Here is a 559,443-nt window from a genome sequence, read left to right on the forward strand (position 1 = left end):
GGAAAAGCAAAGGCTGATGTGGAAAATGGAAACAGGGAAATTCAGTTGTCCACTCTCCTTCCTGGTAGCTGGAGCTGTTGCACAGGCTGCAGGGTGAAAAAAGGGCAAAATACCCTCTCAAAGTGCCTGCAGAGAGGCTTGGACCATCCAGGCCATTCTAAACCTGTCTGTCCATTTTTCAGAAAGCTCTCCCTAATTCCATTACTAGGAATTCATAGGGACATTAAAAACAGATATCCCTCCCTGGGAAGGAGATTTTTCAGGTGAGATCTTTGTCTGCAGAGCCCACAGCAGGTCATTCTTAATCACCTCATTTTAAACTGAAAACAAATCAAATAATTTTAAAACACCCGCACCACACCCAGCCTGCCCGGGACAGTGCAGGCAACAATTTCAGCCCTCGGAAAACACCCCAAGGAAAAAAGGATAACGAGGTCTGAAACAAAGTGCTGGCAGCTCCCTGTTAATGGCAGCCAATTTTAGGGGCATTGTTTGGGTGATGATGCCGGGCTGTAACTCTGCCGCTGTTAACTGATGTGTCAGCCCTCCAGAGCCGCATTATTTCATTAATCACCACCAATAAACCAAACTTCTGTGGGATTTAATTACTGGAGCCGTTTGTTTTCTTTACTCGTGTTTGGGGGGCGAGGTTTTTGAGGAGGATGAGAGTCTTTTGCTGCTCATAGCATATGTTTTTCTTTAAATTCTGAATTGGGCAAATTTCATTAGAGCATTGTTGCAGTATTCATGTCAATCAAGTTTCCACTCAGGCTGAATTAAATTGTCATTGTGTGGGTCTTTGGGTTTTATAAAGAAATTGGGTAAAATTCACTAATTTGATGGAACTTTTTGAGGAGACAGTGGGGAGAGGAGCAAGAAATTCTGCATAAAATGCAAGGGAGAATCAAAACAAAGCTTGGCTATGTGTCTTTGATATGTTGACAATTCCCACAGCTCAAGGTAACCTTTCTCTGCAACACTCCAGGGTTTCCCTTTATTACTGTCTTTTTTAATACAAGACCAGTTTTATGCTTCAAGTGCCTTTTCTGGTGAGCAAAAACACAAAGAGCAGAAGAAATGAAGGGATATAATGAGCTGGGGGAAGACAAGCAGCAGAAAGCAGATCCCCCCACCACGATGGAGACCCAAGGAAGGTGACAGTGGCACTGCAGCCCTGCCTGGGTTGGTGGGTGATGGACAGGAAGGGATCTGCTCTTTCCCAGCAGTTGTATTCTCAAGGTTTCTTGTTTTTTTTGGGGCTGCCTTTTTGGTATTTTAGTCTCTGGATTCCCATTGCTTGGCCTGAAAACCAAATCTGTGTTCCACACCCAAAAATGTCTATTCTGTTTCATTCCTGATGCACCAAACAAATCAGCTGGAAGGCCTGGAGGATTTAATTTGATGGCTGCCCCTATCTCAAAATAAATACTGCTCAGCTTTAGTCAGGAAGTGTCCAAGGAGAGCTTGGTCAGGCTGGAGCACCCTGGGGCAGTGGGAGGTGTCCCTGCCCATGGCAGGGGTGGCACTGGGTGGGTTTAAGGTCCTTCCCAACCCAACCATGCCATGATTGTATAAAGAACAACCAGAAGCACTGGGAGGAGGGTGGAAACCTTGGAATGATGCCATGAGCCCTCTGTTTCCCACCTTTCTCCACTGCACAGAGTGCTGATTGTTCTGATTTTTAGCTGGTTCATTTTTACAGCCAGAGCCTCACACGTGTTTTTAGGAGGAATTTTGTAGGCAGACCAAGGAGCTGGCACATGCTCCCAGCACAATAAACTCTTCCCAGGTACTCTGGACACAGTCGACTTCTGACAAAGACAGATTGGTTTCTTGGATTTTAGGAGGCAGGGGGATTTTTGTTCCAGTGCAGAGGTCTTGAAAGGTTTGCCAGGCAGAAGTGTTGCCAGCTGAACACCTAAAGAGGTTTTGTTTCAACTGCAGTGACTTTGCAAGGCTTGGCCACACAAACACAGCTGCAGGTGATGGGCAGGTGAGCGTGGGCACGATGCCTGCCCGGCCTTCCAGTTTTGGTTTTGTCTTGTCTCTGGGTTGTTGCCTTTTAATAAGGTAAAAAAACTCCCCAAAACTAAGAGATGTTACCAATGAAAACAGCAGCAGCTGAAATATCCTCACCCAAATTTTGAGCCCTGACTTCCTCACAATCCCTGTGCCCATGCCAATCCAGGGAAGGAATTTTGGAATTGCTGTTCCCAGAGTGCTGTGGTGTGCTGGCACCCTGTGTCACAGGTGCAGATAATCCAAACTCAGCAGTCTCCCCTGCAGTGATGGCAGGGTTTGCTGGGCTCACTGACCCTCACAATTGCTTGTTTCTGGCTGATGGTGTGACAGTGGGAAATGGGTCCAGTGAGCTGAAGTGGAAGTGCTGGGAAGGCACCTACACCCTAAAAGGTGTCCTAGAAAATGTAAAATCAACAGAAAATAATTCCCAAAGGAATGCAGCCGTCCTGTTTCCCTTCTATCTCTTCCCTTTACTGCTGTAGGCTCTGCTCAAAGCAGAAAGCAGAGCAAACATATGTTGAGAGATGCTGCCTATTTATAAAGCAAACACTGACAACAAGCAGAAAACAAAAGATAAATGAAGAACACGTTTTGCACACTAATCAAGTTGTCTTAGTTGAGAAAGTGGTGAATATACAACAGCACAAAGTTTTTAAAGGTCCAGCTGAGGTGTAGGAGGGGGATTCTGTCCCTGTGCCCCTGCCAGGTGAGAGCCCACCTGCAGAGCTGCCCCAGCACAGGGAGGAGCTGGAGCTGCTGCAGGAGCCCAGGGAGGCTCCAGGATGATCCCAGGGCTGGAGCAGCTCTGCTGGGAGGAAAGGCTGGCACAGCTGGCATTGCTCACTGCACAGGAGAAACTTTGGGCTGAGCTCAGGGTGGCCTTGCAGGGCCTGGAGGAGATGGAGAGAGAGAATTTACAAGGGAGGGAGGGACAGGACACAGGGAATGGCTTCAAACTGACAGAGAGGGGGTTTAGATGGGATATTGGGAAGGAATTCCTCCCTGTGGGGGCTCTGAGACCCTGGCACAGGTGCCCAGAGCTGCTGTGGCTGCCCCTGGATCCCTGGCAGCCCAGGGCCAGGCTGGACACTGGGGCTGGAGCACCTGGGACAGTGGGAGGTGTCCCTGCCATGGCAGGGGTGGCACTGGGGGGATTTAAGGTCCTCCCAACCCAAACCATTCTGTGAGTCCATGATTCAATTGTTCTCCAGACACATCTTGGGAGGGGACCTGGCACAGTTTTTAGTGTTGCTACCAAACTGAAAAACAAGACATTGCTGGAGAAAAGAAAAGGCATTAGCACCTTTCCAGAAAATCTCGTTTAGACTTGAAATAAGTCTTTAATAAAACAGAGTGAGCAGTGTCCATGCATATTGCTGGGGACACTTTAAGCCAGCCTAGAGATTCAGAGCAGCTTGAGCAAAACACTCCTTGGTGGAGGTCACCCCAGGCTGAGCCGACGTGTCAGGAAGGTTAGAGATGAAAAGTTTTCTTCATCTGCTTTCTTCACTGCAATTACAAATATCAGCAGTGCTGGAGCTCACCTTTGGCTGCACACCTCCTGCTGCCTGGCTGGTGTGGCAGGAGGGTTCACAGGCAGTGTCAGCACGGTGGATGTGTGTCATCAGAAATGAAAGCCCCTGAAATGCAGCCCTGGCTGAGGTGCTTATTTCAGCAAGAGATCCTTCTTCAAATACAGCTCTCAATAAAAATATTACAGATAGTAGTTTAAATTCCACTGCTATTTGGAGTGTGTGCTGGGCAAAATGACAGGAGAGATCCAAGCTGTTCTGATCTGATTGCGAATATCAGGCTGTAAAAGTCGGGAGATATGAGAGAGTGACATGGTTTTCTTATTTTATTTTGCCTTCACTGAGACAGCTTCACTTTCACTTGTGGGAGGCTATTGTTGAGGCACAACAGCAGATTCCAAGTGGGGGAAATCAGACTTTCCTGAGGGTTACTCCTGCTCATGAATTCCTGGGGAATCCAAGTGGGGAGGAAGAGTGGAGACGACCCAGAGCAGCCCTGCTGACCTCCCTCTGTGAGCAGTGAGCAGAGTGTGAGCCCTGCACACCCAGGTGTGCCAGCCCAGCCCAGCCCAGCCCAGCCCAGCCCAGCCCAGCCCAGCCCAGACACCTCTGTGCGCTGCTGGTGCTGCTGGCAGGACTGGAGTAGCAGCTGTGGGGACACTGTCCCCTCTCACATTCCTTGTCCCCTCTCATTCCCTGTCCCCTTTCACATCCCTATCCCCCCTCATTCCTTGTCCCCTCTCATCCCTGTCCGCTCTCATTCCCTTTCCCCTCTCAGATCCCCTGTCCCCTCTCATTCCCTGTCCCCTCTCACATCCCCATTCCCCCTCATTCCTTTTTCCCTCTCATTCCTTTTTCCCTCTCATTCCTTGTCCCCTCTCATCCCTGTCCCCTCTCATTCCCTTTCCCCTCTCATCCCCTGTCCCCTCTCACATCCCCATCCCCCCTCATTCCTTGTCCCCTCTCATTCCCTGTCCCCTCTCACATCCCCATTCCCTTTCATTCCCTGTCCCCTCTCACATCCCCATTCCCCCTCATCCCCTGTCCCCTCTCATTCCCTGTCCCCTCTCATCCCCCGTCCCCTCTCACTCCCTGTCCCCTCTGCTGGGACAGGCTGGTCCCTCCGGGCTGTGAGCAGTGTCCCTGCTGTCCCTGCTGTCCCTGCTGTCCCTGCTGTCCCTGCCAGGTGGGTCACAGCTCCCTCTGTGCCCATTTAACCCTTCCCCAGCTCTGTCCATGCTGTCCTGCCCTGCTGGGTGCTGGGGCTGCCATCCCACCTGGCCCAGCCCTCCCTGCCCCACCTGGGCAGCAGCATCTCCCATGCAGGAGAGGGTGATCTCCCAGGGCTGGGAAATCTCTGCAGCTCGGGATGAGGGGGTGGAAGTGAGGATGTACAATATGTTGTCAGGGAGTGGTGTTATTTTTTTCTCCCAGCCCCTCCTGTCCTGCTCTGGTTTATAAACCCACAACGCTTAAAAATACCAGGGTGAGTGCCTGTGTCTGCACACTCAGAGCTGTGCTGGGTTAAGTGGAGCAGAGCTGAGCTGGGGCTGCACTGACTCACTTCAATTCCATTTAAAACATGGCTGCTTTGTGTTATTTTGTTTCATTTAATTTCATTTTTATCTGCCGTTAACCACCCATAAGTGTTCAGTTGTTCATGAGTGTTGTATTTCTACAGAATCATAAATGACAAAATAGTTTGGGCTGGAAGAGACCTTAAAGCTCACCCAAGCCACGGCAGGGACACCTCCCACTGTCCCAGGTGTCCCCAGACCCCATCCAGCCTGGCCTTGGGCACTGCCAGGGATCCAGGGGCAGCCCCAGCTGCTCTGGGCACCCTGTGCCAGGGCTGCCCACCCTGCCAGGGAGGAATTCCTTCCCAAAATCCCACCTAACCCTGCCCTTGGGCAATTTCATTGCAGCTTGGAGACATTTCACTGCTTCAGCTTCCCAGCCTAAAGCTCAGAGCAGGATGAAAATAGGATGTGGTCCTTCCCTGGCTTTTGGACTGGGAATGAGTGATTTCCATGGGATGCAGTGCATGGTTTTACTCATTTATGGTCCCTGCCTCTCTCCATGTGAAACAAAGCCTCTGTGATGTGCTTACAGCAAAGGTACATTATTAAAGCCCGTGTAAGTGGTAGTTGGGGAAGAGTGTAAACAGGTTTTGACACTGATTTCCAACAGATTAACATGCAGGAATAAAAAGGGAAGGGAGAGAGGGAGGAAGGAGAGCCGGGCTGATGTGACAGCCGTAACTGAGCCATAATTGCCTGGAAAATCAGAAGGGAGTTGAGTTTCAAGACGAATGTCATGAATATTACCAAAGCATTAAAAAAATATCCAGCTGCTGGCCTTGCCTGCAGCCTGACCTGGGCCCCATGTGGTGGGTGTCAGGTGGATGTTCCATGGGAACATCCAGAACTTGGGAGACTTGGGAAGCTCAGGAGGATGGGCTTGTTCAACGTGAGAAAATTGATCCCTGTGTCAAATAGCACTGGACTCTTATTCAGGTATAATTCTTATCTCTATGGGATTGTTTTATTTAGTGCCTGCCCCTGGATCCCTGGCAGTGCCCAAGGCCAGGCTGGATGGGGTTTGGGGACACCTGGGACAGTGGGAGGTGTCCCTGCCATGGCAGGGGTGGCACTGGGTGGGTTTTGCCCTTCCAGCCCAAACCAGTCTGTGATTCTATGGCAGCAACTGAATTATCACTGAATTTATCCACATGGATACCACAGAGCAGCAAATAATTATTAAAGAGACCCATGCCTGCAGTTGGGGCTGCAGGCAGCACAGTGCCTGTGTGTGAAAATAAAAATGAAGCCTGCTCAGGTTACCCAAACAAAGGATGGAGTACCAGATCAGGGCTGGGTTTGTGGCACAAGCCAAGCCCTGCTGGAGCTCAGCCTCCAGCAAGACAGAAAGACAACCTGAGAATGCCTGGTAAAGAACAACCCCAGTTAGGCACAGCTAATTGCTGAGCATTCCTCAGATCTAAAAATAATGCAGAGAGGAAGATGCCAGAGAGACAAACCACACTGAGCTACACAGAAGGCACAGCAAAGGAACCTGCAGCAGGCATCAAACATTCCTACACGGCTGGATCAGCTGGGTGGCTCTGCAGGAGAAGCAAGGCTGGGATCCTTTGTTCTTGCAGCCTTCTTTCCCTCTTCTTTCTCTTTATCATCTGTGATTTTAAACCACACCGAGGAGCAGGTACCCCAAGAGGAGCAAAGGAGTCACATTCCTCACCCCTTTTGCCTTCTGGCCACAGCCCAGGGATCAGCTCTCCCTGTCACACTGAGGCAGTGCCAGGACAGGGCTGGCTCAGAAGGGAAGCTCCTCTCTGATCAGGATGCCTTGGATCAGCTCTGTTGTGCCATCTTTTGTCTCCCTGCAGGGGCTCTGCTGAAGGTGCAGAGAACAGGAAACCCTGCTTTGTTCAGGCAGGATTTAACTGCTGTAAAACCCAGCCAGGACCTTTCTCCTGGGACTCTTTGAGCTCTCAGTCTCACAAGCACCAAATTTCAGAATCAGAGAGTTCCTGATCAGCCCCTTTGCAATGTCCTTTGTGTCCCCTGGGCTGAGCTGACCCGGGGTGGCACAGCCTGAGCCCCTCGGGGAATCCCTCCCAGAACACTTGTGGTGTCCCCTGTGCCCTTCCCAAGGGACTGTGAGCAGGCAGAGCAGCACTCCGAGGAGAGTTTTGGCAGATAATGACTCTGAGGGAGGAGCCCTCGGGGTGGCACCCCTTCTCCTTGGGGAAGAACAAGTGCAAATCCACCCCAGCCCCATTCCACAATTCAACAGCCAGCCTTGGAGGAGATGTTTCCCCAGAGAGCCCTGGATTATCACAGCCTTGCACAGCTCCTCTCTGAGAGGATCAGGGATGCCAGCCCTGACAGGGAAGGGATGGGAGAGGAGTTTCCAGGCTTCTTCTCACACCTCAGCAGAACTGGGCTGTTGGGATGACAGATTTCCTGCCTGCTTCAGAAGAACTGGGGTTGTGCAGAGCAATCATCAATGGAACCATTCCCCTTTGGAGTTTCCAGCCCTGTGTCCAATCCAGCAGGATGCTGCCATACCTCTGATATCACAGAATTATGGAATGGTTTGGTCAGAAGGGGCCTTAAAGTTCATCTTCTTCCAGTCCTATACATCCACATTCCCCCTGTCCCAGGCTGCTCCAAGCCCTTCCAGCCTGGCCTTGGACACTTCCAGGGATCCAGGGGCAGCCCCAGCTGCTCTGAGCAGTCCCTGTCAGCCTCCCTGTGCCCTGCAGATCAGAGGAAAGCCTGCTCTCCTCTGCCAGGAGCATCCTCCACCCCAGCAGGTTCAAGGAGCAGGGCAGGTATTTACAGGGGCAGCTCCTGCAGCTCCTCATCCTCTCAGGGAGCTTCCCCTGGCAGAGACTCCCTGCCCTGGGCCACCACTGGAATTTCAGTGCCTCCTGAGGAGCAGGTGCTCTAAATCTGTCCAGAGGCAGCACAGAAGGGCTTCACCAATGGTGCAGTTTGTCCTGGGCAGTGCTGTCTGTCCTCCCTCACCCCTGGCAATCCTTTCCACGCTCTGGAGCTCCCACTTGGGGCTTTAGAGCCTCTCCCTTGGTGCTGCTGCCTCCTCCTCAGTGGGTTTGATGCTCCATGTATCACATTTCTATGGCTGCACTGGGGCTCTCTCTCCTGGTTCAGCACCGAGGTGCTTTTCTGTTTTCCACACTCATATTGGTGTGCTTGAATTATTCACTCCATTTCTCAGAAGCAGGCATTAAGAATGTAATCTTCTGTTCATAAATCCATTGGAAGACTCTTAATAATGTAAGCCTTAGTGGAACTTCCCATCCCAGCCCTGCAAAGGGAGGAGAGAGCTTTTCCTCAGGGTTTCCAATGGTTCCCTCCCCTCCCCTGTGGCAGAAAAAAATCCCTTCCCTAGAGAGAAAACAACTCTGAGCATTTGAAGTTTTTCAAATATTCTCTTCTTGTTCTTGTTCTTGTTCTTGTTCTTGTTCTTGTTCTTGTTCTTGTTCTTCTTCTTCTTCTTCTTCTTCTTCTTCTTCTTCTTCTTCTTCTTCTTTTTCCTCCTTGTAATGAATGATCAGCCCCTCTGTCACTGCAGGAAGGTCTATGAAACTTGCAGAATGCACAAAAGCCAAATTCAGGACCATTTATGCTCATCATTTAACACTAATGCATGGCCTGGTCCCCATGCAAAGAGGTTTTCCCTCACCAGAGATATTCAAGAACTCTCTGGACAGCACAGGGCTTAATTTTGAAGAGATAAGTGATTAGAAAACTACTTTTTTTTTTGAAACAAAAAACCAATATTTCCAAACTACTAGAATTCCAGCAAATTGTTAGTTAAATAAATGGCAACATTCCAGGGGGTATCTCTCCACCATCAGGCAGCAGAAGACATCAATGCTCTGCTCTAATCTGGGCTGATAGAGCAGCTCCTCAACTCCTCCTTCACATGCAGTCCCACAGTGATGGTGACGTCCCACAAGTGAAGGAATTGCAGCGTCCTTTGCAAGTTTGGGAGGTGTAGAGATGTAGATGAGAAAAATAAACCTGAAGACCCCTGGAATGTCTCATGGACTTGGTGGTCCAGCACTTTGAGCCCTCTACAAGGTGTTTACGCTGATCTGAATTCTTCTGGCCTCATCACATCTCTAAAACCTCTCCTGTGTTTATATAAATATCATAAATACATTTGGGTTTGTTTTCTCCCCCAGGATGGATCCAATTCAGGATATTATTCTCAGATAATGACTCAAACGGAAATATTCGTGTTCCTCCACTGTAACATGACTTCCATAATAACTTGATCCCTTTTAGAAATTATGTATGCACAATCTGTGCCTTGCTGACTGCTGTGTAAAGCTAAAACTCCAAAAGTGACAGTTAATAACTTATCTGTCCAATGTACCCAACTGTCCTCAGGAAAAAAATAATTGTTTCAATTAAAAAAAAAAAAAAAAAGAGTCAGCTTTGTTTTATTCTTCTAACAGCCATGAAAGTATTTGTCTTTATCTTTATTATTGGCAGCCTACTATTCTTCAAATACAAACGTACCCTATCATTACTGCAATAAACTTTATCTGTTATTCATAAGCTGCAGAGAGATGTTTTCCCTCACTCTCTTTTTCTTTTTTTTTTTTTGCCACTCTCTGCTGTTTTTAATGGATTTCTATAGAAATCTTTCAAATAAAAATTTGTATGACTTTCTCCTTCCTCGGCACAAATATATTTCCAGTGCTGAAATTAATACAGTTCTATTTTTGGCCTTCCTTATCTGTACATTAACAATAGGCTGTGTCTTGCTCAGAATTGTCTCCGTGGCTCCCATTCTGGTGCAAATCTTAAAGCCTTTCCTGTTCTCATTACTGGGAAGAGCAGCTCCTGTTTTGAAGGGGTTTTCATCAGCTCCCAGTGACTTCCCTCCAGCCCCAGCCCCAGGGGTGGTGTGTGCAGAGATCACACCAGGCTCCAGAGCGGCAGCTCTGCTGTGGCAGGGGCAGCTCTGCGTGTGTTTGTGGCAGTGCAAGCACCAAAGTGCCACTGCAGTTCCTGAATCTGGGAGCATTCACAGAACAGACGTTGCACAAAGGTTCCTCGGGGCAGTTGTTCCCAAAAGTCCTCCCGCTCCTCGGTGCCATCGTGGTGCTGCTGGCAGCTGGATTCGTGGGCTGACACCAAGGGACCACATCTCACACTTTTGGACTTCCACCTTCCCTGTGTCCCAGAGGAAGGAGACATTTCTCACTCCTTTCCCCTGGAATAAGTCCTGACAACCATGATTTCAGGCAAGATGTTGGATAAGGCGGACCAGGGTTTGATGTGATAACTCTTGTCTCGTGACATTAACTCCTGAGTGCCTCCAGTTGATTTTCTCTGGATCCTCGGGATTTTGTCTGGCTTGGAGAGCCTGTCCCCCTCCACAGGCTTCCCTGGCAGGGAGAGCTGTCACTTTTTCCCAGATCACATCTCATGGAGGATCGGGCTGAGGTTTCTTGGAATCTGTGGGGCTGATTGAAGCGCGAGAGGCTTCATTACAAAATCACAGAACCCTGGGATGGTTTGGGTGGGAAGAGACCCTAAAGGTTGTCCCATCCCACCCCTGCCATGGCAGGGACACCTCCCACTGTCCCAGGTGCTCCAAACCCTGTCCAGCCTGGGCTGGGCACTGCCAGGGATCCAGGGGCAGCCAGGGCTGCACAATATCCCACCATTCCTGCCCAATATCCCATCCAAACCTGCTCCCACTCTTGAAGCTTAAAGCGCAGATTCCTTCCCCAAAAACCAAAGTTTTCAGTGGAATATTTACAACAGAGAACACCTGGGAGTGCTGGGCAATCCTGGGTACTTTTGGAAGAGGATTCAGCCCCACAGCTGTTGGGGCTCCTTCATCCAAAACCCATCGTGGTCTTTAGGAAGGTCCTGCCTGAACACAACCAAAATTATTGTTATAAAGTCCTTCCTAAGGGATCTGAGGGAATGCTGGAGTTATCAGCACCAGGTGCCATCTTTTGAAGGACTCCAAAAGGGAACAGAGAGGGCATTTTATTCCATGTTTATCAGGTGATGGATGATTAATAGGTCTGAGCACACAATGAATGTGTATCTCCCTTCACATGCTAATCACATGGCATTTATAAATGTCACCACCTTATCGTGGAGACACACTCAGAATTCTGGGGGCTTTCAAACTATTTATTCTTACCATTTTTAATGTGGCCATTATTAAGGTTGTGTCATTGGAAATGTCCCTTTGGCCGTGCTTGAGGAATATGGGGAGATTTTATTTGGATTTCGGAGGTAATTGAATTATTACATTTTAAAGCTATTCTCAAAAAAGAAAAAAATTCACTGCAGATAATGAAGCTTATCTTGTGTTTCTTTAACTACTAAAATGTAGCAGTGCCTGTCACCTTGGAATTTTAATAACCAAAAAAATAATTTACAATTATTAGACTGAGCAGCTTCAGGGTTCTCCCATTCGGCTTTTCCTTTGCTTTGCAACCTAAGGCCTTAATTTAGAGTTATAAATTACTGTTTTACCATTGGAGAATTGCATAATTTTCATTTAAAAAATTCCAAATTCCACAATTTGGTCATAAAAAATGTGCATTATTATCAACTGTTATTAGGAAGTTTGAGCCTTAAGGAAATTCCATAAAGGTTCAGGGAGAGTTTGGGTACAAAAAGTCCAACAAAAAACATGGAAAGATTCTGGAACTCAGTCTCTACTTAAGCTGAGCTTTTTAAACTATGAAAGACTTCCCAGCTATGATGTTTAGGTCCTTTGCTGGGCTCCTTGATTCAGACAGAGCTGCTGTTGTCTTCCAGAGACTTTATAGATCAGAAGAATTTGGCACTAAACCAAACAAATTCAGATTCCTTTAGGAATCTGTGCCCTGAAAGCTGTTTTTTGGGCTTGGACAGTGAAGTTGTTGAAGCTACACCTGAAAGCACAAAGTTTGTAGGTTTAGATCTTTGGTTGCCAGCTCTTTGTCAGTGCTAAATATCCATATTTTCAAAATATCCCATTGAAATTGGCAATAGCTGGAATCTTTGGCCAAAGATTGAGGAGCAAACATGGAATGTGGGTCTCTGAAACAGTCACTGAGTTATTGCTGGCACAGCACAGAGGGTTTGCTTCTGTTTCTTTCTTGCTCCCAAACAGGACATCAGCCTCCAGGGCCGTTTATCCACCACCTTTCCACTTCAGCCTTGTGGAAAGGATTTATTTCCCTACAAATCCCCACCTGTGGTGTCACAGAGCTGTGGACTCAGGAATATTTACAGATCCCACCCACAAATAATTCTCAACCAGCTGCTGATTACACTTTTCTTACTGCATCACATTAAAAATTATAAATTTGATGCATCGTCCTAAAAAGAAACTCTCACAATGCAAGGCTGGTGATGATAAAAAAGGAAAGTTTTCTCCAAAATTCCTTGTGAGCTGCAGAGCTGCATTGGTCCCTGAGATACACAAGCAGGACTTGGACAAAACCTCAGAGGACTTTACAAATAGCCATCCCCATGTAAAGGGAGCCTTGGTATTTTAATTAAAGGTCAGACAAAACCCCAGGGTAAACCTTGGGGATGTTTTGCAGCAGTCATTTAGAGCAGAATCACTTACCAAACTCTTACTGTATCAGTAGAACCGTGCCCAAACCTGTCCTGAGATTTACACAAACTGCAGCCTAAACACAGGAGCCTCTGCCAAGTCCAGCAGCCATAAATCACAGCCTGTGCCTGCTCCACCTCTACTCCTGGTTGTAGCAGTGCTGCAGGGCTGTGCAGGGCTGTGTTTGCTCCTCTGTGCAGGCACACACGGGGTTCAGCCTTTTTGGGGCTCCCTAAAACCAGAGGCCAGGCAGAATTAAGGCAATAAAAAGCTGTTCTATTTATTGAAGGGCTTCAGGTACATTTAGGGCAGACAAAGCCCCCCAGGGGCTGCACCCAAAAATGGATGATGGGTCAGGGTTTGCACACTTTGGTAAGTTTGGTCCATTTGCATATTGGGGTCAATCACCCAATTCCAGCTCCAGGTAATGAAGTCATTGACCCCAGGTTTGCTCCCCCCAACTCACTTTTGTTCCCATCTCAGCCCTGGGGCAGTGAGGTGTCCTTGGCTGCCAGGCCTGGAGAGGAATTGTTGTGTCTGCCCCAAGTGGGGCAGCAGCAGCTCCCACTGTGTGTGGGGTTTGGAGTTACACACTAAAGAACTGCAGGGTTACAAACAGATGGAAATGGAAAAGCTGAAATCCTGAGGCATCCTGGGGACCCTCTGTGACCCTGTCCCAGGGCAGGACTTGGGGCCAGCTCTGCCTCCTGCACGGCTCTGTGTGCACACACACGTGGCAATTCAGAGTGGTTTCTTTGTGGTTTGCTTGTAGCTAATTAACACGAGCCTGCTGATTGTCCTGGTGCTGCTCCGGCGGGGATCTCCCGCTGTCAGTCACAGCGCAGGAGTTTCTGAAGGTCGAGCTGTAAGGCTTGATTCAAAGTGTCAGCTCTGCTGCTACAACCCAGCTCAAAACCCCACCAGGCGCTTTTCCTCGCCGCATTTATGAAGTATTTGAGACTATTTGTTCAAGAGAATATGTCTGAATTTTGTACGGGAGGCGTCGATTGCCGACTCTTCCACCTCTGGCCTTATTTGTGGATTTGTTGGGGGGATAAAAAAATCAAAAAGCCGGTGACCTGGTTTGCTTGTTCATTCAAGGGTGAGTTAAAGGTGTGCAGGGAAGGTGGCACAACCAAAAGGCTTTCCAGGGAAGCCATCTGTCTGCTCCCCCCTCCTCCCTGCCTTCACCTTTCAGCTCTCATTTGCTGCTGGTTGCCACCCAGGCGAGGGTGGGAGATGTTTCTCCGAGGATGCTGCACGCTCAGCTGGGTTGTGATGATGATGATGATGATGATGCATTCAGTGCATGTTCCCTCTGAAAAATCCAGCAGTGTTTCCAGCACTGATTTCCCTCCAGAGTCATTACACCCCACACGGATTGGCAGAGCCCTGCCACGGTGCCAGGATTTATGAGGTGACCTTGGAGACACAGGCGCTCCCAAATTGAAAACACTTGGTGCTCAACTTGATTTTGGATTGCTGAGCAGGCTCCCCTCCTGTATAAATCAGGATGAGATTACACAAATAATACACAACATTTATATAACATTTCAAAACACAGGGGGATTCTTGCATGCGTGGCTCGAGTGCAGCACTCCTGCTTCCTCCAGACTCTGATTCACTCTTGGGCTCAGCCTTAAACCCCCAGTAGGGCCCAGCAAAGGCAGAGCTGGCCCCTGCTGCTCTCTCCAGGAGCAGTGAGCTCTGGGTAGGGCCATCCTCCACCAGCAAGGTTGGACCTGATGATCTTGGAGGTCCTTTCCAACCACGATTCCATGATAAAGGAGCTGAGCATCCCCAGCACACCAGAGGTACTTAAGGACAGCTCAGGATTAGGCCAACCCCAGCTGGTCCATCAGCCTGGAGGTGCTGTCACCCCTCCATGAAGAGCTCAGAGCCCCTTGGACCTGCAGAGCCCACACTCCTGAGCTGCCCAAAGAGGCTCTGGCAGGTGGGGATGAGCCACCTGAGCACAGGCAGGCTGAGGAGGAGCCTGTGAGCAGCAGGGAACGCCAGCCCAGCCTGCACTACTGGTAATTGTCATTCTGGTTCTATCGATGTGCAGTTTATTAAACCATAAAGCAAGGCAGCAAGCACAGAGAGCAACTCCAGAGATAATTAAACATAATAAGGGTTTCACTTAATCCCTCAAAACCCAGGGGAGGCACAGTTAAGACTGAATACCCTCTTTGCACTGCTAGGCTTTTTTTTTTTTTGCACAAGTAGTTAAGAGCACTTCCCAGGACAGGATTTTGGGACATGGGGAGAGGTAGATCCCACATTCACTTCTGAATACTTTCTTTTTTCCTTTTCTTTGTGCCTTTACAATATGGTGCTTATTAAACCTGAACTCCTGACTTTGAAAGCAGTTTGTGGCTCATCATTTGCATTGCAGCAGCAGGCAGAGACCCTGATGAGGGATCCTGGGGAAGGTCTGGGAGCATCCCTGTGCACAGGGACGGCCAGCAGTGCTTGGGAGCAGCCGGGCTGGCACCCAGGTGCGCTGTACTCTCGGGCTCCTCGCTCCCTGCACAACACGCGCGGTTCTCGAACGAGGAGGAAGGGGAAGGGGATGAAAGGAGACGGTGGATGCAAAGGGCTGAGCGAGAGGCTGGTGGGTGAGGAGAGGCTCGCTTTAAAGAACGAGATAATTACGGCAAATCTGGGATTAAAACTAGAGGGCAACGCACCGAGGGGGAAATAAAAAATAAAATAACATAAAAAAAAAAAAAAAAAGCCGCAGGCGGCAATTTGGGCTTCTGTGGTCTCCCCGAGTGGGACTGGGGCTGGTCGGGGATGGAGGAAAGCGGGGAGCGCGACGGGAACGGGCTCGGAACTGCCCGGGGTGCGGCTGGAGCCGCGGGTGCCGAAAGAGCCGCACCTGGGCGCCGGCAAAGCGAGCCGGGGGCAGGGCGGGGGATGCTGCCCGCGGGGCCGGGCACCGAGCGCTGCCGCACGGGCGGGCACCGGGCGGGCACCGGCGGGGCAGGAAGGGTTAAAGCGGCCGCCGCCGCTCCGCCGCCCGCCCCCCGCGCACGGCGGGGCCGGGGGTGGGGTCTGCGCGGAGCCCGCCCGGCTCCGCCGCTGCCGCTCAATGCTGCGGCCGCGGGGCTGCGGAACCGCGCGGGAGCGCCCGCACCGCGGAGCCGCGCCGGGCATGAGCCCCCCTCCCCGGCCAGGTAAGCGCGGCTCGGCTCGGCACGGCACGGCTCGGCGAGGAGAGAGGCAGATTTAAAAAGGGATTTAAGGGAAAAAAAAGAAATAGGGGGTAAATAAGGAATTTTCAAGCAGGGCTGCGGTGCGGGGGAAGAGAGCGCGGGCGCGCTGCGGAGCCGGCGGAGGGGAGGCGCGGCTGGAGGGGCGCGGGGCCCGCAGGGTGCCCCCGGTGCCCCCGGTGCCCCCGGAGCGCGGAGCTGCCGCGGGGTCATGCAGAGCCCCCGGGCGGGGGCGGCCGGTCCCCGGACAGGAGTAGGAGCATCCCCGAGTGAGAGCGGAGATGATCCCTGGGTGAGAGCGGGCGCATCCCCGGACAGGAGCATCCCCGAGTGAGAGCGGGCGCATCCTTGAGTGAGTGCGGGGATGATCCCCGAGTGAGAGCAGGAGCATCGCTGGGTGAGAGCGGGAGCATCCCCGGACAAGAGCGGGCGCATCCCCGAGTGAGTGCGGGGATCATCCCTGAGTGAGAGCAGGAGCATCCCTGGGTGAGAGCGGGGATGATGCCCGAGTGAGAGCAGGCGCATCCCGGGATGCGGACGCGGGGATGCTCCCGGCCAGGCTGCTCCAGGCGCACGCAGAACTTTTTGCCGGCTCCAGCCGCCTTCCCGGCTGGAGTTGAGGCTCCTTTTGCTTTCCCCAGGCTGCTGCTGCTCCCGTGTCGTGAGCAACATACCGCAGCGTGTTGTTTTATTTATCCCAGACTGGAGCGGCTTGCTCTCGAAACTACAAATTAAAGGATGCCGCTTGCATAACAAGTGGCAATAGTTTGTATCGTACATACTAATTACCCGTCACCTTAATTTAGACTAAGCCAAAGAAGGTTTTTTCCCCCCGAGGAGGGCTTGTTCGATAGAGCAGTCTGATGCCTTGGAGCCACGTATTGCTCTCCCCTGGCTGGATTAATGCGGGCAGAGGATTAAGGGCCAGCACGTTGATGAGGCACCCTGAGGTGCGGGGAAGCAGGGGACGTTTGGCTGGAGGCAGAAATCAGTTTGTGTGGCTGTGCTCGCCCATCCTCTGGTTTCCATGGCTCGGTTCAGGACTCGCATCCCAGCGGATAAATCACCGAGCTGGGAGCAGGGGCTGGTGGCAGCTCCTCTTGTGATGGTCGCGATAGTCCGGAGCTCCTTTCCAACATGCAGCACCCCGTGCCCCGCAGTGGGTGGGTGGGTGGCTGTGCCCCCGGGCTGGCAGGGTGCCCAGGGGATGCCGTGCCCCATCCCCGTGGCTGTGGGAGCCCCTTCCTTGCTCCCGGTGGCTCCTGCAGCAGCTCCAGCCCAGGTGTGCAGGTGGTGCTGCAGCCGGGCTCCACAGCCAGCGCCGAGCCTAGGGAGCAGCATGGTGGGGGCCTGCACTAAAGGGGGACCCCCAGAAGCTTTTTCCTTCTGCTTTCCTGGCCGAGGAACTGAATTTTTCTTCTTTTCTGGACCTGAGGGAGCTGCATTTTTACCCCGCGTTTGTAAGTCCCTGAAAACTGCTTAAATGGCTCTTGAATAATCCTTCAAAGTCACCTCCCCTCTTTAATCTAATACCAAAAGGACTTACTTTACATGGCTAATCCCTCTTTTCCGTGCTGTACAGCCTCATTTAGAGGTGTGCACACTGCTAATTTCCCCTTGGCAGCCTGCTGGAGACAATGGCTTCCACCGGCGAGCAGCAACCTCTCCCTCCCGTGCTGAACTCTGGGCACAGCTGAACCCCTCTGACAAAATTTTGGGGCGTTTCAGGAAATGTCCCTTTGCAGGAAGCCCCCCCAAACTCTGGCTGTGTTTCTAAACACCAGATCCTGGGAGGCTCTGAGGGTCTCCTGCCCCAAACACCCACAGCTGTTGGGTGCTGGGAGTGGAGGGAAGCAGGGTGTGCCTGCAGGTAGCTGGAGTTGAATGATCCTGGCAAAACTCTGCAATTGGAAGGATTTTCCCATCCTTCTGCAGTGGAGCTGAGCTCTCTCCCAGCCCGTCTGGCGCTCCTGGAATTTTAAGCTGGTTCTGCTCTCCACAATGACAAAACGTGTGTTGGGAATGTGAATGACAGCAGAGGAGCAGCTCACCTGTGCAGGCAGCCTCCCTGAGAAGGGGCTGAGGTGCTGCAGGCTCCAAAGCCCGGCTCTCCATGAGTGAGCAGGGGTGTCTGGGGCTGCCAGCCCCTCACCTGGGCTCAGCAGGCTGTGTCCTCTGCCCTGGGCCACAAGGACACCTCTGCCCGTGGGGTGGGTGTCCCTGAGACCTCAGCCATCCTCCTCCAGGGCGTCCTGCCTTGATTTTCCAGTGTTAATCCCTCCAGTGCTTGATTCCTGAGAGCTGATTTCCTGAGGAGCTTTAATTCCAGAGGGAAGGACAGCAGCAGTGACAGCTGCTGGGAGCCCACCTTGGCTCCCAAACTTGGACCTCTTCATGCATGAAAGTCTTTCTTGCTGCTATCCAGGTCTTTATTTTCTGGAATTTATGTTTCCTTGGTTTCAAACTCACTCCTATGTTACCCCATCAGGGACAGGTGGGAATCAGGGGTGAGCTCACATAAAATTCTTCCCAGAGATGCAAAACTTTGGAGTAATTTTGTAAATATTCTGGTGCCGTGTGATTTATTTACCTTGGCTTCAGGAGTTGGCTTTGTATGACAGTTCTGTGGGGTTAGCTTGATTTAAAAAAGAATATTTGAAACTCGGGGGTAAAGACGAGGCAGAGTGAAGGAAGGATAACACCCACGAGACAGATCACTGCCTTTTTATTTGCTCTTGTGGTCTTGTTTAATTCTGTTTGGTGAGCATTCTGGAGGGGCTGGTTCCCATCAGGGCAGGGCGGACAGAGCCCTGGCGCCGAGGGATGCAGACAGAGCAGGAGCTGCTGCTGCTTAAAAATCCTCTGCTGCCTTTGAAAGTTCATAAATCATCACAGCTCTATTTTTAGCCCTGTTAGAATAGAGCAAGGCTGGGGTTTCTTCCCACACCTGCCCTGTGTGGCCCGGGATGACCTGGAGCAGTCTCTGCAGGAGCAGTTCTGGCTCCGCTTTGATGCGGGGCTGGATCCAGCTCCCTTTGAAGAGCCTTGGGTGCAACAGTTGGGAATTTTCCTTCCCACTGGGAGCCCGTGCTGCTGGCTGGGTGAGTGATGTGCAGCCCCTGGCAGGGAGGCAACCCCAAACACAGCCAAGTGCCGTGGATCCCCCCAAACCCAGGGATGCCAGCCGGGGCTGAGCCCTGCTCGCATCCTGCACCGTGGTTACTCCGGTGCAGACAGGGGGATCATGACAGGAGTGATTCATTCTTTTTATTATTAGCAAAGCAAATCCATAGCGGTGACACCCTGCTGATTTACTGTTTCACGCCAGTGCACAGCTCTTCCCTGCCTCCTCCTCCTCCCAGCAGCCACCAAATCTGGGGATACTTGGAGGAAATGTGTCAGATCTGTGTCAAATCTGTGTCAAATCTGCTTCTCAGCCTCACACACATGAGCTTCACACCCCTCATGAACCAAGAGAGCAATGTTTGGTACACTAAACGGGGTTCTGAAGGTGTGGATGTTGGGAAATGACTCCCTTCTTTGCTGTTCCCTGGGTGCAGTCATTTTATCTCAATCTGCAGGGTAAAAATCTATCCCAACCCAACATCAAGGAAAAGAATGAGTTGTTGGGGTGTTTTTAATTGCTGGGTTAAATCAGTGAAGGTCAGGGCTCAGAACATCAGGGTCAGAGCGTTTTTAAACAATCTGGTGGCTGGCAGGTGCAGAGCTCAGCTTTAGGAAGGTGCAGCAGAAGGGGGAAGTTTTGCCTCTGCGACATAAATTGGGATTTTTGCTTAGGGTCATAGTCACAGCACAGATGTACCAGCATGTGGCCTCCAGTGAGGTAAGTGATGCACTTATTGCACTTCAGCAGGACTCAAAAAGAATCATCTGCAGTCATATTTTCAAAATGGCAGGGATTTATCTTAAAAATTGTGTTTAAGGTTTCAAAACCGAGGTTCTGCCACGTTTGTTTTTTTCTATTAGTTTTTCCTCAAGCCCCCAATAGTTCAGCTGCTGATGCTGCATTCCTTGAGGATTTGCTGGAGATGTCTCAGATTTGGCCAGACATCCCTATTCATGTTCTGAGCTAGCCAGTATCCCGTTCTGCTGAGAGAAGTTATAACAAAGATAAAAGCAAAGCACCAGGATGGTTCCTCCCCACCTTTTCTCCTCCTTGGGTTTTGGATTCAGTGAGACTCAACCCTCCCATGTGGACTTTCCCCAGTTCTCTCTGAGAGCAAGATGTTTTTGAAAGACCCAACAGTTAATCTTGGTTTTCTCCAGATTTCCAGCAGACCCTGAGCTGAGCAGCTCCTGGCTCCAGACTGATTTGCTTTTCCAGGAGCTCTGACAGTGCTGTATCTTTGCTGGCCTCGGGCGAAATCGGTGTTTATCATTTATTGATACAAATGTTTAGCCAGGAAGAGATGTGCTGTTTAAGGGCAATTTGCATAAGGCTTAGCAGGTCACTGCATTTGATTAGAGCCCGAGAAGGGGACAAAGGACAGCTGGGGTGACTGTGGTGGGCAAACCTCTCTGAGAGGTGATTTAAAGCAGTGACCTACCTGTGTGATTTGAACCCGTCTGTGAGTGCACTGTTTATTAAACTCCTTTCATTCAGATCACAGGGCGCTATTCGGGAACACTTCCACACAACAAAACACATTTACATCTCTCTGCTCCCAGTGAGGGGAGTGTGGAGACCCAGAAAAAGCCATCGAGGAGAGCCCCAGGGCTCAGCTTTCCCTTTTAACAGCGCCTGTTAATGATTCCCATCGCTCCTTTTTGCTCATTTTTACACCTTTCTGTAGCTGGAGCAGAGAGATCTTTGTCCAGTTGGATCCGTGGCCGTGGTTTGGGTGATCTCTGCAGAGCACAGGGTGTTCTTCACCTCACACAACCAGCACCGAGGAAATTTCATCAAATAAGATGCTTTACCTTGCTCAGTGATCAAAACTCTCTCCTCTTGTCATGAATGAATGGATGAATCTTTTTGGGCTTCTTCTCCCAGTCTTAAAAAAATTAAATAAATAAATCCCCCTCTGAACAGCACTCAACTCCCAGCTTTCTAAAAGAGTTACTTAGCATAAGAGCAGAACATTTGCCTGAGAGGGTTTCAGTCCAAGAACGACTTTTCATATTTAATTGATCTGTATTGTTCAATTAGGGAGATGTATCATGCCCTCTGTTGTGCATGTATAGCTGGAAGCAGAAATGAATGAAATATGAAGCACAGCACAGGAGTGATTCCAGGCTGAATTTCAGCGCTGCTAGTGATGCACAGAGCAGGATTCCCACCCAGGCCTGGATCTGTGTGAGTAAACAGGGATTGTGTAAATTCATCAGTTACCTCTGCCTTACAAATGAGCCTGAATTGTAACATCTGTTCTTATTCTGCTCAGAACTCAGTAACCTCTTTGTTCTAAATCCTATTTATAAACATCCCCGGCTCCTGAATTAGCTGTCAGGATTATCCCAGAGTGCTGTGCTTGTCTGGGAACAGCTGGATTGCTCTTCTGAGCCCCTGCAGCCTCCCAAACTCAGGTGTGTGCCGAGCATCCCGGCGATGCCAGGCTCACACAGGAGTGACACGGGTCCCACAGGGTGGCAGCACTCGGACCTCAGCGCTGAAAGCACGGAGCATCCCGGGGCACTGGGAACTGCTCCGTGGGCTGGGATGAGGCAGGAGCCAGGGAACACCCTGCTCCATGATCTGGGATGAGGCAGTGCCCAGGGAATGCCCTGCTCCATCCCTGGGATGAGGCAGTGCCTAGGGAATGCCCTGCTCCATCCCTGGGATGAGGCAGTGTCCAGGGAATGCCCTGCTCCATGGGCTGGGATAAGGCAGGAGCCAGGGAATGCCCTGGGATAAGGCAGTGTCCAGGGAATGCCCTGCTCCATGGGCTGGGGTAAGGCAGGAGCCAGGGAATGCCCTGCTCCATGATCTGGGATGAGGCAGTGCCCAGGGAATGCCCTGCTCCATCCCTGGGATGAGGCAGTGCCCAGGGAATGCCCTGCTCCATGATCTGGGATGAGGCAGTGTCCAGGGAATGCCCTGCTCCATCCCTGGGGTGAGGCAGTGCCCAGGGAATGCCCTGCTCCATGATCTGGGATGAGGCAGTGCCCAGGGAATGCCCTGCTCCATCCCTGGGATGAGGCAGTGCCCAGGGAATGCCCTGCTCCATCCCTGGGATGAGGCAGTGCCCAGGGAATGCCCTGCTCCATGGGCTGGGATGAGGCAGTGCCCAGGGAATGCCCTGCTCCATCCCTGGGATGAGGCAGTGCCCAGGGAATGCCCTGCTCCATGATCTGGGATGAGGCAGTGCCCAGGGAATGCCCTGCTCCATGGGCTGGGATAAGGCAGTGCCCAGGGAATGCTCTGCTCCATCCCTGGGATGAGGCAGTGCCCAGGGAATGCCCTACTCCATCCCTGGGATGAGGGAGTGCCCAGGGAATGCCCTGCTCCATCCCTGGGATGAGGCAGTGCCCAGGGAATGTCCTGCTCCATGGGCTGGGATGAGGCAGTGCCCAGGGAATGCCCTGGGATGAGGCAGTGCCCAGGGAATGCCCTACTCCATCCCTGGGATGAGGGAGTGCCCAGGGAATGCCCTGCTCCATCCCTGGGATGAGGCAGTGCCCAGGGAATGTCCTGCTCCATGGGCTGGGATGAGGCAGTGCCCAGGGAATGCCCTGGGATGAGGCAGTGCCCAGGGAATGCCCTGGGATGAGGCAGTGCCCAGGGAATGCCCTGCTCCATGATCTGGGATAATTCAGTGTCCAGGGAATGCCCTGCTCCATCCCTGGGATAAGGCAGTTTTAATGCCCCTTTCAACCCAAACACTTCCATGATTCTATGATGATCTCTGCTCCACAACAACATTTCCATGCTGTTTCCCAACCCTTCCCATGGAATATGAAATGATCAGATCCCACATTTGTCCCCCTTGGGAAAAGCAGGTGTGGAGCAGCACCAGGAGTGAGGCTGGGAGAGCACCAGGAATGTGCTGGGAGAGCCAGAGAATTCCTCGGGTGAATTCAGTGTTTAATGGGTCTCTCCTAATTGCAGATTTAGGAAAGAAACACTGGTCAAACACATCTGAGAAGGGAGAGTGCAGAGCATGGCTTGACTCAATATTTTCTCTAGTCAAGTGGAAAAAAGGAAGCCTCATATGAAAAAGCTGGAAAGGTCAAACTAATTTGTACTTGTGTGATAATGGGTAATACCTCTATTGTTTATGGAGCCTGCAGAATCCTTCCTGTGCTAAGCACTGTCATCTATCTGATGGTGATTTGGAGAAATTAAAAATGAAGTAGCAATTGTTCCACCCTCTGCGTGCCTTAATCTGCTTTGGGCGAGGATTCCTTTGAACAGCTCCGTGCTCTTTATAAATGAGTTGAGGTGAAATTTGCTCACTTCTCTTGACTGCTGTGGCTGAAGGAAGGAGATGGTTTAAAAAAAAGAACAAAAAAAAAAAGAAAAAAGATTAATACCGAGGTTGAGAAGAGCCAGACTGAAACCCAGCCCATGTCTTGCTGCTTAAGCATTCTGCCCGTGTTCCCCTGGTTCTTTATTTTGCTGCAGTCTTTTCTGTTTATTTACCAGGGTAAGTGGGAATTTTATATGCATGTCCAGCTCCTGCTATTAAAACTGGCATTGGTGAGCTCCTAATGCCCCACAGCGCTGCCTCACTGATCCAGGCGGATTTGCAGCTCCTTTTAGCAGCCACTGGAAGTTGTGTGAGTTTTCCTGGGATTCTGGTTCCTTTCCAGGGATAATTTCCTTGGCATAATTTCCCAGGGAGCGATGGGGAGCTGTGTGGGGAGTCCCTCCTGCCTCGTGTTCAACACCAAGTGTGAGCTCCAGAGGAATTCATTTGCCAGACTCATTGCTGAGACATTTAATATCTGGAATGATTTAGGAGATCAAATTCTGGAGTTCTGGGCTGGCTGTAGCTGCATCTGTCATTGTTGCAGAACCTTGACAGTGAACAAAAGGTGCTGCAGGGAACCATAACTCACCCAGCAAATTAATGGGTTCCCAGCCTTGCTTGCTCAGCTGAACGGAGCCTGTGTGTTCTCACTGGCCAAGGGTTTTCCACAAAAATTGTGTGGGTTTGGAGTGGGCATTCCCAGAGGGATGGGGAGAGCACAGCCCTCCTGCCAGCTGGCTGGGACTGCTGCTTTCCACTCCTGCTGCAAGTGGGGATAAAACCCCTGCAGCTCCCTGGGGGCTCTCCTGGGAACATCATGCAATTGTTCCAAAGGAAGTCTTTTCTAGTGGGGGTCCACAAAAAAAGGATTTGATTGAGAATGTTTCATCAGATTTGATGATGTTACACTGTGAGGGACACTCACTGGTCATGCTTGCTGCTGGAAGGAAGGTGCACTGTGAGGAGATGCTTGATCACCTTCCAGTCAGCAGGAAGTGCTGGGACATCCCTGGAGGGATTTAAAACCTGTGTGGATGTGGGACACAGCTGAGTGCTGGCCTGGGCAGTGCTGGGAAATGGTTGGATTCGGTGGTTTTAGAGGATTTTTCCAACTGGAATTCTGTGGCAGGTCATCTCCCTGGCCATGATTCTGCTCTCACTCTTGTTTCCTGATTCTGCCTCTCTTGCTGGAGGATGATCCTGAGAAGGTTCCAGTCCTCCCTGAGTTGCCAAATCCCTTGGCATGGTGATGGGCAGGGCACAGCTGAGGAATTTGGGATGAGGAGAGAGGATGCTCTGACCTCGGGGCAGTGGCAGGGTGACCTTGTTTACCAGCAGCTCCTGGAACTTGGATTTTGGGAATTACCAAGCCCTTCACGGTGTAATTAGTACATTTGGTGATTAGCTTAATCACCCTGCAGGGCTTGGAAGTTACAGGGGTGGGGCTGGAACTGAAAGGGCCCAGAAAATGAGCAGAGCTGGGGATCTGCTCAGCACCACCCCTGCAGGGTTTGGCCATGCCAGCAGCTCTGTGAGCCCTGAACTCACTTCTGGGGGTTCAGATGGCTCTGCAGCCCTTGGCAGATGCAGCCCAGGGAATTCAGGAAGTTCAGAGGTTTCTGGTGTAAATCTGTGGCCCAGCCAGTGCTCCCAGTCATCCCCAGACTGCTCCCACAGCCAGCCTGCCATCAGGCTCTCCCTATCTCAGAGCCATTTCATTATTAGGATTATTATTGTATTTTTTAACCATTACTAAAATGTGGAAGCACTGCCCCTAGAAAAGTGGATTATCCTTTCCTCGATAACTAATTTTATTTCACTCAGGAAAATTTGATTCAGATTTCTGAAACATTGCCACTAAGCAGCTTTCTAAGCAGAGTTGCAGTGCATGACCAAATTAAATCCGTGTAGGGAGAAGGGAAATGTTGTTGTTGCAAGTGTCCAAAGGGGTTGGAATGAAAATAATCTTATAGATCAAACCTAAATTGAGTTCAGATATTATGGAGGGAGCTCAGCTCTGTACCTGGAAAATCCCATCTGCCAAAAGTGAACTTTGGGGTCACATTTTGAAATGGCATTTCCAGTCCTGCACCATCCAGCTGCTCTCCCTGGGATGTCAGCCCCCTGTGTGGCACAGAGCTTGCAAAGGAGTTTAAGCTGTGTGAATCTGCTCCATCAAAACAAACAAAGCCATTTAAAAAGAAGGTGGGGGAGGCTCTTGGAGGATTTACAAAACCCTTGCCGAGCTGCAGCAGCCTGAGGTGGCAGATCCTGTCTCTGAGTGAGTTTTGAGTAAGTTTGGCCTGAACTTGGTCCAAACCCAGCACCTCCAGGAGAAAATACCTTGGGAATTCTGCAGTTTGAGGCAGCAGGAGCTGGAACCAAACTGGAGAATGGCTGGACCCTTCTTGCTGTGGGCTCTGAATGGACTTTGAGTCCCAGGTGTTTGATGACCCTTGGGGAGCTCTCCTGAGCTGATTCTGAGCTGTTCTACTGCAGATGAGGAACTGAGATGCACAGGATGCTCAGAGATACTGAGATATTGAAGTGCTGGAATTTCTAGAAAGTTCTACCCAAATTCTTTGAATTTTAAGGTACTGAGCAATTGGAAGGAATAAGTTTATATCAGAGGAGGAATTTCAGCACTGACTTCTCTCCTCCTCCCCTGTGGATTGCATCATAACTCTGATGCTTAAAGGATTTAATTATTTTTGCACCTGTGGTTCTGCTTTAGATCAGTCTTTCCCAGCTCATGGGATTCAGGATCTCACTGAATTCTTCCTTTCAAATAACAAATATCTGGGACTGAAAGTGTTGTTTGGTTTTTTTTTTAATGCAATCAAATATGATTTAGCTGAGTAAAACATTATGAATAGACCCAAGCATTCACAGAGAAATACTTGACAATATCTATATGAAGGTAATGTCATCCATTAGCACTGTGTGAAATATAAAATATCATCCAATATTTAAATCCAACTGCAGTGGATCCTCTGTAACTTTACTGACAGAACCTAAATTTAGGAACTAATTAAATTCCATGGAACAGAAGAAGGCATTTCTCCCCTTCTTGTGAGGACAAAGATTTGGAGTGTTAGCTGTACTTCTATTTTTATATCATTGAGCACACTTTTATAGAGATATAACTACATACCTGTGGTTTTATTTTAAATTTCTACATCTGGATTTCAGGATCTCTGCTGAGAAGGCCCCAAAGTCCAGCTCAGACCCCTCTGGGAGGGAGCTGCTGTTGGGGGTGGTTGAGCTCAGGGAGTGGAAGGGAAAATTTCCTGCCCAGCCAGCTCTGGATCCACCCCCACCTTCTGCTCAGAGCATCCAAAACAACTCATTTCACCCCAAAAGTCAATCCAGGCCTTTTCTTACCCAGCCTTCTCCCTGTCCCAGCCCCTAGCTGAGGAAGATTCCAGCTTTAAGGCTGTGGGGAAATTAAATGTGGAGCCAGAATCGGGGCCAGAAACTTTAAATAATTGATGGACAGCTTGATTTCTTTAGCCTTGCTCAAGTAAACTGAGTTTCAGATGAACAGGAGCTGACTGAGGTGTTTAGTTGGGGGGAAAAAAGCCCTTTGAATTCCACTGATTTCCCACAGGATTAACTCAGCACTAGGAGAAACAACTTGAGAGGCTCTCAGAGTGGTTTGTGCTGAAATGGACCTTAAAGATCATCTGATTTCAGGGATGGGGCCGTGGCAGGGACACCTCCCACTGTCCCAGGCTGCTCCCAGTCAGCCCCAGTGTCCAGCCTGGCCTTGGGCACTGCCAGGGCTCCAGGGGCAGCCCCAGCTGCTCTGGGAATTCCAGCCCAGCCCCTCCCCACCCTCACAGGGAAGGATTTCATCCCATTATCCCAATATCCCAATATCCCATTATCCCAGTATCCCAATATCCCAATATCCCAGTATCCCATTATCCCAATATCCCAGTATCCCAGTATCCCAGTATCCCAATATCCCAGTATCCCAATATCCCATTATCCTATTATCCCAATATCCCATTATCCCATTATCCCATTATCCCAGTATCCCAATATCCCATTATCCCAATATCCCATTATCCCAATATCCCAATATCCCAATATCCCAGTATCCCCCATATCCCATTATCCCATTATCCCAATATCCCAGTATCCTAATATCCCATTATCCCATTATCCCAATATCCCGTTATCCCAATATCCCGTTATCCCAATATCCCGTTATCCCATTATCCCATTATCCCAATATCCCATTATCCCGTTATCCCAATATCCCATTATCCCCATATCCCAGTATCCCAATATCCCAGTATCCCAATATCCCGTTATCCCAATATCCCAATATCCCAATATCCCATTATCCCATTATCCCAATATCCCAATATCCCATTATCCCATTATCCCATTATCCCATTATCCCAATATCCCAATATCCCATTATCCCAATATCCCATTATCCCATTATCCCAATATCCCAATATCCCGTTATCCCATTATCCCAATATCCCATCTCCTGCTGCCCTCTGGCAGTGGGAAACCATTCCCCCTTGTCTTGGCAATCCAAGCCCTTTTTATTCTGTTCAGGCTCTTGGGATTCTTTTGTAGGCCAAAAAAAAAAAAAAAAAAAAAAAAGAGGAATCCCTCTTAAATGAAATTCAGAATCTGAAAAGGAGAGAGCAGGAAAGTTGTCATTGCTCTTTGTGAGCTGGAGGTGGCCAAGCATCCCAGGGCTGGTTTGGCTTTTGCGTAATTTTCGTAAATTTTTATAAATAAACGACACAACTGGAACAGGTGCACTTCCTATAACACCTGCCAGGGTGTGTGAGACAGTGCAAGAGGAAAAGAATTCCAAGCTGCCCACCCAAATGTTGTGTAAGTTGAGAGGAAAAGAGAGCAGAGAGCAGAAGGAGAAGCAGCTAATGAGCATCCCTGGTTTGATTGCTTAATGGGGCTGTGGTCTGGGCTGGAGGAAGGATGTCCTTGGGACAGGCAGGACGTGCAGGGAAGTGGAATTAGTGCTGCAGGAGGGGCAGGAAATCAGGAAATGTGTCTGTGCTGGAGGCTCCTCATATTCCACTCTGCAAATGGCTCCATCTATTAGCTGGAAATAGCAGAGTTAGGCTGGGCTTAGCAGGGAGAGGAGAAGCAGGGATGTGCTGGGGTTCAGAGGAACCCTCTGCTTTCTGGAAACTTCCTGTGGAGCAGTTGCTTTCACTGGTGGAATATCAGTGAAACAGGACACTCCTGAGAACTCACTTAGGGGACTGTTTGTTTTCACTAATGACACAAGATACCAAATTCTTCAAAATTCTCAGAGCCACAGAAGTGGTCAGGGCAGCAAATATGCTTTGATCCCAAATGCTTTTTTTCCCTTCTCTCTATTTTTTATAATCCTTTTGCTCTTTGGGTCATATTACAAATTTAAACACTTCCTTATCCTTTTCTGAAGCTGAACTCGCTAAGAAATCATGGAACTGCCTTTGAGGTGGCCCTGATGGCTTTGGAATCCAAAATCATCCATTACAAATTCCCAGCTTCTCTATGGGGGGACGGTGCTGAGGGAGGCTCACCTGAGCAGCCTTTTTCAGGGTGGTGCTGTGCTGGTGGAAGGGCTGGGCTGGCTCCAGGGCAGCATTTCCAGCTCCAAAACCTGATGGCAAATCAGCACAGCCCCTTGGAATCCCAAAAGCCCCTCCACGTGCTCCCAAGGCTGCTAACACAAGCACAAAAGCACCGAGGGGGTTTTTTCAAGCCCAGTATTCCCGTCTGGAAATGAATTGCTGCTGTTGTCACCTCATCCATTATCCTCTCTGCGAAGGAAGAGGTGATGCAGCTCCTGCTGCAAGGTCCCCCCTGCGTTCATCTCCTTAGCCACTGTCACTCATCCCTTCATTGCTGAACCTTATCATTCTGCATTCCAGGTGCTGGGTTTGATCCATCCATCATCTGTCAGGAACTTGTCACAGACCCTGGACACTTCCAGATGCATTTTCTGTGCAGGTCCTGCCAGAGGAGAGAGGAATATTAAGCAGGGAGGGTTGGGCAAGTCACACACTTGCTGTGTTTCTGCTGTACTTCAGGTTAGCCTTTTTCAGCACTTTTCCACCCAAAGGGAAGCTGGGAATTTGCAATGGATGATTTTGCATTTGTGAGGAGTTTGTGGGTTTATTCCTATGGATTGGCAACCACTCCTGTCTCACACGTTTAAAAAAACACTTCAGGGAGAGCTCTGCCCCCATTATCCAAATAAAAGAGGGTAAAACTTTGCCCACTTTACTTCTCCAGTTAAACTTGGTGATCAAGCTCAGAGAGAGGTTTCCATGGTGCACAGTTTCCTTTTTCCAAGGAAAACTGTTTCCCTTTGTGTAATTGCTGCCGTTGTGTTTAATGGTCACTGCTGTTCAGGTTTAACAGTCACTCCCCACACCTTGCAGCTTGTGAATGAATTTGCATCTTTTAAATCAACATTAGCAGGGAAAAATCCAGTATTTGCCCAGGGCTGGTTTTGATTTTTTTCGTTTTTTAATACTGAAATGCAGGTTATGCTGCAGGATCTGGTCTATTCTAGCAGTCAGGTGTGTTATTTGATAACTTGGGTATTGATTCCTTACATCACCTGCTCCTTATTCACTGATTATATTTCATTTCTGTTCCTTCTTCTTTTGTGGAAGTACAAAATGAAAACCTGGTAGCAGCTTCTGGCTTTATTCATTTTCCTTTTCCCTGGTGGAGCCTCCTGGAGTACATTCCTTGTCTGTTTACCAAGCACTTTTTCTCTGCCTTTCTTCTCGAGCAGGAAGATTCTGACTTGGAAACTCTGAGCTTTCAGTAGGGATTATTTAATAATTTAATAATACAGGGCCATACTTGTAGCTGAGCTTGGTCCAGAGGATGCTCCATCCCTGGAAGTGTCCAAGGCCAGGCTGGGAGCACCCTGGGATAGTGGGAGGTGTTCCCTGAGAGAGCCTTTGAGGTCCCTTCCTGTAATTCCATGATCCCTAACCAGCCAGGATGCAGCTGGAGCCCAGGGATCTGCTCCCCCCTGCCCCTCCCTGCTCTCCACTCCTGCTGGAATCCCAGTTATTGCTTCTTGCATTGTTTCATTTCAGCCCCGTGCTGGAATCCTCCTCTCTTCTTCCATCTGAAGTAATTAATTAGTCCAGTTTCCATTTTTAAATTTAACTCAAGCTCGGGGAAAAAAAAAAAAAAAATTGCCAGCCCTGCCAAAGTGCTGACATGTGTTTTATCAGGGATTTGTTAGGGAAGCCTTTAAAAATAATTCCCAGATAAAAGTCAAGTGCAGAGAACGAAATGCTCAAAAAAATCTGAATATTTAGTTTGTGTCAATGAATAATGGAGAAAGCGTTCTGGAGGGAAACAGGATGCAAGATGATGATGATGATTATTATTAGTGTTGTTGTTGGGTTTTTGTTTGTTTGTTTGTTTGTTTTCCCTTTGTTTTCCCTTACACCTCTTGGGTTTGGCCTTGCTGCAGGAGATGCTTAGCATCTCTCAGAGCAGTGAGGTCTGGAGGTGAGAGATTTTGCAGCTCCTGGTGACCTCACACCTTTGCTGAGCTGGCACCTCGGGGGATGTCACCCCTGGAGAGGGCACAGGTTACTGGCCATGGGTTTATCCAGCTCCATCACCACTTGCTGCGGCTAAATAAGGAAGAAGTGTGAAAGATCAGGAAGGGAATGACATCCCCAACCTCTGTGTTTAATCTCCAGGTGGTTCCACCCCGAGTCCTTCCAGGCTGCCCTCGTTAGAGCTGTCCCTTTAAATGATTGTCACCGTGCCCTGCCAACACTTACACCATTACCTCGTTAAATATTGCCTGCTTAAAACACATCTCGGGGTGATGTGACAAATGGCTTTCCTCAGTTTAATGTGGGAGAGGAGCTAAATGAGTTAGGAAATGTTAATGTGGCCGTGTTCCTCCCAGATAACCAGCTGCCCTTGGGACAGTATCAATAAGTGGCATTTATATGATATTATGGATGTGTTAATTATGCGTAGACAAAGGAACGAGTAAGCAAAGGTCAAGGACAAACACAGCTCCCCCAGAAACACCCATCAAAGAGCTTCTAATATTTAAGTCATTTCCATTATTGAATATTCAGTGTCATTTAAATTATGTGCATCTTTTTCGCTGCTTATTTTTCAGGCCGCAAACTGAGCAACTTCAAGGGCTGTGCAAATGTTTGGTGCCAAAACTCAGCGTAAACTCCAGCAGTAGCTGGGCTGGTTTTCTCCATACCCTGGTGAACTGCCAGGTGGAATTTGGGATTGATTTCCTCTTGGAGATGTAACCTTGTGATGCTTTTTTGCTTGAAATTCAAAATGAAGGAAATGAAAACGTGGCCGTGCTGGCTGTTAAACTGCTGAACCTTGAAACTCGATGCAAATCAAAACAAAACGCTCTGGAGACTGAAAATGCCCGACTTTGCCCCAGTTCACTGCTCTGCTCCCTATCAATGTGCCTTGAGAAAGAATGGGCTGCAGAGTTCAGCCTTTGCTTTCACTCCCAGCCATGGGGATAAAGCATTTTTTGGCAGGGAATCTTCTGAAATCCAGCAGGTTTTGTGGCGTGAGGCAAGACAGAGCTTAGCTGATCAATACAGCCATTAATTACAATTAAAGGCTCGGCCATGATTTTTACTTTTGCATATTGACATCTGGCAAAACAGTTAAAAAGTCAATAAGGGTCTAAAAGTTGCTCTCAGGTTAGGAACAGCAGTGGAGCCTCCTCCATCTCCCACAGGTGTCTGGAGAAATCTCCCTCCCAAACAAGATGCTGTTCATGTATGAAATATTCATGTTATGACATCAAACCATGCAGCACATTATTTCGGTGCAGGAGGCCAAAATTAGATTCACATTTTATTTTGCTTATAAATGCCTGTCAGAGTTGCTAAATCAGTTTGTCTTTGCTGTCTTGAGATGGTGTCAGTTTGAATTTCCTTCACGCTGCATATTGTTTTGGGCAAAGGCACATTCCTTCTCCATCCGAGATGGAGAGCCTTGTGCTCTTGAAACAAAGCTGGAAAAGCCCAATAATTAAGATTATTTTTTAAAAGAATCCTTCCCTGGGGTGGCAGCTTGGTCTTTTAAGGTGATAGAGAAGCTGCCAAATGCTGATGTGTTGTGATATTTGATTTTCCCCACGTGCAAGCAGCACTTTCTGGGTAGTTTAATGGTTGTAGGGTATTTAACAGGGCATCCTGGACTCTTGCACTGCTGGAAGCAGAGAAGAGCTTTGAGCAGCAGATTCTGAGTTCCTCAATGCAGCTGAGGAAGAATCAGATGATTCAGTGGCTGTAACAGATCCAGGGGGGATCTGCATCCCTCAGGCTGGACCAGTGGGGCTGAGGAGGAATTAGAGCAGGAAGGAGGAATTAGGGGTTTGTCTGGGCTGTCTTAAGGCACAAACCCCAATGAGCAGCCCTCAGCTGGGACCTCATCCTTTAACTCAGCAGGCAGGGGAATTCATTCACTCCCAGCTTTTTTGGGGCTGTGATATCTCATTCATGCATAAATAATCTCATCTTAGTTATCCTGATGCTAAAAGAATGTTTTAAAGCTGCAGTCCCCAGTCTGTCAGATATTTACATTAGAAATGTCCCATCAGAGGAGCTGAAAACATCCATTCTTTTCCTGCCTCTCCCTGGGGTCCTGTCTCCAGCCTGTGCCTGCAGCTCCATCCCTGCAGGCATCGCTCCCAGCTGTGCCCCACGCTGCTCCAGCCCCAGGCTCTGCCACCGAGCCAGCACTGATCTCCTCACCAGCCACTGGGGTGGATATTTACACATTTTCTATTATTTAAAACCAGCTTTTGAAACTTTACCCTTCCTCCTGTTCCGCTCTACCCCAAGTGTGCTGCTGAAGGTTTTCATGCAAAGGCGCTGCTGCCTTGTGATTTTTTGATTTCCCTGCATTTCCCTTGGCCTTTTAGCATAATTATTTTGAGTTAATACCAGCAGATTTTGTGAAGCAGGAGTAATTAGTTTGTGTAAAGTAAATGTGTATTGTTTGTGTAAAGTAGGAGCACACGCTTTGCTGATGTTGATGTTTTCATATCTTGAATAACATCCCTACAATCCATAATATACCAGCATCATTAATTTCATGGAACATGATCCAAACAAATGCAGGGGTACAAATCCTTGGGGTGACCTGGGCACGTCCTGCAGGTCCAGCACGGAGCAGAGGCTGGATGAGCCCAGCCCAGAACTGCTGGGGAGCTGCAAGTCCTGCACCCCTGCTCAGCCCAGCTCTCACCCTCTGCCTCCTCCCTTGGAGATGCCTGCAGTGCCCCTGTGCCTCCTTGAGGCGCTCCCAGTTGTTTTCCAGGACCTGCTTTTAAACTAAAATCCCTTTGCAAAGCTCCCCCAGCCCTGGCCAAACCCCTGCAGCTCCTCCTGAAAAGCGAGGCCCTCGTGATGAGCTCCTGCATTTTCCATTAGGAGAAACCTTCCAAAAAAGACTTTTTTTCCAAACGATTTTTTGATAGCTGGCAATCCCCTGAATCATTTCTTACACAGAAATTGTTCTGGGAGGTGTTTTGCTCCGGTTACAGCAGGTCTGTCACCATTTCCAGCCTGAGGGCTGGTGTTGGGTTTCTTGCTCAGGTCACCTCATTTTTTGTGTGCCCCTGTATTTTCCTGCCTGCCTTTGTGGGTTTGTTTTTTTTTTTGGTCTATTCCTTTGGGGTCCGAGAGTCTTTGAGCTTGAACAATGTGACTGATCTGAGCTGTGTTTTAATCCAATGATAAATAGTTAATTTTGGAGGTTTAAGTTGACAGCAAAGCCACCTTGGAGTGTCAGGCTGCGAGACTTTGGTTTCCTTCTCCGATCAGATAAGGAGCAGATATTTCCTGTAAATCCTCCCCCAGTGTTCCAGTCCTCCCATTAGAGCATTAAGTCAGATACATGACACCCAATTTCACAGTCATTCCTGAGGAAAAAAGCACATTATATTTTTTTTGATGGGCTTCCCAGGACTTACTTTGTTTCTTCCTGATGAATATGAATTCCAGCGAGTTCATCTGAATTCTGACCTTCAGATACCCAAAGGTCTGGGGGTTCTGAAGCAAGAATAGTCCTTAAAATTATGTGTTCCTCACATGAATGCTGTCTTCTGTTCCCATGAAATCCTCGTGAAGTGCAGGAATAAATCTGCTTTCAGTGCTCCCAAATTCATCCTTGTGTTCATTACAAACCACTTGCACCTCGTAGAAATATTATTTGTGTGGATGTGACCTGTGCCAACCTTTTCCTCTCCAAATGCTTTGTTTGGATTGTGTGCTGCCTGTAGGATCATCGCTTCTCTTCATCTCCTTTTCTTCTGATTGCCAAGTAACGCCAGGCAGATCCCAGAAACTTCTCCTCATGTGCTGTTCCAGGCCTTCCCAAGCAACCTGGCTGAATAAATATCCATTGAATAACTGGAGAATGCATTCAGATTCTTTTTATTTTGATTTATGTTCTATCTTCCTACCTGTGCATCTCCCAGAGTAATTGCCAGTTTTCACCTCCTACAGAGAGATATAATAGAGCTGAAGAATGAGGAAAATGTGCTCTGTTTCTCTCTCTCTCTCCCTTTTGTAAGGGAGCCTTTATATTCTCACGCTCATAATTTGCAAACTGAAAATCAGCGCCTGGTTCCCAGCTGGCCCTGCTGGAAGGAGCTGTTTGGATGCTCCCTGTGTCCCTGTCCTTGTGCCACTGCCAGCACAGGGACAGGTGGACGTGCAGCTCACTCCCCTGTGTGCCATCAGGGTGTCCCAAATGAACAGGGAGCTGGCAGCCAGGGTGCTCCCCATCCCAGAGCTCCTGTCCCCTGTCCCAGAGCTGTCCCAGAGCTCCTGTCCCTTGTCCCAGAGCTCTCCCAGAACTCCTGTTCCCTGTCCCAAAACTGGTGTCCCCTCTCCCAGAGCTCCCGTCCCCTGTCCCAGAGCTGTCCCAGAGCTGGTGTCCCTTGTCCCAGAACTCCTGTCCCCTGTCCTGAAACTGGTGTCCCCTCTCCCAGAGCTCCTGTCCCTTTTCCCAGAGCTGTCCTAGAGCTCCTGTCCCCCATCCCAGAGCTCCTGTTCCTCATCCCAGAGCTGTCCTAGAGCTCCTGTCTCCTTTCCCAGAGCTCCTGTCCCTTGTCCCAGAGCTGTCCTAGAGCCCCTGTCCCCTATCCCAGAGCTCGTGTCCCCTATCCCAGAACTCCTGTCCCAGTGCTCCTGTCCCAGAGTTCGTGTCCCTTGTCCCAGAGCTCCTGTCCCCTGTCCCAGAGCTGGTGTCCTATATCCCAGAACTCCTGTCCCCCATCCCAGAACTCCTGTCCCCCATCCCAGATCTCCTGTCCCCCGTCCCAGAGCTGGTGTCCTATATCCCAGAACTCCTGTCCCCCATCCCAGAACTCCTGTCCCCCATCCCAGAGCTCCTGTCCCCCGTCCCAGAGCTGGTGTCCTATATCCCAGAACTCCTGCTCCCCATCCCAGAACTCCTGTCCCCCGTCCCAGAGCTCCTGTCCCCCATCCCAAAGCTCCTGTCCCCCATCCCAGAGCTGGTGTCCCCTGTCCCAGAGCTGGTGTCCCATGTCCCAGAGCTGGTGTCCCCTGTCCCAGAGGGTGTTGCCATGCTGTGCCAGCAGCCCTGGTCCGTGCCAGCCCTCAGCTCTGCCGATCACCGTGCCCCAGGGATGGGTGGCAGTGTCCCCTCTGTCACTGGCAGGGGGTGCAGGGTGGTGGCTGCTGTGTGGAGCACCTCAGCGCGTTGGGGAAGGGCTGTGTGAGATCTGAGAGCCCCCTGAAGCGCTGCTGAGCTGCTCTGCAGGGACCTCTGCCTAATCCCAGCAATAATAATGTCACCAGGGTGCAGCAGGAGCTTTCCATCAATTAGTGCAGTCATGCTTCTAACGAGCCATGGCTAATCACACGTGGTTAACCCCCAGGTGACACAGCCCAGCGAGCTGCGTGACCTGCAGGTCCCAGACACGGTCCTGTTGTATTTTGTAAGCAAAAAATGTAATATTAATAGAGATTTCCAGTTGAGTGGCCCTGTCTTCTGCACTCGGGTTCCTCCCTGGATTTAACAAACTGCACAAGGACAGCACAGGGTCTGCAGTGTCTGGGTTGGAAGGGACCTTAAAGCCACTCCAGTGCCACCCCTGCCATGAGCAGGGAACCTTCCACTGTCCCAGGCTGCTCCAAGCCCTGGCCTTCATCTTCCAGGTGATCACTCTGATGCCTCAGGTTTGGCTTTTCTGTGTTTCAGGTTCTGTGCTGCTTTAGTGTGTGGGTCTGGGCTCACATCAGGGGATGCTGAGCTCTGTGCACAGAGCAGGGAGACAAAACAATTCCTGCTCCAGCTGGGCACCAAGGACAAATGAGCCAAATCTCAGCCCAGGAGCACAAACCCCGTGGGCTGGAGAGAGAAAAACAAGCAGGGTGGGACTGCAGGGGCTGAAGCTGGGATGGGACAATGAACTGCAAGGTGCAAATGGAGCAGAACTGATCCCAGGGACAGACCCCGTGCCCGGCCGGGCATTTTGGGGCCGTTTTGGTTCATCTTGGGTGCAGCCCTGGCTGGGCTCTGGGGCTGCCCCAGGTGGGTGCATGGAGGATCCTTTGGATAAATCCCTGCTTTATTCTGGGACTCTGCCCAGCCCCTGCTCCAGGGCAGCCTGCTTCTCAAGGAAATAAAACCTTTTCTTGTGATCCTTCTCTTCCCACATGGGGCAGAACTGATGCTCCAGGTGAGCTGATGTGCTGCTCACTGAGGGGGCTCCTCCACTCCCTCCTTCCCTGTGATGAACATGAGCTGGGGACTCACTGTGGGTCTGTGACCCGTCTCTCTCTGCTGGGTTAGGTCAGGGTTAGTTTAGACTTTGAATTTAATCTCAATTTAGTTCTCTGCAGCATCAACACCCAGCCTGACCTGTGCACCTTTGATGACCCTTCCAGCTCAGGAGATTCTGTGAAGATCCCCCAGGCTGTGGCTGGGAGGAGTGTGGTGGTAAAGCACAGGGAATACACAGGGAAAAACACACAAATGGTACATAAATGGCACATGAATGACATAAATACACAGGGGGAAAAAAAAATCACATCCCAGAAAGGATTTTTAAAGCTATTGGAGCATTTGGTTTGGATTTATAAATTACTGAGAAAAAAAAATGAGTAATACGGTTATAAGTTTGAAATAACAACTTTTCTCCTGCCAAAATGGCATGTTATGTGAGCCCACGATAATCCTGCATCATTGTGGCTCCCAGCAGGAAAAAAATACTTATAAAATTACCATTCTGCTTGAAATTCACTCTCTGAACACCCTGAAAATCCTCAGGATCTCATGTAGGGATGCATTCAGTGCTGCATGAGAGAGAGATTCCTCAAGGTTGTCCAGTCTTTGAGCACTTTCCATTGGATCTATTTGTGTTTCACATCTGTGAAGCATTCCTGTGTCATTATGGGGTGTAAAAAATCCTCAGAAACAATTAAGACCTCAGTTTCTAATAACCCTTCTGGCACCATTTATACCTTTATTGAGGAAATAATAAAAAATTAGCCATTTAGGCTACCAAATTGGCCTGCTTTTGTACGGTGCAGTTGTAGTTTTAATCAGTACATGTCTTTACAACCCTAGGAGGAATTCATTATTTCTGTAGCCACAGCATGGTGTCCTTTCTCCTTCCACTTACACTACATTTCTTGCCATTTGCAGGATAAAGTTTGAAAAGTTTAATTATAGAATGAAAAAAAAAAAGGGTCATAAAGCAGAAAGAAAAAAAAAACAAACCAAAAAACTCTCAAGTCTTGCAGATTTATGTTATAAATGCTTGAGATTGGCCACGATATTCTGAGGGATTATATGAAAGGACAGGTTGCTTCTCTCTTCCTGCATTTGACTGCCACATAACTGCCTAATTTGGTATTAATTGTTAATTAATCTGCAGGAGTTTTGGCTTTTAGGTTCAGGTGCATTTAAGCCAAAAAAAGAGTGATTTATATATATATATTAAACAAAAATAAAGGAAGGGACTTTGGCAAATCCTATGCTTGTTATATTTCCTGTTCTTTTTCTCTAATTTCCTCTGAAAATAATCAGTGGTGACAGCAGGACTAAAACCGAGTGCTAAAACCAAGCCTTGAGTCAGGATCAGTGACCACAAAGCCGAGCCTAGGAACTGCTCCACGTCATCATCCCAAATCAGCCCAAGAGCCCCAGAATGAGCCACAAAACCCATCCTCAGTGCGAGAAGAAATAAACATCATTACAAGGTCAGCGCTGCTGAATTGCTGTCCTCGCTGTATGATCAGAAAGTAATGAGAAACACCTTCAGCCTCCAAGAGGAGTCAATAGGAAATCAGTGAGCAGCCACTGCAGACATCCTTTTATTCCAGGGCAGGCAGGGGTGAGCTCGGGGATAACACAAACCCCCCCGGGCACGCACAGCCCCAAAGGAAAGGACAAGCACACCCCAGCAATCAGCCAAGCCACCCACTGCTGGTATGGTATGAATAGATGGTGGATTTGCCTTCTGCGTGGTGGCAAAATAATGAAAAGATCCCAGGATTTGGAAGGTGTAAAATTGCCAATAATTTCTGTTCACAGCCGAGTTTACGCACGGCACCAGTGCTGGTAAATGGGGCGGCGGACGGAGCGCCAAGGAGAGGGGATCAGGGATGCCAGGAGACAGAAAGGTGTGGAAATTTCCTTCTCCAGAGCTAATCACAACTCCAGGTCCTATTGCCAGCATCAGGGAGAGCTGCTGGGATGGGAATTCCAGGATAATTTTGTTGGGAATCACAGCAAAGTGGTGCTGACTCAGAGCACTGTCACCTCCTGCCCGCCTCTGTCACCTGTGGTAAATCCAGCCAACCCCGACGAGGGGAGAGAGTGATGCATCTGACTCCATGTCCTCAGAAGGCTAATTTATTACTTTATGATACTATTTTATATCAAAGAATACTATACTATACTAAAGAATATAGAAAAGATACTGAATGCTAAAAAGATAATAATGAAAACTCGTGACTCTTTCCAGAGTCCCGACACAGCTTGGCCCTGATTTCAGAACAAGGGGACACAGCCTCAAGCTACGTCAGGGAAGGTAGAGGTTGGATATTAGGAAAAAAATTTTCACTGAGAGAATAATAAAGTACTGGAATGCTCTTCCCAGGGAGGTGGTGGAATCACCATCTCTGGATGTGTTTAAAAAGCCTGGACATGGCACTGGGTGCTATGGTCTGGGTGAGGTGTGAGGGCACAGGTTGGACTCGATGATCTCAGAGGTCTCTTCCAACCCCATCATTCTGTGATTCTGTGATTGGCCAATGAGTGAAAACAACTCGCACTGGAGTCCAATCAAACAGTCACCTGTGGGTGAACAATCTCCAAACACATTCCATAGGAGCACAACACAGGAGAAGCAAATGAGATAAGGATTGTTTTCCTTTTTTCTGAGGCTTCTCAGCTTCCCAGGAGAAAAACCCTGGGCGAAGAAATCATATTCAGGGAATGTGAATGCCAAGTGCCACCTGTAACACAGCGTTTTACCCATCGATGGAGGGAAACTCAGGGATTAACTCTTGGCCAATAGAGCAGTCCAAGTGTAATCACTCTAATTTGCAATTGTAAACCTCCCGTTATCAATTAATTTACGTTGTACAAAGAACTATCTGATTATCTTTGTGGCGCTGTATTTACGATGTGGTTTGATTGAGTAATTAGCACGTAATTGCAGAGGGTTATTTATAGCCAAGAAAGGGGTACATTTATGTGCAGTTAAAATAATTGCAGTCTTTTCAGAGCGAATCTTTTGACTTTTCCTCCTTTTGGATGCGTCTAACAAACACATTTTGTCTGGCCAGAATTGTTGTCTGGGCAAAGCTGGCACTGCTCAGGCTGGGTTTGCTTACCTTTCCTTTTCCATTTTAAAACATTTCCTCTGCCTCCCAGCCATACCCCACTTTAAAACAGGAATTTGTCACAGGGCTGGGTGTGTGGAGGATAAATCCCGGTGAGCCGGTGAGCTCCGTGCCAGGCATGGATGAGTGCTCCTGTGTGGCACCAAATGTGACCCCGACAGAGCAATTCCTGCCCAGGCTGTGTTTCAGGAATGCCATCAAGGGCAATGGGGGCCTTCATGCCCAGTGCTGGTGGTGATGTTTTTATTCCCCTTGCTGCCATCCTCAGCCCTTCTTCACCCTCTTGGGCTCCACTTTGCAGCCACAGCTGCTTGTCCTGGTAAAGAAATTTGGTGTTTTCTGGGCTGGCATTGCAGAGGAGCTCTGGTTTCCAGCTGAGGGTTCTGTCCTCACTGGGATGGAGTTGATGCCTCAGGATTTCAGCTTTTCTATTTTCCATCCGTTTGTAACCCTGCAGTTCTTTAGTGTGTAACTCCAAACCCCACACACAGTGGGAGCTGCTGCTTCCCCACTTGGGGCAGACACAACAATTCCTCTCCAGGCCTGGCAGCCAAGGACACCTCACTGCCCCAGGGCTGAGATGGGAACAAAAGTGAGTTGGGGGGAGCAAACCTGGGGTCAATGACTTCATTAGCTGGAGCTGTAATTGGGTGATTAACCCCCAATATGCAAATGGACCAAACTGATCAAAGTGTGCAAACCCTGACCCATCATCCATTTCTGGGTGCAGCCCCTGGGGGGTTTTGTCTGCCCTAAATGTACCTGAAGCCCTTCAATAAATAGAACAGTTTTTTATTCCCTTAATTCTGCCTGGCCTCTGTTTTTAGGTAGCCTCAGAAAAAGGCATTGGAGAAGGGAGATGTCCCACACTCTTGCTTGCTCAAGGCCACTTCACTGGCATTTGGGGCTCTCTGATGTGAAGATCTGGGAGGATATTTGGGATTCTGAGCTCTCCTGGGACAGTCCCTGTCTCCTGTTGGGCTGGGGTCTGGGTTAGGAGGGGCTTTGCTTTGCTTCAGCTGAGACCCCGAGTTTAAGAGGATTTTCTCTCTGATCTAACAAGAGGTTTTCACTGCTGATGGCTGCACTGTGTGCCCCCAGGCACAGCACTGCCAGGTTTGTGCAGGAACTGATGCCATGGGATCATCCCCTTGGAGCTGAGGGAGCAGCTCTGGGAGCTCTCCAGTCCCACCTGAACCACCAGTGGCAATCAAAGCCACATTCCCACTCATTTTCCTCCTGCTGGAGCATTTCCCTCTGCCAGCATTCCCAGCCAGGTGCTGTGGGGTGTTGATGGGGCAGGGCTGGGGGGCTGACACCCACCTGGGGCAGGGGAGGAGCTGCAGGAGCTCCTTATAGAAGGTGCTGGTGGGAAACCCCAAACTCTGCTGGGCAGAGTTTGGAGCAGAAAGAATTCCCAGGACCTGTCCCAACCTTGGTGAGTCAGGGGGAGCTCCCAGGAGGTGCTGGGGGGCTTTAGGGAGTTGAGGAAGGTGTTGGAGGGAGAATTTTGCTTGAAGGGAGCATCTTTCTGAGGATTAGGGCTGGGTAATTGATCAGAGGGTCAGGCTCTGTTTCACAGAACTTTATTTTCCCTACCCTGGAACCTCCTGTGCTTTACCTCCCTCGGTAAAACTGATGTTATTATGTAGAAAATACTTTGGTTTCTTGGAAGTGAGGCTCCTGTGGAAGATCTTTGTGTGCTGCTGCCCCCATTTTAGAGAAAGGTGTCTCTAATATCTGCTGGCTTTCACGTGGTTGGAAATAAAAAGGATTGTTTTGTATTGAGCACTGTCTTGGAGTTGGGACTGGCTAAGTGGGAACTGCTTTAGGATTTATTTGCAAACCATGAGCAGCCCATAGTGGTCAGCTGAGTTTTAAAGCTGCTCAGAACCCTGGAGGACATTTTAGAGAACTCCTCATCAAACTACAGAAGCACAATGAGGTGTTTTCCATGGCTGGGCTGTAGAAGCTGTACCTAAAGAAGATTTAACCTGTGCTATGCAGTTTTAGTGGTTTTCACTGGAGCTTTTGAGTGTTGCTCCTGTATCTCCCTTCTGTGGCATTTACTGGTTAATTCCTTCCATTCTATTCCATATATTCATGTATTTATATTTATTTGCATTTTATTAAGCCTATGAAAAGAACACTGAACAGAAAAAAGGAGCAGTTTATCTTTCTTAAATAGCAACATCTTTGAGACACTGGGGCCTTGATTTCCCTGTGCCTTGATCCATTGCTCAGAGCCCTGGGGATGATGAGCCAGGAGCTTTTCCCTAAAGAATTCCCTCACCCTCCTCCTTGGAGATGGCCCAGCCTGAACCACGTAGTAGAACTGGCTAAAAGACCCCAAAACCCTAGGGGGGAAAAAAAAAAAAAGTGTTTGCTTGCCAAATCCTCTAACTTTCTAGTGAAAAGGAAAAACCAAAGCCAACTTTTCAGGAAAAACAAAAACACTTGTAAAAATCAAAACTTTTATAAATTTCCATTATCCTGATGGCATTTCTAGAAATATATTGAGCTGCCCTGTTTTTTTTTTCTCTCTTGAACACTTTTAAGCCAGCCACGTGGCCTTCATGAAAATCTCTTGGTTTTGGTCAGTGTTTTGAAGGTATTTTAGACTCATTGTTCAGGATTTGTCTGGTTTTTTGTAAAATTGTGTGATTTAGGCATTTAATAGATGGTGCTACACCAAATAAATTGGGGTTTTTTGTCTTGATGTGCTGCTTGCACTTGTCACACGTGGATGACAGTCCCATCTTCCAGCTTTGTGGTTTATTTCAGATGGGCTGGTGGAAAGAACAGAGGGAAAAAAATCATCTTTTCTGGATTTGTTCCTCCTTGTAGGACTTGAACTCACCTTTAGTTGCTGTCTGCTGCTCCTAAATAATGAGATTTTTGGATGTATCAATGACTTCATTTATAAACCATAATTCAGAAGGAACTTACCTTGGAAAAGGTTGTATTTTATTGCCAGCTTTCCAATATTTTGGGGGGTTTTATGAATCCTCCGGAAGAAATATTTGACTGAGACACAATTTCCTAGCATGGATCGCTGATTAGCGATGGAATTGCTGTGCCCAAGAAATCCTGGATGCTTTTTGCAGGGGAGGGAGGTTTATTGTGCCCCAGTCACTATTGACATTCTCCTGCTTTGGGGAAGGTTTTCAGGAGGCTTTTGCTGATGCCATGTCAATTTTATTACACTTACTTGCTTTCCTTTGTGCTCACTGCTCAAGCAGCTGAATAAGGGGAAAATATTGATATTTTTGGTGGTTCATGTATGATTTTCCTGCTCTCAAAATCCTGGATTTTATCACCTTTTCCAGCTGGCTCTTGATGCCAAAGTGGCTTTTTTTCCAGGTTTCCTTAGTGGCATCCAGGACTTGCTAAATAATTGTCTTAAAAATTGATAATGCAGCAGTTGTTTAGTTGCAGTTCAGAATCTTTAAAAATAAGAGTTTTTCTCAAGTTGGAGCAGAGGTTTTCTTGGCTCTCTGCTGTCTTTCCTGGGACATTTCCCCTCCTGGCTGTGTCCAGGGCTCTTGGTGAGACCCCAGGGGCAGGAGCAGAGTTCATGGGGCTCTGCTGGTTTTCAGGGCTTTAATAAATAGCAATAGAGCAGTGAAACTTCAGCTCCACCCCTTTGTTCCCTGAGATGATGGGTTAAAAAAAATAAAAACTTAAATAAAGGAAAATGCTGCTGTGTTGAGGCACGGCTGGGGTGAGCAGGCTCAGCTGGCCCTGTGCCTCCCACCCCAAACACCCCCAGGTTATTCTGAGAACCTGCAGCTCTTTGGGACTTTCTCCCCAGCATTTCAAGCTTTCATTTTCATTTTTTGGTGTTTTTATTGCCACATCCCTGCTCAATGCTGAGAACCTGCAGCTCTTTGGGACTTTCTCCCCAGCATTTCGAGCTTTCATTTTCATTTTTTGGTGTTTTTATTGCCACATCCCTGCTCAATGCTGAGAACCTGCAGCTCTTTGGGACTTTCTCCCCAGCATTTCGAGCTTTGACTTTGATTTTTTGGCGTTTCCATTGTCACATCTCTGCTCATCCAGCTTTGATCCATGCTGGTGGAACAGAGCAACGTAAACTTGCATCTCTCACTCACCCTGTTGCTTTTTCCACATGAAAGAAGGGGGGTGAACACCTGGAAGTTCCTTTTTGTGGCTGATGTGGCCACATGAAACTCCAAACCCCTCTGCACTGCCTGACCTACTTGTGCAACTTCTCAAGCAATTCTTCAGAGGAAGCAGCTTGGAAGGCAGTAGACCTTGTTTTTCTGGAGAACACGGTGCTGGGGGAGGATGTGGGCGATCTGAAATGTCTTGGGCTTTGCAAGGACAAGGAACAAATTAAGAAGGAGCAAAACAAACAATTTAGTGGTGATGGAGCTGTAGCTCCAGCGAGGAGAGGCTGTGGGCGTGCATCCATCTCCTCTCCCTGCACAAGATGATTCCTCGCCACAGAAGGTCGTAAAAACCTCACAGCTGAGCGCTGGGAGATGATCCTGCTCCAAGCTGGAAATGTTGGGCTAGCAGTAAATATTTAAGGTGTTTGTTTGCAGCAGTCAGGGGGCTGTGAGTGCACACCTTACCTTGGCAAATAAGCCCTGAATTGTCACCTGAGATAAAAAAACCAATGGTCAAGCCTGAAAATGAACCCTCAGGGCTGCTGGTTATGATGTGTTGTGCTGGCATTCATTACTCAGTACCTGGTTTGGTTTTTTATCAGTGACTTTTGCTGTTTGGTGCTTTGTAATTGGTTGCAGGTGGTTAGAGAGGTTTCTGATCACTCCCAATTTTTGCTCCTGGCACTGCAATTCCAGTAAGAAAACATTTAATCCAATGGAGGGATGGGGATGAGGAATGGAGGGGCGGTGCCCTGCCTGCCCTGGCAGGTGTAGCTGGTTGAGCTGTGCTGAAGCTCTCATGCCAAGATGTGACACTGGGCTCTCCTGCTCTGGAGACAGCTTTGGCCCAGTGGAAAGCGCAGAAATCCAGAAGTTTTACAAGATCCCATCAGTTTTTGCTGAGCTGTGGTGGGATTGTCTCGGAGCATGAGCTTGGAGAGCTCCCCCAGCCTCAGCTCCTGAGGACAGGGAGTGAAGTTGGGTTTTGTACAGCTTTAGAGCTGCTCTGCTGCCACCTCATTAAAATCAAAATTATAAACCTGCAGTTTATGGTGGTGGTGACTAAAATGTGGTTGTTTCCTTAAGAGGAGCTGGAGAAAGAAATGAAGATGTTTCATGTGGGTGTAGGGAAGAGCCACAAGCCCAAACTGTGGCTGTGTCAGAATTGTCCCTTTGTGTCACCAAAGCCTGGCAGGTTCAGCTGCAATAACCTCTGGGAAGTTGATGGGCTCCATGCAAATGAGAGGAGGATCTCTTAATCAGCAGTTTGGAGAGACAGAGGCATCACTCAGACAAGGAAAACCAATTTAATTTGTGTCATTACTTTGCATTTCAAGTAGGAAGGCGATGAACACATCATCCCCTCCAAGTGCAGCTCCTGGAGTTCCCCTGGGCTCTTTCCTGATCCATGGGCTCTCCACCTGAATCCCTGTGGGAAAACAGCTTTGGGAGAGCATCCTCCAAACAGGAGCTTCTGCTCCGTGCAGTCACTGAAAGGTTTTTTGCAGTCAGTAAAAGGTTTTTTTGATAGAGCAGGAAAACCCATTTTAAGTAGTAGAGCCAATTTTAAGGGTTGTGCACCTTACAAGTTCAATTTAGGAATCAGCTGGTGAGTCCCTTTGACCTGCATGGCTGCATATTGATAATCTCTCCAAACAATCATGGTGCCTGTATTTATTATCAGAGAAATCTCAGTGTTCTGTTCATTTGTGAAGCAAATGGCAGCCAACAAATGGAATTGTAAAGCCTGAAAATCCAATATAAATTTGTAACGCTCATCCCCGCTTGATGAGACCAAACAAGAGTTTGAAATATTTGGTTTTTTGCACTTTCTTTAGTTAGAATAAATCACATGAGCTCTGTGTTCTGACAGCATTTTGCTTGGAAGTGAAAGCCCTCAGTCCCTGGGAGAGCTGTGCTGGGATTGGGCTGCTGGAGCTTTTCCTTCAGGAGATGGATGGCACTTGCAGAATGATTTTGGCTGACTCACTAAACAGTGTTTAAATGCACAGGAAATGCTTCTGCACATGGGATTTGTATTTCAGCTCCAGCAAACCCTGTCTGCTCCTTTGAGCTCCCATAATCAATCCAGTGCTGGAATGGGTGAGCAGGGGGAAGGGAATGATGCCAGTTCAGAGTTCACATCCCCTGGCTTTGTTTGGAGGAGCAGCACAGGCAGGATTAGGGCAGAGCTGGCTGGGCATGGATTTTATCCAGGGAATGTCCCCTTGGAGCAGGAATAGGGGTGGAACAGAGCAGCTTTCCTCCTGAGGGCTGCTGGAAATGAAGAGAACCAAGAGCGAGTTCAGGTGCACTTGATTATTTATCAGCATTTCTTAATGAGCTGTAGTCCACAGGATTGGGGTTCTTGTGTTCCTTTAGCCTAACTGAGGAATGTTGTGGGGAAGGTTTGGAAGTTCATGTTAGAAAACAGGAGCAGGAAAAGATATTTGCAGTCTACAAGGGGCTTGAGATAAAGACTAATCTGCAGTCTGAGGGCTCCTGGAGTGTCCAGTTTGAGACTGGAGTGAAGCAGCGATGCAAAAATCTGTTTTATTTAATCTTGGTTAAAAACAGAGTTTGGGAGATGGGACAAGTCTATGGTTTGGCAGGTGGTGCACAACAGAGCCAGAGGAGGCTGAATCCACAAACCTAAACCACAACAGAGCCAGAGACAGGAAAAAGATGAAAATAATCAGCAAAGGAGTGGCTGTGTGCTCACAGTGAGCAAGGGAGAATTTTGGGGTGAGGGATCCCAGCCTGGTGCTCAGTAATGTGCCAGTCCTGAGCCAGGCTTGATTTCCTCTCCTGGAGAAACCCCCTCACCCCTTCCTTCCCTGCAGCCTGGGCTCCAGGTGCTCTGGGGAAAGATGCTTGAGGAATGGCAGGATCTGCAAATGATGCTAAAAACCTTCCAGGTGGGAAATGCCCCTCAGGTTTCTCTGGGAGTGCTGCTTTCAGCCCCCTCTGCACGAGTTTGTGTCAATATAAACTCAGTGTGATGTATGGATTTCTGCTGGCAGCAGCTGAGAGATCAGCACTTCTCCAGGCTCTCATCAGTGCTCCCTCTTGCCAGCTCCCAAAGAACTGCCTCCACAAAAAAAAGTGGAATTTTTCTGTGCAAATACACAGTATTACTGTGAAATGAATCCTCTCTATTTTTATTTTCTCTCCTTAAGTCGTTTTTTTTTCCCCTCTTGAAGGATGTGCTGTTCTTTTACATGAAATGAGGCTTGCACAAAACTGAGTTTTTTCTTAGGTTTTTTTGGATGTTAAAGCTTCAAGAACGACTGCAGTGGTGACTGGGGAGCTGCACTAAAAGAGTGTTGTTGCCTTTTCCTTTGGAGACAACTTCCTCTCAGTGTTCTGAAGTTTTTTTCCAAAGCCTTCTGTTGACAAGGGATGCAGAAAATCCTGAACCTGCTAAATTCAGATTTTAGTGTGCTGTCCTCCACAGTGTCACCTGAGGGAGGGAGCACGGTCTGGGATGAAGGTGTGGGTTTGAATTCCTGGCCAAACCCTTCAGGCTAGGGGAGGTTTCTTTATTATTTAGCAAAATTGCTTGGGCATTGCTGATGTTTGGGGGGAATATAATTGAAAAGCTTTAGGTTTTCCAGCCTGGAAGTTCAGGTTCAGTGCTGCTGGTGAGGATAATGTACAATTCATTTAATCACCATCTCCAACACAGAATTTTAAAGGTGGAAAAGCCCTCTGAGAGGAGCCCAAATATCAACCCAGCAATGCCAGGTCACCACCTGAGCACCAAATCTGCAGGTTTTATCAGGAGCATCTGCAATTCCTGCAGGATGAAATCCTCTGCTGAAAACAGAATGTTCTGAATGTGCCTCCTCCCTGGTTTGAGTCAACATCTCTCTGCCAAGGCAGAGTGTTTCAAGAAATTGTCCATAGAAGGGTTCCTGTCGTTGGAACCTGCAGTTTCTGAAGGGTTTGAGTGGTTGTGTGCTGCTGAGCAGACAGAATGAGAATGGAGAGGTTTTCCAGCCAGTCACCTGCTCCTTCTAGCCCGAAATGATGAAGAATCCTGATTTCTGGGTGGGCAGATGGGAGCTGAGGTTTGTGCTCCACCCAACAGGAGAAAGCTGTCGTGAGCTTTGTAGTAACTGCACTTGCTGGGGGTGTGGGGGAAGAGAAAAACCAAGATTTCATCCAGACTCTCCCACGTCAGCTCCAAAAAAAGCCACCCATGCTGGGCTCTGCACACAGGCGTGCCAGGGATGGCAAAACAGAAGCCCAGAGCGTGGTGAGGTGCGGCTCTGGGGGCTGGTGTGCAGGTGTTCTGTGAGACACCTCTTGTGCCTTGGCTCTGGGCCCTGCATGCCCACGGGGCTCAGGGGTGTCTGCTGGGCTCCAAATCTCGCTGTGCTGAGCAGACCAGGCTTGGCTAAGCCAAAACTGATGGGTTTTTTGCTTTGTTTTCAGCAGCCAGGGCTTTGTAGCATCTAAAAATACGCGGCAACGTTGGTGGCGGAGCGTTGCTTAACTTGTGCGAGTTGTTCTCCCAAACTTTGCCTGAGTGAAGTGATAAGTTGAACAGTTACAGTAAACAGAGTAATATTTTGATTGGTACAAAACCTTTCGTTTCTTCTCCATGTCTAATTAGCAAAGCTCTGAATGTCAAATATTTCCCCGCTCTCCCCGGCGCTGTGCTCACTTCGGTGGGCTCCATCTGGCTCTGCCTGCCTCGAGCCTGTTCCTCATGGAAGAGCTTCCCCAGACCCAGGGCTGCTGCTGCATCCCACCTGTTCCCCTCCAGGTCTCCTGAACTGGGAGGGAGCTCTTCCCTCCAGCAAATCCAGTCTAGGGGCTTTAGCTGCTTGCAGTGACCCCCCAGATGTGTCACAAAGTCTCTTTTCCCAACCTGGTGCTCAAAGAAGGAGTCAGAGCTCTTCAGTTCTCATTCTTAAGGTTGTTTATTGTATTTTATCTATAAAATTCTTTCTCCTGTGCAGCCAGGTCTGCTCAGCAGGACAGACAGAGGCACTCTGCCTGCCCTGGGGTGGTGTTATCTTTTATACTAAAAACTGCGTGTACAATATTTACAGTAACTTCCCAATACCCATCACCTGTGTTAGACACTGAGCTTCCACTTTAAACCAACCCAAAAGTGCCACCATCACAGCAGAAGATGGAGGCCAAGAAGAAGAAGGAAGAAGGCTGCACACACCCCAATTCCTCCATCTTGCCCCCTGAACCCCCATTCTAAAAACCCCAAAAATCTATTTTTCACCCTGTGACAAACTGATTATTATTCTTCTTATACTTTCTTGGCTTGCAGATCCTTATATCAGGCAGGTAACTTTTTCCATGGGTCATAATCAGTCACAGGGGTCTTGGGCTCAGTGCCAGGGTCTCTGAGCCCCCTGGCAGGGGTCCTGGCAGTCCAGGACAGCCAGAGGGATGTCCTGAACTCTGACAGTGCAGGTGGAAAATCGAGCTGTGCCAGCTGCTGGTCCATGAGTGGAGCTCTCAGGCTGGGAGATGTCAGGCCACGTCCCTGCTGAAAGCTGCTGGTGGGTGGGAGTGGTGCATCCATGGTAAATGAAGGCAAAATATCCCTTTAGGCTCCCAGGGATGCAATTCCCCAGCACTGAATGGGGTGTAGCAGCTTTTTAGATCCATGGAAGCCCAGAAAGGTTTGGGTTGGAAGGGGTTTTAAAGCCCATCCGGTGCCACCCTGCCATGGCAGGGACACCATGGGCTTCAAGCCCCAGTGTCCAGCCTGGCCTGGGACACTTCCAGGGATCCAGGGGCAGCCACAGCTTCTCTGGGAATTCCATCCCAGCCCCACACTCACAGGGAGGAATTTCTTCTCAATATCTAATTCTCAGGAACTTCAGTAGCAACCCCATTACAGGAGCAGGGCTCTCCTCTGGCTGTGACTTCCTCATATCAAATTGGAATTTAAGCTACAGCCCAGGAAATGGGTGCTTATCTTCAGGCAAAATGTCAGCCTTCTTTTTCTGCTTCTCCTATCTGGGATGTGTTGATAGTGCAAAAAATAAAAAAAGCTTATATTTGCTTGTATCATTTTTGCTGCATTTCTGGTGCCCACTGAATTCTGGTTTCATAAACGTCATTTCCATTTGCCATATGTTCTCTGTGTGACCCGTACCTAGCTACCAAACATGTGAAGCTTTAGGTTTAAATCATGTGTTGAGTAAGTTTCCTGGTTTTTCTTATTTTTTTTCAAATTTTATTAGCATGGGGTTTGGGTGATCTAATGGGAAATGGCTCTGCTTCAGCCTTTTCTGTGGGATTTAGGGTGGTTTGTTGTCAGCTCAGTTATCAGTGGAAGAGTTTCAGCCTTTAGTGAAGTGAGAGGGGGAAAAATTAATGTTTGAATCATCCCAGGTGGAAAGGTTGAGCCCCAGGGCAGGGACTGGGGGTTTTGGAGAAGAGACCTCATGGGCTGGGGGAGCTGAACCAAGCAGTGGAAAAGCACCTGAGCAGGTTCCTGCTGTCTTGTGGCACTTGGAAAAAAGCAACTAAAAGTCATCCAAGACAGCCTCTCTGTCTGCAAAACAAATTGACAATAACATGAATTAATTTGGTGTCTTAAAATATCAGCATAACCAACATTCCATCTGAATTTCTTCTTTCAGGTATTGGAAATTTGACTGAAGGCTACATATCATGCACTGGAGAAGGTAACAATTCTTTAATCCTAATTCTGATGTGTTGGTGTTAATTTCTCTTTATTCTTATAATTGCATTGAATGTCAGGATCTCCTTTGTGTTGTTTGTGCTGTAAAGAATTTGTCCTGGAGTTTCTCTGTGCCCTGACAGGGGGTTTTGATTTCCCTTTTTAAAAGAATATATAAATCTGCATTTAAGTGTATATGTTGCATTTATGCAATTCTACGTTGGAAGGTTTATGGAGAATGTGGAACAATTTGCCTTCAGCTATTATTGTAAATGGTAAATTGTAAATTATATATATTTAGCAGGATGTATGGAAGCTATAGAGTGACTCTTTTTCAAAAGGATATTGATATCTTGTTATCAATAATGTTTCAGAGTTGATTTTTTTTTTCTGGTTAGGCTTTTATTGTTCTTGTCAAGAGGTTTTCAAAATTGGTGTTTAATTAATCATTGAATGATTGACTCTGCAATTGAATTAGTCAAAAAAACCTGTGGTGTTTCTGAAACTCAAATTTTCTTAATGGCCTCTCAGTTTGAATGTCAAAGGGAATCAATCTTGTTAGTGGAGAGGTGGGTTTTGTTCTACAGACCCTGAAATTATCTGGAGGGGGTTTTTTCCAACATGCTTTTAAGCCTGAGCGATGTTGTTTCCAAAGGAGAACGAGATGTTTTCAGAGCTCACAATCATCTGAAAAATGAATGTTGTCTTAGTTTTAGATGTTATTGCTGTATCTGTTCAGAGAGACTACAGATGGTTTCTGACAAAAACATTTAATTTCTTAATTCTTGGGAGTTTCCCCTTAGTCCTGGGAGGTGTTCACAATGAAAACTGAAGATGGAGATCAAGTAAATACTCCCATTCAGCCTGGCTCTTTTGGAATGAGCTATCTTGGTGTGAGGTTTTCAAAGACAGCATGATAAATCCTGTGATAGATCACTTTCTAGTCTTTCTAGTGGTCTGAAAGGAAAAGCTTATTTCTTAATATAAAAGATAACTTTGAATAATGGACTCCTCATCCCTTTGGACAGTACTCCTAAATTAGCCTCAGAGCTCCTTCTCAGGTGAAATCTCATTTTCAGGTTCCCCACAGTAAAAAGGAGATGCTGATCCCCATTTCATGTGGGAAGTGTTTTCAATCTGCTGATGAAAAGTACTTCTGAAGAGTTAGGCAACCTTGATTAATTGAGCCTGAATAAGAAGTGCAGGATCAAATCTCAGGATATTATTTTTAGGCTGCAGCCTTGTGTTCTGCATTCCAAATCCTTAAATGCCAGTTTGATAGGAAGTGTGGAGGACTGGAGCAGACAGTTCTGGGCACGCTGGTAATGGTTTGCAAATGCTGACACCAGCCCAGCCAGGAGGATGGAAATTGCTTTCTGTTTACAGAGCCTTTAACTCTTGGGTAAACACTCCTCATTAGTGAGGATGTGACTGGAATTTGGGTTCAATGCCTCCATTCTGGGGATGCCTCAGGATTTCAGCTTTTCCATTTCCATCCATTTGTAACCCTGCAGTTCTTTAGTGTGTAACTCCAAACTCCACACACAGTGGGAGCTGCTGCTTCCCCACTTTGGGCAGACACAACAATTCCTCTCCAGGCCTGGCAGCCAAGGACACCTCACTGCCCCAGGGCTGAGATGGGAACAAAAGTGAGTTGGGGGGAGCAAACCTGGGGTCAATGACTTCATTACCTGGAGCTGGAATTGGGTGATTGACCCCAATATGCAAATGGACCAAACTTATCAAAGTGTGCAAACCCTGACCCATCATCCATTTTTGGGTGCAGCCCCTGGGGGGCTTTGTCTGCCCAAAATTTAGCCCTTCAATAAATAGAACAGCTTTTTATTGCCTTAATTCTGCCTGGCCTCTGTTCCTGGGTAGCCCAAAAGGCATCAGTGGCATTGGCAATGAAGAGGTGTTTGAAATAAAAGCTGGTGTGGGGAAGCCCTTGGTGAATGTGAGCCATGAGAAGGTCAGCAGTGCCCTGGGGGGTGTTTAGGTCTGGGAATGGCCCCACAAGGCAGAATTTGGTTCCTGTGTGGGGAGTGGGAACAGCAGCATCACCCAAGCTGCTGAGGTATCCCAAAAAGGGAATTTTGTGTGCCCCTTGCCCCAGGGGCAGCAAGCCTTGGGACCCAGGGCTGTGCTCTCAAGGAGCAAGCAGAGTGTGGTTTTAGGGAAAAGTGGTCACACACTCTGCTGTACTTGACAAAATGACACATTTGGGGACTGCAGATTCAGCTTTTATCCATATTCCATCTCTGGGGGTGGGCAGGAGTTTCTCTCCCACGCTCCTCAGCAGCACATGAGCCTTGCTGAGTCAAAGCCAGGCCCTGAGGAAGCCAAGTTTGGGCTTTTGCTTCTGGTCTTGTGGCTCCAAGCTGCCTGTGCTTGACCAAAGTGACTCCAGGAGCAGGGATTTGAAAGGAAACATTTGTGCTTTGCAGTGGTATAATTACAAAATTCTACTTGATTACCTGTCAAGCTAATTAAAACAGTGACAGGCCAGCAGTCCTCTTTGAGTTTGTAGCATCTGTGCTTTGTGTCCCACAACCAGGCTTGGAGCGTAAATTTAATTAGAATTATTACCAGCAGACAATGCACAGTTGCACTGGAGAAATGTCCTAAAACTGAATGCTCTGAAAAAGGAGATTTTGGTGGGCAGAGTCTGCTTTTAGGGCATGGCTGGACAAGATTGGGGCTGGTTTTGTCCACGGGCAGCTTCCCCTTTGCCTGGTGTGTGACTGTGTGTGTCTGGCAGCTCTCGGCTCAGCTGGAAGGGCTGGGGTCACTGTGCAGGAGGATTACTTGGACGGGCACTGAACTGCCTCCAACACGCAGTTTTTAGATGCTGCCTTCAAAGACAAGGGTTGTTTGTGATCTCCAGGCATCCTTCTGCTTCCCAGGGTCCTGAGCTGTCCTCCTTCCCTGGCTCCTCGCTGTCAGATGTCTGCCATCCTCCTACCCTTCCTAATCCTCTGAAAATCTGCTGTGTCCTTTCTTTTCCTCTTTATTATCTCCTGCTTCCAGCCTGGTTCCCTTCTCCTGCTTTTCACCTTCTGTGCCTCCCTTTCCTTGGCTGCTTCCTTCTGCCCTTACCACTTGGGTTCCTCATGCCACCCAAAAACCCCCCAAAATTAAAACAGTCAGTTGTTCTGCAGTAATTTGATTAAACAGAATCACCAAAACTGCCCCTTCAGGGTGGTTTAAGTTGTGTTTTTTTAGAGGATGGGCTGGGAGAGAGCATCCTGACTTTGCAGCAGAGTGAGATGGCAGCTTTTTGATACAACCCTGATTGTAATCAGTTATTGCAGAGTCTGCATTTTGCTTGAGATTTGGAGTATTTGGGGTTTTTTTGTTTGTTTTTTTTTTATTTTTTATTTAATGTTGTAATATTTAGGATGGAGTCCTCATGCCTTGACTTTTCACCCTTACATCACGATAAATACTTGGACAAAACTTGGGATAAATTTGAGTTCAGTCACAGGTGCTTGGCCAGATCTTTCCCTTGCCAAGAGATTTTGGAAGCACGGGTGATTACCAGGTGATAGCTCGAGGGATGTGCCTCATTCCAGCGTTTCACAGCATTTCCTTTCAGGGTATGTGTGAGATGTGCTGTCTGTGCTCCCTGAGTGGGAATATGGGGCTGAAATGACACCGAGGAACGTCTGGGAAGGCAACAAGGCTGTTAAATCTGAAACCTGACACAAGGCATACTTTGGCACAAAGCAAGTCTGCCCTTCTGCACTTGTTTGATATTATAAAAGAGATTATTGTGGCCTTACAAGAAGGTTAAGATGTGGTGAAGTTTAATATACTGTGGAAATAGTCCTGCTAAAGCCACTGCAGCTGGTGATTGATGAGGCAGGTTATGATGGGAGCTCTCAATCTTGTGTTTGTGTGTGCAAATTGCCATTTCCCAGCCTTTTCAAGGTTGCTAACTTTATCTTGTGGTGCAGCCCATATTTAAGGATTTCATGTTGAATTAGCCTTTGATTAAGGGCAAAGGAGCTTTGATGATAAAATGCCACTACCAGTGGTTCTGTGGACTGGCTTGGAATAGCTTATCAATCACTCCATGGCTGAGAACACGTTGTGGACATGAGGGTCACCCTTTGAGGATTAATTTTTCTCAGATAAACAGCTCATGGCTGTTGGATGATTATGGTCAGAAGCAATTATGGGGGTTTTAAACTGCTCATTACTACACTAAAGAGTCACTAGGCTGAGTTTTGAGCCTCTGCCTAAATAGCTGGGTCAAGATGGGTCAGCCTGGATTCCAAGGTGTTATTGAGTGATAGGAGTTGCTGGGAGCTCTGGCACAGCTGGGTCCTGCCAGTTTGTTTTCCCTATTTCTTTTTCTCCTATTCACTGAATTTCTGGTGAGTAACTCAAACAGGCAGGTCTGTGGAGTCCCTGTAAAGAGCAAACATGTATTTTCCAGGTATTCTGAAGAACTATTTCACAGCTGGTTTAGGCTCCAGATGTCACTGCCTGTTTCTGATCCTCTGGGCTCCAAATTTCCATTTTTCTGTCCCTTTTTTTAATTCCTTCAGCGCTGTCATCAGCTCAGCTGAGAGACTGGATGAGCACAGTGTGAGGACTCATGATGCTCCTCATGGCTGGAAAAGTGGTGGAGCCTGAAAGCCAAAGCGTGTCTGAGATAAATTCCTATTTAATAGAAAAAAAAAGACCCCCAAACAGCAGTGATATGGGCAACTGCTGTCATGAGCACTGCTTGAGAGGGATGAGAAAGTGTCTTATGGAGGGATTAGTGTAGTGAGGAATAAACTGCTGAATCACTGGGAGCAAGGAGGAAATAGAGAGTGGAGAGGCTGTGTGGAAAAAAAAGAAAAAAAAAATAAAATGGCTGCTGGAATTCAATTAAAATCACAGTGGGATTTGCTGCTGGAGCTGGAGCATCCGTCATCCCCGAGCTGGTGGTGGCTGCGCCTCCAGGGCTGCTTGAGTGAGTGTAGAGCTCCTGAAGAAGGCTGGAGTGGCAGTGCTGCAGCAGGAGAGCCCCTGTTTCCTGCCAGACTGATGTTTCCCCCAGCACACCTGGCAGTCTGGATTGCTGCTCGCTCTTCAGGCTCTGACACTTCTCCATGGATTATCCCAGGCAGAGCTGGGGCTGGTCCTGCAGGCTGGGAGAGGAGCACCCATGGGAATGCTGCTCGGGCTGGGGGGCTGCAAATCAACTTGGGGGGGTTTATGGTGGTTTTTTATTTCAATTATTTGGATTGTTTAACCATTTTAGCTATTTAAGGATGTGCCTGCGAAGGGCTGAGTGGCTTGGACAGCCACCACTGGTGTCATCAGTGATGTCCACACTGCAAATCCAAAAAATACCCCAAAACCCCCCTAAAAGCAGCTCTGTCCTCAAGGGAAGGACACAAAATCAGGCTGGAGGTGGCTGGATTTTAGTCAGATGAAGCTCCCCCGTTTCACTTGGTTTTCAGTGAGTGTTTCTTGCTGCAGGTGGGACAGGAGGGATGGCTGTGGCTCTGCCCATTACTGAAATGGCTCCTTTGCCATCAAATCTTATGTTAATCGTTTGAAATGCCTTCAATGTGCCCTCAGCGATTTTAAATAGCATCAATTAGCATTTAGGAAATTAATTTCCGACTCCTGGAATATTAAACATTTACTTTACAGATGGAAATGAGGTGTACTGAATGTGCATCTCTCGTGCCCCTTTTAACCCACAGCCTCATAAGGCAAAAAAAAAAAGCTGAATTGGCAAACACAAAGGTTTGGTTTAGTGCTGGAATTGTGGTGCATGGAATTGTTGCTGCCAGGTTTGATACTCCACCAGTGGCTTTGAAGCCTTTCCTCAGATTTCAGGCCAGGCTGGACAGGGCTTGGAGCAATCTGGGATAGTGGAAGTGCCAGGGGTGGAACTGGATGAGCTTTAAGGTCCCTCCCAACCCAAACCAGTCTGGGATTCTGTGAAACTGGGAAATTAGGAAACCCCAAACTAAAGCAAAGTCTGCATGAAACATCTGATGCTGCCAACTCCTTGTGGCTCACCGTGGCACACTTTGATTTTACTCCTCCTGTTAAAAAGATCTGATACCTCAAAATAAACGATTCAAGCAGAAACAAAGGTTCTTCAGGAAATCTATAATTCAGATTAATCTTTGTGGGTTAATATATTCAGTCTAATCTTTGTTATAACTGATTTTGTCACCCTATTAGTTACAATAAAAATATTATAGAAGTGGTTCTGCATAAAATTGTTGGAGTGTGAGCCACTCAAGAAATGCTTCCCTGGTTTCTCTGTCTTTATGTTGGTCTTTGGTGAAAGTGTGCATTCCTTGTGTTTGGCAAATGGATCCCTTGTTTCAAAGGATCCATCTTCCAACTGAAGGGAGGAGAAATATTCCTTAGGGTCAATTTTGAACTTTTCTTTGAATTTGGATCTTCTCAGGTTTGCAGTTGTCCTTATTGAGAAGGAAAACAAGATGGTTTTGGTTTGTTTGATTCATTCAATTTGATCATTGTTCCTGCTTGTACCATTCTAAGAACAACATCTTTAGCTCCTTATTTGCAGATGCATATTTTGTTTGATTTCTCTCAAACCTCTGTTGAAATGATTGATCTGCCTGTACCACGTTGCAAATTCTGGTGGTTTTTTGTTGGATTTGGAGTGGCTCTGTAGAGGTGATGTAGCACAACTGCCCTGCTCAAAGTTTTCTAGTAAAAAGTTATTTTAGGATTTATTGAGTGGCAGCTGCCCTCAATGCACCATGTGGCACAAAGAAGGAGCTGGAATCTGACTCACTTTTTGTCTCCAGTCTGTAATTCCTTCTGCTCTTTTCCCATCCCTTCAGCTCCCTCACCACTTGTAAATCTTTTAGGAGTTATCACTTCAGTCTCACAGCAGCTATTTTCATTCCTCCTCACACCAAAACCTCCTGGCCATCAGTTCTGCCCTGTGTGCCTGTTCCTGCTAGAGCTGTGTTCTCCTTTGTGCTGCTGACTCACTGCCAGCTCTGAGCGTGCAGAGTTGTGCTGCTTTCCCTGCCTGTAATCTCTGCATTTCCAGGGTTTAACTGCCCACTATTGGAATTTCCAGAACGTAGAGCCGTGCAGGCAGCAAACTGCATTTCATGCACTGCTGAAGTTAATGGGAATTTGGAGCAGCTTTTTGGTGCCCTACTTCAAAGCAGTTCAAAGATCTCTTATTTCCTCATTTTCCTCTTAATCTTCGTTCCTCTCATTCCACAAGAATTATCACAACTCTACTGTATCACCTGCTTTGATACAGGAGATCTTATCCTCAGCACAGCCCTTGAAGTCTTTTTTTCTTCCATAGGAAGCAGACGGGGGGAAAAAATGTTTTCACGCTGAACAGATGTGTCCTGATTCTCTTTGTTTTTATTTAGGTTTTGCCACAGTCTGTTATCCTAGAATTAAAACACCTCATCAGAAGATGATGATTAGAGCTACCTCTGTTTTTTTCCCCCCTTTAAAATGTCACTAGAGCATCTCTTTCACTTTTTCTTGGTGATTTCTTTGGCAGCCCTGAAGCTGCAGTGGGCTGTGCTTTGTTACACCCCTGAAACTCGAGCCCCCACTATTGACAATCTCATATTGGTGATTCCTTTTGGTACAGCTGCAGGGATATTCTGTTCATAATTTCTTTTTCGTGTATCAAGACCTTAAACTGTCTGATCTTCAGCTTTCCAGCATTCCAAATGCCTTGGGTGTGCTTGGGGCTGCCTTGCTCTGGTGTCACTGGGTGGAAGATTGGTCAATTAGGGAGAAATTCTTCTCTGTGAGGATGGTGATGCCCTGGCACAGAGGAAATGTGGCTGCTCCTGGATCCCTGGCAGTGCCCAAGGCCAGCTTGGAGCACCCTGGGACAATGGGAGGTGTCCCTGCCATGGCAGGGCTGGCACTGGATGGGATTTGAGGTCCCTTCCAAGCCAGACCTTCCTGCAGGTGTTGTACAGATGCTGACGCCTGATGACATTTCACCTGCTGGTTTTCAATTAATTATTTTAGTCTGAGCTCTATTTCAAACCAAGGTGTAAGTGGTTTATTTCAGGGGGTTTCTGCCCATATTTCTGTTCTGAGTTGTGAACCTGGGCTCTCTCTGAGCTCCCAGCAGCTCAGGACCATGAGGCAGCATCACCACCAACCTCAGGCAGGAGCTGAGCTTCTCCTCTCACAGAGAGCTCCCAGCTCTGGGCTCTGCTGTGGTTTTGAGCTGAGCTCAGCCTGGGCTCAGCCTGGCTCCCTGTGCTGTGCTCTGTGCAGTCCCAGCTCATTCTGGCTCTGCTGTGGTTTTGAGCTGGGCTCAGCCTGGGCTCAGCCTGGCTCCCTGTGCCGTGCTCTGTGCAGTCCCAGCTCATTCTGGCTCTGCTGTGGTTTTGAGCTGGGCTCAGCCTGGGCTCAGCCTGGCTCCCTGTGCTGTGCTCTGTGCAGTCCCAGCTCATTCTGGCTTTGCTGTGGTTTTGAGCTGAGCTCAGCCTGGTTCCCTGTGCTGTGCTCTGGGCAGTCCCAGCTCATTGTGGCTCTCAGACCCAACGTGGGGCTCGCTGGCTTTGGGCTTTGCTCAGGGATCAGCCCAGGAGCTCCTCTCATCTCTGCTGCATTTCCATCTCTCTGTCTTCAGAGCTTCCTGCAACTTGCTGCAAATCACAAATTGTCTCTGCTGGTTATGCTGCCTCTGCCCAGGGTCCTGCACTTTGGGCTGGCTTTTGAGACCTTCCCCCCCATTTCCTCACACCCTGTTTACCATCTGCATTTTAGAGATGGTAATACATTCCAAGTATTTTTATAACCCTTTATACCGTTTTTTCAACTTGGTTAATTGCACTAAAGTTGGCTTTCTGCAATAACACAAAGTGCTTGCAGTCTTTTTTGTTCTGTTCCAGCCTGTAGCAGGAAAAATCACCACTTTCCAGATGACTTTCATTTTCCTTCCTAAGCCATTTTCGTGTAATTCCGCATTCCGATGCGCTCTCGGCACTAAAGCTCTTTATGCTGTGGTGTATTTTTAACTAATGATGTGTCACTGTACCAGCTTGGCTTTTCTTGTATCTATTCTGTAAACAACTAAAGTTCCTTTTGAGGGGGAGGAGGAGGAGAAGAAACGGTGCCAGAGAGTTACAAGTCATGCTCATCTCCGTGCGAGCAGAAGAGATCAGACTGGCCCAGCACCAAATTAATTAAATGTTCCATTTAGTGGAAGATGTCAGCGAGGAATAGATAATTCTTCCCATCTGAAGTGCTTGGCTGGAGATGAGGAACATCTCTGTGTGAGCAAGAGGCCTCTGAATGTTACACAAATGTCAAAGCAGGCGAGAAAGTTTGAAGGCTGAGCCTTTGCTGGGGAGTTTTATCTCCTGGCTGGGTTTGCAGCTCCCACTTTGCCATTTACGAGGGGCAGCAGCAGCAGGGTTGGGGAATTGCAGGAGCCAAAAGGACCAGAGCATCAAAGGATGCTCAGAGGAGTCATTCCTGTTAGAGGATTGCAGAGCCAGGTCCAGGAGGGATGGGAGAATGTGTGGATTTAAAGGATGAATGGACAGAGTTGCTGGCACATTTATATTTCATGAGCTGCTAATTTGAGGAGAGAAGGGTAAACCCTCTGAGATTGAAGGGACTTGGTCAAAGTAAAGCAATGCATTGACAAGAAGGTTTTTTATTCTTAGCAAAGTGTAGGAGGAGGCTGCAGTGCTCTCCTGTCTATAATTTTCTGTCGTAATTGAATATAGCTGTAGTTTCAGAAACTTTATATATCCATAAAATCAGTTACCTGGAATAAGTCTGTTCAATGACAGTGCTGTAATCTCTCTCCCATGCTGTGGAGCAGGTAACTTTAATAACCATTTCCTGATGTAATACTGCCCTCTGCTTAAAGAATGCCAAACTTCATTGCAGAGTTATACACTTAAACCTAAACATACCTGAGCAAAAATATGCGTGGTTTTTATCCAGGGTTTGGTGTTATGGGGGCTGGAAGGGATTTGTGGGATCCAAAATGTGAGCACTCACTGGAGCACCCCCATTGCAGGTGTATCATTTTACATCATTTCTGGAGCTATAGGTTTCTCATTAGAGCTATAAAAATAATGTGTTGTTTTTTTTTTTTGTTATTCTGCTGTAAAATGCTTATACGACTTTAACTTATCAGAATCTTGAACGGAGGTTGTTTGATAAAAGAGTTAAACTAATTTAGGAACCCATGAAAATCAAAATGGCTCATTTTGATTAATCTGCTTGAAATAAATGTCTGAAAGGTGAAAAATGGTTTGCTTGTCATGTGAAGTGACTGAGTGCACTTCATCCTGCCCCTGTACATCAGACATGGCTTGGCTCAGAGCCCCTGTAAGCATATTTCCTGTGGGACAGCAGTATCTTAAATTACTCTCCTCACAGAGGATGCAGGCAGGCAGTTCCCCATTTCACTTGATTTCTTTATCAGTTTATGGTCCACTTCACAGACTGCTTTACACTGATCTTGGCTATCTGCACAGCACTGCTTTAAGTCAATATTTTGGTTGAGATTTAGCTGTGCAAACCTCAGCACAGTTAAACCTTCCCAGGATTTGGCCACCTTGATGTGGTCCCTGGTGCTTCCTGTGATGCTCTTGGCACCTGGGGCAGCCAAAACTTGACAAAATAAATGCAAGTAGGTTACAAATGCAGGGGGAGGGCTTGCAGCAGAATCACCACAGCACAGAGATGTCTGGCAGGGTTTCTGCTTCCCAGCAGGAGTGAGAAACATCCACAGCACAAACGTCATCAGCAGTTTTGGGTTGTTTTCTCTCAGTTCACCGCGTCACTCTCAGCTCCCTTGGTGGAGCCTCAGCTTGTGAGCACTCGGGCTTGGCTCAGCCTTACCAGGCAATGAAACCAGCTGGGCTGGGAGAGATCAAAATATTAACAAGAGAATAATCAAGATATTGAGTCCCTGACAGCTGTCTGATACCAGCTTATCACCTCCTGCCCCCAGAGGGGAAGGGGCTGCTCTGGGCAGGAGGAGGGTGAGATCACAGAGCCTCATCATGTGGGGAGATTTAAATTGGATATTGGGGAGGAATTCTGCCCTGTGAGGATGGGCAGCCCTGGCACAGGTGCCCAGAGCTGCTGTTGCTGCCCCTGGATCCCTGGCAGTGCCCAAGGGCAGGCTGGACAGGGCTTGGAGCAGCCTGGAATGGTCTGGAAAAGCATCCCTGCTGATTCAGAATTCCTTTCTCAGTCTGGAGTTGGTGACACAACAGTCAGAGCTTGGCCTTCTATATAAATATTAGATGTGACCTGTTCTGCTTTATTAAGGAAATGTGTTTGGCATTCTGGTACAGGGGAACTAATTGGGTCCGTAGTGAGTGCATAAATTAGGGCTGCCTTCTGCAGCACCACTAATTTATGCACACGAAGGTTTGAAAATGCTCTAGACATCTCGAGAAGAGTGGTGTGGTTTTGGTCAGCTAAAAAATGGCAAAAATAACTAAAGAATGTACATTTATCAGAATCTTCTTCCCAGAGGATTCCATGCAATTGCTCTGCAAGTAAAATACTGAGAAATGTATGAAATATTTGAGGTCAAGAGTGCTTCAAGCTCTCATCTATCAGACCTGACCAGATAATTCACAATTTGTAATTATTGGGCTAATTTAGCATGATTTCCTTATAATGGAATGTGTGAGGATTAATATCTGGTATTTTCAAAAGAAATTGGTGAACATTTGTCTCCATAAAGATACAAAAGAAAGCAGCGAGATGTGAAAAGGTGCCAGGGCCAGGTGTGATGTCCTATCCTGTGGGATATGGAAAGGATAACATGGAATTTGAGTGTACCAAGTGTATGAGGATGACTGCTGATGGAGACTGGGACCAAAAGGTTGTTCCTTTCTTTATTTCCATTTAAGTGACATCGGTCAAATTAGATGCCAAGACTGCCAGCTTTGCATTCTGTGTGGGATTTATCTGGGGTGCCCCAGCTGCTCGTGTTTGAAGCATTTTTTCTGTCTGGAAGCAGAGTTGTAGATGGTTTTGGAGCTTCCACACCAAGTTTCAGTGACTGCCTCCAAGGCATGCTGTTCCCTGGACTGATTTGAACTGGGGAATTAATGCTTCCATCATCCACGAGCACTCTTTTTTCCCCACAAAGACAGTTTAGGCTTACAGAGGTGTTCTCAACATATAATAATAGCGTGTCTAGAATACACCCTTTAATTAAAACAAAGCAGCTTGAGAAGAATGAAATAAATCCACCTCTAAAATGAGTAAGTGCTCGCAAGGATTCCATTTAATCAATAGTGGTGTCGGCCGTGATTGCGAAAACTCGAGCGCGGCGTTTTAATCAGGGATGTTTTCCCTGGCACGGGGGTGGAAAATACACTGATTAATTAATTTCTATTCCTGGAAGGAGCCAGCCTCGCAGCAAAGCTAACCTGAGCAGCTTGGTGACAGGGCAGGACGCACTGAAAATGTAAAACTGGACGAGGTCCCTGCGCTGATTCCGTCAGAGCCGAGGCAGAACCCGCGGCCGGAGCTGATTAATGAGTCCGAAAGAACAACTGGCAAAACTTGGGTGCTGGGAGAACCTGGTGCTGCTTTTGATGTGGAGGGTTTACTGAACTTTTTTTTTTGCCTGGCTGGGAGGTATTTTACGACTTTTCTGAGGAGTAGTTTTGATGTTGGGGCTGTTTTAGACTGAGGAGTTTTGCTGTTTGATTTGTGGCTCCGCAGCCTGTCCTTGCTCAGCACAGGATCCTGGTTTGCTGTGCCCACAGGAGATGGGAAAGGTAACCAGCTTCCTTCTAGGAGCTACTGATGCACTAGTTGCATATAATTAGGGATGTTAACAAGGGCATTATTGTGCTAATTATTATGCCTAATTACAGGGAAAAAACTAGAAAATTTCATGGCCACTTTCTGCTAGACAGAACTTAGAAGCTTTCCAGAGACTAAATACATTAATTAATCTACTGTGCTTGTTTAAATAGAAGAATGTACTAAAATATTTTCTGTTTCTTGGGGGAAGAATGGAGAAATAAGAGTAAGTGACCTTTCTGGAGAAGCAACCTATTTAAATAAGTTAAACTAAATAAATGTAATCAGAGAAATGTTGTTTTTAATGATCCACTTGATGAAGCAGCCCAACAAAAGCTGCTGTGGGAGAACAGGATATAAATTGGAATATGGGGAAGAAGAATGGAGAGGGGGAGAGGAGACAAGGATTTTGTATTGGCTTTGGTGGCAACACTGGTTGATTGTGGAACTCTGGGGTGTACAAGGGTGGGCTGGGAAGGACTCAGAAACCTCCCTGTGCCACTTGGAATATCCCATGGAGAAGTTCCCCTGGCATTTTGTGTTGAGAGGTGGCCAGTTCCAGAGTGCAGGGCTGAAACCCCTCAGCAGGAATTGGGGTGAGGGGATGATGCCTACGGAGCGTCCCCCAGGGTCTGTGTGGGGTCAGAACCTGTTAGGAACCTCCCAATTTTTCCCACTGGGAGTGGGTGGACTGACACAGAGTCCCACTGCTGAAGAGCACGTGTCTGAAAACCCCTAAAATCTCCCTAAATTGGTTCAGTGCTTTGTGGAACCAACAAAAACTCTCCGACGTTCGGTGCCGTCGCTTTGCGTGCCGCGGATTTTGGGTGGCGCACGAACATCAGTGCTTCTGTTGGACAGCTGCAGTTTGCCCTTTGTCACTAAAGCCCAGGGATGGATGTTGTGATCTGCTGAGAGTGACAGGAGCTGTGAAGAGCTTCCACTGTGGGATCTGGTTATTGCAAGCTGCATCTCAGCTTCCCTTTCGTGCCGCTCCGGATGTCGCCGGGTTCGCAACTTCATCCTGCTGTGAATCAAGGCAGATTTAAGAGGACAAGAACTCCTTAATTTCTCTTTCTCCGAGTTTATTTGCACAAGAGGGTAAGAATTCCAGCCTGTCTGTATTATTTGAAGGAGTTAGAACAGTTGGATCGTTTATTTGATGGGAACTTTGAGCGGTGTCATTGAAGTAAGAACAATTTGTACTTCAGAGAGCTCCTCTGGGTAGAACTTCACCCATTTCCACCCTTTTCAGCCCTGCCACAATTGCTGTTTTCCAAGGGATCAGCGCTGTGTATTGCAGGGAAATCATCGAGTCAAGAAGATCTTGTGCTCCAACCACCTCCAAAGCCGAGCACTCCAATCAGTTCACTCAAATATTCATTAGGAGAGCAAACCCCTGCTGATTGTAATGAGAATTTTGTCTGCAGAAAGCTTTTGTGACTTGGTCTCGAGTGGTGCTTTAGACTTCTGAAGAGTCTTTCAGAATCTTGGCTTTAAGATAATCTTTCCTAAAAATAATGCAAATTGCTCTAAAAGCCTCCTTCCAAATTGGTGGTATTTTTCCAGCGGGTCAAATGGACTTTGGACCAAGACAGGAAACTTTATTTTCTAAGGGTTTTTTTTTTAGGGTAAATACATTTTTGTGTGCTTGCAGCTGCACTGCATAAATAGTCTTTGAATCATGCAGGATTAATTAGGACAGCCATGTCCTGACTAAATTAATTGGATCATCTAAAAATTTACCCCTTTTTCTTGAAAGACATTCTGAAAAAGTAGAGTTTGCAGAATATGTAATTCAGTCTGGAGGCAAAACGTTGCACAGAGAGAGGGAGGCTGCAGTGAGCACTTTCTTGTTTGACTGCCTTAGAAAAGCTGTCACTTAAAAGGCCCAGAAGCTGCCAAGAAAAGTTTGTGGAATCTCCAGTCTCACTTTTTTGTCTCAAAACGGGCTTTGAATAAACCTTAACTTTTTCTGACAGTGAAGTTTTTGTGACTGTGACATTTCCTGGGAGTTCTTCTGGAGTGCATCTCCCCTTCCCTGCTGTGTCAGCCCCAAGGGATGGGTGAGCACCCGGGGACAAGCCCAAAGGCTAATGATGCAAATCATAATTAGAGCTAATTAGAGAGTGGGACTGCAGATGGAGGAAAAAAGAGAAGCTAAAAATTTGGGGGTTGTGTGCTGCTCAAAATCCCCAAAAAGTTAAAGGTCTGGAAGGGGCAGGAGTGACCCCTGGGGCTCCCACCCCCACATCTCCATGCAGTGTGGGGAAATGTTTCTAAAAATAATAATACTAATTAAACAATTGTGCTGGTTGTGATAAAAAGTGTGGGAATGGTGGTCATTGTCCATCCCAGCAATCTCCATTTTAGCTTGGAACAAAGACATTGGGCAATGACAGAACATTTGTGTCTTGCAAGGTTTTGAAAGGAAGTGGAAATTTTCAGTGCTGAAAAGAAATAATAAGAATAATAAAATTCTTCCATGTGAGATGTGTTTTATCTACTGGGAATAGTGTTGGGCTCCCCAGGACTGGATATTTCCCCTGACTGACATTCTGGGGCTGTGCTTGTTCATGGACTGGAGCCTCGCTGAAAGAAGCAAAATTTCCAGCTGGCCTCACTGTAATATTTGGTTTGCAAGTTAAAATAGGACATTTTGAGTTTTATTTTGGCTTTGGAAAAGCTCAGCAACTGCTAAAACTCGTGGCATTAAGGGCCTGAAATGTTTCTTTGCTAATGTCTTTTAAGACTAATGCCTGGAAATGTCTGTAATTCCCTGATAAGTTTTAAGGGAAATGAAGGTATTACAAAAAAAAAAAAAAAAGGGAAAGCAGTGTCCTTTACTTGTATAATGCAGAAGTGTCAATTAAAAAATGGCAGCTTCTGGAATGAGAATGACATTGCCAAGAATTTTTATAACTTACTGTATTAGCGAGGGCTCAGAAAGCATTTGTCTAAAAACGATGAGCTGTACATGAAAGCTTTCTGGGAAACGTGAGGCTTTTCCATTCTATTAAATACCTTTTAGAAGGGATGAGTGCCTCGAAATGTTTGTCCTCTCTGAGCTTAAAAGGCTCAGCACATCCCCCAAGTTGCTGTGTTTTATGTTATTTGTGTGTGTGCATCCCTCTCTCTGCTTTTCCTGAAATTATGTCTATTTGTGTCCATAAATCTCTGCTGCACTTGTGCTCTAATGAACAAAAAACTTCATGCAGTGCTCCATGAGTTAGAAAATCCCCTTTTTAGTCAATTATCATAGCAAGGGCTTGATGTGGGTTTTTTTTTTTTGTTTCTTTATTAGTTACAGAAATGCATTTGCAATGGCTTGAAAATGAAATATTAATCCATTTTCTTTTAAACATGTAGCCCTCTAGTCTGGTGCAGCCCAACGTTCATTAGAAATAATTTGGATATAAATGGGATTGTAGCAGAATTCAGCTCAGAGCAGTAATTACAAATAAAAGCTTTGGTTACACTCAGTGTTGGAGCAGTTGTTAAAACCAGAGCCTTGCCAATCACCAGCATTAGCAGGGAGATTATTAAAGCACATTAAAGTTTATTTCAAGGAAGTTCTGGCTTGGAGTGAGACCGAGATCTGGAAACAGCAATGAAAAGGCTGAACTTGAATTATTCAGGATGAAGTGCAGGGAGAGAAAACCTAATATTTGACAGGACTTTTCCTGGAGGGTTTGTTAAAAATGGGGCAAAAAAGGACAAAATTTTATTGGGATCAGTTTGGGTTTGTAGTTCTTATTTGTTTATTTATTTATTTATTTATGTGTGTGTATTTTATATTTTAAAAATCATTTTCTTATCATTTTTACTATTATCTTATTATTTAAAATGTTCAATTTTTATAATTCTAATGTTAATTTATTATTTTTATTCATATTTATTTTAAAACAACTTTCTTATTCTAGTATTTATTATAATTTTATATTTGTATTATTTTATACATATTCTATTTTTTTTCCTGTCTATACTTAGAATTTTGCTTGGATAGCAGAGCGTGTTTGTAATCAGCATGTGAGGAAGTGAGGAAAGAAAATAATCCAGTTTTCTGTGTATGTATGTGCAACAGACCAAACACTGAACCATCCAAAGTAGTTTATTGACACAGCTGGAAAAAGCCAATAAATAGTTTAAATTTTGTGCCTATTTAGCAAAAAATCTGAATCACTCTCTGGAAATACTTCATAAAAATGTGGAAATAGAGACTGTCACTCCCATCAGTGCTTCCAGGCTTGTTCCAGCATGCTTTAATGTGTATTTTTCTTATTTAAAATTATTTCCTTGAACTCAAAACAGATCCTCCTTCCCCTCTTTATCACCATTCCAGCTCAGGCAAATCTTCATCCTGAATTTTGGTATTTATGGTCTTTGTTTTGGCAAGCAGCAGGGTTGTGTTCCCAAGAGAATCTGCAGAGGAATCTTTGGAGGGACCTTTATTCTTCCATTTTGGTGCATAAAAGTTCACAAAGGAGATAACACTGAGCCTGAACTCTGAATTCAGGGCTGTATTTTCACAGGGAAGGAAAATCTGTGTAAATAAGCACTAATTACCCCCCTGACAGGCAGCAACCCCCAAATCTGTATCCATTTAGGCTTTCTGTAAGCTGTTTTTTCTGAATAATCCATTTTACGCATTTATGAACCTATAAATACATTTTTATAAATCTCGATGACATTTGGGTATTTTATTAACCACAATAAATGCCAGGGAAAATTGAATTAAGAAAGCTTGTAATGTGCTTTACTACCAGTTTTCAAATTTTGCTGAGCTGTAAATGGTCCTGCTTTATATCCAGGATAAATCTGTTGGAGGACTGCAGGAATAATTCTTTCTCTTTGTTGCCAGAGGCCCTGACCTTTAGCTTGATGGGTGGTTTTTAACAGCTTCACCTCTGTCTTATTCTCTCTGATTCTGGAGTAATTTGATTATCTGCCTGGAGCAGATGTGAAACCCTTTAGGTGATGGTACAGAATATCTCAGAGTGTTTGGAGGGTGTTGGGTTCCTACAAACACCTTGCAGAACACAGGTTTTGCCTCGGGTTTGTCCTGTTCTTTCCATCCCAGTCTCAAAGCAGGTACTAATTGTCCCCAAAGTGTGGGGAGGAGACAATATCTGACACCAAAATTGAATTTCTTCTGGGTGAGAACCTTCCCCTTCATTTGCAGAATAAAGTTGGTAATTTGAACGATTTGCAGTGGGTGCCCAAAACCAAATTTTTCTGGGTGAATTTCTTCTGGTTTGTTCTGTGCTTGCTGAGGATGCTGCTGTTCATTCTCTCTTATTTATCCTCCTTTTTTACATCTCCTGCCCGACTCTGAGCTTGAACTCTTTGTTTGCATGACCCCCATGCTCTTGGTTGCCAGGGATGGTGTTCTCTTCCTTAAGTGCATTTTTCCCCCAAATATTTGCTTATCAGAAAGGCAAAGCTGGGCTTAGAACAGTGTGGCTTTTCTTGTGAACCCAATTAATTTTTTCTCACTTAATGAAGTACAATAACCTCATTATTTCAGAAAGCCACTTCATTTTTTGGGTAGCAAAAGCAGTGCCTGAGTTATAATTAAAATTGGTGGAGCATCTTTTTTTTGTGAAGGCCCTGATTTAACTAATTCTGGATTAACTTTTGGTTCCATGGTCACTCCTTGGGCTTAATTGCATGGCTAAAACACCTTTTTGCTCTGGGTTAGGCTGGTGGAGATGAGGAGCTGTGTGAAGCTGAGAGCAGAACTGTAATTGTGTGTTCTAAAGGTGTTCCCTGGTGGTCCAGGGAGGCTTTTCTGCTGTTCCTGCTGCTTCCAGGTGCAGCTGGAGGATGCTCAGGCTCTGGGTCCCACTCAGAGACCAGATCAGCCCTAAGCATCAGCTCAACAGGAACAGGAATAAAGAGGAATAAAGAGTGTTCAGGTGACTTCATCATGTGGGGCCCAAAATGTAGAGTGGAAAGCACTTGAAGAGTTATTAGTGAAAAATCCAGGTGTTCATTTTTTTTTTTTAAATTTTTTTGCCCAGATCCCAGGGCACACCAGGAGGCTGTGCAGTGCCTGGGGCACCACAAGCAGCAGGCTTGTGAAAATCTGGGGATTTTCAAACCAGAACAGCCCCGTTGATCCACAAGTGTTCATAAATACAGACTGCAGGCCATTAAGCAGGCAGGAGGATGGGAGAGGCAAGGGTTCAGAATAAAAATATCTGTATTCATTTATTTATGTATTTATCTTTGTCTCTGAAGCACAGAAAGGCCACACCATTTGTTTGTATTGACTTAAAGGTCTCATCTGAAGAGGCACTGGCCACCTCATTCATTTATAAACCCTTCCTTATCTGTTATTTCCCCTGGGTGGGGCAGAAATAATGCATTTAACAGCAAGATCAGTGAGCATCCTGGGAGAGGGAGCTGTTCAAGGCTCCACTGCATTCTTCTGTTGCTTAGGAATAGTGCAAATGGAGTTTATTTGCATTAAATAATTTCCCTGCTCTGGAAGGTGGGCCAAGGGTTGGAAATATTTTCTTGCTTTTTATTACAGCAGAATTTGACTCTTGCAGGGGTGGTCCTGGCAGATGGGGAAGCCAAGAATGATTTGACCCATAAAATCATCTCGTGAGACGTGTGTCTGCAGAGAAATCTGCTGGAGAGGGGGTGGGTTTGGAGATCAGCTGGGCATAAAGACCCTCCTTGGAATGCCCAGAGCTCTCAGTGTTGGTGTCTTTCTCCAGGGAATCTTCCCCCCTTATTTAGAGTGTTTGCCTGGAAAAGCAGAGAATGAAAAGCCATTTCATAATGGCAGCTCCAGGGTGGCTTTAGGACTGTTTTGCTTGTTTGAAGGACCTGGGTTATCTCCTCAAAGATCTGAACAATGAGGGATGACAGCAAACAGCCCGGGTGTGTTTGCTGTGTGTTTTATTTCTGGCTGAGGAGGAGGCTGGCTGCAGACAGACACATCTGTCATCTCGGTTCTGGTGAGCACACATGAACTTCTTAGCCTAAAACGTGGTTTATCTTGTCTTATTTTATGAGTCTTCTCAGAAGTGTTGTAGGTGTGAGGAGCTTATTTTGGTTTAAGCACTTCTGCTGCTCTGCAGAGCAGCTCAGCAAAGAAATCACCTTCGTTGTTGGCAGGACGTGGCACGTCCATCATTCAGCATTGCTGTGAGTAATGTCCTCCATGATTTAAAATGCTTTTATGGGCACATTTATCTCCAGGAAAGAGCAGCCATTGACCACTTGCATACTGCATTGCCCCAGAAACCAAACAACAGCTGAATGTTCTTGTCAGACTCTGTTTTATTGGTTTATTTTTTTTTTTAGAGAAATGACTGGCAGGACCTCCCTAACATTTCCCATTCCTTCTTTCTCTTGCCTCTGGTGCTGGTGACACTCAGCAGCCTCGTTCTGCTGAGCAGCAGCATCTCTTCAGAGCATTTTCATGTTCCAGGATTTATTCAGGAGGAGAATAGAGCAGAGGCAGTGTGAGTGAAGTTTGCTTTATGTGGATGCACGTGCTAGTCTTGAAATGAGATTGCTCTGGGGATTTTCAAAGAGTCCTTTTGGCTTTGAACCAGACACCCCTTGTGGGAGGAATCCCAGCACCTGCCTTGGATAGAGCCATGGCAGGAGGGAAATCCTCTAAATGCTGCTGCAGGCCAGTCTTCAACACCATGGTATTTTCAACAGAAGATTTAAAGGGCTTAAGGAGGAAAAAAAAAAAAAAATCAGCTCCAATTGAAGGTCAGAACAACTGAAATGGAAGTAGTTTGAGTGTGATAATCTCTGCTGGTATTTTATGAACTGTAGCTTTGTATCCCCGGGTCACTGTTTTCTAGCATTGATCACTGTAATCCAAAATCATTTCCCTTCTATTAAATGTGCTGCCTGTCTGGAGTGCTGATCCTGGCAGGGAGAGAGCACAGGGAGGGATGCAGGAGCACCCTCAGCCCTCTCTGAGGGCAGAGATCCCTCCCCTACCTGAGCCAGGTGTCCACCCTGCCCTGTCCCCCTGTGCTCACCAGCTGAGCTCGTGAAATACTTCAGCTCCCATCAGATAACTTGTAAGACTTCAAAAGAAAAACGCTTCTGGGCTAATCCAGCACACTTTGATTGGAAATAATTGCTTTCCTGGTCGTTTTTGTAACGTTCATCATGCTCTTATTCTATCTTCCTTACTCCCCCGGCCTGTAATTATGTTTTGAAACAGAAAATTTGTACCAAGACGAGTACAAGTGTACAGCTGTTCCTTTAGTCCTTAAATCTATGGAACACCATTTATTGAGCTGCACCCTCATTAGCAGAGCTGCTGGTGTGAGTGCTGGGCCCAGTGCAGACTGGTTCAGCTCCACCTCTTTGGTTTCTTTGGAGCAGTGAAAGCAGCAGGAAATGGTGACAGATTCCAGCAGCCACTTAAGGTTTGCAGAAATTATTGACTGGAGCACAGGAGATCTGTGAATGTTTGCAGCTGACTTGGCTTGGTTTCATTTCTGTGCAGTGCTTATGTCCCTCTTTGGAAATCACTTGGTGATTCCTCTTTGGAAACCACTTTGGTGGGTAAGGAGTTGCCCAGAGAAGCTGTGGCTGCTCTGGAAGTGTCCCAGGCCAGGTTGGAGCAACCTGGGATAGGGGAAGGTGTCCCTGCTCATGGCAGGGGGTGGGCTGAGATGAGCTTTAAGGTCCTTTCCAACCCAAACCATTCTGATAACAAGCTAGAAATAAGGAGGTTGCAGGTTGAGCTGAAAAGATCCACAAAAAAGTTGTGTAATTGTTATCACCACCCAAAGGGCTTCACGAAACCCATCCAGACCATGGGAGATGCTGAATTACCTCCCTGTGACCACTCCTGGCAGAGGGTTTGCACAGCAGAGATGTGGGGAGAGCTGGAAATGGGAGAAGAATTCCCAGAGTGAAACCAAGAAAAGCAGCCTTGCTTCCAAAACTAACCTCTGACTGGAATTCAGGAAAAACAGATTTCTCCTGCCTTCCCCTGTGCTGCCTCTTGCAGCTTGAAGGAGCCACAAGCAGTGCTTGAAGCCAGAGATAACTCAGGGTTTTGTTAATTATCAATTGTCTGTTTGATTTGAACCCCTCTTGCCTTTCTCATCTAAAATCAGCTGCTTAACATTACTTTGAGTATTCAGTTTGTACAGAGCAGGGTGCTCTATCTGAGGTATAATTGAAGTATTTGAACATTCTACAAGTTGCTGAGCCTTTGTGAGGTGCAAGTTCACTTCCAGATACTGCTCTGCTCCCTCACCTGGCCCTTATTTACAGCACAGAAATGAATCTTTTCTTTGCAATTTAAAAAGAACATAAGTTAGGAAAAAAATCTGAAAAATGTGAGCAAAAGAGAACCTTGAGAATCAGTTGTTGGGGTAATATTTGTGTTTCAGTTTGGAATTGGAATCACACTGAGTAGTTTGGGAGCCTCTGTGGGGAGGGCTGAGCTCAAGAGGAGTCTCAGTGCTGGCTTGGATGGATGAAGCTTGAATGGTTTCTCCTCTTTCTGCTGCTTTGTAAAAGTCAACTAAATGGCAAATCCCTGAGGGCTGTGGAGCATCTCTTCCCTCAAAAGATGCTGTGGTTTGACTCTGGCATTACTTTGCCAATGAAGGACTGGAGTCCATGCAGAAATCTGAGGCACCAGGACTTGGGCTCAGTGTGGAGCTGTAGAAATGCAGCTGGCTCATTAAAACACCCATTTTACCTCTGCTTGGAAGAGCTGTGCTGCCCAGCCAGGCTCTGGAACTCTTGTCTCACCCATCTCCAGAGGACATCAGAGCTTTCTCCACCTGCCTCTGTCAGAGCTCCCAAAAATCACTGCTTTATTCACTGCCTTTTTGTAAAGGCCTGATGAAATCACACTTATTGGCACTTTCACAGGAATGGAGCATACAAATGGATTATTACAATTTTTATCCCAATGACTAAATTATGAGTGTTAAAAAGCCCCTTTTTATGTTATCTTTAGTTTAATGCAGGCTGAAGTTGCAAATCTTGATGGAGAGAGCTGTTTACAAAGGCATGCAGAGGCAGGACAAGTGGGGATGGCTTCCCACTGCAGAGAGCAGGGTTAGATGGAGTATTGGGATGAAATTCTTCCCTGTGAGGGTGGGCAGGCCCTGGCACAGGTGCCCAGAGCAGCTGTGGCTGCCCCTGGGAGTGTCCAGGTGTCCCTGCCCATGGCAGGGGTGGCGCTGGATGATCTTTAAGGTCCTTTCCAACCCAAACCATTCTGGAATTCTGTGATACCCCATTCTGGCACTCTGGATTCTCTGTGTGGGGCGTGACAAGCATTCATTTTTTCCTAAACAAACCATAAAACCCCTTTATCTCTCCATCCCTTGCCAACCCACCCGAGCACACGTGGCCTCTGAAGCGGCGGCGGGCCGCGTTCTGCTGAGCCCGGGAGAATTCTGCAACGAGTTTAAAATGTTTGAGACATCAATTTGTCCTTTTAATGAAGGCAGAGCAAGATAAATAAGGCATGTATGCAGATGTCAGTGGCACTTAGGCATGTGCATGTCAGCGTTGATAAAGCACTGAACTTCCAGGGCTGGGGCTGGATTAGCGCCCGCCTCGTCAGCCGAGCGAGGGGCTCGTTTAGCACAGCATCATCAATTTTTGTTAGGGCCACATATGGGGGTTTTTTCCTGCCTTCTTGAAGCTGGTTGGGCTTGAGAATTCATCAAAATAGAAGTGCCCACAGCCCAGAGAAATTCAAGGTGTGTGTGGCGCTTGTACTTCGGGTATGGAGGCAGGAGGGTTGTGTGAGCTGCAGAATGCTTTTGGGCTGAGGGAAAAATTGCTTTTTTTTGCTTTTTTTTAAAGTGCCTTATAATGAAATGGACTCTTGTTGCATTTGATCACAAAAGCTCTTCTTAACATGATACTCAGGAACATCATTTTCTTCTCTTGGGCAGCCATAGTTCACAGTTGCTTTGGCAGCTACATTCTATTTAATCTGTCAATTTTTCTCACATGGTGTAGCTGCTGTGAGAGAAATTGGAGCTGTTATAGTCTGTGCTTTGATACAGTCTGGGAAATGCAAGGTGGGAGACAGCAAACCAAACACAGCACGCCAGTAATACCCTGAAAATCTCTGCTGTTCCAGCACGGCCATTCCCCATCCTGGGGAGCTGTCACTGCTCCTCCTGCAGGAGATGCCATTGTTTGGATCCTTCTTTTTAATTTGGTGTGGTGCTGCCTGTTAAATATGCTCTGCAGGGCTTGGAGCTTTTCCCCAGTTTTTTTGTTTGTAATGATTCTCTGCTCTCTGTTTGTAATGATTCTTTGTGATCTCCGTGTCCTGATTTTGAGCATCCTGGTGTGGAAGGTGTCCCTGTCCCTGGTGGGGTGGAACTGGATGGGCTTTAAGGTCTCCTCCATCCCAAACCATTCTGGTTTGGATGAAACCACAGATCAAACTCCTCTGTGTGTACAGCCTCAAATCCAGCTGCCTTCATTGATCTTGGAAATATTCCTGATGTCTGGATCGAGCCCTTAAAATATTCCTGAGCAGCAGCAAATTCTCTGTGGCAAGGAGCTGCCTCGTTCCATGATCCTGAAGGGATTTCATCCCACAGATGGGAATATCTCTTCACAGAATATTTATTTCTTGGTCTCTTTCTCCAAAAAACAACTCAGTGAACCAAAAAAGATTCCTCTATGGAAGTGTGAAGTGACTTCAGCAGAGAAGTGTGATGGCCACTCATGGCCATGGGATTTCAAGGAGAAATAGGATTTTCAGATGGTATTTTGGGGCATTTGCTTATTTTTTTAAGAAAATTCAGTGATAGAATAATAGAGGAATAGGTGTATATAATATAGATAGTGGTTTATATTTTAGGAAACACTTGGTTGCTTTTTAGAATAATTAATAAACCTGTTTTACCTTAAACACATTTAGTTTTTCTTGTGCTTCTAAATTCAAATAAAAGTGACTTTTGCAACAACTCCATAAAAATGCAGTAAAACCAAGGCAGCAGCAAGCAGTAAATCCTGTGCATTTATTCAGTGTACATTCCACAGAACTGGTGCCAAATTCAGCATCTCTGGTGGAGCCTGATGCAATTTCCCTGGAGTTAATGGAATTACTCAGGTCAGGATCTCACTCCTGCTCTCTCTCTGTGACCCCTTGCTTGTCTTTGCTCCAAAACTTCCCCCCTGCTGTTTTCAGATAACTTCACATGTCTGAAACTGGTGTGGATCCAGGGATTTTTGGGTCTTGCTGCTGACCTTCCCAGTGCACTTCTGTTCATGTCCCAAGTTTAGTGGTATCTTAATTTGATGCAAATTCTATTTTTAATTTGTAATATTATTATCTGCTAGTATCCTACTCCTCCTGTAGCACCTACTGGCATAAATCACACTGAAGCAATTAGCAGTAGGAATTCAGCTCTGCTCACACCGCAGTCTTCTCAAATTGTCAATGCAGAAATTGGCACTTCATTTGCCCTTTTTGCAGGATATTCTGGGTGTTGTTTATATTAAAAAGACATTAAGCATCCCCACTGACTAGACAAGAACATGATCTACTGACTTGTCCTGCATGAATGGGAGGTTTTCTCCCCATTAAAGGATTACATGGATGCAAAGAAGGGTCAGAATAACTTGGAAAGCTTTACAAAACTAGATAGATGAGAATTTTTACCTGTTTAAGATGCAGTATATTTGTGCCAGGTAAACCAGTCCATAATTGCGTATTTTCTATGGATTTGTCACTTTGGATATTCCTGCTGTGTTCATGTTCTGGCAAGGCTCACTCCAGCTGGGTTTGGGGTTTGGGACCTTGCATTGCTTTGTTCTGCTGCTGCCACGTTCCAGCATGTTTTATTTGTACCTGGTCTGGAGTGGGGAGAGCAGAGAGGGGGAGAAGTGCCCTGAGCTCAGAGGGAAGGGTGAGGCTGAAGGCAGGAATCAGATGCCAGTGGATCACCTGCCATCCCCTCTGAGGGTCAGGAGTGGCTGCTCCTGGGGATCCTGGGGCAGGGCAGCTGCAGTGGCTGTCAGGAGGAGCAGCCGTGTGCGGGGGAAATCAGACTTTCCGTTCTGATCTCACATCAAGCTGTGATTATTGCAGCTGAGGGTCTGGAGCTGGGGAAGGCTCTGGTGAGAGCAGCCCCAGGAGTGTTGGCTGAGCCCCAGCTCCGGGAGGAAGGGGCAGAGTGAGCACAGAAGCAAATGCAGAGTGTCTGAATGAGGCTGCTGTGATGCCTCCTTACCCTGAGGAGTGATTCAGCGTGGCTGAGGAGAGGCAAAGGGCTCTGCTGCTGTCCCCTGCTCCTTTCAGCACTCCCCTCCAAATCCATCAGGGCTTTTCCATGGGTGGTCATAGGAGGATGGCACGAGGCTGTCCCCAGGGACCACCTGGGCAGCTTCAGGTTTCCAAGGACCTCTCTGGTCCCGGGCTTTGCACAGTGTGGATTAAAGGGATTAAAAGGAATGTTGGGATATGAGCTGCAGCTGTTGAAAGGGAAGTTTAAAGGTCCCCATATGAAAATTTCGTGGTCCCAGTGTGACATGTAATCCTCCTACTCTCACACGTATTAAATTGTCGTCGGGCAGGGATTGATCCCGGCTGCTGGGGGTTTAATCTTGGCATTTACATGGAATTCTTTATGCTGTTTATGCCATAACGTCCCCAGATCCTCTATGATTCCTCCATGGAATGCTGCTCATCATCTCCTGCCACCATGGGAGCTTTTGTGCATCCTCACTTCTAACACAATATTAAGGTCTCTATGTTTGGGAAATATTGTCTGTTCTTCTCCTAAGCCCTTTTCTCTAAAGGAGAGAAGTGATAGCACGGGGCTGCGGGGTAAAGGAACTGGTCCTGATGAAATGAATTTTAATTTGTAGTTCCCTGATAATGATCTTGAGAAGAGCTACTGATACACTTCTGGTATAATATCTATAATAAAGGCTCCAAGAAAGAGCTCATTTGATGCATATCCAGGCAGCCCTGTTACAATGCTCCAAGTCCCAGGATGTTAGAAATAAAATAAATAAATAAACTCCAAGATGAATCTATTAAGTGAAATGAATTCAGCACAGAAGGAGTTGCTGCACACCCTGGGCCTGCTCACTCTGTTACAGCTGTGACATGGCTTCCCAGATGGCACAATTATCCTCCTAAAATATTGTGGAAAACTTCCATTTGTCATTTGGATTAGTGCAGTGAGCTTTCCCTAAACACAGGCAGAGAGCTCTGCCTCTCTGTGTTCTTCATGGCAGTAATTAGCAATAATTCACTTGGAATCAGAAAAACACTTTACAGGAGCAGGGAACAAGCCAACTTCTTCCATTTCCATTTCTGAAATTGCTGTCCTGCGTGGCTGTATCTCAAATCTTTGACATCAAACCAGACCTTTACATGGTTTTCTTTTCCTGAGGAGTATTTTATGTTCTCCTAATTGGGCTGTCGAGGATTTCAGATGGTGGGCATGTTTTCAACGTGCACTGGGCTGCAATATTTGCACTAATCTAGGATGATAAAAATAAGGCTGTTTATTCTTTTATCCATCAGGAAGCTGTAGTAGATGATGTACCTTCAGCACAGCCAGCATCAGGGCCCTTTTGGATGGTATTGATGAAATTATAGAAATGTCTAGTCATGCCTGAAGTATAAATGATGTTCCAATCCTAAAATATGAAGCTGTTTACATGCTTTGAAGTGCTGAAAGTAAAGGTGTAGGGTTAGAAAAAGATTCCTTTCAGGAAGAAATAAAAAAATCAAATTTTTTTTTGTTTTACCAAATCTTCTTTTTTTTACATATATATTTTTAAGACTTAATCTTTGCAAGCCTAAATTTGAGCAAAGAAAGGAAATCTATAATAAGAGAGCATTGAATGGTAATCTGGCAAATGATCCTTAGGAGAAATTTGAAGTTTCCTTAAATTTGCTTGCTACCTGTTGAAAAAAATCAAGCTGTTTTTTGTTTCATGATTATTGTTACTCGATTATCACATCCCCAATTAAAACATCTCCATAACTGTGGGAATTGATGCCTTAACCAGCAGTGACAAAAAAAAAAATGTGGGAGGAAATAGGATATCAGTTTAAGGTCTCTTATTTAGAGATGTTCTGGTTCTGCTTTCCTTCTGTATTTTTAGGAAAAGAAAAAGTTTCCCTGCAGCTACAGGAGGGGAAGTCTGGATGGTGGGTTTACTATTGGAGGGAGTAAATACAAATAAAATAAAGCACTTATGACTAAAAGCAAAGCCACTTCAGTGCCACCATTTGAGTAAAGGCAGCTCTGGGAAGGGAATGATCCCCTCCAGGAGAGAGGAGAGGGGCAGAGCTCTGCAGGGAATTCCAGAGGCAGGAGCCCAAGTGCTTTCGAGTGCTGAGGAGAGGAGATTATGAAGGAGAAGCCTCTTGTCCAGATAGACACACTTGACATTTTGCTGAGTGAAATAGAGCTGCTAGGACAAAATAGCACCCACTGTGTCGGAGTTATCCAATCCTTAAATTTGATTTTGAGTCTGGCAAGGAACTGAAGGCACTGAATTAGGTCGTTTTCTCTCTGTGGTGAGCCTGGAATCAGGAAAGGGGAGAAAAACCTGACTGAATGTTGCCTACAGGTAAAGATATTATGAAAGAAAGGTCTTATGAAATATAGTTTAAGCCCTACTACTCTAACTAAACCAGCAGCTAGCTTGGAAGTTCCCATGTGAAAAAATTACAAGAATAAAAACCAGTTAGCACAACAAATTATTCTAGTAACAGAACTGTTCACACCTAGAAAAACAAGAAAACTATTCCATGAGAATCAGTAGGAAAAAATATGCCAACAATCTAGAAATATGCAAAATGCCATTTGCCAACCAGTGAACTAAGTGTCAATATATTATTAACCAATTAGATCTAACATATTGCCTTCTAATAATCCTATAAAATATGAGCTATGTAAATAAAAAATTAGCTTTTCTGCATCAAGAATTAAAAGTTCCATCTGTTTGCATTAAGACAATTGAACACCTCAAGGTATGCTTGAATTTTGGGATGAATGTCTGGCTTGAATCTCTGGGATTGGGAGCTCTTTGGAAGTGTTTTTAATTTAGAAAATTAAATTAATCAATGCAAAATTACTCCCTCCTCTCCCTCACCACATCTTTTGGTTTTCATTGGGAAAGATATCTTTGAAGGGTATTAAAGAATGGCTGGAGCTGGTGAAGCCCCCTGAGACCTTCCAGTGCACCCTGATCAGAGCTGGGTGGCCAGGGCTGTGTCCAGCTGGGATTTGAGCCTCTCCAAGGATGGAGAGCCACAATCTCCCTGGGCAGTCTGTTCCAGAGTTGTGCCAGCCCTGGTCAGGCTCTTTGCTTGCCTTGATCCACTTTTCCACCCTCCACGCAGAGTTTTTGGGTTAGTCAAGAGCAAAAAGTGCATGAATGTGATTTGGAGCTCCTGAGGGAATGGCCATTCTGGAACAGATGACCTTCATTCCCTGGCAGAAGTTTCCTGGAGGAGAAGGTTGTGCCAAAGCAGGCTGGGTTTATTTTTGGAGCCTGGGGTGTGTTGGTAGGGGTTGGGTTCCTTTTGGAACTGAAGCATTGACAGGACAGGAAAACCATTCTGCATCTAAACTTATTTATATCCTTATTGTAGGAGGGAAATGACACCCTTGCAAAGACCTCTGAGTGCTGATAGAATTCATGAGGACTTTATTTCTCCTTAGCCACAAGGCCATCCTTTATTCCTGTCATTCTTTTGCTGGATTTTTTTCTTGTTCTTTTTGATGATCTGATACAACTTCATTCTCCCTGCAAGTGGTTCCATCTCAATCAACCAGTGGAGCTCATGGGAGGAGGAGATTAAATGCTGTGCCAGGGCAGTTTTAGCTTGGAGGGGGTCACTTCAGTGTCCAGGTGGTCACCTCAAGAACTCGTGTCACGAGCTGACCCCCTGCAGCTGCCACATGCAGTTCCCAGCTGCCAGTCCCACATTCAGGAACGACAAACACAGGTTTTTGTGCCCATAATGAGGTTCCTGCAGCAGAGTGCAAACTCCAGGGTTTCTTGTTATCAGCAGATAATCGTATTCTGGCAGTGGTTCTTATCTCACAGATAGATAAATGTCCTGAGGATGTGATTATCTCCTCATACCTCTCCAGCCTGCTCAGCTTTGTTGTTTCCTCACAGTTTGCAGTCCCTGAGGTTGATTTTTATCTGGGCACTGAAGGAATCAAAGTGACCATTTACTTGTTGGTATCAGGCAGCTGCATTAAAGCCCAAACATCTCAAACCAGGTATTGGAGAAAAGTGAGTGGATTTAAAAGCTTCTCCTCCAGCTTGTATTTCAATGGCTCCCAGGGTGCAGGTGGAGTGAGGCAAAGCCAGCAGGAATTCTGGAAGCAAAAAGGCTTTTCTGTACCCAAATAATCTCTCCTTCCCATTGAAAGCTTAGATCGGTTCTTTTAAACTTGTATGACACCACTGGATTTCCTGAAGGTGCCTGGAATTTAAGGTGACAAGAGTTTTAACAACATTAAAAGTGTGTACTTGAGTAATCAATTGCATTTCCAGATTATCTTTAAGAAAATTTGGTCTCACTAAGTTGGCTATGACTAATGACAGTGTGTTAATTACTCTATGATGAACATTTTTTTTTTTAAGAGTCAAGGATTAAGCTCAGTTTAAGGGTGGATGCACAGTGCTTGGCAAAGCACAAAAATACAGAGGTCAGCAGTATGGAAATTTGGGGATATGCTGGAGAAAGCCCAAGTCATTTTTTAGAGAAAAAGATGGGAAAAAAGTTGTGAAATTTGTGCAGCAATTGGTGGTGACAGTAAATGAAATTCAATGTATATGCAAGCATATTCATGTATATAGGAACAGAGTGGCACTGATGTGTTGGTGCAATAAAGGATTAATACTTTTGAATAGCCATAAATGTGCTCATGCTGCAGAGGAGTTCATGGAGGGTTAATATGTTCATTTTTAGTGGGATTAGAGAGGTTTCAGTGCAGGAAGTTTAGGTTTGGAACACTCATATCTCTGTTTTGTGCACTGTATCAATATAAAGTGGGTAGAGGCAATGAGAAGTTTAACCTACAGCATGTATGAGATGTATTTTAGTACAATACAAGCACTCAAGTGGTGAAATTTCAATCACTTAAAGAACTTTCTTTGAAGGAGAAAAGCGCAGCAGTCATTTTATTTTCCTCATTACACTAACAGAATTCCTATTCATTCTATAAGAAGCATTCAGTGCCTGTTTCCCTCAAAATATCACTTCTTAATTGTTTATTTTATTGTTCTCAACATGAGGTTTGATGTCCAGATCTGGGGACATAAAGGCCTAGCCAGTTTTGGAAAACAGAGGTTAAATCCTCTCTCCAATGTTTGGTTTTTTTTTTTTTTTGGCTTCTCAGACCTTTTTGCTGAGGCAGCACATTCCCTGCTGAGTTGTTGAGATCTCTGATAAACACCTGGTCCTCGGGGCTTCCTTGAAGGTCAGGCCACATGTAGAATTTGTTGTGCATGGAACCTGCTTGGTTATGGGGTTGGAAAAGTCACCTGCTCCCTCTGGGACCTTCCCCAGGGATGGGAATTGTTGCTTGGAAGCCCCTGGATCCCAAATGATGTCACTGTGCTGCAGAGGGGGAAGCAGGTTTATGGGATGGAGCAGGCAAACCATCCATGTGTTGTTTGGAAAGGAGCTCCTGTGCTGGCGTTGGGAGGGGTGGAAGTAAAGCACAGCCAGAAAAAGTGAATTTTGGCTTGAAGATCCTCCCCACTGGAAGCCCTGATGACAAAAATAGCCACTGGCCAGAAAGATCAAAGTCATCACTGGAAGAATTAGTTAATGAACCAGGATGATCAGGGGTGGACGATCTTTGCAGAGAACACCTCCCCAGGATCAGCTCAAACCCTTTTCCTTTTGACAAAAGACCCAGCTTTGAAAGTGAGATCAGACTCTGTGCACATACAAAACAGGGGGAGAGAGCTCCATTAAATCTACCCAGGTACTCAGAGTGTAAAAAAAAGTAATAAAAAAGAAATCAATAGTTGGAGATGTCTCTCCTTTGGCAGACAGGGGTTCTTATTACCAGAGATGCCGTGGATCAGACGTCAGCTGGGGCAGGGAGGGGGATGAAGAAGATGCTCTGCTGTCAGAGGACACCTTGTGCTTTTAAGCTTCAATTCTATTATTGATTACAACATCTCTGTAATAAATCAGGTACAAGTTTGCATTTAATTTTCAAAGCCTGCAGATTCCGTTTGTTCTACAGCTTCTGAGTGACAGAAATCTTTTAATGAATGTTAAAAGAATTGTTTCTTGGGTAGTAGCCACTCATTCATGATTGTCCAAGGAATTCACTTGTGTTTAGAGCATATCATGTGTTGGATTAATGGAAACTTCTCAGTTGTCAACATTTTTTTTCCCCCCGGATTTATTTATTTATTAATTTTTTAACCAAGATGTAGAAAAACTGATTCAAAGTTTTATTAAGTGCTTATTTGTCACAATGGACACCTTATCCTGGTGTTGTTTCATGGACTGGGGGGATTTACAGAACAGTCAACCTGGATTTCCAAACTGTCTGGTTGAGAAGACTTCTCTACTTGCATTTGATAGAAGAAAAAATGCCTGCTTCTCTTCCTATCTCATTGTGCATTTTGATGGATTAGGATTGTGTCCATTGGTGCATTTTGATGGGAGAAACCAAGTGATCAAAAGCAATGTGTCCCCCTGTCCTCTTCCCATAAAACTCTGGGGAGAAATCAAACTTCCTAGGTGGTAAATTCCTGCAGGACACAGCCAAGCCATGGACCGTGTGGGATGGGTGACCTGGTGTTCAGACCCAGGGGGTTCAGCTGTGTGTGCAGAGGGACCAGGGGCTGTTCCAGCAGCAGGAGACACAATTCCAGCTGTGTGGGTTGGGAAGGGAGCTCCCAGCCACCCTCACTCCTGTGCAGAGCTCATGTGTGGTGAAGTGGGAACACGTTGGGAACGAAGCTCAGTGTTTAAAATGAGATGTGCCTAAACATCCCAAGGGAGCTTTAATTGCTCTTCCAGCTATTCCTTACTCTGAGAAGGACTTGCTGCCTTTCATAACAGAAAAAAGAGATATTTTAGTTTTTCACTGCTACTTTTCTTCCTCAGTTTTATCCTCTCTTTGCTGGAGCAGGAGGTATCACAAGGGTCTTCCAAATTATCTCAAAATGGATAAACAATGGAAGTGGAGCTCTAGATTCCCTTTCCTTCTGGAGCTGCTTGGCTCATGTGAAGTTAAATGTCCATGCTCTTTAATTAATGCCATCTTTGCCCCACAGTGATTGCTTCAACTGCACCTTGTCACTGAGGGAGTCTCACGCTTGGGAAGTGCCTGATGATGTGATAGCAGAGCCTTTTTAATGAATGCCACTTAACAGGGTGAAGCAGTTTGGGCTAGGCATGATTAAGTTTGTGATCGAGAGCTTGACGAAGAATTTGATAGTTGATGTTGATTAAGAATATTGGATGGTAATTAATGCATAACTCCTGTCTTTTACGTGTCTGGAGATCAAAGCAGCTGAGAGCAGCGTGGGGAATCGGTGGCACTGCCAGCTCACATGGAGCTTTTAGCAATTTATCCCACTCCTAAATTGCCTGTGGACAGCAGCAGGAGAGGGGTCCGTTGGTTAAGTCCATCTCTGTTAATTATCACAGGGACCTGAAATCCCAGGAGGGTGAGGCGGCTCAAACGTCTCCAGGATTCAATTTATTTCTTAAATAAATATTATAATGCAACACTTCAACAACCTCTTCTCTCCGTAATTTCTAGTACTGGCAGAGCAAAAGTTTGGGATCACAGTTGTCTCTTGTCACTTCCAGCTGGCACTTGAGGTCTGCAGTGTAATTAAACTTGAGTTCCTTCAGGATCTTCATTTAATTTTAGAGAGGGAGGACCTTGCTGCATATCCTTGGTATGGGTGAAAACAGCCCTTGGAGTTCAGAGGGTTTGGATAAGCCATCTTTTGGGGTTTATTTTTACCTGATCTTTTTAATTTAAAACAAATCTCACTCTTACTTCCACCACAGAAGAAAAGGAGTAACAGGATGACATCTACAGAAATACTGAACAGACTTAAGGTGACTGTTTGCCCAAAAAGTGTAGGTTTAAAATAGTGTAAATTAGGTATTATTTGAAAAAGAAGCAGACTTCCATTGTAAGAGAAATTCTGGCAGTCCAAATTCTTGTTTTTCAGCTAAATGAAACCAAATCTGAAATTACTCTTAACAGACTTCTCCACATGGCTGCAGAACCTTCATATTTTTTTCCTCCAGATAAATTAAAAATACAAAGCCTTATTATGTGTTGCACTAAAGAGGAATGAAAACAATATTTTATGCAAATGTAAAGCTGACATAATTGAAGTGAAATAACTACAGACATTAATTTTACTCTGTTTTAATTTCACAGAAATCACACTTATCAAGACCATACATTTTGAAACAATGAACCTCTTCTATCAAATTAAAAATGAACAGCTTTTACATAGCACTAAGTCACTTGATTTGGCTCTAAGGCAAGAGTTCATAGCTGAAGAGAGGAGAAAACAATGTATTTTTAAAAGCAGAAGCTTGTAGGGATTTTGTGGAGAGGGGAATGGATCCATAGTTGGGATTTTATGGAGAAGGGAAGACATCTATAGAGATCTGTTAAGCCTGCTGGCTTAGCCCATGCCCAAGTATCAGTTTGGTGAGGTGAGCTGGGGGGCAAATGATCCCAAATCTCCTCTAAAATAACACTGGAATGATGTAATTATTGAATCATGCAATGGTTTGGGTTGGAAGGGACCTGAACGACCATCTTGTTCCACCCTCCGGGGTGAGGACACCTAAACCAGACCAGGTAATTGGGTCATCCCTGGTGTTTGTTCCACAGCCAAGGAGGATGGTGCTGGTCTGCCTGGCACGAGGGCAGCTCCATTCCCTGTGCCACACCTGCTCGTTCCCAGCTGGAAATCAGCAGGACTGGGAGATGGGTGCTCAGAGAGCTCACCCTGTCTCTGGGGAGCCCAGATCTGTCACCTGTGTCTCCAGCAGGGAAATGACAGAGAGGAGAGCAATGAGCAGTGAAAGGTGAAAATGAAGCTGTGGCCTGGCTGCTCACATGGGGCAAGGACATGGAGCTCCCAGTTTTTTTCCCCCCCAGTTTTTTCCCCTATTCTGCTCTGCCGAGGCACAGCCCGGCTCTCCTGGCACGCAGCCTCCCAGTGCCTGCCCTGGCTCTGTGCTGCTGCCTTCTCCCTGCTGCTGTTTGGGGGATGTTACAGCAGCGTGAGAATTGATGTGGCATCTTGAATGCATAAAGAGTTCTTGAGACACGTCCAAAGATAATTTTCCTGAGCCTGCTCTGGGGCTGACTTTGGCTGTTGGCACAGAAGATGTCCCCAGCGTGACTCGTGTCGTGCTGGGCTTAGCGTGACTCGTGTGGAAGGGCAGGGAGGGATGTTTGACAAGGCTTGGAGTGACAGGACACAGGGAATGGCTTCCCACTGACAGAGGGCAGGCACGGATGGGATTTTGGAAGGAATTGTCCCCTGTGAGGGTGATGAGGGTGATGGAATTCTCAGAGAAGCTGTGGCTGCCCTTAGAAGTGTCCAAGGCCAGGTTGGATGGGGCTTGAAGCACCCTGGGGTAGTGGAAGGTGTCCCTGCCATTGCAAGGGGTGAAATGGGATGGGTTTAAGGTCCTTCCAACCCAACCCAGTCTGTGAGGAATCTTTGTCTAGTCTCAGAAAGGTAAAAATCAAAAAGCCCTTGAGTTCTCTACTTGTGAGGTCCACAAGTGGACCTTTGATATTGCAGAGGAAATTTCTCTTCAATCTTTGAGTCTCTAATTCTGTAATTTGTTTTTCCCTCTGGATGGTAAGGACTGTAAAACCACCATGTAAAGTACATAAAATATCAGAGCAGTATTATCACCCCTCAAGGGCAGCCTTGATGCTGATGGACCGTATGATCCTTGCCTTGATTTTCTCATATTTGTCTACAACCAGTTTATGGAGCCTTTGAAAGGAGATGAGGACCAAAAACATTGTGAAAGTTGATTGAGTAGAAGTTCAGCTTTCTGAGGCTTTCATATATTCCTGACTACTCTGAAACATCAAGTGTTGGAAGTACAAGATTGGAGCTTTTGTGGCCTAATCAACAGCTGTGTATTCCCCCTCCCCGTATTTTCCTCTCTCCCTTTAGACTTATGAATTAGTTTTCCCCTTCAGCAGATTGTTTTTTCTTTATCTTTCCTACTTAGATACTGTAAAAAGTAATTAAGATAATCTTATCAAAGGAACATGAAACAGAAATTTAACTGATTAAATTTCAGACCAATTAGTCATACAGACGCCTTTGTGTAGACCTTCTGTGGATTTTGCATCGCTTGTACTTTCCATTTCCTATTTTACAACTGCATGAAGTTAGGAAATTGCATTCCATGGAGATGGTAATTAACTTTGGTAATTAAAATACCACCTTCGTAGCAGATAACCAGTCAGCTTCAGGTCAATGACAATTTTTGATGTGACACATTTAATCTTACGGAAGATTGAAACGTAAGAAATTACAGGAGCAATTTTTTGGGGGAAGGAGAGGGGGTTGTTGTGTCTCTTCATGACAAAGTACCCTACAACTTCACCAAGATGGTGGAACAGGAGAAAGTGGTGGGGGGGTTGAATTTCTGTCTAGAATTTAATATTAGATAGATTTAGAATATTGTATTTTAGTCTGCCAAAAGGGGAGTTGGGCTCTGCTCCCAGGGAACAGGGACAGGAGGAGAGGGAATGGCCTCAGGCTGGGCTGGGGAAGCTCAGGGTGGACCCCAGGAGGAGTTTCCCCATGGAAAGGGAGCTCAGGCACTGGAACTGCCCAGGGAGCTCTGGAGTGCCCATCCCTGGATTGTCCCAGGAAGGGCTGGAGGTGGCACTCAGTGCTCTGAGCTGGGGACAAGGTGGGGAGCAAGCACAGCTTGGACTCGATGGTCTTGGAGATCTTTCCCAACCCAAGAAGTTCTTGTTCCAACACCACAAATATTGCAGGGTGAAAGAAAAACTTGTCCCAGTATAGGGAAGTGGTAAAAAAAAACAGAGTGAAATAAAATGGCAGAAAATCTGAAAAAATCTTTCAACTCCACGATACAGAGGCTTTTTTTGTCAGCAAGCACAGAGAAATGGTGAGGAGGGGTGAAGGATCTGCTGAACATTAAAATCATCATAGATCTGGAGTTATTTGGAAGTCAGGCCTAAAACTTTTCGTATAAAAATTGCAATTAAATATTTTCACAGATGTCATTATTTTCTACAGATGTCTGCTCACTCTCTAACTTTAGAGCCTCCTTTGAAATAAAAGAGAGATTAGTAATGAGATGAAAGTTGACTTTAAAATAAAAGGAAGATTAGTAATGAGATGAAAGTTGGCTTTAACTAAAAAGAAATTAGGCCCTTAAAAGGAGATTATTAATTACAGCTGTCTTCAAATAAGACAGAAACAAGCCTTGAGGAAGCAGATTATCAGTGTTTGTAATAACTGAGCCCAAGGTATGTGCACAAAGCATTCAAAGCCCTGAAAACCAAGTGTTGGAAGAGCAGGTGGGGGGATGCAGCTGGGGAATAATCCTCTTAACCTCATCAATACTCACCCAGGGCACAAATGAGGCCTGGGGGGAGAAAAGCCAGTGTTGCCAATGGCAATGGAAGAAAAGGAGATCAGAGCCACTGGAGCTGGAAGTTGGAAGTTGGCTGTGCCCATTGTGAGCAGCTCTGCTCCCAAAATTTACTGAGGCATTCACTGGAATCTCTTGATCAGGGCAGAATAAGAAATGAGCAGATTATTCAATATTTTAAGGGACAAAATGTTTAGACTGTGGTTCAAAGCTCTTTTATCAGTGCTAAATCAGCAGGGACTGGAAGCTGAGTGTGTGATTTGTCATCCAGGAGGGGCTGAGTGGAATTCTCTCCCTGCTCAGCGCCTGGGATAGACACCAGGAAAAACGTGGCTTGGAAGGAAACTGGATTTAGTCCGTGGTGGAGCAGTGTGTCCTCATCAGCAGGACCCTTTGGGGCAGTGTGGGAAGAGCAGCTGGATGGTGCACAGCATCCTGGGGATCTGGGCTCTCATCCCAGGCCGTGTCCTGGCTGGATACACCCCTGGATCTCTGCAGGCAGCACATCCTCATCCCACTCTGGATCTGGCACTGCAGGGCCAGGCCAGTCAAACAAATCCATTTTTAAGCTGATGTCCCTAAATATAGAACACTGCTGGGTTTGTGCCAGTTTCTTCCCTCCAAGCCCAAATAATTTTTTTTTTCCTAATCTTTGCTAACAAATTACTTCACCTCCAGAAAGAAATACCATTTTCTGACTCCACTGGAGGAGAGCTGTCAATGACACTTATTCCCATCTGCTTTTCATCTCCCTTCAAACGCTTACGACCTGTTTAAGTGGGATTTATTAATCGGAGTAACTCCTCACTGGGTGTTTTTGAACCTTGGGTTCCTGCTGTGAGGAGCCCTCTCTGGAAGGGGGGTTACCTGCCCCCAGGTGTTTGGGGAAAGAAGCTTCAGTTTGAAACCCTGCCTGCTCTGGCAAAAGGAGTCAGACTTCAAAGGCAGCTGCTGCTTGATTTATGTTCAGAGCTGAGCTTTCCCTTGCTGATGCCCCAGAGGAGTTCCTGGCCATCCCTAGAAGGAGGATAAAATCCCAGACTGGGAAAACCTGGAATGACACACTCCTAGTTCACCTTTCCCACTTTTAAAGATGCTTTCTTTGAAAGAAAGGAGTGGGATTGCATGGATGGTGCTTTCATAGCGCTTCTCTGCTGAGTTTCTGCTCTGCACAAAAGTTATCTGTTATGAAAAATAGGGAAAGAAATTGCAATTAGTGACAAGATGAATGAGGGATTTGACTCATGTTTATTACCCAGCCAGGGTTCAAGGTAAATGACATAGCCCAAGACAAGGAGAAAAGTTAGGTTGAATACAAGTCATTGTGACAAAATCAAGAGGTTTTAGAAAATTATTAAACCTTTCTGCAAGTGGAGTTCGGGGCTGTCACAGTGAATATTAATGTCTCCCATAAAAGAGGTTTTTGTTCGTCAAGTCCAAGATCATACAATCAGCAGAAATTCAAAATTAATCTTTATAGTACAGTAAAGGACCAAGGGAAGATAAAAGAAGGGATGTATCAGAAGGGAAAAGTCAGCCAGGGAATAATGCTATCATATAGAAATATTCAAATATCTGTGGGCTCTCCTGAAATCTGCTCTCTGTGTAAAGCAATGTTCTACTTACCAGGACTGGGAGGGGGTTTATGATTTTTATTTGATGAATGGGAAATGCATGGAATCCTTAATGATAGTTTCCCTTTTTTTTTCTTTGCACATGGCCTTGACCCACAGTAGAGAGTTTGCAAACCTTGAAAGTCATGCAGTGATTTGGGGGTATCATACAGACAAAAATGAAGCCATTTGGGATGATTTCAGAGTGAAAATGGAAGGCCCAGAGCCCAAATAAAACACTGAGTAACATCAGGAACCTCACAATGTTGTTCCCCTGGCTTGGTGCTCTCCCAGCTATCACCAAGCCACCCTGGCAGTTTTCTGGGTGCTTTTATAGTCCGTTGTGGGGGTCTTTTCCCTTCCTTTCTAGGTCCAAACCCCCCAGCTGACTTCTGATCTTTCTGGCTTTGTGCCTAGAAATGTCCATCCTGGTGCCATTATGTGCCATCACAGCCTCCTGGCCTGATGGTCCTGTTTTGGTGTGGAAATTCCCCCATCCCAGATGATTTTCAGCATCCTCAGCAGAGAGCAGCAATGCTTTCATCTCTGAGTTTTATTTTTCCAAACCTATCCAAGCTCCTCTGATGGGAAGATGCCCAGAACAATTGGCACCAATAAATATCAGCATAGCAGGGCGATGTGGATCCTGATGATCAGCATCTCCTGCAAACAGCAAATATATTTGTTCTTAATTCTGTGTTTGAGCTCTCAAGCTGGGTAACACCACAACAGATTAATTATTTGCAGTGCTGGGTGATCAATCCCTTCCAGCCTGGCCTGACAAGGAGGGGAGGGAGTTGGAGCAGTGGAGTAGAGCTCCCAGAAACAATCCGTTCTGTACCATTTAATTTGGTAATAACCAGTAATTTACAGCTGGGCTCTATTGCCTTAATAGGAATCCTAATGAAATGGAGGCTCTTCTGGCTGAATTTAGGAAGGTCACTGCTGAGAGTTTTGCTATCAAGTGCCTACTCTGTGTTTTTGGCGGGGATAAGATGATGCTAATAAACTTAGGATGGACTTTTTATTATTCTGGTCTGAAGTTCAAACTAATGTAGGTTGTACTTCATATATTGCTTACAAAGCTTCTGGACAAACCCTCCTGTATAGATGTCGAATGTTTTGAATCACGTTGTGATGAAATGAGCCTGGATGAATCCAGATTTCATGGTAATGAAGAACTGAATCTGGCCTTGTGGGGTTTTTTTTCCTACTTGTTTGCACTGGCTGAAAATTCATCCTGAATTAATGTTTTGATGTAACTGAAGCAGAGATCAGTAGCAAGAAACCTCCTTTCACACTATAATGTTTCATATTTGAACTCCAGCAATATTTTTTTCATACTTGGCAACCTGATCATTTTTAAAACGTTAACAGTTTTGCTTCCCCAACCACTCGGTCTTAGGGCTCTCACAAAATCTAATGAGGCGCTTTGAGTTTTTCAGGAGCAAATGGAGAAACCTTAGAAACACCTACTCACCCCAACACCTGTAGAGCTGAAAACATTAAAATACTAAAAGCAAAGTATTTTTCTTGATTTGTAAAGAAGTTTTTGTGGGTAAAACATAAAAAATCAGGAAAAACTCCAATTCTGTGGTGTTGTAGTTGTGTTTCCAACCAAAAGCAACTGGATAATTTAGAATAAAATGACTCTGCCCTCCTCCACCTTACTGTAAAGCACGAGTAAGCCTCTGAGGAGTCCCATCTGACAGTGAGAGCACTCTCCATGTGCTTCCAGAAAATCACTCGTGGGAGCCTTTGGTGGCCGCGGCCTCCGGGAGAAGGCCGGGAGTGCAGCAGCTGGATTGCTTCCAGCTGCATCCATTCTGTGGCTGTGCTGGGGGAAGCCTTGGGGAGAGAGAGGCAGTTTGAGGAAGAGGGGAATGACGGCATTATCCCTGCCCAGGGGAGGGGGGAGAGCAAAGAGCTCAGAGCCGCGTGCGAGGCCTCGGGGCCGGCGAGGCTGCGGAGGACAAGGCCGCGCTTTGTTCTCCTCAGGCAATTCCCCAGACCCGGGTTTTTCGGAGCGAGCAATAGGTGCAGGAAGCATTGTTTGCTGGAGCAGTGATGATCCAGCAGGATGTGTGTTTAATGAAGGGCGTTTCTCCAATATTACTGGATGGAACGTGTCTGGGCTCCTCCGGCCCTCGCTGCTCGGCCAGAGGCAGCTGCTGTGGTTTTTCACCACAGAGATCCCTCTGGCTAGCTAGGAGTTGCAGCTAGACACTGAGAACAAGTCCAGGCCGGTAGGAACTCAGGTTTACCTCGGGTGAAAGTCCTTAGGCTAGGTGAAGAAGAAAGGAGAAGATCCTACTGCAGGGTTTGGTCCAGAGCTTTATTCCAGATCTCCGAATCTTGGTAACAGCTACAGTAGAATCCCGGCCGCATGGTCCCAGGTCCTTTTAAACCCAGGTCCATGGTCTCCAGGTCCTTTTAAGCCCAGGTCCATGGTCCCAGGTCCTTTTAAGCCGAGGGGGAGGGGGAAGGGAGAGGATAGGTGAGCCACCAACCAGGTGGGAGAGGGCGAGTCTCAGGGGACAATGACACTTAGGACAATGGCCCTGGGCAGAGAAGCATCTTTTGAACTTCTTCCAATCACACGACGCCCTTGCTGGAATGTTAAGCTTGATGGACATGTCTTAGGACGAGAAAGGAGGGGAACAGAGAAGCTATTGCTACCTGGGAAAGGACTGGGAAGTCTGAAACAGGAAATTGCAACCCACTACAACACTCCGCGTGGAGCTGGGCGCTCGCGGGTCATCCAGCTGGTGTGGCGAAGGCCGCGTGTGGCACCGGAATGAGCCGCGCGTCCCTCGGGACAGGGTGTTCAGCCAGCCTTTGCTTCTCCCTGCAAAAGTCTCTGGAGCAGACACATAACTGAGATGGGCACATCTCTAATGTAAGCAGTAAAACCACTTTTAGTGCAGCTGTCTTTGTGGACATGAAAATCCTGGCCCCTGTACGCAAATTTCCGAGCATAGATGAGACCCAAGCCTGCTGGGAAGTGAGGATATCTGCATGGCATTCCTTCTTTGGAGTTTTGTTCAGACCTCTTAAATCTAACATTACACAATCAACCTGGTTTTTGTTAAATGCCTGGTGAAAACCTGAGGTGCTGGTGTGTCTGAGTGCCAGAGCTGATCTGGTAATGTCATTGTTGGTCCTTCCTGCGACAGTCCCCACGTGAAAATGAGTGCAGAAGGGTCAATGAATCAATATGAGAATGATCATATGGGTTCCCTTGCATTTTTTTAAGACCTGGAGATCTCATGCCTCTTATATTCTGGACAGACTTCCACAAAAATTGTGCGTTGTCGGTGTAAGGAGAAAAAAAAAAGAATTTGTAGTGAAAATGCCAGGAAAATCTGGGATGTAAGAACTGAGTACCCACCATGGCAGGACTGTCGTGTTGGGCAGAGATAGGTGAAGTCCAGATGGTTTAGGATGTAACAAATCCAGCATCAATTTCATGCTGCTTTCCACAGCAAAAATAGCCCAGCTGTTTCTCTTTAGATTTTGCACAGATTTCAGCCATAAACTTGGTTGAAATCCTGAAAAATTAAACACAGGAATAGTCAGTGTGCTGGGAGTGATTGCCTCATGTCATTGTTGTTTATTAATATGAAACCAGTGCAGTAATGGTGCTAACAAGAGATATACTCAAGTTAACTGCAGGGAGGCATTGGATGAGTGACGTGGGAGAGACTTGTGCAGTGTCTGGAGACAAATGTGTAACTTCTTTTTTAGATTTTTATGAATTCTTGAGCATCTTCCTCAGTGATGAGAGCTGAGGGCTGTTGTCACCTCTCGGGACCGAGTCCTGTGTGCCCATGAGTGAGCTCTTTTCGAGCAGACCAGTGAAAGTCTTGCAGCCCTGGATACCACGGGTCAGGAGCACAGCAGATGCTGTGATGTTCAGATATGTTCCCATATAGTCACTTTTAATGACATTTGAAAGAGATAAGTGGTCTGAGGACACGATGGGGTGACATATGGCACAGCAGATAGGGTTTTACCTCCCACAGCTTGTCTTCGTCTTTGACCTGAGCAGAGGAGAAGGGAACCTGCCTGGGAGGAATATTTGAGTCTGGCTTTTTGCATTTTTATTTCATCTGGGGATAGCGTTTTCTTAGAGTGCTGATCCCTGCTGAAAATTAATCTTTTTTTTTAAATGTCATTGGAGCAACAGTGTGGGGAATAAACCCTGGGGTGTGAATAACTCAGTGTGTGAGAGGCTCAGCACCAGACCTTATCTGAAGGTTTGAATCCAAACTCTGCCCAGAACATGAGTGGATTTGAAGGCAAGAAGCACTGCCAGTGTTTCTGTTTTTATTTGTCTCTTATACGATAAAAAATGGAAGTTATGGGGAAATTTTATCTGGTATCTTTATTCGTATATAGAATCCCAGAATCCCAGAATGGCTTCAATTGGAAGAATCAGAGAATCCCAGAATGTTTTGGGTTGGAAGGGACCTTAATTCCCATCCCACCCCCCTGCCATGGGCAGGGACCCCTTCTACTGTCCCAGGCTGCTCCAATTCCTGTCCAACCTGGCCTTGAGCACTTCCAGGGATGGAACCTTTAAAGTTCAGCTAGCCCAACCTCCAGTATTAATACTATTGTCTAATTATGAACTCATTTTAATGAAGCAATGGAAATTGGAAGCTGGAGGTGGTACCTTAGAGATCCTAATTACACCTGAGTCTCAGCTGAGGAATGTGTGCTGCTCTGTGTGTGGAAGGGGAATCATGAGGGTTCTGGCTCCTGGCAAAAATATCACGGCTGAAGAATGGAATCCTGAAGAAGACATAAATTCTGGAGGCTTTTACTTTCTCAGTGATAACCTGTAAACACGTATGGAAACTGTGTCTGTGTATACATTTCCAAAATTGGCCTTTCCCCCCCACATCTTTTTCCATTATAAAAAGCAGTAAAGAGCTGATGGAAAAGCCGGATGACAGCAAATAACCAATTCTCAATATCACTTTATGTTGCTGTAACACCCAGACGCCAAAGGAGCTGTATAAACACCTCGGAAAGCACAATCTGTCTTGAACATCTTACAAGTAAAAGGGGATTTTTTTTCAAAGACATAAAAGGTAAATTGGTGTTCTGCTCTTGCTGAAAATCACTGAGCGCCTCAATTGTTGAAAATCCCACCCAAAGCCCCTCTCGCTTCGTGTGAAACAACTGAAACGTGCAGTAAAAGATCTGACAGCTCCTTTTCCCCAACTGTTTTCTTTATAAGTCACTAATCTGCCTTCTTAAAGATTATATGTGATACTGAAAACATATTAGTGGGTGGGTCACAGACCAGAGGACTCATAAAAAAAGAAGGGAAAGGGGAAAAGGCTGCGGCCGGCTGGTTTCCATCTCCTCCCTGGCTGAATGAAGAAAGATGTTTTTCTCCCCACTGCTCCTCTATCTCCCTCCTTTCCATTTTCTGCATTATGTTTCCTCCTCCAGACTGTGGCGGTGGAGCTGAATGCTGATGAGACCATCGGCAGCCTGTCCCCAGACAGAACTTTTTAAGGTCATTTCTCCTGGTTCTCAATTGCTTGACCCGCTCATTTCTCTTCCCCAACCATGGGAGGCTGCCCAATTACACACTGTTATTTTTATGATACTTGCTTGTCCTTCCCAGCCTTAATCTTCCTTTATTGCCAGGAACACTCACAGTCTCTGTAGTCCAGTTAGAGCTAAAGTTGGTAAGAGAGAGGTTTTAAATTGACAGTTTCAAATGAACAGTCAGGAGCTGGAGGAGGTGGTGAAAGCGAGTGAGGAGCTGCTCCCCATGCAAGTGAGCCCAGCTGGCACAGCTGGAGGATTCCTTGGGATGAGAGTGACCTTTGGAAGGGAAGGTTGCACATACCTGCATGTAGCTGTCAGCCTGGGCAGGGTTGTCTTGGGTTTATAATGCTGCAGCTGTGTGTACAAGGAATATTTTTAAGGCTCAGCCTCTTGTTTTCTTGTTCTTCATTGCAGAAAAGGTCTGGTGTTTGCTAGTGTGTGTTGTTCATTTTATTCCAAATTCTACAGCCCTTCTGGATGCAGTCACTTGCTGAAGTTCATCAATTATTTATTGTCTGGCTGGTCACAGGGATTGTGCATTGGTCACTTGGAAGAAGAGGTGAAGGCAGAGATGGCAGCTCTGAGCATTGAAACATGAGCTCTGTTATCCTCTGACGTGGGAGGTCCACACTCTGTGAAACAGCATCATAAACTGCTGAAATAAATTCCCTCAGATCAAATTCACTTCCTTGCTCCAGCAAGGACAAGCTCAACATCAATAAAAGGAAATTGCTCTGAGAGACAATCTGCAAGTTATCTGTGTGGATGTGTTAGTGTTCTGCAGGCTGAGATTGGACCTTAGGATGAAATTCTTCCCTGTGAGGGCAGTGAGGGCTGGGATGGAATTCCCAGAGCAGCTGAAGCTGCCCTGGATCCCTGGCAGTGTCCAAGGCCAGGCTGGACAGGGCTTGGAGCAGCCTGGGACAGTGGGAGCTGTCCCTGCCATGGCAGAGGTGGCACTGGATGAGCTTTAATGTCCCTTCATCATCTGTGAACCTCCCCTCTGCTGGTGCAGCAATGCCACTTCAGCCCCATTTCCCAGTTGCTCCTCTCCCAATTAGCCCTCGCTGCAGCACCTGCTGGATTTCACAGCCCTTCCAAAATGCAGCCAAGCTCCAAATCCCCCCAGGCCAGAAAGGATGAAATTCCTCCAAGGCCTGGCTGGCCTGGTCCCAGCAGAGCTGCAGGACCGGTGGAATTGGCCCAGCTCTGTGTTTTCGAAGCTTTCAGCAAACAGGAATGTGAATGAATCAGACTTTAAGTATTTACAATTCTCAAATGCCTGAGAAGCTTTTTAAAGGTCAAGCTAATTAAGACAAAGTTTGTTTGTACCAATATAAAGTAGATACTATTATTGGAAATTCATTCCAAGGCAATATATGGCATTTTACTTACAGTTTAATTTTTAGTTTTCCATTCTTAATTTGGAAAGAGCAGAAATGATCTTTTGGTTCCATAATGTCTTACTTAAAATGACATTTTAATCTATAATGATTTTTTTGCTACAATTAAAAAGAGATTCTTTCTTCCTGATGCAAAATAATTAATCAAAGTTTTTGCATAAGTAGGATTCTTTTGTATTGGAAATAAAATTGCCCAGACTCATAGCAGCCACATTATTTAGTGGGTCTGGTTTTGATTGCCATCTTATGGGAACAAAAGCCTTTTTTCTATAATTTAAGGATGCATTTAAATTCAGTTTGAAAGACTGAATTTCATGATGTGTTGCCCTTAAAGGCTATAAAAACTGAGATCTATTTGTGTGTCTCCATAAGAATATCAAAGTAAGAAGTAAATCAGTTTTCCTTTGAGTTTCTTTTCATATTTGAGTAGTTCTGCCCTTGTGTCTCCTTCAAACAATCCTGCTGTCCCAAACTTTGTCCAAGTGAGGGAAACTTAGACCTTCCAGTCATTAGCAGGCTAAACTTCATCATTTTTAGAAGATGTGAAATGAGGGAAGGGGCCAGGGAGGAATAATCAGTATTATTCCATGCACTGCTTCCTTTTTAGGGGTTGTCTTGTAATCCAAAGGCTCAGAGCTAAGTGTTCAAAACATGAGTGGATTTTGTGTTTTGGTTTAGTGGGCAAGGAGGAAATTGGGGCAAAGTATTTTAAAATACCTTCTCCAACCCTCTCCAGTCGAGTGTTGTTGCCAGGATTGTCACGTTTCCAGTGTGGGGAAATGCCTCACTCTGTCCTACACAGGAGGAGCTGCTGCCTCCTCATACATCATAAAAAATCATGGAATGGCCCAGGGATGGAAGGGACATCCAAGGTCCTCCAGTTCCAACCCCCAGCTGCCCATTTTTGTTACATGCTCTACTTGAAGAACTTGGATGTATGGACTATATAAGTTTATTTCTATTTGCAAGCCCATATTCAGTGATTCCATAGTTTTAAAACCGACAATAATAAAAAAAAATTCTTCTTTAAAGCACCCTAAGACTAGGAGGAGATGTCAGATATTTTCCTGTCAGTGTTTCATCCGTGTGAGCTGCGGGCAGAGCTGGAGTGACTCAAATCGCCCAAGCAGCAGCAGAACTCTCAGATTCCAGACCTGCTCTATCCCACAGCGTTACAGAGCAGATAAAGATTACACGGAGCAGATAAAGATCCCCCTGATAGCTGCGTTATCTGATAGGCACCAAATGGGGCTGCTGCCCTTATCAGAGCATCGGGGACACCAGCACAGTTGAGAGGAACACAAAGGACACTAATGGGATGCTGAGTGGCTGTTCAAAGCCGTCCTGCTGTGTTTGCAGAGGTCTGAGGTGAGGGTTTTGCTCAAAATTCCTCTCCAGGACCAGCTGAGATCCCGCGGAGCTTAGAGAAGGGGGAATTAAACCCACAGCACCTTGCTGAATGAATGAGCAGCCAGCGTAAGGAGCCGCAGGTAAATCTGGCTCCTGCGAATCATCAGATACATAAAACAGGTCCTAAATATTCATAGGGGAGCTCAGCACTATTGCCTTTGTTAGTTTCTGTAGCTTCTGAAAGAGCCTAAGTGCTGTGTGGATTGCAGTACAAGAGTAAAGGGGCTGTTGAAAGGCTCTTTGTCCTTGGTAACTTGTTTGTTGTTAATTTACTTTGTTTGGACACAGCCAGACTGAGGGAGGCTTGTGCAAGGAAATGCAATTTCTGTTTGTCTGCTGTCCTGCAGGGCTCCTGGGCAGGGATGGGAGTGGGAATAGCCCCAGTGCTGGCATTTGTAGCTCCAGTTTTTGTCCACCTGCTGCTCCCAAGCTTCCTCTTGTTTCAGAGGGGCTGATCATGGCACACAACCCAAAATCTCTTCCTGGCATCCCAAATTCTGTCTGTTGCAGTGGAGAGAAATCTGGGAGCAGAATAGTGCTCCCTGCAGTGGCTCTGGAGGGGAGGAAGAGATTTAAGAAGGCTCTGGGAAGACCTTGAGAGTATTTTCCAGTGCCTAAAGGAGCTTCAGGAGAGCTGGGGAGGGACTGGGGACAAGGGATGGAGGGACAGGACACAGGGGATGGCTCCCACTGCCAGAGGGCAGGGATGGATGGGAGATTGGGATGGAATTCCCAGAGCAGCTGGGGCTGCCCCTGGGTCCCTGGCAGTGCCCAAGGCCAGGTGTGGACTTGGAGCAGCCTAGGACACGGGAAGGTGCCCCTGCCATGGCTGGGGTGGAATGAGATGAGCTTTAAGGTCCCTTCCAACATTTTGTTCTTCTGGTTCAGATGAACCATTTCTGTCTGAAGCATTTCCACATAATGATGTTAATTACTCAAACAAGAATATTGGTTGGAAGCCCTTAATGTTCAAAAGAAGCATCAGAAGATCTGTGCGGATTTCTGTCAGCATCCTGATTTTCTGATCGAGTGCACAGAAAGGGAGGAATTGTTTTCCTCTAGCAGGGCCCTGGTTTCCAAAACACTCTGCAGCAGGAACGATGACAGGAATTGCTTTTGAGTTGTTCTGGTAATAATGACTGGAGATCAAATTATAATAAGGTCAATCTCTCAACCATTTCACTTTAAAAAAATCAAAATGAAATCCACTTTTCTCTTTGGACATACGTTTCAGCTCTGTGGCATGGCATTTATGTGGAAAACGATACAAGGTAAGACATGGAGCGCTGTTTAGAGGAAACATTGGAGATTATAAATAGATTAAAGATTCATCTGACAGAGGAAATTTTCAGTGCACATTTCAAACTGGATGTGGCTCTTTGCCAGTCTGCCTAATGCTCTCTGAGCAATAGGAATAGCAGGGTCAACTGACGGACAGCTCTACCTGGATTTTTAGAGTTTATACTCGAGATGTTACTGGGGGCTTCTTAGACTTGGAACAAAGAAAAAAACTGGAAGTTAGCAGCAACTTTGAACAATTGTTACCCATGCAAAAATATCTGGGCTTAGGAAGAAAAGTTACAGCAGTACCTCTGCCAGAGCCTGTAGCTGGAAAAGGTGTGCCCCTTATCATGTCCTTACCCTAAAAGAGCTAAATTTTATTTCAGCTGGAGATTAGAGGGAGTTTTGAGCAAGCTGGCCTCATGGAAGATGTGTTTAGATGTTAATGGGTCTTATGGGTTTCCTCCTGTCTTCTTCATTTTTCTGCACAATTCTGTTTTCTTAGGGAAAAGACAAAACCACGTTTAAATGGTTTGGGGAATGTCAGCTGTGTTTTGAAATTTACATCTTTGTTGTTTTTTGCATTCCCTCTTCTGGCTTTGCTTTCACCTTCTTACTGAAAATGAATATTATTGCCCTGGTTTGCTGTGCTGATTTATTTAGTCAATACAAATGACAATTGTGTTAGAGCGAGATTTTTATTAAGCTTAAATAATAATTCATTTGAAATGATCAGAAATTTCTGTAACAGTTGCAGAAAATACAAAACTCTATTTCCAGAAGTTTCTGATGGTATTTTAAACTGCAGTTGTAATGGTGTGATTGATGGCAGTAGCTTTAAGCTACTGAACTTGTTTTAGGGGACTGGTATCTACATGTGTTATATTTGTTATTTAGGATGTACTTTTTCATACTGAGAGCCTTGCTTGTTTTTAGTGCTGGCTTTTAGGACTTTGGGATAAATTAAAATAACTGGATGACACACACTGGATGACAGAAATGTTCAGAGGTGTTTCAGCACAGAGGGGGGGGGCTGTCAAGTGCTTTTTGGGCTGCTCAGGTGTTTCTTGGGAGCTCACTGAGAGCCCAACAGCTTTGCAAAAAGTGATTTTGTCACTGAAATATTTGTTTTGAACACCCAGACCGTGTGTCTGTCTCGGCTTGAGGAAAGGGTTCTTTTACGTGACTGGTGGATTAAGAAATCCTGCACAGTCCAAGGCACAGGGTATTTGTACAGGCTGATCAAATTGAAGGCTTAGAGAGGCTCTTACACCACACACCTGCATCTTTGCAGTGATCTCTTCTGCATCTTTCATCCCAGGCAGTGGGGCCAAGTGCAGTTGCAAAGCTCCTAATTAGGGCTGCGTGAGAAGCGAGAGCGCGGCCGGCCTCGCGTGCGCGGGGAGCCGTGGAGGAACCTGCAGGAAAAACAGGCCACAAACAAAACTGCCAGTGAAAAGAAACAGCCTTTGATACAACTCTGCATCGAGATTCACCTCGGATCAGAGTGCTGGAGGCTTGGCTGGCTGGAGCTCAGTGAGAGAGGGGGTTCTGTGATGTCTCAGCACCCCGCTGCCGTCCCTCTCTATCAGAGCTGTCTCTCAATTAAACTGTGCTTTGAGCCTTTCCAGGAGACACCAACGAGGTCTCAGATTCCTCAGGAATAAACACAAACAGGGCTGATTTTCAAGCTGCTTTGTGGCCAGTGAACAGTCAGCCAGCAGCTCTCTGGAGTGAGCAGAGCAGTCCCTCACTGGCCAAACACCATGTGGGGATTTCATTCATCAGCTTGATTTGAGCTCACTGAAGTGCCCCAGGGTGCTGGATATTTCCATGAGCTGAAAATTGTTGACTCCTCTTAGTGTCAACAAATAATTTCCATTTGAAATGTACCTTTTAGTGACAAATCAAATGATTTGCTATCAAAATAATAGCTCCAAGAGAGAACTCAAGTTCTTTGAATGAACTGCTCACAGTAAATCTCACTGGTTTGTTTTTAACACAGAACAGTGTCTGAGTATGTCCGCTTCTACTTCTGCTCATTCCCACTTCCAGACTCTAACATTCGGAGTTTTCACGCCTGCTTTGCTGTTAAAATCATAAAATAATGTTGCTGGAGGGAATCTGGATGTCATCTGCTCCATCTTCCTGTTCCAAGCAGGACAGGTTGCTCAGACACTTTTCCAATTTTGAGTTTCGAGCATCTTCAAGGACTCCACAACCTCTATGAACAACCCCCTGCAGGATTTTACCATCCACTGTGGAAAATAAAAAAACAAAAGTAAAAATATTATTCAGTCTAGTACAGGAATTAGCCTTGGAGAGGATTCAGAGATTGGGATTGTTCAGGCTGGAGAAGAGAAGCTTCAATTAAGGAGTCAACTAATGCAGCTTTCCCAGGACTTTAAGGGAGGTGACAAGAAACATGGAGAGAGACTTCACAAGGGCCTGGAGTGCCAGGATAAGGGGGAATGGCAGAGTTAGATGGGATATTGGGAAGAAATTCTTCCTGTGAGCGTGGCAAGGGGCTGGGATGGCATTACCCCTGGATCCCTGGAGGTGCCCAAGGCCAGGCTGGATGGAGCTTGGAGCACTCTGGGGTAGTGGAAGGTGTCCCTGCCATGGCACTGGGTTGGATTAAAAGACCCCAACTCATTCCATGACACTCCCAATAATGTTCTGATGATCTCATCTTCAGTGTGAAGTGGAGTAAGTGAATATCAGGGTTAACACATGGAGCAGATGCCTCTGGTAGATCCTCAGAGTTGTTTTCCAAAAGACCATTTTGGGGTATTTTGGATCATTTTGTTTTGCAGCAGAACAATCTGCTGTGGTACCTTTTAGCTGCTGTTTGCATTGAAGAAAACTTGTGGGTGTAAATATTTCTGTGTAACGTGGCCAACCACGGGCAGCTCCAAAATCCTGTATTATCTGCTTAAATAACTTCCTATCACAAGATGTTGGAGCTCAAGTAAGATGTAATTAGATAGTGGTAATGAAAAACTGCTAGATTATCATTTGTGATATGGAATGAACAATTTTCAAAGTAACTTAGGCTTTTAGGAAGCTCAACTTCAATTTAGGACCTAATTATTTCCACAGTTATGAAAATTTTGCCCTTACACATTTTCCTGAAAACCAAAGCAAATAAGTTTCTTTCTTCTTGGCACTATTTAAAAAAAATATTGTTTTATTCTTTAGAAGATTAAACAGTCTAGCTGCATTAATTAAGGTTTTCTGCAGTTTTTATTTGGGTTATGCAATAGCAAAGGAATTCCACAGCCCCTCTGAGTATGGGCATCTCCTCAGCTGCTGTCTCAGGATGAAATGTTCTAAATAAAAAGTTGATTAAAGGCCACATTGGACTAAAAACTTCTGAAAGCCCCTGGGGATTCCTGTGTCTGTAGATTACTCCTGTGTTTGGGTTTTTTTGGGCTGTGTCCTTATCCTGTAGAACATTTTTAGGCCCTTTTGAAAACGTCAGCTCAGGGTGTGCTTGGTAAATTGAGAAAGAAATCGTTTTCTGAATCATCTTTTGGTGATTTTTTTTTCCCCTGGAAGAAATAAAATAACAAAATTGGATTCCTTTACTGATCCTTGTCTTTAGGTGGATCTTGTTCTGTACATGGATCAATAAAAATGTCTTTAACAATGAGAGGATAAAGCTACAAGGGGCAGAAAAATGAGTCCATTCATCAAGGACAGCATGGAAGGAGGGCTGTTGTAAAGATGTTACAAATATTAATGTGTTGTGTTGCACTCCCAGGGCACTCAAGTCCCATTAGTGATAAATATTTCCAGTTTTAAATATCTCCAATTTTAGTAGCTTCAGAAGCTATTTTTATATCATAAAATGAATGTATGTTCAGAAATGTTCTCCATGTGCTTGTCTCCCAAGAAGCATTTTTATATCCCGCTCCATCCATCCTTTCTGAGAACAGAACAGTTTAATTTGCAACCTGAAGTGTTAAGTTTTAATTTTTTCCCTTTGCTCACTCTCCTACTTAGTCATACATAAATCAGAGGAATTTGAAAGAACTGGTAAAAATGGCTGGATCCTTCTCGAGCTGTAATTTGGCTCCATGAATTATTAATTACCAGACCAGGATAGCACCAGCTTTTTCAGAAGTCACTTTAAATGTACAAGGCTCACCTTATCAGCCAAGATCTAAGCAGTGGCAGTAATGCAATTCTTCCCATTTAGCACTTTGTGGTACGTTGAGAAGGAATTGGATATTAGATCATTTAAACTCTCTGAAATACAACACAAAGCAAGGAAGTGGATTGGTTTTTTCTCCTTTTTTCTATTTTTTTTTTCTCTTTTCCCCTGTGACAATTTCAAAGCAATGAATACACGTGGATTTCTCAGGGGCTTGGGCTGCTGGAGACGTTGAAGCTGCATCACTACGAGGGAGACCAGCAGCTCAAAGAGCTTGAAAGGGAAGGGTTTAAACTGCTCGTGGGAGAAGAACAGGAGCAATCTGTGGTGGCTTGAATTGAACTCAAATGGATGCAAGGTAGCATTGGCCAAATACAAAGGAAGCTGGGATTGTAAGTAAAATTTATTTCCTAAATAACAGAGCTCTCCAGGTAATTATTGCAGCGCCACTTCAACCAGGTTTTCATTTATTTGACAACCCTCGTCTTGTCCCCTAATTTGGCTTCTCACTCCAAATAAAAACGGGTATTTTCGTCCCTTGTCTTAAATAATTTCATGTTTGACGTAGTCCTAAAGGTTCTTTTCACAACTTTGCCCTTCTCTGATTTAATCTGCCTTTGGCAATTGCAGAGTCGAGGGCGGCAGCTGATTTAATTGAATCCCATCTTGCAGAATTTAAGGGTGTGTAATGGAAAGTTGAAATATTTCAAGACTTTGCTAATTCTGAAATTTCCCTGGAACGATTTTAGTATTTCTGCAATGCTGTTCTCCATCTCTGAAGATAAGTTATTAAAGTAAGGAGTCTCTCTTGTAATATATCATCTATTTGTAAAGGTATTTTTAGACTTCTAAACAAATGAGGAGAGGGTGTGAAGGAAGTGATTAGATCTCGTTTTGTATGGAAGATTTTAGGAACCATTACACTGCAAAATTGATGTAAAGCAATATTTCAGGGAGAAATCCTAACGAGATTCTAATGTGAGCTGTACCTGAGATTGTTTCCCAGAACCGAGATAATCTCGCTGCTGTCACTGGGCTCTGATTTACAGAAGTCATTTTGCTCCCATCTGTTGATGTGCCAGACAAGGCAGGGTTAGGAACGAGCAGTTCAGCGACTCTGCTTGCAGGAAAGTAATTAGTCTAAAAAAAAGTCAGATTAAATGTGGCAATTCCCACCCTGGTTCTTTTTTTGGTGCCCAGGGCAAAGAATTTGGTTGGTGACGCTGCAAAACAGAGTTGGAAACCTTCCCTTAATTTTCTTATTCCTTTTTGTTGTCGTTTAACCTTCATTTTTGATACAATATGAATGCCAATGACCAATTTCCAGAGAGAAATTATTAATTATCTTATCTCTGTGTGTCTGCATGAGGCCATAAATGCACTTGTTTATCGACAGATTTAACAACTTGATTTGAAGAAGTGCTTGTGAGGCCAGGGCTGGCGTGGGGAGCTGTCCCAGCTTTCCTATCCCTATTCCCCATTATTTGGGATAGTTAGTGAAGTTTTAGAGTGATTTTTTTTAAAGAAGACTCGTGGGAAGGTCTGGACTGGGGGCTGTGGTGGGAATTGTGCTGCTTGTGGTGTCCCCTCAGTGCCAGGTGTAAAACAAGAGGGAGCAGAGCAGGAGGAGAGGCTGCCCAGTTTGTTTCATTTGGAATGGGGAATAGCTTTTCCTTTGTTATTAACTGCATAATCATGCTGTGGTGATGCTTAACATGTGAAAATAATCATGGCACTTCCTTTATCTCTGCCCTGTGGAGAGAGGGAGTGCATGAATCCCCCAGCCCTTCCCAGGATCCATGCTCACACAGAGCACCTTGCCCAAGTTGGAGTCCCAAAAACCACTAAAAATTCTATTTCTGATGAACTTAAACTCATTTCTTTACTCCTGTTTTGTCTGGGCTGTGCTAAATGGGATGAGAGCTCAGGGAGATGGAGAGGGGCTGGTCCTGCACAGGTTTGGAGTGCTGGGGCTGGGCAAGAGCTGGGAGCACCTGGGACAGCCCCCCTGGCCTGGGCATCACCAGGGCTGGAGCCCCCAAAACCTGGAGAAGCCCTTGTAAGGCAAGGAGGGTAGGGAGGAGATTAAAGATGCACTTCTTTATTGGGAAGCTGTAAAAAAAATATGGTGTGGCAAAACTGGCCCAAAATGTGCCAAAATGCAGTGGGAAGCTGCTCCTTGTGCCAACTGTGTATGTCCCTGAGCCTTCTGCAGAGCAAGACCTGCCCATACATAACACCAAAGTTTAGGGGCTCTTAAAGGAGTGAAGGCAAATTTGGGGGGCTTCTTCTCATCAGTGTTTTTAGGGGTGCATTTTTCTCTCCTTGAAAAGCTGTGAGTTGAAGGGATGATGCTCCTCACATCCCGTGGGGGCTGCCTGGCTGTGGAGGAGAGGAGAAAGGGGACTGCTGAGGGCTGGGCTGGGAGGTGCTGCTGTTCCAAGGCTTTTCTGGAGTGGGCTGGACAGACTCAGCAAGGGCAAACAGCCTCAAGTTGTGCCAGGGGAGGTTGGGAAGAATTTCATCACAGAAAGAGTGGTCAGACATTGGGAGAGGCTGCCCAGGGAAGTGGTGGCATTACCATCTGTGGGAAACGAGAGGATGTGGCACTGCCCAAAGTGGTTCAGTGCATGGGGGGCTCAGAGGATGGATCTGATGATCTTGGAGGTCCTTTCCAACGTTATTGGGTCGGATTCTGCACGTGGAGCTCAGCAGTGATGGGGCCAAGCCTCCTCTGATCAGCATGGGTTGGGTGAAAGGTGGCAGCTTTTCATGGGCTTCATCACATCCAGTGTTTGGCTGAGTTTTGAAGCTCTCCTGTAAAATCTGGCATCTGAGGGGGTTTATAACCAAGTCTGGGGGCTGGGGGGGGAGCAGGGCAGCGAGGATGGAGGAATGGGTGCTCGAGGGGGTCACCAAGTGCACCTGCAAGTGAAAACATGACAAATAATTATGCTTAGATGGATGTTAAACCCCACCAATCAAACATTTCAGACAAGTCTTGCTGTAGTCTCAGGTCTGCACAGTCTTAATTCTGCATTTGGAGCAAGAAGTTCATATTTCAAGTGGCACAAAACACGACAAAACACTTATTGCTGGGAGTGGAAGTACAACAGGAAATATATGGCCATTATCCAGCTGCAAGTTTCTCCATTTAAATGCAAACAAAACAGGAAAATGAAATGCAATTTTTAGTTTAATCAACTTTCATGAGTCTTCTGGGAAGCCCCGAAGGATCTGAAAGGAGCCGCTGGGACCTGTTGGCTTTAAATATGAATTTTGAAGGCTGCTCGGTAATAGGGGGGTTATGCTGGGCTTGGCTTAAAAATTAAGCTTTGCCAGTGACAGCTGGGCCTAACTGGGGGCAAAGCCAGTCAAATTAACTTTAATTTCAAAGGGGGATTAAGTCATTATTTTGCTAAAAATGTGTCTGATGTAACAACTCTGTTCTACAAATAATAACAAATTTATCCACTGTAATTGCACTTGTTCTCTTTATTTTAGTACAGGAGAGGTGATAAAAACACACAACTGGCTCCAATACTGGAGAGTTCCCCCACAGGAGACCTTGCAAAAAGTTAAACTCCATGAAAATGCCTCTTGTTATTCTGGCCTTAAGAATCATTAAAGGTGGAAGGGATTAATAATTATTTAAGTATTTGATATCACCCCATCAAATACCTGAAAGAGCTGTTACAGCCATAAGAAAATACAAAATGTATGTGTTACAATAATTTAAAAAAATAAATGTAAGAACTGAAGGGTGCAAGAAGCTGAGTGAACTGGATTTTTTTATTTTTTCCAGTCACTGGGGCATTTCTGCATCAATGTCCTCAGTGTTAGGTTTCTCTGGAGACCAATTACAAAGGTTCACAAGGTTGTTTTTATTTTCCTTGCTCTTGATGTCTTTTTAATGAGGCCTCCTAGTAAACAGCAAGCATTATGCTTTCCTGTTGGATTCCTGTCTGCCGCCTCGAAACATTTATTACTAATACATGTGGGAAATGATGTATAAATTAAATATTAGGAAAATGTACTTTTAAAAAACAGAAGTACTTGGCGGGGGGGGGGATAGCTTGTAATTGTCATTGGAGGAGTGGGAGAGGAAGTTGTGCCAATATTTTGCTAATGGAAGCAGAGTGAAAGGGACTGTTAAAGCATCCTTGTGGGTTTGGGTAATAAATAGAGCTGATAGATGCATGGAGCTCTCAGTGCTCGTCTCGGGGCTTGTGGGTTGGTGTGAGAGAATCTGAAGGATGGAAAAAAAAATTTAAAAGGCTGCTCTGCTCTGCTCCAGCCCTGCCACATCCTGGTGCCCACAGCATCCCCTCGGATCGTTCCTGCCAGCACCAGCTCCTGCCCTGCGCCTCCCTCTGCTGCTTCACCTCTTCAGCACTGGATCTTTCAGATTCAAAATATTCTCTAATCACCAACACCAGCTAATCAAGCTTAATAACCAAATAACTGTGAGTGACAGAGCCCTGTGTGGAGTCTGCAGCATGCTGAACGCTCTGTTGGGACTCTGCCTGCTGCAATATTGCTGCCTTAGAAACACCCAAGTCAAGCACAAATTCCATAATTGCTTAAAGATGTTGTATCTCTGAATTTTAGCTGGCTGCTGGCTGCTTAGTTCCTCTATTGGCAAAGGCTGCTTGCTTTAAATCCTGCCTTTAAATCCTTGCTGGGAGACGAGGCTGTTTTCACTGGGGTTTGGAGAACCTGTCCTGCTCTTCCATGCTCTGGTGCCAGATTGGCAGCGAGGTTTGTGGTGAGCAGATGCAAATCTGGGTTTGGTTTGGGGTTTTTTGGTGTTTGGTTGGGTTTTTTGGAGGGGAGGGGTGTATTGGGGTTTTTTTTGGCAGAATCCCTGGCATTTTCTCTTCTCCAGGTGGGCTGCTGTGGGTGATGTCTGATGATAGCCAGGGGCTGTATCTCACCCATCCTCCTTTTACATCTCCGGTGGTTTTTGTGGTGGGAATAGATGAGTCCATTGGTAAAGCTCCTCTGTGTGTGTGTGGATAGGTGCATCAATCCAAAATTTGTTGTAGTAACCGACGCATTTCTGGCAGGTTTGTGTTTGGGGCAGGTCCCTCACCATTTCTCTTTGTTTGCCCCTGTTGGGGTGGAAATCTTGGAGGGGTCCTGGCCCTCTCCTGGCTCTATGGCTCAGAGCAGTGTTGGAAGGTGAGCATGGGGAGGCAGCTCTCCAAGGAGTGGTTTCAGTCCTGCCTTTGATTGCTCTGGGTCTGGGAGTTGGCTGTGGGCACTCCAAGGACAGGGGTGCAGGAAGCGCTTACTCAGCGTGTTCCTCGATGTCTCCTCAACAGATTTTTGCTTCATTTCTTGAATTTGCATCTGTGATTGCAGCCACTTCTGTGTGCTGCAAATGCAGCTCCCTCCTCCTGTTCCACCCTTGGAGTGTCTGCTGAATCCTTGTGTGGGTGTGAGCTGGCACTCACTCCCTGAGCCCTGGAACATCCCTGGAGGCACCCAGGGAATTCAGCTGTGAATTTGCTGTCTCTCAGCTACATCATCCCTCCAAAAAGCCTTTCCAGGTTTTTTCCTCCATTGGAGGAGAGGCTCTCTTGTCCTTTCCTGCTGCACTGGAAGGTGTTTACTTCCCAGGGATGTCAGGCTGGTGGCACTTCTCTAAAAGAAACGTTCTGAGAATATGAAGCAGAACTTTGATGGCTTTCATCTTTTATCTTTTAAGTAGCTGATTTCATTCTCGCATGAAGGCAGTTGGCTCGGAGAGCTAATCAGGCTGCATAATGATGAAAAGGTCAAAATGAAATGGGGAACTGCCATGATTCACAGCAAAGGCTGGGTTCAGCTCACAGAGCACAGCAGACACTTGTCAGAGCACAAACTCTTCTCTATTTTTCCCAAAGAACCTTGGTTCCTGCTTTTTCCTGTCCTTTTTCGCTGTGCAGTCATGTTCTTACCCAGGGGTGTGTCCAGAGAAAAATAAGAAGAGTTGAGTAGCTGCTATCTCTTGTGAGGAAAAATTACCCTGAGAACAGAGGTCCCTAATTAGACTGAAGTAAAGCTGCAAGGGGAATGTGCTCCAGAACAGTTTTCCATTCTCCAGGCAAGGCTGGCAACAGCCTGGCCAGAATGCACACTGTCTTCAGATCTCATCCTATGAGGAGAGTGTGGTGTCACATCCATCTGGGCTCACCACCTCAGGCAGTGAAAATAGAAAAGGAACCAAATTAATCCTTGCTGGATGGTTTATTCTCTTCATAGTGGCCCTCTTGAGCCACATTTGGAAGATTTCCTGTTGTATCTCCTCTGATGATGATGATGATGATGGTGATGGACGTGGTGCCCCTGCTTTTGAAGCAGGGGGTTGGAACTTGGTGGTCTTTATAAGTATTCTGTGATTTTCCAAACTCTTGTCCAAGGTGCTGAACTGGTGTTTGGTGAATTAAAGCAAGGACTGGGCTGGTAAAGTGGATGCCCCTGTAAAAAGTCCAGTCTGTAACGAGGAGCGCCTTGGCTGAGCTGGGATCTTCCCAAACTCTTCAGAGATGTGGGGCTGGCATCAGTCAGGTGCTCACAGCAACTCGTGGGAGAGTTTATTTGATGAGGCATTTATCTTTTACTTCTGCTGGTGGGATTTATTTTTAGTGTAACTAATCAAATGAGTGCAGAATGAACCCTTTCAGGAGCAGAAGTAGCTTGATTTATTAAGTGGAATTGTAATCCAACATGAAGCATTTGATTACTCCTCGCATGCACTAATCCTTTTTTTATGAGATCAATTTGCCCCAAATATCTGTACATGGTATTTTTTTGGCAGCCTTTTTCCTTAAGACCTCAAAATGGTATAAATGATGAGCTCCAGCTGTTTCTCATTGTGTGGTTTATTTTCTGACACACAAGGTACTGGATTTTAAGCTTCTCAGATTTTTCCCCAGTAAGTATTATTTAATAGCTATTGCTGCATGAACATTGATTTTAATTTTACCAGAATAAGTGCATTAAAATGTTTACAAGTTGTTATTTATTACCAGCTGCTTCACAAACGTTGGAGCTGGTAGTTTTATTTATTTCTGGCTACGGCATAATTAACTCCCTGTGCTTATCTGGAGACTTTCTTGTCAGTTATTCATAGCCTGACTACTTTGTCTGCAATCTTCAAACCATTTACTCAGTGATGTGAAATATTTCAGGGTGTTCTTGCTTTAAGATTTAGAATAATGCCTGGTGGTATTTATAGCAGCTGCTGCACCACCTTTTATCCTCAGCCTAGGGAAGATTGGCTTTCTCCACCTTGGGGAATCAGTTTAACTCACCCCCCTGCCATGGTGGTCTTGTAAATACAGCAAAAGTTGCATATCATGAATTATGCATCTATTGAAATGAATTAAGAATGAATTTGCCCCTATTTGTGGGTGTGTCTGTGTGTGGGTATCTCCTTGGTGTGAGTGAGATCGTGCTCTCTCTCCTTGCTGAGGTTGGGTTATGACAATCTCTTTATATTCAGCTCAAAATGAAATAAAAATTATTAAAAGTCAGCAAAAGACTTTTTTTCAACTTGGTCCTTACGTGTGCTTACAGTTTATAGTTGAGTGTGTGGTCATTCCACAGTTTAATCACTTTCTGCACAGATATCAACCACTTCAGATAGTTTGGAGTTTATCAAAATCCTTGTGTATCTGCCTTAAGGTATTTCCAACAAGGGGAAAAAGAAATACCACAGTTCACAGCTGATTATTTTTTCTTATTCCATTATTGTTGCCAGTACTTGTCATAAATCAGTCAGATGAAGATATGAAATGAAAACCGAGGAAATCGGTTTCATTAGGACTGAAGATAATCCTGTCCAGGATCCATCCTAGACCAGGTTCCTCCCCAGGTTCATCCCAGCCCTGGGCAGCACAGGCATGGACAGATGTTTTTCTGTCTCATGCATTTCCAAACATCCCCAAGGAGTTTAACTCCCAAGATTCAAGGCCAGCAGGGTTTGAGCAGCCTGACCTGAGCCCAAGCAGAGCCCTCAGGGTTTGTCCATCACCAGCCATCACCATCTGCAGCTGCTGATCAAGGTAATGAGGTGGACACCACCCAGGGCATCCCAAGCTCAGCTGGGAGGGGAGGCAAGGCCTTCAAGCCCTGCCTCGAAGGAAATATGATTAATGAAATGGACAGTCAGACTTCAGAAAGGCTGAAAAGAGCAACTCAAACCTTCTCCCTTCAGCTATTGCAGGGAGGGGGAATAATTCCCTGTGCTGTGCCCACAACACCCCATGACAAACCCCACCTGTTAAATTACAGTTGCTTTCCCTCTGCTTGAGGATTCCTTCCTGAATCCCAAAAATTGGGTCATTTCCTGTGTGTTTGTTTGGGGCTTTTTGCAATTAGAAGATGTTTTGGGATGTCACGGCAGTTTGAGTTGGTTTTTCCTGTAGGAGTAGTGAGAGGAAACTTCTTGGTTCATGTTTTGATCTGCTTTGCTTCCTCCCTAAAGTGAAACTTGGCAGTGTGATATTTGGAGCTGATGGGGAAGAAATTCCTTCTGGTTCTTCTAATCCTTTGTGCAAACTGTGAGGGATTTCCTACCAGGATTCCCTCACGCTTTTGATGTCATAACAGAGAAAAATACTCCCTGAGAAAACTTGTCACCCCAAAATCTACCTCAGTGGTAAATATAAAAATACATGAAAACTTTCAAGTGTTTTTTTTAGAGGAGTTCATGGGCAGGGATCATGCAGGGAAGGAGGCTGTGGGATAGCCTGAAATGCTTTTGGAGAAGCCCTCCAGAAGGATTTGTCTCTCTGAGACCAATCCTAAAGCTTGCACTGATCCTTCTCTCATGGGGAAGGGCACCACACCCACACATCTGTAAGAATTCAGGAAATCATGTCATAGAAAGTATATTCCATCCTGAGTGCTGAGATTTTCTGGGATTTAATGGGATTTTAGCAGGGGGTGAGCAGAACCTGGGTCCTCTCTCCTGTTCCAGAACTGGGAGCTGGGTCCAGGTGGGCTTCCCATGGGATGCTGTCCCACCAAAGCAGTGCCTGTCTCTTCATGTGCTTACTGAAGGAAGGACAAATGTGATTTTATATCCTATTTCTGATGAATCTGTGTGGCTTAGCAGTGGTTCCAGCTCACACAAGCATTCCCACTTGGAAGATTTCCTGCCTGGCATTTCTTTCATAATTCTGTTCCAATGCTTTACTGAGAAGGTTATTCTGGTAATTTTTTCTTTCTTTTTTTTTTTCTTTTTTTCTGCAAATAAAACTATTTTTGAAAAACAGCTCCTTCCTGAGGGCAGCCAAGTGTCAAAGGCAGAGTTATGGCTGGTGTCAGCTGCGTGTGGAAACCCACGCTCCATTTACTCATTCCAGCTGTGGGAGCTTGGCTGTGCAAATGCTGAGTGCTGCTCGTGTACCTGCCACTCCAGAGCTTTTAATGAACATTGATCATGTTCAGCCAGACCTTGATTTGAATCAAGTGGATGGAAAGTCATTTTTAAAAGCACACTGTGAAGTTTTTGTTTTGTAGTGGTGCAGAGTGTTTAGGATGAACCTGAAAAAAGAAAATTCATCCCAGCTTTGAAAAGTTCTTGCTGAGTGAGAGAGGATCTGCACATTCAGTTTGGTCATCTCAGAAGGTTCATTTATAATTTAAAGTAATTTTTCAGCACAGTGTGTATTTTTATTTGCTTTTACGGAGAGATTTCTTAAGGTTGGAAAAGACCTCCAAGATCAAGACCAAGACTTTTAATTAGTTTTAAAAACCCAGTAGTTTAAAATTGCCTTTAAATATTCCCTTTGGGAAAACAGCTCTGGCTGTTTATGCAGAACTGGGTTACATAATTTGGGAAATAACTTTTATCTCTCTGCTTGGCTGAGCAGCCTGGCCCACCAGACTCCTTCTGCTGTTGTAGGTGATGGAAAACGTGAAATGCTGGAGTGCTGGGCTGCCAGATTCCTGCTGAGAGGGAGGGATCTGGAGAGCTGTGCCCTGGAGCAGACAGATGGGACCCATTTAATGCCCAGCACGGTGCCACCCCCCAGGAGCTGCTCCCTCCTTTGTAGGGCACAGTTGGCTCCAGGTGTCCCGTGGGAAGGACAGAGTGACCCCTGGGTGTGACCACAGCAGAGCTTTTGGGAAAACCACCACCAACAAATGATTTTTGGGAATCCCAGGGGAAGAAATCTGTTGTGTGGTGTAAAGCTGCCCTGTTCATTTTGAGTCTCATTTCATTAAATGTCCATTTCTGCATGGGCTGTTTGGGTGAAAGTACCTGAAATAGAAGTGGTTACAGTGGTTGCTTAAAAGCCTAATTTTATTGCAGCTCTAGAGAAGAAAACCCCATAAGTAAAATCTTTCTAACCAAATTCACTGCAAGTTTCCTAATTGAAAGAAACAACTTATTGCAGGAGGAAAATATTGAGTATTTTTATTGTAATAAAAACTTCACAACATTTAGCTTAGAACAAAGACTCCAGTGAAGTCTGCAAGCAAATAAATTGATCTGCAGGCTCTGTGTTTGTGGTGAGCAGAGGAAAAAGAAAGAAATCCATAGGTCATTCCTGCAAGAATAAAGCTAATATTAGCCCAGGAGTCACTCTTAAATGTTGTTTACATAATGATCTTGGAAGGTGCTGAGCTTTACAATTTAATTGTGTATTTGAAGGTAGAATCCTTACAAAATAGATGGTTTCATTCCTTTAGGGACTAAGAATGCAATGTAAGAGAGTCTAAGCTTGGGGATTTTTCCCCCCTTATTTTCCTTTTCCAATTATTTTAACAACAACCCTTTGACTCTGGAATGTGTGGAAGACAGGGAATATCAAAGAAGAGCAATCAGGTGCTAATCCTACTTAACCAACCTTTGACTTGCAGCATCTGCTGTATTTTTAGTCTGATAGGAGCAGAATTATCATTCCCACTAATTTGATAAGTGTTGTCATTTTCCTTTGAAGAACTTATTTTAATTTTTTTTTTATCAGCACACCTGCTCCCTCGAGAGTAAACCAGCAAGTAATTTATGCAGTGAAAATCCTTGCCAGTTTTTAAGTGAGAATAAATATTTCTGAGATGCTCATGGTTATAAAACTTGATGGTTTGCCCACAGATCTTCTCCTCTTTTCACTGTTGTGCAGTGGTGTCAGTTTGAGATGTGATAGCCGGATCTTTGGGATTTTTCCAAAGAATCCTTAAAAAAAAGTTCATCAAATTGAAGTTCAGCTCTTCCTTAGCTTTGAAGTGTTGTTGTGTGGTTTTTTGGGCTTCCATTGCTGGTGGGAAGAGCAGGATAAAGCTGCCCTGGTGCTGGGCATGCCAGAGATCACTGGAGTGGGGAATCTTCCCAGTGGGGCTGGAGATGCCTTCTTTGTGGGGAGGTGTGGGAATCGTGTCCTGCCTCAGAGCCTTTGCTTTCCACCTGAGAGCTCAGCACAGCAGCTTCTTGTCCTGATTTCCCTTTGTTTCATAATAATTCCTGAATGCCTTCAGCACCACCTTACAAAAAGGGAGGGGAAAAAGTTCCCTGAAAGCCTCTTCCAGCAGTGATTGTCCACTTCTGATCCCTGAGGATGATCAACCAAATCTACAGCTCTTCAATTCTGACAAAATAACCTCCCACTTTATTTTTGTGCTTATTTTCTTTGCTGCCATGAGAACGAGCTGCCCTTCCCCTTTGGGGACAGATTTATGAAAAGATCTTTTTGGTGCTCCAGGTAGAACCGAGGTGGTGAAGGAGAATTTTATCCCCGGAATGTTTGGTGTTAGAAATCCACCTGGAGCTGTTTGTGTGGGGAAGGATGTGAAATGACCTCTGAGAAGGGAATGGTTGCCCAGGGAGGCACAGAGCTGCAGGTTATCAGTCCGTGGGCTGGTCCCACAGTGGCACAGGTGAGCACTGAGAACATCAGGCTTGTGCTGGGCTGTGTGTGGAGCAAAACCCCTGATGCAGGCAGAGGCGTTTGCTCAAAGCATCCCCCAGTGCAGGCAGAGAATGCTGCTTGCTCAGGAATATGAGGTTTTTACTGCTCTTTTCCTCTTTTATTTTCTATTCCTTATTCTCTTTGCTCCTCTCCCCTGGTCCATGAGGTCTGTTAATGCCATGGTGGATTTTTTGTGTCTTTGGGAACAAGAAGCTGTGCCCACAGCTCCCCTGAAATTCCCCACAAATCACAACCACAGCAAGCACTTCAGCCTTTCTCATCGTGGCATTTCCAAGTTGAAATGCTCTTCCAGAACTGTTATTTAACATGGAATTTGGCACTGCTGAAGGCAGGATGTCCCTGCTGGGCAGCCAGGAGAGCAGGAGGTTGGATGGGTTCTGTCTCCTGCAGTGGTGGAGCTGATTAAGGGTTTTGTCATCCCCAAAGACCCCTGGGGCTCAGGCTGGCAGGGCCTGGGTTATTCTGCTCCTCTGCACTCCTGTGTTCCTCCCCTGGTTGTATTCAGTGAGAGAGGAGAATATTAAACACCAATAAATGAGCTGGGTCACGTGTGCGGTGCTCAGCACACGCAGACTGTGAGAGAAAGCTTTGTTGTTACAGAAAATAAAAGTAAATGTTCTGTCCAGCTCTCCAGATTTCTCCAGAAGGTTGGAAGGGAGGCAGAGATCAATCATTGATAAAGATGGCCCGTGGCAGTGGGTAGATGAGACTGTCAAAGCAACTGAGAAGCAATAAAACACACAAAACTGCTAAAATATTGTCATTCTTACAGGTTTCTGCTCAAAAATCTTTGATTTCTGCACCCTCAGGCTCCCGGCTCTTCTGTAGCCCGGAGAGGTCTCAGACCCTGAGTGCATTTTTTTAATGCCTGGTAGTTTTTTGCAGAAAACAGGTTGGGAAAAGGGCCTGTGAAGAAGGAGAACCTTCCCTTTCTTCTTCCTTGACTTTCTGTGCCTGTTGCCAGAGGGGAAAGTGCTTTTAGGAAGGTCCTCTAGCAGCAGGTAAATGAAATTATCAATAAAGTGTACAGCAAAGCACACCCAAATATTTCATATTGGGTTCATGAGGATTGGAGTCACGTTTTCCTTCCAAAATTCTGCTCAGCTGTTGTGGCTGGGGTTGGCAGAGTGCAGGTGTGCTCAGCTGGCCTGAGCAGCACCACGGCCAGGGCCTTAAAAAGGAGACATTAACATTTCCTTTGCCTTGCTGGGACTTTCAGGAGTCTCAGGAAGATCTGGGGAGCAAATTGCCCAAATGCTGTGTCTGTGTGTGAGATATTCCATGTTTCATTCTTTACCTGACTCTCAGAGGGCTGAGAGAGCCCTGAAATGTAAATAAGATTTTGGGTGTCCTCCCTAGTCCCCAGATGCACATGGCTGCATCCCTGGAGTTCACAACACAATGTTTATTTTCTGTTTCATTTTCTTCCTAAATCCTAGAGGAATTAAAAGCTAGCCCTCAGTTAAGCTGAATGGAAAGTCACCAGTGCAGACACCACGTGAAATACAATTTTTATTTACATGTTTTCCTCCAACGAGCTGCTGAAGCAATTTATTTGCCTAAGTTATAAAGCAGTGGAAACAGAAATGACAAACTATTGGTACAGCACAGAGAAAATGTTATTTTGGAGTCCTCTCCACTTCCCAGAGTTGATTTATGGGCTCCTTTCTGGCTACTGGGGTGGCCCATCCTAAAGACAGGAGGAAATGGTGCAAGAAATGGTTGAATTTGTAACAGGAGCCTGAGGTTTCTGTGATCCCCTGCTCCCAACCATCCATCCTCCTCCCCCCTCCACTGAGTTTTTGAAGTAGGGGAGGAATTTGGAGAGACAAAATTCAGAGCTAAATGATGATTTTACAAACTCCCTGTGTGATGCTTAAGTGGTGCTTCCTGTACTTAAAAATGAAATAGTGCAGCGAGGAGTTGGCTTCAAGAGAAACAATAAATCAAAGTAAATAAAAAAATTAAACTTCCTTATGCCTGGCTGTCAAAAGTTTTGAGTGAATAAACCAGTTTTAACATTGCTAAATGCAGTTCATGGCATCTTTCCTGTGAAGTGCTGCTTAAAACAAACAGTTTTTCACTGACGGCATAAAAATTGTTTCCCTAACATGCCCAGAGGTGAAATGACTGCCTGGAGGAAATAAAGCTGGCAGATTTTTTCTCTCCAAGTGCAGAAAGTCTTGGGGCTGTAAAAGCTGTTGTGTGGTTTAACTAATTTCCTTTAAACTGACAGGAACAGCAAAGCAGAGGATGTATTTTCCCTGGCGAGCTGGTATTTGGGGTTGTTTATGAGCTCCTGCAAATTGTCACTTCAGGAAAGCAAAACAGGAGGAGGATATGCAGGGGAGCAGAGATGGGCTGGGGTGGAGGCTGCATTTTGTACAGGGCCTAAAAACACCTGTGAGCCAGCGTGGGAAGGGGCATTTTGCTCGGGCTGCATGAACTATCCCAGAACAAAAATGCCATCCTTGAGCTTTCTCTCTCCTGCTCTTTGCTCTGTCCCTGGAGCATTTCCCCTCCTCTCTGCAGCAGCACCAGGTGAGGTTTGAGGTTCTTGTGGTGAGCAAGTGAGGGAGGGATTTTTATTTTCTCAGGTGCCTGCAGGGATTAGAATTGGAAATCAGTGAACAATAAGAGACCAGACTCCCCTGAAGTTTATCCTGTTTCAAACCATTCTCCATCCTCTCACCAGAACCCAGTAAAAACCCAAATATCCCAAGAGCTGCCCTGTTCATCCTTGCTCTCTTTGAATGGAGAGTGGTTGATGTTGAACTTGCATCCAGGAGTGTGATCCTGATTAAAAAATAAATGGGAATTATTAATTCTTGGCTGCAGCATCTGCCTGGGTAACATCCTGCTCCCTGAGCTGGACCAGGGGAGGAAGAGCAGAGCATTCCCATCCCTCTCATCCCTTAACCCCTGTCTGAAGTCTCTTTTATCACTTCAGGGATATGATCTGGGTATTTGGAGGTCCTTGAGAGAGGTGCCACAACCTCAGAAGCCACCTTGATCTTTTTCTTGAGCTGCCTGTGAATGGTCTGGGACAGGAGAAAAAGGAATTTAAGGTCTGATGGTCTTTACAGGGATTTCACATGAGGATTGGGTATTCCCAAGGAATGTTGAGGAGGTGAAGGCTGGAGCTCTGTGAACCAAACAGAATTTGGGAGGTTGGGGTGCTGTGACAGCCCTGAAATAATCAGTGAGGAGCATGAGCAGTGTTCTGCTGAGGGAATGTTCTGGAAGAAAGTTTACTCTCAGGAATGACCACTGAATCAATTATTCACCTAGTTTACAAATATTTTTATGGAAAACACTTGAGGTTTTAATCAGGCACTCCATGAACAATTCCTGTATCTCAGTGCTGGGAAGTTTAATGGAAATCTGGGTGTTTGGGAATATTTTATTCACATTTAGGAGCTATTTCCACTCTTTGGGCACCTGCTCAGCTGTTGGAAAGGAAAGTGGGGACCCCCTCTGCCTGATCCCTCTTTATTCATGGAGAGTTTGGATTGGATATTTAAAATTTTATTTAAATCACTTTTGAGATGCTGTGTATTTGTACGTGGCACAATCTTAACGGGGTTTTTGACATTACTTTGATTCTTAAAATGCATTTCCAAATTTTAAAAGATTTTTAAAACCTTTCCAGAAGGTTTTAGAAGCAATGCAGATGATCCTGCCTGAGATTGTCCACTCTCTGCTTTTCCAACAGTTTTCAGTCTTCTCAAAGAAATCAAAGTTTCAGTGAAGTAAATCCCCAGTTTCCAAGGAACCACTCCAAAATTCTCTGTATCATTTTTTCTGCCATTCCCAACACACCTTGGTAGGTGTTATATAAATGTGCAGGAATCTTTGCAAACACAGGAAAACAAAATCCATTTATTGGAATTTGTGGAGAAAAATAATTGGATAGAAAGAAAATATTATCCTCAGATAATTTTTCTGATTTTTGTCCTTTTCCCCTTCCACAGAATCCATTATTATTTTTTCTGGTCTTCCATGCCAGAGAATAATTGGGATTTGAGATGAGTTGTTCCATTCTGGATTTTCATTTAGGTATCTCATAAAATCCCTGTAGGTTGTTGCAGTTTCTTGCCCTTTTCTATGCTAATAATAGGAGGGGAAAAAAATAAACAATTAAGACAAATGAATTAATTCCTGTCTCAATACTGTGCATTAGAAAAACAGTTCAGGGGAACAAATGGACATGGATTTGAAATTTTGAATAAATATTAATAATAGTTACAGCGACAATAAAGAAAAAACTGAGAGCAAGGGAATTAAAGTGACCTTGAATGCAGGTACATTATTACTGTATAGACACTGTTTGACTTTAATTTTTATTAATGTAGATAATGGCTTACATGGGCCTTATGGCTGCATTACCAGTGCTCTAAAATTTAATTAGATTTTTAGAGCAGCTGTTAATGTCTTCCCCAGGATTATTTCATTCAGGGGCAGTGTCAGAAAACTTCAGGCATTTCATTAGACTCAGAAGAAACTGAAATGAGGTATTTTGTCCACAAAACTCCCCTGAATTCCTGAGTCTTTCTCATAACAAGCCATTGAAATTGCATTTATTTTATCCTTGCACTGCAGGGGATGGATAACCCACTAAGCCACAGAGAGAAAAAGGCTGGCTGGGAAATATTGTACAAAGGTTTGTAGGATTTGGAGGTTTGTTTCTTGCTTTGCCAGCCCCAAGATTCAGAGTCAGTGATAATAACTTGGAAGGAGAATTTTTGGAAGGTTTGCTGCTCTTGCCTATTAACATGTATTTAATTTACATCCCACCTGTTAATGAGGAGGATGAAGAAAGTGAATTTTTCTGGCTTGGTAAAGGTTGAGTTTCAGTGTTTAGCCTATCAGTGTGGTAATGAGAGTGAGTGTTACTGTGCAGGGTGGAGATGTGAATGGATCAAAGGATGAGATGTGTGGGGTAAAGAAATTATAATGATGAATGACAGTGACCTAATTTATGAAACAATCCTCTGGTATCAGGCAATTCACTCCTTTGTAATTATATGATGGACTGGCCAAGAACAAAACCAATCCTGTCAGAATCCTCAAGAGCCAGCAGGGATTCCTGTCAGAAATCAAAAGGCACCAGGAATCGCTGCAGGTTTGAGCAGCCCCGGTGCTGTGCAGCTCCTCCCCGTGCTCCACGCAGGAATGCAGAGCTGGAAATGAGGATCCATGCCCAGTTCCACTCCTTAAAGCCAGAGTTAACCAGCAGGGAGGTGAGGGAAGAGTTTCTGGCATGTCAGGAATTCTCTGCAAACCCTGAAGGAGAAAGATCCCAGGTGTGTTTGCTGAAGGGCTCCAGTGTGGAAAGGTGCCTGTGGAGCAGGGATGGGGTTTGGAGGGAGGAGAACCTGAGAGCCCCTGGGGCAGGCAGTGGTGCTGCTCTCTGTGCCACAGACTCGCAGAAATGAAAATAAATAAGGAAAAGGGGTCGTTTTAATGTTTACAAACTTCATTCTTGGTGAAACACAGCTGTTAGGGAACTCACAAAGCCTGCAGAGAGTAACTCTGGGCTAATCTGGTGTTGCTGGGGTGCTGTGAAGCAGCTGGAGATGGGAAGGCAGATGGCTTTGATGGATTTTGGTGGGTCTGGATGGTTTTTGGTGGGTCTGGATGGTTTTTGGTGGGTCTGGATGGTTTTTGGTGGGTTTGGATGGGTTTTGTGGATCCTGAGGAGCAGTGGGAGCTCCAGCAGGGACTGCAGCAAGGCCCCTGAGGATGGGCTGGGAGCCAGGAGCAGGATCTGCAGCAGAGCCTGCCCTGGGTGCTGCAATCCCCCCAGGGTGATGGTGATCACAGGGGTCCCAGGATGAGGGAAGAGATGAGAAAGTTGACTCCATGTTCAGAATGCTGATTTATTATTTTATGATATATATTATATTAAAAACTATACTAAAAGAATAGAAGAAAGGATTTCATCAGAAGGCTGGCTGAGAATAGAAAAGGAATGAATAACAAAGGTTTGTCTGACTGAAACAGTCTGGACAGCTGGGCTGGGATTGGCCATGAATTAGAAACAACCACACGGGACCCATCCCAGCCCCACCTGCTGCATCCCACAGCAGCAGACAATCATTGTTTGCATTTTGTTCCTGAGGCCTCTCAGCTTCTCAGGAGCAAAAATCCCAAGGAAAGGATTTTTCATAAAACATGTCAGTGACATCCCAGAGCAGCAGCAGCCTTGCCTTTCACCCTGCTCAGCTCCAGGCTGGGCTGGTGGCTCAGGAAATGGCAGGGAAATAAATGTTCATGAGCCAGGAGAAATCAGCAGCCAGCCCAGCCTTTGTTCATTCAGCATTACTGATTTAAATGAAGGCCACTCAGTTCCCACATCATTCCATGTGAAGGGTGACTCTGCCCAGGAATTTATCCTTTAAAAAAAGTTGAATCAACCACCTGAGATGCCCAAGGCATTGGGAGAGGTGGGAACAGAAATGTTGTGTTTATTTCGAGGTGAGTGCAGCAATGTGAGCTGCTCCTACTCACTCAGGGTTGACAGATTCATTGAATAATTCTTAAAAACTTGGAAAATGGGGAATTTCTTGGGTACCTCTGTCTTTAGGCACTCACCTTTTTAGGATTTTGTTTTCTCTGACCACCCCCAGCTGAGCAGGAGGAGGTTTGGTGTAATTGGATTAAGGGATTTCTGTAGCTGCAGGGTGAGCCATAAATGGATCCAACACCTCTGCAAAGGATCCCTCGCCCCTGAGGGCCTTTCCTGCATTTCAAATGTAAATAAAAATCATTTTAAAATCAAAGAAGTCTTCTCTGTAGTTCGTAGAGTTTCCAAAAACATGGTTAATCCTAAAGAGCTTTTCTATTTGATGTTTAATGGAGCTGAGTTAATAATTCATAATTTAATGTATCTGATTAATTTTGCCTCTTTTTCTCAGAATGTCTTCAAAGCACATAACAATTATCTCAAATGTACTTATTCAGAATGACTTGGTGACCTCTCTTTCTAGATCACTTATTCCTGATTCAATTTCTCATAGCACTGCACAATTTCTATTGGCTATCATTCCTTATTTCCCTGCTAATTGAGTAATCACAAATCCAGTTAAAAAAATAAATAAGGAACAAACCTCTGGCAAGAAGAAATACCAAAAATGGATTAAAAATTCCTTTTGTCCAAAGCCTTGCTGCCTTGGAAAAACCTTCCTCCAGCTGAGGAAGACCCAGTGCTCATTTAGGAAAAACAACTGATGAAATCCAGGTGTCCTGGGAATTTGCAGTGCTTTTTTTATCCAAGTGATGATCTAACTCAATAAATTGTATAAAGATAATTAACCTGTGCCAGCAGATGCAAAGCTCTTAATATCAAGAAGTAGATTTGCATAATCAATTGCTAAGTGCATGTGTTTATTTCAGTAAAGTTCAGGAATTACACTGGAATTACACCAGGGCTGAGCTGCCCAGCAGTGCCTGTGGCTCATTGGGGGCAGATTTTCCCTTTTCATTTCAATGTGCTTTTTATTTTTAAAATATAAAAAAGCCCCTTAGTAGTCAAATAGAGGCCTTAATGTGCTGGATTCATTAAAATTACGGATTTTATTTGGCTGTTATCTTTCTTCCCCTCTCCCTGACAGTCTGTGGTGTCATTTGAGGTGGCCATGCCAGCCCAGCAAAGCAGTTTGTTAATGAATTTCCCACAAATTAATTTTCTCCATTACCACAGCCTCGACAAACACAAGCAATTATTTTATGTGGACCAGAAATAAAAGAGATAATAGCAACTTACTGGACTTCAGTTTGTGGAATTAAAAGTACTTGTCTCTTGGCCTTTTTTCATCAGGGGCTCTTCTAAATGATTGCAAATAAAGGAATGGGGGAAAGCAGGAAGTGCTGGATACAGGAATTTTAGGAAATAAAGGAATGGAGGAAAGCAGGAAGTGCTGGATACAGGAATTTTAGGAAATAAAGGGATGGAGGAAAGCAGGAATTGCTGGATACAGGAATTTTAGGAAATAAAGGAATGGAGGAAAGCAGGAATTGCTGGATATAGCAATTTTAGGTTTAGGCTGTTGATTTACCCTAGTTTTGTTTGCACATAACACTGAATTTTGTTGTATTAGACCTATTGATACCTTTAGGTGGCTTTTTTTTTTTTCCTGGTTATTTCTAGTCACATTTTGATATTTTTTCCCCCAAAAGAAGCTTTTTGTCTCCAAGTGAAGCGACTCAAAGGTATCAGCACCAAATCTGGTGAATGGGTAAGGAAATTACACTGGCTAAATACCTCAGGCAAGGGAGATGCAATCTCAGCAAAAGAATCCACAAGGAGCAGGAGGAAAAAAGGGATTAACATTTGAGGAAAAAAGGGATTAGCCTATTATTTGAGGAAAAAAGGGATTAACACTTTTCCTGGGGCTCTGAGGGGAGGGAATTGTCATCAGCACCTTTATGGAGGTTGAAAACCCTGAGTGAGGTGATTTGTAGTGTGCATTTCAGGAATGTTTTTTATTTATAGAAATTAATGGAGTCAAGCTTTATTAGCTCATGTAGCTTTAAGGGGAAATTTGGATCATGGAATCACAGACATGTAGATATGGAAATAATCTCCCTCCTCCATCTGTGTGATTTTGAGGAATATAAGAAATCCCATAAGGGATCATGAAGCTATTTTTACATAAAACCTGACTGCAATAACTTCAGGTGTAATTGGATCCTCTGCTGAAGGACTTCTTGGTGTTGTTTTTATTTATTTTAGGCAGCTTTCTTTAGGAAATGCTGTTCACAAAAGGCAGTGTCACGTAATGTTAAACAGCAAATAAATTTTCTGCGTTCACCTTGAGGGATTTTGGAAGTTCCAAATTATAAAAGCTGTAATAACTTCCATTTAGAAGGCTTTTGACAGGAGGGAAATGAAAAACGAGGAGAGAATGTTTCCACAGCGAGTTATTCCAGCTCATTTTTATAAACAAAACACACCAACTGTGTAAACCAGAAATAGCAACGTTTTCTTTGACTGCTTTTTCTGAATGCCTGGCTTCAAACCCTCAGTCCTGGAGCTAAGGAAGGACTTGTGGGGATGATATGCTCAAAGAAATTCCAGCAGCCCACACAGCTCCCATCTGCTTGGAACAGAAGCACAGCCTGCATCAGACATTAATAACAATGTTTAGCTGGGGGGGAGAAGGGAGGATAATTTGGGTCAGTTTAGGCTGAAACTGTGGTTTAATTTGGCACTGAGTGTGAATTTGGGTCTTTGGGAAAGCTAAAAATTCTGGCTGGTGAAAAGTGAATTTTGCTTTGCATGGGATTTTTGGGGGGGGTTGTTTTTGGGTTTTTTTGGTTGTTGCTGTTTTGTTTGGGGGCTTTTTGTTGCTTTCTGTTTGTTTGGTTTTGTTTTTTTTTTGGGGAGGGGGAGAAGTTGGGGGAGTTTTTTGGGGTGCATTATAAGAAACTATTTGTGATACTTTCCCTCGTTTCCAGAGTGAGCGGGATAGAAGGATTTAAAGCAAACAGCACAGGTTTAAGAGGCTAATTACCATAATCCTACTGTAAACGTCCTAATGCTCTTTGGAGGGAGGAGTTTTCTGCCTTTCTGTTGCCAACTCTCACCATTTGAGAGTGCCCCAGTCCGTCAGCCCCGAGACTGTTCTGGGCAAGGTCAGGAGCATCCAGTGTGCGGGTAGTTTGTAATTGGCTGTCTGCAGCAAACAGCAGGGAATTCAATCTATTCCCTCACTTGGCTGAGCTAAACCCCCTCTCCACAGAGCCACTGGAGCATGGACAGGCTGCTAATCTGCCTGCAGTAATTATTGCAGGTGTGCCCTGCTCCTGTCAGAGGGGACACTCGGCACTTGATGAACTTCAGTGATACTGATGGCTTTTTTCCCTGTTCATAAAGCACATTTTGACATTCAGAGGCTTTGCTTTACACCAGGGGAAGGATAGCTTGGGAAAAATCTCAAAGAAAGTTATTCTGATAATCAGTGATGTTCTTGGGAGCTGGGGATGATCCCAGCAAAACTGCCTGCAGTGTGTCAGGTTCTGTCCAGGGGAGTTGTGCTCTCGCCGTGTCGGTGGCAGAGGGGAATAAAGATGTGGAAAGCTGCAAATCCAGAGCTTGAAGGGGCTTAGAATTCGTGTGGTTTGAGAGGAGGAGTCACTTTCACTCTGGTAATTTCAGAGAAACGGAAATGCCAGAGAATTCAGATTTTGGTGCGTGAGGAAGACAGGGAAGCCGAGGCACAGCATTGTCTCTTCTCTTTAAGATTCATTTTTAACCTGCTAGCCAGTATTTCCTGGGTGAAATCTCTCCCCTCAAAGCATTGTTTTTATTTTTATTTTTCAGGGTACTTTGCATTTGATACTCTGGTAATGCCCCTCTTTCCTTCCTACAGATGACACTATCAATTCCATCAAGTTATATTGAATCACTGCAAATTCTCTTCATGCTAGGCATAAATTAATGGCTGCATTCTTTTATGGAGGAGGAGAAATGTGATGGACTGTTGGTTTGTCCAGTGTCATTGGAGAGGTGGCACTGTCACCCTCCAACCCAGGGTCACTTTTGGAAATCCATAAATGTTGGAGTCAGAAATTAAACCTCCCTTTCCTCACCTTGAGAGCAGCGGCGTGTGCTGGTGTTGTTTGGTGTCCTGCAGTGACATGTGGGCACCATCTCTGGGGATTGACAGCCTGGGATTCTTGGATGAAAAGCATGATAAACAACAGAAAAGGGACAAATGATTCAAATCTTCACATGTTGGGGTTTGCTGGCGTGCAGGAGCTGCTCCTGGGCGTGCAGCTTTGGCTTTGCACAGATTATTTATCCTCTGTTCTGAGATGTTTGCAGACTGACAAACTGCACTGTTTGGTTTGCTGCAGTGATGAACCAGTTCCCTCAGCAGTTCAATATTTTGTGATCATCTCAGGAATGTTTTTTTGTTGGGGATTTAATGGCAGAGAAATACAGGCAGCATTAAGAGGATGAGCTGCACTGAGCATCCCTGCTCTGCCTTTGATGACTCTGATCCATTTGGGAAGTCAACAAAGATGGAAGAGAGAATAAATCTGCCCTTCCATGGCCATCTTTATACAGTCTAAAATAACACATAGGGTAATTTTCCTTCTTTTTCTGAAGCTAAGTGCTTTTTTGTGGATCTCCAGCCTGAGTTTTTCACTCCTGCAGTACATACTTGGAGCTGATAGCTCTCATCTTTTATGGCAGAAATTGCTGAAGCTGAGTAATTAAAGTTATTCTTGACTTCTCTTATTTACTGGAAACGACTGAGCTGAATCATAAAAGACTGAGGATTGTACTTTGAATGGTTTCCTGGATACTTTGCTGCTAGCAAGTAATTCCTTAATGGCATATCCACAACAACAACAACAACAAATGTTCTGGAATGGAATCTGACACTTGTGCTCTTTATTCCCTGGGGTGATCCCTGGTGGATGGACACCAAGGAAGTGCTGCTTTGCCAGGGTCCAAACCTTTTTCCATGTATTTGGCTTTCTAAATGTTATTTAAAATGTAAAAAACATTTTTTAAATATATTTTTAAAATTTTCTAATATTATTTTAAATCTGTCAGTAAAAAAAACCAGAGTTTTGGCCTCTGTAAGCACCTCATCCTCTTTTTTTTGTGCACTCCACAGCTTCATCTTCCCATCTTTTGCAGGCTGGAGCAGGTGCAGTGTGAGAGCATCACCTAACAGGCAGCACAGTCATTCCCTGGGGTGGCATGGATGAAATGAAATTCACAAATATGGGTGACTAAATTTAAAAAAATAAATTGTCCTGCAGTAGGGTTCCTCCAAACTGTCCCCCTCATTTTGATTGAGGTGTCCAAGAAATAAAGGAGCTTGTTATTGCAAAAAAAAAAAAAAAAAAAGTTGTTTTCTCTCCAACCAATGAACTTTTGTGAAAAACCAGTTTTCTGTGAGCTCAGCCTGGAGGATGTTAAGCCATTTAAAAAAGCACAACCACAGATTGTGATGCTCTGTGTAGTTTATTAATCACAGAGGGTTTTTTATTCCTCACTTATTTTTCAGACTCTCAGAAGGGTTTGGGTTGGAAGGGACCTTAAAGATCATTCAGTGCCAACTACATGTACACCAAGTTCCAAATTGGTGTCATTTATTAATCACAGGATCAGCTTTTCCTCACCTGGATTCTTTAATTATTTTTGTTTTAATTTCCTCACTCTAAGACTCTCCAGGAGTACAGGCTCCTTCAGGCAAGGACAGAAATGTCACTGCAAAGCTGATTTGCTCCCAACAGGAAAATCTACCCTTGATCAGAGAGACAGAAACTGAAAAACAAGAATTTGGAAAACCATGGCAGTTTTAGCAAAGTTTGCTGGGTGTGAAGTTGATTTTAGGGGAGGGTTTTACTTTTAGGAATTATTTTGCTTTATACAGGAGGGGTGTGGGAGGGAGCACACCCAGGGAAAGAAGCAGCTCCTGGAGAGCTGTCCCCAATTCCGTGGTGTTTGTGGTAATAGAAATAATTCCTGTCTCCCTCTCAGCCTCCCCAGGCATTGCCACACTGCTCCAATATTGGGAACATCCATTGCTTCCCCAGCCTTACAAAATAAGGGGTTTCAAACGTCATTAGATGAGATTGCTGTGGTTTGTTCAGTGGCTTCCACGCTTCCTTTTGCATCCCTTAATGCAGTTTTTTCCTATTTTCTCCCTCCTCTCACAGTGTTCTGTATCACAGGGCCCATCAGTTCCCACTCTGGAGATGGTTCTTGTGCCTGTGGAATGCTGAATCTCTGCTCTCTGTGCAATAACACCTCCTTTGCTGCCCTCCATCCCACCTCAAAGGGATCCCTGAGACATCACACCATTTAAAGTTACAACTTTTCCTGCCTTTGATGGGCTGTGTCCAGGGGATCCATCCCACCAGGGACAGGCAGAGCTGGAAGGAATCCTGCTTGCTAATTACTGCCAGCATTTAGGAACAAATCACAGGGCACCACAGAGAGCCCAGCCCAAGGAACAATAACATCCAAATCTGTGCAATTGCTGAGCAAATGAAGACTGAATAGAACTTGAAGGCAATTAAAGCCTTTATTTCCATTTTATTATGGAATAAATACTTCAGGATATTTTCATTTGCTTCACTTTTTGTTTGCTCTGGGGTCTGCTTGTTAATGTGACTGGGATGTATGAGAACTCCTTAATTAACCTGTTTTTGTGGGCATCTCGTGGTTTCTGTGAAATGTGTGTGCTGACAGCTCTGGAACAATAATCCAAATAGAAATGACAGATTTGTAAGCATTGGCCAACTAAGAACTGCTCAAGAAATGCAGGTTTTGAATTATTGGACCAGGCTTCTCTGCAAATTGGAATTCAATTCAGTTAATTGAATTCACTGGATCCGTGGCAATTTGCATAAAGTTATAATAAGAGCGTGGTTATCTTTGTAAAAGCTGCAGTTTTGGAACCTTACATTAAAAATGGTATAATACAATTTTTATTTTGTAATAGCCAAATGCAGAAATATCTAAATGACAAGGGAACAAAACTGAAATATGTATTTTGCTCTCGATGACAAAGAAGCTCCTGTGCAGCAGCCCCTGGTGGAGGCTGTGTGGGTTGGATGGAGGTGGTTGTCGGTCTGTCTGTCCATCACAGCCACTCCTTTCTTGTAGCTTTGCTTTATTCCAGTTTATATTGCATAAAGTAAAGAGAGCTTTTGCTGAAAGCCTGGAAGCAATTCCTTCAAGTAGGAAATTTCTATTTCCTCTGTGCTGAGTCTGGGATCTGTGTCCTTGGGCATCCTCTGGGTTGGGATGGACTCTGCAGGTGTCCTGCAGGGATTTCCTGCAGCAATTCCCCTTCCAGACCTTTCCTTCCCCATTTCTCAGTCTGGTGTTTGGGCACATCCACGGGAGTAAATTCAGTCCCTGTGTCACTGCTGGGGCTGAGCAGGGGTTCCACAAGGACCCTGGGGGAAGAATTTGCTTTAAGATAGAAGTGGCAGTTACCTTTTTGTTACATTGACCTCAGGAACTGGTGCATGTGATACTTAAGTAAAATATCTGTAAAGCGATAAACCTGCAGGATGAGGGGAGGAGGAAACATCTGTGCAGCCGCCCTCACTGCAAGAAAATCCTGAGGAAATGTTTTCTGTTGGGGTCTTTGCAGACTTCAAGAGGAGTCTGCTCCCCAGAGTTTGAGCAGAGATGAAGCAGAGGGGAGCAAGGAGGTGCTTCAGCTCCATCCCTGCAGCATCCTGATTAAACCCAGGGGTTCCCCCTGCCCTGCTCTGCAGGCAGGATGGGAGGCTGTGAGCAGGGCTCACTCTGCATTTACCACTGAGGGTGCTGCTCCCTCCCTGCAGCTGGGCTCAGCTGTGCTGCTCCCCAGGGATGCAGGGCAGGGAGAGCCTCCTGCACACCCCAGGTGAGGGCAGAGCAGCAGGGATGAGGCAGGGACGTGCAGCTCCTGCATCCCTGCTCTGCCCCACAGAGCATCCCTGGACAGCCCAGCTTTCCCCCCCCGGCTGCTCCTGGGCTCCTCTCCTCTCTTTGCTGCTGAGACAGAGCCCTCTGCTCAGAGCTCAGCAGTTCTGGGCTTTTCTTGAAGAGGCTCAGCATTGATTCTTTAGGGAAATTGGCCCTGCTCAGGACCAAAGAGCTCAGAGATGTCCCCGTGCAGGATGGCACCGCGTCACCCCAGAGCCCAGCAGCACTGAAGCTCTTCAGGAGGAGCAGCAGCAGCTCAGCCAGGTACAGCAGGCACAAAAACAGGGAAAACTGTCTGGCAAAAGTGGAATTTATCTGGCTGTTGCATTCTCTGGTAGAGTATAGGAATTATTTGTGGAGAGAGCAGCTTTCGTTGGGGCCGCAGGGGTGGGACAGTGCAATGCCTGATGCCTTTCCCCTGTGCTTTCAAACTTCTCAGCTGTGTGGCTTTAATATTCATTTCTTTTCTTTAAATGCTGAGAAGTGAGTTTAGAGAAGGATGTGCCTTGCCCTGTCATTCCAGGCCCTTGTAAATAGTCTCTCTCCAGCTCTCTTCTTTTCCAGTGGAAAAGGGGAAAGGTGGGGACAGGAGCCCCCAGCAGGTGGAATGAAATAGCAGATTATCAGCTTTACTCTCACAGAGCTGTAAAAATTATTAAATGAAAGGTTTCTTTACTGATTTCATAAAGAAATCCCTGGTATTCTTAAACCCCTGAGGAACGTAGCAGAAAACAGTATTTCCTGTATCCTTTAAATGCTTTATTGCACATCATTTGAGGCCCTTTATTGCTGAGGCCAGCTCAGATTTTCCCTGCTTTAGTTTTGGTAATGTCATTTCTGATTAAACTTCGAGGCTGTCGTATATTGAACCATGAAATAGTTAAATTTTTTATGAGAGTGATGAAAATCCTACTGCTTTTGGGTTTCAGAGTATCAATAGCCTGAGCTGAACAAGTCAGACCTCATTCCCAGGAATCCCCAGTGCAGGATCTGCCACTCTCTGTGGTGTTTTCCCCACCTTGGGAATGCAGGTTCCTTTTTTAAAAAAAGCATCTTTGCATCTTTCCATCCCCCCAGGCTCTGGGGCCATGGTGGGATCTGGGATTTCTTGGAGCTGTTAATTCCTGAGCTGCAATTTTACCTCCTGGCTCCAGCCGAGCCGTGCATTTGGCTCAGAACCAGGAATAAATCAGAATTTTTGACTGTTCAGAGTCAGAATTCGGACTGTTGGGCTCAGCAGGGCTCAGCTCACAGTGCCAGTGGTGCAGCAGAAGTTCTGTGGCACGGGGGGAGCCCAGCTCTGCATCCCAGGCAAGATCTGCCTGGATTTATTGCCCTGAAAAGCTTTCTTAGAGCTCTGTTGCCACAATTAAAAGCTCCCTATTCTCCAGGAACCCATTAAGCAGCTCCCTTGCACAGCAAAGGGCTGCACCATTACCAACCTGGATCTGAGCATGGAAAAATGGGGATTTAAACTCAGAGAGAAGCATCAGGAGGAGACCAAAGGAATAAAGAGTCTCCTGGCAAGGTGTCAAATGCAGCAGTGCAGGTTTTTAAGGAGAGGGCAGTTGGCAAAGGGACTGAAGGAGGCAAATTCGGGGCTTGCCAGAAGGAAACCCTGTGCCAGGGGATGGAACTCGAGGGCTCTGCAGAGGAAATGCCAGTGAGGCAACCTGGGGGCACAGGAACAGCTTTGTGCTGAGGGTGTGGATGTGTCCTGGGAGGGGAAATATCGAGTGTGGGGCCACTGGGAGGAATCTGGGAACAGCTGCCACATGCACTGGTGAGTGACTGTGGAAAGGATTATGAAACCTCAGTGGTTTGCAGTGAGAAGAGATGTTTAAGAGGAAAATTAATTGACTTTAGCTGCTTTTTGGTGTTTAAATGTGTTTAAAAGGATCTGTATAAGCTAAGAGCTAGATTAAAAAGCAGCTCCTGGTGGGGAGTGGGACCATTCCAGGGGTTTGCCTGTGGGAAAGGCAGGATCTTGGCTGTTTTCTGGGCAACTTTGGTGGATATCAGTGAGAAAAAATGATGTACATGGTGGGTGCTATGGGATTTTGGAAGGAAATTTGAATGAGTTAGAGACGGGACTTCTGAGTTTTTAACATGATGTGATTTATTGTTCTTATCTTCTACATAGGCAGGAAGGGGGAGTTCAGCTCACATCTTCACTGCACGGTTCAGAAGGTCACAAGGCCCTTAGTTACACAACCTTTGAAGGACTGATTGAGCAATAAAACCCTGCTGACAAGGATATTTCTGGTTTTGACCCAATCCTTAAATATTTCATGCTACAGTGTGAGCTTCCTTAGCCAGTCATGTTCTGACACACAAACCCACAGCACTGCATTCTGAACTCCTTCTTTACTGTTGTAACTATTATTTTTTCTGTATCTTAAACTCTAAAACTCTAAACTTTCCTCCACTGAACTTAACATGTCTCTGCTTTAAACTATAAATCCACATTCTCACCTGAGTTTGGGAGCCTTTTCCAAGGTCTCAGACCAAATCTTGTGTTTAATTCGAAGCTTTGGCTTATGAGCCCAAAGTTCTGAGAGCTCCCTGCATTTCAGATTCCAACAGGTGCCAGGGATGTGTAAGGTCCTTTCAGGGCACAGGAGCTTGGTGGTGTGGGGGTGATGCTCTCACAGATTTTGCCCTCCCAGACTGGGGTAAATGTCCTCAGTGCCAAGCCCCTGTGCCTCAGCAGAGCCCAAATCCCCTCTGTGAGAGCTGCAGGCAGGGCAATGTGTGCAGTGCCAGGCTCCTCCTGCAGCAGGTCCTGCTCAGCTGAGGCTGCAGTGGTTCTGTGCCTGCCCTGGGGTGTTGCTGGGACAGGAGCTGGGGTGTGACAGTGGTCACAGGGGTCTCAGGATGAGGGAAGAGATGAGAATCTGACTCCATGTTCAGAAGGCTGATTGATTATTTTATGATATATATGATATTAAATACTATGCTAAAAGAATAGAAGGAAGGATTTCATCAGAAGGCTGGCTGAGAATAGAAAAGGAATGAATAACAAAGGTTTGTCTGACTGAGACAGTCTGGACAGCTGGACTGGGATTGGCCATTAATTAGAAACAACCACATGAGAACCATCCCAGCCCCACCTGCTGCATCCCACAGCAGCAGACAATCACTGTTTGCATTTTGTTCCTGAGGCCTCTCAGCTTCTCAGGAGGACAAATCCCAAGGAAAGGATTTTTCATACAGCATGTCAGTGACACTGGGATGCTCAGGGGATGCTGGGCAGGCGCCTGCTGGGCTCTGCTCCCTCAGGGAAACACAGCCTGTTGTTGTTTCAAGCTTTTTCCAAAGAAAACACCTGCTGTGCCAAGCTTGGGGAGTAGCAAAGCCCTCAAAATAAACACATACAGCAGGTGAAATCGTGCTAGAGAGGGGAAAAGCAAACTGGTATTAAAGTAATGAAAACCCACACGAGCTACATGTCGACAAACAGCTCTGAGAGCACGTGTCATGTTGCATTTGTGCTAAGAGATGTTATAAAGCTGCTCTGGCTCTCAGCAGCTTTCATCTTTATGGATTACTGTGTGAGATCTGTGACAAAAGTCAAGTCCCAGCTGAGATTTCCCTCAGGAACCTGAGTACAGATATTGCTGTCCTGGAACTTGTGACAGAGCAGAACTGGTGTCCTGCCAGATAAAATCCCTAAACTCCCTACCTGGTCAAACCAAGCAGCTGCAGTTCACAGACAGCTCTGGGCTGGGTGGCACTTGGTGCCCCTCTGAGCTGGGGTGACATTGCAGGGAGCAGGAGGGGACAGCAGCTGAGCTGGCAGGGGCAGCAGCACCTCCTGCACTGCAGCTGCACATCCTGCAGGGCTCCCTGCTCTGGGCAGCAAAAGGAAACCCGAGCCACAAACCAGGCTGTGCTGGTAAATCCTCCATGGGTCAAAAAGCTGAGTTGGGATTGCTGAGAACTGTGGGATTCAGGCAGCGTGGGAATCAAAACTGTGTCGTGTCATGTGTTTATTTAAACACAATCTCATTTATCTTCCTAACGTGACAGGTGCACTGATTTGGGCAGGGAGTTTCTATTTTTAGCTGAAAAGTCAGGGGATGTGGCTGAGGGAATTGTCGTGATGTTTGTTATTTGTTACATGCTAATTGTTACGGTGCTTCTGGATGCTGAGTTTATTTGCCATAGCCCTTCAGCTGTGAAGTTAATTTGTCCAGTCTTCCTGAAGGTTTCTAAAAGGATTATTTGACATTTTTTAAAGCTGAGCTTTGAAAAAATTAATTTATTAAAGAGCAAAGGGCTGTACAGTGCTGGGGCTTGGCACAGGTTGGGTTCAGGTTCAGTTCCTGGGCACCAGGTTGAAATACAACTTGTTTGGAATTTACTTCCCCTCTCAGGGATTTCATACATAATTCTGGAAGGATCTCTGAAGTTTTGCAAGTGGGGCATGAGAAGCTAATGAGGCGAGGTGGCTGATGAACTTCCCTGGCTATAAATTATGGATTTGAGGAGATTTGATGAAGTTGTGTGTCTGTGTGTGTGTGTGTGTGCTCACCATCTGCTCCCAGGAGAGGCAGGGTGGAGGGGCATTAAACCATAATGGGCTTTAGTGGGGTGGAAGCAGCAGAGACAGCCTGGTGACCACATCCAGATGGAAGGAACAGGAAACAATTTAAACCTCTGCAGGGCTGGGAACACCACAGCAGGCAGCTCCCAACGCAGGGATGGGCTGCAGCCAGAGGGAAGCAGCTGGGGACCCACAGAAATGAGGAATATTGGGGTGACACTGCCAAATTTATTTCTCATTTGGCTCCTTCCAGCTTCCTCTGGATGAGCAGAGAGGCAGGAGGGCCAGGGAGAAATCCCCAGCAGGTTTACAAGGGTGGGGATTGCAGCCTGTGCCATCTAACATGAAAATGCACTGTGTGCCTGGTTCCTAGTAGGTTAAAACCTCCTGATCATGCTGAAAGTCTCCTTCCAGTATCAAATGGAGGCAGCATTTTCAACTTAAAGACCGATACAAGGGGGTTAACAAGGTTTTTGCATTTTCCAGACATGCTAACACTGCCGCAGCCTTAAATGTCAATTGATTTAGAATATCTTTTAACCTTCTGTCAATACTGGGGTTTAGTGTAATTTTCCCACAAGAAATCTCCAGAGGGGTCTCTGTGCTGGCTGTTAGAGTTCCCCCTGAGCCTGTCACTGCCCTGAGTGCTGGTTTCTGCCTGGGTGTTACACGTGTGAAGCTGTGTAAGCGCCGTCGCTGTGGGTTTGCATCGCTCTCAGAGCAGCTGCCAGCACGTCAGGAAACATCTTCAAAGCCTTTTTCCTCTAGCACTACAACCAAAAACTCATGTTTCCTACCCCTTTATACCAAATTACCTGGATCTGTCCCCAGGCTGGGGCTGGTCATTCCAGCTGAGTGTTGTGACAGCTTTGGGCTGCTCTGGGGATCCCCTGGAAATGAACATTTTTGGGAAGTGTGTTGACCAGACTCTCAGGATGGTTGTGCTCAGTTCCTTGCTGTTTGCAAGGAGTGTTTGGGGTCAGCTCTGGGCTGAGCACTAGTGGCACCTCCAGCTCTGAGGCCCCAAAATATCAAAGCCATGGAGCTGCTGAAGGAGTCCAGGGGAGACCATGGAGATGCTCCAGCGCTGGAGCCAGGCTGGGAGAGCTCACCTGGAGAGGAGAAGGATCCAGGGAGAGCTCAGAGCCCCTCCAGGGCCTGAAAGGGCTCCAGGAGAGCTGGAGAGGGGCTGGGGACAAGGGATGGAGGAACAGGACACAGGGAATGGCTCCCAGTGCCAGAGGGCAGGGATGCATGGGAGATTGGGAAGGAAAGAGGTGGTGATGGACTGGAATGGAATTCCCAGAGCAGCTGTGGCTGCCCCTGGATCCCTGGCAGTGCCCAAGGCCGGGCTGGAGCACCTGGGGACAGTGGAAGGTGTCCTTGCCCACAGCTGGGGTGGCACTGGGGGGGCTTTAAGGGTCTTTTCCAACTCCCTCATCCCGAGGTGATTTCCCAGCAGCAGAGATGTGCCAGCTCCCCCAGCCTGGCACGGGCAGAGAGCAGCACAGCAGCCACCCTGCTCCTGAGCCCCAGGGCCACCCCAGGGCCACCCCAGGGCCACCCCAGGCAGCTGCACCCCCAGGCTGCTCCCAGGCAAGAGGAGACCCTCCTGAGAAAGTTCCTCCAATCCATTCCAAATGGAGGTCAGGATTCCTGGGAGCTGCCTGAGTTTTTGGCTGCATTCAGATTAACCCCCCTGCGGGTTTTTAATGGTTTCTCTGAATTTCCTGGTCAGCTGGAGGAACATTTCTCTGAAGGAAAATGTGGAAACTGCCCATGGCCACGTCTGCATCAGGATGGAATGGAATTGTTTCACATCTGGGTTTAAAGGCAGACTGGGCTCTCTGAAATTAATTGATCTTTGTATAAAGTTTAATATCTTTATAACCTCCAAGTCTGAGGGCTGCTGGGCTTGGGAACTTGTGCAGAAGGGAGCAGGCAGAAGGAACAGACAGATAAACTGAGGAACATTTAAAAACCAGCAACTTTGTAGGCTGAAATTAAACATTTTTATATTTCCTGACTCAAAACAATTCAGTTTTCAGTGCCTGCTGTGCTTTTACTGGGATGTTCTCTCTTGTGCAGTGATTTAAAAAGAAAATTAAGAGGAAGAAATAATTCTCTCAATAGAAATACTTACTTTTCCTTTTTTATCTATAACTTCTTGCTTACTTTGGGTATTTTATAGTGCTCCCCTTGATAAAGTGGCAGTCATAAAATACAGGGGTATATAATGATTGCACTTTAATTAAAATAAAATTTAAAAAGGGCTTCTGGTGAAATGCTGGCCAAGGTTTATAATGTGTGTAGTTCTTTTTCAATGGGTATCCTGTACTTAGAATTGATTTAACTGATACATTAGATGATGCAGATATTGATAACTGGTTTTTCTCTTCCATCTTGTGATATTTCTGTTGTTTCCAGTATGGTCTTATCCAAAGCCCCTTGGAACTAATAGGGGCCATAAAGTGGGTGATTTCTGCTCCCTGGTTTAGCTCCCAGTCATTGCTTTAACTGTGTGAGCAGCAGATAAATTAACCCTCTGCTGCTGTAACTTCAGTTGTACAATTGGAGTTTTACTGCCTGCAGTAAATTCTTATCCAGCCAGCAAAAATTCCCTGTAATTCTGTGGCAGGGCAGCGCTGTGACAGGGCGTGGGGCTGTTCCCCTGGCTCCCAGCTGGAATCTCAATCCATCCCCTGGTGCCTTTGGGGTCTCCTGGCAGCTGTAGGGTGCCTTTGCTCCAGTGCCTGCTCACACTCCTCCCTCCCGCCCCAAACTTCATTTGGACATTTTTTTACTCGTCCTTTTCTCAGTCTTAATGTTCTCATTCCATACTCTGTTTCCTGGTTTGCAACTTTTATTTTATCTTCAATTCAAGATGGTACAATTCTTGGGTTTTTTTTTTAAAGAAATTGTCCCAGAATCACCCAGACATCACGAATAAATTTTTCCAAATATTGGATGTATTAAATTTGAGCTGACAGCTCCATCTATGCAGATGGAAAAGTGGAAAATACCAACTGTGGCTGGAAATAAGTTGGCACATAAAGTTAAGAGGCAGATAGGGGTTGAAATGTTGGCAATTAGCATTTTAAGAGGTATTAAACTGGGGTTGAACAGGCTGGTTGGACACAGCACTGGGATGTGTGACTTTTATGGGGTCCAGCTGTAGCTGTGCCCCTCTGCAGCCTGGATGGGGATGGATTCCCAAAATCCCAGAATTTTGGGCTGGAAGGGACCTTAAAGCTCAGCTCTTTTCAGCTTGACCTGGTTGCTCCAAGCCCAGCTTGGCCTTGCACATTTCCAGGGATGGAGCATCCAAAGCTGCTCTGGGCACCCTGTGCCAGGGCCTCTGCCCCTCTGGAGTAAAGAATTCCAGCTCAGCCTTGGAGAACAGGCTGGATTTGGTGTGGACTCCCCTCTTTATTCATCCAGCCTCAACCCATGCAGGGTGGGAGAAGAACCTGCTGCTCAGGACAGGGCTTGAAGCAGGCAAGGCTTTAAAATCCGCAGGTTGCTTTGGAGCTGGTGTGCCTCCAGACCCTCAGGTCCCTCCTGGCTCCTTTCCTCTCCTCCTGAGCCTTTTGAGGAGCTCTGGGCAGGCAGAGCCCCTTCCCAGAGGCAGCAGGAGCAGGTTCTGCTCACCCCACCCCAACCAGGCTCTGCTGCTGCTCACACCTCTGGAAGCCCTTGCACACAAACCAATGCTGCCAACCTCGTTTCCTTTCATCTGCCAAGCAAACCAAGGGCTCGATGTGATCTCTCACTAAATCCTGGTGCAGCCATTCCTGAGGTGCCTGCTGGAGCTGGGCTCCTTATCAGCTGTGGAGATGATCCTTGTTTTGTCTGGCCAGGGGCTTGATTCCTTCAATAATTGATATTCCAGATTGAAAACAAAGCTGTGTGCAGCACCCCTTCCTTGGCTACCTCTGCCAGCAGCTGAGCACATTCCAGCCTGAGAGCCTCTGGCAATGAGGGAGCTCACAGGAGCCTTATGTATTTATTTATTTATTTTCCCTACACTCAGTGCAAGGATGCCTTTAAAAAACCCACGCTGGTTCTATAAAAGATGGCAGAGGCAGGAAGAGGCAGTAATTTCATGTAATCTGCATAGTCAGAGTGGGGAAATGGCAGAGTGTTTGCAGCCCTCTATTAGGGATTGTAAACAGGCAGTTTATGGTGCTCTGCTGGAGAACAGCTCCCATCAATTACACCCAGAGCCATTTCTTTGTTTTCATTCTGAAGTTTTATTTCCTTTTATGTGCAGTGATTAAATCAGAGCGGGAGGATTGTGTGGTGGGTACCAAACAGCGGCAGGGATGACAGGGAGGTGGCACCAGAGTCACTTTGCTCTGCTGTCACCCACAGAGGATGGGTCACCTCCCCTGGGACAGCCAGGAGCTCCTGCCCTGCTCCCACCTCTGGGGGTTCAGCCACATCCTTTAAATCATTCCTGAGAGATTTCCTGGCTCAGCACCTCCAGGAGCCCCCAGGTGCAATGTCCCCATGGGCAGGTGGCTCTTGGTGGCCAAAGCCTGTGGCCACAGCAGGCAGGCTCTGCTGTGCCCGTGGCATTTCTGGGGGTTTGGAGCTGCTCACAAAGGTGCTGTGTGCTGGGACACCCATTTGTTATTTGTGCCCTGAATTCCAGCCCAGAATAACCCAAACCACATCTCTGCCTGAGCAGCAGAGCTGCTTCTTTCTCCACACCAAACCCCCAAAACTCTGCTGCTCAGTCTGAGCTGCACTCAGGGGAGCAGGTGCCTCCCCTGGCATCTCTTCGCTGCTTGGCTTCATTTTGGAGGATCTGCTCTCCCAGTTGGAGGGAAAACTTTGTGTTCAGGCCACGCTGAAGCCTTGAGCAGTTCAGTGAACTGATGTCAGGGCTGAATTCATCTCTTCTGGAGGGCCATGGTCAAGGCTAGACCTCCACAGCATTGATTCCCTATCAGTTTTTGTGGGGATAAGCTCAATTTTTAATCAGAGTAACACATTTAAGTGCAAACCCGGCCCTGCTCAGCATCCCCAACCCCCTCAGTTCCAGGCAATCTTTAAAATAAACTTGGAAGGGGGAACAAAACACTAAATAATCACGTAACAGGGATATCAAAATGATTGGTGAGGTTTACGTTTTTCCCTTCCCTAGATGATTTTTGGATTTAACAAAGCAGTTAAAAACATGTGAGGGCCAAGCATCTCAATTATCTGGGCTGGGAGCCTTCTGCCAGGAATAGGTGATGAGGGAATTGGTGTTTTGATAGCCTCTGTTCCCAGGAATACACAGAGAACTGCCTTCTCACCAGCTTCTCAAAGTTAATAAACTTGCCTGTTGTTTTCCTTCTCCAAGTTCCATTTCATGCTCTAAGAAAGCTCCAATTTGTACCTCTGAAGGAAGGCAAAGCATTCCTCAGGAGTGTGAGTGTGTCCACTGGAACCTCCCCGAGGAGCTCCTGAGGAGAAAACTCTCCTTTTGTCTTTGAAATCAAAGGGATTATTCTGTAAGTGAAAAGTAAAAATGTCATTAAGATGCTGATTTTGGAGATGACACAGAAATATCTTCAATATTTTCACATCATTTTTTTGTCTGCTGGACAAGATGTCACTGTCTGATACTGTGGATTTTGGGAAGTGACCTATCCAAAAGGGAATGACAGCTTTGAATGTTGCTTATCTCAATTTGTTTGGAGAGTGAAACTGCCTTGATTCCTTATCTCAAAGCAGAGATTTAGGGATAGCAGGAGCTCCCCTGGCAGCAGAGCCCTGGGAGCCGGGTTCCCCTGGTGCAGCATTCTCCCCAGCTGAGACAGCACCCAATTAATTAACTAACCCTTCTTTCTGTAATTAACCCTTCTTTCTGTAATTAACCCTTCTTTCTGTAGGAAGTTTCTGCTCCAAAGTCAGCTGCAGTTTGGTATTCCAGTCTGACAATTCTTTTTCCATGAAGGGTTTGCTCAAAGGCTGCCTGGGGACCAGGAGGGGCTGGGCTGGCTGAGCTCTGAGCCAGGGCTCTCACTGAGAGCTTTGCTGTCAGAAAAAAGCAAAATTGGACATGGAATGGTCCTTGCAGACCACTTCTGTTGATGATGGACTGGTGATGCAGTTAGGAGAGAAGAACTGGGCTTAGGGAATACCAACTCAAATAATTTTTGCTGTTTTGAGTTATTTTACCTTCCCTAAAGCTGGCATCTTTTGAGGTTTATAATTTATTGCTTGGCTACATGGGATAGCCCCTTGCTTTAATCTCCCAAAACACAGCACTGAAAATGTCACTTGGTGAAGGTGGAAATTGGCTTTAAATTGGTGAGTTTTAAGGTAACTGATCCAGACAATCTTTAGTAAAAGTCTCTCCAAGAGAGGATAAATTCTAATTTGTAGAAAATGCCAGGCTAGGAAGTTTCACTGCTTGTAGCTTTTTATTATGATAATGTTGCTCCTTGTTGGAATTAAGCTCCTCAGAATTTGTGGCTGTTTGTGTGTGGATGTTCTCTGAGAGCTGCTGCCTCAGGTGAGCATTTCCCAATCCATCCCTTGATGGAAAAGGCAGAACAATAAACAGCGAGCCCTAATTAACACCCCCAGCCTTAATTCAGACTTGTCTCCAGCCTGCCCCTCTCCTTCCCTGGGGATGATTTATCCTTGCATTATCCAGGTTTTCCAGGGCAATTCTGAGTTTCCTGAGGGTGAGACACAGAGCGAGGGGTGTGATGGTGCACTTAGTGCTTGGTGATTAAAAACATTTAATTACTTTTTTTCTTTTTTTTTCCTGTGGAAAACTGTGCTGTGATTCAAGGAACTTGTGGCTCAGCTGGGAATATCCATGTTTGGGGTGGATTGTTGCTGCAGGTGTGCAGGGTCACCCCTGAATGGTAAAGGTATAGTCCAGTCCCTCTAAATCAGGTTTTAAGCTGTGGGTTTAGGTTCTGCATAAAGATAAACTGGGAGTGTTGCTTCCAGACCCAGTCAGAAGGGGATGGTGCTGCTGGGAGAGGTTTTAATCTGTAATTCCAGCAGCACAGAAGCCTCTCCCTGTCTGCCCCACTGCTGCAGAGCTGTCCCACAGCTGGGTGATTGGGAATATGTGGGATGAGCATCAATCAGGCAGCACTTACACCAAAAACCTCCACGGAATTAGCAGTATTTAAACTGCAGAGGATGCCATTTGTGGCAGTGGGCATTTCCTGAGTGATTTCAGCAGGGATCTCTGCTGGTGCTGCTGGAATTGTGTTTGTTGGGTGGGATGGAGGCAGCTTGTGGCAGCCAGGACGTGGCTGGGGCACAGCTCACCCAAGGCCTGACAAGTACAGATGGCTGGGCTGAGCTGGGAAATTCTGTCTGTGCAGCTGCTGGAACTTCCCTGGCCCAGGGAAATGAGATCTCTATCCAGGGAAGGGCAATGAGAGCCCAGAGGGGAGCACAGTGGGAAATCTGACATTTTTTTCTCAGACAATTCATTTTTGGGACAGCCCAGACTGGATTTTGCCTGGAATTCAGAACGGGGGGAAAAGCCCAGAGTGGATTTTGCCATTTGGAAAACGTTCTCAGGGGCAGGGTGGGATTGTTGGGGCCTGGGGGATCCTTGTGGGATATTCTGTGATTCCCATTTAGAGGCACAGTGTGGGGATTGTGTGCCAGCCCAGCTCCAGGAGGGAACATTTGAGGTCTGAGCTGGACCAGGCTCTGCCAGACGTGCTGTGAGAGCGAGGAGAGCTCAGGGGAGCTGCCACAGGCGTGTGCCCACTGCTCTTCATCTTCCCCACCCTTCTTTTCAAAACCCCCTTTGGTTCTTCTCCTTACACAAAAGGGAAAGTTATTGTTTATCTAAGAACTTACAAATGCCAAAAAAAACCAACTCCCACAGCACAAAAAAAAAAAAAAAAAAAAAAAAAAAAAAAGTCAAAAAACCAAACAAAAAGAACTCTTTTTCTTCGAGTGCTTCTCTTGTACCTTGTTTTGCTGGCTGTGCTAGTTCTAGATTTGCCCTGCAATACACACCCAGTGTTTGGCTGTTTGGCTGCATTTTCCATCTGCCCTTTTCCCTGAGCAGCTCAAGGAGTGGCTGGATGTGGCACTCAGAGCTGTGCATTGGGCATTGCTCACAGCTTGGGCTCCGTGATCTCAGAGGTCTTTTCCAACCCCAACAATTCTGTGATTTTGTGCCCAGCCCCACTCCAGGTGTAACCCAAGAGCAGTGGGCTCACCCCAAGCTCTGCTCTCCCTTCTGCAGCCCAGCCTGATGATTATTTTTATGATCCTCCCCTCCTGCTTCAAAAGCTGAGTGCACCGAGGAGCTTTTGGCAGCGGAGGGGGGCAGTGAATTCCCTGCTGCTGCCCTGGGGTCACACCTGGGGCTGCCCCAGGCTGCATCACTCCAGCCTGACAGTGCCCATGAGTGCTGAGTGCTGGGTGCTGCCCCAGCTCCTCCCGTGCAGAGGTGATTGGGGATGCCTGTTGCTGTCTGTCTGTGCAGCACGCTTCATTAGCAGTGATGGATCTGCCAGCTGAGCTGAGCTGGCACTCTGCAGCACTCCAGTGGGCAGAGCAGGACGGGAGCTGAGTGCTGAGGCTGCTCCTGCTGCTGCTCCTCGGGGTCTTGATGCCTTTTTGGGGCTACCTAAAACCAGAGGCCAGGCAGAATTAGGGGAATAAAATCTGTTCTATTCATTGAAGGGCTTCAGGTACATTTAGGGCAGCTCCAGGGGCTGCACCCAAAAATGGATGATGGGTCAGGGTTTGCACACTTTGATCAGTTTGGTCCTTTTGCATATTGGGGTTCATCACCCAATTACAGCTCCAGGTAATGAAGTCATTGACCTGTGGCAGTGGTCACAGGGGTCCCAGGATGAGGGAAGAGATGAGAAAGTTGACTCCATGTTCAGAAGGCTGATTTATTATTTTATGATATATATTATGTTAAAACTATACTAAAAGAATAGAAGGAAGGATTTCATCAGAAGGCTGGCTGAGAATAGAAAAGGAATGAATAACAAAGGTTTGTGTCTGACCAAGACAGTCTGGACAGCTGGGCTGGGACTGGCCATGAATTAGAAACAACCACATGAGACCATCCCAGACCCACCTGCTGCATCCCACAGCAGCAGACAATCATTGTTTGCATTTTGTTCCTGAGGCCTCTCAGCTTCTCAGGAGGAAAATCCTAAGGAAAGGATTTTTCAGAAAATATCATGGCTACATTGACCCCAGGTTTGCTCCCCCCAAGTCACTTTTGTTCCCATCTCAGCCCTGGGGCAGTGAGGTGTCCTTGGCTGCCAGGCCTGGAGAGGAATTGTTGTGTCTGCCCAAAGTGGGGAAGCAGCAGCTCCCACTGTGTGTGGGGTTTGGAGTGACACACTAAAGAACTGCAGGGTTACAAACAGATGGAAATGGAAAAGCTGAAATCCTGAGGCATCGACCTTAGGTGTGTCCTGCAGGTTTTCCTTCAGAATATTCACAAAACTGAGAGGTCATTTAGTACAAATTTCTCTTAAAAAGTATTTTTTCGTGTTCTGAATGCATCCATAGATATATCAGCCCCAGGATTTTAATTTCTATTCTGCTTTTACAGAAGTGCTAATCATGAAACATCCAAACAAAATCACTCACACAGCCAAGCCCAAAAATGCAGAAAAATTCACCGCAAATATTTCTACTCCACACTTTTTTTTTCCCTCTCCTACCTGCCTGCAGTCAGAGCTCTTAGAGTCAAGTTTCTTTGGCAGAATCCAATTAGGAGCAAAGGTGCCTTTCAAAAGAATTTGCAATGGCTGCATTGCCAGGAGTGAAGCTAAAAAGACATCTGCACACGTGTGGTGGCACTGGGGTTTCTAATGGGCTGCACTTCCAGACTGAAGCTCAGCAATCTCATTTTCATCTCGAAAAAATAACTTGTGTACTGCTGAAACTGCCTCTGCTTGCTTCTGGAAATGAAATATTAAACTTTGTGAGTTTTCAGGCCTTCAGCAGCAGCACAAACTCCCCTGGGATTTGGTAGTCAGGAAACATTTAGGAACGGGAAGGATCTTTTCAATTATCCACCTTTTGCTTGTGCACAAATGTTGCTTTTCCTAAAGCTGCTGCCATAAAAAGTCAATGTGTTTGAACAGCGCTTGCAGAGCTCTGAACAAAGGCCCTGCCGATGTGAACAGCAGAAATATTTACAGGGAAACATTCTGAGAATTGGACTCATTCACATGTGAAATAGGGAACTAGCACGAGGAATGGAACTGCAGCCCTGCCTTGAGAACCACCATCATTTAACCCTAGGAAAATATTTGGAGTGGTAATCATCTCATTTGCTTTTCAGGGCTGTTTGTGCCAGGACAGACATCGTTCCTCTGGGGGGAACTTTCTGTCCTGCATTGCCCTGTGCAGATATCAGGGAGTGCAAACTTCGCTTGGCAGCACGAGCACGACCCTCTGCTTGTTCCCTGAACTGCTGAAAATGATAATGGAAAACCTTCAGCTTTTAAAGACATTTTAAATACATTTTTAAATACTTTTAAAATACATTTTAAAATGTATTTACTGCCTCTGGATCCCCAAGGCCAGGCTGGACACTGGGGGGGGGATGTTCCACATCCTGGGACAGTGGGAGGTGTCCCTGCCCTGGCACTGGGTGGGATTCAAGGTCCCATTCCACAATTCTGTATTTTTTAGCATAATTTTTATTTCTGGCTGAAATTGAGATCCAGTGATTGAGTCCAAACTCGATGGGAGGAAGGACAGAGCCTGCTACTTTTAATATCTTTGCGAGTTAGAAGCTGTTTTACGTTGGTAACTTTGAAATGCTTTGTGTCAGTGTTTAAAATGCTGAAAGAAGCATTATTTCCTGAGGAGGAAAAGAAATGAAATTATTGCATTTGCAGGGAGCCCTGACGAAGGCAGAAATGATGCATTTGATTCTATGTTTTTAGGTTACTTTATTATACTATATTATATTAAAGAATACAGAAAATATATTTACTGAATGCTAAAATGATAATAACAACGAAAATTTGTGATTTTTTTTTTTAGAATCTTGATACAGCTTGGCCTTAATTGGCCAATGAGTTAAAATAACTTACACTGGAGACTAATTAAACAATTACTTTTGGGTAAACAATTTCTAAACACATTTTACAGGAGCAAAACACTGGAGAAGCAAATGAGATAAGAATTGTTTTTTTGTTTGGTTTTTTTTTTTTTTTCCCTGAAGCCTCTCAGCTTCCCAGAAGAAAAATCCTGGGCGAAGGAATTTTTTCAGAGAATGTGAATGCCCCATAAAATGAGTTTGCAAACCCTCCCAGTAGCCAAAACTCTCCCCAGATGGGTGCTGGGTCAGGGCAGCTGTGGCAGGAGCTGAAGTTACAGTGAGGAGGGGTAAGAAATTCAAGACTATCCAGGATTATTTTTTGACATTATGGAAAAATTTGGATTTTTTTAAATTTTTTTTTTTTTTTGAACCCTCCCAGTCTTTGGGTGCTTCCCAAAGCAGTAGGTTGAGTTGATAAGAGCTTATCAACCCCTTGTGTTTTTAATGAGGTATCAGATGCTGTGAGTGATTGCTGTGCTCATGACAGGGAGAGAGGAGAATTGTAAAGCATCTCTGGGGCAGGGTCAGGAAGAGAAACTTTGGAGGGGTTTATTGATGGGAATGATTCGTGGGAAAAAGAGAACAGGGAAGAATTTCAGCAGCTGCTGAAATTCAAGATTTATCTCAAATTTCGCTTAAATTGGTGTAAAACTGGTAGGAATCTCTTGTGTAGCTGCTGTTATAATCAAGAGAATTTGGTACTTGGAGGAAAATTAATATTTTTCCGCAGGTCAAGACTTGAGGATAAAAAATAAATAAATCTGGTGTTCATTATAAACAGTGTAAGTGCTTCACCATGTCAATCAATATAGACATTTTCCTTCCAAAATTAATAATTAATACTCTAATCATTGCCCTAAATAGTTCTTAGCATTCACTGACTGGCCATTCCTGCTGCCCCCATCAGTCTGTGTGAGAACAGATGAATTTCTGCAATTAATCTCTCCCTGCTTCAAAGCTGCATCTTCAGATCAGAGGCTAAAGATGCTCAACCTTCCCAGAGCATTGAACCTGACTTTATTAACAGAATTCTCCCAATTTCAGCTCACAAAAGCAGGCAGAGACCTCTCTTGTTATTACTCATGCAGTTTGTCTTGTAAGCACGAAGGGCCCTGAACTTCCAGTCTTCACTGAGATGAATAAATTATAAGAATGTGTGTCTGGCTTGATTTATTTATTTTTAATATTTAAATGCCTGCTCTGGAGTGGTTCCTTTCACAAATGAAGGCGTTTTTTTCCCCTTGGGTTGCTCAGAGGGGGATGGTGGAAGCTGGCAGTGATCAGCTGAGAAAGTCTCAAATTGCTCTCAAATTCTAATTATTTACAGATTGTAATAGGGGGTGAAGGGGAGAGCAGCTTTTACCTGGAGATGTTTTTAAGGTGGATTTTTAAACAGAATTTCAGAGCAGTGAGGATGGAGGAAATGGGAAAAATGTCCCCTTCCCTGAGCAGTGTGGGAAGCTTTCCTGCAAAGTGTTGTCTCTGTGTGCTGGATGATGTTTGCCCAGAAAAGTTACAGAGTAGAAAATTACTCTAATTTTCATTTTAATCTACAGAGTTCACTAATTACACCCCAGAGAGGCAGGGAGTGAATCTCCTGAGGGCAAGAGACAGCAGAAATTTCACAGCTCCAGGTTACAGCTCCCCATCCTCACCTGCCACCCAGACACCTGGAATGGTCACAAACCCCTGCTGGGAACGATCCAAAAGTCAACATTTACCAAAGTTTCTTTGCTGATGCTCTGCTCCATCTCTCCTGGAAAGGAAGAACAAGAGCAGCCCTGACAGTCCTTGCCCTCTGTTTTGTTTTGCAGACTGAAGCTGGCCTGAGGTTGCCCAGGATCCCCGCTCTGCCCCGTGGTCCCTGGGCTGCTCTCTGCCCCGGAGCTGAAGATGAGGTTGCTATGGGAGCTGCTGGTGCTGCACTCGCTCACGCTGTGCCTGGCAGGTGAGGTGTCCCCGTCACACCTGGCAGGTGAGGTGTCCCTGTCACACCTGGCAGGTGAGGTGTCCCTGTCTCATCTGGCAGGTGAGGTGTCCCCGTCACACCTGGCAGGTGAGGTGTCCCTGTCTCACCTGGCAGGGTGAGGTGTCCCCATCTCACCTGGCAGGTGAGGTGTCCCTGTCACACCTGGCAGGTGAGGTGTCCCCGTCACACCGGGCAGGTGAGGTGTCCCTGTCTCACCTGGCAGGTGAGGTGTCCCTGTCACACCTGGCAGGTGAGGTGTCCCCGTCTCACCTGGCAGGTGAGGTGTCCCTGTCACACCTGGCAGGTGAGGTGTCCCTGTCACACCTGGCAGGTGAGGTGTCCCTGTCACACCTGGCAGGTGAGGTGTCCCTGTCACACCTGGCAGGTGAGGTGTCCCCGTCACACCTGGCAGGTGAGGTGTCCCTGTCACACCTGGCAGGTGAGGTGTCCCTGTCTCACCTGGTGGCAGGTGAGGTGTCCCTGTCACACCTGGCAGGTGAGGTGTCCCTGTCTCACCTGGTGGCAGGTGAGGTGTCCCTGTCACACCTGGCAGGTGAGGTGTCCCTGTCTCACCTGGTGGCAGGTGAGGTGTCCCTGTCTCACCTGGTGGCAGGTGAGGTGTCCCCATCACACCTGGTGGCAGGTGAGGTGTCCCTGTCTCACCTGGTGGCAGGTGAGGTGTCCCTGTCACACCTGGCAGGTGAGGTGTCCCCGTCTCACCTGGCAGGTGAGGTGTACCCATCACACCTGGCAGGTGAGGTGTCCCCGTCACACCTGGCAGATGAGGTGTCCCTGTCACACCTGGCAGGTGAGGTGTCCCTGTCACACCTGGCAGGTGAGGTGTCCCTGTCACACCTGGCAGGGGAGGTGTCCCTGTCACACCTGGCAGCTCCCACACCCCTGCTGCTCCCTCTGAAGCCAGAGTGCCCCGGGGCTCCTGTGCCAGGGATGAAATGCCCAAATCAATCCCTGCTCCTGGCCCTTCCTACTGAGCTCATCAAGGTGAAACTCACTTTCCTCCTGGGCCGTGTCTCCCAGCCCAAGCAGCATTTCTCAGAGGTTTGATCTGCCCCTTTCCTCTTCAAAGCTGCTGCTGCTGGTGGAAGTTGTTTTCCCTCACTCTGTGTAAAGCTTTCCCTGCTCAATTAAACCTTGGTGGAGTGGAGCTTTAAATCCCATTAAAGTGGTGTTGTGTTACAGCTGAGCCCTCGCTCCATTTAACAAATAATTAGAATAACATATTCCAGCCATACCACCATCTCCTGCAAGTGCCCTTGTTTAACCTTTTCAGCCCAAGCTGCAGCGTTCAGAGCGTTCCTGGAGAAATTCCCAGAGATTTTTGAGGGATGTGCCTTTTTCCTGGAGCTGAAACAGCTCTTGAGAAGGTTTTGGGTTTGCAGGGGCTCAGCAAAGCTGGTTCCAAAGCCCTGCCCGGTCACTGGCTGTAGGATCACCTGTCCTGGAGCACTCCAGGACTGTCCTGAGTCTTCCTCTCTCTGCCATACCCCTGATTAATTCCTCCTTACAGTGCCATGATGATTCTCTCACATGTGTTTTGTTCTGAGGGAGGGTGTCAGGCTTTAATTAATGTTTGTGTCACCCTGGTGTTAGCCTGGATTGCTCTAATTTACCTGCTGCTCGCTCAGACTGTTTCACTGCTTTATTAATTAGCTTGATTTCTCCCCTTTTCTTTGTGCTCACTGTCAGGTTACTTTTCCAGCATTTTAGATAATAACAAAGTACTTAGAGCAGTGCTCATTTTTTTCTGCTTAGCTCTACTGAACACAAAGCCACTTTTCTTCCGGTACTTAGGGGTACCTATTTTTGAAATTTGGTTCCAAGTCTTTCTAAATGTGCTTTGACAGTTTCTGAGCTGGCAGAAAATTGGATGCAGAGAGGTTCTGCAATGCAGAGCCCCCACGTGCTGTGGGAATTGCAACCCCAGGGAAGCTGGGCTGGGGGAACACAGCCAGGATGAGCCTTTATTTCAAGCAAATAAACCAAAGAGTGGGAAAACAAAAGCATGGAAAATATTTTTACTGTAATTTCTCCACTTGAAATACCTATTGCAGACTGCTTAGGGTCAGCAAAATAAAGTTTCAGGGGGAAGTGTTTGGGGGGATGGCCTTGATAAAAGATCAGTGTTTAATGGAAATACATCTCCCCAGCACTGGTTTTCCCCCCATTATTCTGCAGCAGCATTTCCCCTCCTCTTTGCAGTGCACTGAATTTCCCCAGGCCTCAGATTCTCTGTCCTGCTCAGGGAGGTTTAGCAGATGTGTGGGGAGAGGAGTCCCAGAAGTTTTGTGTGAGTTTTGTGTGAGTTTTAGAACAGGTGCTGAGTGAGGAAATGTTTTTTTGGTTTTTTTTTTTTCTGCAGGACTTGCTCTGGGCTGGCTTCTTTGGGCAGGTTTTAAATCTGGAATTTTCTGTGGCTGCCTGCAGCATTGTCTGAGCTGGCTGGAGGCAGGGAAGTGCTTGTGCTGTGGGAATTCTGGTGTAGCCATGAGCAGGGCTCCCTCATTTGGGCTCTTTTTTCAGGGATGCACTTGGACTGCTTCCCAGAGCCGTGGGAGTGTTTTGTGTCGTGCTCTGGTGTTATGAACACAGGCACAGGTGGCTGTTAAATATTCTGAAGTTAAGGGGGAGATTTGTGTTTTCATGTTGAGCAAACCCTTTTCCACCCTTGTGAAAAAAATAATATTAATAACTGAGTTATAAAATAGTAGAAAAAATACTTTGCAGGAAGTTGTCTACCAACCCTCCAGAGAGCCTTGAGGACCCTTAAATGACTGGGAAAGTTAGGCTCAGTTCTTCAAGCTGAAAAGGGAATACTTGGGTTTAGTTCAGTCAGGCACAGTCCAGGTGTCATCCTGGCCATTGGTCTCAGCTGCAGGGAGCAGCAGGGCTGGTGAAGGATGAGGTTTGGGGCTGTGAAAAACACCTTCACTCTCCTGTGAAAATGTAAAAAGCTCAGTAAGGGACAATGGGAGGCAAGGACCATGGAGCAAAGGGTCAGCCAAGAGCACCCTGTTATCTTCAGGGATACCCCCTAAATACCTTTTAATTACATCAGCCTGTTGCATATTCATGAGCCCTTATGCACAGGAAATTTTCCCAAACTATTTTCCATGTTCCAAGAACTGTTTAGCAGGGCTCCTCCTTGGGTCAGCCTTTTTAGAGCATGCAGATTCCTTGGTTGTGGGTTTAGTCCTTTTTATCATCACTGTTAGTCTGGGCCCTGGCCCATGCTGCCTTCAGAGGGTGAGTGCTGATGGGTGGCACATCTGTCCAGGTGTGCTCACCCTGTGTGCAGTGGGTGTTACCCCATCCCAGCAGGCATTTCAACACAAGCACACTGATATCAGCTATTGCACTATTACGTCTAAGCTTAATTAGCAACAGAAATAAAAACTGTATCTCTATAACAAAGTGACTTTGCCACCACACATAAAATCCCTTTTAATATGTGCAAAAAGCCAGTATTATAATCTGTATCTGTAACAGGGTGCTGCCCCAAAAAAGCCCTGTGGAGTTGAGTGGTGCCAGCATCCCCAAGAGCAGCATCCCCAGAGCACCTCTGGGGCTCCAGCCACTGCCTCCAGCTCCTTGGGCCTTGGTGGATCTGTGAGAAACAAAGCTCACTCTTTAAAATGCTTCAAGGTTTATTAAGGGATAAAAGGGATAAAATCCATGCTGGGCTGTGAAAAGCTCACAGTTAACAATTTCCATGCTGGGGTTCAGTGTCCAATTCCAGCTCCAGGTGATGCAGCCCCCCCTCCCAGGGTGCTGTCCTTGGTTCTGTGGGACTGAGCAGCCAGGAGAGCTGCTGACACTCCTCTGGAGCTCAGAGTCACCCACCAGTGCAGTGCAGAGGGTGGGAAAACTGAAAGCTGGGACTGGAGGCATCGGTGGAAACAGAAGGCACTACCTGGGCGAGCCAAGGGCAGATGTGGCATCGCGTGCCTGCGATGCTCCGGACGAATCTGAAAGGGAATTTTCTGTGTTCCTGTGACTTCTGTGCCATCCTCTGCCTCATTAACCTCCTGCAGCAGCGAGTTTCTGTGCTGAAGTTGTATTTGCATGTTAATGAGCTGCACTGGCACAGACACATTAAAGTCTGAGTGTGCAGATGCATATTTTATAGTGAGATTTAACCATTCCCCTCCTGACTGTGCTGGGGCTTAAACCCAGCTTAGCCCCACCCAGCTTCCCCTCACCTCCCTCCACCCCAGTGCAGTGGGGAGGAGAATCAAAATTAAAACTTGAAGGTAGAGATAGGAACAATTTAATAATTGAAATAAAATAAAATATAGTTATAACTATATTTTATAGAGTTATAGTTATAACTATATAATATATAGTTATAACTATATATTATATATATTTATAGCTATATATAATAATATAAATAATAATATAAATTAAATAATATTATTATTTATTAATAATAATAATAGTAAATAATAATATAAAGTAAAAAACCAAGTGATGCACAGTAAAATTGTTCAACACCCACTGACTCATGGCAGATCCCACCCTGAACACTGACCAGCCCCTTCCAGCTGCAAGCACCATATGAATACAGGAGCTTCAAGAGATTAATTTGTCCTGGAGCTTTTGGTTTTGTCGTTTTGCCTTGGTTTTGTTTGGGTTTTTTGTTTTGTTTCACTTTGGGGTTTTTTTTGTTTGTTTGTTTTTTTGGTTATTTGGGGGTTTTTTTGTTCGGTTGGTTTGGTTGTTTGGGTTTTTTTTTTTTTTTTTTGTAGTTGTTGTGGGTTTTTGGATTTTTTTTTTTTTTAGTGGTAGTTTGGAGTTTTTGCCCAAAAAGTTTTTTAACAGGAAAACATTCTCAGAAATGCCTGTCCAGGTATTCTCTCTCCTTTGATCTCATGCTGATCCAGCACAGCAATACCCCAGCAATGCTTCAGAGCAGAATGTTCAGAGCACAGCTGTGCAACTCAGGGGAGGGGAAAAAATGCAATATAGAAGGGAAAAAATGCAGTATAGAGTCAAATGTTTTCCACTGTGAGGCAAAACCCCCCATAATTTATATCAATACATTCCAATGAAATTGGGCACCCAGCTCTGTTAAAAATCACACCTCAAAATTCACAGAGAGACGAGGACTTGAATTCATGCTGCTCTCCAAGCAGCTGCAGGTTTCATACCAGAGAAATTCAGCTAATTTCATGTCTGAATATAAATAATTAAAGCTGGGAGCCCTGTTGTACATATTAAATTATGGTCTCCTCTAAACGAGGCCGCAGTTCAATTTGTTCAGTGTTTTTTTTTGGTTTTTTTTCCTCGTGCACTTTGATGTGAGCAGGAAGCTGGGAAATGATTCATCTGCTGCGGCCCCATAATTAATTAATTAATATTTTGGTCAGTTCTGCAGCACTTTGCATTTCTGGAGCTAGCTGCTTAATTAATGTTTGCACAGCAGAGGAGGCAGGGAGTGACTCCTGGTGCTCCTCAAACACCACCCAGCCCTGGGCACTGCTGGAGAAGGGTTTGCAAATCAGACCTGCCTTGCTTTAATACTTTGAGTGGGGTTTTTTATTATTATTTAGGGGCTTTTCATGTTCATTTCCAACTCCTGTATTTGGAAATCCCTCAGGAAGAAGTGTGGCCCCCCAGCAGGTTTTGGGTGAGCAGGTCCTGGATCCACCTCTCCTGACTGGAGAGAGAGTGGTTAAACCTCAGCTGGACAAAAATTCCTTTAAACTGAAGCTGATGCCTCAGGTTTGGCTTTTCTGTTTTTCATGTTCTGTGCTGCTTTAGTGTCTGGGTTCACATCAGGGATGCTGAGCTCTGTGCACAGAGCAGGAGACAAAACAATTCCTGCTCCAGCTGGGCACCAAGGACAAATGAGCCAAATCTCAGCCCAGGAGCACAAACCCCGTGGGCTGGAGAGAGAAAAACAAGCAGGGTGGGACTGCAGGGGCTGAAGCTGGGATGGGACAATGAACTGCAAGGTGCAAATGGAGCAGAGCTGATCCCAGGGAGAGACCCCGTGCCCGGCCGGGCATTTTGGGGCCATTTTGGGTCATCTTGGGTGCAGCCCTGGCTGGGCTCTGGTGCTGCCCCAGGTGGGTCCATGGAGGAGATCCTTTGGATAAATCCCTGCTTTATTCTGGGACTCTGCACAGGAGAGCTGAGAAAATGTAATTTATGCTTCTTGAGGGATTGTGTGGCCAGTTTGTCTGTGATGGCAGAGGGTTTGAGTCAGCCTCACGAGAAGTCTGTGCCCATTTCCCTTCCTGATCTGCCAGCAGCAAAGCCCTTGCTGGATGTGACCTGATTGATTTAGGCCATCATTTCCCAAATTAGGAAACCAGAGGCCACATCAGTGCCATCTCCTCATTTTTATACACAGATGATTAGGTAGATGATGTTTTTCTCTGTTTAACTCTCAAGTCCATCTGGGTAAATTTAATTGCCTCTTTCTCAAAAGTTAAGAAGGTGAGATGGTGCACTTTAAATAAAGCAGGGAGCAGACAGACATTTTTCTAGGCAGATGTTCCAACTCTCTGGCTGTGTATTGATCCCCTGTGTGTTTTATGTGATGCCCCTTTTCAATTTAGCTCCTTTGCATTTGAATTAGTGTGTAGGTATTGAAATTAAGTCTCATTTAGGGACTTACAGAAATACCTACTTTACCAGGCATCTATCAAATTAGGGAGGATATGGACCCAAACTGATTATTTATTGCCAGTAAAAATGGGTTTTATGGCAAAATTGGAGGTGATTAGTGGGGTGTTTTATAGGTAAAATACTGTGTGATTCTTAGAAAATCTAAATATTATTGGAAAGGGGCTTAATTTTGTAAAGCTTGAGTGGTCATGGAGCAGAACAAGAGGTGAGGGATGTGGTGTAGGGTGAAACCTGCTGGGAGCTCGTGTTGGGTGCTGGGCAAAGCCTGGCTTAGCTAGTCCAGAACCTGTCTGGGTGGGCATTTCCTCCCTGCCTGGGAGAGAAATGAGGCTCCTCACAACCCACAGGGTAGGGTAAAATATAATTATAGGGTAAAATAATTCTAATTATAGCTATTTTGTAGGGTAAAATATAATTATAAATTATTATAATAAACAATATAGTAAATAATAATAAAAAATATAATTATTTACTTTATAATAGTATTAGTAAATAATAATATAAAGTAAAAAAACAAGTGATGCACAATAAAATTGTTCATCACCCACTGACCCATGGCAGATCCTGCCCTGGACACTGACCAGCCCCTTCCAGCACCACATAAATAAATACAGGAGCTTTAAGAGATTCATTTGTCCTGGAGCTCTTGGTTTGGTCAACACTATAGAAAGACTAAATTATTTATTATAGTATTATTATATAGAAACATAATTTATATATAAGTGTTACATATAAATATTACATATAAAGATTATATTCTATATAAACACAATATTATTTATTATAGTATTGTTATATATAAAAGTTATATAAAATTATATATAAATTGATTATATTATATATAAACACTTTATTAATTTATTATAATATCATTTTATTTTAAATTATCTTTTACCCCAACTCCCAAAAATTCCTGTCCCCTCCTTGCTTGCAGTTTTTGCAGGGTTGGGGCCATTAAGCAGAGCAAATGCTGCTGAATTTTTGCACTTCCTGCTCAAAGTCAGTCCATGGTGAATCAGTGGCTGCTCCTGCTAAGTTCCTGTAATGAACAGAGCTCAGGATGCCTTGTTTGATGCTGCTTTATTGAAGCATTTCTCAAATGCTGTGCTCTGAAATTAAGAATATGCTGCTGCCAGGCTGCACTGACTCATTGTTGGAAGTTTTAGGAAAGATTTCCTGTGTCTTGCAATGAAAAAGCAGAATTTTCCTGTTGTCCCTTCAGGCTGGTTTTCCTGGTGTGTTTGGGGTTTTTATTTCACAGTCAAATACACATATTCTGCTTCATAAATCAAGCTAAGGCACCATTGTTAAATAGTCTGTATCACATTAATTACTCTGTGAAGCAAGGCAAGCATTACAACATTTATAATCAACTACTGGAGAAGCTGCTAATGAATGAGACAGGTAACTAATTAGCCAGCCAGCAGTCAGCATCTCCCGCTGAAGCTGGTGGCTTTAAACTTCATTAAACTTTCCAGGTGTTGGGGAAAGTATGAAAAATACAGCTATCTTAATAGGTTGATGCGTCTTAATTCCAATTTTCTGAGTTGAAATGGCTGAAGATTGCATCTGTTTTAAGGGATATTGTCATTTATAAAGATTCCCGTGGCTGTCTGGCACAGCTGAAAAGAAAATTAGCAGTTTGTGTGGGAAAGTTTTGAGTTTGTCCAGTGCGTGTTGGGAACAGCATGAACTCAGGTGCGGCTGAAATTCCTCCTATCCCAATAATTTGTACCTTCTTAATTTGCACCTTTTTAATTTGCACCTTCTTAATTTGTATCTTTTAAATTTGTTTCTTCTGCCTTGCCCTTAATATTTTGGGTGGGTTTTATTTGATTATTTAGGGGGTGGTTTTTTATGTTCATTTCCATTTCCTGCATTTGGAGTCTGCAAAATAGATCCCTGACAGAATTCTGGATGTGGTCATTGTTTTTATTTGTGAAATAGGGATGATGCCATGCATGGTCAGTAAGACTAGGAAGAAAATAAATGATTTTTACCCTCCCAGCCCAGATGATGCCATGGAAAAATTGCTTCACAATTCTCTGTGGCGAGTAATTTAAATTGTCCTTTAGAACAGCCCTGCAAAGTGGGGTTCCATGTGCCCTCCCAGAGAGGCAGGACAGGCACTGGGTGCTCAGCAACCTCACAAAAGTGAGATGCCCATTCACAACAGGGGGATGGATTCCCAGCACATGTAAAGTGCATCTGCCAGGCACTGCTTTCCCTCCTTACAGCCCTGAAATAACGTGGGGAGTGCTCTAAAGCCCCTGTCCTCTTTTCCCTCGGTGACAAGCAGAGCTTCCCTGAGTGTTTTCCCACTTATGTAGAATAACACTCTCCAAACAACTCATTGCTAAATAATCTGCACAGAATTTCCCAGGATTTATTCATACTGACTTGGTTTTATTAAGTGTCACAGCTACATTAACCGACCTCTGCTGCATTCCTGAGCAAACTTGAATGCTCTCTTTTCTTTTTTTGGGAATTTGTTGGTGTATTAGGATGGAATATGGAATTTATCCCCTAATGGAAGGCGAGGGAGAGATGCCATCAGTCACTGGGAGGAGAGAGAACCCAGTGCTTTCCCATGTAAATTATGTGAGCTCTGGAAGGGAGCCAGGCATTCATTTTGTTAAAACGGGGTTTGATAATTGAAACTAATTTAACATCGACCCCATTAAGTTGCATTTTATTGCTCATTTAATCCGCCTGCCTCACGAGCTCCCAGGACTGGGAAGTGGCTTTGGGATGGGTTTGGTTCATCAGAGCTGCAGCCACTCCTGCAGTGGGTGCTGAGCTTGTCCTGTGGGGTCAGCTTTGGGGTGGGGGGTTCAGCTTTGGGGTGGGGGGTTCAGCTTTGGGCAGGTTTTGTGGGAAGATGCTTTGTCTGGAAAGCAGCTCATGGACGGTCCCTTGTCACCCCTATGGCCTGGCAGAGCCTTTCCCTGCAGGATCCTGCATCCCCTGGGCTGCCTGAGAAACCATCCCAGTCCTCCACCAGTGCAGCTCAAAAATCACTGAATGGGTTGGGTTGGAAGGGACTTTAAAAATCACCCAGTGCCACCCCTGCCATGGCAGGGACTACTCCCACTGTCCCAGGCTGCTCCAGCCCCAGTGTCCAGCCTGGCCCTGGGCACTGCCAGGGATCCAGGGCAGCCCCAGCTGCTCTGGGCACCGTGTTTTAGAACACTTTTATTGACTTCTGTCAAAAATCTCCATTTAAATCCGTTCTCCTGCCCTGCTTCTGCTTTCCTCTGTCCCACGGTTGTCTCACACGCTCTCTCTATTTCCCCACTGCTGCTCATGACTCATTAAATAATCTCATAATTGGTTCTCAGCCTCTGGGTGATGGCTGCCCACACAGAGCTGCATTTACCCCAAACCAGGGAGCAGCAGGAGGTGCAAGGACAAGGAGGAGCAGCCGTGGGGGATGTTTGTTTGCAAACACCTTCTCCTGGGGCTGCTGCTGCGGGATGGGGAATTTGCTGCTCCCCTTGGGAAGAGGCAGCAGGAGAGGAGCTGTAAGAGTGTGCCTGGCTTGCATCAGGGCCCTGGGGACAGGGAGCTGCTCCTGGGAATGCTGCAATCCCCACCAGAGGGGCTGGGCAGGTAAAAAGTGCAGCCTAAACCACGCCAGGAATTTGTCCTTGGTGCCCAGCTGGAGCAGGAATTGTTTTGTCTCCCTGCTCTGTGCACAGAGCTCAGCATCCCCTGATGTGAGCCCAGAACTGCACACAAAAGATGTCACCCTGATTTTTTAAGTTTTTCTGAGCCTTCTGATGTTTACGTTCTTGTAGCAAACTTTCTCACACACTTTCTGTAAGTAACTCATTGTTTTGCATTCCTTTATGGAGGAGGAGAAATGTGATGGACTGTTGGTTGGTCCAGTGTCACTGGAGAGGTGGCACTGTCACCCTCCAACCCACTGCCACTTTTGGAAATCTATAAATATCAGAAAATAAAATTCCCTTTTTTTCCTTCACCTTGAGAGCAGCAGTGTGCGCTTGCGTTCTCTTCTTGCGTGTCTTATAGTGACACTAAAGCATCACAGAACCTGAAAAATATAAAAGCTGAAACCTGAGACATCATTCTCACCACAATTCCCATCCTGGGCAGGCCAGGGCCACATTCCCCATGGGCAGAGGTTGTTGGGCACTTTGGGGAGGTCAGGAACTGCCCAACCAAGCTGAGTAATAGCACAGGAGATGGGAACCTGACCTGGGACTTGAGCAGGAGAAATCTCCCCCTTAACCTTGGGAATACTGGGAGTTATTCCTGGAATAAGAATGTTCCTGGAACATGCAGTAATGGTCTGAATGCTGTGTTCCTCCTTTTCTTTGGTTTTTTGTTTTGGTTATTTTTTGGAATTTTTTTTTGTGTGTGTGTTTTTTGGTTTTTTTTTTTGTTTTTGTGGTTGGTTGGTTGGTTGGTTGGTTTTTTTGAGCACTATTGACTCAAACTCTCAAAACCTTCCCCAATTCCAGCTCGTTCCCACACAAACTCAGCGTTTGCAGCTCAGGTGTGGCTGTGCTGGTTTGCAGGGCGCTGCCTGGGTAGGAAATGTGCTCATGGCTGGGTTTTTTCGGGCTGTGCGGCGAAATGTGCCTGTCAGAGCCGAGCAGGATTGATCTGTGCGAGCTGTTACCCCGTGAGCTCTGACACCTCGGAGTCAGCACTGCCACTCACGCCTCCTGCAAGGTGTTGTGTTCTTCCAAACCCTTCAAACGCCTCTTCTGTTGTGACTTTCTCTAATGTGGCACCCAATTACCGCTAAAACCTCGCCGCCCCTTCTTATTTTTAAGTGGAGGCAATCTCTGGCGCTTTACCGCTGTCTTTTGGAGGCATTTAGGGGATGTATGAAAATGCAGCAGCGAGCGAGGGGTTTGGCATTTAGGAGATGTCATCACAGCTTTTGTTTTGTTCCTTTAAAGCTCCTTTTTAAGGTGTGTCAGCTGATGAAGCGTGTCAGTCGCAATCGGTGAAGTGAGGGTTGACACAAGGATAAATTCCAGCGACAAAAACTCCTTCCCCTGCAGTGGTTTGCATCTGGGAGCTCCCCTGGCTCTAAATTTCTCAAAATTTAGAGGAAACAACACCAAATTTCCCACCAATTGCTCGGTGGTGCTGGAGGACACAAAAGACCCCGTCCCTTACTGATGTATTTGTCCCTTCCAATCATTGTTTTTTGAGCAAGCAGGAGTTTAAAAACTCTTTAAGCAGTTCCTGAAGGCTTCAGGTCTCATGTAAATTCAGGAGTTGCTGTGCAGCTGCCCACAGAGCATTTAAAATAAATAGAAAAATGGATCAGTGTGAGTGTACAAATGTATTGGTAGCCTTAAAGGAAAAGCAGCTTTGTTAAACCTTATAAATGTGTCACCAGTGACTCTGGAGAGGTGGAATTCTCATCCTGAGCTATCCTCCATTATTAATGCAATCTAAAATATACAAGAAAGGCTGCAAACAGATCCCATATATGGAGTTTAAGTGACAAAAACCCCTCCTCTGTGTGCAAAATTCTGCATTTCTTTTCAGTATCTATTTCAATGTATAAAGTGCAAGGGCAGTGCACCCCTTTCTTTATTAATATAATTTCAAGTAGACAGTAAAGGCTGCAAAACCTCTCGATATACAGAGTTTAAGTGACAAAAAAACCTCCTCTGTGTTCACCAAATTTCTGCCTCCAGTGCACATTTAATTTTCTAACAACTCTTCAATGTTTTGCAGGTTTTTCTCAAGTAAGTTGAATTTAATTTTCTATAATAACAACAACTTGTTTCCATAAGGTGACATCAATTCCTGTTTGCTGTAGAGGTGTGACCATTATATTCCTTTTCTTTGGAATATTATTTTTCATGCTTTTTGCTCTGGATTGTTTTAGATTCCAATGTGAACCCAGGAACCAGATTTAGATGACAAAATGCAACGTACAGTCAGAGAAAATGAGTGATTGGGACCCTTTATCAGGGATGGCACATGGACACTAATTATGGTCTCAGCCATTCTGTATCTTAATCAATTCCAGTGATCTTGTTTGTAATTTTTACTCCTCCTGACAAGGAGCTGCTCAAAGAAATAAATTGGCCATCAGTGTAATTTGCTTCTTGGACACAAAAGGCTCCCAGATTAACAGGCTTCTTCCCCCTGGAGAGATCTCCCTCATCCACTCTTGGCTCCTGTTAATTATTCCTTTGTCATTTTTGTTTTCTGAGGGGCTCAGGATGTGCAGGCAGCAGCTCCCAGGGTGCCCCAGCACATCCCCTGCTTCTCTGGGCTCAGGCAGGAAAACAAACCTGGCCCAGCTCAGAAAAGTCAGGATTTGTGCCCAGAATCACCTCATATTCCCAAGATCCAGCCTCGTTTGTTTGTTCCTGGCATAAAAACAAAGGCAGTGTTTGAAAACTACTAATGAAATTTGGGAAATCAGGGAACAGAGCAGGGTGCCCGTGGCAAAGGGATCTTGATGAGATCTTCAAAACACCTCGCTGGATTAGTGCTGAAAGCTGCACCTCCCAGATCCAGCCCTGCCCCTTTGTTGTGCTACAGGTGGTTTTGAAAACAATTTACAAAGAGGCTTTTTTGTCTTTTTCATGCTGTTAAAGCAAATTGGTATGTAATTAGATTTATATAGTGAATAATCTTATTTGCATATCCAATTAATTCTTCCTGTTTTAATTTGCTAGGGTTGGATTCACATTGGTAGTAAAAAAAAAATAACACAAATTATCAAGCATTCAAATTTTCTTCTGCTGTTATTTGTTCAAGGTCTTCCATTAAAGTTTGGTTCTGGGCATCGTCTTCCTTTTAAAAGCTGTTAAATAACATGGAAAAAGGCCATAAGAAACCCAACCCACATGACTTGTGCTGTAAAAGCATAAAAGGTCTCTTTAAGCTGGTCAGGGGGAATGCAGTGTGAATTTAGACTTTTCAAGCGTCTTTTAATCACAGAATAGTTTGGGTGAGAATGATGCCTCAGGTTTGGCTTTTCTGTGTTTCACATTCTGTGCTGCTTTAGTGTGTGGGGCTGGGCTCACATCAGGGGATGCTGAGCTCTGTGCACAGAGCAGGGAGACAAAACAATTCCTGCTCCAGCTGGGCACCAAGGACAAATGAGCCAAATCTCAGCCAGGAGCACAAACCCCGTGGGCTGGAGAGAGAAAAACAAGCAGGGTGGGACTGCAGGGGCTGAAGCTGGGATGGGACAATGAACTGCAAGGTGCAAATGGAGCAGAGCTGATCCCAGGGAGAGACCCCGTGCCCGGCCGGGCATTTTGGGGCCATTTTGGGTCATCTTGGGTGCAGCCCTGGCTGGGCTCTGGTGCTGCCCCAGGTGGGTGCATGGAGGAGATCCTTTGGATAAATCCCTGCTTTATTCTGGGACTCTGCCCAGCCCCTGCTCCAGGGCAGCCTGCACAGGGCATCAGGAAGGGACCTTAAAGATGCTGCAGTCCCATGGCAGGGACACCTCCCACTGCCCCAGGTGCTCCAGCCCCAGTGTCCAGCCTGGCCTTGGGCACTGCCAGGGATCCAGGGGCAGCCACAGCTGCTCTGGGAATTCCAGCCCAGCCCCTCCCCAGTCTCACAGCCAGAATTCCTTCCCAATCTCCCATCCATCCCTGATTCTGGGGATGGATTTTACAGGGCTGAATTGTTCATCCAGGAGGCTTTAGCAAAAATGGTGCCAGGGAAAGGGAGATGGACTGGAAATGGATGTTCTCATGTAGGTCCGTGGAGCTGCTTCAAAGTGAGCAGTGGACGCTGGAGAGTGAGAGGTTAAGAACTGAAAATTAAAACAGCAATGTTAATAAACGAGGAAAATGCATTGCATAATTGTGTTGCAATGATTTGAAATAGGTCCTAAGGAAAATTCCTTTGAATCCTAATTAGCAACTAATGGTTATTAGCTAAATCCGGTGCCAGGGAAGAAATAAATAGGTGAAATAAATAGGAAGCTATTGCTTCCACCTCCAACCACTGCAGCTGTTGTCCCAATTTTGGGCTATTTTTACCTAAAAGCTGAAGTGACTGCAGCAGATCCCGTGCAGGTCCCGGAGAACACCTGGGCTGTGTTGCTTCCAGCCAGGATGAAACACAAATGAGGTGACAATTGTTGGCAAAACAATTTCTGTGGCCGGGTTTTATCTCCTGAGGAACAACTGCCTTCTTCTGTTGAGTCAGAAAAATAAACTGTGCTGCGTCCTGTGCCCCGAGGAGCTCTCTGTGGTTTGAGGTGGCAATAGCTGTTCAGGTAATGCATTCCCAATCTTTTTCTCTTGGATTCACCCTCTGCCCACTTTGTAAACTGCTCTCCACCGAGCTCCAAACTGCTTTTAGCTTCCCAGGGCAGGAAAAGACACTGCACGTCCCAGCGTGTCAGAAAACTCGGGGAAAATGACCTCCAGCTCTCAGGCACTTATTGCAAACCTATTTTAAATTGAATACACAAGCCCAGATAATACAGGCTGTTTGATAAGAAACATTAGAGAAATCCATAACACCAGGCTTTTTATTATGGGTTTATTACATCAATCTCTCCAGTGGGTAATGGAACTTGTAAATATACTCTTATGTAGGAGTCTCCTTGCGGGCTTTTTATTCATGCTGAAGTAAGCACAGCAAACTTATTTGCTGTCAGGGTACATTGAATTTAAGATTAGTATTTATTTTGGTTCTAAAGAGGTTCTGCTTTTGTGAATTGGAAGCTGGAGCAGCTGTAGGAGAGGAGGTGGGAGCTGCAGGGGGGGCTTTGGGGAGAAAATGAGTTTTTCCAGGCAAACTGCTGGTCCCTGTATGGGATACAGGGAATGTGCCCATTAAGGGCTGTGGGTCGTGTGCTCAGAGCTCCTTCAGGAGGGAGAACTGGCTTTGTTTAAGCAGGAGCTTGCTGTGTGTTCGTTGACTAAGCCCAGCAAGATGAAAAATCATCCATGGGATTAGAGAAATATTTAAGGGATATATTGCCAGCGTTACTGAGCAGTGCAAACACAGGCACGGGGCTCTCTGCACTGTAAACATTTGCTCTTTACTGGGAAAATGCTTCTAATTCTCTTCTAGAGGTAAACAAAGTAATGCTGCTGCAGCAGGAACCCAGCAGGGTTTGGCTTACTTGGGAGAAGCCCAGGGGACGTTTGTGCTGAGTAAAGAGTCGAGGGAAAGTTTACAGAGAAGTTCAAAAAGGAGCTCAGATCCTGGCAGTGCTGACAAAAAAACCAAGAGCAGCTCACAAGTTTTTAAGTAGATATGTTGGAGGATGTAGTGGTTAATTGGTGGCTGTCTTGATATAGGGAAAAGAATCCTTAATTAGAGGATGTTAATTGGGCAGACAGACCAGCAGCCTGCTGAGGTGACAGCAGAGTCAGCTTTAACTCAGGATTTTAACAGGTTTGTTAGGGTTCCCCTGGATCCCTGGCAGTGCCCAGGGCCAGGCTGGACACTGGGGCTGGAGCACCTGGGACAGTGGGAGGTGTCCCTGCCATGGCAGGGGTGGCACTGGATGGGATTTAAGGTCCATTCTGGTGGGTTTAAGGTCCATCTTGTGTGGGTTTAAGGTCCATCCTGGGTGGGTTTAAGGTCCATCCTGGGTGGGTTTAAGGTCCATCCTGGGTGGGTTTAAGGTCTATTCTGGGTGGGTTTAAGGTCCATTCTGGGTGGGTTTAAGGTCCATCCTGGATGGGTTTAAGGTCCATCCTGGGTGGGTTTAAGGTCCATCCTGGGTGGGTTTAAGGTCCAATCCCACCCAAACCCCCCAGCAAAGCAGGAGGGATGTACCTTACACTGCTGCAGAATGAACACAACCAGCTTCCAGAGATGTCTGCATTTCCAGCAATGACAAGGATCTTTTTTGCTGCATGAGACAGATTTTGAGTGAAGAATGAAGGATGTGTGTGTTTAATTAAGGTCTGAGGGTAACAAATGTGCTTGAGCCCTAAAACCACATCTGTGTCAAACCCCCCTGAGAGAAACCACCCTCACCTGGCTGGGCCCTTCCTTCTGGGCCAGAGCAGCTCCTAAAGGGCATCAGCAGAAAGCTCAGCACTAATTTTGCTGTCTGTTCTCCCAGGTGTTAATTACACATTATCATCTCCATCTCTTGCATCCTTGAAAAGACAGAAGTTTTTAAGATGTTTGTTCTCGTGTCTTTATGGGGTTTTTCTATGTCTTTATGTATGTTTTCATGACTTTATGTTTGTTTTCTTCTCTTTATGCATATTTGTTTTCATGTATTTATGGTTATTTTCATGTCTTCATGTATGTTTCCATGTCTTTACGTGTTTGTTTCCATGTCTTTATGGTTATTTTCATGTCTTCATGTCTTTATGGATATTTCTTTTCATGTCTTCATGTTTTTTATATCTTTATATATGGGGGTTTTTTTGTATGACTTTGTTTCATGTCTTTATGTTTGTTTTCATGATTTTATATTTGTTTTCATCCCTTTCTGTGTGATTGTTTTCATCTCTTTCTCTATGTTTATTTTCATGTCTTCATGTTTGTTTGCATGTATTTATGTTTGTTTTCATGTCTTTATATTTGTTTTCATCTCTTTCTCTGTTTGTTTTCATCTTTTTCTGTATGTTTGTTTTCATGTCTTTATATTTGTTTTCATATCTTTCTGTATGTTTGTTTTCATGTCTTTGTTTTCATCTCTTCTCTATGATTGTTTTCACTCTTTCTCCATGTTTGTTTTCATGTTTCTATGTTTGTTTTCATCTCTTTATTTTCATGTCTTCATGTTTGTTTTCATGTCTTTATATTTGTTTTCATCTCTTTCTCCATGTTTGTTTCCATGTCTTTATTTTCATCTCTTCCTCTATGTTTGTTTTCATCTCTCTCTGTTTGTTTTCATGCTTTTATGTTTATTTTCATGTCTTAGAGCTGCTTTTGGCCCTTCCTCAGTGCTGTTACAAACCTCCCTGCAGCCACAGTGCTGAGGGTGCTGAAGCTCTCTCAGAAGTGATGCCTTGAGCAGCAAATGGCTCAGGAGGAACTTTGTGGCTTTGAATTTTTGCTGCTCACAGAACAAGGCCCTGCCCAGGCAGCAGTGATCCATAAAGAGTTATTCCCTGGTTAATTACTGTGCCTGCACTTTTCTCCTTATGGAGTGTGCTGCTGTGCTTGCTGCAGAGAAGTTAAAGCCCAAGCTCTCTGTCCCAGATAAAAGGCTGCTTACAGAAATTCTTATTTGTCTTTGAGGCTTCTGGAAAAAAAAAATAGATTTTTCATAGTGTGTTCTCAATCCAGTGTAATCCTTAATTTTCAAAACACAAAAGGCCTTTTTTATTTTTGTGTGTGCAATTGTAATGAAAAAATTGCTGAAGCAGTGCACGTTATTGCCATTACCCATTAAGCCTTCTCTGCTCTAGAATGAAATTACATGATTTTAGTTAATTTTCTTGCTTTTAACTTCTGACTTGTAATTTACCAAAAGAGAAAAGCAAGCCACTACAACTTCTCTGGTCTGCCATTACTCCCAAAACAAGTAATGCAAGTTAGTGCTTATTTTGGCATCTTTGTGATATTTTGGGCTTTTCATACTAAAACACAGACGAGAGTAAAATTTAGTTTGCACCACAGTTCTGATCTGTGACTTCCATAAGGCTCCAGCTTTATACTGGCTTGACATAAATGCACTTTGCATAGTGAGTGATTTATTTCACTTTATTTGATTTCATCCTATCAACACAGTAAACCATCATTTCTTGGTGAACAATGAAATAAAATTGGGTTTTAATTATAGGCCAGATGAAGGAAATCCATGTGATCCCCCTCAATTTAGCTCTTGCCTCGCTCTCCTCATCAATATTGAATTTGCATTTTGCATAATGTTTCATCTCAGTGTTCTCTAGGTGAGGAACCAAAGTCTTCATAAGTAAAATAAATAAATAAATAAATAAATAAATAAATAAATAAATAAATAAATAAATAAATTTATTTTACCCTTGGGAAGGGCTCTGCTGGGAAACTGAGGCTCTTGGCTGTCACAGAATCATGGAATTGCTGAGGTTGGAAAAGCCCTCAGAGAGCATCAAGCCCAGTCATTCCCCAGCACTGCCAAACCCACCTTGGCCTCTGTCCCCAAATGTCACATTCACCCTCCTGAACCCTCCAGGGATGGTGCCTCCGTGCAGAGCCCGTTCCAGTGCCTGACCACCCTTTCAGTGAAGAGGTTTTCCCAAATATCCCACCCAAACCTGCCCTGGCACCACTCAAGGCCATTCCTTGCATTGAAGACCCTGTTTCCAGGAGCAGCTCTCTCCTGGTGTTGAAGCATCACCAAAAGGAGCTTCTCTTCCCAAAGCTGAGCTGGGCAGGGCAGTTTGAACTGGGCCAGACTGTTCCCTGGGGGTGAGTTCTGTCTCTGGGGCATCCCCATGGTGCTGCTCTTTAGGGTGAGCCAGGAGACTGTGAGAGCTTCACCTGCTCGTGTGACACCAGGGGGAGGAAAGGCTCTGCTGACAAATGCCATCCCTCTGAGCAGGCTTGGGGAGTGCTAAACTGCAGTGTCAGAAGTCAAAAGTCAGGTTTTTGACAGCTATTACTGATACCTTTTCCCTGCTGTGTTGCTTGAAAGTTCATAACATTTAAAGGAATTAAAGGAATGCGTGTTGTCCGTGGGCAGACTGCACAACCTGCGCTCCTGGCTGCTCCTTTGATGCTTTGCTGATTGAACTCTGAGGACTTGGTTTAAAGCTGCCTCAGTTTGGCATTTTGATGTTAATTTTAAGGCTGGGTTTGTGTGTCTGGGTTTGCATAGAGGCTCTGGTCGCTCTGCAGGGATGACCCAGCAGAAAAATGGGGATAAATGGGGATTTTTAGGGCTGGGGAGTGCCCATGGTGCTGCTGTGTGGCAGCTTCCAGAGCCACAGCAGGAACCCTCTGTTCTCTAATTCCCACTGGGTACTGGGATTGGCTTTTGCTCCTGCTCTGCTGAGGGTTGCAGAAACGTTTTGAAAAACAACAATGAAAAAAATTGAAGGGCAACTCCTCAAATGTGCCCTGAATTGGAGCAATTCCAGCCACTCCAACGAAGTTACAGAGAGTGAGAGGAGCTGAGCTGCCAGCCCAGTGCCCAACAGCAGACTTCAAATGCCTTAAATCCATTTATGGAACAGAACCACCTGGAGATTACAGCCTTGGATCCTGTTTACAGGATTGTTAAACATTTTCTTGCTTTAGCAGCAGTGAAAAGTGAGGGAGGTTTTCCTGTCCAGGGTCAGGAGCCTGCCCAGCACTGGGGTGGGCAGTGCCTGGCAAGGAAGGGCTTGGATTCTCAATTCCTCCAGAAAATACCACACCTGAGGCCCTGGTAATTCCATCTGCTTATTCACCAATATTTGAGAGGTGAGTGCACGGCCCGAACTGCTCTGTAAATAGCTGGATAAAAAGCTGGCAGGGATCAGCTCTCCTTTGACTGATGTACTTAAAGAGGGAGGGAGAAAAGAGGCTTCACCTTGAAGGCAAGCACCAGAGAGCTCCTTTCACCTTGAAGCTTTGTGCAGGGTTTGGCTCCTCAATCAAGGGAGAGCCCGGACACACTGGCAGAGTTGTCTTTGTTTTTGCAGCAATAGATGAGACAGAGATTATAGGTTATTGCCCCAGGGACTTGTCTTTTCTAAGGCTTGGGGATTTTAAAGGAAAGAGGCTTTTTCACTGTATAACTCTGCCTGTCTGCTGCTGGGGGGGGAGGATGGCATTTGTTAACTGCTTTTACACACCTTCCTGATTACTTCAGAGATTCAAATCAATCCAAGTCCAGGGAGGTATTGTGGAAAGGAAGTATGTGGCTTTAAAATATGCACATGTAACCAACTGCTTCTGCTTCTTTAATACATCCACTTTACAGTCCCTGTCATACTCAAGACAGCTGAAAGTTTTGCAATGGAGATGTGTGTTCTTGGCAGACTGCAATTATATCAGCACCTTACATTTTACTAATAAATCAATAGATAATTAGCACAGGCCCTGCAAACATTTTTATTCATGAGTGGCTCTATGCAAGAACATCCAGCACTGGTGGTAGCACCATTAGCACTGCATCAATCTGATTTCTGCTATTGTTTTATACTCACAGCTCTGTCATGGGCTGATATTGTCCTCAACAGGGCACTGTGAGTTCCTCTGTTTATTTTCCTGCTGTTGGCTGTGGTGACTCAGGGAAGAAATTTGTGATTTTCTACAGTATTGGAGCAATGTGCTTTGTGGGACCCTGAAGGAGATCATATGTGTGATCATAATCAGGTTGTTGACATGCTAAGAGAACTCAATCTGCATCCTGGTAAATGAGGGTTTTGTTGGAGGACAGGTCACCCTTGTGCTGTGGTGGGAATGGCCTCTCCCAGCAGTCTGGAGCCAGGAGAGGAGGCTTAGGGAATATCCACATTTGTGTGTATGCTATCCACACACAAATATCCACATTTGTGTTATGATAGTCACATGTGAATGTCCACATTTGTGTCTGTGATATCCACATTTGTGTCTATGCTATCCACATTTGTGTGTAGGATATCCACATACAACTATCCATATTTGTGTGTATGATATTCACATGCAAATATCCACATTTGTGTGTAGGATATCAACATTTGTGCCTATGAGATCCCCACGTGAATATCCACATTTGTGTGGATGATGTCCACATGTGAATATCTAGATTTTTGGGCATGATATCCACATACAAATATCCCCATTTGTGTGTATGATATCCCCATTTGTGTGTATGATATCCAAATTTGTGTCTATGATATCCCCATTTGTGTGTATGATATCCAAATTTGTGTCTATGATATCCAAATTTGTGTCTATGATATCCCCATTTGTGTGTATGATATCCAAATTTGTGTCTATGCTATCCCCATGTGAATACCCACATTTGTGTGGATGCTCAGAGCTCAGGGCACACTGTTGGATTCACCCTGCCTTTCATCCAGGCTGCTCCAGGTCACTCCTCAGTGGAGCTGTCAGAGCTCTGCTGAATCCACCTCCAGTGCTGGAGCCCTTCCACAGCTGGCTTTGCCAGAGGGGAGGTTTATTCCCTCCTGGGCTCCTGTGGTCCCTGGGGAATGTCTGATCCTGCTTTGGAGCTTGGCTGGCAGACACCTCTGTGGCAGCTGTCACCTCTCAGGCAGGGCTGGGGACAGCAGAGGGGGAGAGGGGACAGCAGAAGGCTCACAAGTACCTGTTGGACACCTGTAGGTGCCTCAAAACAAGCCCAGTCTTGTGTCAAGGAGTTGTCCCCAAAGATGCAGAGCTACAAGTGGAAAACACCACTTTGTACACTTTTAAAATATCTGGGTTTTATCTTTTTTTGCTTTTCTTTTAGTGGGTCTTGTTCATGGAGAAGTCTCCAGGATTAGTCGCAGCAGGACTGCATGGTGTGAAATATTCTTTGTTTGAATTTCAAAGCCAAGTGCAGTTGCTGTTAGCAGGAGTGATAGGCAGAAAGGAAGGAGAGAGCCATCCAGTGGAGCCCTTTGCTGCTCAGAGGATGGAGTGCAGCTGCTCACCTTGAAGAGCAGGGCTGTGGCAATCAGCCGTGCCCTTGAGCTGTCCCATCCATTCCACTTCCCACTTTTCTGAAGAGCTGCTCTTCCCAAGGTGCACTTTTGTCTCAAAGAAATACCAGCTTGTAGCAGTGTGTGAAAACAGCTCAGCACGCAGAGCAGGGAGCAATTCCCTCAGCAGCAAACAAGGGAAGCATTCCTCTCATTTACCCTGGATTTACTCCAAGAATTCTCCGTTCAGTTTAGTTATTATCTTTCCCTACGGTGTGGAATATTCAATTAAACTTTCTCTCAAATTGGCCATAACTTTCAATGGAAATTAAAGCAGTTCTATTTAGGTACCAGTATCTGTCACCAGGCTTAATGTTCAGAGAGAATAGCAATGGTTCCACCTGTTTGGTGTGAATTAACCTCGGCTGGCATTCCTCACGTTTCAATTCCTCAAAAGCAGGGGAAGCTGACAGCATTCAGCATCCAACTGCACGTGCTGGCTCTCAGCTTTGGGGCACTGGAGGGACACAGCAAATGCACCCTTCATTTGGAATGTATTCCAATTAATCTGGCTTTTTTTTTTTTTAATAGGTTTTGTAATTCACCAGGGGGAAAAATATGTATTGAGCAGAATGTTCTTTGAAATGATCTCTCGCTTTCCATCCAGCACCATATGGACACACACCTCCTTCTGTGGTTGAAATGCTTCTTTTATTGTCAAAGCCACTGAAATTTCTTCCATCCTGCCTTGAACTGAAAGAAACACACTTCTGTCAGAGGAGGCAGACCCAGAGCAGGAGTACATTTGTTTTATCTGACAAGGAGGGGGAAAAATGCTTTTTTGGAAGCCAGTCTTGTTTGCAGGTTGTCTTAAGCTGAGGGTGGCTCATGTTCATTCTGGGTTAACTCATTTAAGAAATGTAACTCAGAAAATAAAATCTGCCCTGGGGAGTGTCTCACCAGTTAGTTTGGCTGGGAAAGTTATTTATTTTATGGTCCTGGGGCAGTGGGAAATGTGTTGAATGGTGTGAAAGGGAAGTGGGTTAAAATACCTGGGCACTTTCAGGTGTGTGTACACAGATATGCACTGCTGCTTGTTCTTTTTTGATGAAATGACCAAAAAGAGTCTATTAGACACAATCTGATGGGCAGGGTGAGGGAAAAAGCCTCGAAGCACAGCAAAGAGCCTCCTGCTGGCCTCGGTGCTTTCTGTGGATAGAGCTGCTCATAGTGCTCACCAGTGATAAACCAAAAACGTGTTATCACTGCTGGAGTGCGAGTCCCTGGACATTGCTGCGACAGAAAGAAAGTTACCACTTTGAATTTATTTTTAAAAGTGTAGAATTTGCATTTCAGAGTTGTCCAAACAGCAAAACTTTGCTCCCACAAAAGCAAACACTTCAGTGGAGCAAAAGCCTTTGGCTGTGCTGACAATAAACACCTGAGTAACACAACTCAGTCCAAAATGGGCTTTTTCTGGTGCAGGCACTTGTGGTTTCCTGTCTGCAAGAATCTAGATGGCAGCTTGTTTTATTTATTAGTGACTCTTTAGTGCTCTGTGAAGCAAATCCTCCTCCTGTGGCAGGTTCTGTGGCTCAGCCCTTATCACCCAGAGCTGGGATCTGGGCTGCAGTGATTTCAATCACACATTAAAGCTGCAGCAAAGCAGCTCCACAGGCTGAAGATTAAATAGTTTGGACTTGCTTATCTCGGTTATACACAGGCAGCAATAAGAGGAAGAAGAAAGGCACTCAAAATAATTTTATCTAGCCAGCGTTGCGAGGTTTTTCCTGCTCCTCTGCTCCCCTGACAGGCTGCAGCTGCTCTCAGAGCTTCTCCCTCTGCTTGAAAATCACACCAGGGTTTTTCCTCTTGCAGCCCAACAGGAAGGGCAGGCCTTTTTTTGCCAGGTAAAAGCTGAATGTTGAACGGTGTCAGCAGCAGGGGGAATATTTGGGAGTGTTTTGATTTAATCTTTCGTGAGCTTCCACTTGAGCTTGGGTGAACTGAGTTATTCAGTAGACAAATCAGTGTTTTCACCTATTTGTGATTGTTTCTACCTTTAGTTCTCTGTCTTGAGTCTGTGTTTTTGAAGTTGTTAATTGCTCAGTAATTAATGACACAGACAGGATGGTTCTTACAGGTGTGGCCAGTTTCATTAACCCTTGAAGAGCAGGATGCTGCAGGGTCACCTCTGCTCCTGCAGCCAGGGGATGTCCTGGAGGTGTGGGGACACTTTTGGACCCTCAGGTTTGTTCCTGTTTCCCACCTCAAGCAGCTGAGCTGTTCATTTTTAATGCAAGCTGTGTTTTCCTGAGATGGGAGGAGGACCAAAGTCAGACCTTTGGTGTGATGTGATATAAATTGACATTCTCTAATTGAAATAACAGCAGATGACAGCCCAGAGAGGGGTGTGAGGCAGGTGACAGAGGCAGTCACACACATCCCTGAGTCAGCAGTCCCTAACTGGATTATCTGGGATGCTCTGGCTCGTGCCACCATCAGACTCTGTGCTCCTGGGATTTGAGGCATCTCTTACACAGGACCTGAGCACTTGTGCATTTTCCAGTGAGAAAACTGGATACATTCAAATATATTTTAAATCTCTTGCTTTCAAAGCCATCCTACAGTTCTCAGAGCTGTAATCCTTATGGGCCAGGCTATAATATTCTTTCCTAGGGTGAAGGAGGCTGCTCAGGGAGTGCAGGGTCTCAGGAACAAGTTTGGATGCCATAATCCAGTCCCTCATGCTTCATGGCTATTATTATCTTTTCCCACCAGCAACATGAGTTGCACACAGGTGTAATTTAAAGCTAGAGACAATGTGAAATGTGTTTTGAATAATGGATGAGTTCCAGTCAGGTATCGTTAACATATAATTAAAAATAAAGATAAATACAAGGCCTGTGACTGTGCTTGTGGTGGGACACGGGGGAGAGGTGGTTCCTTTCTAATCTTCCTGGCAGAGTCTCTGTGAAATGCTCCTGTGGAGATGACAGAATTTGCTCTCCCTGAGTGAAGGGCTGTTGTTCTGTCCTTGGTAAATCCAGCTGATTCTCAGGGTCAGGCAATATCAGGGTTACTCCCATTCATTCTCACCTTCCTTCCATCTGGAAGATCCATCATCTACTGTTCATTCTTTTTATTCCTCTATATTTTTTGTACATCCCATCATCTCTAAATTTTATTTATTCATTTTCCCCTGACCTCCTATACCCACAAATTTCCTGTATCCACACCTGGGTGGGCTTCCAGCAGCCTGACTGAAGTGAACTCCGTGTTCACATCCCTGCAAGTCCCTGCACACTGAAAGAACAGAGTCTGCAGGGCAGCAAAAGATTGGAAAATGATTAAAAAATGTTAAATCAAGGCTCCTTCCAGTCACTTTCTGACTGTGAGCACTTCCAGCGTGTCCTCACTTGCTCTGAACAGTGTCAGTGTCTGAAGGAGCAGCCAGACATTGACACTGATGAGAGGAAAAGTCTCAGTGAAATCAAGAGAGCTGATCTTTTCAGGCAGGAAAAGTTGGTTTCTTTTGTGTTCTGAACAGCCACTGTGGAGATAAAACTGATACAAACAGGATGGAGAGCAGGGAATTCAGTCAGAGCTTTCTGTGGGTGTTTTGGGCAGCGTCAGTGAATGTCCTGAAATTCTGCAGAGCGGTGGGCAGGGAAGAGCTGCACCTCAGGAACGGACCTGTGAGCAGCTCCCAGGTCTGAGAGAGGATAAATTGAAAAGGTGAAAGCAGAAAGTGGTTGAGAAGAGAGGAAAGGAGAAAGGGAGGACTTAACAGCTCAAAAAACTGGAGTGTATTTTTAAAATGAAGGAGAAAAGTCAGCTCAGGGGAGGCTCCCGTCAGTAATCACCAGCCTCAGAGTGCTGGACTGCTGGGAAATGACTCCTGAGCTCCCTGAAGGTCGTGTCAGCTTGCTTTGCCAAAATATTTTCGCTCTCCTACCTGTATCTAGCGTGAGTTTTTACTGCTCTGAAGGGCAGGAGTGTGGGATGCCCTTGGCAGGGCTGGGAGCCCCACTGCTGGGAGGTGTGGGGTGATTTGAATTGAGCTCTGCTGTGACAGCAGTGCCTGTCCCCATGGTTTGGGTGAGGTTCCATTCTGTGCTCTGTGTAGGACACTTTCATGACTCTGGGTGAGGTCCAGTGGCTTTTGGGGGAAAAAAAAATAAATCTGCCGTTATCAACTAAATAAAGTGACACCAGCTCTTTTCCAAGGTGAATGGCACTCGGCCTCTTGCTGCTGAGACTCTGCTTTGTGTTTCAAGCCTGCAAGAGGAGGTTCCATGAGTGATTCCTGTCCCATTTCCCTGTCCCTGCAGATGACAACACCCTGCATGGGCCAGTGTTCCTCCAGGAGCCCGACAGCGTCATCTTCCCCTTGGACTCTGAGGAGAAGAAAGTGAAGCTGAGCTGTGAAGTGAAAGGAAATCCCAGACCAACCATTGGGTTTGTTCAATGCTTGGCTGTTCTTAGAGCCTTCCTGTGATCAGTGGTGTCCCTGGAGGCTGCCACAGGGCTGATCCCAAAAACGTCCCCAGGGCAGCTCTGATCTCTGCTCTGTGATCCAGGGAGGGGCTGGAGCTGGGCCAGGGGGGTTTGGGCTGGATTTTGGGAAAGGTGCTGGCACTGCCCAGGGAATGGGCACGGCCCTGAGCTCCAGGAGGGTTTGGAAAACCCGCCCAGGGATGCCCAGGGTGGGATCTGGGGTGTCCTGGCCGGGATTTGGACTTGGATGGTCCTTGTGGGTCCCTTCCAGCTCAGGATGTTCTGGGATCCTGGGGCGTTAGGAACAGAGGGAACAGGCACCAGGAAATCTCCAGGTATTGCACTCAATTGCAAACCTTGCACAGGAGTTCTAAAATGCTACAAAAGGATCATAAATAGTCCTGGCTCTCAGATTAACCATCCTTTCCCAGAAACATGGACAAAACTCCTCATTCTTTGCAGCTTTAGCGGCTGCTTTGGGATCCTTGGAGGAAGGTGCTGTCCTCCTGCAGTGCTGCTGCTGCTCTTCTCTCCCTCTGGTGCCTCTCACTCTGCTCACCAGTAAATGCCCCTCTGAAACCAGTTGGAGTCCCCAGGGCTCTGCCTCTGTGCTGTCTCCTGCCACAGCCAGCTGTTTAGTGCCATAAACCCCAGGGATCCATGGTGCACACACGCTCCAGAGCTTCCCTGTGCACTCAGGAGCTGGCAGGGGCTGGAATTCCTCAGTGCCCCACTTTGTGACAGCATCTGCCAGGAGGGAATTGTCTGAAATTTATAAACAAACAACCAGCAAGTCAGGAGAGGATGGGGGGGAAAATATCCTCAGTGGACTGGAATGGGTTAGAGATCCTGTCTCAGGCACTTCCCCTTGCCAAGTGATCAATTCCAAAGAGCAGCAGCACCAGCAGCTACAGAGACTGAAATGTATGTCAAGGATATTGCTCTTGCAGTTAAATACTGGAATATTTCCATGCCGCTCAGGAAATCTGCATTTTTGTACCTGCTTTTTTTTTAAATTTCATTTTTAATAAGTAGTCAGAGCCGTTCTAAACCTGCCTTTACTCACTTCAGGCCGTGCTCCCAAGCAGCCAGGAGCATCAGCAGAGTTTAACTTTGGCTTTGTGTGCTGCAGGTGGAAGTTAAATGGAAGCAGCATTGACGTGGGCATGGATTTCCGCTACAGCCTGCTGGGAGGAGCGCTGCTGATCAACAACCCCAGCCCAAGGCAGGATGCTGGCACCTACCAGTGTGTGGCAACAAACCCCTTCGGAACCATCCTCAGCAGAGAGGCCAAGCTGCAGTTTGCCTGTGAGTCAGAAAGCAGCCACTGCTCCTGAGCTGGAAAAACTGGGAGCTGGGGGTGTTTTTCCAAGATGGGTTATGGGGTGTTCCCTGTGGGAAATGGGTTTGTGGAGAGGTCTCAAGGGTGAGAACGTTCACACAGTGTGCATCTGTGTGCAAATTTTGAGACAAGAAATGCTGGCTCAGAAATGCCATGGAATAGGATGCACATTATTGAGAAAGGAAAAGAACTAGAAACAAGTTTCAAAGGATGGCCTTGCAAATAAGACTGGGTGCTTTGGAGAAATAGAACTGTGAAAGATGCACCCACAAGGGGCAGTTTTAGATGATTGGCTTTAAGGCATCTGCAGCGTGGTGTGGCAAAAAGCTGACCAGCCAAGAAACACTGACAGTGTGTTGTAATTAGAAATAGATTTAGGAAATAGTTTTTGATTGTGACTTACAGCACCTGTATTGTCTCACCCTTCTCATGAGACTGAAAATGGAATAAAAGTTTTTAAAATACCTCTCAGCTGCCCCAGCTCTGTGTCAGGAAAGGGCATTGCCCAACAAACTGGTGCCCTGTGCTGATCAACAACCCCAGCCCAAGGCAGGATGCTGGCACCTACCAGTGTGTGGCAACAAACCCCTTCGGAACCATCCTCAGCAGAGAGGCCAAGCTGCAGTTTGCCTGTGAGTCAGAAAGCAGCCACTGCTCCTGAGCTGGAAAAACTGGGAGCTGGGGGTGTTTTTCCAAGATGGGTTATGGGGTGTTCCCTGTGGGAAAGGGGTTTGTGGAGAGGTCTCAAGTGTGAGAACTTTCACACAGTGTGCATCTGTGTGCAGATTTTGAGATAAGAAATGCTGGCTCAGAAATGCCATGGAATAGGATGGACATTATTGAGAAAGAAAAAGAACTAGAAACAAGTTTCAAAGGATGGCCTTGCAAATAAGACTGGGTGCTTTGGAGAAGTAGAACTGTGAAAGATGCACTGTAATAGCACCCACAGGGGGCAGTTTTAGATGATTGGCTTTAAGGCATCTGCAGCGTGGTGTGGCTAAAGCTGACAGGCCAAGAAACACTGACAGTGTGTTGTAATTAGGAAATAGATTTAGGAAATAGTTTTTGATTGTGACTTAGAGCATCTGTATTGTCTCACCCTTCTCATGAGACTGAAAATGGAATAAAAGTTTTTAAAATACCTCTCAGCTACCCCATCACTGGGTCAGGAAAGGGCATTGCCCAACAAACTGGTGCCCTGTGCTGATCAATAACCCCAGCCCAAGGCAGGATGCTGGCACCTACCAGCGTGTGGCAACAAACCCCTTCGGAACCACTGCCAGCAGAGAGGCCAAGCTGCAGCTTGCCTGTAGGTCAGAAAGCAGCCACTGCTCCTGAGCTGGAAATACTGAGAGCTGGGGGTGTTCTCCCTGCTTTTCCTGGTGGGTTATGGGGTGTTCCCTGTGGGAAAGGGGTTTGTGGAGAGGTCTCAAGTGTGAGAATGTTCACACAGTGTGCATCTGTGTGCAGATTTTGAGATAAGAAATGCTGGCTCAGAAATGCCATGGAATAGGATGGACATTATTGAGAAAGAAAAAGAACTAGAAACAAGTTTCAAAGGATGGCCTTGCAAATAAGACTGGGTGCTTTGGAGAAATAGAACTGTGAAAGATGCACTGTAATAGCACCCACAAGGGGCAGTTTTAGATGATTGGCTTTAAGGCATCTGCAGCGTGGTGTGGCTAAAGCTGACAGGCCAAGAAACACTTACAGTGTGTTGTAATTAGGAAATAGATTTAGGAAATAGTTTTTGATTGTGACTTACAGCATCTGTGTTGTCTCACCCTTCTCATGAGACTGAAAATGGAATAAAAGTTTTTAAACCACCTCTCAGCTGCCCCATCACTGAGTCAGACAAGGGCATTGCCCAACAAATTGGTGCCCTGTGCTGATCAATACCCCCAGCCAAAGCCAGGATGCTGGCACCTACCAGCTGTGGCAACAAACCCCTTTGGAACCATCCTCAGCAGAGAGGCCAAGCTGCAGTTTGCCTGTGAGTCAGAAAGCAGCCACTGCTCCTGAGCTGGAAAAATTGGGAGCTGGGGGTGTTTTTCCAAGATGGGTTATGGGGTGTGGGAAAGGGGTTTGTGGAGAGGTCTCAAGTGTGAGAACGTTCACACAGTGTGCATCCGTGTGCAAATTTTGAGATAAGAAACGTTGACTCAGAAATGCCATGGAATAGGATGGACATTATTGAGAAAGAAAAAGAACTAGAAACAAGTTTCTTGCAAATAAGACTGGGTGCTTTGGAGAAATAGAACTGTGAAAGATGCACTGTAGTGGGACCCAGGAGGGGTGATTTTAGATTATTGGCTTTGAGGCATCTGCAGCGTGGTGTGGCTAAAGCTGACAGACCCAGAAACACTCAGTGTCTTCTCTAATCACAGGGATGGCAACCAGAATTAGCTGAATTAGGAAGTACAGAGGGATTTAAGTTTACTACAAAGGCTCTGCCTTTGAGAAACAATAAAATTGGCATGTGAAGCTTCACCCTTCATCTGAGCAACCCCTTATTTTCCATCCTCATCTTGTGTTGTGTGGGTTTTGTTTTATCTCACTTTTATTTCTGAGGAAATGACTGTTGGGGTTTTTTTTGAGAATGGTGGGTGAGATTTGAGGGTTCCCCCCCTTCCCTTTAAGAGTTAAATTGTGAATCTTGGGGCATCAGTAATGTGTGTTGTTCTCCACAGGCTGTGATATTCTTCTGTAGCCTTTTCAAGGAAGATTAAGCTGTGATTGAGCCATTCAGCCTCCTGTGGAGGGCAGACAGGGTCAGCAATTTCATCCTTGAAATATGTATTTAGGTTACAAACTCATTATGATAAAAGTGCTAATATTTCCCCTGAATACTTGCTTCTTGATATGGCATTTTCATTTCAGGTTTGTCCTTTTTGATTTTTTCTTCCTCTCTCTTTTTCCCTTTCTCTTCCCACTTTTATTTCTTTTCTTTTTCCACGCTAGTTGTCTTTGAAATTGAACATATTTTCACTGAGTGAGGAATCTGCTGTGCCACAGTAACAGAATATGGATTAATGATACCCCAAGCCCTGTGCTTATAGCAACACAGGCTTTCAGAAAATAAAAAAGCTTTAAACTCTTGAGTATGGATCTAATAATGGCTTTTCCACAAAGATCTACGGAAACACAGCTGAACTAGATTAAATGATGTGCTTTTTATTTTAGGGGCTGGGGCTTAGCTTGATGATTTCATTCACTGTGCTATGGTTTCTGTTGGGAAATAGCCCTGGAATAAGCAGGAGTTGTGGCTGGGGGGCAGATATGAGGCAGCATTTTGGGGCTGAGCCCACCCCTCCAGATATGGGATCAAAGTTGGTTTTGTGGCCCAGATCCTGCTCCCATTGGGGATGGAGACAAAGCTCCCATTGATTTCTGGTGGCACCAGAGCTGGCCCACAGCCCTCCCAAAGTGATGAATTTGCAGCAAGCTCTGCCTGCTCAGCTCCAGTCCCTTTGGCAGGGCAGGGAGGATGAGCTCCCAGCGTGTCCTTGCCAATTATTGAATCACAGAATCACGGATTCACAGAGCCCCCAGGTTGGGAGAGACCTTGGAGATCAGGAATCCAGCCCAGCCCCAACAGCTCAGCTCAACCCTGGCACCCAGTGCCACATCCAGGCTTTGTTAAACACACCCAGGGATGGGGACTCCACCACCTCCCTAGGCAGAACATTCCAGAATTTTATCACTCTTACCGTAAAAAACTTTTTCCCAATACCCAACCTGTATTTCCCCTGGTGCAGCTCAGGCTGTGTGCTCTGGTTCTGTCAGTTCCTGCAGACAGAGCCCAGCCCCAGCTGAGCACAGGCACCTTTCAGGGAGTTGCAAGGTGTAAGTCATGTAATAAGGGCACCCCTGAGCCTCCTTTTCTCCAGGCTGAGCATCCCCAGCTCCCTCAGGGGTTCCTCACAGGGTTTGTGTTCCCAGCCCCTCTCCAGCCCCCTCTGGATGTGCTCAAGCTGCCCATGGAATAATGTATGGGATGGAACATCTCCAGGGGCTGGAAGTTGTTCTGTCCCTCTCTAAATTAGAGATCTCCTATTAGATCCATACTCAAGAGTTTAAAGCTTTTTTCTTTTCTGAAAGCCTGTGTTGCTCCAAGCACAGGGGTGTCATTAATCCAGATTCTGTTACTGTGGCACAGCAGATTCCCCACTCAGTGAAAATATGTTCAATTGCAGGGAGAACTAGTGTGGGGAAAAAAAAAAAAAAAGGAAAAAGGGGGGAAGAGAAAGGGAAAAAGACAGAGGAAGAAAAAATTCCCTGGAAGGAGGTGGTGGCAAGGTGAGGGTTGGTCTCTTCAGTGATAGGACAAGAGGAAATGGACTCAAGCTGTGCCAGGGGGGATATCAGGAAAAGTTTCATCACTAAAATGTGGCTGAGCACTGGAAATGCTGCCCAAGGCAGTGGTGGAGTCCCCATCCCTGGAATGCTCAGACACAGAGCAGATGTGGCACTTTGTGGTGGGGTTTAGTGGCCCTTTGGTGGTGTCTGCTCAAAGGTTGGGCTTGATCTTGGGGGGGTTCCAACTTTAATGTCTGATTTATACCCACACCTCTGCAGTCATCAGATCACCATGGGAGTTCTCAAAATCTCCTGGGGAAGCTCCTGTTCCTTGCAGACCCTTCTCAGGGCTGTGTGTTTGGAGATCTCTGTGTTCAGATTTGGTTTCATTTGCTGATCCTCCAGCCTGTCCCAGCTGGGCAGCACTGCTGGAAGGGGGTTCAGAGGGAATGGCACAGCTCAGGGCTCCCCTTCTGCTTTAATTCTTTCCAAAGGGTGTCCAGGTTGTCTGTGATCACAGTGGGATGAGCAAGGCAGGACAATTCCTGCTGACTTAGGAGCTCCTGTGGGGCAGCATCTCTAATTAGAGACAACTTTGAATTTATTCTACCTTGCTGAGGCAGCAGTTTGTGTTTTACTGCCCAGGCTTTGGAAGCAGACAGTTTTGCACATCTCCTGTGCCCCCCACCCCCGGGGTCTCCAGGCTGTGTCTGCTCCCCCTCCAAACACAGGTCCAAGCCTCTGCCAAGAGATGACCCCTCTCCTCTGCCATGGAGCCATCCCCAGCGCTCACAGATGAAATATTCCCTCCCTGCTGTGATAACTTGACTCAATTTGGCCCTAAACACCTCAGCAGGATTTGCAGTTTAACCTGAAAATTCACGAAGCTGCTGCCAGCTGCAGGATGCTGCTTTGGAAATGAACCCTCTGGGAGCTGTGCAGGAGCTGCTGCCTTTCTCATCTCACTGGTGGCTGTCACATGCTGTTGATGTGGAAATGGGTATCCAAAGAGGAAAATCAAGCTGGAATCAGAGCTGCTTTTCAGCCATATCATTGTTTTGCCCCCTGTTGTTACAAAAACTGCCTGCAAGTGATGTCTGTGAAACAGGAGCTGTTAGAGAAATGGGATCTGTTGTAAGGGGGGGTTTTATTTGTGGGACTGATGTCCTTCCCCTGCTCTGTGCCCAGAGGCCTCTCTGAAATCCCTTTCCAGCCCATGGCCATTTCCCAGGAAGGAGTTTCCCTCAAATCCCTAGCCTAGCAGATCCATGCTCTTGCTGTGGACGCTCTCTGCAGTTGGCCAAAGTGCTGCTGAGATGTCCAGGGGCTGAGGGACCAATTTCAGCCCAGGAATGAGCCCCAGGGGAGGGGAGGGTAACGAGTCTGAAGGGAGGGGTCCTCTGGGGATGCTGCAGCAGGGGTGAAGCATCACTGTGCTGCCCAGGAGGTCAAAAGGAAAGGGAAGTCTGGGGGCTCCAGCTGCTCACAGTGACCCCCAGATGTGTCACAAAGTCTTGCTGGCTCTGGAGTTTTGCTGTGCAGGGGAAGATCCCTGTGGAGCACAGGGCTGGGGATTCTCAGCGTTTTTGGGGGATCTGCTCACCTGCACTCAGCGAGGGCAGTGCCTGTGCCTGCCCTCACCCCTGCATCCCTGTGCTCCAGCACTGCCTTGCACCCCAGTGCTGAAATATCCCACTCAGCTATTCCTCACCCCTTCTGTTTATTCAGAACCTGGACTTCAAATCCCCAGCTTTTCCCACTGTTTCTTTCCCTTTTTCCCTTTCTTCCCCTTTTTCCTGGCATTTTCATCAGGGCATTGCCTCCCACACAGGGCCACAATTCAGAGATAAAACTCCCAGCCAGCCACACCAAGGGCTCACAAATCTGCTTTAAATCATCACATTTTTTTAGTTTTTCTGTGTCTTCAGAAATTGATTTTCTTACCATGACCCAATTTCCCCTGCATCCCCCTCCTCACTCTTTCTCCCCCGAAGCCTCTGTGCATTTGAAGGGCTTTGTTGTGACCTGAAGCTCTGTGAATAATCTTCATTTTGGAGCTGCAGTGTCCACTCCTGCCCCTGCAGAGGTCCAGGTTTCCCCAGCCCCACTGGGATGTGCCATCAGCTGTCAGGTTGTGAGAGCAGCCTGGGGTATCCCCAGTTCTTAAATTCTGTGGTTTCCTACCAAGTGTCAAATTCCTCCTCCAGGAACTCAGAGGAAAGATTTCAAGGAAAAATGCCATTTATATCAACCCTGCTGCCTTACCCAAACCCAGCCCCTCACCTGCCTGTCCCCCCAGGACTGGGCTGCTGTGACCTTCACTCAGGAAGGAGCACATTAATTTGCATTTCTCCATGAGTTCCCACATCCCAGGGTTTCTCTGTGCAGAAATCCTGGCTGAGCTGTGCACAGGCCAGGATCAATGGGAGAGATGAGCTCCCAACCTCTGCTCCTTCCCCTTGGTCCCTGCTGGGTGGAAAACTAGGCTAAGCCTCACGTAAGCTCCTTTTTTTTCCCTTTCTTTTCCTTTTTTAATTTTTTTTTATTTTTGATGAATAGGACCAACAGGGAGTTTGCAGCAGAGGATGGATCTATAACCTACTTTACTTTCATCTGGGATAGAAGGACCCTTAAGTCAGAGCAGAAATGGAGGATTTTCACCTGCTTTGTTCCCCCCCCCAGGGTTATAAATAAACTGAATTCATTTTTACTTAAAGCAGTGGCACTTGGAAATTGTCAGTGCACGTTGTCCTAAAGCTGGGAATCTCCTAAGCCTGCAGGGGTTTTTGGGAAGTTATTTTGGTTTCTGGCTGGAAGGAGCTCTGGAGAGGGCTGGAGCCAGCTGAGCATCACAGGCCACTCACAACACCCCAGTTCCTCTTCTGCTTTAGGAACCCAGGGAAAAGCAAGGCACAGCCTGGATGTTTTCCCTCATCTCTCTTCATATTTATTCATTTTCACTTTAATATGAAAAAATATTTAAAAGGCAGATTTTTTTTTAAATATCTTGGAGCTTTATTCTTCAAAACTATATAATGATGTAGGTGTTTTGTTGTTTTTTTTTTTAATGAACCCCCAAACTTCTTGTAAAAACTGATTTTAGAGTAGTACACATCTGCAGAGCTGTTGGGTTATGCTTTCATGGCATATTCTGATCACTTTTCATGGTTTGTGTGGCTGGAGAACAGGACAAGAAATCAGGAGGGTGTGTTATTTGGAAATTGGAGGAATTTGGAGGTTGTGTTATTTCCTCTGTCAGTGGAAACTTCTTGTGGCACCTCTCCTTCTGCCTCTAAAGCTCCTGCTCTGTCAATGAAACGATGCTCTTGACCTGGATGAAGAAATGATTATGCTCCTTAGAGGATCCTTAGGGGTTCTGTACCAATGCAAATCAGCATTTCCTATAAATGTGTGGGAGTAGCAGTTCAGGACCCCAGCACGGACCTGGCAAGGGCCAGAGCTGGATTCTGCAGGAGAATTGCTGTTTCTGCAGCAGAGTTTCTGTTTCTGTTGATGGGCAGTGCAGAACAACTTTATCCCAGTGGCTGCTTCATCTTTATTTGGGTTTTTTTGGGTTTTTTTTCCCCTGGTTTCCCTCTGGAAAGCAAAGCCAGGAGCCAGCACTGGCACTGGAGGATGGAGCAGCTTGAAATGTGTTTGTGGGAGGCTGTGCCACCTTGGTCTCCCTGTCTGCAGCAAACATGACTGGCATGTCATTATTCATTAGGCCTGAGAGGGGAACAGAATGGAAAAATATCAGCTCTGCTGAGCACCAAAATGTGAATTTCCACAGGGAGGCTGAGCCAGCAGCAGCCCTGAGGATCAGGGGTTTAGGTGGGGTTTTAGCAAGTGAAGGGAAATTTCCCTTTGAATCCTCCTGCTGAAGGAGTTTGTGCCATGTTATCCAGGAAATCTGGGCTGCCCCTGATCCCTGGCAGTGCCCTGTGCCAGGCTGGAGCACTGGGACAGCAGGAGGTGTCCCTGCCCTGGCACTGGGTGGGCTTTGATGGATTCTGTGGCTCAGTGGTTGTATTTTCATTCCTTGGGGTCTGAATTTGCATTCCTGCCCCTGCCCAGAGTGGGAAGGGGAGCACGTGAGGCAGCTGCAGTGCCCAGACAGCCCTGAAAGAGGGGCACAACACCCCTGTGCCCCTGCAAGCTCTGCTCTCTGCCCACTGCAAAGCATCTCTGCTGCAAGAAAGTGCAAACAGAGCTTTTTTCCTTTTTTTTCCTTTCTTTTTTCATCTAGGAAAAGATAAAAAACTTCTGAGAGCGAAATAACCCCATTCCAGTCAACCCAAGGGGAAATGTCTGCCCAGATTTTCTAGATTAAAGTAATAAAATTTTCAGAGTCCTCAGCATTTTGTCTCAGGCAGAGGAGCTGCTTCAAAATAAATGTTTGAAATATTTCCTGTCGAAAGAAGGCAAACAGGCAGTTTTTATGAAGTGGAACATGAGGACAAGGAGGATTTTTTTTTTTCCATAATATCATAGAGAAGAGTGGTTTGATTTTTGAAAAGAAAAATGGGTGCCTTGAAGAAAATTTCTCAGGAATTTCTGTTTCCCTGTAAGAGCAGTGGGGTGAAGGAAGGAGAGAGCCCTGGGGGTGCCTTGGAGTCTGATGGGAAGCAAGGAGCAAACCCCAGGGAGGTGGAATTTCAGCCTGGCTTTAACAGAAAGACTTGGGAAAATCCAGGCACAGAACCCAGGCAGAGATGAGGGATCAGACATGGGGGTGGTAAACTCAATGCCTTGTTAATGGCCTCAGTAATAAAGTCCAAGGAAAAATCTTTTCCAACAGGGATAGGGGTGGGGGGAATGCCAAGATATTTACCTCTAAAACTTCTTTTTCCTTTCATTCCTCCTCGGCAAAGGAGAAATCCCAGTGAAATTTCTGCTCTAAAGGTCAAATTAGAAAGCTTTCATCCCCAGACTTGTAAACTATTTCTCAAATCAGTGACTCTCGAAATTATTCATTAGAACACCAGCACTTAAACTAAAATTCTATTAAGCTGTGTATCAAAGGGGTTTTATTCCAACCCACACAGCTCTCTGGGTAGTCCTGACACACCAGCAAGGACACAGCCTGAAGAACTTCATCTCTGTGAGTTGGGGAGAAGGATGGCAGAAAACCCAGCTCTGAAAAGCAGGGGCAGTTTTAGAGAGACAGTGTTTGGGGATGCTGGGGCCATAAATTCCTTTTTCCTTTTCCTTTTCCTTTTCCTTTTCCTTTTCCTTTTCCTTTTCCTTTTCCTTTTCCTTTTCCTTTTCCTTTTCCTTTTCCTTTTCCTTTTCCTTTTCCTTTTCCTTTTCCTTTTCCTTTTCCTTTTCCTTTTCCTTTTCCTTTCCCTTTCCCTTCCCTTTTCCTTTCCCTTCCCTTTCCCTTCCCTTTTTCCTTCCCTTTTTCCTTCCCTTTTTCCTTCCCTTCCCTTCCCTTCCCTTCCCTTCCCTTCCCTTCCCTTCCCTTCCCTTCCCTTCCCTTCCCTTCCCTTCCTTTCCCTTTCCCTTTCCCTTTTCCCTTTTCCCTTTTCCCTTTTCCCTTTTCCCTTTTCCCTTTTCCCTTTTCCCTTTTCCCTTTTCCCTTTTCCCTTTTCCCTTCCCTTCCCTTTCCCTTTCCCTTCCCTTTTCCCTTCCCTTTTCCCTTCCCTTTTCCCTTCCCTTCCCTTTTCCCTTCCCTTTTCCCTTCCCTCCCTCCCCCATGGATTCAGGCACACTGGATCCCTCTCCCAGACTGGTTTTATATTTTTCTGGTTTTAATTTTTTACTATCTTTTTCAATTCCCGCAGTTTGCAGCCAGTGGAGTGGGATGCTCTTGCCAACCCCTGCCCACCTGGCTGGGAGTTTTCTCCAGGACATGAGCCTGGGATCTGTTGTCCATGGAGAGTTGTGCAAACACGATGGGAATAATTTGGGAAAGGGCATCCAAATGTCCCCAAGGATATTTGGGTGGAGGTTCTTTGCTCAGTCTGAGCCAGGGGGATTTGGCCAATCCTTCCATCAGCTTTTTGTTGGAGATGTCACTGCCAGCCTAATCAGATTCCCTTGGGATGAGTCATGTGCTCTTTAATAAAAGGAATAATCTTCAATTATTCCTGGATATGACCTTAAACATCACCCTAAATTTTAGATTCCTGGGATTATTTTAAAATTATAGAAGGGGTTTGAGAAGGCAAAGCCCATTATGATCTGCAAATCTCTTTAAGTCATGCTTAAAAATTGGCTCTGGGTGTCTTGGCTGTGGCAGGGTACCCAAGGGGACTGGGCATTTCACATATAAGAAAGGCAATCACTCCTTACCTATATCATTATTTCCTGTTGTGTGGGTGCTTTAAAGTTCATTTCATATCAGTAAAGGTGGAATTTTGCCCACTCCAGAATACTCAAAATTGCCAATGAATGTGTTAGCTTCCTAATTTATCAGTTCCTAAATTATAATTCATTTTTAACCATTTTATTTTCCCATGCCCAAAGTACAACCAAGTCTTAGGATAAAATACCAACCCCCCATAAAATACAGACAGGCTGAAAGAACTCCTGAAGTGCTGATCCAAGGATTTGTTGCTCATCTAAGTGGAGTTCCCTAACCCAAGACTTTTTTTTTGTACGGTAGGAATGGCACTAAGGCATAATTCCCAGTAATTCCCAGCTGGATGCAGAGATGTGTGGGTATCATCCACCCTCCTCCCTCCCTGTGCTGCTGCTGGGCACAAACTCTGTGTTGCCCCTGTCCAGGTCCATTGGGTATCTGATTTTGTGGGAATAATGATCCCCAGGGATGCAGCTCCTGTGCTCTGGGGGCTCCTTGCTGTTCACATCAACTCAGCTGAGTGATATCCACGATGTGTTATCAAATTTGCTTTGCAAAACTCTCTAGGCCAAGACTTTGAAGTAAAACCCACTAACATTTTTATTTTTCTAAGCCTATTAGCCCTGCTTTTCTCTGGCAATTAAAACCCACTGATGTATAAAGCAGTGATTGATGTGTGTACATTTCTGTTGGAATAGAGCAAAAGCAGAAATCGTTTCATACCAGTTAAACAGGAATAGTGGGTGAAAACAGCACTGACACTGCTTTTCTAATCATTAGGAAAAAAACCCCTGAACTGTAATGACAAAGGGCTCACTAATGGTGAGTTTTTGACAGCGTGTCATTCAAGGCACTGCACAGCAGAGCTGCCTCCCACATGATACAGTCACAGAAATTGGCTTTCCAAAGGACATGCAGACACCTGCCACCACCAATTTGCATCATTGACTCTTCATCTCATTTTCTGTAATATTTTTTGGGTGGTTTTTAATAGCTCCTGCACAGAGGGGTCTCTCCTAATTGCAGCACCGGCGTAATTACGAAGCATTTTGTGTTCTAAAAATAGGCATGTGTGGAAAAAAATCAAAGCAAAGCATGGAAAGGCTCCTGGGGCAAACAAAGGCAGCAAGACAGAGCTCAGCTTTCACAAAAAATAGGGATCTCTGTCACATCCCCAGTGCCCTGAGACTGGCAGGCTCCTGAGGGAAGTCGTGGTGTTCCAGTCGGGGTCCTGGGGCATGCTGAGTTCAGGAATTCTCTTATTCCCATCATATCTGTTATTCCCATCATGTCTGTTATTCCCTTTATTTCTGGTACTCCCATTATTTCTGTTAACCCCATTATTTCTATTTCCTTTATTTCTGTTACTCCCATCATTTCTGTTATTCCCTTATTTCTATTCCCATCCTTTCTGTTATTGCCATCCTTTCTGTTATTGCCATCCTTTCTGTTATTCCCATCATTTCTGTTATTCCCTTATTTCTATTCCCATCCTTTTTGTTATTCCCATCATTTCTGTTATTCCCTTATTTCTATTCCCATCCTTTCTGTTATTCTCATCATTTCTCTTATTCCCATCATTTCTCTTATTCCCTTATTTCTATCCCCATCATTTATGTTATTCCCATCATTTCTGTTATTCCCTTATTTCTATTCCCATCCTTTTTGTTATTCCCATCATTTCTGTTATTCCCTTATTTCTATTCCCATCCTTTCTGTTATTCTCATCATTTCTCTTATTCCCATCATTTCTCTTATTCCCTTATTTCTATCCCCATCATTTATGTTATTCCCATCATTTCTGTTATTCCCATCATTTCTGTTATTCCCATCATTTCTGTTATTCCCATCATTTCTGTTATTCCCTTATTTCTATCCCCATCATTTCTGTTATCCCCATCATTTATGTTATTCCCATTGTTTCTGTTATTCCCTTATTTCTATTCCCATCATTTCTGTTATCCCCATCATTTCTGTTATTCCCATTGTTTCTGATGTTGTTGCAGCCAGTAATGGGAACTGAGGGGGGCTCTGTAGCTGCTCTGCTGGGGTGGAATTCTCACCACAGGGACAATCAGTGGAGCTGGAAATGGTGAGGGGTGTAAATTCAGAAATCTGAGGCCAAATTTTGCACTGGCCCCATCAGGAGCTGATGTGACCTTGTTTGTTTGCCCATCCTTCGATGCCATCTGGGGAATATTTCTTTAAAACTTTGCTTGCCTAGGAGTCAGAAAAAGAATGACCACATTTCATAAAGCTCAAACCCAAGTAGGTCCTAAGAAGGGAGAAAAGGCTGCAGTTCCTTTTGTTTTGCTCATAATTGAATCCTCTTTGCTGTAAGGACTGATTTTTGTAGGCAAAATTTGGGGAAATCTTTCATTACTCTGGACAACTTGGGTAATTGTTCCTGTGCAAAGCCATATGGGTTTGATTAAAGTTTCCAAATGCCATTTACTGAGACAAACTACCCAGCCTTGAGGGGCTGTGGATCATTTCAGATTGCTGAAGCTTTTATGAGACCCCACAACAGCTCATTCCACACACTAACACCCTGCCCAAAGGGAGAAGCTGGTGGGCTGACAGCTGCTTCTGGCACCTGCTGGGCTTTGGAGCATTTTTTGGGGCATCTGTGGCATCACTTCCAGGTGCCTGCCCAAGTTGTGGCACTGAAAATTAAGGCAAAGTTTTACAGAAAAACCTCATTATGCCAGCAGAGCCATTGAAGGCCCCACCAAGGGCTGGGTGTTGGTGTGTGCACTGCACTCCAGCGCATCTCAGAGGCAGATGTCAAGGCTCTGTGCAAATATTAGCTAATTAAATCTCTTCTGAGAGACACAGCTGAAGGACTTGTCCTCAGAGATGTGCAAACTTTGTCACCGGGAGCTCAGGTGACTTTCCCAAAGTCATGCAGCTGCTTTTAAATACATCCAGCTGAAATTAAATAATACATGCAGCTTTCTGCTTCTGTGGGCCTGTTCAGCTTGATTTAGAATTGATACTGTCCAGAAAGTGTTTAAAAGGCACCTGAAGTCATTCATTACATGAGGTGTGAGTAGCTGTTACTCACAATTACCTGTCTGCATTCCTCTCACACCCCCTGTTGTATTCTCCTCTTGAAATCATTGCTAATTGCTAATTACTAATCTTTCTCTAATGCTGGGGTTACTGGAGCTCACTCAATATTTTTCTGTGCTCACTGGAGCCCTTGGTTGGTATTGTGAGAATTGTTGGCAGCACACTGATCTCCTGAATTGCAAGTGTTAATATCTCAGTTTTTCATTTCAATCTGGTGGGTTTCTCTGCTGGGTTTGGGTTTTTTTTTTTTAATGGGCAAATAAAAACAGAAATCCTCCTCTGCCACCCTGGGTTTTGAGGTTTGGGGACAAAGTGAGGTGGAAGTCGATGGTGTTGTCACCATGAGGCTGAACCCTCCTCTCTGCAAAGATTGCAAGGTGGATCCTTAATGAAGCTCCTCACTAATCAAATCTTCATTATATCATTGTTCATTCCAATTTAGGTGTTGTAAAAACAAATCTGTGGTCTCCAGAAAGCACAATCAGCCTGATGGCCTTGATCAGACATTAGTCTTGGTTATAATTGTCTTAATCTTGTTATTTTGCTCAGAGGCAGATTTGAAGTGGCTCCCAAAGCCTGATGGTCTGCAGTGCAAGCAAGAGTGATGAATGCTCTGCTTTATCTGCTGATTTTGACCATCCTTGCAGCATTTCCTCCATGTTCATCCAAGCAGAGCCTGCTTTTCCTGGTAGCAATCCTTTCCTTGTCAATATTGATGTAAAAAACAGCGCATTTATTCCTGCAGGCATTCCTTGGGCTCTAGGCTGTTACTCCTCCTGTCCTCAGAGAGGATGGGATCCAGCCTTGTGCCCGTGTGCAGTCAAAATGCATAAAAATCTGTGCACTGGCAGGTGGCCAGGGGAATGTTACAGTGGCTCCATCAAATTTTTAAAAATTAAAAAAAAAACCAAAAAAAACACCTTGTAAATTTTATAGAATTTAGGAATGAAATATTATATCTCTCTAATTTATATTTTTTTCTGTTTTCCCATTTTCCTAAACCAGAAAAAAAAGAGAGAAAGGCCCCTAAAGGTTTCTTTCCTAAAAAGGGAAATGAAGCAGTGACAACTTTGGATTTTATTTATTTAAATTTTTTTTAAGTATGTGCGCAGACAACATTTTTAAGAGAGGATAAAAATCAAGGCTCACTTTCCCATCCTTGTAACCTCATAATGATGTTCCTACCAGCTCCTGCTGATAAATATTTATCACCCCTGCGTTTCCTCTGGTTCCCAACTGCACTGACAACAGGTTTGTAATTGCCAAACCAAGGCTCAGCTACACTGGAAACGAGGGGAAAAAAAAAGAAAATTGAAATGCAGGAAATTGTAAAGGATCAGAGGCTGCCAGAGTGATTCTGTGTCTCGGTGCTCCCACGAAGCAGCTGCTGGTGACAGTGCTGGTGGCACTCTGGGCTCAGAGTCACCTCCCCTGCTCACTGCAGCTCTCCTGAATTCGGGGAGCAGGGGGAGTTGTAGTTCTGCAGTGCCCTGAGGAGAGGAAACAGAGAGAGGTGGAAGGAGGAATTTAATTTCATTTAATTAAAGCACTCTGTGGCTCAACGTGCAGCTGGTGCAAGAGGGATCCTTGTGGGAGGGAAGGGTCTCCACACGTGGGATGGGAGGGCAGCAGCCTGCCTTGGGATGGAATTGCTGATTGGAGGCAGTAATTCTTCCTAAATTCATGGGACAAACCTCCCCCAGCCTTTCAGGTGCTGGGGTTTTCTCCAGCTGTGCTGTTTTTGGGGTGAGCCAGCACCTCCTGCCCTGCCAGCCTGGGGAGGGCATTTCCCGACCCTCCTGTTGGTGCTCCTCATCCTCCTGCTGCCTCACATCCCCCCCAGCCCACCCTCCACGCTGACATTTGCTTTATTTCATCATTTCCCTGTTGTGATCAGCCTCTAACCGAGCTCTTTCTCTCCTGGCAGACCTGGAGAACTTCAAGACCAGGACGAGGAGCACGGTGTCGGTCCGGCAGGGCCAGGGCATGGTGCTGCTCTGCGGGCCCCCACCCCACTCTGGAGGTAAAGAGCTTTCCTCCTCTTGATTTCAATGAACTCTGGGGTTTCCCTTCTCAGGGAGGGAATTCTCAGGGTTTTCAGGAAGTTTGGAGCAGTCACCTGCGAGGACAGGGCTGTGGCAGGGCCACCCTGCTGAGGTGCCTGGGGAAGCTCCAGTGGGGGACAGAGAAGGAGCACTTTATGGATCTGAGAGTGAACTTCAGAGATAAACTTCTGAGTATAAACTTCAGAGATGGAAACTAAAGCAATGAATGTCTTCATATCCTGAAGGTGTGACCAAGATCTTCTAGCTCAGCCGTTCTGGTTTGTGGCCTGGGTGTGTCTTCTGCTAAAAAGTTGAACTTGCTGGCAGAGCCATTTTTGTGCATCATCTTTTCATTGTTTTCTCTTTTTCAAACACTGCTGGCAGTGTTTTTTGTGTCCTGGGTACTCAGGATGTGTCCAGATCTCACAGGGTGCTGTTTGCTTCCAAGAGGGCGGTATGAATGTTTAGAAAATACCAAAGAATTCTTTCAGTTTTGCACCAACTTATTTTAATTGTGCCAGTTTGTGGCTTCCTGAGCGTGCGTGTTGCGCTGCTCTGTCTGAAATGCGTTGGGAGGGAGAGGTTTTGTGAGAATTCCTGCTGGAATTCCTGCTGTGCCTGACAAGCTCCATGTGTGTGTCCCTCCCCACCAGGACCCACACCAGCCACCGCAGCTGGCTCCCTCATCAGGGGCTGCTCGCTCTGTCAAAACAGCCCAACATCTCCCGCAGATCTGTGGCCCTTTTAAAGAAATTTGCAATCCTGCTTTGAGGTCTGTCTGGCCTCATCAGCTGGATGGAAATTGCCCCCTGGACCATGTGCTGTTAGGCTGTGGTGCAACAGGAAAAACCTCCTCAGCTTCAAAGTGAAAAATAATCCAGCTCATTGGGAGCACGAGTGGTAATAAGAGGAGAAAATGCAATTACTTATTTTCGAATCTGATTAGGGCAGCAAACCCAGGATCATCATCCTTGCAAAAAGTGCCTGATGGCATTAGTGACCACTGCTGAAACATAGGATTAATTGTGGGAAAAAATACACTTTCATTTTATGTTTTTTTTTAACTTTAGTTTCATATGTGCATTGAAAATGAAATCTGAAAAAAAAAAATTAAAAAGGAAAACTATTCAATCTGAGAACTGCCATTGCTTTGCTGATGAGGGTATTCACTGGAATAGTAGAAGCCTGAAAAAAACATCCTGGCCAGGTGCTGAGATTTGGGAAAAGAAAACCAGTAAATGGGAAGGGAATTATTTTCTGTCAGCCATTGTGTCACTGTTGTCTTGGGCTTAAAAATTGTGACTTTATTAAAAAGGCACTGATCAGCATCCAGACCATTAACCTTTCATCCGTGGGTCTAATACTTTGCCACTTGGAAATATCCATTTCTGAGGAGCTGTCAACTAAAAGTGAAGTTATGTTGGCCTACATACATTAGTTGTTGAGGCTTTCTTTTTATTTTTTCTTGTTAATGATGCCCAACAAAGAGCTTCCCACGGTTCCAACGTTACAGGAAATCCATCCCGAAAATGAGTCCAAATGATGAACAAGTCCTTTCAGCGCCAACAAATGGGCTGTGTACAGCTTGCACAGAACAATTTGGGCATTGCTGTGCACTGTCCCAATTTCTGCTTTGAAATGAGCTGGAAATTCAAGGCCGTGGATGTGAGCTCCCCCCCAGCCCCCGGATGGAGCCGGAGCGCGCGCTCCGTGCGGCGGGGAGCCGCTGTTTGTCAGGTCGCTGCCTTGTGCTGGTACATTCTGTTAAGCAGCATAATGATGTGATGGCCTCCTCTGATGAAGTGCATGCTGAGTGCTGGAGATTTGGAAAATAAATGTTCATCTGCGGCTCGGGAAGCGGCTGGGCTGGAGAGCGGAATAAATGCAAATCAAACATTTGCTTCTGCCGCGCTTTCCGCGCTTTCCGTGGCGGATTCGCACCCCCCGAGGCCAGTCCTGCTGTACTCGTGACCCCTTTGTCTGCTAGAAGTTCCAGTTCTTTTCCTCTCCTATTTTTTTGCCTTCTCCATTTGTTCCTAATGGACTGGTAGAAGCCTGCCTTCGCTGTTAGGGTTTTTCTGGGATAATTACGCTGCGTGTGAAGGGTGTTCCCTCATTATTTCTGCAGCTTGTTTAATCCAAAGCCCAACAATGGTCTTGTGTCAACCATCCTGCCCTGAAACTGCACAGAAGAAATCATAGAAAAGTAAATATTGCTCTGGGAACGTGGCACTGGGCCCTGGGTAACGGCACAATGAGCTGCTGGTGGTGTTTAAGTGGACAAGAGGAAACAGTCAAAAATCCTAAAAGTCTGTGTGGAGCTGAAATTTGGCTTTGGTTTTGGTGCAGAACACCCGGAGCCCGTGGTGGTCACAGCAGGAACTGGGCAGTGCCCAGTGATGGAGTCACAGAAATGGGTTTGGACCCTGGAGGGGCATCAAAGAGTTCCTGTGACTTTTTTGTTGAGTCTCATTTTAGGTACCTCAGCCTCTGTTAGGATGACTTCTAGAATTTGGATACCAGGAGACAAAGCTCTCCTGCTTTACATCTTCAGAGGCCTGTGAGATCAGGCACTGACTCACAGAATGGTTTGGGTGGGAATGGCCCAGCCAGTGCCAGCCCACTGTCCCAGGCTGCTCCCAGGCAACAATTCCATCCCAATATCCCACCTAACCTCACCCTTGAGCTGTCACAAGAGCAGAGCAGAGGGGAAGAATCCCCTTCCTTGACCATCTGGAGAATTTCGAGCCAAAACAGGGAAAATCTCACCAGAAATAGCTTTGTTTCTTCTTGTGTGTTTCTTTCTGTTGCATTTTTAGGGCATTTAGAAGCCATAAACCTTTTCAAAGTGTACAGCAGTGTTCAAGCTAAGCTGTTAGTGGAAATGTTTTCCTTCTGAGGAGCTCTGCAGGGGGGAACACCTTTTCTTGTTTGCCTTTTTTGGTGTTGTTAATCAAATTTGGCAAGATCTGTTATCGTTGAGATAAACTTAATTGAAACAAACAAACAAAAAGCTCCAAAATCCAAAGCAAACACTCACTTGTGTTTCTCAGGGCTCTGAATCTAAGTTCCAGAGGGGATATGCCTGGGAAGCATTTGGAGGTCACTGTCCTTTTAACTTTATCTCCAAATTTTAAGATAAAATATTCTTTTGTGCCAAATAGTTCTTTTCATTTAACTTCGTGGGAGCTGAGTCGTTTAGCTGCCACTTTTATTAGATTTATTTAATAGCCAGGGCAGGGTCAGTTAATATTTTAACAACTACAGTTTTCAAATTCCTTCCAGCATCCCTGGCATTTTGTTGTGAGTCCAGAGGCTAAAAAAATACAGCCTTGGAAAGGCTTTTCTACTTGACAGGCTGGTAGCACACCCTTCCTCACGCAGAACAAGCAGGTCTGGAGCTCCCTCCCCTCCCTTCTCTGGGAAGATAAATGAACTTGTCTTTAGGATTTCTCTCCCCCCCTTCCTGCGAGTTTCTCGTGGTTCATCTTTAGAAAGATCTATAACCACGTTCTCATGACATTTGCCTTGCAGCCCCCGTGGGAAAAGCCTGGAGATGGAGCTCTCCCAGCGCTGTGAGGAATGCTGAGTGTGAGCAGAGGAGATGATCTCTCAATCGCTCCGATATTTGAATTCCGTGTTCTCGCTGCAGTCCCTGGCGGTGTGTCCTGCTCTGGGCTCTGCTCATTCCCCCACTCACCACAGCTGGAGCACATCTGTTCTCACTCCCCGTCCAGCTCAGTAATCTGGGCAAGAAATCAACCAGCTGATGGCTTTTTTAGATAGCAAAGTGCTCAGCTGGGAACCCGCCGGTGCTCTGTGGGATGTGCCTTCTCCTGCAGACTCATCCTCACAAGTTCCCGCTGACCCTGGCACTGGATCCCCCAATAATTCCTAACTCTGAGCCTCAGTTCCTCAGACACTTCATCCCTCTGCTCCTTTCTGACCTTCCTGGGCAGCTGTGTCCCCTTGAGTGAGCAGAGGCAGGATTTCAAGGAAAATCAGATTTCTGTCTCTGCAGTGCCCGTGTTCTCAATGCACTTGGAAAATTCTATTTTCCTGAAGAGGAGGGGATTCATTAAAGCTCAGTTGTTCCCATAATCCTTTCCCATCTGATGCCATCACTCCTGATGGAAACCCAGCCATGGATGGGAACACATCCATGTCTCTGAGCTGAGCTGTTGACAGAGCATTATTCCCACATCTTTTCACAGATTGGATGCATTCAGGTTTTCTCATTCTCTCCTGCCTTTCTTTCCCTGATGGTATCCAGGAAAACTTTTAGTTCTGTTGCACAGCTTAATCAAGTAGAACTAACTAAATTTTAGCATTTGACAGAGGAGATGGCAATTCTGATCCCATCTCAATCCCAGCCTTTCATGCTGCACGGGCAGCAGTGAAGGTTGGACACCAAAGGTTTTTGCAGAAAGCATTTTACAGATTCCAGTGCTGCTAAAACCACTCCTGAGCACGGGAATCATGATTGGCTGCTCACTTTTTCTCTCCTTTTATTATTATTGTTTTAAAGGGATGATGGACACTTCACGGGCTGGGAACAGTGAGGATCTTTGGGCTCTAGTGGGATGAGTGGCTTTGGGGGGTTTGTCCTGTAAATAATCCATCCCACAAGTCACATCTCATGTTTGTACAGCCCCCACCACACACTGCAAGGGGGAAGGGCAGCAAACCTGGGAAACATCAGAAGAGTGCAGGAGGAAAAGGCAATTATCAGGCATTTTTATACCATGATCAGCAAATGGAGCATAGCAGGATCCTGGAGCACTTAATGTCCTCACTCCACTACAGCAGCCTTAACATTCAGCCTTTATTTTCCTGTTTCTTTCAGTGTGGGATGCCCAGAGCTTTTGAGAAATGTGAATTTTACAGAATCTCTATTCCCAGTTCCCCCTTGCCAGGCAGGATGTCAAAAGGCTGAGCTACCCCTGTTACTCCTTATTAAAGGATTGATAGTTTCTCCTCTTTCTCTGCTGTCTTAATGTCTTTGGAAGCCTTTGCTGCTTGGTCAGATTTGGTTCCAATTAGTGAGAAGCTAATTTAGAGAGGAGCCTCGCACACATGGGTGGGCACCGTGGCTGTAAAAGTTCCATTTCTCCAGGAAACCAAGCAAAAAATCTGCTAAGCTGGTTGGAAGTTGGTTCAGCTATTTGTCAGAAGGCTGCAGGGCTACTGAGCAGCCTGTCATGGATCACTCCCAGGGCTGGAGGGGAAATCTGAGCAGGTAAACTCTCCCTTGGGGCTGGCAAAAGCAAAGAAAAAGGGAAATATTTTCCCACTAGTGATGGATTTGATGGATTTGTCTGCGGTGTTGGGTTGGTGTTGGAGCATCAGGAGGGGCTGCAGACCTGCCTGGGTTGTGGGGCAGGTGTTAAACCTTGTTTTCCAAGGATAATTCTGCTTGGAGGATGCAGGGAGGGACAGAGGGGAGGCTCAGCTCCCAATAAACAGGAAAATGCCCCAGCAGGGTTCAGTTCCCGTGAGCTGGGGCTCATGAGCTGACTTTCCTGGAATGGGAACAGGTGAAATTCCAGCAGGAATTCCCAGGAGGGGGATGCAGGATGAGTGCTGGAGATGTGTGGGAGGTGGAGGAGACCATGAGGAGAGCAAAGGGTGCAGAAAAATACCTGAACCTGTCACCGGTTTCTCCCTTGAACAGTGACTGCCACTCCCATGTCCCCCACAGCAGGAAAATTCCCGTGTCTGAAGTGTCAGCACCCTAAAAGTGTTTTCCAGAGCAGGAACAGCTGAGCTCAAAAAGCCTCTGAGGGATTGATCTCAGGCCAAGATCCAGAAAACAACTTCCCAAAGCTTCCAACTCCTGCAGTTTGTCTCCTGCTCCTGAAAGCTGCATCTGAGCAGCCTGGCAGCATTTCTGCCCAAAAATTCCCTCAAAATTCAGCCCAAATTTCCCTCCAGGTGTCTCCTTCCATCACAGGGAGTAAGTGAGTCACACCCTGGGTTTCTGTAATTCATCTGTGTCTGGCTCCATGTGATGGAGATTATTACAGTTCAGCAAAAATGGGGTTCATTAAACTTAAAGTCAGGCATATGAAACTCTCATTTAAATAAAAAGTGATTGAGAATGGTAACTTCCATTTAAAGTGCATCTCCCATCATTTATTTTTTATGCTCTGCCACAGTCACCGTTTAAATTATTAAAAGCAAGAAGTAAAAAGCTTCTCAGGAGATAGAAATGGATTAGATTAAAATTAATCTGACATAATCCTTTCTGTAAAACTGCTGATTCAGTTTGTGCACAAGTTTATCAACATATTTGAGGATGAAGGATAAGGATGAATTCTCCTCTAATTTGGGAGTGCTTTGGCTTGATGTTTCTGACAGCACAGGGAGCACACAGAGCTCTCTTAATTGAGAGATTTATGAAATTACAAATATTTCTTACAGCACAAATGCCAAGCTCATCACAGATTTCCACTCATTTAAGCACCTGAGGTGGGCAGTGGGATCTGCCTCATTTCAGCTGGGATGAATTTTGAGGTGCAGAAAATCGAGGCTGGGTCAAGAACAGGGCCAGATTTTCAGGTGGCACGTGTCACTTGTCACCTGCAGAGTCAGCACCCCCAGAATTCCCTTTTTTGTGCCCAGGGAGGTGGCAAGGACACAGGAGGAGGGCTGGGGTGTGTGACTGGAAGGGAAGAGGCTCAGCCCTCCACCAAAGACCTTGGAAACAGGGAAATAATGAGGAACACGACGTTAATGGATTTTTTATTTATCAGTGACAGCTCGTGACATCTTTAAAAAGAAATCATCTGCGAGCCAGTGGTGTGGGTTATTCCCTGTTTGGTTGCAGTCAGCACTAAATGAAGATTGAAATGGGATTGAGAGGGGGTAGGGCTGGCAGGGTTTGGCTAAAGATGAGTGAAATCTGTCTGACAGAACCCAGTCAATAGCATTTATCGGGAGCTGTAGCATCTTGTGATGTCTTTATGAACCAAATTAGAGATCAGAGTGCTGCTCCCAGGCTCTGCTAACCCTTCCCTCCACATCCAGCTCTGCAAAGCCCACGGAGGCAGCCAGGGCTGCAGAATGTGCCCAGTGGCACAAACACAGCCCTGATGTGTCACATTTGGGGTCCCACACCCCTGGGTGCTCTTTGTTCTGCTTTGTTCAAGTCAACATGCTGGCTGTGGGAGCCCCCATTCCTGTGGGGCTGATGTTTTATTGTTGAAAAACCAGTGGCAGTATTGGTTTGGGCATTTTGTGTTACCTCATGCACGTGGTTGCACCTAAAAATGCAACCATGATGTGTTTAAGTATAACAAATGTGCAGCCATGATGATGTTTTCAGCTGGTAGATATCAAAGCACTTTGTTATGACACTAAACACTGATTACCTACCAAATAAATGAAGAGAATGGTTTTTTCCTGTGTGCTGCAGGCAGTGCCCTGCAGGCCATTCCCCCCCTCAGGCTGTTTGGGCAGATATTTCAGCCCTGGAGTGGATCATAATTTTAATTCATTGCAGTAAGAAAATTCCTCTGCAACCAACTTTTTTTTTTTTTTTTAGAGGTTTGATCTAATCACTTACAAACACAGATCAAAGGTAGTGAGAGCTGGTATTAAAGGATTAGCTAGGTCACATTGAAATATGTTTTAAAACAAGCCCAGGGACCTTTAGCTTTTCTGAAGCTAGTGCACACACAAGAAAGGATTTTTAGGCTAACTCTCTGTGACTTTAAACAGAAAACCAACTGATGGATTAAATCTGTGAGTCATTGCTTCAGGTGGTGTGGGGAGCACTTTATGTAACACAGGCCTGGAGAATATCAGCAGTGACTGAATCTCTCACAGCACAAGGTAAATTCAGTGCGGGCACCACTTGTGCCCCTGCCCAGCTTCCCGTGTTTTTATTCTCTTTTGGTGATTGTTTATAAGCAATTAGCAGCTCCTGTTCAGCCCAGGCTCCTTTTCATCCCTTTCTCTGGCTGATCTCTCCTGTCTCCATGTGGCAGGGATGCTTTCTCTGTGCCTGTCAGGTGAAATGAGTGTTTCTTTACAAAGGTGGTGATGCCACTCTCTGGACCTTATCAAGCCATTATTCCTTTTTTATTGCCAGAATTTCCTCATTGAAATGAACTTAGAGAGAGAGAATGATCCCTGCTGGGGTGAGCCTGCCTCCAGGAACTTCAGTTTCAATGAGAGGGGCTTGGGAGTGGCATCAAATCCACCCCATCAAATCCACATTCCCAGAGAGCACCCGAGCTGCCCCAGGAGGTGCCAGAGTGACAAACTCAGCTTGGCTTGGGGGCTGGCTTTTCCTTCCAGGCAAGGCTGGAAATGTCTGTAAGACAAGTTGGAAAAGCTTGTCAGACAAACCCCATCAGGTTTCTCCCCAGGCTGTGCTCGATGGGAGGATGCTGTGCCCAGCTGGTGCTGTGGGAATAGTTTTGTGTTTCAGCCCCATGGTGTTTTTTATTGAACACAGATCAAGATTTGTGTTGATTTCCCTCCCTTTGGGTTCAGGTTGGCTCGGTGCAATCATGGCTGGTGCTCACAGCCATCCCCAGCTGCCTGGGAGAGATAAGCCAGGCCAGCTGTGTGCACCCAAATATTTCACTGCCTTTGACATCCTCAGGCTGGAGATGCAGCAGATACAGGGGATATTGATTAGGCTTCAGGTAATGAAGACCTCTTACCCTTTTAATTACCCAGAGCTGGGCAGTCGAGGGGCTGGAGGCAAACACAGCACTGAAAATTGCTGTGAGAACGGCTCTAACACAGAAATTGGGTAATTTTGTGCATTTTTCATGTTCTTGTAAGCTTCTGACAGCACATTTCTCTGTTGCCTGGCTGCTGAGTAACTGTGTCCTCAGATTTGGCATAGCTGAGGCTTCGTCCAAACGTGTTTTATTAACTTTAGATTAATCTTGTTCATTATTTATCATTCTTTTTATTAAAGCCTGCATTGGAGGCCCAGCTGTGGTGTGGTGTAGCTGGGCAGCAGAGCTCAGACTCAAAGGGAGAATTACCAGGTGATACTTTTGTCCAGGCTGATTTCCTTAAATTGTTCTGCAATTATTTAAGACTGGAAGATGAAAAATTGATCCAGTGGTGCAGGCAGGGCAATGGAACTGTCTGTTACCCCACAAAAAAAAGGAAAAAAAAAAAGAGAGGCAGTGCATAATTCATGTAGCTTTAACATTAAAACGAAACTGTGGAAAAGAAAAATGGTCAAAACTCCAGGAACTGCAGAGCTGTGCCAGGGGTTTGTCTTTCCTGGAAAATTCCCTTTTTCCCTTCCCCAGGGCACTCTGCCAGGGGCTGGTGGCACCTGGAGCCTTCTCTCCTGCTCACATTTTGTGATCCAAAATTGTGATTTTGTGATGGGGCTGTGGGTGTTGATTGCTCAATCAGATCACAGTGAAATTTGCAATTATGGAATTTGAATTATGAGCATCCCCTACAAGCAGTTGGCAGATTTTAATAAGCAAATTGAGAATACAGCTCAGGTTCACAGGACACTCATCAGATAATCAGTTCAGCTTCAGCTTTGCCCAAATTTGCTGTAACCTTCACTTGTGAGCAGTTTGAACACCAAGGAATGGGAGCAATCAGAGCAAAAAAAAACCCCAGCAGGCTGCAAATTATCCACCAAAAATCAGTTTTCCATGAAGTTTGTACCACAACAGTGGGTATGGCTGGGGGTTGTACAACAAAATGAAATTATAGCATTTGGATATATTAAAAAAAAAAGCAGGTGGGAATGTTTGGCACAGGAACACACCCAGAGCCAAGGAATTTGTCAGGGCTAAATCATCTAAAAGCAAAGTGCAGAATCCTCCTGACCATCACCTGCACTGCTGAGGGAGCAGCTTCTCTCCAGGAAAAACTTCACTGCTGCTGTTGCCTCTGTCTGGGAATGGCAGGGAGCAAAACAGACAGGAAAACTTCAGCACTTCCCATCCTGCAAAAAAATAAATTAATTTTGAAAAGTAAATTTAAAACAGACATAATTTTAGGGAAGTACATTCTGCAAAAAAATAATTGAATTTTGAAAAAAAATTTTTAAACAGCCATAAATTTACAGAAGTGCATTCTGCAAAAAATAATTGAATTTGGGAAAAAAAATTAAAACAGCCATAAATTTACAGAAGTGCATTCTGCAAAAAATAATTGAATTTGGGAAAAAAAATTAAAACAGCCATAAATTTAAAGAAGTGCATTCTGAAAAAAATTGAATTTTGAAAAAAATTTTAAAACCAGCCATAATTTTGCAGAAGTGCATGATCAAGAGCAGTGCCAACCCAACACTCAGAGATGTGTTCTCTCCATCTGGATTTAAATTGTTTCTAGCAGGGGATGAGCCTCACCTTTCCTTTCAAAATGTCTCAGTATCAGTTAATGTTTCAGTCATAGTTTGGGGCAGTTGAAAGGGAGGATTTCATCATTTTCTTAATTTCATGTTTTTCTTTTGCCATGTGTAATGAAACATCATTTTTGTGTGTCATGATTTACAGAAAACTTTCTGTTTTCCACTGAAAATCAGTTCCCACCTCTCCAGCTTGAGAGTGACAGAGTGGGTGATAAGGTAGGAATTATAGCAATCATTGAGGATTGGATTAATCTCTGTAACTTTCAGCAAAGCCTATAAAAATAATAGTGTATTGTACCCACACTGCTCTTATTAAAAATGATGAGTGATCCCCATTTTTTGGCTAATGCTGATCCCAAAATTTCATCCTTCTCCTCAGCTTTATGCTGTCATAATCTTGATATTTTAATAGCTTTTCCCATAACAGTCACAGAGACCTTTTTAAGTGGCAGCCCTGACTTTATGGAAGAGACTTTAAATTAAAAAATCAAGAAGAGTTTCTTTTTCTTAAAGGCAGAGGCAAAATATGTGCACATCCCAGGAGGGGCAAGCAGAGAAATGTTATTTTGGCAAAGTTAATAATTACTCAGAACTTCTGTGCAGCTTTCACTATAGAGTAGGTAATGGAAATGAAATAAAATAAGGTTACAACAAGTCCTGGGTGTGTGCAGGGGATGACCAGGCAGCAGCTTGTGGAGTTTCTCGTCTCCTTTAAAAATACAGATACAGGTCAGAAATTGGGTAATAGTCTGTGTTTGAGAGAGCTGCTTTAAAGGGGAAATGAAAAGCGTGGCAAAATGGGCAAAAATCCGATGAAATAGGGCAAAAATCACATGGAAGGGACCCCAAATTAGACAGGAGAAGTTTTTAATGAATTCCTCAAGGAATCAGAGGCTCATGTGTGATTAGAGAACCATGGACTGCCATTGCTGCTGGTTCCCTGTGCTCCAAGGCTCCGTGCTGGGCACTTTGGGAAACCTTCCCATCAGCAGGAGCCACCCCAGGCTGTGTTTGAAGCATCTCTCTGCTCAGGAGGTACAAATTGCCTGTGGGATGTGAGCTGCCTGTCACCTCCAGAGCAATTAGAGAGGCAGACCTTATCCAAAGGAGCCCGTCAGCTTGGAGGAGCCATAAATATTGCACCGGGATCTCTCAGGAAATCAAAGGCACTGGGAGGGAGCAGTTATTTACATGTTGCTGCAGGAGCACTCAGAGATGCTCCAGGCTGTGCTGCTCCCTGGGCTCCCTGTTCCATCAGTCCCGTGGGGTTTGGCAGGGGCAGAGAGAAAGAAAAAGCCAGGGGTAAATGTTACAGAGCAATAATGGACTGCTCCTAGTTCTGTGTCATTTGGGCAGCTGGATCTCTCTGGCACTGAGGGGAAGGCAGAGCTGCACCTTCAGACCTTTACTGTGTTCCAGATTAGCAGAGTTTGAAGGTGGCTCTGGGGGGATTTCAGTGTTTTGCCCTCTAGAAATGGCTCTCCTCCAGTTCCTTCCAGCATTTTGGAGGGATCCCAGCCCATCATTTGTTCCTGTCTTTGATCAGATCTTCTCCTCTTGCCCAGCCTCCTGTGTCTGCTTACCCAGGGCTTCCAACCCCTAAATATTACATTGTAATCCATTTTAAATATCTTTACATTTTATAGAGCAATAACAAACTACTCCTAATGTCCAGTTCTGTGTCATTTGGGCAGCTGGATCTCTCTGGCACTGCTGGGAAGTCAGAGCTGCACCTTCAGACCTTTACTGTGTTCCTCACTTTTATGCAGCCAAATTAGCAGAGTTTGAAGTTGGCTTTGGGGGGATTTCAATGTTTTACCCTCTAGAAATGACTCTCCTTTAGACCCTTCTGCACTGGGTTCCTCAGTTTGGAGGGATCCCAGCCCATCATTTGTTCCTGTCTTTGATCAGATCTCCTCCTCTTGCCCAGCCTCCTGTGCCCTGCTTACCCAGGGATTCCAACCCTTCAATATTGGACAGCAATATCTTTTAAAGACCTTTAAATTTTATAGAGCAATAATGGACTGCTCCTCATGTCCAGTCCTGTCTCATTTGTGCAGCTGGCTCTCTCTGGCACTGATGGGAAGGCAGAGCTGCACCTGCAGACCTTTACTGAGTTCCTCACTTTTATGCAGCCAAATTAGCAGAGTTTGAAGGTGGCTCTGGGGGGATTTCAGTGTTTTGCCCTCCAGAAATGGGTCTCCTTCAGCTCCTTCCAGCATTTGGGAGGGATCCCAGCTCATCCATTTGTTTCTCTCTTTGCTCAGACCTGCTCCTCTTGCCCAGCCTCCTGTGCTCTGCTTGCCCAGGGCTCCCCACCTGGCCCTCAGCTCCAGTGACAGAATTATCCCAGGCTTTTTAACTGAGGCAGAGCCTGGGAAAAGCTTCTGCAATGATTATAGGGCTGGAAAGTCTTGAAAATGCCAGCACAAGGGCTCTCAGTGGCTCTCACAGCAAAGAGATGAGAACTCCATAAGCCAAAGGCATCATTAGCCCATGAGCACAGAACCATAGACCACGAGGAAAATGTTTAACCTGGAAATTAGAAGGTTTTTAACAATTCAAGAGAAAAGCAGGAGCCCTTTCTGGGGTGTAATTATACCTGTGAGACCTCCTGGGAGAGGATGGGAGGGACAGGGATTGATCCAGCAATTCCCTCCCCACTGTTTTCCTGTGCTCAGGTCACCATTTCCCCTTCCTGTGAATTGCAGAGCTCAGGGGGCTCTGGGGGAAACCTTGAGTGTGAAGAGTCACTCCAATTTCAGCACCTCTGTGCATCCCAGGGCAGGGATGCTTATTTGCCTGGTGCTGGCTGCTTCTGGAGGAGCAAGATAATTGTTCACCAAGAGTAAATTTAAAAAACAAAAAACAACAAACTTAACTGCTTGCAGAAAATAATAAGCTGGCTGGGAAGTGGCACCTTGTTTGCTCTCAGTATCCTCTTGACATCAGCATGAGGTTCCTTCTAATGAGATGCACATGTGTAAATATGATGATTAGATATTCCCTCATAAAAAGAATTATCGTGCCTTTCTAAGAGTCTAAGCAGGCGTTTTCGAGTCCTGATGTTACAAATAAATAAATAAAGGCCAAAAGGCTGCATTCAGCCTCTTCTGGCTGGGAGCAGTGGGACGTGAGGGCAGAATGTATTTTCCAAAGTACCTAATGGCAGTTGAGGTCAATTACAGCCACGACTCATTAGAGTATTAAAACAAGAATGTGATTTTTAGTATAATTAGTGTTCCCTTAGAAAACTGCAGCAGTCTTGTATCCACTCCAGGCTCTTTGAGTGTGTTTGGGCATTTGGCTCAGGCAGATACAACAGGGTTAGACTGCATTAACCTCACTCCCAGCCTCTGCAACGTCTCTCACTTCTTCTTTATGGCTCAAATAACTTCCAAAGACGCCTTATAAAACACAGAGCCCTGTCTAATTAGTCACAGAGAAGATTACAGCTGCTTAATTTAGTGTTCAGTTTTCTGCTGATTCAGAAATTCCTGAGGAATAAAGCATCCTGTGGGTGATAACACAACTCGGCAGATCCTCCTCACAACTGGCTTTAAGGGGGGAAAAAAATTAATTAGGGAGGATGAAAGCAAAGCCATGGACAGGCTGGAATGTTCACGACAAAAAGGTGAGATTCCTGTGAAATGCATTTTATTCTGGATGAAGGTGAAGGAGTAGCAGAAATATCAGATCTGTGTGTGGGATTTCACAGCTGGAAATTTGCATTTGGAGTGATGCCTTTTTCTCTGGTCCTAACAATATGAGCCAGACACAGTTAGGGTGATAAAAGGGGTACCTTGATCCTCAAGTGCACAAATTCTGCTGGTGGAAAAGGCTGAGGATGCTCATGATTTTTGTACAATTTTTATAGATTCTGCAAATTAGCATATCTGACAGGAATGCCCCAATTAGGAAACTGCCCAGTGAATTAATCTCCCCAGTTCTGGTACCTTCTAAATTCTCCCCCCTCAGATGAGATCCAGGCCCTGTTTACAAAAATTTGTCTTGAAAAGGCATTTTCAGGCTTGGTTTCTAAGGAGAGCCAGGACAGCACAGGGATCCTGGAATTTGTTTTGCCTTTCTGCCTAGGAAAACATTGAAGCTAAGCTATGATAAAAAGCTACAAATATATGTGTAGAAAATACAGAGAATATATGAAAGACAAGAAAGTAAAGACCAAAAGAGCATCAGAGAATAGAGAGAAGATAGAAAGGTAAAAACCAAAATGGCATCAGAGAATATGCGAAGGAAAAAAAGATAAAAACCATAACAGAGCATATAAAAATACCAAACCAGAAACCAAACATATATATCAGAGAATATAGAGAAGATAAAAGTGTAAAACCCAAAATGACATCAGGGAATATAAAGATAAAAAGGTAAAAACCAAAATGGCATCAGAGAATACGTGAAAGAAACAAAGGTAAAAACCAAAATGGCATCAGAGAATATAGAGAAGATAGAAAGGTAAAACCAAAGAGGTATTAGAGAATATATGAAGTAAAAAAAAGATAAAAACCCAAAACAGAGCATAAAAAAAAAACAAACCAAAACCCAAACATATATATCAGAGAATACATAAAAGAAAAAAGCTAAAAACCAAAATGGCACCAGAGAATATATGAACGAAAAAAGGTAAAACCAAAATGGCACTAGAGAATATAGAGAAGATAAAAAGGTAAAAACCGAAATGGCATTGGAGATTATAGAGAAGATAAAAAGGTAAAACCAAAAGGGTATTAGAGAATATATGAAGGAAAAAAAGGTAAAAACCAAAAGAGAGCATTAAAAAAACCAAACCAAAACCCAAACATATATATCAGAGAATACATAAAAGAAAAAAGGTAAAACCAAAATGGCATCAGGGAATACAGAGAGGATAAAAAGGTAAAAACCACCAGGGCATCAGCAGCCATGGGGCTCATTGCTCGGGCTGTGCTCCATTTTCCCCTGCTCACAGCGTGTCCCTTGTGCTTGCAGAGCTGACCTACGCCTGGATCTTCAACGAGTACCCCACCTTTGTGCACCAGGACAACCGGCGCTTCGTGTCGCAGGAGACCGGCAACCTGTACATCGCCAAGGTGGAGACCTCGGACGTGGGCAACTACACCTGCGTGGTGACCAACACCGTGACCAACAGCAAGGTCCTGGGGCCACCCACGCCCCTCGTGCTCAGGAACGACGGTAGGACCCTCCTCCCCAGCTGACCCGGGGGGCTTTGCTGTGTTTTCGTGGCTGGAGTCACCCAGAAAGTAAAAAATTGGCTGAAATGTTTCTGTTGGAGTGTCTTGGTTTGGAAATACAGGTGTCTTAGCCAGAAAGTAAAAATTGGCTGAAATGTTTCTGTTGGAGTGTCTCAGTTTGGAAAGACACATGTCTGAGCCAGAAAGTAAAAATTGGCTGAAATGTTTCTGTTGGAGTGGCTTAGTTTTTGGAAAGACAGGTGTGCGCTAAGGAAGGAAGGAGCCTCCCCTGAAATGGAAAATGCAAACCCCTCCCTCTGAATTGTTATAAATTTTAAATTAAGGGGCTCTCAGGCAAAAAATATGGGAGCAGGAATAACAGTTCTTTATTAGGGAAGAAAATGAAAAGATAAAATAAGCAATGCAGTGAACTAAACCAACCCTGCCAGAGCCAGAGCACAGCCTGACACCCTGTGGGTCAGGGTGCTGGCAGCAGGGCCACTGGAATTGTGGCTCAGCCCTCCTGCAGTGCCAGGGGTGGTTCTGCTGAAGCAGGGATCCTGGAGAAGGGGGCAGAATCCTCTGGAGATCCAGGGGCAGAGGCAGCTGCTGTTCCTCTGGGAATCCAGCAGGAAGCCGTGCTGGTGTTCCAGAATCTCCAGATTCTATCCGGGTAGGAATGCTTGGCTCCTCCCCCTGGGCTCACATCTCCCAATGGGATGCTGCAGCTCTTATCAGCCATGCAGGGACATTCCATAGCCTGTTATCAGCAGGTGTCTCCCTGAGGGAGGAGTGGGTGTGGGAGAGATAAGGAAATCTGCCCACTGAGCAGGAGCCAGCTGCCATGCAGATGGCAAACAGAACACAATTCCCTTGGCATGCAGGACATGGTGTGAAGGGTTTTTCCCTCTCTCACGGTTTTCCAGTGATGCTGGAGCTGGGGCTCAAACTCATGGACAGCTGAAGTTGCTCTCCCCACTGCTGGAGCGACTCTCAGAGTCAGGCAGTAATTACAAAAGAAAAACCCAGTGGGAGTTGGCCAAAGACAGGAAACAAAATAGATTTTAGAGCCTGGACATAGCAGTTTTTCTCATTTTATGCAGCCCCAAAGTGAACAAAGGCACTTTGTTGTTTCGGTAACTGTTAGCTCAGCCTGTGTTTCCCAGCAGAATTAGTGCTATTATTAGTGGTCTGTGGAATAATACAAAAAAGGGGAGAAGAAAGCAAAAGAGGATTTCTAAATTTATACAGACAATTGATCTGTATCATCATCATTTTGGAGCAGATAAGAAAAATACATTTGCATGCTAATTTCCAATTAAAATTAATTAAAATGTCTCTGTTTAAAGGCTAACAGTTGGGACATTTGTTCCAGGAATAGAAATGCAATGTTAGCAACTTCTCCTGGAAGAAGATCCACTGTCACCTCATGGGATTTGACAAAAATCCCTTGTTTGGAAAACGCAGGCTCCTTGCTGCAGCCTCCTGCCCATCAGGTTGACAGAGTCCCTGTGGATGGAGTGGGAAATGCTGCTGGTGATGAGGAACTGTCCCAGCTGGACTGGGAGGGGTGGAGGTGCTGCTTCTCCAGCTCTGCTCCATATCTGCCCTCCTTCCAGGGAATTCTGTGTTCCCATAAACCCAGCACAGCAAATCTGTCCCTCTGAGGGCCCAGTGAGCTGTGGCATGGATGGCAAAGAGCAATGTTTAAATTTGCCTCGTGCTGACAATTGCAGCGCTGAAATAATCTTTTTAAATACTCCAAAAATAGGATTTTTTTTGCGAACCCTACTGGAAGAGGGGCTTGGTACAAGGGTGTGCAGTGAGAGAACAGGGGGAAATGGCTTTAAACTGATGGGGCAGGGATAGATGGGGAAGGAATTGTTGCTGGGACCATCCAGGTGTTGAGAGCTGCTGCTTCCCTATTTCTCTTTAAAATGTGGGATTTGCCATACCAGGATTAAAACAGTAACAGTGGGAAAGGACCAAAATAGTCCTGGAATAAAATTGCCATCATCTGTATGGGCCAATTAAACTGCAAAGTTTCACAGGTGTTGTCAGGAAATGCATATCAAATCCTCAGACAAATTAGCCTCCTCCTGAATTCCTGGGACTTTCAGCCCCCAAAAAAATGTTTTTAAGCTTTGAAATTGGAAGAAAGACACAAAAGCCTCTGAAATGCCAACACATGGAGCATCTGATGGGCCCTGACACTGGGAGTGCTCTCCAAGCCACAAACCCAGGTTCTGCTTCAGTCCCTTATTTCCTCCTCCATCCCTGCCACCTGCACAGCTAAGTCAGATGTTCAGTCACCCAGGAACAGCAGGAAAAATGAGGATTTTCTGCATGGAAATGGTCTTGGGTTCAGGATGGAGATGTCTCAACTGCTCTGATGTTGCTCCTATAAAGAGGAGACAGCAGGACTCACTTCATAGCCTGTATAAATTTATGGAGATAGGCAGGGTGTCATTGCAGCAGGAGCCTGGTGGTTTTGCCAGGCGCAAATCCTGATTTTTCCAGGTGCACATCCTGATTTTTCAGTGGTTGCAGTTCACAGTGAGGCTGGGAGAGGCCAGAGCTGCAGGGCTGAGGGGGGGTGGTGGCTGTAGCTGGTGTCCCACAGCCCCAGGGAAACACTCCCACCCCACTGGGGTTTTATCCCCCTGGAATTTCATCTCTCCATGCCCAGCCCAAAGCAAAGAAATGGGAATAAATAAAAAAGTCAATGAAGAGAAGGGGGGAAAGATCTCCACAAGTTCTATCAGCTGCTGCTTTGGAGACCATGGGGCAGTTCTCGGCTTGATTGAAACTCACCCAGCAAATATTCAGCACAGATTTTTGAGAAATTTAGGCAAAGATTTGGCAGGTCCCAGTTGGGAAAACAGGATTTTGAGCTTTTGGAGGGTGCAGTTTTAACATGCAAAGGGCTAACAAGTGACATGCCACATAATTCTTGTTTGTATGGTTTGTAAATGCTGGAATGTCTCCAGGAAATCCCAAATTTCCTGTTTTGTGTACCAGGCAGGGCAGGAATATGGGGAGAATATCCATATTTTTAATAAATGTGTTTAATTTTGACAGCTGAGGCTGTGCAGCAGCTACTTTGTTGAACATTTCTTTGCAATTACTGTGTTGGAAGATGACATAACCTGCTCTTGCATGACAACAGGTCAGCAAGCAGAGGTGGAGTGGTGTCAGCCTCACACTCAGCATTTCCAGCTTCATCACTGGAAAACCAAAGGAAAAAAACAGGATTTTATTGCATCCAGTGTGTGAAAAGCAAGAGCAGTCAGCAATCACAGGCCAACCTCAGCAGCTCTGATGTGCCCCCGTGTCACTGCAGGCTCATTTCTGTATTTTTGGGATTCTCCAGGGCTGACCCAGCTCCTCTCCTGCCTTGGCCACCGTCCAGGAAGTGCAATCATCAATTAGCTGATAATCACTATTGGTGGAATTATATGTGCTGGGTTTAAGGCAGTGCAGTGGCTGGAAATGGAGCCATTTGTCAGGGGTATAATGGCCTTTTTATGTGCACAAATTTTTAAACACAATTTCATAAAGAGGCTGCCACGCTCCGTGATTTACTGGGGCAGTAAAAAATAAAGAAATTACCCGAGGAGTAGAAGATCTCTGTGCATTGAAGTCCTGGAAGTTAATAGAAATATCTCTGTTAACTCCAGGGATTTTAAAACTTTTTTCCTAATGGCTGCTTGTTCCATGTTCCATTTCTAGAAGATGCTGAACCTCTCTGATTATTGCTCCCCTTATTTCACAAGTTACCTGCAAAAATCCTGCATATTCAAAAACAAAAAAGTAACAGAGCCATGAAGAGATTTTAATCTTTGGCAGATGGTGTGGAGAGTTGGTTCAGCTTCTCCTCTGGCAGTAAATGGGAAAAGAGCCCACACTCCACGGCTGTTAGGAACAAGCCATGTTTAAAATGAATGGATTAATTGGGCAAGTAATGATGTATAGAACAGCTCTGTGCTAGCACGGGAACACTTGTGAATTTACTGCTGAAATTCAACCAAGCCTTAGCATCTCCTTTATGTTCCCAGGGGTGATGGGAGAGTATGAGCCCAAAATAGAAGTGCAGTTCCCAGAAACTGTTCCATCTGCGAAGGGAACCACGGTGAAACTGGAGTGCTTTGCCTTGGGCAAGTAAGTTTAGATCCATTATTATTACAAATTATTATTCCTGCAGCTTCTCACCTTTGTGGATTTGTGGGGTTTGCAGCAGTTCCTTTCTAGCGACCCACTTCCCTGAGCAGGAGTTACTTGTGGCCAGTTTTCAGAGCAGCCACAGGGCTTGGGGGCTCTTGTTCCTGGAGTAAACTCTGGCAACACTTCCAAAATTTTGGGACTGGCAGGAAAATCACCACAAAATGGATGGTTTGGGTTGGAATGGACCTTGAATCCCTTCCACTGCCACTCCTGCCATGGGCAGGGACACCTTCCATCATCCCAGGCTGCTCCAAGCTCCATCTTTTGGACACTTTTAGAGCAGCCACAGCTTCTCTGGGCAACCCCTTCCAGGGCCTCCCCACCTTAAAATGGATGTGTTTTTACAGCAGAACCCCAAATTCAGCTGGGCTAAAACAGCATTTTAATAATAAAATGTCTCCTGCTTATACACCGCGGTAAGCACATTTACATTTATGTTCCACATAACCCTCCCATAATAAAACCTGTTTATAAAATCTGTTCATATACAACAGATGAATAATTGTGAGTGACAGGAATAATGATTTAAACTATTGCACTGTGTAGCCCCACCTCCCCTTTAATGGTTCAGGGAAGAATGTATGTATCAGATTAGCATAAAATCAATTATCAAATCACATTTACACTTATGTTCCACATCACCCACCCATAATTAAACCCCTCTGGACCCTGTGCCAGGCCCCTCACTGGATCAGGAATGGGACATCACGCCATGATCAATATGATCAAGTGAAGACAACTCTATTCTCCCCAAAAGACTAGATTGATGATAAGTTTCTACCGTCCTCGTGTCTCCAGCTAATACATGACTGGTGGATCCCAGCAGTTGAAAATAGAATCTGATTTTTCACGTGCCTTGCTGTGCTCATCTGGCCCACCCATTGCTTCTCTTTTTTCTCACTTTCTCAAACTTGCTGACAAACTTGCTGAGTCCAGATGACTCTTCTTCCTGTGTCTTTCTCGAGGATACACCAACCCCATTTCTGAAGATGTCATTATCCATTGTTTGTGAACATGTCCATTATCCCAGGCAGGCTGGATCGTGCTGCAGCTGAGTGTGACCACTGTCCTGCAAAACCTCCTCAACCTGCAAAAACCCCTCAGCACCTCGCTGTGAGCGTGGCTTCCTCTGGCAGTGTCATTTTGCTTTCTCTCCCTTCCCCAGCCCCGTGCCCACCATCAGCTGGAGGAGGGCGGATGGGAAGCAGCTGCCCCGGAAGGCGCGGAGGCACCGCTCCAGCGGGCTCCTGGAGATCCCCAACTTCCAGCAGGAGGATGCTGGGCTCTACGAGTGCGTGGCTGAGAATGTGAGGGGCAGGAACGTGGCCCGAGGACAGCTGATGTTTTATGGTAAGCAGTCTGCCTGCCTTCAGGGCTGCTTTATTGTGGTCGGCGCAATCTGCAGTAAATATTTTGTGAGGACGTAATTTTGCGGGGATATTTTTTGAAATTACTTTCTTCTCAAATGGCACGTCTCGAGAAGGGTGTAATTTGAAATAAAACCTGGCTGAACGGTGCATATTAATTGAGAATCAGAGCAGCTGGAACAAAAACACATCCCCAGGAGGACATTGGCATGGAAACGTGCTGGAAATGCTTGGAAAAGTCTCTTTTTCCTTCTCGCGGCTGGGAGGGCAAGGCAGGAAATCTGGGGGAGCTTCCTTGTGTTACAGCCTGGGATTTATGATGTATGGGTTGCCCCAGCTTTTGTGGATCAATGTTAATTGCTGGTAACCAATTCAGAACAGCTTTCAAGAGGATCAGTGATTGAAGAACAGGGGGAGTTGGGATTTAACGGTGCCCTCTCCCCTCCAAGGCTTTCTGCACCTGCTCTTCCCTCCCTGCAATCACAGCCCTTCAGCCAAATTCCAGCCTCCTAGGCAAATGGGGAAATGCCAAATTCCAGCCTCCTAGGCCTGCTCTGTTAAATAGAAGATGCATTCATCCCTCTGATCCTGGCCCCTATCCCCAAATTTCTGCTGGGAACAGCCCACAAAGCAAACTGAAAGTGTGGCTTTACCTGTGTAGAGGTGAGTGAGAGCTGCAGGGAGGGGATTGAGGGGCGCAGGGGCTGGGTTTGGTACCAAGGTTTCTTGGAGATGTGTTGGAGAGGAGAAGCTGCAGGTTCCACACCCCACAGATATGCAGAGACCTCCACAGCATCCAAAAAATCCTGGTTTTGTTGCTCCCCTGTCCCATCCCATGTTGCTCTTCGGAGAAAATACGGACAAAAATTCAGAGTTTTCTCCCCCAAATGTTTCTGAAGGCTCAGGTCCTGTCAGCAGGGAAAATTGGGTTGAACTCCAGAGGTGAGGAGAATGGTTTTTGATTAATCATAATTTTGCCACAGAAAAAGTGTTTGGGAACCATCCCTTCTGGCAAAACTGAATTGAATTTGGTGGGTAGTGTATGTTTTTTTAAAAATAGGGATGTTTTCAAATTGGAAATATTTCTGAAATACATTTCCTTTAGAGATCACAACTTTGGGGGCTTCCATTTCAAATGAACATTTCTCCTTTTAAAACTGAGGGAAATATAGAATGAAAAAAACCATTAAAAATAAGTGAAAGAGCAAGAACAAAGTGAAATCTTTCATGTTAAGGGAAGAATCTGGGGTTGATTTGAGCGGGTTTTAATTTTTTTAATTAGATGATTTAAAGATCCCTTTTTCTGTGCTGTGTTTTTCCTTGTGATTTTCCCCATGTGGAGAGTAGATTAAAAGACTCATCAGTTGTACAGTTTTGCTGTACCCACAGCCAAAGCTGCCTTTCTTGGAAAGCAGTAAATGGAGCCTTTGGAACACTCCCACCATAGCATGTATGGAGTTATAATCTCATTATTGTCATGAATTTACCGCTCTGGATCCTCCACAAAAGCTGCCACTGTGGCTCCTGCTGCTTTTCACACCCATTGTGGCATTTCAGCAGAGAAGCTCGAAGATTTTGGGGAAGAGGAGTGTCCTGCTGTCAGTCTGTCACGCTGGGAAGTCTTTCCATCTCCTCCCTGGGAGAGGAGGAATTCCCCAGGAGAAGTGGCAGACTGGAAGGTTTTAAAGAGAATTCACTAAAATATCGTCCTGGTTGTCTTGAGGATGGTGATTTTCCAGGGAACTAGATGGGTTTTTTAGGGTAACTTGTGTTTTGCAGCCAGTACTGAAAATAGATCTCTTAAAAAAAAAACCCATCTTGCATTCTGTACTCTGGGCTCTGGAGTTTTGCAGCAAAATTTTTTATGGGAAGGTAACTTATTGTAAGCTTTTATACAAATAGTTGAGGAAAAGAACATAACTTAATAATTGGGTTTTTTTTTTTTTTTAAAGCAAAGAAATGATATTTCATCATTGAAATACAACTGCAAGGCTGGCAGAGCTTTCAAGCTGCTTTTGGAAGGTCAGGGCTGGTGCCTGGGGAGGGAAACGCTCTGGAGGTGCAGGAAGGTGCAGGTTTGAATGGATTTGAGGGAGAAATTTTTTATCATCAGGGTGGGCAGCCCCTGGCACAGGTGCCCAGAGCAGCTGGGGCTGCCCCTGGATCCCTGGCAGTGCCCAAGGCCAGGCTGGACAGGGCTGGGAGCACCTGGGGCAGGGGAAGGTGTCCCTGCCGTGGCAGGGCTGGGATGGGTGGGTTCAAGGTCCCTGCAGCCCCAAGCACTGGGGGCTCAGTGTGCTCTGGGTTATCAGAGGTGCTGCCCAGGTGCTCTGCAGGTCACACTGGGGCTCCCACAGCTCCACTCCTTTAAACCCAGTTAGCAGCCTCTGTGCATGGCATAAAATAAGAAAAGAGAAGAAAAAGAAATTCAAATTTGCCTGCTCACTGTCGATAACCCAGCATTGTCAGCTGCTCTGTGTGCTGCTGGAAGTTGTCAGGGAGGGCTGACTTCTTCTGTGTTTCACTCTTGTGTCAGAGTTTATTTTCTCCTCCCTTAGCACAGCAGTGACACTGAAGTTGTTTGACACCCTTGTTGCAGCAGGAAAGGTTAATTAAACGTGCAAGATCCCTTCCTGCTGCCTTTCCTGTGCTCTGAGCCCCTGCTCCAGGCTGTGTTTCACTGCTCTCCACAAACACTTCTGCCAGGGCTGAGTGCCCCTCGATGGATCGACCTTCCCATGGAAACGTGGTCCTGTTAGTGCAATCACAGAGCTCCCTTCTGTTCCCTTGGCTGATGGAACTCTGGAGGACACATTTCCCTGCTGGGTCTCTTCTTGTCCCTGCTGTCCCAGCCTCAGGTTCATTCCTGGCATGGGCTCCTGCTGGGATTCTTGGGGCTGTCCCATGCAGGGCCAACAGCTCCACTTCATCCTTTCTTCCAACTTGGAATATTCCCTGATCCTGGACTATCCAATTAGGCTGCACAGCCTCTTCTCTCCCCCCTTTTAGCAGCTCTAAGTGCTGGTGCTGCCTTCCTGGCCTGGCACCTTGTTCCCTGTGCCAGCTGCACCCTGTGGCTGAGGCAGGTGAGGTTCCCAGAGTTCTCCTCTCCCACTTTCTCCAGTTCCTCCCAGGGCCCTCCCCACCCTCATCTGTGTGTTTTGGGATGCACTCCCATTGACCTGCTTGTATTTTTAATCTGGCTGCTCATAAATTTTACATTTGCTAACCCTCCGCAGGGCTAAGATTTATATCCTGAGCAAACAGCAATGCCAACAATTATTTTTTTTTCCTGGAAGAAGTACAGTAAACAGATTACCTTAACCAGCTAATTTAAAAAGAAATTGCCTTTTTTGTTCATAAAGCCAGCATCAAGGAGATGCTTATGCATTATTGATGTTTAATTCGTGGTAAGTTTAGATGCTGTTTCAGCCTGATCTTCTTTTGTTGATATTTGTGACCCCAAGGCTGCTCATCCCTGGGTTTGAGCTCCTTAGGCTCTGCTTCCCTGTGTTGACTCTGATGAGTCAATGCAACATCTTGAAATCCCCTTTCCCAACAAAATATTTCACCTGAATGACAGAAAATATGAAAATTAGCTGCTGGTTGAGGTGATGTGAATGTGGGGCTGGGAGTGACAGCTCAGGGGAGGGCTGAGGAGCTGCACCACCACTGAGAACGTTTGTTTGCTGGGATTTGGACACAAAACAGGGGATTTGGCCCTGGCTTTCCAGTCAGATCCACACTGGGAAGCTCCAAAGCAGCTCAGCTGGAGCCAGCACAGATGGAGGTGCTGCCTCAGCATCACCTGTGTTGCTCCAGCACCTCCCATCCTCTCCTGCTCTGGCAAGGCAAGGAAAGGAGGAAAAAACTGCAGCTCAAATGTTTTCCAAAAGTGTCAGCACAGCAGCATCTGCATTAGCAGACAGACAGACTTCTCTGTCACTAATTACAGTTCTGTGCAGCATTTTCTGAGATATTCAGCAAAACCCATTCAGTTGGCTGGGCCCCTTTTCAGATTAAATCCTTCCCACTAGGAATTTGTGAGTCTCCTTAATTTTGCAGTGAAAGGAGCCCTCCTTTCATCAGTGGGCCTGTGTTTTATTTGGGCAAAAGCCACTTTGTGCCACTCTGTAAAACAGCCTCAGCTGTAAATCAGATTATGCTCTTCATTATGGTCAGAGTCTGAAAAGGAAATTTGCACAAGTGAGCATCAGGCAGTTTTATGTCTGTTCAGTTTAGGTCCCAAATCACAAATAATTTGCTGAGAATTTGAATAAAGTGAGCTTCCAGACTGATAAAAAGACAAGAAAATTCCTGTATGTAGGACAAGTGTACTATTGTATTATTACTATGTTATTATTAATTATCTTCCCCATCACTCACTAGAAAACCATGTTGTCACCTTTTACACAGGTAAAAAGTACAGGGAGGAGTAACTCTGAGTTTTGAATTCTTTGCTGCCCAAGGAAGGTCTTGCATCAAGAACACAGAACACAGTCCTGCACAGAATTGTTTCTTCTCAGCTTTTCCTTTTCCAAGGGATTGCTGGAGCCCTGCTTCCAGAGAAATCCAATTTTTGGAGATGCAGAAAAAGTCTCATGTTATTATCATTGTTGCTTGGAGAATCATCTCTCCAGCAGGAGAAGCAAAAATACAAATAGGGTGAAACACAAATAGAAATGAAATGTGAAGGCTGCTCATGGAACACCCCACACCTCCCTTCCACCCCTGAGCAGCTGCAGTTTAGTGTCAGGATGGACAATAACCAAACCTCTGAGGATGGGAACCTGTGGTTGTGCCCACAAAAACTGGGGAGAAAATCCTCTAAATGGTGCAGAACAGCTTGTGGAACAGGAGGTCAATGGCAGGAAGGGATGACTGGAGTGGTTTTATCAGTGGGGTTAACTCCTTCAGATTGTTCTCTGTTTCTTTTCCTCTGGTGTTTAATATTGAACTCCAGATTGGGTTAGTAGGGTCAGTCACAAGAGTTTCCAAAGACTCAGCCAAATGCAGATTTATTTATTCCTAGTTACAGCCTTCCAGCAGATTGGTTTGGTGCGGGATTTGCCCACCTTGGAGTTGTAGAGATTTCAAACAGTCTTTGAGGTCAAGAGGGAGGAAAGAAAGAGAGAGGAGCAGTGGTAACTTGAGGTTTCTGTGACCTTTGGGAAGGAATTAAGTCAGGATCTGAGGGGTCTGTGCACAGGAGCTGTGTTCCCAGCTGGGGCAGGACGAGCACTGATCTGCACAAGCCTTACACACTGCCTTCCCTCTTTATTCCCAGTTACTCATCTGTTTTTCCCATCTGGTTGTTTTTTTGGTTTTTTTGGTTTTTTTAACTTCCTGCACTTGGCTTTCTGGTCTTTAGACTGCTCTGATCCTGGGCTCAGTCTCAATCTCCTTAGAATAGAGATGGTAATGGACAAGTCTTTCAGCCTTTCATCTGCCATTAATGATGAATTACACAGCCTGCACCAGGTCATCAGCTGCTAGAAATTGGCTTAGGAACACTGAAATCAATACTCACCAGCTGAGAATTGGATTCTGGATATGTATTAGCACCTCATTTGCTTGAGTCCTTTTGGTTGTTTTGAACTCACGGATGATTGCAGAGTCCTGCAGGTTTTTTTCTGGTTTATTTCTCATATTTCTCCTTTACTTCTGGGGTTTGTTACTCATTTCTGAGGTGATGCATCATCACCTGCCACATAATTTCACTTTCAAATATCTTTTAGAACATGATTTCCAGTTCCTACTTTTGCCTTTTAATTTATTACAGTGAAGGACAGACTGCCCCTGGACTTTTTTGTCTTAGAGAAGTAAGAATATATTTGGGCATATTTTCCTATTCGCCTGGTTTTAACTGTCCCACTTTGTGCTGGTGAAGACTGAAAGGTGATCAAAGGTAAACAGGGTTTTTTTCTCACTATTTCCATCACTTTTCTTCAGTCCCCCTGAGTACAAACTCCAGAAATCTCCTAGGAGGGGGAGATTTTTCTTTAAAGCAATCCTTATGTAAGAGTTGTGCTTATAACTCTAAGCTTTTTCTTTCACTTTATAGATTTAGCATATGAATTTTGCTTGCAACTCAGATGAATTCTTAATCAGCTTCCAGATTTTTCCTCCAGGATGTTTCCAAGGCCAGTACTATCTTAAGTACTCCAAGCAGAACCAAAATATCTCCTGTAAAATAATTTCTCTTTGGTCAGCGCCGCTGAAACAATCCAAAGGACTCTTGTCTAGACCAGTCCCAAATTCAGCCTTGTCATTATCTCTGAGAATGTTGCTACACCAGAAAATGTTGTGGAGAGGAGCTGGTTTCATCCCCTTATCTGAATTATTTTAATTATCACGCCTGGAATCTCGTGTCCTGTTACCTTGCTCTGATCCCCAGTGGGCTCCTGTCAAATTCCATTAGGTTGTGGCCACTCTCCTTTGGTGGCTCACACATGTTTGCAGCCTGAGCCAACCCCTGAGTATTCCCCAAGATGAAGCCAAGAGCTTCTCTCTGCACTGAACTGTTGAGAGGAGAGCTTGACCTAATTAGAAAAAACTCCCAAAGAGCAGCAGAGAACGAACTCCTGCTGAACAAACGGCTCAGAGCTCTTCACTGAGATGATTTTCTGACCTGTGCTGCTCATTCTGCAGTTGTCTGCCCCATAAATGGCTTTGGAATTGGGAATTTTAGCCAGCTGAAATCACTGGAGGGGGTTAGGGTGGCGTGGCTGTGGCTCGTGGGTGCTGCACCGAAGGGTGATGTGAATTTGGGGTGGCAGCTTCCAGCACTGCACGTTTCAGTCTCAGCACTCAGGGCAGGATTTGGGATGAACCACCCCAAAAAATGCCTTTTGGAGAGAATTTCCTTTATTTAGGGAAAATGATTGTTCCCCTTATTTGGGGAAATTGATTATTTCCCTTATTTGGGGAGTCTGTATGAAATAAGGATGAATTCTGAATTTTCTCAGAGATTTTCACTGAGATGATTTTCTGACCTGTGCTGCTCATTCTGGAGTTGTCTGCCCCATAAATGGCTTTGGAATTGGGAATTTTAGCCAGTTCAAGTCACTGGAGGGGGTTAGGGTGGCGTGGCTGTGGCTCATGAGTGCTGCACCAAAGGGTGATGTGAATTTGGGGTGGTAGCTTCCAGCACTGCACGTTTCAGTCTCAGCACTCAGGGCAGGATTTGGGATGAACAAACCACAAACCGCCCAAAAAAATGGCTTTTGGAGAGAATTTCCTTTATTTGGGGAAAATTATCATTTCCCTTATTTGGGGAAAATTGTTATTTCCCTTATTTGGGGAGTCTGTATGAAATAAGGATGAAGTCTGAATTTCTGTCCTCCTCTCCACGGGAGTTATCTTTGTTTTTCCATAGCACACACTCAGGTTATAGAGCACAGCTTACCATTCATGGCTTTTCTTGATTTGCAGATTAATTCCAGTTGTTTTGTCTGGGTTTTTTTTTTTTTTTTTTTTAGTTTTGTTTTCATGTGGGAAATCTGTAAAACAGTGCAGAAAAAATAAAAAAGGGAAATGGATGTGTGTGGGTTTTATAGAGCTCCTTTCATGGGAGCATAAAATTCCCTTCAAAATGATGAGTTAGATGCTGTTAGAATAGTAAATATGTAAATTCATGAGTAATTTGCAAATGTCCTTGAGCCACTGAACCCGTTGCAATTGCTCAGCTCAATGGAATTGTTCAAGTTCTTACTCCAGATGACAGAACTGACTTTCATCTTCCTCCATTTAAAGGCTTTCCCTTTCCTATCTATTTACAGACAATAAACAAGCTTAAAATTTTACAGGGGCAGGAGGGGCAGCCAGAGAAATAAACACCACTCACTTCTCCCTTCCCTTCTGCATTGCCAGGATGCTCAGTTCACATTTGTTTTTTGGGATTCCCTTGGAGCTGAGGGGCTGTGGGAAACTCTCCACCTCATCTCTGTTTTGTAGGCACTTTCAGGGTGCCAGGAGTGGGGTGAAACACAACCTGAGTTCCCTAAATTTGGATTTCCAGCATCCCATCATCACAGGCATACCCCTCTTTTGGGTATAATCATATCCATTTGCCATTTTGATGTGATATTTTAAAATTTACCCTTTCAAGCCCATCTCTGGGTCCCTGTCCCTATCCAAAGGAGATGTGTAAAGTTGTTACCTAGCTTTGAGAAATCTTGATTTTTTTTTCTTTTATCTGATTACACAGGGAAAAGTATTAATCAGGTTCTTGGAGACCTCTGCTGGTAATACCATCCTGCTAAGTCAGATGCTCTCATGTCAAAATAGGGCAAATGCCCATTAAAAAAATCAAAACTCTAATGTTTATTGGGACTTTCTGAATAGTATTATGGTTATAATATATTAACATACTATTACTGATAAATTCTTAAATATATAGTATTGTATACTGTAGGTATATCTGGACAAAAAGGTAACTCTTAAGAAAGTCTGAGGTTTTGGGTGATCTTCGAAACCATGTGGCAATTTTAGTGGAATTTAGTGGAATCTGGATAAACTCCAACTCTATTAAAAAAAAAAGCCAACAAACTGATAAAATTATGTGAAACACAGTTAAAATACAATCTCACAAGTGGCTGAAAACTGCCAGTGCTGATTTTCACCAAATTCTACCAAAATGTGTCTCCAATATATGCTTGTGGCCTTTCTAGGTTTATTCAGAGTCATTAATACAATAACTGGGTCCAAAGATTTTTCTTTCCTGTGGCAATAGATGGAGATCTGGCCATAATCAAGAGAAGGCTGAGAGCCTGGACCTGAAGCAGTGCCTGTAACAATGCAGAGTGACTGGAATAACCTCAATTTCAATGCAGAACTAGTTCTAAATTACATGTTTTGAAGTCTGAAGCTAAATTTTAGAGCTTTGAAGCCCAAGTTATAGAGACCCTGAGGAGGAAAATGTCTCTATTTGAAAGGCCAGATGTGTAACTACTGCTTTGTTTTTGCAGGATGAGCAGGGTTTCTGAAGCTACTCTTTTTCTTTAAGGGTTTTTACTACAAATAAAATAAAAGTAGCTTCTGATCTTGGCCAGTGCCACCTTCAGAAAGCAGCACCGGACTCAAGGAAGAACAGTAATCTTTAGCAGTTCTTATGATGCTGTTTTGGGGCTACCTAAAACCAGAGGCCAGGCAGAATTAAGGCAATAAAAAGCTGTTCTATTTATTGAAGGGCTAAATTTTGGGTGGACAAAGCCCCCCAGGGTCTGCACCCAAAAATGGATGATGGGTCAGGGTTTGCACACTTTGATAAGTTTGGTCCATTTGCATATTGGGGTTAATCACCCAATTACAGCTCCAGGTAATGAAGTCATTGACCCCAGGTTTGCTCCCCCAACTCACTTTTGTTCCCATCTCAGCCCTGGGGCAGTGAGGTGTCCTTGGCTGCCAGGCCTGGAGAGGAATTGTTGTGTCTGCCCCAAGTGGGGAAGCAGCAGCTCCCACTGTGTGTGGGGTTTGGAGTTACACACAAATATATGAAAAATAGAAAAGCTGAAACCCCAACGTTTTCAATACGCTCTGCTAAGGGAAGAAAGGTTTGTTGGGCAGCACAGAGGTGCTGCTCCCAGGCTTCCCTCCCTGCTTGCCTTGCAGCCCAGCCCAGCTGGACGCAGCAGATCCGTGACGTGCGCGTGGCCATCGAGGAGCGCGTGTCCTGGGAGTGCCGCGCCAGCGGCCGCCCCAAGCCCTCCTACCGCTGGCTCAAGGACGGGGAGCCCCTGCTGCCACAGGTAGGCACAGCTGGAACCCCCCAGGAATGGAGCTGGGGGTGCTGGGGTGCTCTGCCAGCTGTCTGGTCTGTGCGTGGTTGATTTGGGGTGGGGAGGATGGGGGTGCCCTGGAATCGCAGGATGGTTTGGGTTGGATGGGACCTTCGAGATCATCTCGTTCCACCCCCTGCTCCAAGCCTTGTCCAGCCTGGCCTTGGACACTTCCAGGGATCCAGGGGCAGCCACAGCTGCTCTGGGCACCCAGGCCCTCCCCACCCTCACAGAAAATCCCCTGTTCCTTGCCATGCCTGGTGGCAGCTCCCTGCTGCTGCCAGGGACAAGCAGGACACACCACAGCTCTACATTCAGAGTTCCTCCCCAAAATGAAGGATCCACGATGCAAACCTAAGGCTGGAAAGAAGGAGGAATGGCTGAATGGGGTTTTGGAATGTGTCACCAGAGAATGATTACTCCAAAGTAATTATTTTAATTTATGATGTTTAGGTGAACTTAAGTGATAATGAAACCTCGGGGTTCCTGCTGGTGTTTAATGGTGTTCCCACTCCTCCTGCTGGGCTGTGTCCCTGTGCAGGAGCTGGGGAATTACACCCCTCCCACCAGCACAGCCTCTCCTGCAGGGTGATCACCCAGTCCATGGTCCCACCTTGTCACCACAAACTCAGCCAAGTCACCAAAGCTTTGGTTTCACGGCACTTTTTCCCCTTCACTTACCGTGAAAGAACATGGCAGCCCCGATTTGATCAAACCCTGATAAAAATTGCACAAACATTAAATTTCTGCCCTAAGGCCGAGTAGAAAACCAATAGCTCTTTATTTTAGATTTTTTTTTTTTTTTTTTTTTGGTAAATGTCAAACTCCTGGGGAGGGAGGGAACACTTTGCTGTACTTATTAGAATTGATAACTCGAGCTCCATATCCTCAGGCTGACAAATGATAGCCTGGTCTTTCACTCCACACACTAATTCTGGTTGCTTCACGCTGGTCACTGGCAGATGGTCTTGTTCTTAAATCACGTTAGTGGCTGATATGAAGTAAAGGATCATTAAATTATTAGCATTTACATTGTTTTCAGTAAACTGCAGAAGATTTTAAATGTTTCTGTCTGTGCTGGCTGAGATGGCAAAGAGTCTTAGCAGCCTGCATTGCCATATACACTCAAAATGGCCTCAAGCTGTGCCAGGGGAGGGTCAGGTTGGAAATCAGGAGGAATTTCTCCATGGAAAGGGTGAATTTCTCCATTGGAACTGCCCAGGGAGGTGTGGAGTCCCCATTCCTGGAGGTGTCCAAGAAACACCTGTATGTGCTACGGTTCAGTTGTTATGGTGGTTTTTGGTCAAAGGTTGGACACAGTAATCCTGGAGGTCTTTTCCAACCTTAAAGACTCTGTGATTCCATGGAAATACCATTGTTTAAAATGTTTCTCAGGATGGGCTTGGCTGTGATGTGCCACTGTGGAACAGAAGTGCATTTCTTGCCTCAAGCTTATCTCCTCGAAAGGGATATTAATCTAAATGCTTTGGGTATTAAATCAATGAGGGGTCAAGGGAAGGTCCTCCAATTGAAATTGCATTTACCAACTCCTATATTGGTTTCACCATTTAGTCTCTAGCCTGACATAAATTTGGCTGGCAGACAGATAAATCGCAGCATGCAAATTCCTCCCGTTCCCGCTGCTTCCTTTGGTCCACCTTGCCACAAAACACAGCAGGACAACCTCTGGGGAGGTTCTGAGGAGGCTCGCTGGCGTTCTCGTTGATTTTGGAGTTTGTTTTGCTGTCCCCAGGGCAGGGTGCAGCTGGAGCAGGGCTCTCTGACCATCGCCAACGTGAGTCTCTCGGACGCGGGCATGTACCAGTGCGTGGCGGAGAACAGGCACGGCGTCATCTTTGCCAGCGCAGAGCTCAGTGTCATAGGTGAGTCCACATCCCCCAGCACTGCCAGGGATAGTGGAGGCCTGGAAAATGTTAAAGATAGAATCTGAAAATGGGAGGCTTCGTGTTTTCCCAGATCAACTGCACCTGCGTAAGCAGTATGATAAATGATATAATTGTTAGATGCGATGATTGTTGAGTAATTAAATATAATTATTATATAACCATAAGAAGAATCATGAGAAACTATGTTGGAAATTTACAGGGGGCTTTGCTTAGCTGAAATCTATGTATACAATAGAACAATATAAGTTTAATAATTAACATGAAAGTTCTATAACGATAGAATATAAAACATGTTCATCTCGACTGTATGGTCTGAGTCAGATTAGGGTTTGTACCCCTGACACCCAGAGCTCTTCAATAAAAGCACCTGCATAGAATCATTCTCGTGATTATGTGTTCCTGAACGCTAACACCAGCCTCCCAAAGCCACAGCCAGCCCTGCCCAGGTGCAGCAGCTGAAGCAGAAGGGATCTTTCTTTGGTGGTTTGTTTCTGAAGCACAAGGGGATCTTTGGCGGTTTGCTTCTAAGGAAGGTGTGAAATGCAAGCTTGAGGCAGTGGAGAGCAGAGAACAGATGTTTTTTACTTCATCCCACATTCCTCCAGGAGCTGGCAGGTGCATTCCCTCTCCTGCTGGTTAAAGCTCTTTCTGGAGAAGCCTGAGCGTTGCCATTCAGAACATCCAGTCCTGGCTGCAGAGGTAACTCTGCTCAGGACACGGTGACAAACCTCCCGTCTGAAGAGACCTTTCAGCAAACAAAGTTCCCCCATCCCAAAGAAAAGCTTCTTCCACCCCACAGTTCTGGGCACAGCTGCCCTGCTCCTCCCAGATAAAACCAGGAGAAGCTCATGTGAATCCAAGTGGGGAAACACCTGAGGGGAGGGAGCAGAGATTACAGAGCCAGGATCTTCTCAGGACAGGAGGCAATGGCCACAAACTGAAACCCTGGAAATGCCCCTTAAACTTAGAAAAACTTTATTTTGAGGTTGGTTGGACACTAGAACAAATTGGCCAGAGATATTGTGGCATCCCTGTTCTTGGAGATGCTCAACATCCAACTGGCCACAGCCCTGGGCAACTCCCGTGGCTGCTCCTGGGTGAGCAGGGATGGGGTGGGAGCATCCCAGGGTCCCTGCCAGGCTGAAACTCAATTCCAAACCATGTCCTTGAATGAGAGGCAGCCCTGCTCAGCACAGGGATGTAGTTTCAAAGGGTTAAACACAATTCCTGATTACAAAATAACAATTTCATTGCTCTCAACCCAAAAGTTCAGTAGCAGCATTCTCTGATTTATCCTGAGGAACAAAGCATGAGGGTTTTTGCAGCTATGGGATTTTCAATTATTGGTCATTTTTTATCATCAGTGATAGATGCCTGCATAGAAAAAAAATTCATTTGAAGGATTGTGTGTGTTGCTGTTGGAGAAAGGTACGATAATGCTCAATAAATTAGACTTCACAATGCTGAGATTTATTGGACATGAAAGAAATCGAAATAAACCCACTGATGCTTTTCTTGTCTATTTAAAAACTGGTAAAAATGTACCTTGGGGAAGGAGGAAGATCTTTTCAGAGGAGAGAGATTTAATCCTTGTTGGTGGGGGCTCCCAGGGTGTCCCTGTGCCCAGCAGCTCCTCGTGTCCGCACAAAAAAACAAATTTTGGAGGGTCTGGTCTGAGAAACCTGGCAAGGAATATTTATTTGGCCAATTTCTCACTTGGGTTCTGCAGCTCTGCTTCTGTCTGTCACAGGAAAAGCACCCAAATGGTGTCCTGCAGATAAATTCCTGTGCATCTGTGATTTAACTTGGCACATTTTGAAAGGAAAGCAGCAGGTTTGCCTTTTCACTGGAGTTTCAAAGCAGGGCAACATTCTGAGCCATCCCTGGGAAATTTTAGCTTTTAACCAGATCTGAGTGTTAAAATGGTTGTTTTAAAAGGTCCTGAAGTTAAGCACTTGCTACTGGTGGTGTTTAATCACCTCAAGTGAGACTTACACCAAAATTAAGTGAAAGAGAGAAATGGAAAATTACAGACCCAGCTTTTCTCACAGTGATTCTTCTCAATTATTATTGCCAATTATCTTGCCTGGAGTCTTTAAGTAAAAGCAGAATCCAGTGGTGCTGGACATTGTAAAAGACTGAGATGCAGTCTTGTCTTACAGAATTTTCAGGCTAAATGTTTAAAAAACAAATTGGAAAAATGAAATGTGGGCCTAGAGTGGGAAAGAAAGGTCATTAAAATCCCTGCTTGACAAACAAAAGGTGTGAATAAATTAAATTCATATCTCCTGAAGTGGCACAGGGAAGTTGTGGCAGTGCTGAGAAATGAGCCCAGAGTTTCTAAATGTCAAATGACGACGTTTTGAACGTCACAGAATAAAACCACAGTGAGCAAATGACTCACAAAAAACCAGTCTAAACTGTTTATTACAGAGATGGGAGTAACAGGATTATTCAAAAAAATCTCTTTTGCTTATAAATTTGGGACAATCATCTGAGAAATTAGTTTCATAATTGATGATATATTAATAATGATATAAATAATAATGCATTTGGTTCTGAGTGCATTGGTGGGAAGTGTCCTCATGATGTCTCCTTTAATTCTGGAGTGTTTTACAAAGCCAGTGCTGGTTTCAGGGCTCTTTTATAGCATTTAATATCATACCTGTGTTTCTGAGGGCCAGAATTAAGGCCCTGCCTGTGATTAGATGTGGAAAACAAAAAACTCTGATGCAGGAACTTGGAGCACTGTTGGATCATGAAGCCCATCCCATTTTCAGCATGGGATTGTGCTTTATTCACCTTATTGACAGCAGGAATGACAGCCAAAAGAGCTGAGGCAGATGAGGTGCCCTGAGAAAAGAGAATTTGTGGGGTTTTGTCTCCCAGGTGCTGCAGGTGAGCTTTGGATCCTGCCTTGGGGCACTGAGGTGATGCAGAGCAGGGAGAACTCAACCCTGATCTCCCAGGGGCAGAAAAAGGGAGCCAAGAAGAGGGCAGAGAGCCAAGGGATGCAGGGATGGAGCAGGCAGGGGGATGCAGGGATGGAGCAGCAGGGACCCAAGGAATCAGCAGGGAGGATGGAGAGGGAAAACATTGCTGCCACGGCTCCAACAGAAAGCCAAGCTCCTGTCAGCAGGAGTTGTTCCTAAAGCCCTTCAGCTGCCTCACCTTCTGCTCTGAGCTCTCTACATTAAAAAATGAATGGTCCTGTTTGATATCAATGAAACTCCTGGTTGTCCTGGGGAATTTCAGTGCCAGAGCTGCCTCAGAGCCCAGCAAAGGGATCATTACAAAGCCTTGGGGGCAGGAATCAGAAGCCAAGGCATCTCATTGTTCTGCAGAGAGGCTGCAAGGCTTTGGGGGTCACTTCAGTGGATATCTGAGATTTTGTCTCAAAACACAGCAGTGTGCCCTGGGGGCAGGAAAAGGTGATTCTTTGTGCCCTGGAGCCAACAACTCTTGCCTTGTGTTGCTTGGTTCAGGACCTGGCTGTGTCAGTGTCTCCCACCTTTATAGAATTTAAATAAATAACCCAGTTCATGCAATAATTATGAATAGGAAGCATAAAAGTGTCAGCCTTTCTGGAAATATTAACATTTCTGATGAATTAGATGGGTTCTGTGTTTGTGAGAACTTCCCTGCCTGACAGAAGGATGATCCTGACACAGAAAAAGGAAATACATTCTACTCCTCGTGCACGAGGTTCCTAGGGGTGCTGTCCCAGTAAGATGTGCATGGTGGGGTTACTGGTTTCTCAGGTTTTTAGCTGAACACACATTTTTAAACAAATCAGGTATTTTTTGCAGTGAAAGAAGCACTCAGGTGTCTTTTTACCCCATCCAGACTTCACTAGTTCATAAAGTCCAATCATTTAGGAATTGCAAGTGAGAAACAACCCTGGAATTTTGTAAAGTTGAAATGAGTCTGCTTTTGGTTTTTCCTGAGGGAATTCTGATCTGGTTTGTGTTGATTTTGCTTTCAGCCATCGGGCCAGACTTTTCCAAAGCGCTGCTGAAGAAGTTAACTCTTGTGAAAGTGGGTGGTGAAGTCATCATTGAGTGCAAGCCCAAAGCCTCCCCCAGACCTACTTATTCTTGGAAGAAAGGAAAAGACATCCTAAGAGAAAATGAGAGGTAATGTCTTAAAGCAACCATTTCTTTCATTAACTAACCCAGGGACTTTCAGCAATCAAAGCTAAATTTGTCATTAATAGCTTTGCAAAATTGACTTGCAAATACATGAGGAGACAGCCTGTGTTCAATCCCAAGGAGCTGGAAGTGAGATTCCTACTCCCATGGTGCCCATCCCATCTCTGTCTGCTATTAAATCATCCCTGCCAAGAAGCTGATAAAAATGCACTCCAAATAAACCAAATATTTTGCCTCTGCAGTGCTCTAAATAACCATTGTTTAAAAAAAAAATAGATTCCAAGGAAATAAAAGCCTCCACTGCAAATTGCACAGCTCTGGTACATTACTCAGTGTCCTGCAAACAGGAATTATTTGGGGGCAGTAATTAATTTGACACTTCTGTTGTCTGACTTTAAGGTGGCTTTCTCAGACTGGCCAAATAATTTTTTGTTCATTTTTTAATTTTACTCAAAACCCAGCTTCTCAGATCCTCCTCTGTGGTGTTGATTGATTTATTTGTTGTTGGCTGTGTAGAGGTGTGGTTGTGCCACCTGCACAGCACCTGAGAGCAGGAAAACTGTCCTTGACACTCCTCCAAAACACGATGTGGCCCTAGGATTGATGAGGAGAGTCCTGTCCTATTAGTAAAGGTCAAAAAGCCAGAAATTGTAGGAAACTGTTATCTTTAAAAGCTTCAATCTGTTAGAGCTGTTCTTTTACCTTGGAAAGTCTCATCTTGCTCCCCCCAGCCTGTGATGTCCATCACAGAGACTGGGGTGGTGTGTCTGGGTGTGCAGAGAGCTGCAGTCCATGTAGAGCCAGATGACTCAAGTACTGAACCCCCAGTTTCTGAGAGCTTTGGCTGCTTTTCCTGCCCTTCCCAAGCTGTTTTCTGTGGGCTGTTTGCTTCACCCCTGGGCATGAAAGGAGTTGGTGATCGATGCCACAAAGCTTCCCTTAGCAGGTAGGGCACAGAGGGCTGAGGTCAGAGCTGTCATGGATCCAGGGGTATTGATTTTTAAAACTGAAATAACCTGCTCTCCTGGGGAGGGGGGCACCAAAGGTGGAGTGGTTGGGGCTGGAAGGGTGGGAGTGTTTGGGGCTGGGAGCTTTGGAGTGTTTGGGGCTGGGAGCTTTGGAATGTTTGGGGCTGGGAGCTTTGGAGTGTTTGGGGCTGGGAGCTTTGCAGTGTTTGGGGCTGGGAGCTTTGGAGTGTTTGGGGCTGGGAGCTTTGCAGTGTTTGGGGCTGGGAGCTTTGGAATGTTTGGGGCTGGGATCTTTGGAGTGTTTGGGGCTGGGAGCTTTGGGGTGTTTGGGGCTGGGAGCTTTGGAATGTTTGGGGCTGGGAGCTTTGCAGTGTTTGGGACTGGGAACTTTGGAGTGTTTGGGACTGGGAACTTTGGAATGTTTGGGGCTGGGAGCTTTGGAATGTTTGGGGCTGGGAGCTTTGGAATGTTTGGGGCTGGGAGCTTTGGAGTGTTTGGGGCTGGGAGCTTTGCAGTGTTTGGGGCTGGGAGCTTTGCAGTGTTTGGGGCTGGCTTTGCAGTGTTTGGGGCTGTGATCTTTGCAGTGTTTGGGGCTGGGAGCTTTGCAGTGTTTGGGGCTGGGAGCTTTGCCGTGTTTGGGGCTGGAGTCTTTGCAGTGTTTGGGGCTGGAATCTTTGCAGTGTCAGCCCCACAATGTCCCCTCCCTGTCCCCATGGCACAGGCTGGATGTGCTGCTTGCTCTGAGGCTGTTCCCCTCGGCACAGCACAGTTCCTGCTCCCCATTTTAATTCAGGAGTGGGACTGCCCAGCAGGGTTGGGCAGGGTGGCAGGAGGGTGGTGGGCACACCCTGGGCTCAGGGCAAACCCAGCCAGGTGTGCTGGGGGCTCTCCTGGCAGTGCCAGGCTCCTCCTGCCCCTGCTGAGCCACACCAGGAGCCTCCCACCTGGGCACCCAGCCCTGCATGGCAAACCAGGTGTGAAATGTGCCCAAGCAGGTGTGAAATCCTGAGCTCCTTCAGCCCAGGGGTTTCCCAGCCAGGGATCCTCCAGCAGGGATCACCTGGCACAGTGTGGGACACAGCACAGGGACCTGCTCTGCTCTGACACACACTGGGCTGTGTCTCCTGGGGGATGAGGCTGCTGAATCCTCCCCACTGCATTATCCACCTGCAGCCTGGACCTGGGGACTGTGTGAAATGCACAATTAGGGAATGGCACTGTCTGCTGTGGCATTGCTCATCAGCTCTGCCTACCTTCATGGGCAGGAGGGGCCAAGTGCCTGGGCCCTCCTGAATCCTGCTGTATTTCTGCCTAATCCTGCTGTATTTCTGCTTAATCCTGCTGTATCTCTGCTTCCTGTGCTTGCTGAAATGTCATCTGCCCCCCACAGTCCCAGGGCACAGCAGCAGTGCCTGGAGTTCAGTTCCAGTATCTCCCTACACCCCCAGTTGTGCAAGGTCTTCAAACAAGAGCTTTCTTGGCTGTTGGAAAAGAATCTGTTGAAATCCAGGAAGGAAGATGCCAGGAAAAGCTGCTGCTGCAATCTCTTCATCTAGGACAGGACACAGAACTTTTAGACAGGCATGGGAGAAGAAACTTCAATGAAATCTCTGCTTAAAGTGACATTAAAGGGTCCTGTGAGTGCCAGAGAGGCACCTGAACATCTGGATCCTTCCCCAGCCTGCAGGCTGATCACGTGGGGGTTAATCAATAGAGATGATCCTTCCAATTCCAGGTGGAGTTAAAGCAGCACCGTGGCAGTGCTGGATTGAATGCTGATGCTCAGCCTGGTGGCTGCCATGGCAATCCCTGCAGACTGGGGCTTTTCAGCTGCTGTGTGGTGTTCAGTTCCTTGCTGGAGACACTCTGCATGGCTTTTGCTGCTGAAACTCCAGCTCTGGAGGCTCCTGCTGTCCAGGAGGCAAAACAAAGAGTGTTCTTCAGTGTTTGCCCCCAGAGCAGAGACTACCACGATGGGAAAAAAAAAAAAATAAAAGGGCTTTATGGGTTTAGGTTTTTAGGTTTCACTTTCTTCTCTGGAGGCTGAGGTAGTGTGTGCTGCACCTCTAATGAATCCCATTGCCTCAGGGCATCTCTTACTGGTGGTTGAGAACTGTGCAATTGTGTTATTAGGAATTCTGCCCTGGGGTACAATTATATTATTGCAGTCATTAAAGGCACTTCATCTCCATAATAATGGAAATCCTGCCTTGGAGGCCCCACTGAGTCAAAATGATGTTGGGGGCTGACTCCAGAAGGTAAATTTTATATAGGAACAGCTCTAGCACAGATATGGATGCACAGGGTCTGCATCGCTTCCCCTGCCAGGCTTCCCTCTTCTCTCAGGTCTTGTTTTGGGCCTAGGCAAAGGGGTTTTTATTTTTCATGCCAAAGTGGCAATAATTCCATTTATTATTCCTCCCAGAGTGAGACATTTCCCAGAGGTGAAGCTGTAGCATTGTGTGGCTCAAGAGCAGATTCACATTTCTCTTGTTCCTCCACAGCTTCCCACTCTTCCCCTTCTCCTTGGCTCCCCAACAGCAAAAAGAGTGCAGGAAAAGCAAAAAAACTTTTACTTAAAATATGAACACAACATCCTAATGTTCTCCTGGAGCTATTGGAAGTCATACTTACCCTGCCACCAGACATGTGCTCAGGCTGGGACAGAAAAATAATTGTACTTTTAAGGCCCAAAACAAATTGCTCTTCTCTCCTTCTCCTTCATGTAAAACCCCCACATCATTAGAGCTGTTTCCTTTCCAGGGATGTACAGCACCTGCATTGTTTATACAGTTTAATTGTAAGGAAAGAAATGCATAAAAAACCAAATGATGGTCTGAGCTGGTAGCAAAAAATATGAAAGTGTCCAATTAAATAACCATTCCCTATGAGTTGTGAAGTAGCAACATCTGTTATCTTAATTAAACAAGTTTCTGTGCAGAGGGGCCCTCTTGGTGCACTTTGTTAGAGCAGGATCTGACCCAGATACTCCAGGATCCTCCTGGAAACCCTCCCAGCTGCTCCCATTGTCTGGCAGTGCTGACAAGCTCTGGGACCTGCTGTAAGCACAGCCACGGTGCTTACAGCAGGAATGTTGTTGTTTTTTGGAGCTGGAAGCCACAAAAGCACAGGAAAGCAGCACATGGTGCCGTTTCCCAGCCAGCTGAGCCATGGAAGTGTCTGGATGTGTGAGGAGTGCCTGGCACTCACACTGGGGACACAGAACTGCACCCCCTGACAGCTGCTGTGATTTGTCCCCCTGACTGGCTGCTCTGCTCCCAGATTTCAGTCATTTGAGTCCAGACTTTCCCAGGTATTTCACTGTTCTCTCCACCACAACCAGGAGTCAGGACAGTCCGGGAGGATAATTTGGTTTGCAAAGTTGTGAATCCCAGAATGGTTTGGTTTGGAAGAGACCTTAAAACTCACCCTGGTGTGGATGCCATGGGCAGGGACACCTGGGTGCTCCAAACCCCATCCAGCCTGGCCTTGGACATTTCCAGGGATGTGGGAATTGTGTCCTGAACAGAAGGTGAGGGCTAGCTGTCCAGTAAGTTTTGTCTCCCTGAAAGAGTTCAGCCATGGTTTTCTCCAGAGTTCACATCCTCCTCACCAAGGCTGTCCAGTTATGGGCCCCCTCCTACAGATATTATTTTATAACAGGAATTTTAACATATCCATAGCATATCCTCCATCATTTTGAGGAGGCAAAATGGTAAAATTGAACAAGAAAAGCTTCTCTCCCATTCTTCCAGCATGTCTTGAGTACAAAAAGTTGTATAAATTCCAGTTTTATATTTGTTGCCTCAAACTTCCTAATTAGTGCTTAATTACTTTAAACAGCCAGAAAGAAAATGGCAAGAGGACAGACAGCACATCTTTCTCAGGCTGGTGCCAGGGTACAAACCATGGTGATATTTTTATCCTGATTACTTGAGAGATGAATTGCCAGCAGTGTCTTTTGGACACACAGCCTAGTGACACTTCAGCAGAAAAGAAAACCTCAAAGGATGCTTCCCATCATTGCTTCACATTAATTGTGTTGACTCTTTGTATTTTTTTTTTTTTTTTTTACATAAAGTACCTGTGCAATTTCTTGAAGGCAGACAGGTAACCAAACCATCAATAACTTGTCGGGTTTTCATTACATCCTGCCCAGGCAAAATGAAAAATGACACCCTGCAAATGGCTTTCTGAAGTTTGTCCATCATTCATCTCACTTTGCACAGACCGTGGCAGAGATGGCTTCACTTCATTGCAACATCTGAAACAACTGACTTGTCCACTTATTTTAACCAATTTGCTGCAGAAAGAGAATAAAATGAACCAGGAAGCCACTGGGTTTGGTGGTCAGAAGTCTTGGAAAGCCATTGTCCTGCATGGCCTCCTGTTCAGCAGGAGCTGGTTTTGGCTCTGTGCTGATCTGGAAGTGTCCAAGGCCAGGCTGGATTGGGATTTGGAGCAGCCTGGTCTATGGAAGGTGCCCCTGCCTTTGGGGTCCCTCCCAGCCCAGCCCATGCCCATTCTATGATCACACCAGGTTTTAGCACTGAAAGGGCTGTCCAGCCCAGGGCAGTGGTGGAGTCCCCATCCCTGGAGGATTAAAAGGATGTGGCACTTGGGGACAGGGGCCAGTGGTGGCCTTGGCAGTGCTGGGTTAACAGTTGGACTCAGTGTTCTTAGAGGGCATTACCTAAAAATTATTTTATTATTTATAAATGTTTCCAGCTAACGCTTACCAGAGAAGGATTAGAGACTTGTGTAGAATCCAGGTTTGGTGCTGGTTTATTTTGTGTGCATCAATAATTAGGCTGATCCCTAAAATTTCCATTTCCCCCATCTGCTCTGCAGAAGCAGGAGCTGATTTCAGTTTGCAGCCACAAACTGCTGCCTGCTCTGCCGAGCGCAGCCCCAGCCTCTGCCAAGCTCCAGCTGGATCATTCCCGTCCCTCATGCCGTGCCACAGCCTCCTGCAACATCAGCAATCTGTTCCTGTCTCCCCAGCAGATCGTTTGCAGCGTGGTGTTGTTGTAGGGCTCCGTGGGACACGTGTAGGACATCGCTGCTGCCTGTGCTGCTGCTGGAGCCGCCGCAGAACCGGGCTGTGCCCGAACCCCCGGGGCTGCTGTGCCCCAAGGGCTCAAGAGAAGTCAAAGGGCTTTCACCTGGTGCTTGTGTGTTAATTTTTAAAGCTCTTAAAAATTTTAAGAGCTCTGCTTGCAGAGGGGGAGAGGGTGAAGGATCCAGAGCTCTGTCCCAGAGCATCCGAGCTCCAGAGCGCAGGAGATGTGTCCTGTTAAAAGCAGGATGAAGATATCCTCAGGAGAAATGTGTCACAGGGGGCCAAGAGAAATCTGCAGGCTTTCACCTGGTGCTTGTGTCTTCATTTTAAAAGCAGAGCTCTGCCTGCAGGGGTGGAGAGGGTGAAGGATCCAGAGCTCTGTCCCAGAGGCATCTGACCTGTGGAGTGCAGCCAGACGTGTCCCGTGCTGACATCCCTAAAAGCAGGATGAAGATATCCTTAAGAGAAACCTGCCACAAGGGGCCAAGAAAAATCATCAGGCTTTCACCTTGGTGCTTGTGGATTCATTTTAAAATCAGAGCTCTGCTTGCAGAGGGGGTGGAGGATCCAGAGCTTTGTCCTTGAGGCATCCAACCTATGGATCGCAGCCAGACGTGTCCCATGTTGACATCCTTAAAAGAAATGTGTCACTGGCTGCTGTTCCTGCTTGAGGTCTCTCATGGTTTTATGGTTATTAAATTCCTCTCTGGGTGCTGAACACATAGCTACAAGTGGTTCCTCCCTCTGTTAAAGCTGCTCCAGAAAGGAGCTGGTCCCTGCCCACAGGAGGAGGGAGCAGGACAGGTTTTGCTCTGTGGTGAGCACACCCTGCAGCCACTGCTCCCCAAAGAAATGCCTATCATCAGCCCCCTGAATGCAGCTGGGAGCTGATGTGCAGCTTCCTGCTTGTCCTCCAGCTGGGAATGATTTTAGTATGTCTGCAGCATTTTGAAGAAAAAAATTATTATCAGATGTTTCTTCTTGTGGGTGTTTTTATGTGAAGAGCAAGCAGGCAATGATTTTACAGTTAGGGCCATACTTTGAGATGCACTTTTAGAATCCAAAGAAATCATTGCATGTCTAAAGGGGAAGAAGGATTCCTAATGAACATTTCAGACTTGGTGATATTTTTGATGGCTATTCAAGCATCATTGAAGTGATGTAAATGTGTCCCTGGACCTCACAGACCTGTTAATGTCCATTACAAGCTGAGTCCGTAATTTCTCTTTGTACTTTGGGCATTTTTTTGTTGGAACCTGAGGGAAAGATGTGTTATCTTTGAAAGGCTGTGCCTTTGGGCTTGAATTCGGGTGGTATCAGCTGGAACAAATAAGCTGAGAATGCATTTGCTGCCTCTGCTCCGATCTCACAAACGCTCCCAGAAACGCTTTGTGTCAGCAGCTGATGCACTGAAAATCTTGCATGGATGTTTTTTTTCTCATAAGAGAATAATTTTTACGAGCTCCAGTGGAGTTCACTTTGGTTGTCATGCTCTACAAACCTCCACAGTGTTTGCTGTAGGCAGAGGGTGCTGGCTTGTCCTTTTCAGGAGCGCGTCGTTGGCATAGGCGGCTGGATGCTGCGCTCCAAACACAATTCCTTGGATTTCCACTGTCCCTCTCTGTGGACTAGAAGTCATTTAATTCCCATGCCTTGGGCTCTAGCCAGTGCCCTGGAAGAATGAGCACAGCAGATATTTCAGTGCACATTAGCTAGAGTGAAGGCAGGAGTGGCTTTGCAGCCCTGCTGCTGCCCAGACAGGATTTTGCTCGCTTGCGAGCGCAGCAGGACGCGTGTGGAGAGCTGTGTCTCTGCTGGCTAATTGTGCAGAAAGGGAGGGCTCAGCTTTTCATGAAGTGCTTCTCAGTGTGTTTTGCCCCTCCACTGCCACCAGAAGAGCGGGTCCAGGTGCTGAGCCTTTTGTTTGGAGAGTGGAGCGCGCCTGTCCCTCGTGGTGCCATCGCGGCGTTCATGGTTTATCAGTCAGCTTAGTCTGCAAAATGAACTGCCAGCTGGAGGGGCTGTGTCAAAAGGGCCAATTCCCTGGGGGATGGTCTTCATTCCCCACCAAAATCCATGGAAAATTGGCTCTTTGCACCATCACACCCTTCTGGACTTGCAGAATCCTCCCGTATCCAATTGTCACTGCCTCACGTCTCAGGAATGAAAGCTGTGGTAAAAACAAAGCTTTGCTTTACTCAAATCTCCTTGCTCAAATATTTACTTGGATAGCATGGGCTTTCTGACTGTATTTATTTTAATTTTGTGTGTAGTAAAAAAAAAGGAGTGCTTGGAGAGAGAAGGCAAAAAAGGTTTCTATTATTTGAAATTCTCCACAGCCCCCTCGCTCCCTTCAGGGTCCCTCACAGTTCCTGTGTTTGGTTTTCATTTGTTTCCTCCCGTTATCAGCATCCCTAAAGAAAGATATTTTCCAGAGAACTGTTCTTCTTAGATAACATAGGGATATTTTTGTATTTGAGTTATTACTCCAGGCATCTCTGAACAATCTACATGAAGTCTCTAATAGCTGTAAATGCTCCCTTCCTTTCCTCCTGCCTCCCTGCTCCATCAGGATGAGGTCCTGTCACTTCAGACTCGTCTTAAAAATGCACAGACTGAAGGGAAGGCGATGACAAAGCACAGCTTTTGTGTTTATAGATATTAATAATGGCTGGATGCAGCATTCCTGCTTTGGACTGCTCCGTCACTGCAGATAAACAATTGGTGGGAAAAGAAAATTGTGGGCAAACGTAGGATGCCAGATCCATGGCTGGTTTGAGCTGATGCTGAATTCAGTGGCAGTGTGCTGTTGGATGCTTCCAAAGGAGCCACTGCTATAGTACCCAAACTAGTTATCTGAGCAAAAGGTGTTCTCTTTTTTCTTTCTCTTTAGAATACTATTGACAGGTTTTTATGATAAGTCAGTACTAAAAGAGGGAGAGTGACTTTTTCCATGGGCAGGCAGTGCCAGGACAAAGGGGAATGGCTTCCCACATTGGGAAGTGGGAGATGCTCTACTGAACTCGATGCAACGGGATTTTGCCTCAGTTTATCTAGAGCAAATATAGCTCTTACCTGAAAATTAATTATAGGGGGTTGCTGTTAAGAGGCCTGTCAGCTGTCATGGATAAGGCAGGAGTTATCTCCTGCTGCCTTCACTGAGAGAAAGACGTGCACTAAATTAAATGGGCTGGGACAGAGGCTCTAAATTATCTCAGGCTCCTCTGTGAACCATGAAAAGACAGGTCCTGACAGCAAATAAACACTGCAGCAGCTCTGGGGGGCTGGGGGAGGCACAGCTGGCAGGGCAAGAAGGTGCAGGTGTGTGGGAGGCTGCGTGCACAGCAGGAGAGTCCACTCAGCTGGGAGTCTGGATGGAAATGGAAAACTCAAATGGGAAACTTGTGGTGCTCCAGCACAGGGGATCATCCTGCCTTCCCCTTGGATTTACCGTGGAGCAGACCCAGCGTGTCCCCTCCTTGCCCAGGTTGGTTTTGTGAGCCCCCAGGCTGGGCTGATGTCCCACCCTGGTGGTGCTGGTGCCCCTTTCTCCCCCTGCTCAGAAACATCTGGAGTGGCAGGACGAGGAGGAAGCCCAGCCTGGAAAGTCCTGCCTGCTGAGGGGGATGCTGAGGGTTTGGAATGGTGTTGGTGAAGGGTGGGGAGTCCCAGTGGCTGAAGGTGAGAAAGCAGATTGTTCTGCAGGGTGTGATTCTGAGGAGGCAAAAATGTTGCAAAAAAAGAGGTGATTTTAGGGTGGGGGAAAGGTTTTTCTGGAGTCTCTTTAGGTGATGCCTCCACAGGGCACAAGTCATTCACGATCCAGTGGGATTTACTGGACAAAATCAGGTTTTCTGTGTTCACTGACTCAGGGCAGAAAAAATAAAACCCATGACAGGAAGCAAAGCTCATTGAGAGAACAGGGGGAGCCTGAAGGGCTCCTGTGGCGTGGCAGGTGCTGGGTGGGGTTCAGGGTCAGGGCTCTCCCCATCAGAGCTGGGAGCCCCAGGAGCCTGGCTTTCACCTCGGGTGTTTTAATGGAGGTGAAGGAAGCAGAAAGCTCTGACCTGGCTGTGAGTTATTTATGCAACACAAAGGTTGGAGTCACACCTGGGGACAACAGGGCCACAGGAATTATTTATTACCTGTGGGCTAGACCCTGAACCAGCCCACTCTTCAAGAGATGAGCAGGTACTGGTGAGCTGTGTCTGTGATTTTGGGGGGGCTGTGCTCTGAGCAGTAAAACCTGAGAGGATTTATAAACTTCACTGCTTACCCAAAATAGCCTAATGGCCAGTACCACATCCATGAGAACATTTTAATAACCCCCATTGCATGGCAAGCATTCTTGTAAAGGTGATAAACAGCTACGAAGATGTCTGATAGAAATAATTTGATAAATAATGCAATTGCCCAGAGTTGTGGCACGAGGCAAAGTTGCTGTTAGGCTAAAAATTGCTCCAGATATTCCTGCCAAGGAACTCTGGGAAAAGGGGGAACAAATACACTGCTGAGATTGCAGTCAGGGCTGCCTGGTGCTTCTGCTTTCTTCTCTGCTTCCAGCCCCCCAGCCCAGGCTCGGCAGCCAGGGGAACAATGGGCCATTCATCATGTCAGCTGAAATACACTGTTTTTCACAGGTACATTTAACCTAAATCCTCTCTCAGAAGACGGATTATCTCTTAGAAGAACTCTGGCACCAGTGTCTCTTTTCAATGGCCACGTCACCACTGCCACAAAGGCTGTACATGAAGGGATCAATGGTAGTTTTATCTCAAATTGCACTCAGTGTGTGTTTCTTCCAGCTGACATTCATTTAAATGCTTGCTCTAAGACATCTTTTCTGCCTGTAATAGAAAAAGGATCGGACATCCTGAGCATTGTTTCGCGGGGGAAAAAAATATTTAAAATGTTCACTTGGCTAAGCATGAAATATTTCAGCTGCGTGTGTTTAATCAAGAGTGAAAGCAAGGGTAGTTATGCTTGTATTTCATAAATTAAAATGCTAAAATGATTAGATAAGAAAACAAAATACCTTACTCCATTGCAGCAGTGCTAATGAAACCCTTTGAGAGGGGGAAAAAAAAAAGAAAAAATTCACTTTGTAAATCTGAGCACTTTTGCTCTGAAGGAGCAGGGAGCTGTGATCTGCAGTGCTGGGTCCCTCGGGGAGGGGAGGCACAGCCTGGCTGCCACATGCACTGCATTGGTGCTCCACTCATCTTCCATCCACAGCCACATTTCCACCTGCTGAACAGAAAAATAGAGGGCAAGCTGTGAGGAAGCACTGAGGGCTCCCTGCCGTGCCCCCTGTGCCCTGCTATGGCTTTGGGATCATTCCTGCTGGGAAGGGAAGGGCCTGGCCCTGCTCCTCACCCTGCACAGGCTCCCACCTGCAGGGCCAGGTGAGCTCCAGCACCCCAGCTCTGCGGGGCTGTGCTCTGCTCCTGGAGCCACACAGGTTTTCTCAATTAAACCCCAGAGCACGATCTTCTGGGGGATGCTCTAGGTCTGGGGTTTTAAGGGACTATTCTGTCAAAGCAGGAGGCTCAGCTGAGCAGCAGGCAGGTTTTGGGAGATGCAGGTGATGCAGTGAACCCCCAGAGTGAGATTTCCATGGAGCTGCTTACTGACACTCAGGTTTGTGATGTGCTCTGGGACTTGGGCAGATTTCCTGATTTCCACTTTCCCTTCTATTCCAAGTAAGGGCTTGATCTCATTTTCACCAAGTCGGTGATAAAACTCTTCCTGAGCTCAACAGGACAATTTCTATCTCTAAATGCACATGTTGCTGCCTGAGGAATATTTATCTGCTCCTGGGAGTGCTGCAGTGGGCTCCATGAGTCACACCTGCCCTGCTCCATCCTGGGGGTGACACACAGACCTGGCAGGGCATCCTGAGCTGGGAACAAGCACCAGGGGTTCTGCACTGCTCTGCCTCCTGCCACTGCTCCAGCTCTGCCTAATTGTCAGTGTCCTTTTCTTTTTTTTTTTTTCAAATGGATATTTTTATTTTCTTTGATTTTTCTCTGATTAGCAGTGACATTAGCAGCAGAACAGTTCATTAACCTGTGCAAGAAGTGATTTATATTTTTATTTCTTGTTAGCACTGCTATTAGTAGAGTCAGAGAACCCAGAACATTTAATAGCAAGTCAGGAGCTCCTTTGTTGAGTTTGTGGTGGTTTCAAGAGGCGCACACTCAGCAGCCAGCACTTTGTTCTGATATGTCTGTTTATGGGAAATGTGGTTTGTTTCTATATCTTCCCAGGCATCTGGTTAGAAAACATTTTGAGAGTGTGTTTCAGAGGAGAGAGCACACTGAGCAGTGCTTCAGTCACTTTCAACTTTGTGTCTTGAAGAAGTTTTTCACCCAAACTGCTGGAAGCTGTGGCTGAAGGGTTGTTTGCTTTCCAGACAATTAGCAGTTTGAGAACCTCAGTGGCCTGAAATGAGCCCCTCATCTCATTCAATGCAGATAGGTCTGCAAAGAAAATTTGGGAATTAGCAATATCAGTGAGAGGCCTTCCTCCCTTCTCAACTAACTGCAACAAATTCCCAAGTGTTCAAATAATTATTTGTTAACTTTTAGCACGTTGGATTCAGATTAGAGGACAAAACCTTCGCTGTAGAAAAGCAGCTTCAGCAAAAAGAGCCACATAACCATAAGGTCTCCTAATCAATGAGTCACAGAGAGCTTTTAATGGTCTGATTTATTTGGAAAAAATCAGTTAACTTGTACAGTTATCTGTCACTTTTAATGCTGCTCGTTTCCAGGAGTGTGGAGGGAGGTGCTGAGAGACCAGATGAGAGTTAAACATTCCTGGGGCTCTCTGGGGAAGGGGTTTGCAGACCTCAGGGCAGGTCCCTCCTGAGCTCTCTGCAAGCCTGCCTGGGGTTAAAGGATGTCCCTGGGCTCAGGGTAAAGCCTGGGAGCACGGTCCCAGCTTAGGAAAGGAAGGAAATAAAGACAGCACGCCCTGAGATGTGCCAAAGCTGGATTGGTGTCCTGATCCAAAGGTGTCCCCAGGGCTTTCCAGTCCTCATCACCTAAAAACCAGTCTGGCACTGGGAATAAAGACAACTGAGAAGGAAAGCAATAGCAGGAGAAAGACAGAGACAGAAAAGGCATTAGAATTTGAAATTAAATCCGGCCTCATCAACAGACACAATTAAAATGATCCATGGAAGAGATTAGCCAGCAAATAGCTTTCAGCCATATGGCTGAAAATAAAGCGTAAATAACTAAAAATAAAACCTCAACTGTACAGAAATAATCTAAAACTCTACTTTTTCTGGGTTTCCTGGGGTGGCAGAAGTGTGGAGGGAGGGAAGGAGGGCAGAGCCTGGTGGGGCAGTGCTGGAGCACAATGCTGAGCTTGTCCTGCTTTACATTGATTGGAATTTCAATGCTTGCCAAGGGCACCTTGAGCCTTCAGAGAGGCCCTGTTGTTCCTGAAGATCTGGAATTGATGAGAGCAGCAAATCCTTCCTGGGGAGCTGCTGGTGCTGCCCAGCCCTGCTGGGGGCCAGCCCGGGTTTGGTGCAGCAGCAGCTCTGACCTGTGCCCGAGGAGGGCTGGGGAGGAGAGGAGCCTCTCTGCACTGCTCCCTTCCCATCCCTGAGCTGCAGCCACAGGAGCACTTCCCTGGCACTCAGAAAGAAAGGACAGCAGTGAGTGTTTCTGACTGCAACAATCTGGGGAGCACGAGCCAGCTGAGACGCTCCTGTGAACATCCCTGCTGCTGATGGGTGAAATATCACCTCTGTCCCTGCTCCCTGCAGCTGCCCTGGGCTCTTGGGCTGCTGCAGGGGCAGGTGAGGCAGAGGTGAGCCAGCACAGAGATGGGTGACTGTTCTCAGAGCATCCTGTGCCATCTTCCTCCTCCTCCTCCTCGCTTGGCACAGCCACTCAGACTGGGCCATCTGTGGGAGCAGGTCTGTGAGTGGGGGCTCTGTTGTGGCAGTGCTCACAGGGGTCCCAGGAGGAGGGAAGAGATGAGAATGTTGACTCCATGTTCAGAAGGCTGGTTTATTATTTTATGATATATATTATATTAAAAACTATACTAAAAGAATAGAAGGAAGGATTTCATCAGAAGGCTGGCTGAGAATAGAAAAGGAATGAATAACAAAGGTTTGTCTGTGACTGGGACAGTCTGAACAGCTGGGCTGGGATTGGCCATTAATGAGAAACAACCACATGAGACCCATCCCAGCTCCACCCATTGCATCCCACAGCAGCAGACAATCATTGTTTGCATTTTGTTCCTGAGGCCTCTCAGCTTCTCAGGAGGAAAAAACCTAAGGAAAGGATTTTTTCATAAAACATGTCAGTGACACCCCCCCATATGATACTATTATTCCCCTAAAATCTGATTATAAAGGGAACTCCAGTGAAGCAATTATTAAATAAAACAAAAATAAGTAGCTTGGAAAGAAATACTCAGGGATTGTCCTTGCTGCAGAGCATGGAGCCTGAGTGGTGCCTTTTGTCTGAGACCCACTGAGATATAAAGATCTTCACTTGCATTCTGTGCCTTTTAAACCAACCTTAGCCAAAAGAAACCCAGCCTGAAGCTTTGATTTTTGTGGAGGCTTAAAAAAAAAGGGGAAATGAAGCTCCTGTGCCTGCTGTCTTTGCAGAATCACAGTTCTGGATGACGGGAGCCTGCGCATCGTCAACGTCACCAAAGCGGACGCGGGCAGCTACACCTGCGTGGCCAGCAACCACTTTGGGACAGCCAGCAGCACGGGCAGCCTGGTGGTGAAAGGTGACTAAAACCATTCCTATTGTGGCTGGCTGGGGCACTAACTCCCGTTTGTTTTGATGATTCCTCCTCCAGGGCCGAATTTCAGCATTTCAGGAATTGCGGGTGTTTATTCGTGTTCTGTCAAATGTTGTTTGCGAAAGTAAAAGCTGTGATTTGACCGAGATGTTTAAAGGAATAATCTGACAAAGTTATTTAAAGGAATAATTTGGTGAACAATGAGAGGAACTGACAAATGTGTTGAATTAATTTTTGCCCTGCTGATGAGTAGTCCAGCGTCTGATTAATTATTATAGGCCATGAACATACAGATTATTGCCCTTACACTCACTCGCTATCTCCTTCTTTGGGGAAAAATCTATATTGGATAGCAAATCAAGAAACATTGATTACAAAGTGATAAATCAATCAAAAGCTCTAATGCTGTCAGTTTTAATTCTCCTACACATTTGCAGTGATGGATCATAGAGGCTGTCCTTGTCTGCTGTGTCTGTAGGATACAGAAAATACTTTAAATGTTTCAATCTGGGTTTCAATCCATGTTTTTTATAACTGGAACATATCAACATATCCAGAGGTCCCTTCTAACCCCAGCCAATCTGGGATTTTCTGAACCTGCAAAGGGAAACATTTGGACCCCAAGAATTCTTCAAGTTTGGGGTTGTTTTGAGTCCTTTGTGTGGCATTTGCCCACGGTGGTCCCTGAAAACAAGAACAGAGACAAGTGAGGACCAGAGTTAGGTCTCTGGAGGAGCTGAAGACTTTATCCATTATCAGAATTATGGAAGGGACCTTAAAACCCCTCCTGTCCCACCCCCTGCTATGGGCAGGGACACCTTCCACTGTCCCAGGCTGCTCCAAGCCCCAGTGTCCAACCTGGCCTTGAACACCTCCAGGGATCCAGGGGCATTCCCTGGGCATCCTGTGATCAGCCTCTGTCTGTCCCAGAGCAAAACTGGGCAGCAAAATGGCAAATCCAGCCCCAGCCCCTTCCCCAGGGACGGCAGCAGGGTGGGATTCCAGCCCCAATCCCCTCTCCAGTGCCCCAGGGATGGCAGAAGGGTGGGTTCCAGCCCCAATCCATTCCCAGGGATGGCAGCGGGGTTAGGTTCCAGCCCCAATCCCTTCCCCAGTTCTCCAGGGATGGCAGCAGGGTGGGGTTCCAGCCCCAATCCCCTCCCCAATTCCCCAGGGACACCAGCAGGGTGGGGTTCCAGCTGTCCAGCTCCAGCTTGCCCACAGCTGGGACTGTCCTGGTTTTCCACCTGCTGAAAGACCCCAGGGGGAGAACCAGGAGCTGCAGTTCAGGGATTGCTTCTCCCACACAGAAAAGCCAATTGTTGGAGGCAGGAGTGACTGGGTTCTGTTATTCCATGGTTTTGTAGCTCCTGGCTCATCCTCCCTCCCTCCCAGTGCACCAGGAATATCCTGCAGCTCCCAGGAAAACCTCGGCACTGTTGTGCCTGATCTCTGCCTTCCCGTGCTCCACAAATCACTTTTCTCCCCACTGAGGTTATAAAGGATTAGTGGGGGCTTTTTCCCCCTCAGTGCTCTGTTTTGACTCCATTCCATTTGCATTAATGGCAGTGACACATGTGCACGAAGCACAGAATAAACTCTTCAGCCTGAGACGTGGATATTAACAGCAAACTGAGAAATGCAATTTCGAAGTCTGGCCCATAAAAAGTATAAAAGAGAAGAAACTATTCTGAACTCCAAATGAACTGTGTAAAATATTGTATTAGAGAGTGAAATGCTTGAGTTTCTCTGCCCTGAGTAAAACACGTGTGAGTTTGGACAGAAATATGAGTGAGTTCCTTATTTTACCTCAGTTTTCTGGTGTACAAAAAGACTAATTTAACAGCTGATGTGGGTTTTGACCTTAAGACATGCTTGCATTCTTTTCTAACTCCTCTTATGTCATTGAGTAAAAAACCTGTGAAGGTCAGGACATTTTTTCTGTGTTCTTCCATTAATATTGCAGGCTATCCTTTTTTTTTTTTTTTTAATTTCCTTTCTCAGGGAGAGATGCCTACAGTGTCAGAGACAGTGTAGGCAAGGATGGGAGTGGGAGAGGAATATGTTACACCAGAAGCAAGGAGCTTAAAATAACTCCCTGGCAAACAACCAGAGAGGGATGAATAAATATTCATTTTATGCATGAGTAGACAGTTTAAAAAATATCAAATCCTGACAGGTGCCCATAGGGCTGGGTATTAACATTCTGTTGTCAGGCTGGGTGAACCCCAGTGGTTTTCTGAACCAGTGCACTTGTGCTTTGGGTTTGTTCTGTTGGCTGCTGCTAAATGAGAACCCCTTGGCCTCCAAGACCTGAAATCTTAAAAACTTGCTTGTACAGTTTGACCTTTAAATTAAAAAGCAGGATTGAGTTTGTAAGGCTGGAGAAGCAGCTCCTTCTCAGGCAGTGTTCAGAGCGCTGTAAAACACGGTGTGTGTTCCCATGTATTATAGAAATATTAATTTTCCATCTTGTTCCCTCAATTTTTCCCGTACTTGAGGCTAAATGTTCAATTCTTGCAGCACACAGAAAGATGAGAGGCTGTCTGAGCACCAGGGGGATTAGATGACAAACAGAGTAAACAGGCACAGCCCGTACAAGATGAGTTCATTTGTGTTTAATGCAGGGAGATCAGCAGAGGAGCTGATGGAGGAGCAATAAAAGCTGAGGATGTGGGGAGCAGCAGGAGAGGCTCCTGTGCTGCTGTCCCAGCTGCAGCAGAGGTGGGTGGGATCCCCATCCCATCCCAACCCAGCTGGGTTTTATAAAAGCCAGGGGATCAGCTGTGTGCCCCTCTCATGGGGTGAGGGGGTCCTTGGCACGCTCCCAGGCTTTTATTTCAGCAAAATAAAAAAATAAACAGCTTGCTTTGGGGACTGGAGGTGAGTGGATCATGGTCCCAGTGCTGGCACCCCTTCCCAAACATCTGCTTTTTGTGGGCTCAGCTGGAAATCCATCTCTGTATCTAAATTTAAATACATTTCAGTGGAAATTGATCTCGGAATGGGGTTGGTGCCTGCCTGCTCCCCTTGGGGAGTGCAGCAATTCCACTCAGGGAGTGCATCCCTGACAAGGGCAGCTTCCAATGGCTTCATTTGCCTCTTTAATTATGATGCACCTTTAACATTTTCCTGCTGCTGTGAGCTCCTCTCATTTGGGCTGTCACGGGAGGGCTCAAGGCAGTAAAAGCAGGAGAACTTTTGCTGGCTGGAATCTGTATCACTTCAGCAGGAAAAGAACACAAAGATAATGTCAGGAGGTTATTTTTTCCTCACGCTTGAATAGACAGATAGTCTTGATTTTGTCCAGCACAGTGATTCAAATTATTTCACATAAAATAGCACATTTTTCATTCCCAGCCTATTCCTCTGTGTGAACGCTGAAGTGCTGCATTGCAGTTAAAATTGATTAAATACTGTAAATTCTGGGCCCATTATCGAGTAACTTTTCAGAGACTTCAGATGTTGCTGCCTTTAAACCTGGAATTCTTGCTGTGTTTGTTGCAGTCCTTTAGGACACAGCATTTGCCTTCTGCAGAAAGTGGCAGTGGGATGGGATGGTCCCCTCTGGCCACCCGTGGCTGTCCCTGTTTCAACATCATTTGATCAGAATTGAAACTTCTTTCTTTGGAATTTGTGTTGTGCTTGCCTCGTGTCCGTGGGGTTTGGTTCAGGTTTTGGGGTTTTTTTAATCAGGGAATTCCAGTAAATATGAATTTTACCAGCTGTTCTCAGCTCTGCTGAGTTTGAAGTGACTTTGGAGTAACTGGGATGATATCAATTCCTTGGAGTGGGGCTTTAACTTTTCCCCCAATGAAGAATGAACCACCCATTAGGATGTTGAGGGGATTTTGTAACGTGAACCAAGGGAAAATTACAGCAGCCACTGGAATCTCTTGACCTGTTCCAGCACTGTCCCCATTCCCAGGAGCCCTCTCCAGATCTCCCTGATTTTCCCCCTTTGCTGCTGCTTGGCTCCCATGGAAAAGCTGTCCCAGGAACTGCTGCAGGGATTTTTTTATTTTCCATCCCACCCATCCATGGTCTGGGCTTAGTGCTTGGTCATTTTGCAGCACGAGTGGCTCCTCTGTCACTGAGCTCTGCTTTCTTCCTGCAGTGTTTAAGGTCATGCAAATTCTTTATTTTTCTCTCCTTATCATTCAAAATCATCTTAAATTCATGTTGGTTATGCCTCAGGCCTTAAAAAAGGGACCTGGTTAAGTGACACCTGCTGTTGAAAGCACAAAACATAATTTAAAAAAGAGAGGCAGAGATTGAAGCAATAATCCCAGACTATTGTCCATATTTTCTGGGCTTTCTGTAATTTTCCTGGATAGCACATGAGGTTTGTCTTCAGCTACTGTCAAAACCAAGGTAAAAACTCAACTCTTAAACCATCAAAAGAAGTTTCCTTATTCTTAAATTTTGTTTTAGCATTTGCTGAACACAATTTTTATATGTCGTTCAGCCATGAATGAATATTTCTTATCAGGTCTAATACGTTTTTTTTTTAAATTTCATGGAGGAAAAGTCAATTTAGAGTATGAACTTTTACTCCAGAATCTCTAAATCAGTGATTTGCAGGCAAAAAAAGCTCAGGCAGTGCCATGGAGTTATGCAGGCTCTGATTTATTCATGAGAACATGTTATGTATTCTCATGTTTAAGAAATAAAACTTTTTTCTAAGTTAAGAGAAACCTTTCTTGACTTCTGAGTCACAACCAGCAGCGAGGCTTGATTTCCACAACTGACAAGGAAAGCTGTAATCTTTGGCCGTGAAATTGCAAAGGAAAATATTCCCCTCTAATTGGACTATTTCCACTGACACCAATTATTTCTAGGACACAATTAAGGCTCTTTTGCTGGGTTTAAGTAAAATTATGACCCAGAGCAGTGCGTGAAAGGCAGGATTATAAATGAGAGAGCTGTGCCCCACCACGCCTGCCCTCCCTCAACCCTGGCAGCCCCAGTGCTGAGCTGCACTTTGCTGCATCTCCTTCACTTCTTCTTCTTCACTTCTTCTTCCCTGGCTGGGAAATCCTGCAGCAGAGGCTGGGGCTGGAATCTGAGCTGCTGGAATGCAGCAGCTACCTCAGGGTGCTGGCAGCCTGCAAGAGCTCTTCTCCATATGGAACACAAGGTTTGAGCAAGGATTTTAGACTTCCAGGCAACTTCCCTGCTCATCCCAGCTGCCAGGCAGCCGAGGTTGCTGTGTGCAGCTGACCCACATCACCTGTGCAGGTGTGAGGGGCTCAGGCTGGGTTTCAGCACTGGCAGGTGCATCCCCCCCAGCCAGGTAAGGGACAGGTTTCCCTCCCAGCCCTGTGCAGGTGAGGACCAGAGGTCATCAGAACAACCAGGGCAGCCCCAGAGCACCCCAAGGAAGATGAAATTGTTGTGAATCCTGTCAGCATCCCTGTTTTTCTGACATTTGACTGAAGCAAAAGGGCTGGGATTGTTCTGAGGTGACAGAAGTGGCAAAATGAGAAGCAGGTGCCTCCTGTGCTGTTGAGCTCTGCCCAAAGCCTCCCCTCCCTGGGCTGCTCAGAGACAAGTTTGGCCTCTGATTTTCTGAATGTGAACTTGTCAAACACAACTGATCCCTGCTCTGGGACAGGGATAGGACCCAGGGAGGGGCTGGAGCTGTGCCAGGGGGTTTAGGATGGATTTTAGAGAAAGGTTCTTCCCCCAGAGGGTGCTGGGCACTGCCCAGGGAATGGGCACAGCCCCAGAGCTCCAGGAGGGTTTGGAAAACCCTCCCAGGGATGCCAGGGTGGGATTTGGGGTGTGTGTGCAGGGCAGGGGCTGGGCTGGATGATCCCTGTGGTCCCTCCAGCTCAGGGTGTCCCAGGGCTCTGTAATTCCACACCTGCTGTGATCTGTGAGCAGGGAAGGGTTGGTGGCACACTGAGGATGAGGATGATGATTATGATGCTGCTGAGGGTCAGAGTGAGCAGCCAGGGCCCCTTTGGGGACATGTCCTATCACAGGTTTGTGGCCAAACAACGTTGGAGCATGACTTGGATCACAGAACTGTGAATGAACAGCACAGTGAGAGTGCCCAGGTTCTTCCTGGGGAAAGAAAAAAACCCACTCAGCTGCTAAGGACAAAACCAGTGAATGGCAGAGAGAGAGATGTAAATGAAATCAAATCCAGTCATAAAACCAAACACCAGTGGGCTGCTCTTAGGGCTGCCTGAACGAAGTCAGTTCAGAGTTTCTTTTTCTCTTGTAAGCACTTACTGCTCATAACAAATAAAACTTGTAAACATAGCACAAGTGTTAAGCTTCATTAAATTTGCAGCAGACAATTAATTTTTTTTTTCAGGCAATTCAGAGGTTCTTCTGTAGTCCTGATTTAGTTTAATTGAACATATTACCACAAGCAGACAATAAGAAATATATTGAAGATATCCATCTGGCTCCCCCTGCAAAGCTCGTGTGTCGTTTGCTGGGGCTGTCACAGCCCTTACTAATTGCCTCATTTTGGCTCCTTCACAATCAGTGTGATTCAGCCATTAACATGATAAAAGTCATCTCGGTGAAGAGCTTGATATTAAAAAGCATACATCTCCTGCCTTGCTCTGGTGCCAGTTTTGGACTAATCTCCAGCCTTATTGGAGTGATATTTTTCAAAGCAGAAATTCAAATGGATCAACTCCCACGGAGCAGCTCCTGCAGGTACTGAGTGCCTGGGATGGAGGGGGTGCAGCTCTTTCAAATGTTTCCCCTGGAAACATTGGGAAATGCCACAGATTGGGAAATGCCACAGATTCTCCCCTCTCACCACCTTTTCCTTTCTCCCTCCAAGCCCCAGCCAACCTTCAGGCCCATCAAGGTTCTTAAAACTGAAAATTGCTCAGGTAAATAATGGAATCAACACTACAGCAAGTGCTGATGCTTATAGGTACACCTGATTCAGCACATAAAGTGAGAAAAAATTATATTTTTAGCAAAGTTCAACCATTATGTCTGAGTAACCTATAAAGGGAAAAAAATCCCCAGTATTTTTGTTCTGTATTTTTGCCTTAAACTCACAATGTATTGCAGGGTCAGCAATATTGCAGCCTCTCCCACCACAAGGAAAAAAAAAAAAGAAAAAAAAGGTAAGAATAATGCCTTTAAAAGCTGAGCACTTTTGTTCTCGGAATTTGTCTGACCTCTCCCAAAAAAGCAGGAGGTTCAGGAGTTCTCCATGGCCAGTACAAGCCTGGGCTGTTTGGCTCATCACTGAAGAGCAGATCCATACATCAGCTGCGAGAGGAGAAGACCTGTGGGTTAAACACAGACTCCTAATGAGACAAAAGCAGGTTAATTAACAGCTTTCATCAACTCACTTCAATTTATTTGAACACGCTGTGTTTCAGAAAGGTTAAAATATTTGTCAGTTTCTGAATACAAATGAAAGCCCAGCGTGGTTTAACCAAAGCCATAGATCACATGTAAATCTGAGTAAATGCAGTGTGTGTGAGTGAGTTTGTGGGTGTGATTGCACATAAATCATAATTAACAAATTATTCTGCAGTGAGGCCCTGGCACAGGGTGCCCAGAGAAGCTGTGGATGCTCCATCCCTGGAACTGGATGGATTTTGCCAGAATTTACATTTTACAATTTTTTTTTTCCCCAGAATTTACAGTATTTAATCAATTTTAACTGCAGCACCTCAACGTTCACACAGAGGAATAGGCTGGGAACAAAAAATGTGCTCTTTTATATGAAATAATTTGAATCAGTTTGCTGGACAAAATCATGAACAAGGCCAGGCTGGACAGGGCTGGGAGCAAAGTGGGGTAGTGGAAGGTGATCCCTTCCAACTCAGGATATTCTCTCTTATGCCCAGCCCTGGTACTTGAGAGTTCAGGGGCCAAATCTCATTTTCTGCAGCTTTGTGTGCCTCTGCAGGGCACTCACCAGGAATTTCAGCTCTGTCTCCTTGAGCTTTTAGTTCCGTGGAGCTCCTCTGGCTGGCAGAAAATTGAACACGACAGTTGCACTTCACATTTCCAGCTGTGCTCAGTGTTCTCCTCCTTGCTGGAGGAGATCCTGGCTTCTGAGCCTGCACTGGGGGATGAATTTGGTTTTTATCCCAGAGGAGGGCACGGAGAGCTTGTCCTTCTTTCCAAGCATGCAGTGGGATGAATTTCCAGGCAGGAGTTCCATGGGAATTCCACAATTCCTGGGTGAGTCGGGGTGATACCCAAAGGGAAAGCAATAAAATGGAAAGCTGAGGCTGTTGTAGCACGTGGCACTGGGGAAGGTGTCCCAGAGCCACCTCTCCCCAGCTGTCAGGAATTCAGTGTGCTGGGATGGGGAGATGATGAGCTAAACACGACTGGAGATGCTCCAGGTGGGGATGAAGGAAGCAGCATGGGAGAATAAAGAAAAGGAACTTTACATCCTTGAAATCACTGACTCACAGCAGACTGGCCCCAGGGCGATGTTTTTAACATCAAAGAGACAGAGGAAGTGTTTAGAGAGCACATTTGCTGTGGTGGGAGGAGGAGGAGGTGTGAGAGCGTTGCAGGCAGGAATCTGGGACGGCGTTTGGGGAAATCCCAGCCCTGCTGAGCATTTTCTCAGGGGCACTTCTGGAAGCAGCTCAGCAGAGCCCAGCACCCGAGGGTTTGAGCTGCTGGAGTTGTTCTCCCTGAGCCTGGATTGCCAACAGGTTACCCAGGGTTATTGTCAGATGATAAAAGCCAGGTGGCACCCAGAGAAAGGATAGGACAGGTCAGGGGGTGTCTGCAGCGCTGCTGAACGAGAGGGAGGAGCTGCTTCAATATCAGGGATTCCTGCCACCTGATTTTCTTTTTTTTTAGTGCAAGATTATGAGCACTCCCATCAGAGATCACGTGGAGACAGGAGTCTCTTGTCTTTATCCCAAAATACCAATGTCCTGACTCAGGAGCAGGTGGGCTCTGAAATACATGGAATTTCATCACTGAGCTGACTTGCCATGGCTTGGGCTGGTTGTCTCTGTCAGTCACACACACACACTTGGAATTTGAATTTTGCTTTCATTTGAAGTTTTTAAGTGGGCCATGAAGAACCAATCCAATTTGTAGGGTTTAGCACTGTGTTTTCTTCCAGGTTCGTTGTGAATATACATGAATACAGAGTTTATTTAGGAAATCAGCAGTATTTCAGCAGGGAAAATTTCAGTTGCCATCCTAGGGGCACAGTCAAAAGTCTCTGTAAAAATCCATTAGTCCTGGGAGCTAAAGTGAGCAGTTGACAATGAAATCATTCCCTGCAGGAGAGAGCTGTGCTGGTGCTCACAGGGGTCCCAGGACAAGGGAAGAGATGAGAACCTTGACTCCATGTCTCAGAAGGCTGATTGATTATTTTATTATATATATTATCTTAAAGGAAAATAATATACTAAAACTACACTAAAAGAATAGAGGAAAGGATTTCACCAGAAGGATGGCAAGGAAAGGAATGGAATGATGATAAAATCTTGTGAGTGACCAGAGAGTTGAGACAGCTGGACTGGGATTGGCCATGAATTAAAAACAACCACATGAGACCAATCAAAGATGCACCCAGTGCATTCCATAGCAGCAGATAATTATTGTTTGCATTTTGTTCCTGAGGCCTCTCAGCTTCTCAGGAGGAAAAAATCCTAAAGAAAGGATTTTTCATAAAATGTGTCTGTGACAGAGAGCCACGAGCAGGAGTGTCTGGGAGAGAGCTGAGGACCAAGGCTGAGCCCAGCACTGGGACCAGGCTGAGGGGAGAGGTGGAGCTGCTGCTCCTCCACTCCCTCTGTGTGTGTCTTTGCAGGCTGGCTCTTGGAACTATTTACATAAGGAAAACTCCTGGCTAATTTGAGGCAAAATGCCACAGAAGAGCAGAAATGCCAGGGACACTTTTTAATGATGCTCTGCGGGGAAGATTTATTCAGCAGAGGAGGCGCTGAGGATTCTGAGCGGGTTCTAATGAGGGGCGGTCTGGGGGGTTGTTATTTTCATTTCACCTGTGATCCTGCCTGCACCCTGCCCCTGCCATCAGCAGCAGGCAGCAAAGCAGGAGCACAGCCCCCAGAAAGGGAGGTTTGCCTTCTCTCTGTGCCTCTAATTAGGATGAGTCACTTCCTTAGGAGGGAGCACAGGGCATCCTGAGCCAATCTCATCTTCACCAGGAGACAAATGAGACCTGCTTGGCCCAGGGAATTCTGTTCCAGTGTTTGTTTGGATGGTGCTGCTCTCCTGCCATGGGGTTTGTTCTCTAATAGGTGTTTGGGCGTCAGGCTCGCTCACGCTGCTGTGAGCAAGGAAAAGTTCATCTTAAATAAAAATATCTGCTGTGCACTGCGGTACAGGGAGACAAAACAGTTTCTAATGAAGGCCTGATCCGTTTTATAGGCTGGGCAAATAAGGCAGCAGAGACTTTTAATGACTTGCTCAAGGTCAGACAGAAAGTGAGGAGGAAAACTCATTTTATTCCCAATTACTCCAAGGCTGTGCCCACACTTCCTCTTCATTTGGCACCCTTCCTCCTCTTTTGCTTATGTAATCCTCTTTTTGATGGAATTGTTGAGCTCAATTGTTCCCATCTGGCTGTCACCCCAGGTCCCAGTGTTCAGGCTGGGTCCCTGCTGTGCCCCCTTGGGAGCTGGGACACACTCCCTGTGGGATCAGAGCTAAAATCCCCCCCTGCTTCTGCTCTCTGTGCCTCCCTGGTGCCTGGCTCAGCTCCCTGGAACACCCTGAGGTTGGCAGCTGCTGTGCCTTGCTTGACTTTAACTTGTAGGTGCTCTTGGATAATGTGCATTTGCCACCAGTTAAAAGGGAATAGTAAAAAAAGAAAAAAAGAGTAGAAAAACAGTAAAACTTGTCCAGTTCCCTTTCCACAGTGGCAGGTGGGAAGAGGAATGTCTTGGGCTTGATAAATGTCCTGGACTCCAAACCTGGCTTATCCCGGGGCAGGGATGGCACAGCCAAGCCTTGATCAGTGTGACATTAAGGATGGTTAAGCTGGGGATCATTCACTGGGGAGCTGCAAAGTCCAGCCAGGGATTTTCTGGCTGCTCCCTAAGTTTGACAGCTCAAGAGGCATCTGCTCCTAATGACTCTTAATTTGGGATTTATCCTGGCACAGCAGCTAATTCCAAACATCTCGGTGCTGATGAGGAGGGTGGGTAACAGGCACAGAATTCACCTGGGAAAGCCTAAAATACACATCTGTGCCTTAGAAATGCAAGGGCTGTGGCAGTCACTCTGTGATTTTACAGTTTGAGTGCCTGGATGTCTTTTTGCTGCTCTGCTGCCTCCTGAAATTTTTGATTTATGATCATCACTATTAAAACCCTGTAAAAAAACCATAAAAGAACCAGCTCCAGAGGGTGAAATGTTCCAAGGGACAAAAAGTTGTTGGGCACCTGGGCTCCACGGAATTCCATCTGCACAATTCCCCTGGTTTGTGGTACAGGGAGAGCAGTGACTGATCCCTGGGTGACTTGCAATTTATCTCAGATTAGCTGTGATTTCTGCTGTATCTGATTAACCTTCTCTGCCAGGTGCTCATCATTTCTGCAACGACAGTAGATTATTCCACACTTGAAAAGACAGATATCAGCTTGTCCCAATCAATAGCCCACAAAAGGTGACACCCTGAATTCCACAGAGATTGTCACCAAGGCCTGGCTCGTTTGTCAGGCACAGAGATCTCACTGGAGGCAGCTCTGGAGTGGAGTGGGTTTTATTTTAGTCTGCAGAGCTGGGGGAGGATGTTTGAGGTTCCTGGTGTAATCAGGCTCTGTTGCATCCCGCTGCAAAGAGCAAGAACAAATTTCCCTGAGTGACAGATCTGATTGTCATCTCCAGAGCCCATTGATTTGCTTTGTGACAATTGTGTGGAGAGAGCTTGATTTGCTCAGATTGCATGGCACTGGGTAAAATGGAGGTTAAAGTGGAGCACTGGGGGCTCTCCTCTCTCCCTGCACTCCCTCTGGAGTGGATGTATTTTCAGATGTTTTTGTCTTTGAATTTGCTCTGATGGCACAGCCCTCCCCAGCATCCCCCCTGCAGTTCCATTCTCGATGTGTTTTCAGATTTAAATAACTTTCATTTGTTTTCAGATTTAAATAACCTTCATTGATTACTCAGCCCCCCAGAAGTGTGGATGGGGTGTGCAGAATGCATCCCTGACTGAGTGCCCGCTCCTTTCTGGGCACTCAGTCCTGCCAGGGAGACTCTGCCATCAGCCTTGGAGAGTTTTCCATCTGTGGGAAGCTCTTCAGTGGAGCTGAGGAGGAAACTGCTGCTCTTGGAAGGGACAGATCACAGGCAGAGACAGCCAAGGTCTCCTCCTACAACAACTTTCCCACCCTCACAGAAAATTCCAGACAAAGGGGCTCAGGCTCCCAGCTAAAATAATCCCGTGTTCCCACACTGCTGGGGGGAGATTTCAGCCAGACAAGATGAGGATCCTCCTTCAGCAGAGCAATTTTAGCACATCCTCAAGGCCCAGCTCAGCCCCTGTGCTGCTGGACTGAGGCTGTGCTCTCCCAGGAAAGGTCAGATATTCCATCCCTGCCCTCCCTAATCCCTGCTGAACACAGGGCCATGGCTCACTGCAGAGATCAGGGCTGCCTGATGGCATGGAGAGCTCTAATCACTAATCACAAATATTTCTAAAATCAGAGCTAAGTGACTTCAGTCCCAGGCCTAAAGTCCCTTTTCTAAACTGATAGTGTCTGCTTTTAATAGGATTATATTTTATTAGGCTGAACTGCCATAGTACACACCAGAGGGTGGAAATGCTGCAGAATCTACTGTTAAGGATGTGTGTGATAGCTGATTGCAGGGAAAAAAGGGATAAATTGGCATAAAAGCCAAGTGCCTGTTCCTGAAAGCATCTGTGTGACTCAGCACAGCTCACAGGTGGGATATTTTAAAGGCCAAATACTGTAAATACTTGACCTTTTCCCCATTTCTTTTTCATCTCAATTTTGGCCATGCCCCACGAAGTACTCAGTCCATTCAGCTGTAATTTGCTCTGCTAATTCCTCTATGTGTTCAGTCATTCACTGGGTTTTAATCTCTCTAATTCAGAGCTGTATTTTCCTCTCTCCTGCACTCTTTTCCTCTTTCCTCTCTTTGATGACAGAGCACTCAAAACTCCCAGAAGTTTCACCAGTCAGGTCTCAGAGGCTTTTGACTTTATGGTCCTGGATAAGTATTTCATTCACAAACAGAAAGAAAAAAAAAATAGAGCAAATTTGAGTATTTTCATGTATTGGACTTTGATTCTTTGGTTGCTCATAGAAACCACGTCCCCCAGGATTGATTTTTATTATCTCCAGACATGATTTGCCTTGGAATCAATACAATAATGTAAAATGTCATTGCAAATAGAGGACATTGATCGGAGATGCATTTATTAACTCCTGCTGATAAAAGCCAAAATGGAACTGGTGAACATGCTGGTATTCAAAAAAAAAAAAAAAAAGAGGAAAATGAGTCCCAAATGCTCGAGTTAGAGTTCATCTACAAGAAAAACACATCATAAAAGCTTGTACAGGAAATGGTTTATGCAGATAAGGAGAAATATATCTGGATCTTTAACACTGTAACACTAATCTGAGAGAATTAGGTAATTAGCTGGTTAATCAAACTGAAATTCATTGCTTATCTGCACAGGTCCTCTCAAGGAATATCAGCAGTCAGGAGTATTTCCAACAGACCTTCCCTACTCAGGCAAAAGAGAATGGGAGAGGGACAGGTACTGCAGACCTCAGAGTAGGCTGAAGTTTGGACTTCATGATCTTGGAGTCTTTTACAACCTTAATTATGCCATGGTTCTGTAGATCTTGTACAACATTCAAGTGCAAACTGGAATGAGGGCAAGGCTGGAATAGGAAAGGAAGGAGTAAGTCTTTGGAAAATTTCCCTTAGAAGGAGGAGAGTCTGAAGAGAACTACTAATTTGGAGGCTGTGGAGGGGAGTTTTGACTTCTTCAGGGTTTTTATTCTGGATAAATATGTGAAAACCCAAGTATTCCCTTCTGTTCCTTCTCCTTTGACCTCCTCCTGTGTGCTGGGATAGATGTCTAAATAAGCATTTAGGTATTAGCTGCAGCCAGCCTTGGAAATGCTGACATTATCCCTTCTCTGTTTAATCTGCCTCTGAATGCTCAATTGCACCGATTTAACAACAGGAGCTGCATCTCCTGAGCATGTTCCAGTTCAGCCTTTTCTGGGAGTCTGACACTCTGTGCTCCTCCAGCAGCCAGGCTGGCACTGCAGGTCCCACTGCCTGCTGAGCACCTGGATAGCCTCACCTGCAGCTGGATAGCCTCACCTGCACCTGGATATCCTCACCTGCACCTGGATAGCCTCACCTGCAGCTGTTTCTAATGAAGACCTGATCCATTTTATAGGCTGGGCAAATAAGGCAGCAGAGACTTTTAATGACTTGCTCAAGGTCAGACAGAAAGCAAGGAGGAAAACTCATTTTATTCCCAATTACTCCAAGGCTGTGCCCACACTGGAGCAACCTTCCTCTTCATTTGGCACCCTTCCTCCTCTTTTGCTTGTCTAATCCTCACCTGCCATTGGATACCCCTACCTGCCACTGGATATCCTTATCTGCAACTGGAAATCCTTATCTGCAACTGGATATCCTCACCTGTCAGTGGAAATCCTCACCTGCACTCAGTGGATATCCTCACCTGCAACTGGAAATCCTCACCTGCAACTGGAAATCCTCACCTGCCATGGGATATTGGATATCCTTACCTGTTACAGGATGTCCTCACCTGCAGGACTGGGCTGGCTGCTTCCCCTGGAGGGGCTCACCCAGCCCCAAACTGAGCCAAACTGGGAACAGGATTCTGAGTCCACCTGGTCTGGGAAAACCCCCCTGGTCAGTGGGGATTCTGCTGTGACAGTCAGTGACACCGTGTCTGGCCTCATTCCAAAGCTGCTCTGACCTATTTTTTAAGGAAAAAAAAAAAAAAAGAAGCATTATCTGTGAGTGTCAGCCCCTGGTGGGGTTTGTGTCACTCGTGTGCTGCCCCTGCAGCCCATGTCACATCCTGCAGATCTGCAGATGGATGTGACACATGCAGCCCCGCGGCTGGGACAAGCAGAGCTGCTTTCCCTGAACAAATCCTCCCTCCCCATGGACACCTGATCCATTGGCACGGTTCCCTCACAGATTGGGACCCCCAGGCCTGGGTGGTGCAGCTGGAAATGCATCCCAACATCTCAAAATGCATCCCAGCATCTCAAAATGCATCCCAGCATCCCAAACTGCATCCCAGCATCCCAACAGCATCGGGAGATGCACTCGTGGCTGACGATGGGTGGCTGATAAAGGAGAGAAGGGAAGCAATCACAGCCTTCCCACAGATGGAAAGTGATGCTCAGCTCCCTTTCTTTTAAGGAAGGAAGAAAACACGTGTGAAATCTCTTGTAGGATAAACCAAATCCAGTTATCCAGCCAGACAGAGCCGAGTTCTGGCACTGCGCTGGGGAAGCCGAGGGAGGTGAGGCAGGAAATTCGGGATTTCAGGTGGCACTGAAGGAGGTGACACGAGCTGGGGTGACCTTGGTGCCCCCCAGCAGGGAGGGCTGGGCACTCAGAGCTGTGCTGCTGTGGCCAGCAGGGTTTGCTCCAGTCCCCAGGAGCTCTCAGGCTGCTCAGAGCTGCTGGAAAAACCACGGAAAACCGGGAAGTGCCGCCTCTGTCCCACAGAGAGCATCCTCCTGAGAGTGGAAGGCAGGCAGGGAAGGAGCTCTGCTGTTGCCGAGCCTTCAGTGACACCTACAGACTGTCCCTGCCAGTGTCACATCCAGCTGTGCTCCTGCCACCCCAGGGATGCTCCAGGCCGGGCTTGGGTCGGATGGCAGCAGGAATTCCCATGGGAAGGTTCCTCTAGCTGCCCAGAGGGATTTGACAGCTGTGTGCACGTGGCACCTGGGGACAGGGGACAGGGGAGAGAGTGGTGGTGACCATTCCATTGGGCTTGGTGGCCTTAAGAGATCTTTTCCAACCTGAATGATTCCAGGATTCCCTGAAACCTGCAGGTGTTTTTGGGAGCACCAGGCACTCACAGTTCCTACAGCTGAGCTGCCCTGGCCTCCAGCAAACACCCATTTCTTGATATCATTTATATCAATCTTAGAATTCTATTCTATTTCTACATTTCTATATTTCTATTCTATACTCTCTATTACAGGTTTATATAAACCTATAATGTTCTAACTATATAAACCTATAATTTTCTAACTATATTCTAGAATATAAATATTCCATAAAGAATATTTAATATATATCTAATATATTCTACAATGTAATTGTATAGAATTCTGGAATACAAATTACATACCAGAATTCTTTATTCTAGAGTCTATTCTGTATTCTAAAATTCTATACTATTATATCTTCTATATATTATATATTTATATATTATATATAAATTTAAAATTATATATAAATTATATATTATATATTATATATATTTATAGCCTTTATAATCTTCATTCCTTTCATGTTTATTAATCTTCATTCCTTTCATGTTTATAAACACCTGAGAAACATTTCATTCATTGATTAATTAAGTGTCATAACAGTTGTTCTAAGAGTTCCTCTTCTTGGTCAGAAGGGAACACAAAATACAGATGAATCAAACTTGTCCAAGATAACACAGCCAAGTCCCTGAGGACTTGATCTGAAATCTCTCTAGACAGCAACAGAATCTTTCTCACCACCTGCTGCAGACTTTTGATAAGGCTGAAAATCCAGGAACAGCTTTGCATCCCCTGGATTTCCTTGAGCAGTTCTGCCCAGTCCATATCTGTGCTGCTGTATCTTTATTATTTTAGCAGAGTTAAGCAGTTGGGCAATAGGCTCAGGAAGAAGTTGTTGAGATTTTGGTGTTGTGCACCAGATATTGAATAATGCTGGTATTATTTTAGCATGACAGCTGTGCAGAGTAGAGTTTTGGAATGAGCAAAAATATCTATCTCTGTATGATTTTCAGACTTTTGGTCTCATTGCTAAGCAATATTTTTTCTCCTTTTCATTTCCTCTGAGGCCCTGTAGAAAAAATTGCTGCATTTTTGTCAACAGAAATGGAAGAGAAATGTTAACTTTGGGAGCAGAGGGAATTCACGGGCACAGACGAGGAGCTGGAGTCTGCATAATGTGTCGTGGCTCATCTTTCTGTGCCACCTCTCTGCTCACATGGGGTGAGAAATAGACAATTAAAGCAGTGCCAGGGGAGCTCCAGCTGTGAGAAGGGGATCAGTCTGAACGAGGGTGGAGCTGCTCCGTGTGTGACAGGGACCCTGCTGCGTCACACATCAGGTCTGGGGCTTCCCTCTGGAGATGTCCTGGTCAGAGCCCTCCCTTCTGCTTCAGACCCTGAGATGGCCCTGTCTGACACACAGCAAAGTTTGGGGTCACTCAGCATTTCTCTTTATTCTTTGGGGGGGCTCTCCTTGCCCAAGGAAGGGATATGAGATGTGGAGCCACCCATCAGAGCTTGGCCAGCTCTCAGTAAATACAATAATAACCTCTGCCTGATCTTTGCCTTCCCAGGCATGGCCAGATTAAAAACTCCTGGTTTTAACACAACCTTTTTATTCCAGTTTTGGTGATTTTACATTTAATTTAGGAACAACAGAACAGCTTTTTGATAACCGTGGTGAGCAGTGTATGTGTGAAACGCTCTTTGAAATAAGAGAATCTCTGATAAAAAGTTTTAATTGAGACTTTCAGATCTGCTGCACTCTTTTCCAGCCTTTTCCTTCCTCCTTCTTCATCAGCATGGTGGCTGGATGGGGATTCTGGAGGGTTTATTAAGCGTTTTAATCCAACAACTAGAGAAAGGATAAACCCAAAGATGGAATCATTCACTTGTTGATTTAAGGACCTTCCTCAGGGATGACTGCTTAGGATCTCCCTCAGCCCTACAATGTCTCTGCTCCTCAGGAGAACAAGAAAAATCTTTTTTTTTCCTCCTTCTTTGTTGTTTGTAGATCCAACCCGGGTGATGGTGTCCCCTTTCAGCATGGATGTCACAGTTGGGGAAAGCATTGTCCTGCCCTGTCAGGTGTCCCACGACCACTCCCTGGACATCGTGTTCACCTGGTCCTTCAATGGGCACCTGATAGACTTTGACAAAGATGGGGACCACTTTGAAAGGGTTGGAGGGGTAAGTATTAAATCTGACAAGGTGGGTCATGCAGAAAAGGTTCCTAACAGAAGGAACTGGATGAAGGCAGCAAGAAAAAGGAGGGAAGAAATGGAAAATTTTCAGCAGAGGCAGAAAACCGGGAAGGGTTTTGCTTGTTGCTCTGAGGGAGGTTTTAGAGAGCAACAGGTCTCAGGCATGGTGAGAGCTCATGCCTGAGTGAAATTTAATGCTGAAAGGAAAGGAGGTACAATTTCCAAGCCTTGCTCTTATCCCTTAAAAAGAAAAGTCATTAAAAGGTGAACTCACAGATTGAGGCACAGGGCTCACAGCAGCAGCCGTGGTTTTTTGGAGTGACTGCTCCTGTTGTGGCCCACAGAGCTAAAATTACAAACTTTATTAATATTCCTCAGTCCAAAGGCCACAACCACGAGGTTTCCCTGAGATTTCCAATGTATCAAATGCTTTGTGTCTGGAGAGAAACCGAGAGAGGTTCTCAGCATCCACTGCATCCAGAAACCTAATTAGTTCTGTTCATAAGTTAATCAGACCTGCACTTGGCGTTTGGAAAACAAATAACTGCTGGTGTGTGATGCAAGATTTCCTCAGAGAGTGCTGCTCTCCTCATCTTCAGCACAAAAGTGCTGGGCAGTCAAATTGCTGGCTGGGACACAAAGCCATGAAACTACTGCTGCCATCTCCAAATTTGGGCTGGGCTTCCCTTGCAGGAGAGATGGAGAGACAGCCTGGGCCTCTGGATGGCAGAGAGGGTTAGAATTGGATATCCAGAGGGAAAAAGGAGCAATCAGAGTGAACCTGTCCTGCATTGTCACGTTGTTCTAATGGGGAAAGTGCTTAACAGCCCCCAGCCCTGCTCCTTGGAGCAGCCAGAATTTTAGGGATGTTCCCTCTCCTGCCTTCCAGGCAGACTCCATCCTGTCAACAGGCCATGGCTCGTACTGCTGATGTTTTCATCAGCCAGCATAAAGTAAATCCATTAGTCACAATGTCCTTCATGTGGTAATGATGTTTAGGGCTCATTAAAAAGTAATTGTAACCACTTTTCCCTACTTTATCAGCAGGATTCAGCTGGTGATTTGATGATCAGGAGCATCCAGCTGAAGCATGCAGGGAAATACGTCTGCATGGTGCAAACAAGTGTGGACAAGCTCTCAGCTGCTGCAGACCTGATTGTAAGAGGTATTTGAATTTTGCTGCCATTGTTGGTGGTGTCGTAGAATTTTTTTTTCCTGCCTTCTGCAATATCTGGGCTCAGAGAGAGTCCAGCATCTTGTAATTAATCTGAGAAAAAAGCTCTGAGTACATGCTGGAGGTCACAGCATCAGCCAGAGCATGTGAAGTGTTTCAGATGCTCTCAGAGCAGAGCCAGCCCTGGTGTCTGTCTGTCCTCTGCCTGCCCTGGAGGGCTCCAGCCCCTGCCCAGGGGGCTCAGAGACCTTGGCACAGAGCCCAGGACCCCTGTGCCTTTGATCCTGACCCATGGAAAAAATTACCACCTTTATATGAAGAATTGCAAGTGAAGAGAGTTTAAGTAGAATAATAGTTAGCTTGTCACAGGGTGAAAAATAGATTTTTGAGGTTTTTAGAATGGGGGCTCGGGGTCCCAAGATGGAGGAATTTGGCGTGTCTTGTCCTTCTTCTTTCTTCTTCCTGGCCTCCATCTTCTGGGTGATGCTGACACTTTTGGATTGGTTTAGAGTAGAAGCTCACTGTCTAACACAGGTGATAGGTATTGGGAAATTATTGTAAATAATGTACAGGTAGATTTTAGTATAAAAAGATAACACCAGTGTGCCTCACCCCAACCTGCCAGACAGACCTCGGCGGGTCAGAGAAAGAATGATATAGGTAAGAAATAATAAACAACCTTGAGAATGAGAACAGAAAATCCTGACTCCTTCTTTGGCCAGGCTGGGAAAAAAGAGACTTGTGCATATCTCAGGGTCACTGTGAGCAGCAGAGATCCTGAGACACGAGGGGAGGTGAACCCAGCGCTCTCTCCTCCAGCCGCTCGGGAAGGTGAACCCAGCGCTCTCTCCTCCAGCCCCTCAATTCTCCTGCCCCCCCAGGTCCCCCGGGCCCCCCCGAGGCCGTGACCATCGAGGAGGTGACAGACAGCACGGCCCAGCTGTCCTGGAGGCCGGGGGCAGACAACCACAGCCCCATCACCATGTTCGTGGTGCAGGCGCGCACGCCCTTCTCGGTGGGCTGGCAGGCAGTGAGCACAGGTAAGGCAGCCTGGGGAGCCCACCTGGGGGAGAACCCACCCCAGGGGCTGCAGGGCAGGGAGGGACAGCAGGCTGCTGCCTGGGGGAGCAGGACTGTCACCATGGTGCTTCCTGAAAAACCCCTTCGCCAGGATTTTTTCTCCTGAGAAGCTCAGAAGCCTCAGAAAAGAACTGTAAATAATAATTATTAATAATAGCAATAATTATAAACAATACAATAATTGATTGCTTGGGATGTGGTCTGCAGGTTGCTTACCAACAGGTGCATCTTTGGTTCCATGTGAATTGTTTTTAATTAATGACCAATCCCAGTCCGGCTGTGTCAGGACTCTGGTCAGTTACAGGTTATTCATTTATTCATTATTCATTTATTCACTATTCATTTATTCATTACTTCCAGCCTTCTGATGTCTCCTTTCTCTTTCTTTAGTATAGTTTTAGTATACCATTTCTTTTGCTATAATATAATATCATAAAATAATAAATCAGCCTTCTGAGAACTTTGAGTCAGATTCTCATCTCTCACCTCATCCTGGGGATCCTCCCAACAACACAACAGAGGATAGCTGGATTCTTATTTATTTAGTTCATATTGTGTTGTGTTTGAATCTGACTGGCTAATGATCTCTCAAAACTCAGTTTATTGGTTGGTAATGGTTAGGGTACATGCTTATCAAACTTTTCTCTCTTTAGATAGTTTATCTTTTTTTGTTTCACAGATTCTCATGGGATATACTTTTAATTTTTATAGGTGTAAATTTCATAAGAATAGATTGTTTCTATTTATATTTTTTTCTAATTTTTTGTTTCTTTCTATTCTTCCATAAGAAGAGATTGTTATGTAAACAGATTTTCATTTTTATAATTTTTTTTGTAAGTAGATTTTCAGTGTTACAGGATTCTATTCTTATGACAGCTGCCAGGTTTCTCACAGCAACTTATCAGGCTTGCTATTAGCTCAGCAGAAGTAATAAGGCCTGATTTTAGAAGGCCTTTCTTTTATAAGATTTTCACCTGTCTCTAACACCTCAGCCCCCACCCAGGGCTGCTTTGGGCCAGCTCTGGCCCCTGGTGTGAAAAGCAATTTCCCTGGCTGCACAGCACTGCTCTTATTAAGTAGTTTGAGGTTTGGCAACCCAAAGATTTAGGGTGCAGTCAGTGCCATTACTCACCCATTTTTCTCATGAATGTTTAAGGGAAAACAGAATGAATTCCTATCTCTTGTTGCCATGCTGGAGATATACAACAGTAATTGTGGTCTACAAAGACATCCCTCAGGGACAGACTGTGTCATCCAGCTTGTCTTTAAGGAGAATTATTTTCCTGATAGAGGGAAAAACCCCATGATGTGATTGCTCATTCCATCCCAGGTTAATTTTGTTCCAGTAACCATTAAACAGAGACAACAGTGTGTTTCAAAAGGAGAAAAATAAAGACCTTCCAAACCTGTTGTCTTGACACTTTGTTTCCAAATTGTGGCAATTTTGGAGAAACTCTTTAATTGCAGGAATTCTGGGCTAAAGGCACAGGAGTTTAATGCTGCTTCTTTCACTTCTTTGCAGTTGGCAAAATGCTGGAAAGATGAGAGAAAATTCACCAGTCCTTCTTGGTACTTATGTTAAGCCCTCACCTCTAAACAAATAAGATTTTTCTCCCAGCAGTATTTAAATATTGATATTTAATGTCCTTGCCCCCCAGTCCAGAGATCATTGATGGCAGGACAGTAACAGCCACGGTGGCGGGGCTGAACCCCTGGGTGGATGGAGTACGAGTTCACTTCCTTGCAGCTGGCAGAATGCTGGAAAGATGAGAGGAAATTTACCTATTTACTTTACTTCTGTCAAGCCCTCACCTGTAAGGAAATGAGATTCCCCTGTGCTTTTTCCCAGCAGTATTTTAATATTTGATTTCCTTGCTCCCCAGTTCCAGAGGTCATCGACGGGAGGACGTTCACAGCCACGGTGGTGGGGCTGAACCCCTGGGTGGAGTACGAGTTCAGGGTGGTGGCTGCCAACCTCATCGGCATCGGGGAGCCCAGCAGGCCCTCCGAGAAGAGGAGGACTGAGGAGGCTCGTGAGTGGGGCTGGGCAGAGGGGCTGAGGGGGAAATCTTTGGGGAATGAATGCCAAGAGATCCCCCCTGGCTGGTGGTGTAGGAGCATCACCCTACACGGTCGGCATGGACAGAGACGAGAGATCTCTGCAGGCAGGTTGTGGAATTTGGGGTTTATTGCAAAGGGCCTGGGTTTATTGGAATTTGGGGTTCACTGCTGGTAGCCCCAGCCACAGCTCAGAGCAGGCCCAGGAGAAGTAAAAAAGAGTGGGAAAGAGGATGAGAGAGAAAGAGGATAAGAGAGCAAGAGGGTAAGAGGTCGAGGTTCCCGTTACAATACAATAAATCATCTTCTGTGCTGAATATTCTAATTCTCACTAACCAATCTAGTACAAGATACAAATCCTACAGCATTTACATACAGCCTGTAAGAATCATTACATTGCCATGCTGTGTTACATTTTAAATCCTAAAAGCTCCTCTCTGGGCCCCTTCTGCCAAGCCAGTGGGGTCTGCTCTGCCCCTTGGAGCTGTCTGCAAGCAGAGGGTATTGTTCCATCCAAAGGAACAACAGCCAGCCACACCATTGTTTTCCTGTTGTTCAGTAACTAAGGGATCTCAAAGCTTGCTTTCATTTCAATCTCGCTTGGAGTTTCATATTCTCAAAATCTTTTGCCAGGCAATCATATTTATAAGGCTTTCCTGTTTCATTTTCCCCAACAGTGGGGAAGCCCTGGCAGGTGGCTCCTCTGTTCCACAGAAGAACCGAATATGAAACAGGAAAATAAATAAAAGACCTTTTTTAATGGAGGACAAATGTTTAAACTGAACAATTAGATACTGAATACACAAGTTAATTGACATACTTTTAATATACTCTTGTTGACATACTTTTCACGTGCTGTTTGCCATGGCAAATTAGTCATTTAGTTCCTGGCCCCAGCAGGAGAAGGCCAGCAGTGTCCTGTTGCTGCACAGCTCTCTTCCAGCTCCACATGGGTTTTGGGTTCCAAAGCTGTCACATCTCTCTTCTGCATTTGTCTTTTTGCAGTCCCTGAGGTGACCCCAGCTAATGTCAGTGGAGGTGGAGGCAGCAAGTCTGAGCTGGTCATTACCTGGGAGGTGAGTCTCACCCCAGCCCCCCAGAGCCTTCTGTGGATTTCAAAGGGCTGGCAGTAAAAAAGCCCAGATTGTGTCATAGAAACAGCCCAGCTGGTCAGAGGGAGCTAAAGGACAGGCCAACCCCAGTGCCAGGGAAGTGGGGAGCAGGGACCATGGGGAGAAGGATTTGCCACCAGCTCAGCTCCCCCTGACTCCCAGCACATCCACATGGCAAAATGTGGATGGCCAGGAGCCACCCAAGGGATAAAACAGGCTTGGAACATCCTGATGTGGAGGGGAATTTGGGGAATTGCTGTGCTGGCTCCCAGCTTCCTCCCTCCTCCTCCTCCCTGGGATATAAGGCAGCAAACAGCTCAGAGCCAGCACAAAGCATGCTGGCTTCCATTGCTGCTGATGGCAGCCAGTGAGAGGAGATGCAGAGAAGAGAAATGTTTAATATTCCTTAAGGCAGACGGGGTTAGAACTTTAGTCATTTGTCTGCTCATATTTTCGTGTTGTGATGCGATGCAGCTGGCATATTTCTCCTAATAATGAACTCCACTAGACATGCTAACGCTTCCATTTAGCAGGATTTCTGACCAAGCTGGCAGAATGAATCGCCAGAGATATTTCTGAGGTTATTAAAAACCTATAAATGGGTTTTCGTCCTCCCCACACAGCTCAATGTGCTAAATTTCCTCCTCTGTTGGACTAATTAGTTACGCCGTGTCTCCTAAAGATACTGCAACATGTTTCAAAAACACACAAGGCCAGAACATCAGCCATTGGTTCGAGATGTAATTTGCACAAAATATCATTTGTGTTTTGACAGAAGAGTGGTTTTACTCTTTTAAATGTCCAGAGGCCTTTTCCTTATGTGAGCTTTCCAACACAGAGGAGGATGCAGTCGCCAGCAGCAACCCGTGCTGAAGCTCCATGGACATCTCAGGGAGGGGGACCCATAATTATGGATTGTTTTAATACTGGAACCTCTGGGGTTAGTGCAGCTTTTTAGGGGGCTAAAAGCCTCAGAGCAGGAAGTGTCAGTGTGTCCAGGGTGTGTTCTTTGGGGCTTCATGTGTGATCCCAAATGTGTGAGAGCAGCTGCATGTGTGTTGGGACAGCAGGAACAGTGTCCTTGTGTCACTCCAGGAAACCTCAGGCTCTTCAGAAAGCCTAAAATTACATCAGCAATGGAGGCCCCTTCTAGGCAGGGAGGGAAGGGAAATTAGCTTTAGGAGAGGTGTCCTCTGGAGGTGCTGCTTCATGAAGCAGAAAGGCTGTGGTGCAGGCAGGATGGGGTGAATTCAGGTTGGATGTGACGTAGGACCTCCTGCACCTCCATCTCCAGTGCTGTGTACAGAATGCCAGAATCACAGAATCCCAGAATCACAGAATCACAGAATTACAGAATCACAGAAATACTGAATCCCAGAATTACAGAATCACAGAAATACTGAATCCCAGAATTACAGAATTACTAAGAATCCCAGAATCCCAGAATCCCAGAATTATAGAATCCCAGAATTACAGAATCCCAGAATCACACAATCCCAAAATCCCAGAATTACAGAATCCCAGAATCACACAATCCCAGAATTACAGAATCCCAGAATCACACAATCCCAGAATCACAGAATCCCAGAATCACACAATCCCAGAATTACAGAATCCCAGAATCACACAATCCCAAAGTCCCAGAATTACAGAATCCCAGAATCACACAATCCCAGAATTACAGAATCCCAGAATCACACAATCCCAGAATTACAGAATCCCAGAATCACACAATCCCAGAATCCCAGAATTACAGAATCCCAGAATCACACAATCCCAAAATCCCAGAATTACAGAATCCCAGAATCACACAATCCCAGAATTACAGAATCCCAGAATCACACAATCCCAGAATTACAGAATCCCAGAATCACACAATCTCAGAATCCCAGAATCCCAGAATTACAGAATCCCAGAATCACACAATCTCAGAATCCCAGAATCCCAGAATTACAGAATCCCAGAATCACACAATCTCAGAATCCCAGAATCCCAGAATCCCAGAATCACACAATCTCACAATCCCAGAATCACACAATCTCACAATCCCAGAATCCCAGAATCCCAGAATTACAGAATCCCAGAATCACACAATCCCAGAATCCCAGAATTAACCAGTTTGGAAAAGACCTCTGAGGTCCCCAAGTCCAACCAGGGAGCGCGGAGGGCCCGGAGGGATGGGCGGGTGCTGCCGGGGAGGTCAGTGCGCGCTGAAGGCGCCGTTTGTGCCCCAGACAGTGCCCGAGGAGCTGCAGAACGGGGGTGGCTTTGGCTACGTGGTGGCCTTCCGGCCCCTGGGCACGGTCAGCTGGATGCAGACGGTGGTGGCCTCGCCGGACGCCGCGCGCTACGTGTTCCGCAACGAGAGCCTGCCGCCCTTCTCGCCCTACGAGGTCAAGGTGGGCGTCTACAACAACAAGGGGGAAGGCTCCTTCAGCCCCGTCACCGTCGTCTACTCGGCAGAGGAAGGTAGAGATGAGCCCTCCCCACCTCCTCTTCCTCCTCTCCACGTGCTGGTTTCCTTGGTTGTTACAGAGAGGGGGAATCGGGAGGCGTTTTAAAGGATTTTATTTTATTGTCAGTCTTGATGAAGGGTGGGACATCAGAGATGTAACACTTCATGTTGCTCTGTTAGAAGCTAACCTATTTCTTGGTTACAATGCTTTGTAAATGCTTTTCAGCCTGGTGGCTTTTCCCACACTGTCACAGACATATTTTATAAAAAATCCTTTCATTAGGATTTTTTCTGCTGTGAAGCTGAAAAGCCTTAGAGGAAAAGAAAAACAATGATTATCTGTGGAATGCACCAGGTGCATCTTTGATTGGTCCATGTGGTTGTTTTTACTTGATGACCAATCCCAGTCCAGCTGTCTCAGACTCCCTGGTCAGTCACAAGATTTTATTATCATTCCTTTCCATTCCCTTCCTTTCTTTGCCAGCCTTCTGATGAAATCCTTTCTTCTATTCTTTTAGTATAGTTTTAATATATAATTTCTTTTTAATATAATATATATCATAAAATAACAAATCAGCCTTCTGAAATATGGACTCAATATTCTCATCTCTTCCCTCATCCTGGGACCCCTGTGAACACCAGCACACCACACAAGGCTGCTATTACTTCTAATACTAATCACCTATATTTTTATCCACGTGGTTTTTCTATAATGCATCTTTCACAGTTCTAATTCTCTAAAATATTTGGAGTTTTTGCAAGGCCAGATTTTGAAACCTGTTGAAGCTTGGTTTTAATTTAATCCCTCTCTCAACAATGTTACCTCTACTCTATGGTCTTCCTAAGTCAGCACACCTTACCTCAGTGTTTGCATACAGATATACAAGACTGTGTAAACTTTCTATCAAGTTTTAAAAATTCTTTACAAATCCATTTCTCACACCCATGCTGCAGGGTCTTGTTTGAGTAAAGCAGATGGGACTCAGTTTCTTCACACAGGAAAGCCAAAGCTTTATTGTATAGTTCCTATTTTTATGGGATTATCAGAAGGCACCGTTTTAGACCTAATAATTGGCTGAAAATACACTGACACTCAGGTCATTGGTCAGTAAATGGTTTTTGCATATCTATAAAATTTCTTTATTTTTGGTTAGTTTATGTATTTTTTCCACTGATTCTCATGGGACAGCTTTTTTGTCTATGTAGGTGCAAATGGTTCTCTTACTAAAATAGGTTCTGTTAACTGCTTCTCATTCCTTTAATTCTTTCTTATGGGAACTAGCAAGGTAACTGCACCTAGCTGAAGTATCAGGCCTAAACCACAATTTTTTAAGGCCTTTCTTTAATAATATCTTTACTTGTATGTAACAGGGTCTGAAAGGGTTTGGTTTCCACCTTGACACATCCTTTGATACCTCAGCCTTGCTCTGATTTATAATAAATGGCGAACCGTGATTAATTCTTTTCAATAGTCATTAAAATAACATTAATCATAATGAAATCTTTTGATATTAATGGAAAAGTAATATGTAATCTGGGAAGAATTCTATGGAGATTTAGTATGAATTAATGTCCACTGATTAGAAAATGTTCCCACTTGTCCTAATTACAGTACATGGTATCCTGGGTTGAGTTTAGTAATGACATCTTATTATTTCTGAGGGAGCACAGCCTGACAGGCCATCGGTTTGAAACGTGGACATTTGTTTGCTTCCTTCCTTGTGCAATGAGGAAAATAAATCCCCTGATGTTTGGGACTAATTGAACACAGAACTGAAAAGTCTTACTTCTATTTTTAACTGCCCAGAGCCAACGAGAGCCCCAACCACTGTCTTGGCCAGAAGCATTTCTGCCTCAGACGTCGAAGTTTCCTGGGCTCCCCCGTGGGAGAACCAGCACAAAGGAAGAATACAGGGATATGAGGTATGGGAAACAATGCAGGATCCTTCCAGCAGGCAGCCTTGAGGGGACACAGAGATGTCCTCATGCTGCTCCTCCTGCCACGGCTGTGTTCCTGAAGTGGATTTGCTTCTCTTTGCCTCTGGGGCACAGAGATTTTTCTCACAAGGTTAAAAATTCCGCCGTTCTCTGACATGGTTAAAAACTCGACGATTTTCTCGCAAGGTTCAAGGTTCCACCATTCTGTGTGGGATCTGGCTGGAAATGCAGCCCTCCCTGGAGGTGCTGCCATGGCCAGGCTCGGGGAGGCAGCGCTGGAGCCGGTCCCTGCACTCCCCAGCAGGGCCAGGGATGGTGGCAGGGAGCAGGATCTGTCCCTGGGAGCACATCTGGGGTGGTGACAGGAACAAGGGAGGTGTGCTGCCAGTCCCTCTGGGGCTGGGCACTGCCACTGCCCTGCTCTGTCACTGCCCTGCTCTGCCCCAGCCCTGCTCTGCCCCAGCCCTGCTCTGTCACTGCCCTGCACTGTCACTGCCCTGCTCTGTCACTGCCCTGCTCTGCCTCCCAGGTGCGCTGCTGGCGGCACGACGAGAAGGAGGAAAACGCCAAAAGGATCCGCACGGTGGGGAACCAGACATCCACAAAAGTCAGCAACCTGCGGGGCAATGCCCTCTACCACCTGGCAGTCAGGGCCTACAACACGGCGGGCACCGGCCCCTCCAGCGCCGCTGTCAACGTCACCACCAAAAAGCCACGTGAGTGTCGGCAGGGATGCCCTGGCGGGGTCCAGCCACTGCGCCCCTGTCTCATTTCCCAGCTCTCTTGAGTCTGAAGGAGCTGTCAGACTTCTCCTTGCCAGGCTTTTGTGCAGATTTACCAGGCTCAGCCTTTTTATTTCATTTTTTTCGTGAGGTTCTTCCTAGTGTTAGGTAAGCAGAGCATGCAAAACTGAAATCACAGCTGTGCAGGCAAATTAAATATTTATCTCAGTGTTCAAGAGGGCTTTTTCCCTCTGGTCTCGGGCATGTTGAGCAACTGACTGAATCCCTTTTTCATTTAAAGCCCTGTGTCGTGTCACACCTGCCGTGACCTTGAGGACACAGATCAGTGGAGCAGCTCGTTAGCTTTCCAGAGGGACAGGGCTCTGGGCAGGCTCAGCTGTGCTGCTGGAAGCCCCACTGGCACTGGAGGGATCCAGCTGGGAATTGATTCTCCTCAGTAACGTGGTGCTGTCTGTTTTGTGGTGCAGCACCGAGTCAGCCCCCCGGGAACATCGTGTGGAATTCTTCCGACTCCAAGATCATCCTGAACTGGGACCAGGTGAAAGCCTTGGACAACGAGTCAGAAGTGAGAGGCTACAAAGTGAGTATTTCCATGGTGCATTCGGGATTTCCCAGGTCAGATCTGGGGCATTCCTCCAAAAACAGAGCCATGCTTGTTTATGTGAGCACCTGCAGAACTGCACTCATGCCTTCTGTGGAAACTTCCCAAAGGAAGTTGAAGTTGGCTCTTTAATTGAAGATAAATAAAATGCTTTTTTAATAGCTCCCATTTCCTTCAGAAAGCCAAGCCAAGAGGAAAAGAAAGAGAATCCTCATTAGAAGCAGTTTTAATAGGACATAATTTAACCAGAGAGAAACCTTGGGAAGAATTCAGCTCCACCACCTTCCACAAGGGTTTCATTTAGCCCAAAAAGACGTTGCCCCAGGGTTGGAGCTGTGCAAACATTTCCCACCAGAGCCTGAGCCAGTGAAGGGCCTGGCCATGTTCCGTGTTTTATTCCCAGTCTGAAGTGCCAGCAGCTTGGTGAGCCTGTGCCAGCTCCCCTCAGTTCCTGCACCAACTTTTAAGTGTCTTTGGTGCTCTGTATGGGCTCATCAAAAGTAAGTAGTTCCTCAGGGTTTTTAGTCCAAACCTCAGATGAACCTCAGCAATCTGGACCAGCTTTTCACTACATATTTTAGGTTTGAAATGCAAATTAAGGAGTTGGTTGAAAGAGGGAGAGAGAGAATCATCACGCTGGAAAAGCATCTAGAGAGTTTCTAAAACATTCTCCTTTAACTTACTGTAAGGGTAGCACAACCACGTGGATTTATTTCCTAAATCATAGCAAAACATTCCCTATTTTTCTTCTTTTTGCCTAGAAATCTTGTATTTTATGACACAATTTATGATATAAATTAGTACAACTCCCACAGCTCGGAAGGTCGTTCACAAAAGTCATTTATTCTGGGAAACCATTGGTGGCACTGTATCAAATATCCCAACTCAGTTTCTAGAAGAAGCATAATAAGGAGTTTCTGACTTCTATAAAGAAGTTTCTACTTCTATAAGGGTTTATTTTAGCTTGACCAAGGCAAAGGTTTCTCTGAGGGGCTCCAGCAGGTTGTTGAGTGCTGCTGATCAGCATCATCCTCCTGCCAGTGTCACCCCCTGCCCAGGCACTGCCACCTCTGTGCTGGCATCCCCAGAAAATCCCACATGTCCCCTGTGTCACCAGAGCCCTCCTGAGCATGAGGGGCAGGAAAAGAGCAGCAGCACCTGTGGACACGCCGAGGTGGGCAGCTCTGAGCGCATCGGGCAGCTCTGCCCTTTCTGCCTCCCGTTGTCTCTCCCTTGGCCGCAGGTTTTGTACCGGTGGAACAGGGAGAGCAGCACGTCTGTCATAGAAACAAACAAAACCTCAGTGGAGCTGTCCCTGCCCTTTGATGAGGATTACATCATCGAGATCAAACCCTTCAGCGACGGCGGCGACGGCAGCAGCAGCGAGCAGATCCGAATCCCAAAGATATCCAGTAAGGATGGGGGAACGGGCTCTGTGCCACAGGGTCCCACCAGCAGATATTCCACTCCCTAATTCTGATTTCATCCTAAAAGCAAGATTCAGCCTTAAGAAACACCATCTTAAGCAGTTCTATTTGTATTTGAGGTTTCCAGATGCTTTCCCCTCTCAGTTCCGTGTGTTAAATGTATTGTTTCACTGCAAGTCACTATAACCAAATACAGCATGCAGAGCCTTCTAAATCTATAAGGCTGCTGTGCAGCCACATCCCATTGTGTGCTGGATGCATAAATATTTATTTAGGGAAATGAGATGGTGTAGAAGAACAAACACAAGCAGCATTTTATTACACAACATGGCTTTTACAAAATCTCCATGTCCCATCTTCCATTAATAATGTCCCGCTTTAAAAGCTGCATTAAATCAGGAGCCTCTGCAATGCAGGAATATGGCATTAAAATCACAGAGATGTAAAAAAAAAGCCTGGGTGAGAGCAGAGTTCTCCCCAGTGTGGCTGTGGAAGCCATGCAGAGGAATTTAATCAGCAGCACAGAAGAGGGAAGGGGAGCTGGAACACACCAGCTCCCATTTGGCTCCAGACCAGGGGTCATGGAGCAGGTACACGGCTCCTCCAGGATGGGAGGCACAAGGAACAGCTGGAATATGGTGCAATTGTGAAAAAATACCAAATAATGATAAGCAGGCAGTGTGTGAAATAACAGAACTGTGAGAGGAGCCTCAGCACAACAGGGGCAGGAATTGAAAAGAAACCAAAAATTCAGTTGGAGAGGTGACCATGAGGAGGAGGAACGGGCTGTGCATGGGGGCTGTGCTTTATCCCAGGAAAGGGAATTTAAACCTTGGGGGAGGTGGGTTAAGGAAGAGTTCAGGGATTGTTCTCTGCTCACCTCTGGCTCCTTTTTCCCCTCTCCCCTCTCAGATGCCTATGCCAGAGGCTCGGGCTCGTCGACCTCCAGCGCCTGCACCCTGTCAGCCCTCAGCACAATCATGATCTCCCTCACAGCCCGCTCCAGTTTATGACAACAATGACATCGAGGACTTCTTCTTTATAATATAAGCAACATTTAGCTAGTTGTTTTGGAGACACCCAGTACTAAGTAATATTGTGGTTTGAGTACATCTTACTACTGGAAAAAAAAAATGTTTATGCTTCTTTAGGAATGGCATTATACAGTACTTCCTCAAAGCAAATATAGCTTTGTCTGAAGTTTCCTTGGAAACTCTGCAATGCACTGAAAACATCTGTAATACGATGTTACCAAAGCAGTTTACATATGTCCTTATATGCATATTTTTTATTATATATTTAGTGTTTTATAGAATTTTTTAAAGTTAACATATGATGTAGATATTAATTTTTTTCCTCTGCTATAAAATGCTACGGACGACATTATCACGAAAATATTGTTTGGGATTTTTTCCTTTTACGACGGAGAGTTCCAAGCTGTTCTTGGCAAATTGGCTGGAGTTGACTGCACAGTTTTACAGGGCAGAACTGATCCAGACCCGGATTGTAACAGGCTGAGTTTCACTGGCAGTTCCAGCGACTCCTGTGTTGAACCCAGTGCTTCTATCACACGTTCCATCCAGAGCTCTGAGGAGGACAAACTCGAAACACTCGGAAGAGCAGAATTTTGGAAAGCCACGTGGATTTTGGTTGGTTGTGGACTACAGGACACGTAGCCAATATTCCGGCATCACACAGCGAGGAGGGGCTGTGAAATTGCTTTGTCTTGATCATAATTAACATCAAATTGGGTGGGGAAAAGAAGATCCTGCAGAGCTGTGACATCTGTGGTGACACGACGGGACGGCCACCGGCCTCGTGCTGGGTGCACGCCCAGCTCAACCCTTTGGAGATGTAATTCCAAGGAAATTCCTCATGTTTGGGGATCAATTCCAAGGAAATCACAAAGCTGCTCTGGGCTCATTCTTTGGGACACAACTGCTCATCCTTTGTAACTCCACTCTCCACACAACGTTTGGGAACTGGCCCGGAGCGGGAGCGGTGCTGCCCCGGCTCCGGGTTATCCATGGAAAAGTGGGAATCTCCTGGAGATCCCCGCTGGAAGTTTGTCTTTCCTTAGAAACTCTTCCCAGACGCCTGGAGGCAGAACAGAGTCACACCAGAAAACGACAATATCCACACTGGAATAATTCTTCTCAAGAGAAGGACTGTTTGTTACTACGGGGAATTTTGTAAGTTCAGAAGGGATAACGCTGGAAAAGGCAATGGAATTTTCTATACAATTTTCAACTTTCAATGCGCTGCAGTGGTATTTTTTTTTTTCTCCTGATAGCTTGAATTTGCCTGTAACTTGTCTCTTTTGCTTACAAAATAATACAGTTAACTTTTAGACCTTCTAAATATATTTATTCAGTAACTCATAATCAGGATTCCACTTGTGTAAAAGTCAGGGTTGTTGACCAGAGAAATATTGTCAGTATTTCAAGCTGTGTTCCTTTCTTAGTTTGATATGGTTACTTCTATGTAAAAAAAAATAAAATAAGAAAAACTTTTAAAAAAAAATCCACAAAACCAAGAAAAATGAAATAATAAAAAAAAAAAGCTTCTGTAGTTTTCTCCCCAGTGTAAATGATATTTATCAGTGATCTAGCAGATGTAATCTTTTTTTAAAGGTATTGGTAATAAATATTCTGTCATTTGTAAAGATACCTGTCTTCCAGGAGCCTTTTTCCTCCACTTTTTGTTCTGCCCAGTGAGAAATTTCCCCTCAGAGCCTGCTGAGACTGATACTAATGTGAAGATACAAGAGTTGGTTTAAATCAAAACTTTGTGAAGGCAGAAAAAAAAAAAAATTAAATCTATTTACATGCCTCTGGTTTAATTCTGCACCCAAAACTGACCAAAAAACGTGAGCAGGTGAATTTTGGGTTTGCTTTGTAGAGCTGTGAGCTGTCCAAGCTCATGGGGATGGAGCGTCTCTAACCCTGTGGCTGGAGCAAAGCACTTCCAGGCACTGCCTCTGCTCCTCCTGGGGATTCCTGAGGATTTGGGGAGCAGGGCTTGAAACAATAAATCCACCAAGCCCCATTTCCAGTCCTTTCAGGGCAGGAGCTGAAGGGTCCTCTCTGCATTCCGGAGGAGCAACGCTGCACCTGTGGGCCTGCTTGAGGATGTCAACCTCTGCCATGGACACATGACAGCTGTCAATCAACCCCAGAGCCACGCCTCCTATTGGCCCATTGGCTGTCCAAGCCCATTAACCATATATGGTCAAGGTTCTAGCAGTTTCTCTGCTCTTCGTACCCTCATTGGTCCATACCCCTGTCTGCCTTTCTGTTTCCCTATTGGTCACTGTAATCTTTTTCCCACCCACACCTTCAGGTGATTGGTTGTTGCTGTTGGCTCCACCTCTTTTTAGCACTATATAATCCTGGATCCTCCACCTCTCAGTGTCTTTGTCCCTGGACTCTTTCAGTGTTTAGGTGACATAAACTCCCCCTGGAAATCCACACAAAGCTAGATTTGAATAGCCAGCTGTCCCCAAGAGCAGCTGCTGTTGGCTGTGGTGTTTGCTGTGACAATGATGGGGCTCTCTCCTCCTGGGGATGTCTCAGGAAGGCTGCAGCTCCCTGCCACCTGCCCACACTGCAACACACCTCACAACGAAGCAGAGAAATCAACCAGCCCTGCAGCACAATTCTGTTTTTAAAAAGAAAAGTAAAATTGTCATTTCCAGAGGAAGGCAAAGAGCAGCTCATGGGGCTGCTCTCCTGGAGGTAGCAGGGCAGGAGCAATGAGGGGGTTGGGAGCTGGGTTTGAAGGGAAAAAAAATGAGAAATTAATAATTCTGTGCTGTGGGAGTTAGGGGCTGGAGATCTGATGTGGTGGTGCCAAAGCTGACACAGCCCTGGGTATGGCCTGGGTTCCTGGACAAATTCCTTTTTCCCCCATGCTGCCTGGAGGGAAGATTTTCTTCTGGGGATCGTGATCATGAGGAGGAGTTCAGCCAGGAATTGTCCTCATCCTGCACCCTGCTTCTCTAGCATGTGAGAGCACTAAAGGTGAGTGGGCTGGACCCGCAGCCTGGCTGGGAAATGCTGCTGCTCCTGCTTTACACCAGGTTGGATTTATTTACCAGCCTGAGTAGAAGTGTGGCTGCTGGCTCTCCAAGCCATCCAGCCCTGCCTGTCCCCAAAAGGACTCATCCTGGAAATACCAAGGACCTGACATGCAAAAGATATTTAAATATATTGCATTCACCTCTGCAATTGCTTGCCATTAATGAGAAAGGAGTTATGTGCAGAAACCTTATTTATTGGGCACTTGAAGGCATGACATAAAATACATTCCAATAAGCGAATTCTCTTTAGTCTCATTTTTAGGATTTTGCTAATGAAATTCTGATTTTAGAGTGTTAAATTTGGGTCCGTCAAATCCATTAAAAGCACATGCAGGAGAGACATTGGAAGCACCAACATTATATTAATGAGCTACATTAATTTTGATGGAGCAATGCTAGTTCACCCAGATGAGAACTGGCTCATTTATTATAATTATTTTTAGTTTCTAGTATCTGGAAGCTCCATTTCTTTAGGCACCTTTGAAAGAACTTACTGGCTGGGTCAAATCTTTATTTTTATTCTTTGTTAACGTGCTTGACCCAGCTCCATGGACAGGAAATTTCTTGGAATTAGAAGGAATTCTGCAAGACCAAGCGAACTTCTTGGGCCACAGCCAGGGAGGTCAGAGCCCAGGGTGGAAATTCACAGTTTCATTACAAAGCATAGCAGCAAAGGCCAGGTGAGCGTCCCTGTTCTCATGGTGGCCTTGCTGTGCAGCACTGGGGGTGACAGCACTGGGGGTGACAGCACTGGGTGCTTCACACGTTTTTTCTTCTCTTCCCAGTGTTTGACCCCTCTTGGTCACTGCCAGGACCACCTTGCTGCATCCACAGGGCTGTGCCAAACCCAGTTTGCATCTCCAGTTGTCAGAGCAAGGTAAAACAAACATCCAAAAGATTAAGGTGCCAACCAGAAAAATTATTCCATTGCCTCTTTTCCAAGGTTTTTTTTTTCCCTGCACACCCCTTGTGCTATGAACTTCGATCCTGCTTGAGCTGCAACTTTCTGTTTGGTAACAAGGCACCTGGTGGAGGCAAATTCTCATCCCCAGTGGGCACAGGGACACAGAGGTGACACAGAGCCTTCTCCAGCGTTGGTGGGTGCTGTTGTGGAGCCTTTCAGAACACAGAGTCATCAAGGCCGCTGCAGGAGAGGCTTTCAGCCAGGCTGCCCACCTCGGTCTCTGTGGAGCTGGGGCAGGTCCGTGCTCTCTGCAAAGCAAACATCCCTTGGAGCTGGGAGTGGTGGGGTGGCTGGGGCTGGGGGAGAGCTAAGAGTTCAAACTGGTGCATTCACAGAGAGATTAACCCAAAATGTTTCATGGTTGAGGAGCTCAGAAGCATTGGGTTCAACAGGAGGATTTTCACCCTCTGGCTGAAGCTCTCACAGAGCTGCTCATCCTCTGACCCTCCAGCCCTGCACCCCCAAACTCCCCACTTGTCAAATTCTACCACAATGGCCACCCTCTGTAGCCAAGAACAAGGAGCCCAGGAGGAGCTGGAGGGCACAGAATCATGAAATCATTAAGGCTGGAAAAGATCTCCCAGGATCATCAAGTTCAGCCTTCAGTCAGATCCCACCACGCCCACCAAATCCTATCCCAAAGGGCCACATCCAAAAACCAAGTGGTTTTTGAGCTCTTCTGGGGCTGGTGCCTCCACCACTGCCCTGGGGAGCCTTCCCCAGGGCCTGGCACTCTGGCAGTGAGGGATCATGGTTTGAGGCACAGGAATTGTTCTGAGTACAGGGCAGCAGAGCCATTTATGGGATCACATCCTTACAGAGCCCATTTGTGGAGCCACATCCTGGCAGAGCTGCACAAACAGGGCTGCAGGAGGAGGCAGCAGCAGTGCTGAGCTGCCGGCAAGCCCTGCAGGGTGGCAGGTGACACTGCAGGGACCAGCAGGTTCCCACGCCACCTGCAGGGCTTTCGTCACCTCAGCCCTGTTGACACCGAATTTAGGAACTGAGTGTCCCCAACAAACAACTTCCCTCTCCCTGGTGGCCTCAGCAGGGACCTGGGCCGTGTCCTCAGCCCTCCCTGGCCGTGCCACCAGCCTGTGGCCGTGGTGCCAGCAGAAGGCCTCTGGCTGGTGTCACCCACCATGGCAGCTCACCTGGAGGGAGGAGACTGAAAACAAGGCAGAGCTGCTGCTGAGAACGTGGACCTGCCTTTGCAAGCTCACATTTTCCAGCTGCAGCATTAACATTTGCTATTTCTCATGTTCTTTGGTGTGATGCCCCAAGTTGTGGTATTTTGCACCATTTAATTAAAAACAAACATTATATGATAATCTCCTAAGCCTGTTTCCTCAACCAGACCATGGAGAAAGAACAACATGCAAAAAATCCAACCCCTATTCCACGGGGACAAATGAAAATCAAGGTGCTGAGCAGCCCTTCCCCTGAGCAGACAATGAGGGGTTTGTCTTATCTGTAAGATAAATGTATTTATCAGAAGCAACAGCAAACCCAGAAAAGCTTAAGTCCAGCTTAACAGCAGGAGCAGAACACTGAATTGTGAGGCTGAACAAGAGCAGCTCTCCAGGAGCCAGCCTGCAGTCTCTGTCCAGCTGGGAGAAACTGCAACTCCTGCAGAGGGCAGAGCCGCAGGTGAGCCCGAAATTCAGAAATTCAGAAATTCAGAAATTCAGTGTAGGGAACAAAGAACGGCCCGGAGCCGGGAATGGAGCGGCAAAGGGAAACCTGGAGAGGATTTCTGCTGGAGTTGGGAATGGAGCCAGCAAAGGGAAAACCTGGAGAGAATTTCTGCTGGAGTCAGGAATGCAGCCGACAAAGGGAAAACCCGGAGAGGATTTCTGCTGGAGTCAGGAATGGAGCTGGCAAAGGGAAAGCCCGGACAATACCACTTAACCCTTCTGTTCATTTTTAACCCTTCTGTTTATTTTTAACCCTTCCCAAACCACAACATCTGCAAGCAAAGCCAGATGCAGAGCTGCAGCGGACTGGGACCTGTCCTGGGCAAAGGAAGGAGCCACACAGCAAGGTGAGAATCTCCCACAGCAGGGAGGATGGCGAAAACAGCCTCAGGAGCTGCTAAATTCAATGGGGTTAGTGCTCATGAGGTTGGACTTAATGGTCTTGGAGATGTTTTTGAGATTTAATGGTTCTGTGACCCTCATTACTCTCAGCTTTACAGGGGAAAAGCACACAAACAAATGCATTCATTTTAGTTTAAAAAAAAGGGGGAAAAAAGTTCATTTACCTCGTAGTCAACTGGGAAAGGGTCTCGGAATTTGTTGCTGGGTGTTGGGATTGGTGGGAACAGTTTACTCCAAACGTGGTTTCTGTAAGAAACAGCAGTGGAGGGATGAGAGAGAGTTGCTGCTCCTGGGGCATGAGGGGCCCAAGCAGCAGCACATGCTGAGCCCCAGCCAGCTTTGCCTGTAGCACCTCCTGTTAGAGATGATTGTTGGAACCCTAACTGTTCAGCTTAAGTTTTTAATATGTGATATTATATGCTTTTATTTAAATTATATCCTTATAATTTTAGTTTTATAATTTAATTTTGGAAGTTTTTTTCCTATGGTTTTAGGTTAAACGTAGTGGGTTTTTGGGGGTTAGTGTTTGTCAGCACAGAAAGTTTAAAATTCTTCATAGTTAAGGTTCCAACAGATAATGGTCCCCCCCTGGGGCTGGGCAGCTGTGCCACTCCCCACAGGACACCTCTGGGCCCTGGGGACAGGCTGGTGACAGGAGGAGGTGGGTGAGGCTGTGCCCATCCCCTGCCAGGGCTTTTGGGGCTGTCTGGGGAGAACTGGACTGCTCTGATCTGTCTGTTCACACTGCTCCTCCCCAGGGCTCTGCTGTCAGGTACCTCACCTGGACAGCCAGGACAAGCTGCCTCGTGCTCAGGCTTTGGTTCCTGGCCATAAACTGCCAGCGCCTCGTGGCAGGAGAGCAACCACAAATAATTGTGTGCCAAGGGAGCTGGGAGCAGGCAGGGGAAGGCACCAGGGACAGCTGACAGCAAATGGATCTGCTCAGTGCTGTGATAACTCACCCTGCTCGCACCCCAGAGCCCCCCTTCCCTGCCTGCCACTCCCTGGCCTGGCTGGGCTCACAGCACAGGGGCTTTTGTCACAGCAGAGGGAACTTTTCCTCCTGTTTGGTGCATGCCAGAGCTCAGATCTCACATTCCTGCTGCTGAAACACCCTCGCTGTGTCCAGCCCTGGACAGCACCGTGTCCAAAAGGGGCAGGTTTCGGTGGGAACTTGGCCGGAGTGAGGAGTGCTCAGCCCAGAATTGGTCTCCAGGGTCTGTTCTGGAGGAAGCAGAGATGTGTTCAGGCACCAAGGGCAGATCTGCTCCTCTGCCCCCTTTATTTTGTGACAACCCCCCAGCTGATGTCTGCTTAGTTCAGTGCTTATGTTCTTAGGACTTTTCTTTCAGAAGCTTTCTGAGTTCTGTCAAGTTTACCTTTATCCTATTACTATTCTCCTGGTGAGGAGGAATAATATTTTCTGTCTGTCATTTTGGAGCTAAACCTTCCTGGCTGAGCTGCTGCTGCCTTGAAGGTGACATTGATGCCTCACTAATTATCAGCTGAAGGGAAGGGCCACACCACCCCACAGACACAAGCTGTGGGATGTCTCCCCTCTGCTGCTGGGGCTGAGGCTTTGGGAGGGAATTGTACAGCCACAACGGGGAATATGGGCAGGAAAAATAGGGTGTGAGGTGTTCTGGGGGAAACATTTGCTTTTTTTTTTTTTTTTTTTTTTGTTGAAATGCTGGACAGAGCAGAACCAGGGCTGGGTGCAAAGGAGCAGCCAGGCTGTTTGCTGCCCACCCCTGGGGTGGGACAGGAAAGTGGCTGCTGCTGGAGCTCAGGAGTGGGGCAGGATGAGCACCAATGCTGTTATTGCAGCACCTGGCATCACCTCCATCACCTCCACTCGTCCCAGCTCTCCTCCTAAGGTCAAGCCTTTTTGCCCTTACCCAGGGCAGCTTTGCTCTTCACAGCCCCTACACCTCACCAGCTCTCACAAACTTCTCAAAAGGCCACAGCATTGCCCCTGCAGCTCATTTCAGCTCTGATTTATGCCACTGCTGGGCAAAGTACCCAACAAGAGTTGGTTCCACTTGGGATTGGTGTGTTCCTCATCGTGCTGTTTGCCAAGAAAAGATTTTGATGGAGCCATATCAAAATTATTTATTGAGGCAGCAAAAAGCATAAATTACACATCACTTCTGGAAGGGAAGCACTTAAGGAAGGTGCAAAAATGCCCACGAGAAAGGAGGCAGAAGTGTGTCCATGAGGGCTGCTTTGCCCCTCAGGTCTTTGCTGGGGTGGTGCCCTCAGAATGGTTCTGTTGTTTTTTGGAGGTTACTGAAAAGTCAGAGTTAGGTGGTTAAAGATGTCATCACAAAAAGCATCCCAGGTATCTCTGTCTACACAGGTTAAGGCACAGCCTTCTTCCATTGTCACTGCTTGGACCTTCAGGCCTTGGACACACCCCACGGGACCCTTGTACCTTAAATCAGCATTTCAGGGTCTGGGTTTTGTGCTGTGTCTGCTTTTCTGAAATTTCCACTCTTCCCACAGGCTGTGACATGGAAAGGCTGGAGATGAACATGAGAAACAAGCAGGAGAACAAGCTCTCCTTGCTCTGTGATGAGATTGAGGAAGTATTTGTTTTAACTCTGTGTCAGAGTGCCTCCCCTGAGATTCCCCGTGGAGTTTTTCCAAAGCTGGCTGGTGACTCGTGGGCTGCTGGGGGGTGCAGAAGGGGTGGGGGGGTACCTGGATGACCACACTGATTTTGGGGTGTGGAGGGCACTGAGTGCCCTCGTGTCAGTGTTACTGACTCCATCCTCCTGTGGGCTCACCTCCAGGAGAAAATGTTATTCCTAGGGAAGTACAGAGGCTGCTCACTCCTAAAGGCAGAGAGCAAACCAGGAGAACATTCAATCGTGGTTTTTATCAAGACTCTAACCCCATCAGCCTCTGCAAGTGAGTGTAGGGAAAAGCCTGCCCAAAGTGTCCCAGAGGGCTCCTTTGCCTTGCAGCACTCCTCCCAAATGGTGGGCTTTAACCCTGATGCCTGCAAGTACACAGAAAAATTTATGGAGCTCTTTGCTGTAATGAAATTCCTTATAATGGCTGAAATCACACGAAATTTGAAACGATTCCGTGGCTTGAATCACAGAGTGCGCTTCATGAATTTTCAAGAGCAGTAAAAACAGAGAGTACTAATGAAACTGTGATCTAGGAAACCTGCTCGATTTTTCTTTTTTTAATATCTGCAGGTACGACCCTGTGTTTCATCTTCTTACACTTGCCCATCCTCCCAGGGCAGGCTGGGGATTAGAGAAGGAGAAGGAGCAAGGAGCAGCAGGGAAGGGTGGAATAAGGTGAGCAGCTCCATGAAATTCAGAGTAGCAGGGAGGTAAAATTTTCATCATGTCGGCAAAGAGAGAAAGTAATGAGCCTTTGGGTGTTGGGGAATTTTATACTGGAGAGAAACTCCTGGGAGCAACCAAGGTGGCAGCAAGCAGCTGAACCTGGAAAAGCTCCCTGAAATTTGGATTAAAAGCATACAATGCATTAGTACAGCATCTCCAGGTGGAGTAGAATTGTACCCTGGATTTTTTTCTCCCCCTGTGTGTGTTCTAGGATCTCCAAAGGGGGTAAATGTAACATTCAAATGCTGTCAGAACTCCACAGGAAAACATGGAGCAAACTGCTGCTAACTGGTGTTGGTTCTGCCGTCCCAAAGAGAGAGGAGAGAGCTGGAGAAGGTGCTGGAGCAGGGGAGACCTCCAGCTCCAGCTCAATTCATAAAAGAATCATGTAAGTAAGACAAATTTGGGGATTTTCAGCAAGACAGTAAGGCTGCACAGCTGAGGACAAGTGTGTGACACAGGGATTGTCACTGACATATTTTACGAAAAATCCTTTGCCAGAATCTTTTCTCATGAGAAGCTGAGAAGCTTCAGCTTCTCCCTGTTTTGCTGCTTTGGAATATGATTTGGAGAATTGTTTACCCAGCATGTGAAATTGTTTTTAATTAATGACCAACCACAAGTCCAGCTGTGTCGAGGCTGGGAGCAGTCATAAGATTTTATTATTCATTCTTTGCTAGTCTTCTGATGTCTCCTTTCTCTTTCTTTAGTGTAGTTTTAGCATACAATTTTCTTTTAATATATCATAAAATAATAAATCAGCCTTCTGAAACATGGAGTCAAGATTCTCATCTCTTCCCTTGTCAGGGCTGCCTACAAATTCCACAGGGATAAACTCCCTGTGCTGCTCCTGAGCAGAGCCCTGCTCATTCAGCTGCCCTGAGAACAGGTCCCACAGGCAGAGTTCATCTCAGTTATCCTCTTGGAGCATCCTGTCCACAACACCTTTATTGCATAAAGGAAACACAGCAGGGACAGGAAAACAGCCAAGGATGCATCAGGATGAGCAATAAATAAAGAGGCACTAAAGAAATTAATAAGGAATTAGCACTTCCATTAAGGGGAGATGTGTTTATTGTGGACTGGTAATTGCTGCTTGCTGTGTGTTTCAGGGAGAAACTTCTCATTACATGGAGCCTTTAATCCATCACTTATGATCTGACTGTCACAGACACAAATTCAAAGTGTAGCTGGGCTTCCTCACTGTGCATTTGGGCAGTTTTGGCCTTTGCTATACAGCATCCAGAGCCAGAGTATAATTAAAAATAAATCCATTATTTCAAATACTCAAAGCAAACACCAGGGGTCTGGGTATTTTGGCCATGAAGCTCTGAGCAGCTTTCTGCAGGGATAAATGAAGATTCCTGGGGAAATCACTGACCCAGTCAGGTGCATTTAATGAAGAAATGAGATAAGGACAAACATATTTTAACAAATTTTAACAAATTCACCTCGCTCAATATATGGGTTTGTTGTACGAGACTAAATTGAATAACTCTCTTACCCCACCAAATTTGCTGAATGTTATTACTGATAATTAATGAGGCTGATTATTTTTGCTTTGTATGTTTAGGCAGACTCAGCTTTTCCTCAGAATTCAGCAGAGCTTGTGACATCCCCCCACACTTGTTGAATACCTGGTCCTTGGTTATATTGTAATTAAAAAAAAAAACACTAATACTTACATTTGGCATATTATAGCAACAAGCAGCAATGTGCAGGACATGGACACACAGAGCAGAGTGAGAATCCAGGCTGTGGAATTCTCCAGTTTATTTTGCCCTGAATTTCAAGGAAAAAAAAAAAAGAAATTAAATGTATTATTTTCGTACAGGTTATTTGAGATGTGTTTAGAATTTAAATATTGTAAATATTCATTAGCTGTTTAACGTGGTTGTATTCAGATCACAAATTAACATGCAGATTTTGAAGACTTGATACCTAGAATAAGAAATTAAATGTAGAGTTTCCATGGCACTGAATTTCTGATTTCAACAATAATTTTCTTTTCTTTTGAAATAAAGGAGAGAACAAGTGGCTGAGAAAGTGGCAGGAACCTGTATTGTGCCAATGAACTGCAACAAGCCCCTAAAACCTCCTTTTCATGAGAAAAAGTAAATTAAGGGGTCCTGACCTTGGATATTGTTGAGATTTAAATTAATTTTTAGGGAAGACCAACTTTGTTTTGCCACCAGAATGAATTTTCCCTGTTTGCTGTGTGAGCCAGGTGGGGAGGTCAAGGGGATGTGTTGGAGAAAGGAGGCAAAACACTGAAAAAGTGAATTCATGGTGCAAGAGGGGAAATGTAGTAAACAGGAGAGTGTAGCAGAGTATTTTTTAAGTGAAAACAAGGAAGTTGAGAAACTCCAGAGATAAGAGCAAGGAGGATGTCTAAGAACAAACAGTTGATAACGTGCAGTGATAAAGGAACTGTTATTTCCACAACAACCTGGTCAGCAAGCAGGAAATGCAAAACAGCATGGAGCAAACGATCAGGCTCCAAAGATGCTAAAATAATGTTCTTTTTTTCTCCCAGCATTTAAGGGGTGAGATAATTTCAGTAAATTAAATTCAAAGCCTTGCTTACTGTTTCCTATTAGAATTTTGTGATGTTGGGCACGCTCCTGATTAGGTAGCATTTGCTCCCCAGCAATGGGGATGCTAAAAGATGGTAAAAGAATGTTCTTTTTTCCCTCAGCATTGAAGGGGTGAGAGGTGAATCAGCACTGAAGGGTGAATGAATCCCTCAGCATTGAAGGGGTGAGATAATTTCAGTGAATCAATGGCTGACATGGCCTCTCATATTTATTTCCAGCATGAACATCACAACGAGGGCAGGGAAAAACCTGAAAAAACTGCAGTGATGCAAGAAAAGGCCTTCAGTTTAAAGCAATCTCTGGAAATTTCACAAAGCATTGCCTAAAACCAATCCTCTTGCAATTAGTTTATTTTTAATGGAATGGATTTAAATCCCCTTGGCATAAACAAGTCAGGTTTTTCCTTCAAATCTCTGTTCTCCTGTTAGAATTCCAGGATGTTGCTGATTAGGCAGCATTGGCTCCCCAGCAGTGGAATAATGGGAATTCTCACCAACATAAATGATGTCACTCCAGTCACTCCAGACTCCTGGGGCACGGCAGATGTGGTTGAGGTTGGCCCTGATCCTGATGGAATATCTGCTGCTGGCATCCACCCGCAGCTGGAAACTGCTGGAGGGGATCCTCAGGATCTGTCAGGAACACAATTTGTGCTGTCAGAGATTAATTAAGACTCAACCATTCAGAAAACAAATTTAAACCTTTTTATTGTTTTCATTAACTGTGAGGTAATCAGTTACACCCATTTTTATAGGGGTAACCCCTCCTAACATGCCAATATTCCAAGGAAAATTCCTGGGCAATGCCTCATTTCTCCATTCCTCCTGCAGATTCTCAATGCAGCATTTTCTAAATGGTAAAAACTGTTCTGAGCCCAGATGCATAAGCTGAATAAATCCAATTTTGTCCTGCTTTCCCAAGCTCCTTGGGGATGGTTTGTTGCAGATTGAAAAGGCATCGAGGAAAAGAGGAAGGCAAATTCCAGCTGGAGAGGACAGGAATGTTGGATAATCTTGGATGCTGGAGGAGCAATTACCTGCTTGTTACCTGACTTCAGGTTGACGAGATAAAATTCATATTCAAAACATTCCTCATGGAAAGGAGAAATTGGCTTCTCCCACATGGCCAGGAGATCGTTTTGCTCCAGGGATATGCTGATATTTCTGGGAATATTCACTTTCTCTGCAAAAAGAAAACCATACAGGTGAGTTATTTATAGAGACAAGTTTAAGTACTAAAAACCTGGAGCATTTTATAACCTGATAGTATTTCCAAGTAGGACCTATAATTATTGAATTTATTTCCCTTTTTGGACTGAAAAGATAAGGATTTAAGAGGAATAACTATATTGCCGGTGATAGTAATAGGAAAACAGTTTGGAAAATCCACTTTAAAGTTTTGGAAATTTAGATTACTGAGCAAAGAGGAATTTATTAAATTAGTTTCCACAGAATTATTAAATTAATGATAGAATAGTTAGAAAAATTTCATTTCCAGGAAGAAGAAAATGCAGATGTAAACAAGAAAGTTACTGGAAAATGGAAAAAAATTCAAAGGAATTCAGCTGCTGTTATGGGGATGATTTCTAAGAAGAAAATTTGTGATTTTTTTCTCTTAGTGAAGTCATGAAAAAGAGAACTGTTATCTGTTTAAAAAAAGAAAAAGGTATGGAGCTAATGCAGGAAAGTAAATTATTTGTGTGGATGAAAGATGATAGACAATCATGGCTGATAGTCCCTTTTATTCCAGACTCTAATGCCTTCCTTTACAGGACAGGGTTAACTTGAACACCACGTGTCTCATTCCTTTTAAAGGAAGGCTGCAAAATTAAGGGTGATAAAAGCAGTGTTTTAAAGTATAGGGATTAAATCAACTGAAAATTAATATTGGAAATAATGCTTTGGCTAACAAACAGAATAACTAATTGCCATTCTATAATTTAGAATAGATGATTAAAATCAAATTTAGCTAAAACAATCCAGTTATTCCTTCCAATTCCCTTAACACAACTATACAAAATCTACCCATCCTTTCACCTGCATCAAGAACCACTCAATCCAACAGAACTTCCTCACATTTTGATAATCCTTTTTTTTTTTTTTTAATGTATTCTTACTCACCAATGGCATTTTGGTTAAATAACTGCTGAAAAGGCTTGATTGCAGCATGTTTGCTGGAGCCATTAACGTGAATGACAACCAGGTTGTCAATCTCACCAGGTTTAATCTGAGTACTTGAAAATCTGCACTCGGTATTCCTGCTCCACTTGTCTTTGGTGTAAGTGGGACATTCCTCTGTGTGTGCCTCATACCTAAATTAAAATGCTGGTGAGACAGGGTGCTCTTAAAGAAATTCACTGCTGGCTGGAGAAGCAGCAAACACCAACCTGTAAAAGAGGAAGTATTTGGTGTCTTCTGGAGCCCCTTGGCCAGGGAGCCAAGTGCAATGGAGAGAGACATTGCCAGGGATGGTGACATGAGTGACACAGGACAGGTTGGTGACAGAGGTCTCTGCAGCACCTGGAGAGGCAAGGAATTAGAGAGCAGAAAGAAAACCTCCCTGCAAAAATCATAACAAGTTCTTGTTGCTAAAAAAAACTTTGATTCCAGTTTGGGCCATTGTAACTGTCTGTTGCATCCAATCTCCTCCTTTTTGATTCCAGTTTGGGCCATTGTAGCTGTGTCTGTTTCATCTAATTTTCTTCCTTTTTAATTCCAGTTTTGGCCATTGTAGCTGTGTCTGTTGCATCCAATTCCCCTCCTCATCACACAGCTCTGTGGCTTGGGAAGGATGCAGGTCCCAAGCAGTGAGTAAAGCTGTGCTACACAGCTCTGTGTATTTCATGTGGAACAATTTTATAGGTGTTGTTGACATTTTGCACCTCCAGATTGTACTCCAGGCTCCACTGCAGCAGGGAAAAGTCTGGACTAAATCTTTTTGTAGCAGGTAGAGCGGAAAACGCTGTATTTTTATTTTAAAGAATTAAACGTGTCACCTTTTAATGTTTAGTCCACAGATTGGGTCAAGACACAAACCCCAGGCCTTCCCTGGGTTTTCTTACCTGGCAGGGGTGGGAGGTTTCCCTCCACCCAGTCACTGCTCATCTGGAGGCCCTGCTGGAGGAGCAAGGTGCGCACGCGGGCGGAGAAGCCGTTGTGAAGCGCCGCTGTTCGCACACTGTGAGTCCTCCTGGTGTCATACTGGAAATAGAAAATATCAAATAACCACAGGGGATGGGAGGCAAAATAAGGGACCTGCAAAGACTGAGCCACACACTGGGGTGAGCTCAGTGAGCTGAGTAGGGAGCCAGTACTTAAAGCCAGGATCCATGCTCCCCCAAGTGAAAACTGCAACTCCAGAGCTGTGGCCACAAGGATGGCTGAGAGGGAATCTCTGCAGCTCCCAAAGCGTGGGTTTAGATAAAAGAGAACAGCAGGGATTTAGTCTTCTTAGGATCCTAGATTTATTTTTTTTCTCTTACCTCTTCTGGCTCAGGGCTCAGGATTTTCACATCGTATCTAATGGTGGAGTTGTTTTGTTCCTGAGCAGGGTTTGGCTCCCAGTGTAACAGCACTTGTGCTAATGCAGAGACTGTGAGGGTGAAGTTAACAGGTGGCAAAACCTGGACTGGAAAGGATAAACCAGAAATATCCATCAGTGTCCAATCCAGTCAATTGTTTAGAGCAATACCTGTTTGCAAGCAGTGAGCAATACAAGCAAATATTTTCATTTCAATATTATATTCTCTCAATAACTTGGTGTAAAATATTTCTAATATTTGACAAAAAAAAGCCACTTTAAATAACCAAAACCACATCAAATAAGAGTTTATTAAAACTTAGCTTGAAAAATGACATTTTTACAACTTTCAACTTGAAAATTACTGTCATATATTACATTTGGCTTGTTAATTAGGTTCAGAGTTTTCATCTTGGTCCTCATTGTCACAGAGACGCGTAAGAAACAGGGCTGATTGAGTGATCAACTGCATGAACAATTCTCACCCACATCAGCTTGTAGGAGAGGGCAACATGGGGGGCTTTCAAAGAGAAGGTTGACAGCCACAAGAAGTTGCATGTGAGAGTAGAACCAAAATGATGAACAGAGGAATTAAGCACTAATGGAAGAAAACACAGAAGGATGGGAAGGATAATTTAAAATGACAGGGCAAGAAGGATTCCTGGAGCTCCTTTGGAAATGAGGAGGATCTCATGCTGGGAGAAATGTTAGCATATAAATAGCAGGGCAGTGAAATAATCAATCTGCTCCCCTCCAGTTCTTCAGAGCCTGCTCTCCCTTATTTGCCAAACCCCAGGCAGCTGAGGGCCACCAGCACCCCTGGGAGTGCCCAAGGCCAGGTTGGATGTGACTCTGAGCAGCCTGGGACAGTGGAAGGTGTCCCTGCCCATGGCAGGGGGTGGAACTGGATGGGCTTTAAGGTCCCTTCCAACCCAAACCATTCTGGGATTCCATGATCAGCCCCCACTTCTCTTCTCCTGTGATTCCAACTTTGATGCCCAGGAGTTCATATTGCAGTAGGAAAACTGCCCCAAAAAGGCTCAGAAAACCCCAACACAAGTTGTGTCCTCCATGACTGGAGGTTCTTTTCTCCCAAAGCAAACCAGGCACCAGCTGGGAACAATCTGGGGCAGGGCACAGTCCCAGGAAGCAGGACAGCAATGGTGACCCCTGCTCCTGGGTCATGGCATGCCAGGGTCTGCTTTGTCCACGTGTAGAACAGTGTCCAACACATGGGCACCCACCAGGACACTGCCCTGGCAGCTGGAAACTCCTCACCTCCTGCACCTTGAGGTGTGTTTGCTGTCCAGAGGAGGAGCAGGAAACCTGGCATCCTGCTGGCCATCATCTTTGGGTGGGCACAGCCAGGCATCAGCCCACCAGCCTTGGCACCATTTCACAGGAGCTAAAAATGAGCACAAGCCAAGGGTTAAACACCCAACCCATGGATCACGATCTATCCCCGTGATCAAAGGAGTGAAGCTGCTGCCTTGCAGGGATAGACTCTTCTTTTCTTGCAGGAAAAGGCTTCTTGTGGGAGCTGAATATAGGTACACAGAGCACATTTCATCTTGCTCCCTTTGTCAGCCGTCTCTGAAAGGCTGCTGCTTTCAAACCTTCATGTGGGGATGTTCAGGGCATCCATGGATTCAAGCATTTCTCCTTGGAAGGTGAGTCAAGTTCGTGTAGACTGGCTTTGGGGAGAGTCCCATTTCCTCCAAGAACAGAAACAGCCATATTTTAGCTCCCACTCTCTATAAAAGAGCTGCTGACTGGGATTTACTGTCTAGTTACTCCTCCAATAAAGCTCTCTAAAGACACAGCCACTGCTCACCTCAAGGCTAATTCTCCATCGTTAATTACTGAGTGTAAGAGAAACTGCTTTGTTTGTTTCTAATTTCAATGAACAACAATTTTTAATGCTTAAACCCAGCATTTTCTTATGGATAGTTTTATGAATTACTGGGAGAAAAAGAAAAAAAGCTCAGTGTAATCATTCATGTATAGCCTAATATAAAAATGGGCATTCAGAACAGCAGCTTTCCAAAATGTTCTTACTGAAGAGAAATGCACCCCCCCAGCCCAATCTCACCACCTCCCTGGGGCACTACAGCAATTGCTCACATGGAAAACATAATATTTTCCAATGGTAATGAGCAGGAATAACCCAGGGACTGGAAGCACTCCCACTGATCACAGTTGGAGTAATTCTGCTGTACAGTAACTATTTTTCAAAATGCAGTCTGAGTGCTGAGTTCATTAAAATGACACATCATCTACAGTAGAGTGTGTTTTTAATGTCCAAGTCCCCTCATTATCTATATTCACATTTTGTGCCTCTCTGCTTTCCTGACAGCCCAAATGTGCACAAGGCCAGCTGAAACTCAGGAGTTTGCTAATGGACTATTCCTGGGGAGCCAGAGTTTGATTTTGTGTACGTTGGGTTATGGAGTGACATCTTGGCCGGGCATTTTGGTTCTCCCAAAATGTAGCAAATCACAGAGAATGGAACAAATATTCTTTACAGCAGACATTTATGCCTGCACAAATTACTGGCATCAGGCTTTCTTTGCTGCTTCAGGAAACATCCTTTCATTTACCTGATGAGACTAGTAAATACTCTAATATTAACTTTTCTCTCTGTTTAGAAGTAAAAATTCATTATGCTCACATCCTTGAAAATAAAAAACAAATTTGGGAAAGGAGCTTCATTAGTTTCACTGCTGAGAGCATTCACTCTTTTTTTCTTTAAAAAAAGCAATTACTTCAGTACATTATTTAAAAAAAAATCTTTTGAAAGCCTCATGTTTTGCAAGTGCTTAGCATTCACATCTACTTGAATAATGTCAGTGTGTTGGTTTCAGGCATTATTGTCACTACAACAGCTGACTCTCCCTTGGGTTTACTTAAAGTGGGTTTGGCTACCTGTGGATTTTTTTTTTTTAATTTGTCCACAAAAAGTTAAGGGTTCTGAATTTTCTTTTCCCTATACTTTCAAAGAGGTCCTAAAGATTTTTTTTTTTCTGCCTAAAAGCTTGCTTGTATTAGATCTTACATTTTCTGTGCAGCATGTTACTGAACTGAAACTGGATATAAAATGTTACTGTAATTCAGATGAGTCCTAAATTATTATCATGTTATTTACAGTTTATTATTTCTTGCTTTGTTTTCCAATATGCTGTTTGTCTTTTTCTTGCTGCCAGACTAAGATTGAAAACAAACCTTTTGGAAGCTGTATTTCTGCAGCTGTGTAAGACCACAGCCCCTGAGAACAAACTGCAGTCTGTGATACCGTGTTTCATGAGAGAAATTGCTGAAAAGAGAATCAAAATAAGTGTATGCAAGTAAAGATGGTAACTAGAAGGCTACAGGAGGTTAGTGCTCCTCACAAAAATGGATATGGTAAGTTTTCAGGACAAGGTTTCGATTATGTTTTGGTTATATAAGTAACAAGCTGAGGGTAAAGGAGATATTCCCTTTGTGCAAGGAATATATTCCTTTTAGAAAGACAATAGAAATCCAAAGCACAAAACCAGCCTCCTACAAGTAATGATTTTCTCCCTTACAGCTGATGTGTCCCAATCCCTCACAAGCAACAAAGCAGCAGCAGATTCCAGGTGCTTTCCCCGTGCAAACTGACTTGAGAAAGCAGCACCCTTGCAGTGTTCACAGCAAGCACAAGGCAGACACCCCGGGAGGTTACCTGGGCATCTCAGAGTCCTGCCAAGAGCTGGGTCTGCTTGCTCCCCGTCCCCTGGGCGCTCTCCCTGTGGGTTTCTTTCATAACTGCTGCCTTCCAAGTACCAACAGGGCTGGTACCTCAGAAGAGATGGCAGAGGACAAGTGAGATAAGCACGTCTTGAAAAAGGGAACTGTGGACTTAACCACGGGGTGGAAGGGTGCATACAGGCAGGGTCCAGCGCAGAAATGGGGTTATTTTATTTATATACAATGTCTGAGAGTTCTCTGATGACTTTTCAAGAGCAGGAATGTGATGACTGACTGCAATGAAATAACCTACAGCCACACTGCTGATATCCCAATGTGTTCTTCCCCTAGAAAATCAAACCCAGACACTGCTGGAAAACTGTGCATGTTTTGTCCAGGTTTTTTAATGCCATCTTGTCCAAAGCTCTGGCCACACAGCCATGCAGCATTTTGGGAATGCCAGAGCAAAACCAGCTTCCTAATACTGTGCTGAGAGCTTTGAGCTGAGATCTGTTGGCTGGATCACTTCTGCATGGCCCAGAGGAGCTGTGGATGCCCCGTCCCTGGAAGTGTTCAGGGTTGGATGGGGCTGGTGGAGGGTGTCCCTGCCCATGGCAGGTGGTTGGAACAAGGTGAGCTTTAAGGTTCCTTCCAGCCCAACCCATTCCATGACTCTGTGATGGTATTGCAGGCTCACAAACAGGAGAGGGAACAGAATCCAACCCAGGGAAGACCCTGCAGGAAATGGGGCTGTATGTGCTGGAGTTATAGGAAGGATGAGAAGAAGGCTAATGACTCACCCTCATTAACAACCTGGCATCCAAGTTATTAATGTGCAGGTGACACAAGCTTGGAGAGGTGAGTGCTTTGGGGCTCAGGACACAATTAAAGCTCCTGCCAAATTGGTGAAAATGGGTGTAATTCAATGTGGGCAAGATCTCAACTGCATTTAGACATTATCACGTGCACATTGATAGCTGCAAGTCATCAGTTATCACTCATATCACTGATATCTGCTTCACAGAACAGGATGGGGTTTTGGGTCAGGAGGAATCCCCATCCCTGGGGTGATTTAAAGCTGTGTGGATGTGGCACTTGGGGACAAGGTTTGGTGGCAAGTCTGGCAGTGCTGGGGAGCAGCTGGATTTGATGATCTCGGAGGGCTTTTCCAAAATGATGTCTTTGTAATTTCTATGATTCAAACATTTAAATGCTACCCAATTCCTTCTTACTGGGGGGAGAAAAAACCCATCAATTCCACCCCAGTTATTTTGGAGAGGGGCTGGGAACACAAACCCTGTGAGGAACCCCTGAGGGAGCTGGGGATGCTCAGCCTGGAGAAAAGGAGGCTCAGGGGTGCCCTTATTACATGACTTACACCTTGCAACTCCCTGAAAGGTGCCTGTGCTCAGCTGGGGCTGGGCTCTTTCTGCAGGAACTGACAGAACCAGAGCACACAGCCTCCAGCTGCACCAAGGGAAATATAGGTTGGATATTGGGAAAAAGTTTTTTACAGACAGGCTGATAAAGTTCTGGAATGGCTGCCCGGGGAGGTGGCGGAGTCCCCATCCCTGGGTGTGTTTAACAAAGCCTGGATGTGGCACTGGGTGCCAGGGTTTAGCTGAGCTGTTGGGGCTGGCTTGGACTCCATGATCTTGAAGGTTTCTTCCAACTCAGCGATTCCGTGAGGTTTTTTACGAATCTCTCCCGGCTGAGCACAGGCGGGCCGGTCCCGCTGAGGGAGCGGGGGCGGAGCGGGGCCCGGCCCGGCCCCGGGGCGGTGCCGATGCCCGAGCCCGGCCCCGGGGCGGTGCCGATGCCCGAGCAGCTCCGGGGCGGTGCCGATGCCCGAACAGCCCCGGGGCGGTGCCGATGCCCGAACAGCCCCGGGGCGGTGCCGATGCCCCAGCCCGGCCCCCATGCCCGAGCCCGGCGCCGCTCTGAGCTCATCGCCCGGCGCCGCCGATCGGGAGCTGGGCGCGGTGAGTGCGGGGGGCGGCGGGGCCGGGGCGGCGGAGCGGCCGTGCGGCGGATGTGGGCTGAGCTCTGGGTTGTGCCCCGCAGGGCCGGGCTGCGGCTGCTGCGGCTGCGGCACGGCGGGAGCGGCTCCGGCACCATGAGGCTGCAGGCGCCGCAGTTCCAGGCGCTCTTCACGCCGGGGCTGCGCAGCGTGGCCGGTGAGTGCGGGGGGAACCCCGAAAATATCCCTGAGCGCAGCCCCGGACTGGTTCGGGTTGGGAGGGACCTTAAAGCCCACCCCAGCCATGGCAGGGACGCCTCCAACTGTCCCAGGCTGCTCCCAGTCAGCCCCAGTGTCCAGCCTGGCCTTGGGCACTGCCAGGGATGCAGGGCAGCCCCAGCCGCTCTGGGAATTCCAGCCCAGCCCCTCGCCACTCTCACAGGGAAACCTCACTCCTGAACCCACCCTCCCTCACTTTATTGCCATTTCCCCTTGCCCTGTCACTCCATGCCCTGGTAAAAAGAGCGTTTTTCTGCTCCCAGAGCCTTCTCCAGGCCGAACACGCTCAGCCAGTCTCCCGGGACAGGTCAGAGCTCGTTTTCCCCTTGGTAGGCCGATTCCATGATGCCCTGTTGTTCCTGGAGAAATTTGGGCTCATGGCTCGCTGTTCTCTGCTGTAAATTATCTGAATTCTTTTCCTTTGTCAGCCCCCGACTGTTCAACATGATCCCCAGCCCAGAGTCCCCAGGACCAATTAGAGACCTGCCAATAGTTAAGTTTCCAGAAAAGCTTCAGAAAAATAAATCAGAATGACAGGGAAAATACCAGTGGGTGCTCAGCTGTGCCATGGATTAATGCATTTTGCATGAAGCTGTGAGTTATTTGCTGCTTCCTGCACATTTGAGTGTTTATTCCTACATCTATGATCTTAATTTTGTGAGAGGGCAGGTTATGGCTGATTGTGCCTTGGGTTTATTGCTGTTTGGTTTTCCTTCCCTTCCCAGAACTGTTTGAGAAGAAGAACTATGAGCTGAGAATAGCAGGAGGGGCCGTGAGGGATTTACTGAGTGGAGTGACACCACAGGACATTGATTTTGCCACCACAGCCACACCAGCAGAGATGAAGGAAATGTTCACAGCAGCTGGGGTTCGTCTGATCAATAACAAAGGAGAAAAACACGGAACCATCACTGCCAGGGTTGGTTTAGATCTTTTCTACCTGTCTGTGGATGTCCAGTAGAAAATTTGCTCCTTAATTGTTTAAGTATCACAGCAAGAATTTAAATGAGACCCTCCTTTAAAGCCTGGTGTGATTTTTTTTTTGATTATTCATTGTAGAATTCAAGTAATTTTCATATTTTAATGCATGTAACCCATTCATGATGCTGTGTCATCACAGAAAAAATAATCTTGGCTGCCCACACATGATCCAAGTATTTCCTGCTCCTGATTTCCTCCACCTTGCTCTTAGCCCATCTCCTGCAGGAAACTTTCTGCATGCTCTGTAGAAAATAAATAATGTCAGGATTATTTTCAGAAGTCTCTATTCCTCAACTCTGTATGAAAACCCTGCACACGTTGCTGTGCACGTGTCCACCCACTGTGCACAAACACAGGGCTGAAAAAACGAGCAGCTTTTTCATCTTAATTAATTTCCTGTCCTTTGATGTCGTGGTTGTGTTGAAGTAACAATGTCTGTGGGATTTGCAGCTCCATGAACAGAATTTTGAAATTACCACTCTCCGCATAGATGTCGTCACCGACGGGCGGCACGCCGAGGTGGAGTTCACCACGGACTGGCACAAGGATGCTGAGAGGAGAGACCTCACTGTCAACTCCATGTTCTTAGGTACATTTCAAAAACACTTACGTAGCTGAAGCAGTGGATTTGAGTTTTACCAGTGAGTTCTGTCTGTGTCAAGGGTCTTTAAATACACGAGATGATCTGACAGACCAGCTCGAATCACACAAGTTCTCATTTCCAAATGAGAGTGGTTCACTGTGTCAGCCACATTTGTAAATTGATATTCTGGTTTTTCTTTTTTTTCTAGGTTTGGATGGGACACTCTATGATTTCTTTAATGGCTATGAAGACTTGAAAAACAAGAAAATCAGATTTGTGGGCAAGGCAGCTGAGAGAATACAAGAAGATTATTTAAGAATCCTGAGATACTTCAGGTAAGAGGTTTTGCCTTTCCTTGATAAATAAACTGTATAAAATTTCAAAAACATGCAAAAAGATATCAGTGATGTAAAAAGAGTTGTAGTTTTTGCATTTCCTTTCCAACCAAAATGATTTTATGATTGTAAGTGGAATAAGTTGTATAATTGTAAGAATTATTTTTAATTGTTTTTTATTTGTTTTTAATTATTGTTACAATTGTAAGAATAATTGTAAGTTTTCTAATCTAACATCCAGGGGTTTTATTTGGCAGATTTTATGGAAGAATTGCAGAGAAACCTGGAGATCATGAACCAATTACACTGCAAGCGATTAAAGAAAATGCCAAAGGCTTGGCTGGAATATCAGGAGAAAGGATTTGGGTGGAACTGAAAAAAATTCTTCTTGGAAACCATGTCAATCATTTGGTCCAACTTATGTATGAGCTGGATATTGCCCAGTACATAGGTAAAGTGAAATGAAGTTTGATTTCCTACTCCTGTATCTCATACAGACAGAATTTTGTAGCAAATTGAGATCAAACCTGGGTTTACACAGAAATCAGATTTTATTTTTATGCTGTGCTAACACCCACTTTTCTTACTAACACTTCTTTGCACTTTTTGTGTGTTTTTAGGGCTACCACTTGCTGGGAGTTTAGAGGAATTTGCCAGAGTCAGTAAAAACATCCAAAATCTGTCTCCAAAACCCATGACTGTCCTGACATCCTTGTTCAAGGGGAAGGATGATGTCACAAACCTGGACCTGAGGCTGAAAATCTCCAAGGAAGAAAAAAACCTTGGCCTTTTCTTGGTGAAGCACAGGCAGGAATTAACCAAAGGCTCAGGGCCAGAACCACTCAGACCATACCAGGACTTCCTGATGGATGTAAGTGCAGTTCAGATTGCTCCATTGGGGCTTCACAGGGAGCTGAATTCATTGTAAAACATTCCTAAAAAACAAACCTGCTGTGTTTTAGCAGCTCTGAGCACCCTGTGAGCACCTCAGGTTTTGGGCTGATTTAAAAGTCAGTCAGGCTGGAAAATGTCACATTCAGTTTCTTGTGACCTTACCTGGGGCTGGCAGTTTGCTGTGCTGTCCTGCTGAAGTATGAAACAGGAGCTGCACCTCAAGGGGAATTTGGCTTTTTTCTGTGAATTTCAGCTCTGAATGGTGAATGGAAAATCAATTACTGGAGTTCTTCCCGAGGCAATTTTTAGGTGATATCTGAGGCAAATTTTTAGGTGATTTTTGGGCAATTTTTTTGCATGATTTTTGGGGTGATTTTTATGTTGATTTTTGGGAGTAATTTTGGGGATTTTTGGGAGCGATTTTGAGGCCATTTTAAGGTGATTTTCAGGCAAATTTTTATGTGATTTGGGGGATTTTTTGGCATGATTTTTGAGGTGATTTTGGGTATTTTTGGGGCAATTTTTGGGTGATTTTTGGGATTTTTATGGTGATTTTTTTGGAGTTATTTTGGGTGAAGTTCCTTAGGCAACTTGGCACGTTCTTCCACAGCACTCTGAGGTCACTTCCACCTGAATTCTGCTGATCCTGAGGGCAAGAACCAGTCCCCAGGGCCAGGCCTGTCTCCCTCAGGAAAGGTGATGGAGAGGGATCACAACTATTACCTGGCACTCAGGGAGTCTCCAAGGATCTCCCAGAGCCTGCAGGACTCAGTTTAACACCTGTGAGGCAGGAGAGAGCCTTGATTCCGCAGTCCCAGCTTGCCAAGGTCTTGCCTAGCAAGGATAATGGGAATAGCACAATGCTGAGCACACCTGGAGCTGCTTCTGCTGTTTCATGCTGAAGCCTCTCTTTTTTCCTTTTTCCTCCCAGTCTAGGGAAGCCAACACCAACTCCAAGATCTTTGAGCTGCTGAAGTACCAAGGAGAGGAGCAGCTTTTGAAGGAAATGCAGGAATGGACTGTGCCCTCCTTCCCTGTCAGTGGCCACGATCTCAGGAAGATGGGGGTGTCCTCTGGGAAGGAGATTGGGACAGCACTGCAGCAGCTGAGGGATGAGTGGAAAAAGAGTGGGTACCACATGGATAAAGAGGAACTGCTGAGCTGCCTGAAGAAGCTGTGAAGTGAATGATGACAGAACTGTTTGTGCCCTGAGCTGAATGGAACTGAGCTCCCAGGAAACAGAGCCTCTCCCAGCATTGGTCACATTTAACAATTTCATTACTGATTCCGAACTTCTGCGAGGAGAGGTTCCATTTACAATAATGTAAAACATCGTTTGCCAAATCCCACCTTCTCAACCTCTCTTTGCTGTTCTTAGTGATAAATATTTACTGTTTTATCATGACTTAAGGCATGAGAGATGATGGCAAGATTTTTCTCTTTCTGACTTTCTATATAAAAAAAAAACCATCCCAAAATGCCCCCAAAAAGGTGGTTTGCATCCTCTAGATAAAATCATGGAGGGGTTTTTATGTGCCTAGGAAAATGTGTGGAAATAATGGGCTCTATCTTAACTGTTTTTTGTACTTAAAGCTGGATAACAGATGGAAATAGTCACTCCAGCAGTTCCCAACAGCCTTGCCATGGACAACCAGGCTGCTTTCTAGGGCTTTTTTTATTTTCCAGAATTCCAGAATTAGTTTTAGGTTAACAGGATGACTTGGCTGAGTGAGTATCATGAATTTTCAGTAGTTTTTCAGTAACTTATCACTGAGTAAACTAAATCCACAGCAAGCTGGTGATGGTTCTACACTGTATCTTCAACTTCAGGTGTGAGACAAACTATTAATGTTAATTAATATGAATAAGGGGAGATCCAGCTCCTCATCTTGGGAATTTGGGGATTTGGAGCAGAGCTCTTCCTGGGCTTTATGAATGTCTTCCTGGCCCTGGGGTTTTGGGTGTGCTGTTAAAAAGTCTCTGGGAGCAGCTCTTGTGTGTTTAAATCTTGTTGTAGGTTGAAGTTTTCCTACAGAACCATGGTAATGAATAAAATCCTTTGGATTTCATTTTCCTTGGATATTATTTTGCAACACTAGATGGCAACAATGGAGCAGTGCTGGAAAAAAATCAGCATTTTGGGCTTTCACACAGCTGATTTGCCTGGGATGTCTGGTCCTTTTTTGCAGCCAAAAACTCTCATCATAAACTCAAATGTTTCCTTTTCCCACCCTGACAATCAGCAAAACCAGGTGAGTTTTGAAACAAATTGATTTTTATTCTTTGCAAATATTTGCAAGCCACAAGATTTTTCAGAAAAGTTGTCCCAAAAGGCAGAGAGAAGGAAGAGTTAAAGCAGAGACTGGGCTACCCCTGGAGCAGTTCACAGAGCAATTAAAGGTGACAAAGAGAGGAACAAATGAACTGCAGCACATCCAAAAAGAGCATTAATAAAAAACAAATGAGTATTTGAAATATTTCAGACCCAGTGTACAAGTGGTTCTAACTCTTTGTCAAAATGAACCTAAAATAAATGAAAAGTTGCAAAGTTACAGGCTCTGATTGGGGGTGTTGGTGATGCTGCAGTGATGGCTTGAAAATGAGTCTGTGCTGTAAATCCTGTCATCCCTCAGTCGTGCCCATTAGATTAATTAATTCCTGCAGGAAGTTACTCAGCCAATCAATGGGGTAAATGTAGTAAATATCACCAAATCTGGTTGCCTTTGATTAGCTCTTTGAGCAGTTGCTGTCTGTATTTTTACATAATGATGCTGCAAATTTCCCCCTAATTTCCACCAACAGTTTTCTCTTCAAAACAGAGAAAAGGATGGAAAATATGAGCCAGTGTAAGGAACCATCCCCAGCTCACACCCTGGAGTGCTGGATGCTCTGACAGCTCCCAGTAAGGACTGGATTCACCACCACAGGACTCAACCTGGAAAGTGTCATGGACTCAATACAGCAAGCACTGCACAGGTTTAGCACATGGAACAGCATCATCAACAATGATATTTAATTAGCATTGATTTACTCCTGACTTACCTTGATTATGTTAGTTTACATTTGACTATATGCACAAAACACCAAAAAAAAATGCTTATTGTGAATTCAAACATTGCCATTTTTAATTGAGAATCCAAAAGACTTGGCCAAAACCTCAAAGAACTGAACCTTTAGAAGTTCGGTGACAGCTGAGAAAATCCTTTTGAAATTCCCCTTCCCAGCCCTCAGTGAGGGCTCACACCAAGGCAGCTGAAGGTGCTGGGAGCACCCTCCAACTTCTCATCACCACCAAGGCCCACTGAAGGCCACAGGAACAGACAGGAGGGACTCTGACAGGAAAAAAATTATTCCAAATAGACAGCCCAGATGTGTTGTGCTGGGTGAGGGAAAGGCAGGCCTGGTTCCAGTGGATTCACAAACCAGAGCATCCTGTCTCCCTCTCACACCAGTGCTTGGCATTCCAAGCTTATCACGAAGTCATTATCAACATCCAGAATGTTTCCTGGATGAAGATGAGCCATCATCACCCTCTGTTTGCTCAGAGCCACATCCCAAATTCTGCTTTCCACAGTTCACTGCCAAGTCAGGGCAGGGCACACGGAACTGAGCACGGAATTAAAGGTGTCTAAGAAGAACAGAAGCAGCACAGAGGTAGAAAGTTTCAAAGAACTAAACCTGAGTTACACAATTAATCTCTACATACCTGGCATGACAAATACCCAGCAGCAAGTCCATGGTTTGGGGTGTTTTTCCAGCTGGAGGTACTGCCAGGGGAATCAGCTCCAGGTGTGCCAGGCTTGGCCTTGGCCCTCAGCTGAAGTGATCTGGCCTTGCTACACCTGCCTGGAGCCTGACAGAGAACAAGCAACCAGTGGCTCATGTCTTATACTTGACTAGCTTAACATCACTGTGAAGAAATAAAGAGTGAATGATAAAAGCTTCACAAGAAAAACAAGTGTTTATGTGCACTACAAAAATCTCCACTGCCATCACCAAAGTGCATTCTGAGAGGAAAAAAAAAAATTTAATCAGTGGCAAAAGCTGCCCCAGATTGGCACCCAATTTGTGGAGCACGGACAAAACAAAAACCAAACCAAAAACCAAGAAATCTCCCCACAAAAAAGCACTGCCTGTATTCCTATTTTATTTGGAAACTTTTGCTCTTTATAAGGTGATAACGTGAAATTTTACTTTATGATCTTAAAGCTACAATGAAATAATTAAAAGAGATTTTTCCTTCCCTTTGTCACGACAAGTACTACTTTAAAATCACCTCAGTGGGGTGTTTGAGAGTCTTTCCCAATCCCCTCCACTGATAAATTGACCAGGAATAATTTGGGGAAGTGATTGAAGCACACTAAACAGAACATGACAATGCTGTTTACCCTCTGGGACTGACCTGTGCACTTCTTATCAACAGTTTAAAATTTAAGACTTCTAAAGTCAAATGGACTAAACAGATGAGACAACTTGTAAGGAACAGACACTTCCCCATGGGGTCCATCCTGGGAGGCAGCTGCAATTCCAGCTTCTGCACATTCCAGCACTCAGAAACGCTCAGGCTGCTTCTCTCTTCCACGGTTATTCAGCAAAAAGCTGAGAAACAGCACAAGCAGCAAACTTGAAGGACTTCAAAAAGTTAGAAACAGGGATTCTCAGCAAACCACATGTAAGTGTGTTATGGCCAACACTCCACAGCAGGTAACTGCTATCTACCATCCCGGGAATATTGCAGCAATCAGACTCTGCTTATTGGGATTTTAGTTTGGTTTTAGTTGCCATCCCCCTTCCTTCACTGCAGGTGGGAATTCCACAAGTCCAGTCTCAAGGTGCGTCCACGCGGCTCAGAGATTTCCCGGTGTCCCACGTGGACCTTCACTCCTGGTGTCTCCTGCCCCCCTGTGCAGGAGCAGCACGGGGAGCTGCCTGCGCCTGGTTCCTGGGGAAGGGAGTGTGGCTCCGGGGTTCCTGGGCTGAGGAGGCAGGAGCAGCCCTGAGCAGGGCCCGGGGCTGTCACAGGCACAGCAGCGGCGAGCGGCCGCGCTCCGACTCCTCGGCGTCCTCGGGCATGCGGGGCAGCAGCGCCGAGCGCGTCAGCCCCCAGAACCTGGGCGGACACAGCTCCTTCCTGGTGGCCGTGAACTTCCAGCCCATGTGGCTCCCGCAGACCCGGCACTGCGCGATGGTCCAGGCGTACCTGGCAGGGCACAGAGAGCCAGCGTGAGCGAAAGGGCCCTGGAGAACCACTGAGCAGGCAACAACCCCCAGCTGGGCTTGGGCACCGATCCCAAACAGAGTTTGGGTGACAATCTCAAAGTGGGTTTGGGTACCGATCCCAAACAGAGTTTGGGTGACAATCCCAAAGTGGGTTTGGGTACCAATCCCCAACTGGATTTGGGTAACAACTCCAAACTGCATCTGGGTACCAATTCCCAGCTGCATTTGGGTAACAACCCCAAACTGCATTTGGGTAACAACCCCAAACTGCATTTGGATACCAATCCCCAGATGCATTTGCAAAGAATCCTCAAGAATCCACTGCCCAGTTCCCATAAGAAAAAAATCCAACAAGCATTGCACCCCCAAAGCCCTCTCTTGCCTCTTCAAAGAGAAGAAGCAACCAAAGCTTTTTATTGTCCCAGAAATGCTGAGAGCCCCAAAGAGGGGTCACAAAACTTCTCAGAGTAAATTATTTAATGGCAATGAAAGTGATTTTTGCCCTGCTTTTCAAATAACAGGGACTGCTACACCTCCCACAGCAGCAGAGATTTTTTCTAACAGTTTTATGAGGTAGAACATGAATATTTCAAAGCCATCATAGAAGAGCTGGGAAAACACAAAAGGATGAACAATATTAACTCCAGATATTAAAAGTCTCAAATTTTCTTTAGGGAATGTTAAAACATGTGACAGAAATGCCAGACATCCTCCAAGTCATTGCTCAGTTCTCTGTTATATTCCAGGAAAAAAATCCTGGATGCAAAGTCTGCTATTTATTAGGCAAACTTTTACATCTTAACACTTAATCCTGTTACTGCCTCAGAGAGGCAGACTCATTATTAATTATTTATTATTAAAATAAAATCAAATATAATCAGATCCATAAAAATGTTATTAGTTTTTAATTTAATGTAACATTTATTCAAGTTTTAGATCTAAAAATGTATTTCAGTAGACTAAATACGTTTATATATTCTAGTTTTCATTTGCACTAAAGCTGTGTGAAAACAATGCTGAAACAGCTGTACTTTAAACAAAACTACACACAAAGAAACTTCCAGACATCTTGGTTTAAACAGTTTCAATTCTAGACTATGTTTTAATACTTAGTATTTCCCCATTTAAAAAAAATTAAATTCTGCAATATTTAATGTGATTTTTCAATTTTATTCTGTATTTTGAAAAAGTCTAAATTTACTTCTTTATTTTTTACATGAGCAAGATGATGACATGTGTCCAATAAACTCAGTATTTACTATCCCACCCTCCCAGAAATAGGCAATTTGGGTAATTTTCTATTAAAATGTTGCTGCTCTTACCCAGGGAACCAGCTGTGCTCTGTGGAGGGGCGTCCACTGAGGCTCAGGTTGGAGGCTTTATAAACAGTGAGGGTTTCATGGATGTATCCATGGGGATTCACATAGGCTGCCATGGGCCCACACAGGGATAAGCTACAACACACAAGGAATATTGTCAGAATGCAAGGATAAATTAAAAAAAATTTAAAAAATAAAAACAACAAACCAAAAAAAAAAAAAAAATCCTCAAAGGGTGGCAAATGTAAACAGAGGAAAAACTGCCAGCTAAACTTAATATATTTCAACAGAGGAAAAAATCCCCAATTTTTGTAGGGGAAAAATTGCTGTGAATTATAGCATTAAAAACTAAAAGAAAATAGATGCTGATTTAAAATATCATTGCTCAGATCTGCTTAGAATTGCAGAAAAGCACAAGATAGACTCATCCTGTGTGTTACTGTAAACAGCAAGTTCCAAGAAAAGCAAGGAAAATGTAACTTTAAAAGTAAGCACAAATGTTCATTTATTGCAGCAACTTCTCAGCACCTTCTGGTAAAAGTTCATCATATTGACACAGCAGGAATTGTGGTGTCTGCAATCCATTATTTGATTAGAAGATAAGAAATGGCTTTTAATTACCCCATCAGCTCCTTATCACACTGATAAAGAAAAACTGTGGGGAGTCTTCGTTAACCCAAAGCATCTTTTAACCTTCCCATTATCAGAGGGGATGGGCTGCTGGGAGTTCATCAAGATTAAAAAGCAGTGACAAGGCTGACAGAAATTATTTGGGAAATGTAATCGTTGTTAAACATGGGAGATATTGTATAGGGCAAATAAAGAATGGGGCCAGTTATCAGGAATAACCTTCAATTCTTCAAAGAAAAAAGGGATCACAACATTTACTGGCTTGAATAGGAACCTTCCCTGCAAGCCAACATCCTGGGAGCCTGTTTATATCCCCTAATTAGTGCATTTTAATTGGCTCTTGTGGCCTGTTGACACATAAATGAAGTGCTGTAAAACAAAATCTGGGGTATCAAAATCTTTATTCAGAAATACCAGGATGAAAAAGTCTTTATGTGACACATTTATATTTCACATTGTTCAGAGCTGGGGGTGTGGCACAACACCAATTTCTCTTCCAATATACTTGGAAATGCTGAGATTCCCAAACTTCTTATTAAAAAAGCTCAAATATAAACTCTCTATAAATATTTACTCAAATTTTATTGGAGCTGTGGCAAACCCTGCAGTTTTAAGACTTTACCCAGCTTAATCTGCTTTGCTGGGCTCGTGTTTCTGACCTAGGAGCTGCCCAAGATGAAGAGTAATAAACTCACCTGAATATTTCATTCTTGGTAGTTATTTCTGTGTCTTGGCATTGCTTACAACACAGAGATGTGCACTGGGAAAGAGAAACAAAGAGGGGAATTTCATTAATTTCCAGATGCTTGTCAGCAGTGGGAAATAATAAAAAATGTCTCTCCCTTTCCATCAGAACAGACTTTGGAGCACTTGTTTCGTTCAGTAGTCACTGATGTGGGATATTTTTTCTATGCATTTCACTTATTTAAACATTAATTACTGCCTAAAAGACATAATAATTTTCATATCATCCCCTCACAGAAAGATTCACACACAGAGAATTGGATCTGACTCCACAAATATAATAAATGAGCCAACCTTTTAAGGTCTCTAAAGGCTAATTTAGAAAAAACAACCTTTGCTCTTCTGCAATACAGCACAGAACAGGCAGATGAGACAAATGCAATCATTAAGTCTTTCTTAAATTTGAGGGTACTGTAGATCAATGGGTTTAATTTCCTCACAAAAATAGGTAAAACATATTGATCTCTCTCCTGGAGATTATAACAGATTAATCCATCTTCTACATTTTCTACAAAGCAGAACTACACAATTCATCACTGACAGTGCCCAGAAAAGCAGCATTTAAATCAGCTCAGCAGAACACTCCCATTCATTTTCAGGACATGCATTACTTGTACTTCCTTTTAAGGGTAAAATTCCCCCAAAATGAGCCACGGGATTTTGGAATAAAACACTGCACTCAGGGACAGGGACAGTGCTCTTAAAACCTGGAGTTTGTGCTTCTGAGCCCCCTGAGCTGTGACACCACACACTCAAACCACTCTCTCCTCTCCCCTCTGCTCCTTTCAGAGGTTTTTGTTGGATTTCAGCTGCTCCAGCTCGTCTCCTGGAGGTGCCCCTGCTCACTGGAGATGAGGCAGGACAAGAGCTCTACTGCTCAGGTCCTCTTCAGCCCCCTTGAAGCTGGCCCAGCCTCTCTCTCCTGCCAGGGACTCCCAGATTGCACTCCAGTGCTCACACAGCAAGAGTCCAATTCAGCCCCTCCTTCATTCCATGGCTCCACTTCCAAACCTCTCTAATGACTGCAATTAGCACTCCCAAGTGGAACTCACAGCGCTACACCTGGGAGTCAGGCACACTCCTTAAAATGAGCTTTGGTAACTGGGTTAACAACAGGGCAAGGGATAGAAGTACAATACATTCACTGGTATCAAAGGAAAATGGATCAGGTCTCAGGATCAGTTTTATAATTGGAAATTACATTCTGAACAAGCCAGGGTATCCTAAAGAACTCTGGATAAAAAGGGACTGGACTGGACAAAAATGCTGCTAAATAAACTGTAAAGAGCCATAATGCACTCCCCATTCTGACACTAACACAGAACAGCTAAACACATTTACAAACCAAAATGCCACAGAGTGATGAGGAAAACACCTTCTGGGTATAGGCTAAAAAGCAACTTTAACTTGAATTTATGAGGTTAATTTAAGTTGTCCTGCCTCTTTGGAATTTATGGAAAACACACAATTACTGAACATGAACAGTTCTCAGCAGCACTTGAGTATCAGGGTGTTTTCAGAGTTTCAACTCAGAAAAGACAAGTGAAATTTAGTCTGACTAAACTTCACTCAGGCAAAGTCCTGCCTCAGGCAAACACCTGCCCATTTTGTCTCAGAATCTGGAAGAGATGTTTTCTGTCTCCTTTTTTTAAATTTCTGGTGCATAAATTTGGAAAGAGGATCACTATTAAAATGATCCTCAGGTTCATTTTTCCCCAGAAACAGGCAAGAATTTAATGACACTACTTTTTAGGCAAACAGGCAAAACTCCCACTGCTATGTATTCATTGGAAAAACACAGTACTGTCATTTTAAAAATATAAATTATTACAAAGAACTGTACTACACAAAACCAGAAAATTTAGAACACTACAAGGCCATGGCAATGGAAAGAATGGAAGGGAAACAAGTTTTTGAACATTTTAACAAGGAGTTGCCTAAGAAATAAATATATTTTGTAAAAAAAAAATCTGTTTAGTCCAATCTTTAGATTTATGCTCAATACTACAAAGATTTTGCTACAAAATCCACAAGTTCCCATGGCAAAATGATGCCTGATCATGGTGTCAGTGTGGGGCTGTGATGGTTGTTAACAACACTGGACTTCTAGCACCATCTCTTGGCTAAAAATGTGCTGTGCCACACTGAAATACTTCTAACAAAAGCAAATATAATTATATATTAATAATATTATATATTAATAATATAATATATTAACGATATTATATGATCGTCATGAATAATATAATATAATATAGTATAATATAATATAATATAATATAATATAATATAATATAATATAATATAATATAATATAATAGTTACATTATATCATATATCATATATTATATATCATATATTTTTTCTTGCTGCCATATATAACCCATCACTGAGAAATCATTTTCCTTTCGAGCAAACTTTTGAAGAAATAACAGAACACCCAAACTCATTCTCTGGTAGGATTAGCTGGAAATTTCCTAATTTCTGGAAGAGACAGTAACAGTCACTCCTGTTTTTTTGGCAATTTGATGGCAAATCAAGAAGAATGACTCACTTTGTTCATGATATCCAGCTCACAGCGCAGCCTCTGCACAGCACTGCCTATTTTGAGCAACTGGATACGTAAAGCATCATCAATGGGCAGGCAGGCAGCAACTCTGTAAGAAAAATCTAGAAATGAGAAAGCAGCAGGTCTGTTAGAATTAACAGAGAAATAAATCCAACTGTTTCTATTTACTCTACGACAGGTAATTATCTAAGCTGTGGTGTCTTAAGAAATTTAAAAAATTCAAACTGGGGGTTCATAAAAGCTCATACCTATTGGGTTTGATGGAAGAGATTCATCTTTGAGGTTTTCATCCCACTCGTGGAGCTGCCTCTTGACCCTCTCCATCAAGGTTTCCTTTTGTTAGAAGAAAAGCCTAATTTAAATACACAGGTATTGCTGTTTTCTTCTTAGGAAAAAAACGAAAGGGAAGCAAAATGTAGAGTAAGCTCTTTTCCCTAAGTGGAGAGTAGCTTTTAATTAAAGAATAATTAAAGAAGCACTTTGTACCTGCATGTTTTAACTCTTTTTGCTCTGAGACAACACAGAAGGAAGCAGAATCTCTGTATCCCTCCCAGACATTTGCTCTAGGAAGGAGGGAGCAACCGCAGTGGGGGAAGCCCTTCCTGATCTTTTCACACTACACTGAATATAAAAGGCTTTAAAATGGAAATTATGAGCCAATAAAATTAAAGCTTTTCTATTATCCCATACTCAGATATTACAACTATAAAGCTCTCTGCAGGTTATTTGATTTAAGGGTGAACTTACAGCATCATAGAGAGAGTAGAGCCAGGGGGGCCAAGATGTCAAACTTGCACAGTGGAACTTCCTCTGAAACCAAACCCACAAATATTTATTCTTTAACAAAAACAGATTTTAGGGAGAGCTTTTTTTGAAACAAATAAAACAGGGAGGACAGACCTAATTATTTAAAGATATAAGAAATTATCTCCATCAGGACCAGCACTTCAAGCACTGAAGCTTCCAAACCCATTTTCAGATGCACTGAGGGCTAAGCCTTCTGAGCAGGGCAATACATGGATTTTATCACAAAACCTGTCTCTGCACTAGAGGTATTTCTGATGTTTAGTAATAAGAAATTATGTCTTTCAAAAGTGTGTCTGTCTGAAATGGAGACAGTAGAAAATTTAAGTGCTATTAACAGTGCATCTGTTCCTAAGTCTCCACCAGCTGTCCCTGGAACCACCAAAGTTCCACCAGTGTAATGTCATTTGTTTAATTAACCAATTTTCTCCAGTGATTTCTGAACACAGAAATTGAGAGCTTTAGTTAATAAAAGTCTAAAAAGCAGCACACAACTATGCTGCTTTTCAAAAGAGGAGCTCATATTGTACTGCAAATATGTACAAATTCAATTTTCATCTCCGCCTTGAGATGAAAATCCTCTTCAGCCTCATTTACAAATGACACCAGTAGAGAGATGGAGTCAACAGGACAATTACCCTGCTCTGCACCTGCATCCCAGGTTTTTCCTACAGTGGGTTCATTTCATTTCAGCTCCACCTGACAGAATCAGCCTTGGGAAGGGATTTCCACCCCACAGCCCAGAGTTTCTGGGCACATTCACTCACATGACCTTGTTCAGGAACTGTGAGAATCAAGAGCTCTTTGTGGGATTCCATGAAAAGCAGGAGATTGGAATCTGCCTTCCCTTTTGTGCCTCCTCTACAGATGGAACTGGATACTGATTCCCAAGATGCCATCAGAAATTCAGACAAAAAATACAAAACCAGAATAATCAAAGCTGTAAAATAACTTCTCACCTTCTGGTACTTCTGCCACCACTGCCTGATGGCTCTGTCCTGCCAGGAAGTGGGTTTGGAAGAGGGGAGCACGTGGCACCTGCTGAGAGACTGCAGCTGCACTGCTGACATGGTGGGAGGCAGCACTCGCTCAGGCAGGATTTGTACTTTAGCCTGCTGGATTCTGAGGAAGGAATCAAAAAGATGAGGTGTACACATATTTTTAAAATGCTTTTTCTAATACATGCATTTCAAAAAATGGATTTTACTGCTTATGGGTGCAGTGGATTAATCACTCCACAGTACTAGAGAATTTAAACGACCCATTCCACCAGAACTTCTTTTATTTTAGAGCACTACAGATCTCTTGGGATTGTGGTGGACAGAAATACAGACAGATTGGCTCTGGCAACACAGCTGAATGTTCCACAATCTCAGCACTATAGATTTAGATGTCTGTCTCCTCAAGTTACTTTTGATATAAATAATCAGCTCTTCCATCTCAATACCTCAGTTTAGCTGAAATGCACTTTGCTATCTTCAAACCACAAAAGCTTCTGTGCTCAGCTCGAGGTCAGAATCAGCAGAAATAGGATACAGACTCTGATCAGATTTTAATATCCCAGCATCAAAGGTCACCTCCTCCACAAAGACCTCAGCATATGGCTGAGGCTACTAAGAATGCTGTCCAGCAGGAAAGCCTTCATGTCTTATCATGATTATGCAGCAGAAATCCTGAAATACTGAGCAGTGTGTAAAAATTTCTAATTTTCTCACAGGGACAGCACTGAACTGGTAACTTACAATAAATTATAAGATTATGTTGTGCCAAAAAGCACTCAGGAATCAGAAACACCAAGAATTATGGAAATGTTCTTCTTGCTAAGGAGCTCTGGACAATGAATTCCCAGTAACAAAGTTGCTACTGTTGCTGCAGTTGTCCAAGCACTGCCACCATGTGTCCAAGCAGGGCTTCTCCTAAACTCTAACATTCAGTCTGTTATTTGGAACCAAATATTAGAGAGCAAACAGCACAAGTATTCTTCATTTCTTCAGCTGCAGGTCACAAAACCACAGAAATGCTGCTCCCAGACCTCCTTCTAAAGCAATGCCTCTATGCTGAATTGCAGGATACAGGTGAGGAGCTCTAGAGTTACAGATTTGAAGTAATACTTCACAAGCCTTGCAGAAAATATGACAGAAGCTCTAGCAATTGTGCTAAGAATTGTCACATGCTCCCAGATCAATGGTCTGGTCAGTGACACTGCCATGGTACAGGGCATGATGTCAAGGAGCTGAAAATGAGGGAAGACTCAGCATATTCTCACTGCATGCTCAGGATCTTGATCACTTTTAGAAATGGAAAAAGGCATTAATTACATAATATGTTAAAACTAGTCAGAAGAGCCTCTAAATATCACAGCTATCAAATGGGAATATAGAAAACAAGAGAATACTCCTATGAAAGCTGACTTGAGTAAAGAATTAACTGCATCATTTTCTTACCCATCTGACTGTGTCCGTATTTCAAGCACCTTGAACCTCTGTCTTCCTATTGCTTTCACCTTGACTGTTTCAACTCCATATTCTTGCTCTTCTCTGTAGGCATAGATTTCTGCTGTCGTTCCAAAATGTGCTTCTCTCTCATGTGCATTACTAAGAGTAAAAGAATTAAAGATGAATTAAATTAATTAACCCCCTCCAAACAGCACTGCTCATTCAGACTCCAGTCCGTCTGCACTGACTGTACATGAATGGTCTGATCAAAAAAGCAATTTTTGGTGAAATACCTTTAATTAATCACAATAATAATTTTTCCATTATAAAGCAATTTCTACTGCTTTGGTTGGTTGGGTTTTTTTGCCAGGTAACTTGATTTCATTTTAGGGTCTAGATGTGACACTCTGGGAGCACAGAGATGACCAGTGTGTCAGCATTTCAAATGCAGACACTGAAAGCACTGAAAGCAAACATTCTTTGGACTGACTTTATAACAGGAACTGTTCCCACCTCCCACACAATTAATCCATAGTAAATTGCAGGGGGAAGAGGGAGGAACATTCCCAACTTCTTCTGGCATTAATCAGCTCTTCTCTTCTCCACTTTTCTATCACCTCCTGTCTCTCAATTCCACTGTGAAGCATTTGCCAGCGCTTGTTAGTTCACACACAGAACAAGCAACAATACAGCTCTCAAAACAAGAATGTGACTTTCACATTGCAGGTCAAGGCTTATTCTTTAACAAGATGGAACAAACAGTTACTGAAAAGAGGAGGATGCTGAAACAAGGACGCAGATCAGCACTTGCTGTTTCTCCACACAAACATGAGATGCTGTCAAGCACCTACACTGCCATTATGCATTGGAAGACAATTTCTGTTAACAATTTCAGCTTGTTATCGAGCACAGAACTGATGCAACCATCTGCTTTTGCTTTTAGTATCCACAGAAACTGTGCTAAAAACATGCTGCACACACCAGCAACCCGCCCATGGCTTTTACCTGTATGCAAGGACAGCAAAGGTTCTGTCTTTCTGAATTAAATTCCGCACCATGCTAACCTCTTGGGGGCGGAAGAGCTGCAGCGGCAGCGTCTGGCCGGGGATCAGCATCACCATCACCCGGGGCAGCACGGGGATCACCTGGCAGCTGTCGTCATCGTGCACCGTCCTGCCGTGGAACTCCTCCATGTCCGAGCCCAGGTACTGCCAGGAGGGAAGGGGGCGGTCAGGGAGGGCCTGGGCACAACGGGGAGCACGGGCATGGAGCTGCTCTGGGGTCACTCAGCCTGCAGAAGGCTCCAGGGGATCTAATGTGGCCTTCCAGTACCTGAAGGAGCTACAGGGAAGATGGACAGAGATTCTTTCCAATGCATGGGGTGCCAGGACACAGGGAATGGCTTCCCACTGCCACAGGGCAGGGCTAGATGGGATATTGGGAAAGAACTGCTCCCTGTCAGGGTGGGCAGGCTCTGGCACAAGGTGCCCCAGGATCCCTGAAGTGCCCAAGGCCAGGTTGGACTGGGCTTGGAACAACCTGGGATAGCAAAAGCTGTCCCTGCTCAGGGGGTGCAACTGTGTGCCCTCTAAGGTTTTTCCAACCCAAACCATCTTACGATGATTCTGTGAAAATAAAATTAAATTTGTGGCTTAAGCACATTACAATAAAACTATACAAGCCCCATCTAAATTCCTTCAGGATATACTTAATGGACATCATATAAAAACATACCATATGTGATGTGGGCAAACTGGTATCAAAATTAATGATATTTGGCTTCTCAGCTTCTTTACTATCTTGGTCTTCCACTTCCATTTCATTGTCATCCTCTTCCTCGCTCTCTACTAAGAAGCACATACAGAATATTGTATAAGAATCAATCAGCAAAGACTGAGATACTGAGAAAAAGCTGAGAATCAGGAAAATGCATTCAATATTTCCAGGCTACAGCTTTGCACAGGGAAATAACCAGAAGGAAATAATTTTTCTTGTTGTTACAGCAATATCATCATTCTGCAGAAAGGGTCAAAAGCTGTTAATTTATTTCTGAAGGCCTAAAGAACAATTTCCTTGGAAGAAAACAACAAACAAAGGCTGTCAGTTCAGGTTTTCACTACCGTGGTGCTTCCTTATCTCAGCTCTAAAGGTTTTCTGTCTGCACGCCAGGATGCCAGATCACTTCACTCCTTGTAGGATGCTGAGCAGAGTGTCTGAGGCTGCACAAACCTCAACAATCAAGCTGCAAGTGAGTAAGAAGCAATAGGAAGCTCTGTGTTCATGCAGAGACTCTTGCTGGTATTTCAGACAATTTAATTGCTGTCAGCCTCTGCTGTGTGTACACCAAACACCAACCCAGCAAAGGCAACTCCCCAGGAAGCCAAACACAAGACTCCAAGGATTTCAGATACTAAACAGCATTTAAAAACTACTGCTTCCTTCCCATTCTTCAGTCAAGCCTAAAGTAATTTTTAGGCAAGAGGACAATTAAATTATCACTCACTGCATTAATTGACCCTATTTCTTTGAACACAAACATTATTTATACAGCATGTTGTGCCTAAACCTCAAGTTAGCATAAACCAGTCTCCAGGATTCTTACACCAAGAGCTGCTGGGTAATGGATAATCCCAGTGGTGCTGAAAAACATCATTTAGACCTTGAAAGCTATTACAAGATGGAAAAAAAAAATTACAAGTCATTCTAGTTGCCTGCCTTTGCAATTAATATCTTCTTAAAAAACAGTCCAGAGTTGAAAATATAAAAGGTGGAGGGGTTCTCTCATCCTGAGGGATTCTGCAGGGAAATCTCAAAAAAAACAGATGCTGCAGAAGCAAAGAATTTTCCTTTAGAAATGGGAGCACCACCAATTTCACTATTTCTGAGAGTGGGAGTACAAGAGAACAGAGAAGGAGACATTAAAAGCTGATTTTAGAGAACCTTTTTTCCCCTCTTTGCCCTCCAGACACATTTGTTAAATGCTCCCACAAAATGTTTAGTCACTGGTCTTATTTCTGCTTCACCTCACTTATGTTTTTTTAAATAGTTCACAGTTTACAGAACCTGCTCTTACAGATCCATCCTATATTGAATTTATCTCAGCAAGAAATGATCCAGCACGACAGGAAAGGAGGTTACAGACTCTCTTTGGTATTGTACCTAATTACAGTCCTTTCAGCAATGACACACCATCTGCCTAATGACTGTTAAAAATACTCCACATCTATATGAAATTTCTTATATTCAATTAGCAACCCTAACCATGAACAATTACAAAATGTTTAAGATGCACAAAACAGCCATTATTTTGCTTAGTGTGATGAAATGGAAGAGCAGGAAGGTTTTTTTTTGGTTCTGGGGCATCACTGCACGATGGAGGAGGGGAAAAAAATAAAATATTCTGATTTTTCCATGCGCTCCCATCCTGCTGCATCCATCATTAGCAGTTTGAACAGGCAGAGGCTGTCCCACTTGTTTTTCTGAACGCAGAAGGAATTAGCAGCAGTTGATTGGAAAGAATTGTGCCCTGCAAACTTTTGCTGGCTGCTGCCAAAAGCGCACAGTGGCTGCTGTGTGGTGCTGGCTGAGGGACGATGATGACTCATTTCACTGCAGCAGCACCAGGCAGCCCAAAACACAGAAAACCCCGGCGCCTTCCCTCTCCTCCTCCCTCTCAGCTGGCAAAACAAGTTGAAGCATTTACACCCCCAAATACTGGGTTTTATTTATCCTTAAATTCCAGGATTAGCAGCACCTCCAGCACACAGGAAGGAGGGGAAAGCGAGCACTGAAGGCTGCCCTGCATAATAAAAATCACATTTTCCTCACGTTGGTTCACTAGCACAACCCAATCCACTCTCAATGCCTTTGGGTAGAAATGAGGAAATATGAACCTCATTTAAGGAAAAGGGGCAAGGTCATATATAGGTCGTATTAGATTATATTAAAGCTGTATTTCCTAAAATATTCAGGAAATACCTTAAATTAAGGCTGTATTTCCTAAAATATTCAGGAAATAACTTATGAAGGTGATACTAAAGCTGTATTTCCTCAAATAATCAGGAAATATTTTTTTGAGACATACGGAGCTAAAGAGCTCACAGAATTTCCCGCCATGGGAAATGCCACTGGCTCCTGGCAGGAATTCCTGCTCCCTTCTCCCCTGCATGCTTACTCTGAAATAACGCTTCTCTCCAGTTAAGCACAAAGTGCTTCCCAACCCATTCAATCTCCTGTCAGTGTGGAGGCACCATAGGCAGAAAAACACATTATTATGCAATAATTATGCAATAATTCCCTGGGTGAGGAATTGATCTGCTGTGTGTGACAGATAAGCCGGGCAGCACACGGGATCCAGCACACTGCTCTCCATCCAGCACCTCTGCTTCTCTGCTTATTTTCACTGGAAAACAGAGCAGAGACTTCCTAAGGGAACTCAGATTCTGCTCGGGCTCGGGGTTTCACAGAGCTCTCGATGCACAGAGCAGCGCCTGCTTTGCCGGGAGCCCCACGGGCCTTCCACCCCATCGGCTGCCCCGAGCACCCGTGTCCCTTCCTGCACCGCACATCCACGGCCTCCAAGGAACATTTACGGCCTCGATGGAACATCTGCGGCCTCGAGGGAGCAGTCACAGCATCGAAGGATTTGTAGGAGCCCAGCAGCAGAGGCCGCAGGAGCCCGCGGCCGCCGGGCCAAGGCTCGCCCTCCGCCGCCTCGCAGCGCCCACAGCCCCGCCGGCCCTCAGCGCTCCGCACACCGCCCGGGGCTCCCCCCCTTCCCCTCGCTTTGCTTCGCTTCCTTTCGCTTTCCTTTCCCTTTCCTCTTCTCTCCGCCTCCGCTTCCTTCCTTTCCTTCTCATCTCCTTTTCCTTTTCCTTTTCCTTTTCCTTTTCCTCTTCCCTTTCCCTTTCCCCTCCCCGCCCGCCGAGCCCCGTCCCGGTGTCTCCCCCGCGGGTGCCCCCGGCCCGGCCCTGCCCTGCCCTGCCCTGCCCGGCCCTCACCGGGCACCAGCTGGAGGTGGTTCCCCATGTTATCTCGGGGCTCTCCGCCTCGGTCCTCGGCAGCCATCGCTGTTTACCCGGAGAGCAGGCTGGGAAGGCGCCGGGGCGGGGGCAGGAGGCGGGCGGAGGAGGAGCCCGAGGCCGTCGGAGCCTGGCCAGGAGCCGCGGCCTCTGCGGCACCCGGGGCTCGGTGCTCGCTCCGACCGTGTGCCCGGGAGGGACTGCCCTTCCCGCCTGGAGGGCTCGGGGGTGCCGGGGGACAGCGGTTCTCCTCTGCTCACGGGCCACGGCCGGGGGTGACCAGGGCAGAGCCGCCCCGGGTGGCACCTGCGGCCAGTCCCCAAAGCGCTTCATGGCCGGGCTGTGGGCGTGGGAATGAAACCCGCGGTGGGTTAAACCTCATGGCTTGACAAGAAACTAAACACAATATAAGATAAAAATTGATCCGCGCAAGGCTTGGATAGTGTGTAGCAAAAGGCTAGGGTGGTGCCAAGGGCACTGGAACATCTGTGCTGGGAGGGAAGGCTGAGCTGGGGCTCTTCGACCCCGAGGAGAGGTGGCTGGAATGGGATTTTATCCGTGCACACACATTTTAGTAGTTTAGTTATTAAATTTATTAGTTACCGTGCCAAGAGGATGGAGTTAGGCTCCTCTTGATGGTGCCCAGCAATGGCACAAGAGGAGAGAGCAGAAACTGATGCCCAAGAGTTCCACCTGGACAGGAGGAAAAGCTTCCTCCCTGTGCAGTGGAACAGATGCTCAGAGATGGTGAGAAATCTCCCCCGGGGATATTCAGACCTGTCTGAACACAATCCTGTGCCCTGCGCTCTTGAAACTTGCCAGCAGAGTCCTGTCCTGGTGTGAGGTTGGTGGCATCACCAGAAGTGGTTCACGGGATGCAAACCTGGCTGATACACCCCGAAAAGTTCACTGCAGCTGCCTCTGCACTGCCCAACTCTCACACTAACCCTCTGTCTCATCATTCATTATCATTTCCTTCCCCTTAAAAAACCCTGAAAAAAGCCATATCATGGCCCTGGGATTTCTCTCTAATAAAATGTTGTATTTTTATTGCTGAAATTTTTATTGCATTCTTTGTTACAAATCACTAAACCCATACAGTGCTCTTGAGCACTTCACAATTCCTCTATCTCATCTCAGCCCTGTTTGATGCTGTTTTCTTCCTAAAAAGGCTTTTTTTGTTGTTATTCAGGGAAAAATTCTACACTTTCTGCTTTTCTCTTCAGTATCTCCCATTTCACTTCAGCAATAATATTCTCCCTGCATCAGTGACAGAGCAAACCAATGATTAGCCAGCAAGCAAAACACAAATTTTTATATTTTTTAAAAATCGGAATTAAAGTGGTTTCGAGAACTACATTTAAAAGACAAATAAGCACTGTAATTTCCTTACCATTGTGAGTGGAAAATTCCCAAACAATCATTATCTGTACTGACCTGAATGGGCCTTTAGAGCAACAATCGATACCACATTTGCCAAATGAGCATGAACATGCCCGTGATGATACATTAAACATTTATAAAATACAATAATCACTTAAATGATTAAGTTATGATTCCATAACTTTTTCTGCATTGTCTCAGTGTAATACACATAATTGCAGGGTATTGTATCTGATAATTTACCATAATTAAAAAAAAAAAAAAATCTTGTCAGGCTGGTCAACTGAAGAATTAAAAAATTATGAGCCCCTTCTCCAAACCCTGGGATTTTATTAAGAAATATTATGCTAAATATTTTGTAATTCTTTGGATATGCTAAAATATTTTTATTTCTCTTGGTTTTTTACTAAGTTGCTGGGGGTATATTTGAGTCACAATTTTAAGCTTGTTTCTTCCCTCTTGAGGGATAGATCTTATTTTTTAATGGCTCCTGGGATTCTCCAAAAATTCACATGATGCAAGGAGCTGGGGTTTCTTTTAGGAAACCCTAAATTCAATAATAATCATAATGAAATGATAAGTACTGAGGACTCTGGGAGTATTTTTGATGCTGCTGCAGCTTTTTGTCACCCTCACCCTGCTAACAGCTCTGTCTACGAGCACTGTAACTCCAGCAAGTGCTTTAAATCTAAATTTAACCCCCTGATTGGGCATTAACTCTAATTTCAACTCTATAGTTTACAGACATCACTATTTACCAGCTTTTTCTGCAGGGCTGTAGTGAAGGCACTGAGGATTTTGGGTGAAGATTTTTTTGAGGTATGTAACTTTTGTTAAGTTCCACATCACCATCAGGACATTTACTAAATGCTGTAAGGTATAATTAATTTTGAGGGTTTTAAATTCAACCTAGAAAACACATTTAACATATAAATATTGATATTTATTATCACAAAAAGCTTAGCTTGAAGAGTCATTAATCTCACTCCCGGCACAAGGTGTGTTCCCAAACTCAGACTGGGAGCACTGGGAGTTGTTTCCTAGAGGGGCTTCAGCCCCAAATTCATCTCCAGTGGCTGGTTGGGAATAATTTCGAAGTTGTTCTTGGTTAACCAGTGAGTAGTTTGGAGTCAGAGGATGTTAAACCACCTTTCCAGAAGAAAAAGAAACAAAGGGACAGGACTGTAAAGCATATGAAAATGTAGCTCTATTTAAAATTTAATTTAATGGTAATTTAGTGGTAATTTATTCTTCATCCTGGGTCACACTCAGATGAGGAAAGCAGAGGATGCAGAGCTTGTTGCCTCATTACAGGTGCAGTTCTCAACTGGAAAGTCAAAGAAGTTTACAAACCATTCCCAGCCTCCTCCTGGTCAGTCATTCACTGAACAGATCATTGCTCTAGCAAAAATACAACTCTACCTCACCAAAATATGCCATTTGTCCAGTTTCTTACTTAACTTTTCACCCCATTTTCCTGCTCCTGCCTCCACTTCCTGACTAGCTCCAGGAGGAAAGCTCTGTGGCTGGTGAGAAGATGAAATAAGAGGAACTCAGAGCAGCTCTGCTGACAAAATCTTCCCGTGTGAAATTCGAAAGCTCCTTTCCATCCCTCAGCTCCCTTCTCTCTCCACAATGGTTGAGAAAAGAAGTTGTCAAAGCAGCCAGTGCACTCCCTTGTCCCCACCCACACCCTTGAACGAAGTGGAAAATTCAAAAATTCCCGATATTGCGGGAGCAGAGGCACTAGATGGTGCTGTAGCATCCCCTTTTGCAGCTCGGCTCTGGCAGAATTATTCAGCCGGGCAGCTCTGCGAGCTTTGGGGCTTCCGATTTTAGGGGATTCACTGCGAACAATGGAAGAGTTCGATCTACAACATTATCTATTGATCTACAGCATAACTATTTTAAAATAGGAGGGTTGTGTTTCTGACGCCTGCTGGTCTGACCGGGCTGTTCAAAAAGGAGTCTGGATGGTCTAATCAAACTGGTAAAAGTTCTGTGCACTTGTGCCATTGATTTCTGCCCTGCCAATAAATTGGCTCATTATCCACCCAAACCTGCTATTCCAGGCAGAACCAATCTCTCCAAGTATTCCAAAAGAAAAAGTGACTCCCTCACCTTTAGACAATTTATTAAACACTGCCAGTAGAAAGCAGCTATAGGACAAAAAGAAAATCTGTACTTCAGACATGAAAAAAAAAAAAAATCAGTTACAAAAAATACATGAAACCACTTTCAGGCAGCCCCAGCACCCAAGACACTTCTCATGTTCACATAGCCTTGGAAATTCCTGCCTTTTCAAGTGACCAGCTGGACTTGCTACTCCCTTTGTCACCACTTTGTTGCACAAATTAGGGAGAGGTGTTACCTACCAGTCCCCAGCAAACAGGGAATAATTCCTTCTTTACAAGAAAAAATTCCTTCTTTACCTGAGCTGCCAGCTCTGCACACGTCAGTTATCAGCTGTGCCATCCCAAACCCACCAGAGCTGCCCGTGTCGATATCAAATGTACTCTAAGAGGACACAAACCACAGAGAAAGGTGACTCCAAAAACACCAAAATCAGGGATGGGCAGAACTGTTCTAGAATAAGAGAGCATGGGCAAGTGCAGGGCAGTTACAGAGCAGCAGAGGACCAGTTTATCCCAGGAAGCTGATTGGCATCCCAGTGAGAACAGGGCATATTTACAATTCCTGTTCATATTTGCTGCCTGGGTCAGGCTGGTGACAAAAGAGCAGCTCTGAATATGCAGGAGGCCCCAGACAAAGGGCCCATTAGCCAGACATGGCCATTACTATGCAGAGAGGCAAATTCTCCTGCCAGAGAACCCTCACCAAGCAAGGAAACTATTTGGCAAGTGTGCAAAACCCATATTCCACACAAGTGACAGACAGCATGGCAGGGAAAGCAAATGGGGCTAGAAACACAAATTTGGTTCAATAAAGGGAATGAAGAGTGAGGGAAAAACTCTGTAACACTTTCTGGAAGGGGACACCAAGGCAAAAGGACCCTTGAGGAATATTTCTGTAAATCCAGGGCTGCCAGACCCTGCTCCCAGATCACCTGAAATGTGTCTGTGGCTTTGAGGTGCAGGTTAGCACAGACCTCCTGTAACCATTTCAAAGAAGATTTGCCAGAGATAAGGGTTTGGTATTTCCTTTAATTTTTCTATCACAAAATTTTTGGTCCTTTTTGTGTTAATGGGGTCCCAAAATTTTAACCAGCATAAACAAGAGTGATTCCAGTGTGTCTTACAAGCTGTAACACTGCTTTTCCTTCTCCTTTGTTCCCACTGGCTCTGTCAGCAAGTCCCCTGTATTTATAGCTCAATGTGTATATAATTCTGGACATTATTTCCCAGGAAGATCCAAGGAGCCCTATCTGAACAGGAGTTTATGCAGAGCTCACTGCAGTGATCCCTACTCAGTGCAAACAGTGTTGGTTTTATCCCTGTGTACATTACCCAACAAACTGTTCCCATATATTATGTAAAATCATGTAAATGGGTATATATACATTTAGGTAGAGGGAGCTTGCTCATAAATCTCACTTCAGTTTAAAATACAGAGCACTAAGTATGAGTTAGAAATACTATTTTTCTTTCACTGGGGATTCAGAGCAGGCTCCTTCCATTATCCATGTAGGAAAACCACTGGGAACTCAGGGAGCTTGAGAAAAGTTAATACAGCCACATTTACAACAATATTTGCCTTAATCTTGGGAATTTATCCTGGAAGTTTGCCTGCAGTTTGTCTTGGGGAGGAAGTCCAGTAACCTCTGCAGATGACGGCAGTGAAATGCTCAGGGAGAAAACACCAAAAGGCTTGGAAATCAAGACCTTTCTGGGTTTTTTCACATCATAACTTACTAAAATTTACTAGAGACTGAGCCCACCATGTTTGCATGCTGCTTACTTAGGGTTTCTCCATTTCTTGGGCTGAAAGATAACAATTGTTAACATCATTCCCTAACTCTTTTTAATAGTGGCACTGAGTATTGCATCACTCCAATCCAAAGGTGGGTGCACTCCAAAGATGGGGGGAAAAAACCACATGCTAAAATGTAGTGGACATAAACTGCATGTAATGGTCATAAACAGCAAAGCCTGCTGGATTTCTGCCTCAGGCAGCAGAGCAATGCACTCTCTACGTGCGCTCTTAAGCTTTTGCAGTTCTCATTTTCATAGAAGCATAAAATGGTGTGGTTGGAAGGAATGTTAAAAATCCTCCCATTCCACCCCCTGCCATGGGCAAGGGCACTTTCCACCAGCCCAGGTTTCTTCAAGCCCTGTCCAGCCTGGCCCTGATGTCACACACATTCCAGCCCTGCAGATCCATGACCTTCCCCAGTAGCAGACCCTGAATCTCCATGTCCTGCCTTCTAGAGGAACCCCTTTGGAGGTTTTCTCCCAAATTTGCCCTAAACCAGGACACTCCATGCCCTTGGAACACCCAAACCCTTTGGGAGCTGAAGAAAGCCTTGGAGGTGTTCAGATTCCTCAGCTGCCTCACATTTCAGATCCTTCCAGCTGCCAGTTTTGCGTCTGCTGGAAGGAAAAAGGGATCTTGCTGTGAGGGAACCTCTGTCAGATCGCCTCTCTCAGGTACAAAACTACTCACAGAGGTGTATTTTCTCTTTACCAGCATAACCAGCACATCAAGAGGATTCCCCTACCTGAGAACATCCCAGTGAAACTCTGAACTCACTAACAGCTTGAAGGGCTTTGGAAAAAGCAACAGTGAGAACCTCCGCTGGGAATGGCAGGGAAATGCACGTTCAGAAACATGGAAATTCTCACTCTGCACAAGATGTTTCAGATATTTGATTTCCAGTGCCTTCAGAGGACTACCTGAATATTTAACTGGCATCAAATCAGCTCTTAACGGAGAGTTTGCTTGTGCCTGTGCATTCTGAGAGGTAAAAAATAACTCAGTAATCAGATTTTGAGCTGTTATCTAATTGCAGAGAAGGCAGCACTGCAGAAAAACCTCAGCAATTCAGTCCTTAAGAGTTCTCACACCAAATTTTCACTTTGTTTAAGGGCAGATGTGCACGGATTCCAGAAGGAAACAGATGTTTTCATCCCATCTGAGCTCCTTCAGGGGGGTAATTGCCTGTAAATAGTGAGGTTATTAAGCTATTACTTGAATATCACTACCCACCAAGCATGACAAATTCATCAAAGCAGAAGTTCTACTACAGAAGTCCCACTTAAAGTTCATTTCCTCCAATGGCTGAGTGTTTAAGGAGATTTTCAGCAATAGATCATATTTTGTGGGCCATTCCCCCAACAGGTGATTTCCTACAATGTTCTGAATCACTGGAAGCTCTCCATTTTATAACACTTAATACTGCCCGAAAAATTTGTCATTGATTTCACACCTCACAAGTTTTAAGATCCTGAAGAAGCCAACAAACTATTCCACAAGGAGCTGACCTTCATTTAATGACCTGCCACGATCAGTGGAAATAAGAACAGTAACAACCAAACTGAGATTGATTTCCCCCCTTTTCATTCATTCCATTCCATGTAATTCAAATATTGTAGGTTCTTACAGGGTTTAAATATATAGATTGTCTAAATATGCATTATATAGCTAGGCATGTTTTCTTCAGAGTGTTTTTTAAAAAATGTGTATTGTACCTGTAATTTTTTTGGCATTTAGTCACACTAGAATGGAGGCCAATTCATTTGGCCTTTGCCTAAATTTCTGAAAATTCAATCAGTCGATTAATCTTTTATTACTAATATGGACATACAAACAATTTACTAATGGTTCTAGGAGATCGTGGCTGGATGGCAAATTGGATGTATTCTCTCATTTTAAATCTCCTATTGTTTTGTTACAGAATCTCACCACCCATTCCATGTTATGGAAGGCAAATGCGAGGCACAAAAGGCGTGAGACTGCTGGGAATTCATTTCCAAAGTCAGGTAAAATGTCATTCCATTGTTCTTTTGTAAATCATCCCCCCAGCACCTGTAGCATAAGGAAATGAAAAATGGGACAGACTATTAAGCTAAATGGCCTTTTGGAAAGCTGGAGTGAAAGCTTTACAAATGATGTATTGTGGGAGGGCAGCTCAGTGTTTTCTGTGGTTTCTTTATGGGTTGTTCTTCCCCCAGATAAGCTGGGATTGAAATGAGAAGAGGCCTGACCAGACATGTTTGCACTGCCTCCATCATTAAGCCCTGACACTCCCCTGGAAGAGGACCAACGATTTTCTCAAATGCAAAACTCAGTAATTCCCTTTTAATGCCCTGTTTATTGGGAGCTGGAGAAGGAGCCTGGTGTCCCCCGAGTGCCTCTCCTTGTGCAGGCACAGGAGCCAGGATCCACTCCTAACCCTGCCCCATCCAGAGACCTTTACAGCTCACAAAGAAAAGGCACTGCCTGCACAAGTGACAGGTGACACCGTGGGGTTTTAACCCTGCCATCCAGGAATGCTGCTCCAGAAAGTTGGGCATGACTCACAGGTTTGCCTGCTGGGAACTCCCTGAGTGTGCTGTGGCTGATTTACTCCAAATCCAGTGCTCTGTGCCCTAAGAGCCACTGGGGCAACTGGGCTGAGCATGAAAGTTCAGTGGTTTCCTTCTGCATCCACCCTCTGGCTCTTTCCAACCATTTTTGGGAATAGTTTTGCAACATCTCTCAATAAAGCTTCTAAATGCAATGGATTCAGGGATGTTTTTGAAGATTAATTTCTTTAATTTTCAAACCCAAGAGATCTCCTTCCATCTTCCTAGAATGGGTCAGAAAGGGACAAATTGTACATGGAGCAGCTTTGCTGATCTTAATGCACCTGGGAGCTAATTTCCAGGGGAAATTCCAGCTGGCAACTGCTGTAGGAGTCTGTGTTCAGCCATACAAGTGGGCTGATAACAAGATGAAAATGGTCATCCAACGTTATTTAAATTCAGCCAGAACAATGCAGCTCTGGGTGCCATCATTAATTCAATGTATCCCCTCCTCACCCCCTGGCACTTGCTGGGAGCTGAACAAACACCCCAAGGAACAAAGCTGCACTTCCCTGGGAGTGGCAGAAGTCAGGTTGAGCCGGGAAAGCTGCCCCACGCAGCACCCTGCTGGAATTGTGTCCCCCTGAGACCAGGACCACCCAGGGGACACTGCAGGGCTCCCTCCTGGCTGAAGGGGAGGTTTGGTTCATTACAAAACAACCAAAGGCTGCTGCCCTTCAGTGCAGATGTGAATTCAGACCATGGCAGAGCATTTCCAGAGCTGCTCTCTGGAGCTGCAGGGAAGATCCTTCCTCTGAGTGCAGCCCTGTCCCTGCCACAGCTCCAGCCTGGGGGAGGCACTGGGGCAGGGCTGCAGAGGGAGCACTGGCCAGTGTGCTTTTTGTTGGTTTTATTTCTTTAATTCTAATGCTAATTTAATTGTAATCCTTTGCTGTGAGGCACCTGGGGCTGCCCCTGGATCCCTGAAGTGTCCAAGGCCAGGCTGGACAGGGCTGGGAGCAGCCTGGGACAGTGGAGTGTCCCAGTGCCAGGGAGTTGGAATGAGATGATCTCTAAGTCCCCTTCAACCCAAACCATCCCATGGTTCTATGAAATCCCTGCCCAGGCTGAAGGAACGGCCTGACCTGGATTTACCAAACATTCCACGTGCAGAGCCCAGTGCTTGGCAAGGAATCAGCCCTTCCAGACCTCGGGGTGACCAGGGGGAAAATCCCTGCCTGAGGATGCCCTGGGCAAGATTATCCTTGGACCAACTGAGTCACCTGAATAAAAAGGATTCAGCCTAAGGACTGTCTGGATCTCCTGAAGCAGAATCAAAAGCAAAGAATCTATTCCATTGACAAAATAATTAAACCATTAATAACTGCATGCATATAACTTTGGGGACTGAATGATATCAATTAAATTCAATTAACATCTGCACAATGCTTTGAGGACATAAAATGTCATGTAACTCCAAAGAAATTTTAGAATTAATCCTATTAATCCTATTTTTAGGATTTATTAATCCTAAAATAGTTTCTGCTGCATTAGCACACTGCTAAATGTGGAATTCACTAGAAGCAAAGGCAGGGGTGCTCCAGAGATTTAGGGAGGTTGGTAATCCCTTTGTATGAAAAAGTGAGGGTTTTTTACCTGAAATCAAGTTCCAGCTGAAACTGGCAGTTACAGGTGAATCAATATTGATGCCATTTAAAAATAACCATAGTCCTTGTATAGCTATTGATTCTAGCAGGAGTGACTAAAGGAAGGATATACATAAATATACCAAAAAAAGGAGAAAAGTTGGTTATTAATGTCACCTTTTATCATCATAGGCACTAACATGGCTGAAAAATATTGATTACCTTAAAAGGCCCTCATAACTAAAGAACTATTGACTTAATATTTTCTCTAATCCTCCATGAAATTTTACAGTAAGTCCTGATGTATTTTCTGTTAAGAGTTTTAGGGCTCAACTATATCATGTACTTATCTGGAGTGTCAGCCCTGGGGCTTACAGGAGCTGATGAGAGCTCTGCTAAAGGTGAGGAATAACTCCCAAGATTTAAGTCAGGTTTCAGGGATTTTGGAAATAGATACATCTGCTAATGTCTATTATTCTATAGCTTTTGTCTTTTAAATAATCTTTATCATTAGGGAATAATCTAATATACATTATTTTCAGTGGAAACGAGTTCTGCTCATAATTACTCAACTACAGCTGTTCTGAAAATTCCCTCAGCACTGGATAAGTGTCTCAACAGCCTTTTTTATTGCTTCCTATTTTCCTGGCACACTCCCAGCCTGACTTCCTAAAGCTCCAATGGGTGACACTTATCCAAGTAAATAAGGGACTAGTGAATGGAAACTTCCCAAACACCCGAATTCTTCAATCCTCCAAGTGAGTGGATCCGTATTCCCACCCCTGCCACGCCAGGGACACCTCCCACTGTCCCAGGTGCTCCCAGCCCCAGTGTCCAGCCTGGCCTTGGGCACTGCCAGGGATCCCCACCCTCCCAGATGCAGCCCAGTGCCAGGGCTGCCCACCCTGCCAGGGAAGGATTTCCTCCGTGTATCCAAGGAACTCCTCAGCCTGGAGCCATTCCCCTGGTCCTGTCTGGCTCCCTGCCCCTCAGATCCTGCATTGCCACGGGGCCAACAGAGAGGTTTTCACTTTGATTCATGTTTGGTTTGAGTTCAAACCCAACAGCTGACAGGTTTCCAGCCCCCTGGATACTCCTGAAGCCCCTTTGCATTGTGGTTCTGCTGCCCTGGCTCTAATATCCATTCCTGCCCATCCCAAACTGTGCAGACCCCCACCCCTACAAACCTCACCTCCACAAACTGCCAATGCACAGCAAAGCTTTGCCTCAGCAATTCTCCTGAGCCAAATTCTATCCATTTCAAGCCTGTTTACAGAAATACCTTCCAGATCTTGCTACCAAACACCAGAACAGCAAGAATATCTCTGCTTTTTCCAAAAAGATTAAAGACTTTTAGCTAAGAACTGGTTACAGAAACAATATTAAAAGAAAAGTGCAGTTCTAGAGCTCCCTTTGCCTCACACCCTTTCCCTCCCCTGAACAGCAGCACTGGCTTAACTCCTATTTTCCAAGATCTCTTTATAGAGTGAAATGGGATCCATCAAAGAACAGACTTTTTCCCTTGCCTCCAGTAAAACCAAGGACTTCTCTTGATCCCATGAGTCAGATGTAATCCTTGTGATTGGTTTTGGCTCAGTCCTGTAATCACTTATTTATGGCACTCTCTCTATCACAGGAGCAGCCTCATTAGAACAAATGGGGCAGTTTTTCATGTGCTCCTCCAGGGCCAGGATCCCTCAAAGTCATTTAAGCCCCCAAGCCCTCCTTTAAGCTGGGCCTTCCCCTGGGTCCCCCAGGCAGGTTCAGCATCATCCCCATGCCAAGCTGAGGAGGGAGCTCAGACCTCACTCCCACCCAGGGCAGCTCTGTCCTCAGAGGAGGCAGAGCACAGCACTAATTATTTTAATGATTGGAAATGAACTGTGAATTTCTTAAGAGCCATTGAAGCAAAACACTTTGAGTCAATCTCCCCACATTAATAGCAGAGTGCTGGAGATTGCTCATATCTTTGAGATGATGAAGCACATCTGCTAGATTTCCCCAGCTAATAGTAAGGCCAAGTGTTAAAACATCAAACTTTGCCTCCCATCTTTCTGATGAAATAAAGGAAAAAGACAAAGAAAGAAACCCCACAGAGCACCTTCCACTTGAGCCCTGCTCAGCTGGAATTCTTGTGTCCATCAGGGCATCCCCAGGGACACCTGGCAGGGAATGGGCAGGGCCACCCTGCTCCTCTGGCAGCACTGGGGGGACACTGGGATCCCCGGGGGGCTCAGGGTGCTCTGAGGGATGCAGGATGCTCTGAGGGATGCAGGATGCTCTGAAGGATGCAGGAGTGCTCTGAGGGATGCTCTGAGGGATGCAGGATGCTCTGAGGAATGCAGGATGCTCTGAGGGATTCAGGATGCTGTGTGGGATGCAGGATGCTCTGAGGAATGCAGGATGCTCTGAGGGATGCAGGATGCTCTGAGGGATGCAGGATGCTCTGAGGAATGCAGGATGCTCTGAGGGATGCAGGATGCTCTGAGGGATGCTCTGAGGGATACAGGATGCTCTGAGGAATGCAGGATGCTCTGAGGGATGCTCTGAGGGATACAGGATGCTCTGAGGAATGCAGGATGCTCTGAGGGATGCAGGGATGCTCTGAGGGATGCAGGGATGCTCCGAGGGATGCTCTGAGGGATGCAGGATGCTCTGAGGGATGCTCTGAGGGATGCAGGGATGCTCTGCTGCACAGGCCCTGCATGCGTGGCTGGCTCTGCAGTGTGGCATCTCCAGACCAGCAGTTATTCCTCTATCCCTGTTTGCTTATTCCTGCTCTAACTGTGCTGCTCATTGCTGATTTGCTTTTTCTTTGTATATCCAAGGAAATGCAAATATGGGATTTAATCAGGAGGATGAGCCACGACAGCCAGTGTTTGCCAAACAGTTTAGTGAGCGTGAGCACCTCCATTAGAGACAGAAGTTGCAGCAGCTTTAACAGACAATATTCAGGCAGCTCTGAGCATCCAAGCAGAAAGAAATCACCTAAAATTCATTTTTTAAAACACTGCCTGAGCTCGAGGCCCTTAAAAATAAAAACGCCATTACTAATTCAGGGAAGTTTTCATTCAGTCCCAAATGCTGGCGTGCAAGTGTGGCACTCACAGCCAGGGAACAGCCCTCAGCCCTGGGCTCGGGTCAGAGCTGTCCCCAGAGTGCCCTGGAAGAGCAGCCTGGACAGGAGAGCTCATCCAGCCTCTCCTGGAGGGGCAGAGCCATCCAGTGCCATTAACTGCTCCTGCTCTGTGTGGAGGCAGCATAATGTGCATCAGATTGCAAATGGAGCTGAGATTAAACACAGCTCTTAATGGCTCTGCAAACACATCTGGGAGAAAACATCAGAGCATTCACCACTAAATTAACTCCTCATTTTTGCCAATATGGCCCTGTTTGCATTCCACTGCAGCCTGGCCTCTGCAGATGCCTTCCCTCAGCTCAGGCAGGGCTGGAGTTCCTTACTTCAGGAATAAACACTCATTTTTGCTGTCAGCCATAAAATGGAGCAGAAGGATTTCCACAGTGCTCAGCCCAAGGCTCCTGATCATGGGTGATGCCAACCAGAACCTTCCACCTCAGAGCTTGGGGCACACACCACAGCCCAGCTCCAGGCCACTAATTAGCAAAGAGCTCAAGGAATCCTCTCTTTCTTCTTCCCTGCTCCAGGAATCCTTTGAGGAGATTGTCTTCCTCAAAGACACTCATTATTGGAATGGATTTAGCCCAGTTCATTTCACAGGCTGGGCTGGGCAAGGCCACAGAAGCTGAAATTCCAGCCTCAGGTGCCATCAGTTTAGTAACTGGTTTGGAACAGGTTCCCAGAGCAGCTGGGGCTGCCCCTGGATCCCTGGAAGTGCCCAAGGCCAGGCTGGATGGGACTTGGAGAAAGCTGGGCCAGTGGAAGGTGTCTCTGCTATGGCAGGGCTGGGTGAGTTTTAATGTCCCTCTCAACTCAATACTCCCTGATTCTGTGATAATGACACCACAGTCTTTCTTCTCCCTGACTACACATCTGCTCTAACTCTCCTGGAGACAATATCCAAAAGGAAAAATCAGGCACAATGCCATTCCTCACTGTGAACATTCCCTTCCCAGGTCACCCAGCAGCACTCAGCCCTGTGCCACAGTGGCCATGCAGGACCCTTGAGTACATAGAGCCCTCTGCAGTGACAGCAGCAGAATAATTCACTTTTCACAAGGTGCTGCCAGCCTTGCACCCAGGGCCAGCTGTACAAACCTGCCCCTCTTAGCAGAGCCCTCAGTGGGGTCACTGTCCTGCTGCTGCCCTGTGCTGGACACCAGCAGCAGAACTCTGCCCCTTTGGCCATGTTCTCAGGTTTTAAACACTGAATAATTTAACAGCACAGTTCTGTGACTGCAGTATTGTTCAGCTCACATCACTCTGATGGCTCTTATCCCTTAAATTGAGCTGGGCCCTCTGCTCATGGCTGATCCCAGAACACAGAGTCCTCCAGCCTGTCTCCAGCCCTGTCCCAGCATCCCAGCCGTGTCTCAGTGAGGGAAATAATCATATTTCATAGTCACTGCTACATCCCTGCCTCCCCTGGGCTGCTGAGCCTCCAGCTGACCCCTGCAGTGCCTTTGCTCAGGCAGCCAAAAACCCCAGGGTTTGGATCAGGAGTGCAATACTTTCTCCATGGAAATATTGTGGGAGAGCAGCTCATTCCCTGGCCTTGCCCATCGCTCCCAGGGTGAGCTGAGAAACCCAACCCAAGATGAATTCTCCCCAGTAATTTTCCTCTTGCCCATTACCTCGTGCTCAGGCCACCAGAAGTGCACATTTCTGCGTGGCTCAGAGATAAAGAACTGTTTAGATGTTCATTAAACAACAGAGTTGAATGAAATCAGTCTCATTATGTTGTCTGGAGGACGGAAGTTAATTGGAAGACAGAATGATTTACTCCAGTTTGAAATACCAAGTGGGGTTTGGAGTAAGTTAATGACAATGAGGATCAGAATGAGGGTGTGGAAAATGGAAATTTTATTTTAATTCCTCCTGAAGTACTTTTGTAAATGAGCGTGCTCTCACCTCATTGTGAGAGGTTCCTCCCAGCTTGCTTTGCTGTTCCACATTTAAATATTATCCCAGGGTTAAACACCATCACTGGACACTGTACAACAACTTAATTTTCTAAATAAAACACCAGAGAGGAGCCAGAGTGGCAGCTGGGGGGAATCTCCTGGACACAGAAAATCCAGAAAAACAAGTGCTGGGAAGCTGAGGAGCAGGGACACCCCACCCCTCACTGTGCTGCCTGAAGCACTCCCACAATGGTCTGGATCCTGTCAATCCAAAATGTCACCACTGTCGTTTGGGAAAAGCCAGTGTGGCATTTCCAGAGTGTTTCCACCTCTGCCTGTTCTGCCTGTGTTTATTTCTGCTGCTGAGGGGGATTTTTTGGGGGTAGAAGAGGCACATCTGCAGCAAATGCCAAGCATTTATTCCCCAGAATAAAGACAAATAATATGAAAGGCTCCAACTGCTCCCAGCAGCAGTGGAATGACTGCACACCAGCCCACAGAGCCCAGAGAAGATCTTACAGAGCTAAAGTGGGATTTATACTGCACAGAAATGGGAATGGGGCCATTAACAGGAGAGCTGCACTCAGGGGAGGGAGGGGAAATGGGACTTTTCCCACCAAAATGCTTTGGGGGGGATTGCCAAGAGCCTGGGATGCCAAGGCCAGGCACCAGCAGATGTGTGGGGGCACCTCCAGGGCCTGGGCTCCTGCAAGAGCAGAGGCTCCCACAAATTGGGAGTGCTGTTGGGAAATGGTAGGAAAAGAGATGCTGCTTATTTTCAGTGCCCTGAGAGCATTTCCTGCAGTGGAGATGGAGGGCAATGACAAGAGAAGGAAAGCAGTCCCAGGGAGCTGTTCCTGGGCTGTCCCTCTGTGTCCCTGCCACGCCTCACCAGGGTGGATGCAGGGATGCTCCACTCACCTGGTCCTTGTCCAAGGACCCTAAAGACCACACCTGTGCTACTCCCATTTCTCTCTGAGGGCACAGAACCCCCTCAGCTCTCCAGACTTACTCTGAACCAGGATTAAACAGAATGTTGTGCAAAGACATCTTTGTTGCTATCGAGGGATGATCAAATTCCCCCATCACATCATGCCAGGAAATCCAATGGTTTCCTCAGCAACTTTCCATCCTCCTCCTCTCCCATGGGAGAATCAAACTCCTCCCTCCCTCCTCTTGCCTCCTCCTCCTCCTCTTCCATGAAAGACAAGGCACCAGCTGGCATTAAGAAAAAAACCCACACTTTCTTCTCTCCTCCTCCCCACCAAAACATTCATGAGTTTCAATTTTACTTCTGTTTTTCACCACCAGTTTGGAGCAGCTTCTGGCTCACCCTGAGCATGTCACCTGCCCCAGAGGCTGGGGACAGTCCCATGATGGCACAGAAATTAATCCCACTGGCACAGGCTGACCACATCCTCTCAGCATTTCATTACAACCCTTTCCCCCCATTCATTTCTTTTTACACCTCACAATCCTTGCACTGAGCAGTTGTTTATTTTTTATCTAAACTCCTGCCATTGCCTGATATTCCCTTACAGCCCTCCTCAAACATTTGGCTTCTCCTGCCCTTCTTTAGCTTCAACCAGCCCAGGACCAAATCCCCCTGCAGTCCTTTCAGTTTAACACCTGCTTTGGTTATTCCAGTTGTTCTTCCATAAAGTATTCCCAAACAAGCTGGTAGCTCCAATATTTTGCTCCACTAACAAACCTGAAGCTTCCACAGAGCTCTTCTGGAGGCATCTGAGTCCACCACAGGTTTAAAGATCACCTTTCCAGAAGCACCAGCTCTTACATCACTGGAAATTAAAACTATTAACATGGTTTGGATTATTTTGTCTGCAGGCAAAAGCAGATTGCTGTTGCAAGGGAATTATTCCTGAGATATTGCTCTCTGCTTGTTCCTTCACAAGGACAGAGTTATAAAAAATTATGCAATGCCATAAGCTTAAAATATGTGGAAAGGGGAAAATAACAAGTCTGCAACATTTGCAAGTGAAAAAATACCATGCAATTCAAATTCCTCTGGAATTTACAAAACAGAGGAGTTGTCAAGTGTCAGTCCAAGTTTCTCCTTGCAGTGCATGTTTGTCACCCCCCCCCCCAAACCTCCCCTGAATTCCCAGCTCACACAGCAGTGGGAGCTCAGTGAGAATCCCTCTCCAGCAGAGCCAGCTCCCTCCTGGAGTGTCCAAAAGTGGGGAGGTCCCCTCCAGCTAAAGCTCATCCAGTCCCACCCCTGACACCTTCCACCATCCCAGGTTGTTCAGGTCTCACCCAACCTGGCCCTGGACACTCCAGGGATGGGGCAGCCACAGCTTCTGTGGACACCCTCCTTTATAGCTCCTTTTCCACATCAAATATCTCCTTTTTCCTGATTTTCGTCACTGTCCAACACCAATCAGCAAAGACACCCAACATTAAAATACTTTGGCCGTTACCTTTGGAAGGCTCTGCCCCTCTGCAGACACCATCTTCTGCTTCAGCACAGAGGAGCAGGGGGTGTTGAGGCTGAGCTGGGTGACAGTGGCAGAGGACAGAGAGCTGGAGACACCTGAGGAGCTGAGGCAGACGCAGGGCACAGGGAGCTGGGTGCTCCAGAAGAGCCCTTGGAAGGGTGGAGATGCTGGGCAAGGTCTGGTGGAGTCCTGGGGCTTGGGGGGGGAAATTGCTGGAAGAGTGTTCCTTGTTCCCTCCATCAATGTATTGACCTGGATTCCTGTCAATTCCTGGATTTATCCCCAGGAAGAGATATTGTACTGCCTTTTCAGAACACACACTGGAGAAAAGGTGCTCTACATGTCAAGCAGGCCCCTTTTCAATTAGAGCCCTTTGAATCCAGTTTAGCAGCAGAGATAGGAAATAAACAGCGAGGCAGCCACAAAGCTCATCCATCCACTCCTGATTAGTTCCACAATACCTCCCATCCGTGCACCACTTCAGGTGGAACGCTCTGCCTTTCCCTGCCTCCTGAATTCCGTTTATTTGAAGAAATATTGAGTGAGGCAGCAGGATGCAGCAGGGCATTTGTCAGTGCATCGATCGGGATTTGCATGGCAGGGCCGTTTGTGTGCAGCCTGTTCCTCCCCAGCGTTAACCACGGCGTGAATTCCTGGGAAATTTATGGCCCTGCTCCTTCCAACGTGCCCTGTTAAGTCCCTCAGCTCCTGACAGGTCTCAGTTGCAAACACTGGGTTGTTCAGCACAAAACAAAAGGGCAGCGCTGCCCTGATCGATACGGACTCGTGGGAAGCTGCCAAGGGACATTCGTCTCCCAGCCTGGGAATTACAGCACAGGTTCTGCCTCTGGACAGGCTGTGGAGCCAGGAATGTCTGGGGGCACCCATACCTGCACCCATTCAAACCCATGTGAGGGTTTGAATCCATGAAATCTCCCTCAGAACTCCAATCCCAGTACCTGTCCCATCAAAGGAGACAGATCCGTGATCCACGTCCACTTGAGCCACCCAAAAGAGAGAGGGATATGCAAATGCCTTCTTCACAGGCTGCATTCTACAGTCATTTTCTCCTCTCATTATTCCTCTCATTTTACCTGTCATTAAGAGGCAAAAATCCTTACGTTTTTGTTTTCCCACTCCCTGATTTTCAGACAATGAGAATGATTACCAAGATGGGAGCAGAGCAACTGCCAAGAGCTCCTTGACCAGTTCCTGTCATCCTGCTCAGCCATTAATATGGGAATGGAAGCATTCCATTTATATGGGAATTCCAGCCACTGATATGGGAATGGAAGCAGAATTCCAGCTGCAGATGTGGGAATGGAAATGGAATTCCAGCTGTAGATGTGGGAATTTCAGCACAGCACAGGTCTTGGATTACCAGGAATGGGTTTGATACAGGCAGCACTCAAGGCCCCAAACCTTCTAGCTGCTGAGGGGCACTGGGAGAAGCAGGTCCCAAAATCCATGCCACAAGTGCCAGGACTACATCATTAACAGGAACAGTCATTACTTAGAGAGGACTTGACTTTCCAAAGGGTCCTGGAGGTAACAGAGCCCTGGTTTGTGTGAATCCTCATCCGTGGTGCCATAAAAATCTCGTGGCTTTGACACAGCCAATGGGGCTGTCCTTGGGATGAGGCAAAACCATCTAAGGAACAGATGGAGCAGGGCAGCTCCTGACAAAAAATAGACATCCCTTTAAAAATATATGAAAGCAACATTTAATTTAGTTGAAAGGTGGAAATGAACCATTAAGAAATCCAGGCTCGTCTAAATACCTGCTTGTCATGTATATTTAATTGTTTTCATTTCCATTTGGATTGTGCTCTGCACTTGCACAATGGCCACAGCTTGTCCTCAAGTGTCTGAGCATGGAGAGGGATTTGAGAGGATTCTGAAAGGGAGAAGGATGAGGAGATTTCTGGGCAAAAATAGATGCCAAAGCCACCCAAAAGGCTGTTATGAAGAATTATTAGTCAGTCCTTGATAAAGAGATGCAAAAGCAGGGGTAAGTAGCAGGACAAACCCACATTACAAATACATCAGCCATAAAAAACTGCTGCTTGTTCTGGTGGAACAAATCACCATTTTCCTTCTTTTTCTTCAAACCAGGACAAACTAGTGGAAGGTATTGCTCCAAACCACTTCACTAATATCAGATCAGCTGCAAAAGATATTTCAGAAGCAGCTAATTACCAATCCTCTTATCCATGTGCAGTGGGATGAAGGTTGTACCTCCTGCAGGTTCCAGACCTCAGCTCCAAAGATGTTCTTCAGAGTCCTTGAAAAATTCATTTTCTTCACAACTGTCCTCATTATTTATTAATGACTGTTATTCTGAATTCTGGATCACCATCATTTCCTCAAGCAGGAGCATAATTTTTCCTTCTCTTATCAAAACAGAGTCAGGAACTCGAGTACCTGCCCCCGGGGTTTGAGTGTTCCCCCTTTTCTCCAAGCCAGGAGCCCTCGTATCCAGAACTTACATAGATCCAGCAGGAATTTATGGGACACTCTCAGAGTCTTCAATGTTTTCTCTTTAGAAATTCCTGCCAAGGGCATTTGGTTTCAGCTGAGATAATGAAATTCAGAGATCACGACCTGGCAGTAGCTGGCCATGCAGAGAAGGTGTTTTGTCAGTACAAGTGGCGCTTTAACCACCAGGACATTTTTTCTGCACATCCATAATTCCAGAGGGATTCTGTTCCCATGGTCCCAGGGCTGGTCAAGGATCTGACTGGACCTCCCTGACCTTCCCAGCAGCTGTGGCCAGAGCTCCTCTGGCAGCTTTGCCATCAGAGGTGTGTCAATCAGGGGCATGGAAATTCATCCCAGTGGGTGCCTTCCTTATGGAAACGAGTTATTGCACGGAGGTTCAGCTAATGTGAGCATAAAAAAATGATCTCTTTCCTCAGAGAGAGGACAGATGGTTCTCCCTCCTTGTGAAGGGTTGGTTTTTCAACACAAGCTGCCTCTCCAGTGGAGAGGAGGGGGGGAATCATCTCTTAATTACTGCTCCACTGGCTGAAAGCACATTCTTGGAGCAGAAGGTATTAGATGGAGTTTTCTTACACCAAAGTCAGACATAAAAAAGAAATCACAGAACTGTTTTGGTTAACAGGAGGAAAATTTATATTAAAAAACCCCACTAGAACTGGGTGATTCTTCCCAACTTTACACAGAACAACTTGAATCAAGGCCAGAGTCTGTTTTCATAGGAGGTGAAACACAAACACCCAAAGAATTAAGTGACAATTCCTTCATGTTCCTGAGTTATGGATTAGAAAAATCGTCTCAGCAGCACTGATCAATGGGAACTTCAAAGAGAAACACAGCCCATCCATTACAGTTCCTCCCAATTACATCCTTCTGCTGAGAACTGCATTTTATGTTCCTCCCAGGCTTCCAAAAAAGAGGGAGCAGGATTTTAAAAAACAGCTTTGAAGCGAGTTTTACCTTTCTATTGAATTTAAACACCACAGGACTGGTTAAATTGGGAGTCAGTTCCATACCTCTGAAATGGAAGCACCATTTTCAAACCAAACACAGAAACATCTCAAAGCTATTAGTTTTTCTGATCATTTTCTTTCCTTTTTGTTGAGACTTCAGCAAATTTTGTCTAAATCCACGAATCATTTTGAGTAAGCTGAAAATCATTTACCTGATTTGGTTGGGTGAGCTCTGGGTTTTCATCAGGTTTTGAGCTCTCTCAGTTGTGGAGAGGAGGTTGGGATTGTTCCCTCCTTTTCTCCTGGAAACCACAGAGAAATGTGACTCCATCCTTCTCCCTCCATCAGCCAAAGGCTTCATTAAAGTAGAGAATCCCACCTGAAGCCAGGAAAACCCTGGAAAACAGGAAAAACAGCAGCAGCATCTCCTGAGGGTTGGTATTTTTCTATTGTGGGGTTTTTTACCTGCAGCCCATCGAGTGCCCAGCAGCTCCCATCATTCCCCAATGTCCTGTTGGAGCTGAGCTGGACCAGGCCTGACCAGCACTGGACACAGCAACCTCCCAGGAAAACTTCCAGGTGCTGCTTTCCCTGATTCAGCCTTTCCTCAGGCCTGAGCAAAGGAGCATTGTCCTTCCCAAGGCCATTATTTGGATAAATCAAGCGTGGCACTGCAGTGTCAGGGCAGAGCAGGAGGGCCAGGACAGAGCCACTCAAAACACAAAACACCCACCAGCATCTGTGCATCTCTTCCAAGGAGAGAAAGCTGTTTTGGGCATTTCATTATTTCCATCCTACCTGCCCAAGTCCTTTTGGGGATTTTTAATTGCTCAAAGCATTTTTCTGCTCCTTCCAAAATGCTCTTTATGTGGAAAGTGCTGAGGAAGCAGCAGAGAGGAGTTTGTGTTGCAGCAGGTCTGGAGCAGGTCTGGAGCTGTCACTTCCCAGAACAGGTCCCAGCTTTGGGCATTTTTCTAACAGCAAACGGGGTTGTCAAAGAAATAAGTGTTTATACAGCACATTGGATTTATCACTGGAGGAAATCAGATGATGGTGGGGAAAAATAGGAGTGGAAGTTATCTACAGGCATGGCAATTTGAGAGAGCCTTCTTCCCGAAAAACCTGAGCCAGGGAATCCCTCTGGAAGCTCAGCCCAGACCCCAGGCTGGTTTCATACGTGTGCCTTTGGTCTTTAATCACTCCAGAGACACAGCTCCCACTGACATCAGCACAGCTTTTGCATTCTTGCAAAATCAGCATCCCTTTTGGGGTTTTCTTACAGCAAAATCACACACTCAGGGTCAGGGGGGACTGGGTGGCAAAACCCCAGTGAAAATCCAGGCAAGTCTCCTTTGTGACCTGCCTCAAAATTAAACATGCAATAAACAGCACTCAGCAGAGAGCTGAGGAAATGCTGCAAGAGCAGTGAGTGGGATCTTTGCTTTGGGCACCATGTGTAGGAAAATAGGTGCATATAAATACACCTTTAAAACATCGAGATTCATGTATGAACTGAAAACAAAGACTTCCTGCATACCCACACAGCAATCCCACACACAGACACGAGGCTTCTGAATTTGGGTTAGAAGCACTGAAGAGGAAATGTTTATGTTTCTGCTTCTTCTATGAAATTTGTTTTAAAATGAAACAAGAAGGATGGAGAGGATCTTTTTACAAGGGATGGAGGGACAGGACAAGGGGAATGGATTTAAACTGCCAGAGGGCAGCAGGAGATGGGATATTGGGAATTGGGAATTGTTCCCTGGCAGGGTGGGCAGCCCTGGCACAGGTGCCCAGAGCAGCTGGGGCTGCCCCTGGATCCCTGGCAGTGCCCAAGGCCAGGCTGGACACTGGGGCTGGAGCACCTGGGACAGTGGGAGGTGTCCCTGCCATGGCAGGGGTGGCACTGGCTGGGCTTTGAGGTCCCTCCCAACCCAAACCACTCCTGTGTGATTTAAATGTCTATTTAACCCCTGACCACGGGGCAGCAGCTCTGTGGAAGTGAAAGCAGTTCATGGCTCAGTGGGGCAGGATGTGTGTGCCCCTGGACAAACCCAGGTTACCTGAGGCAGCAGCTCCTCCCTGCCCTGCCCTGCCCAGCTCTGCACACACAGAACGAGGAGCTCGTTAATTAAGGTTATCAAGTCCCCTTGCATGGCTTTCAGTGCAGAGGAGAGGAGGCTCTCCCAGCTCAGCTGATTTATGGGATCCTCAGGGCATTTTGCTCATGTGTCCAGAGCCCAACTTTTCCTTTTTTTAAGCCATCCCAAAGCTTGACCTGTGATGGCCTCAGCGTTGTCCTGGCACTGCCCTGGTGTGCAGGTTCTGCCAGCCAGAGCCAGAAGGGGATGCTCTGCTGCATTCCTGCACCCAAAGCTAGAGCTCATAAAATTATCCAATTCTATGGCTTCATCAAACCCTATTTGTTATGCCTGCAGCAAAATCATTCTGGTTTTATTTTAAGCATAGGTTGTTCAAATTTTCAATACCGTTTGTGTTAGTAATACTGAAATAAGTTAAAAAGTTTATAGATAATAACCATCAATAAGTTGAGTGTTGATAAGATCAAGCAAAGTTAAGTTTCTCAATGTTTAGGTCTAAGTATTCTTAAGTTACATTTTATCACTTTTATATTCTGTTAAAATTAAGTTTATTAGTCATTGCCACCATAGTTCATTCATTCTAAGTGCTTTTTAATATAAATTACCCTAAATTTTGTTAAAAATCATTTGTCTAAACTCTAAGATATCTAGTTTATATTCTATTTTATAAAGTAGAATAGCTGGATATTGCCATCCCCTTCAGTGCCACCCTCAGGCAGCTGTGGTTCCTCTGGAATGCCAGGCCACAGAGCTGGCAGCTCCCCAGGACAGCAGGCAATAGTTTTCCCCCTCTATATTTTTGTATTTACTAAGACATTACCTTATTCTGGGAAAAAATCTTTTAGTCCATGAGTTATTCCTGTGGGTAGAAAAAAAAAATACTTTTTTTTTTTTTCTAAAAATAAACCAGCCTGACAGAAATTAATGAGTTTATCAAATTTTTAAGGGACTGAAAAACTCTTAAGCTTAACTTAGGATCCAGTTTTCCCGTGGCAGTTTCTCAGCCCTGGTAGAAGATGGAGATATTGGAGTGTGGAACAGAGATATTCCCAGATTTATGGTGAGCCTGACAATGATTATGTAGCCCATTGAGATGGAGTGGTGTGATTTAGTGGTTTGGAGGCATTTGTCAGGCTTGATGAATGCATCTGGTGATTCAGGCAATGAAAATGTGAGATTTCCAGCCAGTGGCAGATAAAGGATGCTGCCTGACACACGGGGTTATGGCAGGGGCTATGGAAGGGGATAAAATTTATATTTGTTTCTCATTTAGAGTTTTAGAGGGAGATGGGAAGGAAGATAAACTTCCTTCAGCTGAAGAGGCTGTTGGGAGGGTGTATCCTAATAATATTTGGCTTTCTTGTGTCCTGGTTTCTCACCTGCCACCACTCACCTGCACAGGGCATCCAGGTGGGTGCACTCAGGGACACCTCCTGGGGATCTCCAGGCTCCCCCAGCATTCCCAGCTCTGCAGAAAGACATGGAAATACTGATTTTCTCATTGGCCTGCTGTAGCACACACTAAGGTCTGATACAAAGCCAGCTGGAAATGAGAAATTGCCTTTAGATGGGTTCAAAATGTGGGCATTTTCTTAGACAAAATGAATTAAACGAGCTTTTGAAATTCCAGCCATATCCAGACAATTTACTGCTCATTTTGGTTTCAAGTTCCCAGACAGAAACAGGTTCTTAGGAAAACAAGGTATTTTGAGATGTGCTTTCTACTGAATTTGTACAGAAATTCCAGAATGCTTTGGATTGGAAGAGATGTTAAAACTCATCCCATCCCAGCCCTGCCATGGCAGGGACACCCTCACTGTCCCAGGCTGCTCCCAGTGTCCAGCCTGGCCTTGGGCACTGCCAGGGATCCAGGGGCAGCCCCAGCTGCTCTGGGCAACTCTGCCAGGGCCTCAAGAGAAATATATTCCATAATTGAATCAATTGTGCAAAGAGAACCCAGGTCAGGGGCTGTTTAAGGCAAAAAGGAAGGAAGTTGAGGACCCTGTTGCTTCAAGAGCAGTGAAGAACGAGCCTTACTGCACTAATGGACATTTCTGAGTCAATTACCTGCCAGTGCTGGCCCATTTTCCTGGAATGTTTTATTCTGAAGCTTTCAGATAGAAGTGCTCTATTTTAACTAAGATATATAATTCTATATTTTTTACCTTCTATTATTTAGGGTTTCCAAGGAAAATACATTCCATTCATACTCAGCAGAAGCAAACCCATGCTCTGCTTTGAATCCCAAGCTCAGCTCTCACTTAACAAAACCAGCCTGAGCTGTGCTAGAGCATCAATCCATAGTGAAGTACTTAGGAGGAATAAATTGATTTTCTCATTGCTCTATGTTGGCTAAAAATTATTCGATTATGTATTTAGCTGCTAATGGAAACTCATTAGTAGATTTTCATTTCATGCTTGTTTGCACCTGCAATCCATTTTTTCCTGTCCAAAGCACTGTTTCATTTCAGTTCCGTGCTATAAATTTCCTTGCATATAAACTGATAAGCGTCAGCCAAAATTCAGTGTACGTGGTCTGAAATAGCTCAGGGCCATGGCTTTCACAACAGCATCGTTAAAGCAGCACATCCTGCAGATTCAGGGGGCTGTTAACTGTGTGTTTGATGGCCTAACCTGCCTCATTGTTTACTCACTAACTTTGTTATCCTCATTAGTGTCAGCTCCTTGACATTGTCCTGTTGGCTCCTGGGCGTCTTTTTAACCCGAAGATGGGACATTCCCAACTTCAGGGGTGCTCCTTCAGGGCCCCCTCGTTCCCACTCCCTGCTTCTTGTGGGATGGAAATTCAGTGATGTTCAATCAAACCAAGCTCAGTGGCCTCTGGCTCTGTTTGGAAAGAGATGCTGTGATCTGTGGGAATAGCACCCAATTCCAGCCAAATCCAACAAAACCAGTTTGAATTCCTCCTCCCCATCCTTCTGCAGCTTCCTGACTGGTTTGGGATCTGCAGGAGGTGCAGCACAAGGAATCAGGCCCTGTGGCATTCACATTCTCTGAACAGAGAGAATTCTCCCTCAGGTTTTTTTCTTGGAGAAGCACAGAGAGAAGAAGAGAAAACAATTCTTATCTCTATTGTCTGCTCCTGTTGTTTTTGCACGTGTGGGATGTGTTATGCAGATTGTTTACCTGAAGGGATTTGTCAGGTGGATTCTGCTGAGGTTGTTTTGTTCCCTTGGCCAATTGGCTCAAAGCTGTGTCCTGCCTGTCTCAGAAACTCATGGGTTTTTCTTTAGTGTCTTTTGTATAGTATAGTATAATTCTCTTTAGTAGAGTTATGATATAGAATTAATGTAATATAGTATAGTTTTAATAAAGCAGTTGTTCAGCCTTCTGAATCATGGAGTCAGATGCCAATTGTGAGAAATAGCTACTCACTTGTCATAGTTTAGAAAGGTTTATTAAACCTTATCAAATATACAACAGAAGACTGAATAAAGAAAAAAGGTTATGGCGCTGGGAGCAAAAGATTTTCCCTGCCACGTGCTCTCTGTGACACAATGGAGGTTTTTCCCTTTTTAACCCTTTGACCCCTCCCAAAGTTCTGTCCATCAGCCCCTTCTTTGCTGATGTCCAGTGGTGGAGATCTCTTCCTCAAACCCTGACTGGAGCTCAGGTGTTCCACAGTGACACCCAGCCCTCCCAGCTGTCCCTTGATAACCACGTGAGGGGTACAACATAACTGTAAATCCATAAACTTTTCTTAACCTATATACATGAGATTTGTCTGTTAATTGTGAGAGTCAGTCCTTGCATTACTTATCTATCACACAGTCATTCATGACACGTTGGGGTCACCCTGAACTCAACAAGGCCCTGCAATTCCCAATTCCTGCTTCCCTGGGACCTGCTTCCACCTCCCACCCAGAAACCCTGCCCAGTTTGGGCTCAGCTCTGCTTTCCCTCCTGCCCTTTCATCTCCCTGCTGGGAGACAGAGCCCAGGCCAGTGCCAGCAGACCCCACACGAGGGGAAAGCAGAGCAGTCACCCTGATTTACCCATCCAATATCCCTTCAAGCATTCCCAGTGCCAGACCAGCCTGGGCTGCGGCACTGGATGGGGCTGGGAAGGCTCCTGCTGGGAATGAGGAGGGCAGAGATCAGAGCTGCAGGAATGGCTGACCACCACAACCTGCTCACTGCGAGCTGCTGGGCATTTTATTTTGGAGCAGCCCACATCCAGGTTAGTGAAGCAGAACCTGATCGTAATAATTATGTCACTTTTTGTTTCCATAGGAAGAAATTAATAAGTTGTTCAACTTCAGCAGAACTACTCTCAATTGATCCAAATATGAGAAGTGACTCTCAGTGTTGCGTACTAGTGCAGCCCCCACAGAGAAAAATGCATTTGCTGTAAAAATATCTATTTTATCAGGTAGCTCAAGCCTCTGGGGTCTGCCTGCATTCCCCACCCGAGTAACTGAGAGCAGGAACAGCTCTGAATGTGCTTGTTAAGTGGGCCTGATCAATACAAATCTATTTCTCAATTAAGTAGAAGATCCTGGTGTATGTGTATTGCCTGCAGGCCAAAAGAGTTCAGAGCAAAACTGGATTCCAGAATACAAAGTTGTGTTGTTTTTGCTCTGTCTTTTAAATGAGCTTTACCAGCATGCAACTGCAATCCTTGCGAACTCTGCAGATTAAATTTCCTTGCAGTAATGACCACTAGGAATTAGTGAAATGTTAATCTTCCCACCTGCTGTGTATGATTATACACGAGTCTAATCAACCTGATTACAAAAGAAAGTAATTTCTGCTTTTACAGGGTTTTTGTTGTTGTTGTCTGCTTTAGTTCTTCCTGAGGAGCTGTGAAATTCCTTACCCTGTATTTTAAAGCAAAAATAATGATGAAATTAAAATGTGTAAAGGGGAGCAATGGGGGCTGATAGTAATTGCTTTACAAGAGATACAGTAATTGATGCTTTGAGGATTTATTTGAAAGCATGGAAGTGAATTAGGAACCTGCTTTATCTGGATTTGCTCGCTCTGATGAAGTCACTGCATCTCTGTGTCTTGGTTTTCAGCTAAACTCTTCTTAATGAGAATGCTAATAACTACAGTGGCACTAAATTGTTTAAGGGACACAGGAGGATGGGAGACACATTTTAATGTCGTTTAAAGCCACAGTCACCTTTCTGCTGCCAGCCCTGAAGGAGGAAATGCACCTAAATCCATCAGAGATTGGATCCATCCAAGTCCTTGAAAATTCCAGTCATATCCAGACACACGTGTGATTGTGAAGAGGAGCTAAAAAACGACATCTGATTGTATTTCTTGGCTTAAAGCTTTGTTAAGGCTGGGCCCACCCACCTTGGGAACAGGTACTGCAGCACAGAGAGGCTTTCCAAGTCAGAAATCCAGGAAAATGAGTGTACAGATACCTGTACAAGAAAAAATACAAGAAATGTAGGGTAAGGCACAGCAAATGTTATCCTGCTTCATGCAGCAGTCAAAGCCAGTTTCCTGAGCAGCCACACCCCCCAGAACACCTGAACTCCTGCACATGGAAACACCTGGAACAATCCCTGGATTCAAAACCATAATATCCATCTGATCAATTTATGGCTGCCAGTAATCCAAAACCATTCCAGGCCTGGTGGGCACCACTGCACAGGCAGGTTTAGTATTCCCAGAGCAATGAGATGCCAAATGTGCCCCCAGTGTTCCCAGCAGTGCTGGGATCTCCATGGTGACAGCGTGTGTCACATCCCTGAGTTACCTGAGTGATCATTGCCATCCTTTCATCTGATCCTCACTTTTCATCTCTGCCTCCCAGTGCACTGGGCTCCTAATGGAGAGGAATTGACAAACATCCTCATATTCCTTAGAGGAAAAGCAATTTTTTTTCTCATCCACACTCCTGCAACTTAATTCAAGTAGCAGCTTTTGCAGGAAGAGCTGCTCGTGAAGTTGGGATTTACCAGCTGTAAACTGGGCTGGAGGATGGCAAAAACACCTTGCTAAAAGCATCCCCAAAAACCTCTGAAGAAGCCCCTTCCTCCAAACCTGAGGCAGTCCCAGCTCTCCCATACCTTCAGTTTTCCCAGCCCTACTTCTCCCAGTGCAGAAATCCCAGAGATCACCTCTGCTCTTCCTCATTTCTGGCTATGGCACAGAAAATGAGCCTGGCTGAGCCCAGGCCTCCCAGGAGCTGCAGTCTGCAGAAAATTCCTCCTGGGATGTCCAAGCAACGTGTCACCCTGTGCAGGAGTTGTGGATGTGCATTTTTGGAAGGTGCCACAGCCACCACTCAGCCCAGCCAGAGTTCCCTGGGCTATGCCATGGTTCCTGCCTCTCCCTCCTCCTCGTGCTCTCTAACTCTGCTTTTAGGAAAGCTGAACATTTTCCAGCTTGGCTCGTTAAAATCTTCAATACCTCAAACAATCTGGGTTCTCTCACACTTTGGGCTGTACAGGAATATCCTTGGGAGAGGAACCCCCAGGCTGGGAAGGGAATCTTGGAGAGGGGAAGACCCATAACCCGAGCAGGGCACCCAGCAAGCTCAGCAGTGTGAGACCCTGTGGTGGGACAGAAATAAAGACCATTCCAATGGGGTTATCAGCTGCAGAACTGCTCCTGAGACACTCTGCAAGCCTGTCCCGAGGGCAGAGGGAGGCCAGCCTTGGGGAGTGTGACAGGAGGGGGAGCAGGACTGATTGCTGTGCACCCACCCCCCAATGCTGCATTTTGGGGTTTAATCTGTTTCCTATTGGAGAAATAAATCCAAGAGATCATTGAAGTGCTGTTCCCAGCCCTCTGCAGTCCCTGCTCCCCCTCCCAGCACAGTCCCTGTTATCTAACACCTGGGAGGGGATTTAAAAGGAACTCTTCATCTCGTTTCATACATTAGTGCTAAGTTTAGCTTCTGTAGGTAACAGTTTCTGTTTGAACTAATAAAGAGGTATGTTTAGAATCTCAGGGGCACACTCTCTGCTCATTTGAAACAAATGAGGATTATATAAGGAGGAACAGGAGCTACAAATAGCGTTCATAAAATTAATTGCCTGTGAGCTGCAGGGGTGTGGAGCCATTAAAGGTGACGAGTGGCCACAGCGTGTCCTTCCCCTAGGACAGCCCTGGGGACAGCGGGGCCAGGCTGGAGCACTGAGGGCTTGGCTCCTGCAGAGCCCCGGCACCTCTGCCACGCTCCCCGGGCTCCCCGAGCTCCACCGTGTCCCGTTTGTGCTGCCCCGCAGAAGCTCTGCCTCCCAAAAGGGGCAGGGATGCTGCGCCAGAGCCTGGGGGTTCTGCACCCTGCAGAGAACCCCCGGGGCTCCCGATGGACCCCAAAACCCCAGCTCTGCCTCAGCGCTCACACGGAGTGCCAATCACACTTCACCTGGCCACCAGAGTCAGCCCAGCTGCCAGAATCCTGTGCACAAACCCAGGGCTGCCTGTGCCCAGCTCCCCCTGCTCCGGGTGCCCTTTCCAGCCCTACAGACAATGCTCCATGTGCTGATCCTAAAGGCTAAAATCCAACTGACTGCTGCAAAATCCATCTCAGGAGATGGCTGGGATCGCTTGCAGGAGCCTGTCTGCTCCAGGGATGCTCCAGGACAGGGACAGGGCAGGGGTTTCTCCACTGACCAACCCCCTGCAGCCCCTTACTGCAGGATCACTTCCAGGAATTCCAGGATCATTCCACGCTGGAATGCCCAATGCAGAACTGGAGCTGAATCCCTGAATTTCCACCTAAAGCACCTCATATTTTTGTACACATTAATCTTCTGGAATAGCTTCTACATGTTCTCCCATCCCTGAGTTGTCTTCAGCCAGAGAGCATGGAGCTAAGAGCATTCAGTTCAGTCCCCACCACAAAACCCAACCTGAATTAGGCTCTGAGTGTCCTTTCAATTGCAAAGCATTGTAAAGACTCACCCTAAGCAGTGCCATATAAACAGAAAAATATATAAGCATTAATATATTTATATAATCATAGAAATATATGTAAATATATAAAATTTGTATTAAAATATATAAATGTAAAATTACATATTTATATAGATTTTATATAAATATATAAAACATATAAATATATAAGTATATAAATATACATATATAAATATATATATAACTCTATTTCTATATAAATATATAGGTATATCTCAAAATATATAAATAGATAAATTTAGGAGCAGGAGTGACAATGTAATACATTTTCCAAAGGACCTGGGCCATGCATGTGTTTTTTAGGTTATCCCACAGCATGAGCTAAGATTAAAATCTCCCTCTAGATTTCAGTGTCTGGGAGTCTCACAGCTCTCCAGACACGGCTCTATTTAAAGAAAACCCTGTCCCTGTGGATGCTGTTCTGTTCTCAGGTGTCACCTGCTCCTCAGAGCCACCCCTGTCACCAGGACATTTTCTGAAAAATGCTCTTTGCCCAGGATTTTCTCCAAGAGCCCAGTGCCCTGAGTGCCCCACACCAGGGCCTGAATTCCCATCCCAGCTGTGGAACCGTTCCAAACTGACACAAAGCAGCACGTGGCACCTACAATTCAGCTGAACCCCCTGTGCACTCCCTCCCCCAAAGCAGGTGACCCATTTTCCACCCGTTTTGTTGGAGCATTTCTTTTTCCAGCCCTTCCTCCTGGAGGGCACAGCAACTTTTCCTACAGAAATGGGCTTGGTCTGCAGCCACCTGAGCAGAGCCATGGAACCTCTCCTCCTGCCCCCACTCCAGCTCCTGGCACCATTCCTGAGTGTTTGGAGAGCCCAGGATCTGCTCCAGAGCCCCTCCACACACAGAGCCCTGCTCAAACACATTGATGGGTTCTGAACGTGTGTTTTCAGCTGGAACCTCAGAGCCAAGTGCAGGGGGTTTATCTAGGGCTAACAAAAGCCTTGTGGCATTTCCTAGATAGAATGAAGCCCGAGTTTAGCAATTATTCATAGCCTCACACACATTCTTGCAGGCAGTCGAGCTGACTTGGCAGACTGGAGCTAATTGGGTTTACAGTAGAGTGAAGCTTTGATTGAAGTGCCTCGCTTAAAAAAAAAAATTCCACATCCCCCCACACCCCTGCTAACATTACTCTGGAGCATGTAAAACAACCACCCCACATCTCAGCAAAGGAGAAACGCAGGGATTTTTATTGCTTTACCAAGCAAAGACCCACAAGTGAATAATCCCGAATGTTTGATGTGCTGTATTCTGATCCATAATTCAGCGGCGGCACAACGGCTGCGTGTGCCTGACATTTCTGCTTTTGAAGTTCATGAAACCCCTGCAGTCACCAAGGGGAGGGATCCTGCCTGGGGAGCCAAGGTGGGCACCGAACAAAAGGTGGGAAGGAAAAGGTTCCAAAGCTAATGCACAAAAACCTTGGAGAATGTAAATGAATGTAGCCTCGAGTTTACCGAGTAAATAATTCAAATTCTGCCGTGGTGATTTATGAAAATAAAAAGACATATTTAATGAGCCCAGCAGGCAGCAGGTGCTTCTACTTTAACATGTTAAAGGCAAAAATCAAAAGGCAGAAGCTTTTTCCTGTTTCATGGTCACAGTTTAAAATAAAAGCCCTTCCCTACACTTCAGGGATGTTCTGTGCTCAGCAGTTTTGCTGCTCCTGGGAGGGTCCTTTGAATGCTCCCATCACCAATTCCACACAGCCACATGGAGAACCCTTCCAGACCTTCTGGGCAGACTGTGGCCAGAGCCACCTTCCACCATCCCAGGTGTCCCCAAGCCCCAGTGTCCAACCTGGCCTGGGACACTTCAGGGCCCCAGGGGCAGCCCCAGCTGTTCTGGGCACCGTGTGCCAGTGTGGGGTTTGTATCTGGCTCTGCAGGGCTGAGCCAAGCTGTGACCTTGCACAGAGTGAGATCATCTCCTGAGGTTATTGAGTGCAAGGACAAGAGAGGGAGGAGTGACACAGCCCAGGTGGTTTGCTCCCTGGGAGCCTTCAGGTGTGTGAGAGCTGAATCCCACGGAGTGCTCCACAAGCCCCAGGGAAAGGCAGCGAGCTGTTTCCAGCAGCTGGGGATTCCCACTCCCACACCAACCTGCAGCAGAGGAAATCAGCCCTGAGCCCTTCCAGGTGTGCCACGTCCCCAGTGAGCTCCCTCCCTGAATGGGCTGCTGCAGAGGGGGGTGGCAGCAGGCAGCAGCTCCCTGGGCAGGGGACAGGGACATCCATCACCCAGGTCCCACTCCTGCCTGGGGATGCACGGCCACCACCGTGTGTCACCCACAGCTGTTGCCATGGCAACTGGAAAGCATTAAAAATAAATAAACCCCTTTTTTTGACACAACTCAGAGAGTGCCTGGCTTTTGTCAGGAGTTTAAATTTGGCCTGTTTGGCTAATTTGATGGGATGCCATGAGTGAGGGCCTGATTTGAAACCACAAGTCATTTTTCTCCTTGGAAGAGTGGATAACTGAGTCTATTAATCCAACAATACATTTAAAGCTGAGTTATTGTGACAAGGGACTTCCATTATCCATTTCATCGAGTTGCAAACTGTCAGAATAAATCTCAGGGGGTTCAGGAAAAAAGCTGCCTGCCTTTGTTGGCTGTTTTTATATGCCACAACAGTTTAATTTGGTTCACTTTAACTCATGATACTGTACAACTGTATAGGGGGAAGCTCATGGGGAACCTACTACAGAAAATGGCAACTTTTTGGTCCTCAAAGTTGTTTTCTTTTTTTTTTAAGCAGCCAGAACAGCAAAGTTTGACCACCTTGACATTGCCTTCAATGACCCTTTTCCTTATACATTTCAGGTTTTAACTATAAATGGTTCTCCCTTTGGTATGAACATTTGCAAATCAAAAAGTGCTTTCTTAAAGTTGGGGTTTTATCTTGCAAAACAAATTGACTTTAACAATTAGAACTCATATAACCAGAAATGAATCAACATAAAGCATTAGGAGGAAGCAGGAGTATCCAGCTTAAGATGTCAAATTGGAATTCAGAAGGTGGGATTCAATTTTAGGGCTCTACCAGTGACTTAACTGCAGGGCAGCTCCTTCTCCCACCTGTTCTGCAGATGATGGCAATTCTTAATTATCCCTTTTTTGCCTGGTTTTGTAATTAAAGCTGTTCTAGAAGAAAATTATTAATTGATGAAACTGGGAACTGGCCATGAATTTGGGAGGGCAGAAAGGTTGAAGCTGCTGCAATGGAGGAGAAGGAGCAGAAGGAGCCAGTGTCACTCAGGGCCTGCAGAGCAGAGATGGAAAATTCCCAGTGAATTCCAAGCCCTGTGTGCTCACACCCAGCAGTGAGGGAGGAGGTGACACCATGCTGCCTGGGGAGTTTGTTTTCCATCTGTCCCCACAGCTGCAGCCCTGGCCAGTCCCCCACAGGATGGGACCTTTGAGGTTTCTCCTGCAGCACTGACACTTTAACCCCAGGCCAGCACTTGGTTGTCAATTATTCCCCTCAAGTTTCATTTCAAAGCTGCTGTGAGCTGCAGGAAGCCCAGAGAGAGGCAGAGGAACATGCACACAACACCCCCCACACTCTAATTACAGCCTTTACAGATAAATATTCATTTTGAGAAGCAAATTTTAAAGGTTTTTAAGCAGTGCTCAACACTGGCTGTGCTCCCATGCAGAACATGCAGCAGTTCAACACCCAAGTGCACTGGAGGGGAAAAACAAGAAAATCACACTCAAGAGTTTCTGGAGGGCAGATAAACCCTGGCTGGGAGGCAGCAGAGTCCCAGCTCTGGATCTGGAGTGAGGTGGCATTAATGGCACTGGGGAGGCTCTGCCAGGGCTTTCCTGGGGATTTCCTCTGATTCTCAGCAGCTGCAGCTCCCTGAGCCAGGGAGCCCAGCCTGGAAGGACACACAGACCTGTGCCTTGCAGCCTTGGAAAGGAAAAGGGGCTGTGCTCTGGGTTGAAGTTAATATTTTGGCCAGTCACAGTGCATAAAATATCTCACTTCATGCAGCCAGGGGCAAGGACAAAGGGAAAAAAAAAATCTTTCTTATAGTCCTTTACATCTTGGATTGATTCTTTAAAGAGGATTGGCTAAGAAATAAACATTGTGACTTCAATTGCTTTTAATTCCACCCTCTCAGCACTATTGCTGTGAAACAATGCAAACTCTAATTCCTGCTCTTCCCCAAAGTCATCATTTGGTCTCAGGAGGTGGTCGGCAGCTCAGTACAAAATGTCAGTGTCACAACTTCACAGCTCCAGCCCGCTTTTGATCAGATCTGGGGAGCGAGGAGAGATGCAATATGCTCCTTTCTTTACTGTCACCACAGAGTATTCATTAGCTTTAATTATTTTTTAGGTTCTAGGGGGAACCATTAAAAAAATTAATCACAAATGGAAGGAGCAGCAGCCGTATGTGGCCATAAAAAGACAATAAAGCATTTTAGGATCCACATTTGTTATGATTTACACTCCAAACAGGACCAGAGGTAGCATATGGTGATTGCCATAAAGTACATTTATTATAAAAACACAGAGATTTATCTCCCAGCTTGGTTGGATGCAAGAAGTTACATTAACTGATAATTCAAATTATTTTAATACCAGAACTGGGGTGGGAGGTTGTACCAAGCCAAACCTCAGCTTGTTTTTCCTACAAATCCACTCTTGAGCAGACTGTTTTCCACTGGTTCCAGCTGAGCTTCTCAGCCCTGGATGCAGGAGGGGTTTGGACACAGGTCAACTCCTGCTCTGGGACACCAAGTGTGTCACCAGCTCTGGGCTCTGTGGCTAACAGAAGGTGCCACCTCTGACTCCAGCACTGGGCTCCACAAACCCAAAAGGACCCTCCCATCAGCTCAAGGTTTGCTTTAATTTCAGCATCTCAAGCCTAGGAAATATCTAATTACTAACGATAAGCAGGGTGATGTTTTTATTGTAAATAAGAGAAATAATATGCACAATTATCCTCTCAATTTGTTCTTGCTGGCTGAATGCAAGGAGGAGCATCAGAAAAAGCAGGAATTTACAGCAGAGACACACCAGGTGGCACAATATTATGGGGTGTTCCTATTAAAATCTGCAAATCATGAAATTTTACCACCTTGAGGAGCAGGACAGGACACACCCATTGGGGGAGAGGTGACACAGGGCTGGCTGGACCTGCCTGAATGCCAACATCAATCCCTGGTGCAGCACAGAACCCTGCTGGATTTCAGTCCTGACACCCACCAGGGCAGAGCCAAGTTCTCCTCCCAGGGGCTCTGAAGTGAATTTTGAACTCAGCACTAATGGACTCAATATGGAACTGCCTCAATAAATAACCAGAAATAAAGGAGTGCTGGATGGCAGTGACCTCTCCTCCTTTATTTACTGTCCAATTCAATATTTTTAATTCTCCCAATGCAATCCAGGGCAACCTACACCAGTATCCCTAAATGTCAGCACAGGCACAATCCCTGCAGGCAGGAGGAGGCTGTTGGGCTAGGGCTGGCTTTGAGGAGGCAAAGCCAAGGCTGAGAGCAGGGTCAGGGAGTGTCTCACCCCTGCCCATGGTTCAGGATTAAACCATCTCATCTTCCTGCCCTGAAAAGGTGCAGTGCTGAGGGTTCCCCTGACAGCCCCTGTGCTGCTCCTCCTGGCTCTGCAGCCTCCTCCTTCCCCTCTCCAGTCTGATCGTGTTTGAAGTCTGGGAGACAAAAAGGTCAAAGCTGTAGAATAACTGCGGTCTCCTCCTCCTTCCCTTCCCTGCAGCTCAGGGGAAATGCAAGGAGTGGGCCTCCAGTTCCTCTAAAGGAAAGGTAATTGTTCTGCTCACCCTTTCCAGAGAGGCAGGACCCACATTCCCACCCCACAGCCAACCTCTCCTTGTCCTGCACTGAACTCCTTCATGCTCAGGGCTGCTGACGCTCAGCTGCAGACAGAATAACGGACAGAGCTAAAAAACATCACTTTTAGCCTCTCCTCCAAAAAAAAAAACCTTCACAGACAGACAAAGCAACAAAACCTTCCTTAAAAATGGTCAAAATCTCCATCAGGAAGAGCTGAGGATGACCAGCACTTCCTTCAGACCACACCTGCTGCTCCTGAGCGCTGTGAAGCTCCTGCCTGGTGCCAGCACAGACCCAGCCCTGGAATACAGGGCAGAGCCCAGGCTGACAGGGATCCCTGTGTTCAGCGGAATTGCAGTGCCTGTGGAGAGCAGGGAGTGACAGGATTGGGGTATTTATTTCAATTAAGTAGTATAAAGCATCGGATCTAAACAGAGCTGAAGGCAAGGGATTTGGTTATTTAGAATTATCCTGCCTCAGAATTACACTGCCTCTATAGTTCTATATTGTACTCAGACATTATATGGAATTAGTCACAACAGGGAGAAAGAATCAATCAGTCCTGGCTAAGGAATTGAGATAATAATGACTCATTTGACGAGATTGCTCTGGAAAATTAATAATGACGGCAGTAATTACTGACCTGGGATGGCTGCAGTGCTCATTATTCTCCTTTTGCTCCCTTGAATGTTAAGTATTATGAAGACATTTGTTAGGGAGTTTTGTCTGCAGCTTTTTATCACAGCAAGGGCTCGGAGGTCCGAGGTGTTACCCTCCCTGGGAGGGCACCCCAAACCCACAGCAATGTTTGATCTATGGAATATAAAATATTGGTTATTAAGGGTGAAATAACCTGTGGCACCTCTGCAGCCTTTGCTCACCTGCATCCAGGAGCTGCCGTGCTCCTTTGGGAAGTGCCTCACAGAGATCTATGAACTGCTTTATCACCCCAGCACCAAAAATCCATGCTGCTGCTGAAAACAGCTGGAATTGGTTCCTTTTTCAGCCCCAGAGCAGCAGCTCCTCCCCAGACCAATGATGCTGAGGCCAGGACACAACTCCAGCTCATCCAGGGCACCTCGGGGATGGGAAATGTTGACACACCCACGGGGGGAGATGGGCTCTAAAAAGCCAGGAGTGAGTAACAACGACACTGAGCAGCTGAGCTCTCAAACAGCTGCTGCACACCCCCAGAGTGCCTGCAGGGCTCATTTGTGTTTGAGGAGGCTCTGCAGAGGGTTCCCCTTCTGCTGAGCAACAAGGGAAGGTCCTGGAACAAGCAGGAGAAGGAAGAAGAAGTTTTTATTAATATTGAAGGGAAATAAATTTCTAGTTTTCTGAACAAGGCTGAGGTTTCTCACCCCCTGGACTTCTTCAGCTTTACCAATTATTCTTATTTCTCTGCCAAATACTTTTTCCCCAAATGGCTTTTGGCCTGACCCATTGCTGCACCTGGAAGACAAAAATCCAGCCCCACAATCTGAGCAATACAATTTTACTTAAAATCCCAGTTTTGATTTAGAACTTCTTTTTTCCCCATTGCTGGAACAGGTCCTGGTTCCTGGATGAAACTGGAATCCATCCTCCAGAGGAAGTGGGATTTGGGCTGTGGCTCCCCAGGGTTGGTGCCTCACAATCCAGTTGTTTTATTAATTTATTTAATTAATGCAGGTGCCTGGATTCTGTTAATTTATTTAATTAATGCAGGAGTGAAGCCATACACACACAGGCTACATTTGCTGTGTTAGCTCTGTCCACTGCCTGAATATTTAAAAAATAACCACAACTGGAGCTCACCTTTATCATTTCTCAGCAGATTTCACAGTATTTAAGAGATAAGGTCAATGAAAAGAGATAAGGTTAAATGAGATGCATCAACTCAACAGGAATTCAAGAATTACCAAGACTTTACAACCTTTAACCCCGTAGCACAAGGTGAGCAGAGACCTGTTCCCAGAGCCAGCAGGTCCATCCCTGCCCTGATTCCAGCCCCACAGGAAACCACTGCAATTCCTGAAGGATTCACAGCTTTCCCAAATTATTTGGGACACCATTCTGCTGCATGCTGAGCTCTTTTGAGCACCGGGATGGATGCTCAAACACTCCTCACCATCAATGCTCCCAACAGGAGGGGATTTATTGTGCTGAATGCTGAATAGAACCGGCCCGAGGAGGTGGGAAATCCATCTGTGTGAGACCAAAGATGCAGAGGCTGCTCTGCAGCACAGGTGCAACACATTAAATCTCAGCTGTGCTCAGCCAGGACTAAAAGAGTCACTGACAGAGTCCCTTCCACCTGGGGATGTCACCTGTGAGCACATTTCAAGAGCAAGCCCAAATTTAGTGCCCTTGCCATCCTGCATGGCTCCAGCACTCCAAATGATCCATGTTTGCCCCTGCACTGCCTTCTCCAGAGTAAACAGAGGCACCAAATTTCTGTTCACAAGTGCAGGCAAGCTCCGAGAGTTAATTATTGTAATTACCCATTGAACAGGCTCCGAATGCTAATCTATTATAAAGTGGCCCGTTAATTGGTGTTAAACTGCCATTAACCTGCCATTTCCCGTGTTTCCAGGCTGACCTGGAGCACAGCACCGTGGAAAACCCAATCCATTTCTCACTCCTGGCAATCACGAGTGCCAATTTGAAGCAGAATTGGAAAAAAAAGAAAATTTAAAAAATCTGCATACCTCGAATTGGAATTATTGTAACAAAAGGAAACATCATTCTGCTGCTTTGAATTCCAGACTTTGAGAATGTACGATTCCAGTTTGCCATGGTTTTCCATGGAATGCTCTGTGCCACGTTCCCTCCACAGTGTCTGTGGTCTCTGCAGGAATTGGGCTCTGCCAGGCTGGACTGGCACTGCCAATGATGCCCTGTGCAGGCTGCCCTGGAGCAGGGGCTGGGCAGAGTCCCAGAATAAAGCAGGGATTTATCCAAAGGATTCTCCATGCACCCACCTGGGGCAGCACCAGAGCCCAGCCAGGGCTGCACCCAAGATGACCCAAAATGGCCCCAAAATGCCCGGCCGGGCACGGGGTCTGTCCCTGGGATCAGCTCTGCTCCATTTGCACCTTGCAGTTCATTGTCCCATCCCAGCTTCAGCCCCTGCAGTCCCACCCTGCTTGTTTTTCTCTCTGCAGCCCACGGGGTTTGTGCTCCTGGGCTGAGATTTGGGTCATTTGTCCTTGGTGCCCAGCTGGAGCAGGAATTGTTTTGTCTCCCTGCTCTGTGCACAGAGCTCAGCATCCCCTGATGTGAGCCCAGACCCACACACTAAAGCAGCACAGAATGTGAAACACAGAAAAGCCAAACCTGAGGCATCACCATGAGGACACTGACTCTGTTCCTGAGCTGCAAAGCTGCAGGTGGAGCAGATTCCCTCTGGAGCCAAGGCCTCCTCCACCATGGGAGTGTCCCTGTGCCAGCCCACCAAGCTCAGCCGTGGTGCCAGGGGCTCCAGACCTGCTCCTGCAGAGTCTCAACATCCAAACCCAGCAGGGACAGCAAACACCCCCTCACTGAACCCCTGAATCACATCAGAGTCATCCAGAGCTGCCTCTAAGGAGATCCTGAAAAAACAGGGGCAGGTGTCAGTCTTTTCCACTCCTGCCTTCAGCTCACCTGTCCCTGTCTGGGCTTTAATTTATAGCAGTGGACAAAAGGTTGGCTCAGGTACTTCTCAGAGGTCAGTTACAAAATCCAGGTGCCCACCAGGGCAGTGAACTTCCACTTAAATCTGCTACAAGAGGGAGAACTGGAATTTCCATTTCAGACACCCATCAGGGGAGGCAGCTCTGCTGACTGGTCTCTTCCCAAAAACTGTCACTGAAGTGCCTTGACCTGCCAGAGCCTTTCTGAGGTTATCTCACCCGACTGACAGTTATCTAGACTAAGAGTTCTCTCTTTTCATTTAATATAACCAACTATAAAAGTTCAGGGGAACTTCAAGTGACCTTTAGAAAGTCCCAAAATTATTCATTTCCTGAGAAATTCACCATTACTCAGCAGCACACTGCCTCCCTCTCTGTGTGAGATCCCACTGCACCCACTTCAGCAGCCCTCACCAGAGGATACAGGACAGAATTTCCCAATTTAAAAGATGTGAAAGAGTTTACAAAGAGTTTGAAGAGGGCAGCAGTGAATTTTTTATGTGCTAATCCAAACCTCTTGTGTTCGGTTACCTTTAAAATCAGGTCTAGGATATTAGAGAAGGGGAAAAAAGGGTCAGTTAACCAGATATCCCATGGAAACAGATTTATCCTGTCCTGAGACTCTGTCCACGATGTTTTAGTGGTAACGAGGAAAACAAAGCCTTTGTCATTTAGGATTACCTCCAGTTGTACTCCTTGCCAGCACAGGGCTGGTGTTGCAGCTCATTTATGTCATTTTTCACTTTCCTTCCAGAATCCTTCCATCACCTGCCTTGGCATGTTGAATTCCTAACCAGATTGTACTGAAAAGTACAAAACGCAAAGAAATAAAACCTGCAGTGCCATCAATAATAAACACAGGAAGCTTCTAGAGGTGAGAATCCATCTCATTCAGTGCCTTCTGCTGTTGATGGTTATTATTCCTCCATTCAGACTTTTCCAAGACATCAATTTATCACTTTCTCTCCTGGCACTGGCTGCTTGCCTAAGTCCACCTGCGTGAGCCTCCTGTCTCCTCTTCCTCAAAAAAATGTGCAGGTCTTCTCTTTGATACCATTTACTGCCACTCAGATGCTCACCCACAGGAAATTCTCATTTATTTGGCTCTACAGAGGTCCTGTTAGATTGATAAACTGATCCTGTGGCAGCCAGCCCTTCCTTTTCCTTGGGAGCAGATGTGCTGAGGCCAGCATCACCTCTGGGCAGAAAACACAACCCAAAACTGCCCAGCAGCAGTGTCAGCACTTCCACCTGAGCTGGGAGTGAGGTTAATTCTCAGTTCTGATGCTGATCTGGGTGTCACCTCCATCCTGGGAATGATGTTCCTGGAGCAGCTGCTGCACAAAGCAGCGTGGACCTGTGTGTGCTTCACACCTTCCAGCTGACATTGTGCAGGGGAACTGGTGACCAGGGATTTTGGCAGGAGATTAGAGAGCTGTCAGTCCCCAGCTCTCTCATCCAGCCCTATCACACACAGAATTTATTGTTGCTGGGATACTGTCAGCCCCGGACATTCTGCTTTGCTTATCTGTTACTCTTCAGCGTTACATATTCCCAGTCTTTTCTCGAGCTCCCTCATTACCATTCCATCCACTCCTCACACCTGCACAGTCCCTCCAGTTTCCCTTGTGTGCTCTCACTGCTGTATTTTGTGCCAGTGACTTCAAATTCTGCTTGAGTGCACGTTCCCCTTACAGCAAGAGAGGAAAGGAAACCTATCCAGATAGGAAGCTGCCTCTTCTGCTCAGGAGAATGAACTCTGCAAGCTTTGCACTACAGGAGTTACCTGGTTGGGCTCAGGGAGGATGGACAAGCGTGATCATAAAAATCTCAGAATGGTTTGGGCTGGAAAAGAAAAAGCTTGTTTTGTTAAAGCTCATTTTGTTCCACCCCCTGCCAAGGGACACCTTCCATTATCCCAGGGTGCTCCAAGTCCTGTCCAACCTGGCCTTGGACACTTCCAGCCTGGCACCCTGTGCCAGGGCATGGCCACCCTCCCAGGGAACAATTCCTTCCCAATATCCCATCAAAGCCTGCCCTCTGGCAGTTTAAAGCCATTCCCCTTGTCCATTATGATGTCAAGGGCAGCTGTCAAAATCCAAAATGCCCATTGGAGCTTCCTCTGCACCTAATCCCACTGCTTTTATTTCACTAACATGGTCCAAAGTGGATGTAGAGACTCAGCAAAGGAATTACTCATCACACTTGTTCAAGAAAGTGGCTCCTCAGAGCACCCTTCTTCTAGAGAAGTAAAGAAAAACCTCATTGCATCCATCTGGAATATTTCCTTAATTACTTTAGGGTTGAAATCCAAATGCAAAGATTTCCATAATATCCCTGAGAAATTGGTTTAGTCCAATGAAAGGAATTAAAAACTGTTCTTCATATCTTGGGACTCAATGCCTCTTGTTAATGACTTTTCCTAAGCTGACAATGATATTTCCAGGAAGAAGGGAGACTGGAGAATGCCATGGAGTGGCATTTCGGAGCTGTTTCTGTGCTGTAAATGCCCCCAGGATGCACAGCCCCAGCAGGAGGAGTGCAGGAAGCAGCAGGGTCTCTCCTTTCCTGCCTGGCTATTCAGGGCTGTGTCTCCTGCTCAGGAGGAAGGTCCTTCCCTGCTTGCTGCCAGCCCCTCAGGCACTCCCAAACTCACACTCTGCCTGCTTTGCTGCTCCTGATTGCTCTGCCAAAGAGCTGGGTGCTAATTTAAACCTGAGCCTTGGCTTTTCTAGGGCTGTGTGGGCCGGGAGCCTTCTGCAGGCAGAGGTACATGAGGCTGCAGCAACGCTTTTCTCCTTTTCAAATAAACTCCAAAGGCCCACTGGCCATTTCCATCCATGTAAATACTGCAGAGACCCCGAACAGTGATTGAGAGGAAACCAAATAATGATTGTGCTGCAGTCCTGCTGAAGGTGATGGCAAAACTCCTAAAGCCACATTGGTTTGTGACATTTGTACCAACCCACCTCTCAGGGCAGCATCATTGCCTCAGACACCCCTGGTACAGCCCCATCAGCCAACTGTGGCACTTATAATTCATTATTATACAGTATAATTCATTATTTCTGGCTGCAGTTATTTATTTCATGCCCTGCTTTGCCTCATTACTGGGGTTCCATGACTTTTCTGTCACATTTGAAGTTTGATGATTGAAATGATGCATTTTGTGTGTCCTAAGGATTTGCAAGAGCCATAGCAGTGGGCTGGAATGAGATGATCTGTAAGGTCCCTTCCACCCCAAACCATTCCATAATTTTAATCCATTCCTCTCTAACCTGGCTGTTCAGACTGGTCAGGTGAGTTCCTTCAGAGAGTCAGGGAATATCCTGAGCTGGAAGGGACCCACAAGGATCAGACACCCCAAATCCCTCCCTGGGCATCCCTGGCAGTGCCGTCCAAACTCCCCTGAAGCTCTGACAGCCTTGGGAATGTCCCCATTCCCTGGGGAGCCTGGGCAGTGCCAGCACCCTCCTTTTTCCTGACCTTTTCCTGATCCCAACCTGACTCTCCCCTGCCACAGCTCCATGCCAGGGGCTAACTCATCAGTGACCTTTGTTTGTGTGGATGGAGAGCAAACCAAAGCCTGCATGTGCAGAGTGCTGCTCCTCAGCAGAAATTCCCTTCATGGATGCTCCCAGCACACCCCATGGACAGCAAGGTCTTTCCCTCAGCTTCGTGCCCTGCTCCTATCAACGGGAATCTCTTTTCCTGCCATCTGCAAAGACAACAAAACCAGACAACCTGGGCCTGGGGGGCTGTGGGAAATCACCTTCTAAAGGCCCTCCTTCTGTTTTTTGCTCTCCACAGGGACCAGCCCCCTCATTAATGGCTTGGTGAGGCTCTGACCCTCCTCCTGAGGAGCAGAGGTGGTGGCAGGACCTCCCAGGCTGAGCCCTGTGCCCGGGGCTGCAGGGACAAGGGCAGCCCCAAGGCAGGGGGCCAGAGCTGGGCATGTCCTGGAGTCAATCAGCAGCTCCACTAATTGCCAATCCACTCATTTTCCCACAGCACAAGGAGGAAGGAACCGGAGTAAATTGCTGGGGCGGGCTCTGTGTAACCCTTGGCTCAGGGCAGGTCATGAATCTACAGGCTGGCTTTTCACAGCTCTCTGACCTCTCCATTTATATTTCTTTTCAAGCAGTAATTTCCTAATTAACAATTTCTCCCCTTTGAAGCCTTGCACTGCATTTTCTCCTTTTCTGACAGCAGCAAAATTGTTTATCCCATTTCCTCACATGTATTTTCATTTTCTGTCCCCCTGAACAATGGCAAGAACAGAACAATACCGGGAAATACTCAGAGTTACCCCCTGCCCAGATCAGAGAAGAATTTCTTATCTTTGACACCTGCTGGCAATTAATCCTCTGCATGCTTGAATTTACAATTAGGAGCCCTCCTGGAATAGGATTCAAGCCTGGGTCCCAGCTGCCCTCTGCCTCCCGAGGAACTGCAAGGGGCCAAATCCTGCTCTTATTTTAGGGTATTTAGGGAGGAATTTCTCTCTTCTCTCTGGAGCATCCCAGCAGGAATTTCTCTCCCTCAAATACCCATTAAGGGGACACTTTGGCACTCTCCTGACTGGAACCTCTGATTTTACAGCCCTTGGGTTTGACATGAAGATGCTTTCTGTCCATGGAAAGACATGAATTTTCCTTCAGAGGAAAAGCATTTGGATTTGGGGCTGTGTCAGTCCCTCTGTGCCTCTGCAGCAGCCCCACATCAGACATCCCTCAGAAGAGCAACATCCTTTCCAACTGACTGTGTTTTGAGATTGTCCTGCGGTCTGGAAGGCTGAGGAACCTCCTCAACCATCAGATGAGCTCCTGCCCTCCCCAGCACTCAGGGCAGGTTTTCAGCCCAGGCTTTTGTGGGGATATAACAATACCTTGACTTAGCCCATTTGAAAATATTTCCGTGCCCTATAAGCGAGTCAACTTTGCAGAGTGCAGAAAACTGAATAGAAATATTGCAAAGAACATTGTTCTTTGAAGTGCTAGTGGCATTAGGAGGCCATTTAGTGCTTTAAAGAACCCCATTTTATTATTTCAAAGCAACTTCAGAGCTATTATTTCTTATTTTGCTGTTTAAACCTGTAAGTTTGAAAATTAATCATTATAGGACCTTTGATGCAAAAATCTATGAATAAAATAAATTCTGAGGGCTACTTTCACACTAATTTATATTAAAACACTCCTTCATCTCCCTTATTAATTTAATGCACATTTCAGAAAGTATCTTAAATATCAGCAATAACATTCTACTAAATAAGCCAAACCCCCTATGGCTTCTTGATTTTCCTACTTTTCCCATGTAAGATATTGCTCATGGCTTTCCAGTGACCTTTAAATAAACTTGTGGAGTTACTAATTGGCATGATAAACAATAGATTCCCATTTCATGGGCAATTTCATGGTCAAGCAGCCCACCAGAGCCAGGCTGTGCTCTCTGCAATACCCAGAGTGTCTCCAGCAAAATCACCTCCCCTGAGCAGCACCTCTGGGAGCACAGGTCAGGACAGATTTCCTTCATTCCTGAGGGCTCAGCTGAATTCTGGCATTGCCATGGGTGAGATCTTGGAGGAAGAGTGTCACCCAGAAGGGGAAAGACACATTTGAAAGGTTCACAAGAACAGCAGCAACTGCCCCAGTGCCCGTGGGGACATTTGGGGTGACACAGGAACAATGGCAGCCCCGTCCCAGGGAATTCCTCATCTCCCTGTTCCCAGGGCAAGCTCCTCTAGTCTCTTCTCAATGACACTTCCTTTGGGTTTAGCACAGAATTTAATTTGAAGCAGTTGCTTTGCAGCAGTTTTTTATCTCTTTTTTAGGTTTCAAGCACGAGAAGATGAAATGATCCCCAGGATTGTATTTCAAAGTGGCCCCTGTTGGGTTGGCATTGGAGATCCCCACAGGGGTGGTCAGGAATTGGAATGAGCTGTCCAGGGAAGCTGGGGCTGCCCCTGGATCCCTGGCAGTGCTGGACATTGGGGCTTGGAGCTGCCTGGGACAGTGGAAGGGGGCCATGCCGTGGCAGGGGTGGCACTGGATGGGATTTGAGGTCCCTCCAACCCAAACCATCCTGGGATTTGGAGAGAGAGCTTCTAACCACCCCAGGATGGGAGGAGAAGGGGATGAAAAAGCAGCAGGAAGAGGAGGGCGGGGGGGTCAGGGCAATAAACACTTGCTGATAATCCAGAAGAGCACTTCTAGGCTCAGTTTTGCCCTGATCTCAGGGGAGGACTTAACTTAGGGACCACAGAAAGTATTTCAACAGCAACAATGCAAAGAAAGAGGGAAATCATGAAAGAAGGGTCCCTTTGGCAAAAAACCCAACAACCCAACCCAGGTAAAAGCTGGGGGCAAAGGGCACCCCCCCTCACCCCTGGCTTTACCAGCCAGTTGCCATAGAAACCCATCACTGCAGAGCTCTGGGGCCCAAACACGGCAGCATCCAGTGGTGCCAAGCAAACCCAGCCCTCAGGAAGGGCTGCCCTTCCCACTCCAGCTCAGGAACAGAGCAGGGATAGCTCAGAGTGCAGCTGCCTGGATGGTGCTGCCATTCCTGATTTTCAGTGATTTACAGCTCAGCTTTCATTTGATATCCATATGCTCACATTTGAGATAGCATTATATGCATCATTTTCTGGGAATATACTTACACCACAGTGCACTGTGGTGTAAGCAAATAGGGCATTGATGGGAAAGAAATAACAGAATATTAAAGCAAAATCAATAAATGCCTTCAAATCTCATCTTTCAGCCTTGCTTAACTTTGTTTAGGGAGGCAGGGAAGTTCCCAGGAGCTGGCTATGCTCCCAGCTGGAATGAGGAGCAGGAAACCTTGGAGAGATGGCAGCACCTTCCTGGTGCATGGGAAAAAAACCCTAAAGAGAGAAACTGGGATTTTATAACCCAGGGCTATATTAATCAACAATTAGCATTCAGCTGAGCACCTCTACACCAACCAGCTGCTCCCAGCTGTGCCACAGCTCAGGCTGGAGGGCAGGCAGAGCAACCACCAACACTGTCAGATAAAAACCTCAGCTTGTTTCACTTTTATCAAGAGGATTATTCAGTGTCATCTCTGTTTTCCAGGTGGGAAGTGCTAAGGGAGTGCTGGGCTGGGGGGTACACCAGGCTCCTGCCATGGATCCCCTCGTTTGAGGTGCAGGAAAAGGTGCTGATGTGAAATATTTTTATATAGGCCAATCCTCTGCCAAAAGTGGGTCCAGAATTAGGTTAGTAAGTCGGTATTTCCACACAAGATGATGTGCCCTGGTTTTCCAAAGTGCTGAGTACCCAGCCCAGAAGTTCCCTCGTGGGGCTTGAAACTTTATTTTTGGCACCTGGTTTTGTAGAGAGACCATCTGTGACAGCCAGCACTCGCTGCCACGTAATTAATGCCAAGTTACATAAGCCATTCATGAATAAGCATTATTTTCCATATATTAAGCTTGCAGAAACAGGCTTCAGAACTGAAATGGTATTTAGCAAGGTAGGCTTCTGAAATTGTCAATTAATGCTCCTTGACATTTTCTAAGTATGTTAATTTATATTAAACCACTGCAGCCAACTCTGCATAAGATAACTCCGAGCCTCAGCCATAAACTAAGAAGAAATATGCAGCTGAGGAGCATTATGGCTGCTCTTTGTCATCTCCCTGACATAATGCACATTGTGTATGCAATGCAGGGAAGATAAACACATATATAAAGCAGGCAATTACCTCAGCTCACACAGATATCATATTTATGACCATTTGCAGGGTTGGATGTAATTCATTGACTTTAGGTGCTGGAGTAAATACATCACTCCAACCCCACGGGCCAGGCTATGAAATGCAGGTATCAAAATTTGCTGCCATCTGCTAAGCCACAGAAATCTCCACCCTCCTTCCAAAGGGCTGGTCAGGGAGAGGAGTGGTGGGAAGAGCTGGGATTAGAGCTGCTCACTGCCAAGGAATGGCAGGGAATGTAGGTGGGACACAGCAAGGAGAGGGTTAAATCTGATGAATCCACATATTAAAAGTCTTGCTCCTTTGAAAGGCAGGTTCCCCTGTTGAGTGGCACTTGGAGAGGATGATGGCAGTGTCACTGGGATCATCCCTGGGCAGCAGCACAGTGGAAACAGTGCTGGTTAGTGGTGGGACTCGATGGTCTTAAAGATCTTTTCAACCTGAAGCATTCCCTGATTCCCTGGTTTTGCAAGGAGATGGGCTGAGTGCTTTGCTCAGGATCAGGCTGCCCCAGCAGGACAGAGAGCCAGATTCCACATGGATGTGAACACAGAACACAACAAGAACAAGATGGCTCAGCCTGGAGAACAGAAGGATCCAGAGAGACCTTAGAGCTCCTTCCAGGGCCTAAAGGGGCTTCAGGAGAGTTGGAGAGGGACTGGGGACAAGGGATGGAGGGACAGGGCACAGGGAATGGCTCCCACTGCCAGAGGGCAGGGATGGGTGGGAGAGTGTGAAGGAATTGTTCCCTGTAGGGTGGGCAGCCCTGGCACTGGGTGCTCAGAGCAGCTGCCCCTGGATCCCTGGCAGTGCCCAAGGCCAGGTTGGACACTGGGGCTGGAGCACCTGGGACAGTGGGAGGTGTCCCTGCCATGGCAGGGGTGGCCCTGGATGGGCTTTGAGGTCCCTCCCAACTCAAACAATTCTGATATTCTCTGATCATGCTCACCCACCCTCCCTGGGCCCAGGCAAGGGGCAGAGCTTGCAGGGCCACAGACCTGGCAGGAACTGGGCACTTGGGTGCCTCAGTCAGAGCCACTTCCAGCCCCACAGCCGGCCTGGGATAAAGACAGGGGCTGGATTTCTCTGCCCCTTGCCCACTGCAATGCCACTCGTATTGTACACAGCAAATGACTAATGAGGGGCAATTAAAGGCCAATTCCTCTTCCGCAGCTCGCTGCAGGCACTCAGCACACAAATGTGCCACTTGCATTTGCTGCCATTTCACAGCCGGTTTCATCTGATGTGAAATGGGGAAGGCAGTAAAGAATCAAATCAGAAAAACCATTTAACCTCCCAGATTATGAGAGGATATATCACTCAAAATGCAGCACTTCCCAGATCCTCAGTTAAACCAGAATCAGCCTGGCTGACTTGAATCCCAAAGACGTGCAGGCTGTGGGGACACGGAGCTGTGACCTGACAGCACAGGGAGCTGGAGATGGATGTTCAGTAAATGTAGTTTTCAATAGATATTCCCAGAAATTGGAAACATTTTGCAGTTATATCTCCAACAATCACAGTCTATTCTATTCCATAACCAATATGAGCGATTACTTGAGGAGATATAACAAATGCAAAATGCTTTAAAAAAAGATTTTGAGAGCGATAAAAGATGAATTACACAAACACAGCAAGAAAACCAAAAAGAGACGGGCTGCTCTACAGGAAGCACAGCTGATCCCTTCCTATTTTATTGCTTTGGGAAAGGAAAAAAGGGGGGATAAATTAAGCACTTCATTCTGTAAGTAAGTTTTAAGGTAATCTGATTACAACAGCTCCCACTAGCACCATTCCAGAGCAGCAAAGGATAAAATCAATAATGAACATCAACATTTCCATTTTGTTTAGTGGCTCTGTAATTGAGCCACGAGAATTTGCCTTTCACTCAGGGCTTGGCCGAGGGAAGGCCAGGAGTACCCCAACTGGGATTTCTCCAGCAATTGCTCATTTATTGCTGAACAAAGAACAACACGGCTCCAAAGGTGATACTCTGGTGTAATTTTGGGGGGAAAAGTATAAAGCTTTTAGGATTTAGGGCTTGATTTGATGCTGCTGGAGATTTTGATAGCATTTGGTATATAATGGTCATCTAACATCAGGCTGCTGTTGTATTAATCTATCCTTGAATATTAAAATCTCAGACCAAACACTAATCCTTGTTCCCAGTTTAAACAGAAACACAGGAAGGAAGTGGAACTCTAACCCATTCATGTCCAGGAATGAGGATTTCCATGGGATCCTGGCCTGTTTGTGTCCAACCCTCCAGGAATGAGGATTTCCATGGGATCCTGGCCTGTTTGTGTCCAGCCCTCCAGGAATGAGGATTTCCATGGGATCCTGCCCCACTCATGTCCAACCCTCCAGGAATGAGGATTTCCATGGGATCCTGCTCTCAGCCCTCCAGGAATGAGGATTTCCACGGGATCCTGCCCATGGGAGGGGAAGGGCTGTGTGACAGCAGAGCCATCAGGAGGGACACATCACAACAGGCAGCAGTCTGGAGGCTGTAAAAATGAATGGGTTGTGTTTCACTGGGTTTGATGTGGTTGTATCATCTGTAAATTATCTACCCAGCCATTTTTCCAGTCAGCCATTATTCTGTCATGCCAAGGGCTGCCAATTCCAGCCCTCCCAACCATATGCACGGCTGTAAACCTTGAAAGCAGCTGTCTCCAAAGCAAGCCAGTTTGGGAAGAATAGGAAAACAAATTACATAAAAGCAGATTAACTTCTCTTTAACTTCCTTTAAAATATTTCTTCCCCACGGCCTCGGTAATCCCATTTTTTAAGGGAATTTGGTCTCTTTATTTGTTATTCTTATCACTGTGACTTGAATTTAAAGCTTTATGCTTCATGTTTCTGCCCAGGGACCTGTTGTGATGATAATCCTCAGGCTTTTCCACAGTGGGAATGGCTCTTTGAGCAGTTTTCAGCCCCTTGCACTGATATTTCCCATGAGACAAAGACAGCCAGGGAATGCTTGGTGCCTTCAGCTGAAGCTCCTCAGTGGACAGCAGCAATTTTTGGACGTCCTTGGGGGTTTTGTTTTTTCTTTTAACTTTGGACTGCTTGGATATGTAGCACTCACCTGTGCAGAGGAGCTGTGGCTGCCCCATCCCTGGCAGTGTGCAAGGCCAGGCTGGACAGGGACTGGAGCACTCTGAGACAGTGGAAGGTGTCCCTGCCCATGGCCAGAATGGCACTGGATGAGGTTTAAGGTCCTTGTGGGATCCTTTGATCCCCAGTCCACAGATGGGCAGCTGAGGCACCAAACGGGCACCAAGGGACTGACAGAGCAGGATCAGCTCTGTGTGGTGCCCAAGGGCAGCGTGACCACCTCAGTGGGCAGCTGTGGCTGCTGTTCCACTGCCAAAATCCCACTGGGAAGGGCAGGAGCCCTGAGCTGGGAGCCAGGAACCCGCCCAGGGAAAATCGCATGCGGCGTGGGAGGAGAGGCAGATTGCTCCCCTGGGGACAGCAAGAGATCAGAGAATTAAAGCTGAATGAGCTCCCTGTGCCCTCTGCAATTAAAGGGAACTTGAAAGAGTTTCAATTTGGTGATATCATTAATTTCCCCTTCTCCTCCTCGCTCCCACTGCAGTTCAGAAGAGTCCTCCACTGTTTATTGACTGAGTGATGAAAGACTGGAGAGACCCAAGAAAAGGAAAGTTTGAAAAGTTTTCAGCCCTTTCATCAGTTCTTTAAACAATGTTCAGAAAAACATGAGACAGGCTGTGCTTGAGAGAAATATTGTAATGAAAGCTGCGTGCAGTGGGCTTTGCTGTCCAAATGTGACTCAAATACTTGCAGCCCGATGTCGTGTGAAGATTTACTTGGCAATTTTGTCACAAACAAGGCTGTTAAGAAACACATTTATACTTACCCAGCTCTTTCCCTTATTTGCTAAGGAAAAAACTGCTTTGGTGCACCAGCTAAGTAGGAAATGCTGCATGTAAGAGTTTAAAAATAAATGTATGTGCACATATGCCTGGCAGGAGCACAGGGATCTCAGGGAGCATGGATTGTATGTGTCAAGCACCTCCTAAATAAACCTGCTGCAGAGCGCCCCACACTCAAATATTTCCACAGATTTCTGCCCTGTGTTTCCTCTCCTGTAATTCCTGGCACTCTTGTCCTGTAGCTGGAAGGAAACTGAGTCTTGGTCCTGTAGGTGATGGGAGCAGCAGGGGGATGGGGTTCCACAACAGCCCAACTGGTGTAAAATGTCCTCGCCTCAAATTGCTGCCAAGTCTCATTTGCCACAAAATCCCAGAATCCCAGAATTGTTTGGGTTAGGGGGGACCTTAAAGATCATCCAGTTCCAACCTCCTGCAAGGAGCTAAAGGGATGATTGGGATCCGTGGTGCAGGAAGGGTTAACATGAGAATCCAATTAGAAAGAAATCCTAATTATTTCAGCAATCAAAAGCAGTGACTCACCTTATGAGGGAGCCAACAGATGCCATCAGCACAGACATTTTCCTTGTTTATTTTCTTGTCTTCTCAGACTGGGAGGAGAACGTGGGGGATCCCATTCCTGGCCATCTGGCATTAGTGTGAAAAATACAGTGTGAGATACTCCACAGTTGTCTCAGCAGCTCCCTTCTGGATGACAAATTCCCATGTTCTCATGACAGCTTTGGTTTTTTCCAGGCTCTGCCCACCCATGACAAACCCCCAGGAGATCTGTCCATTTACAACCCCAGCCTCAATCCGCCCAAACTGAGGTGCCTTATGAAAACTGAATAATTTTTGGTCAGAACTGAGAATTTGAAACGCTGGGGTCACAGGTGGTAAGGCTGGTGCTGACCATGTCCTCCCTGAGGGCTGCCCTGTGGGACTCGAGTGCGGTAGGTGCTGCTGGGCATGGACTGATGATCACAGGCCCAGATGTGGCTGCCAGTGCTGTGTTTCTGCCCCTTCCCAAGCGGCACAAACTTGGCCCAAATGTGGTGTAACCACCTCGCTCTCTGCAGGGAGCAGGCGATGAAAGCTGAGTGACCAAAGCCAGCCTGAGGTGACACTTCAGGCACCATGCTCTCCTTGGCACCTGCCGCAGATTCCGTGTCTGCATTCCATGGCTCCCACTCTCCCTTTTTACTGCTGCTTCCCCCATGGAGAAAAACTGAGGGAGAAAAACAGCACAAAGATGCTCTGCATTTGTCTCAGGAAGACTGAAGATGAAAAGCAGCTCCCATCCCCATGTCCTCCTCCCCGTGTCCCTCAGAGCTGCCCGTGCATCCATCGCCATGGACGCCGCGGCCCGAGGAGGCCACTCAGGGAGCCTGAGGAGCCCTGCAAGCCCAGGAGCTGTCTCCTAGCAATAGGGAAATGTAAAAGCTTCAGAATAACAACTCCTTCCATTTCTTGTCAGTAACTCACGCTGTGCAATGTGGGGTTTGGTTAGGATTTTTGTCCTCACTTTCTTACAGCAAGCCCTGCACGTGTGGGGTGAAACGAGGCTCAGCAAACTTGAGAGCCCAGGAACGTCACCTGCAGCTGCCTGTAGTACACTCTGCATCTGTCTCAGAAAGACTGAAGATGAAAATCAGCTCCCATCCCCATTTCCTCCTCCCTGTGTCCCTCAGAGCTGCCCGTGCATCCATGGCCATGGACGCCACAGCCCGAGGAGGCTGCTCGGGGAGCCTGCGGAGCCCTACGAGCCCAGGAGCTGTCTCCTAGCAATAGGGAAATGTAAAAGCCTCAGAATAACTCCTCCTTCCATTTCTTGTCAGTAACTCACACCAATACAGCACAGGGTTTGGGGTGTGGTGAGGATTTCTGTCCTCACTTTCTTACAGCAAGCCCTGCACGCGTGGGGTGAAACGAGGCTCAGTAAATCTGAGAGCCCAGGAGCATCCCAGGTGTTCACACAGCCTGGGTGCAGCTCACAGCCTGCTGACACATGAGAAGAAGCTGTGGCAGCTGTGATGATTTGCAGTTACGAGGTATTTTGCACAACCTGAGCAGGGAAACCACCAACTCTGCTCGCCGTGTCCCAGCAGCACTCAGTGGATGCTTTGCAAAACAGAGGGGAAACGGTTTTGGACGTGTTTAGTGTTTGGAAATTGGGAATAACCACATGCAGGGTGGTGGAGTGATACAGTCTGAAATGATGGGAGGTGGTGTCTGGCCTGACAGGGGTTTTAGCATCAGTGCTGAGTAAAAAAGGAGCAGGTTTCCTGTTCTGCTGTTGGATTTACACCATCCCACCCCCAAGCTGTCATGAAGGACTGTGGAATTGTCCAGGACAGAAACAATTATTTAAAAACCAAACACACACAGCTAAATGGCCGGATCTCAGTCCCAGAAGTACCTAGACATCTTTCTAAGCTCCCCCATTATTTTCTTATCTTTTTCTTTTCCTGAGTAATCCTCACCCTCTACTTCTGATTGAAAAATACCTAAAAATAGTTGTGGAGAAGAACTCTAATGAATTATGCAATGGACATATGCTCTCACATCAAATCTTGATGTTTACTTTATCTGATGCCATGCAGAAGACTGAAGGCTGGGACTGTGCTGGGAATGATCCCAGCTCTGCAGTGGGATTCTAGGTCACATCCCTCCATCTCTGCTCAGGCGTGGGAGCACCTGGGAGAGCAGATGGCTGGACAATGTAGCTGTGGCTGGTGGTTTAATTTTCCTGGATTAAGGAGCAAGTACTGTGCAAGGAGTTTGATTTGCTAAAGATGCAGCAGCAACCCTGGCACAGGAAAACCTTCCCCAGCTCCAAGGCTGAGCCGCCTTCTCACAGAGCTCCTGGTAGCACTGCAAATCTCCAGGCAACTCATCCACCAGTCACTTCCCAGTTATTGCCATTTTTATTGCTTATCTCTAAGAAATATCCAGCCAAAAAAGAGACAGTTTAAAATCTACCTTCCAGCCACGCAAAGCGTGAAGCGCCTTGTCCCGAAGTGACTGTAAAAAAGGGGAGAACAAAGATCTTTCCTTTGTTTTATAATTCCTTCTGACTGCTTCTCCTCACCACTGTGAATCAGCAGATTTCAGACCTGCTGGCTCCAAACCAAAGCTGCTTCCAGAACATCTTCATCCAGCATGGCCTGGTCCAGGGACTGCGCTGCGAACCTGCGGCTCCCTGCTGCTGCTCTGGCCCAGGTGAACTGGCTGCCAGCCACCTCAGCAGCTCCTGCCTCCCACTCCCTGCTCACAAAGGCAGCCCCAGCTCCTCAGGGAGGCACAGCTGGCAGCATCAAGCCCTAAGAACCCTTAATCGTGACAACTGTCTCCCACCAGGAGTTCTTGAGGCTGAACTTGGACAAATCTTGGCCTGAGCAGTAAATAAAGAATGAAGTATGGTCCTGGAAAAAGAATTGCTAACCTTAACAGCTTCAATCTGACAGGAATTAATTAGCCAACAGCAAAAATAAAAACAATACACTATTTCAGAGATGGATACAGGGGGGTAAATTGATTCCAAGTATAACTCCATTGCCTTCCACTGAAATCCATTAGGAGTGGATTTAGCCCAGCATGGGTGCACAACATATCCCTACAAACTCATCCCTAAACCACTGGACAGATGTGAAGATTACCACGAGGGGTCTGAGATTTAGAATTCATAAATGAATTTCTTGTTTCTCTATAGAGGGGCATAGCAGGATTATGTGGAGAAAATTACACATTCTTGTATTGAATTTTAGTTAGGAGCAGCTTCGGGATAAAATTAACCAGAGTAGTGAATGGATTATAATAAAACAACACTGATACTAAAATAAAAAGGGAATTACTCTCTTACTTTCACACCTATCAAATTTAGAGGAAGAAAAAACCTACAGCAGCACTGTGTGTATTATCAGGACAGTCAATGAGACATGAAACAAGGACGAACTCCATTTGCCTGGGCAAAAAGCCCAGTTTGGAAGTAATTGCTGTAGTGGTGTAGCAGCTGCAGATACAGCCAGATCAAATCCAAAGATCAAATGCTTATTTCATTTTGATAAAAGTCATTAAACCACAAATCAACTTACTCTGGAGTACAGTCAGGAAATAGCTCTGTATATACCATCTGCACATAACTCTCCCTAATAAATTAAAGCAGAGACAGCAGATTTCTTTTGTGAAATCCTCAAACTTATATTTCATTAAGTATCAACATTTCTCATTTGGATTTTGTTTAGCAGATAAGCCCCTGCACCATGTTTCCAAGCAGAGCAGAGGATTTCTGGGCTGTGCTGGGCCCTGGCAGCTCAGGGCCAGGCTCAGAGCACAACTCAGCCCTTTGCTTCTGGGCCTCGAGGAAGGCACAAATTGAAATATTCTTCTGAAAACTAACATAAGAGCACAACTGTTGGATATTTCTAATAAAACCCCATCAATTTGAATTCCTAGATATTAATGGATTCCTTGTCTGTGCTAAGCCTGGAGATGTTCTTACTCTAAGCCAAACTTTTCAAATATGAATCAGGAAGGAAGGGAGTCAGTCCCTCATCAGGAGACTGAGGCAAAGTCAGGCTACCACAGGTGATGATATGAAAAATGACATTTATGCTGCAGGAATTTAATTAGACTGAGAAAGAATTTGTAGTAAAGATGTCACAATAACTCAAGACAAAATGAAAATCAGTCCAAAGACCTTCAGTCCCTAATTAGTTTGGGAATAGTAGATTAAAGATAAACTTAGAAAAATTGGTGGAGTGACTGGCTATTAGGGGCCACAAGAACAGAGGATGTCACCTTAGATTTTTCATTTTTTGAGGCTTTTCAAGAAGACCAAGTGCAGAAAAGAAAATCTAAAATCCATGAGCTGGTTTCTTTTCTTTCTTCAAGAGATCAAACGTTTTTGTTTTTAATAAACCCAACGACAGCCACAAGCCTTGGTTGTTGACACTGATTTTTTCCCTGAAATAATGAGCTGTGTGACACCTTGGTTATATATGGAAAACAGCAACTCTGTGTGCAGACAACATTCCATTTCTGTGTACTGCTGTTTGAAAAGCAAGGGAGAAAAGGTCTTTCTGATCATCCACAATAAGTTATTTTCTCGGTGCTGGCTTGTTCTGTGCAAGACAAATGAAAGGAATAACAAAGCAGGATGTTCACAAAAGAACCAGGAAGATTTTTGAGTTCAGTGATTGATCTGGATGTGTTCACATTTAGGCAGGAAGAAAAGGAGTTTATGCAAAACATTTTGCAGTCGCCACTAAATGGATTTTAAAGCTTTGTGATTCTGGTGGAGCTTTTCCAGCTGAGCCCTCGTGTCCTACCTGGCTTTGGGGTGCTGATGTCCTTCATGTCAGGGGTATCTGGCTGCTTCCCACCCCCTCCAGAGCAAATTCCTGCTGATTCCAGCTCTCAGCTCCCAACACAGCCATGGAATCGTGGCATTCTTTGGGTTGGAAGGGTCCTTAAAGGTCTTGTCATTCCATCCCCCTGCCACCTCCCAGGCTGCTCCAAGCCCCATCCAACCTGGCCTTGAGTACTTCCAATAGACTGACTAAGCAAAAATAAGTCACACCCTTGGGTCATTCAAAACCCTCTTTTTACGTTCCTGTTAAAGGAAGAGACCTGAAGGAGGAAGCAGACTGAAATCCTGGGAAGAAGCCATCCCGACAAGGGGATTTTCTGTCCATGGCTCTCTGAATTCTCCCTAATTCCCATGAATTCTCTCCCTGACATAGGCAGAAAAGCAAGTCAGGGAAGTGACCCATCCTTCATCCTCCAGACATATTCACTTGAAACAGAAAGGAAAACAAAACACAGAAAAGACAATAATGTCCTGCCTGCCTTGGAGAAGGGACCTCACCCCTGCATCCCACAGACTGTTAAACCTACCACACACTGCATCTTCTTCTCTTTTATCCCAAGTGGAACAGATTCAGCCAGTCAGGGAAACTCAAAACTGGGAAGAAAATACATTTACGAGAAAAACACTAGCATTACATAGCTTGTACACATGGTAACAGCATTAACAGAGGCTATTTTGTGTTGTCATTCAGCTACATCCCTGCTTGAAATAATTCCTTCAACCACTACCTCACACATGGATGTAGTGAGCAGAGGAAAACAGGAGCTGTCCAAAATCTGCATCCCAAGTGCCAAATTTCCTGAGTTTCTTTTTATTGTAAATTTCCTGTAACCCTATCAACCCTCATTTCTGCTCCAAAGAATTTCCCATGGCTGTGCCAGAGCCCTTCCTGTGCATCGTATCCCTGAGAACACCCTCAGTGCCTCATCACCACAAACCCACTGTGCTTTAAATGAAATCCTGCACTCTGGAGCTGCCCATCTTCAAAAATCCCTCTCTTTGACCTTCCTCAAGGGCAGGGCTGTTCCCCCCATCTGCAGGGCAGTGTGAGATGCTGCTCTCAGCCCTGCAGTGCATATGGTGCTCCCCATGCCTGTGCCATGGCCCTGGCTGGCCTGGGGCTGGCTGTGCAGGTGCAGCACAGGCTGCTGCCCTGCTGCTGATTCCTGCTCGTTAGTCACTCTCCCCTCTTCCTCTCAGCTCCAGTCATGCTGTTCTGCTCTTTGCTGGAGTGTTAAACCGAAGTAGGAAAGGCATCCTTCAAAATATTCAATCTGTCAGGCTTTGCTTTCGACCTTCTGCAGGGTCATAGAATAGTTGGGGTTGGAAGAGGACTTCTGAAGTCATCTAACCAACCACCAAAATAGGTCAAAATAGGTTTTTTCACCTTTATCTAAACATTTTTCATTATGAAGGAGGGGTAAATTACATTACACACAACAGCAGGCTGAAAGTCTGTTTGAATTTTTGAGTCCAATTCCCACAGCCAGGGAGAAGAGGGATTTTTGTCTCACCAGCACATGAGACTAATGACACTTTCTTTAAATCTCACTTTGCTTGGTTTCTTCATTAGAACAAGAGAGATTTCTGAGTGAGGAGTGGGTGGGTACCCTGTGGGAGGTTTCACCCACCTCTGCCAGCTCAGGGCTCCCCAGCAGCCTCCTGATGCTGCCCCAGCATGGCACGAGGGGATGGGCTGTGCAGGAAGCTCAGCAGGATGGAGAAAAACCCAAATCTTGCATGGGGAGTAGGCAGGGAAGAGGGCAACCACGGCAGATGGCAGAGCTGAGGCAGCACCCAGTGGCTCGTGCTGCATGACAAGCTGTCAGCTCTGTGAGAACAACAACCCTATAATTACACACAGCCCTCACACCACAGCTCCCTGCCTGGAGAATCCCTCCCCACAGCCCCCAGAGTCTCAGAGGCACAAAAAGAAGGGTGTCACAATGATGCCTTGATGGGCTTACCTAAAAACAAGAAAATTAAGGGAAATAAAAAGCAGGTATATTTTTTTTGAAGAACATTCAGATACATTTAGGGCAGACAAAGCCCCCCAGGGGCTGCACCCAAAAATGGATGATGGGTCAGGGTTTGCACACTTTGATCAGTTTGGTCCATTTGCATATTGGGGTTAATCACCCAATTACAGCTCCAGGTAATGAAGTCATTGACCCCAGGTTTGCTCCCCCCAACTCACTTTTGTTCCCATCTCAGCCCTGGGGCAGTGAGGTGTCCTTGGCTGCCAGGCCTGGAGAGGAATTGTTGTGTCTGCCCCAAGTGGGGAAGCAGCAGCTCCCACTGTGTGTGGGGTTTGGAGTGACACACTAAAGAACTGCAGGGTTACAAACAGATGGAAATGGAAAAGCTGAAATCCTGAGGCATCAACAGCAGCAAGGTGCCCAGGACAAGCCTCTGAGAGGGGAGAGGAGCTTGTGCTGTGCCTGGCCAGACCAGCCCTGGCCCCATCCCTGCCTGCCCTGCCACCTCCCTCGCCACATCTCATCACTCAGCCAACACTGAGAGCATCTCTGAAAGCCCAGCACACACAAATCTCCTATTTTAATGCCAAGGTCCGAGTCAGAGCAGAGAGTTTAGAGTTTACTCTCTTTAAGATCTATAAAATTAATTACTGCTCACTTGACAAAATAAATTGACCCTATAATAAGGTTTCTAAAAATGCAATTGGTGTTCTTAGTTAAATTACATTTGTATACAGCAGCAAGTTCTTCCCTGCCTTACACCTCCCCTAATGCTCTCCTCAGTGAGTATAAGGCTGGCAGAATTTAACCTCTAATATAAAAGTGGCATGCACTTATTTCCCTGGGGAACTGACCCAATCCAGAGCATTGCCTATTTATAGCACTTTCAAAAATAAATCCTGAGGCAAGAGAGTAGAAAGGCTGTTAGGAAAGGCTATATTTGTTGATAAAACTATGAAAAAAGTAATATAGCTGTGTGTTCCTATCCAAAGTTACTTTCAGTGGGTTCTGTAAATTTTAAATTGTTACTAAAACTGTGTAACTCAGAAATAAAGTGGGCCCTGAAATCCCAGAACTGTTTGGGTGTTTGAAGGGAATTCAAATATCATCCAATTCCACCTCTGCCATGGCAGGGACACCTCCCACTGTCCCAGGATGCTCCAAGCCCTGTTCAGCCTGGCCTGGGGCACTGCCAGGGATCCAGGGGCAGCCCCAGCTGCTCTGGGCACCTGTGCCAGGGCTGCCCACCCTCACAGAGGACAATTCCTGCCCAACGTCCATTCCCCTTTGTCCTGTCCCCCCATGCCCAGATCTCCCTGCTGGACCCTCACCAGTCCAACCCTGAAGGTTTCCTCCCTGCAGCACTGGAGGCCACGGCTCAGGACCAGCTCTGACGGCCCCAAGGCAATCCTGCAGCAGGGTGGTGGCTCTGAGACAGCTGAGATGATAGCAGGGATGTTCCACAGCTCAGAGCTGTGAGACAGCAGGAGGAGGATGGGGATCCACTCTGCTTCTGAGACAGCAGCCCTGCAGAAGTCCCTGTTGGAGGGAAGGAGCTGGCTCGCTCCAAACCAGCACGGACAGTCAGACAGCAGCAACCGAGTGAAGCTATTTGTCAACACAGATGGGCCCTGAGTCATTTCTTGGATCTGTCTCCAAACACAGTGTGACAGTCAGAGCTCCAGTCGGGCTTTGGAAGAGCTTGGCAAGGAGCAGACAGTGATAAATGTGCCAGATATCCTCTGACCTTCTAACTGTCCCGTTTGCCCATGCCTTTGTCCTGCCTGTGGCTGCAGTTGCCATCAGCCGAGCCCACAGCACAGCCCTGCAGCCCCAGAGTCCACTTCAGTTCCTGGTCTGGAGAGATTTTATTCAAAAAAATCCAGGATACTTGAGGAAAGCTCACTTGGAGCTGACTCAGTGAATAATCTTTCAGAATCACATCCGCATTTGGCCTGGAGCAGAGGAGAGATTAGAAATTCCCCATCTCTGATTCTCATGAATACAGATTTCCATGCATTCATCCCCTGCCCATGGCACTGCTCTGCCTTGCCACACTGCAGCTGGAGGTGCAGGAGGAGGGATCACAGGGAATGTTTGCCCATGGAAGCAGCCCGGCCTCAGGAGCCGGTCACGGGGGACACGTGGTGGGGGCAGCCAGGAGGGAAGAGACGTCCTTTCAAAAAGAACCACAATCCTTTCATTCTCTGCGTGTTTTCCTGGAGAGCTGGGAGCGTTTGTCCCCTTTCATTTTGCCTGCTAACTTTTATCAGCAGAGAAAACCAGGCAGGAGTGACACTGGAGCAGAGCAGCCTCCCCGCGCCAGCAAAGCGAGACTCAAAGTCACGGCGCCGACTTCCTGTGATGAAATATTGATCCAAAACTCTGTCACACAAGAAGCAGTTTAAAATCACCTTATTTTTATGTACAAATCTTTTTTTTCAACTGCAGCCTAGCGCTAGCAGATCACTTTCCTAAGTTACATATGATTTTAAAAAAAGGCAAATATGCCTTGTGAGGAGTTTCAAAATAAATTCTTGGTTTCAACTTGAAATTTTTTAAATTCATTGTCATTTTTTTTCAGCGGTAGGGAAACAAAAGGAATTTCTTTTTCTTATTCTGTAGACATTATAACTTATCAATCCTCTCTTCTTTATCCTTTGGCAAAAAGGAAAAGAACATAAAATAAATTGCAAGAAGAATTTTCTTGCAGCAAAGTTACCCAAAACCGTGATCAATGTTCTCCAAGCAGGAAAATCTGAAGGAATCAAAGTCTTCATGAAACATTCATGGCAACAATATGCTGACAAATAGTTTCTCAGTCAAAACTTTTCCCTGGCTCTACTTAACATGGCCTGTGTGAGTTCAAGAACTCATTTCTGGAGCACCAGAAGGCCAGAGGGGTTTAGCTCATCTGGCTGGGTTTTTTTCCAAACAAACTCCACAAATCCCTTGAGGTCACTTGATGGAGCTAAATAAACTCTCTGCCTCTCTTGGATGTGCTGACTCAACTCCCATCCCAGCCTGGGTCCAGGGAGGTTCCTGAGCTGAAGGACAGCGGGCAGGAGCTGCTCAGCCTCCAGGTATCCATGAGAAATCCCCCATGAGCAGAAATCCCATTTGCAGCCAGCCCAGCACACCCAGCCAAGGCTCCAGCCCTGCCCCCTCTGCTGCACAGACCTTCCAAACCTGGGTTTTGCTCCACATCTACCTGGCTTGATGAATTGTGAAATGATTGTGTGCTGATCATTAGAAAAACTTGATGCAAGAAGGTAAAAATTGGGATGAAAGAAATCAGGTGACATCCCAGGAGCCATCACTAATTATTTGGTAGCTAATGAATGACACAATTCACTTGACCTTGTCAATCTATGCAGAGTTCTAACTAATTAATACAAAACTGAAACTACCAAGGGTGTGAGATGTTTTTGGTTGACTTTGACCCAGAGTGGCACCTACACTGATCCTGGCACGTTGTTAGAGCTCAGTGACACAGGGCAAGAAGCACCAGAACACAAAATGCTGCTCAGATGAACTTGGCAAGATTCTGGGAATAAAATTTCATGGCCTGAAGCTGTGCCACCTTGCTGGGATAACATCCAATGTCTCCTGTCAAGCTCCATAAAGCGGGGTAATGAGTGAGGAGCACCTGGCTGGCCCAGGCAGGGCTCTCATCAGCCAGCACAGGGCTGTGCTGTCACCTGGGCAGGGCCACAGCAAATCCTCACCAGGAAGGGACAACTGGCCTTTGCAGGAGTGGCAAAACCCAAGGGACAGCTAAAACAGGAAAGCTAAAATCATTGCTGGTGCTGTTGTGGGAGGTTTTCAGTCATGACTTTTCATGGTGTGAGGATCCATCAGAGACTCAAGAGCTTTTTGGGGCTCTTCAGGAATAAATGAAAACCTGTGAAAGCTTCCAAGGCGTTTCAAGTGAACAAAACTTGGGTGTATAACTACACCCTTGAGGCTGGAATCAAGTGGAGACAAAGGATTGCCAGAGTGGAAGACACCTTCCACACAGAATGTACTCACTTCTTTCCTTGGACTCTCTCTCTCTCAATTGCACCTTTTATTGATAGATGCAAAGTAAGACTAATGAACTATTGATAACCCTGGCACAAAGGATTATTAGACAAAGCAATTTCATTTGGGGGGCATTGATTTGTATGTCACAACCAGAGTACAAATGAAGAAGGTAGTTAGGAAGGAAGAAGTTGAATGCTAAACAGGTGGGCATCCTGTTTATTCCTAACTCCTGCCTTAAATGCACACAGACACATTTACCTGTACCTCTGGATATCCTATATAATTAAAGATATGGCTGCAGATTTTCTAGTAATTAATGGTATTTGGAGAGAAAGCTGAAGCAACCCAAATATTAATTAAAACAGAGCTGATGTTTTGAAGGGCCTGACAAGACATCAGACTGAACATCTGGGTTTGAACCAGGGGTTCCCAAAGGCACACCAAAGAGATGCCCAGGCACAGAGGGAATCCACAGGCAAAAGCAGGTGAAAAGAAGGGGTTTGTCCTAAAATATATCAAGCAAAGCCTGGAATGTGCCTGAGATGGAGAGGCTGGAGCAGAAGGATGGGTTTTACCATGGCACACTCCAGTGCCCTGTCTCCCATCAGCCTCTCAGAGAGCTGGAGCCAGCCAGAGCCATGGAGCTGCTGATCAGCATCTGGCAGGAAATAACTCTGCTCCCGAGGCCCAGGCAGCCACTGCTGCCAAATTTTAGTTCTCATTCTCTGTGGCATTCACCTGACATTTAAGGTGATGCCAACTGCTGTGTTGTTGTGGAACCAGGAGTGAGACTTGTCCTCTTTTGGAGAAACCAGAAGGAAATTTCAAAGTCTAAGACATTGACACCTGATTTTGTGGGCTGCAAAAAGGCAGGCAGGCCACATTTCTGTCCTTAAAAGCTCTCTCCAGCTCTTCACCTCTTAAAAGGCACTGCCATGGCCTCTCCCCAGCACAAGGAATCCCTCCAGATCCAAGCTCAGATAAAACAATAGAAGGGCAGTGCCCAGGTGATCTGACCGTGCTAAGGCAAAACCCATAGCCCAGGATTTCCAGAAGGCTGCTCTGCTTGTGGTTTCAGTCTTGAAAATTATAAAATAAAACTGAGCTTTAATGAACTTCCAAAGAAAAAGGTTTCTTTGTTTTAATACAAGCCACAACAATAGGACATTGCCCTACCTTAGGCTCTGATACTCAAGACCCATCTCCAATACTCCAGGGATTAAATTATTTTCAGAAAGCAAACTCATTCCCACCATTATTACTGCTATAAAGCTGTGAGGTTTTTTGCTGCCCCCCCTCTGGTTTATTTCCAAGGCTAGAAATAGATTGAACTGGCACTTCAGGATGCTGAGCTGCAGTTTCAGTTGAGCTCTGTGCTTCATAGAGATTTATCAAAAATGACAAGATTCAACATCTAGGAGATGTCTTGTAGTGCCCAGGAGCTCAAAGAAGATGCAGCAGTTACAACAGTAACCAGAGAGAAATAAGAAAAGTGGTAGAAAAAGAAACATGTGGTGCTTGAAAATCAAAATTCCGGCAGGAATGGACACTTGTGCTGGTCAGCACTGGCCATTAGTTAGCAAAGAACTACTGCCTGCCTCCTCCAAATGAAAAATCAGGGAAATCAGCCCTTCATTTCACCTACAAACTGCCTGGCAGGTACCTGTCAGAGGCCACAAGCTGCAGAGGTTTTCCCCTGTTCCCTTCGCAAGCAGTGTGGAATTGGGTGGAAGTAACAAGTGTCTGTCTGTGATCACTTCTGAGCTGAGCCATCCCTGGAATAAAACATAACACCCCATGAGTGCCTTCTCTTTTTCACCCACGTGCACGTAAAGCAAGTTAGATGCGAAAAAGGCTAAGGAAAAATGGGAATATCTGGACAGTAAATGTGTGTGAAGTGTAAAATCACCTGCTGGGCATGATCAGCCTCTGCCTGGACAACTCAACAAACCCAGGCAAACACTGATGGCTGAGAACACCCTGCAGCCAGAGCCACCATTCCCACTGCCATGGAATCCAGGCAGAGGGAGGCACTGATGGAGCCTGGATCCCACCAGCAGAAGCAGCAGCATCCTTTCAGTGTTCAGAGCAGGACCAGGAGATAAAACAGAGAGATCAAACACCTGGGGCTGGTCTCTGCAGAGAGGGATTGGAGCTGGAAACAAGGGCAGGAAGAGAAACCTCAGCAAGAAATTAGCACACCCAGCTTTCTTCTCACAAATAATGGTTCTAACAAACACCTGCAAGAGATAACACTGCTAAACAAAAAGGTTGCATAAAAAGAAGGGATCTGAAAAAGAAACCTCTGCAGTAAAAGAGTCAGGGAGAAGGTTGTAGGTCTCCTAATTCCTTTACAGAGGTCAAAGGCAAATTCCTTCATGAAGAACCAACACACCAACCATGCTCCCCTCCCCTCCCTGAGCCAGGACCTTCTCCTGCAGAGAAGTGGAAAAGCCTGAAGGAGTTAGGCTAATCCAGGCAGGAGCAGAATGGAAATAACTCCCACAAGACCACTGGGAAAACTTAATCCAATCTTCTCTTGTGAAGCAGATATTATTCCCCTTTTACTTGCCTTCAGTGGTGATAAAGTGCAGACAAAGGAGATAAGGGACTCACACACCTCACATTTCAGCACTCCCAGTAAATACACTCCTCGCTTTCGCTTATCTTTCAGCCTGGTATGGATTTCCTTTTAGTAACCTCCTGAATTACAATCAAATTATACTTTCAGGGCCATTGAATTGCATGGCTTGCAATACCTTAATGGGTTCTGTTCTGGCTGCTCAGGAAGGACTTGTAATCCCTGTCTCCTTCTATATTTCAGGGAGCCTTAAGGATGTGTTTCAGTGCCAGGCAGAACAGCCCAGGCCTTCGCTCACCAGAGCAAGTGCCACACACACAGTGCACAGGGAAGTAAGCCATGGCCTGGAGGAAAAATATTGGTGGTGAATACTTCTTCTTTTGCCTTGCAGTGCCAGCCTGGGTTTTTTCTTTGGTACAGTAATCCCAAAACTCTCACACACACGAGTTCTGTGTGATTTAATGGCACGGTCGATACACCAGGTGCCGGCTGGTCTGCAAAATATTTGAAAATAAATGGAAGCTTTAATGCCCAGGAAATGGTGCAGAGTGCCACATTCCTCCTGACAGCTTATCTCTTAGATGGCTTTTATCCTGCAATAAAGAAGTTGTTGCTTTGTTCGTTATGCGCTCTGTAGCAAACAAAACTCAGAGTGTGGTCGGGAGCTTTGCTGGGCTGAAATCAATTTTTGAATTATACAAACATTTAGGTAGCTGAAATAGAGAAGGGGAATAAACACAGGCTGAAAGTCTAAAGAGCCCTCTTGTTCTGGAGAGGATCTGGAGGGATCCCAGGGATGCAAAATGCCCCTCCTGCACCGGCCAGAGCAGGTCCCAGAGCTGCTGCACCAGAGCATCCCCAGGGAATCCCTCTGAGCACCCAGTCCACAAATGCTCAGAGGAGAAGTGGGAACACTGGGGGAACAACATCTGTGCCTTCAAGGAGGAAAGAACACAAAAACCATGGAAAACAGCAAAGTCTGAGATGTGGGGCTCCCTGCAGTGCCTCACCACAGGGGACAGTGCCAGGCACAGGGGACAGTGGGGACCTTCCACGTGCCACCACCGTGACCTTGTGGAGCCACCAGCCTGTGACACTCGATGCTTTCCAGCTAAATCAGCAGGTTCACTGAGAAAAACTGCTCACTGGAGATAATCAGAGTAGGAACAGCCCCTGTCTGCAGCTAATGGGGGGGAGATAAAAAATCTCCCTCCTCCCTTTATTCATCCTGCTGTTTGTAAAACCTTATCATGTTTTTTCCAATTGTATTCCCAATAAGCCACCAGGTAAGAAATTGTGTTTGCCAGCCCTGAAGAGAAGTAATCTTTGTTGGCAACATTTCTCAGGGAAAAAAAACCTGTTCAAATAAGATGTGGGAGGAAATTTCCCCCTCAGACAATTTGAGGAGCTGTCGACAGGCAGCAGATGAAAGGCGAGCGGCGCTGGATGCCGCGGGCCGTGCAGGGAACACGGGCGATGGCTGCAGCAGCTCTGGGTTCAAATGGAAAATTAATTTCTTTCTGAGGGGATCCAAAGTGCTTTTCATGCTGTCCTTCCTTGAAACACTTGGTGATTTAATTTTGCTGAGCGCAGAGAGTCGCTAAAGGAAGAGCTCTCCAAACGCAGCCCCAGCTCCTGAGGCAGCGCGGGGGTCACCGTCACCCTCCCAGCATCTGGGTTTGACCACAATCTTCCCTATTTCTGCCCTTCCTTTGGAGCAGGAATCTGCCTCCACGAATCAGGAGTTTATTAAGGCAGACAGGATGATTTCTGCTGGCCAGTTCAGGGTGGAATGAGATGATCTCTAAGGTCCCTTCCAACCCAACCCATTCGATCGTTCTGTGATAAATTTTGCGCTGGTTTTCCCCAGCATTAGTATTTCTGATGACAAAACAAACTGTGACAGATGTGTTCTACCTTAAAACAGACATGCTGCCTTAACAAGAGGAGAAAAAAATGGATGAATATGAAAATAGGCATCATGAATATTCAGAGACATTTGCAAATTAAGAGACTTCAACTGTGTCCTTGTCCTTTGTGCGTTTTCCACAAATATTGAAAGGGGAACTCTCCTGGGAGAAGCATTCATCAGCACAGCAAGTTTTAAAGAAGGAACCCACTCAATCTACAGCAAATATGCACAACATGAACAGCGTGTGTATTCACAGGAGAAAGATGATTCTGGGAACCTCCAATTAGGCAGCAGCAGCTTTTCCTATGGTCTCAGGAAAGAACTAAAGAAAAAGGCTTATTCTGATAAATTTTTTAGCACAGATTTTTGAAATGGGAAATACAAACATGAGAAAAAGACAAGCTTCACCCATGAATTATTCCCTCAGAATTGTGAGTGGGGGAATGCCCCCTCCAGCCAGGCTGGGAGCAGCAGCTAGCCTAAGTCAAGTGTGCTGTTAACTGCGTGCAGGCAGCAGCTGAACCTGTGTGTGCTGACCCGCCTGAAAGCCCTGGCTTGGAGTCCCCAGCTCAGGAATCTGCCTAATTCATTTTTGATAACCCAACCTTCATCTCTGTGTGCAGCCTGACCTGCTCTTGGGGTGTGCTCAGTCATCACCACCTCCTCCAGCCACCCCAGTGCCACCTCTGCCTGGGGGAGCTGCATCCTTGTCCTAAAAACCCACAACCATCCCTTTTCCCCTTCCATAGGCACTGCAGAGGTGCTGTTGCTGTGTCAGTGTCTCTGGCAAGACACCCCAAACCCCAGCAGAACCAAAAGCAGCAGCAACATCCCATATTTACCCTTTCAGTTGAATCATCACAAGGAAGGGACACGAAAACCTCTCCCTGTAATTCCACCTGGAGGCTTTCTCCCACACTGAAACATTGCACATTGTCCACTTTTGTTAGATTTCCCTCAGAGATGCCCAATAACCTCAGACAAACCCAATTCACAACACCATCAGATGTGTTCATTTTGCTTTCCATGGCCATATGCTGTGAGAGGTCTCTGGGTGGGAGGTAACAGCCCAAACAAGAACAATTTCTGGTTTGCTGGTTTGAAAGTGGAGCTTTCAATATCCTGGCCTGTCTCTGAGTTTTTATTTAACTTGGGGAATTTTTCAGTTTACAAAATGGCCCGACAAGGATAATTAGGGTAGAAACACGCCTGACAATTCCAAATGCTCCCTGTCAAGCATATGGGCTAACACCTATTTTTTATTAATTCCCTGGTTTTCAAAGGGTGAAACAGTTGTATTAGAGGCAGTGTGTAGGTGGCTCATTTTTCCCTCCTCAGATTCCCTTTGACAGTAGTTTGAAATAACATTCATCAAACAGTATAAAAGAAGTCGAAAGAAATTAATTAAGCAACCTAGAAGGAAAAATAAGATGTCTTTCCAACAGGACTTGCATTATTCAGGTTTATAGTGCTGCACAGTGCAATTTTCTGGGAAGAAAAGGCAGGATAATGGTGTAGCCCTGCTCCACTATGAAACAGCACATTTGGAGCATCACTGGTGATGAGGAAGTTCTGAAACTGGGAGTTTCCTGTTGAAGATTTGCTCTGAACAGCATGCAATATATACACATATCAACATCTATTTGCTTATGTATCATTGCTGGCACCTCCCCCAGAAGGAATTGGAGATTTCTGATCCTCTTCCTGCCTTTTGGCATTCAGGGTTGGGGGCAGAGATGGTAACACTGTGTTTAATTTAATCTTGTCAAGTGAACAAAATCCCACTTTTTAAAAGTCGCTGTTGTTCAAGGGTATTTAAACAAACATTGTCCAGGTTTTGCCCAGCAGCCACACGTGGCACTGCAGGGCTGGATTCCAGCTCTCCAGCTGGATTGAGGATTATCCATGGGCTGCACACACTCCATTCCCCTCCCTGTGCTTCCCCAGGCTCCTCAGCCTCCTTCTGCTGCTCCAGCTCTCCCAGCCTCACTAACATAGCTCTCCCTGTCCCAAATTCTGATTGAACCCAGCCAGTAACACCTCAGGGAATCCATCTGTGGACTCTCCAGGCACAGCCCTGGTGAGAAGTTATCCAGCCATTCTCCACTGAGCTGCTGCCAGCTCTGGCTTGGTCACAGGACTTGGGGAAATTCCAGCTATCCTGCTCTGCTCCAGAGGGATGGGCTCAGCACTGCCCTTCCTGCATCCAGCCAAAACAGCCAGAGTGCACCTGACCTCCCATCAGTCCCCCAGTTCTAAAGGAATCCTGATTTTACAGGAGATCACCCACCAAAATAATTTCCAGGTATCTAAGCCAAGCACCCCTTGAAATGCGAAAAACTGGTAATGAAAAGGTTGGTGCAAAGAGCTCAGGATCTCTTTGTGAGTGCTGGCAGCCTCCCAGCTGCTTCATTAAACACAATCTTCAGGTGACTCCTGATTCCATGTTCATATTATCAATTGCTCAGGTAATAGCACAGGAGAGGCCACTGAGGTAACAGCACCAGGTTCTGTCACCCCGATGAACCTGCTGGGTGTAGGGGAGCCACAAGGAAGGGACAACTGGGATTTATGCAAGAAACTTCCCAACACATCCTCAATCTTTCCCATCAGCTGCTGGTTTTACCTGAGCAGCAACTCGAGCTTCTCTTTGTGCTTCCACCTCCCTGGCTTGAGCCCAGCAGTCAGGACAGGCTCAGGGCTGTCAGCAGCAGGGCTCCAACTAAACCCAGCTTCCACTCCAGGACAGGACTGACCCCTGGGCTCTCCTTTAGTGCCCAAATTCCCTCGGGCAAGTCTCCCAAAGCGGGATGAGCAGTGGAGCACCATCCCTCGTGCCTGTCCCAGGCTGGTGCTGCCCAGTCCTGCCCACCAGGACTGATCCTCCCCCTGCTCTGCTTCCCTCTGGACAGCTCCACGGGAAGGCTCCTTCCAAGAGCTGAGGCTGTAATTGCTTGTAAACCACTTAGGCAGTGAGTGATACAGAAATCCAAGTGGTAATTGTAGCAGAGGCTTGAGATTAATCTATTTTTGGCTTGTCAGACGTTCTTATGGACCTGATTCAAGGCAGTCACTGAAAGCTGTGAAGTGTCCAAAAAGTGACAGGAAAAAATAGTTTGATTAAAACCATTCCAGAGGCAAATCCAATCTTCAAGACACTCTCTGAAACCTTTTGGTGTAGCCTGCAGATGAGGCACTTGTGAATATCATCTGAGCAGAGACCTGGGGAGCGCCACAAAAGTTTTATGTCAGAAAAAAGGTGCTCTAATTTTGGATTCCCAAAGCAGAACTGTGTAGGGAAAGTCAGTGAAAAAAGGTAACAGGGTGTGCCAAGAGGGGACAAGCAGCTTGTCCTGACCCAGGAATCAGGGCTCTGATGACTGAAGAACATCCCACAGGTTCTGCTTTGCTCACCTGCCCTCAGGTGACCCCATGAGATGGTTGGACACCTGGACTTGATGACCTTAAAGGTCTTTTCTGACCTTTAATGATCCCAGGATTCTCTGCCTGCCAGATGCACTCTTTGGTGTGATTGAAGAACCCCAAACCCTTGGTTTATCTCTTTATCTCCCAGAGGTGGGAGCACCAGTTCATTATTAGGAACTGGAAACATCTACTTTCCCCACAGAGCTGCAACGTCTCCAAACTTTCCACCAACTTCCATTTTCTATAGCCTCAGGGTCAAGATTATCTTTTATTATTTTTTCCATCATTTCCTTCCCATTTACTTTGGATTAGTGGATGTTCTGTCAATAAGGACTAATGAAATTCCAGGCCAATATAAACTCTGTCTGCTCTACAAATGGCTTTTTTTTCATACAGACTTTCTATGAAATAAAAAGTGACTGATGCCACAATATGCTTTAATTATTTTCTTCATAAACTCTCAAATTAAATTTTAAGAAGCTGGAGATGCCTCTTATTAAACTGGGACTGAACTGAGAGATGTAACTCTTAATGAAACTTCCCACACGAGAAAGTATTTTTGTAATGTTAATAATTCTAAGCAGCCTGCCATATACAGTATCTCACTGAAACTTGTGATTTTCACATTTCCATGCCTTGCCATGGGCTTAGACCCCTTTCCCTACCCCAGGTTGTTCCAAGCTCCATCCAGCCCGACCTTGAGACTTCCAGGACTTTCTAAGCCACACCATTGTACAGAGCCTTCCATATTTTAGCTGGGATTTTCCACTCACTCTATCAGGAAGTTTGTCCAAAAAGCAGCACTGAATATCCCAGTGAATATCCCACAGCAGCACCAGGTAAGTCACAGCACACCTGCAAAACACAGGCATTCATCAACACCAGCTCCAGGGGAAAGGTATTTTCACTAATTCAAGCAGCAAGAACATCTCAAATTATCAAAGGAAAAACAAAGAAAAGCTGGTGTGTGAGTGGAATCATGGAATCATTAAGGACGGAAAAGCCCTCCAAGGTCATTGGGTCCAACCATTGTCCAGCACTGCCACCATTAATCATGCCCCAAAGAACCACATCTACACAATTTTTTAACACCTCCAGGGATGGAGATTCCACCACCTCCCCAGGCAGCCTGGTCATTGGCTGACCACCCTTCCAGGGTGGAATTTTCCCTGATATCCAATCTAAACCTCCCCTGGTGCAACTTGAGGCTATTTCTTCCTGTCCTGTCCTTGTTACCTGGGAGCAGAGACCAATCCCTGCCTGGCTACAATATCCAGTTTGCTTTGGAAAACACAGGGATCAAACTGTGGCACACTCTGGGGCCAAGCAGCAAAACACAAAACCTGCAGAAGACACTGGATCATATTTTTGAATCCTGCCTTAAGGGATGAAGAACAGAGTGAGAGATGAAAATGCAGCAGCTGGTAAAAAATCATTAGGAAGAATAAGGCAGAGATGAGGAAATACTGAAACTGCCGGGAGAAAAAAAGAAAAGGAACAAAGACATGGAAAAAAGACACTCAATCTGCCAGAGTTTACACATTTTCATAAAATGTACAAGTGAAGCAGAGGGAAAGGGGAAAGAGCAAACCAAGCAGCTCCTGGCTGGGCTGGGGGTGCAGCACGCAGGTGATTTCCAGCTCTTCCCCAGCTCTGGGGGTCAGCGTGTCCTGCCCTCCCTCCCAGGGCCCCTGTGCAGTTCATTCCAGCTCCCCTGTTGGCCAATTCCTCCTGGTCACACAGTGACAGCCCCAAGGGTTTCATATCCATGTCCCCCTTTGGCCAAGAACACCTGAATCCCACCACGAACAAACCGTCACTCATCATGGACAGAAATGGACAGAAACACTGATTTTTCCAAATGGAAATTTCTCTGTTGTTGATGGCAAAACACTGCTGTGCATTTTTTTTTTTTCTGTTTCATTTTATTCATGAGCTGAAGTGACTTTGGGCAGTCACAAACCGATTTTTCACTGTGTTCTGAACAGATGGTTGTTCCAAGAATACCAGCATCCTGGCAGTGTCAAACAGCCTTGACCTTCCCAAGCAGCACCGCAGACTTTTTGTTAGAAGGAAAGAAATAAAGAACCACTCACACAGTCCCAATTTTTTTCTGGATTATTAAACACAAGGCAGGCACAAACTGTGCTCAAGGAAAACCTGAGATTCAGCCTCAGAGAAGCAGGAATGGCTTCTGGAATCACTGGTGGTGCACAGACAACCCCAAAGTCACATCAGACCCCCCTGGAGCAGCAGAAGAGGGAAGAGATGGGAGCCCCCCCACATCACCTCCAGCTCATCCAGCCCTCAGGAGCTGCTGTGGTGGGCTGTGCAAAGCCCAAAGAAAAACCACAAAATATCCCAATCCTCAGGTTCAGGCTTTATCCAGCAAGGGTCCAGTTACAATTTCCCAGTTATAAATAGCTGGAGTTCATTGTGAGCCTTCAGCAACCGTGGACTGGAACAGCTTCGGGGACCTTTGCAGGCAGAGTTTTCAGAGGAAAGGCAGCTCATTTTGTTCTGCTTTTGAATTTTTTTTAGAGATATAATCCTATTTTTAAGATAATTTAAATATCATCTGTGCTTAGTTCTCTAGAAGCCACATAAAAAAAAAATCCAAGTCAATTTTACTGCAGTTAAATCCGCATGTCCTTAATCTCCAGGAAGAGAAGGCTGGGTTCCTTCCTGGAGACAATCCTGCTTTTTTAGCACACATGAATTATTTTGTACCTGATTGGTGTCTATCGACAGATAAAAATTTGGGGGCAGCACCTGGGGAGCAGCTCCTGTCACGAGATCAATACCTCATTATGGATTAAACATAAAAGTTAAGCCATCCTTAGTTCCCAGCTGACAAAGAGTGGCATAAATTCCACCGGCATTTGGGGGATTTCGTGCAAATTACTCCAGTGACCTCCTGCTAAGAGCAGGTGAGGAGCTGTCACCCTTCCAGCCAGCACTGCCTCAGAGCTCTGAAGTGTCACAGAGGGATTTGGGCAGGAGCCCAGGGCTAGGCAGAGGAAGGGAGCCCAGTAATCCCCGCTGGCATCCCTGGATGCAGGGGAGGATTCCAAGGGGACGGCGGCCGGCGCTCGCTGAGTTCTTCTCAGGATCTCTGCTGCTCACAGTGACCCCCAGATGTGTCACAAAGTCTCTTCTCCCAGCCCAGCGCTCCAAGAAGGAGTCAGAGCTCTTCAGTTCTCGGTCTCAAGGTTGTTTATTGTATCTTATCTATAAAATTTTTTCTCCTGTCCAGCCGAGATCCGCTCAGCAATACAGTCCAGGGCACTCTGCCTGCCCCCAGGGTGGTGTTATGTCTTTATACTAAAAACTACGTGTACAATATTTACAGTAACTTCCCAAAGTTGGGCTCACTCTGACCAGCAGAGATCCTGAGAAGAACGCGGCGAGCGCCAGCCGCCGTCCCCTCGGAATCCTCCCCTGCCATCCAGGGATGCCAGCAGGGATTACTGGGCTCCCTTCCCCTGCCTAGCCCTGGGCTCCTTCCCAAATTGCTCTGTGAGGCTTCAGAGCTCTGAGGCAGTGCTGGCTGGAAGGGTGACAGCTCCTCACCTGTGTTAGACACTGAGCTTCCCCTCTAAACCAATCCAAAAGTGCCACCATCACAGCAGAAGATGGAGGCCAAGAAGAAGAAGGAGAAAGGCTGGGCACACCCAGATTCCTCCATCTTTCCCCTGAACCCCCATTCTAAAAACCCCAAAAATCTATTTTTTACCCCGTGATAAATTCATTATCATTCTACTTAATTTGTCGTGGCTTGCAGATCCTCATATCAGGTTGGTAATTTGCTCCATGCGTCATAATCAAAGTCACAGGGGTCTTGGGCTCTGTGCCAGGGTCTCTGAGCCCCCTGGCAGGGGTCCTGGCACTCCAGGACAGCCAGAGGGATGTCCTGAACTCCGACATGTTCTGAAGACAAGCACGAGTGAGGAGTGCTTGGGTTCAAGCAGCTGGCAGCTGAAGCAGTGCTCTGGAGCAGGAGGCAATTACAGATGGATCAAGTGTGAGCACTTTGAGCGAAATCCCTTCCATTTGGAGGCGACTGAAGTGACGGAAGATCTCGGGAAAAGGCAAATCCAGCTCTTTAGAGCAGAGCAGTTCCTTGATGCCGGCTGCCCTGGGTGCTCTCTGCCTTTTAATGCTGCTGAGAACCACTCATTACTCCTCTGCCTCAGAGGTTTAACTAATTCCCAGCTAAGCTTTGTACCCAGGGAGAAGAAAGCTCTGCTCAGAGGGCCAGCACTGAGCCTCCAGCAGAACGTGGGCAGGGGAACCAGTTGGCTCCTCTTTTACATAAAGAATAAAAAGGAAAAACCAAAGGCTGAGAGGCTGTGGGAGCACAGGAAAAAACCCCAGAATTTAGATTCAGAAATGCTTAGGACACCAAACAGTGGGAGAGTCTTGGTCTAAAAACAATGGGTGTGGGCAGGGGGCACATTTGTCCCTAACCACGACAGAAATGTGGGGCTTCCTGGTTGATGGCACTGATGGCAAGGGACAGGGCCTCCAGCTGTGCCAGGGAGGTTCAGGTTGGATACCAGGAAAGATTCTTCCCTGCAAGAGTGGTTACATGCTGGGATGGGCTCCCCAGAGAAGTGGTGGAGTCACCATCCCTGGAAGTGCTCAGCAAACCAAGCAGAGGTGGCACTTGGTGACATGGCTCAGGTGCATGGTGGCCAAAGTTTGGAACTGATGATCTTGGAGCTCTTTTCCAGCCCTACTGCTTCAATGGTTTGATGTGTCCAGCTTGGAGAGAGAGATCCAAGGCAGTAAAAATGCAGCACCAACATTCCATGTTCAGCCTAAAACCCAGCAATTTTCCTGCACTGGTGTCCTCAGTTTCCCATCACTTGCCACTGCTAATTTCACCTCTTAATTGTTTAATGTTTCATGGAAAATAGGAGGGGTGATGAACCTCTCTTCCCTCTCAGCATGTGAGAAAATGAAACCATCCAAGCCATGATCCAAACTCCACTAAGTGCAAATTTGGCCCTGCAAAAATTCATCCTGGGTTTTTTCTGCCTTCACCATTTTCCTTCAGCTGTCAGAGCACAAGATGAAATAAGATCCTGTATTCCTAGTGCCATCTGCATTCCAAAATCTCCTACTGATCAATGCAAGTGTCCAAAGAACACTTCCAATTTGTCACAATAACCTTCAAAACTTGACAGAAAATCATGCAAGTTATTTCTTTCGGATCTCTCTGTATCTTGTGATTATTTATACTTTGCCAATACAATTCTAAACATTTTCCTTTGCATTTCCTATATTTCTCAGAAGAACTCAGAGGTTAAAGCCTGCAATGGGTTTATTTTCCTCTCTGTGCTCCTGTTTTGTATTTCTGGACATTTAAGAAACACTGGAATGAATGCACTTGGAGCAGGACCAAAAATGTGCTTGAAAAGGCTTCAAACTGACACATCTCAGAATATCAATAATCAGGCTGCTTTGCTCAATTCCACTTGTTCTGTTTTTCTCTTCTATAACAAATTTTAGATTTTAGTGGGAACAATTGCACTAAAAAAGTGGGGTTTAAGCATCAAGCATGAGAATCCTGTTTGAAAACTTTCATTTTAGCCTTTAAAAAAGTGAAAAAGAAAAAAATGAAATGCTAGAGCTCTGAACTCCCTGAGTGAGGTTGCTCAGTGAGTTGAGGAGTCAGGGGAGGCTCTGCCCAGGTGTTGTTGCTGGCACTGAGCTGGTGGGTGAAGCTCACCCTGTGTGGTGCCACCTCTCCTGCTCATGCACATCTGGCCAGCTGTGAGGGGCCCAGCTGTGGGCCCCTCCTGGGGCAGGTGCTGCTCTGGCTGCTTCCACCCCTGCAGTGAGCCCCAGCAGGGGAGGAGGCATCAAAGCTGATGGGAGAAAGGCATTCACACCTGTGAAGAGCCCCTGAATCCAGCAGGAGCCAGGGAGGAGCCTGGGCAGCTGGGATCTGCAGGGAACAGGGAGCACAGAGCTTTGAGAGGCTGCAGGAAGCAGCTCCCCCAGCACAGAGCGTGTCTGAAATGCACTCAGCACTGGGAAATGCAGATTGCACTATAAAAAGCTCCTTTTAAACAGCAACTCCAGAGCTTTAGCAGGGACAGCTTTCTGGGACACTGGGCAGAGCCCTGGGATGAGCTTGTAAAGGTCGAGCCATATGCAGCTGTCTGTCCAAATTTTATGACTGGGAGCTAATAAACACAAAAGTGGAGGAAGCAGTCAATAGCCATTACCAACCACAGAAACAGATCCTGCAAAAAAGAACTCAACAAATCAGTGGTGGCTGTGCTAAGGAACCCATCAGAGAGTTCATGGAACTTGGAGGGCAAATCCAGAGGCTGCTGCTTTAAATTCTGCACTTGCATTAAAAAATCATCAGAGTATTTATAGCCAAGGTAAAATAAACCACCAAAACACAGGGGAGGGGAGGGGAGGGGAGGGGAGGGGAGGGGAGGGGAGGGGAGGGAAGGGAAGGGAAGGGAAGGGAAGGGAAGGGAAGGGAAGGGAAGGGAAGGGAAGGGAAGGGAAGGGAAGGGAAGGGAAGGGAAGGGAAGGGAAGGGAAGGGAAGGGAAGGGAAGGGAAGGGAAGGGAAGGGAAGGGAAGGGAAGGGAAGGTTCCTTCAAGAGCTGTTCCAAGTTGATAGGAAGAGGTTAAAGCTCGCACTGGAAAAAAAAATCCATTCCCAGCTCTGCCCACTGCACAGCAATGCTGTCCTTTGACTGCAAGGACTCTCAGACTGAAATTCAGCTTCTCCAGAGCAAAACTGCACAAAATTATTCCAGCCAGAAGAACCCACAGATCTTCCTTGCCCAAGCAGACCTGCAGCACAGAAATGCAGCAGAGCAGCTCAATTACCAACAGTTAAAGCACAGCAGGATCTCCAGTTTTCTAATTGAATACACTCAGTTACAAGCAATAAATAAAATAAAGAGAACATCTCGAATGAATAAAAACATACCTTTGAATAAAAAATATTCTCATTAGGAGAAATGATGACTGCTACCAAAAAAATCACCGAGCTACTTCTGTGACAGGCAATTTTTAATCAAAGACAGTTCTATGCAAATTAAGGAAAGCAAATCTCTAACGGAATAATAGTCTGCCTTAATAGTCCTATCCTTTTTCCTGTAGAGCTGCTATGGATGTTGTGTTATAATTGGTGCTATGTGCTGTCCCTCCAAGCTTGTGGCATACTTTTCAAAGCAAGAATGGAAAATTTGTTAAAAAGTTAAAAATTAGAAAATTTAGATTTTGAGGCAGTCTGCAGAATGACATTCCAAATGTCATTTATATACATATAGATAATATTATAAATGTACAAATATATAATTCTAATATATTATATATCTACTACATTATATATGTTGCTTATATTATATTATATTATATTATATTATATTATATTATATTATATTATATTATATTATATTATATTATATTATATTATATTATATTATATTATATTATATTATATTATTAATTATATTTATATAATCCTAATAAATGATCTGTATGGAACACTGGGATTAAAACTACAGGCTCCTGCCATTGTACATAAAATTTTTGGGGCTCTGTTGGTCACAAGGATCCACATTCAGAGCCTGTGCTGATCTCACAGTTCCTGCCATTCCTTGCAGCTCTTGGACAAGCTCCCCCCACCTTTCACAGCCCCTCACTCAGGCTGAGCAGGACAAGAATTTCACCATGGGACACTCCCTGTGAGATCCAGAAAAATCCAGAGATTTTGTGGGGACAGAGGTGTTCCAGGACGATCTGAACACTGAATTTCTGCTGTACCACAGCCCCACACATCCTGTCATGTATAAAACCAACATGGAAATTTACTCTCCAGCTGCCACAAGCACTAATGAATTTAGCACCCATCTGGAAATGCAGCGTGGAGCTCCAGGGTGTCTCAGGCAGGGGCAGTTCTTGCCTGGGCAAGGATTAATCTTTATTTCACAGCTCACCAGGCTCATGGCAATGCTGGTGGCATTTCACTGCTGGCTGTGGGACCTGGGGGAACAAGGAAAATATTTAAATATTTGCAGTGAGGTTTTTTTTTTTTTTCAAGTTCACCTTCAAGTTTTAGAAAATTCCTGGTTTTCCTCACTGGGAAAGAACTTAGAATTTTAGGGGAAATATTCCACAGTGATCCGCAGCTCAGCAAAAAGTTTAGCTTGGAAAAGATCATCAAGTCCAATGATTAACTTGCTAAGACTGAGATGTTGGGAGCAGGGGGTGTACAACCTGCTCAATAAAAATTAATTTTAATAATTAATAATGGCTGAGGAGCTCAAAAAGAGGGTTTTTTTTCTGTTCTAAACAAAGTTTTGCCTGATTAATGGTGTTACCTGGGAGGAGACAACAAGCTTTATTTATTTTATTCAAGCTTTATTTATTTTCTTCTTCAGCTGCCTCCAAAGTGGTGTCTTATCTATGAAACAGCAATCAGCTGCTCATCACCATATTCTTATCAGAACAAAGCAAATTGAAAAATATTGAAAAGAGACCCAGCAAAACACTCGAGAAAACCCTCAGTGCATTTTGGGCCAGGGAGTTCAAACCTTCCTTGGGTTTGTCCTCCAATTTACTGTAAAGTTTATTTTAAAGTTAGCAGTCTATTTGGAGTTATGATTAATGGTTTTGAAAGGGCTTTTTTTTTTTTCTCCCCAGCTGCTCCTCCCAACAAAGGATTTAGAATTAATTCACATCATCCAACTTCTTCCTTAATGGATTTTTAAGGTCCACTGCAAAGAATCAATCAATAGGAGGCTGAGAGCTCTGGCATGTAATGCATCCAGCCCCACCAGAGCAGGGCAAGGCTCTTCAGCTGCATTTATTGGAATTATTTGCAGTGATTAAGAAAAGCAGAATAATCATTTGCATTCGCTCAGTTCAGGATGCAAAGAGAGCGACTCGAGAAGTACCAAAAGTTGGATTTTTTGGTGTTTCAAGAGGATTTTGTGAATTTTCCCTCAGAAATGTAAATGCTGCTGCAGTGAATGTGTTCCTGTCAGGGTACATCTCATTTCCAGGGCACTATTTCCAGGACAAAGTGACATTTGCAGGTTAATTTTGCACCTGAAATGACTGCAAAAAACACTCCTGAACTGGCAAGCAGAACAAGGGAATTCAAACATTTCCATGTGTTTTCTCCACCTTTTTTTTTCTGCTATTGATTGTTTTCTTTTATTAAAGAAAAGTAACATTTTTTTGAACTCAGTTTCACTGTTTTTTGGTTTTTTTTCATAAATCAAATGAAAATTTTTTAAAACCCCAGCCCTGTGTGCACAGAGAAGCTGCCACTGACTGAGCTGGAATGGGGTCAGGGCAGGGATGAAGATTTTTGGGAATGACACCAGAAAGAGCTGGACAAGCTGGAAAAGCCTTTTTACAACACAATCCTTTGGAAACAGGGCTTTTTTTACACTTTTCAGTTACCCAAAGAAATAACAAGAATTTGTCACTTCTGTGGCCCCTAAATAACGAGTTCACTGTACAGAATAAAACCAGAAATCTGTAAAAGTCCAAAAAATAACAACAATTTGGAGAACTCTTGAGATTAAAAAAATACTAATTTCTCCTTTCATTTTGATTTCCAAAGGCTGCTTTCCATTGACTTCATTGCTTCAGGCAAAAACAACATCAAGTTGCAAAATCACACAAAAATCCAAAAGTCTTTTTTTTTTTTCTCTGATTCTCCAAAGGCGCGACAAGAACGCCACAATTTTTAGCGTCAAAACCTTTTATGGGGAAAATTCCTCTTAAAAAATAGCTGTGCCCTGGAAGATACATTGAATTCCTGATCTTCAAAGTCCTAGAGAGGGCAAAGAACACCTGTGCCACGTCCAAGGAATCAAAAAATAGCATCAGATATTTCATGTGAGCAATATCCAAAATTTATCTCTTGCAGCAACAATAAAATAGGCTGAGACGTGGCTGGGATTGAGCTAAAGGTCTGAGCTGAAAAATACAAACCTTTAGGGGACAGGAGGAAAAAAATGGAATTATTGCAAGAATTAGTTCCTTCTGGAAACAGCATGTGCAAAGATGAGGTTCTGCTGTAACATCCTGGGGTTTGTTCCTGTTATGGCCCAAGGACTTTCAGGTGAAACTCAATCAATGGACAGGCAAATCTCCTCTCCCTGCTCAGGAACACACAGGGATGAAAACCACCAGCATTTCCTTCCTGCCAAAGCTGCTGTATCTGCAGAGATTTACACAGCAGCCACTGCTCTCCAAATATTCACAGCACCTAAATATTCTTTAATTGGCTCCTTTCCTCTGCTGACCTGCCTTGGTACAATCCATTCATTATCTGTGGAGCACAGCTGGGTTTGCTGGGAGGAATGGAACACAAAAAGGGCTGTTCCCTGCCTGTCTGCATTTGCCCTCTGCCCATCCAGGCTGCAGCTCCCTCTCCTTTGTCCATAACCCATCCAAACCTGCAGGCCAGGAGGCTGCTCAGCAGAATGTGGGTGGGTAACCCATCAGGAGCACAACAAACTGTGAGTCCCAAAGGATGCTTATCCAGCAGGGCTAATCCTGACACTGGAGCTCCATTTTCCATCCATTTTACATCCAGAATGTGGGTGGGTAACCCATCAGGAGCACAACAAACTGTGAGACCCAAAGGATGCTTATCCAGCAGGGCTAATCCTGACACTGGAGCTCCATTTTCCATCCAGAATGTGGGTGGGTAACCCATCAGGAGCACGACAAACTGTGAGACCCAAAGGATGCTTACCCAGCAGGGCTAATCCTGACACTGGAGCTCCATCTTCCATCCATTTTCCATCCATTTTCCATCCAGAATGTGGGTGGGTAACCCATCAGGAGTGCAACAAACTGTGAGTCCCAAAGGATGCTTACCCAGCAGGGCTAATCCTGACACTGGAGCTCCATCTTCCATCCATTTTCCATCCAGAATGTGGGTGGGTAACCCATCAGGAGCACAACAAACTGTGAGACCCAAAGGATGCTTATCCAGCAGGGCTAATCCTGGCACTGGAGCTCCATTTTCCATCCAGAATGTGGGTGGGTAACCCATCAGGAGCACAAAAAAATGTGAGACCCAAAGGATGCTTATCCAGCAGGGCTAATCCTGACACTGGAGCTCCATTTTCCATCCAGAGCTCCCTCGTGGATGCTGCAGCATTGCTCTAAAAGATTTTGTGGTAAATCACAGAATGTTTCGCAGGGGGGGAGATGAGACAAATAATCCTGCAATAAAAATGCAGCAGGTTTTGCTACCTGGGCCATTCCTCTTTCTCTGACATGACTTTCACCCCAATCCAAATGAAAATGAAAATCCACACATGAGCTTTCACTGAAAGGATCATAGAGCATAAAATTCCACTTAAAATAAGGAATGCTCCATTTTCCTGCTGTTTGTACTTATCTCTGGAACAGGTTTGCATTAAAGCACCCTGGCATGGGCTGTCCCACAGGGAGGTGCCCCTGGGCACTCTGGAATTCTGTACATTTTACCCTCCACTCTGGACCCTTTACAGCAGATTAATTGGCTCTGTGTTTATGTAAATAGGGAAGCCAAGATTCCAGTGCATCCTTCTCCATAAATTAAAAACAATGCTTTCCTGCAGTTATGGCTGTAAAGGGGAAATAGACCTTGACTGGATGTAATGAGGCATTTGTGTTTGCAGTAACCAGAATTTACTGTTACTGCTCCAAGAACCATCACTCCTTGTTTAGGCTCTTAAGTGACAATAAGTATGGCTTAAATAAATTTTAATGAACACTCCTGGGTCACCTTACTGAATTTATGGGGCATAATCCAGCATTATTTGAAATAACTGTGGTCTTTGGGGCTGTGGGGAGCAGTTCCAGCCACTGATTGCCTCCCTCAGGTCAGCTGCAGGTTTCAGACACAGCAATTCCTGAGGGGGCTGGCTCTGGAAAGGTGACCTGCAGCTGAGCTTTGGCTCTCTGGGAAGGCCACAAAAGGTCCTTGGAGTGATGGAGCATGGAGCTGCTGCTGTGTTTGTCTCAGAGGAGGGTGTGGGATAACGCTGGAGCTGAGAGGGTGCTGCTTGTCAGGAAGGGAGGATCCCAACTGTGGTGTTGTTGGGAGGGTCCCCAGGACGAGGTGAGAGATGAGAATTTGACTCCAAGCTCTCAGAAAGCTGAATTATATTATATTATATTATATTATATTATATTATATTATATTATATTATATTATATTATATTATATTATATTATATTATATTATATTATATTAATGGTTGGGAGGGTCCCCAGGATGGGGTGAGAGATGAGAATTTGACTCCAAGCTCTCAGAAAGCTGAATTATATTATATTATATTATATTATATTATATTATATTATATTATATTATATTATATTATATTATATTAATGGTTGGGAGGGTCTCCAGGATGGGGTGAGAGATGAGAATTTGACTCCAAGCTCTCAGAAAGCTGAATATATTATATTATATTATATTATATTATATTATATTATATTATATTATATTATATTATATTATATCACATTATATCACATTATATCACATTATATCACATTATATCACATTATATCACATTTTCATGTGATATACTAAAACTATACTAAAGAAAGAGAAAGGAGCCATCAGAAGGCTGGACAAGAATGAATAATAAAAACCCGTGACAGGCTCAGAGAGCCTGACACAGCTGGCTGGGATTGGCCATTAATTAAACACAATTCACATGTTTGGCTAAACAATCTCCAGGCCACATTCCAGAGGAGCAAACCATGGAGAAGCTGAGGCTCCTCATGCTGCCAGGAGAAGGAATGCTGGTGAAGGGATTTTTCATAGAATATCACAGTGACATCCCAAGCCCACTGCAGTCTCCCCAAGGAGTCTCCTTTACCCTCCCAGCAAACAGGTTTTTGGTAGATCTAAAATTCAGTCCACCAGGGAAGCAGCTCCCAAAAAAAGGTGAGGACGTTTTCCTTTCCAATTAAAGTGCTGCACTTACATAACATTCCTGCTTTCCACTCCATTGTGCCTGGGCTTCACTTCAGCAGCTTATCTGTGTGATCCAGATTTCTTTATCCACCTTTGTATCTCGTTCCAAGGGAGCTGGACAGAATTGCAGTGCAGGAGCAGAGTGGTTTTTAGAAAAGCTTCCCAGCCCCATTATGTACCTGAGCCGTGGGTAAGAGGTGCAGGCCATTGTCATGCTGCCCTCCTTCATCTTCCTGCAGAGAAAAATAGAAAAATGCTTGAATTTTTAACCTATTTTTCAGGAAAATAATAGTCTGACCTCTCTACAGTGCCTAAAGTCTAAGCTTGAAATAATGAGTTATTATTTAATTCTTCTGTAGTTGAGGGCCATGGGATGCTGCACAAAGAAACGTGCTCATCACACCAGCCGTCATTATGGAATGTGCTCTTCTATTTATTAAAAATAATATTAACACTGCTGCTATTTATTGAATGCTTTTCCTCTTCAGAGCCCTTTTTAGGCATTAGCTAATTAATGTAATGACTTGGGGTATTTCAAGTGGGTCTCTCCTCGGCAGAGCTGAGGGAGAGCTCTGTTCAGGGCAAGGAAAAGAGAATTATTTGTGCTCCCTGCTCTCTCCCAGGCAGGCCCACACCTCCAGCTCCTCTTCAGAGGGCTCAGGCTGAGGCCAGGGCTGGGGTTTTGGCAAACAGAACAAGGAATTCAAATTTCCATGTATTTTCTCCACTTTTTTCTGCTATTGATTGTTTTCTCATATTGATAACAATTAAAGAAAATTAACTTTTTCTTTTTAAGGGAAGGCAGTGTTGAAAAGCTGGTTCATGTGGGGCAGTTGGGTTAAAATTCCCAGACTCAGCGTTCAGCACATGTGACACTGCACAGCCCAGACAGTGCAATCAGTCCTTGGAAAAGCAAACCACCCTCACCTGTGCTGCTAAAACCAAGGTGACATTTATGAAACTCATCACCTCTTCACTCATTATGCCTTCCTGCCATTCCTCAAACATCAGCTCTGTGATTTATTCACTCAGCAGAACCTCCAGGTCCATTCATCACAGCAGGTCTGGGCACAATTTAAAATTTAGGTGCAAAGAAAAGGCTTTTCCCAACTTGCCTTATATGTTAGAAAAGGGGAAACGTTGCTTTACACTAAACCCCCATGGATAAAGCAGGAATTGGGGGTGTTTTAGGAGCTGGATTCAATGCCCAGTCGGTTGAATATAAAGCTTTCTTCTAGGAGAGCCCTCGGAATGGAAACTGGGATTATCCTGAACTTGGTCTAATCTGTCCCTGTGCCCCCTGGTGGCTCCCAGCCCCTGTCCCACACAGACCCCTGCTGTGACTGATTAATCACCTGTTAATGATCAATCAGCAGGTGCCACAAACCAGGATTTCCTGCAAACCCCCGTGCAGGGGTCACTGAGCCAGGGCAGCCCGGGGGGTTCTGTAACCCCCACCTGTGGCCACGATATTTTCTGAAAAATCCCTTTGCCAGCAGCGTTGAGAAGCTGAGAAGCCTCAGAAGAAAAGAAAACCAGTAATGATCTGGTGCTGTGGGATGCACCAGGTGCATCTTGGATTGGTCCATGTTGGCTGTTTGTAATTAATGGCCAATCTCAATCAGCTGGCTCAGACTCTCTGCGAGTCAGGAGCTTTTGTTATTCATTCCTTTCTGTTCCTTGCCAGCCTTCTGATGAAATTCTTTCTTCTATTCTTTTAGTGTCGTTTTAATATATCATTTTATTTTATATAATATAGATCATAAAACAATAAATCAGAACCATGGAGTCAAGAGTCTCATCTCTTCCCTTGTCCTGGGACCCCTGTGACCCCCAGCACACCTCCCATTCCCACCTCCCCCTGGGCACCTCCCTCTGCACCCCAGCCAGGCTCCACCACAAATTCCATCCCCAGCAGAGCCATTTCCAGCTGCCTTCACCCAGCAGAGCTCTGCTGGGGGATGCTGGCGCTTCAGCTGGGATTTCAGTGTGCTGATCCTTCCCCCAGCGTGACAGTGACAGCACAGGACCTCAGGGAGCCCTGCTGCTCCCACCCCTCCCAGCTAACCAAATGGAGAGATTCCAGCTGGCTTCTGTCCAGGAGGATTTCACTCCTAAACAGATTTACTCCCCTGAAAACATTTTATTTTTTTTTCTTCTGGAGGGAAACAAAATAAAATGAGGCACTTCTAGCACATAACTGCTTAACATCATCTATTTTCCTTACTGTTCCTGGCTGGAAGCAGCAACCCAAGGGAAAAATCTGCCTTTCCAAGCAGCATCCTGCAACTCCTGAGTGCCCAGAGCATCCCTCCTCTCCCCAGCTCCCCTGAGAGCAGCAGGGGGGAAAAACCCCAAGGATTTTCTCTTCAAAATGTGGGTTTGTGGGTTACTTCCAGTCTCCAGGTTTTAAGAAGGAACATTTTGGTTGCTTCAAAATGTCTTGCTATTGCCATTTGTTTAGGGAACGTTTGGCTTTGTTTTTTTTTTTAAATTCTTTCTTCCAGTCTTCTTTATTTTTACTTTCACTAAAACTTCATTTGCAGAGCAGGAGAACAGAGTCCAGCACAGTATATTTTTTATAAAACATACAAATATATCACCTACATCTGCATAATTAACAATAATTAACAAAGTAAGGGACCACAGCTCTGCCAAATGCACCTACAGACCACCTTCTGATGCCTCTTTTTTGCTCTATTATTTTCTCCCCAAACCTGATTTGGTGCCTTGAAACAACACAAGTGAATTACCACCACCACTTCCCAGCATCATTTCCTTGGAAACTTCTGGTACCTGCACACTTTTCACCCCACATATCTTAATTTACACTAATCAGGCCTTGCAGCAGGATCCTGGAAGATTCCCCAAATCATGCCAATATAATCACTACAAGATCAAAAGCCTAAAACACGAGCCATAGCCTGCAGCTATGGGGAAGGCAGCTACAAAACCCATCAGGCTCAGAGCCATCCTGCAATTAATTCCTCGTGGCCCTGGCTCTGTAGTCAGTAACTGGGAGCAAGATCCCCCTGAACATGAAAGAGATTATTTGGGATTAGCAGGAGAGGCTGTGGTGCCCCTTGGCCCCGGTGAATATTAAACATGAGAGCTGCAATGCAGATTAGAGGGTTCATTTTAAGCAGCCTGGTTTAGGGCCTGCTGGGATGTGGATCTCTTATTCTCCCTGCTTTGGGTTGTTAATTGTTCTTTTCCACTATGGAAACTCCACCAGATGAAGATCCAAGGTATTTTTTTAAACCTTCTTTAAAGCCACACATTTTTGCTTCAGGGTTTTACCAGTGTGTTCCTGGACTTGGATTATTTTTGGCACCTCCACCATGTCAGTAACACAGAAATCATCATTTTCAGGCCTCTGCCATAATGTGCAAGCACTGCTGAAATGAAGAGCACACCAGGGAAAAGGCACTCAGCTCATCAGGGATGTTCTGGTGCCTGTTGCTACGATTTCCAGTGCAATGAAACAAAGCCAGGCTTCAGCAGTCCAGAGCAAACACCAGCCAGGTAAGGAATTAGATTATCAGGCAAAACAATGCTGCTTCAATTTTCCTTCACCAGTAACTAATGAGATTTTGTGTCCTCAGAACAGACCCTCAGCTGGGATCTCTCCTCATTTCCTGAGTTTCAAGGAGGTTTTAACCTTTGATTCTGCAATTCCACGGAGATGGAAGCAGGCTGGGATCAGCCCAGGAAGGGGTTAAGGAATCCCCCAGCATGTCCTACCCCAGGTGAGGGTCTGATCATCCCCCTGCAGCTTCACAGGGAGCAGCTGTGGGGCACAGGGGGGGAACAGCTGGAACAGCTGGAGCAGCTGGAGCAGCAGATGCCCTGCAGCCCCTGATGGCATCCTGTCCCTAAATCCTGCGGGCTCTGCTCTCCTTGGCAAGTTCCAGAGCAGAGCCTGTCCTTGGGAAGTTTCAGAGCAGAATGTGCTGAGGAAAGGCTGCAGCATCCCCCAGGGGCTCAGCACTCCCACGAAGTGCTGAGCTAACTAATTGCTAATTGCTCCTCACTGAGGGGGGATGAGAACTGCGGACGCACAAAGCCACGGGCTGTGGCCACACAAATCCTGGTCTATAACCACATCTCTGAGAATCCGAGGGGGTATTTGCATCCAAAAAAGTTAGTCCCCGCTGTAACAAGTGCGTGGAAAGTTTGTTTAATGGATTATAATGAAAAACCCCTCGTGCCCCAAAAACATCTGCGGTTCTTGGGCACCAGAATGATGATGGGCTCACCCAAAATCTTTGGGAACGCTTTACTCTGGGTACAAAGCGAAAAAAGATATGTGAAACGACTCCAAAACACCTCCCAGGCAGACAAAAAGAGCAATTCTCTCCAAAGGCTGCAGCTCCTGGACATCTCCCAGGACAGGGTGTGGGGAAGGCAGCCCCAGCAGCTGCAGGAACATCTGGAGCCATTCCCTTGATCCAGAGGGAATCCTTGTGGCAAGGAGCGAGCTGGAAAGGAGGTGCTGGAGGGGAGGAAGGCTCCAGCTGCCAGTCCTGCTCCAGAGATTCCCCCCAGGTCTTCTATCCCTTCTCAAAGCACATGAGTCAGGCTTTTCTCTGTAATAATCAGCTCAACTCCAACCCCATGTGCCACTCCCAATGTTGATACTGATCTAAAAATATTTAAATTGAAAAATAATATAATTATGCTCCTTTCTTGTTCTCTGTGTTTGTATTTGGAGGCTTTTAGAGGAAATTTTTAGATCTATAAAAGTATCTGGAAATGCACTAATTATTTCAATGATGATACGATCCCAAGTGGCAAAGTAAACATAATTACCCATATTAATAGAAAACAAAATCAGCAACACTTCAAGGCTCTGTGGGCTTCAGCTGGCAAATATTGTCACAGTAGATCATTCACCACAAAAGGACATTTATTATGATTTTAAGTAAAACCCCACCAATTTAAGCAGGAGTCTCAATGACCTTGTCTCTCAGGATCTCCCTTAGTGGGAAAACCTCAGTGTGAATGAAAAGCTCCCAGATTTTATAGTCTGATTATTTTGACTTGGTTGTGCCCTGCTTTAAAACCCTGCAGCTGTGTTTTCTTTTCTTAACTTTTCAAGCAAGTTCTGGGTGTCAGAAACCTCGGGTATGGTTGTTAAAAAGCTAAGAAAGAAAGTGAAAGGATTTCACTGATTTCACTTTCTGCTGAAAATCCTCCTTTTCAGGGACCTGAAGGGATATCACTGGATCTTTTGTCACTTTTGTGAGCCTGTAAAGGTTTGCTTTAAGAAATACAACAGAAAGGAAATAAAAAAGGAATACACAAATACACAGGCTGATGCTTAAACCAAGGTTTCTCCCTCTCTCCTCTCTCCAGGAGCTGTTCCGTGTTTCAGGCTGTATTTTCCTCTGGCTTTGAAGCACGGGGAGATTTCCCTTCCATTCAGGGAGCTTTTGTTTGTGAAACAGCAGCGTTGGGACTGGAATGCCCCAGGGAAGGGGGAGCTGCTCCAGCAAGGGACAATCCCTGGGGACAGGAGGGGAGGCAGAAGGATGGAGCACGGAGCAGCCCCTCGGCTGCCACTGCCACCCGGAATCCAGAGCCCTGGCAGAACATCAGGGAGGCACTCCCTGCCCAGGATGGAGTGGGAAAAGCCCGGGATGAAGTGGGACAAGCCCGGGATGAAGGGAGCAGCAGGAGGCAGCTGCAGGGTGATAACTCAGTGCTGCAGCCTCGGAGGGAGCAAGGACCGGACCTACCTGCCCAGGCTCTGTCACCACACCGGTGGTGGCTCCCAAGGACACAGAACTGCCCAAACAATAGGCAGGAATTTGCTCTTTTGCTGCTAATATTGCTCATTTCCACAATTCTTCCCCTCTAGGCTATGGAAAGGGTCGGGTGGCCATCGCAGGCAGCAGACATCACGCCCCACCTTGAACCACTCTGTGCTTCCCAAGGGCCAGAGGCAGTGCTGGAATTAGCATCTCACCACCTGGCAGTACCACTTATCTGCCTTACTCCTGAAGGTAGAATGCAATTAGAAATTTAAATGATAATTAAATGAAAACCTTTTAAATCTTGATTTGCGCATTCCCAATTTTCGCCTTCCTTCCCTGTGCCTCTCTGCTCAGCTGTCTCTGCCAGGGCCTCTCCTTGCAGTCTGCTTTGGGTTTAGCATTGGGTGATGAAGCATAAAATGATATTTAAATACTATAATTTCAAGAGCAAGCAAAGAACATCACATTTATCTTCACTAACCTTGAATATGCCTGTCCCATCTAATGAAAAAAGTGATTGAAGGGACTTATTTCAGCTTACCATCCCAAGGCCCCCATAAAAGCTGAATGGTAATTTAATTAGTTTCCTTTCTGGTGATTAACTAGGAATTTCTGATCATTTAATCTGAGTGCACTTTGATTCATTAAGTATCTGTTTCCATTCTTTTATGAGGTGATTAAATAGCCCAGCCCAGGTAGTGCTGTCGTTGGTATTCAGGGCTGCTCTGGACTTGGAGACAACCAGGGGGGAGCATGCAGGATGGGAGCAGCATTCCCAAACCTTTTTGGGACCAGCTGATAACCAGCAGTGCTGTGGTGTTGGGAGGGTCCCCAGGATGAGGGGACAGATGAGATTTGACTCCAAGTTCTCAGAAGGCTGATATATTATATTATATTATATTATATTATATTATATTATATTATATTATATTATATTATATTATATTATATTATATTATATTATATTATATTATATTATATTATATTATATTATATTATATTATATTATATTATATTATATTATATTATATTATATTATATTATATTATATTATATTATATTATATTATATTATATTATATTATATTATATTATATTATATTATATTATATCGATATACTAAAACTATACTAAAGAAAGAGAATGGAGACATCAGAAGGCAAAACCGAGAATGAATAATAAAAACCCGTAACTGACCAGAGTCCTGACACAGCTGGACTGGGATTGGTCATTAATTAAAAACAATTCACATGGAACCAATCAAAGATGCACCTGTTGGTGAGCAGCCTCCAAACCACATCCCAAGCAATCAGATAATTATTGTTTGCGTTCCCTTTCTGAGGCTCCTCAGCTTCTCAGGAGACAAATCCTGGGGAAGAGATTTTTTTGACACTGCCTCTGCTTCCATCCCAGAGCAGCAGCAGCACCTGCACCAAGCCAGGCCTGGGTACTTGTCACAGTTACATTCTTTGGAAAAATCCCCTTGCCCAGGATTTCTTCTCCTGGGAAGCTGAGAAGCCTCAGAGAAAAAGGAAAACAATAATTATCTGAGTTGCTTCTCCTCTGTTGTGCTGCTTTGGAATGTGTTTGGAGCTTGTTCACCCACAGGTGATTGTTCCATTGCATTGGGAGTTGTTTTCACTCTTTGGCCAATTGGGGCCAAGCTGTGTTGGGGCTCTGGAGAGAGTCAGGAGTTTCCATTATTATCTTTTAGCCTTCTGTAAGTATCCGTTCTGTATCCTTTAGTATAGTATTCTTTAATATAATATAGTATCTTAAAATAATAAATTGGCCTTCAAGAACACGGAGTCAGATCCATCATTCCTTCCTCATCTGGGAACCCCCCAAATACAAGAGGCCCTGATGGCAAACTGGGCTGATTCAGGGGCAGATTCCCCCCTGCCCTGCTGGCAGTGACATTTCTCCTGAGCACAGCAAGTCCCTCACCCTCTGATGAATCCCCCCGGGCACCAGAGGGGCTGTAACTGCTGGCCTGCCTCATAAAGGATGATTAAATAAATCTACTCCAGTGCTCTGAAGACTGAGAGTGCTATATACTTAACTTTTTATTTAGATTTAAAGCTTATTATAAAGGCTCTACATACTCTCCAGACACCCATACCAAAAGGGAAACTCACAATCCTTTAAAATGTTGCTTAGCACCATAATGGAATAAGGGAAGCTAAATTATCAGGCAGCTGATACTGCAGCAAAATACACTTCCTCAACTCCACCCTAAGAGAAAATGTGGGTACCTGTGCCAGGCAGAAGATACCAGAGTGGGTTTCTGAGCACAAATAATCTGTGGTTTATTTTAATGCATCAGGCCAGAACGGTAAAATGGGATTTCATTCATTGTATGAAAAGAAAAAAATAAAAATCCAGCAAATGAATGGTGCCTCAATTCTATTTTCATTTATTTTGACCCCCAGATCAGATGGATATAGAGATGGATATCTCCTTATTCACTGTAAAGACTTTATGGACTTAAAGTGAGACTAAAAATTCTTTTCACTAAGACTGACGCAGAGAGGGAGGCTGAACACAGCAGCCAAGGCATTGCCCAGCATCAGCCCTGAAACCAGGCACAAGGCTGCTTTCCTCCCAGCCCTCACAAATGCCAAGATTGCCTTAATCCCAGCCATTTCTATTGTTTTTTAATTAGTTATAAGGTCTTTATCTGTCTTGGGAATTCTGGCCAACGTTTCTTCCCTCCTCAACAACTGCAGGGAGCAGAAATTTGATTTTTTCTTGAAGTGGAAGCTGGAACCTGCATGGCACCACATTTTACAGGCCCACAACAGCATCTTCCAGCTCAGGTCAGGGATTATGCTGGGCTTTGGGATCTGGCTGCTTTCATTTACCCCATCCTAGCAGGGCAGGGGGGATTCCATGGGCTGCAATTGCCCCCCTCAATAACAATTAATCCATTTCTCTGCCTGGAATCCTAGCAAAGGCTGCGGAGCAACTCGAGGATAAAGGTGACAGAGCATGAGGTGCTGTCATTTTATTGAAGCACAGCTTCCCAAATCAAGGTTTCCCTGTCCAGTGCTGGAATCAGACAAATCTGCACTAAGCACAAAGGAAATCTCACAACAAATAAGGAACATGTCCTGCTTCTCCAGCCTGATGTACAGCCCAAGCTGCCTTCCCAATAATTCATCTGTGCCACCTCACTTGCCAGAATATTGTTATTTCAGAGGAAGTCTGGCTTTTTAATTATATAGAATGCTGTAAAAGGTGTTCTAATTCTAATTGTGCATTAAGAAAGTGTCGTGCTAGTGAAGATGTACCAGGTGATACTCGGGAGAACAATGCCAGGATGGGAGCGTGGAGGAAAGGCTGCAATTATTCCATGGGAGCTGGGATAGTTAATCATTGTGTTGGACTGCAGGAAGTTTCCTGGTTTGCATTCTTAAACAAGTTCTTGTCTCTCCTCTTGGCAAGGTGTCATTTCGCAGGAGGAGAGCCACAAGCTATCCCCATGGGCTCTGCAAATGAAGTCAAAGCAAGGACAAGCCCAAGGGCAGTGGCACAGCAGGGGCTGGCAGGGCACAGCCAGGTCCCCAGGGACAGCCTTGGAGGGCTCACCCTGCTGCTGGGAGGGCTCAGCAACGGGCTAACACCGAGCTTTGGGAAGTTTTACTTCCTAAAACTTCCTAAACCTGAGGTTTAGGAAGTAAATCCTTCTATCCGCTGAGTTTGGTGCAGAACGAGCTGTTCTTGCTGACTGACTCAAAAAAAAAAAACCAAACCCAAACAAACTGGACCTAAAGCAACCCCCCTTGAGAGGCAGCAGCCTCAGCCCCTGTGAAGAGGCAATTTGAGCACAGTCCCTGAGCAGACAGGCTCTGAAGGAGAGCAAGAAAGCAGAAACTGCAGGAGCAGGCTCCAGTCCTGGGGCTCAGCTGGGTTCTGACCCGGCTGGAGGGAGGAACAACCCGACTGCCACGTTCAATAATGCAACATTAAATTCACTTTCTGAGCACACACACCTGCACAAAGGTGTCTGCAGGACAAAATGACACCGAGGTGAAATTGGTACTGTTGAGAAATTTGATTTAGAGTGAAAATTGAACAAGTCACAGAGGTGGGAAGCGACTGCCCTGCCCACAGTCACCAACGTGAGCCAACACAAAGCCAACCCAGCCCCGTGGTGCCAGCAGGAGCACTGGGCAGTGCCAGCTCAGCAGGGCCCTGGGGACACCTCAGGGGCTGTTCAGGCTCCCCATGGAGAGAGCCAGCCCTCACAAGGACAAGCCCTTTGCCTGAAGCAGCTCTGCTTGGGATTTGGGTGCTGGTGGCTCTGGGACCATGGGGAGCAGGTCAGAGGTTTATCCTCACAGGGACCCTTTGGCTGCTCTGCTCTGGGGATGCTGTAACAAGACCCCAGATAAATCCCAGTGTTCCCCCACCCCTCCCCTCCCCAGCAGGGATTTCTGCCCCACTGCCCCCATCACCCAGCTGGGAGCACAGGCTGGAAGGGAACACTGCACTGGCCCTCCTGCCCTCAGGCACCTTCCTGCTGGGAGGGATGAAAGTTGGACAAGAAAGTCTCACAGCAGGAGAAGATGAAGATGAGAAAGCAATTGCAGCAGGGATGCTTTGTTCCACAGCCCTGAATCCCTTCTGGGTCATAGTCCACTTCTGCTACAGGCTGCACATCACTGGAACCCACGTGAGGAATGCAGGGAGGAGATTAAAATGCTCAATCACTCACAAGGGCTCCCCAGTGAACAGCAGTGTGGGCTGGAAGAGCAGCTCAGCACAAAACACTGCTCTGGGCTCCAGGCTCGCTGGCAGCACAGAAGGAACCCTGGGATGGAGGCAGCCAGGGCTGTGCAGCCAGGAGCAGCATTCCTGGAGGCAGCTCCTGTGGGCACTGCCCCAGCAGCACCTGCAGTGCCCAGGGGCCACATGGGGCCTTGGCATGGGCCCACAGGGCTTGGGGGAACGGCCAAAGCACACCTGAACACACCTGAACACACCTGAACACACCTGATCCATCCCAGCCAAAGCACACCTGAACACACCTGAACACACCTGAACACACCTGAACACACCTGAACCACCTGATCCATCCCAGACAAAGCACACCTGAACACACCTGAACACACCTGAACACACCTGAGCACACCTGATCCATCCCAGCCAAAGCACACCTGAACACACCTGAGCACACCTGAACCACCTGATCCATCCCAGCCAAAGCACACCTGAACACACCTGAGCACACCTGATCCATCCCAGCCAAAGCACACCTTAACACACCTGAGCTCTGAGGAACAGCCAAAGCACACCTGAACACACCTGAGCACACCTGAACACACCTGAACACACCTGATCCATCCCAGCCAAAGCACACCTGAACACACCTGAACCACCTGATCCATCCCAGCCAAAGCACACCTGAACACACCTGAACACACCTGAACACACCTGATCCATCAACAACCAAAGCACACCTGAACCCTTGGGAACACCCAAAGCACACCTGAACCACCTGATCCATCCCAGCCAAAGCATACCTGAACCACCTGAACACACCTGAGCCCTGAAGAACAGCCAAAGCACACCTGAACACACCTGAGCACACCTGAACACACCTGATCCATCCCAGCCAAAGCACACCTGAACACACCTGAGCTCTGAGGAACAGCCAAAGCACACCTGAACACACCTGAGCCCACCTGATCCATCCCAGCCAAAGCACACCTGAACACACCTGAGCCCTGAGGAACAGCCAAAGCACACCTGAACCCACCTGAGCCATCAGGAACACCCAAAGCACACCTGAACACACCTGACCTGTCAGGAGCCACCCCCTGTCAGCAGCTGGGCTGGGCAGGGCTCAGGTGGCCGCAGCACAGCAGAGGTGTCCCACAGACAGAACCAAAAGCTCCACCAGCATGACAAGATAAAACTGTGGAAAATTCTGCCCTGCAAGCTTTGGCAGTGCCCAGAGGGAAAATCCTCCCCCTGAATTAACTCATGTCATGGCCATTGATTTTTGTTTCACCAGCTGGAACGTGACCATCCCACACAGCTCCTGACCACCTTCCAAAGGATCTGAGGGCTGGGCACGGCCCAGGAGAGGTCTCCATTTGCTTGGTTTGTACTTTTATGAAGCACTGCTGCTTTTTCCTGGGATTTTATTGCCCTGTAAATGAGGACGCAATGCAGAAAGCTGCTTTTATTTTTGCTGGGACAGAGCTGAGTGGGAATAAAGCCAAGAGGAATGCACTCCCCTTTCTCATTTTCCATGGAGAAACACTTGAGAGCATCTCTTTTAAAGCTTTCCTTACTGAAGACTTAATTGAACAGATGATTTTCATTACTGATTTGCTGGGATGAGGTGTGGGATGTCTGTAGAGGCCATTCCCTCAAAGGATGCAGAAATCCCAGCCCACAGCAGAACCTCCCAGTCCAGGGAGGAAGAAACTGGTCAAATCCCAGCTGAAGAGCTCTGGGAGCTGCCAAACAGGAAAATCAAAGAATCTGTGGCCACCAGAACCCTTTTCCCTTACCAGAAGTGTCAGCACACCACTCTGGCATCCAGAAATTATCAAAAATGGACAAAAGCTCTTCCAAATCAACTCCCCCACGCTCAACAGGTCCCTGCCCTCCATGTGCTTTTCCTTTTTGTCCCCAGAGAGAGGAGTGGGAGTTGTAAACCAAAAAAAGCCCTAAATTTAAAACTCTTGAAATGTATAAAGCAGAATTTTCCTGGTGGCTGCCAGCACACATCAATCATTGGTGTCAGCACAGCCACAGCACTCAGCCCTTGAGGGCCCCTTCCAATTCCAGATATTCCATGATCCACCCAACCAAACCAAACAAACCAAACCAAACCAAACCAAACCAAACCAAACCAAACCAAACCAAAGTCACCTCACAGCAACTTTCAGAAAATTTATGGCACTTCCCCCTTTCCCACGGTAAGGATGCAGCAAATGTAAATTATTTAATGTAAATTATTGAAGCCACATCTGCTGGATCATCTTCGTTAACTTGAAATGCCATTGCAGCTTTTGGCTGGCTCTTCCCACTCTCCCACTCACAGTATGGCAGGGAGAAGAACACCCTCCCACCCTGGGAGGGACAGGACCTGCACACTCCTTGCACACACAGGGAACAGGCTGGCAAAGCTTGGGAGGCAGCTTTGGGCTGGGGCTCTTTGCTGCAAACATGGGCTGGAGGTGCCAGAAAAGGGGTGAGCGCCCAGAGCGGGGCATCCACAGCCCTGGAAGTTCTTAAATTCTTCAGTGCCACTCTAAGAAATGTGATGGATATGCAGGAGGCAACTTTCTCCAGCTCTCTGATGGAATTGCTTGATTTTCACCCATGAAATCGCTTTCTCATTAAGACAACTTCTGTGTATTTAAAAATAGGAGACTGGAGAAATGTAGAAATGTTCTAAAGGAGCTCCCCAGAGTAGGGATAACAGAAATCCTGCAGAGCTTCACCACAGAGGAGGAAGCTGAAACCTGGGACCCTCAGTCTGGATTGCCCATCCCTGCTTTGCAGATCTCTGTCATTTGCCCCCACAATTCCCCTTTTGTTGTTGTTATCCCAGACTGGCTTGGGCTGGAAGGGACCTCAAAGCCCACCCAGTGCCATGGGCAGGGACAATTCCACTGTCCCAAACCCTGTCCAGCCTGGCCTGGGACACTGCCAGGGATGGGGCACACCCAGAACACCAAATCCAGATTTCAGCATCAATCAAACATAGAAGGTTGAGTTTGCAGTGCTTTCCCCAGGTAGGTGTTGGAGGCCACTGAAGGTTTTCCTCAGTCTCACTCCATGTGAGTGCTCCCAGGGAGGCCCTGACACCCCTGACAGGGCATTTCTAACAAGTTTTTATTCTCTGGGAATCCTAAATGACCTTGGTCAGGCTCCTGCCTGATCCCAGCCTGCTGAAAAGCTCTCCTGGCACGAGCTGCAGGTTATTCATCTTTTATCCAGGTGCATGCACACAGCCCTGAGTCATGCACCACCAACAGATGGGAAGAATCTTATATTTATGAGCTGCCACCTTCTTTTTTTTTTTTTCCCTAGAAATTAATTTTTCATTAAGTCTCTTTGAAACACCTTTGAATTACCAGAGTAACTGCATTCAAGGAGATAACCTAGAAAGGGCAGTTTTTAACATAACTATTTTTGCTTAATCAATGAAGCAAACTGACCCTCTGGATTTTGGACAAAACACTCAGGGCAGGTGTGGCATTATCCCTTCTGGTTAAATCCAGGTTTCCTTGTCTCTGGGAATTCCTATGGATAGAATAAACCATGAGTGCTAATTAAAAACAGGGAAGGTGTGACAGCAAAAAGGGGACAAGCCCAGAAGTGGCACCTGTGCCTCTGCTCCCCGAGAGATTTGCAGATTACAGATGATACACAAAGAACAACTTCGTGGTGGGTGTTTTGTCAAAAGATTTACAGGTTTGGAGTGGCTCAGGTGTTTAATTGCACTTGATGGGAGCTTCAATTGCCTGGGAAGAGCTGGGAGCACAGCAGGAGCCCCAGAGGTTCAGGGAGAAACCTCTTGTGTTGTATTATCATGTGTATAATAATTAATATCGAATATAAAAATATATAAATAAGTGACACTTGATGGGGACTTCCCTTGCCTGGGAATATCTGGGAGCAGAGTCCCCAGCTGGTCACACCAGTCAGTTAAAGCCACTCTGTTAAAATGCTGGCAGAAATCCTCCTGCGTTGTTGTATCATACACAAAATACTCTATTGACTAATTAACATTAATTAATTATTTACTAATTAGCAGAGCCACATATAACTAATGTAGAACAATAGAGATCTTATTTCTGCTTGGCTGATTGATCGTTTCACCCAGCATAGAAATAAAACAACTCTTGAGAGACCCAACTGAAAGATGCATGAATGAAACTCTGAGGAATTCCTTCAAAGGAGATGAGCTGGGAATAGAGAGGGGTTGGGTGGTGCCACCAGCAGGATGGTGACACCAGCAGGGTGGTGGCACCTTCAGGGCTGGCCTGGATGCCCCCCCAGCCCCTGCTCCCCCTCCCAGCCCCCAGGGATGAGCCAAGCCCGCTCCTGCTGTTCCAAAGTTAAGCTGAGCTTTTCCAAGCTTTGTAAAAATAACACTCACAGCAGAGGCAGGGAAATTAAGAAATGCCCAGCCTGAAAGAGCTGCTCCCACTGGGGCTGGCACAGACATCTGAATTCCAGGGCAGCTCCTTGCCTTGGCAGTGCTGGCTCAGGGGGATGTGGAAGGGGGAATGGGGGCTGCAGGCACCCTGATCACCCTGATCCTGACATTCCCAGGGCACTGCTCAGGTCAGAGCACACTCAGGCACAAGTGGGGTGGGTAAATCAGCCACAAAGGACACGTGAGGACCGGCCTGGGGACAGCTGGCAGCACATCTGGATGTGCTGGGGACACAAAGCACCTCAGGTGTTTCAGCTCCACAGGTACGGGCAGAAGGGGGCCAGGGGAAACAATTTAGCCCTAAATTCCCTGTTGGCTTCCCAGCCTCCTGGCAGCCCTGTTATTTATATGCATGAATGATTTACTCCTCTATTACCAGTTACCTCCTTTGATTAAATATATTAATGCCTTTTAAGTTATTTCAAGGCTACAATCATTTTAAAATTAAATGATCCTTTGAGTACCCTTTGGGAGCTGAATGCTAAACTGACAGTTCCATAATGCAAAAAAATGGTGGTTGTGCTCATTTTATTTAATTAAACTGCACTCTTGACCAAGCAAACCAAATGGGAGAATATTAACCCTATTTTTTACTCCTAGAAAAGAAGTAAAATTAAAACCTGGACGTTCTGTTGTCACGGCCAAACGTTGTCTTTATTCAGCTGACACCTAAACTGTTGTGTCAGGCAGCTGTAATTTCATTCAGCAAAGGTCCCCAAAAGAACATTTCTGGGTTTTACCCTGCTGCTGATCGATTATGTCCAAGTAGGAAACACTTTAAAAACTTTTCTTCCTTCAAGCTTTGCAAAAGATCTGAATTTAAATGGCACTTTTAAGGCTCTTTGGAGCCCAAGTACAACTGCAGCCCGGCTTTTGAAGAGCACACAAGAATACTTCTGGCCCGAAAGAAAGGAATGAAGTGACAAAAAGAGGAAGATAAAAGCAATTCCAAGTCCCAAACCTACAGAATCCCCTCAGTCTTGGCCTATTCTTTAGAACTAAACCTCATTTTGCAAATCAAAGGACCAGCTGCTAAACTTGCCTTAAAAAAAGAGGTAGGTCCTGAATGCAGGGCTGAGAGAGTCCCAGGCTGCCATCAATCAGTCCCTCAGGTCCCCCTGCTCCCACCAGGAGTGTCCCCATCCCTGGACCCCAATCCTGGGGCTCCAATGCCCGGGGATGCTCTCCCATCACTGAATCAGTGCCTGGAAAATGAACTTTCCATGAGGCACCTTCACCCTGGGCAGGGGGCTCAGCTCCATCAGGGCTGCAGGAATGTTGTACCAAAAAAAGCCAAATGTCACTACTCAGAGAGAGAGTGTGCACCCTCACTTATGGGATTAGGTGGGAAAGGGACAGAAGAAAGGAAAAAAAAAATTATTCGGACAAAACTTAAAAATCCCAAATTTCACATAGAAACCTTCAAAGTCAAATAAAACAATTCTCCAAAGATTCCCAGCTTTCACTAGTGCTTAACAGCGTGTTTCCCTCTGTGAAAAGGCACTTCAAGTTGGATTTGCACTTCTGTCTGGATGTTTTATTTCCCTTTGTGATCTAAGTGATGGCTGCTTTGTAAGATTCATCCTGGGCAATTAATATATCAAGCAGAGAACGGCACCAGGGATTTCCCCAAAGAGGTTTTGGCAGCTCTGGGTTCACTGGGAGCTCCTGCCCGTGGGTCCCAACCCTCTGGAAGTTATTAAACAGCACAAGGATGTCACAAAATTAAAGTCACTCCGTTCAAGTGAACGTGGCACATCACACACGTGTGTTCCACCTGATAAAAATCTCAGCTCTGCAGCCCCACACAACAGGTGCTGGGTGATAAAAGTCAAGACAAAAGTGCCAAAGCCTCTCACATGCTTTCCCCGATTTCTACAGCAACAGAGCTGTGACAGAGGGCTCCTGACTGCTCAATTTGATGGCCAGGCAGACTTATAAAAGCTGAGTTTCCTAGGGGAAGGCATAATGAAATCAATGCACTCATGAATATGGATGGCAGGCCGGGGCCATCTGTTCGCCACCAACATCTTTTCTTAAAACAAGTTTCAAATATTTCGCCAGAGACGTCTGGTATCTTTATTTCCAGGGATAAAATTAGACCTTGGATTTTCACCATCTCCAGTCATTAAGTGCTATTGTTATGGAAATGTGGGTTGGTGGGGTTTTTTTTCCTCCACTGATAATCAAAAGATTGAGTGATGAAACAGTTTGAGGAAGTTCAGGTGGGAATTTCGTCGGTCTGGAGGAGCTTCACAATATTGCCAGCCAGGGCACGCCGTGTGTGATGTAAATAGAACTCCTCTGTCCTCCCCCCGGGGAGCCAGGGATGCCCTGCCCTCATTTGTACCCTACATCCATCTGATTTCCTTTCCTTCCCACAGAAAACATCGTGAGGCATCTTTATTCCAAATCCATGAGGCTGGTGTGGGTCTGTGTGCGAGGAGCAGGGACTGGGTGGAGGAGCTGCTGCTCTGGGTGGGGATGGGAGAGACCCAGGAGAGATCCAGGAGAGATGCAGGAGAGATGCAGGAGAGATCCAGGAGAGACCCAGGAGAGACCCAGGAGAGATGCAGGATCTCCTGGGATTTCCAGGAAAGCCAGGTGGTCCCTGGGCTGTGTTTCTGCATTCCCACTCTGGCACTGGGGGAAGCTGAGCCTGATCCAGGCAGGGCTGACCCAGCCCCACAAGGCAATCAGAGAGTTCCTGAGTGCCAGAGCCAAGATGTGGGAATGGAAAACCCAAACCCTGGAGAAGGGATGACTGAGGGTGGTTTATCACCACACAAATATTTTAAGGGCAGATGCCAAGAGAAGGGGCAAGACTCTCAGTGGTGCCCAGAAACAGCACAAGTGGCAAAGGGCACAACCTGAAACACGGGAAATTCCAGCTGAACATGTGGATAAAACACATTATTTTGTGGAGGGCAGAGCCCTGGAACAGATGCCCAGATTGTGGAGTGCCCTTCCCTCAGATATTCAAACCCAGCTGGATTGCTGGGGGTGAACCCAATGAGCAGGGTTGGATTTGGTGCTCTCCAGAGGCCCCTTCCAACCCCAGCCCCAACCCCACCCCCAAACCCATCCCCATCCCCAAACCCATCCCCAACCCCATCCCCAACCTCATCCCCAACCCCAAACCCATCCCTAACCCCAACCCCATCCCCATCCCCAGCCCAGGTTCTGGGAGTCCCCAGCTCTGGGGCAGCAGGGCAGAGCTGAAGCCTCTCACAGGAACAATCTGTCTAAAGCAGGTTGCTCTCAATTACTGTGCTCAGTGTTAATTAAAAATCAGCTCCTGGTTACTCAGAGCAACCACGAAGCTGAGACAGCCCAGATGAACAGAATTCCAACTGCTCCTGCAGAAATGAGTCTAAGGACACACTCACAGGATGGGAATTGGCTCAGAGTTCTCCTCCTGGGGTCCCAGCAGCCTGGCCAATGTCAGCACCTGCTCCAGCCCCACGGGCTCCAGCAGTCCCACATTTGATGGCACACTCAGTTCCAAACCAGAGCAGATACATGAGGTGTCCTGTGGTGAGCTCTGAAAAAAACCCCACAACCCAAAAACCCAAGGAAAAAGAAATTAATTTAGGTTTTGAATGTTTCAGTCTTACAATAATCCTTTCCACTTCAGCCTATTGATAGTATTTGTGTAGCTGTTAAAAAAAAAATTCAAAATAAACCTAAGTGAAAAATATGGAAGTAAAAACATTAAAATTGAAATTATCAAAATAGTCAGAATTTTCTAACTCTACCTCAAAAGATCAGTACCTACCCACACCTTTTGATTTCCTTGAAGTGAGGTTTTGGTCCAGAACTGCCCCAAGTGCCTGCTGGGACCAGCCAGGGATGCTCAGCCCAGGCAGGCTCCCCCCTGGGGATGGAGAACAGCCTGGGCTCGTGGCTGAGGCTCATTTCCCAAATTAATTTCTGCAGCTGATCCTGAGCATGGGCAGCCTGGGCAGGTTATGCCATAACAGCTTTTCCATTTGCATCCAAATTTGGGGCATTATGCTCAACCTGCTCATCCACTTCCACTCAAAGGTGCAGCTTGCTCAATTTGCATAATAACTATCTCCAGCTAATTATCCCCATTTGTTCATGGAAGCAGCCACTTTCTGTAGGGCTTAAAATTACCATAAACTGTGCATAAGATCAAGACAACAGCGATTTATCTTATTAACAGTGAAGGAGTTTGTGTGTTAATTAGCAGGGGATTACTTTGGAAATGCACTCGGATGCTCTCAGGACCAGCTCACCTGGCAAGCCCCGAGCCCCTCTCAGGACCTGCAGCTCAGGGCTGATGCACAGGAGAGCCAGAGGCTCCCAGAGCAATGGGTGAGGCCAGGGAAGCACCCAGGGAAGCACCATCCTGGGAATTCCTGGGTGGAAAACAGCCACACACTGCAAAGGTGCAGAAACCTCGGGGAAGTTAAGTGGGAGAGCTGGAGAAAAGTGAGATTAAAGCGCTTGCAGCAGCCTGTAGGTAACCTCAGCATGCTCCTGCACACAGTAAAATTTGTTTTCTGCATTTTTTGGACGGCATTTTGGACAAATTGTTAATAAAGGTGCAAAACTGAGGCCCATTCTCCTGCCTCACTGATATTCTCCTACTCTGCTTCGTGAGCAGCTGCTCCAGCCTCCCCTTGAGCAGCTGTCAGAGCGCTTCCCATAATATTCATGGGTGCTCCATGCTTTCCAGCAGCAGGTGGTACAATTTCTGTATCTGCAAACTATCTGCATTCAAATCCAGATTTTTCTCCTTAATAGCTACTACACAGCCACAAAGTGTTATCTTTCCTACACATATTTTTAATACCTCCAGTAACAGCTGAAGTGAGGGCTTGTATTTAAGGGAAAGATGTTCCCATGAAACTTGAAGTGAGAATTTCACACTGGGAAAAGATTAGAATAATACGGACTCTCAAGTAGAGAGCCATTTACTCTCCATTTTTCCTGTGCCCCAGAAATAGCCTCCTTAATTTTCACTCTGGGGTTCCCACAGGCACCCATGTGGATGCTGGGAATTGGACAAACTCCTTACACAGCCAAAGGAGCTCAGAGGATACACAGAACAAAAGAAAAGCAGATTGCACTAAACCGTTTTCCTTTTAAAGACCCCAAACCCTTTAAAAAGAACTGCAGTGTGAAACTTGAACTAAAATAATTATTTGCTGCTTTTCCATCGAAGCCAGTGTCGACAGGTAATGGAGATGGGCTGTTTTCAAGCCACCACTCGTGTGCTGCACCAAATTCCCACAGAAAACAGGTTCTCTGTCTCCTTAAAATGGAATTTGAGCACAGCCCCTTCCCTGGTAATGCCACGAGACTCAGAATGTGGTTCCCATAAACTGCATGGCCATAAATCTTTATCTCCTGGTGGCATGATGGATTTCATAAGACAATGGATTTAACAAGCCCTTTTTGCCAACCAGTTCCCTAATTGCTTAGGAAACCCTTTCTGGGTTTAAGGCATGTCTTAAGGAACTAATTTTCCCCAGTGATCCTGAAAAGAGCTGGAGTGTAATTGCCAGGGAGTTAATGGAGTCATTGTGCGTATTTTTGTTCTTCATTTTCCTAAGAACAATCTGAACCTTCCAGAGAGATAACAGAGAATATCAAAGGCATCTTTTACATCAGGTGAGGCTCTCACCACACACCAACCCCATGCAGGTAAAAATTCAATGGCAAGACCTGTAGCAGCTGCTCCCCAAAATTGTTTTCCATGTCAATAATGGAGCAAATCAGAAATAAATGATAACACAATGGCCAGAGGTGCTGCTGATTTTCAGCAATCTCCTGGAATTGCTGGCCTGGCTGTATGTGAGGGCACAAAACTGAGAATTATTCCTTCCCTATCCATGGCAGGGGGTTGGAACCAGAATCCAGAATCATTTGGGTTGGAAAATATCTCCAAGGTCATCGAGTCCAAGCTGTGCCTGACCCCCCACCTTGTCCCCAGCCCAGGGCACTGAGTGCCACCTCCAGGAATTCCTGGGACACCTCCAGGGATGGACACTCCAAACCTCCCTGGGCAGCCCTTTCCAAGGCCTGAGCACCCTTTCCATGGGGAAATTCCTGCTGCTGCCCAACCCAGCCCTCCCCAGCACAGCCTGAGGCTGTTCCCTCTCATCCTGAGAGATCTGATGCCTTTTGAGGTCCCTTCACACAAGATCCCTTCCGTGTTTCTGAACATCTCCCACCTCCCTCCCTTTCACACCCAGGTCCTGGGAATGGTGTCCACTCATCTCATCCCTGCAGCACATCCTGCCCAGGCACAGACACCACCACCACCACCACCATCATCATCATCATCATCATCATCATCCATCATTTTGTGCTGGGGGCTCCCAAAACCACCCCCTGACAGCAACACAGCCCTGCCCAGGCTCTACAGACCAGCCCAAACACCAACCAGCCAAGTGCAGCACCAGCTCTTTGATTTTCATGCCATAAAATGGCTTTTTAAAATTCCAGCCAGGCACCCATGATATCTCCTTGGGCAGAGTGTGTCCCAGGGAGAGAGGGGTGCTCACCCAGCCTGCTTTGGGCTGCCAGACCAGGGGATGCAGATTAGAAAACCCAACTCTTTTCCACAAATGGCCCAGCACTTCCTGCCAAGAATGTTTTAGGCACAAGGCTGATTTTGATCTTAAAGACTAAAGAAACATCAAAGGGAAAATACCTGTGGGTATGCAGCAGTGCTCCTAGAACAAGCAGGGGCTCACGAATACCAATTGATAAATATTCTGTATAAATATTGAACCTCTGTGTGCAGCTTCCTCTGAGAGCCCCCTGAGCCCTGCAGCCCCAGGGACACCTGTGACCAGCTGCCCTTGGTGCCCAGGCTGCCCCTGAGCTCAGAACCCAGCTCCTGTCCCATCCCAGGGCTTCTCCCTGGGCCCACCTGGGATTTTGCTGCTGCCTTCAGGCTGGGCTGAGATGAATTTTGGGTGGTGATTTTAGGTAAAGGCAACACTGGGGGCATGGGTTTGTGAGCAAAAGGGAGATACAGCAAAAATGATCATGGACCCCAACTGAAGCCAAAAGGACAATCACCAAAAATGGCCAAATTTCACCTGGTTCCTCAGCAAAAGGTGAAGCAAAAAGCACAAGGCTTTGCACAGCCTCCCAGGCAGGACTTCCCACAGAATTCATTTTGATTTCTCTTCTGCACTGCTGCTTTCAGACACAGCCCAGGAGCAGAGGGGGGTGCATGGTTTCATTTAAAACTCTGCTGTCTCAGGCTGGCACTCCCAGCTCTCAGCAGCTCTTTGCAGTTGCTTTCACAGACCAGCATCATTTCTAATCTCACCCTGAGCAAACACTTGTAAATCTGCTAAATGACTCAAATTTGCAGTTTTTCCCCCTCTCAGTTTGCTGGATCACTGTCTCAAACAGTTTCTCAGCCCAGTCAGATTTTCAAAGCAAGTTTGCAACACGAGCATCTGTTGGTAATCTAATAAGTCTGGAGAGAAAATATTTCTCTTTTCCACACAATGCTGGGAAAACCTTGAAACTTGTAAACAAGCAGGGGATGTGACAGCAGCAATTGGTTTCTGTTAACAGCAAAATACAAAGGAAGGAAAATCCGAGTAGAAAAAGCATCTCTGTGCATGTTTAATATTGCTTTTGCAGCAAGGCACTTTCATGAAGTTTGACTCAGTGTTGTAATTAAAATGTTCTGTAACGGTGGTAATTACCCCATCAGGTAAGGCACAATGGATGGCAGAGCAAACCTACAATATAATGATTATTTCCAAGCTGCATCTCAATTTTTGTGCATTTTAAGCACCTTCCCTGTGCCTGGGAAAGGGATTTTTAATGGGGCCCTACACGTGACAGCGCAGCCCCAGCCTGGAACAGTGGGATGGGATTTTTGTTACTTTTGCTTCTCCTTCTTGATAAACTGCAGCCTCTTGAAGAGAACTAATTCTAACAGATCAAGTGATGACATTCCATCCAATAAAACCCCACCTGAGCACACCTTGATGGTGCAGAGCCAGGTGGGAGACAGAGGCTTCTCCCAGTTCTCCCCACCACAGAGCATCTCTGCCTTCAGGAGCACAAAAACTCAGGAAACTTCTGGAAACCCACCCAGAACATCCCAAATGCCACAGAAACGACAAAGCCCTTTCACTCTGCGCACAGTTTTGAGGCACATCGACCTTGGGGTGGTAAAATTTCCTTTTTTTGGGGAGGAGTGGGGTGTTCAGTCCCATATTAAACCAAGGTAACATAAAGCACCAGAGTATTCCTGCAATTCAGAGGATTCTGGGGTTTGGAGCCTTCACAAAGCATTTTGAGTGCTGCAGGAAGATGAATTATCTCCCGTTTCTTGTATCAAACCCTGATGTCATGTCTGGAAAAACACTAAACCCTGTCAATTATTTCAGGTTCCAGCAGTCCTCTGCAAGCTCGTCCAGCAAGAAAATAACCCCTTTCACTTTGGAAAGGGGCAATAAAGATGATGGATGCTTTTTGGAGTTTATTTTTGCTGTGTCCATAAACATTCCCCTAATAGCTCATCACAGCTGACGAGGAGCTTGGCGGAGCCAACTGCTGTTGACTGAAAATATCTGAGTTTTTTTTTTCCTCCCAAGCTTGCTGTACAGGAGCAATTATTTATATTTGAATAGCACTCTCCTGTGATCAGGAAATATATATATATATATATTTGTCATAATTAACACAAGGTCCCACCACGCAGGCACCATTAATGAGCTTTTATTAAAAAAAAAATCCTATTTTAGTCCTTTTCACTCCAGGGGCACAGGAGAGGCCTGAGATGTTTATCTGGCACACTTCATTTTCCCCTACACACTGAGAAAATTAAATCACTGAACCAAATTCAAGGCAAGGGCAGAGGAATCATCCCCTTGATTTTCTTTGTTACCCCCAGGATGCTCCCACAGGCAGAAGAGAATCCCAGAATGGTTTGGGCTGGAAGGGACCTTAAAGCTCATCCAGCTCCAGGCAGGGACACCTTCCACCATCCCAGGATGCTCAGCCCTGAATTCCTGCTCTCCTCATTGGAATGGCTTTAACAAAGCTGCTTTTGGAAAATTGTTTTTCATGATTATTGAATTTTATAGAAGTTTTTATCTTCCTACCCTTAAAGAAAATCACACTAAAGGAAATGAGACCCACCCGAATGTCGGTGTTTGAGAGACACTCTGGGGGAAAAAATAAGTGCAGCATTTTAAAATACGAACATTTATAGTGACACCTGCCTTTCTGGGAGTGAAGAAAAGGTGAAAAACATCTTTGAGCAAGTCCCACCACAAGCTGTACATTCACAGGGGACAGACAAGAGCCTGATAACTGTTCCAGACAGGGAACAGCCCAATAAAAATGAGATCTCCCAGCTCTGCCCTCTGGAATCTGGAAAAAACCACAGCCAGGGACCCACCACCCTCCCTGCCCTGGGTATGGGACAAGAAGTGCATTTCTTGCCATAAATAATGATGATGTATTGAATACCTGGGCTGCCTCTGCCTTTAACCATTCCCTGCCTTGCTCTGCAGCAGGCTGAGGTGAGCAGTGCAAGGAGAGCACTCTGCTGTCACTTAGCAACCTGGACAGGGCTTGGAGCAAAGATCTTCATTCCTGAGCCATTTAACAGCCATGCCTGGGCAGGGCTGAGGTTTTGGGTGAGGAGTTACAAGCCACAAGAGTTTGAGTAGAATGACAGTGAATTTGTCACAGGGTGAAAAAGTAGAATTTTGGAGATTTAGAATGGGGGTTCAAGAGGCAAATAGGAGGAACCTGGGCATGTCCTGTCCTCCTTCTTCTTGTTCTCCATCTCCTGCTGGGATGGTGACACTGCCGGATTGGTTTAGAGTAGAGACAGACTGTCTGACACAGGTGATGAGGTGATGGTTGTTTGAAAATTATTGTAAATAAAGTACACGTGGTTCTTAGTATAAAAACTAACACCACCCCAAGGGCAGGGACTGTGCCACAACCTGACCTGCTGGACAGATCTCAGCAGGGCAGAGAGGGAATGGAAGAGATAAGAGAAAATAAACAACCTTGAGAACCAGAGCTGAGGAATCCCAAATTCTTCTTCTGTCATGGGGCTGGGAGAGAAAAGAAGTAAAAAGACTTTGTTGCACCTCATTTCAAGCCCAGAAACCCGAGAGCTCCTGTGCCATCGGGCCCCTCAGCACACCCAAGCCCTGGCTGGGAGCTGGGGATGCTCAGCTGTGAGTGCCCTGGGGACAGGGGCAGCTCCAGGACCCTGCAGCAGCAAATTCCTCACCAGGTGAGAGAGACAAGAGCCTCTGCTGCCTGCTCTGCATCCTCCTCCTGCCTGAGCCAGGCTTGCCTAATTACTGCCAGCTTTAATTACTGTCCCGGGCTCCCAGAGGGCTTTAATGCTCTCAGATTTCACATCTCATCCCCACTCCTTCCCTGCAGCAGCTCCAGGACACCTCTGGGCTGGAGCAAACTGAGAATTCCCATCAAGGGAGTGAACCTGGTTAAACTGGAAATTTGGGGGTGCTGCCTGCTCCCCACCACAGGGGAAACCTGCTTGAAGGGGCAATTTAAAACCAAGAATCCACCAGAAATTTGTCATTTATCGTGTGCTAGAAGTAAATGCTGCTGCCCACTGCTCTCCCTTCTCTACTTGAATCCTCCCATATACATGAGGGGAGCTAACTTAGACATATCCCTGGTAAAAAATTAACATAGGCAGGAGAGGATAAAATACAGAGAGAAAAATGGGAAAGGGAAGTAAAGAATCCACAGCCACTATAATGCCTGAAAAGCCAAAGTTACCTTCTGAATCAGGGAAAAACTCAGGATGAATTTACCTCTTAAATCCCATTAACCAAAGTGAACAATTCAAAAACCAATGAGAAAATGTAAAGTAAATGCTATAATGTGGCAGGGCAACCCTGTGAGTCCTAACTACAAAGCTGCCTCTGATAAAAGCTTAATATTCTAATTCAAACTTATTATTGCTATTATTGCTATGTTTCTGTCTTGGCAAAAACCATTTCTTCTAATGTATTTTTTAAAATTTCAACCATTTCTTCTTATGTATTTTTAACAATTTCTTATGTATTTTTAACAATTCAATTGTTAAGGACAATCAAAAATGCCATCTATGATCAATGATTTATAAAAATTAAGCCCGAGTTTGTATTTAAAATGTCACTGCAAGGCATCAGTTCACTGCATTTTGCCAAGTCACAAGAAAGATGAATTTTAAGATGAAGTTTTCCCACACAAATATCTGGATACACTTCATGGGGAATGAAAAAAATTTATTGTTGGCCTCATTTTATAATGAAACAGAGACAGATAGGAGCTACCCAAAACACAGAGCTCTGACAGCAATTTACAGGCTTTATATGCAAGTGGAGCTAATCCTGTAAGCAGACTTCCTTCAGGAGATGGGAATTACAGTTCAGATCAGAAATGTGGAACTGTCTGGCTTCACAGTGGATAAAGGCAGGGAGTTTTAGGGTGAGGCAGCAGAAGAGCATCAACACCTCCCTGCTAAATCCCACTGCAGCACAAGCCCAGCAGCTTTGGAGGTGGCCAGATCCTGCCAGTGCTGTCCTGGGAACAAGCAGGATTTTGCCAGGATGGTGAAAATCCTGATTTCACCAGGATTTTTCACCAGGATGGTGAAAATCCTGATTTCAGCCCCATGGAGAATGGCCCTTCTTGGGTGATTCCCACCAGGACCTGCCAAGGCTTCAGCTTCAGCTTTAGGGTCAAGGTTTCAGCTTTAGCTTTAGGGTCAAGGTTTTAGCTTTGCCTGCAGTGGCACTGGAAACTGCCCTTGTTAAACTTGGGATTCAGAAAGTTTCAACTTAAAACCCAAATAGGAAAAAGGTTCTGAGTGAAGTGCTCGGAGCAGAGCCTGGAAAGAGGCACCAACACAACCACAAAGCAAACGTTGAGCACAGCACAGAGGAGCAAAGTTATTGACAGAAACACTACCAGGCCATGCCCAAATGGCATTTTCCTTCTGCAGTCACAGTTTTTGGGGGGGTTTTACCCATCAGAGGGGCAGAGGGTTGTGCCACCCTCGGAGGGGCAGTGCTGTGCCACACGTCCAGGTGACCAAGGGCAAGGAGAGCTTTCCTTGGAGCCATCCATCACATGAACACACAGCAGGAGCGCTGCCCCTTACAACATTAGTCAGGCCATGTTTAATTTCATTTCAGTGAAATTAAACAGGATTCAGGCCTTTTGGAAATCCACAGGAGCCCCTCCATTGACTGTGGGACAAGGCTGGTGCTGCTGCCACACCCACCCTAAGGGAAATGGGCTCTCATCCAGCCAATTTCTACTGCTTAAATTAATTTTCCACACCTTAACTACGAAGATCTGCAAAGAACTCTTCTCCTCCCTGTCCTCTTTAAACCCTGTACACATTTTCCCTGGCTAAAATGTGTGAGACACTCGACAGGCTCGGCCAAATCCCAACCTGGCAACACCCTACAGGTTCACCCATGGTCTCCTGGCACCACTGCTCAAAAACTCCCTAAACATAATGTCTGAAAAAAAATCACAGGTCAAAAATTAGACAGCTTACAATTCATCCTTACCTCCTATTCACTTTTGCCCTTCAAAAGAACTCAGCCCTGGGGAGCTGACAAATAAAGATAAATTACCCCTCTGCAGCGTTCTCTCTAACTAAGCCATTGTGGTGATTAAATGAACCTTAGAAGCCAAAATCAGCTTTGATAGCTGAAATTGGGGGGAATTTTTTGCATCTTTACAAATGCAAAGCTCACAGCTTCCTGGGAGGAAGGGCTGGATTCAAGAAATTTCCTGGGTTAGCATTTTAGGGCAGTTACACATTGACCTTCCTGGCTCAGGCACCAGTGTTGGGTGCTGAGGGAATTTAGGGATGCATCTCTAAATGTGGAATAACATCTGGAAGGGTCCAGGCTGGACAGGGCTTGGAGCAGCTTGGGATAGCAGGAGATGTCCCTGCCCATGGGAGGGGTGGAATGGGATGGGCTTGGGTCCCTTCCAACCCAAACCACTTTGGGATTCTTTGGGATAAAAGGGATGGGACCTGTCACAGCATCAAGGACACCACCACAGCATGGCACTGATTCCTCTTCCTCTTGCTTAAAAAGAAACCCTGGAAAACAACTGACAATAAAAAGAAAACAAAAAAAATATTCAGAGAAAAAACTAAAAATTGCTCAAGCTGGTTTAGCAGGAAGACTGAGAGATGGCTCGATTATATGGCCTTGATTAATTTTAGGGAAAAAAAAATCAATACTGGAGGGTTCTCAAATCTCCCACTGGAATCTGAGAGGGGAATAAATGGCTGGATGCTGGAAAAATTCAAATGAGAATGTCCAAGGGAACTCAGTCAGCACAGACAACACCAAGCTGAGGAGCAGGGGCTCCACCAGCACAGGGTGTTGGAACCAAGCCTGGGGGCCTCTAATTTTGGACCTGTCACTTCTCTACAAGAAATGGATTTCTATGCACAGGTACTTAAAATGAAAGCAAGGGAGGAAAGGATGCAGTTCTGCACAGCTATGTATTATATATGTATATTATATTATATATATACAATATTACATAAATATATACATTATAAATATACATTAGAAATAGAATATATTCTTATATCTCCCTATATACGCAATATAGATATACATTAGAAATATAATATACATTATAAGTACATTATACATCATAAATGTAATATACAGGAAGGAGAATAAAAAATTTGTACACCCCTGTGCTTCATTTAGAGGGAATTGCAGTGAGATTTAGTGAAACAAGGGGAATTCTTGTCCTCCAGAACAGCAGAATTTTATCCAAGCAGAGCAAAATAGATGCTGCACTTGCAGTTTGAGGTTTGAGACAAGACAAGTCTCATTATCCTCCTTTTAATCCTGAATTCTGTTGTGCTCAAGAGATCAAGGTGCATAGAGAAAAATGTATTTAAAGAGAGGATATTAACCCACACACATTTTTGCCCCTTCCAACGACTCTGAGAACTCATTAGGTAAGCTCTGCTGCACTGGTAATTAGGTTCAGAGTTGGTGTCAGTGTTGGAATGGGTTATTGATCACTGAAGTTCTCAAAGAACTTCTTCATGGTTCTGGGAGTTTGGAAAAAAAAAAAATCCCAAACCCCATGAAGTGAGTGCTAGCCTTGCTAAATTTGATTTTCATTACATATTACAAGACTTGTTACACTTCCCAACCCGAAGCTCTCATTTCTCCCCAGCAACAGTTTTATTTTAAGCTTTCCTTCCCCAGACATCTCTGTTGGCCATTTGGGCTGGGGATTAGAATTTTCACCTGTCCCAGGATTATTGGGGAGAGCTATTTTTTATTTTCTCAGGGTTTTTTAAGCGCCAGCACGTGCCTGGGGATGCAGAAATAAGCTGTGGGATGGTGTCAGCTGCCAGAGCCACGGTGGTGGTCTGCACTGAGACCCCCCTGTCCATACCCTGTGTGCAGAGCTGCTCTATAAATACGGCCATAGACATCTCTGGGGATATATATATAAATATATGTTTATAAATCTCCCCAAAAGCCACATCCACATGACTTTTAAATCCCTCCAGGGATGGGCAGCCCCTTCCAATAGCCTTTCAGTGAAGGAATTTTCCCCAGATTCCCCCTGAGTCTCCCCTGGGGTCGTTCCCTCTGCTCCTGTCCCTGTTCCCTGGAGCACAGCCTGACCCCCCCGGCTGTCCCCTCCTGGCAGGAGTTGTACAGAGCCACAAGGGCCCCCTGAGCCTCCTTTTCTCCAGGCTGAGCCCCCTCCCAGCTCCCTCAGGAGTTCTCCAGCCCCTTCCCAGCTCCATTCCCTGCCCTGGACTCCTCCAGCCCCTCCATGTCCTTCCCAGGAGGGTCCCAAACCCCATCCCAGCATTCAAGGTGGGAATAAAGGGGGAATCTCCCCAGTTTCCCACCAAGCCAAACCTCAGCATTGCTCCTGAGAGCAAATCCCACCCCAGGATCCTCCTGCAGCAGGAATTGGCCCCGTGGGTCCCTGCCCAGTGCCCATCAGTCCCTGCCCACAGTGCCAGGCTTTACTGCAGACTGTGCCACTGCCAGGTGAGCACTACATTTAATTAACATATTATACATTGCCAGGTAATTGTTCTGTGCATTTTTCAGCTCACAGCTCCGTCACTGCTGAAACCCAGAAGGGGAAGAGGGGGAGATGATGCCATAGTGCCCTTCAGGCCTGGGAGAAGGTGCTGCAAGATGCAGTCATCAATTAAACGCTGAAGGGAGACTGCAATAATCACAATTACCAGGAAGAGAAGCCCCAGCAGAATTTCAGCAGGCTGCAAGGGACACTTTGCATCCAGGATGGAGGGGAGAGCCACAGGAGCTGCTTGGGAAGGGATGCTCCTGCTGGAGGGAAGGGGTTTGGGCTCCCCTGCAACAATTGAAAACTGCTTTACTCCAATTGCATCCAAACAGCCACGCCAAAGCTGCTGCCCAGGCAGGAGCAAGAGAAGGGCAGAGCAAGTTTGGTACCAGAACCTGGAACCAGAATGCCAGCCTTGGGCAGGGGGTCACTGTGCATTAAGCAAATTGCAATTTGTTGTTCTGTTCTTTTTTGTCAGCTTAATGAAAAAGCCAAAGGGCTCTTTGCTCTTTAGCGCTGCCATGGCCACTGCTGTGTTTGAAATGCGGTGCAATTATTTCAGCAAGCACATTTAATGTCCCAGTTTGAGCTGGGATGCAGGCAGGGAATGGTGGCCCTGCCATCCCAGTGGCTCATTCCCTCCTCCCAGCCCTCCTGCAGCAGGAGCCAGCAGGGCAGCACTGGGTGCTTGCTGGAATCCTGCAGAAACCTGAGCTGAGAGAAGGTTGAGGCCACATCAGATTTTCCATTTCCTTCTCTGACAGAGAAAAGCAGCTCAGGGTGCCCACGGGGACAGGCAGCTCCTGGCACTGCCCCCCCTGCCCTGCTCAGGGGAGGACAGGGGGGGATCCCTCACCCCAAGGTTACCCCAGCAGCTTTCCATGATCACAAAACCAGAATATTCTTTTCAAAGCACAAGGTGGTAACAGCCAGAAATACACCAGGCTGTGCTTTCATAGCCAGGCCAGAAACAGGGCAAGAAATCTTTGTCCCAGTTTGTTCCTTCCATTTTAAACTAAAAGAGGACAGAATTAGGTTGGATATTGGAAGGGTGGGCAGCCCTGGCACATCCTGGGGCTGCCCCTGGATCCCTGGCAGTGCCCAAGGCCAGGCTGGAACACCTGGGACACTGAGAGGTGTCCCTGCAATGGCAGGGCTGGGATGGGATGATCTTCAAGGTCATTTCCAACCCCAACCATGCCATGGCTCTGCAAATATTTTACTCCAAACAAAAGATTTTGTACATTTCCTGCAATGCTGAAAAGGTCCTGGAGTTGTGGATCTTCTCCTTGCAAGGAGTCAGAACTCCCTTCTCTGAAGTTATCTAGGTAAGTATTTAAGAAGTAAGATTTAAAACACTCATTTACATTTGTTAATTCAGGGTTGTTCAAACTATTATGAACATTTCAAGGAGGAATAAGAATTGAATAGCTTAAGAGCATCCTTTGAACACAGAGCTATTACTTGCCTGCAGAATTTTCTCCCCCTAATCAGCCCACACAGAAGAGTTGTCATTTCTATCTAGTTCACTAGCAGATATGCTTTCGTTATTAAATATTAAATCAGAGAGAATAGAGATTCAATTCAGAAAAATATAGCTCAATCTGCCAAATTGCTACTTCCATGAATTATATTGTGAACATATTTTGATAAAAAGGAGGTTATTTAAAGATGCAACCAAGTCTGGTGATAAATGAGACCCTGTTTCAGTTCGTGTCTGCATGTTTCAACTCAAGAAATATAAATCTACACATACTGCATTTTCCTTTTCTTTTTAAACTCTTTTTTTTTTTTTTCCTTCTAGATAGATGCTTGCAATAAGAAACAGTGTTTATTGTACTTAGAAATTTTAATATAAAAACCACAGAGGAAGCTATCTGGACGAGCAGAGCAACACAGAAAAATGAGAAATTCTTGTAAATCTGTTACTAACGAGGGCTGAGCAAATAACTCATTGTGAATAATTCACTCAGGAAATGGAGCCTCTTTCTATGCCCACAACCTAATTACAAACAATTTACAAACGAGCTGTGATTTCCTTCTTTTCCTGTCAGTTATTTGACTTAGTTCAGTAACTTCATTCCTGTAAAAGCAGCAGCTCCAGCAACGGACTGGGAGAGCCCTCCAAGGAATCCAACATTTCATGGTTTAATTTGAGCAGAAAACCTCAGCAATGATCCCACCTCTCCTGGGGCTGGGAGCAGCCTGGGACAGTGAGGGTGTCCCTGACCCTGGCAGGGGTGGCACTGGGTGGGATTTAAGGTCCCTGGTTGAGTTTGTGAGGGTCCCCAGGACAAGGTGAGAGAGGAGAATCTGACTCCATCTTCTCAGAAGGCTGATTATTATATTATATTATATTATATTATATTATATTATATTATATTATATTATATTATATTATATTATATTATATTATATTATATTATATTATATTATATTACATTATATTACATTACATTACATTACATTACATTACATTACATTACATTACATTACATTACATTATATATTATATTATATTATATTATATTATATTATATTATATTATATTATATTATATTATATTATATTATATTATATTATATTATATTATATTATATTATATTATATTATATTATATTATATTATATTATATTATATTATATTATATATTATGCTATACTAAAACTGTACTAAAGAAAGAGAAAGGATACAGACAGAAGGATTAACAAGAGTGAATAATAAAAACTCCTGACTCCTCAGAGGGTCGACACAGCCAGCCATGATTGGCCATGAAGTTAAAACAATTCACATGGTGGATAAACAATCTCCAGAGCACATTCCAGAGCAGCAAACACAGGAGAAGGTGAGGCTTCTCAGCTTCCCTGGAGAGAATCCTGGGCAAAGAGGATTTTTCAGAAAATATGACAGGGACAGTCCCTGTGCCCAACCCAACACAAGCCACCCTTCTGCAGCTTCCTGGGCACAAACACAGAATTTGGGGAGCCAGAGCCCAACACCCCCATGGGATCGGTGCTGCCAGGGCTGGGCACCCCCAGGGCCTGGCTCAGGGAAACTGCACCTGCTGTTCTGCAGCATTTTACACTTCTCTCCACAAAACTAACAGCCCTCACCCCAATAAAAGGGCATTTAACTTTTGGTTTTACGGGGGCTTTTTACGTGCATTACTGCAATCCGATTTAATTCACTCCCTGCTCGTTGAACTGGCACTCATTTCAGGCCCAAGTGATAACACATAATAGCCCCTTTCAGCTGAATTGCTGAATAAAAGCCCAAATCAGCCCCTGTTAGAGCAGCTTTCCCTCTGGATGGTGCTCCATGGCCAGGGAGAGCATCCCCACTCAGCCCTCAGCTGAGTCATTAAACTCCAGATTGGGGGGTTCATTGCACAGGTTCATCACCAGGATGGAAATGTCCATTTCTCATCATGTTTAACTGCCATCACCACCCTGTGGCTTCCAGCTACACCAAGTACAAAAAGTGAACTTGCAAATGTCTTCTCTTAATTGGCCAATGCACCGATCGTTTAATTTTAATTCCAGTACAGAAGTTAAAAGAGGCATCTCTAATGATTCCAGTTGATGTCAATAAAGTGGATCAGAACAGTCTTCCCAGGGAACCCATAAATCTCTACTAGGAGTCCATTTGCTACTATATAGAAATAAATGAAATGTTAACATAATATTTAAGGGAAAAGAAATTCATTCTGCTTTAATGCCACATTTACCAAAATTCCTGTTTTCCAAAACTCCAGCTCAAGGGGACAGTAGCATTTCTATACTGCTTTGCAGGAAGAAGGGAATAGGAGAAGTGCTGCAAGAATAAATCCAGTGGGAATGGAAGATGAGAATGATGAGGAGCTGGCACAGAGACAGACAGATCCTGGACGTGGAGATGAGGAGCTGACAGAGCTCATGCTTCCAGTGCTCAGGAGGTGTGCTCTGCTCTCCTCCCCACTGCTGCTCTGCTCCTCAGCAATCACCAAATTACACTGCCTAAACCACAGAACCTTTCTTTAAAAACCCAACCCTGCAATTATTAGTGATTATAAATCCTATTGCACTGCAAGAGCAGCAAGAACAATCTCAGTGTCCTCCTGCCTCTGCTCCCCCAGCCCCTCTCTCCTTCCTCTCCAGCCCTGGCAGAGCCCTGACCTGCAGCTGCCTCTGCCCCCTTTGGAAATGAAAGAATTCCTTGCGGGATAAAAGAATGAAAGAATTTTTGTGGGATGAAAGAATGAAAGAATTCCTTGTGGCAAAACTCCCCTTTGCAATGTTCCCCGTGGGAAGGCTCCAGCTCCAGGGCAGCACCTCTGACAGATGTGGATCCATTAACAATCCCTGGAATTACACTTCAGATTCCTGTGACACCTCTCCATAATCCCCAGCTGGGATTGCCTGGCAGCTGGATAAAGGCATTTTAAGCACTCCAGGCCCTTCTCCTGCCGTGGGTATCGTAATTCCCATTGCCCTGTGCTCATTTCCATGGAGCAGCTGATCCTTATCCTCACACACAGCTTCATCCTCCTTAAGGAGCTCAGCGCCTGCCCTCAGTCTCTGTCTGGGGAGCAGGGATCAGGGAGGGCTGGGATTGCTCAGCCTGGAGAGGAGGAGGCTCCAGGGAGAGCTCAGAGCCCCTTCCATGACTGACAGGGCTCCAGAGAGCTGGGGAGGGACTGGGGACAAGGGATGGGATCAGGAAATGCCTTCCCACATTGGGACACCAGGATGCAAAACATTCCAACCTGGTTCCCCAGTTCAGGTGCAAACACCTCTGGAAAGGAAAGGGAATCCAGACACCAGGAATTGAGGGAAGAGCCACCCCACAACCCAGAGAGCAGCAGCTGCCTGCTCTGCCCACCATGGGCTGGATCCTGCTCCAGGTGATCCCAACTCAGCTGGGCAGAACCCAAAGAAGAGCTGGATCTCATTCCTCAGCAGTTTCTCTGGGTCTGGATTGAAGGCACTTGAGAGGGTATTTCATGTTTGGACTCAGGTGTTTGTTATTTCTTATCAGTAAAAAAGTCTCACAACTGTGAGTTGGGCAGCAAGGCACAAAATGGCCAACAGTCTCTTGTTCCAAGGGCTTTTCAGACTAAACTATCCAATTAAGAGCTGACACCTGGATTATTTCCCCTTTTAACCCAATAACTGATCCCACAGAGCTGCAATGGGGACTTTTCTGCCCAGTTACAAAAATGCTACCCAAACCCATAGAGAAGGAGGAAGAAGCAGCATGAAGAAGAAACCCAGGATGACACCCTGTGCCCTCCATCCTGCTGCCATCCACAGCACACTAAAAACCCCAAACCCTCAATTTCTCACCCAGTGACACACCCACACTGCTCTCTATAATCTATTGCACACTTTTGTGGGTTCCAGTCTATTCTAGAGATTAGGAAACTTTCTCCATGAGTGAGGGTCAGAGTCAGTGCTGCCCTGGGGGTCAGGGCACCCCAGAGCAGGCAGGGAAATATTCCCAGTGCCCTGGGCTTCCACAATTCCTGAGAGTCCTTCAGCTGCCTCCCTGACAGACCTGAGCAGATGGAAACACAAAGCTGATGGAAATCCTGACATGTGTGCAGGAAAAGCTGGAAAACTCTTGACTTAACAATGCCACAGGTCAAAACCAAGCACTATTTAATGGGCCTGCTTTGAGACCATTTCTCAGTAAAGCATTAACTTATCCCATAAAACCCACGAGCAAAGAGGATTTGCAAAGGTTATAAAATGGAATATTTTTGACCTAAGCCATTATTCGATTTTCTGTGTTAGTAAGGAGAGCCCCTGAGTGTGCAGCTACAAAAAAAAAAAAAAAAAAAAAATAGTGGAAGTCAGCAAACAGCCAAGAGCTGCAGAGAGAGAAATAAAAATAGTCAATAAAAATGTTCACAGGGGTCACAGGGATGGTAGGAAAAGCCTCAGAGTGAGCTCCCTGCACCTGTGAGCAGTTTCTTGGTGCTGGGGCTGTGGAGGAAGCACCATATGGAGGGAATTCAGTGGGAAATCCGGGTAAACTCAGCCAGAGCTGGGAGTTCAGCTGAGGTGAGGTCAGCCTGGAGGGCACAGAGTGGGGCTGTGAATGGTGCTGGGAGAGCACAGCCAGGGGAGATTTCCAGCAGCCCGTGGGAGTTAATCTGCTGCAGATGGCGCGGGAGGAGCTCCAGGCTCAGCCCCTGGAGCATCCCTGGGGTGGGGAGCTCACCTGGGAGCAGCACCTGGCACAGGGCATGGCCAGCACACAGCACACAGCCTGGGGGAGCTGGGAGAATCATCAGAGTGCAGGGAGCAATCCCCCTGAGCAGCAGCCAGGGTACTCCCTTCACACTCCTCGGGCTGTTTGCAGATTACCCAGCCTGGGCTCATTCTTAGCAGATTCCATTTTATTTGCTGTTTTCCTCCCCCTCCCCGTGTTTCTGCAGGACTGGGATGGGAACATCAGCACCCAGATCTCAAAGGGATGCAACACCAGGGACACATCCCAGAGCCTCTGCTTGCACTGATTCCCCTTTTCCCCAGCTGAAAACTGTGTGTACATCCAGAAACTTCTAAATATTTATCCTGAGCCTCCAATATTCCACCATCCAAACAATGGCCAGAGCTGCTCTGGGCAGCAAAGGTAAACAGAAAGGTTAAGCACTGGGAAGAGGAAGCTTTTTATTTCAATTTCTTCACTTTAAGTATTTCAGCTGCATTCCCAGTGCCCAAGATGTAGATCTCCATGAGTTTTGACATGAGCTCTTGTTTGGAGAGCTGCTATCAAAGGGCAGCAGATCAGCTCTGGAAGCACTGGGAGCAGCTCACAGGAGCTGAGCAGTTACAGGCAGCAGGAAATGGGAAAAAGATGTAGAAACTGTGGTCGAGACATTGGGAACTCAAACAAGTCAGCACAGTCTGGAAAAGAGTGAAAAGATTTAAAAAAAAAAAAAAATCTTAATGGGAGAAAAATTAAGTAATGGTCACTTAATTTCTTAACATCAACATTTCCAGCTTTAATTAGGATCCAGGGAAATCAAATGTTAGAAGCCCATCTGCTTCCAGGCTCCAGAAAGATGAAAACCTTCAAAAATGCCATAAATAATAAACTCCCAGGCTGGCAGCATTTTATTGAGTTCCTCCCCACAGATTTCAGCATATGCCACTATTGCAGGAATAAAATGCACTTGAAAACACACTTTGCAGGAAGTTGGGTTAGCTCATTTAACAATTTAACACCTCAGGGAAGTGGGATTGTTCATTAGGAGAGGCATCCCTGCTCTCCATGAGCACTGCTCTGGAATGCTGGAGGTGCCACAGGGACACCCTGCTGGCACCAGGGGCTGCTGAACCCCAGAATTATCCCAAATCTCAGCATTTCCATCCCTGGAAGTGCTCAAAGCCAGCCTGGGACAGAGGGAGGTGTCCCTGCCATGGTGGCACTGGATGGGCTTTAAAGGTCTTTTCCAGTCCAGTTCTGTGCAAAACACACATTTCAAGCTCTTTGTGGTGGAAGTTTTAAAGCACTACCTGGCTATGCCCCAGAGGCTGATCCCTACCTTTTCCTGAAGCCAAATTTAATTAAATTCTAAAATACTGAGCCTGAAGTTAATCCTGTGTTTTGTTAAGTCCCAAGATATGATTTTCAAAGGATGCAGCACTGGGAATATTTCTTCCTTTATTTTTTTTTTTTTATTAATTCTATTTTAAGCCATTAGTTCCACTTGAAAAGAAGAATAAGAAAGAGAAACCACCCACTTTCCTTCAATATTATGCATTATTCCATATTCCACAGTCTAAACACTCCCAGCAAGGTGTTGTGATTGAAAAGGAAGTGAAATGTCAGTTTTAGCCAATCTTGTGTTCAGTCTACCACAAAAAGCCTGGCCCTATTTGTGTGAGATGAAAGCTCAGCCTGGAATTCCAGGCATATATCTTCAACCAGCACTCCAAAAAAAAAACCCAAAAAAACCCAAACAAAACTTACAGGAAAATTTAAGGTGACTTGGAGCTGCAGCATGAGTTATGCTTTCCATTTTCCCTTCACACACCAGAAAAATCACCTTTCCCAAGTGCTCTGTGCTCAGCAAAGATCCTGCTGAGGGAGGCTGGAATTCCCAGGGAATCCCCAGAGGCAGGCTTGGATCATCCCAGGGCTGAGGAGAACCCATCAGAGCAAGGCTTGTTCAGTTAAACACACACCTTGGTTTGCTCTAGGGAGGATTTGTTAAAAATCACATTCTTCACTCCCAGTTCCTAAACATTGATGCAATCCCAAACTCTGGTCCCTAATAGCTGAGCATCCTGGAGGAAACTGCCAACTTTGAACCTCCTGCTTCCTCATAGATCACAGGGAGTTTTTCTCAGTTTTTTTTTTTAAACTGGATTTAATTAAATATTGAGTAAAGTGCCACAGCCATCCATCGTGTGCTTTCGAAGGAGAAATTCAGGGATGCACAATTATTTTGTTCCCTGAGACAAGGAAGAGTCAATATTTAATGTGCCATGAAGGATTTATAAAGAATATATCTTGCAGGAGAGATAAATACGAGGAGACATCTTTATCTCTCTGGGTTGATTCAGTGTCCATCTTTGCAGATTTCAACTTCTTTAATTATGTAGAGAGAACAGAAGGAATGTCAAGGCTCTGGAGGAAAATGTCGTGCCAGGACAAATTCCAAGAGCCTCCAGAACCGTCCCAGGGACCACAAAGGAAAGGAAGGAGTTAAGGCAGAGGAATTGTGACAAATTTGGTGTGAAATGGTTGATTGATAATACCACAGGGGAATCAGGAATGGGAAAGGAAGGGTTGGGTTTCTCAGTGCAAGGGAAATTTGATCCACTCACGACCAGAATGGAGGTTAAGAAGTGCTCTTTAATTATAAAAATATACTAAAAGTGTTTTCATAGTAAAACAGAATGAGCAACTGGAAATTGGAGGGAGTTAAGGTAAATCTGTAACTTGTTTAAGGAGCCCTAAATGCATCCCAGGCTGGGAGAGGACAAGTCAGGAGATTCTCAGCAAAGCCTTGTGAGGGAGTTCTGCTGCAGGCTCCCCACTCAGCTCCTGTGGTTACACAATAAACTCCAATATTAAAGAGCAATTCCATGGGTGCTAAGGAAACAGGCTCACTTTCACATTGCTCCTGATTTTCCCTCCCCTTGAACACACAGAAAAATATGAGTGGAAATACCCTTTTCCCTTTTAGCCCATTTCCCAGGGGTTTGGCAGGGCTGGAAATCCTCTCTGGAAATCAGTTCCTGACCAAAACGTGTTTGTCCATCAAGAAGTTCCTCATACCCAGATCTGCTCAGGATGGAGAGCAAACAGTGCTCCTCTGATGGGAGAGCTGAATCAGCATCATTAAACTGTCAGGAGAGATCCTCTGTGCTAATAAATATATTGCCATACAAAGCTCTGAGCTGCAGATTAGGAGGTACCTGATGCCCAAGGGGACACGAGGCAGTGGGACAGACTCAAGGTGCAAAAGCTGCTTTCCAGGGGACCCCGTGCTGGGATTTACCTGCAGTGGCCAGGAAGAACACAGCACCTACAGAAGGTCATGGAATGGTTTGGGATGGGAGGCACTGAAAGCTCCTTTGATTCCACCCCTGCCATGGCAGGGACACCTCCCACTGTCCCAGGTGCTCCCAGCCCCAGTGTCCAACCTGGCCTTGGGCACTGCCAGGGATCCAGGGGCAGCCCCAGCTGCTCTGGGCACCTGTGCCAGGGCTGCCCACCCTGACAGGGAGGAATTTTTTCCTAATGTCTCACCTAAACCTGAAGCCATCCCCTGTGTCCTGTCCCTCCATCTCTTATCCAAAGTCCCTCTCCAGCCCTCCCAGAGCCCCTTTAGGCACTGGAGATGGCTCTAAGGTCTCCCCAGAGCCTTCTCCTTTTGAAAATTATCATTATTATTATTGCTGTGATCAAAAACCAAAAACCAGCCCAGCTCAGAGCCTTGGCATGGCATGGGAAGGAATTTGCAGGGCATTACCCAGAGCCACCTCCTCACAGAGGCAGGAGGGCTGATGGGCTGTGTTCTGCTCTCCAAGCTCATTGCCTATTTAAAAACTGGGGTTTTTTTATTCCTGACTAAGCCTGGAAACACAGAATCTCCAGCATGGAACAATAATAGCTTTGACTCTGCCTTTATATAGGTCATGTTGGGAGGCAGGCACGCTCCCCTCCGTATGCCAGGAGAAAATAGCACTTTTTGACACACTGCAACAACTTCAGAGGGGAAGAAGAGCAGAGCAGCCCCCCCTCCCTGCTCCCACCAGCCTGAGGCACCGATCCCAGAGCAGCTGTCAGAGGGAAACCCCATTTCTGGAGAGCAACACTTCTTCCTTGTGCTATTTCTGGAGGCAAGCACCTCGGAAAGGCAGCTCTGCACAGCACAGCCAACCCAGCAGCTGAGCTCAGGAGCCTCAGAGCTGCACTGAACCCCTGCTCCTTCCCCTGCAGCACTCAGAACAGCCAGAGCTCCCTGCTGCCCACGGGCAGGAGCTGCTGCAGGGGTGTGGGATGGGGATGCCCTGCAGTGGGAAGCCCAGGATAACACATGAGCATCCCCACTGATGAGCAGGCAGGGCAGCACACAGGGATGGGCACACTCACACACCCCCAGTGTCACCATCATATATTCTGAAAAACCCCTTTGCCAGGATTTCTTCTCCTGGGAAGCCTCAGAAAAGAGTGAAAACAATAATTATCTGATTGCTTGGGATGTGGTCTGGAGATGGTTCACCAACAGGTGCATCTTTGATTGGTTCCATGGGAATTGTTTTTAGTTAATGGCTAATCACCATCAGCTGGGTCAGACTGAGCCAGTCACGAGCTTTCATTGTCATTCTTGTTTAGCCTTCTGATGTCTCCTTTTTCTTTAGGATAGCATTTTTAAAATATAATATAATATCATAAAATAATAAATCAGCCTTCTGAGAATATGGAGTCAAATTCTCATCCCTCACCTCCTCCTCGGGACCCTCACAAACAGCACAGCCCAGTGCCCTGCTGAGTCAGGGATCCCACTTACACACTGCTCACTGCATTTTTAAATGGCCTTCTTTCTGCCAAATTGTTCAAATTCCTTTAAAGGGACCCTCTGATAAGTGCAGACACCAAGCCTGATGTGCTCAGCTTCCAGTCCCAGCAGGGAAAGCTGTTACAGGTCTCTTCACACTCAGACATGCCTTGAGTTTAGATGAACACAACTGCCCCTTCACTTGGTAAAGCCTGGATGAGATCATGAAACCAAGACTCAGAAATGATCAAATTTCCCCCAAAATGTTCCAAAGCCCAGCACAGCAGGCATGTGTTCACAGCACAGAGCTGCAGTCACCAGAATGTCACTTCTGCATGCATTAAAAATGAATATACACCTCCAGCCCAGGCTCTGCTGGCCCAGACATTTCCAATCATTTCGTGGGACCTCCTGCAGGGAGCTCGTGGCTTTGGGGAGGAGAAAAGCTGACATTCCCAGGGATGGGGCAGCCACAGCTTCTCTGGGAAGCTGTTCCAGTCCCCTGGGAGCCCCAGTGCCACCCCAGGAGCAGCCCAGCCCCAGGGTGATTTATTACCCAGAAACTTCACTAATGGTTAAACTCCTCACAAGCCATGAAATGGCAGGTCCTGAGCCCCAGTGAAATGATCAGCTCCAAAAGCAGTGACTGAGCTTGTGAATAATTTAGAGAAGGCAAATCAATCAGTTCTGCCCCTCGTAGTCAGGCTCAGAGCTCAGCTGGCAGCAGCAGCTCATCCACCTCCCTGGCATCCACCAGACCCTTCCTGAAGCAGACCTGGAGCACCACCACAGGAGAACAGCCCTGGACCTCCCAAACCCCACACAGCCTTGGGTTTGTCATGGAAAACCTTGCATTTATTTGGCATCAGCCTGGCTGCAGGACTGCGCTGCCTTGGCATTGCTGACAGCCCCGAGGAGCTCAGCCTGCAGCTCTTCACCTCCCCTGTGGTTTTGCAGGAACACTCCAGTCTGGGGTTCACAGCCATCCATGGTGCTCAGCAGCTCCTGGGGAGGTGATGCCCATGGAAATGAAAAGGGTTCCTGGCTGGCAGAGGGACTTGCAGATGGAAGGAGAGCTGGGAAAAGGAAGCACAAGGAGCAACCTGCTCAAAGTCTCCCTGGAAAAGAGCTGCAAGGCAAGGCCAGCTCAGCAGTCCTGGCTCTGCTCCAGCCAAGGCACCTGTCTGGGTCTCCAGTTCACATCCAAAGGGTTTCAAGGCATGGGAGCTCACATTGCCCAGACCAAACGATGTCTGCTGCTGGACACAGGCAAGGAAGAACACAAAACTCACCAAAAAAGCAGCTTTGGGGGCTGAAACTGTGACATCTGAGTGCTCCCTCGGAAAAGCAGAGCTGCCTGAGCTACCCAGGGCTGTGGGTCAGGGGAGATTCCTCTGCTCCCAGCTCAGCACTGCTGAGAAAGGGATCCAGTTCCACATCCTGGGAGAATATCAATATCTGTCCTTCACAAAAAAAAAAAAAGGGTGAATGATGACTCTTTGCCTGACGCCTGCATGATGAATTTGTGACCCAAAAGCCCTTTGAGAAGAAGGATTGGCCTCAAGTGGGCCATTAATATCAGAGCATTGCAGCTGTGTCAGATGTTACAATATTTAAATGAATAGAATAGCACTTCTCCTACTTAACCAAAATGATTCTGTACACACAGAGCACGGATGGGGCTGCACAGAGATTCTCCATTTAGGGACAGCCCAGGCAGGCAGGGCACAGCCCCTCTGCTCCCCAGGGCAGGGGTGGGGGACAGAGCAGAGAACAGGCACCTGCAACACAGGGCTTTCATCTAAAACCCCACTTGGGATCTAAAATTCCCTTCAAGGAGTTATTAAACCAGAAAATTGTAATGATCTGACAGTGTTCCAGCACAATGGCCCTTCATTTGCATGAAATCCTTGGTAATAATGTACTTACTCCCAGCATATCAAAGCACAGGTCCCTCTAAAGTTCTGCATGGCAGCACAAGTTTGATAACTCTGGGTTATCTGCAGCTCCTTGACATGCACTGGAGGGAGGGCTGGGAGCTCCATGGATGTCTGGAGCACATTATTAATAGCACAACAATTCAGAAGCTGCAAGGAGCACAGCAGATTCCCTGTAGCTATTTTTAATGCCTTCCCAGGCATCCCCCTCACTGCCAGCAAAAAGACAAACTTGTTTTACTCATTATCAGCAGTGGAATCCCAGTGACCTTCAGTGCTCCACGCCTTGCCTGACTGCACCAGCAGCTCCCTGCCCCTGCACAGGCAGCACTCAGCACCCCCAGGAAGGACAGAGGGCTCCAGGGTGCCCCTCAAATGCATCAGCACTGCCAGAGCCAGCAAATAGCAAAACCAAGCCTCTCCCAGGCCCAGCTGAAGCTGAGGATGAAGAAATCATTTCTGGGGTTCTTTCCCCAGCTGGGTGCCTGCCCTGCCCAGCAGCTCCAGCACAGGCAAGGCCACCTCTCAGCCCTGTCCCCAAGTGCCACATCCTCACAGCTTTTAAATCCCACCAGCAACGGGGACTCTGCACTTCCTGACAAAAACCAACTCTCAAGATCAAAACCAATTCACTCCTCCCCTCCCCAAAATAAAAAAAGGTGAGAGGATTTTGCTCTGAATCAAGCCAGACTGGCTTGGGATAAAACAAATGAATGAAAGCTAGAGCTTGCTGGGTAAAAAATCCCATTTAATTTAAAGATGCTTTCAAAGTGTGACCCCCAGAGCCACCCTGCCCGTGCCTCAGCCCAGGCACTGTCCCTGTCATGGCTTTTCGTGGTTGGTTCCACGTGAAAGGGAGTGGATATGCCATGTTTGATATTCCTGAGGACACAGATATTCAAGGGAAAATTGTAAAAACGAATTATAGCTCAGCAAAGAGGCCCAGGGTCAAGGAAGGAACACAAGAATGCAATAAAATGGAGCGAGAATTAAATTACTGCAAGCAATTTCTACATCTCAAGAACTGATGTAATGACAAAATCATAGGCATGCAGCAGCATTACACAGAAGTAAAGACTGATAATACATCTTCATCTTTAATTTCTCTTAGATTTACTCATCTAAATGAGCAAACGCTTGGAATTTGGCCCAGATCAGGATTTCAAGCCAAGAAAACCTCAGGCTCTGGAGCTCAGTGGCTCTCAGCTGTGCATTTTGCACCCTGCAGGAGACAGGATGGAGGTTGAGAAAGATGAGGAACCCTCCTCCAAAATTCCTTCCAGTTTTCATTCTCAGACCTCTTCCATTCCCTCCTTTGGTCTCCTCCTGCCCATTTCCCACCCGAGTGCCTCTCCTGGAAGGAGTCACCCCTGAGGATGAGGAGCCCTGGGAGGGGGCAGAGGGATGCTCCTGGTGGGGATTTTAGGGCTCCACTCAGAGCAGGGCAGCAGGGGCAGGGCTCTCACCCAGCCAGGCCTCCTGGGCTTGGGATGTCTTCTAGGAGGAGAAAAGTTACAGGGTGAACTCTAGAGAGAGAACAGACTTAAAATTAGGTTTGGGGTTTCAGGAAGAAGGAGTGGATGAGCTTGTTTTATTGGGTAATATCTGAAAGCCCGCAGGGCTGGAGGGCTAAAATATGTGCTGCTCTCTTCCTTGACAAATGGTTCATATTTCCTTCAGAGTTGAGTTCCTGCCAACAGTTCCTGTACCACAGGGTTAAACTTCAAAACACAGAGCAGGAAAAAATGGTTTTTTGGTGGTTCCTTGAAGACCTATAAAACACAGGCCAAAATCCACCCATGAATCAAGTTCTTGAGCACTTTGTTCCTCTGAAAATTCATCTAATATCTGCACAAACCTGGGCTTGAGCACAGCCAGGGGAGCCATTGCTATCATTTGATAACTAATGATAAACCTTTCATCCCAGCAGGGATTGAGAGGATCAGGAGTGAAATGGGTTCCTGAGGATGCTGATTTGAACCCTAACCTGACAGCTGACCCCAGAGCCCAGGGGAGCCCAGTGATTTACAGCTCACAGCATTCAGGATCAGCCTTTTGTCTTTGGAGGGACAGGGTTTAATCACAACCCCAGGGTTCTGTGGTCAGCCCTGGAAATGCTTCCTAAACCTGGAGCTGGGATGGTGCTGTTGTCCCTTGGAGCCACCCTGGGGGTGACACAGCCCAGGGACATCAGCCCTTGTTCTGCATGGCTGGGCCCACACCCAGCCCCCCAAGCTGCACATCCCAGCCAGCAGAGCTGGCTCTGCTCCTTGAGGTGTCCCCAGCCCTGCCAGGACCCCCGGGAGCTCCAGGTCCACCCCTTCCATCCCCTCCTGGTGCTGCCCTGTCCCCTGAGCCCCCTGTGTCACACCCTGCCCCAGCCCTTCCTCCCTGGGGCTCCCCAGGCTCCCTCAGCCCAGTTTGGGGTCCCCCAGGTCCCCATTTGGAACCCAAAGCTGTCAGAACCAGCTGCCAGACATCCCCAAATTAACCCCTGTGGCCCCAGCAGGGAACATCACCCACCTGAGGGGGATTGTCCCTAAATGCACCCGAATTCACAGAGCACTCTCCCATAAATGCCTTCCCTGCCTTTGTGGTATTTTTATAACCTGCATCTCAAGTGCCTTTCTAGTGCATCCTGCCATATAGAATGAAGGAACACCAGACATGGATATAACACTGCAACAGATGCTCCTACCACCCAAATGAATAATTTCAACAATAATTCAAAACTCTTTAGAGCAGCCAGGATGCCAACATGCATCCTGACTGCTCTAAATGCCTTGGATTACCAGCCAAGGGAAGAGAAATTTAATGCATGCAGGTAAAGGCAAATTTGTTTTTCATCAGCACCACATGAGCTGAGTTCCTATAGGTCAAACCTATAGCAGGTGTTTCTTACATGAGGAAAGGTAGAGGGGTTGTCTCCATTTTGATATCCAAAGCTTATTCCTGTAAATGCCATTAGTTTTGGGGCCCTAACCAAGTTGATCCCAGTTCACATTCAGCAATCAAACCATTTCAGTCAGATGCTGGGAGCTAAAGAGGTAATCAAGGGCCATAGTGGCTTGACTGGGGTTTGGAGCCATGGGGATGGAGCCAGCCTGGTGCCTGTCAGAGGAGCTCCCTGGCTGCTCCCAAAATCCCTCACCAGCACCTCTGGGAAGCCCAGCAGTGATCTCCTTCCAGCAGGCTGCTTGTGCCTCCCTCAGCCTTCCCAGAAGATTATCACACTCAGATTTCCCTGCAGCCATCTCCTTCCCGTTCTCCAGATCAGATAAAAAGCCCAGACGGGAATCCAGCACTGTGCTGCTTCCAAAGGATGCAAATTTCCCTCTCCTTATCACCCTTCCCCAGCCAAGTACAAAACTCTCATTAACTGCTCATTATCCCTACACAAAGTCAGAGGAAGGATCCCTGCCAGGTGCTTCAGTGGGCTGATGTTAGATGCAGGGAGAAAGGGTTCATTAACCCAAAGGAAGGGTTTGGGGTTCATCCCGGTGTTCTGGCCAAAGGCACAGCCCTTCCACTGCCATCCCTGCTGCTTCCCCTCAGTTCCAGACAAGTTTCCTCATCCCAGTGATCTGTGGAGTGATCCAAGCTCGGGGGAGAGTGTGAGGCACAAGGACACCCCCTGCCCTTGGTGTTTGATGGGGATCAGAATTGCAAAAGTGCTTTTGGTTATTGGCTGCTGTCAGTCAATGGCAGCCCCAATTATAATGACAGCAAAGGGAGCACGTGGCCACCAATAAATTTACAGGGATTGATTTTCACATAGCAGCACAGCAATAATGCAGACTCCCATTCAAGGAGCCCTTATTAAGCAGGCAGGCTATGCAGCAGTAAAACACAAAATTGCACTGAACAGGAATGTAATCCCCACGGACCTTCTCCTTCCCCACTACATTTTAGTTCAACATCGATTTCTTATGTTGAACAAACACATCATGAGGCTGAAATGAGATAGGTGGATTCATCTTGAGCCTTTTTCTGCTAAAAAAAAAAAAAAAAGTCTAGGAACAAGGTGAGAGAGCCCTGTAATTACTGCTCCAGGATTCATTTCATTCATTTGCAATGCAGCTCCCTCCTGACCTTCCTCCAGACACAGCACAGTACCAGCCTGGCTTACTCCAGTGGGCAGCAAGCTTCAGGGTACTGGAGTGGACTGGAACCTGAGAACCTGCAGGTTTTATTGCTGCTTTTACTCAGTGCCTCTTGCCTCTCATCTTTCCTCACAGGAAACAGCTCTTGGTATGGGGGCAGAGGGAGCTGCAGGAAGGAAAGGGTCCTGTTTCCCACCCACAGAATCCTGGGGGAAAGCTGGAACATCACATTTGCCAGCAGTTTGGCAGCACTGAGCTGGAGCTCACAGGTCCTGTCAGGGCAGGGAGGATGAGCCACCCCACTGCTCCTCAGGGACAGCAAAATGCACTCGGGCCCCACGCAGTGCTCAGCTCCTGCTTGGCTTCCAAACTGCCCAAATATCAGCAGCTACTGGGGAGGAGGATGGGGACCAAGGAATCCCCTCCTCCCAGCACTGCAGCTCCAGCTGCTGACACCTTCCAGTATGGGCTGGTACCAGTGAGGCAGGTCCTGCACACCTTCCAGGACAGGCTGGTGCACTGGGGCAGGTCCTGCACACCTTCCAGCACAGATTGGTGCACTGGGGCAGGTCCTGCACACCTTCCAGGACAGGCTGGGTGCACTGGGGCAGGTCCTGCACACCTTCCAGCACAGGTTGGTGCACTGGGGCAGGTCCTGCACACCTTCCAGCATGGGTTGGTGCACTGGGGCAGGTCCTGCACACCTTCCAGCACAGGTTGGTGCACTGGGGCAGGTCCTGCACACCTTCCAGCATGGGTTGGTGCACTGGGGCAGGTCCTGCACACCTTCCAGCACAGGCTGGTGCACTGGGGCAGGTCCTGCACAGCTTCCAGCACAGGCTGGTGCACTGAGGCAGGTCCCCAGGCTTTTGGCATTCTGCTTTATGCTCCAGAGAGTGAATTCCTCAGGCAAAAGAAGAGCAGCAAACCCTGGGAAGCACCAGACATTTCCAACCTGAGCACTGAGGACTGGAACAGAACCAGTGACAAGCACAGAGGAGCTGCCGGCCCTGGAGCAGCCCCGACGTCCCTGAAGGGTCCCCATGCTGGATCTGGAACTGGATGGGTTTCACACCATGCTTGCCTCGTTCTGCAGCTCCAATTATGCAAATTCTAGAGCAGGCAAAGCCTCGTTGTCCTCGCTGCCCAAACCCACCCCAGCTCACCCAGCCAGTGCCACGGAACCACCAAACCAGGACACACTGCAGGATGTGGCTCCTGCCCTCCCAGCACATCCCCAGCCCTGCCCAAGGCAGGAATGATCCTCTCCTGCCCCTCCTGCCCCAAACAGCCCCAGCAGAGCCCCCTCCTGCAGCCCCTGGGGTGTTTCTGGGCTTTTCCCCCCTCTCAGGACCTGCAGACCTGAGCCAGGCCAGGGATCCATCAGACCTCAGCAGCACAGCATCCCTCTGTAGCAGAGGGAACAGGCTTTATTTTAAGTAGAGCAATCCTTTCTTTTGTCACTGAAGTGGAGTTTTAAAATGTCTCTCTTGTAAATGTGCCAAAAATAAGAGCATAATTTATTCATTTCCTCTATGTGCATTTTGTTCCTGGTTATCTTTCCAACTCCTTGACTGCTGTGAAAAGTTAAAAAAGGGAAGAAAAGGAAAAAAGCACCTCTAAAGGTTAAAACTTTGAGCCAATTTCAGCTTCTACATACATTAGAGCAGTGTATTTTTCATTCATTCCTCCTGGTGACATTTCAAGCTTTGTTACAAATCAATCAGCATTTCCAAAAGCATTTGGAGAAGCAGGAAACTATAGTGGCTACAAATCCTACAACATCTATTATTCTTGCTATTTCACTCGTCTGGATGAAAAACATTTCAAAGGTTATTTTAAAAGAAGCAAAGATTTGTCTGAAGTTTCAGGACAGACAAAAGACTTCTGTGCCATGTTTCAGCAGCAGAATAAACTTTAGCAATATACACAGAATTTATTTCATCATGAATTTGGTCCAGCACTCAAAAGGATGGAGCCTGGAAGAGAGGGAAGAGATACAAATAAAGCAACTCTGTATGATGTGGAAATACTGGGAAATAGTGAATCTACCTAAAAGTCATAAAAGACAGATTTAAGGTGGAGGTTCTGGAAGCTTCCTTCAGCGTGGTGTCTATCATCCAAGGCCACAGAATCATTAAGGATGAAAAAGACCTTCAGGGTCATGAAACCCAACCTTCACACCACATCTCAAAGTGCTGCATCCACATTTTGGACACTTCCAGTGAGGTGACTCCAGCCCTGCCCTGTGCAGTGGGACTCATTGCCACTGCTTGTGTGGGAAACTCGAGGGGATCCACCACCAGTCAGGATCAGAGAGGAAACTGTGCCTGGGAGAGGAACAAGGAGGAGAAAGAAACCCTCAAAGCTGCACCCTGCCAGCCTGGAAAGCCCTTGCTGCCATCTACCCATCAGGTACCCACTTGGTACCCACTTTGTACCCAGCAAGGCTGAGGCTGGGTGGGCAGAGCAAACCCAGCAGCCCTGGAGAAAGGGAAAAACCCTCTCCAAATGACACACCTCCTGGTTTTGCCCAGCCCAAGGCCAGCAGAAAGCAGCTGGAGCCCTGCTGTGCCCAGCCTGGCCAGCAGTGCACGGCAGCAGGACAGAGGTGCCGCGGGATGGATCAGCTCCAGCTCGCAGCCTGTCACTCCTGGTTACCATCACACCAGAGGAGGAGGGAAATCCGGGCCCCAGAGTGACATTATGCTCTGTCTGGAGTCTGGGGAGCACCAGGGACGAGGCTGAGAAGCTCCTTTTGCACGAGTGAGAAGCAGCTCGTCCTCATCCCCCGTGTGCTGCCGCGCTGTATCGCCGGCAGGGCTGGGTGCAGATCCCAGGCAGGGCAGGGCTGCTGGCAACTGCCTGGGATTTGTGCCTTGAGCTGCTGCATTTTCCAGCATCACTCTCATTCCATGGGCATGGCAATGGGAAGATGCCAGCAGCTCACATCCCAGGCAGCAGACACAGAACTCGATGTCACAACTCACTTTATGAGTTTTTTGACCAATCCCACAAAGCAGAAGCACACTGACAGTGGTTCCATCCAACCACTATGAGCACAGGTACCTGTGGTTAAACAATGCCAGCTTATTTCAGATACAACACCTGCTTGTGAGCCTTCAAACACAATGCACAGAGCTCCTTTATCAAGCTTAGAACTCCCTAATATCTCACTAGATAAACTTTTCTGCAGCTTGGGGAGTTATTCTAGACAAACTTTAATACACAGACCATTGTTCTATTTGTCTTTGCTTTTCTATTTCATACATAACTTTTCTGCTGACCAATCTCATGGCTGCTGCTTAGCTCCAATCACACTTCTGCTGTCTCTGAGGCCTTTTGCAGCTTTCCCAAACCCCTCTGATTTTATGGATTCCCACAAGCTTCCCAAGCCAGGCTGGGATGGAGCTGCCCTCAGCCCCAGGGGGAGAGGGATAATGAATTTTAAAGGGACTCGAGGTCACACAGCAGAGCTTTGGGCTGGAAAATGCCAGTTCTGGGCATTGTTGTACAGGGTCCCCAGCCCTGTGGCAGCTCCTTCAGCCTGGGATGGTTCTCAGACACCCACAGACAGATATTGCTGTGGAGATCAAAAATGTTCTGCTTCCAGCATTCTGTGACCTGTCCAAATGGATGCTCTCACATCCCAGGCTGTCTTTGCCTCTTATCCAAACTCAAATGAGAGAGAAATTCCACTCTGCACCTCATGACTCAACAGGAGGGTCTCCCCAACCCTTTTGGCTCTTAAGTCTCTGTGTAAATCACTTTAAATCAATTCTAACTCCATTTTCCTTTGCAGAATTCATCCATGCAGGAACGAATAAGAGTAAAACTAGCCATCAAACTTTGCTCAATCACACTCTGACAAATTTAAATTAAATCTCCTTCTGCTAATACCTTTGCCTGTGATTCTTTAGGCAACAGGAGTCACTCGTCTGTGACACAAGGTATGGGCACAGCTGAAGCAGCTCCACCACCAGCAATAGGTGAAATAATAATAACTCATGGTTGGGAGAAAAGCTAGAAATTTAAAAACTCTGCACAGATGCCTCCAGCAGGTTCCTGCTTGTCTTTATGGTTTCATCAGAGCTATTTCTGTTCTAGGATGTTATATTTATAATATTTTTTTTTATTATGTAGGAAACAGCTTATTTGATCAATTTGCCCTATTTTTCTGTTCATGAATTTAGTGGGAGGTTAATCATTTCCCTGGGTTTGCTAGAAATTACCTGCCAGATATAATTGCAGTAAATAAAACTCGCTCTAGAGCCCAGGCTTGTGTGGCTCAAAACAAATGCCTGCAATTACTGCATTTGTGGAGCATGAGCTCAGCAGAGCAGGGACACGGGGAAGGAAATTAGTCTGGGGTCTTAAAAGGCACCTGAGGACTGCAAGGGCAGTTCCCTGGCAGCTGCTCAGCAAATCCCCGTGGGTGTTGTGCTGATGCTGCCTGCAGTGCCGGAGGGGCAGCAGGGGCTGTGCTGGGCACTGACCTGTGCCTGCTCCCTGCCCACCCCCGGCTGCTGGGCAGCAGGGATGTCCCTCCCAGGCCTCCACAAAGAGCTCAGCAGCTGCTCAGTGCCCCTCGAGCCTTTCCCCATGCAGCAGAGCTCTGGTACTGCCCTTGAATTTACTCTGTTCTGCTGCAGCTTGAGCTGCCTCCGTGCAGCCAGGTGCTCCCTCCTGCAGCTGCAGCGCCTTTGCCACTTGTTGAGAGCTACAGACACCTCTGGAAAATACTCAGGCAGGGCTGGGCAGGGGCTCAGGGCACCCCTGGCACCCCAAAATCCAAGGAAAAGTTGCGTTTGTGCCTCCAGCCTTTGGTGTCCCTCGGGACCCTGAGATCAGCTCTGATGGGTGGGGGCAGGAATGGATAATGAGGAATTTTTGCTTATTAAGAAAAAGATTTCTTTGGGAAATGTGCCCTTGCATTTCTCTCAACACTGCACAGTAAAATGCACACACCAGGAAGGCAATTTCCTACAAGTCCCAGTCTGCAATTAAAAAAAAAAATCCCTTTTAGTGTTATTCCTAATAAATACTGCTTTTAGATGCTGAGCAGAGTGACTGGGAAATACTCTGTGTTCTTTATTGACTTCCTACAGCAAAAGCCTCCAAATCTATCCCCCAGCAAGAGCCATCTCTGAGGTTACAGATCCCTGCACTCCCATTGCAATAATCCCTTTCACATTAAAAAATAATGAGCTTCATCTCATTTGCAGATTCTTAAAAGCACCGAATGCTGTGGTCACTTGGCAATAGGAGCATCTCATAAATAGTAAATGAAAACAGAGCTCTCTTACCTTCCCCCAGCAGCAGGGCTGAGAGCTGGGCAGTCCCACAGGGAAACAGGTTCCTTTCAGGAGGCTCTCGTTCCAGAATGGCTGAAATCCCTGCCCAGGGAGGCTTGTTTGGGGGAAGACAGAGGATTCTGCAGGACATTCAAAATGTTTGTTTCACTATTCCCATCTTGATAAACCTCTCTATAAATGCAATTCTTTCTTGTAGTGGAGAAGTGCCAGAGCTCCTGGTAAAACCCAAATCAGTCATTTTTATGGGGAACCTGCACAAATGCCTGTTTCACCAAAGAGGAAATTTGGGAAGCATCTACAGCTAAACAGAACAGAGCAGCTCACTGAAATGGGTGCCTAAAGGCAGCTGCAACCAGAGAAATGAGATCTATAATACAAGGCTTTGCCAAAAAAATAGACTCCTCTGTTTTCCCCCCCTCTTCCTAATATACTTGTGCACTTTCTTTTGTAATAAAACCTCCCTAGAACAGGCAGTCCCTCATTATGGATGTGTGTGTTGTGCCAAAGCTGTGGTCCAGCAGTGAGGTTACTGCAATAATGTGCTCAGGACATCAAGAATAAACTTCTTTTTTTTCTTTTTCTTTTTTTAAATAAATCCATAAGTCTAAAAGGCCTTTAAAATTTAGTATATATGAAACCAATTCAATTTTATAGGAGCAGGGTGTATAGGAGCTGCTCTTGCAGCCATCTTATCATTCCTCAGCGAGGGATAATGCCCTGTTCAGTTCTAGTAAATGCTTTAAAATGCACAGGAATCTCACTGATATTTTACCATCCTGTTGGGTTTCACCTTGGCCTGTGCTCTGGCATCCCTCATGTACAACCAGGGCTCCTGCAGGTTCCTGGCATGGACTCCCAGGTCAAAAGCAGAGGTGTGTGGGTGGGATTTTGGCAAGCACCTGATGTGTGGGTGCTCAGTGACCCTGCTGGGATGGTGGAGAGCCACCCCCAGGGCCCAGCAGACACAGACAGAGGCTCCTTGGCCAGCAGCCCCCTCCTCGTGGAAGCCACAGGCAGCCAGGCCAGGGGAGGCAGCTCTGACCCCACGAGCACCAGCAGCACGTGGCCACAGCTCCATCCCACCCATAAAAAACCTTTAAAGGAATTTTGGTGACTCCCAGGGTTGGCTGATCAGCCAGGCTTGCGTTGGTAACTCCAAATCTTTGGGTTCAGCTCTGCCACAAACTTCTGAGGTTGACAAAATACATTTTCTGCTCTGTTCTCCACGGACCAGGTGCCCAGAGAAGCTGCTCCGTCCCTGGAGTGTCCAAGGGCAGCCTGGACAGGGCTTGGAGCAGCCTGGGACAGTGGAAGGTGGCCCTGCCATGGCAGGGGTGGATGGGATGGGTTTTAAGGTCCCTCCCAACCCAAACCATTCCATCATCCAATATCAGCCTCTGCCACGGACGGGGGGATGCTGAAACACAACACAACCATCACTGGAGGACTGTGAAGTGTCTCTATCCCTTGGAATAAAACCATGACACCCTCAGTAAAAGCTGGAGCAGGGCAGGAGCTGGAGGGGCTGCAGGAAACTGGGGGCAGCCAGGGGCAGGGGGGCTCTGGAAGCAGCCAGGGGCTCCAAGGGCTCCTCTGCTCCAGGGTTCAGCAGCACAGCCCTGCTCTGCAGTCATTCCTGGAGCATTATCTGAACACAGAACATTCCCTTTGATTGACTTCACCTCATGGGAAAAAAAACCTTCTAAGAGTTCCTGCTGCTTTTGCAGAATACTTGTATTTATTTAGTAAAATAATTGGAAATCTGTTTGTTGGTTGGGTACAAAGGCATTTCCTGAGGCCCATGTTTTTAGAGTGGGATGAGAACAGCCCCAGAACCTGTCTGTCTCTCACAGTTACTACTGCATGTCAGGAGCAGCACAAAAATGAACCATTGTTTTAAATTACTATGGCTGAAAGAACCCATATTTTTGTTGTCAAAATCTTAAATTGACTCTGCCACAACACTCCATATGTTCTCTTGCCCTAGATTAAAAGATCAGATAAATTCTAATTTCTGCAGTTGGGGTTGTATCCCTCCAGCTGCCCTTTTGGAAGAGCTGTGCTCCAGCCTGGGAGCTGCTCTGGCAGAGCTGCCAGGAAATCACACAGAGCATGAGCAGGGTGAGAGAGGCAGAGGTGGCTCAGAGGCTTCGTCCTCCATGGTCAATAACACGGGGAAGAGGCTGTGCACATGTTAATTAGCTCCAATTTGCAGCCTGACCTCTATAAACAGCAGTTTGATAACCTTGGCTGGTGAGATGTGGTGGGAGCAGGGGGATGGATGCAGGGGTGATGGGGTGGGGGTGTCAGGACCAGCCTGTCCTGCCCCAGGCCCTGCTGCACTTCTGCTGCCTGGGCAGTGAAACCCCTGGTTCCAGCAGGAGCTGAGTTGTGCTCAGCATGCCAGAAGAGCCCATCAATCCAATCTCCTCCCTGTGAGAGCAGGAGAATCACAGAATCCCAGAATGGTTGGATTGCAGGGACCTCAAATCCCCCCAGTGCCACCCCTGCCATGGCAGGGACACTCCCACTGTCCCAGGTGCTCCCAGCCCAGTGTCCACCCTGGCCTGGGGCACTGCCAGGGATCCAGGTGTCACTGTGGTATTTTATGAAAATTCCCTTCACCAGGATTTTTTGTCCCAGGAAGCTGGGAAGCTTCAGCTTCTCCAAGTTTTGCTCCCCTGGAATGTGATTTGGAGAATTGTTTACTCAGCATGTGAATTGTTTTGAATTAATGGCCAATCCCAGCCAGCTGTGTCAGACTCTCTGAGTCTGTCACGGGTTTTTATTGTCATTCTTGTCCAGCCTTCTGATGCATCCTTTCTCTTTCTTTAGTATAGTTTTAGTATATCATTTTCTTATAATATCAAGTCATAAAATAATAAATCAACCTTCTGAGAACTTGGAGTCATTTCTCATCTCTCACCTCGTCCTGGGGACCCTCACAACAAACCACAACATCCAGGGGCAGCCAGAGCTGCTCTGGGCAGCAAGAGAGAAACACTTTTTGACCTTTCTGGTTCAACCCTTGATCACCCAAAGGCTTGGGGTGCCCCTGAAGCCACCCAAGGCCATGAGAGCAGTGGGTGTTGGGCTGAGGCTCTGTCCCAGCCAGGCAGGATGAGCTGGAATCGCCGTGATTCCCTTTGGGAGGAAAGTGTTGCTGCTGCTGCTCATGGAAATCTCACACACAGCTCTGCACTCGCTGCTGAGCACATCTTCAAACATTCCCCCTCAAAACAGGTGTGTGAGGAAAACTCCTACAAAGGAGCAAGGAAAAATTTCCTGCAAAGGAGGAAACTCCTTCCATGGAAGGAGCACAGCAGGGTCTCACTGCCAGGAGCCCTCCTCCAGCTCTCCATCCCTCCATCCTCACCCCTGGGCTACAAACAGCCTCCCCCAGTGCCCTGCCCAGCCAGCCCCAGGGCTCCCTCTCCCCCAGCCACAGAGGATGCAGCTCAGCTGATTAGATTTGTGCTGGGGCCAGGAGGAGGCTTTATTGTGGAGCTCACGGAAGCAATCGTGCACCTGAACATTTCCAGATGCCCTCGGGACATTCTGGCTCCATCCTCTTGTCCAAGCAGGTTTTCAGGGTTTATGCAGGGAAAAAAACAAGGCAAGGAAAATAACTCAGCAAAGAGGTGAGCTCAGGTGTTGTACAGCTGAAGTACACAATTCAGTTTCACACCACACGTGTGGTACCTGCTCCTCACAGAAACAAGCCAGGTCAACTTTTCTGGGTGACTTTAATTTTCACGGAGAATGGTTTGGGTTGGACCTTTCAGATCACCTCATTCCATCCCCCTGCCATGAGCAGGGACATTTTCCTCTGACTAATTAGAAGATTTTTTCCTCTGACTAATTAGAAGATTATTCATTGGTATCAAAACACCACATCCAACAAGGTTTGCAAGACTCAGCTGAGTATCGATAATTTATTTGTGTTTATGTAGGACACCCAGCAGTAACATTGACATTTCTAATGTGTTTGGAGCATTAGACAAACAGAGGGATTTTTGCCTGCTTAGCATTACACATTATGCATCTGTCCTACACTGTGCCAGCTTTCCCTGCTGCTGGATTTTCACAGTGGTAGGAAATAACAGGGATAAAGGGATTAAAAAGCAATGATTTTTCAGTAAAGCCTTATAGGACATGTCTGCTATGATCTCAGCTTACTTGTCTTCTCTACACCAGTAAAACACTCTCATAGTAGACAGATTTATGGCTTAAATGCAGACAAGTGTGTAAAATAAATATTTTGCTTATAGCTTCCACACCCCTTCAAACATTCCCTGTGATTATAATGGCTTCTGAAGTCTCTTTCCAAGGGGGTGATTTGCAGTTCAGAAGTTAAAATCAGGGCCCTCCTCTGGCCTCGGTGCCAGCTAAAGGTCATGATTGAAGTGTGGTGTTTAGCAATTCCAAATAATTGTATCCAGACTTCAAACGGGCCAGGCTTTGTCACAGCTGCCACACAAGGTCAAACTGAATTTCAATTCTGTTTATCTTTGTATTAATAGAGCTACAGCTCAGGCTATGCTGTGTGAAACACAGTTCTCAGAGCAGTGCCTGTGCTTCCTCCCAGGGAAGGGAGGAAGACCATGGGGGCTCTGGGGACAGAGAGACTTCATCCACAGCAGGCAAGGGAGGGAAATTCAAAGCCTGTGAGCCCTCTTTTCACAGAGAGGAGCAGTTTCACAGCTCAGCTGAGGCTGTGCCCATGTGTGTGACAGACCCAACAACTGGATCAACAGCTGCAGAGTGAGAGAAGTGCAGGTTCCTGCTGGGGCAGCTCCCTCTGTGTCCATCCCAGCCCAGGGATGCTCCCGTGAGCTCCAGGAACTGCCGCCCACCCATGCACACAGGGGACAAGCTCACAATTAAAATGATTTCTGTTGGAACAGATTTACCTCTGCACCTGCCCCAGGAGCCCTGCCCAGCCCCCAGCACACACATAATATATTCATTAATACACACGAGTCTCCAAATCCCCACTGCACCCACTGACCGTGAGCACCAGATTTCTGTTGCACATCACTGACTCCTTGAGTAAAATGGATTTTCAGCAGCCTCTGATCCTTCCCCACGTGGGGGAAGGACAAAGCAGCTCCTTTACCTGCTTCACCTTCGTGCTGCTTTTTCCTGAGCACAAACCTTTGACCTTCAGGCTGCTCTTTGCTGAGCCCAGCCTCAGAGGCAGACAGAAGGCAGAAAAGGATGGGCTTGGTGTGCTTGGGTTTCAAACATGTCACTATGCAGCAAACATACAGTCAAGATATCAAATATGCAAGTTTACATGCTGCAGAGGAATTTCATTTATTTCACACCAAATCAGGAAACAATCCTCAAACCACAATCATTGGGATGTGAAATCCAATGTTAATGCACAGAAATACTGAGCTAAAAAAGATCTTGGTTTGCCCAAGGAACACCCAATTAGGGATTTCTCTCTGCAGAGCAGATCTGTAGAGCTACAGATGTCAGCTCAATTCCTCATCGGGTCCAGGAATTCCCAAGTTAATTTCACACTAAGAAGGTTTCAACAAACCAGATACAGGAAAAAATACTTTAAAAGAAATATACTTAAATATACTTGAAAGGAAAATACTTACAAGTACTTAAAAAGAAAAATACTTAAATATTGAATTCTTTGACATGGTCAAAGTCCAGTGGAGAGCTAAGGGTGAGAAAAGGGGGCCAGAGCTGGTTTTTGAGCTGGGCATATGGGAAGCAGCAGCTGAGGGGGTGGGAAGAAAGAACTCTCCGCTGCCCAGAGAAGCTCCTTCACATCCTGCTCACGAGGAATTGCAAATCCTGAGCTAAGCCTACCCCTGGGAGAGCTGCCCTGTCTGTGCAGCACCTCTGGTCCAGGGTGGCTGGGAACAGCAGGGGCTTGACTGGAGCCAGGGCAGCATCACTTCTGCCATCAGGAGATGCAGAGAAATGTTTCCGTGGCTGTTCACGCATCAGCACATGACAGGAATGGGCTGGACAGGAGTTTCATGCTCCGTGTGTCACCACATTTATCTTGCAATAAACACAAATGATGTGCTCACAATGAAACTCCTCAATTGTCTTTAAGGAGCTTTGGCTTTCTAAGAAGCTTTGGGGGGTTCCTTGCAAAGTGATGAAATGAGATTAGAGTCCCTCCTAATGAAACATTCACACGACAGATCATTTGGGGAAAGATACATCAGCCACAAGGAAAAGCTTCCCAATTAATAATACATGAGAGAAGTGGGATGGAATAGAGTGTGAAATGACTGACCTGCTTTAGAAACACTGCTGGGTGTCATTTTAGCTCCTTATTGTAGAATTCCCCACATAAAACCATCCAGATGTTCCCATCTGCCTCCATACTGTCCCCAAGAGGGAGGGAGACCCACGCCAGGCTGGTTCATTGCTCATGGGCCACACATGGAATCCCAGGGAGCCATCCAGGGGGAAAGGGACCTTCCAGGACACACCCAAGCCTGAAACCCCTGCCTCTGGAGCAGCCCTGTGCTGCTGGTGTGAGTGCTGCTCCCACCCAGATGTTTGTGCAGCGCATGCAGACGTGGGCACAGCCCCAGTGCTGCACCTGCAATCTCTCCCAGCAGTTGTGCATGCAATTATTGCACCCACTTGTATAATTGGGAGTGCATTATGCAAATAGCCACTTATTGAGGTAATTGGTCATTGGCTTGCTACTGAGGGTGATTTGTGCTGTGCTGGTACCTTTCTGAATAAATCCAGCACATTCAGGCAGCTCTGACAATCAGTGTCCACATCCAAAACCTGAGTGAGGACAAACCTCACCGGGCTCACCTGGCTGCCAAAAAGTGTGGGGCACACTAAGAACCTGCTGGCACAACACACAAACTGCAATTCCTCCTTGTCTCACACCTCAGGGAGTGGCATACTTCTCCTCCAAAATTTCTCACTGTTTCAATCTGATTCCACAGACTTACTCCAAGCTCCCAACCACCAGGAGCTGCTGCTGTGTGCACAGAGCAAGATTTGCACCTCTCCAGTGGCAAGTCTCTTTAATTTCCAGCAGTGCCCCTTCTACCTGTCGCTCCCATTTGCCACCACTTCCCAGTTTGTGTTTCTGGGCAGACGGCACACGAGCATCCCCAGGCACGGCTCAGGGAAATGGATTATGCACACGCTCAGGATGTTAAGCAGCTTAATGGCAGGATGTCTGCTCCAGGGAGAAAAGGCAGGGACGTGCGTGACAGGGCACCCAGGGCTCCATTGTTTTATTATTTAAGTTATTTAGACCCTCTTAAAGGTTTAAAGGCCTGCTCCCCAAAATGCGAGGCACTGTACAGATCCAAACCACGTCCAGGGCAGGAACAGAAGTGGGCACAGGAGCAGCAGCAAATGTCACACTCCTTTCACAGCACTTTTGGGACAGAGATGAACCAGGAAAGCAGCTGAATGTAAAGACAATGGGAGAGTAAGGGGATGAAGCCAGAGGGCACAGGAGGCGAGAAGATGAGAACAAAGAGGCAAACAAAAAGCCCACACAATGGGAAATCTCCTGTTTTCCTGGGACCTTCTCTTTTAAGACTGCTTGAGCAGGAATATTTTGGAAGGATACTCAGGAAAGTATTGGCAGAGGTTGTTCCTCAAGCAGTTCATGAAGGATGACCCAGAGAGGCAAATCCACTGCCCTTCTGCTCAGTGCAAACCCCCCTAACTCCAGGAGGTCCTGCAGCAGCTCCTCCCGAGCTGCTGGTGCCTCACAGCCTGGAGAGAAACCCCGGCTAAGCCATCGACTCATCTGGCTCCTTCCTGCACCAAAACACCCATTGCAGCCTGTAGGAATGAGAGATGTTTTAGCTTCTATCTCAACATTACTCTCATTCCTGGTGTTCTGATGTTGTGAAAACTGCCAGGAAATGAAGACACCAGCTTAAGGCTGTAAAATTTTAATGCTCGCTGTATTTCTCCTCCTTTTTTGTTTGCAGGGAGGTTTTAGGTCCATCAGGTTTATGCCTTTTAAGGATGAATCTACTCTGCTGAGAAAGTGAAAATAAATTCCCTGCCCTGAAACAAAGCCCTGAAGCTGTTCAAAACACTGGGTTTTCCAAGAGGCATCTGCTGTTGCATTATTTCCTCATCGGGAGTAAGTGATAGATGGGGAAGGAGCATCCGGACGGATGAGAACAGCCCCTGAGAAAGGAAAAGTGTCTTTTTGGACAACAGTGATGGGTTCCTCCTGAAAATTCAATTTCCTTATGTATGAAAAATGTCACTTTTACTGTTACCCAAGTGACCTTCTGGGCTCTCAGAAAAAAAATCATTGCCTCAGGAGGAAATCTGAAGGATTAAATGCAAAGTGTATTTGCTATGTATTTAACTTATTGTTAACTCGTATTAAAAAGTGTTAAACCAATCTTTAAAATAATGTCCTGAGAAGGTTCCACCTCAGGACATGCCTGGAGGAGGTGCTGAGCTCTGCCTGGCATGGGCAGCAGGGCCTTTTCACCCAGGTTGTGCTCAGCAAACTCTGCCCACGGGATTGCAACGCTTTGTGCAGAGCAGGAGAGTGAAGAATATCCCGTGTGCTTTTGGGGGTCTGTCAATAAGAGCACCACAGAATTTCCATGACCTTAGTAAAGGGCACAGGGATGAGGCAGCACTGTCCTGCCACAGGTTTCCTTTCTGTTTCCTTTCCTTGGTTAAGTGAATAATAAAAAAAATCAGGGAATAAAGATTTTACAGTCTGAAAAAAAGCTGATTTTTGTATCACTGCCACAGCATCGTCCACAAGCTCCTTGTGTGGCACAAACTAAAACTGTACCTAAGATGCAACGTGAGGATTCAGCCAGGGCACCCTGGGAACTCGGCCAGGCAAGTGGGTGAAGACCAAGGTCAGGAGAAGGAAAGGTGGGGAAATGTGTCAGTCAATAATTGCACACTAAGGTAAGTGAAATGGAGACAGCACAGAAAATGTGAGAGAACAGGAAACAGAGCATCTCAGAGGGCTGACACAGACAGCTTTAAATCCTGGAGTTTCAGGCTCAAATGACTCTTATGGTTCACAGAGTTATGGAATATCCCGAGTAGGAAAGGAGCCACAGGGATCATCCAGCCCAGCCCCTCGCCCTGCACAGACCCTCCAGATCCCACCCTGGGCATCCCTGGGAGGGTTTTCCAGAGGCTCCTGGAGCTCTGGCAGCCTCGGGGCTGTGCCCATTCCCTGGGCAGTGCCAGCACCCTCTGGGGGTGTGAGTCCCTGTCCCCTTGGCTCGAGGTTTGCCTCTCTACAGAGCACAGAACCCCAAATGTTTGAATCCTGACAGGCCACAGAACTTTCTCGCTACATCTTTGTGCCACTTTGAATGAAATTTGAAAACATTTAGAACCAGGACTCAAAGGGCAGCTGGGAAGTTACTCAGCAGGTTCATGCTCTGTCTTCGACACAGGTTGTGTATCCCGAGGGTGACACTGCTGATGCCAGCCCCAGTGACCTGCAGAGCGTGCCGCGGATGCGTGTGCCACTGGAGGGGGCTGCGAACGCCCGAGCCCAGGGATGGAACTCCTAACTCTGTTAACTCCAGAGCCTAAGGATGGAAGGGTTGCTAACCCTGAAGCTGAACCATGGAAGGCGCTGTTAACGCTCGAGCCAAAGGATGGCAGCAAGGGATGTTACCCTGGATCCAAAGGATGGAAAGAAGGGATGCTAACCCTGGATCTGAACAGTCGGAGGGATGTTAGCCCTGGATCCAAAGGAAGGGAGGGATGCTCACCCTGGATCCAAAGGAAGGGAGGAAGGAAGGCAGGGATGCTGCCCAGGACCCAAAGGAAGGGAGGAAGGCAGGGATGCTGCCCAGGACCCAAAGGAAGGGAGGAAGGCAGGGATGCTGCCCAGGACCCAAAGGAAGGGAGGAAGGCAGGGATGCTGCCCAGGACCCAAAGGAAGGCAGGGATGCTCCCCAGGACCCAAAGGAAGGGAGGAAGGCAGGGATGCTGCCCAGGACCCAAAGGAAGGGAGGGAGGCAGGGATGCTGCCCAGGACCCAAAGGAAGGGAGGAAGGCAGGGATGCTCCCCAGGACCCAAAGGAAGGGAGGAAGGCAGGGATGCTCCCCAGGACCCAAAGGAAGGGAGGAAGGCAGGGATGCTCCCCGGGATCCGAGCGGTGCCCGCAGCAGCCCCGGGCGCGCTCCGAGGCCGGGGGCGGGGTCGCTCGGGGGCGGGGCCAGGTCTCGCCCCGCCCCCGCAGCCGGTGCCGCGCGCGGAGCAGCCAATGGGAGCGCGGCCCGTCAGCTGACCCGCGGCGCCTTCCCAGGTGCGCGCCGGCGGCGCCTCAGAGCGGGCGGCACCGCGCACCGGCACCGGCACCGCGCCGCCACCGCTCCCCTGTCCTGGGGGCGGGCAGCAGGCACGGAGGGACCGGTCCGTCCATCCATCTATCCATCCATCCACCCACCCACTCATCCATCCATCCATCCACTCATCCATCCATCCATCCATCCATCCATCCATCCATCCATCCATCCATCCATCCATCCATCCATCCATCCATCCTTCCATCCATCCATCTGTCCATCCGCCCATCCACCCATCGCTCCCCGCATCCCGGCTCGCTGGGACCGCGGCGGCAGCAGCGGATGTGCAGCCCCGGGGGACAACCGTGGCAGCGCCCGGCCGGCGGTGAGTGCGTCCGCCGGGCTCGGGGGAGCGAGCGGAGGCTGCGGGAGCGCCGCGGGTGCAAGGGCTCCGCTCCGGGCTGCGGGGATGTGCGCCGCGATGCAGCGATGTGCGGTGCGGCCCGGGGACAGAGCAAAGTTTGCGGTGGCGGACGCGCCCCCGGTGCCCCCCGGGAGAGTCCCCGCGGGGTTTCGGTGGCTCCGCACCGCGCCGGGACCGCCCCGGGGCTGCGGCCGCCTCGCACCTCCGGGGCTGCGGGGGTTCGGCTGCAGCATCGCTCTCCTCCTTCTCCTCCTCCTCTTCCTCCTCCCTCTCGGGTGCTCCGCTGCTCCCCGGGCCGGTTTGCGGTAAATCGAGCGTTCTGGGGGGAGTCGGCGGTGCCGAGAGCCGGCGGTGGGCGCGGGGCCGGCGGTGCGGCAGCGCTGCCCGCGTCCCCCATTTGCATGCGAATGGGAGCGGATCCCGGCAGATGTCCTGCCTCATCCATTCACCCGGAGGAATGCGAGGAGACAAGGAGCCTTCAGTGTGACAATGGCCCTTCAGAAAGCGGCATAAAGGCGCAGTGTGAGCGGGGCCGCGGCTCCGCCGCCCTCCTCCCGCGGCCGCGGCTTTGTGCGCGGGGCGCTGCGGGCGGAGCGGCCGCTCGGTCCCGGGGGCTGCGGGACCGGCCTGGGGAGAGCGCGGGGCGGGCGGGGGATGCTCCGCCGGGTCCCTGCTGCACGCACCTGCCCTTCGGGGGGCTCTTTGGGAAGTCCGCTGCCAGAAAGGTGCGGGAGAAACGCGGGGCAGCGGCAGCTCTTCACCCGGCACCGGGGGTCCCGGCCCCGGCTCTGGCGGACAAAGGGACCGGCCCCGCTGCCGCCCCTTTGTCGCCCCTGTCAAAGGGCCCTTTGAGCGCGGGGCCGGCCCCCGTTCCCTGCCAGAGGAGGGACAGGAGCGAGGCGCATTGTGCCGGCGGCTCAGCCCTGCCGGGGCCGCACAACAGATGTTCGACTGCGATTTTCGCTCTCCCCCAAGTTATTCTCTTCCCCAGTACTGGCTCGGGGCGCATTTCCCACCATTTCAGGCGATGGAAGGGAAAGTAGCAGAATTAAACTCAAAGTAGGCGATAACGTTGTCCACAGGTGAGAGATCACACACAGGGTGCTTCTGTTCTTGTCCTGGAGCTGTGCGAGAGCTCCCAAGTAACGAGTCCCTTCCATGAGAACTAGTTTGGAAACCTTTCAGTCTTTTCCTAACGCACTTGAAGGGTCCCTATAAAAGGAACCCCGTATTTCTGGAGATCATAAACCTGTTCTGCCAACAGCTCGCATGTACCCACAGAGAGACCCCAGAGCTGTGAATGACTAAAGGCACACCCAGCATCCATCCCGCTGTTGTCCAAAGGATCCGAGCAAACTGAGCCCCAAAGTCTTGCAAGTCAGAGTTTAAATTAAAGACGGACACACTTGAGAGGGACAAAGCGGTGCATGAAGCTTCCCAGATGGAAAGTGAGGAGAGCCAGGATGGTTCTGTTCTCGCCCCCGGGCCAGGGCACTGCCCCTGGTGTCCCTGTCCCCCTGTCCCCCAGCCTCTGTTGTGCCACTGCTCCGGGACAAGAGCTCCACTTTAACTTTTACCTCGGCTGTTAAAAGTTATCTGCACAACATTTTATGTAGCCCATATAAAATTATCTCTCCCAGCAGGCAGTTTGGCCATTATTAGACCAGTTACTGTGATGAACATAAAGTCTTTTCCATTTACCTAGAACAGACACGATAACACTACTGATCATTGAAGGAAATAGGATTTTGCATTAAGTTGGACAATTGTAGAAGGATAACAACTTTTCACGTGAACTGTGAAGGACCTTTGTTACTGCCATAAATAATGCTGAGCCCGTCCAAATTCAGGCTGAAAAAGGAAACTTCTGTTCAGTCTGACCTCACAAGGAGCAGCCCTGGCACAGGTGCCCAGAGCAGCTGGGGCTGCCCCTGGATCCCTGGCAGTGCCCAAGGCCAGGCTGGACAGGGCTTGGAGCCACCTGGGACAGTGGGAGGTGTCCCTGCCATGGCAGGGGTGGCACTGGATGATCTCGAAGGTCCCTCCCAACCCAAACCAGTCTGTGCTTCCATGATTCTCTGGGTGTACTTGGTTCCAGCTCGTGGAGCAAATGGGATAATTTCAAGGAGCAGTGGTTAAGCTCTCATCACCATCACCATCACTCATTCCTAATCCCCTGGTGCCCGAGCCCAGCTCGCTGCCGCGGGCGGAGGAGGGGATGCTGCAGCCTTTGTTTCACACCGATACAGTAGCGTGGCACTGCAGAAGGCAGGGAAAACTTTTCCTAATCGGCGTGCTGGATTCCTGCTGCAGCCGGCTGCTGCCTGGCTGCTGCTGCCAAGGAGGGCGGCACATCCCTGCTCCGCGGCTCTTTTTGTAGGGACACTTAAAACACCTTGGATGAATCATAGCAGCGGTCAAGTACTGCTGCTGCAGCCTGCATAGCTTAATATTCACTGGAAAGGGGATTTGTTTGCGTTATTGGGTCTGCAGATTTCTTTTTGTTGTTGTTAGGGGTGGCAGAGACTCATCCACATTTAAACAATATTTTAAAATATTTTTTTAGTTTCTCTTATTAATCTTTTGAAGCTCTTTTTCCTGTTAATTGTAACAATGAGTAAAAATGGGGACTTGGTTCACAAAGCTCTGAGCCACATTTCTGTCTCTTTCTGAGCTGCTCCTCCCCCAGGTGAGTGACTTGCCTGGTCCCAGGTCTGGCTTTGTGTCAGGCTCAGACCATCAGGAAAAAAACCCCAAACAAACCAAACCTAAGGAGAGGAGTTAAGTGATGTTTATAGAACAGCTCTGGTTGAACAATATTTATTTTAGTTTATTTTCCAACCAGCAAAGTAGCAAGATGCTGCAAATATTTACAGAGCAGCCAAAATTTTCCAAAAATAAAAATCCCTCTGTCTTTCTGTGCACTTTGTCGCCACGGAGGTGCCTGTTCTTTGAAGCCCTGATTAATATAGATGAGTTGTAATTTTCTGACCAAGCCATCCTAGTTCACATATATTATTCCATTGGCAGACATGTGGTCCCCACAGCTGTCCCCTCATTTGTGTATGAAATGGAAACACTGGTGGCATTTGTAGGTTACCATAGCTACACGAACAATACACGTGTGAGGCTTCATCCTGCCAAGCTCCAGATTTTTTCCTGGCAGACATTTTGTAGACACAGAACTGAAGAAAATCTATGTAAAGTTTTTGGAAGCACATAAATGCAGCCCTCCTCCTCTGTGTTTGTGTAAGGCTCATGGACAGTGAGCCTGAGTTTCAGCCCCACCAGGGCTGATTCCTGCAGCCCCTTCCAGCCTGGAGACCCATGATGCTCCCAGGAATTCCAGCTTGGGCTCCAGAGCAATTAAGTCATTAACAGAGTCAGGCCTTAAACACATCTTTCCCAAAAAGTCATTTGTGAGTTCTACACAAAGGGACTTTGGAGCTGGGATGGTTTTTCTGCAGACTCTGTTGGGAGGGCTGGCAGTGCCTGCAGGGCCCCTGGGAGAGAGGAGAGGTGGGAAGCAGCCAGAGCCCCATGCCAGAGCAGAAATCCAAGGAAACCCACTGCAAATATTCCCATGCTCTGCTTTGTCTCTGCAGGTAACGTGGGAAGAAAGATGGGCAAGAGGGAAGAAAATCAAAGAGCTAGCTTGGGAACTGGTTTTGTTGGTTTGTAATTAATTATTAGATAATGGTGTTTCTCTGAGATTTTGGAGGGCCTAGCTTCTGCCCAGGGACCTCACAGGACCACTTTGATAAGAAACAGTCCCTGCAGATGTGCTTGAGCTCCTCAGACTTTCCCAGTCTCATTCTTCTCCTGCAGCTGAGTAATTAAGTTCTTCACTAATGGTCTCTGTAAGGTCAGAGCTGAACACCCCTCCATGGAGGGCTGAGAGCTCCCCAGCTGAAAGTTCTTCTGAACCCCACTCTCTTATTCTTTGCTGCTTCAAAAAAACCCTACAACTTTATTCAAATTTTGTTTTGCTCTTTAGATGTCGTCTTTCCTTTTTCTACTTAGGGCACTGAAGAAAAATACTGGATTGGCCTATTTTGGATTGGCCTAATTCTCCCCCTGGTGAAGGCAGGACAAGTCTGTGCTATCAGTGAGACAGGAATTAGTTTCTGCTCTTAACTTCTCCTGTAAAATATTTTTATAACTTCACCTTCTGTGTCATAAGACCTTAATTTGGTGTTACAAGGCAGTGTTTCCTTGACATTCCATCTGGCTGAATTATTAAAAGAACAGGAGCTGGTTTTTACCTGGAGCACAGTTTCTAAAGATCGAGTGTTTGCAGTGGAGTATTGCCTTTTTCTTCCCTTTTTAACTAACAGAACAACAAGGCAAAGCAAGTTTAAGTAACGGGCCTGAAATATTGAACAGGCTGCTGTAGTGAGAATGCACTGAAGTTATAAAAGTGCCAGGAGAAACAGCTTTTTCCCTTATTTTATTTGGTACAGCAGCCTTACCACATAATTTTATCTCCTGAGGTGCTGCCCTTTACTCCCCAGTGGTCACACAGGGCAATATTTTCCCTGAACAATTCCCAAACCAAAGCAGCTGCACACAGAGGCAAACCTTACTTGGGAGTTTCAGTTAGAAATTTCAGAGGTTGTCAGTCAGCATCTCATTTCCAGGTATTTAATTTAACTAACTCTGGCGATTCCAGCAATTTGGGCATCTGTCAGCTTGGATTAGAGCAGGAGAGCCAGGGGCTTTTGGAAGCCAAGCCCCCCTGCAGGTACCTGGCAGGGTTTGCCTGGCTGGTGGCTCAGCTCTGGGGTGGCTGGGGAGGTGCAGCCCCCAGGCTGCTCCTGGGGGAGAGCTCCTGGAAGGGGGCAGAGCCCAGGCACACAGAACCACAGAATCACAGAATGATGAGTTTGGAAGAGACCTCTGAGATCATCGAGTCCAACCTGTGCCCTCACACCTCACCCAGACTATAGCACCAAGTGCCATGTCCAGTCTTTTTAAACACATCCAGAGATGGTGATTCCACCACCTCCCTGGGAAGAGCATTCCAGTACTTTATTATTCTCTCAGTGAAAATTTTTTCCTAATATCCAACCTATCCCTTCCCTGAGGTAGTTGGAGACTGTGTCCTCTGGTTCTGCCAGTGCTGCCTGGTGGGAGAGACCGACCCCACCTGTGTACAGCCTCCCTTCAGGGGGTTGTAGAGAGCAATAAGGGCACCCCTGAGCCTCCTCTCCTCCAGGCTGAGCACCCCCAGCTCCCTCAGGGGTCCCTCACAGGGTTTGTGTTCCCAGCCCCTCTCCAGCCTCGCTGCCTCCTCTGGATGTGCTCAAGCATCTCAACATCCTTCCCAAAGTGAGGGGCCAGAGCTGGACACAGCACTCAGGGTGTGGGCAAGGCACCTTTGGGGGGTCCCTTCCCTCCAGAGGCACCCCCAGGCAGCTGTTGGGGTGGGGGTCTCTTCATTCCAGAGGCACCCCCAGGCAGGTGTTGGGGTCTCTTCCCTCCAGAGGCACCCAGAGCCTGTTCCCAGAGCAGCCCAGCTCCCTGGGGACTCCAGAGGGGATCCCAAAGCACTCCTGGCTCTGGAGGGGCACATCCCACCCCTGAGGTCAGCTGGGAGCCCCTGGCTTCACCCCAGAGGGGTTGGTTTGGGACAAGCAGGGGGTGTCAGAGGCAGTGTGGGATGTTGGAGCAGCGCAGCTGAGCTGGGACGGGGAAGGTGCAGGGATGGGTCTGGCTCTGGATTGGGATGATTTGGGATCCCCTGCCAGAAACTCACACATTTCAGCACCACACACCTTACAAGGTGAGGCTGAGACCCAAACCAGATTCCTCCACGCTCAACAAACACTTTTCCAAGTGAAAGAAGCTCCACCTGTGGCAATGATAACCCAGAGCTCCAGCCCTGCCACTGGAGAGAGTTTCTCCTGAGAGTTTCCTTATTTTATCCTGCTCTAAAGAGAACTCTCATGTCTGGAGAAGCTGGTTAAGTTCCTGGGAGACATTCCCTGGCTTCCTTCTCCACCCTGGAGTCTGACACATCACATCCTAAGGAACTCCTACAAAACACCTCAAAGTTATTCCGAGAGAATCCCTGAGCTTGTCCAAAGTTTGGTAGAATAACACTTTACCTTGTTTTAATAAAATATCAATCAAAGCTTGGATTGTCTTTTCATAATTTGAAAATGTTTATCATTTATATAATGAATCCTTCATTTTCTGTTATTTCATGCATCATATCATTTATATGATTAAGCAAGTCCAAAACTATCTAATAAATTCATACCTTGCTAATGTGCTGCATACAATTACTGGGATGCAGATGAGCTACTGATTGGCCTTGTTAAATTTTTAAATTACAAATGATCCATCATTCTAACAGAAATAGAGTAAATATTGATAGTTCCAGAGAGCCACCAGTGACTTATAAATGCATTGAAACATAACTTATCTTAGCCATAGGAGAACAAGCCATTGCAAAAATGAAGTTTTTAAATTGCTGTTAGAAAACAGGTCTTTAAAACGGGTTCATTGTAGTAAAAGGCACCAAGTAAAACCAGGTCAGTGTTTTTTTCTAAGTTCATTGACAAATCTGTTTTCCTTTCTCTTTCTGCCCCCTTTAAGTGCAACAAATCTGGTTTATGCAAATTAAAAATTATCGTGCCCAAATGGATCACTGTAATTAGGTAAAGATTTTATCTATAAACCACCGATAACTTAAAATTTTGAGAGGAAAAAACTTCCTTTCTGCAACAGGCAGAAATTTTAGTACCTCTGTGTTTTGCAAGCACTGATAAAAGAAACAATCCATGGAAAACCTGGGACGTGGCCCTGACCAGCCTGAGGACTAAAGCTCAAGGGACAGTTCATAGCCTGTCCTTAAACACACAGTACATTGAATAAGATGTATTTTCTCTCTTCCTTAACCTCATGCAAGCCTGTTTTCTGCATGGAGCAAAGCATCAGCATTCAGGTGACACTTTAGGTCAGATGAAATGGTTAAAGCCAGGCTGTGGGGGTTCCACACTCTCAGCTGACTGAGCTCTCCTGCCTGATCACAGGGCAGGGGTTTGGAATAAAGCAGTGCTGGGGAACACATATTTCATGTGGCAGAAGTGCAGAAAGACTCGTGGAAAAGGGGAGGGTCGTGGGATACAGCAGAGGAACTGGAGAGAGAGAAAAGAGCCTTTTTCTCAGGTCAGTAAAGCCTTGGTTCAGAGCAGTTCCAAACCCAAATCTGCGGCCACTTAATGGAATTAGTTCTGTCCCTTCCCAGCTTGGTTGAGTTCCAGATCTTTGTCTTGGTGCTAACAGCCTTTCTATTACATCTCAGCACCTCCCATGCTAAATCCATTTATTTTGTTAGTGGTATGCTCACAATCTTTCCTATCAGATCTTCCCATATCAGCCAACTCAATATATGGGTCTATTAGCATTTAAATATATATAGCTCAGAAACAGAGAATTGGATTTTGTAAGCATAAAACTCAGGAAAAAAAAATCAATAAAAGTCTGTTTTATTCTAAGGGCTGAAGTCTGTGTCAGCACACTACATGTACAAACTGTGTAGATATAGATCTAGGCTAATAGTAAAATACAGTTTAATACTTAATCACTAATAATTGAAATGCTAACACACATTACAGCCACAGGAAACAGAATTATCAAAACAGAGTGCAACAAGGACCAGAAAAAGAACTTTTTTTCCTTGATTGAAGAATTGAAGATAAGCAATTGAAGCTCCATGCACATATAATTTTTAATAACAAGCCTTATGCATTCCCTACAGCCAGCACCATTGTGTTGATTTATAAATACCTCCCGAGCTCCTGACTCATTCTGGTTGGGATTTATCAGGCACTGTTTGCAGCACAGGGTTTTTTTGGCATCCTCTGTGGTAGTAACAACCACGTACACACCGGGGTCTTTCCCAACTGTGGGGGATCCTGAGTGACTCACAGAACTGGAGTTTGATCTAGAACTGTGTAGGAAGCAAAATAATCACACTGCCAGGAGCCAGTCAGCAAAAAGGGAGGAAAAGGATTTTCTGTTACTTCAGGAAAATCCTCTGGAGTTCTGGCAGCCCTCTTTCTCCTGGTTAAAAATATTCCTTGTGTGCTCCTTCTTTTGTTATTATTAACACTTTGCTTCCACTGGCCAAGCTCCTTGGCACTCTGAGTGGTCAAAAAACAAAAAGTGAATTCTACTCCACAATCCGATCCAATCTCTGTTTGTCCTTTGGCCTCTTTATTTTTTTTTAGATTTGTGTTTGAATGATGCTGATTTTGATAGCTAGGAAGAAGCAGAGATTTTCTGAGCTGCTCTCTATGAAATCCTTGGGAGGGAGGTGGGTTACAAAGATGCTCAGATCCTTCCATGTGGTTCTGAGATCCCAAATAGGCCATGACTCAATCCATTTCTACTCTTTAAACATGGTAAGAAGCCAAAGCAGAATTTCTCCACCTTTGGTCCTCTTTCATTCATCAGCCAGCAGATACACAACATGCAAAAGAGTTGGAAGAGGTCTTCCCAAATTATGCTCTGGAAGTTCTAGATACTGTACTAAACCAATCAGGTTTCAATTCTCCCTTGGATTTAAGATGGAAAGAGGGCTGGGAAAGAGGGCATGTGAGGGGGGAAGGAAATCACAGCCCAGGGTTTGCCCTCCATCACCTGCAGGGCAGGCAGAAGGGAAGAGCTGCAGGGAAGGGCTCAGGGACCTGGATCCTAACCTGGCAGAGGAATGGGCTGGCTCTCAGCAACACTGATCCAACCAAGCAGCTTCCTCTGGTGGGGATGTGGAACCAGAACAGGGGTCACAGATGAGTTCATCAGCCAGCAGATGCACAAGATGCAAAGAGTAGTTGGAAGAGGTCTTCCCAAATTAGTTCTGCTCTGGTGAGGATGTGGAACCAGAGCAGTGGTCACAGCTGGGATTCCTCTGCATCAAATCAAAGCTTTGCCTTCACACTGAGCCCTTTCAGCAGGACATGAAAGCAAGTGCTGGACCACAGAACAGCCTAGATTGCCCCAAGATGAAGCTCATTCATGGAGAGAAATGTAGTAAAAAGCCGATAATCATTTGTGTTCCTAGCATAAGAATGTTCCTGCTGCACAAACACATCTCACCTTTCAGGTTTCCAGGCCATGAAGTGGTTTATGAGGTTTTTTTTCTTTCCTAAAGCAAACAGCCTGTATAATTTGACAGCCCACTGTTTGGCAAGCCCCTGTTATTCCTGATGTTTCTGATATGACTGGTTAATGGTAATCTGCGAGAGATTTTCCATCAGTTGCCAGAAGCTGGGTTGCAATTCTCTGGTGGATTTGATGGGCCATCAATACCCAGTGGCTGCTCCCTGCAGGGGATCCAGCCCCTTGCACTCCAGAGCAGCCTATGAATGAAAAACATTTTTCCCTCTGCTGCAAATTTACTTCAATATTTTAATGAAAAATACTGTATCAGATGCGAGTCTTAAGAATAAACTCCAATAAATTACAAATTTCCAAGCTGTAATATGCTGGTTCTGCAGCACAGACGTTATGAATAGGATGCTCTTTGCAGCTCTTTGGTGGAGATAAGAGTAGTATTTTTCAAAAGAACACAGATAAAGCATGCTAAGGTTGTCTCGAGATACAGCAAATCACCTTCTCACCAGAGCTTTCCCCAAAATTAAACACAGCCTTTATTTTGATGGAATGTGTGTACAGATGGGAAGAAAAAGTAGGCATTATTTGCAAGGGAAAAAAGCCTCAAAACTTTAATATTATAAATCCCTGAAGATGTGTTTTGAGGCTTTATACCATTATTACATGTCCTACGGGCCCTTGTTTCTGTATTTTCCTTTAATACCCAGCTCCCACGTTCAGATTTTTTCAAACTCCTTCAACTGTCATCGTTTTCAGCTTGATTTTTCTGTATTTTCCACAAGTCAGACCTGTAAATAGCTTATTTCCTGATGACACTGGAGACTTCAAAAACCTCACTATAAAAGGCTGATTATCAAGCATTATTCCTCAATATTTTCCTAAATACACAGGATTGCACTTGTAACTTTAATTCCTGGGAAGGGAGCCCATTCCATGGCTGCAAATTAAACTCCAAGTTCTCTTTCTCTAGGATGTACAAGGTCACTGATGCTCTTGACTGGAGTGACTTTAGTAACCTGCTTTTAGACTGGGCTTAGTGTTGGGCTTACTGCTGGGATTTAGAGGCTGCTCCTATTTCAGTGCCTCTCCCTCCTAAAGCCCGGTCAGAGGCTCTGGCTTAGCTGAGGACAGCACCAATCCCTGTTTTATCCATAAATCCCTGTTTTATCCATGGAAAAAAGGGGATGCACAGCTGCAGAGGCCCTGCTGAAGGGCAGGGCAGGGCAGGTTTTACCTCCAGCACACACAAAAGCCTGTGCTGGTGTTCACAGGGGTCCCAGGACGAGGGAAGAGATGAGAAGAGATGAGAATCTTGACTCCATGTCTCAGAAGGCTGATTGATTATTTTATTATATATATCATATTAAAAGAAAATTATATATTAAAGCTATACTAAAAGAATAGAGGAAAGGATTTCATCAGAAGGCTGGCAAAGGAAGGAATGGAATGATAATAAAATCTAGTGACTGACCAGAGAGTTGAGACAGCCAGACTGGGATTGGCCATTAATTAAAAACAACCACATGAGACCAATCCCAGACCCACCTGTTGCATTCCACAGCAGCAGTTAATTATTGTTTACATTTCGTTCCTGAGGCCTCTCAGCTTCTCAGGAGAAAAAAATGCTAACCAAAGGGTTTTTCATAAAATATGTCTGTGGCAAAAGCCTTTCCTTAAGCCCCTCTCTGGGCAGTGTGGGCACTGAGCAGTCCCTGCACGGGGAACTTCAGCCTCAGGCTCACCTGCAGCTTCTGGGCATCAGTTCCTGCCTGTTGTCCCCTTGCTGAGGGACACAGCAGAGCTGGGTCTGCCCCTCTCCCAGTCTGGATTCCATTTCCCAGTTCCACCTGAGCCCTCCCAGTTCTCCTAGCTGGCACTAACCCTGCTCCAGGTCCCACCCAGCCCAGGCTGCAGCAGCCAGGACAGGTGTTCCCGAGGGATGGGGTGGGGATGCAGGAGCTGCACGAGTTATTAGCAGCACAGACAATTTTCCAGCACACAGCTCAGGTACTGAGGCTCACCCTGGGGAAGAAGGGGGGCAATGGGGAGCAGCGTGTGCTGCTGGCTCTCAGCAGCTGCAGAATAAATTGCTTGTCTTAGCCTGAGGTAATTTCTTCATGTATCTGATCCTTCCAACTTTTACCTGGGCACACTCAGTGCAGGTGGCTGCCAACCAAAATCTGGGCTGATGCTACTGCAATGTACAAGAAATTCTGCAAGAATGAGCCACGTAGCTGTGGAGAGGGAGGATTTGCTGTGGCAGCATCACTGCTCCAAACTGCACCCAGATACCCATGTGCAAACAAGATTGTTGCTCTTTTCAGCGAATTTTAATAGTGACCATTAATACAGTTGTCAGGGAAGTGACAACACTTTGTTTTCCTATTACCAAGCAAAAACGTGTAATATCTGCTCTTTTTAGTTGGCAAGTTAACTGTGAACACTTTTAATGAACAGTTTACTTCATGCTTGTCCCTTCGTATTTTCCTCTTCCTGCACTGGAGGTTTAAATGTGCTTTTTATTCCAATTACCCACCCAATCTCAGTCTTTAAGAGCCACCAGGAAGGCCGTGGCTGCCAGGGCACACCTCTTCCCACCCACCCTCTTTCCAAGGAAAACTGAAATTGAGGATCTTCTGCTCCATGACCAAACACCCACCCTCATGGGCCAAACAAGTTCTCAGGATTGACCATTTTTCAGCACTTTGGTGGAAAGGGAAGAGTTAGACCTCCCCAAGGCAGTTCCAGGATGGGAGGCAGGAATGATGCTCCTGTTTCTGCCCTCAGGGGACAGGAACAAGCCCATGCCCAGGGCAGCTGCTGTGGGCTTGCTGGTGACAGAAATGTGGTTTTTTTTCTGCACCGGGTACTGAGCAGTGTCACGGAAAATGCGTTTAATTAGCTCGGAGTAAAATAATTCCCTCCATATCTCTCACATAAAATTAGCCATTATTTCTGCTGATATCAAGTTGCCAGCTGTTACAACTGCTGTTGTGGGCTGGAACAGCAGAAAATATGAATCTAACAAATGAGAGGGAAGGCAGGGAATGCTAAAAGCTTTCCTTCACACCCTCAGTGTCTGTGACACCAAACACTGCAGAGGTGCTGGAAAGGTGAGAATCCTGGGGAGTAAGGGAGGGGCTTTGGGGGCTGCTCTGCTGCCTCTGTAGCTTTGGTCAGGGCTGTGCATGGGGTTTTACACACCACAAGTAGATAAAACCAAAGGTCATGGCTTGGGTTGTTCCTCCTGCTGGGGCACGTGGGGCTGCTCCAGATTCACTCTCTGGTTACCCTGCAATTTCATTTCCAGCTTCATCCAAGCTGCCCTGGGCTGGGAGAGACCGAGGAAAGCAATGTGTGGGTTGTTTCTAAATTTGCAGTCAAAGTAAATTAAATCCATTTGCAGTAGAAAATAGCTACAGAAGAGAACGAGCCACTAGGAACTTGTAAAATCATATATTTACAGTGATCATAAACCCAGAACTCTGGTCAATAAACCCACAAATGCCTTCTTAGCAAGGATGAACAATAACTGTAATGTGCAAGTAAGAGGATATAAATATTCAACAAAGAAAGATCAAATTTGATTTTTTTTGCAACATCTAGACACTCTCCTACATATTTTAAAAGAACCTTTGAAGTGTTTTTCAGGCAGTTTGGTTTTTAAAGCATTACATGATTCATACAGCTACATCAGGGCTAGAGCAGTAGTAAAACATCATTAGGCCCCTCAGTTCCAACTCCCTTCTCTTCATCCCCCGAGGAGCTGCAGGAGAAATTCCACAGGCAGGAATTTTGGGAGCGATGCTCCCTCTTTGCTCCAGAGCTGGAGCAGGGGCATGTCCCTGTGTGAGGGGACAGCCCAGGGGCACAGCAGCTCAGGGCACCTCCTGCACCTGCCTGGGGCAAAGCACTGCCTGCATTATTGACTGCAAAACGCTGCCGTTTGAAAATCTGCAGTTAAATCAATTAAACTTCAGATTCCATCCATTTTCCTAGAATTGGCTGGCTCAGGTCAGCTACAAATGTGTTGCTGTGGAGGGAGGCATCCATCAGAGTCAGCACAGCTCAGCTACCCCAGCCTCCCCATCACTCCATGCTAACACAGTCCCTACTACCATGGTGCCATTAGGATTTATTTTTTAATACAGTCTTAGTCAATTCTTCCATCAGTGGGAAGGTTTTTGGGAAGGAATGTTGGCCCTGCAGTTGGTTTCCCCCCCTCCAGCAGAGTCTGCTCAGCTCTGATTCAGGTCTCAGCTACCAGACAGAAAATCTGACTCAACGGGGTCAAATGTGTTCTGGGTTCCATTCCTCTTCCCCTTCCTCCAAAGCACGACCACAGAATAACAATATAAAAATAAATAATAAAATTGCTGTGGGGTGTGTTATACCTACAGCACTACATCGTAATTTAAAATAAAATATGGTAATTTCATTATTTAATATGATCAGAAGCAAGCATTGTACAAATGGGATTCCTGTCACCACTATCCAGAGGAGTATTTTAAACCTATTTTAGAAGCTGTATCTAGTTTTAATATTTTATATAGTACCATCTTTTGTGGGCTGTGACTTGGTTGAAGCTTTGCTACGTTCTCATTGAAAAAGATATGATTTCATCACTGTGTTCTCTCAGATAGAGTCACAGAGTGGTTTGGGTTGGGAGGGACCTTGAAGCCCATCCAGTGCCACCCCTGCCACCTTCCACTATCCCATCCAACCTGGCCTTGGACGCTTCCAGGGATGGGGAATCCACGCAGCACAACCTGATTTAGTTACAGAAAAACCCAAACCTTTAGTTTGAGAAGTCTCAACTGCACTCACCAGAGGGATTTTCCAATGAAGGGAGCAGGAGATTTTACTTGGAGATTTTCCTGGAATATGTGTTCAAAGCCTCACGGAACACCAGATGTTCTGAGGTGCCTGGACACAGCTGGGTTAATTTAAAGGCACTCTTGCATGAACAACTTCAGGCTAAGCAGATACAAACGTGGGGCTTACACAGCAAATTGGAATTGTGGTGAAGAGTTCATACCATCACAATGCAGTACAAACCGCTGAAATAAGGGCAGTACATTCATTTAATCAAATTTACTGTTATTGTTTGGTGCTGAGCTGGATTAAATCTAAGCTGTTATCTGGAACTGATTTGATTAACTGGGATAAATTTTGGCAAAGTTCATAAGCATTTAGCTTCAAACTTCTAAACCAGCAGCTTTCTGAGCCTTAATTCCACACGGCTGAAATCTGTCTTGGGGACAGGGGTTGGGCATTGATGCTTGTCTGAGACCCTGCTTTGCTCACCAGCACATCCTCCACCCTCAGCACTCCCAAGCCATTCAAACAGCTCCTGAAGGGTAACTCTGAAAGGTATCCATCCCAAAGTTTTATTTTTTAGATATTCACTCAGAGAGATTTCTCATGTAAACCCCAAGAAGGAGAGAGTTCCAAACCCTACATAATTTACCTACACCAGGTTGAGATTTTTGTAAGAGATTACCGTTAAAATAATGATTGTTTTCAGAAGAAACTAAATAATAGATGAACTGTATATGAGCTGACCATAACATATACCCTAATCTGCTTTCAGGACCATCTTCAGGCACTGATTTACAGAAGATTCTAAAACACTGAGGAGCGGCTGAGAGTCTTCAGAGCATTTCTTAACTTCACTAAACTCAGAAAATCATCTTTCACCTTTCTGGATGTCCAAGCCTTTCACCTCAAACGTCAAGCTTTACGTTTTCTGCCTGATAGGGGATCACCCTCTTCCTCCGTGGGGATTTTAGGGGGCTGGGGAGCTGAACCCCCTCGCTGGCCAGCATGGCAAAGGTTAGAGTTGTTTTAACTGTGTGCCAGTTGGTGCTAGAATTGTTAATGAATTCATTAACTGAGTCTTCCATACAGAGCAGTGAATGTCCACAGCTTTGTGTCTGTGAAATCAGGCCCTGGTTTACACCTCAGTCAACCTACAGGGAAGCCACCACAGTTGACTGCAACGACCTCCGGCTAACAAAAATCCCCAGCAACCTCTCCAGTGACACTCAAGTCCTCCTGTTACAAAGCAACAACATTGCAAAGACCACAGACGAACTCCAACAGCTCTTTAATTTAACAGAACTGGATTTTTCACAGAATAACTTCACAAGTATCAGAGATGTGGGGCTCTCCAACCTCACTCAGCTCACGACTTTGCACCTGGAGGAGAACCAGATCACAGAGATGACTGACTACTGCCTGCAAGACCTCTGCAATCTGCAGGAGCTCTACATAAATCACAATCAGATCAGCAGCATTTCTGCAAACGCGTTCTCTGGCCTGAAAAATCTCCTGAGATTACACCTCAACTCCAACAAATTAAAGGTGATTGACAGCCGTTGGTTTGATTCTACTCCCAACTTAGAGATTCTCATGATTGGAGAAAACCCAGTGATTGGAATACTTGATATGAATTTCAAACCGCTCTCAAACTTAAGGAGTCTAGTTTTGGCAGGTATGTACCTCACAGACATTCCTGGCAACGCGTTGGTAGGCTTGGATAGTCTTGAAAGTCTTTCTTTTTATGACAACAAATTGGTAAAAGTTCCTCAGCTTGCGCTTGAGAAAGTTCCCAATTTAAAATTCCTGGATCTCAACAAAAATCCAATTCATAAAATTCAAGAAGGGGATTTTAAAAACATGCTCAGATTGAAAGAGCTTGGGATCAACAACATGGGAGAGCTCGTGTCCGTCGATAGGTACGCGCTGGACAACCTGCCCGAGCTCACAAAGCTGGAGGCCACCAACAACCCAAAGCTGTCCTACATCCATCGCCTGGCGTTCCGCAACGTCCCCGCCCTGGAGAGCCTGATGCTCAACAACAATGCCTTGAATGCAGTCTACCAAAAGACAGTGGAGTCCCTCCCAAACCTGCGGGAGATCAGCATCCACAGCAACCCGCTCAGGTGCGACTGCGTCATCCACTGGATCAACTCCAACAAAACCAACATCCGCTTCATGGAGCCTCTCTCCATGTTCTGTGCCATGCCTCCCGAGTACCGGGGCCAGCAGGTGAAGGAAGTGCTGATACAGGATTCCAATGAGCAATGTCTTCCAATGATCTCTCACGAGACCTTTCCCAATCACCTGAACCTGGACATCGGCACGACGGTGTTTTTAGATTGCCGGGCCATGGCAGAACCTGAGCCAGAAATCTACTGGGTCACCCCTCTGGGCAATAAGGTCACCGTGGAAAGCCTCTCTGATAAATACAAGCTGAGCAGCGAGGGCACCTTGGAAATCTCCAACATCCAGGTCGAGGACTCTGGGAGATACACCTGTGTCGCTCAAAACATAGAGGGGGCTGACACGAGGGTCGCTACCATCCGGGTGAACGGAACGCTCCTGGATGGCACCCAGGTGCTGAAGATCTACGTCAAGCAAGCCGAGTCCCATTCCATCCTGGTTTCTTGGAAAGTCAACTCCAACGTCATGACGTCCAATTTGAAATGGTCGTCGGCCACGATGAAGATTGACAACCCTCACATCACCTACACCGCCCGGGTCCCGGTGGATGTCCACGAATACAACCTCACGCATTTACAACCCTCTACAGATTATGAAGTGTGTCTGACAGTGTCCAACATCCACCAGCAAACACAGAGATCCTGCGTCAACGTCACGACCAAAAACGCGGCTTTTGCGCTGGATATTTCTGACCAGGAAACCAGCACGGCCCTGGCAGCGGTGATGGGATCCATGTTTGCTGTCATCAGCCTCGCCTCCGTCTCTGTTTATATTGCAAAAAGGTTTAAGAGGAAAAACTACCACCACTCATTAAAAAAATATATGCAAAAGACCTCTTCAATCCCCCTGAACGAGCTCTACCCTCCACTTATTAATCTCTGGGAAGGTGACAGTGAAAAAGACAAGGATGGCTCTGCAGAGACCAAGCCGACCCAAGTCGACACATCCAGAAGCTATTACATGTGGTAACTCAGAGGATATTTTGCTTCTGGTAGTAAGGAGCACAAAGACTTTTTTGCTTTATTCTGCAAAAACGACGAGTTGAAGACTTTTGTATTTTTGACTTTGCTAGCCCGTGGCAGAGCGGCGAGGACAGGTGGATATTTCAGGATTTTTTAGTATAGCGTATCGCAATGGGTTGACACAAAATGGCAGCTTCACCTAGCTTCCACTCCTCTGTTCATTTCGTTATTTTTTTCCTTTTTTTTTTCTTTTCCTTTTTTGGTTTTTTTTTAGTTATTGTGCTAAACTTAACGCTGTCCCAACTCCAGTGCTGAATGAGAAGAAGGAGGGGCTGGGTGAGCCCGCGTTCCCCGGAGCCATCGCGGGGCAGGAGCGCACCGAGCTCACCCTCAGTTTTGGACCTGCAGTGAACTAGGTTTGTCACCCTGGTCTGAGGACTCTGCCCTGAGAAAAGGAGACCCTGAATGGTGTTAGTTGACTGTACTGTAATGTTGTATCAACTGATTTGAATGTTCTTGACTTTCAGCAATGAGTTTTCTTTTTTATTATTGTTTTTTGTAGTAGTTGAAGGCTTAGGTAAAGCTAACAGGCAATAGGAAATAAGTACATCCAATTTTTTAATGTAACAGACTAAATGTTAATTGTTCTTATTCTTTTTATTCTATTTAGTAGACACTTTTGAAGAATTACTAGAGTTTTGTTGTGTTTAAATCACCAACGCACGGTGTTTAATGAAGGCAGAGCTATAATAAATTTAGTTTTGTTCTGTTTTTAATTTAGAAATCACAATAATGTATTGGGTTTAGACATCACTGGTTTGACTGGTGATCATGTTTTGACATAAAATATATCCAAAATGTTATATAAAAAATATCATGGGGGTTTTTTCTTGATGAAATGAAGTTCCAGGTTCAGGTTTTTTATGCATTTATGTTAATAGCAGTGTTTTCTCTGCACTAGAGGCAAAATATGGAAAATAATTTATTGAGAAGAATGTCTCAGCATGGCTTTTGGACTGAGAGTCACATGCAGAATCAAAACTGTTTGGCATAGGGTACAAAGCAAGAAGAACTCACAGTGTGTAACAGGACATTTTCCTTTTTGTATACTTTTCTGTTTATATTTTGAGCTAAGATAGAAACGAAGCTGACATTTAGCTGTCATTACCATCAGTTAGGACAAAAGAAAACTCAGTGCTACCAAACTGAAATAAACCAGTTGAATCTTGGAATATACTTGAAAAGAAACCTATTTGGATTAATGTTCCTGCAAAAGCAGAAATTAAGATTAAAACTACCAAGACAGTGACATTTGGTCCAATACTGAACTGTATTTTTTACAGGCTTAAAATGAATCCGTATTCTGGCTATTTTCCTGAATTACTGTGGTAAAGGAGAGCAGCAGTGATCTGTGTGCACTGGGTACAATATAAAGGCATCATTTACAGTTGAACCTATGGAAGCGTTGTGCGTTGTCTTTTCTGAATCCCTGGAAGTTCTGCACGGGAGTCAAGAGCAGGGTGGGCTCTGGGGAACACGTGGCCACATCACACAACACCCCTCAGCAATGAGCACAGCGTTTTCTACACTTTATCAACACTTCCAATGTGCAATTTTTACATATTTTTACACACAAAATAAGTTCTTGGTAAGCAAAAGTTAATTGTTCCAATCACGGATGTGCCTGGGGCTGTGGGAAGTTTTCTAACTCATTGGCTTCTCAAATATATCCAAGTCCCCTTAAAATTTACAGATAGGCTTCAAACTTCTTTTTCCTTGTCTAAAAGTGAAAAGTTACCAGCACTGTTTTACTGATCAGCTGCCTTGGTACAAAACCTTATCCATCCATCCCTTGGACCACCTGCCCCCTTGGTCTGTGCTTCCACGGGAGGCTGAGTGAAAGTATTAATTATGCATTTCAATCAAGTATTTGTGCTGCTACACACAAGCTTTTCTATGTTCAGGAGATCTCATACATTTTTAATCATGTGACAATTAGATGCTGGGGTTAGGCAAGTGTCTTTTGATCATGGAGAAGAAACATGGTGAAAGCATTTCTTCATCACCTTCTCCTGGATTTGTTTTTAATGTAAATGGGGCATTCCCTCATGCTGCCTTCTCCATAAGAGCTCCAGTGCAATAATTATCATCTGGTCTATATTCTGTTCTAACCTTAAGGCTGCAGGCACAATGAATTAAACCAAGATCTCTTCTGCAGCAAAGATTCACTCTGCTTTAGCCAGAGAAAAGGACACTGAGGACAAGGTTGGCCACAGAATGTTGGCTTCCAGCTTGCATGACATCATAAAATTTTCTTTGGAAAATAATTAATTGAGCAGGTGTCAGAAGGTGCAAAGCAAAGCCCCTTTTGCATCATCTCCTCGGCTTCCTGCAGCATTTTCCCAGGGTCACACAGCTCTACCTGAGCCCCCAGGAAGAAAAGCAATGTTTAACACGTTCCTTTCCACTGGGGAATAACAGGCCCTGTGTTCCCTCTCTTCTCTGTCATTTATCATCTTTTTAGAGCAGTGCTGCTAGAGGGCTGCCGGGGAAAACGGCCTGATAAGAGGCACACACTTGTTGGGATGTGCTGATCTGCAGGATTGCAGGGAAACTGCTGCTGCTGAGTCCTGGAGGGAGCTGCAGGTCACCAGAGAGCAGCAAAAATCACCTTGTTAAGGCAGTGCAATTCTGCACACACAGCCACCTGGGCTAAGTATTTCCAGCCTTTTAATCTGACCCTGCAGTTTCTGCAGAGATCCCCTGGATATTTTAAATCTTGCTAATAAAAGAATAAAAAGTGGGGTAGAGATTAATCACATGTGGCATAAAATCGTAGTAAATAACCTTCAACCTTGTGCTAGCAATTTCATTGTGCTTGCAGTTTATGGTGAGCAAAAATAAAAATACTCTAATTGCCTTCAAAATGTATTTGCATCTACTCTGCACTGAAGACAAAAACCACCCCAGTTTGCTCAGAATCAGGGATTGAGACTGGCCACTTGGAAAACAGGAGGGGAAAACCACTGTTAGCTTTCATTTGCCTCTTGGTTCAGAGAGGCTGTGTAAGAGCAGATATTTCATACCCAACTAAACTTCTGCACTGTTACTTCCCCTTGGTTGCCCAATAGTAAAATATTTCAGTCCCCTGAAGAGTAAATAACCCACTCAAGTGTGGGATGCAGGATTTTAGCTAAGCCCACTTTTCATCTCCTCACCTAAATCGTATTTCATTGGATTGGGAGGGTATTTTCACCCACAACCCAAGACTGACCCAGGACGTGGGCTTGGAATGAGGAGCACAAACTCACCAATTCTTTCACACAGCCTCCACCCTGCCAGGACTGCTCCCTGGGTCACTAAAAGGTGGCCATGAACAGAGCAGCAGTTTGGGACTCTGGCTCCATGGAGGGGTGAAACTGGAAGTATTTCAGGGAAATATTTCAGAGAGAAGGGCAGAAACTTGCCCCATTGCCCCTGACAATCTGGGACATCAGCAATGGAAAAGAATTTGAGTTCAAATCAGGCAACCCCTTTTGCTTTGTGCTGGCAACGTTGAAAATAAGGCTGAGGACAAACCCCTGCAATGGAATTCCTGAAATCATTGCCATAAACAAGTGAGGGCTTTTCTGGCCAGTCTCTACCCCAGCTGTGCCCTGCAGGTACAGGAGGAGTCCTTGGGCACACCTGTGTCCATCTCCCCATCCTACAGAGCACCACAGTGGATGTGCCCAGCAGGAAAAGCACAGGAATGTGGGATGGAGCAGGGGGGAGCCATCCCACAGCCCCCCAGAGCACCAGGAGCAGCTGTTGGCAAAACCCCTGCCAGTTTTCACAGGAAACAGCTGAACCCCAGAGCTGCATCCCACCTGCCATGATCCATACAAGCTGCAGAGCAAAGCTTATTCTGCTGATCAAAATGCTCAGAGGAGGAGGGGGATCCCAGGAGGAGCACCTGCAGAGCCTCAGGTTTAGTCTGAGAGCGCTGCCCAGAGAGCCCTGGCTGCTCCTGCCCCTGCTCCTCCTCTGCCCAGCAGAACCACAAACATCAGGCTGGCCCGAGCCTGGCTTGGAGAGCAATGAAAGGAGGGTGCAGATGTTTAAGTGCACCACTGACAGCACTCCCAGGGAGATCCTGCAATGGCAGGAGCTCTTTAAGGCCCTTTGCTGGTCCCTGAACAGCAGCTTCAAGCAGGTTTTGTGGGAAATGATGCTGTTAGCAGTTCTGGAAGTGCTCCCTATCCTCCCCCAGGGGGAAGTTTTGCTGCCACACATCCCTCAGGACTAATGCCAGAGAAGTGGATTCTGTGGCTCCCACGTTCTTTCATGTCAAGGCTGATGCTGATAGCGGAGCTACAAACCTTCAAGGTTATCAACCACAATGAACTTTTCCTGAGCTGTTTATCAGAAGGGACTGGGAGAGTTATGCTCCAGCTTTCAGCTCTATTTTAATGGAATCTGGGCACCTCATTTCCTTTTGGCCCAATTTGAAAATCCCATCTTGAAAGAGTTCTCAGTTAGTTTGCTTTCCCCGGTGATTCATTCTCCTCCATGTAATTGTATGAATTGAACTCACACAGGGGCCCTGATCCTTATCTTCCCCAAGTCAATAAGGACTGCACCACTGCTATAGGTACCAGCTCATTTCCACAGCCTCCTTCTGCCTCTGAGTTTATTTAGGAGACTGCCTTGAGAGACAGAAATCAGGAAAAAGGCAGCAAAAAAAAAATGGAAAAAATGGACCAAAGGAGATGTCACAAACCACGTACAAGGGCATGTTCTTTCCTTCTAGGCCTTTCCTGTTTATTTCTCCCATTTTCACATTTTTAACCAAATTTTATTTATTTTTCCTGGGATGACCCCCTGCCAAATTTCTGATCTGTCAAAATCTCTGCTGACCTTTGGCTGCCAAGTAGAAACGAAAAGCTACCAAGTAAAAACAAAATCCAATCACCTATAATCCATTCATGCCTATAGCCTACTTTTTAAATGTGGTCACAATAAAAATTCATTCTCTGAGCAAATAAATTCTACACACAGCTCTGCCCTTCCTCCCTCTGCTGAGGTAAGAAGGATGGCTCATGTTTCTATTAAAGACCCACAGCAGCACAAACGCTGCAGTTACCCCAGCACAAAGAACAGGACCTGGATCAATACAGGCAAGGAGCCTTTCTCTCCCCCTGACACACTGAAAACAGAGCAGCTTCCCAATCCCTCACTGGATTCTCCCCTCACATTTATCCAGTCAGCAAACACGAGCCTAATAGCATGAGCTCAAATGATCAGCACAGATAAAAGATAAAATAGATACTGTGACTATTTTGCCTGCAGCAAATAATTTAAAAGCCATTTAATAATTCAAATCACATGCAGAACAAGATACTGTAATATTTAATATCAAGTTTTCTTATCTCTGTAGGGAAGTCAGCATAGAAACCATCAGTGCTGGGTGGCAGGAGCCACTGAATAAATGGAATTAAAGGGTTAATAATATTTCAGGTCTTTTCACCTAAAGAGCCCAAATATTCTCCAAAACTTATGAGCCAAAGGTTCCTTCTGCTGCGTGTTCCTGGGCCCTGTGAAGTTCCTAAAGCCCAACATGTACAAGTCTGCCAGCACCAGCTGCTTCAGCCCCTGAGTCCTTCTGGGAACCTCCTCCACTCTGCAGAGACAGCACCTTCCAGATCTCACCTCAAAGCCAAGGGCTGCTTCACTTTCTTATCCCTTAATGTTCTGAGTGGGGAGAAACAATTCACACCTAAAATCATTAATCTTAATACTTTCCCAATAGTCTGGGAGATTGTTCTAACCTCTGCCATGAGTGAAAGCAAGGCTGTCAAGGAATGAAAGGGCGAATAAATCCTCCCCAATTCATCCTGCAGATGAAGCCTGGAAAACCTCCAGCCTCTCAATCAGCACATGCATGTCCCTGATTTACTCCAACTACTCAGAGCTAAACAGAATTCTTATTTCATTTGGGGAGGTGAGTGACTGATGGCTGGGGCAGGAGCAGGGTCAGCAACCATCCCGAGCCCTGCCCGTGAGGATTTGTTGGAATGATGGCTCCTCTCCCTTCAGCAGGGACAGACCCCCAAAAAACCTCAGCAGGGGTGAAAGACAGGAGTCAAACTGCTGATGGGGAAAAGCTGCATCTTAGGAAAAAACAGGGACAATTTCCAGGTTGATAGAGCTTGAAAAGATTACAGCATTTGAGAGGAGCTGCTGTGAGTGCTGGGGATTGCAGGCGAGGAACGTGAAGCAGCTCCAGTCTCGGTGGTTTGTGTTTAACGCCCAGAAGTGATAAACCTCCTTTGCAATTTGAATGCTCCCAAGTCTGCCCACTGTCCAGACTTTTATTAATTCTGAATTCACCGTGATGAACTCCTGGTGGAGTGGGCTGCACACCTGGATGTGCAGAATCCCAAAGTGTTTGCTACGAATTGACCAAACACCCTCCAAAATCTAAATTCCTGCTGATTCCAGTCCTCCTGTGACAGCTTCTGCCCTAACAGGGCTCCTCATTAGAACTAGCAACTGTGCAATTAACTCCTGACTCAAAAACTATTTGCACTGTGACAAAGGACAGTCTTGCTCAAATAAAGATTTCAGTGTTTGACTTGCAAGTTGTACATGTCACAGAAACATGGCTGGGTGACTGATGAGATTCTTGCTGCTTCAATTGTAATTCTACCCAGGAAAATAGTGTCCTTCCATGGAAAATAGCAATAAATCACATATACATATTCCTGTCGTGTGAGGCAGGTGGAAAAGTGCTCTCAGTACAATAATTCTGGTTTGATTTTGCATATATTTCTTTCTCTCCTCTCTTTCAGTGCCATTTACACCATGACAGAACTCAAGAGAAAAATTGAGCAAGTTTGGACCGTGGAAAATCATCAGATGGAAGGGACCCACAAGGATCATCCAGAGCAACCCCTGGCCCTGCACAGACACCCCAAATCCCACCTGGGCATCCCTGGGAGGGTTTTCCAAAGGCTCCTGGAGCTCTGGGGCCGTGCCCATTCCCTGGGCAGTGCCCAGCACCCTCTGGGGGAAGAACCTTTCCCTGAGCTCCAATCTAACAAAAAGAATTAAAATCTCTCTATGGAGTTGCCATTTAAAAAACAGCTAGCATGTGTAAATACCATCAAGCTTCAGTGCCCCAGGTATAAAATGACTTTTTATGAAAACAAAAAATCCATTACAATTACACAGAAAAATAGGGAATAAAAATGAGCCAACACTGGAGCTGGGACACATGGACAGGACCTCACTTGAGTGAAAATCCCATCAGTAATTAACAGCACTTGGGAACAAGGAGCAGTAAACCCCTGGCTGGAGTGAGAAAGCTTCACTAAACAACTACAAGACATTTAACTACACATAAATAGAAAATATTTACATCCTCCTAAATATAGAAGTAAAAAAACCCTAGAGATAAATTTAAAAATATAGAAAAATTCCTGCTGGAACCAGTACTGGGTGTGCCACACTTCCACACCAGGGCTGGCAGAGCTGCACTGCTCTGGAAACAGCCAAAATTGGGATTTATACACAAGAACTGCCTGCAAGATTTTTCTGTCAGAGGTACAACACCAGGACATTGTGACTGTGATGGATGTGTGAGGAAAACCTCCCTGGCAGGTTTGCAGTCTGCTGGAGTGCTGGGATTTCTGGAGTCAGGCACCAGCCTCGAAGTGCCAGCGTGGTCCAGGGCAGCCTGAGCTGTGCTGTGTGAGCTGCCCCAGTGTCACAGCCACATCCTGCACAGATCAGCCCCTGCTGAGGAAATGTCACTCTGGAGACACAGACAGAACATTCCCTGGAGGCTGGGGGAGTGCAGAGTGACATACCGTGGGATCACAGCAGGGTTTGGGTTCTGTGGGCCTGGAGGAACACCCAGCTCCAGCCCCTGCAAGGTTCCACCTGCACCTGTCCAGAAATCTGCAGGCAAAGCAAAGTGCTGTGTCCAGGGTGTTGGGCAGATCCACGGGGATCTCTGCTCCCATTTCCCCAGCACCCCCTCTCCTGCAGCATCTTCTTCTTCTTCCCTTCCCACTGACAATGGAAAAATCATTCTGCCTTGGGCTGCTAAGAATATTAATGGTACAAGAAAGTGGATTGAAAAGAGGGAAACAGCTCCTGATGAGTAACTGCAACCCCAGCAGAGGGGAAGGAGCAGCCTGGGCTGGGGCTGTCCCTGCCCGTGCTGGGGGCTGGAGCTGGATGGGCTGTGAGGAACCTTCCAACCCAAAACACTCTGGAGTTCCATGTCTCACCTGAACACAGCTGGGAGAAAGGGGCTGAGTGTTCAGTACAACCCAGTGACAGCCAGGATTGTCCTCACTGTCCCGTGTCCATGTGCCCACAGACAGTGGGGCTTGCTGTGATCTCTCTTGAGCCTCTCCAGATCCCAACCTTTTAAAATCTTTGATTTTTTAAATTCCATTTTTGATGAAATGCAATGCTGCTGTTCAGATATAAAACACAAGCTTTCATTCTGCATGCAAGCCAGGCTGTGACAGGCACTAATACCCAGAATTAGAATGCAGCTAGGAGTACATTTAAATTTATCCCAAATTGATATGGAGCCCTCTGACAAATGTCTGTCAGGAGGCAGACAGGACCCAGCTTCCATGTGCTTTGGTTTATTGCCTTTCTACAGGTTTTAGGTCACTTCAAGACAGAAATGGTCATTATCTTTTCAATATAAAATGATATAAAAGTTTCTAGGTGGTTCCAGTACGTCCAATTATCCATCCCCTGGCATCCTCTCCTGGGAAGAGTGTCAGTGAACAAGAATCTGTCATTAGCACCATCACTGCACCAGAACAGCCACTGTCAGGAGCAGCTCAACAAAACACTTGATGCTTTTTCATGGAGAACCACCTCCATCTTCTGTATCAATTAGAGAAAAAGCATAAAAGAAGTGAGGCATTAATTAGCAGAACGCAGTTGCTGCGTGCCCCGTGCGGGAGGGGAGAGCTGGGGAGGAAAGCAAACACCTCTTGCTGTAAAAGCTCTGGGGGAGGATTTTTACCCTTTCTCTCTTCTCCTGTGGCACTGGGGTCAGCCCAGCTGACAGCAGGTTGTCATTTCTGCTCCACAGAGGGGAGATAAAAGCTTTATCTGTGCCATGAAGAGAGCAGGAACAAACAGGGCACAAACACTCAGGTGCTGTGCACGGCTCCAGCTGTCCCCGGCTGCAGCAGCAATTCAGTGCAAAGGTCCCAGGGCTTCGTGGCAAACAGAAACCCCAGAGCTGCAGACACAGAGCTCAGAGCTGGGGGCAGCTGGACCCTCCATGGAGGGGAGGGCACTGCTGGGCAGAGGGAAAACAGCCCCAGCACCACCCTGAGCTCCGGCTGCCTCTGCTCCCGGCACCCCAGAGACAGCCCTGCGATAAACCCTGGGAAGGGTGGGATGGAGGCACCTTAAATCCCACCCAGTGCCACCCCTGCCATGGCAGGGACACCTTCCTGTCACCCTGATTTTTTAAGATTTTCTGAGCCTTCTACTGTTTACATTCTTGCAACAAACTTTCTCACACACTTTCTGTAAATAACTCATTGTTTTGCCTTCTTTTATAGAGGAGGAGAAATGTGATGGACTGTTGGTTTGTCCAGTGTCATTGGAGAGGTGGCACTGTCACCCTCCAACCCACTGCCACTACTGGAAATCCATAAATGTTGGAGTCAGAAATTACAATTTCTCTTTTTTGCCTTGAGAGAGCTGCGTGTCCGCATCGTGTTATTTCACATTCTGTAGTGACATCTTTGACATCTTCCCATGTCCCAGGCTGCTCCAAGCCCTGGCCAGCCTGGCCTGGAATATTCCAGGGACAGCAGGGCTGCTGGTAGAGCTGTGGCAGCTCAGGGAGCACAGCAGCAGCCAAGGCCACTCACACCCTGTTCCCAGGAGAGAAAACTCACAGTCAGCCTCTGCTAACGCTCCTGAGCTCCCAAACAGAAAAGAAAGGGCAAAGAATGTTCCACTGGCAGCCAGCCCTGGTTTGGGGAGCATGGGGATCCCAGCTCTGCTGTAATTGCTGAATCCCAAAAGCCAAATCCTCCCAATCTTTTCCCTGGTTGTGGAATCCCAGCCCGGGTCAGTGGGGGCAGCCAGGGGGAGGATGAAGGATCCTGGGCTCCGCACGGACCATGAAGGGTGTTCCCATGGGAGGGGGGACCTGCAGCCCCTCCCCAGCAGGCTCAGGGTAATTAACACACAGACAGGGAAATTATTCCCTTCTGGAGGCAGGAACCACCACGGTCTGGGGGGATTTGTTTGAATGCAGAGAAAGAAAAACCAGGGTGCAATTTCCAGCTCTTTCCCTGAGCTGCTTTTGGGACAGCACAACAAAACCCTGCTCTGCCTGCAGTCACGCTGCCACACCTTCAATCTGCCCTGAATCACATTTCAACATCTAAACTAAACTTTCTATTGAATATAAATGGGAAATAGCACTTGCTTGGCTCAAATGCATATTGAATCTTGGGGGCTGGCTGCTGTGGGAAAATATTTTTGGGACAGTATGAACAGATGAAGTGGAATCCTCAAAACTGAGTCCTTCAAAACTGTCTCCAGACTTCAAACTATTCAAATTATTCATTAGCTTCAAATAAAACCAGATAAGGAAATGGACAGAGCGCCCCTATTTGCTGTAAATCAGCAGCCAAGGGTCAGGAATTGAGTGATGCTGGGATGAAGCACAGAAGGGCAGAAAGCACAAACACAGAGGCACCTTCACCAGCATTGTTTGTTTGTTTTCCACCAGTTAAATATATTTAATATATCGTAGCTTGTGGATTAGATAAAGCACACAGTGCTCAGCACCACCAAGGCAATTTTTGGTGTGTGTGCAACATCCTAATTTGGCTTTTTTTTTAATTTTAAAAGGAAACCTCCTTTTCCCAGTGATGACCTCAAAGGTCCCACTACCTGAGCATTTAAACACCAAACCTTTCCAGGTGTTTTCACAAGACATTTACTGCACAGCCTGAATTTAGCTGGGACAATCTTTGTATGATCCTATTTTTTTTTTATTAAAGTCTGGCAAAATTACACCTGGTTGTGCTCTGTAGCTGCCCTGAGTGCAGGGTTCAGATATTTGGGACATTTTTTGGAAAGCACTTGGCTGAATGAGAGCCAGGCCAAGGGAATTGCTCTCCCTCCAGGCACTAATTAGCAGAGGCTCCACTGTTCTCCTCCACTCTTTACATCCTGTGACTTTTCAGCTCTTGCCCTCATTGGGAGCAACCATCCTATAAAAGAGATTTGGTTTTAGCAGTAATTGGGAATAAAAGTGACTGGCATGGATTGGGATCATCTGGGAAATTTACCTTCCAACAGGGAAACTCTGCAGTTTCTGGATGCCTGGGAGACTCCCTTGCTGCCTCTAAAGGTTATTGTGCATTTAATGAGTCTTTGTAGGTTTAAGGTAAGTGAAAATAAAAAAATTACAGATTTCATAACAGAGGAGCAAGACTTAGCCCAAGATTTGCTGATTTATGGGACAGGATTCTGGAACCTGTGGGAGTTCTAAAGAGATGATCCAAGTGTTATGGGAGTAGGCCAATCCATGAATTCATATTTTAAGGTCCTTATTTTAATTAATGTTAATTAATTGTATTCATTTTAGTGCAATTTAAGTATTGTTGTCTTGGGGCTAGAACATTTTCAAGGCCCATTTTAAAAGGAATGGTGATAAATTCTCAAAAAATGAGGGAGTTTTTATAAATTATTTTTAAAATGGTAAATACAACAGCAAAATCTACCAGGATTTCAGTATTTCACCTCCTCCTTCTTCCCCCTCTGCAGCACAGTTATTCTGTACATTGCTCTTCATGAAACCAAAGGATTTATGGATATTATTTCCATAGTCCAGTGAAGCAATAATCCCCACAGAAAAACAGTGCAAATCTCATCATTTGTTGGCCTCAATTTTTCCAGACATTTTAAAGTCAGGAGCAATATTGCAGATATCATCCAGATCTACCCCAGCAGAAGATCAGCTGCATCAGAAAAACAACCCTTTACAACTGAGGCTTAATCTATATATTCAAAACCACACAGTATTATATTTTTATTGTTTCAATGTACAGCTTCACTCCTGTAGCAGATTCCTGCAATATTTACCATCCAAATTAATAACAAACACTGACTCTTCATCAATGTAGACATGGTATTTCTTACAGCCCCTATTTTCTGAGAAAACCCTACTCCTAAACATTATTCTTTTGAATAATTAGTTCATTGACATTCTCGTGCTAAAGAAAAGATCATCAGTAATTTATAGAAGTTGCATGAAGAGTAATAAGAGTTCAAAACCCCAGTGTGAGATGAATGAAGCCCACAGGTGCCTGAAAAGGCAGCTCTAGTGATAGGCACAACAAGAATGATCCTTCAGCCAGGCTGAGCAGGAGCCCTGCCCCATGTCAGAGCAGCCTTAGCTCAGATATTTGATCCTGCAGCCCTGGATAAAACCTCTGCTCTGGTTCTGGAGAGATGCTCAGACTGGTTTGGAGAGGCTGCTGGAACCCAGAATAAAACATATCACAGACCCTTCCAATCCCCATTTTGAACAAGGGCTGACATTTCCTCTCTCCTCCAGCCTCCAAATCCTTCTGTATTTCAGATCTCTCCCCATTATCTCACACCTCAGAGACACAACCTTGCTGTCATTGACTTCATCTGTTTGCTTTCATCACTCCATTTGCACATCCTTATCATATCATTATTATTCCTCAGGAGCTGTGCAGCCAGGAAATGTGGGAGTTCGGGAGCACACGTGGAAAATGGCTCTGAAATGACACTGCCAGGTCCTGGAAGGAGCAGCTGAGGGAGCTGGGCAGGGGCTCAGCCTGGAGAAAAGGAGCTCAGGGGGGACCTTGTGGCTCTGCACAGCTCCTGCCAGGAGGGGACTGTGCTGGTGTTCACAGGGGTCTCAGGATGAGGGAAGAGATGAGAACCTTGACTCCATGCTTCAGAAGGCTGATTGATTATTTTATGATATATTAAAAGAAAATTATATACTAAAACTACACTAAAGGAATAGAAGAAAGGATTATCATCAGAAGGCTGGCAAGGAAAGGAATGGAATGATAATAAAATCTTGTTACTGACCAGAGAGTCTGAGACAGCTGGACTGGGATTGGCCATTAATTAAAAACAACCACATGGACCAATCAAAGATGCACCTGCTGCATCCCACAACAGCAGACAATCATTGTTCACATTTCATTTCTGAGGCCTCTCAGCTTCTCAGGAGGAAAAAATATCCCAGCAAAAGGATTTTTCATAAAATGAGTCTGTGACAGGGGACAGCCGGGGGGTCGGGCTGTGCTCCAGGGGACAGGGACAGGAGCAGAGGGAACGGCCCCAGGCTGGACAGCAGAATTTCCCATGGAAAGGGGGCTCAGGCCTTGGAGCTGCCCAGGGGGCTCTGGAGTGCCCATCCCTGGTGGTGTCCCCTGGAGGTGGCACTTGGAGCTCGGGGCTGGGGACAAGGTGGGGATGGACACAGCTGGCACTAGGAGGGCTTTGCCAGCCTGAATGATTTTGTGGTTTTATTCTACAATTCCCAGGAGGAGGTGGGAGTGGGTGGACAGCAATGAGTGCTGATCCAGCTCTCAGTGCTGGGGACATCCCTGGGATGTGCTGCCATGGGAGATGTGGCACAATTTGGGTATTTTTTGTAACAGATTTATCACCGCCTCTTTAGCTCATGACCTCACAGGATCAGGACTTCAAGACATCTGTTTTCAGATCAAATGAGATTAAGGGAGAATTATGCTCACATCAGGTGACTTTCAGTGATTAAAGGCCTGGAAGGAAACAGAAGATGCAGAACTTGGTGTTCACTCACTGACTGCTGGAGTTTGGGCCTCAGCAAAGCAGGCCATGGGAAGGGAAGGCAAAGCTTCATTAAACAAGGGCTTCCTAATGAAGGAGCAACAGCCTTTTGTTTGTCCAGTGGATCCTTAATAAAACAGCAGATTGGAAATCTGCTGCAAACACTAGAAATTCCCACAGGGAATTCTTGCTAGCCTGAACAGTTCTATAAATAATTCAGTGTAATTGACAAGAATCCCATTACAAACCAGTGAAGTCATCTCAGACTTTTAGTTGGAATTTCAAGTAAAAATTTCACCCGAGCTGATGTGGTCGATACCAAAGTCACTCCCCATGCACAGCAAGCACAGAACAAAGGAGAGAGGCAGATGAAAACGAGCAGCTGGTGCCTGGGATCAGCGGAGTGTGAAAGGAAGCAGTTAAATGTTTACCAGGCTGGGCTCTGCTCTCAGCTCTCTGCCTTGCTGCTGCCCCCAAATGAGCTCCAGAGATGGCTCCAAGTCAATCATCAGACCAGGTACAGCCTTCCCAGCAAAGCACGTGGCAGCTCCTCTGGCTCTGCTGCTCGTAATGAAGCTCCCAGCTCTGGGAACATCTGGCCATGCTCAGAATGAAAGCCCAGGGAAGGCTCTGTGCAAATTTAATCCTTCTCATTACCACGGGCAACGCAGCACCTTCGTTTTTCTGTTTGACTGCAGAGCTGGTTCGTGATTGTTTAATCTTTTTATTTTTACTTGAAAGAAGCAGATGAATCTAACCCTGGAAAACAAACAGCCCTTGATGCCCAGCATCCCTGAGCTCACAAACAGCTCGGTGTCCTTGGGGGAACAGAGCAGCTAATGACTCCCCACTCCTAGGGTGCAAAGCACTTAATTAACAAACCCAATGTTTTTCCAGAAGCTGTTTCTTTGTTCAAGTTAATGGTGCACAGTATTGCCAGGCAGAGCTGCACACCAGCCCCTGGACAAGCCCTGCTCTGAATTCCCTGCTGCTCCCTTCCCATCTCAGCACAGCAACCAATTCCATTGGTAAAACGCATCCCCTTCCATCTTTCAGCTCTTGGGTGCTCTCCCATCTCTCTGGCCTTCCATAAAACCATTCCTCTGCTGGGAACAGCGGCATTTTTATCTTTTAATAACCTTGCATATTTATAATAAGAGTTATTAATGTATTTTATAATACTCAATGTGTTTACACCCACAGAAAGGGAACTAGGAAATACCACCCATGTTTTCATTATAACATTGTGAGACCCACCTCAAACCTCTGCTGTTTTATCTGTTTCAGTTGCTTTGTTTGATGATGCAGAAATACATTTAACACAGCCAGTTCCCACATCTCTAGCCAGTGAAATCCTGTGGCACACATGAATCATTTCAATGGAAAATTTAGAGAAAGTTAATTAAAGGTCATTGGTTTTTCCTCTTCACCCCCTCCCTTTTTTAAAATAATTTGAAGGATCTCCACTGTCTATCAGCATGGGGGGAAATAAGACAATTTTGTTAAAGCTGACAGAATTAGCAAGAGATAAGTAAAGGTCAAATGTCAGGATGAGGACTGGAAGCTTAATCTTCCTCCATCATACAGCAGAGCAGCCAAAAGAAGGGAAAAAAGGTGTATTTAATCAAAAAGGAGACAAAAAAGAAATTTGCATCTAGTATTTTCCTGCAAATTAGAAAAGATTGAGATCTTGATCAAAGACTATAAGGCTTCCAGTTAATTGAGATTTATTCAGAGATCAGACGGTTTTGCAATGGGTTAAACCAATGGAACGAGGCAAAGTCAGTTATTCTGGAAAGAGCCAAGTTGTGCTTGTGGATGCTGAGGGAGCAGACAGCTGGAGCTGGGCTCCTGTGCTGCAGGAAGGGAAACACAGCCCAAAGCAGCCAGGAAATCACAGCCCCCAGGCTGGGCTGGGCTGGGAGGACCCTAAAACTCATCTTGTTCCACCCCTGCCACAGGTGGAACACCTTCCACTGTCCCAGGTGGCTCCAAGCAAGGAATTTGTCCAGCCTGGAATTGAACTTCAGCATCATCCTCATAAAAGAGCAGCTGAAGCAGGCTGGACACACAGTTATTGGAATAGCATCTTTCACATAGAGCAGTCCGCAAATATTTGAGATTATTACAAGTTACAGTTAATTTCAAGTGTAAAGAAATCATGGAAGAAGCTGAAATATAAAGCAAGAGAATTATTTCTCTTAATAAGATTGTGTGAAATACAGCTAATGAAGCTGAAAAATAGAAGGTTACTCCAAATCAGAGGAGTTCTTGAATGAGCAGACAGAAAATATCAGAAGAAAAGGATGGAACAACCTGCCATTTCCAAATAAACACAAGTGGAATCCAAGTTCTACTCCTGCCTTTCCTTTGTGCCAGTAGAAATGGGCTGGGGAGGAGCTGAGCAGGCTCAGCATTGTACTGGCTGCTTTTATCTCCCAGAGAAGGCACCCAGATTTTATCACATGCATTTTAATATTTTCAGTATTATCTGCGTGAGCAGCTGCTCTTCCCCTCATTGGTGCTCCCTGGGGGCACCTGGAAGAATTTCCCATCACCAAGAGATGAACACTTGTCTGTGCAACAGCCCAGGCCAGCTGATGGGATCTGCCTGGGACTTCTGCCATGGCTCCTCTCAATTTAACTGTTAACTACTAAATAACTATTAACTAATGACTCTTTAGTTATTTATGAGTTACAAAATGTCAGGGGCTGAAGGCCAAATCAGTAGCACCTACAGCAAAAATATCTTGACAGAATTTGTAGGAAGGAACCTGTGGATTCCCTTCTCAGACTTTCCACAGTGCTACAGTGGAGAGCTTCTCAAAGTTCACTGAGAATGATTAGAAACAAATACAGACAAAATTTAATGGGTGATTATAAACTGACTAAAAACCCTTTCAGTTCAATGTTTCCATTCCATCAATGCACCTTTTTTTGTACTAGTGCAGATCACCAGCAAGATATGACAACATCCTACCAGCCCATACTTTATACTCAGTAAGTCATTCAAATGCATAAATTATATATTAAAATAGACAAAGGAAATCCTGTGTCATCAATTTGTATTTTATATTCCTCCAAAAGGATGAGGTTTTATAGAATTTCCAGCACAGAGAAGTGCTAGAATCCCAGGACATCTGTCTGTCCTCTCTGTTTCACACCACCTTAAATTGTATTTTATTTGGATACCATATGCTTCAACCTCTCTGTCTGCCACCTTCAGATTTCCCTTTCTGAGCTACAGAAAATAATATGCTAAACAGCAACAAGAGTGCTGGTAAAACCATAGTAGAATTCTCTCCCTGGAGCAGAGGGATGTGGATTAAAAGCACACCTGAAAGAGCCTTCATTTTACAGGCTATAAACCAAACCCTTCCCTCACAGGGGGAACACATCAAGCCTCATTACTCTGCTGTCCTTCAGAGCAAAAAAAAAAGGTCTAAATGCAGCCTGAAAAACACACACTCATTACTGATCCTTGGATTTTTGTGCTGCCAAACAGAGAGCTGGGAAACTTTACCATGGAGAACTTGATCATCTGGGAATTCATCGTGCCAAGGATGGGATGGGCTGGGTTTGCCCAAAGCACCAGGTTCTAAGAGAAGGAAACACTTTGGCTTTGTTCCATGAACGTGCTGAGGATGAGGAGCACACTGAGAGCAGAGCAGCCAAAGCCTTTGGGCAGGGAAGGAATTGCTCCCTGCCAGGGTGATGAGCCTCTGGCTGCTCCTGGATCCCAGTTTTCCCTCCCAGCCCTGACCCAAACTCTCCCCATTGCTCCCCAGAGCAATTCCCTGCTGCTGCTGGAGGGGCTGGGATGGCAGCAGGGAATGGCAGTGTGAAAAACGCCAACCATTTGTTTTTAAAATTTTAAAAGTTAAATAGTAATAAAATGGTTATAAAAATAGTAATACAATTAGAGTAATAATAATTTGGACAATTTGGATTAGGACAATATGAGACAATAGAAACAAAGAGTTACAGAAAGTCCGGGTACCTTTTCTGGGCAGCACAAGCCCAAAAAGGCCCCTCGTTAACAGAGGATTAACCCTTAAAGCAACAGCCTGTTGCATATTCACACACCTCATCCATGATGCATCAATTCCATTCACACACAGGATTCTGGCTGGGCACTGTCAGCTTCTTCCTCTGAATCCTGACCCTGTCTTCATGGCTGAGAAGGTGGGAAGTTCATTTCTTCTGATAATGGAGCAATAAATTCCCTTTCTCTAAAAGATTCAGGTGTCCTGTGGCTGCTATCTGGTGCAAGTACCTCATTCCTTTCTTAAAAAAATATCCCACATATGTAGTTCCTATTTTAACTACAAAAATTACATCTTAACTACAAAACTACATTTACCATACAATGAAAACGTTCATACAGCACTCCTAATCAATACACAAAACACATATAGTAAATATCTGCATAGAGCCATGCCATCTGCACTTTTCTCAGCAGCATCCCAGGGACAGGCTGGGGTGGCAGCAGGGAATGAGCCCAGCCCCAGGACGGGGAGCACAGCCCTGCAGCAGCTCCCCCAGCCAGCAGAGATCCAGCAGTTTAAATTTCTGTGTAAGTGGGAAAACGCGATTAAAGCCAGCACTGCCTCCTCCTCAGCAGCAGAGTATCAATCTCTCCACTGAAGATAACTGCTTTCAAAAGCTTTATCAGGAGGAAAAGGAGCTGCCTTGTGTCCAGCTCTCTTACAGCTGCTGTGCCTGTGGGAAGCTCAGATTAGGGGGATGTCTTGCACACATCCAGCCCCAGTGCAGCTGGGGATTGGCAGCAGTCAGGGTGCCCTGGGCTGACACCTCACTGCATCCCCCAGTGCACCCCTCGGCCTTTCAGCCCCGCTCAGAGCCAAACCCTGCCCAGGGCAGGCTGGATCCCAGCCTTGCAGCCACCACCAGTGCCTGGCACACTGGAACACTGCCTGGCATCCTCCACTCGGGCATTCCCGGCTGCACCAGCTCCTGGCACAGGTGCACCGAGGCCAGCAGAAGGATTTTGACTTCATCACTGGAACCGGCACTGAGTTTGGGACCAGGTTTCACCTCCAGAAATAGCTCCTACAGCTCTGGGAGCTCATTTGGTCCCCAGGCTGTCTGGCAGGAGATCAGCTCCTGCTGCATGAGGAGCAGGGTGAGGGGTGGGTGAGGAGCCCCTGCCCTGCACAGGGAGCAGTTCAGCCCCAGACTGGTTTGTCAGGCACTGGGAATTGGCAGTTTCAGCTGTGATATGACAGGATGAGCTCAGCCCAGCTCCAAGGCACCACAGGGTGAAGGGCTCCCTCTCCCACCCTTCCAGGACTCTCCTGGGGTCTGTGGGGAATGCTGAGCCCCTCTGCACTGACACTTTTCTTCTGTAAATACAGAGAAAAGCTCAGCCTTCTGAGCTGTCTGCAATGTGTCATCCCCACAGTAATCCCCAGCAGTTTCTCAAGAGCCTGGGATATGAATAACTTCTTCATATTCCCTGCAAATGAGAAAGACTCTCTTTTTAAATTATTCATGACATTATTATTATTAAAAGTCAAAGCGCCATTTAATGAAATAACATTTTAAAGTCTGATTGCACTAAAACCAGAATGCCACGGTTTGTAAAACATCAGTGTCCTTTAGCCTGTGCTGAATTACAAGAGAAATGAATCTGAAATCACACTTGTAGCTCAAGAGAAAACTCTTCTCCAATACACAAATCAATACATGATTTAATTGTGTTTTATGGCTGCTTTTGCTTCAGTCCAGGGTCAGGAAAGAGCCTGAGAACATCCTATTTGCTATTTTCCCAATTGTATTCCCCCAATGTGCACTGTGGTTTAATTCCAACCTCCAAGCCCTCTCCAGCTGCAGGGCAGCAGGGAGACTGATGGAGTGAGAGGGGAACGAGAGCAAGCTCCATGTTCCCCACTGGGCTGCAGCCCATGGAAAGAGCTAAGAGAGCTTTTCCTCTAAGACTGGCTTCTGAAGGTGCCAAGAAAACCAGGATGAAAAGCCAGAGCTGAAACCTCCACTGAGCACAAGGGTCTGTGCCACTGGGCTGGCTCTGGTACCAAGCCATGGTGGTCCCCAAGCCCAGCACAAAGCAGGGCTCTGCACCAGCTCAGGTGTCCCCCTCTTCTTCTAAGCCCTTCTAAGCCTTCTGATGTTTACATTATTGCAATGGAGCTTCCCACACACTTTTCATGTAAGCAATGATTGTTTTGCTTTCCTTTCTGGAGGAGGAGAGAATTGATGGGCTGCTGCTTTCACCAGCGTGGCTGGACAGGGGCAGTTTCATCCTCCAACCCATGGTGACTTTTGAAAGTCTATGAATATTGGAGTTTGGAAATAAACTGCCCTCTTTTTACCTTGGACATCCCAGCTTGTGCCTGTTGTTCATTTTTTATCCTATTGTGACACTCAGGAGAAACAAGGAACTGCTGAGCAGGGCAGTGGAGAGGCTGAAGAAGCTCAGGAGAACAAGGACATGGAGCTGCTGAAGGGCAGTGGAGAGGCTGAAGGAGCTCAGGAGAACAAGGACATGGAGCTGCTGAAGGGCCTGGAGTTCCTCCATGCCCAGGAAAGGCTGAGGGAGCTGGGGCTGCTCAGCCTGGAGAGGAGCCCTGGGTGTCCCTTGTGCAGGGACCCACCCTGGGATTTTGTGATTATTTTAAGGGAAAAAACAGACTCAACTATTTTATAACTCCTAGAGTCATAATAAATTGTTTTCCCTTTTAGATCTTCCTAACTGAAGGTTCTTTGAGTTTGATCAAGCTTTGTTTCAAGGTTCAGCAATCATATTTCTCATGGACCAGGAACAGACCCAAGGACACCATCCTGGCTGATGCCCAAGCTTTGTCCACTAATCCCAGGGGATAAACCCTCTTGCAGTATGTATGGACCCTTTCCATCCCACAGGTTTTTCTAGCAGTGGAAGAATTCCTGAAAATTCCCAGTGTGAGATAGAACTCCAGATTCACATTCTCCCCAGCTAACCCTGTCTTCTACTCTGTCTCTTCAGCCTCTCTCTAAAATCAACACACAGAGCTGATGGCTCTGTTTTGACTCATACTCTGGAAAATAACAATAGTTCAATTAAAATCAGTGAGAACTGAGTCCCAAATCCAACTGAATTCCTGATTTTTACTCTCCAGGTCTCTAAGGAGATGCACAATTTTTAGAGGATTTACTTGAAGCTTTTTTTAAAAAAGATGAAATGGATTTCTAGCTTGGAGGATGGAAATGTACTTTAAAGCTTGACTGAAGGAAATAACAGAAAACCATGTTTTAGCTTGAGGCTATGCATTTATCCAGCCATCTTTTCCCCAAATCTTGTAGGCACAAAGCTGCAAACAGACCCTCACCTCAGCACATCCATCAGATTTAATGTCTTCCAAGGAAAATCCGTCCAGGATGCACCCAGCCCCTCCTGGGTCTGGAAAACAATCACTGATTTGCCATTTCTTCCTGCTTTCCACTGCTGGTGATGCAACCCATTGCAGACATCTATTCTCAGGATGCATAAAGAGAAAAACTCTAGAAATTAGGTAATGATCTCAGAAGATCCCAAAGATACGAAACCAAGGGCACCTGCAGAATTGTGTGGTGAGATAAATCTACCCAGGAGTGTTTGTTATTCCTTAGTAAACAGACAGCTGGGAGCAAAATTACTGCTTTGTGCAAATAACAGAGGGTTTGTGTAGTAAGCTCAAAGCAAAACAGACAAATGTGGGTTTCTGTGGAAGTTTACCTGCATCCTTTGTGAATCCCACACCCTTCACTGCACGGCCAGGAGAACAGGAGCTCCTGACAATGGCTGAGCTCCTGCAAACCCCATCTCCTTTTTAGAACTGAAGATCCAACCCCAAAGCACAAAAATTGCATTTTGCACTTTCTTTTCTGGTTTAATGGCCATTAAAAAAAATCCTGCATTTCAAAAAGCATTTTCCTCCATTATGCACTAAGAAAGCCACTACCTAAAGATCAGTTTTACAGCTGGAATTGAAAAACAGGATGAAGAACAATCTCTCATTGCTGCAGAATGAGGAGCTGGATTTAGCAAAGCCCTCAATTCCAGAGATTATCAATTGGCCAGAGAAAGTTCCCATCCTGGGCACCCAGGGAATCCTGTTCTGAGCTGCATGGACTCAAAAGCACAGACCTTGCTCACAGCACTGCCCTCTGACAGGCTCAGTGCTGCACATCTGCACCAAACAAAACCCACCACGGGCTCCTGGGAGCCAGTGCAAAGGCAGCCAAGGAGCAGGGAGAGCTCAGAGCTGCTTTCTGACTTTGGGCTTTCCTTCTGCTGGCACCTTCCTTGCTCCAATTACCTCCCAATTCCTCATTTTCTGAGGAAATCTGGAGCTAGAATTCCACTTTGCACTTTCTTCTGTGCTCATCAACCGCTACAGATAAATCAATGTATCCCCTTTTCCTGGCAATATGACAAGCCAAATCCATCTGGAACCTAATTATTGTTCCAATGCCCATTGTTCCTACATAAATCACCTAGAACTACAATACAAAAAGAATAATCTATGGTACTGCTAATACTTGCCTTGCTCCATTTCCAACTATCTTTGTGAGTAAGTCAAGGCTGTGATAAATCTCTGCAGCGATACTCCTGAATTTATAACCCAGATGGATCAATAGACTGGCTCTGACATGCATCCCTGGAGGCATTCTGTGCATGATTGCTGGCACCAGGGGAGGGGAACAGTGACACCCACATCAGGGTGTCCTTATCCAGCCCCCCCAAACCAGCCTCCTGCCCTCCCTGTCCTTGTGGTGACCCCAGGGATGCTCCTGCTGGGCGCTGGGGTGCCCATCCTGCTCCTCAGCAGCCTCCCAGGGCTCCTGGCACAGAGCAGGGGATAAATGGAGCCCTTCTAACAGAGCACTGCCAGGCTGATGACAAATCCAGGGTGGGAAGCTTTAGGAGAGTCCCACAGAGCTGGAGGCTGCACAGCAGCAGAGGAGAGAGACAGGAAAGCACAGGGTGGAGAGAGAGATAGAATGAGAGAAGCACGTGCAGGGAGCTCCAGGCATCCATCAGGGAACACCCCCATCACTCCTGCTATCATCACCTGTCCATCAGCCATCCCTCCTGCGAGCAGCAGCACTCAGAGGAGCACCAGCACAGCAGAACGCTCCTGCAGAGCCTCACACCCCGTTCCTGGGCTCCCCCCTGGGCACTCACCAAGCCAAAGCCCAGCTCTGGGACAGCACCACCTCACACAAAGCTGGGAGCTCCCAGGGAAAGCATCTTCCTGCTGCCTTCTGGCAGGGCAGCTGAGCGAGCTTCCAGCCCAAGCACTGCCTGCACCTGCAGAGTGACAAACCAGAGCACAGCAGTGACCACCCAGGCTGTTCCCTGCAGGGAAACTCACTCTGGAAATCACTGACCTCACCCCAAAGATCACAGCCCCAACTCTGTGTGGAAACTCACTCTGGAGCTCACTGACCTCACCCCAAAGATCACAGCCCCCAACTCCCCTCTGGAAACTCACTCTGGAGCTCATTGCTCCCACCCCAAACATCACAGCCCCCAGGTCTCTGAGCCCAGCTAACTGCAGAGAAAATGAAGTGACACAGAGGCAGCTAAACTGTGTTGGGTGTTTGAATATCTCAAACTTCCTGGACGCTCCTCCACGCACAGCACTGCAGAGAAGGCTGATTTCCAGTGAACAAAGATTTCAGTGCTGCACAGACATGAAGGGTGTGTTAATAGTTAGTTACTGAGCTCTCCAGTTGTGGTTACAATCTGCTGCCATATTAATCCCACCCCATAATTAGCTGCCTGTGGAAAACTCGTTATTATTCAGTGGAGCCAGGTGAATAGCAAAACAGCTCCAGAGGTCTGAACCTCATGATTTATTTCCCTTTCAAAACAGAAAGGTGAAGCAAGGCATATCCCTTGCTTCATTATACACACTGGACAATTCTGCTGTGCACTTGGCAAGGTGCAGAAGGGAAAGAGGAATGAAAATAGTCCTGCAGAAAATCAAAACTACTTATTTCTGATACAAAGGATCAGCAGAAAAACCCTGTACTTAAAGATCTCCACCAGAGAGCTCTAAAGAGGCTACAAGGTACTCTACAATATTTATGAGTGCAAGATATATACTATAGATTAATTCATAAATTCTCCATACATAATTTATAGTCTATTTACAGAGTAAAACAGTCATCACACAGCAACCACCACAAATGCATTCACTTAAACTTAAGGGCATCTGTAATGCCAACTCAGAAATCAGAGCCCATAATAAACCAGTCACAGGCAATGAAAAGCTGACTAAAATGCCCAGGAAGAGAAAGGAAATACATTTTAAAGGCAGCTGATGTGCTATAAATATTTAATGCTCTATAAAATCTTTCATTTAGTTATATTTATATAGTATTTAGTACATTGTTCCAGTTCAGAGTGAGAAATTAGTCTTAACTCCAGTTTTAGAGAGAACTTGGTTTTCCTTGCCAACAGTTTAGGCAAGAAAGCTCACACTAAAAGCTGCCAATTGTGGCTCAATGAATTGGTACTAAAGCAGCATCATTCCTTCATTTCCTCCAAAATTCTTCCTGAAGAGAATTATTTTCTCTACTCAACAATGCAAACCAATTGTGCACTCACAGAATCCCAGAATGGTTTGGGTAGGAAGGGACCCTAAATTCCCCCCTGCCATGGCAGGGACCCCTCCCACTGTCCCAGCTGCTCCAGCCCCAGTGTCCAGCCTGGCCTTGGGCACTGCCAGGGATCCAGGGGCAGCCCCAGCTGCTCTGGGCACCCTGTGCCAGGGCTGCCCACCCTGCCAGGGAACAATTCCTCATTCCCAATCTCCCACCTAACCCTGCTCTCTTTTCCAGAGCAGTATCAAGGGCAATACTGGGGTAACTGCACACAGATGATGCTTTTGGATATAAAATAAGACCCCCGGGAAGTAACACGCTCAGGAGTGTGTTTGCCACTTGGAAATAAAAGCAGATTTTGCTGCTCCAAGAAGCTCACTGTGACTCCTGCAGTTCTCACACTCTGGAGGGAGACAGAATTCCCCTGGCTCCAGCTCAAGGCATCACTGCTGCAGAGCAATTAAAACAATCAGCCCTTTAAGTTACACCTCATTCCACTGTCTTCCCATAAATTAGCTGTGAGATCACGGCCTTTAAATGCTGTTCTGCCTATTTATTTACTGAATATATTCTAAATTTCCATCACAGGAATAGGGAACATCTCTTAAAGAATGTGCAGGATGAGCTCCCTCCTTCCACAGTTAGTTTAAAAAAAGTTGAAGGATGGTGTTAGGAGACAGCTTGTCCCACATTAGGAAAAAAAAGCAGGTTAAAAAGCAGTGGTGTTACCCTGAACCACAAGGGCCAAGATGCACTTTTTGGGTTTGCAGCTGCATTTCTGCAGTAGAATGTGCTGCCTGCCGTGGCCCCAAGCCAGCAGATCCCACTCCTTGACTGAGCACTCTCCTCTTCTGGATGATGTTTTTTGTTCTTTAAATGCCTTCATGGTGTTCCTCTGCCTCCACATAAAGATTTTTAATTGCTGTTTAATATTAATGCAGTTTTCAGAATCAGTGAAAAAGCTGGGGTTTAATTTTTTTTTAAGTCCACATCAGCTTCAAAGTTGCAGCTATAAATAGGAGTGCTGGAGACAGACATAGCCAGCAGCTATTGCAGGGTGCAGTTTATCCTCTGCACAAGACTGTAAATGACTGAACATCTGAGATGCCCCAGTTTCAGCAGAGGCTCCTCAGCAAGGTGTCCTGACCCCACACACCCTGCAGGGCTCCTGGCACTGCTGAGGGCTCTGGCACCTCCTGGCTGAGCTCCATCACTGGGAGTTTGTGCTGAGGAGTTACAGTGAATGGAGAGGCTAAAACTCATTTAACTCATCTGGACTTCAATCATCTCACCTGCCACCTCGGCCATGTTTGATGGCAGATCAACTGCTGGTGTTTAATACAGGATTTGTTGGGATAATAAATCTTCCAGCCAGGCATTTTCCTTTGTCCTGGTGATGTTTTAATTGACTTCTAAGGACAAAGCTGATTTTATGTATTTCAGCTTTAATTGCTGCTCGATTTCCTGGATTCCTTTCACACAATCACATTAAGCATTAGGTTATTTAAGGAGATTAGTGACTCTTACCATTGAGAACCACACTCCCCATTACAATGGAAATACACTCAGTGGAAGAAATGGAGCAAGAACTTTGAAACTCATTTTGAGCCAGTTCCCTGAGTCTGTTTCACACAGCTCCATGGAAGGGAGCCCAAGGATTACGTGAAGGAGTAAATCTGACACTGCTTAATGTCTCAAAAGGACTCGCCTCCACCTCCAAAATCTGTAATTATGTGTGATTTGCATTAATCCTTAGAAAGAAATAGAAATCCCTACACGAAACAGAAAAAGCAGATTAGGAGCAATATTCTGTTGACAGTCCCTCAAATGATTTATGTCAATTAAGATAATTCCTGTGCTCTCAGGAAACCACCTCTCACTCCATCACTTCAGGAGAGGGAGACACTACCCCAGAGCCACACAATTTTATTTCCCACAAGGGAGCAACCTGATTTGAAGTCCATCCAGTGAAAAGTGTGTTACATTCAACGCTGCTTCAAAAAAAGCAAAGCTACCAAGCAGCAACAGGAGAAAAGCCATTTTTCATGGGAGCCTGGGGAAGGGCAGAGATGGAGCCAGCAAAGTGCAGGGTGTGTGGTCACCAAATTGTCCTGGTGTTGTGAGGGTCCCCAGGATGAGGTGGGAGATGAATCTGACTCCTTATTTCTTAGAAGACTGATATACTATAGTGTATGCATTGTATGGAAATGATATACTAAAACTATACTAAAAGAGAAAGGAGACATCAGAAGGCTAAACAAGAATGAATAATAAAAACCCTTGACAGACTCAGAGAGCCTGACACAGCTGGACTGGGATTGGTCATTAATTAGACAATTCACATGGAACCAACCAAAGATCACCTGTTGGTGAGCAGCCTCCAGACCACATCCCAAGCAATCAGATAATTATTGTTTACATTTCTTTCCTGAGGCTTCTCAGGAGACAAGTCCTGGTGAGGGGATTTGTCAGGAAATGTCCCAGTGGCACAGCTGTGAGGTGTGCAGGGGCTGGGCTGCTCCCCACCCTGCTCTGCCCCTGCACCCACCACAGGTCACAGATGATGGCAGGAGGCACAGACCGTGCTGCTTGCTGCTGAGAGGGATGCTGATACATCCTTCACCCAACAGGCACCTCTGCAGGAATATTTCTGGCAATTGATGAATCATTTTGCAAGTCAAGGCAGAAAAGGCATCATTAAAATCACCTTGTTGTTCCTGCTACAGGCGCCTCGTTAAGGAAGCCGCTGCAGCTCTCTTTGTTAGTGCCTCCACAGATGAAAACTTCCCACCTCTCAGAGGTTTAATTTGCCCCCAGATAACAGCAAAGGCTAATGCTGAACTCCAGAACACGTCTGAGGAGGAATGGCTGTGCCATCTGACATCATCCTGTGTCTGGCTGGGTCAGAAGTCGGGACAACTCCCCCAAAAGCAAGAACAGGCTCACCAGGGCTCTCTGGCACAACCCCAGCAGGGCAAGCCAAGGCACCCAGCAGCTGTGGCAGCACTGATGGCAGGCAGGCTATTTACATATATGCAAATGAACACACAGGGTGATGTCTGGCCATTTGCAACTATCAGGATCCACCTTTCAAAGGCTGTTTCCAGCAGTCACAGAACCCCAGGCTGGCTTGGGAGGGACCCTAAAGCCTCCCCAGGGCCACCCCTGGCAGGGCAGAGACACCTCCCCCTGTCCCCATGTCCAGCCTGGCCTGGGCACTGCCAGGGACCCAGGGAGCAAACCAGCACTGCCCCCAAATGAACCTGGCCAGGGTTACCTGGGCACGTGGGGAAAGTGCTCTGTAATGTTTATCTCAGGGCAAACTGACTAAGAGGAATCACTAATAAAATGCAAGAATGTTTAATTGGCACATTGTTAGGAGAACGTTAATTGGCAGCTCTAATACACTGAATAAATTAGCATAGTCAACAAGCTGAGGACTTACATGCATTATCACTACCTCACAATAACTTTTTAATTATTCAGAGAGCAAATAAATTATTTCCAGACTTGTACTTTCCTCTGTTTCATGTTGTCCTTTTGTGGCTTTTAAATACATATTAACATTTTTTCCTTTCTCAATTCAAGTCTACCAAGCCCTGGTAACTCAGCTTGGTTTTCTCCTTCTATGGAACAAAAATCCCTGTGTCACTTGTAAGAGCTGCAAGATTTTAGACAAACTTGTAAAACCTAAAACCCTAAGGCTTCAATGACACAACACCTTTGCAGAGGAGGAAGAAGAACCTGCTGATGTCAGTTTTAGACACATTGATGGATTTAAATATGATATTTAAATATGGTGTTTTTAAAACTACACAAACAAGGTGTTAACCACGTTGCAATCTAAGTTTGCCTCGGATCAGTTTAAAATGCCCTTTTCAGAATAATCAACAATTTGGACTGATCAGAACATGCAGCTTTGCTCTGCCACAGGTATCTCCCCACTTCCCCTTCCCAATAAAAAAAGCTCCTAAATCTCTCTCCAGTTCCCCCTTTCAGTCCCAATTACAAACACTATTTTTAGCCAAAGCAAATGTCAGTGTACAAATAAAATTAAAACTGCAATTAACATTACCAGATATAATGAGATGTTTAATTACCCTTGAAACTAGGCCTTGTGAAGAGCCAATAAACTTTAAAGTGCTTTTGTTACCAATCCAATTATCCATCATACAGAACATCAGACTGTTTGCATTGCCCTCAAACCAGGGCCCAGGAGTTGGGACAGCAGAGCAAGGAAATGATTCTGACAGTAATAGTGGAGAATGCTGCAGAAACCTCTGCTAGAAATGCTCAGCCCAAACCCTAAGAAGAGACACGAAGAGTTTGATAAAATGCAGAATATCTGAAATAGTTCTCTAGTGTCTCACATGGCAAAGCACCGAACAAAAACACTTCACATGACCCCTAAAACCCTGCACTGCAGCCCAGCAGTGACCCCACCAGAGCCTCCACCACCCTCCAGAGCCCAAACCCAGCTCCAGCACAAAGCTCTGGGGCCAGCTGACAGCAGGGAGGAAAACAAACCTGCATTTAAAACACCCCAGGGCTGGACAGCATTATCTTCACTAAAAACCCAGAGCTCTGCAAGAGTGCAAAATGTTTAAACAGGGGCACCTGCAGGTGCCAAATCCACCAAGAGATTTATGAATTTCATGCACAGTCAGAAAAGAAGATTCAATGGGGGCTGGAGTCCAAATTGTCCTTAAGGAATAACAAAAACACCCACAAAAAGCCCAAACCCCAGAAAAAAAAAGGTACCAAAAAATCCCCAAAACAACTTGCACAGACTTTTTGCCCAAATTCATTGGATGATTTCCTGTACATAAGAAATTCTTTATGTCATTATTACTTTTTTTTTTCCTGGACAAAATCAACTCCTAGAAAATGTTGATTAATTTGCAGCTTGATGCATAAAAAGTAAGCTTGTGAAATTACCAGAAGAGGTAAATAAATGATTCATGTGGGTTGGTTTTGCATGAATAAATTATTTGTTCCTTCTCCGTGTTTCATCTGATAGAAGAATGCAAAATTAATGCTATTCTATGCAAATAGAAAGCCTTTTATAAAATTCTGACCTAATTATAGGTGTTTGCTAAGAAACTCACACTTGAGTTCTCAGGGAAAAAATTCCTTGGTGCCACATTAGTGTCATGGAAGGAAAGATTCAAAAAAATAAAGCATGTCACTCAAGGCTTATTAATAGAAATAGATATTATTAATGTTCTCATCTTCTTTAATGAAGAAGATATTTATTATTTTATTTATTATGAGAATATTATTTTTAATTTTCATCCTGTTGGAGAGGTGTACAGTTGGCTCCCAAAATGCTACATCCCCCAGCTACTGTTGAACACAGCAGATGATTCCAAAGACATCCCTGCAGATCCTGCAGAGTTGTGTATCCCAGCAGATTTTCATTAATGCCAATAAAAGAGATGGCATTTCAATGATGTGGTAGCCAAGGAAACAGAAGAGCACCTGACAGATGTGATCCCCCAGCCTTCTCCTTCAGAGGCAGCAGAGTTGGGGCCAATCCTGCCACAGCTGATGGCCAAGTGCATCATGAAACCATCCTGATTTCCAACACCACCGTGCTGACCAGCAGGGAGCGTTTAATGAGAATTGTTCAAAAAAAAAAGTAGTGATGGAAAAAGCCACATGATTTCTTTCCAGCCACCATCTGAAACAGCACAAAACATCCCAAAACATCCTGGCCAGAGCAGCTGTGGCTGCCCCTGGATCCCTGGAAGTGCCCAGAGCCAGGTTGGACACTGGGGCTGGAGCAGCTGGGACAGTGGGAGGTGTCCCTGCCATGGCAGGGGTGGCACTGGGTGGGATTTAGGGTCCCTCCCAACCCAAACCATTCTGGGATTCTGTGATCTCCTTTTGGATCTTGTATCTGGCAGAGATTTTGGTTTTAGATTTTGTAGTTTTCCCTCTAACTGCTAACCCTTAAATTCCATTAATGGGGTTTCATCACAGTAACTGTCCAACAATTTTGGAAAAACTAGCCACAAAGCATCTCAAGGATTTAGACAGAAGTAAAAATCACCAAGCTAAAGCCCATTCATCTGTAAATATGAAGGTAGAAAAACATTCCAAATCTTCAGATTATCTGGTCTATTTTACCTTTAAGGTGAGAGGAACCCACGCCATAAAGCCAACAAGATGACAGGCAGGAACCAGAATAAGTAAAGAAAATTTGTGCTATCAGCCACAATATTTTCCATGCATCAGACACTAGTTTCCACTTACAAAGCCCTTCAAGAACTCACCTAAAGTCTTATTTTATGTAAATCAGAAGAAATGAAATTCATGTTTGCTGTCTGACCGTGCTGCACTATTTTAGTGACATTCATGCAGTCGCTTTGGCCTGCTTGCAGGTATTTTCCCCAAGGCCACTGCACTGCTCTCCCTCTAACTGAACAAGCCCTGTTTGTGTCTGTAATAAACAGACAGACTGACTGAGTGATTGATTCAATCAGTGGGAGGGTTCTAAGTGGGGTTCTACAACAGAATCACACAAGAAGTTTCCATGACCTGACCTGGCTGCTCCCACCTGGCTCTTCTGGCTCTGAACTCGGGGAGGGCTGCCCTCCTTGCTGATGCCACCACCCAGCACTGGTGATCCTGCATTTCCAAGTGCCCTAACCCACTCTGTGTATTTAATATGCATGCAATAATTCCACTATCATTCTTCCTGTGAATGGCCAATGTGCCAGCAATAACTCAGCTCAATAGCAGGCAGCTGAGCAGCACCCAGACACCATTCCCAGCAGGGAATCCTCATGGACAGCAGCATCCATGCACCCACACTGAATTCCTTCTTCAATGGATATTTAAGTCAAATTAATGGGAAATATTTATTGGAAAGGTCCAGAAAGCAATGAGACACTTCCCTAGCTCCAGCCATTATTCCTCGGCAGCGATCCTGCACTTGGGAGCATCCTCAGAGCAAGATGTCCCAGACATCTCATCCCCCAGGAGCAACCAGAGCTGACTTGCATCGAGAGGAATCTGGCAGATTTTCCAAGTGCTGTGGATAATTAGTGGCTGGAGGTTAAACAGCCACAGAACTCTGGGACTTCATTCCAAGCTTGAATGCCCTTGATAGGAGTCAGTGAAGTGTCGATTCCAAACATTTCTGTTTCTGTACACAAAGTTGCTGCTCCAATTCAAAACAGACAATTTAGTGGGTGGATCTGTAATTAAATTATTATGGCTCATATCTAATTAAAACAGATTTCAAGGCACATTTCAAGCTGTGGTTGGATGTCAGTTTGAAGCTGCCTCGCAAGGCTTGGCAAGCAATCGCGCTGAAGGAGGGCAGGAACAGCATCCAAGAGTAAGAAAAGGAGGAGCTAAAAATAAAAATGTTCTGGAATGCCTGCCTTTGGTTTTGAACCCAGCAGTTCACTACTGGCACGGTACCACCCCATGGATATCTCAAAGGGCTGGAGACTCACAGGAAGAAGGAGAAACAATTGGAAACGCGCAGCCCGCAGCTGTTCCCGGGTTCTGCACAGAGTTTAACAAAATCCAGCAGAATAAAAGCCTTCCTGATGGATGGGAAAACAGGCTCAGTGGGAATATGTAATTACAGGCTGGCCAAGGCAGAAAGGTACAGCCTAGTGAGACACACTACACAGGTTGTTAAGCTGAACATACACCTCGGGCTTAGCACTGACTTCTGAGAATTCAGCGATGGAACAGGAACAGCAGTTCGAAGATCACGCTTCAGAAACCAAGAGAAGGGTTTGAAAAAGCAAAGTTTAAAAATGCTGTGACTCCTTATTACTCTTTAATTTTCTTCTATTCACCCAGTAGGAGCTTATTTCTACATCAACTTTGATTTAAGTAAATGGATGTATTTTCAGAAGACCTCAAGGTGCTGAAGCCACCATGGGACTGAGAGCACGAGAGGAAGAAGCAGGAGCTGAAACCCCAGCTCTGGGCTCCTTTGGGATCTCCCCCCAGCACACCCATCCTGCTCACTAATTACTTCCCCTCCCTCTCTTTTCTCTACTTTTCCTTATGTACTTAAACACATTTCAAATGTAATTGCATAAAAGATTGCCTGGTTCATACAGGAACTAATAAGTCCAAGTAACTGTTATTACAAAACTCAAATCAAAGGCACTGAATATTGCCATTGCAAAGTAATTAGGGCAGTAAAACCATCGGTGACTTGAAGGGCTCTTTCATTAGTAGAGAGAATGCAATTATTTTCCTGCCATGTCTCCTGATTCTATGAGGCTGACATGCAGGAACAGCCACTGTAAGCAGGCTGATTTCTCTCCCAGCACACACTGACACCCTGGAAATCCTTCTTCACACACAGCTGAGCCACTGATGGTCAGCACAATCCCTCTGCTGTCAGGGCTTAGCCTGGCTATCGAGCTTAAACATGAGCTGAGCAGGGCTTAAACCCTTCAGCTCTCACTGAACAGTGAATAAAAGTCCAGTTGGTTCAGAAGGTGTCCTTGGTCACGGCAGGGGGTTGGAATGAGCTGATCTTTAAGCTCCCTTCTGACCCAAACTATTCTGGGGTTTGGGGGGAAACTCAGATGTCCCAGAGAACAAGGGACAGGACAAGGGGAAATGGCCCCAGGCTGTGTCAGGGAGGCTCAGGTGGGACATCAGGAGGAATTTCTCCATGGAAAGGGTGGTCAGGCCCTGGAAAGGGAGGTTTGGAGTGCCCATCCCTGGAGGTCCCAAGGATGTGGCACTCAGTGCTCTGGGCTGGGGACAAGGTGGGGATGGAGCTTGGACTCCCTGGTCTGGCGAGGGCTTTTCCAGCCTCAGTGACTCTGGGATTCTGTAACCTGAGACCAAAGCAAACTCTTAGAAACTTTTTGAAAGTTTTTCTTCTAAAGGACCAGCACCAGGTGGGGTTTTCCTCTAGCAAATTCCAGCCACAGCTCACATTCTCTGTTACAACAGGCGCCCTCAGCTTGATTGTTCCAACTGTTAGAAATCAAGTTAAACAGCAAGAACAGAGCTCCATTTGAATCTGAGCAGGTTAAAAAAGAGAAAACAAATATGCTCTGCAAGCAGCGACCCTCGCTGTGCACACCAGGGCTCCTGAGCACAGATTTATAATGAGGAGCCACTGCCAAACTCCTGGTGCATCTTAATACCCCCAAAATTCAGCCTGAATGCTGAAAGGGACAGAGATCGCTTGAAATTCAGCTCAAGAATGCTCCTACCTGACACACCAAAGGAAAAGGCTTAATTTCAATGGGTGGTACAGTTTTATGACAGAGGGAGATAAATTTGCCTCGGGTATGATTGTTGCTTCTGGAAACTGAGTTAGCTTTGTTTCCAATCATCATGTCAAAATAGATTTGGGTGTTTCTATTCAGATCAGCACCATAATCAAAAGACTAGAAAACACCTCCTTCCCACTACACCATTTGAAGTCATCTCTTCATTTTGCATTACAGCTCTCCTGATCTCGAAACACACAACAATTAATAAGATTTCTTCCAAAAGCCAGGGTCTGGTTTCTTCATCACCTTTAGAGCATTTCAGAGAATCATAAATGGTTTGGGCTGGGAGGGACCTTGAAGCTCATGTTGTTCCAACTCCTTTCCCAACACCTTCCACTGAAAGGTCCCTGGGCCACTTGTCACATTATTTCAGACATGACAAAACAACTTCTCTTTTGAAATACTGCATTATCGTACAACTATTTATTATTAAAGAACTCTGCCATCTCTGAAAAGAACATGCAATTGTGGAACTGATCACTGGCAGGAAACCATTTCCAACCCTCACAGCCCTCAGCAGCACTGCTGGTTACACCCCACTGAAACGTGGAAAGGGACTGGGAAGGTGCACGAAGGGCACCAGGATGATCTGGCACTAATGCCGTGGATTCACAGCCTGTCAAATCCATCAGGAAAATTCCCTGGGCAGTTTCACAAACAGGTACAAGCAGACAAGTTCTCCTCCCACAAGCACCAGGAAAAGAGCCCTTCTTACACCCTGTCCGGGCCTGAAGTCCCAATACCTGAGCCATCAGTAACACACTGGTTTCTCCTTTCAGCAGAGTTCAGAGCTGCTCCAAGAGCACAAGGCAGATTTGGAAGCCAAGTGAGGAGCCCAAGCTGTGCCTGGGAAAGGCTGATTGATCCCAGGGAAGAGGAAGAGCAGCAGCAGGAGGACAATATTTGATCCACAAAGGGAATGATGCACCTGCCATGCTGGGCTGTGACCTCCTGCCTCAGACTTTGGGCATGATTTGATGTGAGCACAGTCCAGGAGCTGCTCAGAAGTCTCACCCCCCAGTTCCAAGGCTTTTGATGTTGATGGTTTATCCAGCTGGCCATTGATCAATATTGATGTAACCCAACCCTCTGGTTTCAAAGGTTTCATTATCAGCCCCAGATTTATGGCATCTTCAAGGCATCTTCAATAAGCTGTCATCTAAATTACAATAGGGAATTAATTTTTTTCCATCATTTTCCTGGGGTTTAATTAAGCATTCTGAAGATGGCTGCAGTGATTCAGCAGTGAGGGTGGAGCAGCTTGGCTGGCCATCCTCCTGCATGCTGCTGCTCACTTACACCATCAAGACCACAATAAACACACTTTTCTGTCTGAAAGCCACTTATTAGAAGAAATTTTCTTCTGAGAGCAATGGCATGAGGTCAGCAAACAAAATGTTGAGTGACTGCTCATTCACTTTAGGGGGGGTTGGTGCTAAACACACTAACTCACTCACCCAATTAGTGGGTAATTCCAAATATTAAGGAGGTTTAAATTAAATGTCATTTACTTACAAGGAATGAAAGCAAGATGAGATTGAGGAAAGACCAGCTGGGTCCACATGGATGCAGCCTCCACTGGCACAGGGCACTGATGTGAGGGATATTCCTCAGGTGTCAGGAGCTCTGGTCCCCACTCAGAGCTTTGACACCCCCACATCCAGGTTTATTTTACCAAGGACCATCTGATGGCACAGCACAGCAACGTGTGAGCCCAAATCCCTCACCTGCCAACAGAATTTATTGCCTGTGCCCGAGAACCAGGTGCTCCTGTGCTGAAATGACACCTGCTCCAATCCTTCCTGTTACCATCAGTAAATGGCTCTGGTGTCACTGCCAGGGCAGGACAATTCCTCTGCTCACAGCGTTTGGGAGCTGCTGGGCCACTTCCAGCGTCCTGACACAGCCACATGAATGTTCTGGTACATCATCTACAGAGGAAACATCCAAAGCCAAGGCCAGGGAAGGTGTTGGGAAGATAACAGGCAGTCCCAGGAAAACCTGCTGGATTTATACAGTGCCATGGCACAGCCTGATTTTATCAGAACCCCGGGGGGCTGAGTATTGATGAGCAGAACACGAGAGCAGGCAGGTCCAGCAGCCCTTCCTGGGTGACAGGATTTACAGGGCAGTGCCTGCTCTCCAGGAGAGCAATAAAGCAGTTCCTGGAGAGCACAGATTTACAGGCAGCAGCAGCTCCTGGAGCTCTGAGTTACTGGCAGGTTGTGGCTGAGCTTTCCAAGAGCTTTCACCGGACCAGCTGCTCAGAGCAAAACCCTCAGCTCCTGTCTGCAAGAATTAAGTCAAAAACTGGGTTTAAAATTGAGCCAGTGTGTGCATTTCATCAGCTGGCCAGCAAAGGGAAAACCAGGCTGAGAGATGTGAAAAACACTCACAGGAGCAGATTTGATGATGATAACATACGATGAATGAAACAGAAATAAGTATTTCCTTCAGCCAATTACCACCCAATCCTCTCAAGTCAAACAAAAAAATGTTAAATAAATATTATCTGGTGTTTCCACATGGTTCTTTAATCCATCTCATAATCACAAAGAATTGTGAACTACACCATCACTGTGTTCATATGTACAACAAGCTGGTGAATGGAAAGCATCTGATACATCCATGAGCCACTGGAATGTTGGGAAAAGTCTCCAAAGCTGCTGGATTTGTTCTGAATTACATATTCTTAAGGAATAAACACTTTTTCCCTTTAAGAAGCTGAGGACACAGTGGGACTTCTGAAGACATCCAATGATGTGCAACTGCAGCAGAATGCTCTCAATTATATCAAGATTTAGCGTGCAGGTAACAATAAGAAATAACAAGAGAGAGTAAAAGACCACCTTGCCTACACTTAATTCACCTGCTCTGAACAACTAAATAAGCTGGGAATAAAGCCAGAAATCAGTAGAAATGGAGAAAATTAAAGTAATTATTTGACAACATGGAACAAGTTATTCTCATTCAAGGGAGAGCAGATGAGGTCATCAGCCTCCTTTTTGCAGTAGGAAACTGGAAGTGGCCTGAATATCAAAAATGTAATTGCAATCAAACAGAGCAAAGCCTGGAATAGTGCAAGAAAGCTGCTCCTGTTGTGCTGCATTCTGGAGCACAAGAGTTGCCATCAGCACAGGTTGGCACTAAAATCAGCCATTTCTCTCTGCTTGCTGTGAAAAATAATGATCTGTTGATCTTGGTTTGTCATTCAAACTGTGTAACCCACTAAGTCAGCAGCTGTCTCTTTACTGGATCTTCTTCTGTGGTGTTTGCCAACTGTCAGAGCTGAACAAAACCAAAAATACAGGGACAAAACTTCTAGAAGCACTTGGAAAATGAGATTTGCAAAGGGGCCTGATAATAATGATGAGAGTTCAAAAAAACTCATCATAAATAATGAGTTTATGACCATGTTCTACATTATGACATAAGTATTGTGACCTTGTTCTACACAGAAGAGTCTGAACCATCCCCTTCCCAAACATCACAGTTTTCCAAGGAATTCCCAATGAATTCCCAGTGAATCTTTTACCTTATCCAACCTAAAAACTTCTCCATAAACACACTGAGCCACACATCTAAACGGTGAGGATGAGAGCCTGGCTGGACAGAGGGAAAAGCTTAATTTTTTTTTTCTTTCTAGATTCTCAGAAATGAGATTCTAGTCTGGAAATTTCCTTTTCAAGAACTCTGCAGTTTTAGGAGCTCAAACCACATTTGGGCAAAGACAAATGAGGGAGGGGCTGAAGCTGCTCCTGACATATCCTTGGAAGGGCAAGTGAGCTTTTGGGCTTCCAGAAGAATAAAACATTTGTAGAACTTATGAAAGATCAGATCTCTAGTAAGGAACTTCAGGGAGGGCAGTTTTAGGTGCTCAGGGGGTGAGATTGGCCTCTTTATGTCCCCTCCACACTGAGGAGGAAGAGCTGGCTGGTTCCAGACCAGACTGGGAGGTGCCCACGTTGTTCCTGAGCTGCTCTCCACAAGAACATTTCCTTTTGCTCATCATACAAAAGGGGCTGGAAGGTGAGGGGATCCCCAGACACCCAGCAGTGTCACACCAACCCTTCCTGGGGTGGCACACCAGCAATGCTGCACACCTCAAAGATAAATTGGAGACACCTCAATTGGTGACACCTTCTTGAGTGGATGTATAAACAGACAGCCAGTGCCTGCACACACAGTGCTTTGCAGATTAATTAGTGTGTTTTATGGGAATCCTGATGAGAGCATCAAGGAGCCTCAAACAGATCCTTAACAACAATTCAGTGTCCTCAAACAAGAGTTCAGGCCATTGGCTGATCAATTACTAAATAACCCAAACCACCACTCTGATTGCCAAGAATTGCCTTTTGAAGTACCTAATTTGCTCCTCTCTCAATCTAGTGCAGAAATGTGTTTGATGGGCTCCAGCTCTCCTGATCTATTTTATCCCACCTGACCAAGGATGCTCTGACAGTTTCAGCAGCAAGCCACTCGTTAGCAGCTAATGCAAGGGGAAAAAGAGATGATCATCAACCACTTGGAAATCAACCACTTGGTCTCCTTTTGCTTGGAGAGGGAAGCAGGAGTCAGCAGAGCCAGAGCAGGGAATGGGAAGAGCACAAGGGTCTGACTCCATCCCCCCTTGCCAGCAGCTGGGTTGTAGAGCAGTGGTGCAGATGAACACCTGTAAGCACTCCAGGGGGAGGGCACATCAATCATCTCACTGCTTTTACTCCATCCAGAGCTCACAAAGAAAATAAGCAACCCTTTGGTGGCGTTCTCCACATTTAGAGAATGAAGTTCAGACCTCAGCATTTTTAAAAAGCAGCTACAAATATAACAGCACTGAAAGAGATGAGAGCTCAAAAACTCTGAAGGACATTGCAGGATTCAAAAAAAAAAAAAGATTTGCCAAGTAAATATGATTATTGCTGTCAAGACTCAGTAATTCACTAAAAGCTGCTAAAAAAGCTTATGTATTAATAATGCAAAACAAATGCATGTACAAACACTCATACAAGCAATATTTCCAAGCACTGCCGTGTTTGTCAGGAGATGAATTGCCACGTTCCAGTCACATAATGCCAGTAACAAAAGATTGTACATCCTTCTCAGAAGCAAAGAATGAGCTACCCCTGACTGCAGTGGTTACTGATCACAGAAATCATTATTAACTTGAAGAGTATTTGCATCCAGAAACAGTCCCTCTAATGCTGCTGCAGCCCAGCTTCCACACCTTGGGAAGCAGCCAGCCAGAATTCCAGCTGCTTGAACCACAGCCCCTCCGATCTGCTCATCTGCAGGCAGAACCCTCTTTTCCTGCTGAAATGCTGCTCCCTTTCTCCTCTCCCTACAGAGAACAAAGGTGCTAGAGAAGCTAAAAACAGGGGGGGGAAAGAAAATCCACCCTCACTCCTGTGGAAGGCAGAACATCATGGAAGGAAAAATTTAATTTATTGCGCAATTGATGCAGCCTGCGCAGAGACACCAGGTGAGACAAGCACGGGGGGCTCAGTGGGAGTGAAGGTGGGGGAGGCAGGGTGTCCATCCTGAAACCCCAGAGTGTCCATCCTGAAACCCCAGAGTGTCCATCCTGAAACCCCTGCTCTGCTGGCACAGGACAGGCAGGGTGTCCATCCTGGAACCCCAGAGTGTCCATCCTGGAACCCCTGCTCTGCTGGCACAGGACAGGCAGGGTTTAGAGACAGGCAAGGGTTTAGAGACATGGCAAGCTTTAGAGACATGGCTTGGCCTGGGTGATTGCTGCTTCTGACATCCATGCCTCTGCCTCCTGCCAGACCCCTGTTCCCCATTCCACAAAACACACTCTGCATTTGCCAACCATCCAGCAGGCTCCTGGGAAGCCTGAAAGCCTGGCAGGCAGCTCCTGCTGTTTTCTGCTCTTGTTTCAAGGGTACTGAAACTGTTTGTACCTCCTAAAAATGGCTAAGCTTTGCTTAGGTGAGACCACAGCCAGTTCCTCAGAGCACACTGGCCCCACTGGGAACATCTTCATCACTGAGCTGCCAGATGGGTCAGGCACCCACTGCTTGTGAGCAGAGCCCTGTCCAGCCACTGCTAAAGGCACCAAAAACCCCAAATCACATCCCTGGCAGCCCCAGGTACACAGGATTCCCCTGGGCTTGGGAACACTGAGAGCTCAGATTGAGCATCCTAAGTGAGATTTACCTGCAAAACCAGCAGGTAAGGTGTATGGTTTGTACACCAGGAATTCTGCATCAGCACCCATCTCAAACACCAGTGGAATTTCTCACCTACTTAGTTTGTCTGTAACTGAACCAGGTCTAAAGTTTGCTCACTGAACAGACAGCAAAGCATATATGTGACAGACTGACCCTGAAGCCAAAAGTTTCAGTTCTATGAATACCTAAAGCAAGTTTATTTACTATACAACACTTTGTTCCTTTAATGCACAGCACTAACAGGGTGCAACACGGTGTTGGGCTCCATCACAATTATAACTGCAGAACCTCAGAATTAAGTTAAACTGATTAAAACAAAAATCCCCAACAATAACAAAAATCACATTGAAGAAAAAAAAAAAGGTCTATTAAAGCCATGACTGTGGTAGCAAGGAAGTTAATAAACCTGCCAATAAAAGAGGCAACCACACAGAGCCCCAAATCTGCTATTAATTAATTGAACAGAAAAGAGTACCTTTCCTATAGAATTTGAGAAGCTCACCAGCAGTCCCTGATACAGTTACATATTTGCTCCATAATTAGGTTGGGAAGCCCTGGAGGAAAGGCTCTTTTTTGTGCCATATTCTATTATGTCCTTACAACGCTCTGCTGTTGATTTGTCAGCCCCAGTTACCCCTCCCAGACTTTTCCAAAGGTTACTCACAAACAGCTGCTGCCATGGCCGTGAGAACAGGGAGACCACGAGCCAGCAGGATCATCACAGTGACCCTGATCTGTGTGTGGGCAAATCACGGGATGGTTTGGGTTGGAAGGGACCCCAAATCCACCCAGTGTCACCCCTGCCATGGCAGGGATACCTCCCACTGTCCCAGGCTGCTCCAGCCTGGCCTTGGGCACTGCCAGGGATCCAGGGGCAGCCCACCCTGCCAGGGAACAATTCCTGCCCAAAAATCAGCTCTGACAGGTCCTGTGTCACTGACATATTTTCTGAAAAATACCTTTGCCAGGATTTTTCTCCTGAGAAGCTGAGAGGCCTCAGAAATGAAATGTAAACAATAATTATCAGCTGGTGTGGCATGTGGCAAGGGCATCTTTGATTGGTCTCATGTGGATTGCTTCTACTTGAGCCCAGTCCAGCTGGGTCAGGACTCTGGTCAGTCACAAGATTTTATTATTCATTCCTTTCTAGCTTTCTGATGTCCCCTTTCTCTTTCTTTAGTATATAATTTTCTTTTACTATAATGGATATCATAATATTATAAATCAGCCTTCTGAAACATGGAGTCAAGATTCTCATCTCTCAGCTCATCCTGGGTGCCCTCAAACACCTCCCCAGTCCTGCTCTGTGCTCTGGCTCTCACAGAGGCAAAGCACAGCAGCTGAATTCCATCCACCACGAATCTCACACCTCCAAACAAGGAGCCAGGATTTGTCACCAGCTTTTATTCCACACTGAACTTCCAATTTGTTGAAGCGTCAGTCTGGTGGCTTTGTTGGAAATCAGTGAGGTGAGATTATTCAAGCAATTAAGAACCAGAACGAATTGCTGTGTTTAAAAAACATGCAAGCAAAAAAATAAAATATAACCCTTTTCATTGTTCAGCAAAAACACTGCTTGCAAGTTTTAAACAGTGGTAACAGGTTAGCCTCGAGACATGAAGGAAATGCATGCAAGGCTTGGTTTAGGATGTTTTACATAGCCATGGAAGCAGTAAAAATGTTTGGGGTATTCTCTTAGTTTTATTCTGCTGATGTTTTCCTTGCCCCATCAGATTTGCCATATTTATGCTTTAATTTTCAGAAAACATGAAAAATGTGCATAGAGCTCCCTTTCAGTTTAGTACCTGCAGGGGATCTAAGGAGTTACTGGAAAACCTCTTTGTTTATACAGCACAGAAACTGAGCCAAGTTAATGTGCATTAAAAGCAGACAAACCTTCTCACCTAGTTCAGTATTTTTATCTGTATTTCCACATCTAGTCCCAAGGGAAGATGGAGATGTTGAAGTGATGGCAAAACCCCAGCTGTCCTTGCTGGGAATGGATATTTTTGTGGAATACAAACCTGGGGAGTTTGTTTAACAGAGAGGAGGGCACGCTGTCCTCAATCCAGCACAGGTGGCCATACACCCAGGTGAGCTCCCAGCACTAAGGACAGGTGACCAGACTGAGCCAGGGACTGCTCCTGGACTGCCCAGCTCTGCCACAGCCCCAAACCCTCCTGGCATTAACAAAGCCACACCTCACCACGCTCCCTCAAGCTCTAAGTTTCTTTACCTTGCTGAAATAAAGCAGAATTTCTGTGCAGATTTGCTGGACAGGTCTGCCAGGTACCCACAGCCAAATCCTGCATCTCTGCTGTGGCCACATGAGTTAAACCAAGTGAGGCCACGCTGTGCTCTGCTTCCCTTCCAAAGAAGCCAAACACTGGCAAGCTCAGCCCCAGCCCTTGTTCAGCTGAATATTTCCCCAGGATTTCTTGGCCAGCACAGTGCAGCTCGTGTTTGTGATCACTGTGGCTCTGCTCTTTGGTTACTCTGGGAATTAAACTCTCATGTGCCACTGATCCTCTGGGAGCAGGGTCACTGCTGGTAAGGTGTGAGGGTGAGGAAGGGAAACCTTTCCTCAGGATAATTCCTCAAGATAATTCAACATTATCTTGATTGCCTGTGGAGATGGCCTCATGACAAGACTAAAATTTGTACAGATATATTCAAGTCTCTGGCTACTAAAAAAAAAATTTAAAGGGAGAAAAAAGGAACCAATATTCCACAGATTGCCGCAGATGACTGATGATGACTTTCCCCAGGAGCTCTGAACACCAACAGACCTCAGGAAGGAGCACCCCACAAACCCCTCTGAGACATTTCCACCAGCCCTGGAGCTCCTGAAGATGTTCCCACTGCCCTGCCAGCCCTGGGGGAGCTCTGGGATGGAAGCTACGAGCAGAAGTTCATCTGCTGGAATTTCTAGTTGTGCTTCTTGCCAAGTGAGTGGCCAAGGTCAGCCAGAGGTCCTTTATTCATGAGCTCCTGGCTCTCCTCTCAGACACAGGCCCAAGCAATGGGCTTTTGCAGAGCCCTGATCCAAGCCCCTGCGAGCACACAGAGCAGAATAAAACTCCTCTAATTAGAGACAGCCATTCCAAAGTGCAGCCCCTGCACAGCCTTGCTCAAGGTCATGTGCTAAGTGGCTGGTGAACAAACAAATCTGCTCACTTTCAGCAGAGTGAGGAATTAAAATCCGATTTAACTTCAGCACCAACCACGGTATTTGACACTGTCAAAACAATTTTCTGTTTGAAAACAACAGCAGACTGTGAGTGAGGCAGCAAAAGAGAACTGGCAGGGAAATTTAAAGTAATTTTGTTCTTAAAATGAGATGATTTTCAAAGAAAAAGGTTTATCAAGAATATTAATTAAGTACACCAAAGTTCCAAATCCAGTATTTACCGTTCTGCTGGATTTCTAGTTGGATTCTAAATTCAAATTAATAATTGAACAAAGGTTTTCCTTAGGCATATTCTTCCTTATTAAACATACAGTGCCCAAAATGTCTTAAACACACTCTAATTTTTCCCTGCTCATTGAACTTGGTCCATAACGAGATGCACAGAATGTGAACAGATCAAACAGCATCAGTATTTCTGTAATTTCATACTTTGCAGCTACTGCTCAATAAAAATTATCACCTGCAACCAGTATCTTGTCCTAAAGATAATTAAGAAATTGTTCAAGGAAATTATTTTTCACATTAAACTGTAGCTGCTGTTAACACATCAGTGCTCGTGTGGGAAATGCTGATTATTCCCACGAGTCTCACATGTGCTGACATGGCCTGACTGTCCTAAATCAAAATATGGTAATTTTTGTGTCCTATTTCCTCCCAGAAAGTCACTTTATTTCCTTTGCCATTCCCCTGGGCTTTGTTAATTCAGCCATCCCACCCTCAGCACCAGGCACAAAAACTTCTGGTGGATGCTCAAATGCAGATGAATCAACAGGGAAAGAACACAAGGCAGAAAAGTGCAGAAAGAAGCACATTGAAAAACCTGGAAATGGGTAATTACATGTAGTTTGAACCTTTCCTTTTGGAGACCAACCACAAATATTAGAAGAGATTTCACAATTCCTTTCTCTTTTCCATTAACACCACCAATCCCTGACCTTTACTCAGTGAAGTTATGAGAGAATCTTCCTTCTCTACAGTGAGATGACTTTCTCCACTAAATCATTTACAGCAGGAATATTAAAAAGAACCCCTGACAAAAAATGAAAAAATGACAAAGATTTTCTCATTTTTAGCAAACTGCCAGGGGAAAAAAAATATTAAAACCAAAGGTATGGAGATGAGTCAAAATAGTTCATATTCCCATGAAAGCATTCCAAACCATCTGCATTATAGTTGGCTTAAACCCTAAGGGTCCCCTTTCAGGTTGGAAAAGTTGAAATAGGTGAAAATACAACATTTGACAATTTTTATGTGCACCTTTGAGTCCCTTAAGTTAGCCAGACACTTCCATGGAGCACACTGGGGTTTGATGAGCAATTGTTTCAAGATGGGAAACAGAAAAAGAAGAGTCTTTATTCCTAGGTAGAATATTTTCAAGAGAAATTGCCCTTCCTTCTGACAAACTCCACATCCCAAGTGGAAAGCCCTATCCCCCTCCCCTGCAGACTCAGGGATGTTTTCTCTGAATCTCAAAAACAACAGAGCCAGAACATTTGATACCATCTGATGAGAGATTAAGTGAGGCTGCAGTGGTGACAATCTTCTCAGGGAGCTGAAGGATTGCATTTTAAGGCAATACCCTTCTCTTCGTGCTGTTTAACACAGAAATGCAGCACAGAAACAGCTCCACATTTCCAAAGCCACCTCAGGGAGATTGCTGGGCTGTGTTTTTCTCAGAGGAACAAATACATGAGGGGTTCTCTGCTGCTCTCTGGGAACTGGTACAAAGCAAGTTTGTGCTTTGCTGGCTGGGGCAGGGCCAGAGCAGGCAGGACAAAAGGTCAGCACAGTGCTGAGAGCTCTGCAAACCCCCAAAGGGTGGGAGATGTGACACACAGGGTGAGATGGAAAAGCTGCCAGCATTCAGAGCCTCCCCAGAGCACTCTCCCTCCCCACTGCCTGGGTACCCTGGTGTCCCACCCAGCACCTGCAGGGTCAGGGCTCACAGGTCCTGCAGAAACACCCAGCTGCTGAAGGGAAATCAGCACTTCAGACTTGGCTTTCAAATCTACAACTTCTTTAGAAACTACTGATAATTAAGCACTCTGATTTTTATCTTCCACAGCCGCCTCTCTTGTACAGGCTTTGAGTGAAACATGAGTCAAGTCTGTTCCTTTATTAATCATCCACAAAACTTCTCAGCTACAGCTCTTCTGAGCAGGATCTCTGCAACAGACAGGAGAACATTTCCATCCCAGTGTATTAACAAGGGGCAATAAAAACACAGCCTAAAGGGATATGTGTGAACATTTCCAAGAAATATTGGTCTTGGACTTTTCTTCTGCAAGGAACTGTTCAGACCAAGACACCAAACAGGTACAGGCAGGAGCATTATTATTATTAAGTATTCACAGAGCACTGATAAATCTCCAGTTTTACACAAATCCCAATACAAACACTGCCAGGATAGTGCAGTGATTTAAGAAGGTACAAAAAGATGCTCAGCACGCTGCATTTTTAACAAAAAGATCTGAACACCATCAGTCCTTCTCCTTGTACCCACAGAGAAGAAAACAGTTCACACCATGAGTAATTCCAGCATTAATAACTACAAAACTGGATGTACTATTGAACTGTTAGTCCAGCTCCCTTTCAGCAGGCAGGATGATGAAGCTGCTTGTCACATTCTTCTCTAAGTATTTCACATTTATGGCTCTTCTTATATGGCACAGCAATTCAAACCCCACTCCACACCAGGCTGGGGATTGCTAAACCAGCCTGGCTGTGCTTACAAGTTCCCCTCCAAAACACTGGCCTGGAAATGTGACCCAACTTCAGCCTCTCCCACAGAACTCCTCTGATCTCTCTCCTCGTGGTTCTACAGGAATTAATTGCTGAATTTTACAATCATCACTCCCAGCTGCTCGCTGAGTTCATACCCAACTCTCCAACTTGTAAGAGCTGGGTATCTAACCCCTGCTAACAGACAAACCCTCAGTGACAGGGGTTTGTGAAATATGCTTCAGTACTCAGCAGTTACACACAGGTGTATCTCTGGAGGGGTTTTCCAACATCAACCTTGAAATAACTTTGCACCCAGTACAGGCAGCAGCTGCCAGTGTGCTGAGTCAGGAACGTAACAGCAAGTCAACAAGTGACATGAAAATTTTCATCTTGGTAATTAAATCCACAATGAAACCTCCAGTAACTCCTCAGTGCAAGGAACTCTCCTGATTTTTGTATTGTAAAAGAAATGTCTTGTTTCTATCCTGAGGTTATTCTGACTGTCATTCTGCACCTTAAAGTAATATCCCCAGGCTGGTACCTGGGAATCACACAGTGGAGGTACATAAATTACTGAGAGAAAGGATTATTCCATCCCAGGAAAATCAGTGGAAACTGATTGAACAAGTTGCTGATGATTGAACAAGTTGTTCCACATTTTGGTTACCCCATCTACCATCTTTTCTTCACAGAACATGAAAATTTAAGAGAGAAAATAACGGAGGATTTATGAATCCAATAGTTCTACTGGAAATATGGTGCTGTTTATCTTCAGGTTCAATCAGCCTCTGCAAACTTAAAGTAAGTAAATAGTCACAGGAATAGGCACAGCCTCAGCTCCACTGCCATTTCCCAGGATCAATGAGCTCCAAGGCAAACGTTTGCCCACAAGCATAAGAAGCAGCAGCCCTGCCTACTAGAGACCTGCTGTGGGATGGATGGTGTGGAATGAAAACACTGCCACACAGCTCCATCTCATTTGTTTCCATTTGCAACTAATAATACAAGATCAAATTCTGTGTTAGCTTAGCTGCTAGTACAGGTGGCATAAGGAGAAAAAACAATTTAAGAGCTTATTTGTATGAATATTTGGTCACATTGTGTAATATTCCTCACCTTGTACCGAGCAAATGGAGAATTAGCAGGTTCTGAACAAACTGTGCCTGTTCAGCAGCTGGGTTTCCTGAGGCACCCACAGTGCCTTGGCCAGATGGCCACTCCAGGCCACTGCTGTCCCCAGGGCAAGGGGGACCCAGAGCCCTGAAGTGCCTCACAGGGTCAATTCCTGGCTTTCCACCCCCCCAAAAGCTTTGCCAGAAGTCACAGAAGGGACATTGAGAGGTGCCCCAGCAGGACAACCCCCAGTGCCAGCTCCAGTAGAGCACAACACAGAGGAGCTGCTTTGAATTAGATGAATTTGGGCAAATTGCTTTTATGTAAGTATCAGAATCAGCAGCGCTGGAGGAGACCTCCAGGATCATGCAGACCCACTGTCACCAGCCCCAAACCATGTCCCCAAGTGCCACATCCACCTTAAACACTTGCAGAGGCTCCAGCCCCCCCAGGCACCTTGTTCCAGTGCCTGCCCACTCGATCCAAAGCTGCCAGCAGACATCACCCCTAATTCACACTCTCTTGTTTTCTCCTACCATCACCACTTGACTTTCCAACTCTAATATTTCACTGCTTGCAATACAGAGTGAGAGCTCTTTTCTCCTGACCTTGACTAGCACAATTCCAGCTGTTCCATCTCCAACAAGCAGTCGTGGAAGCCACAAGAACTTTGAATGGCCCTCTGCTACATCCTTGGGAACCACCCAAACTCCAGGGCAGGGACGGAGGACACCCAGCAGCACTGCTCCTCACACTCCTGTTCTACCTGATCCTGCTGTAACACCATGCAAAAGTGAATTAAGTAGTTTGATCTCTGACCCTTCATATCACAGCACCAGTGAAACTCCTTTCTTGCCTCTGAATAGCAGAGATAACATTTTCAGCAGAGCAGCATGGATTAAACAAGAGAGAACCAAGAACAGGAGCAACTTCTTAGGAGATAAGAAATTAAAGTACCTAATTGCTGCAAAGAAACACACAAAAGCAAACTAAGCTCTAGAAAAAATTACATTCTATTCCTACTGCCACAGGGGACAAGCCAGAGGCTATAGAGATGCCAAACATAAAACAAATTGCGCTCCTAAAATGAGATGAGGGCTGATTCTGTGCATCCACACAGCAACTCGGCATTCAGATGAATTTATGACAAAGAATCCAACACGTGCAGCCTTTGTCACTGCTCCTGGTTCCTGCTCCCCTCTGCTGCTCAGAGCCAGCTGAAAGCTCTGCTGTGCATCAGACAGCCCCTCTGCTCTGGGGCTCCCTGGCTGGGCCACAGAAGGGGAGTCATGAGAAGGCTGATGTTGGATCTGCTGCCAGGATTTGCCACACAAAGAATCCCAGAGCCATTGTGGCAGCACTGCAGGGGCTGGAGATAAGGGAAATGCCTAAAACAAAACCAAGGCAGAAACCTCTTTTATCCCAAGGCGCTGCCGAGGCTGCTCTGTGCGAGGGAAGCAGTGCCAACCTTCAGCAGGAAAACCCACGTGAAATTCACAATTAACTTCACCAGCAGAAATATGGAGCACCACGAGGCAGAGGAATAGGCACAGAGTCTGCTGGCTTCCTCTGCTCACTGATATATGGAAGCTGAATTAGCCTGGAATTTTAATAGCAGCTGCAACTCACCACAAATAATAATTACATCGTTTATTGAAGTGAAAGTCCTGCACATTATCTCTACTCCAAGGGCAGGAAGGATATGGATGAGGTTATGCTGTTAGTTTCTTTAACCCTTTGGGATGACCCACAGCCTGGAGAATTTCTGGATATCACAGCCAGGTCTCCCTGTTACCCACATGGAGCTAAATAAAACAGCTCTCTGTAAGTTAAACTGGCACCAAAACCTTGGAAGTGGGCACAAAAAGTTGTCAGTCACAATCAGAACTGAATTCAAGTACACCATTTCCTCTCAACATTATCACAACCCATTTCTGTCTCCTAGAGTTTATGCTCTTACCAACTGATTAATCTTTTATTACCCAATTTGGCATAGGAAAGTCAACTATTTCATCTATAATGACAGAAATCTCAACCCCAAAGTTTAAATAACAAACAACAGCTTACATTATCTAAATAGCTGTTTTCAAGCCCTTTATTTTTCATTTCTTTAGTAATTTTTGATCCATACAGTGTGGCAGTTTTCCAGCAGGACATAAGCAAAGCAATTATTCCACCCAGTAAAAGGTAACAGCTTTTGTGACACAGAGGTCACACACCATTACCACCACTGCTTTCTATGGTCTTAAAAGCATAAATATTTCTTTTCATCAAGGAACAGGTCAAGCTAAAGAGAGGGAAGTTGGCAGCAATAGGACTGAGCTGCAACAGGAAAAATTCTGTACAGTTCTGCTGGAGTGTTCTCACCAGAATAGGGATTAATCAACATCACTGGGTCACCAGGAGACAACACAAATGTAAATGACAATTCCATGCTAAAGATAATGAAAACTAAATACCAAGAAAATGGATGGAGAATAGCTGGGCTAATTAAAATTACATGATATTTAACTAATCACAAAATATTCTCAACTGTTGAGTCATGTACCAGCTCTGAAGGTGATCCTGCTGGAATTCTTCCAAGAGATTCCTTAAGAACAAACCTCCTCCATAGCAATGAGGGGCTGCAAAGTTACTGAAACATTCTGTAGATTGCCTTTATCAGCACCCAGCCAGCTGCACGTGGCAATGGCACACCAACAGCCCAGGAAGATTGATTATTAATGGGTCCTGCACTCCTCCCCACATCTGGCTCCATTTCTCCAGGTGGTACACAAACCCTGCAGTGCTCTCCAGCACTTCTGTGGCAGCAAAACAATCCCCAGGCCAGATGTTCTCCTGCATATTTCCCTCACTACAAGGCTAATTAGTAGGAAGACATTAATAAGAAAAATACTCTTTCTAAAATGTTATGCTTTGTTGCAATACTTTAGAAATGAAGAGTTGGGTAAGAGCTTTTGGGGCTGATACTTTATTATAATTTTTTTTTTATTTTTTAATTTTATCTATTTTTTATTTATTATTTTATATTTTTTTATTACATTCATCTATTATTAAACTTTGATCTGCAGGAATTCTGAATGCCATGCACTGTTTCAGAGAGGCCACAGGTTTTTAAATATTTCCAACACTACAGGAAAGATGCAAGAGAGAATCTCTCACAATGAGAGTTTTACAGGTTAAAGCAGAAAATATCAAAATATCCAAGCCATTCTAGGGGAAACATTTACACATCCTCAGCATTGAAGAGGAACAATAAAATTTTATAAGGTTGCAATAAAAGGAGGCCAGCAGCTAATACTAAAAGCTGGCATTTTACCAAGTGCCAAAAGCAGATCAATAAATAAGCACCTTAAAGAGGAGCAGAAAGGCTGAGGGATGTGTGCCCAGGCAGCCAGGGAGGGACTGCAGAGGCACAAGGGGGGCTGGGGATGCACTGGCAGGAGCAGGGGGTCCCTACACCCAGGACAAGCAGGGTCCCTGGCTGTCCCTGCAGGTGACAGCACATCCCACCTTGCCTCCTGGGAGTGGCTGTCACTCTAGGACACAAAATAAAACAACGTGGACATTGGACTTTTTAAGGTAAAAATGAGAGTGTTTAATTTCTGACTCTAACATTTATAGACTTTCAAAACTGACAGTGGATTGGAGGGTGACAGTGCCACCTCTTCAATGACATTGGACAAACTAGCACTCCATTCAAATTTCTCTTCTTCTATAGAAGAACACAAAACAAGTTATTTACACAAAGTGTGTGAGAAAGTTCTTTACAAGAATGTAAACATTAAAAAGTTTAGAAAAACTTAGGACAAAAAGTGGCCATCCTGGGAAGGGATGTTTGAGGGCACAGCTGGAGGTGCCTGCCTGGCTCTGAGCTGCTCAGGTATTGGATTTGTGAGATGCCCAGATGAGGAAGGAATGATGAATCTGACTCCATGTTCTTGTAGACTAATTTATTATTTGATGATACTATATTATAATAAAGGATGCTATACTAAACTATACTAAAGCATACAGAAAGGATACTTGCAGAAGGCTAAAAAGATAATCATGAAAACTCCTGACTCTCTCCAGAGCCCCAACACAGCTTGGCCCCAATTGGCCCATGACTCAAAATAATTCACATGAAACCAATGGAACAATCACCTGTGGGTGAACTATCTCCAAACACATTCCACATGAGCACAACACAGGAGAAGCAAATCAGAATTATTGTTTTCATTCTTCTCTGAGGCTTCTCAGCTTCCCAGGAGAAAAATCCTGGGCAAAGGGATTTTTCCAGAAAATATGAATGTGACACTCAGGCATCCACTGCAGGAGCTGCTGCTGTGTGGAGCAGCCCAGGGAGTGACACCTGACAGGGAACTCCCACCTGATCCAGCCCTCCAAAGGCAGGGAAGCATGGAAGGGATAAACACAGCTGGGACAAGACTGCTCAAAGCCAACCTTAACCATCACAAATGAAGCAACAATAGCAACAGCTTCCTCTGCCTGAGAGCACAGAATTTACAAATGGAAAAAGGAGACTGGAGGACAGAATAGGCCACCTTACAGGATGCATACATAGGAATTCTGATTTAAGGAAGCAGTTTTGAAGGATTTCTGATGCACAGGATGGTCCCTAACTTCCCACAGCAGCAAGGAAACAGATTTGAGCACCCTGGACTAGTGGAAAGTGTCCCTGCCTGTGGCAGGGAGCTGGAACAAGACTGTTTCCTTTCCAAGCCAAACCACTCTGGGATTCTGGGACTCATTTCCCAGGCTTTCAACCAGCAGAATTCCAAGGGATACAGCTAAAGACCAAATCCCCAAACAGCCACCAGCACAGTGCATGGGAATGCCTGCAGTGTCCAAAATGAGATCTCCTCAGCCAAACATCCCCAGACCCAAGACAAAGAGATCCTGACACAAATGGGCCAACAGGAGGTGAATGGACCAGGTAAGAGCCTGAGCACCAAACCTGCTTTGGCAGCCAGCACTCAAGGGGTAAAATATAGGAAATAGCATTTTTAAATGTTAATGTCTATTTTTTAATTATTATTATACTTGTTAATTAGAAAGTAAAATGTTTTAATTTGAAATCACACTGTCCCAGAAGTAGGAGCATCCCAAACCAAGACTGGAACACAGAAAGCTCAGTCTGGAACTGCACTGTTTAACACACAGGGAGAACCAGGAGTGCCTCCAGAAGGATCAAAGCCATTTGGCCCAGCAGGGGATGATCCCTTTGCTCTCCTGCACTCCCTGCCAGGCTGACTAATTAGTTTTTTGAATGACCCAAATGTTTTTGTCCCATCCACCTAAACTATTCCACAATTTTAATTATCTGGAACAAAATGAAACAAAAATCAAGCGAGTTACCCTGAAATACACAGCAAAACCAGAATAAATTTGCATACCAAGAGAATAAAGTTGCATATTTTGTAGTTTCCATGAAGTCCTTGAAAAGCCACCAGCCAGAAAGGTAACAAAATGTTTATTGGAATAAGAACTTCTTTTAAATACATTTAAAAAAAAAAAAAAAAGAGATGGATGTTAAGCAGAGAATAAAAAGACAACTTTAGCAAACAACATGGGGAAAGGAGGTTTTTGAATAATTTCTCATTGGAAGACAAAAGGAAACCAACATTGGCTCTGAAGTTCTGTGAGGTGCTGTAACAGCTCAGAAGTCAGATAACGTCCAGGTGATGTCCCATTGCCCAGAAGTTGGAACAGTCCCAAGTGCCAACTAAAGCTCTAATTTCTAATGCCACAACTCAGCCAAAAGCCTTGTGAGACTTAAAAGATCTCTAAGTGTGACTTAGGGGTGTGTGACTTCAATACAGACAAGTGAAAGGAAAAACATCATCCTGTGTTGGAGAGAGGAAGGTCAATACTGCATAATTCATCAGCAAATAGACTCAGAATTGGAACTTCCTGTAAAAGTGGCTTGAAGTGGTTTAATCCTGAGTCTCTCTTGAAAAATATAAAATAAATACAAAGCCTAGATACAAACCCCAGTCATGAACAGCAGACCAGGTTGAGCAGGAGGGTAGAAGCAAAGCAGGAATGAAATCTGATTTTCCTCACTCTGTCAGCATCACACCAACAACCTGTCTCCACCAGAAAGTCAAAAATCCTTTGCTGAAGCCCTCACAAAACAACTCCAGTTTGACTTGGGCTGTAACAGCAAGAACAGAATGAGATGACCTGACCATGACCATGGCAGCTGCACCACCATGGGCAAACCAGATTTTAGCCCATGGACATTGTGACAGTCAAAGAGACCCCAGGAACAGCTCAAAGGTCACCTGTTCATTAATGAAACACCCCCAAAAGCTCTCCCCAAGGGGCAGGTGGGGCAGGGAGGGCCTCCTGTGACACAGCACAGTAAGAAAAGGACATCATAAAGATGGAACACAAACCACCAACTTTAATTTCATTGCTCTGTGGGTTTTAGTTTAAGGCCCAATGTTATCTTAACGTGCTTCCTGGCTCCCATAATTAAATTCACTAATCCCCAGTCTTAAGGCATCAGCAAGTTAAGCTAATTTAAAGTTAGTACCTGAGCCTACATCCGCTGGCTGATTTCTTTCCCCTTCAGCAAAGAAACAAAATTATCAAACCCTTTCCGTGGCAGGGAGGTGTTTTTGTCTGTGCCATTTTAATGGCTCCCACTCCAGTCCTCATTCTGTACTTGAAGGGTTACAGAGAGCTTGGTACATTCATTCCTGAAGATTTGGGGATGTCTGGATATTTAACCAAGCACAGAGAATATCTCACAGCATCCCCACTGCACAGCTGCTCGATACTCTGAGTATTTGATACTCAGCTATCAGGATTTGATAGTATTTGTGAGCTCACCTGTTTCATCTCTCTCACTTCTTTGTTTTGGGGAGGGGCAGTTCCTGAAGGCCCCACCTGAAAAATCAGTGTGTCAGTCACACCTTCCAACCCTGCCAGAGCTCACAGGAAAGGCAGGATCAGCTCCCCATCAATCTGCACACTGCAGACAAACACAATTACCAGATAAAAATCTCCTGGAAACATGACTAGCTGGAAAAATAAATTTACCTTGCTATCTGCAAAGAAATCACCCAAGTTTCTCCATCACTTCAAAAGAACGTACCTGGGTCATCTTTTTAATTACACAGAGAACATTCCTCAAGTATTTCCAACTATCCAATCTTCCTCAGGCCTTTTCCATCAGCAGCATTAACCATCCTGTGGCCTGGTTTTACCTTTGGCAATTGTTTGTGCTCTACTTTAAATTCCTTTCTGCAGCTCCAATTACCCCAGTATCATTTGCTTCCTGTCCCAAAGCACAGCATCATTCCACACGATTTCCAGAGCCACTTGTAGGTAACATGCCACTTCCCACATGGATTTCTCCTTCTTAGGTGCCAGTTGTCCTTGTCCTGTTCTTCCCAGATGCTCCTCCACCAACACAAATCCAGTAATTATTCAAACAACAATTACCAGCCACAAATAACATCAAAATATCTATAATGGAACATCTGCAATGGCATTCCAAGTGACTATTGAAGAGGATTAGCAGATCTGGATGGAAAGAAAGCCACTTTCCCCATCCACCCTTGCTGGAACAGCTCTGGCTCCAGACCACACCCTCCTGCTGGCTTTCCTTAGTGCCAAACCCACAGCTCATCTGGCTGAACCCAAAAGGATGGATGACAGATTCACACACCAACAGCAGTGTGTATACATTACAGCCAGCCCCTCAGTCTGATTGCTATCTTAATTAACATCTTATCTGAGCAGAAGCCAACGTGCAGCCCAGCTCCAGAGCTCTGCTCCCATTTCCCTGGAGGAGAGGGAATGCTGCTCAGAGCATTCCCTCCCTTGGAGCTCTCCCTCCAGCCTGTTCCTTCTCCAGGGAGGCAGGGTGTGGAAGCAGGAGCCCATTTTTCCCTGCCACAGCAAACAGGAGCTCAGGGCTGTGCACAGGCACTGCTCATCCATCACTCCAAAGGATGGCTCCGCTTGTTAAACTTGGGCTCAGCCCACCACTTCCTCCTTTTTTTCTTTAACATTAATTAAGCTTTAAAAAAGGCAGTTAGGATAAGAAATTGCAGCAAAATTATGGCCATTTTATTGTTTGCTCCCTAATTGCACATATAATGAGGCAAATTTAAAGTAGTGCACCTCAGAAGCTGCATTTTAATGATGCTGTTACTGTGGTCTGAGTGCTAATGCCCTTGTTTATATCACCAATTGCTGCTCCAGTGACTGCTCAAAAAAAGTCTTGTTAAGAAATGCTTAAAAGGCATAATCATATATTGCTCCTATTCAGGTTACAGTTAAAGAAGACTAGAATTTATTTTATGAAAATATATTCAATACTTATCGTGCATTACAGTGTGCTGGTTATAGTTTTAGTGCTGTACAAGGCAGAGAGCCCCTTGTGAACAAAAGCTATTCTGTTTCCCATTTAAATAACAAGTGCTAATTCAACAAAAAGAGATGCTTGGCTGTTCTTCCAGCTGGAGGTGCATCTGTCTGTCCTGGACAGATGAAGCACCAGCAGCACTCCTGCCCGTTCTCCAAGCAGGGAGAGCACAGAGTTGAATTCAATATAATTTCAAAACTAGGCTTAGTTACAGCTCTGTCTGTGTTTGTAGCTTGGTTTGCACCAGCTGCCAGCAGGAGCAGGTTCCCAGGTTCCCTCTCAGGGTGCCTCCAGCCAGGCTGGATGAGCCTCAAGCCACGTGGGACAGTGGAAGGTGTCCCTGGCATGGGGACACCTTGGATGGGCTTGGAGATTTCTTCCAACACATCACATTCCATGATGGGTTCTGTGATTCTTGAGTTCTCTTTACATCCTAGAGCTCCTCTTTCCTGCCCCCCCAGAAGAGGGATGTCCCCTTCCTCTGCATCAGGACAGACAGGGATGTCTGGAAAAGCAGCACAGGACTTGCAAACCCCCTGAAACAAAGGCAGAGGCTCTGAGGATAAATAACTGTGCTTTGAATTCTGCCCTCAGAGCAGTGAGGAACCCTTACTCAGTGACAGACCGTTAGCATAACAAGTGACAGTGGAAAAAATTCATGGCTGCAATTGAAATTATGAATAAAATCTTCCTTCTTGCATGAAAACTTCAAGAGTCACAAGTCATTTTTTGAACATCCTTTTCTAACTACTTCTGCTGTGCTGGACAAATATACATTTAACCTAATAAAATCTATGGAAACTACTCCTATGAAATATTCCCAGAAGCCTTGAAACATTTATAACTAGAGAGAGATGGTAAAAAAAAACCAAAGAGCCATTAATTGTAGTGGGATATAATCCCTGAAACTGCATCCCAAGCTGTTTCCTCAGGCCCCAAGGAACCCCTGGTTTGCTCAGGCAGGCACAAGCCCTTTCAGACACCCTGAAATTCTTGGCATTTGGTGCTCCCAATCTAAAGCTGCCTGCAAGGTATTTCTGCAAAGGATGTTCAGTTGGTGCAAGGGAGTGAGAAGCCAGTGTTTAATTTGAGTGCTGGAACAAGTTCCCTCTGTGAGCTCAGCTCCTGCCCCATCCCCGACTGCCCCAGAAGGTCACAGACCATGCTCAGCTAACAAGGCTGAGAGCTCTGAGCAGGAAACAGGAAAATCATAAACAATAATTTACCTCTCCTTCATGCTAAACTTCAGTGAGTTATAATTTGGCTTTCTCAATACAAGGTCTCAGCAGGAGACAGCTAATGACTTTTTCCACCTTAAAATAAGCTGTTCCACACTGTGCTCACTTAGCTTTGTGTGGGAAGCCTGAAGTCAGGTAAAATAAGCCTCTTATGCCACAAAAGCAATATAAAAAAATATTTTAGAACTAGAATTAGTCATGTGGCTTAATATCCAATTTCTAGCATGTACCATCAGGTTTTTTTCCCCCTGCTTAGCCTGCTCTGGAAGCGTGTCCCCATGAAGTGGGGACAGTCAAATTTAGCCCTAAGCAAGCATGGAAAACTATTTTAATAAAGAACTGGAATACAAAATGAGACAGCTCACAGTGATAGTACACAAAATCCATCACTCCAGAGAACACTGCCTTTGCTTCTACACTGCTTGAGTCTCCTTCACTTAACACAGAGTTTCCCAACTCCAAATTTAATTCTATGCATGTACAGAGATACGCTGCTTAAGAGCAGGGGTCCAAGAAAGCTGGAAGTATTACAGGATTAACTATCAATTTTTATTATAGGAAAAAAAGAATTTACACATTACTTCAGCTAAAGGATACATGTATTTTCCATTTTCTAATTCTCTTAAAGTTGAAAAAGAGTGGAAAAGAACAGGCATGGAGATAATTTATAGTAATAAACTAGAACTGGAAGGTAGGATTTAGTGGCTAAAGTGGTCAAGAACAAAAAAATAACAGATTTTTTTTTAATTAAACCAAAGCATATGACAGTAACAAATATTAGGAAAAGAAAGTTATATAAAGACTTATATAAAGACAGCAGCAGGACCTAAGGACACTGATGATAATCAAGAGTTTCCACATTCCTGTTCAACATACTGCTGAAAACCCAAGGACAAACCCTGAAAGCCAGAAAACACAATGAAGTCTTCCTCTCTGAGGAGATGTAAATGTTCAAGGACAAACCTTGGACAGATTTCATGAGTTGGGCCAGAGCTGGTGATTTTGTCCCTGTGCACACTCTGCCTGCCAGCCCCAGTGTGCAGCAGTGAGTGCCTCCTCCTCCTCCTCTCCTCCACTGCAGAGCCAGAGCATCCCTGCCTGCCCAGCCCGGGCTGGGAGCCTCCCCTGCACACCAGGGCCTGCCAGGGCACCTTCCTGCCAACCAACCCAGGGGGAATTAGATAGAGCTCACTTCAGAGCTGGCAGGTGTGGCATCCCTTGGAATTAATCCCAGAATCCCAGGGCAGCTTAGGTTGGAAAGGAGCTTAAAGATCCCACCCAGTGCCACCCCTGCCATGGCAGGGACACCTCCCACTGTCCCAGGTGTCCCCAAACCCCATCCAGCCTGGCCTTGGGCACTGCCAGGGATCCAGGGGCAGCCACAGCTGCTCTGGGCACCTGTGCCAGGGCTGCCCACCCTCCCAGAGAGGAATTCCTTCCCAATATCTCATCTGAACCTTCTGCCTTGCAGCTATGAATTCCCACAGCTCCAAACAAAGGTGCCTAAAACTCACTGAGACAGAGGCACAGGTCTATTAATAGCACCACAACCCTTCTGTCAACCAGGTTGTTCATTACAGTGTCAGAAAATATTTATCCCTCCGCACTCAAACGAGGTGTTTTATTCCAGGTGGAACACTAAAAATAACTCTTCACGCCTTAACACGGAGTTTGTCACAACATCCCCATTTCCAGGGCCAGGAGGTGACAGCAGACAGCAGCACTGCTGGTTTGGTGATGGTGCAGTGACCCAGGTAAGGAGCTGTGTGTTGCAAGTCTGACTGCCCAGGTCTGCAGCTCTGACACCCCCAGTGCTGTCTGTGCCCATGGAAATGCCTCTGCCTGTGCAGAACCTGGGCAGAGCCAGTTCCCTGCTCAGATGGCAGCCCTGTCAGCAGGGTGGCAGAAGGGACAGCACTGCCCTGGCTCAGAGAGTGACACCCAGCACTGCCACCCCTCCCTGCCCAGGAGTGGGAAAGGGCACAGCCAGCACCACCAGGGAATTCATCCCCTGAGTCTGGTCCTGAGCCCTGCACCACGTCTGTCTGTCCTGCATGCCAAGGGAATTGTGTTCTGTTTGCCATCTGCATGGCAGCTGTCTCCTGCTCAGTGGGCAGCTTTCCTTATCTCTCCCACACCCACTCCTCCCTCAGGGAGACACCTGCTGATAACAGGCTATGGAATGTCCCTGCATGGCTGATAAGAGCTGCAGCATCCCATTGGGAGATGTGAGCCCAGGGGGAGGAGCCAAGCATTCCTACCTGGATATAATCTGGAGATTCTGGAACACCAGCACGGCTTCTCCACTGGATTCCCAGAGGAGCAGCAGCTGCCTCTGCCCCTGGATCTTCAGAGGATTCTGCCCCCTTCTCCAGGATCCCTGCTCCAGCAGAACCACCCCTGGCACTGCAGGAGGGCTGAGCCACAATTCCAATGGCCCTGCTGCAGCACCCTGACCCACAGGGTGTCAGGCTGTGCTCTGGCTCTGTCAGTGTTGGTTTAGTTCACTGCATTGCTTATTTTGTCTTTTTATATTCTTCCCAATAAAGAACTGTTATTCCTGCTCCCATTTTTTTTGCCTGAGAGCCCCTTGATTTAAAATCTATAGCAATTCAGAGGGAGGGGTTTGCATTTTCCATTTCAAGGGAGGCTCCTGCCCCTGCCTTCCTAAGCAGACACCTGGCTTTCCAAACCAGAACAGTGTCACTCTGAGGTGAAGGAGAAAGCTGGAAGGAACAGGAGCAGCTGGGACATGTCTTGTTCCTGCAAAGAGCACAGTTTCCTTTAATAGAAGCAAATTTCTCATTTGTGTTCTTCCAGCACAGCTGAAAATACTTGGACTGGTTTGGCTGCTTCAAATACTTTGTGCTCAAATAAGAAAACCTTTGTGGAGCTGTCTCCATAGGTCAGTGACACTGCAGCAGGCGTGACCATGTCTGTCTACAGCACAAATAAACACACACTTGACAAGTGCAGGACAAGAGCAGTCACACCAGAAATCCAGAGCTGCTCATCCCCTCAAATGGTGGGAAGCAGTTCACCCTCTGCCCACAAACATAATTTAAAAATAGCTTTAAGTTGGCAACTCATTGTGACAAAAAATACGCTTCAAAATTAACATCATCTCACCCATAGATGTTTTCCAAGAACCATCACCAGTCTCAAAATGAACACCTGGGAACTGACAGAGCAGGTAAGGGAAGAAGCTGATCAAGCCACAAATAAAGTGACCAGCACAAACCCAAAAACTGATCTCTCCGACTCATGGAAACCGTCCTCAAATCAAATTCAGACTTTTATTCTTACCTTCCCTTTACCCATCTACTAGCAAGTTACTAATCTATTTTACATTACAAATAAAAGGCTTTTTTTTTTTAAGGGACCCTATTGAAAATGCTGTGAAAAAAATTAATGTACACATATTGATTAAAGCACTTTTATGCACACGTGCATTAGCTCCTTCAGACAAATCTGATTTGCCAGGCATGAATCCCTTAGAAAGTTTTCTTTTTCTGCTATTTTGTGCTTCTATGTGTGTCTGATAATCTTTATTCTCCCTCGGTGAGCTGGTGCAGAAGCCACACCTGTGGCTCCCACACCACCTCTCCTCCTCCCTCCCATGAAGGATGTCCTTTTTGTCTCTGAGCACTGCGGCTGATTTAAGTGACAGGTTACTCCACAGTTAATAGCCCACTTTTAAGTTCCCTTTTCACCAAGGATGCTGCCATCTGTTCCCGTCATTTGGTTCCTTTATTGACTGCTTTGACCATCTCCTCCTGACACATCAATTTGTGACAGTTCCTGAGATGATTCCCACAGGAAAAGGAGATGAGAGGGAGCCTCCCCAGGCCTCCCTGCACCGTGTGCCAAGGCAAATCCTGCACTCACTTTTCTGCTGGCCCATTCCTTCCCTTGAGTGGGGCTTGGATGATGGCTTGGTACTTTACCATCCATTGCCTGTTCACTCAAATTAGGAGTGCCAGGCTGGTAAATCCTCATTTTCAGAGTTGTTCTTTGCCTTTTCTCATTAAGACTGTCAATTCCTTTTTTTTTTTTTTTTTTCAGCTTTCCTTGTGGTTTTGAAGTGAAATTAATCACAATGTGTGCTCTTTACATTTTCCTTCTATTCTCTTTCCATTCATTTTCTAATGATGCTGTTGGTGTCCTTTCCAAATCATTGTGCTTGAACATGCTATACTCTGTTGTTCCTTTAAAATTATGTCTAAACAGCCTCCTAGGTGTTTTTTGAAGTTAAATGCTCTACTGTGCTGGATTTATTGCTTCTCCCAGGAGGTCACATTTGAATAAAATGATGACAAACCTCAGAGCGGCATCTTGAGTCATGTCCTGTTCACTATACAGGATTAATCAAGATTTGCTTTGCCTTTTCAGATCAGGCTATTTATTTTTGCTGCAAATACCAGAGGTTTCTAAGATTTAAAATCTTATCTTCAGCTCCAAACCCAGCCAATACACCCATAATTGCAGTCTAATTTCTGCTTTGGCAACTTTTCTAATCTCTCTTAGCCTTTCATAGGCACTATCAGTATATCACGACAAAAGCTTCTGTCATTGTCTCATGATTATAATCATTCTACACTGATTTTTTTTATTCATAAAACTTCACAGCTTCTTTTGATGCAATTTAATAATTTCCCTTGTTTGACTTAGAGCTGTCTTGAATACCTATACCTGGTATGTTCTGCCCTACTAAATCAATGTAATTTTAACTCTAGAAGAAGAGCATCCCTCTAAGCAACTTCCTTTGGAATTTGGAGAATAAATAGAAGGATAAGAAATTTGCCTAAACATGGAATTGCACGATATGCAATAATTAATTGGCAGTTATCATGCACACAACAGTTCAGGCCACAGGGATCAGGATATTCACTTTGCACAGCCTCCAGACCTGGCACAGGGGAATAACCAGCAGCTCTCTGGCCTGCAAGAAAGAGAAGGAAGAAAGGCCCTTTCCTGACTTATTTTTAAATAATCACAGTTTTCATCAACCCCCACAGCTTGAGATGTTGGGAGCAGGAGGGATGATGGGATCTATCAAGCTCCTGGTTTTCAGGGACACATCCAGACAGAAAACTGGGGAGGGATCTTTTCCTCCCTTGCAGCTCACAAGTGTCCCATTGTTAAATCACACCAGGCTCCCTTGATTGCACACACCAATACAAGGAGCAGGGATACTCTGAGACTCTTTATTTGGTGTCAGCTGATGATAAAAACTGCTGTTAAAGCCAACCTGCTGCTCTGAAACTCAGGCTGTGAAGGTGCCACCTGCCCTGGGAGCAGGACACACTGGTGCTCCCAGCCCAGGGAACAAGTCCTGCCAGCTCTGGAGCCCCAGCTGTGGGGCTGTCTGCAGCCAAATTCCAGCCAATTCCAGCCACAGAATTTCAAATGCACTCCAGCAACCTCATTAACTCTACAGCCAGAAATACACTGCTGTAACTCTCAGCAGCACAAGGGTGCAAGTGTCTGTCAGGTGTAAAACTCCTCCAGACACTAAAATAAAATATTTCCTCAGCTGAAGTTTCTTTATATCCTCTGGGTCATTCTCTCAGAGTTAATGGCGTCCCGTAAATCTGATTTAACTACAGTGCATAAATCTAAGGTTGCAGTGACAAAAGCTTATGTAAACTGATCTCCATTCCCCCACTGGGGGCTGGGGCTAAGTGAGGCACAGATTTAGGGTTTCAGACAAACTGAGAATACTTACAGGCTCTTCTAAATAAAGCCTGGGATTTAAAAAACTGTTGTTGCTTTCCCTCAGGCTGCCATATTTCTGTCTCAGCACAGAAATACTCAGCCCTGCTCTGTGCTCCTCAAACACCCCTCACACCTGCACAGGCAGCTCCAGCATTTACAGCTCCTGCAGCTCTGCCCTCTGCGCTTCCCACCCACAAACAGCTTCCCAAGGGGACAAGACATCAAGAGAAACACTCAGGGGCATCTTGATCCTTACAGGACGTGACCTCTGAGCTCAGGTCAGCTGGAGAACAAGGTTATTTTGGTTTGCTGAATGTTTCAAGACCTAAATTGAATGATTAACAAAAGGCAAATCGTGTTCCACTGGAATTCTCATTTGGATGAAACCAGAACTCTTATGTCAAAAAACCATTTTGTCCAGAGCACCTTTTGACCACCCTCCTACAAAACCCAGGAAACCTGGCTGTGCAGGGAAGCACGGAGATGATCTCTAGAATGCTTGAGAGGAAGACCTTGTTCTGTTTCTCCTACAGAACTTGCTCTTTTTTGCATAAATAAATATTCAGGAGACACACAATTAGAATGCAGGCTCTCTCCACCTCACTTTGTCCATCCCAGGAGTCCTCTACCCCACTGGCTATAATCACTCTTTTCCATCACTTCTCTCTCAAAGACTGAGTTTGCCCTAATAAGGAGAACAACTTCAGCAGAAAAGGTTGAGAATTCACTGGGTAGAATACTCCTTAGCATGGTGCTTAGAATATTTATTGGCTATTACAGGAAAATAAAGAACCCAGCACAAATCCCATACTAGAAGAAATTAATGATGTGCGTACAGGATTCTTAGCACTGAGTAAACTATTTGTACAAAGCAGTCCCAAAGATCCACAGCAAAGGCACCAGGCAGAGTGGAGGAGAAGAGGGATTTTCACATACAGAAGCTATCACTGATGTCCTGCTCCCAAAACCAGATTTTCCCAGGGTCCTGACCATCCCCATGAGACAGAGCGGCACAGGAGGTGGAACCCACCCCAAATTACCAAATCCAGGCAGGGAGGCACTGCTGAGAGGTGGAGCCCAGTCCAGCCCCTTCCCCACCCACAGCCAAAGGATCCTGACCTGCCCTGAGAATTGTCACCACTGCCCCACAGCAAAGGGAGCTCAGCTGTAGGGAAGGAGCCCACAGAAACCCAGCCCCACTCACTTTCCAGGAGCTTTTCTCCTTCGGTGGAGCCAATTAAAGCTGCTATCAAAAGCTACCAGATACATTTTTAATCATCTAAAAAGGAATTATTAAGAGCTAATAGTAATCTCCAAAGGAGCTTCCAGGCAAACAGTCAATCACTGAACATCTCCCCCTCCAGAACCACCAGGAGTTTCCCAGAGCACTGCAGCCATCCCTGATGAAGTGTGCTGTCATCCACCAAACTCTCTGGGAGACTTATGCATTCCCTCCATTTCTGTTTCACTACCTTAGTCAATGGATAAATTGATTTTTTTCCCTACCATTTTCTCAGAAAAATTCAGTACACAGATAAACCTGCAATTTTCTGCTGCCATCTTGGACTTCCTCTTTCAACCCAGCTAAAACACTTCCCAGTCTTCTTTGGGATATTGTGCTTCTCACCTGGCAAGGGCTATCTTCAGTCTGTCCTTTCTGGCATTGTAACTTCAGTAAGTGGCAAAAAGGGGAGCAGCAAATACTCAGCAGTTCCCAAAACACCACTCATTTTCTGCAATAGCCTCTTATGCTGAAAAAGCATAAAGCCATTTACATGATTTCATGAGTTAAAAGCAGAGAGAAAGGAAAAAACCCAGATGAGCTCAGATTTATAACTGCCTCTCTTGGTGTAGCCCTAAACTTTCCTGTGTCTGAGGGCAGTAACAGTTTCCAGAGCTCAGTATTGGATTTTCACTGAAGTGCCTCTTGAGGGGCTGGATTTATTAGTGAAAACAGACTGAACCAGCGCTGAAAACACATGGGCTTGGTTCAGCTGTGTCAAAGAACCAACAGCCACTGGTGTTTATTCCAAATTGGAGCCCTTTCCTACAGGAAAACGCAAAGACCACGAAAACAGTGATTCTGTGCAAGTGCTTTGTTCGGTGTCTCTTTTCTGATTTCCAGCTGGCAGCACCTCATGGCAGGGCTGCCAGGTACACAGAGCACCCAGGAGAGATGGCAGCAGCCAGGAGAGAAGGGGGAAAGGCTCAGCAGGTCAGGAAGGGCTGGAAAGGCTCAGCAGGTCAGGAAGGGCTGGAAAGGCTCAGCAGGTCAGGAAGGGCTGGAAAGGCTCGGCAGGTTCCACCCCAAACCATCCCACGACAGTCTGAGAAGGGCTGGCACAGGTCAGGTGCTCACATCTCATTGGCACTTATTTGCCTGTATCTAAGAGGAGTACACTGACCTCAGGAATGCAATTAGTTTATTAGTTAATTATCTAGAGGACTTTAAATCCCAGGAAGCAGCAAGCACAAAATGGAGCTGAGGCTGGAGGAGAGAGCTTTGTACAGAAATGCAACAGAAATAAATCATAGGGGTTTCATCCCAGAGAATTATTGTTGTGCTCTGCTGTTTTCAACAAGCACCCTCAACAACTCCAGCCAGAGAGTCCCTGCCCTTCATTATCTCCCGAGTGCTCAGTGATAATGAGCCACATCTGATTAATCCTCCTGCCTTTGGGGGTTATGGACACCAAGCACAAACCAGGCCAAGTTCAGGCTCTCTGGCCTGACAAAAAACTGCTGCCCAGCCCCACTGAAAGAGATGGAAAACATAAACCTGAAATGAGTCTCTTATACCTAGAGCTTGGATTAATATTTTCCTTACCCAGCAGCAATTAGAAACCCATTTACCTCGAGATAGTGAAAGGTGGCAAGGGGAGATTGCTGGGATTTTTTTATTTGTTAAATGATGCAATGCAGAAGCCAAGTTCACCCCTAACAGCACACCAGTCAGGAGGGCAATAATCAGCTACCAGAAAGGACCTGTTTTTCATAGAGACCCCTCCCCTGGCCCTGCCTTTCTTCTTGTGTGCTCAGCTAGAGCAATTAAGAGAATAATCTATAGGAAGCCTCCCCCCAAAAGCCTCTCACAGCTTTCTCCAGCTGTTTCCTTCTCTTTGTTGCCAGCAAACCCAAGCTCTGAAGAGATGATTCACCTCAGCAGGACTCCAAACTCTACATCTGCTCTGGGGGCATAATCTTTGCTGGCTACATGGAAGTGGTCTTTAAACTAATGGAGTCACCAGAGTAAGAAAAAATCCTCTTCCCTAAACCCACACACAAAGGGTTTATTTTCAATTTTATTTCTAGATGGGCATTTTCAAGATTATCATCTTTCTTTTTTAATCATCATAATGCCGCTTTGCAACACACATTCCTCTTCTCAAAGGGCCTTATTGCACTTTATAAATGCAAATCTGCATCATCTTTTTACAGATTCAATCTACAGACTAACACAGAAAATCCCTGGAAGAAGGGAACTGGTATTCAGTGACCATAAACTCTCCCAAACCATAATGCTGCCCCAAAAACAACACAGAGGTACAGAAATATGTTTTTTAAATGGATTTGAGCTTTCCATTCACCAAGAAAAGAGAGTGTTCCACCTTAATTACAGCAAGTGGTTGGAAAAAAAGCTGTGTGTGGAATTCCTGTGAAGTATGGGGAGTTTCCCTAGCCCAGGGAGAAACCCTCAGTGACACTGAGATGGAGGGAGGGGCAGGAGGATCCCATGGGTGAGGAGGAGAGCCCCAAAGCAGTGGAGCTCCTTGGGAGCAACACATTGAAAGCCAGGAGAGGTTTTGTGTGGCTCCCTTCTTTGTGCCTCCATGTAGAAAACACATTAATGAAATTAATATTAAATTAATAACTCAGGCTGAGAGAGGGGAAAAGTAAATTGTTTTTTCTTATTTCTACAGAATGAGCACAGATATTTTTCTGCCATATGTGGAAGTTTCTCCAGTTCAGTACTTGACTGGGAAAAACCCCACTAATGCTGATCACTCCAGACATTGTCCAGAGACACTCCACTGGCATAAAGGTAAAAGAAACTCACACTGAACTTTATAGTTGATAAATACAATTTTCCCTTTTTAAGAAAGATTTTCTGTGAAGCCCAGAGCAGTCAGAGAAATGCAGAATAAAGTAGTAATTTTCATCACTCAGTGGTTTCCTGGCTAAAAGAATTTCCAATGGATAGCAGAAACTTATCTCACAGATGCTGAACAGGCCCATTTCCACTCTCTGGAGACCAAAAATTCTCTTTTGAACTCCTGGGATTGGGAATTGTCACTCCCTCCACATTCATTACCCAGCTGCCATCTGCCAGGAACTAATAAAAACAACAGTTACCTCATGCTCCTAAGATAACTAATCTCATCACCTTTGGAGAATCATTAACAATGAAGAAATGCAAGCTTAATAATCCCTCCCTTGGGATTTGGAGTGCTGGGCATGTATTATCAGAAATGAAATCCATTTTTGTTGTATATTCCAGAATGGGAGACAGAAAAACTAAAGAGCAGGAGACAAAGCCTGAGAGCATCCTGCACTGTGCTTTGCACTAAACATGGGCCAAAGCTCAGAGAGAGGCTTAGCTGGGCACCAGCCTTACTAAAATAATTCAGCACAGAAAGGGACCCCAAAAAGAAAAGGACTCTTAGATCATGTGTTTTCACTTCTGAAGCATAACAACAGAACCTGCTCATTGCCACAGCATAAAAAATTATTCTGTCAATAAAGAATTTGCTGACTCCCACTCTAGCAGACACTGGATACCCACAAAGAGCTCAACAGCCTGTTGTTTGAAATGTTTATAACACCTGCCTCTGTGTTTGCCATAAAAACACAGAGCTGAGCAGGCAGCTAAACTCAGGTCAGAACCTCCTGGGCCACAGGAGCTGCCCAGGCAGGGTCCCCCTCCTGCACAGCCCTTGAGCAGCTCCCAGAGCTCCACCAGCCCCAAAGTGCTGCCACCTCCAACCACCAAGTTCACTTTGTCACAGGAGACCTTTCAGCCCAAACACTGCAATGACAGCAGTGGATCACAAGGGGAAACAAACCTTCAGTCCCACACTCTGGGTGAAATCCCCCCAGCTCCAATCCCACCGTGCACCAAGGGCAAGCAGAGGAAAACAGCTATAAAATATTCCACATTCTGTAGTGCCAAGGTTATAACCCCTGCCCACAAATCTCACTTCTGGTATGGTCTCTGAACTATCTTTTAATAAAATAGAATAATGAAACTGTGGTGGGGTAGAAATAATAAACTTTGAAATGTCTAAACCCTGAAGAAACACCCATTGCTGTCCCTGTACAAAGCTGCTTGGTTACTCTCATCCTTGCTGACAGCATTATTTAAAAGCAGTTACAGCACAGTCCTCACCAGCTCAAACTCTGCCTTTTGCCCAGCTCTGGCAGGGCTGGGGGCCCTGCTGCAGCCCAGGGCAGTGCCACGTCCAGGCTGAGCCCCCTGTGCCAGGGCTCTGCTCCCCCAGCTGCTCTGCTCTCTGCAGTCAGCTCTCCCTGCCAAATGTTCTTCTCAGGACCAGAATGGCCTCATTTACTGCTCTGTGTTGGCTATTTCTGTTCACATCACAGGGCTTAATTAGGCTCTTGCAACTAAAATTACTTCTTTGGACTCGTTTGTATTAGAGAATGCTTTAAAAAAAGTTATGTTTGTTCCCTGATGCCATGTCTCAGCTACACTTGTCCCTTGCTTCAAATCAGCTGGCCTAGGGTAATCTCCTTCATTGCAAACTCCTGTTGCCTTTCAGGCTCCATCTCTCTTTTTGTCACAGCCACAAAGCTCAGGTCCAAACTATCAATGAGCTGATAGATTCTTCCCAAATAATTTAAATCACAGATTCATTGATGTTGGGAAAAGCCCCCGAGATCAGGGCTAGTGTTTGACTGAATCCCACCAGGGACACCAAGCCACACCTAGAAGTGCCACGTTGAACTTGGTTTTGGAATAAAGCATGAGTGGAATAACACCCAGAGCATTTCTCATGCAGATGTTGGAGGGAGCTCTGCCCTTTGTCCCCTGCAGTCCCACAGCAGCCCAGCTCTGGCTCTGCAGCCTTTCCCAGCCTCCTACAAACCCCTACCTGAGGAAATCCCAGTTTTCCCAGGGTTCTGCCTCCCCCTCACCCTTCAGGCTTTGGCAGCACTCAGCCTTCACAGGAAGGGTCTGGAAAAGCTGCCCACAGGGACAGCCCATTCCCAGCCCCCCTGTGCAGCTCCAGCAGCACCATCAGCAGTCAGAGTTCACTGCAGTTGTTATTTCCATGTGTCCCATCCCACTGGAGCTGCAGGATGAGACATCTCTCTTTGCAGGAAAAGGCTGCCCACATCCCCCAGGCTGAGACTGCAATCAGCCTGTGGACTGATGAGGACCTACCTAAACATTCAGAATTAAATTCAGTATTTTTGTTCCTGTTCAGGAAGGCCTCAGCTCCCTGGAGGTCCCTGCACACCTTTAGTGCAACAGCAGGTCAAGTGTCCCATCCCACAGCAAACATTTGTCCTTTATGACACCGAGCAGAATGTGAATGCTGATCTATAAAATCTTTAATTTCTACTCAGTGAAAAATCTAAGGCAGATGGGGAGCAGGAAGGAGAGTCAGAGAAAACTCATTATTACAGAATATGAATTATTACCCACAAGTCTCTTAGGTCAGCCCTGCTCTGCTGTGGAGCACACAGATCCTTGCACAAGGCTTATTAAAACACAGACTATGTGACAGAATGGGGCTAGTTCCTACCTAGGCTGCACAAGATCCAGGCATCCTTCTCAAGCACTTAAATTCAACTCATACTAAAAAGCACATTAGCAAAACACTAAAATTAGGCAAAGCATCTCAGAGGTCAGGTTTTGCCCCATCCTCCCCTTTCTGCTAAACACAGCAAAAATCCCAACGTGCACGGACTCCCAGTGGCAGCCCAGTGTCCCCAGCCCTGTCCCTGAGCTCAGTGTCCCCAGCTGCTCCTATCCCCAGGGCCACCCTGGCCATTGCCAGCCCAGGGACATCCCCCCTGACCAAACCAAGGGAAAATCAATGTTTGCTGCTTTGTGTGCTGCAGGGACTCCTGACAGACACTGGGAAAAGCTGGAATTGGGATCTTCTCAGACACTCCCAGCAGCTGGTCAGCAAAAAATACCAAGTGTGCTCCTTGTGTGGCATCAAGGCCAGCTTGGACAGGGCTTGGAGCACCCTGGGCTGTGGGAGGTGTCCCTGCCATAGCAGGGGTGTGGAACAAGGTGCCCTTTCAGGTCCCTCCCTGTGGCATTCACATTCTCTGAAAAATCCTGGGCCAAGGGATTTTTCTCCTGGGAAGCTGAGAAGCCTCAGAGAAAAGGAAAACAATTCTTATCTCATTTGCTTCTCCCGTGCTGTGCTCACATGTGGAATGTGGTTGGAGATTTTTCTTTGGATTGCTGTGAGTTGTTTTGACTTATTGGCCAATCAGTGCCAAGCTGTGTCAGGACTCTGGAGAGAGTCACCAGTTTTCATTATTATCTTTGTAGCACTGAGTATCTTTTCTGTATTCATTAGCAAAGTATAGTATTCTTTAATATAATATAGTATAATAAAGTAATAAATTAACCTTCTGAGAACATGGGGTCACATGCAACATTCCTGCCTTCCTCGGTCCTCCCTGCAAATACAACACCTTCCAACCCAAACCAGACTATGATTATCTGAGCTACAAACCTGGTTTGTTTGGGTTTTTTTCTCAACTGAAAGGTCTCTAGTAGATCACATTTAACCACTAAGTTACAAACTTCTGCCTTCTTTTGTTTCATGTACATGAACTCCACTCTTCCCTTCCACACACTGACAAGTGTTCACTTCCTTACCTCCTTTTTATCTCCAGAGCCTCTTCTTCCCCCAGGCATGTTTTTAATGGCCTTACCAAGTAGCTGGTAATTAACTTTTACTCTGGTTTAGTTATTGACCGTTTCCCAGGATAGATTATGCAGAAAAACTCTTTCACCCATAGCACAGCTCTAGCCAGAGGTAAAACACGATACCTAGGAACAGATAAATCTTTTTTTTTTCCCCTTCTGGGAGTGTAAGTAACCATGGATGCACAAGAAACAATGCCTGCAGATAAAAAGAAAGCCTCTAGATAATAATGTTTGTCAGAAGAGATTTGCACATTTCTTTGAACTGATATATTTATATCCTGCTAATTATTTGAGAAAAATCTCAGAGACCTTATCACAGACAGGCAATGCCACGGTTATATTTTTTTTCCCTTCAGGTCTAGGTTTCTTTTAAACATATCCCTCAAACTCTCAAGTTGGCTTTTCACAGTTTCCAGACGTTTTAGTAACATACACTTATGAAAACACTCCTACCCTACAACACCCAGTACAATTTGTCAGGAAACATCTCCAGATTTCAAAGTCCATTGGAATTTTTCCCCAACCAGCCCAGGTCACGTTTTGACTTTCCTGTAAATACTGCCTCTCTTGTTCTTACTCTGCTTTTCCAGGAAAAGCAGGGGACACTGCTGTTCCTGCTACCCAACAGCACGCAGTAAGTTGTACAAGCAGGAGCCAAACACAGGTAGGTCACCTCAGGGTCTTTTTTCCTTTATAGCCTCTGGAACAGCAATTTAGGGAATGTTCTGCTCAGCAGCTTTTCAGCTGCTGCTTTTCCCTCACCTCTTAAAGGCATAAGGGAGGAAAATATCCTAGGAGGGCTTGGAAGCAACACAGCAAAGCAGCACTACACCTGGACTGGAGGAACAGCCAAGCTCGAGGTCACCTCCCTTCCAAGAGGAAAAGGGGAATAAAACATTGTGCAGCCACCTGCAGTGTGTGTGTCACCTCCCACAAACACTGGGGTGTCCTGGGTGATTCCTCCCTTGCTTGTCCCCTGGGGGTTTCCTCCATGGCACTGCACAATCCATGGAACGCCCCAAACCACAGGGGATGAGATGAGGTACCATCTCTGCTGGTACCTCCTGCCAGCCTGTCCCAGAACCTGGAATTCCAACAGCATTGCACCAGCTGCCCTCCCTTCAGAGGCAGAGCAGCCTGGCAGAGATGGCAATTGTCAGGTTCAAAGCAGTTTTACATTTCTCATTCTTTCAGCAGATGAGCTGATGGAAGTTAGTTTGGCTTCAGGTTCCATCAAACACCCCAAGTCTGAGCAAGCTGGACTTAGATCCAACGGGGGGGGGGAAAAAAAAAAAATCAGTTTTTCCTCAGAAATGACAGGAAATGTCCAGCACTCAGCACTGCACCATCCCCATCTCATCCAGTGGCACCACAGGGAAAGTATTCCATCTACAGAGCAGCTCTAATTATAAGGATTTAAAAACATCCTAAAGTAAGGTGCTGCTTCACCAGCAGGGCAAGGCTGGCTAACAGAATTTCAGCCTGCAAATCATGTCACAGGCAATGTCATCATGTTCTCCTGTGCCACTGCAAGCTGACATATTTCAAAAATAACACGCTTTAAATTGTTCCACACCACCAAATATGCAGAGCAAGCTGAAATTCCAGATGTCTTCATGGAAGCAGAGATACCTCACACACAGAATGCCTTTTTCAAAGCTCAGTGTCTCACTAATTCAATTCCTATTTTGTTTAAATGCTTAAGAGTTGTTTTGTACATTACAATACGAAGCACTAGGCTACAAATCTTACTTGATTAAAGTAAAGTATTAGTTTATTATTCCACTCAAAATTTAGTGAAACAAAACCAGCAAATCATGGGAAATCATTGACAAACAAGTTTGTATGAACATATTTTAATTCCTGTAATTATACAGCCAGCCTGATGTCCCTCAGTGGCAGATTTTCTGTCGACTGTTACAATTCTCTTCATCTCAGTGAGAAATATTTGGATCATCTGAGATTCATTTCTGTTAACAGAATCAATGGTGATTAACCAATTAAACTGGTCCAACAACTATTCTGGCACTAGTAAAGAGTCCAAGTGCTTGACAGAAAATAGGAAACCTGTATCTATTATGAAATATGGCTCTTTTTTCCCCATGCTGCAACAAACACACCCAGACACTGCCAGCACAGCAGAAGCTGCCACCAGAGCCTGACTGCCATGGGACAGCTCCTGCTGCTTCCCTTGGGGACCCCAGGGATAAAGGCAATCAATTTTCTCTTCTCTAAACATAGCTGGGATCCATTAAATAGCCACAGATCCAATTTGCAGCCTTTAAGGCCAAGAAGTGCCACAGCTCCTGCATTCTGGCCTCCCAAGAGCCAGAGTTCATTCCATCCCACAATCTCCCCTCGGGGAGAGCTGCATTTGTCACTGATGGTGAGGGATATTGGAGCTGAACCTGCCCAAAACTGCTGGGTTTGCACTAAAGGAGGCTGGAAATGCAAAACTTCTGCAGCTCCTGTGAGCAAGGCAGGTCTTATTCCCCCCTCTTGTTATCTCTCTCTCCTGTGTTAAACAATTTGTGTGCTTTGTTTATATTGTCAATAGCACTGTGTGCCAATTGGGATAGAAAAATTTACTTGGAATTTAATTATGTTTCAGAAGCTCCTGGGAAAACAGAGGAAAGTGGGAGTGTAAGAAGAGGGAAGCATTGTCAGAGTAGAAAGTTCTAAGCTCCTTAAAAAAAAAGTGAATCTTGGGCATGAATTACTCAGTCCAATTCCTTTACCACGTGTACATCCTTCTCAGGTGACTGGAATGAAACAACCACAAGAGCATTTTGTGATCCCAAGCTTGTGCCTGTCCTTAGATCCTGGAGTCACCTGGGGATTATCCCGACAGCAGCATCCTCCCCAGAGCACAGGATCACAAAGGCACTCCCTGTCTGCTCTGTGTTCAGGGAAAGAGCCCCAGGGCCAGCTCTCAACTCTGGTGCCCAGTGAAGCCCAGCACAAACCAGCAGGGCTGCTCTGCATTCACCCTGCCACAAGAAAGAGGAGGGAACAAGCCTGATGGAGGGCAGGGGTGGGGAGAATAAATCCAACAAACAGCTCAAAGCACTGCTCAGCTCATTATCACAGCCAGGAAAGAAAAGGTATTTCAACCCTAACAGAAAACATCCTACATCACACTAAGATTATGCACCAGAACTACAGGAAACACAAAGTTTTGAAATGACATTGTGAAGGTAGAAGACAAGAGCAAACTTGGATAAAAGGCCACAGGAAAAAGCAGATCCTGGGCAAAAAAAGTATTCTGGCTTTGTTACTTGCTCTAAGAATCTTGTCAGAGTCTCTTCCCTGGAAGGAAAGCGTCTGTCAGAGCAAGAGAGAGGAACTGAGAGCGGCAGATCTGAGCCAGGGGAACAAAAGCAGAGCAGCAGAGTAGAAAGAAGTCAGCAGCCAGTCCCCAACAGTCTGGCACACAATAAAACACACCAGCAATCACAGCTTCGGCGAGAGACAGAGCAGGAGCTGCAGATGAGATGAACAGATGGAAAGACAAAGGCAATCAGGAATCAAAATGCACACTTCCAGCAAGGAGGCTCCCCACCAGTGGACATTTTGCAGGCTTTAGTTCCATAACTAGGTCAAGGGATTTTTTTTTTTTCTTTACCCCTTAACTGCTGCCTGAAGTAAAAAAGTCCCGTAGTGAGAATGGATCCTAAAAAACCCCAAAAAATATTCTGAGCATGTATGGAAAATAAAGCAATGGATGAATATACAATATGCAATGTAAGCAAATCAGATTTTAGCATGAGATTTAACTGGGTACAGAACAGAGCACTCCATGAAAATAAATGGGAAGGGATAAAACACAATGATTTTCAAAATGACTGGAGAAGCTGGGGGGGTGTGTATATATATATATATATACACACATACACAGGCACAATGCTGACAGATGGCAAAATGCCTTTGGTAACTGCATTCAGTTTTGTTATCATCAGGAATTAAGTTTTCCTCCTTAATCTTAAGAGTTTCTCAATACTCAAACTAAATTTGTGATGGTAACAATAATATCCTGCATCCATTAGAATTCCAGGAGCACAGGTTCATGAAGGGATCAGCTGAAAACTCAGGAGCAACCCCAGGGGTTGTCCAGGCACATGCACAAAACTCAGCCACTACAGAATAATCCACCCCGGCAGCAAACACTGCCCAGACACCCCCAAGAAAGGCTCTTCTCCCTGTGCCCCCTGCACTGGAACCATTCAGACCCTGCCACCCTGGCATATGTGCAGCTCATCTGAGCAGGGAAGATCCCAAAGGCTGAGTGGGAGCACAGCCTGGCCACAGTGCCCAGCCCCAGGGGATGATGAGGCACAGCACCCTCACACTGCCTGCCCCAGCACATGGCCCATCCTTCCCAGGGTACAGGAATTCAGGGAGCACTTGCTGGCACCCCCAGAACAGCACAGAAATGACAAAGGTGTTCAGAGCTGAAGATGGTGCTGGCTCCTCACATTCTCTGGAAAAATCCCTTTAAACAGGATTTTTCACCTGGGAAGCTGAGAAGCCTCAGAGAAAAGGAAAACAATTCTTATCTCATTTGTTTCTCCTGTGTTGTGCTCGCTTGTGGAATGTGGTTGGAGATTGTGTCAATGGATGCTGGCATGAATTGCTTTGACTTTTTGGCCAATTGGTGCCAAGCTGTGTCAAGAGTCTAGAAAGAGTCACAAGTTTTCATTATTGGCTTTTTAACATTCTGTAAGTGTTCTTTCTATATTCTTTAGTATAGTATAGTATAGTATTCTTTAATATGATATTATAAAATAATAAATTAGCTTTCTGAAACCATGAAGTCAGATTCATCATTCCTGCCTTTCTCAGGACACTTCCCAGCAGATACAGCACCAGGTGTAACCCAAAGGCTGCTGCTGGCAGGGGAAGCACTCCCAGTGCCTCTGCTGGAGCTGGGCTGGAGCACAGAGGGGAAGGAGAGCCCTGCTGGAGGGAGCCAGGGCAGCAGCTCGGGGTGCTCTGCTCTGGCTGTGCCTCTTTGGCAGGGAGATCAGGATGCACTCAGAGGACCTGAATCCTCTGCCACATCCTGCTGGGGAATCTTTGATGAGTCATTTGTCCTCTGCCCCTCTCCTCCCTGTCCTTCACTCATCCCCTTGCTGAAACCCTCCTGATGTGGCTCTGAAGTGAAAGCACAGCACGCTGAAGCTGTGCTGGCCTCTGTGACACAGATCAAGGCCAGGCCTCCCTGGACTCCTGCTCAGAGTTTGGCTTCCCACTTTCATGTCCTGCTGGCCAAGAACCAGCGTTTGGGCCCCTGCCAGCCATCTGCACTAGAGCTGAACAGAGACACTAACCCACTGAGAGCAGGATTCCAGCCGTGGCTTTGGACAGACACCAGGAAGGACACACGAGTTCAGGTCTAGCTTTCAGATGGTTAGAAATTCTGTTCACTTATTGCACAGGTTATTCCTTCATTTTCCTCAAGTGAAGAATGGCTTCAGGATGACTGAAGTGTATATTAAAACCTTCAGACCAAATAAACTCAATATTACATGAGAAAATAGAAAGATGTGCACAGGTAAGAAACCTCACATCCACCCAATAAAAAATCAGAAAAAGCTATAAAATTGGAATAAGGCTATGAAATATTTCTTCTAGTAATAGAAACATTAGCAAACAGTATTAGGTTATATTAAGGCATACAAGATTTAGAGTGAATATTACAAAATTGTCCTGATATGGTGCTGCAATAAACATCCATGTGAACAGAGGGAACACAGTCCAGTGCCAGTGTCACGGGAGCAGCCTCAGATTTTAGCAGCAAATGGCACCAACTGAAGAGCTTTCCCTACTAACACTTGTTTGCAGAGGGACACTTCCAGCCCAAACTGAATCCCTTCCCCATCAGTGGCAGCAGAGTCCAGAGTCCCTGGCACAGCCCAGGAGAATCCCCCAGGGCAGGGCAGAGGGGCTGTTCTCATTGCTGGGGGGCTCCTCTCCCCACTCCCATCCCACATTTACAACCCCCAGCCTGCCCCAAACTGCACTCAGAGGCACAGGCAGGTCCCAGCAGGGCCAGGCTCAGCCTTCACCCACCTGCCAGGTGGGCACAAAGCCTCCTGCAGACACCCAGCCAGCCCAGAGGGACAGGGAAGCTCTGCAGCTGGACCCCCCGACCTCCCAGCCACCTTCTCCAAGGAACACTCAGGTACTCAGCAGACAAAAAGGAAGTTTTTCAGCATTAACATGGGCTGTACAACAGATTAAGAGACGGGCTTTCACAGCAGCTGCCTCGTAACTCTGCCAGACAAGGGGGATTACCTGTCCCTGCCAGCCTGGCCTGAACCCATACAGCACCTAGCAGGAATACAAAGGGGCTTTGTTTGGGGGGAATTATCCCATTATTTGGTTTTGGTAATTATCCTTTTTAGCACTCCCTGCAGCAGAAATCAGAGTTGCACCACTACTGTCAGGGGATGGAAACTATCCCAGCCTCAGAGCTGCCTTTGGATTTCTCTCGAGTGAAACCCAGCACAGAACCAGCTACCAAGCCCAAAACTGACTCCATCCCAAAAGCCAAAGCACAAGGTAAGAAATGTACTGTGCTTGCAGGATGGAAGTGAAGTTTCCCAGAGCTGACTGCAAAGCAGATTTTAGACAAATTTTAACTTTGCTTTTTTTTTCAACCCACAGCTTGTATGACATGAACTGATAAAGGTTCCTCTGTTCTAGGAGAGGCCACCGAGAGCCTCGGGAGGAGGCTCCGGGAGGAAGGCTCAGGAGTGCCCGGCTCTCAGAGCTGCCCTCTCTCTCCCACCCAGCACATGGAGCAGCCTCGCATCGCCATCTCTTGGCAGATGGTTGGAGAACAACCCAGCTATACACGAAATTAACAG

General features: G+C 46.0%; 5 protein-coding genes across 7 annotated transcripts; 3 read left to right on the forward strand and 2 right to left on the reverse strand.

The window, feature by feature from the left end:
- The first annotated feature begins 15,357 nt into the window (after nucleotides 1–15,357).
- LOC311158757 (contactin-4) lies at nucleotides 15,358–275,259 on the forward strand. Its single transcript, XM_084214354.1, has 24 exons — nucleotides 15,358–15,874; nucleotides 51,019–51,063; nucleotides 147,763–147,896; nucleotides 174,400–174,526; nucleotides 175,698–175,873; nucleotides 191,516–191,611; nucleotides 206,971–207,174; nucleotides 211,232–211,334; nucleotides 212,563–212,747; nucleotides 222,377–222,513; nucleotides 224,297–224,426; nucleotides 228,436–228,586; nucleotides 243,276–243,403; nucleotides 261,412–261,587; nucleotides 262,646–262,766; nucleotides 263,657–263,815; nucleotides 265,739–265,888; nucleotides 266,919–266,989; nucleotides 269,260–269,494; nucleotides 271,288–271,403; nucleotides 271,948–272,134; nucleotides 272,629–272,741; nucleotides 274,006–274,174; nucleotides 275,102–275,259. Exons 3-24 carry the CDS (start codon nucleotides 147,842–147,844, stop codon nucleotides 275,200–275,202), a joined length of 3,090 nt encoding a protein of 1,029 aa, XP_084070480.1. The 5' UTR covers nucleotides 15,358–15,874; nucleotides 51,019–51,063; nucleotides 147,763–147,841; the 3' UTR covers nucleotides 275,203–275,259.
- Nucleotides 275,260–279,389: 4,130 nt separating this feature from the next.
- IL5RA (interleukin 5 receptor subunit alpha) lies at nucleotides 279,390–294,584 on the reverse strand (the record flags this gene model as incomplete). The annotated part of the gene is made up of 11 exons (XM_084214339.1): nucleotides 294,518–294,584; nucleotides 292,093–292,219; nucleotides 290,777–290,922; nucleotides 290,357–290,495; nucleotides 289,682–289,814; nucleotides 289,416–289,606; nucleotides 288,332–288,477; nucleotides 287,789–287,927; nucleotides 286,384–286,480; nucleotides 281,498–281,579; nucleotides 279,390–279,482 (listed from the first exon to the last, which is right to left on the reverse strand). The coding sequence occupies exons 2-11, from the start codon at nucleotides 292,184–292,186 to the stop codon at nucleotides 279,390–279,392; spliced, it is 1,260 nt and encodes a 419-aa protein (XP_084070465.1). The 5' UTR covers nucleotides 292,187–292,219; nucleotides 294,518–294,584.
- A 1,879-nt stretch (nucleotides 294,585–296,463) lies between these two features.
- On the forward strand, nucleotides 296,464–301,722 carry TRNT1 (tRNA nucleotidyl transferase 1). Of its 2 annotated transcripts, XM_084214479.1 has the most exons (8): nucleotides 296,464–296,504; nucleotides 296,587–296,699; nucleotides 297,487–297,680; nucleotides 298,193–298,331; nucleotides 298,534–298,660; nucleotides 298,918–299,111; nucleotides 299,281–299,531; nucleotides 300,486–301,722. In XM_084214479.1, the coding sequence occupies exons 2-8, from the start codon at nucleotides 296,639–296,641 to the stop codon at nucleotides 300,732–300,734; spliced, it is 1,215 nt and encodes a 404-aa protein (XP_084070605.1). In that variant the 5' UTR covers nucleotides 296,464–296,504; nucleotides 296,587–296,638; the 3' UTR covers nucleotides 300,735–301,722. The 2 variants fall into 2 exon arrangements, with proteins under 2 accessions (XP_084070605.1, XP_084070604.1); XM_084214478.1 differs by lacking the exon at nucleotides 296,464–296,504 and having other exon boundaries at nucleotides 296,515–296,699.
- Nucleotides 301,723–301,846: 124 nt separating this feature from the next.
- On the reverse strand, nucleotides 301,847–318,374 carry CRBN (cereblon). 2 transcript variants are annotated; one of them, XM_084214477.1, is made up of 11 exons: nucleotides 318,276–318,367; nucleotides 315,010–315,119; nucleotides 314,281–314,483; nucleotides 313,285–313,434; nucleotides 311,800–311,962; nucleotides 310,784–310,846; nucleotides 310,285–310,369; nucleotides 310,022–310,137; nucleotides 307,419–307,483; nucleotides 306,097–306,228; nucleotides 301,847–304,754 (listed from the first exon to the last, which is right to left on the reverse strand). In XM_084214477.1, the coding sequence occupies exons 1-11, from the start codon at nucleotides 318,340–318,342 to the stop codon at nucleotides 304,571–304,573; spliced, it is 1,338 nt and encodes a 445-aa protein (XP_084070603.1). In that variant the 5' UTR covers nucleotides 318,343–318,367; the 3' UTR covers nucleotides 301,847–304,570. The 2 variants fall into 2 exon arrangements, with proteins under 2 accessions (XP_084070603.1, XP_084070602.1); XM_084214476.1 differs by having other exon boundaries at nucleotides 301,849–304,754; nucleotides 315,010–315,122; nucleotides 318,276–318,374.
- A 161,835-nt stretch (nucleotides 318,375–480,209) lies between these two features.
- LRRN1 (leucine rich repeat neuronal 1) lies at nucleotides 480,210–482,360 on the forward strand (the record flags this gene model as incomplete). Its single annotated transcript, XM_084214616.1, has 1 exon — nucleotides 480,210–482,360. The coding sequence occupies one exon, from the start codon at nucleotides 480,210–480,212 to the stop codon at nucleotides 482,358–482,360; it is 2,151 nt and encodes a 716-aa protein (XP_084070742.1).
- Between the last annotated feature and the right edge of the window lie 77,083 nt (nucleotides 482,361–559,443).

The sequence above is a fragment of the Fringilla coelebs genome, assembly GCF_963513975.1.
Source record: "Fringilla coelebs genome assembly, chromosome: 13".
Classification (NCBI taxonomy): Eukaryota; Metazoa; Chordata; class Aves; order Passeriformes; family Fringillidae; genus Fringilla; species Fringilla coelebs.

What these genes read in the sequence shown, in the direction of transcription:
- CRBN (XM_084214476.1), bottom strand. Translation starts at nt 318,342, where the DNA reads ATGGCTGCCGAGGACCGAGGCGGAGAGCCCCGAGATAACATGGGGAAC. An exon ending in AGCTGGATATCATGAACAAA is followed by an intron (nt 307,484 to 310,021) that starts GTGAGTCATTCT and finishes TCTCTTTCCCAG; the next exon opens with TGCACATCTCTGTGTTGTAA. An exon ending in GAGCACAGCTGGTTCCCTGG is followed by an intron (nt 304,755 to 306,096) that starts GTAAGAGCAGCA and finishes GTGCCCTGCCAG; the next exon opens with GTACGCCTGGACCATCGCGC.
- LOC311158757 (XM_084214354.1), top strand. Translation starts at nt 147,842, where the DNA reads ATGAGGTTGCTATGGGAGCTGCTGGTGCTGCACTCGCTCACGCTGTGC. An exon ending in GGCCAAGCTGCAGTTTGCCT is followed by an intron (nt 175,874 to 191,515) that starts GTGAGTCAGAAA and finishes CTCTCCTGGCAG; the next exon opens with ACCTGGAGAACTTCAAGACC. An exon ending in ACTTTGAAAGGGTTGGAGGG is followed by an intron (nt 261,588 to 262,645) that starts GTAAGTATTAAA and finishes CTACTTTATCAG; the next exon opens with CAGGATTCAGCTGGTGATTT.
- TRNT1 (XM_084214478.1), top strand. Translation starts at nt 296,555, where the DNA reads ATGTGGGCTGAGCTCTGGGTTGTGCCCCGCAGGGCCGGGCTGCGGCTG. An exon ending in TGTCAACTCCATGTTCTTAG is followed by an intron (nt 298,332 to 298,533) that starts GTACATTTCAAA and finishes TTTTTTTTCTAG; the next exon opens with GTTTGGATGGGACACTCTAT. An exon ending in AGAATCCTGAGATACTTCAG is followed by an intron (nt 298,661 to 298,917) that starts GTAAGAGGTTTT and finishes TTTATTTGGCAG; the next exon opens with ATTTTATGGAAGAATTGCAG.